The sequence below is a fragment of the Paralichthys olivaceus genome, chromosome 17 (genome assembly GCF_024713975.1).
Source record: "Paralichthys olivaceus isolate ysfri-2021 chromosome 17, ASM2471397v2, whole genome shotgun sequence".
NCBI classification, from domain to species: Eukaryota; Metazoa; Chordata; class Actinopteri; order Pleuronectiformes; family Paralichthyidae; genus Paralichthys; species Paralichthys olivaceus.
In genome coordinates, this window is record NC_091109.1 from 3,522,016 (window position 1) to 4,088,963 (window position 566,948).

The 566,948-nt window shown below is 41.8% G+C and overlaps 39 protein-coding genes, 1 long non-coding RNA gene, 1 other non-coding gene and 1 pseudogene across 83 annotated transcripts in view; 15 read left to right on the plus strand and 27 right to left on the minus strand.

Annotated features, from left to right (window-relative positions):
• The first annotated feature begins 47,857 nt into the window (after positions 1 to 47,857).
• Positions 47,858 to 57,335, plus strand: LOC109629787 (xin actin-binding repeat-containing protein 1-like). Its single transcript, XM_020087697.2, has 9 exons — positions 47,858 to 48,356; positions 48,743 to 48,884; positions 48,985 to 49,072; positions 49,207 to 49,569; positions 49,892 to 49,970; positions 51,347 to 51,471; positions 51,724 to 51,771; positions 52,115 to 56,951; positions 57,205 to 57,335. Exons 2-8 carry the CDS (start codon positions 48,757 to 48,759, stop codon positions 56,927 to 56,929), a joined length of 5,646 nt encoding a protein of 1,881 aa, XP_019943256.2. The 5' UTR covers positions 47,858 to 48,356; positions 48,743 to 48,756; the 3' UTR covers positions 56,930 to 56,951; positions 57,205 to 57,335.
• Positions 57,336 to 58,845: 1,510 nt separating this feature from the next.
• LOC109629789 (solute carrier family 22 member 13-like) lies at positions 58,846 to 62,212 on the minus strand (annotated as a pseudogene).
• On the minus strand, positions 58,846 to 67,192 carry LOC109629553 (solute carrier family 22 member 13-like). The gene is made up of 19 exons (XM_020087298.2): positions 66,697 to 67,192; positions 66,299 to 66,402; positions 65,708 to 65,862; positions 65,005 to 65,176; positions 64,807 to 64,927; positions 64,634 to 64,728; positions 63,913 to 64,127; positions 63,698 to 63,806; positions 63,390 to 63,584; positions 61,838 to 63,310; positions 61,284 to 61,387; positions 60,776 to 60,930; positions 60,420 to 60,591; positions 60,219 to 60,339; positions 60,045 to 60,139; positions 59,737 to 59,951; positions 59,527 to 59,633; positions 59,211 to 59,405; positions 58,846 to 59,130 (listed from the first exon to the last, which is right to left on the minus strand). Exons 1-10 carry the CDS (start codon positions 67,069 to 67,071, stop codon positions 63,250 to 63,252), a joined length of 1,602 nt encoding a protein of 533 aa, XP_019942857.2. The 5' UTR covers positions 67,072 to 67,192; the 3' UTR covers positions 58,846 to 59,130; positions 59,211 to 59,405; positions 59,527 to 59,633; positions 59,737 to 59,951; positions 60,045 to 60,139; positions 60,219 to 60,339; positions 60,420 to 60,591; positions 60,776 to 60,930; positions 61,284 to 61,387; positions 61,838 to 63,249.
• A 1,558-nt stretch (positions 67,193 to 68,750) lies between these two features.
• On the minus strand, positions 68,751 to 73,268 carry LOC109648129 (solute carrier family 22 member 13-like). Its single transcript, XM_069512069.1, has 10 exons — positions 72,804 to 73,268; positions 72,397 to 72,500; positions 71,460 to 71,611; positions 71,043 to 71,214; positions 70,832 to 70,952; positions 70,657 to 70,751; positions 69,512 to 69,726; positions 69,297 to 69,405; positions 69,008 to 69,202; positions 68,751 to 68,923 (listed from the first exon to the last, which is right to left on the minus strand). Exons 1-10 carry the CDS (start codon positions 73,176 to 73,178, stop codon positions 68,863 to 68,865), a joined length of 1,599 nt encoding a protein of 532 aa, XP_069368170.1. The 5' UTR covers positions 73,179 to 73,268; the 3' UTR covers positions 68,751 to 68,862.
• A 1,148-nt stretch (positions 73,269 to 74,416) lies between these two features.
• Positions 74,417 to 78,034, minus strand: LOC138405226 (solute carrier family 22 member 13-like). The gene is made up of 10 exons (XM_069512068.1): positions 77,595 to 78,034; positions 77,342 to 77,445; positions 77,098 to 77,252; positions 76,313 to 76,484; positions 76,097 to 76,217; positions 75,928 to 76,022; positions 75,626 to 75,840; positions 75,393 to 75,501; positions 75,083 to 75,277; positions 74,417 to 74,997 (listed from the first exon to the last, which is right to left on the minus strand). The coding sequence occupies exons 1-10, from the start codon at positions 77,967 to 77,969 to the stop codon at positions 74,937 to 74,939; spliced, it is 1,602 nt and encodes a 533-aa protein (XP_069368169.1). The 5' UTR covers positions 77,970 to 78,034; the 3' UTR covers positions 74,417 to 74,936.
• A 1,009-nt stretch (positions 78,035 to 79,043) lies between these two features.
• On the minus strand, positions 79,044 to 115,288 carry oxsr1b (oxidative stress responsive kinase 1b). Of its 4 annotated transcripts, none has more exons than XM_069512066.1 (19): positions 114,711 to 115,288; positions 107,433 to 107,545; positions 101,747 to 101,855; positions 95,979 to 96,120; positions 89,755 to 89,810; positions 89,411 to 89,520; positions 89,092 to 89,193; positions 88,823 to 88,956; positions 88,327 to 88,375; positions 87,297 to 87,362; positions 87,088 to 87,210; positions 86,838 to 86,915; positions 84,767 to 84,802; positions 84,040 to 84,216; positions 83,808 to 83,863; positions 83,299 to 83,351; positions 83,004 to 83,072; positions 82,384 to 82,448; positions 79,044 to 82,211 (listed from the first exon to the last, which is right to left on the minus strand). In XM_069512066.1, the coding sequence occupies exons 1-19, from the start codon at positions 114,778 to 114,780 to the stop codon at positions 82,137 to 82,139; spliced, it is 1,683 nt and encodes a 560-aa protein (XP_069368167.1). In that variant the 5' UTR covers positions 114,781 to 115,288; the 3' UTR covers positions 79,044 to 82,136. The 4 variants fall into 4 exon arrangements, with proteins under 4 accessions (XP_069368167.1, XP_069368168.1, XP_019943059.1 ...); XM_069512067.1 differs by having other exon boundaries at positions 114,718 to 115,029; XM_020087500.2 differs by lacking the exon at positions 86,838 to 86,915.
• Positions 115,289 to 115,703: 415 nt separating this feature from the next.
• myd88 (MYD88 innate immune signal transduction adaptor) lies at positions 115,704 to 119,546 on the minus strand. Its single transcript, XM_020087502.2, has 5 exons — positions 119,053 to 119,546; positions 117,970 to 118,092; positions 117,076 to 117,253; positions 116,587 to 116,678; positions 115,704 to 116,506 (listed from the first exon to the last, which is right to left on the minus strand). Exons 1-5 carry the CDS (start codon positions 119,360 to 119,362, stop codon positions 116,352 to 116,354), a joined length of 858 nt encoding a protein of 285 aa, XP_019943061.1. The 5' UTR covers positions 119,363 to 119,546; the 3' UTR covers positions 115,704 to 116,351.
• A 219-nt stretch (positions 119,547 to 119,765) lies between these two features.
• On the minus strand, positions 119,766 to 126,191 carry cry-dash (cryptochrome DASH). The gene is made up of 14 exons (XM_020087321.2): positions 125,979 to 126,191; positions 124,753 to 124,925; positions 124,292 to 124,385; positions 124,065 to 124,195; positions 123,736 to 123,884; positions 123,209 to 123,297; positions 123,020 to 123,093; positions 122,377 to 122,466; positions 122,136 to 122,215; positions 121,991 to 122,050; positions 121,707 to 121,864; positions 121,438 to 121,557; positions 121,094 to 121,270; positions 119,766 to 120,242 (listed from the first exon to the last, which is right to left on the minus strand). Exons 1-14 carry the CDS (start codon positions 126,042 to 126,044, stop codon positions 120,135 to 120,137), a joined length of 1,569 nt encoding a protein of 522 aa, XP_019942880.2. The 5' UTR covers positions 126,045 to 126,191; the 3' UTR covers positions 119,766 to 120,134.
• Positions 126,192 to 127,021: 830 nt separating this feature from the next.
• On the minus strand, positions 127,022 to 164,937 carry map3k22 (mitogen-activated protein kinase kinase kinase 22). 2 transcript variants are annotated; one of them, XM_069512065.1, is made up of 18 exons: positions 164,569 to 164,937; positions 156,003 to 156,086; positions 155,046 to 155,090; positions 147,912 to 148,015; positions 146,430 to 146,467; positions 143,020 to 143,119; positions 142,619 to 142,735; positions 142,151 to 142,265; positions 140,226 to 140,359; positions 139,266 to 139,339; positions 138,091 to 138,152; positions 135,891 to 135,962; positions 135,153 to 135,305; positions 134,069 to 134,217; positions 133,795 to 133,926; positions 132,663 to 132,792; positions 130,768 to 130,945; positions 127,022 to 130,179 (listed from the first exon to the last, which is right to left on the minus strand). In XM_069512065.1, the coding sequence occupies exons 2-18, from the start codon at positions 156,019 to 156,021 to the stop codon at positions 129,951 to 129,953; spliced, it is 1,851 nt and encodes a 616-aa protein (XP_069368166.1). In that variant the 5' UTR covers positions 156,022 to 156,086; positions 164,569 to 164,937; the 3' UTR covers positions 127,022 to 129,950. The 2 variants fall into 2 exon arrangements, with proteins under 2 accessions (XP_069368166.1, XP_019942856.2); XM_020087297.2 differs by having other exon boundaries at positions 135,141 to 135,305; positions 164,569 to 164,929.
• Positions 164,938 to 167,440: 2,503 nt separating this feature from the next.
• dlec1 (DLEC1 cilia and flagella associated protein) lies at positions 167,441 to 186,966 on the minus strand. Its single transcript, XM_069512920.1, has 38 exons — positions 186,676 to 186,966; positions 186,451 to 186,591; positions 186,210 to 186,360; positions 185,990 to 186,103; positions 185,715 to 185,899; positions 185,154 to 185,377; positions 184,455 to 184,539; positions 184,255 to 184,342; positions 183,341 to 183,514; positions 183,100 to 183,236; positions 182,930 to 183,022; positions 182,582 to 182,672; positions 182,325 to 182,487; positions 181,875 to 182,067; positions 181,678 to 181,754; positions 181,282 to 181,444; positions 181,096 to 181,192; positions 180,850 to 180,980; positions 180,558 to 180,725; positions 180,176 to 180,306; positions 173,182 to 173,332; positions 172,777 to 172,893; positions 172,489 to 172,610; positions 172,189 to 172,374; positions 172,036 to 172,103; positions 171,794 to 171,945; positions 171,598 to 171,713; positions 171,435 to 171,505; positions 170,664 to 170,884; positions 170,396 to 170,527; positions 170,180 to 170,302; positions 169,992 to 170,086; positions 169,741 to 169,828; positions 169,424 to 169,621; positions 169,169 to 169,330; positions 168,532 to 168,682; positions 167,961 to 168,078; positions 167,441 to 167,873 (listed from the first exon to the last, which is right to left on the minus strand). The coding sequence occupies exons 1-38, from the start codon at positions 186,766 to 186,768 to the stop codon at positions 167,759 to 167,761; spliced, it is 5,085 nt and encodes a 1,694-aa protein (XP_069369021.1). The 5' UTR covers positions 186,769 to 186,966; the 3' UTR covers positions 167,441 to 167,758.
• A 1,941-nt stretch (positions 186,967 to 188,907) lies between these two features.
• Positions 188,908 to 203,574, plus strand: plcd1a (phospholipase C, delta 1a). 2 transcript variants are annotated; one of them, XM_020087759.2, is made up of 15 exons: positions 188,908 to 189,155; positions 192,497 to 192,655; positions 197,590 to 197,818; positions 197,981 to 198,110; positions 198,206 to 198,434; positions 198,525 to 198,726; positions 198,917 to 199,061; positions 199,134 to 199,286; positions 200,334 to 200,483; positions 200,583 to 200,739; positions 201,153 to 201,269; positions 201,377 to 201,555; positions 201,931 to 202,066; positions 202,188 to 202,337; positions 202,707 to 203,574. In XM_020087759.2, exons 1-15 carry the CDS (start codon positions 189,125 to 189,127, stop codon positions 202,793 to 202,795), a joined length of 2,256 nt encoding a protein of 751 aa, XP_019943318.2. In that variant the 5' UTR covers positions 188,908 to 189,124; the 3' UTR covers positions 202,796 to 203,574. The 2 variants fall into 2 exon arrangements, with proteins under 2 accessions (XP_019943318.2, XP_019943317.2); XM_020087758.2 differs by having other exon boundaries at positions 189,089 to 190,778.
• Positions 203,575 to 215,353, minus strand: vill (villin-like). 6 transcript variants are annotated; one of them, XM_020087755.2, is made up of 21 exons: positions 215,155 to 215,353; positions 213,367 to 213,405; positions 211,082 to 211,165; positions 210,857 to 210,931; positions 210,547 to 210,746; positions 210,055 to 210,163; positions 209,705 to 209,815; positions 209,069 to 209,274; positions 208,900 to 208,978; positions 208,705 to 208,803; positions 208,030 to 208,183; positions 207,630 to 207,730; positions 207,412 to 207,549; positions 207,166 to 207,324; positions 206,773 to 206,952; positions 206,510 to 206,655; positions 206,118 to 206,262; positions 205,452 to 205,640; positions 205,181 to 205,249; positions 204,689 to 204,991; positions 203,575 to 204,003 (listed from the first exon to the last, which is right to left on the minus strand). In XM_020087755.2, the coding sequence occupies exons 1-21, from the start codon at positions 215,206 to 215,208 to the stop codon at positions 203,890 to 203,892; spliced, it is 2,754 nt and encodes a 917-aa protein (XP_019943314.2). In that variant the 5' UTR covers positions 215,209 to 215,353; the 3' UTR covers positions 203,575 to 203,889. The 6 variants fall into 6 exon arrangements, with proteins under 6 accessions (XP_019943314.2, XP_019943315.2, XP_019943316.2 ...); XM_020087756.2 differs by having other exon boundaries at positions 205,184 to 205,249; positions 215,155 to 215,346; XM_020087757.2 differs by lacking the exon at positions 205,181 to 205,249 and having other exon boundaries at positions 215,155 to 215,346.
• A 1,074-nt stretch (positions 215,354 to 216,427) lies between these two features.
• Positions 216,428 to 249,217, minus strand: ctdspla (CTD (carboxy-terminal domain, RNA polymerase II, polypeptide A) small phosphatase-like a). Of its 2 annotated transcripts, none has more exons than XM_069512074.1 (8): positions 249,079 to 249,217; positions 243,964 to 244,575; positions 229,319 to 229,485; positions 224,896 to 224,997; positions 220,021 to 220,077; positions 219,132 to 219,224; positions 218,865 to 219,050; positions 216,428 to 217,564 (listed from the first exon to the last, which is right to left on the minus strand). In XM_069512074.1, the coding sequence occupies exons 2-8, from the start codon at positions 244,037 to 244,039 to the stop codon at positions 217,439 to 217,441; spliced, it is 807 nt and encodes a 268-aa protein (XP_069368175.1). In that variant the 5' UTR covers positions 244,040 to 244,575; positions 249,079 to 249,217; the 3' UTR covers positions 216,428 to 217,438. The 2 variants fall into 2 exon arrangements, with proteins under 2 accessions (XP_069368175.1, XP_069368174.1); XM_069512073.1 differs by lacking the exon at positions 249,079 to 249,217 and adding an exon at positions 227,994 to 228,026 and having other exon boundaries at positions 243,964 to 244,469.
• LOC109629795 (glycine--tRNA ligase) lies at positions 245,363 to 256,318 on the plus strand. The gene is made up of 17 exons (XM_020087711.2): positions 245,363 to 249,368; positions 249,812 to 249,913; positions 250,805 to 250,907; positions 251,011 to 251,152; positions 251,532 to 251,620; positions 252,122 to 252,198; positions 252,295 to 252,440; positions 252,523 to 252,672; positions 252,773 to 252,935; positions 253,219 to 253,383; positions 253,472 to 253,579; positions 253,695 to 253,840; positions 254,181 to 254,266; positions 254,365 to 254,474; positions 255,242 to 255,335; positions 255,442 to 255,632; positions 255,823 to 256,318. The coding sequence occupies exons 1-17, from the start codon at positions 248,895 to 248,897 to the stop codon at positions 255,946 to 255,948; spliced, it is 2,472 nt and encodes an 823-aa protein (XP_019943270.2). The 5' UTR covers positions 245,363 to 248,894; the 3' UTR covers positions 255,949 to 256,318.
• On the plus strand, positions 251,308 to 251,442 carry LOC138405348 (small nucleolar RNA SNORA84). Its single transcript, XR_011239062.1, has one exon. It is a non-coding gene; the product is annotated as a small nucleolar RNA SNORA84 (small nucleolar RNA).
• Positions 256,319 to 257,703: 1,385 nt separating the features above from the next.
• On the plus strand, positions 257,704 to 264,452 carry gars1 (glycyl-tRNA synthetase 1). Its single transcript, XM_020087732.2, has 17 exons — positions 257,704 to 258,013; positions 258,940 to 259,041; positions 259,143 to 259,245; positions 259,337 to 259,478; positions 259,569 to 259,657; positions 260,259 to 260,335; positions 260,421 to 260,566; positions 260,646 to 260,795; positions 260,880 to 261,042; positions 261,474 to 261,638; positions 261,750 to 261,857; positions 262,282 to 262,427; positions 262,518 to 262,603; positions 263,142 to 263,251; positions 263,341 to 263,434; positions 263,695 to 263,885; positions 263,977 to 264,452. Exons 1-17 carry the CDS (start codon positions 257,969 to 257,971, stop codon positions 264,088 to 264,090), a joined length of 2,031 nt encoding a protein of 676 aa, XP_019943291.1. The 5' UTR covers positions 257,704 to 257,968; the 3' UTR covers positions 264,091 to 264,452.
• Positions 264,453 to 265,335: 883 nt separating this feature from the next.
• On the plus strand, positions 265,336 to 271,582 carry hhatlb (hedgehog acyltransferase like, b). Its single transcript, XM_020087733.2, has 12 exons — positions 265,336 to 265,475; positions 266,399 to 266,537; positions 267,838 to 267,905; positions 267,999 to 268,112; positions 268,926 to 269,120; positions 269,247 to 269,456; positions 269,595 to 269,766; positions 269,895 to 270,039; positions 270,140 to 270,175; positions 270,262 to 270,463; positions 270,876 to 271,017; positions 271,096 to 271,582. Exons 2-12 carry the CDS (start codon positions 266,432 to 266,434, stop codon positions 271,311 to 271,313), a joined length of 1,608 nt encoding a protein of 535 aa, XP_019943292.1. The 5' UTR covers positions 265,336 to 265,475; positions 266,399 to 266,431; the 3' UTR covers positions 271,314 to 271,582.
• A 926-nt stretch (positions 271,583 to 272,508) lies between these two features.
• On the plus strand, positions 272,509 to 275,957 carry klhl40b (kelch-like family member 40b). Its single transcript, XM_020087660.2, has 6 exons — positions 272,509 to 273,751; positions 274,025 to 274,185; positions 274,262 to 274,369; positions 274,459 to 274,644; positions 275,209 to 275,358; positions 275,667 to 275,957. Exons 1-6 carry the CDS (start codon positions 272,630 to 272,632, stop codon positions 275,776 to 275,778), a joined length of 1,839 nt encoding a protein of 612 aa, XP_019943219.2. The 5' UTR covers positions 272,509 to 272,629; the 3' UTR covers positions 275,779 to 275,957.
• Positions 275,958 to 276,263: 306 nt separating this feature from the next.
• zbtb47b (zinc finger and BTB domain containing 47b) lies at positions 276,264 to 303,050 on the minus strand. Its single transcript, XM_069512077.1, has 6 exons — positions 302,876 to 303,050; positions 287,884 to 289,251; positions 285,974 to 286,121; positions 285,316 to 285,431; positions 283,826 to 283,970; positions 276,264 to 283,550 (listed from the first exon to the last, which is right to left on the minus strand). The coding sequence occupies exons 1-6, from the start codon at positions 302,876 to 302,878 to the stop codon at positions 283,105 to 283,107; spliced, it is 2,226 nt and encodes a 741-aa protein (XP_069368178.1). The 5' UTR covers positions 302,879 to 303,050; the 3' UTR covers positions 276,264 to 283,104.
• A 2,874-nt stretch (positions 303,051 to 305,924) lies between these two features.
• On the minus strand, positions 305,925 to 320,062 carry nktr (natural killer cell triggering receptor). Of its 6 annotated transcripts, none has more exons than XM_020084203.2 (17): positions 319,924 to 320,062; positions 317,868 to 317,946; positions 317,261 to 317,335; positions 315,993 to 316,100; positions 315,460 to 315,504; positions 314,121 to 314,208; positions 313,332 to 313,361; positions 312,804 to 312,949; positions 311,605 to 311,821; positions 311,310 to 311,477; positions 311,116 to 311,203; positions 310,469 to 310,617; positions 307,719 to 310,370; positions 307,451 to 307,528; positions 307,180 to 307,239; positions 306,835 to 306,936; positions 305,925 to 306,572 (listed from the first exon to the last, which is right to left on the minus strand). In XM_020084203.2, the coding sequence occupies exons 2-17, from the start codon at positions 317,923 to 317,925 to the stop codon at positions 306,503 to 306,505; spliced, it is 4,134 nt and encodes a 1,377-aa protein (XP_019939762.2). In that variant the 5' UTR covers positions 317,926 to 317,946; positions 319,924 to 320,062; the 3' UTR covers positions 305,925 to 306,502. The 6 variants fall into 6 exon arrangements, with proteins under 6 accessions (XP_019939762.2, XP_019939761.2, XP_019939760.2 ...); XM_020084202.2 differs by having other exon boundaries at positions 307,719 to 310,373; XM_020084201.2 differs by having other exon boundaries at positions 307,719 to 310,394.
• Positions 320,028 to 325,308, plus strand: sec22c (SEC22 homolog C, vesicle trafficking protein). Its single transcript, XM_020084206.2, has 7 exons — positions 320,028 to 320,297; positions 321,160 to 321,371; positions 321,517 to 321,680; positions 321,815 to 321,994; positions 322,164 to 322,282; positions 322,514 to 322,579; positions 322,680 to 325,308. Exons 2-7 carry the CDS (start codon positions 321,190 to 321,192, stop codon positions 322,878 to 322,880), a joined length of 912 nt encoding a protein of 303 aa, XP_019939765.1. The 5' UTR covers positions 320,028 to 320,297; positions 321,160 to 321,189; the 3' UTR covers positions 322,881 to 325,308.
• Positions 325,309 to 332,528: 7,220 nt separating this feature from the next.
• On the minus strand, positions 332,529 to 372,002 carry vipr1b (vasoactive intestinal peptide receptor 1b). 2 transcript variants are annotated; one of them, XM_069512078.1, is made up of 14 exons: positions 371,849 to 371,963; positions 369,136 to 369,484; positions 362,846 to 362,936; positions 360,395 to 360,505; positions 349,948 to 350,048; positions 348,195 to 348,292; positions 346,293 to 346,425; positions 341,195 to 341,348; positions 340,971 to 341,031; positions 340,816 to 340,888; positions 338,895 to 338,986; positions 338,319 to 338,448; positions 337,748 to 337,789; positions 332,529 to 335,506 (listed from the first exon to the last, which is right to left on the minus strand). In XM_069512078.1, exons 2-14 carry the CDS (start codon positions 369,190 to 369,192, stop codon positions 335,315 to 335,317), a joined length of 1,335 nt encoding a protein of 444 aa, XP_069368179.1. In that variant the 5' UTR covers positions 369,193 to 369,484; positions 371,849 to 371,963; the 3' UTR covers positions 332,529 to 335,314. The 2 variants fall into 2 exon arrangements, with proteins under 2 accessions (XP_069368179.1, XP_019942729.1); XM_020087170.2 differs by lacking the exon at positions 369,136 to 369,484 and having other exon boundaries at positions 371,849 to 372,002.
• A 15,918-nt stretch (positions 372,003 to 387,920) lies between these two features.
• On the minus strand, positions 387,921 to 397,086 carry LOC109629890 (nucleolar protein dao-5). 3 transcript variants are annotated; one of them, XM_020087877.2, is made up of 17 exons: positions 396,933 to 397,086; positions 395,236 to 395,279; positions 394,960 to 395,024; positions 394,736 to 394,869; positions 394,540 to 394,597; positions 394,214 to 394,424; positions 394,001 to 394,090; positions 393,807 to 393,887; positions 393,383 to 393,562; positions 392,588 to 393,297; positions 391,718 to 392,269; positions 390,648 to 391,227; positions 390,489 to 390,559; positions 389,665 to 389,805; positions 388,872 to 389,032; positions 388,639 to 388,729; positions 387,921 to 388,455 (listed from the first exon to the last, which is right to left on the minus strand). In XM_020087877.2, the coding sequence occupies exons 1-17, from the start codon at positions 396,942 to 396,944 to the stop codon at positions 388,373 to 388,375; spliced, it is 3,264 nt and encodes a 1,087-aa protein (XP_019943436.2). In that variant the 5' UTR covers positions 396,945 to 397,086; the 3' UTR covers positions 387,921 to 388,372. The 3 variants fall into 3 exon arrangements, with proteins under 3 accessions (XP_019943436.2, XP_019943435.2, XP_069368204.1); XM_020087876.2 differs by lacking the exon at positions 396,933 to 397,086 and adding an exon at positions 396,568 to 396,888; XM_069512103.1 differs by lacking the exons at positions 395,236 to 395,279; positions 396,933 to 397,086 and adding an exon at positions 396,568 to 396,888.
• Positions 397,087 to 397,107: 21 nt separating this feature from the next.
• Positions 397,108 to 400,045, minus strand: LOC138405229 (uncharacterized). The gene is made up of 7 exons (XM_069512104.1): positions 399,764 to 400,045; positions 399,521 to 399,665; positions 399,184 to 399,297; positions 398,908 to 399,052; positions 398,432 to 398,580; positions 398,203 to 398,342; positions 397,108 to 397,878 (listed from the first exon to the last, which is right to left on the minus strand). The coding sequence occupies exons 1-7, from the start codon at positions 399,936 to 399,938 to the stop codon at positions 397,727 to 397,729; spliced, it is 1,020 nt and encodes a 339-aa protein (XP_069368205.1). The 5' UTR covers positions 399,939 to 400,045; the 3' UTR covers positions 397,108 to 397,726.
• Positions 400,046 to 401,159: 1,114 nt separating this feature from the next.
• LOC109629548 (uncharacterized) lies at positions 401,160 to 404,344 on the minus strand. The gene is made up of 8 exons (XM_069512105.1): positions 404,245 to 404,344; positions 404,033 to 404,146; positions 403,719 to 403,863; positions 403,480 to 403,593; positions 402,700 to 402,844; positions 402,444 to 402,592; positions 402,211 to 402,350; positions 401,160 to 402,054 (listed from the first exon to the last, which is right to left on the minus strand). Exons 2-8 carry the CDS (start codon positions 404,130 to 404,132, stop codon positions 401,903 to 401,905), a joined length of 945 nt encoding a protein of 314 aa, XP_069368206.1. The 5' UTR covers positions 404,133 to 404,146; positions 404,245 to 404,344; the 3' UTR covers positions 401,160 to 401,902.
• Positions 404,345 to 405,421: 1,077 nt separating this feature from the next.
• nanos2 (nanos homolog 2) lies at positions 405,422 to 406,250 on the minus strand. The gene has a single exon (XM_020087405.2). It carries the CDS (start codon positions 406,179 to 406,181, stop codon positions 405,681 to 405,683), a length of 501 nt encoding a protein of 166 aa, XP_019942964.1. The 5' UTR covers positions 406,182 to 406,250; the 3' UTR covers positions 405,422 to 405,680.
• A 1,307-nt stretch (positions 406,251 to 407,557) lies between these two features.
• On the plus strand, positions 407,558 to 413,933 carry kpna1 (karyopherin alpha 1 (importin alpha 5)). Its single transcript, XM_020087654.2, has 14 exons — positions 407,558 to 407,693; positions 408,431 to 408,564; positions 408,909 to 409,022; positions 409,128 to 409,227; positions 409,348 to 409,442; positions 409,612 to 409,743; positions 409,932 to 410,020; positions 410,136 to 410,235; positions 410,408 to 410,571; positions 410,891 to 410,969; positions 411,055 to 411,180; positions 411,314 to 411,441; positions 411,760 to 411,935; positions 412,086 to 413,933. Exons 1-14 carry the CDS (start codon positions 407,573 to 407,575, stop codon positions 412,271 to 412,273), a joined length of 1,746 nt encoding a protein of 581 aa, XP_019943213.2. The 5' UTR covers positions 407,558 to 407,572; the 3' UTR covers positions 412,274 to 413,933.
• An 850-nt stretch (positions 413,934 to 414,783) lies between these two features.
• fam162a (family with sequence similarity 162 member A) lies at positions 414,784 to 417,885 on the minus strand. Its single transcript, XM_020087655.2, has 5 exons — positions 417,719 to 417,885; positions 416,875 to 416,976; positions 416,337 to 416,448; positions 415,674 to 415,782; positions 414,784 to 415,533 (listed from the first exon to the last, which is right to left on the minus strand). Exons 1-5 carry the CDS (start codon positions 417,759 to 417,761, stop codon positions 415,420 to 415,422), a joined length of 480 nt encoding a protein of 159 aa, XP_019943214.1. The 5' UTR covers positions 417,762 to 417,885; the 3' UTR covers positions 414,784 to 415,419.
• A 4,242-nt stretch (positions 417,886 to 422,127) lies between these two features.
• mix23 (mitochondrial matrix import factor 23) lies at positions 422,128 to 424,682 on the plus strand. Of its 2 annotated transcripts, none has more exons than XM_020087318.2 (5): positions 422,128 to 422,277; positions 422,860 to 422,985; positions 423,084 to 423,230; positions 423,715 to 423,774; positions 423,853 to 424,166. In XM_020087318.2, the coding sequence occupies exons 1-5, from the start codon at positions 422,131 to 422,133 to the stop codon at positions 423,913 to 423,915; spliced, it is 543 nt and encodes a 180-aa protein (XP_019942877.2). In that variant the 5' UTR covers positions 422,128 to 422,130; the 3' UTR covers positions 423,916 to 424,166. The 2 variants fall into 2 exon arrangements, with proteins under 2 accessions (XP_019942877.2, XP_019942878.1); XM_020087319.2 differs by lacking the exon at positions 422,128 to 422,277 and adding an exon at positions 422,285 to 422,433 and having other exon boundaries at positions 423,853 to 424,682.
• A 1,637-nt stretch (positions 424,683 to 426,319) lies between these two features.
• On the minus strand, positions 426,320 to 428,227 carry LOC109629490 (cystatin-B-like). Its single transcript, XM_020087227.2, has 3 exons — positions 427,988 to 428,227; positions 427,776 to 427,877; positions 426,320 to 426,657 (listed from the first exon to the last, which is right to left on the minus strand). The coding sequence occupies exons 1-3, from the start codon at positions 428,051 to 428,053 to the stop codon at positions 426,529 to 426,531; spliced, it is 297 nt and encodes a 98-aa protein (XP_019942786.2). The 5' UTR covers positions 428,054 to 428,227; the 3' UTR covers positions 426,320 to 426,528.
• Positions 428,228 to 429,054: 827 nt separating this feature from the next.
• On the minus strand, positions 429,055 to 430,375 carry LOC109629635 (cystatin-B-like). The gene is made up of 4 exons (XM_020087404.2): positions 430,352 to 430,375; positions 430,045 to 430,130; positions 429,865 to 429,966; positions 429,055 to 429,277 (listed from the first exon to the last, which is right to left on the minus strand). Exons 2-4 carry the CDS (start codon positions 430,108 to 430,110, stop codon positions 429,152 to 429,154), a joined length of 294 nt encoding a protein of 97 aa, XP_019942963.2. The 5' UTR covers positions 430,111 to 430,130; positions 430,352 to 430,375; the 3' UTR covers positions 429,055 to 429,151.
• A 2,207-nt stretch (positions 430,376 to 432,582) lies between these two features.
• Positions 432,583 to 433,636, plus strand: LOC109629547 (thiosulfate:glutathione sulfurtransferase). The gene is made up of 4 exons (XM_020087291.2): positions 432,583 to 432,699; positions 432,780 to 432,902; positions 432,995 to 433,157; positions 433,573 to 433,636. The coding sequence occupies exons 1-4, from the start codon at positions 432,633 to 432,635 to the stop codon at positions 433,628 to 433,630; spliced, it is 411 nt and encodes a 136-aa protein (XP_019942850.2). The 5' UTR covers positions 432,583 to 432,632; the 3' UTR covers positions 433,631 to 433,636.
• A 2,293-nt stretch (positions 433,637 to 435,929) lies between these two features.
• Positions 435,930 to 464,904, plus strand: drd3 (dopamine receptor D3). 2 transcript variants are annotated; one of them, XM_069512113.1, is made up of 8 exons: positions 435,930 to 436,221; positions 437,947 to 438,279; positions 444,839 to 444,951; positions 447,862 to 447,998; positions 449,946 to 450,139; positions 452,484 to 452,549; positions 453,683 to 454,058; positions 455,080 to 464,904. In XM_069512113.1, exons 2-8 carry the CDS (start codon positions 437,989 to 437,991, stop codon positions 455,274 to 455,276), a joined length of 1,374 nt encoding a protein of 457 aa, XP_069368214.1. In that variant the 5' UTR covers positions 435,930 to 436,221; positions 437,947 to 437,988; the 3' UTR covers positions 455,277 to 464,904. The 2 variants fall into 2 exon arrangements, with proteins under 2 accessions (XP_069368214.1, XP_069368215.1); XM_069512114.1 differs by having other exon boundaries at positions 453,686 to 454,058.
• LOC138405231 (uncharacterized) lies at positions 452,193 to 454,881 on the minus strand. Its single transcript, XR_011238905.1, has 2 exons — positions 454,145 to 454,881; positions 452,193 to 454,069 (listed from the first exon to the last, which is right to left on the minus strand). It is a non-coding gene; the product is annotated as an uncharacterized lncRNA (long non-coding RNA).
• A 12,729-nt stretch (positions 464,905 to 477,633) lies between the features above and the next one.
• On the minus strand, positions 477,634 to 488,222 carry qtrt2 (queuine tRNA-ribosyltransferase accessory subunit 2). Of its 6 annotated transcripts, none has more exons than XM_020087828.2 (9): positions 488,132 to 488,222; positions 487,637 to 487,869; positions 487,472 to 487,527; positions 485,816 to 485,892; positions 485,398 to 485,607; positions 484,253 to 484,452; positions 482,341 to 482,510; positions 478,600 to 478,717; positions 477,634 to 478,493 (listed from the first exon to the last, which is right to left on the minus strand). In XM_020087828.2, exons 2-9 carry the CDS (start codon positions 487,837 to 487,839, stop codon positions 478,232 to 478,234), a joined length of 1,296 nt encoding a protein of 431 aa, XP_019943387.2. In that variant the 5' UTR covers positions 487,840 to 487,869; positions 488,132 to 488,222; the 3' UTR covers positions 477,634 to 478,231. The 6 variants fall into 6 exon arrangements, with proteins under 6 accessions (XP_019943387.2, XP_069368218.1, XP_019943386.2 ...); XM_069512117.1 differs by having other exon boundaries at positions 482,359 to 482,510; positions 488,132 to 488,221; XM_020087827.2 differs by having other exon boundaries at positions 487,637 to 487,877; positions 488,132 to 488,218.
• A 342-nt stretch (positions 488,223 to 488,564) lies between these two features.
• ccdc191 (coiled-coil domain containing 191) lies at positions 488,565 to 501,732 on the plus strand. 6 transcript variants are annotated; one of them, XM_069512106.1, is made up of 17 exons: positions 488,566 to 489,238; positions 489,809 to 489,847; positions 490,594 to 490,729; positions 490,849 to 490,995; positions 491,141 to 491,319; positions 491,461 to 491,684; positions 492,352 to 492,496; positions 492,589 to 492,800; positions 493,281 to 493,530; positions 494,086 to 494,507; positions 496,922 to 497,013; positions 497,565 to 497,647; positions 497,749 to 497,850; positions 498,047 to 498,190; positions 499,290 to 499,442; positions 500,153 to 500,307; positions 501,305 to 501,732. In XM_069512106.1, exons 1-17 carry the CDS (start codon positions 489,161 to 489,163, stop codon positions 501,444 to 501,446), a joined length of 2,703 nt encoding a protein of 900 aa, XP_069368207.1. In that variant the 5' UTR covers positions 488,566 to 489,160; the 3' UTR covers positions 501,447 to 501,732. The 6 variants fall into 6 exon arrangements, with proteins under 6 accessions (XP_069368210.1, XP_069368207.1, XP_069368209.1 ...); XM_069512108.1 differs by having other exon boundaries at positions 488,569 to 489,238; positions 492,589 to 492,779; XM_069512110.1 differs by having other exon boundaries at positions 488,570 to 489,238; positions 490,854 to 490,995.
• zdhhc23b (zinc finger DHHC-type palmitoyltransferase 23b) lies at positions 500,516 to 506,929 on the minus strand. 7 transcript variants are annotated; one of them, XR_011238900.1, is made up of 7 exons: positions 506,630 to 506,929; positions 505,406 to 505,560; positions 504,322 to 505,011; positions 503,727 to 503,894; positions 502,481 to 502,750; positions 501,832 to 502,080; positions 500,516 to 501,477 (listed from the first exon to the last, which is right to left on the minus strand). XR_011238900.1 is itself a non-coding variant. In XM_020111960.2 (6 exons), the coding sequence occupies exons 2-6, from the start codon at positions 505,540 to 505,542 to the stop codon at positions 502,035 to 502,037; spliced, it is 1,302 nt and encodes a 433-aa protein (XP_019967519.2). In that variant the 5' UTR covers positions 505,543 to 505,560; positions 506,630 to 506,929; the 3' UTR covers positions 501,540 to 502,034. The 7 variants fall into 7 exon arrangements, 3 of the variants coding, with proteins under 3 accessions (XP_019967519.2, XP_019967518.2, XP_069368216.1); XR_011238903.1 differs by having other exon boundaries at positions 503,727 to 503,885; positions 506,630 to 506,927; XR_011238902.1 differs by having other exon boundaries at positions 504,222 to 505,011; positions 506,630 to 506,927.
• Positions 506,930 to 507,405: 476 nt separating this feature from the next.
• Positions 507,406 to 518,532, minus strand: gramd1c (GRAM domain containing 1c). 2 transcript variants are annotated; one of them, XM_020087809.2, is made up of 18 exons: positions 518,339 to 518,532; positions 517,673 to 517,784; positions 517,124 to 517,247; positions 516,238 to 516,338; positions 515,342 to 515,437; positions 515,170 to 515,250; positions 512,785 to 512,903; positions 512,544 to 512,700; positions 512,295 to 512,454; positions 512,063 to 512,206; positions 511,850 to 511,968; positions 511,604 to 511,746; positions 511,412 to 511,515; positions 510,839 to 511,009; positions 510,108 to 510,174; positions 509,783 to 509,902; positions 509,365 to 509,452; positions 507,406 to 508,629 (listed from the first exon to the last, which is right to left on the minus strand). In XM_020087809.2, exons 1-18 carry the CDS (start codon positions 518,515 to 518,517, stop codon positions 508,561 to 508,563), a joined length of 2,154 nt encoding a protein of 717 aa, XP_019943368.2. In that variant the 5' UTR covers positions 518,518 to 518,532; the 3' UTR covers positions 507,406 to 508,560. The 2 variants fall into 2 exon arrangements, with proteins under 2 accessions (XP_019943368.2, XP_019943369.2); XM_020087810.2 differs by lacking the exon at positions 518,339 to 518,532 and adding an exon at positions 517,878 to 517,980.
• Positions 518,533 to 518,894: 362 nt separating this feature from the next.
• atp6v1ab (ATPase H+ transporting V1 subunit Ab) lies at positions 518,895 to 527,847 on the minus strand. 3 transcript variants are annotated; one of them, XM_069513054.1, is made up of 16 exons: positions 527,493 to 527,847; positions 526,926 to 527,196; positions 524,160 to 524,263; positions 523,802 to 523,930; positions 523,417 to 523,631; positions 523,186 to 523,323; positions 522,936 to 523,087; positions 522,662 to 522,824; positions 522,469 to 522,577; positions 522,262 to 522,384; positions 521,421 to 521,535; positions 521,256 to 521,319; positions 520,959 to 521,162; positions 520,723 to 520,817; positions 520,385 to 520,556; positions 518,895 to 519,595 (listed from the first exon to the last, which is right to left on the minus strand). In XM_069513054.1, exons 3-16 carry the CDS (start codon positions 524,239 to 524,241, stop codon positions 519,503 to 519,505), a joined length of 1,854 nt encoding a protein of 617 aa, XP_069369155.1. In that variant the 5' UTR covers positions 524,242 to 524,263; positions 526,926 to 527,196; positions 527,493 to 527,847; the 3' UTR covers positions 518,895 to 519,502. The 3 variants fall into 3 exon arrangements, with proteins under 3 accessions (XP_069369155.1, XP_069369156.1, XP_069369157.1); XM_069513055.1 differs by lacking the exon at positions 527,493 to 527,847 and adding an exon at positions 526,221 to 526,399 and having other exon boundaries at positions 526,926 to 527,096; XM_069513056.1 differs by lacking the exons at positions 526,926 to 527,196; positions 527,493 to 527,847 and adding exons at positions 524,477 to 524,565; positions 524,672 to 524,874.
• A 460-nt stretch (positions 527,848 to 528,307) lies between these two features.
• Positions 528,308 to 532,299, plus strand: naa50 (N-alpha-acetyltransferase 50, NatE catalytic subunit). 2 transcript variants are annotated; one of them, XM_020087813.2, is made up of 5 exons: positions 528,308 to 528,668; positions 529,924 to 530,057; positions 530,395 to 530,514; positions 530,607 to 530,673; positions 530,852 to 532,299. In XM_020087813.2, the coding sequence occupies exons 1-5, from the start codon at positions 528,661 to 528,663 to the stop codon at positions 531,027 to 531,029; spliced, it is 507 nt and encodes a 168-aa protein (XP_019943372.1). In that variant the 5' UTR covers positions 528,308 to 528,660; the 3' UTR covers positions 531,030 to 532,299. The 2 variants fall into 2 exon arrangements, with proteins under 2 accessions (XP_019943372.1, XP_019943371.1); XM_020087812.2 differs by having other exon boundaries at positions 528,382 to 528,668; positions 529,921 to 530,057.
• Positions 532,300 to 532,517: 218 nt separating this feature from the next.
• LOC109629776 (basic helix-loop-helix domain-containing protein USF3) lies at positions 532,518 to 541,602 on the plus strand. Its single transcript, XM_020087675.2, has 7 exons — positions 532,518 to 532,634; positions 533,173 to 533,297; positions 533,404 to 533,435; positions 533,521 to 533,603; positions 533,721 to 533,817; positions 533,936 to 538,845; positions 539,276 to 541,602. Exons 2-7 carry the CDS (start codon positions 533,254 to 533,256, stop codon positions 541,091 to 541,093), a joined length of 6,984 nt encoding a protein of 2,327 aa, XP_019943234.2. The 5' UTR covers positions 532,518 to 532,634; positions 533,173 to 533,253; the 3' UTR covers positions 541,094 to 541,602.
• Positions 541,603 to 541,992: 390 nt separating this feature from the next.
• The window catches only part of boc (BOC cell adhesion associated, oncogene regulated), a 25,170-nt gene continuing 214 nt past the window's right edge, over positions 541,993 to 566,948 (minus strand). The window contains exons 1-18 of one of the 2 annotated variants that reach the window (XM_069512900.1): positions 566,899 to 566,948; positions 554,749 to 554,877; positions 554,008 to 554,280; positions 550,474 to 550,620; positions 549,039 to 549,182; positions 548,387 to 548,680; positions 546,979 to 547,251; positions 546,629 to 546,897; positions 546,374 to 546,539; positions 545,864 to 545,932; positions 545,376 to 545,585; positions 544,876 to 545,051; positions 544,424 to 544,646; positions 544,141 to 544,326; positions 543,838 to 544,049; positions 543,659 to 543,747; positions 543,272 to 543,426; positions 541,993 to 543,053 (exon numbers count right to left, since the gene is read on the minus strand). The exon at positions 566,899 to 566,948 is cut by the window's right edge and continues 214 nt beyond it. In XM_069512900.1, coding sequence (XP_069369001.1) covers positions 542,881 to 543,053; positions 543,272 to 543,426; positions 543,659 to 543,747; positions 543,838 to 544,049; positions 544,141 to 544,326; positions 544,424 to 544,646; positions 544,876 to 545,051; positions 545,376 to 545,585; positions 545,864 to 545,932; positions 546,374 to 546,539; positions 546,629 to 546,897; positions 546,979 to 547,251; positions 548,387 to 548,680; positions 549,039 to 549,182; positions 550,474 to 550,620; positions 554,008 to 554,280; positions 554,749 to 554,860 — 3,171 coding nt within the window. In that variant the 5' untranslated portion in view covers positions 554,861 to 554,877; positions 566,899 to 566,948 and the 3' untranslated portion in view covers positions 541,993 to 542,880. Of the gene's footprint in view, positions 543,054 to 543,271; positions 543,427 to 543,658; positions 543,748 to 543,837; positions 544,050 to 544,140; positions 544,327 to 544,423; positions 544,647 to 544,875; positions 545,052 to 545,375; positions 545,586 to 545,863; positions 545,933 to 546,373; positions 546,540 to 546,628; positions 546,898 to 546,978; positions 547,252 to 548,386; positions 548,681 to 549,038; positions 549,183 to 550,473; positions 550,621 to 554,007; positions 554,281 to 554,748; positions 554,878 to 561,438; positions 561,556 to 566,898 lie in introns of those variants that run through there. The other variant, XM_069512899.1, reaches the window with a different exon arrangement.

The window sequence follows — 566,948 nt, forward strand, 5'->3', positions numbered from 1 at the left end:
GCTCGGATCAGACATCTCAAGCCATTTAGACAAGACAGAATCAGTTGCACCTCATCAGAGAGTCTGTCTGCTCCACTTTGATCCCCCTTCATCACCTCGATCAAGTCTTCCTGGTACAAGAGGCATACAGGACCTCACTTATTTCACCATTAGTCCTGGACATACTATTTTTTAAGTGGTCAGTTGACAAGGTGTTCTTTCAGCAGAAATGTCCTCCCCACTTCCTCTCTACCATCATCCTCATCATGTCTCAACTGACAATTTATTTGTGCATCGCATGAGAACTTTTTAAAAATCTCACTTTCTACAGTAACAGTTCAAGTATGGGACGGCTATTGCTATAATCAATTTATCTTTCACGCTATATGCCCATCTGACCTCTTCAGTCTAACTTTCTGTCGAAGGGGGCAAACTGTTTCCTTGGTGTTGGAGCTAAATCATAATTTTCCAAATAAAGTATGAAAATAATTCCAAGAGATGTTGAACTGGGATTAAACTAATCACTTTACGATGTACTTTCACCGTAAATGACATGAATGATCCACAATTATTGCTAAAACTTCTCCCAACTGCCTGGAATCAACCAAAAAATAGGCTCCATTTGTTTGACGCTAAATCCAAAATTTCATGCGACCAAATGACTCCGTGGCTGCAGAGTGCTGATGCACTGTCTTCTCATTGATTCAAAGGTGAGGAGACTGACAGGCAGCCCAGTTGCGCAGCACTCTGCTGAGATTACTGTTGCTTCCCCAGACTCTTCTGGGTTTAAGATTAGAAAAAAAAAAAAAATAACCGACTGTGGAAAGTGAGGACATTATTAACCGAGCTGGTGGTACAAAGATGAGCTCTGGGCTTAATTTCACCACCTCCTAAGTCTCCATCAGTGTGTTGAAAGCTGATTAGCAAAACCTCAGGATCGAAAAAGGCAAAGAAAGGGTGCGACTGCGACGGCAACCCATGAAGGGGAGGAAGGTCATAAAGAATCCTTTTTCCGACACCGCAGACCACGTCTACCTTCTTTCTTCTTTTTTTTTACAGGGTCTCTGCCACAGAGGGTCAGGGGGTCTTGAGAGAAGCTTTGTGTCTGAGCGGGGTCAGATCGCAGTCAAGAACATTTACAGACAGAAATATATCAAGTCAGAACCACGGGTTGCGACAAAGCCGATAAAGGGGGGAGCTCATTAAATCTCGCAGCTGCGGAGGTATGGAGGGATGAATAAGGAGAAGAAATGAAAAGGATTTGACTTCTCTGTGTCTGTTCAGCTCTGTGTGTGCAGACCTGTAGATGGAGGAGGGGAGAGAGAGAGAGAGAGAGGGGGGTCAGCTGTATTTAGCAGGAGAGGCTTCCTGTGCGTGGGCCTCATGGCGCCGAGCAGGGTACGAGATTCACAATCCAACTTGCTGTCTCCACAAAACACCCTTCGCTACAAAACACACACACACACCCTCTGGCAACAATTCTGCTCTCAATTTCCTGCCCGCGATTCTGGCTGCCGGTCAGAGAAAAAGCGACTTCCTCAACAGTGAAAAGAACTGAGACAATGATTCGCTGCTTACATCACATCTAAATGATCAAGTTTCCTGGTACAAGCAGAGGTGGTGTTGAAATTATTGACTGACGGAAATGTGAAACACCCACAAACTAATTATTACTGTCAAGAGAATGACAAATGAATTAAAGTTTATGACTTCATTTTCAGATAGGGAGCACAAACAAATTAAAACCCCTCTGCAGTTTGTCATTTCCTCTGTGCCTCCATGATTATTGACGTCCTCTGCATTATCTGATCCATATGCGATCAATAAAAGGAATTCCCTGAAGGTGCACAAAGCATTTTACAACCAGTTTCTGTCATAGCTCAGACAGAAGGTCTATGTAAGTTTTTTGTTTTTTTTGCATTAGATGTAATACATTAGCTGCCACTTTTATGTATAATTTAAACATATCCAAATGGCCTTGCATTCATTGTTTCAATTTGTCATAACAGAAAAGAAGACGACTCACAGCTGTGTTTATTCTTTTACTCTCTGTTTAATAGACACTGAATGGATTAGAGATAAATCAATTGTGATTTCAAATACTTATTAATTATAGTCATATTGTATCGTCACATGATGGGAATTTGTTTCAATTATAAAATGTAATGCATTGCGTAGTATGATGCATAACACTCAGAGATCAGAGACATAAATACAAATAAAGGGAAGTCTTAGTTTAATGTGTTAGCATGTTATGTTCTGCTATGAACTATTAGATCATAAGCCAAGAACACTACAGTGGGACTTGATGGTACAAGAGGAGAAGTCAGAGAATGTCAGTTTTACATTTAATGGAACTTTGTCCAATTGTCCAATCGTTTGTAGAATGTAAACCCGTCTGACTCATTGTCAAAGGGTTCTGACAAAAAGTTTGATGTAAAATTGGGTTCGGGTCAGGTTCACTCACGTTTGCTGGGCTATCTACTTGATTATTCATGCTGCTCATTCCTGTTATCAGGGAAAACATCCAGCTCCACAAAATAGGATACCTGTAAGGTTTGGGTCCGGCTTGGATAATTTTGTCTCAGTCTTGGTCACTTGGGACAGAAATATGCAGCCGTAGTCGCAGAGCAAAGGCCCTTTTCCACTGGTCAGAAACCCACTAACAGGTATATGTACAAATAAGTATAATGGGTGCTCAAGGAAAAGTCAGGAAAGTGAGGAGGGTTCATCCTCTGGGGACAAACACAGACCTACATTACTGTCCAAACTGCTGACATCATCAAAATAATAATACAGATTTTGAAAACAAATTACACAGATTATTTGGATAGTTACTTTTTGATTGCTTTATTGAGCGAGTGGGCACAGATGTGCTTAATTTAATGCTCCACAGGAGAAGAACCACAGTGCTCCCCAAACTGTATTTAAATCAGCAATCTATATTTAAATCTGATTCCACGCATAGAACCAAACATTACGTTAAGACGGTCACAAGGTGCCAAACGTCTAATTTGCTTGACCTGCAGTTCTCGTCCATGACAAACAATCAGTGAAGACAACCTTGTAATTATAAAAACGCTGTAAAACAAACATTTATTCCTTCAGTGTCTTTAACTTTATATCCTGGTGCCGGCCACCTCGCTCCTCACAAAGCAATTTCTAATTCATGGACGTTACAAGACTCAGAGGATGTTCCTAATTACAGGGCACGTGTAAACCAAAGCCTGGTTACCCCTGGAGGGCTAAGAACACAAGGCACATCAGGCTGGAGCCAGTTTTACTGCTGTTGCCAGGGCTGAGGAGAGAAGAGCGTGGAGGAAGTCCTAAATCAATCCCACTCACTGAGGGGCTCACAGTAGGAAAGAGGCTGTCACCAACAGGAGGTGGATCTGTCATGATCAATTACAACACCACAGGGAATTGCCCTAATGAATTTTGAAACCAGCCTTTGTCTCGCTTTGTTTTAATTTTAGGGCTTTTCTTCAGTGATAAACTCTGCACAGTTCATTTCTACATTTATTATAGACCCGATTTTTGAAAATAAAGTCCATTTAGGACATTTTGTGAAGATGCTAGTAAAAGTTATATGAATACAGAGACATTCTTGACAGCCTGACAGATTAGCCACTTAATTACTATTGTGTGTAAAGTTGTTACCAACAGTGATAACATTTTAATCAGTACAGATTACCACAAAACGTGGTGGAGGGATGCGATCCTTGTCAGGGAAGAACCCACAAAATGTTGGTGCAGATCCAAATCAGGATGTGATTCAGGATTTTTGTTGTTCACTTTCTTTAACGTAAAAGATCGTCAGGTTTTTCAATTTGTTTTGGATTTCTCAGAAAATAATTCATGAATCTTTATGATAAAACATTATAAAAATGTTTAGGGGAGTAATATGTATAATGTGAAATCAGAAGCAGATCAAAATACAAATCTAGTGACTTTAAATGTGGTCTCATAAGGAGACTGTTTGACCTTGGTGGAGGTACCGACTCTACTGAGTGGTCTTCTATTCTAATTTAAATTGTACAATTTATCTCTTAATGTAAAGATGCATCTACTTCAACAGCCATGTTTTGATTGTCATACTCACTATTAACAATACTTAACCACTAAACATCTGTTGTATGAACACAACAGCTCCATCATCCACTCTGTCAGCTTTCCTGTTATCAGTCATCAGAGCGATCTGCAGGCACATACACTTTATGATACTATCTCCAACACTGTTTGAGATATAATCTGTGCAGAAGGCATCTTTATTCCGCACCACACGCGGCTCAGAAGAAGGACAGGGAGATGAACGTGCCGTTTAAACCACAAACGTCTGTGACACGTACACACAGACTGCAGTCACTGAAACTGAAACAGTGGGTTGTGAAAGCCTAAATAGGTCAAAAGAAGAGATCTTTGTTGTTTCTGAAACACACTGTTGCTTCAAATAGAGTGGCTTAAATACTCAAAAGAGGACGACCTGGAAGTGTAGGGTCAGAGCAGAGCCACGAACATAAACAAACCTTAAAACCAACATAAACTGCTTTATTTTAATTTTCAAACGTTAATATTGCATAAAAATTTGGATGAAATAAACTTTTTTGAAAGACTATCCAACAGGTTGAAACAAAGCTCCATACATTCTGTGTTTATCAGTAACAGGTTGAATCGAAATGATCAACTTCCGCGACAATCACAGCAAAATTGAGTCCGCTCAAAAAGAACGACCCCTGTGACGAGTGCAAGGACGATGTTGTGTATTGATTCCTGCAAAAGAATCACCAGTGTTCGTCTCATATGTAGGTCAGTGAGGCTGCAGACTCACACAAGTGCAGCTTCAGTCCGATATTTAGGTCACACCCCAATTACAGCAAAGCAGAGAGATGAACTCTGCAGGGAAAATATCTTCATTGAATGCAACCATTTCTTTGAATATTATTTTGTAGTTATTGTGAGACTGAGTCCTGGCAGCGGCTCGCAGCAACACGCAGCCGCGGCAGCGGAGAGATGACAGCTCGGGTGATTGGGTTTGAAAGTGGACCTGTCTAGCCTCTATGCTAATGCTCTGGCTCCTAGACAGTCTTCTGCTGGCGACGCTCTCCGGCGAGCTCCGACCCTTTTCTTTTAGATGACATCACCATTCACACATGTTAACATCATTGAGAGAGCATGTCTGGGAGTCACCACTGCAACATTACAGCATCAATTTGTGCTGGTTTATGTGCACTTTTATTCCCTTTAAATAGACAGTTTCTCCATCAAATGTGCACATTGTCATTGCTGCAAAAACCTTATTCACGTCCCCAAAGCAAATCCATAAATCCATCCTGCATGCCGAAACACTCTGAGAGGTTTTACAAGAGTCAAAAGACTGTTGCCAAGCCTATTTTACCTCAGAGGGAGCCCTGGGAGAATAAGCACTCTGAATGTAAAGTCAATACCATCATACACAAGCTCTGCATGTGGTCTGCATCAGATCAGCCCTGGGAGCGACTCTCAGCGAGGGGGTAGGAGGGAGGGCTCATTTGAAATCCTCTGAATGCACGAAAGAATTGAAGCAGATATGCTGAAGTCTGTAGCGAAAATGATAAACATGCTCCTGCAGGTGGTGGGGATAAAACAAACTTCAGTGTCTTTTTTTTTTATTTTTTAGAGAAAAGAGAACAAACGATAAAGACAGACAGTTGTCAAGGGGGAAGGGGGCAGGAGAGAAGTGTTCCTAATTCACCAGACTGTGATTAGCGTGACAGATTTAGTGCACGGTGACAAGAGGGGCTTGCACTCTAATTGGGGGTTTTCAAATCTGAATGTTATTTTAAAACTAGCTTATGATGATTAGGGCAAAGTGACACTAACTCAACTCCCACATACGCTGCTGGCAATATTCTGATGGATGAAGAAATATTCACTTTAAAGTTTGAATAAAATCATGCTTGCATCATGTGCTCTGAATAACAAAAAGACATTTCATGCAACCCTTTTTTAAAAACTCAAAATGTACCTGCAAAATGGTTTAATCGAGGAAAAAACTTCACATTATGACAAATACATTATTAAGCGTATCAGAAAATGTCTTATAAAGACGAGTTTGTGTCCCTAAATGAGTACAAATATAGTTATGTCACATCACAGGGTCAGGCCCTTCAACAGAAATCCCCTGTGAGTGTGAGTGTCGTGCATCAATGCTAAATAAAACAAATAACATCGTACGACGAGAGGACGCTTTAATTAATGAGCTAATTTTCTAAGTTTATGCATCATTTATTTTTTTCAAAAACATGTTTGAGGAAAGTCCCTGTTATGTGAAAACACCACAGAGGAGTTTTCTCCTCCGCTGCTGCTGACAGAGTTTCATTTTCAAAACATAAAACACGACAATCTGACCACAGCATTTTTTATGTTCATAGCTTTGCTCAGCGATACCAAATAAACAGCAACGGCTGTGAACACATGTTGTAAAGAGAGCTTGAATCACTGTACAGTTTGATCAGGTTTTACATGTTAAGTCATTTTAGGCTTAAATTTACATTCTTCTTAAAGGTACAGTGTGTAGAATTTTGTGATGTCTAGTGTTGAAACTGCATGTTGCAGTTGAACACCCCTCACCTCACCCTCCCCTTCCAAACAAGAACCTGTGGAAACCTTCAGTTGTTATAAAAACTCATAAGGTGTTTAGTTTGTCCAGTCTGGACTCATGTAAAAAAACATGGCGGCCTCCGTAGAGAGGGTCCCCTCGATGTAGATATAAAGTATTTAAATAAAAAGTACCTTTTCTGGGGTAAAGAAAACCACAATTCAGACAATTTGAATGAAACGAACTAATGAAAACATCTTGATTAAATTTCTGCCAATAGTTCCCTTTCACCTAAATCTTACACACTGCACACATTATGACTTTTCGTAGGAGAAGCACACAAACATTAATAATGGTTCTGTTCCACTATGCTGACTGGCACACCTAACTGGAATGCAGCCTTCCTCAAGGTTTTTAATTACACTTTCTTAACCTGGTATGACCGTCATGTTGGAAACATGACAAATTCTAATTTCTGTTCCACTTAAGAACAAAAAGCTCTTTGTTTTTCTCCCTCAGTTATGGAAAAGGATCATCTTACAATTTGGAAAATCTGTAGTGTCACTCTGGGTTTTTTGTTTTTTCTCTGAAAATCTTTTCCTTGTTACCCGTCACCATCAGCCACATTGAGTATTTTTGACTTCTTTCCTCCTGAAAGATTCTTGTGAGCTGTGCTAACAGTGAGCGAAAGCAGAAAATATTTCCTCCTTAATCTTAAGCCTGTTATTCTAAGGCTCTTTCCCTCTGGCAGAGAAGACACACTGGATGGCTTCCCCCGGTGTTATCCCTTAAATCTTCCCCAAGTTATTGCTGGCATTAGTCTGGGTATTTCAGCTGCGAAATCAAAGCAACACAATGGACGCATCAGAACACAATGTCCTATGAAAATTCATGAAGGAAAACCATAAAGTCTGTAACAGATACACAATCAGTTCCTTCAGCGGTGGCAGGACGGGAGAAATGTCTTTGCAAAAAAGCTGCATTACATCACGTGGCTCTGACAAGTGATGGGCCTCAGGATTTCTAACAAGCGGACCTGTGTCTCATGTGCAGTGAGGTATGTGTTGATAGCAGATAATTACATGGTTTACATCACACACACACACACACATACACACACATACACACACACGTACGCCGAAGCAAGTGTGTGTCTGCTTCAGGAGGTGATTTTCACAAATGGAATGTATGATGTCAGTGTGTAAAAACCTTGGGCTGGAAAATACGAGACCAAGCCCTTAAAATTAGCGAGGAGTCAACAACACGGCGAAGGGGTGGGGGTGGGGAGGTGGGGTTTCCTTATGTTCCCCCCCCTATAATTCTGCTGATGCCGTGGAAACTTCAAAGAAGTCAGCGAGCGAGGAGAGGGATCTGTTTTGTTCTCCCTCAGTCGGCAGAGGGCCAGGGTGAGGAAACCAGGAGTCCACGGTGCCGGCACCTCATCAACAGCAACACGTGTCCCGATCTTATCTCCTGACACCTGGTCAGTCAGCATTAGTTTGATTGTTCAGGCAATCAGGTCATCGGATCAAATGTCTGAGCAGCGTTACCAGGCGGCCACACAACTAACATTAGTCATGTGTGTGCAATGTATGCTCAAGTAAATTAGAACAATGTGTGCTTTCTGTAAGAAAACGCAACTCCCCCTCCTTTGTTTCTTTCTTTCTCTCTCTCTCCTCAAATCCCCTTTCCTGAAAGAACATCAGATTCATATGAATATTACACTGTACATATCAAGGCTGAGGCCAATATTTTGGAAAAATTGATGTCATGAGCCCAAAACTCCCTCAGTTCAACTCCACCTTCCTGGAAAACCGACTGTGCCCACAAATCAAACTCTGGTAAATGTTCTTTATAAAAAATTCAACATGTTGAGTGTGATGCTGGAGGAAAATACACTGTTGGAAGTTGGGATTACTTTGAGCACAAAATCTGAACTAATGAAAAAAATATCCAAGACAGAACATTAGATACAGTTTTTTTTAAATAATTATATGTGTTTCTTCTGTGACACATGTTGTTTTCACCCATAGTATAAGCTCCTCTCCCAGCAGCTAACAACCATTAGTGTCTCCCCAGCCAAAAAGCATGAGTCACAAGTGTTCATCCAAGGACAGCGTCTCTGAGTGGCTTCCCACCTGATCACACAACCAACAGCACCCAGCGAAGAGAGCACAGCCAAGAACCTCCGTCTCTGCGGTGGTGGAGGCCAACTGTGCCGCTCCATGTTCCCCCCTGCGTGCGCTCAGAGTTGACATTTGCCAAACGACTGTAATGGAACATTTTAAAGACACCATAGGTCCGTGAAGTACCTCACCACAGAGGGGAGGTGACACTACTTATCATTATAAATGTAAATATGACATGGAGGGCACTTTCAATTACAGAGCAGGAGATGGGAGCGTCTGGGCCCCCGACAATCGAGTCCACGTTGTGCAGAGAGAACGCGGCCCGCCTTGCAGAGCAGCAGTAAAAATGGCGTGGCATTCGAGGTAAGACGTAATGAGTACCTTAACGATTGAGGCTGATGATTATTAAAATGTTAGAGTGGCAATTCGTGCAGAGGGCGTCTCATACATCAGGCTGCAGAACTTCTGTGTATTAAACAATTTCCTTACGATGAAATTTCTCCCAATCTATTACCCCCCCACCGCACACACACACACACACACACCCTCCACTTCCTTTGATGATCCTCTATTCACGCAGATCAAAAGAACAGGAACATCCATACATTAGGACAAAATAAGCTCCTCCACTCGGAGTGAATGCATTACCGGGTCAGTGATTTTTAATGAACCCTTCAGCGCCATCACCTTTCACCTGCTTTCGATATCGCACTCAATCAAAAGCGGTTATGATCCACTGAGCTCCCCTGCACCGAGGTTTATCAAGATCTAATCCTGATACCTCTCAGCACTTTGTTCGAATGACTTGAAAATCTTAGCAGAGAGATTATTTACTCTGTTTCTCCATGCTATCTGTATCAGTCCTCTTATCTCTCCGTCAGTAACAGCAGCTGATTGCTCCTGCAGAAGAACAGTGATCTGGGTCAGACCACAGGGAAGGCAGGCCTTAAATGGTGAGTTGGCAGCCAGGTGCCATGGGTGTCCAGAGAAAAACAGTCGGACAAAGGTCGCCGCAGTGGCGGGCTTAAATTACACAATCAAAGTTTGTCTTAAATACCATAAATACCTTTTTCTAAGTGACTCACCAAAATGTGCAATTGGGTTAAAGTCACAATGTGAGATTTTATGTGACGGAATAAGTTTGTAGAAAAGTACGACAATCCAGGAGACAACTGGTGCAGTCTCCCCATTCATCTCCTTCTTTTTAAAATGACCAGTGCAGTGCTCGTCCTTAACCTGCCTGTTTGGAATGGGTTGTTTTCTTGGCTCGTGGTGATGCTGGATGTGAGCGCTGGTCGTCTGTATACAAACTTGATTAATATTGAACATCTCGAGTGTCCGAATCGCACCAAACTTGACACTGCACTTTTGGGCCCTTAACAACACACAGGCCAAGTGTGAAGCTGAAGGGTTCTTGAGATAAGTGAGCAACATACAGACGGACGGAGATTTCTGGAATTGTTAGAGAGGTGTGAGTCAAGAGTCAAGAGTGATGGTGAAGGAGAATCAGTGAATATTGCTGTCTGCCACAGAGTCACTGTTCTGATACAACTGCTGGAAGAACTGTTCCTAAAAAGCTTTGACAACTAAATAATATCAGTAAAAAAAAATACCAGGATGAGAACATTAAAACACAATCTGTGTCTCTATCTATTCTTTTCCATTGGAATTTAATCTATAATGCCTTTGACAAAAAGTGAGAGAAGCACTCGCGACTCATGCTCAAGGTCGTGCTCAGACAAAATCAGTTTTAAAAATAAATAAATAAAAAGAGAAGCTCCCTCATTCATTCCAATTAGGCCGCTGCATTGATGCAGCTGCAGTTCCAATGATATAACTGAATAAACCACAATGTGATGTCAGTCAGTTAGTGTATGTGCAGGCGATGGAGCGTTGTCCTGTCAAGATGGACAAGTGAAATGTTTGCATTAGAGACTAACGTTCTTGGCACCGTTACAGACTCACACTATCCCAGGTTGCACTTGTGTTTGAACAGATGTAAGCGCGGATACTTCCCACAGCTGCAGCTCTGAGATTCTCCCTGGGCCGGCAGAGGTGACGGCCGGCACCAACAGTCCTGTTCTATCTCTTCTACCTCTTCACACAGCGGCTGACGCTGGTGTGACATTCCTCACTGAGGTTACCGCAGGGTCTGCGCCTTCTCATTGATGTTTGGGAAATTTTAAGAATTTTTATTGTGCTTTGTCATTGGTCCTCCCGCGCTTCGGACAATGGGGAGGCATAGAGAGGAATGCGTGGATCATTAAAGGGTCAGTTCACCCAATTCAAAGGAAAACATATTTTCCAGCTTACTCCTACAAACGCCAGATTTATCCACGGGAACTTTCAGAGATTTGCTTATTGAGGCAACTTAGCTTGTGTGGGAGATATTTCTAAATCTGGGGAAATATGAACAAACTTATTTGAATGATTATCTGTCACTGGGGAAAAGTTGGATCTTTTTTTATTAAGGCGAGGGTCAACAAGATAATCTGAGGTTAGGATCCAGTGGGGTCACATGTCCTGCATTAACAACAGTCTATTAATTAATAAAATAATCCCCCAAGTGCTTTGTGATTTACACAAAAGCTGCTGTTGCACTATTACTGAAACATCTTCTTCAGCAAAAGTGAAATGGATTTTATTAAGCTTTTAAGAAATTGTTATTTCTGACCTCAGAAGAGTGGAACGACTCTGCACGTAATAAATGTCCACTGATGTTTGTGGAAACTGGACTTTTCTTGATCTTTTATAGTTTTTATATTCTTACCAGAGCAGATGTTTCTCTGCTTGGCAAATACTTGTGTGCTCGGCGTCTCCTCTGATGCCCCTCAAGGAAAACAAAACACTTTTTTCCCAAAAAGTGAACATTAGACCCCAGATTTCTAAAAAAAACAAAAAAAGCTCTTCATGCTGCTAATATCAGATGGGAGTAATTTTTATTTTCCTCAGAAGACAGACACTCACTGGCGTTCCCAACCACCCTCCCTTTGTCTGTGTGGCTCCGCGGGCTTTTTGGCGCTCGTTGCGAGGAGCGAGGGCAGGAGGAGCCCCACTTGGCACGAGGGAAGGATGATTCCCGAGCAGCCTGTCGACTTCACTCCCTAATGCTCTTTAGCCTGCCCCACTGACTGAGTTTTTAATAAATGATGAGATGTAGTATAAATAAACCACAAGGCAGTGCAACTGCCAAAAGGCAGAGAGAGATACCAAGGTAACACACAAGAGGTGATAAATAAGTCAACAAAGACTCATTTGCACTACTTGGTTTCTATCAGCGTCACTGTGGGGCTATGAGAGATTGGCAGCAAGTATGTCGCTACACATGCATGAATTCCTTTGTTGTGCAACACTACAGACTTCTATATATAACAGAGAGGGGGGAAATTATTGATTTGATTTAAATGTTTAGATCAATTTTACATCTATATATCAGTTCATTTGAAAAGTGACTGTATGTGATGCATATCGACCCAAAAGCTTAAATTAACACATCAAATAAAAGTTAGAACCACAGCTCCATCACACGTTACACTGCAGTGTGCATTAACACATACTATTCCTCCACATGCTTGTATCATATTGTATTAATGCAACAAGTACAACACAATGCACAACAACAATAAGAACATACTTTAAGTGCATACATCCACCCAACAGTCCCCTTAAATTCAATCAAGCAGCAACACATTTCAAACATTAATAGATATCAGTTTCAGTGAATGAATTATTTCCTGGGCCCTTTTTTGCAAAGTTTTGTGGAAATCTGTTGAGTAGTTGTTGCATAATTCTGCTGCCAAACATACAGAAGAAATAACAGAAATCGGGTCCCAGCAATAATGAAGATAATCAATAACTAATATGCATATTGCTCCTTTTGCTATAACTGTTTGTATCCTAAACCAACCTCTCCAGACGCAGTCAGACACAACCTTTAATGTTTCATAAACAGGTCAATGATTGATAAGTTCGAATGTGCGGAAATCACAGCAGCAGCTCTGGCCTCATCTTTCACCAGCCACTGGGAAAACAATCGTGTTGTGCAAGAGATTTTCAGCCCATTCCAACTCTGTCACTGCCACTTTTGCTCCAGTTCTGGTCTGCAGATAAAGACAAACCTTGTCCTAGATTCTGCAAGAGCTGGTGCAGAGTGAACTTTAAAAGTAGGTGAATCTATACGTTGTTGACAGGTAGGGTTGTTTTTTCGCAGCTGAATTAATATAAAAAGATCCAGTTTGAATTCACTCGAACTGCATGTTTAACAATGTAGGACAGAGAGAAAAAAAACATCTGCGGGAAATAATGAGTCTTATCAACTGTTTATGGGGAATGTGTGAGCAAACAATTTCCTCCCTCACATCCAGCAGACACAGAGCAACCCGAGCATCCCAGTGGACTGAACGAAAGCAAATCCAATATTCATTCACCCTCTTCATTCATGTCTTTGTTGAGCTGTTGTTAACAAAGACTCTTTCTAAATATCACACAAAGCAAATAGAACCGCATCCAGGAATAAATGGTGTTAAGTTAAATTTCCTAGATCACAGGGTCAAACAAAGGAAGACGAAGCCGAAGGCAGAGATGAATCGAGGTGGAGTTATAGGAAAAAAGCTGAAAGGTTGTAAATGACATGGCGTATCAGGGTCTAGTGCTTGTCAATGATGAAAAGAATCATGAAAGGCAGAGGTGAAAAGCTGAAATGCATTGAGGGGGGGGGGGGGCTGCTGCTGTTTAAAATGTCCTTCCATTTCATCAAAGTGATCATTGGTGGTACTTAGCAGCTTTCATATTAAAATGATTAAGGTCTCTTTGAAAAGCTGAGAGCTGGTGTGGCTGCAGTCAGTGGGAGGCCTTGTGGTGAGAGAAGAATGAGGCTCAAATAACTCACAGGGGACGAACCACGACGTGGTGGGGTTTGGTCTTCGTGCTTCTGCTCATGTAAAGGTAAAGTCTGATCTTCAGTTTTTTCTTTCAATATTACAATTTAATTCTTGCAAAATGTACGACTTTCTTCTCGTGAACTAATGACTTCAGATAAAATTTCAACTTAAGATCTACAACTTTATTCTTGTAAATTTACAACTTTTTTCCTTATAATATTACGGCTTTATTCTCAATAGTTTACGACTTTTATTCTCGTAATATAAAACTTTATTCTCGTAATATTCTGACTTTACTCTCAACATCTCAGATGTTTTTTCATCTTCAAGCTGCCCAACACATCAGGATGTTTTCACCTCTGTCTGTTGGTTTTTTTCTTAACTGGATTACACAACAACTGATCAGATTTCCTTCACTTTCACTTTAATTAACATGCGTTTACACAAATTTCCCTGTGAAAAATGTCTGGATCTTGATCAGACGAAGCATATGGGACTGATATCTATGAGTTTGTGCAGCTTGGTGCGGCTTCATTGAATTTAAGGAGACTGTTGGTACTTGGCGGAGGTAATCGCTCCACTGAGTGCCACTCCACTCTTTCTGCGTTCGTCCCAGCAGTTCAGTCCCAGCCATCCACTTTATGGCAGTTAGCAACGGATTCATAGCACTAATCCTGCTGTCAGAAGAATTGTAAAGCTTGTCCTTTTTTAACAGATGGTCCCCACAAAGCAAACAGGTGAGGAGTGTCTATCCCGCGCCTCCTCTCGTCACATCCTCAGGGGCACGCTCAGCTCATATAATATGTGCTCAGAACTCAAGAACCTGTTCTGCATCTCGCGGCGCTGCAACCTAAAACGCCTGTCGAATAAAAGAAGCCGCCTGACATTACTCATTTCTGCGTCACCGTCGGACCTTTGAGGACAAACAGCATATTAGCAAACACAGCAGTCGGCTACATTATGAATTGTTTGACTCACTTTGCAGTAAATGCAACAGAGGAGCAAATATTGATCAATTGATTAGCGCCTGAATGTGACTTTGCTCGGCTGAATGTTAATGGCAGTGAACAGATGCCTGGAGAGGCGCCGGCTACAAAAAAAACAACAGCTCTACATTTTGTCTGGATTAAAGGCCTGTGTCACAAAATCACTGACTTAAGGGAACAGCAGAGGGGTCGCGACCTCTGGAGGGGGCCGATCCAGTTTGGACTTGAGATTGCGACCGGACAACAGAATATGTTTTGTCAGTCTTGTAATAAAAAAAGGTCAGGCTGTTCTGCAGCGATGAAAAGATCACACTGTCTTAAAGTGCAAATGTTCAATTTAAATGTAGAAGCTCGCTCCACAAAACACGACAGTGTTCTTTTGTCACTGCGGAGGGATTACAGAGACGTCTGCAGAGAGGCACAAGGTTAATATTATGATATAACATGGGGGGAAGTAAAAGCATTGCATTTGTACAATTAAAAAAAAATCTGTTGATGACGAATGTTCTTATTTCCAGTCATATCCACTGTCTAAGGCAGGAGCGATTCTTTCTTAATGAAGCCCAAAGGTTTAAGCTTTCAAGGTTATAGGTTATAGTTCTTTTAAACAAAAATGCACCTCAGGTATTAATGGGCTGATTTTGGATTATTAGTTTATATCCTGCACTGCACTATAACAATATTTCTATTATTCATCTTCTATACATATCAAGTTACCTTGTATAAGGGGTGTTACTGTTTCAAGAAACCTTTTCCTTTTTATATGCAGAACCTTTAATATGGCGTTCAGGTAGCAGGTATCATGTGACATGACCTCGTTTGTGATGAGGAAAAGCACTTTTCATAATTTGTGTGTACTTCATAGTATCTGTAATCCAAAGTTTGTGTACAGGGAGGTGACGGAAAAGGAAATTATTGGCAAGACTTCAATAGTTTATGGAAACCAGCGACCACTGGTTGCAGCTGTTACAAGTTTTAAGTTTGGGGTGATTACCTCAAGTTGTGATTTATCTTACACAACACACCTTTTTACCAATTATGTTTTTAAATGTTTGCATGGAGACTTCGAAGTGTAATTAAAAAAACAACATCTAGAGATAATACTATCCACAAGCGTCGCCCTCAACCAGAAAAGCTTGGCAGCCGGCCACATGCACATGACTGAGAGATATAATGTTGCTAACAGGGAGGCTACACATTTGCCACCCAGTCGCCAGATCACAGGGAAGCCGGACTGTGGCTGCTGAAGCTCGAGGGGCAATACACTGCAAATCATAAAGCTCTGGGAAACACAAAGCTGCACACAGACAGACACACAGACACACACACACACACACGCTCCCAGGGGACGTAGACACAGTCGATCACTACTAGCAACTAGGGCATCTTATCCTCAGCTCACCCCCTTTGGTTGGACGTTGGCTCGTCTGGCTTAGCATCACAGGAGTAGATACATGGGGAGGGGTCCTGTCCTCGAATCACACCGAGTAAAGGTAACGCCAGGACAGAGAGAAAATAATGTCTCTGCCTCTGCTACAGCGTGAAGCTGCTGAACAGCTGCTGTCACATCATCCCTCACAAACTCCTTAATTATGATCATATGCTTATCGTCATTTTCCTCCTTTTCCTCTGTGATAATCATAACACAAGGACAAAGTTGTCACCATGTTGCTGCTCTCTGTCTCTGACGGCTGATGGCACATCAACTTAATCCTTGATCCAACTCTACGACCCTTTTCATCCCAGCGTGACCCACGCACGTCGCTCACAGGGTTCATCAATAAATCACATGTTCGCTTCAGAATTTCAAGATGGGCCAGAGACGGAAATTAATTTTCCAACTAAAATGAAACCATTTGTGCCTCCACCAGAAATCAATTCATTTTCAGCCTTTAGTGGAAGAAACAGAGAAAGAAATGAGAAAAAAAAAGTCTCGTAACATCTCATCTTTGCTGCTTTTCCACAGAGAGCGCTGGCATTGTCTAGAGACGGTGCAGAGATCTTCTACTAAGGCTTATTAATTCACTACTCTCATCTCCCCGAGCTGGCTATCATTACAGCCCTATATATAGAGTCGCACAGGGAATAGTGAGGGATGCACACACACATTAACATTAATGACTTTAGGCTCTGCTCGGGAGCAGCGTGTGCTCGCAGACACACACACACATGCAACTGTGAAGAAAAAAATTAACCAATTGTGCTCACACCCCATGAAATAAACATCCCTTTGTTTACAAACAAAAGAAAGACCGGTTTCCTGTACGCCACCATAGCTCAGCATCAAGTTGTCGGTGCTTCTCCAGTTTCACAACTGAACGTGCGTCAGGTTCGGCTGCAGGCGAGAGCAGAGAGTCTGATCCGGGATGTTCAGGAGGATGGTTGAGTGCAAGCTCCTACTGAGTTTGCTAATGAACAATCATCAGTGCCTCCCCCGGTGGCTGTTGTAAAGGACCAGTGCACGCCTGCATTGTGAAAGCAGGATTACATTGTGTTGCCCCTTCTTTAGTAATTCTATCCTGATCTCAGCAGGAGCGTACACAGCCCATTACATTTTCCACATTGTGTTAATCAGGATCTAATGTCCAATGCTGCAACTGCACACTCTGGGTTCTGTGCACAGGTCTGAGCAGAATCCTGCAGGATGATCTGTGTGAGGGAGACAGCCAGTGCTGAGGCTACTTTGAGTCCTTCACTCCCTGCAGCACCCCCAGCTGCCCCCTCCTCAGGCCCCATCCTGGGTGGCTCGGTGTTTGGCGGTAGCAGATGGTGCTTTTGGGGGGGGGGGGGACATACTCCTGTCCCCCTGCCTGAGCCTCGGGGGTGTTTGCAGCACGGCAGGGGCGATCCAGGCTTCCACCCAGCAGCAGCAGAATGTGACCCCACTCTCTCTTGAACTGGCCTTAGGCCTGAACACAGTCAGCCACGCAGAAACCAAAGACAAGGCCAATGCCATTCTCCTCTGCTAACACTCTCACACGCACGGACACAAACACACCCCTCCCTGCACACACACAGACACAGACACACACACACACACACACACACTGGCTGCAAGGATGGGTCGATTCCCAGCTATTTCCCCCATCGAGGATCCATTAAGTGTCTTGTGCATGTGTGTTGTCCGCACGATACATTAACTGACAGCAGGATGAATGATTTATTCGGGGGGCTTTTCAATTGTCAGAGATGGATGGCATCAATAGGGGTTTTGTCCTTGCTGATGAATCAGGCGATTTGCCTCTTTAAACAAATCTATCCTCGTGCTGTTGTACAAGCACATCCTCAGAGGGGACTCCTGGGACCTGGTTGGTTTGGAAACTGAAAATGAGGAGAGAAGAGGAAACAGGTGAGGAGAGCAGAAGATTTTTAAGCTGGCACAGACTGGAAGCATATTGCAGTGTCTATACCCTAAGCCCCGTACTGCTCCCCTTCAGTCTCTTTGATATCTTTATGCAAATATGAGCTGGCTGATGTGGGAGTATGGAGAGGATTAATAGCTTTCTCTGTGGACTCAGTGTAACACAGTAGCTGAGGATTGTGGGTCAGGGCGCTGAGACCCCTGGGCACAGTGGGCAACAGCTGCCAGTCTCCTGGTATGAAGGCACAGGAAGGTCTGAGAGAAATCCAACACCTGAACATACAGAGTATGAACACTTTGTTTGTATTTACATTTATGTTAAAAAAATATGTTTACCAATTCAAATTCATTTACCGATTAATAATTTATTTATTCTCTCATCCTCTGGTCTCACAGAAACCAGTTCGGCACATGTGTTCCCCGTCTGGAATTAGCTGATAAATGAGCCTGGAAGCATTATATGCATATGAATAAGCACCCATTTAGATTATGTCGCCATGGGAATACTAAAATAACACAGAACTGTAAACAATTAATGAGCAGATAAAGCACCAATTAATCAAATTGAATCAAGGAGGATGAAAATGGCGTATCACTTGAGGAGTAATGTGATTTAAGCGTGCAGGTTTTTGATTCAATCTGCATTATTCCATACAGTGAGCCTGCCGCATATTAGACAGTGGGGTGTTGCAGTGGGGAACGAGAGCTGTGAAATAGGCACAATAGGCTGAGCTTGTGTTTTCCTGGAGGCAAACTGCATGCTCTCGTGTCAGTCTCGCTCACTGCCGGCAATGACCAAATCCATCATGACATGTGGACAACAAAGGGCTACAAGAATGCCTGCCTTAGTGTGTGCGCTCACACACACACACACACACACACACACACACACACACACACACACACACACACAAGCACACACACACACACACACACACACACACACACACACACACACACACACACACACACACACACACACAAGCACACACACACACACACACACTGCGTCTTAGAAGGCAGCTCGCAGTGCACTATCTCCCCAGAACACAAGCCTATCCCCATGCACAGGGAGCATTACATGTCACACAACACAGTGAAATCTTTAAGCACCGTATCCAAAGGAAAAAGCCCTGTCAAATAGCTCTACTCGACATGAAATACAGTATGAGCGGCCAGAGCGGAACTCGTCAGACTTTTTCCCTCAGATAAAGCTCTCTGGTATAGGAAATTGGGAGAGTCCAGTCATCAGTATGTTCCAGGCAATTCTTTAAATTAGTACGAGATTAGGGAGTGCATGGTGATTAAGCTCATTTGAAGTATTGAGGATCCGTCTGGGCATTGGCAAAAGCCACACGTTAATTAATCTGGTAATGGATGAGAAAAATAAGCACTCTTACGCACATATCAGCATTTTTTTTCTGAACGAGAGGAAGTGGAGGGGATGGAGAGGGGAGGGTGTGTGTGTGTGTGTGAGGGTGGGGGTGGGGGGTTTGGCTTTTTAAAGGCAGACACAGAGAGTGAAATGGAGCACGTTGCCTACAGGGAAATTAGCACTGAGTGTAGCCTGATGAATGCACCATTGTATCTATGTTATAATGGAAAAATGGAGAATGAAGGTTTTTTTTTTGTTGCTTTTTTTTTGCTTTTTATCACTCCCTTGCCCTTGTCCGAGAGTTTTCCCTGGAAACAAGGGATGTGAGAGGATTTCAGATCATGTAACAGAAAAAGAAAAAAGCTGCAGCGTTGGTGAGAATTGTTCAAATGTGTGAGGACGACAGTGAGGGTCCAACTCTTTCTACTCTTTGTTCTGTTCACTGTGAATGACCCCAGTGAGCGGGACCTGCACATGATGAGACTCATTTAACCCGGCTTCACCAGTTCTGAAGCTGTGGCACCTCGGTGACAAATGTCTGCACTCGGCTAGTTGAGGCATGTGTTTTAGAGAGACTCTGTAACACAGCAACCGGAGCAACATTTAGTCACACGGTCCCTGAACTAAGCCGGTGCTTGGTAAATAATTGAACCCAGAGAGAAGAGCCCTGGAAGAGGTTAAGTGAGGCTGAGTTGCACGGGTTCTGCTGCTGCTGCTGCTGCTGCTGCTGCGTTCTTGCACGGTGGTCTTGCATGGCGCCAGCAGGAGGGCTTCTCACCCAGGACTGTCCCAGGAGTGGACTTCTTCGCCTAATTAGGCTTATGCCCCTTTAACATTTAATAATGGCCAGCTGGATCTTCAGTTGAATATTTAATCCAAGTCGATACTGAGGGATTTCGCAAAGATTATCAGGATTATGAGACAAAAGAGCGTCCCTTGCTGCTCGAAATGCCCCTTTAATATTTTGCAAATATTTGAATGACACATTCAGTTTCACGGTCTCAGTCCATATACACGAGAACAATGCAGACGCGTTTTTCAGTTCTCCTTTGTTACGCTTTAGCGCCTCGTGTTGCTGAGACGTCAGACAGTGAACACATGCGTGCACTGCGTCATGCGGCACGATGAATCTGAGCCAGTGTCTCTCACTCTAATACACTGAGCCCTGGACAGTTTAATAGGCGGTAAATGAGAGATCTTCTGAAAGCTGCTACTAAAAAGCCTGATCACATATGGGGAGGTCAGTGGACCATCTGTTGACTGATCTCGGACAGCTCCAGCCGTACCTGAACATCGGCAGACTGAAGGTATTCCCGGACTGCCCAATTCAAAAATAAAACCCACAGAAAAAGGAAAACCACAGAGTTTCACAGACTAATATAAACCTCTAAGGGCCAATTCATGTCAACAAAAAGTTTGCGTATAAATGTATCTCAACAAATCAGCTCCTTGCAGATTTCATACTTGTGCGATGCAGTAATGTTAATGCAGAGTGTCACTCCTCAGCTCAGTGTACATTAAGACATGTCACTGTCTATTTACCACCTCCGACATCCCCCACCGGACATGAAGCCCTTGTCGGCTTTGCTCCAAACCAACTTCACAGCATGAAAAACAGATAATGCTTGCGTGGCCTACTTATTTTCCCCCCTGCCTTTCCCCCGTGTGTGTAATAAGTAGTGATGGCATGTCCTCTTAAGGGAATGTAACTCTGAATGTGTGGAGGCTCTGCTGAGGAATGGTCAGTTCAAGGAGGTTGTGGTGCTAAGTATCGTTGCCAGATCGACCGATATGACCGATACGATAAACATTTGTCATCTGTCTATTTGCCGCACTGTTTATTGCTAAGGTTGCAATCCCTTTAATATCTCCCTCTGTATTAGTCCACTCTGGGCAATGCTGCAAATCAATAATCAGGAGTGCTTTATGGCTGTATTGGATTTACAGGTCTGTTGCATCAGTGTGATCACGAGCTGTGATTTGTTGTTTGAATAATTCATCAGATTAACAAACTCATTTTTGTGTGACAAAGAAGATTTGAATCCATATGTGACACTTCATGAGTTTATATTGTCAGTAAAAAAGTGGAGAAACTCCACATGACTGTTGAAACATACCGACACCACATCAACAACATTTAAACACTAACTTCCGTCCTTCAAAATAAAAGCGCTTTCGAGTCTGTGCAGTTAAATTCTTCCAAAATGTAAAATACCCTGTTCATAATGTAGCACACACAACTTTATGTACATATAGTATGTATGCATTAATATAATAATAACTACAATATAAATTCTGCCCGAGTTCCTTCCTAATATCCAGATTATTGTTATACATATTATATAATAGAATAAGTACAATATAAATTCATATATAAGTCATATAGAATACAAGTAGTAAAGGAATCCAGTGGGTAAAATTAATTGTTAATTGTTCCCCATGTATTCCATCAGTTCTCATCTTGCTCCACTTCCTTGCTGTAATCTAATGTTCTTTGTAAATACGAGAGGTTTAATTTACGATCTTTAAAACGCCTCCTTGTTTACTTTAGTAACTCAGAGCGTTTGTTGCTACAGGCTAACACTAACGTTATATTAACGTCAGTAAAGTTTACTCAGGTAGTTCTGCAGCTGACATCACCGAGCCAGTTTGGCGACTTTGTGAATTTTCTCCGCTCAGGTTACTGTTACACCATGTTTTAATATGTTTACTGTCGTCCCACAACTCCAGCAAAGGTGACGGCTATTTTAGCAAAAGTGACAATTGTCATAAAGTCAACACAACACAGTATAATCACACAAGACGTTGATCATTATTGGTCTAGGTCTAGGTAAACCACGTCCTGACGGGTGATGTGGTCACCTTGGTATTCTGCTGGCCGTCTATTGCCTGTAATCAGAGAAAACATCCGCTCTCTATAAGCTGCTGGTCAGACTAAACCAAGTAAAACTTTTATAGCTTTTAAGGATGTGAAGAATGTTTTTTTTACAGGCTACATATTCCTACTTTACAGTGACAGTAAAAAATGCCAGTTATTATTAAAACCTTCTGTCAGTTCATACAGAAGAAATAACTGTAAGTCAGGTCTCAGCTACTTTATGTGTCACCTCAGTAAATGACCTTTGTTAAGTCAATCAAATGGCTCTGGATAAGACAGCCACTGTCAACACACACACACACACACACACACACACACACACACACACACACACACACAGGATTAGGTCTGCTGACACACACAGTGCCTGGGCCACTTACATAAACCCACCGTAACAACTCTGTTGCATAAGTCAAACACACATCCCATAACCGGGCTGCCGTGACTTATGTTTGTGTATCGGCTGCATCTCCCTCACTCTGTATGAACCACAATCGTAAGCTGCATCTCGGTCTTGCCAAGGAGATGCATGGATGGCGTCCCTCCCCTGCTGAGAGCGAGGCATCTTAATTCAGGATGTGGATCTCAGTCAGCAGGTGAATGCTGCTCTAATCAGCCTGCCATATGTCCTCCCTATCCCCTGGCTGATTAAGGCTTTCCTCTCTCCCCCACACTGATTGCTGTACGGTTTGATAAATCATATCCCCTCTGAAAAATGCTAATGATATGTTAATGCACGTTCCAAACTGCTGTCCACCCAGATAAAGGCTTCCAGCTCCAGGATGACCCTCGCACTAAACGTAAAAAGAAAACAGAAGTCACTGTCAGTTCTTCACAAAAACCCAATGTCTCTTCCTCTTTTTATTTTTCAGAAATCTGTTGACCTCCCACGTAGCTCATCTGTGAAGCCGGTTCGTCACAGGAACTCCGTACACCTCCCTCAGTCGCCCTCCATTTCTATGTGGGTCACTTTGACTCCCTCAGTCAAGTTACCTGCTCTCAGCCAAATCAGAGATGCATTAAAACAGCAGCCTGGTATTAAAACCCCCTAATGCACACATATCCTGTTTTAGATTTTGCGTCATCATATGTTACAAACCTGTCTCCCCTGCTGCGGCACAAGGAATTGAATTTAGGTCATGACCGTTTACCTTGTTATCGTATGATTTTATACGGCAAAAAGCAACAAGAGCGCGGTGACGCCTTAATGCGGCTAAAGCCCCGATGAAACCAGCCACCGTGCAGGAGGAGTTCATCCCATCTCAGCAGCTGATGAACATCTGTTCAGCATTAGTGGCTGCTGCTCTGTGGTCTGTGGTCCTGTGGGCTTCAGCACAGGGCTCAGCTGATAATGTCGAATTCTCAGGTGCAGCAGGCCTCTGTTCAGAGATAAAGAACAGAGGGAGGGAAAAAAATACATGTGAACTCATTTCCTGTTTGCTTTGTTTTTAATCGAAAATCAATAAATGAGAGTCTGCAACAGGTTTTCAACATTAACATTATTCTTTTTTTTTAGTTTTTTTAGAGAAGCAACAAGCTAATTTCTTTAAACAAACAGGCACCATACATTACATTCATTGTACATCAAGGCTTTTAGTTGATACTTGGTTTCTGAAATTAAGAAATAATGTAATTTACCTAAGATGTTTTGCAATATTTCGTTTTGAGTTTCTGGTGGGGTTATTTCTACATCCACCAAAGAGGATTTCACCGCTGCCTGTTTTTTTTTTTTCAGCATTATTACGCAGAAGTTAGGGATTTCCATGAAATCTGGTGGAATGATAAGATCAAACCACAAAAAGAACCTGTTACATTTTGGGGTAAATCTGGACAAAAGGGTAAATCCAGCACTTTTTCACTTTCTTGTGTTTTTAGATATTTAAACCAATTTTCCACAAAGTCATTAACAGATATTGAATTAGACATATTTAGGGAACTGATATCTGATTATGTCTAATTTGGTGCCTTGGCAGAGCTGTACATGCTCATCTTTTTCTAGTTACCTCTTTCAAGAAGGTTATGTTTCCATCTGCATTTGTTTGTTTGTATGTTCACAGGATTAAACTAAATCTATGAAACCAATTTCTGTGAAATTTTGAATCAGATCCAGATAAGGGTGGATCAAGGATCTTTTTTTTTTTTTAACTTTCTTTAACTTTGCGGGGTAAGTTTTTCAATCAATTCAAGATCCAAATTAAAATGTGGATCTAGCTCATTTAAACAAGGTTTCATAAGAAGCTCTTAAGTCAATCTAATTAGAAATGCAAACACACATGACTTGAAAATGTGATTTTGTACACGTCAAAAAATACACTCTATGCACAAATGAATATTTTACAAATGAATAAACACTGAGTAAGAATATATATTTGGTTAAAGGGTTTTATCCTTTGCCGTCTCCAAGGTTGAGGATCAATCTCAAATGTTTGTTGTTCATGGACAAGAAGTTGGGGGAACAACACCATTAAGGAGATGTTGTGGTCAAAATCTCTTTGTCAAATGTTTTTTTATCTTTTGTTGTTGTCTCCACGCAGAGTATTTTTGTCATTGTTGTTGCGTCCAGGGGTGTAGGTGCACATTCCTGTGTGTTTACATGATTCACACATTCCACAGGCTTGAGGAGAGGTCATGATGAACATATTTCTCCAGTCTTGTGGCACCTCTGTGTTTACATACCAGACGTGCTCGAGGGAGACAGAGGGACTGACACAACAAGCAGGTCTGAGCCGTCTGTACATCGCAGCAAGTCTCTGACAAATATTTATTTGGTTTATCAACAAGTTTCCAAATAGACGCAGGCTGGTGCTCTGAATGTGGAGACTACTGATTATTTTTGTGGATTTTAGTTCAAACAAATTTTACAGATCAGGCGATTGATTAATAAGTCGACTAAAACCATAACCGATAGTTTACTGGATATTGATATTTGTCTATATTAGATGCAACATGAGCCTCAAAGCTGTGATTTATCTCAGAACATCTCTGAGTCTTTTGCTTTTTCATCTTTCTGGTCTATGAATGTAATACCCTCCCTCATTAAATAATCAGCTTGGGAAACCAACCTCTTTCCCACATGATAGGGGTTATTGAAGAGGTGTAATGGCCCTTGGTGGAGACGGACGACCTTTCCCCTGGAGCCTAACCCCTGACCCCCGTCTCTGTGATCGGCTAATTGTTCCAGCGAGAGGAGCCAAGAAAGCTCTCTGGGAGGAGCCGGGAGGCTGCTGGGACCAGGACGTGGTCACTGGGGAAAAGAGCCGGTCCACTTGAGGAGGGATTGAATAATGGCTTTGTGCAGAGACTGTCTGTCTGCCTGTCTGCCTGTCTGTCTGCCTGTCTGTGTTGTGTGTGTCATGGGAACACCCGCCATCACAGACACACACACCTAACAAACACATGTGAGAATACTCCAGACAGGTGTGTCGCCTCGCACCGCACATGATGAGTCAATAAAAAAACAGCTGATGGAGCTTTAAACGCAGCAGTCAGAGGCATTCAGATGCTCTGTGCTGATTTATGAACCACAAGACTGCTATAGCTTTCACGAGGAGTTATCTTATGAATAATACAAGTAGGCCCATATTTGATGAGCCCATCTACAGGTGACCATAAATGTGGTTTATCTGTAAAGCTGGCGTTGCTCTGCGTTGCTGCTCTTCATAAAAACAGGATTTTCTCGAGGTAACGGCACCATTTGGGTAATGGCACACTAATATTTTACATCAGCTCTGGGAGAGCTGATTTAGTGCTGTGATGCTGGGAGGAATCTTATGCAATCAAAGCTTTGTTTCACCTCCCACAGTGTTACTTGAAAGATGATTATGAAACCAGGAACCTGAGCTTCTTGATATAGAAACAACTTTTAAGTACAGTCTGAAGGAGAATCACATAAATGTTCCCAAATTATAACCACTGCTTATTACATTTCTGAAAGCAATTAACGCCTGAATTTAATTTGCTTATATTTGCACTAAAATTTAAAAAATTCTTACTTTATATAGTTTTGTTGTTACTATAAAAACAACCCCACAAACCCATTTAAATGTGTTGTCCTCCCAACACAGGAAACTGCCTGGCATTGGTTCAAGCACTTTTACTCTGTCAGTGGCTCTTTACAGCACTAACTCTGATGCTTTAGTTTGTAGTAGTGACACACTTGTCAGTAACCGACATATATATTTGATGTGAGAGAGAGTGAAACTCTGCTTCTAGTGGAAAAACAATCTGTCTCTTCTCCTCGGTTGCGTCACATTCAGCTCTCAACATGTAAATTGTGCCAGATCTGTCCTTTTTGCTTTCATCAGCAAACACAGCAATCTGAGGAGTGGGGCCTTGACAACACACACACACACACACACACACACACACACACACACACACACACACACACTGCTGCTGCTGATGATGATCGACTGTGTGTATTTAAGATAAACTGGCCAAAAAGGCTCAGAATCACTTAAGGAAAACATTGAACAGGCTGTTAAAGGGATGGTTTTGACATTCATTAACTACACAACCCTGGTCTCACTGTATGTTGTGTAAAATGGTTGTAGGTGTGCATGCATGTGAGTGTGTGTGTGTGAGTGTGTGTGTGGGCTTCTTACGTCACACCCAGCTGCAGCCTGATACCTCTGGCCTACAAAACTCTGACCCCTGAGCTCCAGCCTCATAACTTTCTACCAAGACCTGTCACCTGCAGCCAGTCTGCCTTAGGCTCTCACACACACACAGACACACACACACACACAGACACACAGACACACAGACACACACAGTATATTGGTCAGTGCACGTCACATGACAATGTGTGGTAACACTGTCTGAGTCTACTTGTCTATGCTTGTATCTGACATGGCCTAAATTCATTCTGTTTCTGTTTTGATGTGTGAAATATAAATGACAGAGTATTTATTAATATACTATTAATACAGACAGTTCTCTGTCTAACTCTGAGGTGTTTTCTTTGTTGCTCAGTAGCTCTTGTGAAAACCTCTTATTTCCAGTTGATCTCAGGAACTTCTGACTCAACCATGAAACACCCACGAGTAAAAAAGCTGAAAGCTGATTGGCCGAGCAAGTGGTCACAATCTTTCCGTCTCTTCTTCTTTGTCTATTCACACAAACAGAAGTTGTTATAGTTCTTCAGTGTGATGTGTTTGAGCCATTTGATTATCATATTAATAAACATTGTAATATTGTGGCTGGTCAGTGTGCATAGTAACAGCAGTATTTAGGTGTGTTCCTGTGTGTGTGTGTGTGTGTGTGTGTGTGTTTTAATCATGTGAACACATTGTTCCTGTTTGAGGATAAAAAAAAAAAAACGTACACTGATTTTTTTTTAAACTGAGTCTGCAGTAAAGTACATTCAGGCACCGACACTTGCTGAGCCCACACCGCTACGGAGGAGGCATGTGCCGAGGCTGAGTCACGGCGTGGCCAGAAATCATCAAGTCATGAATCCGTCTGCGTTTGGGCGTACGGAGGCACGTATGAGTCACGAGAGAGAGAGGGAGGGGGGGCATAGAAAGGGAGGGAGAGAGAGAGACAGAGAAAGAGAGAGATGAGGGGCAAGAAGGTCAGGCATACATTAGTTCCACACAGTCGGTCCTGGTGACAGTCAGATTGTCGGCGGCTCTGAAGTCAGCCTGAACTTGAAATAAACCCTGGGATGAGCAGCAGCAGCAGCAGCAGCAGGGTGACACAGTTTTACTGACTTTATAGTGAAACACACAGATTCCTCCCACCCTTCTTCTCTGTGCCCTCATAAACTCCTGCGCTCCATCCCTCACCTAAAACATATCTCCAGATCCTGTGGATAATGTCACACTGCAGACGGTCACTCTCTGCTCAGACATCAGTCTGTACCTTTGACTTTTGATTAAAAAAAATAAAGGAAGGAAAAAAAAAAAAAAATCCCATTTGATCCGTGTCCTATATTTGGCAAGACTCGGAGGCCCCCTGGTCAATCTGTGTCAAGGCTTTTCCAGACACTAAGCCGTGAGCAGTGTGCAAAAAACCTTGAACATTCCCCCCCCAACAATATTTGTCAGTGCATACTCTATCACCATGGCGACAAACACTCTCGCCAGGCGGTGTTGTGCAACTCTAGGCTGATAGGGTGAAGGGGGGGGCGTCTGGAGGTGAGGTAAGGAGAGGTTGACACAGTCAGACATGGGGAGACGAGGCTTTGTGTGTAATTATCAGTCAGAGCCCTCCGACTCATGGACCCGCCTCATGTCTGCGACAGCAAACGGAGGGAAAAAACCTTCAAGGCATTTTGGAAATCATTATTCTGTTTAGAACAACATTTGCAGCTCTTAATGAACTTGATTTTCCAATGTTCTGACGAGCTACCGAGGAACTGTTTTTGAGTTGGAGCGGTGTTTTGCTTCCTGGAGTTTTCCCCATGCTGTCATGGCAACCAGCAGAAAGGGCAGTTGGCAGGATGGTAGTAAGACAACAGGGCCGACACGCTGTTTGTTCTGCAGATGCAGCCCTCTGTTCCCGAGAAGTCCCTCTGTGGTGAACACTGAGTGGTGTGTCCCAGGGGGCTATCGCGTTTCAGAGCGAAAACAAACCGGCCGGGCTCTGGCAAACAGAATCGCTCATTGCAAAACCTTCTTCGTTCGAAAACCCACTCTGTAGCTGGAGGCTTGTTTTTCTTTTTCTGAGAAGGCATAGAAAGCTGAACTAAATTTTGAAGAATAGTTTCTGGAAATTTGATCCCTGTTTCTAGCTTCTGGTATTTATTTGGGTGGGGGGGGGCTTGTTTGTTTGAACATGCCACAAACCAGGAAAAAGAAACAACAAGAAAATGGAATTATGAAAATGAATATACAGAGGACACTGTTCATCACAGTGAATATGCAATAGCTGAAAAACTGTCCACTGCAGCCCTGACTGTGCTCAAATCTATTTCGGGGTCGTGATTTTTTTTTCGTCCTCCATGTGAGTCATTAAGTTCCAGCCACATCAACAAGCAATAACTAATACTGTGCTGTCTGTGGAGGATAAAGGCCACTGTAGCTGGCAATGATATAAAAGGCAACACGTCCTATAAATAGGCACCTGAGGCCAAACAGATGACATCAGTCCACCACACATTGGTTCTTTTTTTAACTTCTCTCTATTTACCCATTACCACATATGGGGAAAAGCACGTGCTGCCATGTGCCTGTTTCGTCCTAATGCAAATAGCTCGGGCCTCAACATCACAGCTGAAGGTCGGGATGATGAGTAACTTATGTAAGGTGTCATTGTGTTAGTATGAAGAGTTGACGTCAGAATAAAGTAAAGTCGCTGGCTGGGGGATTTCATTGTGTTTTCATTAATAGCTCAGCTCATCATAAAAGCACCTGCCTGCGTCACCTTCCTTTTTTCTTCGAATTACAGTTCAGCCTGTGTCTCCTGAGTGCTACGCTGACACGTTCATCATCACAGAAACCATTAAAAGTTTGTGAATGTGCGCATGATTCCCTTTTCTAATTAGGCTGATTATAGCGAGGGTCTCTGACAGGCGTAATTCATAACGCCACGCACTTCCTGCAGCGTATGAGTCATGCGCTCCACCTGAGGGAGAGAGGGAGAGAGGAGCACCTCACCATCCATCTTCCATTGTGAGAGTGATCTCATCCTGAGTCATAATATTAGTGCCTTGACACATTAAAGCTCATCTGCAGGTCGTAAATCCTGCTCCCGCTGCCTCCTTGCTCTGTTGGCTTGTCACAGGTCTTCTGCAAGTCATAAGTCTCTCGTCTAAGATTGACATCGATAGGGTAGTTCAAAAGTTCTCAACTGCAACGCAGCAACAAAAAGATAAAAAGAAAACAGATGGGGCGAGAAACACTTTGGTTTTAAAGGAGACATATTCAAGTTCATAATTTGAATTTATGTTATTACTTTTAAATGTTTATATGCCCCAGTGTTCAGAAAAACAAACCGCTTTCTTCATATGATCCATTAGTCCTCACTTTTTTTCTGTGACTTAACTAATTCTCTCTTACACAAAAATAGAAACTAATCTGCCGCTGAGTAAAAATACTACAGCTGTTGCAATGTGGAACACAACAGTATTAGAAATGTCAAAGTGCACTGAACATAAATAAATGAAGGAAGTGAAAGAGATGAGTGTTAGCAACTGGCTGTGAAGCCTCAACACACTGTTTGATGCACAATTTAAAAATCAATGATCGTCTTTCATAAATCTGCTCTGTTGTGGCAAATGAATCGTTTTGCCAAAGGAAAGAATCAGAGAGGTAACAAATCAGTCATGAAAAAGCCTGAAGTCATCACATGACTCATCAGTATGTCTTACTTGAAGTCATGTGACTTACGTTCTAACTGTTGGAACCGTTGAGTTTCTATACAATACTGTGAGTTCTCGACTTTGCAGTGCAAGGTTCTTTTCAGACGTGAACTCTGGACTCGGCCTTTAACATTTGAAGAACGTGGCAGGAGATTGTCCGGGTCAGATGCGTGCATGAAAACCGACAAATATTTGGAACATTCAGGTGAGACCTGGCACCTGGCTCGATTATGCAGGAGCGGGACATGACGCTTAAATTCCAGGGATCACTCTTCCAGACATTTTACCAGGGAGCTGGCAGGACAAGTTCTAGAAAATGTCGGCAGTAATCAACTCAGACGTTTATGCATCCTCACAAATTTCAGGCAAATATCAGGAAACTTTCGTGCACATACTGTGATTTGAAGCTTCTAATATAAAAATGTGTTTGAATGACACCAACCCTTCACAACCTGCAGTGTTGAACGTGTGACTTTCAGTGGGAGTTTTTCTCCAAATGAGAGATTCACACATTAAAGTCGTGGAGGGGGAAATAACCCCTCCGCTCCTCCGCTGAGCCCCCAGTTCACCCGATGTTGGCCGTCTGCCCTATGACTTCTCTTGAGTTCAGGTCGCCTAGCAACCGCTCCCCTGCTACCAGAGTTTTCATGCATCACTATGTCTGCATTGATGTCATGGTTGCCGTAGCAACCATATTACGGAGATACCGTGACACCTTGCGACTGTTAACAATCTATAAGCTCGTTTTTCACTAACAAGCGGCGGAGGGTGATGGAATGCGGTGTCACTTTGCTGCCTCTCTGTAAAACGCGCCTCTGTGTTTTTAAGAAAAACAGCAGTAACTTGACATTTTAAGTTGATAAAAAAAAAAGGCTTTAAATATGGGTCCAATTGGCGGTGATAATAACGAGGGGTGCCTGTAATTTCTTTAATATAGGCCTCGCCTCTGGACAGCCTCAATGCAGCTCTGGCAGTTAAATGGACTCTCCGTGGCAACAATCCAAAGATAAAACAGGGCTGAAAAAGATTAATGCCCGTGACATAAATCTACTGTAGATTGCATCTGCCAAAACCCAAGAATTGTGGTAATCTCGACCGCTCGTTGCCTCCAGGGAATCAGCCACAAAACCCGTGGGATAGTGCTTTATTTAGATTACATCCAAGTCAATACAGCCGGCTTCAACTCCAAAGGGTACCATTCATTTAGAGCAGGGGTCTTTTTTTCCTCTGAGAGCTACTCTGACAAAATGAAAGTGACTGTGAGCGACTCAGGTCTAATATAACTATAATTAACATATTATATTAAAGCACTAAAACTGATCCCCAAACCAAACCAGCTGAATATGCTTCATTTTTTGTGTTCATCAATTACCAAATGTAAAACTCATATTTTGTACTGAGTTAAACCTGAATGCCAAATATCCATTGTAAATAAATATACCAAAATAAAATAATTATTTGATTTATAAAATAAATAAATTCCCTTTGAGAAAAAAAGGAGCTCCTTGTACCTTAAAAACTTGGCTTGGAATTGCAATATAATTGTGGCTTTTCAAAATAATAAAATAAAATAATATTCTTTCAGGTGTAGACTTTCAATCTTTAATATATCTGTATGGTCACCTATGGCATCACTGATGTACACACAGTGTAACTCCTTCTACTGGCAGAGGCCCAACAGTCTCTTTACATTCAACACTCACACTCATATATCAGTCCCCTAAATTTGCCAGATTTAGTTCAGTACAATTCATAAATTATTCCCTGGAAGATTTATAAAAATGTCCTTAGAAAATGAAAAAAACCCTCATAGCTGGAGGTAATTACTGAGTGTTCAAAGTATGCATCCATGGTTTATATTCTCAGAACCTTTGGGCAAGCCTCTGTAAAACTGCTGGAAACTGCTAATTTAAATTCGTTCTGAGAGAGTCAAACTGTAGCCCATTGTTTTCTCTCTCTTTTATCATGAACTCCTAAAAGTACCACCAACTCTCTGACTGAGGAGCAGGTCTCGGACACAAAATAAGGAACAAAAAGCGATCATGTGACAAGCGCGACCCTTAAACGCCCCGTCACCGCACCACTCTCCCACTGACCCTAAAGGGGTCAGAGGCTCTCAGTGTTAAACAGCCTGAGGCCGTAGCTGCCGTCTTCTGAAGAGCAAACACATGCCAATAATCGCAGCCACAATGGGAGAGTGTTTTCCCTCTGAGATGGATGTGACAATAAGCAGAGAAGAAATGCTGAGTGTTCAAGACCCACAACAAAGACAACAGTGTTGAGATGAGAGCGTCTGCACAATCACAGATTGTTTTCGGAGTCATGGAGAATGTTGATGCACCAATTTACACTTTCTCATTAACTATTCATTGTTTTGTCCCATTCCAGCAATTTATGTCTGACAACCAGAAATTAGATTATCAGTGTGATACGTCGAGGGTTTGTCAGAGACAGATCGACGGCTGATCTTTGGCGTATAACATCTAAATAGGATCCGTGGGATAAACCCTTTTGTTGAAGCTCCTTGTTGAGAGCATCCAAATGAGCTAACCACCGTTTTCTGCTGATAATAATCTGTCAGAGACTTTTGTTGGATCCCTGGAGGGAGTGAAATACTGATGGTGAGGACTGTTATGCGATAATCTGTCTCGATCTCTTCCCTCGACAAAGATAATCCGTCTAGTTCACTGTGTTCTGTGCCTGTTTGCCCGGGAGCCTCAGTCTGCAGGCCGGCCCAGGCGCACTGGAGCACAGCTTCGGGGAGGTAGGTAAAGGACACCACGTCTGGCGGTGCCAAGGGCGATCTGCCGAGTGGGAAGCACGCCCAGAATATGTGCACAGATAGAAACAATCCTTTCCTCCACATAGTATGAGCAGGAAATGAGCATGTTAGTGTTGTGTCTACAGGTGAAGGGAGGTAATGCAGCTGCTTTATTTTTCAGAGAACGCAGGATTAACCCGGTCTGGATGTGCTATTAATGTCGCTTCTGGACGCTCTCGGCACAAATAGCGTTCCACGTCATGGCATGGCGAGCTGCCAAGGTCCTTCCAAGAGTTGGAGGTGGATTCTGTAGCGCGGAGACAATAAGTCAATTAATCAGATTGCCAATTCACAGAATATTAATTGACGGTAATTTGGATTAGGATGGGGCTGAGATGTGGAGCTAAGGCTAAATATATGAGTCATGGAGGAAACAATACACAAACCAAAGTCTTCTGATCTATCAAACCTAAAATCTGATCAATAAGATGAACGTTATGTATAATAAGAGTTTAAGTTGTTTAAGTGAAATGTTTTAAATTGTACAGTAGGAAGGAACAGTATATTCAGTGTATTTTATCTTTACTACAGTTCTATTTGTTTCATCATTATTGTGCTTGGATGAAAAAACGAATCCACTTTTGAAATTGAAGCATAAAAGAAACAAATTATCTCTGGTTTAAGTGAAAAAGTGAATTTTACAAACATCATCTCTTTGGATTTTTTAATAATGAGGTTTGCTGCTTGATGCTCTCATGATTCACATCACTTTAAATGGAATAACCTGAGGTTAAATATTTTTCAAATTAAAACTGTCAAGGGTCTAATGGTGACACTGATGTCTGAGCTCTAACTTCATTTTTCATAATTTAATTATCAAAGTCATAATTTTATTAATGTTAAGATCAATTTTATTTATGACCTCTGTCAAGAAGGTTATGTTTTCACCTCTATCCAGTGATCTGTTGGTTTGTGTGTGTGTTTTTAAGCATGATCACACTTGATGTACTATGTGTCAGAGAAGAACCCATTAGATTTTGGTGTAGATCCGGATCAGGGATTGAATCCAGGAAATTGTTTTTTTTTACTTTGTGCAGCAATTTTCAGCGTTTTCACAAATACCCACAGGGAGTAAATCACGGATTGTGATGAAAAAATCAGGTCTGTTTAGGGGCCTGATATCTATGAGTGTGTGCAGCTGCTTGATTGAATTTAAGGGGACAGATCAGCCTTGGCGGAGGTACATGTGCTCTACTGAGAGCCATCAGATCTTATACAGCTGCTACAACAATAAACAGTGACCCCTTAAACAGTTTGGCACATTCTGCTTCAAGACAAAGTAGCTCAGTGGAAAAATGTTCTCAAAAAGCTGTTAAATTGTATTTTCGTTTTGTATATTTAGCCCCAAAACTCAGGTATAATACAAGCACTGTTATTCCAAACTGAGTCAATACAGCATCTTATACTTGCAACTGCTTTTAACATTCAGGATTCACCAGTTTTCCAAAAAACTGATGATTAATCTGTAAAGAAAACAATCATTTGCAGCTGTATGATATAAATGTCATGATTTCTTATAACCCTCAAAGAAAATCTCTCTTTTGTTAACTACTACAACTATGTTCAGTTTTGTAGTACGTCCTGTACGAGGCTGACCTCCAGGCAGCTGGTTTATTTGTGAATGTTTATCTGAGGCTGTGCTGCTCACACCACAGAGGCAGTATGGGAGTCTGGCACAGAAACAATGCTGTGAGCTGAAACTGTCACCGTGACGTCACGTGGGTGGCCGCTCCTGTGTAGTCAGCACTTTTCACCCCTCCTCCCTACTCCTCCTCCTCTTCGCCCTACAGCTGCACATCACATACTGACCTCTGGCCACCCTCTGTGGGGGCCCAGGGTGAGGGGGCTCGACCAGGAGCTGCTGCATGCAGGTCAGGGGAGACATGCACTCAAGTGGGGATATAGGAGCTAAGATTTCAGGGGGAAGGGCGGTGAGGTCAGTTGACCTCTCCCTACTCTGCAGACTGAGCGGGCCGATAGATGCTCGGTGTCAGTGTGGATGTGTGCCTTGACGTCCAGACGGAGTGAGAGACAGAGGGGTGGGAAAGAGCGAAAGCGGCAGCAGCAACACAGAGCGCCCGTCTCACATGCTCCTCCATGTGAGAGTAAGCCAAGCAAGAACGGGAGCTGCTTTATGTAAGTGTCTCCCAGCAGCCTGTGGGACTGCTGCAGAGTCTCACATGTTTGTGTTGTGATCGTGGGTGGATGAGGAGGGTGGCCGGACGGTACCGGGCCAGAGCGATAGGTCTCCAAACCACTTATGCATTCGTCTCCTTCTGATTGTTTGCTATTTTGTCTCTGCGTCCAGCTCTTGTCTGTCTCTCTGTTATCTACCCCTCCCATCATCAACATCATCATCATCATAATCATCGTCCTTCCATCCCTCTTTCAGTTCCTGCTGCTGCTCCCTGGTTCACCCCTGGCTGCAAGGGCCTGCAGCTGAGAAGGAGAGGAAGAGGCGGAGTGAAAGAATTGGCAAGGGTGAGCAGAGGCAGAAAAAGGAGGAGGACAGATCAGAAGGGGGAGACTCTGTTTCCGTCCAGACGCAGAAGACATCCAACCCAAAACATAGTGACACAGAAGCCGGACTGAAATCTGCTCCTTCAACCAGGAAATGTTACAAGTCTATAACTAAAATACTGCTTGTGCAAAAACCCAAAAAGCTGATCAGTTCACACTTTAAATAACATGTAGTGCACATCATTGACAACATGCACACATTCAGCCTAGCAGCCACCCCCCAGCCCCCCTTCTCTCAGGGCAGCTGGCAAAACACAAAGGAGAGAAGTGTGCAACTGGTGCGATAAAGCCTGGAACATCTTGCTATTCAGGCGTCAGCATAATAAACTGGAGGCACAATTAAGGAGAGAGGAAAAGAAAAAAAATCACCCCCCAACCACAAGAACAAGTGTTCAGTGGTGCAGCAGCGTTCAGAGTCTCGGTCCAGCTGCGGGTTGCCTTTAGGAAACAAGCAAAAAAAAAAAAAGGACAACAGAGCTGGTCTGTTCCTTCCCCGTCTCTCTCTCTCTCTCCTGGGAATGCAAATGATCAGACAGTGACATGAGCTGCAGAGCATGTGTGTGTTAACTTCAGATGCACAGCCATGATGCGATTAGGGAGGTCTGATGTATCTGTGTGTGCAAACATTACTCCCTTTGTCTAAAAATCCCGAAAGCTCAAGTTCCTGCAGCAGCTACAACACACAGTGGGATATTCATATGAAGCTAATTGGTAAAAGGTGTTTTAAAACTTTACAGCTCATCAAAACAGAACAAAGGGACCTTATAAAAACCTTAAATTCAGAATAAAAGAGTTGCTTAGATCTTCAAAAAAACAGTCGTTTAGAATTAACAGCCCTGAAGTTTTGAGGGTTATTTTATTTTATTTTTTTAAGGACCCGAAAAGACTCCTTGCCCTCAAACCTCCTCTCTGTTCCCACAATCCCCCGAGGAGGCTGGTGCAAAGTCTGCCGCTGTCTGGCTGTTCCCATGGCAACCACCAGGTGAGCAGACAGGCTTGGAAAGCACGGCGAAGAGCACACACACACACACACACACACACACACACACACACACACACACACACACACACACACACACAGATAACAGAAGGCAAACTCCCTCCTTTATTCAAAGTTGAAAGTACACGGTGTTGTCACAAAAAGGCAACGTTCAGTACGTCTGAGTGCAGACGAGCAGATGACCAGTCTGTCAGTCCGTCTGTTTACCACTCTCTGTGTCTGTCTCTCTCATTGACACATGCACACGCACCCACACACACACGCACACACACTGTAGTCTGGAGTGCAGAAGAAGAGGAGGAGGTTACCCCAGAGGCGGGCAACTGAGATGTGTCGTACCCACTGAGCGTCAAGTCTGGTTCTGCTGCAGCAGCAAAAGGAAAAGGAAATGGTGGAGCAGCAGGTCGAGCTGTGGGTGAAAAGGAAAAAAAAATCACACAATCACTGAAGTAATTAACACCAAACACCAAATATTTAGATTATATATAAGCAATGAATTAAGTTCTGGAATAACTGACCTGAAGCTGGTGCTGGATGGGATGAAAGTCAAGGGACCACCTTCGTGAAAACTCATCCCAAGGCCGGAGATATACTTTGACCTACGCATGTGCATCATGGCCGCCTCACATAGCAGGCACTAGTCAATCGAATCAGACGGATGTGAGAGAGGAAGCAGAAGCAGCTCGCTAACCTGATTTCATCCAGTTGTGCTGTGTGCTTCTTTTTTTAAACTGCAGTGAACTATGTTGTGTGTCCCAAGCATGAAACTGGGATTGTTGTTGTGACAATTGTGTGAGCAGCAGGCGGCAGGCACATCCGCCATAGAGTCCAGCGACACCATGTCTGCAAGATGCAATATGCCCATGAACAGCAGGGGCAGTGTGGGGGCATTACGTTACCTCTAGTGGAATACTCCAGTAAAATGCATGGGCACACCTGAGTACGCCAACATTTAATTTATGAAACGTAGAGTTGACAATGTCCACGAGTCGGTCACCATGATGTGCTCACTCAGCTAAAAGAACATCACAGAGAAAAAAGAGGACACAGATCTAAGAGGATGAGGAAAATAAAATAAATAATTTTCTGTCATTGTGATTTAACACACACTCAATTCAACAATGCCACAAACAGTATTCAGTTTCAATCAATAGAAGTGTTTGAGAAAAAAAGAAGGAACAAAGAAGACTGCAGTTACTGGAAGGAAATATTAGCATGTTTATTGACTCTGTTTATTATTGACTCTATTCATCACACCATGATATTGCCTGTGAGTAAATCTGCTGTACTTCCTCCTGCGGTACGTGACACACACTGATGGATCACTCGTATACAGTGGCAGGGCTTCAGCCTCTGGTTCATATTCAACAATACAAACTATCATCAGGCCATAAAGCTGCAGGCTGTCAAAACACAATAAAAATCCATGTGCATGCCTGGCAGCCACGTGTGATTAGAAAGGACACGTTTTGGAATGGACAGATTCCCAATTAGCCAAATCAAATTGTTCAAATCACAAACACCTCGTATTAAAAACGTCACAGAGGCTAAATCAGTCATCAGCAGAGTGAATGTGAGGAGTCGAAGAGATACTGTTCCTCTCCTCTGTCCTTGTGTCTTAGCTCTATCTGGGATTTGCATAATCAGGCTGGTGACAGGGGTCAACACGCCGCCTGGTCAGCTTTCATTATTCATCCTTCTCTCCCTTCTCTGTTTGTGTCCAAACTCTCAGGATGTCACAGGATGCCCAGTCGGCCCAGCTGACCTGCCTCTGACACTCTCACCCCCTCATGCTGCCGCCGTGTGACTCATCTTTTATTCATGGCGGCTTCAGATCTAATTGCGGCCTCAATTAAGAGCACAACACACACACGTTAAATGTATGTACAAAGTAAAAACCCTCATCTTGGCTGCATGTGTGTAAAAAGGCTCAAGAGAATGACACACGGGCAGCAAGACGTGCACACCTGCATGAATATTACATTACAAGTGTGTTTGCTGTAACAGCCACACGTGCGTACAAGCTACAACAGCATCCTCCTCCCATAATTGCTACTGGCGTTAACACTCTCTCCCTGCTGTGGCCAAGTTGTGCTCCCAGCCCCTGGGCTTTGCTTCTGCTCTCCGCCGAGGCCACTTTCTGTGGAGCTCGACTCCAGAAGAGTCTGGATCGCGTTGCTGTGGATTCTGCCTATCCGCCTGCAGGGTCTATAAATAGTGCCTGTCAGATATTTTCACTTCTATGCTGAGCACACTCAGTGGCAGAGCAGTGTATTAATATCCACGGTGACCAGAGTCGTGCCTCGGGAGGGAGAGTATGGTGCGGAGGTGTGTGTGTGGAGAGAGAGAGAGAGAGGGGAGGTGGAGGGATGTACAGACACAGCTCAGCAGCCTGTCATCCTCCTCCCAACCTCCCTCTGCAGACTCCAACAAAAGAGCTCTTCATGTCTTACTCTCTGACGTCTCCCCTCGACGTGTGCAGGCTCACACAGTCGACCTCGGCTTAAACAGGACAGGATGTTAGTCACATTACCTTTTCACCCTGATTACTGTACACCACCTCCTGCAGCCGTCTATGCAACGTCTCTGTTACGCAACCAGATGACACACCACACAAGAGAGGAAGGCCCATCGTTTTGATCACAGGGGTAAACAACAGGTCATGTTGGTTGTAGCTGGATTCTGCATGAATTACATTACAGCAAGCTAATATCCCAGGTGCACGCTGCTAATCAGCCTTGAGAAAGTGCAGATCTGCAGAAGCCCACTCCCCCTAGAGCTTCAGCTATGTGAGATCTAAACACGAAATATAAATCAGCAGAATAACCGCAGGGGTTAAGGAGGGGCGAAGGAGCGGAATTAAGAATACATTTAATAATCAAATATAAAATGAGTTGATGGAAACGTATATCAATGATTTTATAGCGCACACAGAACACACATATGTGCAAGTACAGTGCGTTCTCTATCTGTTTCTGAATGTCTTTTCAAGCTACAGTAATTAATCATCTCTTGGTCGGTCATGTGCACAGCCGCCCCAGCCTTCACAACACACACACACACACACACACACACACACACACACACACATCCAGTGATTGCCTTGTGTAACATGCGAGGACTCTGCATGTGCACTTGCAAAGCGTCACATGTGCTGCTGAAGAACCTGGGGTCAGACCCTGTATTCAACAGAAAATTAGATCAGTTGATCAGCTGAGCAGTTTGTCAAACGTCTCACATGATTCGGAAAATTAAGGCATCGTGTTAATTTGCTACATTTACATGTTTTTTTCTTTGTGTAACAAGCACCAACAGCTCCCTGCAGTCATACACTGTTATGACCTTCAACATTCACGGCACGAACAACAAATTCATATCAAAGACACACACATGCTGCAATAGTGTGACGATATTAAAGGTGGTTGCATCATGTGTCTGCAGCAGCATCCTGCCCTTCATGTACAAGGAGTGTGTCCCGAGCCTGCAGAACAGTGCCTCTGGTGGAGAGGGTCGGTACAACCAAGTCAGGTCAAAAAAGCAACACGAAGCAGTCACATGGGATGGACAAAATAACAGGAAGAGTCATTTAATACAATGAGCTGTAAAGAGATAAATGAAGCCCGTAATCTTTTATTGGACACGTTTTATGAAGGTGTTGATTCCACTCTTTATGAGGCTGTAGTTTATGTTGCTGTTTTGAATTACATGAGAATATAATGTTATCGTATCCACTATGCAAGAGTGTAAAGTATTAAGTCCCAACTAGAAAGGGACTCAGAGAGCACATACTTCCGCCACATTTAAATTCACCAGATCTGGACTTTATGTTTGTTTAACGTTATCCTGGCTCCACCCCCTGATCCAGATCTGCACTAAATGTTAATTAGTCATTTCCTGACCCATACTGCATCTTTCCACCGAGTTTCATCTGAATCTGTTTTAGTACAATAAAAAAAATAAAAACTCAAAATCGGTGCCACAAAGATTTTAAGTCTCTAATATCCTAAAGGTCAAGAATCCTCTACACTTGATTCTAAACTTCCCAGCAGGCAGTTCCATAGCATCATTTTGCTAAACCCTTCCTGCCCAGTAAAATTTGGAGTCAGCGTTTGTGTTGTACTTTTAGTGCTCAATCCAAAATTGAACCTGATGTCAGAAGCTTCCTCAGGACAGTGTGACTCCATACGAAGCCTGAATTCATCTTGATTAGCAAAATCAATGTTGTTCGCCTTTAATTCAATTTGGTGCTTTAATGTGGTCGATAGCAACAGTGAGAGTGGAGACACACGTAAGCAAACTGCATTGTGTTTTCAAAATCTGGATTATAAAAGAGCCAAGAAACGTCAATACTGTGGCTTCTCACAGATAAACGTCACAGATATGAGCCTATTCGACAGCGTTGCAGTACAAAGTGTCACAGTCAAGAGATAAGAGATTACAGTTGGCCTGTGTTAGAGTTTGTACTGTCTCTATACAGGACATTCCAGGAGCTGCACCGTGTGACGTCTCACGCACAGGATCAAATTTCAAAAAGGCTCAGCCCCACTGGCCCAGAGTCAAAACACAGGCCTCTTCTCGCTGCAGCTGATTACTCACGAGCACTAAATAACTTCAGGAGAGAGCTTATTAGATAAAGAGCGAGCATGTATACAGGAGCAATTCATTCCTCATACAAACTCCTTTTCCGCTCTTGTGCAGCATGTGACCACACCACAGTATTATGTTCCTGTCAACCTTTTCCTGAGCTTCATAAATTGACTCCAATATTCACTCCACGCCCTCCTCCCCCTTTCCTCCTCCTCCTCTTCCTCCTTCGCAGTGCCCAGCCTCTGCTGGCGCCACAGCAGGGTCATCTGGGGTTCCACGCAGCAGAGGGGAATGTGCAGGAACAACAATTGTACATCTTTAACAGAATGAAACCATGAATGAGCCACACACAAAGTACAAGGAGCGCTCTGGCCTGCAGACGTCCAGCAGCACCAACCACCACGGTCTCATTAAACACTTTAAAGATGCATTGTTGCTCATATGTTTGCAATTATCCAAACGCATGCAAAGGCCATTTTAACTCCCTGTGATAATTATCTCTCTGGTAACCTGAAATCAACTGGTGACAGAATTTGCAAGTGGTTTGGTTTGTGTATCCTCAGAGAGCGCCCTGATGCAGCGCCGCTGTGTGCTGACGGTGTAGGAACAAAGGTGAAGCTGTGAGTACAAACTGTGCACACAGACAGGAAACCTGATATTCCAGCTCTCTACATGGGCTGAATCTATGGGGAGGGAGAGTGTGTGCTTGTGTGTGCGTGATTTCAACAGCGGCGAACATGAAGTCCTGCAGGAGGCGCTCTCCCCAGACGGGTACACTGAATGCGTGCGTGAGTGAACAGTGAGTCTGCACCACAATTAATCTTGGGCAACCAAAGAAAGTTAAGAAACTGTCAATGCAGAGTTTAATCTGCTCTCTCGTGCACTGACTGAAACTTTTATTAGATCTGAGAAACAAATGCACCAAAATGCATCAGTTCAATTGCACTGAGATTGTAAAATGTTGTTCTAGGTTAATCTGGCGAGGAACCATACATACTTTCAGCTTCACTTGCCGATTCATTCTGTTTCTTTGACTGTTCAACAAGAGGCGCGTTTGTGGCTGTGTACAGTACCACGCAGGGCCTCTGTGTGCGACCCCATGACCCAGCATTGTTATGTGAAACCCCGGGCACCATGCTTCACTGCTCAGCTATGCCGTCACCCCCTCCAGGCATGTAGCTAACGCGGCCCTCTGAGTAGCCAGCGAGTGGCTGCCCTCCTAAGCCTCAGAAAGCAGCTTAGAGCTCCGGCCGCCTCCACGGTGGTCACACGTGTGAAACGTGCACTCTCACTAACACACAAACACATGCGGGCAGGACTCTGCATGGGCCACAATGAGCTAGGCGGAGCTTGCGCGGCTGCATGTGGACAGAAAGGGGACGGGTTAGGTCACAGTCACTCCCACTCAGCTGTACTGAGCCACGTTCCCCCTCAGGCTCAACGCACTGCTCACACACACACACACACACACACACACCTGCAGATACAGAAAACACACACACACAGAATGTTTTCCTGCTCACCCCTGCTCATGTTCTTCCTTGGAAAATAGGGAGGGACGAGTATTTTAACAAATCATAGCCATGTGTTGGGAGAAGCTGACGGCGTGTTCCCTGAACTTTTCTCTGGAAAGAAAACACTTTCCCAATGACACATAGATTCCCACTCAGATCCTTCCAGAACAAATGAAGTGAGAAATACTTTGGTGAAACTTGGCCTTAGTTTCCTTCTCCAAAACATCACGCTGCCTGGATGAAGTGCGACACCTAATTACATTCACTTATAGGACAGAAACACAACAGTCCAGTTTCTCTGACAACAGGACAACAACATGTTTCTCTAGTGTTATTTCTCTGTGGACACAGTTCTGATTCACACTGTTGGTTTTCAGTCACTAAAAAATTTACGTTATATATTCTCCCCAAGTTAATTGAATTAAAATCTAAAATGTGCTGTAAGCCCAGCTCCCATTGAGTAGATCAGCTCTGAGTCGTCTCTCTACTTAAAGTGATTCTTTCAAGTTGGCTCCTTTTCAGTTGCTGCTTTGATTTGTGACTCAGCTAAAGGATAAATTTATACACCTTTATCTCGATCCTCATTCTTCCTCCTTGTGTTCCTCTTCCTCCTCCACACATTTCACCGCTGAGAGAGGAATGAAGAACTGGCCAGGAGCAACCAGGAGCAGAGGGACGGACTGAGAACCTGAAACATATTCTCAAATCTGGATTCAAAACGTTATAAACTGTGCCAAGACAAAATATATCATGTGAACTGCTCTTCCATAGAAGTGTCTGGCTTATCATAGCACTAAGCTAGGTGGATCTAAAGTAATAATATGCATTATAGCCGAGGAAACGCTGAATAAAACGCAGGCATAAAACGCTGATTCAGTAGATTGCCTGATTTTCTGATTGATCTTTTCTTGTCCTCTATGCTGATACAGATAATAAACCAGGACAGTGGAGCTCACATCTCCACCAACAGTCCCCTTAAATTCAAACTAGCTTCATAGCTGAGGCCACATTATGTTATCTCAGTTACACATTGGTGGTGTCATGTGGTTTGCTACCATACAGCAGTTATAAAAGCTGCAGCACTGAGGAAACCACATTTAAAGTAGCAAGATCTGCACCAAATTGCACAGACTCATAGAATTCTGTCACCTTAAAATATATTCCCATCAAGATCCTTGAATCACTTCTTGGGAAATCAGTGAAAATTAAAAAAAAAAAAAAAGTCCTAATGTTGTGGTGCTTCCTGTTCTGTCTTTTCACCAAGTTTCATCTAGTTTTTGCATAATCCTGCTAAAATTAAATTTAATCGGACAAGGGTGAAAACATAACTTCCTTTGTGGAGGTAATAAGTATGTATAAATATTTGTTCCTGTCTAATTGTTTATTTCTACTAACTTTCATCAACATCATCGACTATTGTCATGATCAGTTGAGTCAAAGTTTGAAACTTCACTGTCAGGTTCTGATATTACTAACTTCCAGAACCTGTGAAACCTGCACATGAGGAACTAAGAGTCTGGAAATATGTGAATATGTGTCAGTAACAAACCACATGAACCGACACTGTTTTGATATACAATTCGTTTGAAGTCAAACAATGTGCTTTTTTTTCTTGTTTCATTGATTTAAGTTTGGCAGAAACACAGATTATAAGAAATGATGTGTCATTTGAGAGAATACGTCTGGGAGCAACATGTTTCTTCTCTTCAGTCCAATCATCATCATCATCCAAGTAATGTTCCATATAGATTGTAATTTGGCTCAAAACTTCCAGAGCCTTCATCTGTTCTCTCTCTCTGTCTGTGTGCGTGCATGTGTGTGTGTGTGTGTGTGTGTGTGTGTGTGTGTGTGTGTTTTGGAATTGCATGCTGAACATTTGCTCTGACGTCAAACTCGTCATGAAGAACAGACGGACGCACGAGGACGCATATTGAGACAGAGCTGCCATGTTCACTAATAACTGATCATGAGTGGAACTGGAAAACCCTGCTGGAGGAAATACCACTGAGCCAGTAGCTTCCTTTGAATCAAAGCTTAAAACGTAATTATAGTTTTTATTATTGTAATGGTCAGGCCTACATTTCTGTCATCTATGTTTTAATTCTTTTATTTATTGTTTTATCTCGTATTTGTGTTATTTCCATGTCTTTTTACTTAATTTTTTTTTGTGAAGTACTTTGTAAGGTTGTTGTGAGAAGTGCTATATAAATATGATTATTATCTCAATTTAAATATTGAAAATGTGGTTGACTGAGATATGGATTAAGTCAGTATACTTTTATGAATAAAATATTAAAGTTACAGAGTATTAAAGTTATTATTATAAAAGCAAAAAGTACATTTTACTTTGTTTTTGTCTCTTCATGAATAATCTGTTTTAATAAAAGACATACAAGTACAGATGGAACATTTTGAACTAAATCATCTTGGCATCAAAACAGATATTACTGGATGTGTCAAAAACTTTGTCAGTAGCTACTTCAGCTAATCTGAAACAGAAGCTTGTTATTGATAGCTGAAGTCGACTATTTGATTGTTATCTCTATATTTTTGCTCCCTGCTTAAAAAGTCTGGTTAAAGGCTCTGAAAGAACAACTGTCTCAATGGCAGTATCACTAGTAGCAACAGCATGAATCACACACACACACACACACACACTGCTGACTCACACACTTTGCCTGCCCTCTGTGTTACAATGCATGCATAATATGCATCAGAAGCAGGCACATGACTTCAGGTCGTGTGAGGTGCATCGTGTGTGTTTGTCCTTAACATCCAGCAGCAGGTCACACGCTCGGTAACAACCAACCCACAAATCAGCGTCTGTGCTGCAGAGACTGGATCCTATAGGAATTTACACTTTTGAGAAGAAAAAAAGAAAAAAAAAGAAAATGTGCTGCAGCAGGGTTAAGTGAGGTAATGTCAGTTTACCGCCTGAATATGTCTGATACTCGATGAGCATGAATTGATTTCACTGTCTGTGATAAAATATGCATATGTATGCATCACTGGCCAATCATTACAGCAGTGACCTTATCTCTCCTCCACTACCTGGTCTCTGCTGCACGTTCTGGGTTATTTCGTTGCACTGAAATAACCCAGTTTGGCCTCGAATAGCCCGACTGTAATGTTCCCACAAAAACCACATGTGGGTAAGACGATACAGAACGCTGTGTCTTACAGGTCTTTAACGCCCTCTAGTGGACACTACAAATAGCGTGTATCTAGCAGGATGAAAGGCCTATCTCCTCTCTCAGTTGTTTTTTTCCTCACTCAGGAAAAAGCATGTTTCAAACGCAGGAAGATACCCAGATGTTGTCCTTCCTCTTTGCTCTGCTTTGTCCGTCATGGAGCAAATTAGCTGCAGGTATTTTGAGCCTCCTTTCCACCCGGCCATGCATCCTCCCCCCCGTTAACAGCTGGCTGGTGTAAGCAAGTGTGTTTAAAACGCAGACAAGGCCCGTAAACTTCCCCTAATAACACAGCACAGTTCACAGTCAAAGGCGGCGCATCGCATATTCCCTTTCATCTCTGCAGTGCCTCAGAGACGGAGACAGGAGTGGGTTTTTTGAAAGGAGGGATGAGGGTTTGTAGTCAGAGGAGGGGCAGCGGTGGGGGAGACAGCCAGGCTGAATCTCTCATTTTTGCCCCAGGGGTGTGAGCTGCTGCTGCTGCTGTTGCTCTTTCTTTGTCTGAAGACTGATTAACAGAGAGCATGACTAAAGAGAGTGAATATGAATTGTGTGCGCCCGACAAAAGCTGCCATTGTATCAAAACCTCCGATGCATTTTACAAGTGTGTGACAAACAGGGAATCCCAGATAACAGGCATCACAAAGATGTGTTCAGATTGTGTCAAAACAGAAATAGAGTGATGTAAAAAAATACACCAATGCAAGTAAAAGCCCTGCGTGTAAATTGGTCCATGAAAAACAATAGTGGTATGGATTTATCTGAAGTAAAAAGTATATTTTACAATCCTATTTCATGTTGGAAAGTCAAATCTTGACATTTTAAAATCTTAAATAATTGGTACTATTTTGAATTCAATCTAAAATCTAAAAAGAAAATCAGGTTTCACAGAACAGAAATAGTTCATATTAACAATTTTGAGTACTCTTTGCTGCCCCCAAGTGGCCAAATAGCTGAATGAATGCAGCTTTAATAACAGTGTTTATTAAATGGATTTACTTACAGTCGACAGCAGCAAATTGATTTCATTTGAGGACAAACTTAAAACTAAATTTCCACTTTTTGAATCTATATTATAATGACATTGCATAATGCAATCAATTACAGCTCTTGTATGTCTTGTGTAAAGTACTAAATGCCAGTACTGTGTATTTAGGCTGCATTTTTCAGTTTATTCTACAAGAATATTTGTGCATAATTTACTTTTTTTTGCAGCGTGCAGTCAATCACCTTGTCCAATCACCAGTCTGGTCAGGGTTGGAGTTGGTGTCAGTGTTGTCAGCGAGATCACGAGGCAGCAGAGCTTCCTCCTGTTCTTGCTTCTTGACCCCTGAGGGTCAGAAGGTCTTGGAATTCCTGGGTGGAGACAAACTTCTGCAACACTTGCTCCCTGCTGGCTGCTGCTGCTGGATTCAAACCTAAATTAAGAGCTGAAACATTTAAAAATGAACAGTTTCATTCCCCTGGATTTTTTAGGTTATTTTGATGAGACAGACATAAAATGGGCTTGTGGCAACCGTGGCATCATTTTTTTACACTTCAAATTTGTGCAGGAACATTTCCAACAGTGAGGTTTCACAAAGTCTGAGAAATGGACACTCAAATTCATTATCTCTGTTTGTGACCCTAATGTTACAGCTACGAGCCAATCAGCACGTTGCCAGAAGAAATAAAAGTCAAACTGTCCAATAAAATATCAACATTGTGAGCATCATATATCTGCTTAAACCTGTAACCTGACCTGTTGGTTATTCAGTAGCTCATATACAGAACTTCATTTTCAACATGTTCTATTTGTTGTTCTTTGGCCAACTCTCTGCTGCTGTAATGAACCGACTTCCCCTCAGGATCAGTAAAGTTAATCTAATTTTCTCTTAATGCATGGTCTGCTGCAGCTCAAAGATCAAGTAATTACATCTGAGCTTTAGAGGTTTAACCTGGAAACAAACACTGAGGCATCTCCTGGATACTCATGGGACTCAGCGGAGCCAAAACACACGACATGAGCAGAAAAGATGCTCGACATAGAGTTAAATGAGGACACATGTTTGTGTGAATGTTTCAGACGAGAGCAGCAGAAACAGTGTTTGGAGGATTTATATCCTGTTGTTTGCTCTTTTAGACATTTTATACCACTCACTTTACACAGTGTGTAGTAATGAGGAAGAAAAAGGACTTTGCTCACGGATCTTGTGACGCAGCAGGAGGGGTTCAAACGGTCACAGAGAGCAGACACTGACTGACGTCTGAAAGGTAACGATTCAATTTAAAAAGCTGTTTTTAACACTTATCTGAAATATAAATTATCTATAGATGTAATAGTTATTTAACTCTTGCTTTGCTGGTACATTTTATTTGTATTGGGAGGCCATGTTTACATTTCTGTCACACATTTAGTGTTTTGATTCTATTGTTTATTCTTTTATTACTGAGATTTGTATATAAATGAGATAAAGATATAATAAATATGTTTAGCTTTACATAAACGTTTATGCAAAAAGTAAAAAAATAAGTCATTGCTCTTTTGAAATAACAAAATATGACATCCAGACAGATCCAATAAATTACACTGGATAATTTCACTGATTATCGGTCGTGTTTATAGGTGATATACATTAGTTATTTATAATCTGCTGCAGTGTCCTGATTTATCATGGATTGGAAGAGCAGCCTGAGACGCACCCAGTCGCTGAAGAGCGTCTCCTCGTCAAGTGACAAACCCACCTGGACAGAGGCGGGACTGCGGGACAGGAAAACATCTGTGTCCCAGCTCGTTTCTCGGTGAAAGAAAAATCATCTTTCCACTGTTATTTTATCTGTACTTTAAAGTTACACATGCGGCGTAGCAGATTATTCAACTTGGTGTTTATTTGTATACCAGGTATCAAACTAGAAAGGAAGTCAGTGCATCGACTCAAGCTCCTCCAGTGAATAACAGTGAAGTTAAACTGAAGCAAGTGTTAAAAGAGGTAAACTCATTTTTGACAAACAAAAGCAGATTCTGTGTGGAAAAAACAATGTGTGGTGCTGCATGCAAACATATTGTGTGCGTGTGTGTGTGTGTGTGTGTCGGTGTGTGTGTGTGTGTGTGTATCACTGTCAGATAACACCATCTCTCGAGGAGAGTAAAGAGATTCATCTGGCATCTCTGACAAAGAGAAACTACGAGGGGGAACAGTCCCAAGCCAAACCCGGTCTGACACGCAGCAGGTCGATGGGGAGCCTTCAGAACGGAGCCGGCTCCATAGAGGCCCTGAAGGCTCGGTTTGAGTCAAAGGCTGCAACACAGACCGGAGTGAGGAGCAGGTTCAGAGCTGCAGAGCTCACGTCACCTTCCAAGGCAGCAGGTAGCACACCGCTGATGAATGGAAAGACTGAGGAGGTGAAGAGGTCTGCGGAGAAACAGAAGACAAGAAATCCACCAGTTAATGGCACTGATGCAAAGGAGAATCATGTGACTCGAAAGGTAATTAAAATGCCTGAAAGTGCAATTTTAGGCCAAGTTTGACAAGTGAAAACAAGTATTTTTTATGCTTTGATTGGAGGAGAAAGTATTGACATTTCCCCCACTGAATATCAATGATATAAATCACCAAGTCACTGTATATTTTAAATTTATTTTGTTCTCAACTAGTGTAAGAAGAAGAAAAGTAGAGGATTAAAATGCATTTTTAACTTGAAGCCATTGACTTTACTATCAGTACATCATTCCACTTCTATCACATTATTTCCAGGATTAGAATCTGTCCATCATCTATTTAGTACCAATGAGATATTTCTTTCTCCAGGTTGTGAATGAGAGCCGGGCGGAGAGGAGAAAAACAATCGGGGGGATTGATTTTGAAAAAATTGCAGCCTTTCAAGCTGGTGAGTTCAACCGTAATCTCTCCTCAATCAAAAACATCAAGCTTGTGTGGGAACTGAAACTGCCATTGTGACCTCAGGGCCGTGATGAGGAGAAATCTTTTTTCAGAAGTACTGTTAAAAGATAGATAACAAACATTAAAACATTCAGTAGTTTTTGTGTAATCCTGCTAACAAACAACCGCAGACAAGAACACAACCTCGTTTGCATGGGGAATTATGAACATACAAGAAAATGACCAGGGAATAAATAACCAATAAAATTAAATATTAATCAAATATTTTTGATTTTTGGTCCACCACAACAGCAAATAGAAATTAAGAAAATAAAAATCAGCCAAGTTCCCTGGTAAACCTTCCCTGGAAAGCTGTGCATGTCTGAGAACCTGTGACTCAGCTCAAAGCTGAGTGGACGGTGTGAATGAAAGAAGCGAGGAAATGGAGATGGATCTCATCAGCACAGTGACTTTGCAAGAAGCCGTGATTGACTTGGCCTGGTGTGGGCCCAGAGTAGGTCAGTGCAGAGCGGGACGGAAATAACCGGCGTGCTACAGGTCCTGAATAAGTGCAGGAGGGTGAAGGGGTCAGCTGTCACTGGGGCAGGAATGAGACTGAGAGAATGAGTGAGAGAGAGAGAGAGAGAGAGAGAGAGAGAGAGAGAGAGCGGCAGAGGCTGTGTTACCGGACGAACCAACGGCAGCAACATCAGTAAGAACAAAACAAAGAAAGGAGATAAGAAGAAGGGCAGAACACGAGGAAGTGGAGTCTGTGAGTAGAGAAGAATTTACATGTTTAATGTTTCAACTGATTAGAAACAGGTCGTGTTGTTCACACATGGTTTTCTGTTGTGCTGGTGGTGGGCTTCTGTATCTTTACAAACTCTGTGCGACTGTATAAACAAAGTTAAGACATTTACTTTTGCTTTTCTACGCCTTTTGTCAACTGTGGCTGTGACTCCTGTGTCCTTTAACTCTCGGTGGAGTCAGGTAACTGTCTCTAAGTGCTACATTTGTAACTGGACCACATGGCAGCTGTTAAATATCAGCTAAGAGAGAGTGACTCCTAGTGATAACTATCAACACATACTCTGGCAATATGGACGTGAGCGTAGAAAGCTGTGTGCTTTTACAATTAGTCACATTCACATTTTTATATTCTCTCAGTCACGGGATGTTGAGACCAAAATAATCTTTATTTTGTCAGACAGCAGCTGTCTTTTACATGACTTATGTTCACCAGTAAACAAAGTGAAAACTATTCTTCTCTGTAAATCCCAGAAGTGCAGTGCCCGTTTTTAAGCCGTTTGTTTTGGATGGGATGTTTTCTTGGCCTGTGGTGATGCTACTTGCAGTTTTCTTTCTGTGTTATTGCTGATGCAGATGAAAAGAGGAGGTCGGTTGCAGACTTCAGAGACAGCTCCTTCTTCCAATCCAAGGAGAAACTGTCAGTCAAAGTGTTGTCTGCCCTCTATCTGTCAAAGGTGGCACCACAGGAGCCAAAACTGGTAAACACCTGTCTGCTCAGTATGTGCTTGTGTCTTTTCTTTCAAACAGGCGCACTGGCTTCAGTTTTAGGAAGATCTTTTTACACAATCTATGGTTCATATATCAGATTTGCTCGAAATTAATTCAGAGTAATTATGCTTTAATATAAGATAAAGAAGCTAAGTGATATATAACACATGACAGAAGAAGGAAACTTCAATGTTGATCATTTAAGGTTAACTTGACCTGGAATAATTATTGTCTCCATTCAGGCACAAGATCAGTCACCTGAATCTGGGAAAAGAGGGAAGATAGCCAAGGTAAGGATTTCACCAGACATGCATGGTGGTGTGCTTTGGATTTGCATTTAACATAAACCTGTTGCTGTTATTGCTGTTCTTGAGCGAGGGAAAGAAACAGAAAATGGATGCCATTTATTCCATGTGTTTTTTATTTTAATTCATCCATGTGGTTGCATTTGTTGCTTTGGAGTTCAGCTAACCCACTAACACCTGGATTTTGGACAGCAAATGAACTGGCATGGTTTGGAAGGTAACATATGGCTCTTGTTGCATGTGTGCACACTCGGGCATGGTTTTCATTGGATAGATCATTTACATTAAAAATGACCCCATGACGAGACTGTTACTTTGTTCTTCTAAGATGGCCGAAGACCCCAAACAGAGAAAAGATGAACCTCCTCCACTTCCTCTACCCAGACATCGGTCGGGACCAGCAGACATTTCTGATGAAAGCTCCCAAAAAGCAATGCCAGTTCAAATTTCCAAAGAAAAGTTACACCAGCAGCGGCAGAAAAGTGAGCTGAAAAGACTCCTGAAGCACACCCACCCAGAGCTAAAGATGCTGGATGAAGCTGTAGATGATGAGCTTGCTGAGGTTTTGACCTCAGAGTCTGGGGTGGCAGCTGGTGAAACTGGATATGAAGGAGAGGTCTTCTCAAGATGCTTGATATTTGAGAACTGTGCCTTGAGTAACAAAGTATCTCCTCACACCTCCCCGACGCACATGGCAGACGGAAAAGTGGGTGACGGTTTTGTAGGCAAAACATCAGCTGTGTTTGAGGAGCATGAAGAGAGGCCATGTCATGAAAGTGTTAAAGGGATTGTGCAGGATTACAAAACATTGGGTTCTAGTCCAGATCCTGACAGAGAGTGTGAGGAGGAGATGATAAGAATAGATGTGCAGGCTTCCAGGAGGTTATTTGAGAGTCAGTCTGTGAAAACATCTTGGCCAAATCCAGATAATAGGTTCCGAGGAAAAACCTCTATTTTTGGGGAAGAGAGAGGGCCAGTCCAAAAACACAAGTTTGAAATGACTTGCAAAGAGAATGTACACAGTGAAAACAAAAGCCTTGATTTGATGGATCAGCCACATACACAAGGGCCATGTGTTCAAAGCACTGGCCTTAGGTTTTCTGGTGGTAAAGAAGTTTATACTGATGAAGCAGCCTTTGACAATGACCCTACGAGTCCTACAGTTCAAGGGGAATTTGAAGAAATTATCAAAACGGGTGCAGCTCTTTTCAAAAACAACCCATTTATCTCCACAAACATAGAAAGAGAAAATTCTTGTGCGCATTCATCAAAATCCCAAATCCCAGCAAGTCCCAGTGAAGCATCTGGGAACCCCCTCATAACTAATGTCAAGAACAGAGCCCATCTGTTTGAATCAATGCCATTTGACAAAATTAGGCATCAGAACAAGGACGAAATTGAGACGATGGTGGAGAACATCAAGGAAACTCTAAATTCCCTTTATTGCGTTAATGCCCTACATTCAGATGGATCAATCATTGAGGTGAATGAGACAATGATAGCGAAAAAGGCTAAATTCATACTATCAGAGAGTGGGCCTGAGATAAAATATAATGAATTGGCTGAAGGTGGTGCACAAAACTTCATTGTCCAGCTGCTACCACGAGCAAACCTAAAGCCTCACATCACTTACCTAAAGGAGGATAGAAAAGGAGGGATGGAGGCCACAGTGGTGAATGTACCTGTGCACCAGCATCAGTTCACTACCAGCCAAGACACAGAGTTTAAAACCGCCAATGTAGTTCAGCTCATTGAGGATATTCTCAATCAGGACAACTCTCTGAGGAAAGGAGTGATCATGCAGGAGGATGCCAATAAATGTGCTGACATCATTGTTTATTCCCTCTACCATTATGTTGATGAGGAAGATGTGAAAAGTTACAGAGCTCCACCAAGACGTGCTGCAGAGTTTGATGAACCCGAAACGAAGGAGATTTACATTAGTAAAACAGAAAATCAAGGACTAAGAAAAGGCATAATTGAATCGACTATAAGCTCACTTTTAGAAACTTCTCAAGACCAAACCTGCACCGGATCAATCAGGCCTGAGGTCACGGTAAAAGGGAACGTGAAACTGTTCAAGAGTTGCATTGAAAAGGGAGATCTGGAGTATTTGAAAACTCTTCAGGTTGAGCCAATAGAGCAGGAACAAGAACTCGATCCGAACCAGACTGCGGCAGAACAAAATGCACAGCTTCATTATGAACAGGGAGGTGATCATCCAGAAGAGAGTTCTTTAGATTGGGTCCCAGTGGATGTGAAGAGACTGAAAAGCATGTTCTCAGGAGATCGGCAAAGCCAAGCAAAGCAAAATATCCATGAAAATCTTGCTCCATCCACCACCATTTCTCATACATTTACAGGTCAAAATGTGCCACTTGGGAAGAGCCAATCCTGTAAAGAATCCAACATTGGGGTACTTATGCCCGTTATGCACAGAGAAGATAATGTTCTGGACTCTGGTGGCCAAGCACAAGAAGAAGTTTGTAAATTCCCAGCTGCACCTCAGGGGACTTATCAACATCTTGTGACACAGGATGATGACAGGGTCCACCAAGCTCAGATAGTGAAGGTGGTAGACGAAAGTGACGAAATCTCGAACCTGCAAACTGCAATCCATAGCCTTCAGCAGGCCACGATGGAAGCCAAATATTTGTATCACTCATCACAAAACAAACGGAAATGTGTTGTTCAAGAGTCGTCCGGGCAACCTATCGTCTCAGTTATGGCAGGTGACGTCAAAGAATTATGTCAAGAAAATAAGGACCAAAAAGTGGACTCAGAACCAAGGTTGGAAGAAGTTACATCAGCCTCCAACTTCACTTCAGACAAAAATACAGAGACGTGCAATAAAGGCACCAATTCTGAAGAAGTGCAAATGACTGAAACCTGCAGCAAACAGGGTCAGAAGTGCACCAATGTGGTCCAGAAACACTTTGAAACCATTGCTGATTGTTCAGACACACAACATGAACAACAGGAGGAAGATGAAGTCGTTTTTCATGGAAAACTTCAACAAGCTTTGGCTTCCTTGGAGAGATCCAACATTAATGTCACAAGAGGAGATTTCAAAGCAGCTATGATATATCAAGACTCCTCTAGACCTCACAAAGCCAAATCCCAAAATATAGACAAGGCATCTGTTCAGAAGCCCATCACTGAGGACCCTTGCCCTTTGACTGAATCCAGCTCAATTTATGTTCACTTGAGACAAGAGGACTCCGAGGAACAGGTGACTGTGGTGAACGCAAAGCTGCAAAAACAAAATAGACCAGCAACAACTGCTGTCTCAGAGAAGAGCAAAAGACTTGTTGGTGGGAAACCAGCCATCCCACCAAAACCAGAGCATCTGAAAGTTAAACAAATAGATGATCGATCAAGTAATCCTAAAAATCTGGAGGCAACAAAAACAAATGCTACAAGACCTGAAATAAAGGAGCAATCCAAAGAAGACACTGTAGTTCAACCACCGAAGACATCAGCTTCATGTCACGATGGACATACGAAACACCAGTCCAAAATGAATAGTGGTGCAGACACAGGGTCATATTCAGGAAATTATAAAGGTGAAACTATTCAGATGTCTCAGAAAACGAGCCAGTTCCAAGGCTCATTTGAGAGCACCAATAAAAATACTTCTGACAAACCAGAAGAGATGAATTCCACACTAGAAATAAACCCCCTCCAGGAACAAAACCCTGTTAAAGAGAATATGAATGAAAGTGATCAAGGTCCTGTAAATTTTAATGAAGCATGCCAGAAATTTGGAGGTAAAAAGTCAGGTTTAGTGAGGAATGCCCCTGTAAAGCTCAAAAGAGTAAAAATTGCCCAGAGTGACAACAACGATCCAAATCTTGCAGATCTTGTGCATATGGATCCAAAACCACAACAAACTATAACCAATCCATCTGACACTGGCACAAGCACCAGTTTACAAACTGCTGAAAAGCACGGGAAAGAAAAGAAACAACAAAATAAAGTTGAGATGAGGGATAAGAGAGGACGAACCGAGACAGAAGACGAGCGCCGACAGCGGTTGTCGGTTCACATGGATGAGATCGTGAGAGGGAACATAGCAGCGGCCATGGACATTTTTGACAATTTACGAAAGCAGGAGGAGCTGCGGAGCATTCTCAGTCGAGTGGAAGATATCGAACAGGACACGAGTGAAGTTGATGTGAGATCTCTGAGGGGAGTGTTTGAGGATGTCCCAGACTGGGTTGTCAGTTCTGACAAAAAGAAACACAAAAAGGTCAAGGTGGAACACAAAGCTGAGAAGTCACCATTGAAGGACCACCCTCAAAGCAAACCCTCAATGGCTCATATTTTTGGAGATCTTGAGAAAGCCAGCGAGGAAATCATGAATCTAAAAGAGCAGACCTTAGCCAGACTTTTGGACATAGAGGAAGCCATAAAGAAGGCTCTTTATTCTGTTTCTACGTTGAAATCAGACTCAGATATTGCTGATTTATCATGTCTGTTCAAAGAATCCATGGGGACATTGCCAGGATCCCCATCCACTGGAAGTATTAGCAAAATTAGCATCGGGTCAAGCAGAACAAAATTACCGCCGGCACAGGAAAGCGCTACCACAAAGGGAAGCACAATTGGGCAAGGTGCAAGCAGTGCAGTAGTATCTGCAAAACAACGAGCAAGTCCGCCATCTTCACCTGCCTTCATCTCCATACAGTCAGCTACTAGAAAAACTAATAAAACAGATGTGGTTCCACCCGAGACCACAATCTGCCCGACGTGTCAGCAGAGCCCAAAGTCAGAAGAGAAGTTCTGCACAACAAAGACCCTGACGTGCAACAGTCCAGCTCAAAACAGAAAGAGAGACCCCAGGAAGGGAGGTCAAAAACCACCACCTCACAGCCCACTTAACCCAAAACGAGAGCTCAGTGTACTTGAGGTGCAGACTGACCACGAGGGGAAAAGTATTATAGGAACCAAAACTGTCACAGAGAACTACGAGCAGACGGATAACTTTGGAAACCGGATTTACTCATCCAAAACTTCCACTGTGGTCACTACGCAGCCAGAAACTATGACATCATTCACAGGTCCGGCAGTGGTCAGTCCGACGACATGTCAGGTCACAACACATCCAGAAGTTCGGCTGCCAATCAATCCCAAGCTTTAGATCATTTAGAGACAGGATGCAGGTCAGATTCTTTATGACAAACTTGTCATGTATATAATTTGATTAGCTAAGATATTAATTGTTGGTTATGATTTAATAGTTTGTATATTTATAAGGTTGCCATTGTGTTCACATGCTTTTATTAAATGTTGTTTTATTATTCTTATTACTCATTTTGACATATTTAAAATTAAACACACATTTTGGATTTTAATTTAGGTCTTTGGGTTTGTTGATATTAATTACAGTTATTATTATTTATTATTTAATCACAGTTTCAACCAACTTGTCAAGAGATGTGCTCTGCCTGTCTGAAGCCGGTTTACCCGATGGAAAAAATAAATGCAGACAAATGCATTTTTCACAAAACCTGCTTCGTTTGTAAACAGTGCAAGAAAAAGTTAAGGTGAGACATTACAATTTTATACAGGAAGATCCCCTGATTATTGATTCTCAATATTTGTCTCTAAATCTACATTATCAATCTACAAAACTGTAAACATCAGTAAGATGCGATCTAGATACTAGGACAATACCCTATCGTACAAATACGTGTTCAGGCTATATTGAAGAAAATATTTTGGGGTATTTGGAGAATAAAGTTGTTATGTATAAAGTCTAAATTTTATGGAAAAAAAAGAAGTCAACAATGAAATAGAAATGAAGATTAGCAGCATAGAGACCTTGTGCTTTGTTCCACCCATAGACTGTATATAATACTATGACCTTATTGTCATAATATTACAACTTCATTCTCTAAGATATGTCTCCTGTTTTAGTAGCCATAATACTCTGTGGTACTTTGTACCTCCAACCAAGGTCATTCATTTGCACTGTGACTTGCATATTGTTTTCATTCGTAGCATGTACAATTACACACCTTTGCATGGGGACTTCTACTGCATATTTCACTACCAACAACTGTTCAGAAGAAAAGGGAATTATGACGAGGGCTTTGGACATGTTCAACACAAGAACCAGTGGCTTCTGAGGAATACTGCTGATGTGGTGCATGATGAATCCAAAGCATAAACATATAGTGTAAATGTGAGTACCACCCAACAAAGCAAGACACATTTATTGTTATCATTATTATCATCAATATCATCATATTCGTGATCAATCATTATAATTTGCTTTTCTCCATTAAAACTCTGTTCTGTGTCTTTCCACAGCTGATGATACGGTGACTGTGACAACATGAAAAATCTTATCGGGGATGTGTTTGAGGCACCATGTGATACTCTCTGTTATGGTGATGATTAACTGTGTGTTGACACATAACCTACAATTCATTTACAAAAAATGCTTTAATAATTGTAAGAAACTGTGCAGTGTAAGACAGATGCTGACACCTGCACTGTTTTTAAATGAATTGCTTTTCAATTATTAAAACAAAATACAGCAAAACATTCTATATAATCTGTAACAAAGAAGGCTTTAAATCTAAAATGATTTTATACTGTTAACTGTGTTGAGGTTGTTCATTTGCTGATCTTCCAGTCTGACAGAAACATTGAGCAGATCCTGAATCAGAGAAAATTTACCTCAGTGTAAGATGATATTGTAAATGTGATAATTTGACAAATTCTAGTGTGTGTGTAAATACTCACCCTTTTTTTGCAAGAAAAGTCAGGGACATAACAAACAAATGACTTATTACAGTGCAACTACAAAGTACAGTCTACACCACAGCAAATACTATGAAACAATATGTAGGATGTTGTATTTTATAATAAATGTTTTTCCTTTTCCTTAAATAATTATTGTGAAAGGACATAAAATATGCTGTATTTTACAGGATGCAATCTGTGAATCTGTAAAGCCCTGCTGAGATGTTTAGGGTATATTTCTGCATTATATATACTGACAAATTTACACAATCTGTGCTAATCTATGAAAAAATCTGCACACACTTTTCATTATTCAACCATTTAAGAGCAAATACACTGTGCATTGAAAAATTGACATATACAGTGCAGTAATTAAAATGGAAAAACTGATTAAAAATTTTAAGAAATGAAGTTAAACATGAAATACAATAACATTTAAACATGATTCAGTTACAGTTTTGTATTTTATTTAACTGCAAAACAGTACAAAGTACACAACTTCTCCTGATATGAAAGACTCACATAAATTACATTTTTGTACTCTTTCCTCAATGGGATCAGATCTCAATAGTTTCATCCTCAGGTTCCCTGAAATTAAAATTGAGAACATAATTACACACAATTGCTTTGTTTGCTTTGGAGAAAAAAATCACTCTTCATCAACTCACCTTTGTTGAATTTGGTCCTGCAGTTCAACATTGCAGGTTTCAGGCAGTAGTAAACAGAAACCTCCAGCAGCAATGGGGATGGTACCGTATATTAGCATAGGGAGGGTATAATGGTAGACGTCCAGGAGTCTGACCAGTGGAGCGAGGGTGCCCCCCACACGTGCACACATGGAGTTCAGACCAAAGCCATTCTGCCTACAAGTAAAGATAATGGGCTCATCAGCTATCTCAAGAAATTGAGGCAACGAAAGAGTCATTGTCTGCTAATATGATGTAAAAGACACATTTTACATTGTTTGTCTGGGACATTACCTACCTCACAACAGTGGGGTATAGTTCTGCTGTATATACATGGACTACAGAAAAAGAGGCAGTTGCAGCAAATTTTCCTAGAACAGCTGACCGTTACGACTTCAGGGAGATCTAAATGAAAAACAAGTTTCACACGCATATAAACCGAATGTTTGTGTTGTCTGAATCATAACATGTATGAGTTACAAAATCAGGTCAGGATCTTGTGTCTTACCTTTTGGAATCACAAGTATCCCAAGACAAGAAAGTCCCCCAAAGAACAGAAACGCAGCCAGACTCTTCCTCCTCCCAAAGTGCTGGATGATGGGTAAACTGACCAGATATGCAGGAATTTCTACCGCACCAAAGATGAACTGCGTGAGGTAGATATCCAGACCAAAGTTGCCCACATTCAGGGTCAGTCCATAGTACATTAGACTTGTTCCAAACCTATCAAGTGGGGGGACATGTCTTTTGGGCCACCACAAAGGTATTGGTTTAGAAGAATTACACACATACATCATACATACATTGTAATCTCACCAGATGACGCCCATTACAAGAGCACGTTTTCTCAGATACGAAATCCTGAAGATGTCCAACATGTTTCCTCTTTTGGATGTTTCTGCAGCCTCCAGCTAAATAATTTGGTTATATTTTCCGTTTAAGTATATTGGCTTCAGTTTATTGTGCTTCATTGTACTTGAGGCTGCTCACCTTCTCCATTAGGTCTTCTGGGACCTTCCTCCCATTCACCTTAGCTGCCCTGCAGATTTCCTTTATGGCCTCTTTCTTCTTGCCCTGGGTGAGGAGCCAGCGAGCTGACTCTGGAAGAATCCTAGTTGACATATAGATCCATACTATACTAAAATATATACTTTTATTGTTTTATTGAATGTGGCACGTGAGTCTACTGACCAGTAAAAGATTCCCAGAGCGAGGACAAGAGGACAGAAGAGCACCAGCTGCAGGATCCTCCAATCACGGATCAAATAGGCAATGCCAGATATCATCATCAGTCCAAGAGGGAAAGCAGAGAGGCAAATAAAGGTGCAGAGAGCAAACTTGGAGGAATCACTCCATTCTCCACCTTCAGAGCAACAAAACAGATCCCACAGAAAAGATTGATTGATCAGATTTTTTGAGATCTGAATTGGTGTTCATCAGATCTATCAGTGGTACAAAATATTGCAATGTTGTGAAAACGATGAAACAATTCTATACATTAAGTGCATAATAGTGGTAGTAGTTGCAGTTGTTAACATTGTACCCACCTATAACAAATCCATTAGACATGATGCCAGTATCTGACACGCCACATAAGAATTTGAGAACGTTATAGACATAGATGTTGGGTGAGAAAGCAACAGCGACGCCACACAAAAGTAGCTGAAGTAGCGAGATGAGGAAAATGAAGCGTCGACCAAACCTACAACAAGAAAGGAACTGTTATACAATTTATGTCTGAATGATTTTATAGTTTAATTTGCCAACTTAACTTTATTGTATGTAAAGTTTAATAAATCTCTTTGCAGCCTTGTTTTAAAAAGATACCTAATTTTACAGCGCAAGTATTTAAAATGGTGCAGGACCCTATTGCTCCTCTTATTTTCATGCAATAAAACTTCCATGCTGCTTGCAGCTTTAAATTTCATTCTTGGTGTCATATCACAAGACTTATATTAAAGGAGCAGATAAATGATAATGACAAGAGAGAAAAAATATCCTAGAAGAAAGTTTCCAAAGACAGGGCTGAGAGATCTTTAGATCAGTGGTCCATACCTGTCAGCCATCGGCACCAACACCAATGATCCAACCGCAGGACCGGCCATGTAGATGGATTGTGACACCTCAATGTGACTGCTCCTGTCACACACCAGGTCAAACTGAAAACAGGAAAGAAAAACTAAATTGTGAAAAGTCCAGGTGGAGACCTGGACCTTTCCTTGTGCACCTATTGAGTGGGTATAAATCATTATCAATTCATTACCCTATGACTGTCGTAGTTTTCCATGTTTTAGCTCTTATTTAGAAATTTGAAAAAAAGAATCTGAGTGTGATTTGCCAGACATCCAACATATTGCTCAACAGCAACATGTACAACAAGGTCTACTGTTCCACTGCACTGTTCTATGCTATTAAAACAGTGCAGTGGCTCAGAAATGACTAAAATTGAAAGATAACACAGAACAGCCGCCACATAACATACATTAGCTTATTTAATGAATAAAATGAATTATCTGCTACATTGATATTCCTCCAAACACTAATTATTTTTTAAATTACATGGTATAAAATGAAATATTTGTCCTCAGTAGAGAGGAAGTGTCTCGTACCTCTGTCACGATGCTGGAGGCACCTTTGGGTGCCTCATAATCGGATCCATTCATGCATCCTGTTGTTGTGTTGAGCCCGAATGCTTCAATTTTTTCCAAATCCCAATCCACAGGTGTGAACATTGCACAGCTCTCATACTTTCCATCTTTGTTCACAGGGATGGTGAGATTTCTCTGTCTCTCATCAGTCAGGTTGGGTCCTTGGTCCAAGATCCAGTCAGTGTTACAGTGATTAGGGAAGTTCATGCCTGTGAACACTTGACTAATCACATCAAATGCAACAAAAATGCTGGGGATACATAATGCAGCAATTAAACGCTTCTGAAATAAACCAAACTCTCCAATCTCCATCAGGATCTGCCCAAAGGTACTCATATTGGAGTCTGTCTGTCCTCAGAGTGCAGCGTCAGAAAGAGAAATATCCAGTACCGAATGTACTTCCAACAGTCAATTCCAGTCTCATACCGCAAGTTAATGTTTAATAATCATAGTGTTTTATCATCAGGTGCCAAGGCTGCCAACTCATAATTCACAGGTTAGGATATTTCAGGCTGAAGTCCAACTGTTCTGGTAAATTGGCACAGTGTTCACACTGTGGTGGCAACTTCTGTGAAACAAGCACAAAGTCAAACACTTCTTTCTGAAAGTTTAATTCAGCATCTGCAGATGGACTCATCAGTACACGTCACCTGAATGACATGCACAAATGAGCAAAGAACACAGGAGAATCTGTGTTCTTATAACTCTCAGCCCCCTCCCACTAAGCATTCAAAGGTATTTATTACCCTCCTGTAGTTTCACTCAGTGGAGGAGACATCCTGTCCATTTGTTTACATGTTCTGTGGATGACCCCCCTGTGAGACCCCAGGTGTGAGATCCCAATCAGAGATACCATGAGACACCATAAAGTTTTGGTTTCTCGAGGCCATACAACTCAAGTCTCTTAAGCCACCATCGTAAACCTTAAGGTTGCCCTTTCAGATAAACAATTTGGTGAACCATTTGGTCAGTCATCCACATACATGTCTGCTCATGCAATTACACATTCACAAATGTAAAATTTCCATTACAACACACAGATTTTCACTTTTATACCGTTATTAACATTGTCTTTGTGCTCAGCGAAAATGGCCAATGGTCTCCTGTGTGTTCTCTGCACATGAGTCTGAATGAACAGTGTCACAAAAGGAAAAAAGGAAAACTGAATTTGAAGAGAGATTATAAATACAAAAAATACAATTTGGAAGTTAAACATAAAACATTATAACAATTGAACATGATTCAGTCAAGGTTTTGAAGTTATGTATTTTATTCAACTGTATACTGACAAATTACTATTACCACAATATAAGTTAAGTGGAACACGATACCTCCTGTTATCATAGACTGTGAAAACGGTTTGCTCATGTGAATTACATTTTTGTGCTCTTTCCTAAATTGGATAAAATCACAGCAGTTCCATTTTCAGGTTCCCTGTGAACAAGAGCATTGTTACACACAATTACTTTAGTCTTCTTTACAGAATCTGTTGATAAAGGGTTCATCAACTCACCTTTGTTCAGTGTGGTCCTGCAGTTCAACATTGCACGTTTCAGGCAGTAGGAAACACAAACCTCCAGCAGCAATGGGGATGGTGCCGTATAGTAGCATGGGGATGGTGTAATGGTAGACATCCAAGAGTCTGACCAGTGGAGCGAGGATGCCCGCCACACGAGCACACATGGCGTTTAGACCTACACCGTTCTGCCTACCAGTAAAGATAATGAGCTCATCGGTTATCTCAAGTAATATAAGAAAAAGAGGGATTGTTTGCCAATATGACTTCATAACAAATTTTAAATTGATCATTTGTGACAATACCTCACAACAGTAGGGTATAGTTCTGCTGTGTAAACATAGACTATGGAGAAAGAGGCAGTTGCTGCAAATTTTCCAAGAACAGCTACGGCTGTTACGACTTGAGGAAGATCTAAAGGAGAAACACATTTCACACACATAAATTACACATAAAACATGTTTTAGTTTCAAAAAATCTCATCAGTATATGTTCCAGACTGTTATATGCAACACATTACCTTTTGGAATCACAAGTATCCCAAGACAAGCAGAACCTCCAAAGATCAGCACCCCAGCTTGACATATCCTCCTCCCAAAATGCTGGATGAGTGGTAAAGAGCCCAGACGTGCAGGAATTTCTACTACACCAAAGATGAACTGAGTGAGGTAGATATCCAGACCGAAGTTGCCGACATTCAGGCTCAGTCCGTAGTACATCAGACTTGTTGCAAACCTGCCAATGGAGAGACATGTCTTCAGTGGGGGGGGCCCTAATGTCCATAGCATAAAATGCATGTGGTGACACACATTCCAGTTATTCCAGAGGATTCTGAGGCATTCCCAGACTAGGTGAAATATGTAATCCCTCCAGCAAGTTCTGGGTCTACCCCAGGGTCTTCTCCCATTTGGGCATTTCCATTAGACCTCAGACAGAAGGTGCCCAAGAAGCATTATGACAAGGTTCCATGGTCTTCAATTTATTTAAAATACTGTAAATCGAGCCCCTGTATTGTGACAGCCACTGCTTCCCTCAAGGCTAATTTGTGCTCAACATAAGATATTTATGTAGAAACAGTCGTTGTTCCCTACTCCGCTTTAATATTGTCCATATTTGTGCACGTCTTCCATTAGCACAACCTCTCTCACAATTGACATGCTTGTTGTCAGAAATGTCTTAAAGTGAAGCCTTAAAGTTCAAACTAGGCCAATGAGCAGGTTGTGGTTGAAATAAATTCTCACCAGAGGAAGCTCATCACAAGAGCACGTTTTCTCAGATACGACATCTTGAAGATGTCCAACATGTTTCCTCTTTTGGATGTTCCTGCAGCCTCCAGCTGAAGAATCAAGGTAAATATTTTAGTTAGTCTCCATTCACTTCAGTTCATTGGTTAATTGTACTTGAGGTTGCTCACCCTCTTTATTAGGTCTTCTGGGACCTTCCTCCCATTCACCGTAGCTGCCCTGCAGATTTCCTTTATGGCCTCTTTCTTCTTGCCCTGGGTGAGGAGCCAGCGAGCTGACTCTGGAAGAATCCTAGTTGACATATAGATCCATGATCACAAACTAAAATATGAACTAAAATATTGAATGTGGCACGTGAGGCTGCTGACCAGTAAAACATTCCCAGAACAAGGACAAGAGGACAGAAGAGCACCAGCTGCAGGATCCTCCAGTTTCGGATCAAATAGGCAATGCCAGACATCATCATCAGTCCAAGAGGAAATGTAGAGTGGCAGATGATGGTACAGAGAGCAAACTTGGAAGAATCACTCCATTCTCCACCTTCAGAGTAGAAGGACAGATAAGATAGAAAAGCTATTATTCATGATCCCCTATTTTATACTTGTTTTGCAAGTGTGTGTGTGTGTGTGTGTGTGTGCAAGTTATCATTTACTTAACAAATAATTTTTTGCAATATAACTTCAAACACTGCTCATACTTTCAGTAAAATGTGATCAGGTGAATAGATAAACAACAGTCACAGAGGCTTATTCTCATTGTACTGCAATTTGCAATTTACATAGATTAAAACAATTCTATACATATGACATCATCATGTGTTCCGTGCATCAAGACAGTCGCCACAGTAATTTCTGCTATTTGCTCACCAGCACTCATGCAGTCTACCTACATTGATTTTTCAAATTTTTGTTGTGGTGTTCATCAGATCTATGAAGTCAAACTGTGCTGAGTTTTAAAAATATTTGACCAGTCATGTATTGTACATGATTTTAGTGTACAACAGTAAAACAGTGTCAGTGACTCCAATGAAGTATGAAGACATTCCGTTTCTGTTTTTAACAATGTACCCACCTATGACAAATGCATTAGTAACGATGCCAGAAATTGAGATGCCACCTAAGAATTTGAGAACGATGTAGATATAGATGTTGGGTGAGAAAGCAGCAGCGACACCACACAGCAGTAGCTGAAGGAGTGAGAGGAGGACCACGAAGCGTCGACCAAACCTACATACAAATAAATAAATAATAAAGCTGTTATAAAAAAAAATTCAAACATGAACTCTCCCATCCCTGCTGGAAATCTTAAAGCAGCGCTGCAACCCCAGAGCCTCCACCATCACCATGGACCCCTCCCACAGCCCGATGTCCCTGCTACCATCCGGAAGGAGATTCAGAAACAAACTGTATCAGGACTGCCAGACTTCTGAACGGCTTCATACCACAGGGTGTGAGGATCATGAACTACATTTTCAATATTTTTTGTCATATTACCTAATTTAATAATGTTTGGATAAGCAAGGGGATTTAGTGCAGATTTACAGTGTAGAATAAATACATTGCAGAATTATATCTCATTTACAAGGTTTCCAAAGATAGCAATGACACAGTTTGAGTCTAAGTCAGGTTTCAATTGCAGGTAATTCCCAATTTTGAATGGTACCTGTCAGCCATCAGCCCAAACACCAACGCTCCAACCAGAAGACCGGCCATATATATGGACTGTGATACCTCAATGAGACTGCTCCTGTCACACACCAGATCAAACTGAAAACAGAAAAAAGTTGAGATGGAGACCTGGACCTTTGCATCGGTGGTGACTCCATCATCTACTTTCTCAAGATACAGAGATTGTCAGGTTTTTAAATCTTGTCAGCTACAGAGCTGGGCATGCTACCAGTTTGTCCTAATATGGCATCGGTATAATTCAGTTTATTATTTTTACATTATGCTATAATTATAATTGTGTCTGCCTATCTTGCACATTAGCATTACTTTACACATGATCTGATTATAAATGAATTAGTACAAGAAACATATATTTAAACAAGTTCCTCTTACATCTGTCACGATGCTGGAGGCACCTTTGGGTGCCTCATAATCGGATCCATTCATGCATCCTGTTGTTGTGTTGAGCCCGAATGCTTCAATCTTTTCCAAATCCCAATCCACAGGTGTGAACATTGCACAGCTCTCATACTTTCCATCTTTGTTCACAGGGATGGTGAGATTTCTCTGTCTCTCATCAGTCAGGTTGGGTCCTTGGTCCAAGATCCAGTCAGTGTCACAGTGATGAGGGAAGTTCATGCCTGTGAACACTTGACCAATGACATCAAAAGCTACAAAAATGCTGGGGATACATAATGCAGCGACTAAACGTTTCTGAAATAAACCAAACTCTCCAATCTCCTTCAGGATCTGCCCAAAGTTGCTCATATTGGAGTCTATCTGTCCTCAGAGTGCAGCGTCAGAAACTAAAATGTCCAGTATTAAATTAACCTCCAACAGTCAACTCGAGTCTCAACCTGCTAGTTAATGTTTAACTGACAATCACAGTGTTTTTATGATCTGCCAGGTTAATGTGTCATGTTAGGATCCTTTAGGCATAAATCCAGCTGTTTTTCAGCTGTCCCGATTTGTGACTTGGACCCAGTGGTTACAGTGAGACCAGAACATTTGTCCCTTGATTGACGTTTGACGTATTTGATCCACTAAATGTATGAGCAGGGTAGAAAAGCTTAAAATATTGTGAGGGGAAAAGGACAGTGTGTTGCATGATCACATGACCTTCTGCCAACAGATAAGTGTGATTCTCGTATTACATAATGTGTGTCATAATGCTGAACATCGTGTGGATTTAGTAACAGGTAAGAATTAAAGGTTCAGTGTGTAAGATTTGATGAAAGGAATGTCTGGCAGAAATTAAATATAAAATAATCCTAGTGATGTTTTTACTAGTGTGTTTCATCTAAATTGTATGAATTGTTGTTTTCTCCACCATAGAACAGGCTCTTTATATCTAAAAACATTATATTTACATTTTTTTGTAAATTATTGGCAGAAATTTAATGTAGAATAATTCTCATGATGTTTCACTAGTTTGTTTCATCTAAATTGTCTGAATTGTAGTTTTCTTTACACTAGAAAAGGCCTTTATATTCAAATACTTTATATTTACATCGAGGGGACCCTCTCTACGGAGGCTGCCATATTTTTTACATTAGTCCAGACTGGACTTCTATTCCCTAAGCTCAAACTATAGTCCTCCCCTGTCCCTGGAAGGGGCCTGGTGAGCATGGGCTGCCCTGCTGGGGACTTCCATCCACTGAAAGAGATTTCAGTCAGGAACACTATGTCCTGATTTACCCATTTGTTGCAAATGGGAATACAGTTATGATGAAACCCCTGTTGGGTGTAGCAGGTAATGTGCCTTTCTTTAGGATGAATATTGTTTACCATGACCGTGTTTCGACTATGTGCTAAAAAGGTGGAGGCTGGAGTGGTGGAGGCAAGTTGCCAGCAGCAGGCGTGGGTGGCAGTGTAGCTGAGCAGGGATCATGGAGGATGAGGTCATATTTAAAGGGACCGCTTTGGTGAGAGAATGAAGTGTGATTGTTGGGTGGCTGACTAGCACCCGTGTCGGTAGCTGACAGTTGAGCACATGACTCCATGTCCTGCATGAACTAATGCGAAGCTTCATTTGCTGACCACCATGACACTCCAGGTACCAGGCATGGCAGAAGGTTTGACTGTCCACCAAGGACCTTCCTCTCATGAGGAATCACACAGAAACTGGCTGCCAGGTTTCTTGGTTTTCTATTCGTGATGAGATTCCAGTTCCCCGCGCCCTATTTTGGACTGAGCTTCCCTGCCTCTTATCAGTTTTTCATGGCCATTCCTGGATTGAATTTTCATGTTCAATTAACTGGGCAATGAGTAAATATTAGACTTTTTATCTCAAACTTTGATCTCTCGTGTGTGTTCTCTGCACATGAGTCTGAATACTCTACAGGCTTCCATAAGCAAAATAAGTTAAAATGAGTTTCAAGAAATTTTAAATATGAAAAAATAAAATGTTGAAGTTAATTATGACAGAAAATAACAATTCAACATGATTCAGTCATATTTATGTATTTTATTCAACTGTATGTTACCACAATATAAGTTAAGTGGAACACGTTACTCTTCCTGATATCATAGACTGTGAAAACGGTTTGCTCATATGAATTACATTTTTGTGCTCTTTCCTAAATTGGATAAAATCACAGCAGTTCCATTTTCAGGTTCCCTGAAATTAAAAACAAGAGCATTGTTACACGCAATTACTTTAGTCTCTTTACAGAATCTGTTGATAAAGGGTTCATCAACTCACCTTTGTTCAGTGTGGTCCTGCAGTTCAACATTGCACGTTTCAGGCAGTAGGAAACACAAACCTCCAGCAGCAATGGGGATGGTGCCGTATAGTAGCATGGGGATGGTGTAATGGTAGACATCCAAGAGTCTGACCAGTGGAGCGAGGATGCCCGCCACACGACCACACGTCGCGTTTAGTCCTACACCGTTCTGCCTACCAATAAAGATCATGGGCTCATCAGCTATCTCAAGTAATATAGGCAATATGAAATAATAACAGATTTAAAATTTTACATTTGGGACAATACCTCAGAACAGTAGGGTATAGTTCTGCCGTGTAAACATAAATTATGGAATAAGAGGCAGTTGCTGCAAATTTTCCAACAACAGCTACGGCTGTTAAGACTTGAGGAAGATCTAGAGGAAAAACATACATTTAAACTACACTTGTGTGTAGAACATGTTTAAGGTTTAAAAAAATCCAATCAGTATATGTTCCAGACTGTTATATGCAACACATTACCTTTTGGAATCACAAGTATCCCAAGACAAGCAGAACCTCCAAAGATCAGCACCCCAGCTTGACATATCCTCCTCCCAAAATGCTGGATGAGTGGTAAAGAGCCCAGACGTGCAGGAATTTCTACTACACCAAAGATGAACTGCGTGAGGTAGATATCCAGACCGAAGTTGCCGACATTCAGGCTCAGTCCATAGTACATCAGACTTGTTGCAAACCTGTCAAGGGAGAGACTTGTCTTCAGTGCCACCACAAAGGTTTTGGTTTCTAAGAATTAGCGAGTTCACAGGTGCAGCTTGGGTTGTTACAGGGGGCTCACTGAAACCCCTAGTGGCCATAGCAAGAAATGCATGTGGTGACAGTATCTGTATTTTTTGTAATAACAGAACTATTGATTAATTGCAATGCATTGCTCTATAATCCATCCATACCTTGTCCTCCACTTTTGCGGGCTAGGATCATGGAGGTAGCAGGCCAAATATACTATTCCAGACGTTCCTCTTCCCAGCTATTCCTGAGGATTCTGAGGCATTCCCAGACTAGATGGAATATTCAATACCTCCAGCAAGTTCTGGATCTATTCTTGGGTCTTCTCCCACTGGATATGCCTGCCTAACCTTCACCGGAAGGTGCTCAAGAAGCATTATGAATAGATGCCACCAAAAACCTTATCTGTCCCTTTTCGATGAGAAGGGGCAATGGTTCTACTAACAGCTCCCAATAGATGTCTGAGCTCCTCAATGATATTGCTCTGTAAAAATAAATATTAAGGGTAAACTAATTGTGACTATGACTATTGTATGACTGTGGTTATAAAACGTTGATTCTGGTCCAATTCTGCCTGCATGGTCACTCTCGCATTCTTTGACATACAAGCAGAGGATAAGTTACATGCCTCTTCAGCTCATCACCACTGCCTTAAAAGAAGACTTTTTGACCAGAGTTGGGCCAGAGTAGAACATGCCCATTTGAGTTAAGCTGCCCTGCTGAGAATGCAGCAACTGCATCATTGTTGTAAGCACCTAAGCAGAAATGTCTGTAAATGAAGCCTCTGTTGTATATATTATGTCTTATTGCTTTTTATGAACTCCCAACGTTAAAGCTCAAACTAGGCCAATGAGCAGGTTGTGTTTCAACTAAATTCTCACCAGAGGAAGCTCATCACAAGAGTACGTTTTCTCAGATACGACATCTTGAAGATGTCCAACATGTTTCCTCTCTTGGATGTTCCTGCAGCCTCCAGCTAAATAATCAAGGTAAATATTTTAGTTAGTCTCCATTCACTTCAGTTTATTGTGCTTCATTGTACTTGAGGTTGCTCACCTTCTCTATTAGGTCTTCTGGGACCTTCCTCTCATTCACCTTAGCTGCCCTGCAGATTTCCTTTATGGCCTCCTCCTTCTTGCCCTGGGTGAGGAGCCAGCGAGCTGACTCTGGAAGAATCCTAGTTGACATAGATCCACAATCACAAACTAAAATAAATACTTTTTTTTTTTAAAAGCAAGTACTGAATGTGGCACGTGAGGCTGCTGACCAGTAAAACATTCCCAGAACAAGGACAAGAGGACAGAAGAGCACCAGCTGCAGGATCCTCCAGTTACGGATCAAATAGGCAATGCCAGACATCATCATCAGTCCAAGAGGGAAAGCAGTGTGGCAGATGATGGTACAGAGAGCAAACTTGGAAGAATCACTCCATTCTCCACCTTCAGGAAGGACAGATAAGTATAAGTTTTGATTTCCTATATTAATTGCAAGTGTGTGTGCAAGTTAAAGTTTACTAATCACACAAATGTTTTTACACACACTCAAGTCACAATTTAACATTTCATCAGATCTATCAGTGAATTAAAGCCACTATGTGTAGAATTTTTAAATGTTTGACTTTGCCACCCCACACTGGCAGTACCAGAAATTAAAATGTACAATTCTTTTGTTCAGGATTACCTACCTATGACAAACAAAGTCATGATACCAGAAAGTGATATGCCCCCTAAGAATTTGAGAACGATGTAGACGTAGATGTTGGGTGAGAAAGCAACAGCGACACCACACAACAGTAGCTGAAGAATTGAGAGGAGGCCCACGAAGCGTCGACCAAATCTAAAAAAAGAGCCGTGATACACCTTTCAGACATGAACTCCGGAAAATGTCTAGAAAATTGGATCCGGACATTTTATGCAAATTTGCAGCAACGGAAAAATAATAATAAAAACTATGTTTCAGTCATAGCATCACCTGTAAGGAAATAAATGAAAAATGTTTTTATTAATCACTGATATGTGCCACTGAAACTGTTTCCAGACAATTACTACAATTTAAGAATTCCAAAAAATTGAGTCAACATTTTGACTTTCCCTTTCTGGACATTTCCCTGATGTATTCTCATATGAGCTCTCGCTGACATTTTACAAGGGGGCTGGCGGGAAATGTCCCAGAAAAACATCCGGAGCAACTGACTCCGACATTTGTGTTCTCATAAGCTAATTTCAGACATGACCTCCTGAGAACTGGTTATAGACTTTATCCAGAATTTGCCTTTCACACATGCACAACACAGCAGGAGGTTTTCTGCACAGACAAGTTCACCACAGCAACTAGTCCTCCGCAGCTGGGAGCAGCAGACAGAAGCAGGAAGTGACATATTAACTTCTCTGTGGAGATCACGTGATTATGTCACAGCACCCCGACACCGCTGTCAGCTCTTATCACCACAAACTCTTTTGACAGCTTCATTGTTATTTTTATTTTTTTTTCATTTTTGCATCTGTTGCATGTTAGAAGGGGGAGAATGTATACATTGCAGATTAATATCATTATATCTCATTTACAAGGTTTCCAAAGATAGTGATGACACAGTTGGAATCTCAGTCAGGTTTGAATGGTACCTGTCAGCCATCAGCCCAAACACCAACGCTCCAACCAGAAGACCGACCATGTATATGGACTGTGATACCTCAATGAGACTGCTCCTGTCACACACCAGATCAAACTGAAAACAGAAAAAGGCTGAGATGGAGACTTGGACCTTTGCATCGGTGGTGACTCCATCATCTACTTTCTCAAGATACAGAGATTTTTTTAGGTCTTTAAATCTTGTCAGCTACAGAGCTGGGCATGCGACCAGTTTGTCCTAATATGGCATCGGTATAAAGTTATATAAAGTTTAATATATTTACATTATGCTATGATTATAATTGTGTCTGCCTATCTTGCACATTAGCATTACTTTACACATGATCTGATTATAAATGAATTAGTACAAGAAACATATATTTAAACAAGTTCCTCTTACATCTGTCACGATGCTGGAGGCACCTTTGGGTGCCTCATAATCGGATCCATTCATGCATCCTGTTGTTGTGTTGAGCCCGAATGCTTCAATCTTTTCCAAATCCCAATCCACAGGTGTGAACATTGCACAGCTCTCATACTTTCCATCTTTGTTCACAGGGATGGTGAGATTTCTCTGTCTCTCATCAGTCAGGTTGGGTCCTTGGTCCAAGATCCAGTCAGTGTCACAGTGATGAGGGAAGTTCATGCCTGTGAACACTTGACCAATGACATCAAAAGCAATGAAAAGGCTGGGGATACATAATGCAGCAACTAAACGCTTCTGAAATAAACCAAACTCTCCAATCTCCTTCAGGATCTGCCCAAAGTTGCTCATATTGGAGTCTGTACGTCCTCAGAGTGCAGCGTCGGAAACAGAAACCTCCAGTATTAAATCAACCTCCAACAGTCAACTTCAATCCTGCAAGTTAATGTTTAACTAACAATCACAGTGTTTTTATGATCTGCCAAGATGCTGATTATAGTTTAAAAATGTGACATGTTACGATTGTTTCAGGATAAGTCCAGCTGTTGTGCAGCTGTCCAGATCTGTGACTTGAGCCCAGTGTTTACAGTAGGACCTGAACTTTTGTCCCTTTGTTGACATTCTCTTTGATCAGCAAAATGTATGAGCAGGGTAGAAGAGCTCAAAATTTCGTGGGAGGAAGACGACAGTCTGTAACATGATCACATGACCTTGTGTCAACAGATAAATTTGATTCTCTTTATGACATAAGGAGTGTCTATGTAACAGCAGGCAAGTATGAGGGAATATTTGACCATCCTGACAAATTGCATCTTTTATTTGTTTGCAGAACAGAGCCTGCCTCATGCCACACACACACCCTTCTCAAGGTCAGGTTATAGATTAAGGGCCAACTAGCAGTTAAGTGTAGCATCTATTCTCAGGGACTTAACTAAAGGTAATTCAAATGCCCCAGAGAGAGAGGCACCAACTCTTTTTCAAATTATATCAGAAACAAGATGTAACAACACAACATGATAAAGGTATGCATGGTTCAGGTTGAAATACAAGTACCATTGAGAGATACAGCAATTGTAGCCTTTCATGGAAGTGTTGCTGGAATGATGCAGGGCGGTGAGGGAAGGAGATAAGTAGGGACGATGTGTCAGACATCTTCAGACTTAGGGTTGACAATCACTACGGTTACTGTTCATCCTGGGTCTCTGATGTACATCAAGCTTGCAATAAACCTGTCTGCGTAAGATGCTTCCTGAGTTCTCCTTAATCAGTAATCTTGTTGTCTGAGATATTCAGGCATTGTATTCTATTTTATCAATTTCAAAATTTGCATTTCAGGGCCACCATATAAATGAGCTGAAAGCAATCTTGGGGTTGCTGAATACAATACAGTGTCTACAAAGGCCCCAAAGTGTCAAACTATATATCTAACTTATTTTGAAACTATTGACGGCAGATATTAAAAGTAATAAACTTAAAGGCCACTCAAAGGAACAACACAAAGAGCGAACAGACAATGGCATAGACTATACTGTCAATAAAGTCAAATGGCACATTCTGTGTTCATTGGTTCATGAAATGTTGGTGGGAGGTTTTCACTGTATAGTCATTTATTAACCACAACTTATTCAAAATCACAGAAAACTATTTGTGTTTAAAAAAAATTATAAAGGGGAGGGTTATGATTATTGAATCGGTCACTATGGCTCCACAGCAAAATAAATTAAACCTTTTTTTAAGGCAGAAATTGAAACGTTTTTTCTAAGTAAAGGAAAATTAACATCATACATGATATACATTACTGTTCTACTTAATTAAAGCTTCATTTTACTAAATAACATTAACCCAGAATCTTGTGCTGGGCACTGGAAAAAGCTCCCATATTTAAAAGACTGTAACAAGGTCATACCAATAAAAAGGAACATGGTGATACATTTAACTTTAACAGTTTTATTTCAAATCTTGGCAGCTATGTGCCAACTAAATCTTCAGACTTTAAATATAAAGAATTTGTAGTTAAATATGAAATGTATTAACACTTAAACATAAAGTTGTGCATTTTAACATCCTAACAAATTATTGTCAGCACCATATCTGTGGAATCTTTGCCTGTTACATTTTTGTGAACTTTCCAGATTTTGATAAAATCACAGCAGTTCCATTTTCAGGTTCCCTGAAATTAAAAACAAGAGCATTGTTACACACAATTACTTAAGTCTTCTTTACAGAATCTGTTGATAAAGGGTTCATCAACTCACCTTTGTTCAGTGTGGTCCTGCAGTTCAACATTGCACGTTTCAGGCAGTAGGAAACACAAACCTCCAGCAGCAATGGGGATGGTGCCGTATAGTAGCATGGGGATGGTGTAATGGTAGACGTCCAAGAGTCTGACCAGTGGAGCGAGGATGCCCCCCACACGAGCACACATGGAGTTCAGACCTACACCGTTCTGCCTACAAGTAAAGATAATGGGCTCGTCAGCTATCTCAAGTAATTGAGGCAAAAGAGACAATGTTAGCCAATATTACATCATAACACATTTTACATCTAAGACAATAGCTACCTTACCTTATAACAGTGGGGTATAGCTCTGCAGTGTAAACATAGATTACGGAAAAACTGGCAGTTGCGGCAAATTTTCCCAAAACAGCTATGGCTGTTACAACTTGAGGAAGATCTAAAGTAAAAATAATAAATCAGACAGAATACATTTAAACATCGGCATTAAACTTTTTGATTAAATTAAAGAGTGAAAAACATTTAACAGACAATAATAAATTCTGTTATATGTAACACATTACCTTTTGGAATCACAAGCATCCCAAGACAAGCAGAACCTCCAAAGATCAGCACCCCAGCTTGACATATCCTCCTCCCAAAGTGCTGGATGAGTGGTAAAGAGCCCAGACGTGCAGGAATTTCTACTACACCAAAGATGAACTGCGTGAGGTAGATATCCAGACCAAAGTTACCAACACCCAGGCTCAAACCATAGTACATCAGACTTGTTGCGAACCTATCAAGGGAGAAACATTTCTTCAGTGCCACCACAAAGTTATTGGTTTAAAAGGGTCATCAGATTGTGGTTGAATTAAAGTCTCACCAGATCGAGTTCAATACAAGGGCACGTTTTCTCAGATACGAAGTCCTGAAGATGTCCAACATGGTTCCTCTTTTGGGTGATCCCACAACCTCAAGCTAAATGATTTTGGCATATTTTTTTCATTATAGAATATTTACTTCATAGCTTCATTGTAATTGAGGTTGCTCACCTTCTCCATTAGGTCTTCTGGGACCTTCCTCCCATTCACCTTAGCTGCCCTGCAGATTTCCTTTATGGCCTCCTTCTTCTTGCCCTGGGTGAGGAGCCAGCGAGCTGACTCTGGAAGAATCCTAGTTGACATATAGATCCATGATCACAAACTAAAATACAATATATTCTTTTTTTTAGGAAACAAGTACTGAATGTGGCACGTGAGGCTGCTGACCAATAAAACATTCCCAGAACAAGGACAAGAGGACAGAAGAGCACCAGCTGCAGGATCCTCCAGTTACGGATCAAATAGGCAATGCCAGACATCATCATCAGTCCGAGAGGGAAAGCAGTGTGGCAGATGATGGTACAGAGAGCAAACTTGGAGGAATCACTCCATTCTCCACCTTCAGAGTAGAAGGACAGATAAGACAGATATTTTTTAACAAACTTGGTAGGAATCTTACTTAAGATGGTATCTTTAGATGATTTACTTTTGGAGCTATGGTCAAAGGTTAAGGTCAAAACATGGTCTAAAAAAGTCATTTTAGCTAGAAAAACAATATTAAGCTCATATTGAACAGAATCATATGATGCCATATAAGTGAATTTAAAATATGATGTCATGCATGGTTCAAAAAGTAAGTTTGTGTAAAAAATTTTAGGCTAATTATTAAAATTCTCACGTCTTTTTCTCCTTTATTTCAGGAATCTCTTCCGACTGCAGTTTAAATAATTTGGTATCAATGATGTTGTTGCATAATGAGGAAATGGTATGACAATATGAAAGAGTTACCATTGACTGATTGAGCTACAGCCCTCGTGCAGGGCATCGGCCCTCTGAAGATTTTCATGAACATGTGACATCATCATGTGCTCAGTTTATCACTGTATAATTGCACACACGTATAATTATACTACCCCTTTGTGGCAGTACCAGAAATTAGACTGTTGCGGACAGTAATGGTGCTGAAGTAGTTCGGTGGCATTAAGTATCAGAAGTTTCAGTGTTGTACCAACCTATGACAAATGAATTAGCAAGAATGCCTGCAATTGAGATGCCACCTAAGAATTTAATAACGATGTAGACATAGATGTTTGGTGAGAAAGCAACAGCGACACCACACAACAGTAGCTGAAGGAGTGAAATTAGGACCACAAAGCGTCGACCAAACCTACAAAGAGAGAAGAGAACAGTTTGAGAGATTGTAAAATAAATTTGTTTCATAGTTTCATTTTCTTCTCAAAGACAGTTTGTCCGTACCTGTCAGCCATCGGCACCAACACCAACGCTCCAACCAGAAGACCAGCCATGTAGATGGACTGTGATACTTCGATAAGACTGCTCCTGTCACACACCAGATCAAACTAAGAAACAGGACGTGAAAAAGAGAATTGAGAGCAGCAATATTTTTGAGTAATAAAATGAATTATCTGCTACATTAATTTCCTGAAAACACCATTTATTTCTTGAAAAAAATAGTTTCGTATGAAAATAGACAATAAGTGTCTCGTACCTCTGTCACGATGCTGGAGGCACCTTTGGGTGCCTCATAATCAGATCCATTCATGCATCCCTTTGTTGTGTTGAGCCCGAATGCTTCAATCTTTTCCAAATCCCAATCCACAGGTGTGAACATTGCACAGCTCTCATACTTTCCATCTTTGTTCACAGGGATGGTGAGATTTCTCTGTCTCTCATCAGTCAGGTTGGGTCCTCGGTCCAAGATCCAGTCAGTGTCACAGTGATGAGGGAAGTTCATGCCTGTGAACACTTGACCAATCTCATCAAAAGCTACAAAAATGGTGGGGATGCATAATGCAGCGACTAAACGTTTCTGAAATAAACCAAACTCTCCAATCTCCTTCAGGATCTGCCCAAAGTTGCTCATATTGGAGTGTGTCTCTCCTCAGAGTGCCCGACAACAAGGAGGTAACTTGGCAATCTTTTTCTACAAGTTAAGAATTTAAGTGAAATAGGTGATCACGGTGTTAAAATGTGACTTGTAAAGATCCTGAGGTGAAGTCCAGACTTTTGTACATTATCTTTGCATAAATGTGTTTTGAATTCAGCCTAATTTGTCATGTGTTGCTAATTTTATCACTGCAAGTGCTGGTGGTAATGTTTGATCCAATCAGCTGAAAACAAAGCTACATGACTTTTATAACTGCAGAATAAAGGCCCGGGATAAAATGAAAGAAAATCCTTAACTCAGAGTCATAAGAGTGAAGTTGTGAACATTAAATCAGAACTAAACCTTTACCGCTTGTTTTCTGGGAGCGTTAATTTCTCTTTAAGGATTACCGTACAAACTGTCTGAGAGTTTACAACATGGAGACCCACAAAGGTAGCACCTTCCATCAGTGTTTGTTTATTAGTTAGCCAGATTACGTAAAATTTATAAACCGTTTTCCATAACAATTTGTGAAAGGTTGGATGTGGCCTGAGTACGAAACCGATTCAATTCTGGAGCATCTGCCATATAAATTGGCAGATCAAGGATTTTTTTCACTTTGTTTGCAGCTGGTCTGCGTCGCCCCTCCGATGCTTTTCAAGGCAGAATTGGACGTTTTTAATCTGTGACTGATGTTTCTTGACATAAGCACAGAAACAATAACAGATGAGGAAGGCCTGTGATATATTGTCCCATTTGACAAAATGGTTGTTAAAAGACAAGATAGTGAGAACAATACAAGTGAAGGGAGAAAGAGCTGAGGAGCAATTGCTCAATTTTTAAACTGTGGAAAATATTTGAATTATAACTTGAGAAATATCACTATTCTGAAAGAATACAGCAAGAGAACGCAGGATTAAGGGTAAGGGCCATAAATCAAAATATCAAAGTACCAGTACATGTAGGTGACTGTTTCTCAATTCATTCTTTTCACATTCTTTTATTAACTGGAACAACTTATTCAAAATCACAGAACATGATGCATTTCAATAAATCATCAAGTGCTAAGAGTCGGCTGATATGCTCATTCTTTATTGATTCAAAATAATCAAGAGAAACATGCTTTGGACTCCTAAAAGATCAAAAACAGAGCAAATGAGAAAATGAAAAAAATAAAAGTGAAAAGAGGTGGGAAATTCAAATATATTACAGCCTTGATGAGTTATTGCCTGGACAAAGGTTGTTTTGTTTTTTTATCTGTTCAGTTGCTCCAGCTTTGATAGACGACATGTAAGCAGGACAATAGAGAATGATGTTGGAGAAAGGATGAGAACAAAGCCATTAGATCTTCATCTCCATTAGAAGCAGGGCTCGATCTATACCACACACACGCACACACACACACCCTGTCAGTTTAGAAACGTATGAGTAACATTGGGGTTTGCTGACGTCGTCAATCTCCCCCCCCCCCCGACATGCCTGTTTATGTTAATTTCACACATCTCTACGTGTAACAACGCCTACACTTAAAAAATCGAATCAAAACCTCCACGTGTCAACAAAAAGGAAAAAAAAATACAATTGGTCATTTCCAATTTAAGGCTAGCGAAAGATTTTACATGTTTAAAGTCAAAATACAGGGATTTCCTCTTAACATTTCATCTGCAAGCAAAAGAAAATTCATTCAATATGGCATCTGGAGGGTTGTGATATCATCACATCACCAAATGAAACAGTAAAACCTCGCTGGCATTTCAGATCTACACAATAGAGCAGAGAGTTTCAGCCACCGCCGTCTGTGCCGAATAATTCATCATCAAACCATCGATACCGCACGAAAAACATTCAGAGGCAAAGGATGTGAGATCTGGGACCGAATCAAACATGATCATTCAAAAACTTTAAAATCATAGTTTTAGGGTGGGCAGGTATAGAGTACTGCGAAGTTCCAATACCGACACTGGAATCAGAAATGCCTCCGATACTGCCGGAAATGCCAGGTCGGGCATCGGCGAGTACGTGAACCTATGTACTGATCCGACATCACGTCTGGTTTCACCCAGATTAAACTGCGATCACCTTTTCCTTCCTGCTAAAACAGCAGTTTTACTGTACTGCCAACATCAAGTACAGCTTTTAGAGCGGTGAACCACTGATTTCAGGCGGTGCAGCGTTACCCACTATAGCTAACATGTCCGCAATTTGGCACGATTTTACTTTCAATTAAAATGGAAACGCAAAACTTTCTTTTAGTGCTGTTTAAAGACAGTAATTGTGGATTCCTAGATGTATTTATTTGTGTATTTTTTTAAATCAACAATAATAAAATAAATTTTTCTCATTCTGTATTTCTTTACCTGAGCCAGGCCATACAATGATAGCAATCATGACCTTCATACAGGGTTAGTAGCATATACATACAGCTGTTTAAATGTTGTATACGTTAATTTTTTTTCTAAATGCACTCATATCGGATCGGTACTCGGTATCGGCAGATAGTCCAGGTATCGGTATTGGAAAGGATAAATGGTATCGGAACATCTAGTATCGAGCAGACAGACAGCTGTGACTCCACAGCAAAATTTAATTCAACTTTTTTTTTCTCCCCCAAGGCAAAAAGGGAAAAATGGAAGTCTTTCTTTTTACAAGTAAAGGTAAATAAAGGTCATACATGAAATACAGTAAAAGTGACAGTTTGTCCTGAAGAACGAGGGAAGTCAAAGCCATGTATCAGTGTCGGTGTCTTCCTTCACGCGGAGCTACAACCCAAAAATTGTGTCATAGGACACGAAAAAGGCCAAGAGTGAAACACCCAGTACAAAAACAAATCAATGCCAAATGTCACTATTTACATACTAGAGGTTAAATCAAGTACTTGTGTTTCATCCACATAAACAAATATGCACTTATCTTTTTTTGTTTTTAAGGATTTGAGAAACTGATTCCAGACATGAACTAATACCAACAGACCATCTGCTCCTACGACGTGTGTGTGTGTGTATGTGGTTTCAGGTGCTGTCAAACATTTTACTTTTATCACAGAATATTCTTTTTAATTCATATTTGGGGGTTTTTTCACTAGAGGCCGATATAAACAAATCTATATTAGGTTTCTAATTTCATTTTACATTCATTCTGAGTCTTTTTTTCTGAAACTTTAGATTTTTATTGTACATTTCAATTAAGATTTATAAAAGGTAAGTCAGGTGATATTTTATATTTTCTTAGAGCCAACAAATCCCATGTGTGTCAGTAGAAACTACAACACACCATTGCACTGGTCGACATTTTCCTTCATAACAATAAACAGGGTCAGAGTCGTTTATTGAGTTAATTCTACATAAATCATCCTGATGCTAATAAAACTTACGAGACCACTTCTGTCGAGTCGAGGAAAACTAAGTGGCCAGGTACTTTAGAAGAATATCATTAATAGTACTAAATAGAAGCTAATTTCTAAAGATTTCAAATGGGATTGGAGCTGAAGGTCACATTAGTATAACTATTAAGTATTTGTTGATGCAAAGAAATAAAATATAGAATAAACAGAACAAAACTTATTAGAGATCGCTGACTGTTGGTGTTCTGACAACATCATTTGGCATCCACACATTTCAGGTTTGTGTACAATATTTTAATCCTCCTCCTCCAAAAGAAGTAAAAAGTTTGACATCAGTATCTGAAACCACATTTGTACATTTCAGACAACATAATGCTCCATACGGTAACTAGGGACCCCCCCCAAAAAACGTGCATTCAGTAGTTCTGATGAATATAAGGCATTATTATACTTACTGGGATTTAAGGGTGTTAGTTAAGATTGTGCAAATGCATCACATATTAAAGAGAGAAAATAACCATGAAGAAGACCAGAATGAGAAAAAAAACAACGTTGTAGATACTTGCATCCTTCTACGTATACACTGTAAACTTTCTTTTTTATGTTGTTGTTGAGTGATTCTTAAACTGTACGCTCTGATACTTCAGCTGATCTAATTCAACGAGTCGGAGTCGTATAATCCTATGAGTGATAAACGGTACGGTTTTCTTTGGCAGTAGTGGTTTCTTTACAGCCATAGAAAGAAAAAAAATGCATTGAACTATTTTTTTTTTTTAATTTTCACATTTTTTTAGGCAAGTCATGGTTCCAGGTAGAACAACAGTTTAACTAATGCTGAGCTGAGCAAAGCCCATCAGTTTGACGTCATCTGGTATTTCAGATCCCTCAATTCCAGAAGCCTGTGAAAATAACACAGAGGAATCAACAACATTTCGAAAGGTCAAGTGAAATGTTGTTAATATGAAAGCAGTCAGTTGTTTCATAATGATTTTTTAAGTATCAATGATTTTCTAGAAACAACTTCAAACATTTACTGCTTCAGTTGAAAATGTGACTGGAAAAGTTACTCACCAGTTTGAAAGTGACGTTTTTATTGGCTTGAGGCTCATCAACTATTTTCTGCAAATTTGCTGCAACTGAAATAAAAAAAAAAAAAGGTTTAATCCGATGGAAGACCAACAAAAATACATCTTGAACATCAGAATATCTTAAAACAGAATCTGTGTGAAAAAAGTTTGTACTACTTCAACTGTTTTCAGACATGAACTGCAGAAAATATCTGGAAAATAGGGTCAGAAATGTTTCCAGAGTTTTCTTTTTCACATATGCAGTGTTGACTCTCATTCTTCCAAGTTGACATTTTCATCCTTGTTCTTCCAGTTTTGCATCGGTTGTGTTTTCAAGTCATTTTCCTGCTGTATCCTCACTATTTTATTTTCAAGATATTTTACAATGGGGGTGCGGCAGGAAATGGCTGCAGCGATCAACTTGTGTTCACACATGCAGCCCCTCCAGAAGGATTTGGCAGTTTAGCTCATGTCTGAAAGCAGTTGCATAAACAAATGGTTTACTAGGGTTTTTTGCACGAGGTGCTGTATAACATGAATTGGGGCCTCCTTAGCCATAAAACAAAAAGACAAACATTTTTAACCTTCAGATGTTGTGAGAGAAATGTTTTTTGAATCACTGACCTATTACTAAGTCCCTCCCGTCCACCAGACCAGCTGACACTAGCTCCTGGGACACGCCGTCTGCTGTGTCTGAAAAGAGTGACCAACGGTGATTTTTAAATATTAACAAGTGGCTTAATAAGTTCCACAACACAACACTGATGCAGTCAAGACAATACAACAGTGAGGGACTGTGTTGCGGCACCATCTCTTCTCAGTGCTGATGAATATTGAAATAAAATAAATGTAGCTCTGGATTTTCAAGAGAAAAAACTACTTGGTGACAGGAACATACAGAAAAAACGAGTCCACCTACCTCTCCCTGGCATAAACTCAAAGCGGATGTCGTTTAGCTCCTTCTTGGAGTTTCTGAGGGAACAGAGGAGAGAAACCACATCAGAGGAGTTAACTTGATCAATCTTTGACTTCAATATTCATGTCCTATGTGAGTGTTTGTGCACAAGAGTAGAAAAACTCTGTATGACTGCGGTTCATAACCTCCACCAGGGTTTGTTTGTTGTTTGTCAGCATGACTAAACAACATTTTCAGATTTTCATGAAACTTCTGGATCTGGAGACGATTCCAAGAATTTATTTTCTCTTTCTTTAACATTGCAAAATATTTTTTTGTTTTGACATTTCCACCACTTTTAAAGGAACTGATATCTAAGAGTGTGAGAAATTTGGAGCAGCTTTAGGTGTGCGCTCTACGTAGAGCGATTCTTGTTACCATATACAGTAAAAGAAAAATACAGACACACAGAGATTGTGAAGACAAATCCCTTCTTCCTTCACTGATTTCTACGTGATAATAAATAAACATACCTTAACCTTAATACCAAACTAATGGGAGCCTTAACATCCCCTGAAGCAGCTGCACCCTGTCGAAACACAGACAGAAACATTCAGACATGAACATAAAACTAAGTTGAATAAGAGTTTAGTTTAATAATTAGCGCTCCAACAGTAGTAGAATAAGGAAGTCAACTAAAAAAAACTGTGGTTTGATGATTTGAAGCATTAAACTAGAAGCATGTGAGGGAAAGGTTGGACCAACCTGTGTGGGAGCAGCAGCAGCGGGTTCGCCTGGTGTGGGAGATGCAGCCTGGGCAGTGGAGTGAGTGTTGACTGGTGTGGGCTGCAGTGGAATCTGGCCCGCAGCCTGAGGTAGTTCTGCCCGACCTGCGGCCGTCGGCTGGAGTTGATTACTTAAGGGCTCAGGAGTCTGGAAAACCTAAAGGAGACATTCCATCTGATCTTACTCATGTTTTTAAATCCCTGTTCAAAAGATACAGACAACTGAACAGCTCAAAAGACAACTTGTCAATGGAGAGAGACATCTACCCTTTCATAGGGATTTAGTATAAATGAATTTTTATATTTTTTGGCTAAAACAGACACTGACATTCAAATGAGATTAACCAGTTCTTAATTTTTCTACTGCTGCCACTTTGTTTTTCCTTAATTGTAGTTGGGAAAAAAATACACTCTTATGCTTATCATTTTAAAATCAAGGTAAATCTAAAGTGACTCAAGCTTGTGGGGACCCGTCGAGACCTGACGATTCAGGCCAGGTTTGATCAAGAATTCAAACAACATTCTGGTTTGGACATGATAACTGGGCTATCTACTTGATTTTTAAACAAGGACAGCTTTTACAGCTACAAAGGAAGGCGTGCACACATACCCACATATTTCTTTCCTGGAAGGTTCAAATGATAAGATAAAAACCGTACTGAACTATGATCACAGTGTTTCAGGCAAAACTGTAGAAGGACACTCACCTCTGAATTCTGCGACCCCTCCTTCACTCTCGGTGACTGTGGAAAACAGATCAAACACTCAGAGAAGGATTTCACTGCGATGCCTTCAGCAAATTAAAAACCGCACACATGGATGCAAAGAACACAGTAAGCCACAGAGGAGTGATAATCAGATTAAAGCAACTCACTCGTTTACTTCCCTCATTTATCTACCCATCACTCAGTTGAGCGTTCAGTGATATCATTCTAGTGGAGAACACAGGGATGAAAGACTAATAGTGCTTCAACTACCCTTCGCTGACTGGTGCCGATATAAACGGGCGATATGAGATGAAAGAAATATTCCAGTAGAACAGTAGAAGACGTTGCTCTACACGGCAGCTATACCTTCGATATTTCTGGCTATAAAAGGCTCATTTAAACAATATTGCTAACTTATAAACAGGTTACATGGGAATACCTGAATTTTGCACCAGCAACTGCACTTCAATAATTTCTGTGTTTTTATTTTTTATATAATTTTCAATTTTATTCTATTCTCTTTTTATTCTATTCTTTCATACCTGTATTTATTCTGTACTAGAGCAGGCATAATACCCAAATTTACCCCTAAATTACCTTTCTTTATCTTACATCAAAAACACAGTAGAATTACCTAAAAGTAACTAGAATCAAACTATATAGAGTAAATGTCTATCGAGATGTAAGATTAGATTCATATCTCCCTCCTCTATGTGCTGCTAATTGAGTGGTAAACGAGTGAAGACATATCCTGGAGATTTAGATTTGAAAAGTTAAGAAGCAGAGTAAGTCAGAAGAAAGTCAGACAGTTACAGAGTCAAACAAAAAAAAGGTTTGAGTTCAAACCAGAGCAGTCACACAGAAGCCTCGCAGGCCTAAATGAAGACAAACTGACTTGACTGAGAGGACGTGATGTGGCGTCCGAGCTGACGACTGAATAAGCCGATTGATTCAGATGCCAGATAACTGGTTTTCATGCTGTTACTGAGGAACCAGTATTTTTCCTAACAGCACAGACTACAGAGAATATGTTTCAAGAGTTATCGTTTCATTTTGGCAAATCATTGATGCTTAAATTATTCATTGGAGTTTTGAGATTAAACATCTGTGGGACTTAATATAAGAATTCAAAGTTCAGTTTGCCAACAAGAAGCCAGTAAAAAGCAGAATGAAAGCAGCGGAGAGACTTAAAATTTGAATCACTAGATGGTGATTAAATCAAAAATAAAACAATCAAATGAATGATCGGTAATTTGACTTTTATTGATTAAAAGTGATTTTGTCAGTTTAAATAAAAAAGAGGTTTTAGAATGAGAAATTGAAATACAGATGGCGTCCAGGAAAGGTAACTCTCACTCTTTTGGTTTTAGCAAACGTTCAATGAAAATATTATATACATTTATAGTATATAGCTTAATTTATTAGTGCAGTTAATGTATCTGTGATCTGTAAAGTATTTTATATTTTACATCCTTTTCTTTCCAGTCAAAACTACCCTCTAATATCTGATACTTCTCACTGAAAACCACATATTGGCTTCTCCTCCATGTGACAGAATAGCTCACTGTAAAAAAAATAAAAACCTACTGCAGCGACTAACTGGCTGTGATGAGGTCGCACTCGCATGTGATCTTCAGCATGGACACATTTCTTTTCAGAACCTTTACTTTCCCCAAATCTATTGCACAACTTAATCTGGTGATTTCTGCAGTAGTTACCTTCTAATGGGTTCGTGTAAAGTTATCTAGAGGTCAACCACACTCTTACAATTATCTGGAAGATAAAAGCTTATCCCTACACGGAGTAACTCTGAGAAATCAAGTTCATATTCAAGATGAGACTTAATAATCTGGTTTATGACAACTGAGAAGAAAATTGTTAATATCTGGATACAGATTACAGATTTTTTTCCTCACTCATGTACAACCCTCACTCTAACAACAAAGGTCATCTGTTCTTTTCCCCACCCTCCTTTCCAACTGCAGCCGTCACAAGCCCCCTAGCTAACGTGCAGAGAGAGTCCTTCCTTGTTAGGGGAGCGCCATCTGTATTTATGAGACAAGTGAACAACCCTGGACGCAGGCAGCTCGAGTGGGTAGGAGAAGCGCACTTGTCGCCTGGGGGCGCTAACAGGCTTCACCTGCTGCTCCTTGGCCATTGGACAGAACATACACACATACAGGGGGAGACTCAGTGGAGAGGCAATGGACAGACATGCACATGACAATTTCAAAAGAGTACAGCGATTAAAAGACAAGACATCAAAAAGAGTTAATGTGTTCATGTGAAGGAGAAAAACACAAGTTGTAGGTTCATCTCACCCTTAAGGCAGCAACAGCAGCTTTGCCCTCTTCACTTTCTTCATCCAACTCATCATCACTCCATTCCCATTCGCCGTCCTCCGTTTTATGCAGCCGGCCACTGGAACCTGGCACTCGACGTACCTGACACACACACACACAAAACTGTCTTAGTGGCAAGTAACTGAAAATTTGAATATACTTTAATATAATGACATTTGCGGTCTTACCCTTTTTGACCTCTCGGTTATTGTGGGCGCCCTCTGAAGTAACTTCTCGTTTAAATACTCGTGGGTCTGACACAAGAGGGAGAAAATAAAAGGCTGTCATTCCAAAATCCTTCATTGTGTAGCATGATTAAGTCTTACTTTATGCACACAGTTAACACATACTGTGCTTCACTGACACCATACCTTCAATTTAAGGACTATATTCAAAATCTTTCCAATTTAAAGTCACACAGCCTGACTCCACCACTAACTGTAGGAGTGATTTCCTGACCCGGTTCTAAAACAGTCTCCCTCTGAGGATCAGGCCAGTAAAGGTTCAAAAGCATTTTACTTGATTGTCTTTATCTTTTGCATCATCACACTTTTAGGCCACAACATCACAAATGTTAATGAAATTTGGTGTGTTGATAATTTGGTAATATAATAAACCCATGGAAACAAACTTTAACTGTAGTACTCACTCATCACTTTTAAATTGAGTATAGTATACTGTTCAAATAAACAAGGCCTGCCCTCTGCTGGATATACCAAGAACTGAGGTTCCTGCCATTGCCTCTCTAGTTGTTCCAGTTCCGAAGGTTGGAGTTAGACTGCTTATGCCTTTGTTAGAAACAGATCTGTGCAACCGATACTGAGAAGAACTCTGCAGCGAACTCAGTCGGATACACTGACAAAATAAACCAAGTGAGAAGAAGCCTGACTCACACAAACATCTCCTCAGGGAGAGAAACAATATTGGTTTATTTTCAACTCTTGATGTGTCAAGCTTTTTGCTCCTTTTCCAACACTGAACCATCGTTCAATCATTTCCAAACCTCTGGAGCGAGAAAACTATAAAATAAATCAATCTGTTGTCACTGAAGGCATTCAGATTAATTTTAAACAGAGGTTAAATCAGAAAATGTAGACACAATCACTTCTGCAGGCTCAGACATTTACTCATCAACCAGTTCGACCAGTGTCTGAAACAGGTGCTGACTCACTGAGAAGTTAATTCAGTCTCAGGTCCAGAGGGAGCACGAGCACCTACCTTTGCTTTCTGAAAGAATTTATGCTTCAACAGCTCTGAGGATGTTGGCCTGAAAAAACCCAACAGAATAACAATGAATTAGTCGTGTTAATTTGACTGTCACTGCCTTTATACCCCCACTGATTGAAAAACGTGGGACATTACTTTCAACAGAACCACTGAAGTGTGATGCAACATGATTGTTCTCAGGACAATAAAAGCAATTATAGGCTACTTTGCTCAACATGAATTAAGTTGTGTAAAACAGTTCTATTGCCTGTAAATTGAGTGTCAACAATTGCACCTATGACATGTTATTGAACTAAGTACATAATTAGCATTCTGCAAATGAAGCAAAAACATTAATGCCTTGGATTAAATATATTTACTTAAAGACACCGTAAAGTATCATGTGTTTGATGAGACTTTGGCTACAGCCGTACTAACGAAGCAACAGTGATGTGTTTTAAAACTAAAAGTTGGCAGTGTGGATGTAACCTTTATCTACAATCTGCACCTTTTTTCCGGTTCTTTCTGTAGACACAGCGAGATCATCTTCCTGAAGGATTTTCCATATTTCTTCACCATCTCTTTGTCTGTGATGCCGGTCTCCAGGGACGGAGGGTCATTCTGCAGCGTCAGCATCAACACCTGGTGATACCACAAACACGTTTGCTCAGACATCACCACAGAACAAACTTTGGAAAGTGGTGCCCACATTTGTCCTGCATCATCAACCGCATGTTTCTAGTTACGTTAGATTGTGCCAAAGTTTTCTCTTCTCACCTTCATTGGCGGGTATTTGTGATAAGGAGCAGCCCCTGTGGCGAGCTCAATGGCTGTGATTCCAAAACTCCAAATATCTGCTTTGAAATCATAGCCCCTCACCTGCAGATAAGAGAAACCACATTCAACCTAAATAAATAAGCTCTTTATGTTGTGTTAAGAGTAATATTATATGATTTAAACATGATGTTTGTTAACAGAAAAGTTTGTTTTTTCATTCTTGGATTAAGACAGAAAAAAATAAGGCAGATAAGTGTTAAACTTTGCAAGGTTTTTATTGTAACAGTTATTTGTTGGTTTTATGTTAAAGAGGACCAACCTGCTCCATGACCTCTGGCGCCATCCAGCATGGCGTTCCCACGAACGTCTTGCGCACTTTGTTGCGAGTGATGTCACCACCTGTGGCTAGAAAGGCACTGACGCCAAAGTCTAAAGAAAGGGGAAAGGAGAGGGTGAAAATATTTGATAAACACGCAAAGGACCCAAAGCAGTAAGTCAATGACAGTATTATAAAGAGGGTTAATGTTCCTCCACAGAGTGGGGCTCCTGTGCATAAATACACTAAGATATTGGAACAGAGTCAGCAGTCTAACAGGGTAAATAAGGTTGCAGCAGCAGTGCAGCTTGGGTGTCAGAGGGAAGTGTTGCCTTGTTGATAAATACCTGCAATTTGCACTGAACCATCGTCCCCGAGGAGAATGTTTCCAGCCTTAAGATCTCTGTAAAAGACAAGAGAAGAATTTGTTGTGATGAGGCATCTTGAGAGAAAGAAGACAAAACAAGACAAGTTCAGTCACTGATTCAGTGAATATGTGGGATCTTTTCTTAACTTGATTTGCTTGCTAATGATGAAATCTCGAAAGAACATATGGGCTTCAAAGCTTTCATCTTTTTTGCAGAGTGGGCTTTTTATAAAAGACTTAATTAATGACACACACACACGTTAATCTGTTCAGCTTCCCCTGGTGGCGATAAGCGGATTCAACAGGGACAGTCGTCTGACTGCCTGTCTGCCACACAGAGCGAATATTGCCATCTCACCAGCCAGACAGAGTTGTCATAGCAACAGACTTTCAGAGATAAAATCAAAAGGGTCAAGTGAAAGGCAACAACAGTCACTTCTTCCTGCTGTCTAGCATTACAGGAAGTTAATGTTCTGGTTAAAAGAGAATAAACCAAAGAAAAAAACACAGACATGTTCATAGATTTTAGAAGGATGTCATATCCAGCAATTCAAACTGCTATCAGTGCAGAGGTCATAGTTATAGTCCAAAGTTATAAGTACCTGGGTATTGTTATCGATAACAAACTAACATTCATACAGAAGTACAGGTGTGTGCAGTAAATTGATTACACTTTTTACAACTCAATGGTAGAGTCTCTGAGCCTTCCTGCAAAACAAGTTTCCCCTCGAGGACAATGAAGTTGAATAATGCGAAAAAGACTTTAAGAGGGCAAAGAACTCCAAAGAGAGACAAGGCCAAGAACACTGTCAGCCACTACACTGACCTAAACGTCTCTAATTCACAGTTTACCCAAAGACAGGTCATAAACTTGAATTGACTGTCAGACATGATTCAGTAGAAATGCCAACACAACAACTGAGCTGTTCACCCTGCTGCCAGATGGGGGCAGTGCAGTAAAAAACTTGCAGCTTTTAAAGAAAGATGCATGGTGTTGGATCAACTAACTGGTTTCAATGAAAATGTAAGAATAGACTGGTCTTGGGAGATGAGACATGACAAGACTTCCAAGAAACAAAGGCTCACTTTCCCATTTTATTGGACACATAATTTAATCCATATAATATATCCACTCAAACCCCAGGTATGTGGGCTGCAAATGCTGCAGAGATAAATGTAGTGGTTTGAAAGATTCTTGTGCAACTGAGGCAAGAATTCAACTGAAGCACGTTAAAATGTAGAAGTTTCCCTGCATTTCAACTGCCCTGGCTGCTGGACTCTCCTTGAGGCCCATGGTTTTGCAGTGAAAGAGGTGGAGTTGGCACTTTGGCTCGAGCACCCCTTCTCCTGCAGCTACAAGCTGCAAGAACAATCTTTACAAGAAACCTACTCAAGATGCACAATGTGCCAAGGAGACTCAAGAGCTTGCAGGCCATAGTTCAAATGTTTGTTTATATGCTGGTGAATGCTTGAGTGAAGAGGCCTCTTTTGCTGAGTGTTCCAGTAAAATACCCCATTGCAGACAGATCTCGTACAGAGGGCTGGAGAGTGGCAGTGATCGGGAAACAACCTGGGTAAAATTTAGACTAACTCGTACTAATGGAGACCGCTAGGAAATGTTACTGAATCAGAGCTGGTTCGAAACTATTTCACAGCTTGTCGAACAAGTTGTCATGTGGCAGCATTTTGACAAAATAGTTGAGCGTAAACTTTGTGAAAAGCAGTTTGCATATAAAAGCACAACAATGTAAAAACAAAAAGGTAACTTATCTGCACTGGAACCCTTCATATGTGGCCATATCATCACTGCCCTATTTCACTATGTTTGCTGTAATAATAATGTTAAAGTGCTTTTTTAAGCTGTAAACAGGAGCTTTTCGTGTTTATTTACATTCATTTAGACTAGTGAGGCTGTGGAGTGAACTCAGTGCACTGTTGCAGATTGATTATTTATTTCCTCCACGCGACAAATCTATTAGTTGAAGAGTGAATACAATTGTAGTCAACCCAGATTTTCTAAGGTTGACTGCAGCCCTATTGGTGTCTCGTCTAAGCTGTAGTTTTAATTATCAGCCCAGACAGAGCTGTCAGTGTGCTACATCTGGCTAACGTTCACATTTACGTCTAGATGAGCTAAAATCTGTAACTGTTGGAGCAGATATGATGCAGAGAATGGGGAAGGGTGGATGAAAGGCAGACACGACAGCCTTTGCTAGTGGATTTAAAAAACTGCCTTTTGAAACGTCTGCTGACGTGCAGATCTCTGTGCTCTGCAGCTCTCCGGCTTGTCCCGCTGCCACCTTGCTGCCCTCACATATCAGCTAGGTGACATCAGGTCACAGTATCTCCCCTTTTCTTGCACTCACTTCTTCTTAATTAAGAACACACTCGTCCTCTACGGCAGGTGTTAGCACATACAATAGGGATAATTTACGTAGAGTAATTTGAGAAATTTTTTAGGGATTAGAGGGGAGGTGCTCCCCTCTAATCCTGCACCAGAAGAGACCACTTGAGAGGCATGTTTTGGAGTATTCCAAAATACTTTTCCTCGTTTACACAACCACTGTCTCCATCTCAGAGGGTCCAGTTGTATTCAGGGTTTCGCATGGGTTAGGATATTCAGTATTTTAATGAGGTATTGTGAGTTCAGACTGGGCCAACTACCCATGCGAGGCCATATCACAAGATCTGCTAACCTGTCATCTTGCTTCTTTCATGTTTATTGGAAAAAGGAGAAGCCGTAGTATGTATTTTGTGTATCTATATCTGGAACTCAACAGTTGACCTATGCCAGTTTAAGAGAGAAATAATCTTCAATGTAGAAATTACACTGAACTATTTTAATGATTTTGGACACGTAGAGCTGTTTTGCTACCAGGAGACTATAAGCACTTGTTCAATTAATAAATTACCAATTGACTTTGTGACATCACATTAATACTCATCTGATTGATGTCCATATATGTCCATGAATGACATAACAGAGCACCCACGAAGCTCCGTCATCCACAAAGAGTGATCAAGAAGATCTGATTGCTTCCCTCCTGCATTGATTCAAGGACCATGGAGGCTATGGTTCACTGCAGCAGATTGTAACGCTCGTAGAAAAAAAACTGCAGAGTGCATACAGTCATTAACATTCACAGGAGAGGAAGAGGAGGAGGAGGGAGGAGATGGTGACACAATGCACCATGCAAGTTCAAAGAGAAATTGGAGTGGAGAGAGACAAAAAGCCAACCTGCAGGTAAAGGCCCAACTCCTACAAGTCACCCAGCCACATGGTACAATATTAGATATGCTTGGAGACATATGCTTATTTCTATTAGTTAAAAAACCTTAAAGATTATCAAGAATGTTGCTAAAACCTATAGGAGGTGTATGCAAGAAAAAATAGTGAAACTTAAACGACTGTGTGATCTCTTTATATTTATGACCTACTGAAATGATAGCCGAGCAGTAGCCAGGTGGGAACAGCCAGGCAATGAAACTGTCAAGCAGATTTATCATCCTCATCTGGCGGCTCTCGCACCTTTCAGCTCCACCGGGTCACCTCCTGTGACATCACATCCTGGTGCCAGGCTCACAGTGGCCCTTACAGGGCCGTAAAAAAAGGCTTTATGAGATGCCCTGTGGGTCTCCTGAGGGGATGAAATACCTCCTCCATTTTAACCATGCCTTTTTGACCACAGAAATATCATCCCTCTGGTTCTATATTTTGACTGCTTCTACCATACCACTGAACTGCATTCTCTGGTTTTTCCAAATCATTTTATTTTTTTTATTTCTCATTTTTTCAATTTTGCTTTAATCCACAACAAGAGCCTCTTTGCTCCCAGAAGCAGCATAACTACAGCAATTACCTGATTATTGCTACAACACATAAACAAGTAATTTTCCCTCGGAGGATGCAAGGTTTCCGAAAACGAGAAAGAGCTCACCACAATTTCATGATCACTTTCCAGTAATTAACTCACAGGCAAATTTTCTAAGATTCAACCAATGAGGTATTTGTCTTTGTCATATGTACAGTGGCTACCTGCTGCTTGAGTTAGAGAACAAGTGTCACCTTTGAATCACTGATTTTCCACATTGCTGTGACTGTGGAGGTGGAGCAGTTTACCGTCTTGTGGTAAATGTCTCTGCTCAAGCCTACAGCGCAAGGCCGCAACACTCTAATTGCTTTTCTGTCTTCCCGGGCTCAATGGAGCGTATCATGTGACACTTTCTCTCTTTCTCCCTCCCTCCTCGTGGAGCTTCACTAACTTGACTCTCTCCATCACCCCCGCCCGGAGGCTCCTTCTCATATGATCCAGCTTACACCGGGAGGAACGCAGGGAACATATACATGCAAGTTTTTTTTGCATCAGCAGGCAGGTTTCATCTGACCATAGCCTCTACGCTCTCAGTATGTCAACATTTTACAGTGCTCACATTTTAATTTTCACTCAGAAACTGGCGATGGACAGAAGTGAGGAACTTATCACGTCTCTGTAGGGCAAGGAGGTGAAGGCAGGTTTAATTCAGCGACATTTTCCTCTCTCTGGCTCTGACTGATAACCCTGTCAACATTTGGCTGGAAGTGGATACTTAAATGCTGCAGCAGACCAGAGTGGACAACCCTTTTAATTAAGATAATGATTTAAATTGTGTTTATGTCAATTCCACATTCCACAACTGCTAAAGCAGTTTTCTAATTTGCAGGTGAATAAAATGATATCATGGCTGATGACAACACATCCCTCATCCAGGCCCACGTCTTAAATCAAGCCTCTCTCTCTCTCTCTCTCTCTTGTTGGCATGCTACTGTGAAAGCTGCTCAGCAGTTAACCAAGCTCAAAAGCCATGCATTATTTACAAGGAGCTGGTCCAGGGCTCTGTTGTGTGTGTGTGTGTGTGTGTGTGTGTGTGTGTGTGTGTGTGTGTGTGTGTGTGTGTGTGTGTGTGTGTGTGTGTGTGCTGGTGGGAGAAAAAAAATTTGATGTATGAGAAAGTGAGTAATGAATATTAAATACAGAGGAGGTCATGTGACGGCTTCTACAGTCACTGTGTTGACTGGGTTCATTGTAGCGGCCTGAGTACGGGGACTGAGCCCGGTCTTGAAAGGGCTTACAGCAGAGCTTTCAGCATCACATTTCCTATGGCACACAAATCTGCCATTGACACATTCCACTTATGCATAGACATATAGTAGCTCTTGAAGATTATCAGCCCGGGAGGTGGTATGTGGTAAGTCTATTTACAGACGTCTTGCAACACTTTCAGATTTAAACACAGAGGGGTTTCGTCATATAACGTTAACAGGAAGTAATAAGACGAATGCTGCCTCGTCTCCATACAGATCTGCATGATACCCCTGAACGAACCCCTGACAGCCTGAAAAATACCACTAACTTCTATATACTGTGATTTGCATTAAACCATGCACTGAGACGTGAAGTCATGTGCATAGGTTACTCACTATGACAGAAGAAAAAATGAAAAACAGAATGAATGTAACAGATACCAGATAATGAGGGTTCTCCATCAATCAGCCACTGGTTGTCAATGGCTGATATTTATTCTAAATAGTTTGATTAGTGGTTTCTATAAAGGCCAATCAGTAGAGCTGATCATTAAATGATTCAAATCTCACAGGACAATTTCCTCGTGCAGGAAAACAACCTAAACATCACATTCCTCTACGTTGTTCTACATCTCTTCTTCTCTAGAATGATACAATTCTTATGTGACCCAATTTCTCCCATGGGGATAAAACATTTTTTGATTGCAATTTCTGAAAATAAAATCAGGGATCACATCAGCCAATAAAGATTATAGCAGTCGTTTATCAATCTGATCGGAGCAATCTTCACCTTGATATGTATAAAATAGCCAGGCTAATAAGTATTTTAATAAAACCCGTCTTTATAAAATGGCATGCATCAATTAGTATTATGTATAAATATTATCTGTTTTTTAAAAAACATTGAATAATTGTATTCTCAAGAAAAGTTGTATCTAATGACCAGACATCTATCTACACATGAGCTCAAGGTCTCTTGTTATGCTAGTACCAGAGAGGAAAAAGTCAAGGTTGGAGTTATGTATTTCTGCTCCATAAACACTCAAGGTGAAGCCTGATAAAGCCTCAGTACTTAGCAGTGATGAAAAGTCATGTGTCAGTTTTATTTCAGCCCCAAAGTGGAGGGCAACGAGCCTCTTCACCTGTGGATCTGTCCGTTCTTGTGTAGGTACTCCAGTCCCTCGAGCACGTCTCTCAACACGGTGGCTATGCTGGCTTCGTCCACGACGCCCGTCTTGTGTTCGCCTCGCGAGATGATATGCTTGATCACATCTAGCACGGAGCCTGGAAAACAGGTAAAGCACAGCAGTTGACAAAAAAGCTGGACTTAACAACATTTTGCTTCAATTGTCCGTCTTGAAAATGACATTTATGAATGTCAACATTACTGTCAGAAGGAAACAGAGATTATCCAGCAGTCGGCTTCTTAAATAAATAGTCTTTTTTCCTCACATCTCTGAGAAAGTCACCTCAGGCTGGCCAGTGTCATTTGTTTAAGCCTTCTCTAAAACAAAATGCATTTGTGAAAACACACACTTCCTGGCAGATTGGCAGACATTCAGTCAAGATAATTTATGTGTAATCTTATATTGTTTAGATAAATTAGATTGTGGGTACACAACGGCTTCTTTCCAGATCCGGCCCAAGATTCAAGATTAATTCTACTGGGGGAAGAAAATATGATTAAGCTACTTAACCCTAAACATCACCACAACCTTTAAATCTGGCCAGGGCAAAACAAACCAATGGTGCAGGGAGATAAATCAAAACATTCATTACCAAACATTCTTTATAGGGTAAATCCATCCTGAAGAATTTTGTGTTGTGCATTCTATGTTTTCAGAAAGTGCGGCCAGTATCTACCAACAAGTCTCTCATTGATAAAACAAGAGGAAAACATGATGTCATTTGAGGACATTTATTGAACTTTAAATTTGATTAAAGGCTCACAGGAGTTTTCTTTCAAGTTTTTTTCATCCAAGTTTCCTTTCAAACTGGAGCCCACAGCTGTTAATCAGATAATATGGCCAGTTAAAATCACCATGGCTACTGACAGAGTCATTTCATTTGTCGCCGCTCTGGGATAGAACTCTCGATGACATCATTGTTACAGTCTCGCTGCAGTCGAAGTCACAAACACAAACTGAGCTCTACGGTTTTAGGTCATTGCAAAATGTATGTGAATTCTGTTGTAGAATGAAATTGCCTTCAGAGCTGTTTTAACAAGATAGAGATCTGCAGTACAGATAAGTGAGCAGGTTAGCATTTCAGGTTATAAGTCAAACTGATGTCTTTGTCTTCATTTGCCGCTGGCAAACAGAACTTGTGCAGCTTTGTTAACTGACCTGGCTGCTTAGTGCCCAAAAAAAAAAGAAGAAAAGTCACCCTTAGCCTGGCTCCTGCTGAATAAAGGAGCGCTACGGATGAAAAGTCAAACCGCTGTCAGGGTACAATTTCCTTTGTGCAACTTCCAAAGAATAAAGAATCTCTCTCTGAAAAGAGGTTCAGTATTTGCATTCGACGTGACACAAAATTGGGCAACACTGGTGAATGGGGACAAAGCAGAGAAGCAAATAGAATGCCACTTGCCTGACGAGCTGTATTGTGCGACACACAAACATCACACTGCTACACTGTGTGTCTGTCCCTCCCTCTCTTGCTCACACACACACCCTCAGCCACACACACACTGAGCAGCACTTGCAAACAAAAGCTGGAAATCGCCCTTTCAAGGCCCGGAAAACACCATCCGTAACACAACTCCGGGACTTAATTGATTGTGTTTTAGCAACTGTGCCGAGCGAGGGGTGCAAAGACATTTATTTGCTCCTGGACTTCAGGGTCGCTTGCGGCACTCAGACAATCCTTGCTGCATTACCCAGAGAGGCTGACGATGACGGGCCACCTGAGACCAGACAGTGTTATTGCAGAGTCTTAGACACAGTGAGACGGAGAGGCGAGAGTAAGAAGGGAGTGAGGGAGGGACGATGGGTTCAGCGGGTTCTTCATGCAGTGACGGTGCACAGTAGAAAATGTGATTCAGCAGCGAGGAGAGGAGACGAAACCATTCAAAGAGGGGACAGACAGGGGAAGGCGGGAAAAGCCGACTAGATGTGTCTGACTGTAAGAGATAGTGCGTGTACATGTGGGCATGTGAATGTGTGAAAAGGAAAGACGCAGGAGGAGAGTATAAGAAGCGAGCAGCCTCGGGTCTCTGATGTGACAGCTCTTTGTAGCTCATTGAGAAAAGGCAGCCGGTTTGATTTTTATCCTCCTCTGTTCTCTCCGCACCATTCCCTCCTCTATCTCGGTGCTTCTGCACTCGGTCTGATGTTCACCTCCTCGTCTGAGATTGCTGGAGGGAGGAGAGGGAGTGACAGGTGATGAGGAGAGCACTCATGGGAGAAAGGTGTGCGAATAGAGCCAAGTTCCAATTACAGGGGAGCTGTAGTCCTAATGAGCCGACAAATGAAAATGTGATTAGAAGACAAAGTGTTGCAATGGGTAATACGATGGTCCTGTTCTTGCTGACTAACTGGGTATAAAAAGTTCTGATGATGTTTCTACACTAAGTATAAGGCTAGCCAGAGCAGCTGGATAACTTAGCTTAACATTAGGTCTGGGAAACAGCTAGCCAGACTCTAAAAAATTACTTGGTAAATAAATTTGTCATTGAGAAGTTAAGGAAATGAATTACCTTTTTGTTGTTGTTTTGGTCATTGCTCATTTGGAATAAATAAAGCTGCTCTTTTGTATTTTTTTTACAAAAGCACACTTCTGCCTTCTTGGGACTGGGAAGACTTTGGGCCGAGTGCACGTTATGTTCAGGTTTCCCCAAGACCATCATACAGTTATGAGAGTTGTATCAATCTCCTCAACTTACGCCTGGCAAAAAAGAAAAGAAATCATTTGCCAACATGACAAACTATTCTTTTGAGGAGGTGGAAAACATTTTGCAATGTTTTGCCAAGTGTGTATTTCTCATTTTCTTCGGATCATACACTGACACGTCTCCTTTAACTTGAGGTGGCACTGAGGGAAAAGGATCCTCAAGAGTGCGCAAACACACACACCCAGCATGATGCAGACTTTGGAGGATCACTAAATGCCAACCTTGTCAGCCCCATTCAAATTCGTCTGATTGAACTCTTCATGCCTCATTAGGTTGTTTCATCGTGCTGACACTGACTGGCAGGTTAACAATCCCAAAGTTCAGTCTGCATAGGAAAGACTACAGCGTCCGAGACAAATGACACCTGTTGGCCTGGTTTGAGCGATGCTAGTTTGAGCCCACAGAGGGGAACTTTATACAAATCACAGGGAATAAATTAACACTTAACTGAATTGTGCTGGAGAGCATGCTAGTACCAACGAAAATGTCAAATCATCATTTCAGTTATGATTAGGCAAACCTTTTTTCTCAGGATTTCACATTAAAACAGTTATGGGTGCAAGAGCCAGGAATTTCAACACAACTGTGCTTCATCCAGCAACCTCACCTTTAAAGTCTTTCCACTCTCCTGGTCAGAGCAGGAGGTTTGAGACTGAGGGAGAGGATCAGAGAGCAAAGTGGGGGGCGGGGAGGAGGGGGAAGTAAGTGAAGGTGACGAGAGCTGGTGCCAACTGTGCTAAAGGACGAAGGGGAATGCCAAGCAAAGTTGGAGGGGGGAGAGGGAGGGTGGGGCAGGGGAGTGGCTGTGACGAGTCAATGGTGGTGCAGACATAAAGTGTGGAAGAGAGGCTTGTTAGCTTGACCAAACGAAGAGTCTATCAAAAAGATACTTAATTTACTACAGGGAGAAAACATTATAATACAGAAGTGAACAAAGGTAATTTTGCATTTTGGATTTTCCTTGTATTGACTCTATGAACCTCGAGTCACCATAAAGGCTTTGGCAATAGCTAAGGGCCACATCATAATAAATCAACTGGCTCCAAACTTGAAAAAGTCTTTTTATAATGTAAAGTTGGATTGGCATTCGATGGAGCTATGCAGCAGTGATTTTAGGTCAGGGGAAAGGCTGTGCATGAATCTTCTGGGAACACATTCCTCTGCTTGCTTTAGCATGACTCATTCACTCCCAGTTGGTTTCACTAGACGTCTTTTAGGCGGTGACAGGTTGTGCAGCTCTGATGAAACAGTTGTTCACATGTCACATTCAGAACGGGAATTTCCTGAAAAGCCCTGTGCCTAGAGCGTGCGTAGCTCAGAACTCAAATCCATTCAAGGCCAAACCTGTTGAGCTGCCAGAGAGACCTGACTAGAAATCATTTGCATAAGAGGCTCCATCTATCCATCATCTTTTTCAAGGTTCAATCATGGAGGCACCAAGTTAGAAGGAGGAGGACACTAATTTCAGCCACTTGTATCCACAATCTCATTCATTTGGCCATTATCCAAAGTCAGAGGACTATCGGTGATGATTGGTAGATGTCGATAACAAACGTAAATCGAAAGCTTTGCCTTCCGGCTCATCTATCGCTCTCTATAAAGTCTTGGATAGGACAAAATTAAATGCATCCGGAGCAAAAAAATGCGATATAAATGTGATGCAACATAGTACTGTGTTGTAACATCTTTTCTCCATTTGGAATGAGAGCTGTAGAAATGTACTCTATTCTGCTAAAGTTGGCACTTAAAACTCATCAATACATAAACATGTCAGGGCTCTGTCACATTAACTGTGGAGCTGTAAAGGCTCTTTTGAAAGCAGAAGTGTGGAGGGTTTCTTATACTCCATCAAACCAGTAGAGCCGACTGAAGCTTCGTCAGGGCTCGTACAGTCTGTCCTGTAGAGTGATGGTCTATAAACCAGACCTCATTTGAGCTCCATCTCCATGGTAGACGCCACCGTGTCCGTCATTTAATTAGTCCACACAATAAAACTCAACATTAAGCCTCTCTGTTACCCTCGGATAAGGGGGATGAGGGAGGCCATCTTGAGTTGTGTTTGCTCCTGCTGTGACACTGGTCGTCTGCTCAAGCGTCACTTGGCGGGCACGGTGCCCTGAGCCCAGCTGCAAGGCGGCTGCCAAGCAGCTCATGTCCAGTGTATCGGGGGGAGCCAGACATGCCACCTGGGCACTATCCGTTACAGTGGGATGCTGTTTACACAGGGGCCCTGAGAGGAATCAGTGAGGGTAAAATCAGACAGTAAATGTCAAGTGTGTGGATGTATCTGTGTACACTTGTTCTTTTATAATTAAGTGTGTGGAACTAAAAGCAGGATGGTCAGGGGATGACTGGTGAATTTTCTGCCTCTCTGTAAACATATGACCATTAGTCTCATAAAGATGTCTTTTTTTATGAGTTAGAGGAGCCTGCTGCTTCTTGCTTTATCTACATACCGTTTGTTTTGATGCAGAACTACAACTATCATTTACTGTAGCTTGATAATGCATTTTAATATCATACTGTGCAATTAAATCAAACAATAGAATCAGAATCAAATTCACTCTTTGCATTTTTGAGGTCTCTCTCCATGGTGGCCTCCTCTTGTTCTTGCTCCTCTCACTAGTTAATTGCAGTGCTTCCAGATGGATGCCATGATGCCAGCCTGCGGGCTGTTATTACCTCTGCCCTGTCATTAGCTCCTGCACAGTACTAAGTTAAAGCCCGGAAAGAACTGCAGCTCACACAGGACACAGTGAGGATCCGTGCTGTTGTATTCCCTACAATCACACTTAACATCACCGTCAGCAAGCAGCACTTCCCACTGCCCCTCTCCTATCACGAGGGGTCCCCATGAAATTTTTGATGAAATGGCCTAAGAAATACAAGATACTCCAAATCAATCATACTCCACTTGATCAGTCCAGGATCAAGATATTCAGAATGATTGGTTGAAGTTCAGTGCAGTGGATTAATAGGAGCAAGATAACCTTTAAAAAAACATACAGTTGCACTTACCACCACTGAGCAGCTTCATGACCAGCCACAGTTCATCCTTTACCACAAACGAGGTGTAGTAAGACACGATGTTGGGGTGGTGGCACTGGCTCATGGCCTGAATCTCTTTCTGTTAGAGGAGAGAGCATGAAAGGAACTTAGATGAAAGACACGCTGTATTTGTCATTGAACTGATAAAACCTTCTAATTTAATAGAAATGGGTTGAGGTTTCAAATCCCACCCAATATGTTTTTATTGATCACTTTTATTACCCATTAGCCTCTGGTGCAGCACAAAGAAACATATTTTGAGCTGTGAAAAAAGACTGGCAGCAAAGACATAAGCCATGAAACACAATACACATTTCATTCATCAAGACAGACGGTGCCTACTACCTAGCTATTCTCATTAGTCTTACCAAAAAGTAGAAGAGAAGCTTGGAGAATCCAAACTGAATACAGTCACAGTAAATAACCAAAAATATGTTTGATGTTGGAACTATTTTTGACATTTTGTGAGATACTTAAAATCATATTGACGTCAGTAGTCCGAAATGAAATAGACTCAGCCAATATAGTGCATGAATAGTATGCAGAAAACAGCCAGTACTCAGCCCTTTGTACAGTTGTAAAGTACCCTTTCTTTGTGTGTGTGTGTGTGTGTGTGTGTGTGTGTGTGTGTGTGTGTGTGTGTGTGTGTGTGTGTGTGTGTGTGTGTGTGTGTGTGTGTGTGTGTGTGTGTGTGTGTGTGTGTGTGTGTCTGTTCTTGGCGAGCAGGAGAGCTGAGGTAATGCTGGCACAGAAGTCTATTGCATCAATTCAACACCGTCACACAGTCATTTGAGGATAGACAAGCTTCCTGAGAAAAAGGAAATCTAGCTGAATTCGGGAATGGAACCACAGATTCTCAGATGTTTTCCTTGTTGTTTCTACACTCAAATATAAAAAAACTAACAGAACTTCTTACTAGAGCGACATAATGATGCACAGCATCACCGTACCCTTTGTGAAAAATTATGAGACTGAAATAAGATATATACACATATACTCTAGACAATATTTTTATATCATTTTTTTGTTTTTTTCATTTTTACTTTGATTATCAGGCTCTATTCTAATCTAGAGATACTGATTAATAGATTTGTCAATTAAAGATAATTATTTTTGCCAAAATCCTTTAAACAATTACTAATTTATCCAAATCTTTCAGCAAAAAAAATATTCCGTCCAATTTCTTAATTGTGAATAGTACGTGAAGATTATCCCCTGTCAGTGTCTGTATTGAATGCACAGCACTGTACTGTGATTAGATTAATATCGACCTTCTCATCCGTTTGTGGGTTTCACCACAAATAAGTATCATTTTCCCCCAAATTGTGTTATTCAATACATCCACTGACAGTGTTCCACCATGACAGGTGCACCACAAGCCTGTCAACTGAGAAACCTTAACACTCCAGTGAAAAACATTTGTTAAAGACATCAAATCGATAGATGCTTGTGGGTCAAACAGTGAGCAACCGAAGCCTGATATCCCATCAGCATAAACGCTTAGCTGACACAAAGTGTATTAGCAGCAGTTTGCTTCAGCTGCAAAGTCATCACTATGGTGCGCACGGCCCTCGGAGCATGTCTCAGCCAGGAAAGCCTTGAGGAGGCAGGTGACATCAAGATGCCAGTAAAAAGCAGTTGACTCAATAAGGGTGGTGCAGGCGGTGCATGAAACAAACTCATCACACCATGATGGGCACAGACATGTTTGAATAAAGAAAAAGCTAAAGAGGAGAATAGAATTGTGCAGAGTGTGAGTCAGAAGACACAGTTGCACTTTTCACAGTCCAACAGGTGAGCCCACATGCCATGCTGCTGTTTTTTAATCATTAAGCAGCCTAATAACTTCCAGTCTGTCGGGCCAGACGACGAGCCCTGTGGGTTGTCTCCCTATCATTCTTCTCTGGATACTACAGGCTGAGAGGGAACAATAATGACACAGCCTGTTGGCTGCTAACTGGCTTCAGTGGAGCCTAACACCCCCTCCTCTCGCTCCCTCTCTGTTCTCAGCACAGTGGAAGAGGCAGGTCACCACAGCTCTGTGGGCCAGGGTAACCCCAGAAAAGAAAAACAATGGGATAACAGGGAGGATATCGTGCTCTGGCAGTTGGCAGGTTTTCACATCTTTTCCAGCAGACAATGTGAGACTCAGAGAGACTCTTTGTTGTGGGGTTAGGTCACTGTTATCCTATGCTTCAGCAAAGAAACCTTCTCATTCCTATTGATTGTATCTGTGTAACTTTTGATGAAATGTTGCGATGAGAAAATATTTTTGCAGGGCACGTCAATGCTGAGTGAAAAACAAAGATTTTTTAAGTATGTGTGCATGACAACACTCTTTCTGTAAAGGCTCTGGGTCAGACTCATTCCTGTAAAGGGTACATCATGCACATACTTTAGCTTCTCCTGCATGAGCTTCATTTGCCGACAAATTCTACAACAGCTTCTGACTCAGGCATGTGACACAGATATGTAAAACACTTCTTCAGTCTTAACATCAGGTGTAATGCAAAGTGATCTTCATCAAGAGGGAAAGCTCATCCAACCAGTCTATGAAACTAAGTGAAGTGAAAAAGACACAGGTCAGCCTTTTTATTTCTTATAGTCTGGTGAAAATATCTGCACTTAACCTCACTGACAAGTGTATATATAAAATGTTTCAGGGTGCTACCTGATGTGATGCAACTGCTTATTTCATCTGACAAAAAGTCAAAGAAACCAAATGTGTCTCATCTATACTGAAAGCATCAAATGAAGAATTAAACCCAAACTGACAGTGTAAATTATCACATGAACAAACTTTAGTGCAGAACCTCAAATGAGAGGAACCATCTTTAAGAAAAATGTATTCAATCCATTCACTAACACGGAGGAGGCAGGATTTGTAACATATTCTGCCTGCAGCCAGCCAATAGGTGGCGATCAAGCCACTTTGACTTCACTTTTGGGGAGCTGTCACGTCGTCCGTCGTCCGTATTTATATACAGTCGATGCAACAGAAAAAAAACACCCCTCTCTGCCAGCAAACACAAAACCAACTGTAGAACAAATGCTTTACCTATCCCACGCCAACTTTATCTGGATTCAAATCTGCATACAAGTCATTGAAGCACTTATGGTTACCTGTGTAGGACATTATTGTCAAACGCACTGTGACAATGACCATCTGTGCGACAAGAGCTGCATAGTATTAGCATAGTATATTTCAAGATAGCTGCAAGCCATCTGCCAGAGGGGATTTTAGAATGAAGAGCTACGTATAATCAGTTTATTAGTGATAAACTGAGCTATCTTTTAGGTCACAATTAAATGATTTATTTTTGTCATTATATGAACAGACCAGTTTTACAATGTGTCAAAAAGTCACAGCCTTTGGCAGAAGTTGAATTAAGTGAAAATATGGCTTTGCTATGCTTTTTGGAGCACCAGCAAGCAGACAGGCGGCCAATTATCCAAATAAATAACATCAGACCGCCCCTGCATTCCCTCCATCCACACATCTAATAAAACTGTTTTTCACTCCCTAATGGAAATCACATTGGTTTATTGAGTCAGCAAACTTTGACAGATTTCTCCCTGTCATGACAACCCAGATTTCTGTTTTTACAGAGACGTCAGTAAAGTCATTCAACTGTGATTGCGATGAGTCTATAAATTTACAGTGACATGCGCAGAATCAAAAAATGTGCTCTATATCCTTTGACTATGTTAAGCCTTTAAGACTTAGAAACAGATTCTCCAGGAAATAGACCAGTCCCTGCCAGTTGCATTTTTCTACATTAGGCAAGATCTCTTGAGTATTTGGGAAGTCTGAGGACCTTGAAACTGAGCAAAAGAAAAAATAAATAAATGACCTATTGTCACGAACTGAATACAGTGCTGGGTCACAAACTGGTGCCACAGTATCACACTGATGGCAGAGACACAGAGAAGCCACTATAGAAGCAATGTTACGTCAGTATCAGTTACTCAGAGCCTCACACACGCGCTCACTATGACCCAATGTCACTGCAGCATGCACACACACACACGCACATACACGCAAAACTACAGAAGAAAAGAGAAGCTGCCGATCTGCAGTTGAAGGGGAAACTTACTAAAGGATGATTAATGCTGAGGAAACATATACCTCTAAATCACTTTCTGTGCCAGAAAATAATATTTCACTTCGACGGACATTTTATACATGAATACCAATATTGAATAAGGTCACACTCTAAATAAGCATTAATCAAACTAAAACATGTGGAGTAGTCTGACCTAAGTCACAGTATGGGTTTATACTGTGTACCAGACATTACAAAATAGAAAAACAATCATAAGCAATAGCTGTGCACTTGTGTAATCACACATGAGGAAAGCTGCGCTGCACTCAAATTGTAAACAAACCTCCTCATCGTCTAATCTAGTTTGAGGTTTGAGTCACTTGAAAACACCTGTCCATCAAACTGCTGTGCCCGCAATAACGACAACACACCCCCTACACACAGGGACGTGACAGATTATTGCTTTCTCAAACGAAAAAAAAATGTCAAAGGTCAAGTTTAAGACATGCAGGCTTCTTTGAAATCTTGCGACATTCTCCTTTAAAGCCGCTTCTTTACAGAAGCAATCTAGGTTCAATTTAATGCTTCCACGCCATTTAACTGGGTATTCAGCAGGCTGTGGAATTGGTTTGAGAGGGTGAGGGGGGGGGTGCAAAGGCAGGAAATCCGACCTCACTGTATTCCATGTGACCGCCTGCTCCAAGAATCCGGGAGCAACATTCCCCTGATTCATCCTCCAAAAACCGTGGGGAGGGGTTCCTCCTCAGTTTAGTATTGCCAGTGAGTAGTGAGAAACCTGACAGTAATCTGTAGCCATGATCTTCCATGCACACATATAGGCTTAGACAATACTTATTTCTCTCTTTTTGGATGAGAACTCGGGGAGATGACTGGAAAAGTCCCAATCAGGCTTCTGGTCAAAGTTAATAACAAGTTCTTTCTCTGTGTCAGACCAGTATGAAGTAACAAAATGGTAAGTGACAGCTAGAGCTTTACCTTCACCCTAGATTTTGGCTAAGCCAGGTAATGTGACATCTTTTCCTATTTATACTATAAAAGCCTCAAAACAACTTATTACAAAAAAGAGGGGTTGACAAATACATACAGCATTGTATGTGGGAAACATTGCCGTCTACAAAGCCAGAACACGAGTCACAAACGAGCACATGATCATCTTTGTGCCGGGGAGCTTGATATAATCCTTCCACCTCTCAAGCAAAATCGTAAAAACCACGTCATACAGTAAATGATGTGCTGAGCTGCAGCGCAAGACTGCATTGAGGGAATAAAGGCACCGTACAGCCCAGAGGAAGATGTCCCACTGTGGCCTAATAGTTTCCTGGCAGTAGCCGTCCTTCAAAGAACAACCAGGATAGTGTTTGAGCTGACAGGGACCAATGGAGGAGGGCTTGAGAGTAGTAACCAGTAATGAAAAGCAGAGGTGGAAATGACTCCATCCACACTCAGCCCATGGAGACAAAGCCCTAAATAAAATATCATGCTGTTACCCAGGAGCTCCCTTTCATCAAACAGGGGAAGTAGCAAGGTCACAAAAATACTTGTGTATTGCCTGTTACACAAATAGTTTGTTTATTTGTTTTGAGTCTTACCAGGAGTTCATCCATGCTGGTCTGGCACTTCTCGAGGTTGATACGTTTGATGGCCACCTTCTCTTTGCGGGGTAAACAGTAGGCTGCTTGAACCACCGCTGTGGCTCCACTCCCTAAAACAGACAAACAACATAAGATCACATTAGTTATCATTCAATGTATTCATGTTATGCTGCTTTCAGAGATGCACTAAGCTAGGTCATTCTCCTGAAATAATCCAGAGGGTTTGTATGTGAGAACGCAAATGTCCGAGTGAGTTGCTCCAGACATTTTCCAGCATTCTTCCTGCCAGCCTCCTGGTAAAATGTCTGGAGAATAAGTCCGTGAGAGAATACAGCGGAATATGTCTGGAAAATTCACCCCGAGCGAGTGGGCGCGTTGTCGATGTCTACACTGTTCAACAATAAGCAGAATTTACACGTCATGTCCTCCTGCATGCTCTACTGATACGCCGACTCTTAATTGAGAATATTTGATATTGTTCTGTTGCTGTGAACATGTCTGACCCAGACAATCTCTTGCTGTGTTTATCATACGTGAAAGGCAAACTCTGGAAAATTCCCAAAACCAATCTTTTGGGTATTATCCAGTGTTTATGTCTGAAAATGGCTTAAGTCATCTCACGACATGCAAAACTTATCTGCCATTGAAGAACCCAACTTTGGCACATTGAGCTCATTCATTTCACGCTTTGTTCTCATCCTCTGGCTTCTTTCAGTCATATGTCCGTTCCTTGACCCTTATCTTCATCCAAAAATCATGGCTTCTGCAGCATCTTAACTCCAGCTTTTATCTATTACCTAACAATCCCCCAGAGTTCAAGAAGGTTAAACTGAGTTCTGTTTGAACAATTCATCTGATTTCTCTGCAGCTTATCTATCTGTTCATCAATTATGAATCTGCTTTCCCAAATCCCGGCTGATGGCACAGGTCTGACCAGTGACTCTGCTAAACTGGATGACCCCAAAGCTTGGGACCGTACGTCATTTAGAAATGTCTCCTCTTTTGGATCTCATATCTTTGGCATATTCACAATTTGATGTTAGATGAACAGGTAATATATGCAATGTTTCAAAAGTGGTTTGGCCCTGAAGGCGATCTAAAAATAAGGAATAAAAAGAAAAACTGGAGTTTCCAAGTTATAATACCTGTAGTATTGGAGTATGCACAACTGAATAGTGTTGCTGTTCAATTATTTTCCAAATGGGAATTTTATGCACTGTCTCATTTTCCATAAGACTTAACAGAGCATAGAGTTGAGTTGATAACAGTAACAGTTGGAAGTCAAAGCTAGTTTAAACCACCACAACAAATATTTTTGATTTACTAGCAAACGAAACATAGATTATACTCTGATTATACTCTGATTGTACTCCTAAATTTAAGCCTTCGGGATAATCTCTGTTAAGAATGTGAGAGAACATTTTGTAATATCACACCATCTACGACACCTGTGTGTCCAACCAAACCTTCAAATCTTCAAACACACACACACACGGTGAAAGCAACACCAGCCCCTCTGTTGTGGTGGGTAAACGTGGTAGCCTGACTAAAAGCTTGTTAAAATCCTCCCCCTGTAAAGGAGGTACGCCTGTTGTTCCTGCATTGTGAGAGGTCATGTCACAAACCCCCAGAGCTCTCATTTACCGCAGTGCACACACACACGGCTGTTTCGCTGAGATCTCTGGTGCATACATGAAGCTGAGCAATGCTGCGAGCACATTCTCCTCTGGCAACAGGCGTCAGTGAGAGAAAAGTGTGAGCGCTGAGTCGGTCCACCCTCCAGTAAGCTTTTCCTAACCTCCCATGCCCTCATCTTAGCTATGCCCAAATATTAACAAAGTGCTCATTGTTTGGAGTTTTCCTTGAGCCTGCAGTGTATGGAGGGTAGAATAACGGGTCTATATTGAAGAAGAAAAAAACACTGATTTTAATTAAAAAGAAAAGCTTTCCCTGTAGATGTGACCAGCTTTTATTTAAATGTTTTCATTCAAGATAATTATATCCTCAGGCTGTGTAAACCAATTCAATATAGCAGGGACTAAGATTAACTATAAACTCTTACTCTTTTAAAATGTCCAATAAAATTGCAATTTCCTTGTAATTTCCTGCAATTTAAAGATAGTCAGGGGTCACTGTCATCGGCGTACATGCAAAAGTCTACTTCTAAATGCTGTAATGAGTGCCATGTAATGAATGGCAACCTATGATAAAGTGTGGTTGGCCTTGCTCAATTCTCCAGCATCCAAGTTATCATGGCTCATTCAGCTGTTGCTCAATATTAAGAGGCTGAACAGGGCAGTAAATATATCCTGCGACTCCCTCGCGCATGCAAAACCACCGATACCAGATGAATCTCTGGAGACTCAACAGTGATGCTGGAGTTCAGGACCACAGGGGGCCAGTTTCCCTGTACATGTTGGAGTGTAAATTCTTCCACACAAACAAACATGCAGTAGTCATGGGTGGCTGGACAGGCTAGAAAGCATGTGTGTTCTTGTATGTGTGTGTGGAGAGGATGGAAAAAGGGGGATGTTGGGTTTTCAGAAGGCAGGGTCAGAGGGCGCAGAGGCTCTGTAAGTCATTTGGACCTGTAGAGGCTCAATCAGGCAGCCAGCTGGGACCTTGAGTTAACATAGACTTCCTTCCAAGCTCAGCACAAGGTTATTCTGCTCAGAGTAGTACTGCCTCTTCTGTTTGTATCCAGTTACATGATTATTCCAATACTTCAACAGGCCTTTGAGGTTCCAATCACAGCTGTGTAGTGAGTAATTATACAATGATGCACACAGCCCCATTCCTGTCATCACATTCACTGACGCTGGCCTCACTATGAAGGCACTGAAAGGCTTAAGACTCAAAAATGTCAGATGTTAATAAAAATAAGTGACATAGCGTCGCATCTCTATCATTCACAGAGATAACATCACCACCATCCTCTCAGAATGAGAGGACACACAAAAACAGACATCTACACAAATGGAGAGCACTGGGCTTTGAAAACATCTAATCTGCTAAACAGTCTGGCACGGGCATAAAGGCTGCATATCAAGGGATAGTGTGTGTGTGTGTGTGTGTGTGTGTGTGTGTGTGTGTGTGTGTGTGTGTGTTTTTTAAATGTAGGAGTCAAAAAAACGATTGTTTAACCATACAATTAAGAACATTAAAAAAGAGCTTCAAAGTTCTTCGGCTGACAGCTTTCTATTTCCAGAGGCACAACAACATTTAGCTTGTTTTGGATGTGCACGGCTTAATCAAATCTATATATTGAGTTACCACATTAGGCAAAATCTAATGAAAATGATCCAGCTGAAAATGTGGCGTGATGACAGGGACGAGGGCATGAGTCATGTAGACTGTGTTGGTTTGCCGATCTTCATTTGTTTCCATGTTTGGTTTCTTTTCTTTTTTCCATTTCCATTTCATTTTTTCATTATGTTGTTAACATTTCAAAATTAACTTTTGAATGCCAGCAACACCAAAAAAAAACATTTTCTTAAGAGAAAAAGCGCAAATAATTAAATTTTGTTTTCTATAATTAACATATATACATATACCAGCAATTAGCCAAGAGCTTTTACTACTCCCAATAACTTTCAAAGAGCAAGTCATGCATTCATTGTCCTGATTCATCTGTTCTGGGCTAGTTTAGATTTCACTCAGTATTTTGTGTTTAAATATGGCTTCATTTGAGCTCATTAACTGACCTGACATTTACTTTGGCGGTGCTGAGTGTGCAACAATCAGCTCCAGCTGTAGACGTAAAGGCCTCTGCTCGCTAGTGAAAAAAGTTGCAGACGGCGTGAAACAACTTGATCACTTCTGAGCGAGAAAATATTGACAAAACAATCATGATCTTTGAAAAAGGTAGCTGGTGTTTTCTGTAAGCATGTTTCCTCCAAACAAGTCCATCTTGGGAAATTGTACGATTATTATACTGTAACCTGGCAGTGAGTGAATGGGACATGCACGACTGGCACTTTGTCTTCACAGTGGACTTAAGCGTTCAAGCTTCTTTACAAAAGCAAGGGCATGCCTTTAGCCCGTAAGCTGAAGAAAAGCTCTCCCTGAGATCAAGACAGAACATTCACTGTTCCGGGTGTATGTAGTGTATAATAATATTTCAGATCAGATTAGCTTGGCCTTGAATTAGCTTCTCAGTGGAGCAGGTCACTGTGTGAGGCCTGTGTCAATGTCTTCCCTCATGAGCTGTGACCAGCAGCGTGGCAGTGGCTCTCAGTTTGTCTTTCCTGGCCAGTTCGCAGCCTGACGTCACTCGTCTGTTATTACATTTCCTCTGCATACCTTACTAACATTCCACACATTATTCAAAGGTACAATGAGGAAATGTAACACATGACTAGCAATCGAACAACCAGACAGTGCCTCTTAGTGTCCCCCCTGCCCCAAACATTTCACAGGATGTAATATTCTGAAGATGAACGAGGCCCAAACATTGAAGTTGACATTAAATTACACAAATATTGGCCTAAGGGTTTTCTCCTGTTTCCTCGAAGATGATCATACTGACGTCTTCAATAACCATCTGAGGGACAAGCAACAGGGAGGAAACATGGTTGCCAGTGGTTACAAACAGTGGGAGCAGAAACTTTCCAGTCCAGATGTGCCAACACGAATGATCCAAAATCAGAGAGAGAGAGAGAGAGAGCTGTACTTTACTGTTTTTTATCATGGGCTCTGTCCAGAATGATCCGATGCTCACTGGGACGAAAAGAGTGGGTGTGAACCATGTAATAACAAGTCCTCTTTCCCTGGGGAAGTTACCAAAACAATATCTCTGCTGGACATGCTGGGTATACAGGGTCATCCTCTCCACACCAGCCTTCCAGCAGAGCAGGAGGGCTGCAGAATGAAACAGCGTATACAGTATCTCCCCCAAAGGACGGTCTGAGTGCTTACACAACCTTCTAGTAACCTGTGTGAATGTCCTGTACTGTACGTGGTATTGGAATATTAGCATGAGGTGAGGAAAATTACTGATTTGATATAATCCAGTCTTCTGATTCCATCAGTGATGTCATAAGCAGTTAAAACATAAATAACACTGCAAGTCTAAAAAGAAGGGCAAAGCATTGTTCCTGTTTCTGCTGCAATCAGACAGATTCAAACTAAAAGTCTCTTGATATGAATGTCTAAGAACAGTAGGCTGTAATAATCTGGTATGTGTTAAGCCACCCACCTCCTTGAATAAACACAAGAGCCCACCCTGACTGATTGTGCAACTTTGACCATATGCAATTCAAAATATGACCACACACTTCTACAAGTGGTAAATGTGTTCTACAGGCAAATGTGAAGCCTGAGGAAAACTCAGATTCCATTCAGTGTGCTGACCACTCTACATGATAGGAAAGAAAAGCTCTTCAATGTTCATTTACTGCATGTAAAGGGCCTGAAAGATGTGATTGCAGCAACTTGATTTTTAAACTTTTTAAAAGTTAGCTAAAAATATTATAGTCAAGCAAACACTGTCTGAGAGGGCAGAAGAAAGGAAAAAGCTCTGTGAGACTGAAGGCAAGGTTTAACAGAAGCAGATGCCAAATAGGTTTCTTTGTTCATGAGAACTCGAGGGACAAAGGCTCACGCATGAGGGCTCTGCTAATTTAGAGGATAAACAAGGTAGATCAGCTCCCTCAGATTTAGGTAATATATAAAATCAGGGGGGAAGAAAGTCGGCTAACTACACAATTCACTTCAACAGCTAAGTTGATGATCGTGATCCCTTTCCTCGGCCACAAGTTAGCAGGTAAGTACTGCTGCAGCCCAGCCTTGAAATAGCCTGACCAGTTTTAAAACCTATGTTGACAATTTGTGTCACAGACTGCGTAGGAAAATGCGAGGAGAAGGCATCTGCACAAGAGGCGCTTTATCTCTGTGTGCACGCCCGATTGCAGGGCGTCATCTTGTGGGGTGCCCAGGTTCAACTTTTCTAAGAAAACATGGGGAAATGTAGAAATGGGTAAAAGTTAAATTTGAGTATTTTAAAAATACACATGAAGGTTAATTTAGGGCCCACAGAATGGGTCCTCTATAAACACACAGATTCCCTGTAGAGGAAGCACACACCACTTGGGTAAAGTAAACCAGAGGCACAAACTAAGTGATTTGAGAGGACAATACTCTTATTATACGTTTACACACTCCTTCTTATTCTGCTGCTCCTTCCTCAAAAATAAATTCAGCCAAAGGTAGTAGGGGATCGGCTATTTATGGGGTGGGACGTTTCACAACTTCACAAGCAGAGAGCTGTCAGTTCTCTGGCTGGTCAGCCTGTAAGACATTATCAGGACTCTCCACGGTTTGACACTACACAGGAAATGTGCAATATGCCTCCTGTCACATGGAAAACGGAGAAGTCCTGAGATGCAGATCCTTAAGATTCAAAAAGTCATATAACCTAAAAGCAATCAACATCCAAGTTCACTCCTATGCAAGGTGAAATAAGGCAGTATTGATGAGCATTATCGGATTAATTATTACATTCGTTTTTTCAGAAGCAACATAATACAGGTTAATCCCCAAAGAGAATGTGTTAATGGATTAATTCAGGCAGTAAATTGCCCGTCAAACACTGAGGGATATAATCTCTGAACTCAATGGTGACACTGCTGTTTTGGAAAAACATGTTCATGAATATCTATGTGATTTATTTGGAAATGGGCGTGGACGCACACAATACAAATCTAATAATAACATTTGTGTTTTCCTGCAGTAAAGTTACGTGGTTCATTCACTTGCAATGCAAAGTACTCCTTAAAAATGAGCTCACTTTGAGAAATGTCTGTTTTTGGTGCCGCTTTATGTTTAAACTACTGACACCAGCGTATTCATAAAAAATCGAATGAATAGTCTTGCAATGGAATTCCACAGATTAGACGGCCTCTTTGCTTAAACGCACACGTGAGAAAGTATAGAGTTCGCCGTTCACTGCTTCTTCTCCAGAAAATAGTCCGAGCCGAACCAGTCAGTAACACTGCAGCGCTCGTTTACGTCTCCGGCACAGCCCCGGCGGACGGAGTAACCGGCTCCACAACTGAGTGCAAGTCACAACACCGCCCGGGTGGGATTTCCAAGTTGCCGAACGCGATGAACTCAACGCGGCTCGGCAGAGAGAAGATGCCTCCTGCTCTCTGTTCGTTAACTTGAAACACATCGCAGCTCGCACCAGCTGCGGTGAAACCCTCCATGTTGTAGCCACACGCACACAGCCGAATCACACACACACACGTTGAGCTAAACAGGCTAACGATCACATACCAATCACCTCGTGTAGCTCGTAGTCATCTTTGTTGATGGACCAGGACTGGGAGCTCGCGTCCTCCGACATGGCTGAGGGATGCGCTGCGGGGGGAGGCCGCGCTATCTGCGGAGAGCTGCTGGTTCCAGAGACGGGGCGGAGGGAGAAGTCGAAGTAATCCAGAGAGGACCGAGCAGGGCGACACTTCCCCTTCTTCTCGAATCCCGCAGCGCTCCTGTCATTCCCAAAGTTTGACACCAGCCGAGCGGCCCCGCCTACCGCATTCCTGCCGAGCGAATGTGGACCTTCCCGGCGGACATGTTGAGCGTGGACCGCGTGAGCGCCGGAAACCGCTGGAGGAAATTGCTATCGACGTTAGCTTGTGGCTAACGAGGAGCCGGGAAAACACATAGAAACGAGCCGTGCTGGTTAAAACGCTGCGCTGCGCAAAACTGCTCTTACTACTGTTAATGCTCATACACGCTGTGGTGCTCTTAATTAGATCTGACACTTTAAAATGTGTTTATTAATGAGACAAAACGAATCAGACCGTTTTGTTCCGCCACACCATCAATGGCGGACTGTCATTGTGTTGTGTGCCTTTGCCCTAAGTCTTGACTCGCAGGTATAAATTCTTCTCACGGCGCAATAAAACCGACCTTTTTTCCGCGGCTCTACTCAACACACGTTCCCGTGTTTTAATATAGAGACAACAGCCATATTATAATGTCTTATTTCTCATTTATCAAGATAGAACCGTTGCCTGAAAGACAAAATATTGGGTCGACGTTATTCCTACGGCACATCGTCTGGAAAAGGGCGTGTTGCAGTCCAAGGGCATCCTGTCTCCTGATTGGACAGCACCACGCATACCGCTCAGTGATTGGATGTTCGCGTGTTAATTGTAAAAGAGCGTCTTTATTGCAGCGTTCAATTAGCGACACCTCTGGCGGTGGATTTTATTACACGCAAGACTTGCGCAATCACGACACACACTGGAGGACCACAGGAACTGCTCTGCTTCTGCTGAGTGATTTATCATTTTATAAATTATAATTCATGACCAGTGCCCTTGAAAAGATGCATAAATTGTATTTTTGAAAAAACAGTAAAATATAAAATTACAATAAAATTATTCTGAAAAACATCAAAAAATACAACATCAACAGTAAAGGCATGACGGTGAGGGAGGAAGTGACAGAGAGAAAGAGGCAGCGGGGGGGGAAATATCACAACACGTCTTCCTCTTTATGCTTCAATCTCATCTCAGCGTTAACTCAAGAGGAAGAGGCCAGGGTGACACATGACAGAGCGTTTACACAGTGTTACGTATATACAGCTCTAACTATCAACATATCCTCCATACCATGATAACCCGCATAAATCCAAAACAGTGGCAGGCAAGCACAATCTATAACATCATAATAATGGCAACGTGCTTTGTGCTCTCAGAGAACTTTGCTGATATTTTATATCCTCGTGCACTATGAATGGCGCAATTCTAATTTCTTTACACACAGGAAATTAAAGGCGGGTTTCAAATGCCAGCAGGATGCAGATCACAAGCAGCTGCGCACACTTGAACTTGTAATGTTTTATCAATGTCCAACATAAACCTTTTTGACGGTATATGAAGCCACAGTTAGCAGCCTGGTCCGTGGTTAGGGCAGTGAAAGAACTTTGGCCAGTCGTGTCCAGAACCAGGCCTGAGTGCAGGGCCGGGTGTAGTCGCACACGGTGAGGAAGCGCAAGATGCTGGGGAACGGCTTTTTCATCGGCTTGTACACCACTGGGATAAGTCGTTTCTGTTGGGCTCCTGTGAAGGGAAAATGAAGTAAAAGTAATTTAAATTTGGATATGCAAAAGCAGGATGGAGCCGACGACAACTCAACTTACCAGGACAGAGGCTGAGAGCAAACTTGGTCTGAAAGTCACAGGCATCGCTGTTGAGGTATTCATCAGAAATCACCACCACCATCCTCTTACACCTGCACAGATGGTCACATGCATTATGCCAGAAAATAAGGAGAGTTTCAGCAAGTTGGCTTTGGGTCACTGGAAACTGATTTCTTTCTCTCAAGCAAACTTCTCCATCTACATTTAAATCGATTATTATTAGTGAAGATCAGTTTTTCACAAAGCCTGAAACTTTAATGTCTTTTGTATTTCTGAACATCACATTTGTATTTTTTTCTTTCACACAGACAGTGGAATATATTCTGTTGACTGGAGATGGTACACATCACACGAGTCCTGCACGGGTCAATTTTTGCAAACCCGCAGATCTCCGTACTGCAAATCTGACCCGTTGCCCGAAATGATCTCCAAGTCAAATCTGTTTTGTTAACATAGGCCTGACACGGTCAGCATGTGTGTATAACCCACCTCCTCTCAATGAGCTCGCTGGTGATGGTCCACACGCAGGAGCCTGGGAGGACGTCTCTGTCGAACACACACAGTTTCAGCCTGTAGTCAGTCTGCTCCAGCTCACGGATCATCTCGTGGACAAATTCAAAGTCGCTCTGGCAGTAGCAGATGAAGGCATCAAACAGCTCAGGTGCACCTGGAACCAGTTTCATTTCATTTAAGTTTAGTTTATTTTGTTAAAGATCAGTGTTACACAACTCAAGACAACACCTACACATGATAAACTTGTTTTAAAGATTTTATTCCACAGAGCTGGAATAAATCTATGTCACAGAAATAAAATATGAGCATCAAACGGAAGCATGAAGAGGGAGATGTAGTGCTGCAGTGGTGCGGATGTGTGATCACAGCTTCAGATCACTGGTCAGATTGGAGTTGGAGCTTTTCCTGTACGTAACTTAACATAGAAAATTGTGCTGCTGTCACAATGTGAAGCAAAAAAACAGCTATTGTAAAAGCATCACATAGTTATAGTCATTTTTAAATTGTTAGATGTGTGTGTCATTTGTGAGAGAGAGAAACAGAAGATATTCCTTACAGAAAGACGTATCCTGAAAAACCTGAAAAAGTAATTATAGTTATTCACTGTTCCACTTTTAACTTGTTTCAGCTGATATGCATTTATGAACATTAATCCTTCTTTCTTGGTATTGTAGTAGATGCATTAAGCTGCGTAAAAGTACCTTAAAATTGTACTTTATACAGTACTGTAGAAAAACTACAGATATTACCACCACTGTTCATTGTCTCTGACCAGAAAAAAATAAAGATACTATGGTGAGTAGCTGACATGTGTATATGTGTTTAACCAGTGACAGTGCTTTCTAGTATTGCTTATACATAGATACTGACCCTCGAGGTTGTCCTCCAGGGTGAGGCCATGTCTCTCAGGGGTGCGAGGGACGCAGCTGTCAACAATATGAACCTGGAGTGGGAGATTAGCCATCCTCTCAAGGTACCTCCTGACATCCTCATCTGATAAAGAGGAAATGAATGAATATGGTGCATGTGAACATAGAGATTATTACAGCTGGCGTGAAAATAATTATCTTGAAATATGAAAAAAAAAACTGGTTAAAAGACATCATGTTATTGTGTTGTCACTGGATTTTATGTTACAGCAAATGAATGGAAGAGCCAAAGGTCCTTCCTCTGGCCCTCAAGGTTAAAAACAGGTTGTGTGAATTAAGAGAGGTTGAGAATGAATCACATTTTCTTCTGTATTGTCCTTATTATGATGAGTTAAATAAAGAACCTAATATAACATGAAAAGTTTGTTCAAATGTTCTGGTGCGCTGGTGATGACAGAGCGGAATGGTTGTTTAATCTTAATGCTTATAAGTTTGGTTTAGGTTTCTAAATCTTTACAAAAAATCTTAAGATCCTTTATTTGTTTATTATAGTTATTGAAATTGTTTCTTAGTACACACACACACACTACCTCTTTTTACGATGAGGAAACTCATTGTAATCATTGCTTGGATTTGTTTCCTTCTTTATTTATGCATTTAGTATTTCTTAATTTTTTTGTTTGTCTTTATGTCAGTTTGTCTCATGTCCCTTGACTGTTATACTTGTCTCCACTTGTTTTGTTATTGCACATTGAAAAGATTAAAATGAAAGTAAATAGGAAACAGTTTAAAATAGTTTGCATGACACCATAATACAAATCAATCATCATTACGTTATATTTGTATTTCTTTAGTCATATCACCCAGGCCTATGTGAAAGATACGTCTGCTTATTAATAGATTATAATATAATTACACAGCGAGTGTGAAGATGATGGAGACATGTGACTAGTTTCCGGTACAAGGTACAGGATGAACATGCGATGGAAATAACCTTAATCCATACATTTCTATGTAATCTGAATATAGTGATTTTACTATACACGTGTCAGTAAAATGAGTTTCCAGAAGAACTTTAAATCACCGATGGCGGAGCGCAGATCCTCCAGGATGTCGTTTCTCTCCAGCTTCTCCAGGATGCCCAGCAGCTTCCCCACCGTGGCGTCTTTGGAGCGGGCCTGCCACTCGTCCAGCACCACCGCCGTGGGGTTCAGACGCGCCTCGAAGTTCTTGATCTCCAGGTAGCCGAAGTCTACCTTCTCCGCCAGCGCCTTCCAGTCCGAGGCCACGGCGGTCCTGGGGTTCAGGAAGAGCCCCAGCCTGGTCCTCACCGTCACGTTCAGCGCCGTGAGAGGAACCGTGCACAGGTCCACTTTTGAGTCTGCACAGGCCATGATGGTGAAGGTGGAGGTTTGTTGTGATTAGTTAAAACAAGTAAAAAGTTGTCATTGTCAGCAGGAGGAAGTTTCTTCAGTGGTGAACAGTCTACCTGACAACAAAACCAGGAAGTGATGTCAATCGGTCTGTGCGTAAAAGTGCGTCACACGTGGGAGGAGATGGTAATTGTAACTTTGTTTTTACGCACCGAAGCTGCAGCTCTTCGACTGGATCACCCTTCAAACTCACCAGTGTTATCGCGATAGAGATCAGATGAGTGGAAACTCACATGAAATGTACGCTAACAGAGTTTAAGTGTCTGCAAACAGAAACTTTCCCACAAGATTTAAAACTGAATTGTTTATCTTGTAAGGGAGGTTTTTTTTTAACTACCTTGCAAAACAAAACCACATGACAAACTCATGTTTACATGTTTTATTCATCTTTAAAAAGCAACACAAAGTAACGTGTGTGTCTGAAAAACAAACAATTATGCGTAGGAACAGGCATAAGAAAAGAATCTGTATGAGAACACAACACGGATCATTTTATCTGATCCACTGCGTCAAAATAAAACCACAGTGAAGGAAACTGCGAACAGTCACATTTTTGTGAAGAAATAAAAACATAAATATAAACCAGCCAAGTTCAGTTATTCAAATATATAAGGAAACATTCATTTCCTGAACCCCTAATAATGTCCCTCCACAACAGTCCAGGTTTGCACCAATGGGACTTCCACCTCTCGAGCAGCATCCATGTGTTCAGTAGTGTTCACTCTGTGGCTCATCACAGGTTCTTGCTTCTGGAGAAATAGAAATCTATGCCTCTGTCCCGATGCTGTTTGGGGGTGTGAGACTGGCCTCTCTTTCCTCTGGGTGAAGGCCCTGTGGCACTCTGGGAAAAACAAAAACATTTGACCTTATTGTGAAGCTTCAAATGACGATAGAGACAAAATATATAAGTAGAATAAATAAAAATGGTATTATCAGCAAAATATTTTTGATCTAACATTTAAAAAAAGTATTGCTGATGTGATGTGATTTAGTTCAACATTAGAGCTCTGATATATCTGCATCAGTGGATACAGCATTTTACTGTTGCAGCTGATATATACAGTTTGTCTAACAGCTCCCTATCAAGTGGTTTGGGTCAAGATAAATCAGACGGGTTGTGGGATAATTAATGAGGGAGGGAAGATAAAAAAAACAAAGTTCTTAAACACAAGTTTGTATTTAAGCTATCTGGGGTTTTCTCTAATATTTGCTTTGTTGTGAAATACTGGATAATTTGACCTGTTTGGACTTAAGTTTGTACTTAATGCATTTGAGTAAATGTACTTAAAGGTACAGTGTGTAGACTTTTGTGATATCTAGTGTTGATATTGCAAGTTGCAGCTGAATACCCCTCACCCAACCTCCTATCATGAAAAAGAAACTGTGGTAGCTTCAGTTGTCATAAAAACTCAAAAGGTGTTTAGTTTGTCCAGTGTGGGTTACTGACATGTCGGTCTCTATAGAGAGGGTCCCCTTGATGTAAATATAAAGCGCCTTTTCTGGGGTCAAGAAAACTACAATTCAGAACATTTAGATGAAAGGAACTAGTGAAAACATCATGAGGATTATTCTACATTAAACTTCTGCAATAGTTCCCTTTCACCTAAATCTAACACACTGGACCAGTAAAAATAGCTTCAGCCGCAACAGCATGCAATCACACAATCTACTTCCTTTTCCCCGAACACCCACCGATTTCTTGTTAACGTGTCTGTTCCATTCAGGCGCCATGACGATGGGAGAGGGGTAGGTCTCATTGAGGGACACGTGAGCATGTGACAGTGCAGCAGGGCTGAGGGTCCAGGGCATGTGCACGTCAGATCCCCTGATCTCCTGCAACTCTGGAATCCACTGCCGGACGTAGTCCCCCTGAGGCAGACGCAAGCAGAGCAACAGTTAAGAAATGTTGAAATGGTGGTGGTTTTGATCACAGACACCTGAGCCCAATCTCGGACATTTTGTGTTGTAATGCAAACAATGTCAAAAGTATTTAAAGAAAATTGAAATAAACATATAATGATTCTTCTGAAACTTACATTATTGTCATAGTCGAGGCCTTGTTTGATCATGTTAAACTTCCTGTTCTCTCTGGGATCATTTCCAATACCAGCACTGTACAGCCAGTTGCCATAGTTACTGCAGACGTCATGGTCAATCTATAAAGGACATTTTTAAATGATGAAGCCCATATTTATACACAAAAACAAAAGGACTGAAATGTCTCACAACATAAAAACAATCAAACTAAATAAGAGATTATGAATAAATATACATCTTCACTTAAAACCTGGACTGCACTTCTTACCAGAAGATATTCAAACCACTCGGCTCCCATCCTCCAGTCCAGACCCAGATCCTTTGTGAGGAAGCTGGCAACATTTTGTCGCCCCCTGTTGGACATGAAACCTGTCATGGCCAACTCCCTCATGTTGGCATCCACGAAGGGCACTCCTGTGTGTCCCTCTGTGAAAATCAAATCAGTTACTTCAACAAACAGTACTATTCATACACTTGACATTTCTAAAACCAACTGAATGTTTTAATTATCATTAGTTTATGAACAAAGATGAGGGGAAACACAGTACAAACCTTTCCACGCATTGAAAAGCTTCATGTCTTTTTTCCACGGCACAGATTTCTCTTGAAGTCCTGAGGTAAAATAACACTGATCGTCAGCTTTACATTCATTGATTGCGCGTTCAGAAAACAGGCGGAAAACTTGAGCTAACGTTACCTTTGACCTGAAACAGTCTGTTTCCGTACTTTACGCCCACAAACTTGAAGTAATCCCTCCACAAAAGCTCAAAAATCACCCTGTAAGGCAGCAGTGAAGACAAGTTATGACTCAGCAGCAAAGATTTTATTTCCAAATTGCAAACTAATGTTGACATATTACTGCAGAGACAGCACCTGAACATAGATTTTCAGTGGAGTTATTTTAATTGTTTCGAAGTCTTGTCGTCCTCCAGACTCACCAGTATGTGCTCTGATTGGCTGTCCGCTCCCTCTCATACTGCTTGATCTGGTGATAAATATACCTGGGTGAAATGCAACCTATCGCCAGCCTGCAGAATACCAGAGGAGCACCATTAGAAATGCAGTTTATTGTATATTAACAAGCAGCAGGCACTTTGTACAGGGATGGGGGGGTGCCATCCCCTATATGTCATCCCTTCTGGGCCATCCCCCATCTCCAAGAGAGAGTGTGCTGCATGTGCAGGTAGAGAATCTATGTAAGGAGGTGATGATCCTGTAGTTAATGCACAGCAGAGACCTGATCAGAGGCACAGTAATTACCGGCAGCAAAAAGAACAGAGGGACAGAACTCAACAACCAACAAGCAAACAGTTCTCTACACAGGCCCCCCACACCCCCACCCAGCAGCTCCAGTGGTTAATCATCTGGAGATACCCTCCCAAGTCTGATGAAAAACCGTTGATGTATCATTTTGTACACTGCAACAAAGGTGTTGGCTGGTGTTGGAAGTGTGTAAGAGCGGTTGTGGGCGACCACCCCCTCTGGTAAAAATGTACAAATTGCCTGCTGTTAAAAAGAATTACTTGCACAGAATGTTTGACCCTGGTCAGCATTGAGCAGAAGAGGAAATGAAACACTCACCAAGGAGCAAATTTAGTTGAGTAGTCCACACCGATCAAGCCGTTACGAGTCTCCTTATAGGTTGCAACTGCATCCTACAAAACAGGCAACAACAACTGTATTTACTTCAGCTATCCACTAGATAATACTGTAGCATTGGAGGGTTTTTTTTATGAACAATTGTCCATTTTTAACTGATGTTGTACTTACAGTGTCCCAGAAATAGTGTTTGAGTCTGGCCAGAGCCTGACTCTCACCACCACTACAGGGGAAGGCTGAGCGAGGATCAGTCAGAGGCTCTATAGGAATAAGATGGAACACCATTTCAGTATCAGATTGCTTCATTCATGTTAAATGCTCCCTTGCGTACATTAAGACACACAGGATCATAAAAGCTTAATCATGTACGAAGAAATCGAGGGAGTCCACTCGCCAGGACTTAATGAGGAAATTTGTCCTCAGCAGTTTTCCTATTGAATCTAGAAAATTGCAGTATGGATTTACTTAATAGAGGTATAAATTGAAGAATGTATTTTATTTATTTATTTCCAGCAGCATGTTAAGACATTTGCACAAAAATCTATTTAATAAGCACATAAAGAAAATGTATACGACTTAGAGCTGGTTTGATCATTTCAGCAATTTCACTGTAAATGAAGACACAAAGAGAAACTGCAAGGATTACACTATGAATCCAACTATTTGTATTGATCTTAAGAAGAAGTTAGGATGTTCACCTGTCTGCTGCAGGTCCTGTGCTGTGGGTATGGCTCCTTCATCCAGCCCTGGAGGAAGAGGATTCAGCTGCTCTGGGGCTGGAAACACAGGCCTCACTCTACTCCGAGACTCCACTGCCTTCCTGAACTCGGTGTACACATCAGGCAGCCTAACACACCGGGAGGAAAGGTTAATAGACATCCCCAGCACCAGGAGCGTTGGGGTCCCCAGGAAAAATAAACCTGGGGGGCTACAGTTTAACCATTTATAAACTGTACTTTTTTCAATTTCCTCTCCATTTCAAGAAAATGCCAAAAACTTTACTTCATCAAGCAGCGTCCTCTCTCACCTTGACATGTGGTGAAATGGAAGATCTTCTCTGTGGTGCAGTGTGGATCCCCAGCAGGTGTGAACTTTGACCTTCATCTGTGCACAGACGTCCCTCACCTTCTTCTCCACGTTCAGCTCCTCTGAAGTTACCTGGAGCAAATGAAGGAAAAACAGTGTCAGAATCACCAGGACGTGAAATAAAGTTGTGATTATCAATGTCAATAAGTGAAAGACGTGTTCAAATACCTCTTCGTGGAAAACCACAGTGCTGACAGAGCCCAGCTGCTTGATGAGCTCGGCAACCACATCTTCTGGTTTCCCCCTTCTCACTACCAGGTTGCTGTTTGTGTGGGAAAAAATTGAAATAAACACACAGACACACAAATACATGTAAGTCCCATTTCACACCATGCCAGGCAAGCTGCATCCTGGGTAGAGAGCTACCCCTACATTGCCCGGAAAAAATTGTGCAGATTGGAACACATTGTGCAGTAGCCAATTTTATTTTAAACATAACGTCCTATAAGCACAGGTGCATCCTGATTCTGTTATTTCTGTATCAACAAAAAATCGGAGACAGCAGAGGAAGTCTATACACTCAGTGTGTGTACCATTATGAATCATTTTAATCCCATTTTTAAACACATCAAGTTGTTTCAATAGGACAGATTTGAACTGAGGCTTTCAGTCAGTGGATGTTTAATTACCTGCCCTTATTGAGCAGCGTGTTTCTAAGGTCTCTGATGCTCTCCAGTAAGAAGCGCAGCCGGAAAGGTCCGGTCTTCGGTAGGTTGTAGTTGTACGTTCCCACATAGTGTCTGGGGTCGAAGCAGTAGAGCGGGACAATGTGCTCTGCATTTCTTTGAGCCCAGTGGAAAAGCTGCATGATCAAAGAGACAGAAAACACAAAACAAACCAGTTTTTATACTTCAGATATAAGATGCTGCAAATGTTCCCATCACCCAAAAACTATTGTTAACACGATAAATGTCATGTTATCGTTTTAAATTGAAAGACTGATTTTTTTGCTCCGGAGTGAGGGTTTAAACTTATGGGCAGAGAATGAAAAAAACTTGATGACCAGCAACACATATTACAAATTCAAACTCCTCACTGTACACGTTTGTTATATTGCTAATGAAGACAAATAAAACGCAATAATAATCTATATCGTTTTGTTGCCCAGCCCTACAGGAAATGCATTTTCCTCTGATACTACTTTATTTGGAGTATTCCTAGTGTCAAAACTTTATAGATAAGAGTACAATGTACAAGGGATCTCACAAGAAGTAGTATTTGAAATATATTTAAAAAGGAATACAATAACCTAATGGACAACCCCCAAGCTGTTCAACTCCCAAACAAATACACAAATACATACAAGAGTAAATGAATGAATAAATAAAATAATCAAGAAAATAAATATATTACATAAGGACAGTGTTGAGGTTGTCAAGTTACCACAATGTAATGAAAGTATTACGTAGTTTATTCTGAAAAAAGGTTCCGGAAGTCGTGCATGTTGAAGTCACCATTACGGCTCAGAGAAGATCTGGTGACTTTTTACAAACCTGTTTGGGACTAAATTTAAAATGGAGGACAAAACAACAAACTTATTGTGTTTTTTAAAGATACATTTAAATATTCTGGTGATTTACGTTCGAAATGGAGGCTTTTATTCCCAAAGAGCTGAACCGGATGCCTCATTGTGGTTGCTGCGAACAAAACAAAATGGCTAAAAGCAAAACAGCACATTTCCTATAAAACACGCTTTAAATGTTGAAACGATGGAAACAGAGCAAGTTGAGACTCATCTCCAGCAGCTTCATTCACTCAGCAGTCAAATACTTGATGTTATTATTATTAAATGAGTTTAAATGACGTCGGACATGATGAACACGTGAACAGACTCTCAACAGATTCACTCTTTCACCTCGTTGTCGTGGAGCCTCAGGTCGTTCCTCAGCAGACAGATGATGGTGCGGGACACAGACATCATCACCTCACTGTTGTTCTGGTTGTTCAGGAAACACGGACGAGGCTGCTCGTGTCACAGGGTCGAGTCCTCCTCTGTGTGTGTGTGTGTGTGTGTGTGGCTCCCTCACAGAGCCGCTGTTACAAAACGTCGGGTTTTGTAACGTGGTTTTCAAACAGCTGTGAGCTGAGTGTAAATACACTCACATGGTGTTGTTTATGATTTTAAATCGTGTTACATGCTGTTTACATCTTCTTATATATATATATTTCAATTTCAAATTCTTTCTTTTTATACTTGAGCTTTTATTGATATTTTCTAAAATGTTTAGGATCATATAGAAAAAAACACTATTTTGGATACAACTACTTCAGTTCTTTCTTTTATTAGTAGCTGACCAATAAAGACCAGTGCCATCAATTCAATCAAAAAGTAAAAGTAAAATGTGTATGCTCTTATTTAGTACGTTAGTCTATTATGAATCTGTAATGGACCCCAAAGAGAGGACCAAGTGTGATATTAGTCAGTTTAGCTGAGCTCATTTAAGTAAAAGCTCAAAGTATTTAGTTTTCTTTTGTGAGGAGAAATATGAAGAAATCCAGTTTTAAAGCAACACTATGTGACTTTTGCTATGCAACAGCGCCCTCTGCAGTCACATGTGGTGATTGATTCTGTTGGGCTCCTTGTCCGATCAATTAATTGTTTTCCATATGGAGTAAAAACAAAGTCCATCAATTTGAGCTCGTATTACTAATTCTTAAAATTTGATTGCCTTAATTTTCTTTCTTTTACATTTGACCATATTTATTAATAGTAGAAGACCTGTACCAAACTTGCAATGCTAGTTCCATTCAGTGGGTTTTGCGTAATCCTGCAGACAAACAAATGGATAGACGTGAAAACACAACCTGGTAGGTGGAGGTAATAATGAGTAATATCACTTTTCAAAAACGTGAAGTGACATTTTATCACAGGATGACTGAATAAAACCACACAGGAAATAGTCTTAGACCTTTGATTTATTAAGTTAAATGTACAAAAGATCAATGACATGATACATTTCATGTTTCAAGGCTTTGTCATTAAGACAAAACAGACTGTCCCAATCAAAAGCCTCCCAGCCTCGTCATACTGCCGACCAGCTCTCAAAGCGACAATCATACATCCTCCTGTCTAAATCACAGTACAATCTACTGTATAACGTAGTTATTTCATCAAATAGATTTGTATATAATGTAAAAGAAAATTTCATACAAAAGTGCAGAACAATATGTATTTACAGTATAATCTTTTTTTTTTTCTCCATATAAAAGAACTTCAGCAAGTCTTGTGTGTGCTCTCTACTGAACGACTGCTCGTCTTATTAAGAAGCTTCCCGCTTTGGCAGTGAACATTTGTGTTTACAAGCAGATTCAGATAAGGCACTGGCAAAGGTAAAATAAAAAAAGATTTGATTTTTCTTTTTTAAGTGCCACTGTTATTACAGCAAGCCCCCCCGGTTGGTTTCATCTCATCTCCACTTTAAGGAATACAGCATTTAGCCCTGTCTGTCCAACCCCACTTACATTATGCTTCATCTCAGATGGCGTGACACCGTTCAGACCTGGTATTAACGTCCATCCTGAGCCATCTGATCACAAGTAGTAAATGCTACATAATGCATCCTTAATGCGGATCCTATCACTCTGACCACATACAGAGGTGGTCTGGGATGCATGTGGTCTTTTTGCTGTGTGGTCCTGGGCCACATACGAAGTGCGGCCGGCGCCTACTCAGCTGACGTCCTCGGACCCGTCACAGTTTCACGATGAACTAGCATAGCCCTCATGACCTCACATATCTTCATCATAGCCCAACAGTTTTCTTAAATTCAACCAAGCTGCACCAACTTTCACACACTCATAGATATCACTCCGCTAATGTTTTCATCCTGATCCATGAAGTATTTCCTGGGAAATTGGTGAAGATGTCGAAAAAAAAACTTCTTGCATTGTCATACAAAGTGTCCGAAAAAATCCTGGATCTGCACCAACCTCTAAAGGCTCCTTTTGTGATCCATACCACATTTATCCACCAAGTTTTGTGTTAATCCATCCAGTAGATTTTATGTAATGCTGCTAAATAAAAATCGAACAAATGCTGATGAGAACATAACCTCTTGAATGATCAATACTGTTTTCAAATAGTTAAACTCTTTCTTCATAGTATTTCTGTGCGCAGCTCATTGATTCACTTCGTCCCTCCTGACTTTGCTTTGTCCCCTTTCTCTCTCTGCTCTCGCTCACACCAGCACGGACAAAAAAGCACAGACATTGTCATAGTTCACGTCTGTAAACTCAAACGGGTAAGAACAACATAATTTGGTCTTCATGAACAGAAAGGAAGTGTGTGATTATTTGCATATAGAGCGGGGAAGTGTACTCCGATCACAGGAGACACGTGCAGACACATTTTAATACCACATGTGAACAGAACTTAGCGCTGTGACCGGATCTGTCAGGACAGATGTTGTTACCAGGTCTGAGCGGCTCTATAGCAAGGTGTGCTGTCATATGGTCATTAATTGACTCATTTATATAACGTGACAAGCAAAGTAAAGGCATGGAGGTGACTGGATTCATATCGACACTACGAAAGTAAAAAAAATAAAACTGTAAATGAGAAGCTTCCTTCATGCTGATTTCATGATCTTTTTTCTTTTATAGAAACACAATGTGATGTCGATGCGTCTGATTTGGTCTGTGCAGTCTAATTTGCACAAAGCTGCCATAACATAGAAAAAGGCTATAGGGCTCTGAGGTGACAGAACGATCCGTCGTGACTAACACTGTACATTAACTCAGACTCATGTTCACGGACAGCTTCTGTCTCTGCAACGTTTCTTTGGCCACGTCTGAATGGAACAAGGCTCGCTGCAGGGGACGCCGGAATGGATGTCACAGACTCCAGAACAGGAGTGTTGGTATTGCTTAACAGACATTGCACACTAATACAAAAGTTTGGTTCTTTCTTCTTTTTTTTCTTTTTTTTTTTTTACATCAGAACAAACTACACAACTTTTTTTTTACTAAGTTATATGAAAATCCATCAAATAGAAAAATAAGTCCTCGGTTGATTATCTTGCATGTTGGAAACGTCTCAATGCATGATATCAAAAGTGCAACGTTGACTGTCCTTCTACGTGGGGCTGTGAGTGCTATGAAAATATTGTGATGTGAACCTCTAAGATGTTAAAAAAGACATTCTTACTTACAAACTCTTATTGTAAGGCGTTGACGAAAATACGTTTATATTTGTTTTTAGGCGTCCACCCACATAGAATAGAAAACTCTTCTGCTAAGATGACTTTGTATGTGTCATATAAAAATAGTTTTACCATCTTGGTTTCACTCACAGCTAACGTAAGACTGGTGAGTAACTTACAGTACTATCAGATGAGATCAGTGTCACCAGTAAATCACGATTACGTGCCTGGCCGATCCAAGACACTGTTCTGCAGCAGTAGAGTGTGAAGACTCAGAATATGTGAGACATCGCCTCTCTCTCTAACTCAGGTCACTTTTCCTGCTCTTGATAAAGGACAGCAGTCTCTGCAGTTCGTGGGACTGCTAAGTGCTTTCTTGTCAGTCCTGTCCTGAGGGAACTCGCTGCGATGCCTCGGAGGACTCTGGAGGTCTGACAGCAGTCAACCTGGCCTCTCTGTGAATAATCCTGGTTGAGCTAGTTGGTGAGAAATGCAGGGGTCCCGACAAGGCAGACACTGGTGATAGACGACAGGGCAGGAAGTTGGAGTGGTGCAGAGCCCTGGAGCCTGGTGACAGGGTGGGAGGGGGCGCCCTGGGGACGGGGCGGGCCGGGCCTGGAGAGGAGGGGAGGCACTGGGGCCACGGAGGCCTCGCAGGCAGGGGAGGGGAGGGGGGTCCGCAGGCCTCAGAAGCAGCCCTGGACGAACGGGTGGCTGAGCAGGACATCTGCAGTGGGCCGCCACTTCTCCTCCACAAACACCTGCCGCAGGTAGTCCCTGCAGGCGTCCGACACGCCATCAGGAAGCACGGGTTTCGTAGGCTGGGTGGCGATCTTAAAAATGGCTGCCATGGCCTCATACTCAGCCCAAGGAGGTTTCTGGGTCAGCATTTCCACAACCGTGCAGGCAACACTCCTATAAACATAAAAACCACCCAGCAGAGTCAGTTAAATGTCACAACATCTGTTAGTGTACAATATAATCATACTGCCATGAAATATAAGTTTACATGTAGTTTAATTGTTTATATCTATTTATATAATAAGATATTTGTAGTACTCTGCTGCAAATATGCAAATGTATTTAAAATGTATTTGCACAGAATTTGTTCTACATTTAGGATACAACGTTCTTTGTAAAAATTGCCATAAAGAACCGTATCTTTATAAATACATATATTACACATGCATATTCATGTGTCCCTTTATAGATGTGGCATTCCAATAAAGTGCCAACAATCCACACTTCTTTAACACAGCTGGAATTAACATTATATGCTATTTCTATTGCATTTACACATTATTTTACTGTAGTTCATGTTGATTTATTCACCTCTGCCCAGTATTGACATGTTTAAAGTGATTTGCTGACATTAAAACCTCCCAACTGTTCCCACTGCGTTTATCGCTTTGCCACCCAACTGTAGAAATACTTTTACTGTGTACTTTTGTGCCTCAACAGTCTAACGTCCCCTTTGGGCCTCGTCACAGTTCCATTCCTTACCATACATCAGCTTTCCGGCCATACCCCTCCCCGTTGATGACTTCCGGGCTCATCCAGTAGGGGGTGCCAGTGACGGACTTGATCCCTGTACCAGACATGCAGATGGTCTGGATGCGTTTGCTGGCTCCAAAGTCTCCCAGCTTCACATTCCCCGAGGAGTCTCTCAGGATGTTAGCACCTGGTGGTACGACACAAAGTTCCGCTCAGAGTTATTGAAGAGTCTCTCGAGTGCCGTCAATATCCTTTTAGGGTTACCCTGACAGTTCGGAGGTTCTATAAATGTAGTTGGCCATTACGGTGTGGTTATAAAGTGCCTGTGCCAGCACTTTAACTGACAGACAGAGGAAAGTAAACTTTTCCTATGGTTTGACAAGTGTGGGGTTACGGAACTCTGGGAGACTAATTTTAAAAAATGCTAAATTACACCTTTTAGCAAACTTCATGTAAACACTTCACTGACTCAACTCTCCAAACACTGAAGTTTATCTTTCTTTCACTTTTCCCTCTGATTTACACCAATTAGTAAATAAAACGCTGAATAAACAGTTTACTCTGCACTGATCAAGCCCCAACTTTCTTCTGCCTCCTTCCTCAGTGGTTTTCCAACATGTAACAGCGTCTTTCCCATTTCCTGCAGACGCTGTTTGATCAGTGACTAATGTCCACCACTCTCACTCTACACCCAGTGCAGGACAGAGGGGTGTAGAGAGGAGATCCAGATAAAAATGGAAAGCTGCAATCCTCCACTCTTCACTTCTTCAATCACATGTTTCCACTGCCTGATCATTTGTTGTGAGAATGGGAGACTCTCTAATAAATCATGTGAACTACATGTAAGGTTTTTTTTGGCACTCGGGAACGTTGCATTTAGAAACTTTAGAGTCTAATGTCGTGGCTGGGATGCCAAGCTCAAACCACATATGCTGACAGTTCTTTTACTCCTTACAGAGCAGCTCTTGTGAGGTGAGATGAGCACGCAACAAAACTACAAGAAGAGCATTTGTAAGTGAAAGATGATCCCACCCACGTATAGTCCCATAGAGGCCAGCTCTGTCCTGTGAGACCTGCTGTACTTTTTCCCCACCAGTCAGTATATTTCCCTCCCGTTGGCCGTGGCTGAACGAAGCGGTGACTCCCAGACTAAAGCCTTTCCATCCGCTGATGAACATTTTTAGATCGGCTGATTTCACCAGCATGAAGCCTAAAATATCTCAAAGGGGAGTTCAAAATAGCACTTTTTTTTCCAGACTGACTGTAGATGATGAAAACCCAAATGAGGAAATGTCACGGAGAGTAAAATTAACCTGTAGTTTTCTCAGATCCGGTCGTTGCAACATGAAGCATCAAGATGTCTCATTGTCTGTTGTGTGGGTGTGTGTGCTGGTTACAAATCCAAAGAAGGCCCCGTCCAGACCTGCTATTAACATCCACCCTGAGAGATCCATTCACATGTGGACAACGTTAAGTCTGTCTGCTATCGACATTAAAATCCGTCCTGAATGTGTCTCATGTCACCGCTGGTGATCAGATCTCAATTCCCTGATCTATATGTAAATAATCATGTACGTCATTTGTGTTCACGAACACTAAATGAAGATGTTGATAACAATATTTGGGTGTGCCTGTGTCAGAGAGGGATATATAGAAAGGGAGTGAGTGGAGTCTGGACAGGCTGAGATTATCAATGAGCTGCAGATCTACTCATATTATGGCGGTGACCACAAACAAATCAGCGTATGGTCACTGAGAAGTGTAAAAATATGTGATTCATCGTGACACCAGTGGTTCAGAGGACGTCAGCAGAGTAGGCGGGCCTTTATATGTGGCCCAGGATGCAGACCAAAATAAGAATCAGGAGGTGTGTTCTCTAACGTCCTTCGGGTTGTTTCACTCACCTTTAATGTCTCTGTGTACAATCATGTTGCTGTGCAGGTAGGAGACTCCTTGGAGGATCTGTCTGGTGTATCTCCTCGTCACCTTCTCCGTCAGTGCCCCATAGGCTTTAAGTTGGTCCTTTATTGAGCCCTGGGGAAACAGAAATACAGAGAGAGAAACAGAAAGTCAGTGAGAGACTCAGGAAGGTTGAGAAAAGCTTTTATTATATTAACATTGGTTGTATTGTCTGTTTTTGAGCTCTGTGAGCGAAACGGTTCTGGTGTGATTTTAAGGAAAATGTGGTTGTTCCAGCTGAGGCAGATTTATTTTGTTTCACTGGGGAAAAGAAGCCTCTGAGCCAAGTTTTAAGTACAAACACCATGAATATAAACACACAACGTGCTGAAAGAAACTTGCTCGATTCTTAGTCCAAACACCTTCAACGTCCTGCATTTCCTTTTAATTTCCTGTTTTCATGTCCTCGCGAGGAAAACGACCTGATCCAGTAACACCTGTGACGCACTTTTGGACTTGAACAGCAAAAATGAAAAAAAAACCCCTCTTCAGTTTCAGCTGTCAACAAGACACCTCAACATCTCTGCTTGCCCCCCCCCTCCTTCCACACCTCCTCTCCCTCAGGCCTCTAAAGTGTTATCGGCCGGCCGCAGCGGTGCAGCGGAGCCGAGCGCTCGCACACACAAACTCTTGGCTTTGTCACCTCCCCTCTCGCTTCTGCCAGCACTGTAGTGAAAACATAAACATTTCAAATTTCCAGACAATGTGTGACTAAGACACTCAATGCCACTCAGAAAAAAAATACAGCCTAGTAAATATTAAAAACAGGCTGCGGGTCCACAGGCGACAGCAGCTCATTAAGGCGCTCATTTAGCGAGAAAATGATCTCATAAACTGAGCTGTTCTGCTGACATCAACCACTGAGGTGTTTGTTGACAGCTGGTGACATTTCAGAATTGGTTTTGAGCAGATGTGGCTGGTATGGGTTTGATTTGAGGTTTGTCTTAAAATGTCTCCACAGCCAAAAGAACTACAAAAAAATACGGGACATTCATCGACTTTTATTCATTATTGCAGCTCCATCCAACTTTCAGCACGACTATGTGACTTTAATATATTCAAATGCAGAATACGCACCCCAGGCATAAACTCAACAAATATGGTGAGTTTTTTCTGCTCCAGGTCCCGAAGACAACCGTAGTACTGAACAATCCGCTCATGACGCAGATTCTTCAGCAGCTGAATCTCACACTCCAGAGCATTCACCTCCTGCAGAGAAGAAGAGACACAGGAGCAAGTGTTTGAATCGAGAAATTCAGACTTGAACTTTAATTTTTAACCCATTACCCCCTTACGCTCTAAAATACAAGCAAAGCGCCACTTCTTCCAGATGTGAGCAGTTCCCTCTCACCTTGCTGGTTTCTTGACAGTCCGGATCAAACGGCACCTGCTTGGCGGCGAGCTCGTGTCCCGCGTCGGCGTCATAGCAGAGGTAGACCTCCCCGAACGCCCCGCGGCCCAGCAACTTACCTTGTCGCCAGTTGACTGGTGCCCGTGGTGCTGCAGACACAAAACACCACATGATGAAAATCCACCATTCTTTTTCTTGCTAAGCTCTCACAGAGCAGCCAGATCCACTGTGATATACTGATCTGAGCAAACATTAAGTCTAAAGCAGGCGTCCAAATCCACCACAAGACCCCGATTGTAGCTCGCACAGTAACTTCACCGAGACCAGACGTCAAATCCACTGCAGGGGCGTTAAATTATGCCCACCGCAGACCCTCTCTCAGAGGGGGAAACCCCAGATATATGAGTCAAACCACGCTCAGTCGGGAGAAGATGTAAAACCCCAGAAATGATCATCTCAGCAACTCTCATCTTCACAGGCCCAGACTCAGAGACTTTGTCTTGGTATTAACAGGCTCTTTGTGGCCGCCGGGTTAGACGGTTCGGTCGTGTGTGGGTGAGAAGGACACTGAACTGACACGTCGACCGCAGACTGCGGAGCTGAGCTTTCTTTTCACAACAGAGAAAGTTTCTAACCCGTACACTGGAGGAGGACAGATGTGATGAGTGTGTCTGTGACGCAGCTCATTCTGGACGATAAGAGGGGGATTCTATCTGGTACCATGTACAGTGCGTCTGAGCGTTATTTCTGCTTCCTCTAACGGCCGTCGACTAAACAACTAAAACATGTTTGACAGAGTGTTTACTGGAAAATCTTGTTCTGTTTGACCCACTCTGACATAAAACATTAAAAACTCAGACATTAAAATGTTTGACTTGTTTAAATAACACATCTCACCGCACGTTTTCACTGATCAATCTTCCTTATTCCATGTCTGACTGGTTTTGTATTTTGTGGTGCATCTACTTTCCTCCACTTCTTTTATTCTTTATGTCCCTGGGGTGTTTGTGTGTATTAAATTCTCTTCCCGCCCCTTCTCTGTCCCTCTATTTCAAAGGATTACTCTACTCACACTTGGCCGTACCAATCTGGCAGCTCTTGTCAGAGGTGCGGCCCAGCGAGCGCAGGTCGCTGTACTGCAGCGTACTGTCTCCATTATAACTGCGTGTGCGACTGGAGGGAACCAGCTGAAACAGGTTCTCTTGTGGCATGAAGCTCCGGGGAAGCGTCCTGCGACCTGAAAACACACACATACAAAAAGAGGAGACACATTAATGACTTTACAAGCACTGGCCACTGCATCTTTTGTTGTTTCTGTGATTTGTTTTCAGTTTTCTCACAGTTACTTGTTACAGGTGCTGTGCATTTACTGAGCTCTCGGCCAAGACTCAGGGCCAGCTAGAGCGAGAGTGCCTCTCGCCACTCCGTCCCACTTCCCCTCAGACAGGAAGCAGGGCGCTGTGTTTTTATACAAGTTTGGGTTCACCACAGGGAAACGTAAATCATTGCTAGCCAAGGTTAGCCTCTGAGTAAGCAATTACAAGCAGCTGCCTAGAACAGCAAGCCAGCACTTTGTGTACCTCATAAAAAAAAAGTCAAAGGGGTCAACAATATCAAAAAATAATCTGGAAGAAGAATGAAGTAGAATGTGAAGAGGAGGCACTGAGAAGAATAAAATCCTCTACTATGTTTGTGAGGTTAAGAAAATCTGACCAGATGGAGGAATCTGCTGGTGGTGTGTGTTGTCTGTGTTGTCCTGTGTTGAACCATAGTAACAAATCTGTTTAATCTGTGTAACAGTAGTGTTGTTGTTGTTTCTTACGGTCTCCGTAATCCTTGCTGCGATTTGGCAACTGGAACTGGCGAGGGAAAGTCCCCCCTTTCCCGTGGCGACCTGGAGAGGGAGCAGTGAGGCAGAGCTGTCGGTTAGGGAAGCGAGCGAAGACTGAGCAGCTCACATCACAACTGGATTTCCTCAGTTTGCAGTCACAGAACTTCTCAGTTTACAGCCGTGTGTTGTTTTACAGATTCAATAATGCAGGATTGAGACGCATGCACCAACGTTTTGACGAGTGCTATGACAGAAGTTCATATTTTCGTGAACTTATCACATGTGGCAGACACTGCATTGCTTTGGCTCATCTCAGCATGTCAAATCAAAGTCGGGTTCAGAGGCGGCGGGAGGGAAGACCGTTTTTTCACACGCCGAACAGAGCGGTTGTATCGCCTCACTGCAGCCCAGAGAGACACCGAAAACAGCTCATGTGCACGAGCTTAGCCTCAGCTCTCAACCCAGTGGAGCAGTAAGTAAAGGCAGGTGGGGAGCACTGCTGACGTAGGCCAGGGCTGACACTCTCTCCCACACACACACACACACACACACACACACACACACACACACACACACACACACACACACACACACACACACACACACACACACACACACACACACACACACACACACACACACACACACACACACACTGAATGGAGAGCAGTGGAGCCACTTGCAATTGAAAACAGCTGTTTAGTGAGATGACTGCCTCCCCTCGTGCTGTTTTTGTGGCCGTATCCCATGGAGACGGGAGTTATTTTTTGTGTTTGGCAGTGCGGGGTGGAGAGGAAAAATCTACTCATAGGGAATGGTAAACAAATACTGTAGCCCTCAGCAGTAAGGGCCACACAGCTCTACATCAGGGAGGGGAGAGTGTGTGTGGAGGCACGTGCAAGCATGCGTGCCCAAGTGAGTCCTCAAGCCCCGCTGCTTCTGCAGCTACACCAGGCTCCCATACTCCCAGTCGGTGTAGCACTCCCTTTTTTTAATTTACAGCACGAGGAAGAAGAGGAAGAGCAGATTGGGAGAGCTGCTGCAGCTCCACTGTTCACCAGGATTAGTGTGGCATTATCTGCCATCCTGCTCTATTTGATCTGGGTTCTGAAGGAAAAAAGGGACAAACAGGGACCCCAGGGATGAGGAATAGACCGGTAGGGGGTCATCAAGAGACGAGGGGATGAAGAGAGTGAGAGAGAGAGAGCGAGGGGGGGTTATCATGATAAAAGAGAGGCAACCAGATGAAGAGGAAGGAGAGCAAGGGTGGGAGACACAAAAGACGAAAAAGAAGATGGAAAAGGCGATAAAGAAGAGAAAGAGTGGAAGATACAGCAGGAAAAGTTATGATACTATTACACTCATCTTATTTCCTCATCAGATGTAAAAAAATACCACCAGTAATACATTATATATCTTCGAGTATCCTTATTTTAAACGTACAATGTGTAACGTTGCCCCTAAGAGTCTCTCAATCAAAACAATAACAAAAGACCTAGTCTGATGACGTTGTGAAGCAGCATGGGATCATGGGAGCTGTTTTCGATTATCCGTTACAATGTACTTGGCACAACTCAGGCACAAATCATGTTCACGGATGAGGTAATGTATTAAAGTCTTATTCACGTTATGCAGCGAAGTCAGTGAATAATTGTACAATGCAATCTCCCCCCAAGACACGGAAACTTATTGAGTGTTTTAATGTTTACTATCACCCTGGTACTTTACTTTTACGCCCAACACTACCAAAAAGAAAAAGAAGAAAACACATGATATGATATGCAGTATAATAGTACTTGTGGTAAGTCAAAATTATGGGAAACTTTATTATGAGATAATGAGTGAAAATTCAGACAGTAAGATTTTAAGTTTGTACTTACACATGATATATTATGTTACATATTTTATCTTTAAGTATACAAACCAACTTCTCCCTCCTCATTAGTAATCTTTCAGTGGAAAAACATTTTACATGATGAGCTACAGGAACAGAGCTTCACTTCTATTTCTGTGGAACTGATTGTTGACTTTCATCACCACAGAATAGAAAAATGCAGAACAGACAAACATTTTCCTGAAAACAATCAAGTTCTTTACACCTCCCTTTATCTTCTCATTGTATTTGAGATGAGAACTAACACAACAGTGAGGATTTAATGTTGAGAAGTGCTGTGGATTTCTCTTTTCTTACCTTTGTATTCGTAGTTGAGGTTTAGGTAATTATTGTCACGGTTGTTCTGTGAGAAAGGAGGGCTGAAATGAAAAGGGAACAAAGGGGGGGGGGGGTTACTGAATTAGATAAAGATAAGCTGAAAGTTGAAAAACTCGCTGCAACAACAATGGGAAAGTGAAAGTGAGGTATGTGGTGCTGAATTGCTGAACCTGCAGCGAAGCTTTAATTTTATGACCGAATGTGTCGATGTACATCTAACCCCCCCACCGCAACTTCCCACTCACCCTGGCTGTCTGTGGTCAGCCCTGCCCCGACGACCCGACCAGAGACTGACGTCTCTGTGGACCACAGGGCGGCGTAGGGCCACGAGACCCTGGATAAGGGGCACGCATGCCCGCTCGCAGGGAAAAGTTCCATGCACTTGTTTCCTGCCATTGTTCTGCAGCCTGGAGCCCAGATAAGCCTCGTGCAGGTAGAGCTGCTTCCGTCCTTCTCTCTCTCTCTCTCTCAACCTCGCTCACTTTTCTTTTCCTTTTGATTCATATTCCGTCTTTTCACTCTTCCACTTCACTCTCACTCTTTCACCATTTTTTATTCTGCCTCTATCAAACATCTTCCTGCTCTCTCTTTCACATCTCCCAATCAGTCTCAGCTTCTCTCTCTCTCTCTCCCTCCCTCTCTCTCTCTTTCTCATGATAACGCAGGAATCCAGGCGTCCAGATAAGAGTTTTGTCGCTATGGCAACAGCAAAGTGACCTGATTCCTTTTCCACAAAGGCAGCCAAGGCAGGGTCATGCAGCTCTGCTGGCCTTTAACACCATTTACAAGCTTCACTGAGACCCTCGGGTTGCTTCTGTGTGTGTGTGTGTGTGTGTGTGTGTGTGTGTGTGTGTGTGTGTGTGTGTGTGCAACATACACACTGACCACATTTTTAAAGTGTGAACAGGCACCAAACCAAGTCCAATATCTCTGCAACTAATGCCAGTATGACTGTGTAATTCAAAAAATATAAAACCACACAAACAAGGACAACAACACACACACACGCTCAATCACACACACACACACACACACACACACACACACACACACACACACACACACACACACACACACACACACACACACACACACACACACACACACACAAGCACGCACGCACACACACACACACCCGCTGCATGGTGACTCACCTGTCCAGTGCCTGGTCTATTGATTGACAGCTGTTTGACAGTGTATTGTCTGTGCTCCCAAAGGGATCCAGCATCTGACAGATGTAATAACACACAGGGATAAAGTGTCAGAGAGCATGCAATCACATGGGGCAGATTATAAAGCAGTGCAGGTAGATTAGTGTGTTGAACTACTGTGTGATATAACTTTGTGGAAGGACATTAGTCATGTACATCATGGACAGTCATATACACTTTTTTTAGATTCATGGTTTTGGAGGATTACATTTTACCATTTGTTGTGCTGTGACACAGACTGTGATAAAAGATGGAATACGCATCGCCACCTCTACCAAATATCCAGAAATTAAGCTAAAATATGCCACATACTAACACCGCCATCTTGTGCATTTGGAGTCTGCTCAGTAGGGATTTGGGGATTGCGTCAATCTTTATATACAGTGTGCAATGTGTAATACACTTCAACATATGATAGAAAACAACTCTCAACTTCTCCTTTAAAATGCCTCAATACAGTTTAACAAAGGAGACTCACTCAGGCCAAAAAGTCTGAAAATAAATGACTATCTGTTTTTGCTCTTTGGTGAGTGGCCATGACAAGCACGACTCTCTGGAGATGCCACATTTAAAACTAATGGACAAGTCAGATGTAAATAAAGTCACTGCAGAGCAGAGCGGAGCAGTTTTCCTCCAAATGAGTCGAGCAGACAAAAGAATTCAAAACTCTGTTTTCAGAGGAAAATCAGAAAAGTCATTACTGTGCAGCAGCTGGGGCTGAAGATATCGCACATTTATAGAGACCCCCAGTGTGGGTTGTTAATAAGTTTAAGTTCAGTATACAAGACCATTGATTAAATGAAGATTTAAAAAAGAATTTTATATTAAACCACACCGAGCAGAGAGGAGTGTTTATCCAGAGCTTGGTTTAATATTGAGGCTTTTTCTTTTTAAGGCTCTTACATTCTGGTCCAGGGTCTCGGGGATGAACTCCCCTTCACTGTGGATGCTGGTGTAAGAGCCCTGGCGGGCGATCTGCTGCTGCTCCTCGGGGACGCTGCCCGGTGGCGGGGACGTCCGACCTGTGTGGAGGGAGCCTGGGAAGGTGACAGATTTAAAAGAGAGAGACAGGGAAAGGAAGAACAGGAAGCAGTGAGTTTGAGGAGAAATATAAGGAGAAATGATGAAAAGAGGATGAAGAGATGATGATGATGAGATGAAAACAAAGGGGAAGAGGAGAGAAAATGGTGCCACGCTGTTATTCATGGGTACAAGGATTGCAGTACAAAAGATGACTTACTAAACCACACTGTCGCCACCTCTAACCTCAATTACTTTGACAAACGCTCCCTCGGCTGAGCTGTAACGGAGACTGAGCGCTCGTCCTTGACACAGTAAGAAGACCTGCTGAAAGTCTAACTGTCATCGAGGGCACTGGCAGGGATACGAGGACAGGGCGCTGAGACGTGTAGGAGCAGTCCAAATATCGGAGTAAATAGTATTTTGAATAAAAGCCAAAACTCCCTGTTTCTTCCCAGATTAGTTTTTTCTGCCCGTTCCCCTCCCTCCATCCTCTCCTCCCCTCCTGCTGCTATACGTCATTGAGGTACCCGGGCACACATCACATCTTCACTCAACCATCCACTGTGACCACTCTCCTGTCACCTTTCATCTGCCACCACGCTCCCTTCTTCCCCGACTCACAGGCTGGCGAGGGGGAAAGTGACAGCGGGCGGGTAACTCTATACAATTTATACGAGTTGCGATGGTGACAGCACTGATGTTAATGGAGCTTTGTGAGAAAGATTGGCGCCGACAGCGATCATAAAGTGTTTTTGGCTGCCAGTGCGAAAATGCAAATGCGACGTAGAAGCCGATCGTTTCTGCCTATGTCGTGAGGTTGATGTATGACTGAAACATTGACCTTTCTGGGTAGACCTGATACAAGGGGAGCGGAAACATGCAGACCTGGGCGACCAGGGAGAGCTGAGCATCTCACAGAGCGAAATAAACCTTCATGCTGTGTTACCAAACAAGCCAGGAGAGTGCCACTGTTGTCCGGCCGTGAAGCGTAACAAGACAAGAGAAGGACCTTTATCTGTCTTAAAGGAATAGTGTGACATTTTCTTGCAGGAGTTAAATGAGAAGATTGAAACCACTCTCAGATCCGGAGGTTAAACGTGAAGCTGCAAGAACAACAGCTAGTAACATAAACCTACGCTAAAATCCCAACTCGCTATTTTTATTAATCAGTTTTTCTTATTATTAACAATGCGTGATGCTGCTTTCTGACATGACCTCCAGGAATTATCCGGAGGGGCTGTATGGGAGAAATGTCTGTTGCTCCAGACATTTTCTGGAGCTATTCCTAGCCAGCAGTTTCCTCTGTTTACAATCTTTATGCTAAGCTAACTGGTCGCTGCATCTTTATTCTGAGGGGACAGTTATGAGAATAATATCAAAGTTCAAACTAATCGAGGTGGATGATGATGTGATGATGATTCAGGCCGAGAGCTGCTTGGTATGAGAGGAGAAACTTGTCCTTGCTTTGACCCGTCATCTCTCTGTCTGATGAAGTTGTCACTTTCACCTCCAATTTGCATTTTTCTGTTCGGACGAAGCGTGCCCCTCATCCTGCCATTAACATTCCTATGACAATGGCATCACTCTGTGTTGTAAATTGACACCGACAGGCCACCCCTGAGGCTTAATCAGTAGAACAAGGAACCTTGACATCAGCAGGATTCTGCTTTGCTATTTTACTCTGCTGCCTTACTTCTCTTTCCTTGTACCCTGTTTCATACAAAAATGTGGTTTTGTAGAAATTACGTCAAACAGCTCTTCTGATCGGAGTGGATCTCAGTGTGTGTTTCTGCGCGGCGGCTCACCCGTCGAGTGTTTGCGCACCCTCTCCGACCCCTTGAGCAGGGAGCCCTTCAAATCTCCCAGCGACCGTGATGATCTCATCTCACTCTGGTTGTCCCTGCTGTTCACTTGTAGGTACTAGAGAGGAAAACCAGATAGGAAGTAGGAGAAGGTGGAAGAGTGGATAAGAAAAGGAAGCAAGGACATAACATCATTGTCTATTTACATCATGATGTCAGTAGAGGATGTTTGTTTCCTCTAAGTGACCAACTCATAGGTTACACAATTTTAAAAAAAGACAATTACTTCATACAGCTGAGTAAAGTGTGTCGAAAGTGAGTTTCAGCTGTTTCTTTTGGTTGTTATGGAAACCATTCACACAATGACAGAGCTCAAAAACTTGACCTCAACACGCCAGCATGACATCGTATGTTTCAGTTTTAATGCTGCTCAGTAAATGATTCATTCAGTGCATGATTTCAGGGACTCACATGGTTGTTCTTGGGAGTCTTGAGCAGTATTCTGAGCAGCCCGTTGATCCCTGCGCTGAAGCTCAACGACAGCACTGCCTGATCCAGATCTTCCTGGGTCTTCAGGGGCAGCAGCAACTGAAAGGACAAGAAAACATACAGCACATGACCTTTCTTTCCCTATTGTTCCATAGTGACGGCATGCAAATGCATAAGTGCACGCGTGACGTACTGTGGATGTTTGTGTTGTTATCATGCGAAAGTCTCATTTATCTAGCTGCAGTCATTCAGATGGGAAAACTCAACAGGCAAAACAATGTACACACGTGTTGCAATGGAACCTGGATAACGTATTAGCGACTTGTGCAATTCAAGTCAGATTCATAACAGAAGCCAACGATCTCCACTAGTTATTGTTTTACCTCTTTTTCCATGAAGAACATGTCCATCTGCTGGCCAAAGGCCTCTGTCACTTTCTGCAGCAGCTCCTTGATCTTCAGCGGCCTCTGGAAAGGGATGATTCTGCGGGTCAGAGAACAGCAGCGGGTCAGAGGTCGACAGTAGAATATGTCACGTTGAGCTGCTGCTTTCGTAAACACAGACTCAGTGGTTCAGCTCAAGGTGAGTTTGACCAAATGAGCAGCTGACTGGCCCCAAAACATCACAGTTCACTTATTATCAAAAAGCTCAATGCAGCGCAAAATAGACCAGAAGGAAAAAGAAGAGAAGCAAGGTTTCTTCCTTTTTTGTACAGTTTGTGGTTTTCTGCAGCCCATTATCTCTTTCAAATAACTTTAAGTTGAATGAACATCTAAGAAATATCTTTGCACGCCATTTTATGTCAGTGTTTCCATGGTAACAAGAGTAAAAATGGACAGGTCAAGTGGGTCAAGGAGAGGAGTGAGCTGAGCAACCAAGACAAAATGAAAACAGAGCGCAGCAGAGTGAACCCCTCTGATGTATATAAACGTCTTATCAACTTTATGCCTACGTGTACGACTGAGTATACACACTTCGTCTGTCTGTGCGAGTCTGACCTTATCAGCGAGTGTGTGTATATATGGTTTGCGTGTGTGTTTGTAAAACTCTACATGCATGAGTGTGCTTCCCAATCAGTGTGTGCATCGGACACTGTTTCAACACCACTGGGCCTCTCCACTAAGCCGGCACAAAGGCAGATGGGAAACTTCCTGAGAGGAAAGGGGAAAAAATCTGGAGCGGCAGCAAAAGCAGCAGGATGTGTGTCTTTCCCTCCTCTTTCAAAGAGTGACAGAGTGAAAGATACAGAGACGTGGAGATATTTACAGACTGTGAGAGAGAAAATAAAGAGACAGCCTGAGAAAATAAAGGAACGGACAAAGAGAGAGATTCTCTCTGAAATTTCTTCTCCTCTTTTTTTATCTATTTCTCCTCCCTCTCAGCTTTTGAAGAATCTACAGCCCACCATCTCTTTTTAGTATCCTGATAAAGGACTTGTTTTTATCCCATCATTTCCTCATCAGAGGCCAAAGCTCTGCCTATCTTAATGACTGCTCATTGGTTCCCTCATTTGAGGAGAGGATTCTGGGAAGAGGGAGGCCTGCAGATCAGAGGCGAGCAGCGGCACAACTAAACGCTCTGCGTCTCTGTTTATACTCGGCGATGATGTGTCTGATAAAGAGCTGTGGGGGATGTGGAGGAGGAGGGGTATGAGGATGCTGCTCTAAAAGATAGGGCTTTCCTTCCTCCGTGCATGCAGTTGGACTCACACTCAGTCACAGGAAGATTTGCAGAGTAAAATGCTCTTGCACGTCCCAGCACACGCTCCCTTTCTCTCGTGAACACAATCACAATTATATACACACAGAAAAAAAAGAGGTCTGGCTACGTTCCTTCACTCTCTGGCAGGAGACCCCGAGGCAGAGCCAGGGGAAGAGAGAGACACAGCTCGTATTTCCTGCCCCAGACCTTCAGCTCTTGCCAATGAAAAGAGAGGCCGTCCAATTTGATTCCATTGTGAACGGACATCACGGTTATCCTGACTCAGGGACTCCTAATGCCTCGAGTGCTGTGGACGCTGCTTCGATAAAACACGCAAGTCAACGATACTGTAAATGAAGATGGATGACATGATAGCCCCTAAGTGAAGCCAAATCATTTTGCACCCCCCTGGTGCCTGGTCACCACATATTCTACAAACCCCACCTCCTCCATGTTAGCAGATGGGACACAAACTAAAAAGTACATGTTAAATAAACTTTTCTCATGTTTTCCGTGATTTTAGGTCACATTGATATACGAATAAGTGTTTCTAGAAAATTTGGTTTTTAATTAGTTATTTGATAATAAATGTGGAGAACTGTCATGATTGACAGCTGAGACTCTCGATTGGTTGAACATGAGTATCGGTGGAACCTCCACACTAAGATCACTACTGCGCAAACGCATTTTGACTTCGTTTTTGTACAGTGGCATGATGTGAAGACGTGTCCACTACAAGTGACACTTCTCACACTCCCAAAGTGCTTATAGTCCACTGTCAACATAAACATATCATTACAATTTATTATAATAAATAAGTCAGGCTAACATTACAGTGTGATCTGAGTTATTACCAAAATCAAACAAGCCTAAGCCAAGAGAGGAGCAGGGAAGAGAGACAGTGGGAATTCACAGTGAATAAAAAAGTATTATTATTTATGAATGGCGTCTTTCGGAGCGAGCTGTTGTCTGCCAGTTCCAAGAGAGCAGTGCAGTGTGCGGGGAGAGCGTGAGAAGGAGAAGAAGACTGACACAGAGAAACAGAGGGAGGCAGAAATGCAGAGAGACAGGAACATGAAAAACTTGTCTCTTCCTCAGCAGTAGCCAATTAAGGCTGTGAAAAATTGGCGAGGCCCAGTGTGAAGCTGCATTCTGCTGGAGGAGCATGTCGTTTCCTTTCTCGTTCTCACTCTTACGAGCCTGTTGTTTCCCGATCACAGCCTCACTGAACCAATGCCCGTTCCTCTCGTGATGAATCAAATCATTTGTTATAGTTTCTGGTCACTCTCCCTCTGGTGTTTTTCCACTGTAACAGTAAACTCTGCGTTTGTTATTTCCCCCCTAAGGATTTGTTTGGAGTTTATTCTTTCTGAGGGGTTTCATGGGGATGATGTCTGCACGTGAACTCTCCCAGGATGCAAACCTTAAACTCAGACGGGGACCAGAACATCATTGAGCATCCATACATGGAACGATGAAGCTAGTATCCTTATGTAGACAAGATTAATCTTAGTACTAAACAAAGTGTCTCCCATTGAAAAGATGTTTTACGCGGGCGCTTGACTTTCAAAGTCCTCCAGCGCGGTAAACAAACTGTAAGGCACCTTAGTGAAAACACAGCTCGTAAGAGTGTCTCCAGACAGAGTTAGCGTAACCATGCTTTGCCTCTAAAGCTGAACAGATGGCTGCTGGGTGAAGGATGTGGAGGACAGCGGGAAAGCAAGAAAACAGACGATGAAGAATTAATTTGGGGTGTGCCTGGAAGACTGGACACTGAACTGAAACACTTGGCACTCCCTCTCGTCTTTCTGCTCACTCCCTCTCTCAGGCCCTCTTCCTCCCTCCCTCCCTCCCTCCCTCCCTCCCTCCCTCCCTCCCTCTCAAACGGCCCGTCCGAGTCTGAAACACAAGGCCTCGGCTAAATGTCAGAGCAGGAATTTTCCCTCTCTCTTTATGCTACTCTGGCATGTAACTGTGATTTCCCTTAGACACAAAATCCCAGGCATGGCAAAGCATAACAAAAAGGATCCGAACTGAGGAGTTAAGACTTGGACAGAGGAGGAGAAAAAACAATACGGAGGTTCCAACATACCGTTTTTCTCTCTCATGCTCCAGCTTGACTCTTAAATCCTGTTGAAAGGAAAAATAACAACAGAGGGTAGTTATGGAAGTGGAAAGTTAAAAGTGATTCATGGTTGTATGTGGGATTTGGGCTGCTACAGAAATAAAGGCGATAAGCTAGACAAAGAATTTTAGTGTCAAAAAAGCACCATAATAACACTGTACAAGTTGTTTTGCTGTTGCAGAATTTTTTTCTGCAACACAAAGGCCACATTATCCCTCAACTTGACTCCAAGGATGGCATAACACAGTCTAAGTTTTCTATTTATAATGGCATTACCCAAGGGAGCAGGAATCTGGAGGAGCCTGCAAGTCTGCATGAGGTCATGGTGATAAACCTGCACTGACATCATATCAGTGCAGGATATTGGGTAAAAAAGAAGCGAACTCGCAGAGGACAGCGGCGGAAACGCGCTCTGCTCCTCGCTGTTTGTTTACGTCTCATCATAAACATTGGTGCTTTAAGAGGATTTGGCAATTATCATTCCAGAGAGTGGGAACAAACGAACGAGTAAACGACTTCAGAAAGAGACACAAGGTGATTGAGAGGAATTAAATACTGGCGGCCCTGCAGTTTTTACTGCAAAAAAAAAAACACAAGGGAAAATGATAAGCCGTTCGAAATGTGCCTGTTTATTATTTTCAACAGTTTCTACACGGCTCCACTGTGGGCATTTAAGATGCAATGGACATAAAACATTTCTGCCAACTACAATTTTATGAATGCAAATGTTATTTTTCCAAATACATAAACATATATACATAAAACTACCCGATACCAATGTTTCAAAGTTGACTTTAAAGCATCAATCTTTAAAATTTAAAATACTGTGGATCTGTCAGTACTCTTTTTCAGCATATTAAATCATTCTGAATGATGGTGAATATGTCACTGTCACATTAGTGCCTGTAACATGTTTGAATTAAACCCAGAATAAGCTGCTGTCAGTTGCCATCTCTCCAAAACTACAGCACAACCTTCACTTCACTTTGACATCCAGCAAACTGGCAGCCGGGCAGAAAAAAAATCGAAAGAAAGGCTGAGGTTTTATGTGTAAACCCAGACTGACAGTAAAGGTTATATTAGTTTACAAAGTGCGTGACCAATTTAAAGCATCGTCTGTAAATAAAGATGGACGACATGTCTCCACTTCCTCCCACCATCCAGAAAAGAAGCTAAACTACGCTGAATGCAAACGTCTCGATGTTGAGCATCAGGAAAATTTAGTCCGTCTCCCATCCATTAACATGGGAGGCAGGGTTTATAACTTGTACTGCAGCCAGCCACCGGGGGGTGATCAAGACGCTTTGGCTTCACTTTTTGGGAGTAGTTATGTTGTCAATCTTTATATACAGTCATTTCATGCTTTAAATGAATTGTCAAACACATATCTACACCCCTGTAAGTGTTTACGTTAAACAAAGGTGACAGAGATCTGGTCGTCAAGTGTACCTGTTTGTAGAGTAAGGTTCTGTTCTTGGGCTTGTTGTGCTGGGTGTAGCAGCGGCCCAGGGCTGCCAGGTCCTTCATGATGGAGTTTAACGCCTCTTCATCATCTAAAGACAGAAGACACACAAGATATCGTTGAGCCAAAAGCTGTATGACTACCTATGTTGTTGACTTTAAGAGTAATAGTGTAAAAGTCGGATTTCATCATTGTCAAGTGGATTGTACTGGAAGTGGAGTTGGCAGAGATCAGGCACTGAGGCAACACCTGGTCTGTTGCTTCCTGTCCTGATGCCATGAGCACTTTCCACTAATGGAAGAATCCAGTGATTTATCTTTTACATAACAACAACAATGTTCCCTCTGTGAAAACAGAAGACATGTTTTCTCAGTGCAACATCTGCAGAAGTCAAATCTCTGTCTTTACAGATTGTTATCACAGCGTGAGTGAGGTGAGGAATTCTGGTGTTGCAGATAAATCCACCAAACAATGTGGGTTTCGCTCAAACTCTTCGCACAGAAGCTGAGAGAGCAAAGGTGTTTAATAATGCAGGATGCGTGTCTATGAGCGTGTCGCAGGGGGAAATGTGGTTGAGAGTATGTAGCCTGCAGCTCAGAAATCAAGCACTTCACATTTGCAGAGATTACAGAAACATTCTTCTATAGTTGAAAAGTGGTCTCCTGTAATAAGACAGAGACTGATCTTTTCTTTTGTTTAGCACCCACAAGCTACGAATGAAAACGGAAGTCGGTTTCGACATGAGCAGCAATTTTTGACTTCAATGGAGAAATGTCAAGTGTGTTGAAATCCAGAATTCACTCCTGACAGAGAGAAAAATCGGCAGGTCCGTAACTTTGATTAAAACCTTCCTCGGCATGTGAATGATTTTCCATCTCTCACTTCACACTTTGCGCCACACACACATGCACAAACACAATAACACACACTCTCATGAGTAAAAAGGTAAAGAGAGTAAAAAAATCGTGCAGATGAGCGTGTCAGACATTATCATATGAAGAGAATATAATAGAAGCAATTATCTGAGTGTGGTGATTACAATATAAAGAAGAGGTCTTTGACCTCAGCTCCCGCCTGCCTCTCAGATGAGCTCAGAGTGCATTTATTAAACACACACGCACACACACACACACACTAACCATCACAACTAAATGCCAAATGCTTATCCTAACCTTAACTTCAACCTCATTCTAACCCTGACGTCTTAACTCTTCAACAAAACAGGAACAGAAAGCAAAGACCACAAATGTCCTCACTTTCCCAAAATATCATCACTGCGTAAGATCTAGGCTCATAATGATCCTCACAGATAACTGTTCAAGTACACACACACACACAAATGCATGTGTACATGCACACATTTGTGTTCAGGCCAGGTTTGCATGTAACCCAAACAGCACCTGCAGGAAAGACCACATTCTTCTATAGGTAACAAGAATCTGTGTAAGCAAAGGGAATGTTGTTCATATGGGAGTGTGTATGTGGTGAAGGGAGCAGATGGGGTCTGAGATGCCATTTGATCTTGTTGATCTTGCGCTGCTCGGCTCTCGTGGCCAGCTGTTTGCCGACAGTGGGCCAGTTCGTTGGGTTCACCCACGGGTCACTGAGCGCACACATCAATTTACACACTCGATTTCGAAGCACCGCTTTAAATTAATTTTAGTTCCGGATCCATTAGCAGTATTTTCCTCAATCTCAAAACCTGGACCACAGGTACTGGTATTCAATGGGTTTTTATGCGAGGTAACATGAGGTTAGAGTTTTCTATGGCACTAAAAACTACTTGCCTTGACTGAGTGAACGTAAAGCTGCTTTCAATTTAAATTTTCCAGAGGGGCTGAACGTGAGAGCGCAAATGCCCTATTAAGTTGCTCTGGACATTTTCCAGAACTTTTCTTGCCAGCCCCCCAGTAAAATGTCAGAGTGAGCCCATGTGGGAATACAGCAAGAAAATGTGTGGACAATTCACAGCAAACAAGGGGATGTGTTAAAGTTGCTGTTTTTAATACGTGATGGACACAAGAAGGAAAATAACTAATAAAATACAAATATCTCAGGATGAAAAAGAGGAGGCAAACACGTACATTAATTGTGGATCGGGCTAAAACCTGATCAGTGTAATATATAAATAACACAGATTACAAGTTATCAATCAGAATATGGACAAATACAAAACCAAAACTATCTACAAGACACCACAAAGTTTTTAACTTCTAACAAACGTTTAAATCCAGTTTCACTTGGAAATTTCTCCTGACTTCACCTTTTACAACTTAATGTTTTTGCCTCAAAAACATTTGTCTCTACCAGCTCTCTGGGCGACCACAGACTTTCACTCTGGCCCAGTCAGTGAACATAAACTGAGGTGGAACCACCGGCAGCAGCTGGCCACAGAGGTGCACGTCTTGTTTGAAAAACCCAATATAGCAGCAGTACTGAGATGAGGGATGACGTAACTCTCCTCTCCAGTGACCTGCAAACTCCCTCCCTGTACAGGGAAGCTAAATAAGGCAGAACGATAAGAAAAGTTACACCCACAAAAACTCTGCCCACAGTGCAAATAATTAAAACAGAGCGGGACGATGTTCGAAATGAATGGATATCGGATGGTTTTAAAGCACTAAAGGAACAGGAAATGTAGTATAACCAGAGTAAACGATATATATTTCTGGACATGCTGTATGAATGTGCCTGATTAATAGGTTCCTTAAGGGGTAAAACTTACATTTACTCTTGATACATTACAAATATGTTTCTGTGTACTTCAAAAATCCTCAATTTCTCTCTAGTATTTTTTAAACTCAAATATTTCACTTTGAACTTGATGATCAACCGAGTTAGAAACTGACAAAATCAAAAGAAAACAGTAAAGACTCTGTTGATAAATCTGGAGCATCGTGGTCTGTTGTTGCTAGGATGAGTCGCTTTAAGCTCATGATCTGCAGACCTGCTCTAATGGTTATTAATGTGTTAATGTAATATTTACATACATCTTCTACATGTTTACATTCACTGACTGAGGGCCACAGGCTGTAAAGGGAGTGTTCTCACCGGGGCTGTAAGTAAATGCAATAAAATTAAGGATGGGGTCATGCAGCTGTGGTTAGAATTAGCATTATCACGGTATAGTTTTAATTTTTTTTCTTTTTTAAAGGTTGCATCTACATGAATTAATCACTGATTTATTGCCTCGTAAGTTCACTCTTACACTCAGGGAGGTGTGCACCACCTTCCTGCTGTTTTCTTTAATCCCTGCTGTGTGTGCAGAGCTCACTCAGCTCAGTGTTTGAAACTCACAGGAGACAAGAAGGGGCTGGTTATATTTTTGTAAATGAGAATAAATGAGCAGAGGACTTGAATCTAGTGCACAATGTGAAGCCAAACACCCTGATTGTGATGTTCAGACAGGTGATTACAACAAATGACTGATTGACCGAACTCATTGTACAGAGGGTGGCATCGACAACGCCTGCATTGCCTGGCAACATAGCCTTTTGTTGTTGGATGCTACTGTAGCGCTTATTGTCATCTTTGCCTTTACTGTCGCTTTATTCTGCTGTTAATCATTTAAGGAGTGGCAGGCTACTGGATTTATGTGGCTCAATATTACTACATTAAGTTTACGGACACTTGATGTAGTTTCCAGGTATTTGTATTACTTTGTACACACCATTAAAATCTAATATATAAAAACAGAAACAGCAGTCGGTATATTACAATATCGCTAAACAGCATCACACACCACATATCGCAGAATCAACAGTGGAATTCAAATACACCTGCATGTAAACCTGTTTCCCTAAAGATGTTCTTAAGTTTAATAGTTTTATTGTATGTTATCATTATTAGCATATGACAAATTATCCCTCCCCTGTAATGTAATGTGTACTTAAGTACATTTGACAAACTTTGTCATTTTAGTATTTTTAAGATATTTTACTTCCACTTGAGTAGATTTTTCTTTTAAGTAACTTACTACTCTACTTAAGTATAGTTTCCCAGCACTCTCTCCACCCCGTCAGTTTGTTTATAACTACACATGGTTGTTTATAACCACACGATAGCAGAGGTGGGTGACTAACCAGTTTCACCAGGCCGGTCCTCTCCGAGCAGGAAGGAACTGAGTCACTGTCTCTGTTGTGAATGTGGAGCTGGGTTAACCAAGTTATTCCACATCAGGATATTAATGGATTTTTGATTGAATCAGTCAAAAAACAGACACAAGGGTGAAGAGCATTTCTCCACAGTCCCTCTGTGCTGAAGATAATCAACACTCAACTATTGCATTGAAAGTACAAGACAGAGAAAAGTAAGCGAAGATATTTCACAGTCATTTTATCTGTTGATAGATCTGTAAGTCAACGAAATGCCCAAAAATTGAGAGCCCACAATGACATACTTTAATAGCTTCCATAACAAAACATTATAAATAACATGTATAATTTAATAATTATCATATTCTATGTTGATAGAAATTTAAGCTGTGTTTCAATGTTACAATACTAGAACATAAAAGTACTGTATGATACATGTAATACAGTAAAAATGCAATGTTTTAAGTACTTTATAGTTTTACTTCTATAGACCACTTGCACAAATGTATGCTTTCCACTTTCAACTACTGATTAATCAACTTCATCTGAAGGAATATTAAAGTTTATGCTACTTTTCCTTAAGGCGGATCAATATGTTGGATGATTCTGCACAAAATAATACAACAATCAAACCTGAAGACAACACAGCACGTCCTCCACCTTTATTCCTCAGCATCACTGACTCTGGTACAAGTATTGTTTCTGTTCAGGCCCCACGGGCTCACAGCTCCAGGCTACCAGTGTTCACCCGCAGTCAAGGATACAAAACAAACAGTGGCTGTTCCCTGTGTGTATATATATGGAAGTCAGTAAGTGTATTTGAGGCCTGTGCTGTACCTATGGATAACAGCAGAGAGGGAAGAGTGGGAGGGCAGGCTGGTGAAAGGGGCAGTGAGAGTGTGAGAAATGCGTGGTGCTGCACAGGGCTAGTTGTAATGGCAGCCTAAAAGTGATGTCATTACATCACTTAGGCCTGGTCTGCAGCCGCTGCCAGGCTGAGGCCAGCCAAGCTCACCAGCACAGTGGAAAGCAACCAGCTCACACACCAACCGCACGTAGCTGCCAAGAGCAGCCTCAGAAACCGACGACAGGAACTTAGGGAACCTCAGGTCAGCGGGACCCAGAATGGCTGATATTTTCTCCTGCTACGTGGATCAGATGAGATACCTGCACTTCATTTCCTGTGCTTCTTGTTGCGTCTTGAGTAATATGTGACTAGCATAAGAAAAAGGGGAATTCCAGGAAGCTAAACTGAGCGAGCAACATTTCACAATGGGGGCTGATTGCTTGGGCATTGCATCATCACTCCGCATATTTCTTTTTTTTCTTCAGGCTGAAGCTGAGAACTGTGAAAGTGGCAGTCTGTGAAATGAAGTAGGAACGCCAGTCTAAGACGGTTTACATAAACAAGAGTTATTCTCCTGTAGCTGTAACTACGGCTCAAGCAGATGTTTGCAAGATCTCAGCAACCAGAACAGCTCCTATAAGAGCTTGGATGTAAAGATGCAGGCTCATGCTCCACTCCCGAGAGCGTTCAAAGAATAGCACTGGCTTTATGAGGCAAGTTTTGAAAGCTAACAAAGTGTGTGTAAGGGCCAGTGACTGTGTGTGAGTTTGTGTGTGTGTGGGTGTGATTTTGTGTGTGTGTGTGTGAGGCAGGCTGCCTGAATGAAGACATTGAGGGGATTTCCTGGTGCCGAGAGACACATCATGGCAAAGGCATCCGGCAGGATTAGCAGCTGGAGCCAAACGTGTCCTCACTCTGCAGCAGCAGCAGCATGGGCCGAGCTCCGACACACGACACACACACACTAACGCTAAGACACACGCTCCCTGACCAAGGGACGATGAACTCTCACACACCTTGATGACTGTCGAAACTGCGATACAGCTTATTTAACACGTAATGTGTGTAATGCTTAAAGCCCTGGAGTTAATCTTTCACTAAGAATAACTCTTGTAACGCAAGGTATTGTGGGTGTGTGAGGTAGTTGTGCAATTAATGTTTGTACAAGGTCTACGCCACAAGTCTTTTCATTGGGGAATGTCTGCCACCATTGAAATGTAATAAGATCTATAAAAGGGCTTTGTGTGTGCTGCTAAATAAAAGGGCAATGGTTGAACATTTTAAGAATTATATATCTTTATCTATAAACTTCAGTGACATTTGAGGCCAGCAGGAAATTAGCTTAGCTGAGCAAAAAGACAGGAGGCAGGGGGAAAGATAGCTAGCCTTGCTCTTTAAGTCCAGAATTCAGTCAATACCGACAAAGTTGCACTCATAGGACCTGTGAAAAAATATATGACTATGTCTACAAAAAAAAGAAATTTCTATAATTAGAATTTCAATATATAACCTTACCATCAAACAACAAAAAAATAACTTTTACGGCCTACACCATTTCGGAAAACGTTCGCACAGTTGGAGTTTCTCTTTGTAAATTTGTAACATGTCTAAGGAAAATGTTGATATTCCCAACAGCCTCATCTGTTCCCGCTCTGCCTCTGCATTTCCTGCCTTACATTACTGTCAGCATCTAGAGGCCACAGGGGGTAACAATTTAGCAAGCTAGCAGGCATGTAACATAATGCAGGAAATGTTGATATTCCCAACGGCCTCATCTTTTCCCTCTGTCATCATACCTTTGCATTTCCTGCATTACATTACATGACTGCTAGCTTGCTTAGTTGCTGGCCTCTGTGTATTCTCTAGACAGGAACATATAGCGTCCATGTTGTTGTTGCCTAGCAGTGGTGTTCTCGTGACAACCACTTGAACGTCAAGCACACCATGTGCACGTCTTCCAACATCGTAACCACAAACTCATAAGGTCCGTATGAAAGCAGCACGAGACTTGGCTATTAAGCTATTGACTGACAAGCGAATCATTTTATTCAGTACAACAGCGTTTTAAGCAAAGCTAATTGTGACTAGCACAGACGTTAGAAAGCAATTAAGCAGAATTTACAATAATATCTATTCCATTCCACCATGGTGGTATTTCGCTGAAGAGAATTATGGTTTACCTTGTGAGTTCCTGTGTTGTCCGGGTCCATTTTGGAGACCGTCATCTGGGGGAAAAAGACATTACGGTGGAAAGAAGTCAAAAATACAGTAAATTACCATTTGTGATTGATTTGCTGTGGGAAGAATGGATAAAATACTGACTCAATATTTTTGAGCATGGTTTTCAAAGGTCGTTGGGTTGAAACACAGCTCCTCCAGGTGAGAGTATATACATGTTCCCATGGCCCTACATTCCTAGGGCCCTGTTTTCCCAAGTTAAATAATCTCTAAACAAACATTAAACTCTTAATGTCTTCAGGTCAAATCGGACCCTTTGCAAATAAAATTAAGTAATTTTTCTTACTGGAACAATTACCCTGACGCCTAAATCCTAACCCTAAGGCTGATAGATTCTCTCAAGTGAAGGCCTATCATACCACTTGACATCAGACCAGGTCATTTTATACTGTATATTATATAATACTGCAGAGCTGGGGTACATCTCTTCAGGTTACTGTTATTTACTAGAGAGATGAGGAACATAACTGGGGAACATAGAACCCTTCGTTATGTGGCATATTCTAATGTGGTGCATGGGGCAAAAAAAAGCATATGAGACACTTTTTTTTGCATATTCACTGTGTAGGAGTTCACATATGTTCTCACAGGCTTAGTAGGTGTGAGTATAAACAAACACACTATGCTGGACTCATATACCTTGAGTGTTGGAGAGAGTATATGTGCATGTACATGTGTGTTTTGGATCAGGAAAAACATTTCCACAAACAACAATGTAAATAAACCAACCAAAACATGGGCCATCTGGAGCTGTTAACAGCCACCTCACACAAATCCTCTATCGTGCCTGTTTTATTTTTCTTCGTACTGTTCCTGCCAGAGGAAGTGTGAGGTGTGTAATCGGACATGTTTTCTTTATGTATGCACTGTACAGCAACTTGCTTTTGAATGCTACTCACCCATGTTTACTGTCATCATCAGGAAGTGGCCCTGTTGAACTCGAGCACAGAGCTCAACTTCTCTCTGCAAGCGAAGATTTCACCCTGGGAGCGAGAAAAAAAACACAAATTGGTTTCAATATCCAAAAACGGTGCCATACTCCTTCAGCTTCATGCACATAATATTTCTACGATTGCACAAAAACAATGACCAAACAGGACGCAGGTGGCAGTTTCAACACAAAGCTTTTTTCCCACATCATCAGAGCCCCTGCTTCTTTTATTTATTTAATCTTTATTTAACCAGGGTGGTCTCTTGAGGTCAACATATCCTTTTTTTTAACTCCTGGCAGACAAATAACAACATGACAGCCAAGAACCGCTTTCGACGCTGGTAACTGAATCCATCTAAATCGTGTGAATGCACGATGTCTCGTTTCTGCCACTCAGAGAACAACAGGCCAGCAGTCTCAGTGTTTGATAATGGAGTTGCCTGATGTCCATGAGTTCCCATGGTGCAGCAGTTAAAGACCATGAGCACATCAAAAACTAAGCCAAGGCCTTTATGTATTACACTGGTGAGCACAAACAGAAAAATGGTTGTCACATCCCATAATGGAGGGATATGAAGAGACTTCTACATGTGATGTTTGTTTTTGTTCCACTGATGATTGTACATAAGGAGCAGAAGAGAAAATGCAGCTGTTTCACAGAGAAAAACACTTTCCATGATCCATGATTGTTTACGCAATGAAAATGTTGATTTGCCTAAAAAATGACGGCTGCATCCTGTAGCATGCACATATCTCACAGGTGCACATACGCATACACACACACACATTTACACAAATACACACACAGTTGTTTTTTTAAACGCAGGCTTGGCAAAAGGGGAACAGGAACTAGAGAAATTGTTGCACTACTGCTGCTGTGTTATCAAGTTTTAGAAAACCAGCACCAGCAACAGGTTTCTACAGCTGAGAAATCTGAGTTTCACACACAGATTGCCGTGAACTAAAAACAGCTTTACAAGATTAATACATTTAAGCAGTTGAGATACGACAGCACTAAATGCAAATGTTACACACATGCTAATATACAGGGGGTTGCAGGATGCATCCATATGAGGCATGCAAAGCATAAAGAAAAAATATAATGAAGTGACAAATATATCCAAAAAAGATAAGATTGAAATTAATTAATAGAGAGACAAAAAGTGAGAGAATATAAATGTCTTGACGTTGTGTCTGCCTGTCTATCAACAAGTTCCAACACCACTTCTTTTGAGAGATACTAAAGAGCCTCCAGAGAGTTTAATGGCAACACTCCCCAGACAATTTTCTTAAAACTTTAACATTTATTTTCTGCTCAGTTATCTCCAGTGTCCATGTTGCATGTCTTTGCGTTTCTTATTTTTAATGCCTGTACCACAGTGTGTCTGTAACCCCACAACATTCAGCACAGTCAAGCGCTCCAGCTCGTCTGCAGAGACACAAAGAGTATTCAAGCGAACACAAATAGTTTCTCTTTGTGTTCGCTTGAAAACTCTTCATGAAAAGAATAAAAAAACGGCCACTGGAGCAATTTGTAGCCTGAGGGGCAGGGACACAGGGTCCCAGCAGTGTTTGAACATGGGAACACATATTACACTGCTGTTAGTGGCACAATCACAACAACTGAAGGAGTGGAAAGATAAAATATGGAGCCAGAGAAAAACAGTTTCAAAGTGGTGGCCACTTTCTGAGAAAAAAGGGTAAATCTGTTACACGTTGAGCTGTAACTGTAGGAATACTCACATCAACAAAACTGTAGAGAACTACGATGTGCCAAGTACATACAGATCTGTTTTATACAATCAATAGGAGGTAGCACAGTGTGAGAATACCAGAGGGAAGTGGGTATGTCAAAGTAAATCTCTATATCAGGCTGTGCTCGTATGGTGCTGCTGACCACACATGAAAGAGATGAGGAACAGCTACAGGACAGGTGGTCTCCTAACACAGCGTCGCCCGGTCTGTTGACGCCACGCACACACGAGCGCACATGAGCACACGCGGGAACAGAGCAGCTCCTGTCCCGTGCCAGCGAGTCGCCAGATGGCCCATCTGCTTCGCCCCTCTGCCCAGCGTGATACCGGGCGAGTGGTGCCCACTGATCACCGGCCCAATTCTCCACACACGTATTGGCAGGCGGGTGATGTGACAGCCCCGCTTGTTGAGGATCAAATGCTAATCGCCACTCGCTCTTGTTGCTCTGCTGCCACGCGTCCTCCAGGAGGAGACTGTCTGTCTCCCCATTAAATCGTTGGTGGAGTAAATCATAAGATAAACCAACAAGGCTGTGCACATCCAGAAGTGCTTCAGACAGGCTGACGCACTTCACTGTCAAATGTGGATAACATCACCATTCATGGCCAATGTTTCACAGGCAGAGGCCTCTCCCTTTGTCAGTGTGAGGACTGTGCTGAAATGCCAGTGGAAGTTAATTAAAAAGAGGACAGCAGAGGATGAGATTTCAGACGAGGTTTGTGGGGAATTGTTTGAGCCAGACAAAGCAGAGTCCCGCTCCTCAAACCACACACAGCTATTTTATTTTTGTTGGAAGGACTGAACAGGAACAGCAGCCAAGACGATGCAGGCAAGCACGTATATGCATATAAGCTATCCTCTTTCAGCTCTGTTACATCACTTTCTTACCAAGTAAACAGTGTGGCTGAGAGTCTCAGAGGGAACTCCCCCCCTCCTCAGGCTGAAGAAGTGGAGGGCCTACTCTGCAGCTGCCTGGTGGCCTGAGCAGTATGACCTCATGTCTGACATCACTCTTGTGGAGTCCCAAAGAAATCATATCAAAGGTCAACGTCTAAAATTTACAATATGCCTGTTGAGCTCACTGGATTTCCATTCTCCACGACAGCTTGTCAGTAAAACCAGATGAATGCCAAAAAAAGACAATCACATTGAACGTTGGGTGGAGGGGACAAGACAGCTGTGTTTGATCAATGGAGTCAGGCACTGTGGCGATGAAGGCCATGGATCAGAGCACCTTAGTCCCTCACAGGCCACAAGGTTAGAGATTTTCTTTCAGGACAAGCATAGACTGGAAGATGGACGACATATTGTAGGAAGGTTTACTCATTTATCCATTCAAGTTTATGTTAACGGTGGATAAGATGACTATGTGAATGCGAAAAAGGTCACATGTAGTGGACCACAACTGTCGAGGTCGCACCGATACATGGTCAAGCGATCATGACTCAAACCTCTTTGGCTTGACACTCAGGGAGCCACCATGATGTCGATCTTTATCTACTTTCTATGAGAACAACTGCTACGTATGAAAGTTATGGAAGCCAATACACTAGAAAAAGGTGTTTCACTAGTATTCACTGCTTACATGAATATAACTGCTGTATCTGTGTATGATGAAAATGAACAGAAGAAATCTGCAGCATTAATGAGATCACATATAACGCATCAGAGGCCTGACATCACAAAGGGACAGCGAGCTAGACACAATAACCGGTGGCCTGTCTGAATTACAATATGTGCAGGAAGTGAAGGGTGATTAGTGAACCACGAATATGTAGGTGACTTGCTCTTTTTAAAAGGTCAGTGACGGGGGTGTCCTGTCCGTTGAACGCTCGCCAAGACTTCACGTTGGTCCCACATGAGTCAGAAGGGTTACACAGGCTGATTCTGGGAAGTAAGACAATACCTTGTGTCCTGCACACGAACCATGCCGAGAGATTTCAATGCAGGGAGATGCATGAAGATTTGTGGGTGGCGATAAGAGTGTGTGTGGGCGGGAGTACGTCACTCCATGTGGGACTACAGCACTCATTTATAATAACATTGGCTCCCCATGCTTTATATCACAGGAGAAGAGACCCAGGCTCCTCAGTGGGACACAAGGATTAATGATTCCTACAACACATGAAGAGGATTCTTCCCGTCATCCAGTACTAAATCTATGTTTTATTTCAAATAAGGAATTTCTCCTTTTGATATAACGCCATTATTTATACATTTTACATTTTGCTTCTACTGCTCGAGAGTTGCCACTTATTCAAAGAAGTTTGATTTCTTTGTAGCTTTATGTGATTTCTGATTCAGTCACTAAATGTCAATGAGAAATTTCCCATAATATGTTATTTCTTGAAATAACCTGTTTTGTCGATCAAACCGAACAAGAACTGAGCACTGATAGCAGCTCAAAATTGTCTTCAAATTCATTCTTCCCAGATGATGCATCTCATTTAGTGTGTGGATCCCTAAAACGATACCTTTGGGATCAATCGAAACTGAACAAGTCAGGCTGGGTACATACAAAAATATATATTTGGTTTAAAATTGTATATTAGACAGATCATCAAATTTATGGATCTTGAACCAGTCAACTTTTGGTATTTTTGCTGGATAAATGACTTCACTGACTAATTTTTATGAGCGTAAGCACTGGTCTCTTCCAATGAAATTCCAAGGAGACAGACGTAGTAAGCGGAGAGAGTAGTTGGTCTAATCAGGACCGAAAGGGGCATGTGAAGAGTGGAGCTGGATGTTAACTCAATCGACTGGTACCCATAAAACTCCAGTGTAAGAGGATCCTCCTCAGAGAAAGTGATAGCTCTATTAGCTCAGAGATAAATCGAAAAGATCTCTGCCATTATCATCAAGCACACAACACCTGCTAAAAATAGCCAAATGAAGGAGTGACTCTCCTGACGTCCACGATACATCCACTCCTTGGATCACCAGGACTGTATTCTCCCCTCGAGAGGAATCTCAGCAAAATCTGTGGAGTAAGCTGTCTTTTCCATTATGCGGTGACACGCCATTACAAGCACATTCATTCATTGTGTTCCTCCACCCAAATGCAGCCATGCGGAGACAGCTCATAGACTTCGACCAATTTCACGAGGCAGAATGTCAAACAGCTGTGGTTCAGGAAGAGGCAAGAAAGTATTTGTGCTTCACCACCGAGCCGTTTATCCACCGAGAGTCTCTGCTCTCCAAGGCTGAGCGAGCATGATAATGAAATATCTTGAAGTTATTTTATGACTTGATGCCAAAAGTCAAACCTATCAATTTCATTCTCAACTACACAGGCATAGATATTTCATTCACATATTCATATTTGAGGACATGTGCTCAGGGAGACATTGAAAACAAAGATGTCTGACCAGTTGTGGTATTTTATGTACACAAACTTGTCCTCAGTGTTATTGTATGACCTAGTCTGTCTGCAGTGTGTTGTCTATCCGGCTGTCCTTGCAGCCTCTGGCTCTGCTGCCGTTGCTGCTGCTGCTGGAGGCATTGTCCTCACAGTCAGACAAGCCGTGCAGACAAAGCTCAATCAGGGCAACTTCCGTCTGGTTTCTGGAGAGGAGGAGGAAGGGGGGGGTGGGTTGGACCTGACTGGACACATAAAGAACAGCCACTCATAGACGAATCAGGCTCCTTTCACTTACTCATATGTTCTTCTGTAGGCTTAATTTTACTTAACGAAAGTTGTATTTTCTACTTTATGACAAAACTGAAAAACAAAAAGCTGAATTTTTTATTCCCAGTCATTAATTCAGCACCACACAGAAGCAACATCGTCAGCGGTTAAGTGCTTTGCGTCATCTTGGGTGTGCCACTGCCATCTTGGCACACCTGTGTTTGCGCACTGCCAAACTTAATTCCCTGCACATGAGCTCAAGCTCTGTCACACTGTTGAGGAAGTATTGGGTTTGACTGGGCCACTCAAACACAATCAGAGAGGCATCTTCAAGCCACTGCAGCAATTTCTATGACTGAGAGGTGGATCCCCGTCCAACTCTGAAGTTGCGTATCAGTCTTTTGTTTGTTTTTCTCTGATTCCTGACCTGTCTGCATGTTGCTGCAACCACCTTGCTTTGCTATAGATTTGGTGTAATCGCGGTGGCCTCAGTCAAATAAAGTGTTTGGCAATTTAGCCAATGAGAATAGTTTTCCTATGCTCAGAGGGATCTGTGTGATCTGGCAATGTTTGAGGGGCTTTGTCAAGTCTTTAACCAAAGTCTCTCGAGCCAATCCTACAGGCCCGCTTGTTGGATGGAGTGCTGATATTTGTCTTTTCACTGGTTCTTCCATCACTGTAGAGCTCCTCTGAAACTCTGTTACGATGGATACCTCACTTTTGCTTCCCACCAGCTCTTCCCTGCCCAGTTTGGTCAGACAGGCGGCTTTAAGAACAGTCAGGGGGGTCGTTCCCAATTATCTTCCATTATTGTGTGGATCCCACTGCGCTCCTGCAAACTGTAGCAAACTACAGCCCATAAAAGCTTTTGTCCCGGGCTCTGGCTATCACCACACCTCAACACAACAGCATTGCAGAGGACTAAAGAAGATTACTTGTAATACTTTGATTTTGACAAGAGTGGGACTTTATTTATTACATCCGGCAAAATAAATTCGACCCAGGAAGGCTGGAGGAAATGACGGTGGTCTAAGAGCAATATTGTATTATCTTTGATCATTAATACATTTTTAAAACATGTTTGTCCCAATGATAGCTTGGATTGGCTCCAGTTCCCCTGCAACCCTCAAAGTATAAGTGTTAATGGATGGATCAATGGGTGGAAGTTTGTTTTATCATTGTAGAAAATAATGTCTACAGTGATAGACAAAGCTGCTTAATTAAGAGGGGTACTTTAGCAATCAAGTCTTTCTTTTGATCAAAATCAAAAGCAGCAGAGAGTTAGATACAGTACAGATACAAGTACACTAAAACTTAAATTCCCCACAGCACCCAAAATGCAATCAATAGTATCTCTTTCAGCATTTAAAAATACTGTCATGCTGCTTAAGAAAGTGTGACCCTTCTCACACTTAAAGACAGATTTATTTTGTTTTCACTGTAACCAAGCAACATCTAAAACATGGCTTTGAGGAAAGATAATGAGTCTGTCTATGAGTCACAGTGACCTTTAACCCCCAGCCCTGTCAGTGGGCGTCTGGCAATTGGTCAGGCTTCTGTGAAGTCAGCAAAGATAGCATCACACTTCACACTCCTCGCTGAGAATGCAGCGTGAGGGAGAAGAGGGTCGCGTTCTTTCTGATGAGGACACTCGAGAGGGCTAACAGCGTTAAGTCAACAGCGGGATGTTTAAGGAGAGTTAATGTATGATTATGACTCGCATGAGCAAACTCTACGGCACATGAATCGCTGTCAAACAGCCTTTTCAAGAAATGTCAACACAGGCTGTGAATCAGTTCAGTCCAAAACCTTTGTTATCAAACAGCATAGACCTCGCACTTAGGTGACCTATCAAACAGAAACTCATGCAAGAAACCTTTTTTTTATTAGTCCCATTAAAACACAATTAGTAAGCCATTGCTTCTGTCTCTGGCTGCCATTTCTACAGTGGGATCCAGTCCCGTTATCAGTCAAATGGACTGTTTTGCTTGCGGCAAACCAACCGTATCTGTGGGCGGTTTCCACTTGACAGTTTGATTCTCACTTTAGGGCTATTTCAGAGTCCCCGGGGCCGTGCCAACGTGCTGATAAACTCATCCGTCAGTCGGCTGCTCAGACTCCTGCGAGTGCCGTTCATATTGATTCGAATTGATGAACAGGATGGTCTCATTAAAATCTAATTTGGCGGCACGGTCTCAGAGGTGTGCCATCACGGTGGAATATGTGCTGAGCGACTGATGAAGCTCACAAACATCCTCATCACTTCTACACCATGAAGGCCGTTAACGTGGACTCGGATGGAGACGGACAGGGAGCAGAAAAAACAACGAGAGGGACTTTTCAGGACACAAGCTGATGGGGATCGTTCCGTTCTAGGGAGAACGCTGCTTTAGGTGACCACAGTGAATCACAGACGTCTGGAGGACTGACAGCAGAGAGAGAGAAAACAGCACAGGGAGGATGAATGAGTCCACAGGAGCAGGATGACAGTGACTTTCCAGAAATCAATCCTCACACCTCCAGATGAGCAATTTAAACCATTTCCCACTGAAAGGAGACTTTTGCAGTGGAAATAGTTTAACTTGACTTGATTTTTTTTTTCTTCACTTGAGATACTTCACGTCTGTAATCCTGCTACAAAATATATCTTCTGTTTATTCTGTTGGTCTATATTATTTCTATTTGACATTTCCCATGTATTTATCACTTTCACAAATGTCCTCTGTACGCTTTGCTGGCGTAACATGGTAAACAGCCCTGATGAGGGACTAATCTCATCTTATATTATTTTATCGTATCGTAACCACTTAGGACCCCTTTGCAAACCTTTATTCTAGCAACAAAATAAAGATCTATAAAGAGAATCTCTGTATCTCCTGAAGACTAAAACAGGCGGTTATGTGTGTATAGGTCTATTATGAGTCCATTTTTTGTTATGAAGAAAATCTATTTGGACCAACTTTCCACTTGTAAGAACTCTTCTCCAGTCAGAGTATACACACAACAACAAAACAACAATTTAAACTACATATTAGTGAAGCAATAATAGATGCACGTGCACTTTAATGTCCTGGAATTTCAATCAGGAAATAGAGTTGGCACTAAACAAATGAAGAAATAAAAAACAGACATGTTTTTGTTTTTTTACCTTGTTATCTGTGTGACTCCATGTTGTTGTGGCTGCAATGTTTGTTTGTCACAGAGGAAACAGGCAGAAAGAGGAAAAAAATCCCAGCAGATGCAGAGCAAGAAAAAAAAAAAAAAAATCTTCCCCAAACAACACTGTGCTGGTTTATCCGGAAACTGAAGCGCAGGATTTACAAACACAACCTGACATCAAGGGATCAAAGCTTCTCCTCCATGAGGTGCAATTAATCCACAGCTGCGTGTTTATTTCTCGGGAGAACAAACTGCGAACGGTGGATGTGTCTGAGAGGAAAGTTTCTTCTTCTTCCTCTTCCTCCTCTCGCTGCCTCGTCTCCTCTCACACTGACACAGGAGCTGGTTCTGCTGCTCTGATGTCAGCGGCAACGTGAGATCCAGGAAGTAGTGACGCGTTACCAAGGCAGCGGCGTCCACACCGGAGCGTGCACCGCCCCCGCGTGGACACATGGGGCAAGTGCAACAACGTGAGCTCGTTTATTCAAGCTGGATTGAGAAAGATGATGAATAATAACAATAATAATAATTCTAATAATCCATTTATATATTCCTGTATGACCAACAGATTTTTGGAAAAGTTTTAGAAAAGTAATCAATAAGAAAATTTGCCTTTTTGGTTTTTTTATTTTTTAGAAACATTCATACAGTGGCTGAGAGAACTCAACACACTGCAAATTGATGCAAATAGAAAAAACGTGCAAATTAAGAAAACAACTTCCTCAATTTGAGGACACATGCAAATATAGAAACCTGCAGAAAAAAGTCACAGAATGGTTCCATGAAGAGCTAAAAGTAAAAGCATTTCCCTGAGAAAACATTACAAATGTTTATTCTGCTTAAAGCCTGAATGTGTTGAGTGCAGAGACAGTATCAGCGCTGACAGACATTGTATTATCACCTTTTGAAACTCCCTCAGCTGTTGTAAGTCACGAGTTCTGCTTGAACACATTTATTTTGCATTTTGTGTCCAGCTGCTGTATGTGCAGACAGAGTCAAATAAGTCAGAGAAGGGAAAATTGTAAATATTGTGCATTAATAACAGTCTCAGATGATCCTGACTCCTCTTCTCAGTGTATCAGACCCGACTGTCAGCATAACAAAAGCTCTGCTGACCTTGGTCCCAGCATGCTTCTCTGCAAAAGACTCCACACTGCTCTGTTTTACTGTGATCACACATGCCCTTGCTCTGTGTAAGACGTATTGAGTGCAATGAATATCAATTGGACATTTGCATCCCTCTGTGGATTCGCAGAGCTTGTAGATGTCTGTACTGCTGAACTGGATACGAGCATCACAGGCAACCTGTGTGTGTGTGTTTGCGTGTGTGTGTGTGTCTTGTGGTTATTGCAGCATCATCTCAGTGAATGTTTCAGAGAGATTTGGGTTCTCCAGAGAAGAGCAGGATGTCTCTGCTGTCAAACCAATCAAACTACTCTTTCACGATGATATTCGTCCAAATGTCAGAAAATAAAAACTTCACATCAACAACAAAGGCACCGATCAGAGTTCTCCATACTCCATACTCCGTACCCAGAGAAAACCCAGGTGAGCACAGGGAAAGACACCAGCCAAGCTCAAAACCCCACCAGACTTCAGTACACAGAAATTTTAATTAGATTTTGAAGCATGTTGCGTCATTATATTGGTATATTTCCAAAGTAAACTTTGGTCATTTTAATTCCTTAAAGCCCCTCTGGTGAAAGTCAAGTTAAACATGTCCCCATTGTGCCTTTTATATGATTAAAGACACATTTTGATTAAAATAAGATGAGAATTTCCATCTAATCTCTGCAGTGAACAAATGCCAGGATTTCTTAGGTCTGTGATGTCAGGTGACAGGTGCTGGTTTGTTGCACGTCCATCCTGAGGGCCTGTTCTACATCACATGCCTCTGTATCATCTTTGCCCAAAGGAGCTTTTAAAAAAAATCAACACATTGAACTGTGGTATTGACTTGTTGGAAATCGATGAGGTAGTCAGGTGAGCTGAAAATCCCGGGGGATTGATTCTGTTTTAACGGTAAATGATGGATTTCCTGTTCAGAGAACTGCAGGCAAAGATGGGATTCTCCACTGGGAGAAGAGGGGCCATCGCTCAGGGTCGTCCTCTCCACTGCCAGTCAGCTGATGACAGAGGCAGAGGGGGTTTTGCTAACAGTTACAGAAACAGCTGCTCAGTTCTTGGAAAAAATACAAGGCTCATTTGATAAAAACCCTCATGCAGCATCAGTGATTAAATACACTTCATCTCCTGTAGCTTCCTGCTCTGAAAACTGTCTCTAGGGCACATCACATGGCGGCCATGTGGACCAGGACTGAAATAGGAGCTGGTAATGACTTTGATTTCTAGATCGCAGTGGAAGACAACTAGAAATCAAGATCTGAAACATCACTTAATGAAATATATTTTATGGTTATTTAAATATATCGACTATGCAAAGAAAACGTCATTAGTCATCTATAATGTATTGAGTTGATTATTTCCTTATTATTTATTCTTATTTAGCACTTTCTCAATATAACCATACCTGTATATGTGAGTCTGACCGATAAGGATAAGGATTTTTGGAGGCCACTGGCAAAACTGATTCGGAAACCTACATATCGGCCAAAATATTTATATATATGCAGATGCTGTTATTAAACTCATATGACAAAGACATTTAATTGAGGTTTGAGATCTTAGTTTAACCATAAACTTTATTATAAATAAGTAAAAATTCTAAGAAAACACAAATATGAAATACTTGATATAACTTATAATATATATATATATATATATAGAGAGAGAGAGAGAGAGAGATAAGATATAAAGATTCAAGAATAAAGAAACATTTTTTAACATAAAATAAATACACATCTTTTCTGTTTTGTTTATTCTATAAGATTTCTAATATCAAGTCAATCTTTCCGTAATGCGTAAAGATTTTAGTCCCTGCAGTTCAGTCAAGCTCTTGTCATGTACACAGACTGTATATAAGGACTACTGTATATCAAGTCTCTGCATATATTTGAATTCTGCCTATATATTCCTAACGTTAATAGAACACTAACAAGTTCATCATCAACGTATAATCAAGCGATGGAGACTTGACTATTTTATTTATTTACTCTATAAATAAATTGATATAAAAAGAACAGGTTCTACAGCAGGTGGTGATTATGTGACAGGAACATCTAGTTTGACCTGAATGCTTCATCAAATGACCCTGTTCCCTGGAGCTGCAGCGTGAGGGGGGTCTTCACCAGAGGAGACTGGATCAGCACCGTGGCTCTGAACTCTCTGTCCTCACTACAACAGACAATAAAGAGAAGACATCTTGTATTCTGGAATGATCACTGTGTAAACATTGTAATGTAATAGTGTGTTGTTTGTTACCTGGGAGTGAAGCTGATCTGGAGACAGTGGCTGCAGCTGCTGACATGTTGTTCCCTGGACCTGAGAAGCCCGACGTCTGGTGTCACTCTGAACACACATGAGTCGTCCTCATCTGACTCTACACACAGACACACACATTCAGTGGAACTCACTGCATCATTGATCACATGTAGGTTATATCAAATAGGTTAAACGGTCAGAATGTTTGTGTTACATCATCGGCAAATGTTTAAAGTTAAAACTCTCTTATTATTACCTCCATTAAGAAGTTTATGTTTTCACCTCTGTCCATGAGTTTGTTGGTTGGTTTGTCAGCAAGATTACACAAAAATAACTAAATTTAAAAAATCATGCCCATTTAGGGAACTGATACCCATCACATAGATTTCATAAAAAAGTGAATCTTGCAGCCATTATTTGGGTGTCTCTGTCTTTTGTTCAATATCATCTAATTGATAGCTAGGCCTTATTTGGGCTATGGCTATACACTGGGTCCTGGAGGGTTGACACTTGAGACCCCCTGACTGCCTCTACACGAAGCCAATGGAAACGCTTAATGTTCGGTGCTTACCTATAACTGATTTCCAGTATGTGTGAGCTCCACAACTGTAGAGTTTTATTTCCCTTGTCTGCATCTGGCCCACAGAGCAGAACCCAAAGTTGATGCTCTGGGTGGACAGACGCAGAGTAGAAAGATCCAGAAACGCACAGAGAGGGACAGTCTGATCAGAGCAGAGAGAAAACATTATGTAATTATCTACAAATAAATACACAGTATTATTTTATTTAAACTTCATACGTTAATTCCCACTGTCGAGAATCTTTAACATCAGCATGTTGTAATGTAGCACTTTTTTTTAAATCAAACTCCAACTAATCAACATACACAATATTTTGCTTTCAATAACATAAAACAATTATATTATTCGATATGTGTAAGTATATTATTGTGAAATTATACTTATGAAAGGCTTTAAATAAAGATGGATGAATTAACTATCCAGAAATGAGGTAGAAATATCCCTGATATGAACACAGCCATCTTTTTTTATTTATTGCCTATGTTTATTCTATTTTCTATTTTCACTTTCTCTCTCGTCACTTCCTCATTTTCACTATCACCTGCTGTAACAGGTGAATTTCCTCAGCATGTGATCAATAAAGTTAAATCCCATCTCATCCTAACACTCTTCACTACAGTGTGTCACCTGCAGGCTGTTGTTGCTGTACTGAATCAGGACGTTTTGCTGGAACCGCAGCTTCCTCTGCCCGCTGGCATCGTGGATCAACATCACCCCAGGAGGGACGTCCTCATCTGCCTGGTCCACATGGTCCAGAAGACACATAGAGCAGTGGAACGCCACTTTCACCTAACATTCACAGACAAGACATCAGTGAACTCCTCTGAGCTGCTACATCTGTATTCTACCCATGAGCACCTGTGTTCATTTCCCTCATCGCACCTGCATGCTTTTCTGTGGTTGCAGCACCAGAGACTCACTGTCACCAGTCTGCGAGCTGCTGGAGGTGCCGGTCCCCACTCGAGGCTGTGGTCTGAGCACCATGAACGGAGCCTGAGTTCCCAGTCTGAAGTGTAGCGGCATCTCTAAGTTGTTTTTCAGCTGGAAGCTCTTTGCGATATTAAATTCCCGCACTATCAACTGAAGGACAATCAACGCAGAAATCAGAAATACCAAACACCCCTGGGACTCATGTCTCATGTGTGAACTTGAGTGTTTCAGAGAACAGTTTATTAGTGTTGTAGATTTATCAGACTGACCTCTCTCTCTGATTGCACTCTGTGTAAATCACCTGCCGAGGCATGAAACTGCAGCACCCCATCGTCTTCCTCCATCTGCACCAACAGCCTGCAGCAACAGGGAGCCAAGAGGAAGATATGCAACTTAATCACACCACCTCTGAGCTGCTTTTTTGCCCAAGCTCAGCTGCTTTTTTTATTTAGGAAGCATAAATTGAGTGGGATGCATCTGGGGTTTGGGGAACATAAATATTGTGCTTGTAATTGCTCACACTGCCGGTTTAACGGCTGCTAGAAGATCCACCCTGAGAGGCTCCAAATCCAAACCCTGAGCTCTTTCAACTTTACCCACGACACAGGTCGCCATCTGTGGACACACGACACCAAAAAAGAGTTTTGGTGAATCAGTCTCCCAAACTTTTGCCTTATTTTCTAAAAGCTTTTGTTTCAAGTATGTTACCTTTGAGTCTAGACTCATGAAACCCAGAGCTAAGCCCACACATCTTGACTCACGAGCAGAACCAGAAAGAATCAAAGGAGTGAAAGATACGTGGATTGTGCTGCTGCTCTTTGCTGGAATCACCTTTGAATGCACAAGAGGAAAACACATCATTATTCTTTCAGAGTAGTTTCTGGGGTAAAATAAATATATGTCGCCATAATCTTACAAACATACTATTTGCTGAGGCGTGATGCAGTAGGGATAATCTGAGAGGTTGCCCACGTGAGGGCGGATGTGGACAGAGAAGAGATTTTCATTTTCGGCTTCATTTTCGTCACAGTCTTCAGTCATCTCCTCTTCCATGTCCTGAAATCAATCAGAGAATTTGAACCAGTAAAAGACTAAATCAGACTTCTTATTGGTGTTTTAGCCATAACAATTTCCCAGAGGTCACATCGTAAAATACTTTTAAGTGTATCTGTGATGTCTTATGAGTACACACAGTCTGGCTTTGGAGGGAGGAGGTCGTTCCATCAGAGCCTGGAGAGCGAATCCTCTGCCAGCCTGTTTGAACGCTTCCATCAGAAAGTCTTGCGGCTCCGCTCAACACCTCATTGCCATCAGCGTCTTTGATTGGGAAGGCGTCTCCGCACGTCACCACAACGTCCACCAGTTTATGGTCGTTCTGATCGATGTTGTACGTCTCCCAGTCGATGCGAATGTCTGACAGAAAATAAGGATTTAGATTAGATAACTTTATTAAGCCCAAAAGCCAAGGCAGTAAAATACACAAGCTTTATACACTGACAGAAGAAAATTGTTTACCAGCTAAGAAAAATGACTTCATCTGACACGAGTTCATGTTTTAAATCATTTGTCTAAATATAACCTGTTTAATTCGTATAAATGTTTATGTGTTCCCAAGTGAAGTCATTTTTTATTAGGTGAATAATGCTCATGTTAATGAACATGAAGATAGTATTGATCAATTAATGGTCTCTGCTAAAAGCAAATAAGATAAACTATTTTATTTTATGTCTCCAAAAACAGGAAATAACAAAGTCTTCTTTCATAAACCACACGTCGAATCAGTTTTAGATGAATCAATCTTTTTGAGAACTTTCTAAATATTATAACTGTTATTGCAGTTTCTCTTCAGCCCCCCTGTCACCCTCAGAGCCTCAGAGGATAAGCTGTGGAGATAATAGATGGATAGTTGCTGTTAACCCCTCTTACCCAGGATGTTTTATATATTATTAATTATTATACTTACCAAAAATGGTGGGATTGTTGATGCGAAGAGAGCGGGAGACTGTGTCACCTCCAGATACATGTGTTCCAAATCTGATGAAGCCAAAAATAAAATATATTTTACATTGCTAAAATGATTTAAAGTCATCGTCAAAAATACTCGATAAGGAGACAATGGTACAGACTGTATGATCGGCCCTTGGTTCTGGTCATCTGGTCGCGGGCCTGTCATCTGGAAGTAGAGTGGACATCCAGTCACTATCATTTGTATGGGAATGAGCGTGGGCTCAAGGTCCCCCACCTGCAGGAGGAAAATCAGATTTTAACATTGTTCACCAGTGCACATCACAATGTGTGACAACTACTGAGACCTCATCGTACTTTGCATATGAGATTATCTTTGTATTCGCCCCACATGTCAGTGTAGGCTGTCACATCCACAGCCTGGGTCTCAAACGGTCCCAGCGTCCCTGTGTTCGGCAGGACAAAGAAGGCTGCACCTTTTCCATGAGCCAGCAGGCTGCTCACAAACTCTGACGATGGACAAATAAAAACAATGATCATGACCTAATAACTAATTAATTCATATTCAGAAATATTAATAATAAAAAGTGAAAACTTACCCTCATGTGCTTTTTCCTCCATTTTCTTTGCTTGAATGGAGTGAAGCGGCTTCTTAACATATGCAAATCTGCAATTAAGATGCAGCCTGTGTCACATCGACAGAAGAGTCACACTTTGATGCATTATTTATGTCAGAGAGTTACCTGCCTTACCTATTCTCTTGCTGGTTATTTGGCTTCGAGGCATGGCAGCTGAAATACTCTGCCTCTATGGTGAAAGCAGCAGGGGCAGCAGTTTGATTGGTCATCAGCAACTGCTTTGTAACAGCTCTCTTCAAAACAACATCACCTCCGAAGTCGAGTACTATTGTTGAGGGGCTTGTATCATCTGGGTTCGAGCTGAAAGCAAAGCCCAGGGATCAGATTTTGAGTGTTTGACTTGCTAAACTTAATAGATGAAGCTGCTGCAGCTGTTGGATGGTTGGCTGGAAGGTTTTAAGAAAATGGGACTACCAGGCACTTGACAGCGAGTACGACACGCTGAGTTTCTTGGTTTTGGAAGCCGAGATGCCAAGAACAAGATAAGAGTTCATCCCCTGGACCTCACAGAGAGCAGCCACCTCAGACAGCTCCAGCTGCAGCAGGATAAAACATCACATATCAAAACACTGAGAACAAGAGTCTGTGACAGCAGAGCAAACACTGCAGCCTTCTCTCTCTACTGTTAAATGTGTCACTTTGGAGTTCAAGCATGGGAGTTTCAGTTGTGGTGACAGCTTGTGCTATAGAGCTGGTACTTACGTCTGAGTGAGAGGTAAAAGTCACTGTGACCTCTACGCTGGCATTAGGTCCCAGAGAACCAGAGGAGGGGTCAAAAGAGGCTGAGCACAGTGAGGCCTGTTTACCCTGCAGCTGAGCCTGGTGGAGAAAATGACAAACTGATATCAACAGATAATATTTATTATAAAGTTTATGGTTTCACTATAAAATATCCCGCTGCTGGGTTTTTCCAATTTGAAGGTTTTGAAAAGTATGTTCTAATTTGGCGTTTAAATTTGAATTTATTTTTATCCATTCGTTTTTCTGGCATGGATGTTGTGAAGCCCTTTGTGTCATTGTTTAGATAAGTGCTATAAAAATAAGTTATTATTACTATTCTTTGTATTGTATCTGGTGATAAAAGCAAAAAAAAGTGATGCAGCATACCATCCATCTGAAGTGTGAAGGCAGCAGGGTCTGGTTGAAAAGAGTGACAGCGGCCTTGGCAGGAACTCCAACGTAGAGTTCAGAGAGGAGCAGCTCACAGTTTAACAGACACACCTGAGGAGACTGCACATCTGCTCGCACTGACAGGTGACTGCAACACACAGGTGGTGTTACTTGTTTTTTTTTTTTTTTTTTTTTTTTTGCTACTGTATGGATTTTATTAGCTGCAAGCTGCGAGTAAACCTGTTTAAGAAACACATTTAAACAGATACAAGTAATATGCACATGCAGTAAACCATAGAGCATTTGCAAACAAGCGTGCAAATACAATACAATACACACAGAAATATCTTGACAGTCGTTGATCCTGCGATGACCTGAAAACTGACGAGATTCAGACTGAAAGAAATATTTCACATTACATACAATCCACTGAGTCTCAAATGATTAGTTCAGCAGTTGGGAATGACATTTATTATTTTGGCTTTAGAAGAGGTCCAGTCCTGTTAGTGCTCCAGGCTTTTTGGCAATGCTGGAGGGACTTTGCTGAGGATCTGATTGGGCAGAGCTCAGAGTTTCAGGCCAAGCCAAACCATTACAAGTTCAAAACCTCCCATAAATATAAGATAACTACTAAAACAAATTTGCAGCCCTTTAATGAAGGGCTGGCTCAAGGGATCTGATCAATATGCTGAGGAGCAGAAATTATAAATTGGCATGAATAAGCATTTTCTTTTGACACCCTATTATGACTTTATTACAACTGCGAAGGCCGAAGCTAATGTTGAGTATCATTCTGGTTGTTTTTTTTTTTTTTTTTTCCACATCTTTTTATTCGTTTTTTCGTTCATTTACAGCAATAAATCACACATACAGTATATGCAGTATATATATGCAGAAATTCTTAGCAGTAGACAATAGTGGTAGGATGCCCTACACGATGTATGGTGATAACAACAATGTGATTGAGCTGAGCCAAAATGGCTTCTATGAACCACATTTGACCCTTAACCCTTCCCACCCACTGACCAAAAACAAAACAAAGGAAAAGTTAACTAATTGCATAATTAGACCATACATACTTTATATTACCAAAAAAGAAAAAAAAAAATATATAATAATAAAAAAAAAATAAAAAAAAAAAAATAAAAAAATAAAAAATAGGAAAGGGGGGGGGGTGGGGGGGGGGGGGGGCATCTAGTCGCTTTCTGGGTGAATAGTGGATCTGTTTAAGTACTCTAGGAAAGGCTGCCAGGTTTTGTTAAAAGCAGTATCAGAACCCGCCAGCGAGAATCGAATCTTCTCGAGTTTGATATGTGTGAGGACCTCCCTAAGCCAGCTATTGTGTGAAGGTGGAGTAACTTGTTTCCATTTAAGCAAAATAAGGCGTCTGGCCAATAGAGTAGTGAAGGCCAGTACCCGGCGTTTCGATGCAGGGAGACAAAGTGTCATAGGTGGGGGCAGGCCAAACAGGGCCGTGTAAGGCTCGGGGTTAAGGTCTACTTCAAGTACAATTGCAAGAGTATCAAAAATTTGGTACCAAAAGCTGGTGAGGTTCGAACAGGACCAAAACATATGTGTGTGATTAGCAGGCGACTGCTTACATCTATTACAACTGTCATTGGTGCCCGGGTAAATCTTCGCCAATCGGACGTTTGTGTAGTGCACTCTGAAAAGAACCTTACATTGTAATAAGCTGTGCCTGGCACATATAGAGGACGTGTGAACCAGCTCAAGGATTTGGACCCATTGGTCGTCTGAAACTGGAACTCCCATCTCCTGCTCCCAGGTCTGCTTCAGGCGAGTTGTTTGGTCAGGGTTGAGGGAGTCAATGGAATTGTAAATCACAGAGATGGAGCGCTTTTGAGAAGGATCGAGGGCGAGCAAGGAGTCACTCAGAGACCCGGGCGGGTGGTTAGGGAAGTGTGGATAAGCAGTTTGGACAAAGTGCCTGACTTGAAGGTAACGAAAAAAGTGAGAGTTAGGTAATTCAAACCTGGCTGCGAGCTCTGTAAAATCAGTAAATTTATTTTCCTTGTAGAGGTCTTTGACATATAATAAACCTTTGTCTCGCCAGATAGTAAAGGTGGGGTCAGTTGAGGAGGGAGGGAATAGATGGTTTTTAACAACCGGGGCCAAAGTTGAGGGTTCATTCAAGCCATAATGTTTACGAAATTGATTCCAGATTTTCAGCGAGTTAGTAACAACAGGGTTCTGTGAGACGTTGTGGATCTTGAGGGGGAGCCGCGCGGTAAGGAGGGACGGTAAGGAAAATTTTGAGGACCGTAGTTCTGTCAGAACCCATGATGGGCCTGCGTCGGCTCCTCTGTCCAGCCAATGACCGATTTTGTTAATATTACATGCCCAATAGTATTGGATAGGATTGGGTAGTGCGAGACCGCCCTGCTTTTTGGGGAGCTGTAGAACAGCTTTTCTAATGCGGGGCGGCTTATTCAACCACAGAAACGACGATATCGTCCGGTCCAGTTGCTGAAAGAAGGATCGTCTAATAAAAATCGGAATGTGTTGGAACAAATAAAGAAATTTGGGGAGAATCACCATCTTAACCAGGTTAACTCTGCCAGTTAGGGAGAGAGGGAGGGAGGACCAGCGAGTCAGATCAAGCTTACACTTGTCAATGAGAGGGCGGAAATTTTTATTAAAAAGGTCCCTGAAAGATGCAGTCACAAATATGCCAAGATATCGAAACCCCTCTGAAACAACTCTAAATGGGAAGGAGGATGGCGGCATCTTCTTAGATAGCTCGTTTATAGGAAGAAGTTCACTTTTATTAAAATTTAACTTGTAACCAGAGTATCTGCCAAATTGGGTTAAAATGTCTGAGATAACAGGGATGGATGAGGCTGGGTTAGACACATATAATAACAGATCGTCGGCATAAAGGGACAGCTTGTGGGTGGCATCATATCTGGTAATGCCCTCAGCTCGCCCCTCCCCCCGAAGCCAGATAGCCAATGGCTCGATAGCTAGAGCGAACAGGAGGGGGGAGAGGGGGCATCCCTGTCTGGTTCCCCGACAGAGGGCAAAGGGGGGCGACCTCAAACCGTTTGTAAGGATATGGGCAGTTGGAGAGTCGTAAAGCAGTCTAATCCATGCAATAAAGTCGGAGCCGAAACCAAATTTAGCCAGGACGCAGTACAGGTACTTCCACTCAACCCTATCAAACGCTTTCTCAGCGTCTAAGGAAATTACCACTTCGGGTGTGATAGGATTGGGGGAGCCGATAAGGTTGAGAAGTCTCCTGGTGTTGGACGAAGAGTTCCTTCCGGCCATGAACCCAGTCTGGTCTGTAGAAATTAGAGTAGGTAGGGCTTTTTGCAGACGAGTAGCTAGAACCTTGGCGAGAATCTTTTGGTCTACATTTAAAAGTGAGATGGGCCTATAGTTACTACATTCAAGGGGGTCCTTGTCTTTTTTTAATAAAAGAGAGATGTTGGCTTCTGATAGGGTTGGAGGCAATCTCCCACTATTAAAGGATTCGTTGTAGACATTAGCCAAATGTGGTGTTATTAGGATCGAATATGCTTTGTAGAATTCTACTACAAACCCATCTGGGCCAGGGGATTTGCCGCTCTGTAGCTGCCCAATTGCCTCCCGCACTTCCGCCGTTGCAATCGGAGCGCCTAGTCTATCAGCCAAACTGCCATCCACTTTGGGATAAGAGAGCTCCTCCAGGGGATTGTTGTTCCTCCAGATTTCAGGCGAGTACTCTGAGGTATACAGGTCAGAATAGAAATTCAGAAACGCATCATTTATCAATTTGGGGTCGGTGGCCACCGACCCCGACGGCAATTTTATCCTAGGGATCAGTCTCGAAAGAGCTGCGGTTCTAGCTTGATGGGCGAGGAGTTTGCCCGCTTTATCTCCCATTTCGAAATAGCGTTGCTTTGTTTTTAACAATTTTGTTTCAACTTTGGATGTTGACAGGAGGTCAAATTCAGCCTGGAGTTTAAGACGTTGGTCATAAAGAGAGGGAGTGGGGGCGGCGGCATATTGTGTGTCGATACTAACTAGTTGCTCCGAGAGCCAGACCACCCTTTCCACGTCCGCTTTTTTCAGACGAGAGGCAAACGAGATCGCCTGTCCCCTCAGATAAGCTTTACACGCCTCCCAAAGAGTACTTCTTGTGACATCTGGGGTGTCGTTCGCCTCAAAATAATTAGCTATTTCCTCCTGAAAAAATGTTTTAAAAAGTGAGTTATTCAATAAAAAGTGAGAAAGTTTCCACTGAGTATGTGGAGGTCTGTGGTTTGGGAAGTTTATGACAGCGGACGTAGGAGCATGATCTGAGATCACTATGCTGTGATACTCGCCAGATCTGACCCACTGCAGTAGCCTGCTATCGGCAAGAAAAAAATCAATTCTAGAATATGTGCGATGGACATGGGAGAAGAATGAAAAGGCCTTAGTGGTTGGATTAAGAGATCTCCAAGGATCACAAAGACCAAGCTGGCTCATAAAAGATTTCAATGTGGTGGCTGAACTGGACAAAGTAAGGGGCCTGGCAGAGGACTTATCTAGAACAGGATCTTGAATAAGGTTAAAATCGCCACCTATAATAGGGTAATGACTGTCCATGTCCGGGAGAGAAGTAAAAAGATGGGTTATGAATTTGTCGTCATCCCACACAGGGGCATAGACGCTCACTAAAATAACTGGAGTGTCAAACAGCTTGCCTGAAACAGCCACAAAACGGCCATTGGGATCTTCAACTGATTTTGATGGCTCAAATGTTATATTTTTACTTATAATGATGGCCGCACCTCTCGCCCTCGCAGAAAATTTGGAATGAAACACGTGACTCATCCAAGGTCTTTTAATGCGTGAAATCTCAGAGGTCTTAAGGTGAGTTTCTTGAAGGAAATAAATATCCCCTCTGAGCTGTTTCAGGTGAGAGATCACTCTGCCCCTCTTAATAGTTCCATTGACTCCCCTAACGTTCCATGATACCAGCCTGCAGCCATGATGTGGTTGTGTAGTTGTATTATCCACTACTCACCCTTTGTCAAGCGAAGATGTACGGTGGTGATGCCCTGGGGGGGGGGGGGGGGGGGGGGGGGGGGGGGGACAAAAAAAAAAAACAAAACAAAAAAAATACAACAACAAAAAACAACCAACCATTCAAAACCCCTATAAAGCTTCCAATTTCTTTATACTCACTTACCCACATAACTTCTCCACTCCCGCTGGGTTAAACGTAACCCGTATAATACAGAGAGTTAAACATTAACTGAAAAAAGTTTAAGTGCCTCCCATGTAATCGGCATAAAACCAATCTACTCACACGTGAACATGAGCATTTTAAGAAAAACGGTCGTTCAGAGACGAGAGAAAGAGAGAGAAAACAAAACAAAAAAACAACAACAACAACAACAACCACACAGTATTATGGAAAAAAGCCGTGCGAGTTTTCATGTTGTTTCGCCTCTACAGAACAGTAGGGGGCAATGTGACCCGGGAGGAGAAGACAAGACTAGAGAGGCTGCATCTTCATATAACCAAAGAGGAAGAAAAAAAAAAAAAAAAATCACACATTTATCCGGACTCACACTGTGATATAACAGACAGCTTCGTATCGAGTGTTTAACTGATATTGCTCCTACTGAAAAATGAAAAGTGTAGCCAGTGACTAACGGTTTTAGCATGGCTAGTCAAAACCAGCCGAGGTGTGTTAAATGTTATCGTGTCGAGACACTCTTACCGGCTGGGCGAGTTATCCCACGGCCCATGTCGGTAATGTTGTTAGCATTAGCCGCTAGTAACCAGCCCGTTCAACGATGATGGAGCCGAGCCGGTGATGCAGCCTCAGGAGGGGAGCTGGGTCCCCGCGAAGGCAACGGCCTCCTCAGCCGAGGAGAAACGTTTCTTGGTGCCATCTTTCTTGGTGATTTGAAGCTTTGCAGGATAAAGCAGAGCCGGCCGGAGGCCCAGGTTGTACAGGTTGGCCATGACTTCGCGGTAGACCGCCCGCTGCTCTAAAACGTCGGGGCAGTAATCCTCGTAGATGCGGACCGGTGAGTCGCGGTACTTCAGGTCGTTCCTCCGTTTGCGGGCTTCCCGGACTATTAGCTCCTTGGTCTGGTGCCGGTGAACGCACACAATCACGGGTCTGGGCCGGTCTCCCTGTCGCGGCTTAGCAGCTAGGGAACGGTGGGCCCGGTCCAGCTCAGGTGGGGTTTGTAGCACTTGGTCTCCGAGTATCTCCATCAGGACGTCCGAGAAGAATGACGTAGGCCGGGGACCTTCTATGGACTCAGGCAGGCCGACAATCCTGATGTTGTTGCGTCGGCTTCGTCCCTCCAGATCGATGTTTTTGTTTTTGAGTTTAGCACAAGCCTCTGATAGGGTGGAGCATGATGCTTCAAGAGCTTGGATGCGTTCCTCAGTTAAATTGGCGTTGGACTCCAGACTCTCAATTCTTTCACCAAGGTCAGTCACTGTGGCCTGCACCGTGTCAAGTTTAGCCTCAAGAGAGGCAAACGCCGACCTGAGCTCAGCGGTCAGCGCCGACGATATGGACTGGCGGTGCTCCTCCAGCAATCTAGTCAGAGCAGGCATGCTAATCTGGTTAGCCATGGCGGACGTGTCGTCCTTCGCGGTTTCTCTCTCTTTAGCCTGCCTGGTTTTGGAGGCCATGACGCGTGGGGGATATTATTCCCTCTTTACTAGGGATTCGGGTCGGGTTTGGGTTATGAAAAGTTAAGTTTTTACAAGTCAGTGCGGGAGAGCGCGAAGCGTGCGTCTACTCCATCCCCCTCTCCACCGGAAGTCCGTGTTACTTGTTAACAACAAATCACTGCCACTGAGTAATAACGTCATTAATGCTCTGCAGTGTTGTTGACAAAGGCTGCATCCCTCAGCACAAAGTCCTCAAGCTGCTTTGAAATACATTGGTCAGGTATAGACAAATCTACATGCTCCTTATGATAAATCTTAAGGGAGAGATCTGTAAATATTCATTGTGCATCCTCACCATCCGGTTCCATTTTCCACATCCAGCTCCAACTCTGTTTCAAACTGCTGACAGAAACGTGGCCTGAAGAACACGTCCACACTGCAAGAGGCCAGGGGGGGCAGCACACCTCTGCATGGCTCCACTAACATCTAACAGCCAACATAGATTAGCATGTTCAAATGTTCAAATGAAAAACCTCCACCTCATGTTATAACAGTTATAGTGAGGTATGTTGTCATATTATAGTAAATGTACTGTATTTATATAGCGCTTTACAGCATGTCACATTCACACACACATTCATCCTTGTTCTATCACACACCATTCATACACTGTCGGCACACACGTCAGGGCTAATTTGGAGTTCAGTATCTTGCCCGAGGACACTTTGAAGTTGTACCTGTGCTGATTGTACTTGTGTTTCTCGCTGGTCATGTTGACTCTCCTCGATGGTCCAGGAGGCCTCAAGCTGGGTGGTGTTGGTGAGGAGGAGGGCGGTCTGCGTCTGCTCCCCGAGCTTCATGAGCCCAAAGTCCACACTGGGCACACCGACGGTCACTGTGGGACCCTATCCAAAATCAAATGATGAGCATACAGAGGTCACAGACAAACAAACTCTAATTGTGAAACCTGAAGATTTAAGTCATGACGAGAATCACTAATTTCATGAGGGTGTTCAGGTTTACTCTTACCTTGAAGGAGACTTCCACAGCCAGTGTGATGGGCTCATGTCGGTGCTCTATGTGGCAAACCAGACTGGTCACGACCCTCTCCGGTTTCCCTCCAGTCACAATTAAATTGAAATCAAAGCACTCATTCTGATCTGGACACAAATCCGTCAATAAAACAATAAATCAAACAATATGAAATGCTGTTTACAAATCACAATGTGCAGGGGAATATTTAACTCTCATATTACATTGTATTGAGTGACGCACCTATTCGGCCAGTAGAGGGCTCTACTTCTATTATGTGGCTGCTACTGTTCATCCTCTCCCATTGAAAACAGATGAAGGTCTTGCTGTGGTTCCACAGCTGAAACACACAACATTGAAAAGATGTTTATAACAGTATTAACAGAGAATAGATAAAGAAAACAAACATATGACCATGACTTGAACAACCTTGAACTGCCTGTGGGTGGTGGTGCAAATAAAAATCTCTCCGGGGATCACGACAGCATAGGGCTCCAGCAGGACCTGGTATGGCTCTGTTGACCCCTTGACCTCTATATCCATGACGATGACATCGTTCACCTTGGAGCCAGTGCGCACAGGCTTGAGGGTACTTCCAACACACACACACACACACACACACACACAGATTCAGATTCCATTGAATTGTGACACTGATGCAGACAAAGGAGCAGATCCAGGATTTTTTTTCACTTTCTTTAACATTGCAAGATATGTCACATTTTCACTGATCTCTCAGGTATTAATTTTTGGACCATTTTTGTTGTTGCATATTGAAATTCACAGTACACAGACCTGTACCACCGCAAATATAAAGAACTTTACCTATTTTCACTGGGCTGTGGTGGCAGCTGTGGGACATCTCTCAAGACTAAGTGACAGACACTGTGGTAGTCCTTCAACTTAAGAAAAAACAAAGACTTTTAAAACATATATGCAAAACATAATGTAAGAAATCCATTTGTTCAGCATAACTTGTGACATAAAAGCCCTGATTGTTTCTGTAACAGTGTCTTTTCTACCTCTTTGGGACAGAAGGTAAACAGGAACTCTTGGTCCTGGCAGGGGGCCAGAACGCCTGTTAGGGGGCTAACATTGAAAGCATCATCTGTGGCCAGGTGGAACTGGATATGGGAAGGCAGAGTGGTTTCCCCTGGAAGCAGAGGGCGGAGGTTGGGCTTCATGACCTGCCAATGGAAAGGCAGCTCCAAGTGGCTTCATCCCAAGAGAGAGAGAGACAGAGGGAGAGATATGAGAAACTCCCTTTTTACACAGGGCCAGTGACATTTACTTAGTATTTAGCTTCTTATTCAAGGACACTTCAACTATATGAATGCTACATGTAATCCTGTGGCCTAAAAGGGCACGTTTGACGTGTTCATTTGTTGAGGAGAGGCATAAGAATGGAACAATTTAAAAAAAATACAGTAGTCTTTTAGCTATTCCATGATATATGATGGTGTGAAGCTTACACATTGTTCCTAATGATGATTTTTTTCTGTTGCATAGAGTGAGGGTTGCATGAGCTGAAACGGACAATGTGCTCTGCAGTGAGGTCGTGCACTTCCCCGATTACAGGACGCTCCTTCTCCCGAGGCACGGACACGAGCTCGAGAGCAATCAACTGACCTTCACCTTGAAAACAAACATAATTTATATCCTGCTTAGCCTTACGATGGACGAGTTTTTAATCATCGGTACAGCTCTTAGAAACTCTGAAGAGATTCACCTTCGATGGAGATGTCTTTCACCTGGCAGTTGTCACAGATGACAGTGAAAACCTGACAGCTCTTGTCAGCAGTGGTAGGGAAGAAAACCACCTGCAAACACACACACACACACACACACACACATATATGATGCTGCATACATCTGAAACACACACACAGAGCTGCACAGAAGTGAAACTTGTGACTCAAAAGTGGGAAGTGTATTCATATGGCTTCCAACGAGTCCCACTGTATTTCAAGTGCGTAAAAAACTTAATGGATATAGGTGCTACTAAATGAAATTTGATTCCAGTAAAATGAGCCATGTTTGTGAAGCATTGCAGATACATTAAAGTTCCTCCTCGTACCTCCACCACTGTGGCCTCTCCAGGCTGCAGCACAAAAAGAGACGGGCTGATTGCAAAGGGTGGCTGCTCAGAAAAGTATGTTCTGGTCACATGCTACATGAAGGAAATAAGAGAACCTGTTAAACACACTTCTTCTATTCACAATAAAAGCTTCTGAGTCAGACTTTTACCCTGAGGTTTGAGACCGGCCATTGGTTCTTCGGGATTATGCAGAACGTTCCAGCGCTGAGACCAACGTTATGGCACAGAAACTCAACAAATTTCACTCCACCAATCAGACAGTAGCCACAGTCCAGAATTCTTGGCACTGCATGATAATTAGGGGGAAATGGATCAACAATGAATGGCAGAAGAAGGTATACTGATCAGCGAAAACAACAGGTTAGGTTGGCAGATAGTAATGAGACTTACAGGTGAGTATTGGAGGGGGTCGTGCGGCAGCGATGGACACCACCAGCAGGTGCTCCGCCTGGCTCTCCACCACTATGAAGTCCTCATATTCTGCCAGGGAGTCTGGAGCGAACCGCACCGTGTACTTACAGCTCATCCCGGGGGCAACGACACCCCCCTCACCAGGGAATCTCCCTGTCAAACATACATGAATATCTGTCTTTCCTTACAGTGAACTCTACATTCACTTGTTCGTAATTTACCGATCATTGGTGTTTGTTACAGCAGGTGGTGCTAGTGTTCATATGTATGGAATTACACCAGCAACAGTAAAGTCAAAAAGGATTAGCTGCATGTCTGACTTTAGTTGTCAAAACTTTTTATAAAAATGGAAACATAACAGCTCCCAAAATATTCTTGTTCAAATAATCTTGGTGGCTGCTGAAGTATAGGTCTCCTCCATGTTAGGAGATGGGAGATGGACATTTTCTCAAAGACGGTTTCTGTCATTGTAGGTAGTTCTTATCACACTGATCTGTATGTGTGTTCATTTTATTGGTAAGTGTGTTTTTTTATTAGCAATTAGATGCTATAAAATTGGGGGGGAAAGTCCTAAATGTCAGCAGAGACTGACTCACGATTGGTCAAGCATGTGTATCAGCTAGACCTTGATACCATGACTCCAATCCCACAATCACTACTGCACAGACTCCAAATTACACCAAAAGCCCAAAATGGTGACGCCCGTATCGAGGATACTTTGCTTTTTTTTCAGAACTGGTAGAAAGAAAAACGTTGTCCATCTTTATCTACAGCCTAAGGTCAAAACTCTGGCATTCCTTTTTTGATACTATCACTGACTCTTGATATATTTGATGACTTCCTCACAACAAGGAGGCTGTGTTATCCATTCAGAGCAAAAAGGAAGCACTTACCAAGGCCAATAGAGAAGTAAGGAGTGGTGGGTGGGACGACTCGGATATGACGGCTTGCAGAAGTCAAGTTTTTCAGTTCCAGTGTTGTCTGAGGCAGAACAGGAGAGAGAGTGAATCATCTCACAGTAAAAGATACTTGTCAGCAGTCTTGGGTGTTCTGAAACTGAACCTGTGTTGTGTACGGTCACTGAGACAGATACCTCATAGACATGTCCCACACTGTAGTCAGTAAAAAGCACCACAGAAGGATTTGCCACGAAGACTGGTGCAGGATTATCAGTTGAGCTTGAAGACAGGAAGAGCATAAACACAGCAGAGCAACTATTTCTACATTTTCCAAATTCACCAGCCTTGTGTTGGAAAGAATGCTGGAATAAAAGGACTGAAACATTATGAAAGCCTGCATCTGCCTGCAGAGTCTCCCCGCCGACCCATAATACTCACACTCATGCACACTGTGTGCATTTGAGGTATCAATGAAAACAGAGCCATGAACATATAAACAAACACCAACCTGATATTTAACACCTACAGTAAAAAAGTTAACTTAATCTCAATCATATATTTTGCAAAGTAGGACAGTTCGATATTCATATTAAAGTCTCAGAGTTACCACATGCTCACAAAACAAAGGACAAGTAGTCCCCCAGCTGTCCCTGTTGTGAACAACAGCGTTTGTGTGCACAAGCAAAATAGATGGACAGATGTTTGCACAGGCAAAGGGGACTTGTATTGTAATCGTCTGACCTACGCTCATCGTATTTCATCAACTATAACCCATACAGGATTATAAATGTGACCCACTATTTAAATACCCTGCCTTTTTATAGTTCTTGCCTTGTAACAAAACAATGAGCATTTACTGTAAACTTATATCATCATCAGCACATTCCGGGTACCTTTGTTCCCTCATCTCTTTCCTCCCACGTTCCCTCTTCACCACTCTGCTCCTGGGCTGGATGAGGGACATGCCGCCATTCTGTGCGTTCGGGGGAAGGAAGTGAGGATTTCGAAGGAAGCTGTGTCGATCTTTGAGCCTCTCGAGTTGTTCCCTCGCCTCCACCTTGTCTTTCGCGCTCGGCTCTCCCTTCCACTTTGGCCTGGGTTTGGCCTGACTTGGCTTCTGAAACACACAGAATGTTATGAACATAATTGAATGATGCTTTGTAACGTAATTACAAAGTAAGTCCCTCTTTCCCAGAGGAACCTGGGCTTGCCAGATCAGAGTTTTCTGTTGTGTGAATTCTCAACTCTGTGCAACTTCTAAGGATAATGTAATTTTTACATCCTCTAATGCCCACGTTGTTTCCGCCGATTGTTTAGTTCTTTTGCTTTTTTGTTTATCTCCTCTAAAAAATAATCTAATCACAGGATATATTCATAAATTATTAGCGCCTGAAGTATTAAAGTATTACTCTTTTCAGCTCTGACTGAAAGGATGTAGGCTCCTGACTCCTCACCTCCCTGGGAGTATTCTTCCTCTTTGGTGTGTCTGAGCTGGACTCAGACATCAGGCTGTGGTCTAACTCATTCATTTCTAACGCAGTCTTTTCTGGACTGGGAATGAGTATATAACCATCATCCTGTGGCTCCTTGGACACGTGCATAGTGTAGGCGATGGTGGGCTTAGCAGGATTCGATATTACTGACAAGAAACAAGATGAGAGAAACACTGAGTTGAGAACACACGAGTCATTAATACTCTAAGATGGGTCCAGAAGAGAGGGTCGGGTACCTGGTGGCGGTGGTCTGACCCGTGTTTCTTGTGTGGGTAAGTAGTCCCGGGGGGAAATCAGGTTGTGCTTTTCGAGGAGATCACTGTCTACACACCAGGAAAAGGCTGATTTGACTGAAAGAAAGAATTGTCAGAGTATATTTATCTTTGTATACAATAATAAAGAAGACAACTGTGCAGAAATAGAATACATCAATTGATAAAAACCTTAACATCCGACCTGTAAAGATGCCCTCATGCCCACAAACGCCCCCTGGATTCATTCTCTCGTAGGCTTGCCTTTCTTGGGCTGCAGCTTGAGCCCTGGCGTGAATTATGTGACTCTCCAACATGTCCGCCTCTTGTATACAGCGGCTGTATTCAGAATGAGCCTGTGTGATTAAAATAAACACATAACAACTGTTATCATCATTTATCCATTGACTCAGAATATGATTGTATTAATGACAGCGTGAGGTCACCTGCAGCAGCTGCTCCACATATTTGCGATGGGAGCTGCTCCGTCCACTCTTTGTCTTGATGAGGTTGTTCAAAGTGTCTCTCGAGGTGATGTCTTCAGTGTGAAGGTCTTTGAAAATGTTTGCTAATACGTGGGAAATATCCTGAAATCCAACAGTGAAGTAGCTTCATGTTAGCAGAATGTTAGCTTGAAGTTAAGAGTGGAAAAAGACCACCGGTCACCGTACCTGGGACTGTCCTGAGGCGGGTGTGTGGCTGCTCATACACGGGTCAACTGTGGCGTGTCGCCTCGTCTCCGGTTCTTCCGGAGGAGCTGCCATGGAGGCTAAAGCTAATGTGACTAGCTTAACGATTCAGCGTCCGCAGGGTGGCGGCGCAGGAAGCGAAGCTATGAGCTCGCAAAGTTAAAATCCAAAATACAACAGTTATTAACAACACACATTGAATTATCAAAGCAAAGTGTAGCTACAACTTCAGCTGACTGACGTCCTGCTGCCTGTTGCCTGTCAGCCATCTTTGTGTACAGGTGGTTGTCATAGCGACAGGCAATACGGAGCAAGCCCCCCCCCCCCCCCCCAGATATAGTTTTTTATTAATCTATTAAAACAGACAAACATTAAAATAGTTAAAAGTAAAAGCTACAGGTATACTTTTTATTTCATTTATTTATTTTATTATGATGGCATATTTTATTTGAGAGAATATTCTGATCTTTTATTTGCAATAAATATAGTAAAATTGACTGAAACTATACACACACACACATATATATATATATATATATATAAATCTTCAGGAATGACATACACAATAGTTGTTGAGTAATCTTGAGGAAAATAATGCAGGCAATTTAGTTTATTCCATAAATATAACATGCCTTTGATATGGTATTTAAACCATGATTATTTCTTTGGAGCAGATTTCCAATCATCGTGTTTGTAAGTAATGAAACATTTTATTATTCAAATTTAATCTGTTAATCATTCCTTTGAGTGTGACATTTATATGTATATACTGTATATATGTTAACACAATACACTTTCTATACTACTTAAAGACCACTGTACAGACCATAAACAAAACTAGATAGTTCACAAGTTGATAATGTATTCAGTCATTACACGTGTTTTTCATTTAAATTAGAGGAGAGAATGTTGTCTCTTGATTAAACCCATAATAAGAAGTATGCAAATTAGTAAAATACCTGTAAGCTTTTTTCTTAGTTCTATCAGTTTGATAAACGATCATTAAGTTATCTGTTAAATTCTTTATTGAAGGTGCAGTAATTGATCTAGATCTCTAGAATTCTAGATCACATTCAGCTTTGACATTCAGCTGACACGTGATGCATGAGCCAGAAAACCAGGAGAACAGATGCAACACGTTTATTAAACAATCACACCCACATTCTGTGCCGTCACATGAGGTGTGGCATTGTCACTATTACCTTTGCAACCTTCCATTAACTCATCTAGAATAGCTGACATAGTGCAGACGTAAAAACAGATACCAAGGCTCATGTTGGCAGAGCTGGTTTCAACATATTCTGCCATGCAAATCCTTTTCAAAGCATCGTAGGACGCAACCAAAGCATTTGCCTGAGGCCTCAGAACAATAGGAAACATCTTTGTCAAAAGTTTTGATTTTGGAGGTCAAGATTCCAAATTAACCCAAAAACAAAATCCCTGACTGTGGTGATCGGCTCATGTGGTGCTCCAGTGGGATTCTCAAAGAGGCGATTGTTGAGCTGAGCTTTGTGGCTCCCCCTGGTCTCGTCAGAAGAAAGCAGTTTTTACCCCAGCACTAAAGTTCAGAAGAGGCTGGCAGGCGCTGATAATCACAAAGAGGGATCTGTCCCGACCCTCAGATATGACACTCACAATGAAGAGGACCACTGCACAAACACTATTCTGCACTTTCAAAGTTTTCTGATCCGTGACACCAGGTCAGAAAGTGCGGTTTTGTTTTCACAAGAGGTGGGAATTGTCAAGATGTTTATTTAGCTCATATTTCTGGGCTTGAAATGACACACCTTGCCCTACTATGTCTGTTTCAGCTGCTGTCATGAGGCCTACATCCTGTAAAGACCTCACGTACAACAGTAATGACCACAAACATGGAGTGATGTGGGGTGAGAGGGTAGAGGGACGAGGCAAGAACACACGTCATGGCAGGTCTGTACGCCACATAGGGCAACACCCTGAATGAATCAAACCACCCTTTTGGTGTCAGAATACCACAAAACATCACATAATAACATCTGTTTGATGCCTTTATATGTAGAAAATTATTACAACTCATTATTATCAATTTTAGGTCCTTGTGAGTGTATTTATTTTTAGTCTGTGTTGCTTGAACTCAACCCAAAGCATTAGATTCCATTGGCGGCTGAATGAAAGGCATGAGAGAACACACAGTGACAGACTTGTCAGACCGGTGTTGCAGTGGGTGTGGGCTCAGGGAGCACAGGAGTCTGATGGGCTGGCATTAACTGCGCACTGTGTGGGTCGGCTCCGAGGGACACACACACAAGCACGCTGGAATTTTCCCTGCACAGGACGAACAGACGAGCTTTATGGTGGCTGCGATAAATCCTGTCATATAATAAGTAGAGTAAACTGGAAGAGGAGAGGATTTTACCCCTGTGCATGGTGGTTTGTTTTGACTGACGGCACAATGGAGGCAAATGGCACAGCTGGAAAATATGGTGAGTGGTGACCTCCAGATTTACTACTGCTGCCTCTAAATCCAAGAGCTCACCTGCTGTCCTCTGTGTCCTGGGTGTCATTTCTGGGCTGGAGTGAGAAGTCATATTAGAAATATTAGTAAAAATATTATATAAGAAAAACACTTTTTTTAACCATGATAGAATGTTTTGTTTTGTTTGGTGACACATCTGTTGCCAGGAAAATATTATGTTACACATATGAGAAGGAAGAAGTTGATGTCACAGCATGAGGGCCTGTGTTCTTTATCAGTGACTCAGGATTTTAAATGAAAAGATAAAGTACATTTATGAAGCGTTTTAGTTTTGTTTGTGTTTTTGATTAGGTTAAAAATATACAATCAAGTTTGCTTTTTTTTCAGTTTTTTCTTATCATGAGGTGACGTTTAACAGCTCTGTGAGGATTCAATAAGATGTAGAAGATAAAATAAATATCAGGATACTAATGGGAACAGAGAGTGGCTGAGGCTACATGGTGACACTATATGAAAGTCCAAAAAAAAATGGAAGTAAAAAAATATGTGTGAAAAATAAGATCTGAATCTGAAAGTGAGAGACAACACCCAAAATCTCGACATACTAATAAAAAAAGAGAATTCAAGAATTGAATCAAAATGATATTAAAGTGGACGAAAACTTTTCCTGAACTTATTTTTAATTTGCAGACTTTGAACACTGTTTTAAAATTTAGAAACATGTTTATTAGATTTTATGGGAGATCAATGCACTCATTAAAAAACTGGTTTAAACAGCTGTAGAGAGACTTTCAACCCATAGTTTCAAACTACACTTTATCTTTTAAATTTCAAACAAAACAATTTACCCTGATATACCTTTCTCATATTGTTGAAGTCAAATGTCAGCTAAGGATAAGCTGTATAGAGAATGAAACATGTTTTATTTATGTTTCTGATCTGATGACGTTATTCTGATCATAATTTTTAGCTTGAATACACTGTGTTTTTCAACTTTAAGATCAAAACTTGACTTTTCAGTTTAATTTTGTTTGCTTTTCAATTTAGAATTTATTCTTTTGAAATCAACAAAACAACCGATGTGGCTCCATGACTTGGTGCATGTGACAGCAGCAGAATGCAACATGCAGCCTATAGTCTGTTTAAAGATATAATGTAAGTCGATTTTCTGACATACAACAGGAAATCATCATATGAGTGAAGCTGCCCCTGGAACTATGATATTACAATAATAAAATTCGTTTCATCATTCTGTGGCTGAGCCAATCAGAGGAGAGGGATTCATTACCAATAAAATAATAAAACTCTATCACCAGACAAATCTTTATATACAGTGTTAAAAGTCTTTTTGAGGGTGTGCAGCTGAACAGGAGCCATCGCAGCGAATAGCGGCTATAACAGAGCAGTGGATGAGTTTAGACCCGCCCTGGGGAGCTGGAGAGGGACTACGTGGTGACTGGTTCTCTTCCACACTGAGCTAAACAGCGACTGGGTTTAGTTTTTAAAAAGTACAGAAGTCAGTCCTTGGTAATGTCTTGTTTACATAAACGTCCCAGGAGGACAGACTCAGAGGAGCAGGCTTTCCAGGAGCAGGTGAAGAAGGTTGCGCAGGAGAATGGAAAGCTCATAGGTGAGTCCAGAGGTGCAGATCAGATGTTTGTGGGGGGGGCGGTGTGGTGCACGCAGATCATTTGTTTAGTATTACTTAAATCCACACACATGCAATCAATGTTGAGAAAACTTCTGCAAGATCGTAAGCCGGACTCCATGAACCAAATGTATGGGTTAATCTATGCGTAAATCTTTGAGGGTTTTTTTTCTTCCTCGTTGCCTGCAGCGCTGCATTTTTCCTTTACTGCCGTGAAGGCAACTCAAAGTCTTACAAATATAGGGACACGCAAACACACAGGGGGGCGTTAAAAAGTCACAGAAAGCTTCACAAACAGAGAGAGGGATCCTCCTTTCTCTCGTTTTGGTTGGTTTTACGCACAGCACCAGCACAGTTTCCTGATTTATCTTCACAGAGAGGACAGAGTGTCATGTTCCAACTTTGAACTGAACACAGGACTCTGACTCTCCCTCCCCCTGTGATGACACCTCATTTACGTCTCAAGGCATCAGCTCCCTGTTATTTTACCCTGGTTCCTGCCACTCTCTTGTCCTGGCCTGCCTCACTTATCCAGCCATGAATTTCAAAGTAAATACCCTCCAAAAAAAAAGTCACCTGATTCTCATGAGCTCCCTTCAGGGTGACTCACATTTGAGATTTGGAAAGTGTAAGAAATCATTAACATGTTCGTGGCTGCTCTCTTGTCCAGAGAGGAAGTTAAAAACTTTCTCTTGGACGACATGAAAATGGAGTTTACAGGAAAAACAATTTGTGCAAAAGGGCCGAGAGCCTGACAGAGAAGAGGCTGTGCTGAATCTCTGGACTTCCCTCCTCTGCCTGCATGCAGAGACTCATAAACAGCCTCTGAGGGTTTGTGGTGCAACTTGGCAACAAATAGAAAGTCTGGAATTTCATGTCTCTGCCCACAATCCTGAGACAGTCCCAATGAGATAATGCATTTATCCCCACTTGGCCTTTGCTTACTGAGAGGACATATCATAACATCTGATAACATCTGTTTGAAAGAACGCTGTATTCATTTAAGCTCATTTCAGTCCCACCCACACAAACATGCACAGATGGAAAACAAATAAAACTAAAGGACAGAAAAGCAGCCGTTGTCCTTCGAGCTTGACCGTGGCCTCACACAGCATCGTGCATGAATTATAAATCAGTCTCTCAGCAGACGTGCCCGCACCCTTTCCAGAAAATCACAATCAGCAAATTCACCAGAATGATAAACCACAAAACTTTGATTAGGTTCAAGCTCAACTGGGAGGCAAAGTATTTCAGCTATCTATCCATAATAAAATTATTATTTTAATCAGGAGAAACAAATTAGTAAATGAAATTGAATGAAGTGTATTCACAACAGCAGGAATAGACTTTGGCGTGCACACTGGAACACCATGGAAGCATGACAGAGCCGTGACGCTGGTGATGGGGATGAAAATGGAGCATGAAGCTTTGGCATCTGATGAAGGTCTTGTGGTTGGACAGTTATATGGGGATGACTGGGTATCTAGATTTATTCATTGTGATACTGAATGACAGGAAGGAGAGAGAATTATGAACTTTGACGGCAGGTGATTGGCTCAAGGTGAGTGTGTCCGTTTGTGATTGGATGAAAAGAGAGTTTATCAGGCTCCAATCAAAAGTGTTTTCATTTTTTACAGGTTTATATTAAGAACAATGCAAAATATCACCACATCATAATATTTCGCTCCCCGCTCCCGCAGGTCTGGAGGGAGATTCGGATCTTCAGTTCCTGCTGCTCGGCGGAACCCTGGTCAAGATTCGCTCGAACACCTGGAAGAAGATTCGCTTCTTCAGACTGGAGGAGGACTGCAAGACCCTGTGGCACGAGTCCCATAAAATGTTCAAGAAGAATCAGACATGTGAGTGTCATTGCATTTGTGTGTGTCTGTGTGTGTCCGAGCACAAAATGGGAGAAGTTCATTTTACAATGACTTCTTATGTCACAGCCCTCAAATCTCAGTGGTAGTGGAGAATTCAGTATAGCTGCTCTCAGACATTCTGTTCCAGAGAGGCTGCATGTGAGAACGTAAACGTCTGAGTCAGCTGTTCCGGACCTCTTCCTGTCAGCCCCTAGGTTAAAATGTCTGGGTGAGCCCAGGTGAGAATCCAGCACGAAAATGTCTGGAAAACATGTAACGGCTGCGAAACAGACTAAAACAATCACAATATCTCAGGATGAAAACGAGGTGCTGTAGCTATAAAAGGTGGCAACAAATATTCCAACTTTGAAAGACAAGGAGATATGAAGGAGACATTTTCCTTTTGTCATGAACGCGTCTCAATCCAACAATCTCCTGCTGCGTTCCTCATGTTTGAGAGGCAACGTAAAGAAAATGCCTGGACCTAATATTGCAGACATTTCCCATTCATGTCTGAAAAAGGCGAATGAGAGGTTGTGGAAAGGAAACAACCTCACACAGATAATGTGTTGGGACAAAGACAGGCTGGAAAATACTAATGTGTATCCTGACTGTATGTTTTTCCATGTTGTGTGTGTGTGTATGAGAGAGAGAGAAAGATTATGTTCCTGTGATTTCTAGTCCACTGATCCTTTGTCAGGGTGTGAACGTATATCCGCCTCTGGAACTCTGGCAGCTCTGATTTCCCTCCTATCCCAGCGACGGCTGTGGCTCCCAGGCCTGAGCCTTAAACAAACACACACACCCCACACATACACACACACACACACACACACAGGCACACACACACACACACACACACACACACACACACAACCAACATATACAGACACTGAAGAGCCATGTGTCAAAGCCACTGCTTTTTTAATATGACCACATTTGCATCGATATGGGCCTCACGTTCACGGGCATTTCCTTGTTTACGGAAACAGGCTGCATGTTTTTATTGTACACTTTCGCAAAACACAATGAGCAATCAGTTCAAGTGATATAACATAAGGTACGATAGTGGGAGGAGAGGAGAGGATTGTCTTTAACCTCCTTTTGTACGAGATTCATCTGCTGCTCTGCTTTACTGCTGCAGAACAAAGTTATATAGAATAAGTTAAATGTTTTATCAGTGAGTTAGTTACCACATCTTAATTCTATATAAGAAACAGGACATGGCAATTGAAGATGGAGCCCTCCTTTATTGCTCTAACTGAGGTTTCTTCCTTCATTTCTATTTCTGTTTTCCACCATTTTTCATGTCTTGTCGTTTTTGATTAGTTTGCCTGAATCAGGAATGAAATAATAGAGGGTTTCATACTGTAAAGCCCTAAAATGTCAGAGTCAGCAGCTTCAGACATTTTCTGAAACTTGTTCTGCCAGCCCCCTGGCGATGTGTCAGAGGGAGATCATGTAAGAATACTGCAGGAAAATCTCCAGAGAATTCACCGGGAACAATTTTTCCAGACATTTTCCAGAGTTCATGTCTGAAAACGACAGCTCTTTAAATCTAGGCCTACATGCAGTGCTGGATATTATTTAAAATCTTTCTGTCACAATGCCACTATATTTTACAAAACAATAAAATATTCAATCATTTTGCCCAAGGAATATAAATAAGGTGAAAATAGATAATAATTAATATTTTGGATTTTTTTCACATCACTGAGCACAATCAGTTATAACAAGACACACTATTTCAGTCTAGATCTATTCTCATAAACCCCAAGAGCCGTGTTTTATTGACCCTGTCTTTTTTCCCACACTCGTTGACAGACATTTTACACACACAAACTTCTGTGTAAACTGTCGGGGTCGGACGAAGTAAATGTCCGACACGCCACCATAAAGATGGCACATATATCTCTCGGGACACTTTCATTATATCACTGTGGTTCGTCACAGAGCAGACGATTGCTGAAAAATCTCTTCCAACATGAATAATATCAGCAAGAGTTATCAGATTAGAATTTGACTGAAAATACTTATATTCAAACAAGTCGACAGATAGGATAAGTGGGTGGTTATTGTTTAGTTTCATTTTTACATGCCCTGCCTCTAAATGTATTGGTGTAATTTCTAACTTCATCTGACGAGTTTATGTCTGTAAAGCCAGTTGAATATTAACCTGGAGGTCAAGTTATTTGTACTGTGACACGCCTAAATAACTACAGTGTCATTCAGTTCCCTTTTGAGAAAAGAGTTTTAGAAACAGCAGCACAAACTTTGTCGGGCTGAAAACAATAATGTTTCTGTGTGAAGTTTGGTGTGGTATTCAAGCAATGCCTGCGTGACACGGTCGACATGTCTCAGACACTGTGGTCCGTCTCTCCAGATGGGATTCCAAATTCAAAACTCCAGAAACTCCTCCACAGTGGGCTGTTGTGCTGGAGGATAACACGCACGCTCAGATTAAACAAACACTCTCCTTCTGCTGAGTGCGTTCTAGGTATTTAGTTCATCCAGCAGTCAGCTGAGTGTATGCACCCTCCCGCCTTGGGTGTGTTTCACCCGCACCACCCCCTCACTGTTGTGTTTTTCTCTTCAAGAAGTCTGACCTTCAGATTAATTCTGCCCCAAAATAATGTCTGATTCTCACGAGAACAAAGGCTGCTCTTCATCAGACGCTCTCACCTCGGGATGTGAAGGCTGGAAACACTGCGATTGTGCGTTCGGGAAAATCTAAAAAGTCAAGGCAACTTACTGCACTAGAGCGAGTTTGCAAGTTTGAAGAAATGTGGTTATCTTTTGTTCAGATCATTTCTCTTTCACAATTATAAAAACTAGAAATTGTAAGCAGCAACTGCAAGAATTTGCCGTCCAGTTCCAGGATTTCTCCCAGATGTTTCACGTTCTTCCTAGTTGTGCTTTACATAACAACGCACACAATGCTTTTATATGCCGTGTTACTATTATTTAGTTTTCACTCTGATAGAAGAGCCATCAATTAGCATGTAGAGTTAAAGTAGCTGGAGATCAAACCAGTGACCTCCTGGTTAGTTAGGACATCATACTTCACTTGAGGAGAACCTTAAAGATGGATTAAATTGTAGATTAAAACCCTCACAGAATTGTTCCGCTGTTATTGCTGGTAGACCCTGATCTTAACTTGAACTAACTTAAACGCAGGTGGACGCTGGTCCGAATTTAAGATTTTGTTTTTTGGCAACCTAAGTTAAAGGGGAATTCTGCTATTTTTAAACCTGGGCCTCATGTTTATAAATGTGGGTGTGTAAATGAATGGTACAGTCCCAAAGATTGTCTCTGCCGGCAGGAGTTACTATCTTATCTAATGGGGTAACTGCGACAGTCCAAGGAAATGGCCACTGAAAGGTTTTTTTTCCCACCAATTAAAGGCTCGACTTGTTTTTCTGGGTCTTTGCTAAGTGTCTGGCAAAATTACTTTATTTTATTTCAACAAATTCAATTTCTGTTTCAGTATTGGGGTCAACTTTACACAAGAAATTAAGTTAGTTAAAGCAAATAATTTAGATTTCTTTTGTTCATTTTATTCCAAAAACATGTTTAGGTGAGCAATTTCAAGGATTTGTTTTTATAGTGTAGCCCGGCTACAATACAGGGCCTCTTCGCTAAGCCTAGAGTCTTTGTGGTGTTTTGTTAGCGGGGCAGTTGTTGCCATTTAGCGTGATTACATCATCCATGGTCACGCACGCTCTTCCGTACATTAAGCCGCTCAACAATAGAGCTGGCCCCGATGTGTGGGTTAAAAACAGGCTGTGTGTGCAGAGACCTTCAGGTTTTGTTGTCTCGGTGTGGGTGTCTGATAAAACTAAAATATTTTTAGCGCCTGAAATGTCAATCACAGTGTTTTCAACATGGATGTGTTACCTGTGTGTGAGGCAATGGGATCAAGAGAGGATGTTGTTATGGGCAGAAATGAAATCTCCATGGAATGTGTGTTGGGTTGCCAAAGAATCCAAGTGCTCGGTGGACAGAAAGACAATTGCTCAGTTCAGTTTGTGGTAAACAAGATTCTGGGTCTACCCACTGTCACACAGTGTGTTTGGTATCTGCGTGTGAGAAAGATGTCATTTAAAGAAACTGAAAAAGCTACATAGGTTTTTATCTGTTGCCGTCACCTTGTGAGTGAAGGCCACAGAAGTGAGCTACGGAAACAAAAGCCTCCTGTTGATAAGAAAAAAGAATGTTTCTGATGCTGTTGTAGTCATGAGAACAAAACGTCTACTGCTACAAGATAACGTCTTGTCTGAGGAAAGACTGTCAAGTAGCTCTTCAAGATGCTGCCGTGACTGACAGCTACTTAATGGTTGTCCCTAAATATCAGACTGAAAACCAAGGACAAGTATCTCTACTGCTGATGACAGAAAAATACTGGAACCCTTGAGTTCAACTGCTTGCTGAAATTCAGCTTTGTTAACTTTGCCAAGGAGGAAATGTTGTTGCTGTTGTTTTCCCCTATGAACACTTTTTTGTTTGTAGGTTTGTTTTATTTGTCAGGAACATTACACAAAAACAACTGAATGGAATACTAGGAACTTGGTAGAAGTCAGGAAAGAACCCATAATCGAATCCGGATTTAGGATGGATGTAGGATTTTGTCAGAATTGAAAGAAGTTAAATATTATCTTCAATAATTACAGTTAAATTGAAGTATTGTTTGCATTGGTCTTTTCTAGGTAATAGCTGTGTCTCAATTTAACGGCTGTATCCTTCTGAGGACCCAGTCTACGCAGCCGTTGTCAGCTGCATCCTCTAATGGCTGAGCCTTCAAATTGGGACAGCCTTATCATGCCACTGTGACAAATGCAGCTTCCAGAGGATGTGGCCCCCAAATTGAGACACAGCAAATAAGTGTTTTCAAACCATGTCCAATAATTCCCTTTTCCTTTCTGCTCTCCAAACAGTCTCCATTGATGACATTGATTCTGTGCGCATGGGCCGACAGTCTGAGGGGCTCAATAAACACACCGACCCCAGTGAAGACGAGCGGTGCTTCTCCATCATCTTCAAGGGTCGCAAGAGAAACCTTGACCTGATGGCACACAGCGGGCCAGAGGCGAAGCAGTGGGTCAGCGGACTGACCAAGATCATCAGCAACATGCACAACCTCAGCCGCCAGCAGAAGAGTGAGCAGTATCCTTGGAGAAGTATTTCAATGAGAAATATGCTGAATACATTTGTGTGAAACGTCAAGGAAAAGTTGCTTAGTACCTTTTGCACTTCCAGGTGTTACAGAGTTACAGAGTTGTGTAATTTGTTAGAAGTGTAAACCAAATCCTTACATCTAAATACCAGCTGGATCATCAACTGCATGCGAAAAGCAGACAAGAATGAAGACAACAAGATGACCCTGAAGGAGCTGAAGCACTTTCTGCGACAGGTCAATGTTGAAGTTGACGACATTTATGCGGAGGAAATTTTCAAGGTGAGTCTCTCTCGACAATATATTCACTCCTCTGGGTTTATCAGAGTTAAAATCAAGTCATCTGGTTGATTGATTGCCTGTCTCATGTTGCATAGACGTGTGACAAGTCCAATTCAGGATCGCTTGAAGGCTCAGAGATCAAGCACTTCTATGAACTACTCACGCAACGGGAGGAGATTAATGTGATTTATGGGAAGTACGCTCAAACCGAGGGTCAGATGAGCGCCGGAGACCTGATGAACTTCCTGCGGAATGAGCAGAGGGAGAAGGCAACCATGGAGGATGCTCTCAAGCTGATCGAGAAATACGAGGTGGATGGAACAGGTAGGTTTAAAACCCAGTAACAGCTTTGACTCTGATGTTTGGTTCACATTGCACGTTCACATATTCATATCATGCCCGTCTGTTCACCAGCGAAACAGAAGAACCACATGACAAAAGACGGTTTCCTGATGTACCTGCACCTTGAGGAGGGATCCATCTTCAATCCAGCCCACAAACATGTGTACCAGGACATGAGCCAGCCGCTCAACCATTATTACATCTCGTCCTCCCACAACACATACCTGATGGAAGACCAACTGAAAGGACCCAGCAGCACGGAGGCCTACATTAAGTAACTACTTTTACCAACATACTGCAGATAACATGAAACTGGAGTCCCTGCTAACAGATTCAGGGGATCAGCAACGCGATCTTGTTGAAAAGTCAATTATATGAATATTATTAAAGGAAGCGTGTCTGTAACGTAAAGAGGTTGATGCCTGTTGTGAGTTGCCGATCATGAATGTTTTCCTTTCTCGCAGAGCTCTAATGAAGAGCTGTCGCTGTGTGGAGCTGGACTGCTGGGACGGGGCTAACGGAGAGCCTGTCATTTATCACGGCTACACTCTCACGTCCAAAGTTCTCTTCAGAGACGTCATCAGAGCGATCAAAGACTACGCCTTCAAAGTATGTGAGATACTGTATTCACCTGTGGGTCAGGCCTTAAGCTCCACCTTGACACTTCACTTTGTTTTCCAGACGTCTGACTTCCCAGTGATTCTGTCCCTGGAGAACCACTGCACTGTGGATCAACAGAAGGTCATAGCCCATCACCTGATCTCCATCCTGGGCGACGCTTTGGTCACAAAGCCTCTGCACAACACCATGCCCACCAACTTCCCTTCACCTGAGGTGTGTGACCTTTACCCATGACTCAGTGAGATGCTTATAAACACCAACGGAAAGACCGCACCTAAAAATTCCACCTCTTAACTTAATGAGCCGCTGTGCCATCTTTTTTTCCACTTTCCTGTTTACTTTAACTTGACTATTAGATTTGTCTGGGAAAGAAGGCTGATTAGATTAAAGCCCATCTCATTATGTGAGCACCGAATAAACCACGGCTGCATAATCAAAACAGCTCAAGCCTCTGCTCCTCTTCTGACCGTTGATGGACCAAAACAAGCTTATGAGCTTGTCCTTTCTCATTTAGTGCTTTGAGAGCAGTTGTTGATTAACAGGTTGATCTGACTGTGACTCTTTGTTAGAGATTCTTTGATAAGGGAAGTTGTCTTTCCATCCGTCCCATTAATATCTCAAAAACACCTTGATGGAATTTGTTCAAATCTGGTACAAATCTTCAGTCAGACTCGAGGATGAACTGATTAGAATTTGGTGGCCACAGGCCAAACGTCACTATGACTTCTCATGATTCTGTAAAGAAATGCGTGCAGACTGAAACTGCCCGGCAGTAATTCTTGTTATGCTGTTATTCGGTGCTTCTTGTTCTATTTATAGTGTCTCATTCCTCTTTTTCTACATGTGCTTCCTCTTTAACCCTCACTGTAGTCATCAGTTTTGACAGCAAGGACGTACGACTCTCTGAAAACACTACAGGATGATTTGAAAATGATTTTCAACAAAGAAAGACACAAAGCAAGGAGGCAGAGTACTAGAATGTCAAGTCAGTTTTTAGCTGCATACCAAAGCCCTTGTGTTCATGTTTAAAATGTGACACCCATGGGATGAATGCTTGTAGCTCTGTCAGCCTCAGTGGAAATTATGATCCGCGCATTGCACAACATTTTGTGTGGGTGTGAGGAACAATCACCAGTGGTTATGCTTTTTGTCATTGCGAAATAACTATAAGATTTCCTGCTTTCAGCTGTGACAATCTTGAATTGTGTATTTAGAAATTGGACAACAACACAACAAAACTATTTGTGTGTCTGAGTGCAGGAGCTGAAGGGCAAGTTCCTCATCAAGGGAAAACGAATGAACAAGCTGGACGCTGCCTTCGCCAACACCAGCACCGTAGAAGTAGACACTGTGTCTGAGGAGGATGAGGCGGCAGATTGTAAGGAGAACGGACAAAAAGCCAAATCAAAGGTGTGTTAAGTGTATAGCAGTTATTTGGTATAAATAAAACTTGTGTAAGAAGTCATGTATTAAGTGCAGAACTTGAGCTGCCATCTTGTTTCCTTTCAGAAATCAAAGATCAAACTTGCCAGAGAGCTCTCAGACATCGTCATCTACTGTAAGAGCGTCCATTTTAATGGCTTCGAGCACGCCAAAGACCAACAGGCCTTCTACGAGATGTCGTCCTTCAAGGAGAGTAAAGCTTTCAACCTGGCTGATACCTCAGGTAAACGCTGCATCGAACATGTTAGAGTTAAGCTGTTTTCAGACATGCATGAAATTCGAACTATTTCCCTGAAACTTTGTCCAGCGGGTCTCTACATGAGAACGCAAATGTCGGAGTCAGTTGCTCTGGGCATTTTCTGGAAGTGAAAATACAACAGAGAATTCACAGCGAGTGTGACGGATGCGAAACTGAAAGAACACAAGTAGCTCAGGATGAAGAAGAGGTGCTGTAGTCTCCCTCTGCATTCTTCACTTGTCCAAAGCAAACTCCAGAAAATATCCCAATCCAATTTTGAGGTCATTTCTGCAATTCACTTCTGAATGCAGCTTCTGACGCCAAACCTGATCATGACTTCACATGCACTGGCTTTGTTAAGTGTGTTAAAGCATCAGTGTTTCAATGTGTCCTTGTAGCTACTGCCTTCATGCATCACAACATGGACAAACTCAGCAGGATCTACCCAGCTGGCTCCAGAACTGACTCCTCCAACTACAACCCCGTGCCCATGTGGAACGTTGGCTGCCAGATCGGTACAGTTGCATTACTACACGCAGAAAAACGGCCTGTCACTGTCAAGGATACTAAGTGGAGAGGAGTGACATCGCTTCTTTTTTCTCTCCCTGACGTGTTTCTTTAGTGGCGTTGAACTTCCAGACCCCCTCCAAAGAGATGCACATAAACCAGGGACGGTTTCTGCAGAACGGTTTTTGTGGCTACGTCCTGAAACCTGAATTCCAGAGAAGTTTGTCCTCTCAGTTTGACCCCAACACGCTGAACAAAGGGCCCTGGCTAAAGAAGAAGATCTTTCACGTCATGGTGACAGCGATTTGTGGTTAAACCTGAAACATAGTTTTCTTTTAAACAAGAAGCTATTTACGTCCAGTGTTACTTTAAATATATATTACTTTAGATGTTGTATTTTTAATTCAAACAGGTCATTAAAGTTCAAAAATGAACTCTTCCCTGTACACTTTGAATAAAAGGAGACAGTCCTATACCATATTGTGGACAAGTACATCTAAATTGTAAAATAAAAAACATTTCTCCACAGCACTAGTGGTCAAAACTCCACTGTGTGCCTTTAAGTTTTTGTACTTCATTCTCTGTTATTTACCACAGATGCGGTGATAATAATTTGTTTTCTTACATTTTCGTGTGTGAATGTTGTGTGTGTGCGTCTCTATACAACAGGTCATCTCAGCTCAGCAGTTACCCAAAATCAACAAGGACAAACACAAATCCATTGTGGACCCTCTGGTCAGAGTGGAGATCTTCGGTGTACCGGCAGACAGCGCCAGCAAGGAGACACACTACATTGACAACAATGGTGAGTGTACAGACTTTCACTGTACATACACATAAATATACATATATATATATATATATATATATATATACACAACATTTTTCCATGTACAAAATCCTAATCCACTCATCCATCCCTGCAGGGTTCAACCCCATGTGGAACGAAAGATTCCAGTTTGACATCCATGTGCCAGATCTGGCCATGGTGCAGTTTGTGGTGGAAGACTATGACTCAACATCCCAGAATGATCTCATCGGGCAGTTCTGTCTACCGATCACCAGTGTGCAGAACGGTAAAACAAAGTCCAGTATTTTCTTGTGTCCAGATGTTGAAGAAAGAGCAGTGAGAGAGACTGTGAATGATCACATGTTAAATTCAAGAGTACAGTGACTGAAATATTCAGGTTTTTAAGTATTTAACAGACAAGGAAGTATAATGTGAAGCACTCCCTGGCAGCAGTATAGGTCACAAAACCTGTCCTCTCCATGTTAGTTGATGGGACACAGACAAAAAAAGTCAAAGAACACGTCAAACAATTCTTTCTCGAAGATGGTTTCTGTCATTTTAGGTCATCTTACCACAATGATGAACGTTCAAGTGTTCAAGTGTCTGATGAACTTGGTTTAAATTAGTTTTATTCCCCTCCCTTTTTCTCCCCCAGGCTACCGCCACGTCCCACTGTTCACCAAGAGAGGTGACATAATTTGCTCCGCCGAAGTGTTTGTGCATCTCATGCTCATGGACGCATAAACTCGCATGTGGAAAGACAAGCTTCACGCCAGGAACAGCTTTTTTTGTGCTTTTTTGTCCTCCAGTTAAAAGCTGCGGACTTAAAACTGTCTGTAATATTTTTCCTGTTGTTGTGTAATTTAAGCTTTTTTAAATAGTGTTTGAGAGAAAAGGAAGAATGAATGAAAATGTGAATGAAAGCAGTGTAGGAAATTATTTAAAGAAAGAAATGTTTATTATTATTATATACACAAATTATTATAATTATATGACAGTATTGATTGATGAAAGAGTGATGTGTGAGACTTCATATTTCCCTTCAGAATTATACAGGCCATAACTCATGGAAACAGTGTTTTTGTAGAGCAACACAACAAGCGATCAACTGTTATATGATAAACACGTAACAACACTGAGTTTTATACAGAACTTGAGGACAAATCTTTATCTACATTATCTCAGATTTATTTCTATGATGATGTCGGCCTCTGGAGTCTGTAGCAACATTATGTCAAAGGGAACTGTTCTTTTCAGTGTGATTAATATTTCTTTCTAAAGGACTAAATGCTTCGTAACTTCCTCTTGTTTACTGTTTGTATGAAGAGCATATGTGATACATAAATCTGCTCTAGAAATATTGATCCCTAATCATCAAGTATTTTAAAATGACACTTTCACTTAAATTTTTTTATCATGTACCTGAGCTGTTCCCCCCCCGTGACAAATCTCTGACTGTCGGTGTCTTCAGTATCTCACCCGCATTTGCACTAGATCTCAAATAAAACTCTGATGGTCTCTGATTTAAAGTTTTTGTGGATTTTATTCATAATTTAGGTGATTGAGAAACAGCAGATGACAATATTATGGTGAGAAAACCTGATCATATGCAAACATTTTCAAACAATTTTTATATAAATTAGTCAAAGTCACATCCATGAAATTATTGATTATAATAACAATCATTTGAAGCTATATATTTGTATGCAACTGTTTTAATCACAAGAACTTTGGTTTAAAATATTATCTTCAAGTTATTAAAAAATATTCAGATGAAATCACTGTGGTCTCCATCAGTCCTGTGAGACGGGTTTAAAAAACACCTCTTCTTCTCTTACTCAGAAAAGTCCTGATTTTTTCTTTAAGTCGTTCTGCCTCCACTTGGGCAGACGCTGGAAGTCTGAGCGGGTCGTCCCCAACAGATTCTCAAAATCCACATCGGACAGATAGTCCTGCAATCAGAGCACAGGAAACACTGAGGCTGACACCTACTGTACAGACACTGCCACCACATCAGCGTGTACAACTTCCATCACTCTCATCACCACTGTCATGTTGAAGTCCCCTCATCTCCTCACGTGGGACACATAAAACTATAGAAGGGTTGGATGTGTATTTCATTCCTTCTTGCTTTGTGGTAATTTAGTTTGTCTTAATTTATTTTATGTGCCTATGTGGTCATTTTATGTGTCTTTGTGGTAGTTTTTCTTCTTTTTGCAGTTGTTTTTTGTCGTCTTTTATTGTGTCCTCTTGGTCATTGTTATGTCTTTGTGGTTGTTTTGTTTCTTTGTATTCATCTTTTGGTCATTTTATGTCTGTTTTCTGTTGGTTCCATTGTATTTTGTATGTTTGCTTATGTCTTTCTACTCGTTTTTTCATGTCTATCATTTCTTATCTCTTTGTTTTGTGTTTCATTGTACTTTTGTTGCATCTATTTGCATTTGTGTTGTGTGTTTGTGATTATGTGTGACTGTGGTGATGTTGTCTCTCAGTGAAGCAGAGCTCTCAGGCACTGCTGTGTGTTGTAAAATGGCAGATATAAACTTGTTGTAGCCTCAGTATTTTGTGCAGCAGTTAAAAATAAAATCTATAAAAACAACTGCTGCCTTTGACTTGTCTGAATTAGGCTGCACCAACCTCTCTCTGGCCGGGGTCCACTCCCTGCGGCAGCTCACTGGGAGACTTGTTAAGGAGGAGCTCAGGGTCCAGATACGTCCCCGAGCCTCCAGCAGAGGGGGACACGGTGCCACCAGCTCTGGACAACGATGGGGAGTAGCTAGAGGAGGGGGACTGGCCTCTCTGGACGGATGGGCTGGTGGGAGTAGAGGGTCTGGGTGACAGATCACCCCTATGGACCCTGTAGAGCGGAGGGGAGCTCACAGGACCGCCTGGAGCCCCATTACCACCCCCACTCTTATTCAGGAAAGATTTATTCAGGTCCTGCAACAGAGGTGAGCAGGTGAAATCACACTTTAAGTGAATTGAAATATTACATTTTGGAGAAAATATCAAAAGAGTTAACATCCACAGATTGATATGATTACACTGGAGACATTAGTAGTTATTACATGGGTCATATTAGTACAATCTGTGAATTAAAGTTGGGATTAGAGTCAGTCAATCACTTACTACCGTGATCTGTGAGATAGATGCTGGATCACTCAGCTTTTTTTTCATCTCCTCATAGGAGTTTCCTCCCTGTGAAGAAGATCAAGTGAGTCAGGGCTTAAAATTAGTGAGCATGCAGGGTCATCTTAATCTTCAAACAAGAAAACCATGCACATGTGGTGGCATGACGCTTGTCCGCCATCAATAGAGATTTGCAATGCTTTGATTGTGCGTTCTATTAATGAAACTCTGGTGCCTCCCTCTGCGATCACAGAGAGACCAGTGAACTCACACTCCACTTATGAGGATCCCATGCATTGAACCAGCCGGTAAAGGTGGGCGGCTCGTATCCCTGTTTGACAGTAATGACAGGTGTGTCGGGGTCACGGTCTGCAGGGTGGGTCCTCAGGTACTCCTGCGCACAGGTCCACGCCTCTTTGGTCTCGTACTGGTTGGCCGAGTTTCCGACCCACAAGAAAATCTGAGGGCGAGAACAAGAAAGAGACTCACACTTTATCTTAAATAGATTTTTTTAACACAGATTTTCATTGCTCTGGTATCGGTCAGACAAACGATGCTTGAGCCAGCAGCCGGGTTAGCTTAGTTTGGCATAAAGACTGGAAACAGACGGGGGACAACTAGCCTGGCTCTGTCCAACGCACAGACTGTTTATAAAGATGGACGACATGTCTCCACTTTCTCCAATTATCGAGAAATGAAATATCCCTGATACGCACAGCGCCATCTTGTGCATTTGGAGCCTGAGTCTGCACTAATGATCAGAGGATGGAGCCTCGGTCTCGCCAACCAATCACAAGTCAGTTTCAGCTGTCAATCATGACGTTCTACCAAATGTTTACAGGATCCAATAAATAATTCAAACTAGAGCTAACAGATAATTCTCCAGTTCCCACAGACATTCAACCCAAAGTCTGACTGAGGCCCTTTGACCTCTCACCTCCTCCCAGGTGTCCAGCAGCATCACGTCCTCCTCGTCCAGGTCACTCTGGGCGAAGTCGTCCACCTCAGTCATCCTGAACTGACCAGTTTGATTGGAGCATTCAAACAAGCGGGGACTGTGAGGTGGCTCGTCCTTCTGCAGTCTGAAATAACAGAGCTTTTCCATCATAATAACTGTGTCATCTGCTGTGTTTTATATGTGTGTGGGCGCGCATGTTTTATTTCATTGACATTGGGCATATCCCACTAACCTTGATGTAAAAATAATGGAGATGGAGATTTATATTTAATCTTAATAATGATTAAAAAACATCATTAAAGGGCTGTTTGAATTATTTCTAAAGAGAGTTCATTGTTCGAAGGTTTGATGTCGCTGCGGTCTGTGTTTACCTCTTGTCACTGGCGTAGGGGGCCTTTCCCCCCAGAGCTACCCAGAATTCAGCTGGCTCCTGGCCCTCCATCACCACCTGCTTGTCCTGCTTGGACAGCACATCAGACATGGCTCTCCCCATCACCCTCTCATCCCCGCTGCAGCCCTGCACACGGATGGAGCCAGACATCCGACAAATACAGATAAGTGTTACAATGCAAAAATGCAAATAATGCTCATATTTAATTCTTTGAAATTTTCACAACAACAAAAAACCACTGACCTTTCCATACCACAGGTAACATATCTGATCGGTCCTCAGAAGGAACACGTCATTGGTGTTTAGAGACGATGCCCTCGCCAGCACTTCGGTCGCCTTGGTGTTGAACTCATTTGTTCCTCTTACCTGAAACAGCCTGGCAGCTGCGTCAGGGTTTACCACACCCGGCCGCCCTGTGCCGCCCTGTGGACACACATGCATAGAATAAAATATACGCAGAAACCCAATATCACAAATTAATTAATGATTAATTGTTATTTTGATTAGGTGGTGCATTATTCTCAACCATGTGTTTATCATATTACAATATCTTTACACACCAACAAGATATAGACCTTTACTGTGTCTGAGCATCTGTTACACAACAAATAATATGTTCAGTGTGAAAACTCCCACCTCAAAGATGATGAGTTTGCCTTTGAAAATAGCCAGGAAGTGGCGAGGCTCCTTTCCCATCACCACCCTGACCTGGACCGGGGATCCATTGAATTTGTTATCAACATTGACCGCCTGGTAGGCACACGCTGTGATCTCATCTTTAGTTGCGTGTCGGCCCTGGTGCAAGACATCAAATCTGTGTATAGATTTTACTCATATTTTTATTTTAAATGAAAGTTTAAACATGTTTGCAATGATGCCAACCTGCCACATGTACAGGATGTACTGCTGCTGGCCCGATATTTGGTATGTGTATAACACCAGGTAGCAGTCTCCACCATAGAACTGGCCGTAGGTATTTGGATTTACTTCAGCCAGCTCCAAGTTCTCGATGCGCCACACCTAATGAAATGAGGGACATTTTCAGGAACGTGACACTGAAGTCAGTCGTGTATCTGCTCTGTGGGTTTTTGTTTACTCACCTTCACCTCACCAGATGCATCGTCCACCATTCGCTGCTGTGCTGCCAGTTCAGGACGCGCATGAAGCTGCATCACATCAAACTTCACTTGCTCGATGTTTGCTGTAAGGAGACAAGTTTAAATGAGACATCGAGACAAAATTTAAAAACTGTGTGAAAGGCAAAAATAAAAAATAAAATAGTTAGAACATTCAGAATGACTTAAAAATGAACATACATCGGTGTGAAAAGAACTAACTAAAACGTCCCATCCACTAACACGGAGGAGGGTTAGGGGCAGACTTGTCGTCCATCTTATACCCAGTCTATGATATGAGTTCTAACTTAATCTTCGAGGCATCACACATGTGTATAGGATCTCAGAGCCGGATGTGAATAAGCATCAGTTTGGTGCAGGTTACCTATCTTCCCCACACTGTAGGTGGAACCCAGACCCTGAGTTTGTCCTTTATCTCTCCAGGATTTGAATAAGTGCTTGAACATGGCTGACTCTCCTCCCTCGCTCATCACCTCCACCCTGGTGCCGGATGGGTAGTTCTTGGCCTTGATGTAGCCCTGGTAGAAATATGGGTGGACAAAGTTTATCTTTCAAGAAGTTGATGAATTTTTTACCGTTCGATTTAGTGATTCTGGGAATAAAGAACCCAAAAGCAGACCAAACGGCAAGGCAGGCATTCTGTGAACAAAAAAAAAGTTCAAAGTAAAAAATTAAAATAAAAAAAACTACAGAAGACAAAGGAACAAGGCAGAGAAACCGAAGCATCCAAATCTAACAATCCAACCGACGGAGAAGAGTGAGGAGCAGAGAGGACACAGAGTTGTCAGGGATGGTTGAACTCAGGTGAGGAAAGGTGCAGGTAACCAGACAAAGACAGACAGGAAGTAAAGAGGAAGTAAAGTAAGAGACACACAGGAGACACACAAGCAAAGAGGAAGTAAAGTAAGAGACAGACAAGAAAAGAGGAAAGACACTTTACAAATTAAAAAAAAAAGGAAGTGACAAATCCAAAATGTTCTACCTCGACCCCTGACATCTCTCTGACATCTCTACTCTACATTGTTTTTAGTGAACTCACCAGAGCTCTGTTCAGAGCTTCTCGTCGCTCCTCCTTTGAGGCCTGTTTGCCTTTCCATACCATCACACTGGAGCCGCCCTGATCCGCAATGTAACAGTCCTGGAAGCACGACAAGAAGAAACAGTGAACGATAGAAAGAGACAGAACCCAGTGTTTGTGTTTCAGCGTCTGAGGGACATGTTAGAAGCTGATTACTGAGGAGTGCAGCAGGTCCTGTGTTAGAGGTTGCGTGGCCACTTCTTGAACCACCAGATTCCCGCTATTTTCAAAAACACTGAGGATAGAAAAGAAAGAAAACAGTAAATGACCGCCCCATCATTGTTATTGTGGCAGCGATGCAATGGGATGAAGAAAGAGTCCTCACTGGTACAGTCTGACGCTGGTGCTCTGCACCCCATCAGGTTTGTCGTCGGAAGTGGCATCCTTCAGCTGCCCGGTTCTCTGGCCCAGCACCGCTGTCATGACCTTCATCAGCTCCGGGGAGTCTCGCTCATCTCCTCCCTCCACCACACCGATCTGAGCTCGACCCCCTCGCTCCCTGTCACGGATGCTCTGAGCCAACAACACTCCCTGCAGAGAGAGAGAGAGAGAGAGAGAGCAGAGGACGTATAAAGCCAACAGATGGAGAGCTCACAATCATTTCATTTTAATATGTATTTTCTGCAAAATACATATTGGTTTTAATTTGTTATTTAATGATATAAAAACTGGGCGAAACTTCTGGATTGACAGCTGAGACTCATGCCCAAGATGGGGGCGTTAGTATCCAGGATATTTTGTCTTCATTTCTTGACAGTGGGAGGAAGTGGACACACATCTTCCATCCTTCTATACTGTCTATGGCATGTAGTCAGAGTTTTGGTGAGTCCAAAGGGGCACCATAGAGCACCTTTAAGTTTTTATACGTCCACTTGAACATGTGACTCTTGAAGTTGCACAAAGTAAATATAAACTAAGTACATTTAATGTATCGGCCATACTTTTACTTTTAAAACTTCACCTTGAGCTTCTCTCTCCTGTTGCTCTGGGGGCCGTTCCACTGCACGATGGCTTTCCCCATATCCAGGAGAAATATATCACCATTGTTGAAGCTGTTCCACGACACCTCCACCTGAACGTGTACACAGAAACTTCAACATGACGGATGGTTATCAAGTAATTTCCCTTTATTCAAATGGACGAAGCATAAAACGTTTAGAGAGAAACAAATTCTGTTAACATAGGAAGATACTGATCAAATATTCTCCTGGGATCATTAACACCTACTCCGACAGATGGATCAACAAGCACGCCACCATTTCTTTATGAGAAAGATCCAGCGCCACTCGTGTGAGGCCTCCACTGTCATACCTCTCTCGCTGTGACGTGCTTCCTCCCCTTGACGTGCAGCAATCTCAGGATGTTGTAGGCGTTTGTGTCAACGTGGTTAAATCCCGAGGCCACTCCACCCTTCTTGTAGCTGAGGAGAGATCAGCAAACTGTGCATGACCAAAGTTCAAGCGCAATAAAATGCCACACATGAGGAAATGTGAACTACAAAGCACCTTGGTGGTTCATTTTTACATTAACCTCCACGTTATTGAAACACATTGGACGAGAGAAAATTGTGTTTTTCTCTGCTGAGCCTCAATAAAACGAGTGTAATTTGTGTCATAATGAATTCACACAGGGGGATTAGTGTTGTAAGCCATGTGTCAGGGAGATTACAGCCTGTGTGTGTGTGTGTCAGTGTGTGCGTGTGTGTGTGTGTGTGTGTGTGTGTGTGTGTGTGTGTGTGTGAGAGAGACAGCCTTTGCTTGGTTCCTCCCTGGTTCACACACCCGCCCCTTTACTTTGACTCACATGAGGCCATTCTTGAAGTAGCCCCTGAACCGTGGCGACTCGCTGCCCTGCACCTCCCTGTGCTGCACTGGACTCCCACCCAGGTACTCGTCCAGCTGGGTGACGTAGATGGCGGCTGCACCTTGCTCGTCCTGAGAGGAGGCGTTCCCTATCCAGTAGTGGATGTCAGCAGACTGGCCTGAGCCCTTGCTCTCGCTCGTCTGGTGAAAAACACAAAGGGAAACACAGATGTAACACACATGCGATCCAGGCATGCATGAGTCACATGCCTTGATTATTGTTGAGCCTCTTGGGAAATGAGTCAACTCACGTATAGAATAATGTAACAGTCTCCCTCGAAGAAGTTACCAAAGGCCTGGGATGGAACAGGCACCATCTGCATGTTCTGCACAACAACAACGACACGTTAAACATTACGAAATCTTACACAAAAATACCATTTAGCGACACACCCTACTTAACGTAGAGCCGAGTGAGCCGCAATGTCAACATTCACAGAAACGTGGGCTGCTTGTTTGTTTTGGGTCTGACTCACGTTGATGGTCCATATCTGCAGGCCTGGCTTTCGACTGACATTTCTAAATGTGTTTTGATTGTCTTCATTCATCATTCTGCTGAACTGAAACAAACACAAAGAAAAGAACAATGACGTTTTTATTTGTTCTTTACAAACGATAAAACACAACTGGACGCTGTATACATATTTACAAGTGTCTGACTCACACAACAACACATGGCGAGCGAAAGTTTGGATTTAAAGTACTTTAAACATCATTGTGATCTTTAAGTATAATAGTCCAGTTTTCTGCATTTTGTATTTTACTTGACTATTCCTACTTAGAGCCACTTTCTACTTTCAGTTCACTACTTTTCAGTATTTTCGCTAATTAAATCTTTTTTTAAGGTGCTATATGTACGTTTTCTCTGAAACCAAGTGTAAAAATTGTTAAGAAGACCTATAGCAACATAAAATGGATTTGTATAATATGATTTATTGTTATTCAAACTATAAACCAAGACTTCTCTTTTAGATCGCTTTTTGCTCCAAACTGTTAAAAGGTAATCTGTGGCTGTTTTTCAGCGGAGCTGGTGATTTTTAGTAGTTCATCAAAGGTACATTGCTGACATCATTGTGAAAAATTTAATTACTCCAATGAAAGAATAAAACATTACTCATCCCCAAGAGTTTATCTTTTAATTGGAAATAGTTTCTGAATGTTTTCAACTGTTTGCATCACTGACAGCGAAACACCTGAGTGTCAGATTGGTGCCATGGCAACATGCACGTTAAACAATCATCGGTACTTAAACTGCCTCTTGACTCAGATATCAGATACAACATGCAAATACACCAGTTGAGCCGAACATACAGGCTCAATGGTGACACGCTGTATGCATACATGATATATTCAACAAATAGCTGGAGGGGCTGTGGTTGGAGTTATTCTCCAGAGAAATAAACAAACTATTCACTGCTCATTCGTGCTTCCTGCCTCAGAATCGAATCATTTCTCATCGCTGTGTTGGAATAAAATGTCTAACTCAGGAATGATTAATGGAGGTGGTGGCATAAGGTGAGGTGAGCCAGATCAGATGAAATGTACTCGACCAGGATGGAGACCACACCCTTTATTAATACTATCAAGGCTCCGCTATTCATGAAATCAGATAAAGAAGTGACACACACACACACAAAGCAAACAGGGACAAAGATTTAAGATTTAAATGAAATGACTGGGCTCACTCAGGTAGAGTCGTAATGAAAAAATGTTATCTCAAGAATGTTGTATTAAGAGTTAACCCTCAAAGTGGAGTTAACTTAGCAAAGTGTGAAGGTAGCAGCATAAGCTAATGTTAGCTCCAATAACTTTTGATTTGTAGTTTTTGCCTTGAGATGGTTGTTGTGACCTGGTGCAATACAAACAAAATGAAGTTAAAGTGAATTGAATATTCAGTTGTATGTTCATTCAGACATGCATCATGCATAGTACTTATGTTATAATAATGTATAATCTATGCTCTGCACTGTATTAACAGAATATTTGATATCAATAATATTGATGATCATAATATCCATCCAATTAATGTTCAAAAAAAGAATCAGTTTTTTTTCCCCTCTTGTTAAAACCCATTTGTCCTCACATTTCCCCTTTCACATGTTTTAACTATGTGGTCAAAGGATGGGCCACACCCTGCAGGCATGTCTCTTCTCTTTTTAAGGATGACAATGACAACAGTATTCTGCAGTAAAATCAAACCTGTGTTGTGATATAGCAGAATAGGTTACACATGGCCAAGAAGAACACGATTTATCTGTAAAAAAACTATTAAATCAAAGTAAACCAACTATATTCATAATGAAATAATAATAATAATGATGGAATATGTAGTGGCAACTCAGTTATGAATGGAAAACAGCTCTTCTGAAATCTGATCCCAGTCCAAACTGATGAAAGAGTATTTCTGAAAAGACAAACTGAAGACCAGCATTGAGTCCATTACTGTGACCGGAAAGACTGGTTCCACATCAATTAACCTGCGGTGTCCGTTGACTGAACACTCACACAATGAGCTTTGTTAAAGCTCGAAATAAATCCTGATGTCAGTCATCTCCTAATGTGTACATCTAATATCTAAATCGAGCTCATATAAGGAAATATACATTTTAAAAAGTCTATTCAGAGCATTTTTTTGCAGCACATATGAAAATACAGATATGTCTAAATAGCAGTGATTCATTTCAAATAAATAGATAGAGATGTTAAGAAAACAACATATAAATAAATAATTCAGGGAAATATGTCACATTATGGATCTCACCTTGCTTTGCGTCTGGCGGAGTGAAGGCCTGGCCGTCTCCTGCAAGTTGTAGAGGTAGATTAGTGAGATGACGCCTTGTAATAAAGTATCGCTGGCTTTTCCTCCTGTGTGCAAGCTGGAGTGTGTGTGGCATGGGGAGGGCTGGATGTATTTGTCTCCACACCCAGGTTTGAACACACCTGCAATTTCCTGTTTCTGATACCGACGAGTCCCTTCTGGCATCAAACGCACCTCTGACCACATTCGATGGGGGGATACTGGCTTAAGGCTGAATGACAGGAGGCAGACCTCCAAAGAAAATGCCTCACAAAGTCAAGACGCTGGAGAAAATCATCCACATCTGCTGGGTTAAGATGAACTGGAGCCTCACTGATCCTGACTGGGGTTTAGGCCGAGTTGTGTTTTTATGTTGGAGTGAGCCCTCAGCAGCAGAGTGAGCATTACAGAGGCCACTTGACACCAGTTATTCATTTCACAACAACTAGCAGATGGGGGAGTGGGACTCAAGGAGCAGCGAGTGGTATTGGAAAAGGAATCAGAGGCTTTCTCCAGTTACGTTTGTCATTCTGTCTCCTCACACTCGAGGAGCAGCGCTTGACGTTATTGAGGGTTTTCCTCTCCTCTCCCTGCAGAGGAGGTGCTGGCAGCTCGTGTTTACATTTGTTTGCTGACTGTGGAGACTCTGCACAAAGATGGACGACGTGGCTGTGACCCAACAGAGAAGCCAAGGTGTCGTGATAGTGCATTATAGGTCATAAATCTTGCGTCTTGGTGGATGGGACATGGTCCAAATTAAAAGGCCAAAGTGCACGACAAATGCATTTTTCGGTCATTTTTTCCATACGTTTTCTTTTGATGCTATAAAAACGTTGTTAAACATAATTATTGACAGCTTAAGCTAAATTGTGATTGGTCGAGCTGGTGTAACAACTGGGTCTCTGACTCTGGGTCCAAATGATGTCATCGCCACAAGATGGCAGTGTTTGTATTTTGTATTTTGGCTTCATTTCTGGAAAGTGGGAGGGGTGGAGACGCGGCGTCCATCTTTATACACAGTTGATGGTTTGCACTACGACATTAAATAACTTTGAAATGCATTCAGAAAACGTTAAAGTATTCTTCAGTTGTCTTTTACAGTTATTTAAAAAATTGTAATTGTAAAAATAAATGTGTTTATTCCCCAGTTACTACAGGCCAAAAAAAATGTCTGCATCCAGGTGTTATAAAATGATGCTATAAAAACAGAGTGAATCATTATGATGGACAGCAGCGACTAACTTGCAATTGATCGAGCGCATGTATGTGGGAGAAAGTGGAAACGTGTTGTCCATCTTTATATACAGTCTATGGTGGAGATGCATTAACAGACTGCAGACGAAAAGATTTGCTCACTTGATACGAGAGACTTAAACTGTGGGTTAGCTGCTTTTATTGCTAACGATAAACTTCAAAAACATGAGTGTTTGCGCACCAGAACTCAAACAACCTGCAAATGTTGACATCTCTCATAAAGACTCTGTTCTTCCCCCTCCAGAAATCACCAAACCCTGCTTTCTGTGGAACATCAAACATTTCTAACCTGTGTGAAAAACCTATAAACATCATTTCAGTCAGGGAATAAATTATGGATCAGGCTCCCAGCTAAGAGATACATCTATTTCACTTGTCTTTGTCTTATGTGTAGTTCACACACAATCCCTGGCAGAGGACTTTAAAGAACATTACGTAACCAGCCTGGTTTTCCTGTTAACCAGCAGCTTCAAGTCAACAGGCTGAAGTTTCTCTTACCTTTGACCACGCCGGTACATTTTTAGATCCAGTCCTGGACTCCATCATGATCATTTCAGCAACTTCCGACTCCACATATCTGAGGTGCAGGAGAAAGTTAAGTGCAAAAAGAAAAAGGAGAAATAAGAATTCCACTGGCTCTGTAATGCCTAATCCACTGCTGCAGTTTAAGTGGCTGCAACGTAAGCGGAAGCTGAGAGTTCACATGGAAATATATTGCACAAAGCCGAGCTCGTCTTGGTTGCACATTAACCAGATTATATTATTAATGCACCTGCTGATCATTTAACCTGCAGACAATGGAGCTTGACCCTTTGAAGGGAAGCTTAGTTGTTGAGGTTAAATGGTCAGAATGTCCTTGAATACAAAGCAGGTGAAGCAAAAATATACATGAATGTTATTCTGCTGTTTACAGAAGATTTTCTTTTTACAGAATAATAAATTAAACAACATTTTTTAGTCAGACAACATCCATTTAGTGGCTGTTCTGGACCTTTCAACATGTCACATGCTCTTTCACAGATGTTACAGCAGACATTTTGAATTCTCATAGCAGGAAAACCACTGGTGTTGCTGGTGACGATACAAGAACACTACATTCACACTGCAATCTATCGTGCTCAATTTAGATTTCTTTCTAAGTCTGATTTATTTAATGTAGCTGTTCACCGTATCAGAATCCAATGTGAACTGGCCCTGATGTGACCTGTATGTGCAGAAGAACAACGAGACGTTGTGTACAGGAGTAAACAAGGAGAAGAAGTCTGTGATAAACATGGACGCCACAGATGTGAGTGTTTCTGTCAAGTGCTGTTTCCACGGTCATTCATTTCATGCAAACTGGGAGCTGGGTAGGTGGTGTATCATTAGCTCTTTTTATGCATAACAGTACCTGTGGAAATGAGAGTGAACACAGACCTTTATCCTCTTCAATGACCAGCAGAGGGCGTTTCAAATCTTCTTCAATACAGTGTAATGTTCATTTGTAAATTATGGTCCTGTGTGATTGACAGCTCGTACGGTCCAATGAGTGGAGTCATTGAGCTCTGTCAGCTTCGTGAAATATGGTAACTTCTGGCTTAGATAAAACCAAGATGGCGCTAGTTTCCAACCAGGAACCAAAACAAGGAGCTGAAAAACACTTAGATGCTCAGTGAGCCACATATCTACAATCATCATCTTTCAGATATGCATCGTCATGAGTAAATGTGACTGTGAAACACTCATAAGAGCAGCTTTAAGTTTTTTAAAGTAATTTCATCACAATGCAAACTGACAGTGTGCAAACTTGCAACTTTAATAATGTTGTACAGTACGATTTCAACAGCATTCTTTACAATTCACCCAATCCCCTTTTCCCCAATAAATATAATTCCATGTAATCTAAGCTAATCATTATATTTTCCTCAAAACTTCAACATTTATTGGTGGACGGTGATGTTATTACAAAGGATTTTTTTTCTTCATTAATTATAAAGTGGGGTTTTCAATGTATTGTAAGGATCAATTTACAGTCACTGTCAAAGATTCAGCCACAAATCACATTGAATTGTACAAATCTTTGGTGAATTTAACAGTTCAATGTTCTTCAACGAAATGGGAAAAAGGTCTGACAGGTTAGTTTTATACATTTCTAAGAATCAGTCTTTTCATTTTCTCTCAGACTAAATGACAATTTACCAAAGACTCACTTTCACTTTCAATTTAAAGAGTTGGTTCAGACTTTTGTGGAGATTTGAGTAAAATATTCATCATGTAATTGTGCACCCCATAACCAGACACAATAAAATCAGCACAGTAATGAAGGCACTTCATTCTGTAAGAGAAGATAAATCACAGTTGTTTGAAAGAAAAGGTCGGAAAAGAAGAAAAACCAGCCTGCATAACGAAGCTCCACATAAAACCAAAAGGTCACCTGTTCTCAGAAAGAAACAAAACACTCGTCATCCTGTGTATTTGATTATTTTTGGTAACTAAAATATTACTTGATAGAATAGTAAAACCTAATCTCTCTGATAGAAAAATTACTTTATGTATGTCTTGCTTTTAGAAACATAGAGTATGTACATACAGTAATATAATATTTTGTCAGTAGGAGTCCTGTACAAAGAGTTCAAAAATCCAGAGAATTCAAATAGATGTTCTCTCTAGATTTAGTTAGAACCAGATCGTTTGCCTGATGTCCTCAGCTCGGAGCCTGGCTGCAGGGCCGTGGCAGCGAGGTGGGAGGACCTAGGTGCAGCAGGGGGCCGAGGCAGGAGGGGCCAGCCTGTGGCGTCGTCTGCTACCTGTTCCTCAGGCTCTGTAACAGACTGTAAATGTCCTCCTCCTTACTGAGGCCCTCAAACAGAGGAATCAGGTCCAGCAGCTCTGTGTCCGTCATGTCGTCAAACCAGGACTGCACCGGGACCTGTGGGGTAACCAGCGATAGAGAAACAGGCAGAGAGAGAGAGAGAGACGGATTTAATTTATATGATCAAGGCAAAAAACTCGGCTGACAGTTGATGCAAAAGTGTTGCATTATAGGTGAGGAGCTGGTGCAAGTTTTGTGTAAATAATTAATGGGGAAATGCATCAAAGACTCGAGGACTGGCAGCAGCTCCACTGAGGAGAGGAATATTTTAGTGCTGGGAACACTGCCGCTGGCTCAAACACAACACTGCTGATCAAAACTACAACACTGTCTCTCAGAGATAATCAGTCATGCCGTTGTTAATTTAACACAAATTTCTGCTCCACAAATGTATGGAGAAGAGTTCAGGCTCTAAAACCACAACATTGTGCATCAGATTTCATTATTGCCCTCATTTACGAAGCAGCTCACAAATAATATATACTATACGATGTGCCATCTTCAATCACCTACAGTATCTGGTATCATTAAAACAAAAAGAAAACAGCATCTGCAGCATGAACAGAAACAATCACTAGCAGCCTGATATGGATTTTTGGGGGCTGAAGCCAATACGGAAATTAAGGAGGAAAAGATTTCTTATGCTGATAAATCAGCCGATTTCTAAGATGTTGTTGTCAAACCGTGATGACACAGAAATGTCACTGAGGCTTGATCTTCTACAGTTTAACCATAAACTTTATAACAAATAACCATAAATACAAAGAAAACTAAAATACAAGCACATTTTTTTTACATAAAACATAAAATAAATGCACATCTTTTCTACATTATTACCTCAGCCAAGGAGGTTTTCATCTGCGTTTGCTTGTCAGTTTGTTTGCACGATTTGGCAAAACTTACTTAATAGATTTCCGTAAACATTTGTAGAGGGGTGAGGCATAACCCGAGGAAGAACTCATTACATTTTGGTGCAGATCTGGATCAGGAGATAGCTCTAAAAACATTTTTCCTCTTTCTTTAACATTGTGAAATAGTGTGTTTTTCCCAGTTTTCCCAGGAAATATTAGATCTCAATGAAAAAATGAGTGTGTGCAGTTTGGTGCAGATCCAAATAAAAATCTAGATCTAGATTAAATGTGGTTTCATAAGCGGACTGTTGGGCCTTGGCATAGGAATGCACTGTAGTTTATTCCAACAGGATACAAGTTTTCATATCATATCAGCAAACACGAGAAAGGCTCATATTAGATATGATGTTGTCGACCTACCGACAAACTGAGTGATTGGGCTCTGACTGCTAGTCAAGGTCAATGTACGTTTGAGGTCAAAACCAATGAGACGAGAAAGGACTTACAGCATTCTCAGGGTGGAAGATGTAGGAGGCAGGTGAGTTGTCTATGATGATGACTTTACCGAGCTCTCGGCCCAGCCGGCTGAGGTCTTTGACGTAGTTTCCTCTGTGGAAAACACAGGATTCCCTGAAGAGCCGGGCGCGAAACACCCCCCACTTGTCCAGCAGGTCTGCCACAGGGTCAGCGTACTGAAACCAGAGAAACATCGGGTCGGTACAGTGATTGAATCGAAGCATTACCGTGACGGTTGAAACAGTGTTAGAACCAACCTTGGCTAAGCTCGCTGTGAAGAGGACACATTCGAAGAGCTCCCCCATCTTTTGGAGGAACTCGTCCACGTGGGGCCTCTTCAGCACGTACACCTGGAACAAAGAATAAAAACACACATAAAAAGTTTTGATGTTTTCCACAAATCTTCATATATCTTGACCACAAGCAAAAATTCTTCTATTATATAAAAAATTGCCACAGTCATTCTGGAGAAAAGAAATAAAGAATCCCTCCATATTTAATGCTGGCACAAAATACACAATTCCAGAAATAAAATTAAATTACAGACATTATATTTGCTCATAGTTTGAATTTCATCTCATCTTCGTCCTCTTCAGTCGGCGTCTGTTGCTGCCTCCAAGTGCAAGTAATCAAGCATAGGCCGAAGCCGATACAGAAAGCCTATCCTGGATTACTTGAACCAAGTTACAGCGAAGGTACGACATCTTCTGCTTCACACAGGAAACAAACCTTTACCAGTGCTCCACAAACACTTACACACCATAGCTTGTCACGGAGTGGGTGTAAAGACTTTCTCTGCTTCTTACTTTCTCTCACAAGCATTTCTATGCAGCGAAGCATCTCTGCTGCTGCACACCATCTTCCAGAGAAACTCGTGAAGTTTGTTTAGCCGCTGACACAGTCACGTTGCAGCTCGTGTGTCTTTACACCGTGCAAGGATGCCAAAGAATAAAACAGAAAGCACTAAATTCAGGGAGGAGTGTGTGAGCTGTCCCAGTTTGACGCGGCTGCGAGATAATAGAGAATAATAAATACGAAGGGGAAAAAAATGGAGCCAAGGCTACTTCATGGTAGCTCTTATAAATTAATACATGTTATTTTATACAAGGCCACTTCTGGAGGAGCTCCCCGTCAGTGCAGTCTTACCTGATGAACAGTCCCATCAATCTCCACTGGAACGATGAAGTCTGCATTGCTGATGGGCTGCAGGACGAGGGGAAACAGGGAGAGGATTTAAAATCTGTGTTACTCTCTCAAAACAACACGATCTGACAAGGCCACAGCTGAACCACATGCCCACATTTGGAAAAAGTAAAATACTCCTCTCAGGTGCCCCGGGGCAAACTAGTGACGGTTTAAGCATAATGTGTTTCCCTCTGCTCCAGCCGTCTGTGTCTCAGTGTTAGATAAAAAAAAAAAACAGAAGCGTGATGACTCTGGGGACAAACTCAGGAGCTGGAAAAGATGACGGACGTGAACATGGACAGGGGAGAGCGCCGCTCTTTTTCTCAGCGTGACTCGTGCCATCTTTGAAAAGTGGTAGAGGGTAGACGAGAGGTGCGAGAGGCAGAGGAAGACAGATGCCGGAGGGGCGTGGGTGGAGAGAAGTGGAGGGCGTAAAGACGAGGATGAAAGGTTTAGGTAGGAGGCATGGCGGTGTCGTCTCGGGGAGAGGGAGTGATGGAGAAAATAGAGATAAAAAGGTTTCTCTGCATTTTCTGACACATACTCAAGAACTTAAACTTGTTTGTGTTGTAGAGACAGAAAAGAATAGAGGATCATTTTGAAGTATAATTTCAAAAGGGAAAGTGATGAATTTGTCAACTTATATTTGGTAAATCAGCAGAAACATATATGGTGAAATAACATTAGTACCAAATGAAGCTTTGTATCTTAGAATCTATTTTTGTGGTTGTCTGGGTAGTAATCAATGAGGCAGGTTTTGGTTTAAAGTGCATCGACATCAGTGTTGGACCTTAGCTGCAAAAGCTCCCGAATCTCATGGTCTTTCCAAGATGACAGTTTTGGATCCATCATATGTTAGAAACGTCAACATTTTCCTGCTGTACTCTCACATGGGCTCACTCCGACATTTTCCTAACTGGCTGGGAAGTAATGCAGCAGTTGACTCAAACACCTGAGTCCTCACATAAAGCCCCTCTGGAAAATTTCAGGAAAATGTGAAGACTTCAGCGTCTGACAACAGCTTTAATGTATTTGACTGCTGCACAAACAGCTGAAATAATATAAATATGTCTTCAAGGTAAATTTTACAATTGTTGAGAGTTAAGAAACTCTTAAAATGTCCTTCTTTCTGAGCAGAACAGCATTATAATATGTTATAAATCATTTATACAACAAATGTAATGAATATGAATGCTAATTAGAGAGACAAATAAAAAGGTTTTTTCAGTGCAAGTTTGTCCTCAGGTCTTAAGATGATGCACTTTCTCTTTTTTTCCTAAATAAACAATACACCAGCTTCCTCTGAATATAAACCTGCCTTCATCCCCACAGTGTTTGTTCTGTACGTGCACCACAGACAAGAGGAAGAGAGAACAGGCAGCATTAACTCTCAGAGACTAGAGACAGAGGCACAGATGGAGGAAGAGACAGAAACAGACTTAGCCTCTGCCTACTGCTCTTCTGCTGAATCACTCCATCATCTGAAGACTGAGCACTCAACAGCTGCTCTGTAATGGACCCGGATACGAGACAGTGAGTGATGCGGCCAAAGAGAAGGTGGGCAAAAAAGAGAGAGACGGAGGGAGAGGGATGAAGTAAATGACAGAGAAGAGGGTTTGTTTTATGTTTCTCTACTGAACCAGAGTCGACTTCGACACAGTTGATGGCAGAAATGTTTTGGGTGTTTTCACCAGATGATGACAGTGTGACTGTGGACCAGTGTTTTCTTTCAAACATAAAGGTACATTTCATCATTTGGTGTTGTTGTCTGAGCCTGTCTCCTGAAAATGACATGCTTTATACCTAATTTATTTTTGCTTTATACACCACATTCATTTGTATGTGGAAAGAAAAAGATGATCTTCTGGCACTCAGAAGCAAAGCAGGGAGAAAACTCCACCAAAGGTCTTTGCTGCAACTCAAATATACTTGTATAAAGTTTATCTAATGATTATTTCTCAACATATATTTCTTTTCCAGACTCAAATGAGGTCACAATAAGTTTTAAACTCTGACAATTGAAATCTCTATCTTTGTGTTCTGGTGACATCTGGTCAAAATTTGAAGAAATTCCCTTGACCGACCTGAGATATCAAGTTCAAGAGGCCAAAAACATGTTTTGTGAGGCCACTGTGACTTTGATCACCCAAATCAAACAGTTAATCCAAGAGCATTAAGTGAATATTTGAGCAAAATTGGAAAGGATCCTCTTGAGCAGTTCTTGTGATATTGTGTTCACAAGGCAAAAGGTTAGCTTGGTGAGGTCACTGCGAACTTGAACTTTGACCACCAAATTCTAATCAGTTCATCCTTGAGTCCAAGTGAGAGTTTGTACCAAAATTGAAGAGATTCCCTCTCGATGTCCCTGATATATCATGTTCACAACACCATGAGGTCACAGCAAACTCGACCTTGGACGGACAACATCTAATCAGTTCATCCTTGAGTCCAACTGAGCACTTGTACCTAATTTTATAGAAAACCACAATAGGTGCTCTTGAGCTATCATGTTCACAATGAGAGGATCGACGGAGGAGGACTGACAACCTGAAAACATAGTGACTGTGAGCCGAGCACTCATTAAAGCTCTTGAGACTGAATGGGATCAAATCAAGTCCCCAAAACCTGGTTGAAAGCTTTCCCAGCGGAGCGGAGGCTGTCAAAACAGCAGATTAATGCTCATGCTTTTAGATTTAGATTTCAACAATCCCATGTGGGTGTCAAATCTGGGTGTGTGGCAATAAAATGCGTCTTCATTCCTGCAATGTTATCTCATTATATGTAGCTGCGTGTATTCCTTCAGCTTCTTCTCCACGTACTGAATCTAATCCTGGAGCAAGGCCTGTTCTCATCCATAACATGCGGGATAAAGCATACAGTATGTGACATGTTATGTAACGTTTCTATTTTAGTCCACGTCCATCTGTGAATCATCTCTGTGAAAGTGTCCCTTGTTGGTTGTGCTTGTTTTTTTTTCTGCACTAATTGTCCAATTCCAACATTAACTTGTCTGTTGAAGTGCTTCATGTTTTGTTCCAAAATTACCTCCCAACATCAAAGACAAATCTACAGGAAATCCTGCAGGATTCTGAAAACACTGCGAGCACGTTTCCGCCCGAGTCTATTTCATATACTGCACACTGATCGCCGAACTAAAGTCATTTTGATGGACTGAGGATCCGGTGTGCAGCTGACTTTCATCAAAAGGGGGAAAAGGAACTCCTGTGTGTGTTGTTGTCAGGAGAGAAAATAAAAGAGTCAAGATCCTGAGAACGGATCCAGGACTTCTACGAAATTCTTTCCGCAGTCATTCAAGGCAACAGCACACTGTGCTGGACACACCCTGGCGTGCACAGTGCATGTGTGTGGCCCCGCGCTCCTGACACGTGACTGTGATGGGTGGGTCCAGAACAGTCTGTGTACATTTCTTGCCTTGCCACAGAAAACAAGGATTTAATTCCAAGTCATATGAAAAGTGTTTTCTCAGATGTTTCCTCAGTTTCCCTTCACTCCTGAGTAAAACCAGAGCAAACACAAAACACTCCTCAGTTTCACCTTGAGCTATTTTGTTGCACGGCTCTCTGTCTTCGAGCTGCACGCAGGCTGAGGACAACAGCCTGCAGATACGATACGCTCACGTGTAATGAGACCAGCTGGGGCCGAGCTGAGCTGAAGTGGGTCACTAGGTGTGCCAGGTGTGTCAGTGGAGGGAACGTTTGATGACGGGATAGAGGATCAGGTCAACACATACAAAGATGAACCATAGACTGCAGCAATAAGCTGTTAAAAAACATAATATATGTTTTTAATATTTCAAATGCACTGGTATGGGATCAGAACTCTGTATTGGCCGATACGCAAAGTCCTGGTACTAAAATAGGTTATAGAAAGGTAAAAATGGTGTTGAATATCTCTAACGTCTGATTTTTTAAATAAAGGAATTTGGAAAATATTCTCAAACCCTGATGACAAAGAAATGCAATTAAGGCTGGATACTGTACAGTTTATATAAACTATATAATAAAGAGCTATAAATAAAAAGAAAAAACTTGAATTAAGAAAATAACCATATTTATTTATATAAACATTAATGCACATCTTTTCTCAATTGTATAGTCTTAGTTTTCATATCGGCCGACATAAAGACTGATACTGAGTCTGTGAAAGGCTCATATCAGACAATATTATAGACAAATCAACAAATCAGTCAAGATCTAATTATTAGACAGAACATATAAATATGTAACACAATAAGTACTCAACAACATAGTACACAGTACGACATAGTATGCAGTCATAAGGCTGGTTGATAGGATGAAAGTAGTGCAAACTGGAATAGTGAAAAAATGGACTGAGATTTTCATTTCACTGTAAATTGTTTTCAGAGGACAGAGATGATACTGTAGTTACCTGCTGCCAAACGACTGGACAAAGATAAATCCCACTCCTGCTGATCGCTTACACGCTGCACAGCCACTGAGGACGTATTGGTTGCTATGCCAACACCTATCATAGTAATAGTTAGTTCTCCCTGTTGCCTTCTCCTGTGTTAATTGGTGTATAAAAGCCATAAAACCCTCACAGACAGGCTTTCTTGTGTATATGTCAGTGATGATGCCAGAGCTCAGCAGCACCTCATCTTAATTGTCATTACACCCTTGTACCCATATTTAGAGCAAAGACTGACATCTTCAGGATTTATTTCTGTATAATCCCATTATCCCTCTGAGGCTATGGAGTAACAGGATGACACGACTGAAACCGTGAAAAAAAAGAGAACACAATGCGGGTGTTGATGCTCCAAAAAGTATTTGTATGTGTGTAGTAGTGAAATACCTTGAAGGAGCTGTGCACGAGGGTTTCGTCCAGGTCGATCACCACACAGCTCTTGCCGTAGTCTGCTATACTGACCTCAGGCAGGAGGAACTTGGCTGGAGGCTGCAGAGACAACAAACAGCCTTCACAATACTATCTGTACACACTGGTGCATCAGAGGGAATAGGGAACACACACACACACACACACACACACACACACACACACAAAGAATTATATTTTACTGGGGGTGTGATGGCAGCTCAGTCACAGTGATGGACATGATCACTTTCCTGCTCCGAGTGATTCTATAAAGACAATAAGTATGTTGGTTACGGTTGGTTACGGCTCTCTGTTGTATTATAAAAGTAGTAAATGTCTTATTGAGGCTGAGCAATATGGTTAAAGTTGATACTGGTATAATGATGAAGACATTCCTCCAACATTAACGAACATCACATATATTCAACAATTAACTCTGAAGCTAATTTAGACAAGAAGTCGTGATGCTGCTCAGGAAAACAGATGAACCAAAAAACTGAAGAGCTAGATGACTGTGGTCTTGTGATTGACAACTGAGCTATTGCCATGACAACTGAGAAAACGCCATCCATTGAGGAAGACCACGAGATTCAGTATTTTTTAGAGATTTAAAACCTGTTGTTCTAGAGACCAGAGACAAATGTATTTTTCAAAATTGTAAATTAATCATAAAGGATATTATATAAAAAGTTGAATGCAAACTGAATTCCATTTTTATCTAACTCAACGTGTAGGCGTGCATTGATTTGCTTGAAATCTTTAATTTTAGTTAAATAAATTGATGTTATATTGAATAACTGGATAATATACGTATAATAGTTACTGTCATCACATGTCAAGGACTTCTGCTCGTGTTTGACTGATCTCTATTTTCTCTGTATGACCTCACGTTGATTGAGATGCCATCAGGGTCCGGGGGAGGCGGGGGCAAACACTTGGGTCCTTTGCCAAGCGGGCCTGAGGTTAAAGACTGGCACAGGGCAGATGGTTCGGCCATAAGGGGCGTACACACACACACACACACACACACACACACACACACACACACACACACACACACACACACACACATATATGTCAGTGTACACATTCATACCCACACAATCCAAGATCTATAGAGAGGTGAGGAGCATGGACCCTGTCAATCAAACCCTCTATCTCTCTTTCTCTCACACACACACACACACGCCAGACGTTTTCTGCATGTGTCTGCGGTTTGTATTGCGGCCAGGCTGACTGTAGCCATCATGTGTTATCTTGGGGCTGCATGCTGATGATGCATCACAGGAAGAATTCCCTGTGAGCAAGGACACAGAGCGACGTCCTGTCAGGCCCGTGATGAATGTGATTTTCACATGCTTGTTGACCAAAGAAAAACAAACTGAGTGACTGACTGGGACCTTGACCTTTTCCCCAGGCAGCTGCACTGTGACAAAAAAGCTCATCAACAGAAACCACAGTCGGGGGGGTTTCCCAAACAGATTCATTTCAAGCGCACCCTGCTCACTACTAAAGACCTTCAGATGAAATTAAAAGCATTGAGGATTTATTGGACTTTGTTGTTCTTTTCCGGCAAACTAAACTACTAATTTCAAGGTGGAGCAAAGCATGAATTACAGGTGATAATGTCCTTTATCTGTTGATGTAGTGTTTTATATACAACTTAGTGTCTATATTCTCCTTTTAAGCGCTAAAGGATTAAAGTAAAGATTGATCATTTACTTGTGTTGTGATGCTTGTGTGTCCTTATTTATTTGTAATGAGTTTTTGTTGCCTGTTGACACGTCTCTACCTGACCATTGTTACTTGGTAATTGGGAACTTCTGCAGTAAAACTATAAACGTAACATTTGGAGATGGACTGGTAATTGGATTGCATTTGCGCTGTCAAACCAAATATAACTCAGTTTGTGGAAATATGTAATCATGTGACTGTTCCGAACCACAAACTCACGAAGCAGTTCTCTCCTCAGTCCTCAACTAAGCTCGTCAATCAAGACACTTGTGGATGGAGTGAAGACGAGACAAAAGTACACAACAAAACTTGGCTATTCAAACACAATAACACAGCATCACCGATTGCTATGGTCGTCCTCTGTTCTTCTTCTATCCTTTGTAGTTGTTTGTTGTGTTTTTGAACCTGCAGGAATAAGGCTGAGTCGTCATCTGGACAGACTGATCAGATCTAAATCGGATCTTTCTGGCGACTCATACAAACACCAGATGTAAATGTAGTCACTAAGTGTGAGATGCTGTTTGTCTGCTGACTTGATTTATCTGATGTTACAGTAAACAGTAACACAGACGTGACCTCTGTATGTCGTTTTGAGTTATTTAAGTTGCCTCTCAGAGACCTCCTCTGGACCGAGCTGGGGATACAAAGAGCAGACCTCGTCGCCACATGCGCTTCCTGCCGTTGGGAGGCGTCTGCTGCGTGGTGTAGGTTAAAGCTTGGCTGCCATGTGGGATGCTGTGAGTGTGAATATCCTAAATTACGGTAAACCACAGGCATTGCGCACATTCCAAAATAACTAAATGAATTGTCGTTTCAGCACAAACACAGCAGGGATCAGATGAATCCACACTTTCTGGAGAATCACTGAAACCGAGCCGTGTTGAAATGGACCAACAGTAGGTGATTGACCACTAAGTAAATAATCACAATGTGTAATCTTTCTCTATGTAAACGACACCAAATCAATATATTTTTTTGACCCAAACTGAGCTGTAAAGGTCTTGTGCAAGACTGAATAAATTTGATCTTCCGAGAAAAATCATTCTCATGTTTTCTTCCAGTGATCGAAGAAAAGGAAACAGCAGCAAACACATCATATGAGGAATTAAATGACTTCTTTTTTCTGAATGTGTGAGTGGAGGGTAAACAGCAGAAAGCAGCGGCTTGTTCCCCTTTAGAGGAGGGACAGTGCAGAGTTTCACCTGAGCTCAAAGAAAAATCACCTCTGTGTCAACATCCACATGCAGCGAGAATGATGAAGCACAGCAAGCGGAGGCTGGGGGGGGGGGGGGTGTTACTGTGATGGAGTGAGAGGAAGAAAAATGAAAGATAATAATACATACACTGGGGATGGGGATGACCTGGACCTGGTCACACTGGAGAAAATAAACAGGGAGAGAAAAAAGAGAAGAAAGATTGAAACAGGCTGGGTGGAAAAGAGACGAGGGGGGGGCAAAAATAAAAACTGTGAGAAACTGTTGCAGGGGAAGAAATCGACAACATCAATATTCTAATCAACAAATGCGCGGGGAGAGAGAAGAAAGGGGACATACAGTGATAGAAAGTGAGAGCAACTTGCTCAAAAACAAACAGCTGCCATAGTAACAAACACGTCTGGCCAGAAATCCAGCAAGAGCACACTGCTGGGAGGGACCGTCGGCAAGGACCCAGCTCCAAAAATCAGCCCCTCTCTATAACGAGGCTTTTTATGGCAAGGTTCGCCAGGTTCACTCGAAATTAACAGGAGCTCATTTGCTCAGGAGGGGTTCGACGCAGGTCAGCACTGACCACATGCGTAGTGTCTGCGCAGGGCCGTGCATTCCTCTGCTAAATGAGAGACATTTACAGGTAAACAGGAGTGGATACGATACCGCTCCATTTTTAGCCCTGTGTACCCGCCTTGGCAGCGGAACACCGTGTTTGCGGAGGAGCTCTGTGGTTTTGGCGCCTTTTCCAGCAGCCAGAACGTTCGCTTCCTTCACTACACTGATCAGAGTGTGTGTGAGGAGAGGGGGAGGCGTGGGGGCCAGGCAATCCATCACACTGGACCCACACAAGACCTCGCTTTATGGGGATTAGAGACGCGGCAGTACGAGTGCATGTGTGTGTGCGTACATGTGTTGTCATGGGTATACCGTAAGACTTGTGCAAGATTGTGCAAGCACGCTCCAGAAAGAGTGAGCGCATGTGTGTATATGTGTGTGTGTGTGGTTTGAGCTCCTCACCGTGCTCTGTGTGTTACTCTGTGTGTTACTCTGTGTGTTACTCTGTGTGTTACTCTGTGTGTTACTCTGTGTGTGCGGTTGTGTGCGTAGGCAGATATCGAAGAATGCAAGATGGGAAGCGAGCCCGTATTTTCAAGCAGCGGATGGTAAACAAGCTCCGGGTTCAGTGGGTTTGAAGCAGCTGGAAAAATTTGTGGAGGGAGCTCGGCGAGGCTGCACGGTGCCTCGGCTCTCTGCAGGAAGAAGCAAACCCTCACAAGCTCGCTGCAACGAAAACCAAACAAATGTTACTCGATACTGAATCACTCAAGTCAATCTCTGCAACAGCTAAAAACTAATTCCCACAGGGGTTTTTTCTTTTCGTCATGTGGATGCAAATGGATCGTCATTTGGACTCAGGGGGGGGGGTCACTATGGTGTTGCGAGAGAAAAATTAGCTTCACCTTGGGAGGACTGCCATTCTCCTCTGGTGGCGGGGGAAGAGAGAGGGTCTTGTTGTTGGAGGGTGGTGGCTCCACCCGGTAATCATTGTAGTTGCGGAAGCAGCAGAAGAAGGGGCTGAAAATGCTGCGGCTCCGGTGCTTCTTTAGGCTGCTGTTGGACTGGGAGACTGGGGGAAGAGAAACAAACAAAGCAGACAGAAGAAGCGAGGTCAGATTAGGCTGCTTTCCACACAACAGCAGGAAATAAAAACAACTGTATTCTAAACCTCGCTAATTGCCAATCTTGACCAGAATAGTTCAGAACCCTCTGTACAACATAAACAAAGGATGATCAGTTAGCTTTAGAGGTGCGAGCAGATGGATTGAGTTAGCATTAGGTTTTGTTTTCCAGACTCAAGTCTTTGTGCTAACTAAGTCTCTTCAATCTTCTCATCAAACTCTCATCAAAGTACTTCAAGGATCCACGACAAAGGAAAAATGTAATGGTAATTATTCTACAGAGCGCCCCCTTAAGGTTGGCTGAAGAAATAAAGTCTAAATCTGTTTCCAGTTTACATATCTGTAAGCGCCTCAGTTTCATAATCTGTGCCCAGAGATTTCCAATCCATAGTTATGAACATTTCAACAGTGCTCACGTTCCAATTTATCAACATGTTAGTGAGGTTTAATGCTAACTTGTAATTTGCATGGCGTTTCACAGAATTCACTGTATTATTACGACTTTTTACTTTTATGAAAGAAGTTGTTTGCACCGTTTACAAATCAATGGACAAAAATCAATCCTGAAGTTCTTAGAAATCCTAATTTGCTGAGTAAATGATAGTGGAGGCTGTTATAATACACTGAATGGAATCTAGTCATCACATTATTGTGACAAAAAAGAGCTGAGATGGATGTTGTACAACGCAGTCAGACATCAGTTCTTGCAATAGGGAGCATGGGGACAAAAATAGCTGTCATCAGTGCCCTCAGGGAAGTGAGTCCAGGTAATTAACATCCAGAGAGGAGAAACCACCAAAGTAGATAATACAAAATAATATATGAGAGAGAAAATGTAAGAAAATGTGATACTAGTACAAGAGCAATCATGAATATCAAGTTAAGTCTGTCATATGATATATCTGCCAACGATGAAACCTGCATTCACATACATGGTGAGAAGGAGTGATCAGTGCTGCAACGCTCTAAAGAGGACACAACATACATCTATAGATCCCAAGTTACATCATCCCTCCTCCCTGTCTCTGAAGTCCATGGCCTACTTTCACATTGAAAAAGGAGAAACAAGTATGGCTCCAAAGGTCTCCGCAAATGTTCAATCCCAGATTATGATTTTTTTCTATACTTTCTGTTGGAGAGGATGAGTGGGTACAAATTTTAACTTGGGGAGCTTCTATACAAAGCTTTAAAATCTGGCAGTGCAATTATCCTGAGGTGTTCCTGAAGTGGAACTCTGCCATTTTAATTGCTTCAAAGGTTATTTTCAGGCATGGAAATTCCAAATCAGTTAGTGACTTTGAAGTGTCCACGGGCCGACTTCAGCTGGAATCATCCTTTTCGTGCCTCCGAGCCGCGATCACAGTGTCCCTGTTTGCTGCCGTCTTGTTAACGTGTTCATACAACCGTGTGATACAGGCAGCACAGTTAGCCGTGCGTGTTGAGGCTGTTTACAGCCTGCTCCTATTCTGACTGTCTTCAGACTGATGCCTAGAACTATCATTGGGTTTCCTTGACAGAATCTGACAGGCTGTGGGCAGTTCGACGCCTTTCTTCTCGCCATCTTTGCAGTCCAGAGCTCACCGTGGTGCTTCCTCTTCCCTGATAGATGTTCCCAAACAAACACTTCGATAACAAACACATCAATATGGTCGGATAAGGAAGGAGGCGTACTGTGTTACTATAACCTGTGAGGTGACTGAAGGAGATTTTCTTCCCTCGCAAACTCAATTCTATCGCTGCTGCTAAAACTGACGCTGGCTACAAGTGCAGAGTCAATATTTCTCCCTGTCTGAGGATATAAAAGTAAACTTGAATGTTTGCTGATATATAGACAGTATATAGACAGAAGACTAATAGTTTGACAACAACAGGAACTCATCTGGTGAGAGAAAAGGAAAAACAGTCCACACTGAAAGCACAACCCCAAGACCAAGGTCACCATTTGTTAACAAATCAGATTTGTATTAGTTAAGTGGAATATTGTTAGCCATTCTCAGAACTCGCATTATTGCGAAATAATGAGGCGCTTCCATCGGGTGCTTTTTATGATGTTGTGAGTAAAAGATCAATAAAACACTGGCCAGTACTTTATTGATCAGGTTACAGTTAATAGGAAGACATTTTGTGTTGCGAGATTAGAAATCTCACTCACTCGTGTTCTTCCTCCTCCAGCAGGACGGGTTGCTTGTAGGGATGTGATGATTAGCTGCTTAATTAATTAGGTAATTAGTCTCCCATAATTATGATAATCAATGAAATGAGATAAATGATTTCAGTTTCTATAGTGTGATGATTTAATGCTTTTCTCTTTGTTCTATAGTTGTAAATGTACTATTTTAGACAGTACTATGTTTGAGTTTTAGACAAAGAAGTCAAGTGAAAGATAAAAAATGTATTTTCACTATTTTCTATTTAGACTAGATGATTAAAACCTTACTCTTTGTGTGGGATTAGTTGAATAAGTGATTTTCTAAGACAACCATATGCAATTCAAACCAAAAACTATTGCATGTCTGTTAAACCACAAGATGTATATGTGGTGAAAAAAATGTTCAAAAATTCTTTGAAACCGGAGCGAATTAAACTTTAACAAAACAAGTTTCCTGCCCAGATTCATCCCTCACTCTCCCTAAAGTTGGCCTCACACGCCTTGATGTCATTCCTCACTCCACCATTTTGAGACATCTGCATTTTCCCGCCCTGGTCCGCTGCCCCGATCGACTGCCCCGCAAAAAAAAGCGGGAGAGGGAGAGAGAAATGAGAGGGAGCTCGAAAGAGGGGGAGAGAGAAGGGCGTAGAATGGGTGGGGAGGGTTACTGTGGCGAGACAGCCTATACTTGGGTCTGGTTCTTACTCCACCCCCTCCTGCACCACCACCCTGCACAAACAGAGCTTTCCTTTCTCCCTTTGAGACAAATAACATAACTGAGAGTTGGCTGCTGCCGGAGACCGAGCAAACACACACACATGTTGAGCATGTACCGTACGGTCACATGTTTGGGCAAAGGGCCACGTGTACAGTGATCCGCGTCAAACATGGACACGTCTGAAGCACACAGAAACGTTTTTCTTTCGGTGTCCTTGCTCCGGAATGCGACTGGGGTCAACGTGCCATAGTAATACAGCATTCGTCAGCCCTGAGAATAACAGCGAAAGGTTACAGCTATATTTGCCATTGAGAAAACAAGCACCTAAACCTGCAGCAACACAGGAACATGTTAAATCTGCAGAATGAGACACTACAGCACCCAGATTGAACAGTCCTGCTCATGAGGGAAACACCCTTTTAAAATCCAGGTAAATGTTGGTGCATGCAAGTGGCTTTATCTGACAAAAGCTCCCTGCAGAGCACGAGATATTCGGCTAAATCTGTTGCCTCTTAAGAGCAGGTGTGTATTTATTTACCCACTTCATACGATTCAGCATATTTCCTTGATCTAAAGCTGTGAAAACAGCCCTTCAAGCATGCGCCTGTGTTAACGCTCCCGCTGAACGTTAGGTAACAGTGAAAGAGCAGCTCGCAAGTCAATCAGAGCCAGCTGGGCCCAGGCTCTCTGTCACACGTTCAACCGCTAACAAGGCCGGAAGAGGCAGAAAACGCAGGAAATTCTCAGCATTCCTGACAGGAAGAGATAATCACCCTGTGACCCACAGCATGGACTAATGCCAGGCTCCAAGAGGGAATATGATCCTCGGCTTAGCTCAAGACCTTTGAGGTGGCCTCTTTTACTGTAGCTGTAAAAGCTCAGAATGTCTGCAAGCAGTCAAAACACAACATGCCATATTTAAAAAAAAGAAAACAATGGACCAAGTACTTTTATGTTAAGCTGCATTCTCACAGGGTTATGTAGGGATTTTGAGCACTCTTAAAACAAATGGTCCTGGGTGAGGCAGCCTGATCAGAAAAACAAATCATTACAACTTGAGACCTATTTTGGTTTGTGAACGAAAAAATAAACACAAGGTTGTAAACCCACCAGCAGTGTAGCCAGATTATCTAAATCGCTTTTTGGAGGATAAGCCAAATAAGGCCACACATGTAATATCTCTAATAATCCCTCACTGCGCCGTGTGTGAGTGTATAAATAGAATATAGTGGAGTACAAACCTCAGTTAAGTTAACATTGGTATCAGTCAAGAGTTTGTCTGAAACTTGGCTAAAAATCCTGGATATTAGCAGAGGTGAGTATCATGAGGGTCTTTGTTTAGTTAAAAATCTGTGTTCGTCCCTTCAACTCAATTCAAAACTGTTGGTGAGTGTATTAACCTGGAGTTATCCTGTAATATATTAACATTTGTAAAGCCTGTGTGACAGACGCCGAAGTGCACAGTCAGTTGACCAGCCGGGCAGCTAAAGTGTAAAGTACCTGGCGGACATGAGGGTAAACGTGAGAACAGTCCATGTGAAGGTGGCTTTAATAATTCAGGTGGAAAACTGGTCAGTATTAAATGGCAAAGCCTGGGAACTTAACCTACACTGAAATAAATCAGCCAGGAGGCAGAGGTATTTCCAGACAAGCTCTGCTGTTCTTAAAATTCTAGAAATCAGAAAAAAAAAAAATTCATGAGACAGTGACATGGCAGCAACTGCTAAAAACGACACGATGAAAACCTTCCCATCAGGAAGTGGGCTCGATTTTGCACATTGCACCTGTTACTGACTTTTTCTGTTAAAAGTGGGGCCACCGCAAAATACTTATTCAGCTGCAGCCAAAATACAGAACATAAATGTCCACACACAAATAATTCAAATAAGTGCTTCACTGATAATTTTGAATTTGAAAACAGTGAATTTTCAAAGAATGAGTTTTCCCCTCGTTAATCGATAATCTTTAATCTTGATTATTAATTGTTTTTACACAAGTCAAAATCCCACAGAGGAGATGATAATTACACCAGATTGGTTTCCAACACATTTACACTACAGAGCATCTGTTCCACAATACACTTGAACATGAGCCCGCACACACACACACACACACACACACACACACACACAAACAGTAAAATCCAAACAGCTGAGTGGAGTTAGGTAGCATCGGACGAGCTGAGCCTGACAGTTCAGCCTGTGTGTGTTCACTGTGCCGAGATCCTTGGTGGGTTATGTGTGAGGCCATCAAGGCAATAATAGCACAGTATGATAAAATAAACTCCCACTAAGCCTCCTTACTTCCCCCACACAGAAAGCTGAGGCCGGGGTGAAAATTACCGGCTGTGGTGGGACACTCAGTTCCAGCAGATGCTTTTACTCACGCTGACTGACCCTCAGCTGCCCTTCTGGCTTTTACTCCCCTGCTTCTCCTGGAGGTTTCATGTATATGTTTGCATCCTACATGACGTTACGCAACCTTCACTCAATAACGCAGTTACATTTGAACAAGTCAAGACAGGGTTTTCTGAGATTTAACCACAGAGCTGTTTGGTTGGCACCCATGTCATGCAAGGTACTAATTCTCCTTGGTTGGGTCTGCCCCTGCTTTCCGATAGCGGAGTGGTGGCAGTGCCAGTCTGCGTGCAGCCCCTGGGGGGACGAGGGCTGCTGCATCACGAGTGCTCAGTGAAATGAAGGAGATGACAAGAGCAGGGAAATTAACCCACTGAGAGCTCAGGGAGAAATAATGAGGGAGATCTGACTTCTGCAGGAGTTACGCAACCAGAAACAACACAGCCCACGTTTGTTTGGGGCTGCGGTGGATCATTATTTATATATCCTTTTATATCCTCATCGACATGCTCTTATTATATTATATTCTCCATGCCAGAGGCTCAGTGACTGATGGGAAACCTTTCTTGCTTGTCTGTTGGTTGAAAAAGAAAAAAAAGATAGAAGCATTAATGTCAGATGAAATTAAAGGTCTGACTTCAGGCTGCTCTTGATATGCTCGCACACTTGGTGACCCCACAGCGAGTGATGCTGCCCATGCAGCTGCACAAATGGATACTGGAGGTCAGTGCAGTGAATGGATGGGCTTAAAATACCAACAATTTGGGATTGATGTTCCATAAAACCTTAGAACTTTTAGGAGACATATTTTAAGCACTAGATGACAACAAATTCTGAGTTTTTGTTCCGAATGTGAGTCTAGCACCACAACCAATCCTACATTTCCCATGATGCTAAATAGATCGTGTTAAATCCTCGCTCCTATGGAAAATGAAGGCATCCTTCAAACTAAGGGTGGCTCCATACGAGAGAATAATCCGATCTGATTTGAATTGATTATCCGGCCAAATGATCCTGGAGTGTCACAGGTCAGCGACGATAAACGTGTGAAACTGTGGCAACAGTATGAGTGCTCCTTAATGTTCCTTTATTGCATTTTTCAGTTGAGAACATTGCACAGACAAGCGCAACGAGATGACACCAGCAGTTTCTGCATGCGGCCAAATATATGGAATTGGCAATCAGAAATCATTTGGTGCATTCTCTTTGTCCACTGTGTGCGTTCTCACGATTAAAAGATTAAAAATGGTTTAGGTCTAAAAATGTGCTGCAGGCGTAATAAGACAGTAACTGAGGGCTTTCTGTTTAGAAAACTAAGATAATCCTGATGACATCACTATGACAAAGTAGTACTCTATATAATGAGAAGATCATAAAGCTTGAAACTCTCAAAGTCACTTCAAGTTTTCTTCTCACACAGCAGACATGAAAATAACAGTAAATCAGATTCATGCACATTAAAATGCTGCTCGCTATGAATGGGAACAAACAAGTAGGTCATATTTTTGTCCTGCTTGTGTACCGCTGCATCAGTTTCCCATGCCACTGCTCACTGAGAGGCGTTCATCTCTACATTTCCACACACAGCATGTCCTACTTAGTGCCCCCTGAGGTTTCCAGTTAAACAGTGTTCACCTTTAGACAGAAAAAGACCTCTCTGAGTCCTGTTACAGCCTCTGTGCTCGTGCATTTGCTTATTCCAGGCTCATCGTTCAAAAATGTATAAACCTTTTATGCTCCTCTGTGAAATATCTCACAATCTGGCATGCAGCACAATTCAGGACGGGTGACAGAAAATCATTAGGGGCTAAACATGATCTCCCTTTTAGATAGCTAATTACTGGTGGTGAATGTCAGCCAGAAGAGGGCAAAATATGCAGAAAGGCCATCCCCGTGTCAAAGCCAGGCTTGTACCTGCCTGCAACCCCGCAGACACACTTTCTCCTGCTCGCTTTTCTCGAGGCACACACACACAAACCTCTACTCTTTCTTCCCCCAGCCCTAACTTTCTCTGACTCTATTGATCTGTTTTGACAACGTCAATTTGGCTGAATGGACGCTCACTTAATCAGCAGACCCGTCCTGTTAGAGACAGGCTTTAAAGGGGCAGCATCCGGTTGTTGCTGCGGCCGTGCGGCAGACGCTCCGTTTGCTCCGAAGGGACCGTGGCTTTTGGAGCGTCAATAATGGTCTTTACTCATTTACAGCCACTGAACACCGATGTGTTAAGATACACAGGGAAAGACTGAGTGATGTCATTGCACAAAATGTGTATTTACAGCTAATCGCGACATTTGTTAGTTTTCACGAATCAATCTTGAGAAATTTGACGAGTTGAAAATCCCTGATGCTTTGAAATTGGAAACAAGAGAAATCTTCTGTGCTTCAGTAAAGTTAATATCAGTAGAGTATCTCAATTATCTGGCACTAAAATGTATATTTTCTGATTCAAATCAATATAAAAACATTATCATAGTGCAGTCACTGCTCGAGGTGGAGGTCGACATGGCATTGCGTTGTTTTTTTAAAGGAATTTACTTGAAATCTTACTGTAACCGTCTCTTCGTTTTTGATTTGAAAAACAGGGTTTAATCCAAAACAAGCAGCCGCAGCACAGTGAGCTGCACTTGAGGCCACGTTTGATCATGAAACTTCCCACAATGCTGTCGAACACACACTCCAAAGCACACAGACATAAAAAGAGGCCCAGAAAACCCCAAACCTTCCAGTGCAGGAGAACCAACCAACGGGGAAAAACAGACTTGGAGAATGCAGAGAAATGTTGAGTTTTTTGATGTGGAGCTTAAAATTCTCAACAACAAGCCAATCACACGGCAAAATATAAAAAGAGGAATTGAGCATTAATACTTTACATTTGAAATACAATCATTTTTATCGTTAACATTTGCTACATGAATTATACCTCAAAAGCATGGAACCCACTAAAAACGTACACATTTTAAATGGTGTCTTCCTGCACTGTTGCCCAACCAATAATCATCTTGTAACACAGGAATGAAACTCCTGGTGTGAACAGGAATAGAAACAGGAACATGTCCTTGTGTGACTCTGAGGACCCACAGTACTTCCTCTAACGAAAGCGTGATGGATCACACAAATAAAATGATATTTGAATAGAGTGGGGTGAAAACAAAGAAATAGTGGCGCTGGGAGAGTACATTTTGAAGTACTAAAAACTACATAAACTAAATTGATGTAGTTTTTTTCAAACAAAACCTCCCCACTTTAAACCAGCTATGGCAATAATATTCAGTTTATATGATAAGGAATTACTATGAATAACTGAGTATAATGACTAATAATAAAACACTGACAATAGCCGCTCTGCTGCAGAAGATTTTAGATGCAGAATGTAGTGACAGTTACCAGAGTTGAAGTTTCCATTTATTTCACTTTAAACTGTCCTAAGGTCCGTGCCAAAGATGTCCTTTAGAGCCAGCGTCTGTGAAGTAGCGGTCAGGCGATGGAGCCAAGTGGTCAATCATGTTTCAACCCATTTTTACAGCATCAAATTAAACGAATTAAAATCAAACTTCAATGAAAAATGAAAACTTGAACATACATCAGTGTGAAAAGAATGACCTATAATGACAGAAACCGTTAAGAAAAATGTATTTAACAGGTACTTTTTAGTTTGGTCCCATGTCCCATTCGCTAACATAGAGGAGGCAGGGTTTATGACCTATCCTGAAGCCAGCCACTAGGGGGCGATCAAGCCACTTTGGTTTCACTTACAGAGAGATGCGCAGTGTATAGATCTGAAATCCTGCACCAACAAAAGAGTCTGTGAAAAGATTTCTAAACAAGTGAAAGGATGTTAACGGTCTATTTCAAACCAGAACCCAGTGGATGGACTTCAGAGCAGCAGCAGTGTGAACTCTTTTTAAAACAGACTTCTGAGTGAAGGCTGGAGCGTTCACAAGCTCAGCCAGTGTAGGAGTGAAGAAAGAGTCAACCCACACGGTTTGTTCCCCTGTGGCCTCTCTGTGGAGGGATTGCAGCTCGATTACATCTCCTTCATTGTGTCTCTACAGGCTTCCTACTAATTTAAGGCCCTTTTGCACATTTTTTACTTTATTCTTCTTTTTTGCGAGTGGATGTGAAATTCTGACATAAATCTTTGTAATGCATTACGTGTCACAACCGATAACCCTTATTAGGTCTGGAAAAACACTCCAGCCTGGCGGCTCACTTTTTTTTTTTACAACATTCTTTGTTTGATGACATTTTAATAATATGTTGCCACCATCAAAGTCCACAGAGCAAATGCACTGAGGAGAGCGAGAGACACAGGACTGATACTCATCTGGGCTCCAGATATGAATATATTGGTATGTTTCTAAGATAATTAGATTCTTTAAAATAAAAGGTTGTTTAACATTGTGTAACAGAATAAACAGAAATATTCTTTCTTTCTTTATTGTATTTCTTGTATGCATGTATTTTTTGTATTTTTGTGTCTTGGAATAAAAGAGAAAAAAGAGAAATGATTTTCATGGATTGCTTGATGTCTATTGTTAAATAATACTTGATATGTTTTTCTTAACATCAAGTAAATTTGATATAAAGTGTTAGGTTTGCATTCCAGCCATCGCTTTCATTCTTTGAGGTTTTTCTTTTGACAATACTTTGAAATCGCCTAAAATGCAACATCATCAGGGACATAAAACCCTATAAAGCCCTTTTAAGACATTGTTTCCAGGTTAAAACAAAAAACGGAGCCATTTTTGGTGATTGACTGTTTATGAGCTCAGGTATAATGTGAAATTCAGTGCTGGCAAATCCACTGTGGTCACTTACAAAGCCAAACGAACTCCGTGAAGAGCAGCAACGGCACAAACCGTAAAAACATTACATCGAGCTGAATCAATGTACAAGACATAAATTAATACAATCCCTCATGTTCCACCTCAGCCATGCTGATGCACACACTACGGCCGGCGATCCCGCACATACGGTTAACAAGCTTATCAGTCAAGCAGCTTAAGCTGAAGAAAAACATTTAACTCTTCCCAATCAGCTGCCCAGTATGGCGCTGGACTGAAGTAATGAAGATGCGCTGGGAAACATCTGACACTTCAACACTTCCCTGGAGGTGCAGATAATCAGCTTTTCTGAGCTGCATTGGCTGAAATAGGCTCATAAATCTGTAATAAGGACGTGCACTTCAGAGCACTGAGTCCGGCTTTTCCCTCCCTCGTTCTTTCAGTCAAAATGGTGCCCTGAATATTGACTTCACTGTATGCACACAGCAAACTGATGCGATTCTCAAGAGAGACGGATGGCTTATGCATATATAAATAAATATATATATAGACCTTTGACTGAGTAGAAGACTGTCGTCCTCCTTTACCCTTTGAGTTCAAAGTCAAGTGGTAACTTGTGCCAGGGACATCAGGGCAGCCAAACTCTGCAGGTTCCCCTCACTAACTGTGCCACACACACCCGCGCAGGTGTGGTCCACACATCATAAACACTTTATTAACGTACAGCAGCAAGTTCCAGGAATAACCTCAAAAGCAAAGAGCGTATATAATAACAGGCCTTTCTAAGAATTCTTATAAAATGAGAGCGTTTTATTTCCTTTTCGCTTTCTTTCTGGCAGTGCGAAGATTTTCTCACCCAAAACCTTCGAGGGATTCCTATTTGCCATTTACGTATACTCGGACATAAATCTCAGCCTCAGCAAGAAAAAGCGAACTTGCATTTAAGAAAATGTAGAAATTGTCCTTCTTGTTCTTCCCCAACAAGGGATTTTTTTTTTAAAAACATATATTCCTCTGACTCTATTTAGCTGTGTAGACGAAACAAAGTTGATAAAAACACAGATTTGTCCCCGATGCTAAAGCAGAACTAAAGAATTATTACTCAGATATTGAATATTTTTCTTGCTGTCATTAGAAACCACGAAATACAAATATCACAGGACGAAAAAGAGGAGCCATACACATATAAGACGCAAACAAGTGTGTCAATTTTAAAAGAAGAGATTCAAGAGCTTTTGGCCAAATTCTCAAATAAGATGCAGGGATGGCAAGAGACTGTTGTTTGTACTTATATGTCATGTCTTACATTCTTCATATAAGAAAGGCAAACTCTGCAAAATGTCTGCTCCCCAATTTTCTGGCTGTTTTCCTGATCCTGTCTTTCACGTCTGAAAACAGCGTACGTGTCTGTCAACACTCAGCCAGCAGGGGTGAAGCCCTAAAGTCAGATTTAAGATAAGCTTATTAAGGTAAACAGCTTGTCCATTGATACTGGTTATACTGCAAAGTTATCTGAGCAAAGCCGAACTGATTTTGCAGCGAGATGGAAGATGGCCGGCTCCTTTCCCTGTGCGTTGTTACGGTCCAGACGTTACATTTTATTGCATCAGACCTTGAAAAGTATACGGCTGCCACAAGAAATACTGTTTCCTCAGCCCTCTAATGCAGGTACTTTGAAGTAGTTTTATACGAATGCAATGATGACTGCTTTATCTCTTATCTAAATGTGCTCAGAGTTCTCAGTTATAAAACGTGTGTTCAAAACTGAGTCGGTCATGAAGAAAATAGCCTTGTAAAGCTTCCATAAGTATAACATGGTTGATTTTGTACCGTTGTTCATGGCCCGTCTGAATAAAGATACCACCCACATTATGATTCCAGCCCTCACCTCACTGAACATCATCCATAATGCATAAAGATATAATCTGCACCTGACCAAATGTCCAAAAACCTTGGCTGTAATGAGTTACTATGTCTCTTCTTGGAATGAAACTGATAGGACTCCGAAAATAGCTTGCCAGTGTTCTGAAATATTCAGAGTGTGTGTGTGTGTGTGTGTGTGTGTGTGTGTGTGTGTGTGTGTGTGTGTGTGTGTGTGTGTGTGTGTCAGTGTGTGTGTAGTAATTTGAGGCTTCAGTGCACCCTGAGCACAGTGCAACTGGCCTGGACAACAAGTGCTGTTTGTTGTCTGCTTTGAGTCAGTGGTGAAGAGCAGGGGCTCCATTCAGGAAGCTCCCTGCCGATTCTGTGTGTGTGTGTGTGTGTGTGTGTGTGTGTGTGTCGTCCACTCTGGTCTGCAACTGACCCTGGATTTTATCCTGCCAGATTAATTGCTGGGCTCCACGTCATCTGGGATTTACTGTTCAAGACAAGCAGGATGTTGCAGACGAGGAAGTGTGGGAAATTCTGACCAAACGACAGCGACAGTACTAAAAGGGAAAATACAAGAGTTCTATTTTTCTACTTACAAACTCCCTTTAATAATAATTGAATTGTCAAGGCAGCAACCCAAGATTGGAGAAGGCTGAAAATATTGGAAACTTGTGATGTTTTGTAAATCATGAATCTTCTCATCACACAGGTCAGGCAAGAACTGTGGCCTCCACCAGTTTCAGTCCATGCAAGAGTTCCTGACTTATTGCTTTCACAATAACATGAGGTCACTGTGACCTTCGACAACTGAAATCTAATCATTTAATCTTTGAGTCCAGGTGACAACTGGTCAAAAATTGAAGAAATTCCCTTTAGACATTTTAAATATCGTATTTAAGAAGCTAAAGACATGTTTGATGAGGCCCCCGTGACCTTTGACCACTCAAATGTACTCACGTCATCCGTGGGTCTAAATAAACATGTGCCAGATTTGAGAGAACTCTCTCTCACAGTGACCTTTCCCCACCAAAATCTGACCAGCTCATCCTTAAGTGAACGTTTATACTGAACTTGAAGGAATTCCTTCGAGATGTCCCTGAGATATCGTGTTCACAAGAATGGGACAGAAAACCTGACGCCTCAGCACTCTGACCGCTGGCTCTCACCAGCATGAGGCATAAAAATACAGTATAGTAGCAAAAATTTCTTCTCAATTTGAATAACACTTGTGTCCGATTACTTGCAGAAGCAAGCAAGTCCCAGGTATCTTGAACACCACTTTGTTTCATGACCGCTGGCTGGGAGGTCAGTGAGTCAGAGTGGTTCATGTATGTCAGTGTTGCTCAGCAGAGGATGATGCAGGAAGGTGACCTTTTCTCCCGCAGAGCACCCAGTGTAGCAGGAAGCTGTGGTCCCTCCGGCCTCCAGGCGCCCTGGGGACTGGAGAGAATAATGGGGGGTTCCTGAGCTCCAAACAACCATGCCCTCCTGCTGTGATCTCCCATGGACACCTGCATTTGTCCACGTGTACACTTGTTTCTTTGCTATGTAGAAATTAATTAAATATACCAGGGTTTCCCCTCTGATGAGAGTTTGAAAATAAAAGTGTTACCAGCCTGCGCAGCCTGAAGAAAACCCCTCTGCAAGTTGATGGAAACTGAAAAGCTCCTTAATGATGGGGGGGGGGGGGGGATTTGTTACTGATGCCATCACCACACGTTTAGTGGTGACTCTGGTGCAAAACAAGACAGAGAAAATGTGTTTTCGCTCAGCCCCTGTAATCCTCAGAGCAGCTGTTGAGCTGTTGTTTTCAGGCACAGCTGGAATTGGATGTTTCTAACAGTGTGCGCACAGACTGTCAGATATATGATGATTAATCCGCTGCACGAAGGAGCCGAGGACACAGATAAACAACAGTTTTTACTCTTTTAAAGGCATTTGCTTCAGTGTCCTGCTTCAGATCTGTGTGCAAAAGTGACACCCACATACATGTGTTCTTATTATATATATATATATACTCTTATAATATATAATATATATATATATTGCAGCTGATTCTTGGAGGGATTTGTTGTTTTTTTCAGTGTCACTGGTGCATACAGGGATGTCACCAGTGCAAGAGAAGAAGAGTGCCCGCCCCCTGTAGTAAACCCACCTCACTCCACACACAGGAGGAAATATCACATGTTTTAAGACACACAAAAAACCTTTAAGATATAAAAATAATGGGCATTTCAAAATAAAGCTCTTGACAGTAAATGCCCAGTGCACTCACAACACGATATTCAAGCCTGGCTCTGTGCAGCTCTCATGTTTCTCTGCTTCAGCTGAACAATGGAGGTTTTCCTCCCGTCGATACTCTTGTGTCTTTGCTGTTTCAGACCCAGGGTCGTGTGTGCACCGAGGGCTGCACATCCCAACGTAAACAACGTAGGGCTGCACTAGAATACACGCAAATCCCATAATTCACGCAAAACCAGGAAGAGCGTGTGACATTTGCACAACAAATAATGAAGATAATGAATTCTGTGCACGCGCCTTACCTTTATCTTGACTTGAAGAGATGCTCTCCTCCTCTTTCGGATTTGCAACCTGTGTTATTATGGACGTGTTGTCCATGGAAACGAGATGTTCTGCAACCTTCGGCTACACCGTTTTATTCCTTGGTAAACATTACCAAGTGTCCAACAGTCCCTTGGCTGTGCACGGCCGAGCGCGTCCGCTGTTTGCACCATTAAAATCCCATTTTACTCGAAGCGTGCGGTCCCGTTCCCCCGCAGGAGCCTACTGACAAGACGAGGAGCAGGAGGAGGAGGAAGAGGAAGAGGAGAGGGCCACGGTGCGTCCAACATGTGAGGAGGTGACAGTCCGACGCGCAGGAGACAAACAAAGCGTCAGTCCTGCACCGAAGCTGCCGTGCGTGTCCGCTGAGGCTGTTGCAGGAAGCATAGCCCCCGCCTTCTGCTACTGTACACACACACACACACACACACACACACACACACACACACACACACACACACACACACACACACACACACACACACACACACACCACTATATCTGCTGTATGACACGCTGTTTACCCAGAGATGGCGGCCGTCCTCCCGCCTGTCTGTCTGCCTGTCTGTCTGCCACAGGGTCACACTGGCTCCCTGCAACAACAACAACAAGCCCTCAACATTTTCTGTCTTCTTCCTCAGTCCAGACTCAAACAGCAGCCCTCAGCTCGTCCACTCCTCTGTCTCTCTTTCTCTCTCACACACTCACTCACTCTCTCTCACACACACACACACACACACACACACACACACACACACACATTATTATTATTATTGCAAGCACACACAAACCAGTTCCGGTTTTCTCACATATGCATATTTATATATCTACATACGTAAATACACATCTCTATAAATGTTACATATTTAAATTGTATTATTTATATTTTGTATTCACGATGTAGAAACAGTAGAGTTCCTCTTTAATCTATGGTGCTCCGGTCACACAGATGGGTTAAATACAGAGGTCAAATTTCCCCATGTTTGCATGTTGCATGCTGTGTGTGGGACCAAAAGAGGAATCTTAATCATGTAGCCTTGTCCCCGTCCCTCTGTCTAAGTTCCTCCTGTGCAACGGAGCCGTACACCCTCCACATGCACTGATACACAAACATTATTCACGCGGTTTCAGCTTCAGCAGATCGAAGAATTACAGCAAAGGAGATAGAGTGGTTTTCTGGTCCATTTCCAGCAGTGACGTGTTTGAGTGTTCGTCCCTCTTCACCTTCGCTGTCAATGTGATGGAGCAGAGGCCCACACATTCCTAAATGACCCCACCTGAGAGACGAGTGGGTGATGGCACAGGGACGGGACGACAACAGCAATAAGTGCAGGCTGTCATCTGTTGATGCTGCTCATAATTAGTATGTAATGTCTGGGCCAACATGATCCTCTCAGTGTGTGTCAGTAGCTCTGTCACTGATGTTTACAACAATGCATGTGTACAGAGGACACCGCCACACAGGTCCCCGAGCCACTCTGCATGACCGCAATCTCTTCTCAGCACTTGACTGTCAGTCTCAGATTACTGTGCCACTTGATGACAAGGAGCAGGTGTACAACTAGAATGGTGACTTCACATAGATGAGTAAATATTACTATAAAAAGGAAAAGAGGAGGAAACAGAGGGACAAATAATTTAAATTGAGAGTTTATGGATAAAACGTCTGTGTCAAGAAGTGTCAATTATTGGTGCGGAGGAATGTTCAATCAGTGTTTGCTAAAATGTTGTCCTTGAGCATTTTGATAACAATAAGCAGTTATGGACTTAATCATAACTGTAATAGTGGCACTTCCTTTATTATTGAGAAGGGCAGAAAGTCTATTCACTGACTTTATTTCATATCCCTTCTGTCCGGAGGGCCAGAAGTGCTGCATCACTGCCTGACGTGGCCCACATCCGTGTGCTATCTGGGTTGGAGACCTTTTGGAAAATTGCAGCGACTCTTCCGCACAGTGTTGTTGGTGGAGGGAGTGGTGAGTGTCAAAGGATTAAAAAAGATCCAATCACTGCAATGCTCATCACCACATTATTAATTGAGACCATTAATTGACACTGGAGCACTCAATCCTTGATCATCTACATTAAACACGCTTGGCCTCTGACATTTCTCTCTTTGAGAGGGAATCGAGTGTCACTGCCCCTGCAGCAGCGTATTTCTGTTGATTAATAATTCAAATGAATCTGGTCTCGATAAAATAGCTTTGATTGGACACATATGATCTTTTTTCACGGTCTTCAAATACATCTAGCGGGCTGTCAGAGCGTGGGTCCTTGAATGTTTTATGAACGTGGGTGTAGTTCAGTAAGGAACTGGAATCGCATAATCCTCTTTTCTCTTTGTTTCTTCAAGTTGTCAGACCTTCGAGGTCCATCACACGTAAACAGTGAGAAGCCCACTTCTTAATGATCTCCTGGATAGTTTTAGATGTTGCAGACATAAGACTTTCCCTGTCTGACATTGTCTTCTGGGGTGAGGATGGTGACTGACAGGAGTCATGACTGTCATCTTCATTGTCCAGTTGTTGGTCGACCTTCCTTTTGCTCTTACAAGGTGTACACATATGTTTCATTCCTGATGAGTCATCACTCTTCTTGGGGCTGTGACACAAGGAATTGTTGTCTTCACACTGTCCACGGAAAGGACAGAGGTGACACTCTCTTTAGCAGTCAACTGTTAAAGAGCTCTGAACTGACAGATTTGACCTCATCTGGAACGCCAAGAGCCCGAGCAAAAGCCTGAGGAAGTGTGTTGCCCAAAGAGGAAAACACACTCTCCTCAGACACAGGAACAGATGTGTTCTGAAGATCCTTCACCATGGATTGTGTCAGTCAAATGACAGTTTCCAGCAGTTTCACCCAGTACAGTTATTTTGGCCTCGTCAGGTTTGCCGGACAAATACTTGTCCATTGTTGTGATGTCAAGTATTTGGAAAAAGTCGTCACAAGGCAGAATGTTGTCCGTGTCCATCTTCATGATTCTGATATTGATTTTTATTACTTTGCTATTCTAAAATCTTAATGGTGCTGTATTGTCTTCTTCCTCGGTTTAGTGGCAGAAGTGATGCTCGTCTTCTCATGTCCCATATTTTTATGTCATTCAACAGATCAAAGAGAACCGAGGAGTGACGTCAGAGTAGGCAACAACAACGTATAAGAAAGCATTCCAATAAGGCACGCGCTGTAGCTGTTGCTAGGCAACGGTGGCGCTTTGAACTGACAGTAGACAGGAGCCCTATTAAATCATAATGATGCTGAATTGTTCCAACCAATATTTATTCTTACCGGTAGGATCGATGCAGCAACTGTGCTGTTGCCAGGTCTGTGTGTTTTCTGCAAAACGTTGATTGTGGAGAAAGTCAAAAGTTGGGTGATAAGGGTGATTACTTGGCTCTGATCTGGCAACCCTCAATTTAAGTTTTCATAGCTTCAAGGTTGCAAATGCCACAGAATTAAAAACATGTTAAGTAGACAGAATAAACATCAGTTAATAGGGTAGAAATACAATTCTCCAATGGTTTCAAAGCTATTGTTTGTCATTCGAATATGTTTATAAATCAAAAGAATCTTCTTCCTAATAATCAATCATTTGTTCGTCTGTGGCGTCACCTTGTGGAGTAAACTCGATATAGGCTACTGTTGAAAGTAATTTGGAGACATTTAGCAAAAAAGATTAAGTAACATCCATCCAGAACTGGGTTTATCATGAGCAGTTAAAAGTGCTCCAGTCTAATGCAAGAATTCAATACAGTACAAGCCAACAAACGTCAACCCTCTGTTAAACTGAGAACAAAAACTGAAAATCATAACATACACAACCAAAGGACTATTGCATTACAAGTGGTAAATTGTATTCTATGTATTTTGGTCAGCCCTTACCTTAAGGGAAGATTGTTTTGTTGATACCGTTTTAATGCAGCAAAAAAATCAGTTTGATCTAAGCACCTGCACTGTCAGAAATATCAGAAAACATGCACCAGTAACCAGATTTGGGGAATTTGACATTTGTGGATCCGTCGGCTTTGAGCTGACATGCTGGTTTGAACAGAGCACGAACTGAATGACAAGTTCTTAAGAAACATCGTCAACATCTTCCTATCACTGATGAAAACTGTCAAAGTTGTAGGTCACATCTCGTCATTCCAGAGTGAAATAGGTCAGGCGTTAATGTGTCTGAGATGAGGCATTTTAGATTTGAACCATGGGGCAAACATAAAGTGCTTGGGATGAATCATGTGGAAGGGATGATTCACTCTTTGTCTTTGTGCTTAAGAAATCAGATATTACCAGACGGTCACTGCTGGGGATTCAACAATATCTGAAGGTTTAAAAGAGGTCCTAATTAAATATGCTTTTTTGTTGCTCCGACATCACAGAATTTTAGAGGAACAAAGGGAATCTGTAAAAAAAAGCAAATCCTTTATCCCCACTAAAGATACGTGTATGTGTGGCTGCTGCTTAAAAAGAAGTTCAGCCTTTAGTCTGGGGTTTTAAATAAATAAACTTATTGAACTGTATTCAAACCAACACTGAGGAAATTCTGATTTGAAATAAGATGAGAAAAAGACATACGGCAAGTCAACACAAAGTCATAATACTAAAATTAAAAGTTAATGAGAAAATACTTGCAAGTAAATAAATAAAATTAATCCTATTCAACTCACTCTCATAGTTTGGCGGTAAATGAGGAAAGTGGCACAGGAAGTATTCATAAGTATATAGGCAGGGGTGGTATACGAAAATAAAGTATAGCAGTACATTGTAGAACTATAAAAATATGTATGTAAATATGTTTTTAACTTTTTAAAACCTTTATTCACCAATTATTGCATATACACAGACATTGATATGAACACAGATAGGCAGTAGGATACAGTGTGTGGAGAAAGAAAGAAACAAAACAAATTTTAAAATGGTTAAAAAGAACAAGTGTAATTTGTTAAATCTGCTTGATACAATATTTGTCTTTCTTTTTTTTTATTCTGGCAAAAAAATATTTACCGTCCATGTTCGTAGCGAATCTGCCGCTACGTCACCTAGAGCGAGTGGTGCGTGGCGAAAGTGCCTCTGCGGGAGCGGCCGCGGTGTTTACTTACAATTTGGAGATTTCATCATTCTCTCTCTCGCAGTTCGGAGGTCCATGCGTCTTCGTAGCGCAGCATCAGCACTGCTGAGGACCACCACTGAGATCCGCTCCCTCTGCCCGGTGTCCACGGTCCGCTGTGTTCGGCTCCGCTACCCGCCCGGAGACAGGCCGCTTTCTACGTCCGTGTGCCTGAGGAAGAAGAAGAAGAGAAGCCCGTGGCTGCAGATGGCGGAAGAACAAACCATGGACGGCAACATCGAGGAGATTCTCGCCCCTCTGAGGCTCGCAGTCAAAGAACAGGTGACGCTCACTTCTCTCTCTCATCCTCCATCAGATGAACGATCGAAGTGCGGATGTTTCTGGGCAGATACTCTGTTACCGCCCCGGGCTTTTCTCGGGTGTAGCCGGGTAGCGCCACATGCTAACCGGCTAAAGCACCGACTGCTCACAAAGCTGTCAATGAATCGGAGTAGCCGCCGCTAGCTGCCACTAGCTAACTGCTAAGGCTAGCTGACAGTCATGTCTGCCTCCTCTGCCACGTTTCGCTGTTGCAGACGTGAGTGAGCAGGGTGGGGTTAAAGAGAAGAGGCCTAGTTCACGCTGCTGACAAATAATGAACACATGATGATGATGATAATCAACAGTCAGCCGATGGCTCTGTAAACACGCACGGACCTGAGTGCAGCGGATGTACCTGGCTCTGGGGGTTTTATGAAATCACACAAGCCTCTTCTGTGTTTCAGGGGGAGCTGGTTCGTCAATTGAAGCAGGAGGGGGCCCCGGATGTGGATGTTACCCGAGCTGTGGCAGAGCTGAAAGCGAGGAAGAGAACTCTGGAGGCAAAGGTGAGTGATTCAGATCCACTTCGACTCTGGATTGAAGTCTGAATGCAGCCTTCTTAATAAATCAAACACCATTTTGAATTCTCTGGAAAATGGGAAGTGTGCCCTTGCCTTTGCTCACTAGTATCTGTCCACCATGTTAAGAAGCAGACAAGAGCCCCGTCTCCATTGGTCAGAACACCCACTAACATCTGTTTTTGTTTGCCATGGTGTTCACTCCGGTGATAAATGACTCCACAGCTCTGCCTCCAAGCGACACTGATGGAAACATGACACCTCGGCAGATGTGCAAATTTCCTCTTCTTACTTTTGGGAATCGAGATTCCGACGCTGCACCTTTTCCAGCACAACGTTATGACGTGCATTGAATTTCCAGGCATTTACGCACAAATAGCTGTGAATGTTTCTGCACTTTTTTTTTTACGTCTTGGGAACAACGATGAACAGCAATTTGTTGTTTGTGTCGTGCAAGATGCATCACTGGTAAGACAGCAATGTCACCAACACGCTTGAGAGGTCGAACATGACTCACTGGTAAATAAACAGAAAGGAAAACTCTTCCTCTGACAATAGGAAGTGAGTCAATCTCCTTATTTTTAGAGGGTTTACTTGCATTTAAAAATAAACCTGCATGTACTGACTAATTCTGGTGTAAAGGAGTGGTGGCTCATTTGTTTTGTTTCTTTCACATGTGGAAACTATTACAAAGATAAATTCAAGATTGACTTCCTCACCCAAAGCACCAAACATAGGTCACCATGACCCCAGAGTCGGCTCCATAGCTAAATGAAAATCATACAGATGTGGTAGAAAGCTTAAAGTGAAAACAACATTTTATAAGGTCAAGATACTTGGATGCTCAAACTGAAACTGAAAATGTTCTTGTATTTTCAGGAACTGTCATTACAACCCAAAGATGACATCGTTGACAGAACCAAGATGGAGGACACCCTCAAGAGGCGATTCTTCTACGACCAGGCCTTTGCCATCTATGGAGGTAAGATTCAGGTAGTTAACAGTGGAGATAAAGGTTTCAGATTCCAGTTCAGCCGTACACATCGCCTGTAAGCACTCTGTTACCATGCAGTGATTCCTCTTAGGTGTGAGCGGCCTGTATGACTTCGGCCCTGTGGGCTGTGCCCTGAAGAACAACATCCTGCAGGCGTGGAGGCAGCACTTCATCCAGGAGGAGCAGATCCTCGAGATCGACTGCACCATGCTGACCCCTGAGCCCGTCCTCAAGTACGTGCACTTTACATGCCTCCTGTTTGTGGATGTCATGATTTTGTCAATGTATGTGTAATAAACCAACTGAAAGTACTTTCCTATCATATCTCCTCTGGGTGAATATATGATTTTTACATAAAGATTTTAGTCATGGTTCATATCTGAATCGCGCCTGGTGGTTCCTAGAGTCAGCTCCAAAGTGCTGAACTGTGGGTTTTGATAAACAGGCGCATATTGATTCTGCAGTTCTATGCATGGAGACTGTCACTATCACAGCCTTCCATAGCCCGGTTGCAGATACATTGTTAAACGGGATCAAATATTAACACTTTTTTCCCCTCACGATGCATCTGATTCTGATCTGAGCTTGATTTTTGCGTTATTGTTTCACCAGGACATCAGGACATGTGGACAAATTTGCTGACTTTATGGTGAAAGATGTTAAGAACGGTGAATGCTTCAGGGCTGACCACCTCCTCAAAGGTGAGTCTGTTGCACATCGGCCTAATTTGCTTTCACTACTGTGCAAACCAAAGATTAGTCATCCTGAAAGCACCTGCAGCCAAAGGCTTTGTACATTTTTTCATCTGTATTATCCGAGGAATTCTGCAGAGGCCGACATTGGACACTGTCCAAACTTGTGCAGTCATTGGCTGCTGTTGATTGGCCAGTTTCTGAGTATCACTGTTGTGCCCGAGGGAGAATGGAAGTGGTCGGACCAGCAGAAATCACACAGGGCTTTCATAGCGATAAAAGCTGCTGGGATGACAGAGGCTGGAGCGGTGCCAAAAAACTGCAAAACCTCTGGAGTCGGGAGAACGTCTCAGTCCCTGAAAGACATCAAGATAAATTGGCTCAGATCATAAAAGAAAAATCAGATTGTGAAATTGGAAAATGTTGCATTACCTGCGATATGTCAAGACAAGTGACATTTTGACTTTACAGATTTAACTCATTTCAAATGTTCTTGTTTGAAACCTGCAGCCCATCTCCAGAAGTTGATGTCTGATAAGAAGTGCACAGCAGAGAAGAAGGCTGAGATGGAGGAAGACATCACTCAGGTCACTAGTAACTGAATGCAAATGGTTGTTTTCAGTGGAAAAGCTGTTACTGACAAAACAACAGATTATTCACTTTTTGTGTAACATCTATTTCAGATGGACAACTACACTCAGCAAGAACTGACCGATCTGTTTGTGACATACAACGTCAAGTCCCCCACCACAGGAAATGACCTCACACCTCCTATTTCCTTCAACCTGATGTTTCAGACGTCCATCGGACCAGGGGGGAATATGCCAGGGTAACATGCAACAATCTTCCTCAGTGTCCCTACATGTGTAAAAATATTGTTGAGATATTCTCACCTCAGTTTTCATCTGCAGCTATTTAAGGCCTGAAACCGCTCAGGGAATCTTCCTCAACTTCAAGCGTCTACTGGAGTTCAACCAGGGAAAACTGCCCTTTGCTGCTGCTCAGATAGGAAACTCCTTCAGGAACGAAATCTCTCCTCGCTCTGGACTCATCCGTGTCAGGTGAGCTTAACTCTGGCTCTACTACCATTATTCACAAGTGTGTTTGTTTTTTAAATTGAGAGATTTAACAAGAAGTTAACCATACATTGTTTCGTCACAGGGAGTTCACCATGGCTGAGATTGAGCACTTTGTGGACCCCAATGAGAAGGTCCACCCTAAATTCTCCAACGTAGCTGACCTGGAGATCATCTTATACTCCTCTAAGGCTCAGACCAGTGGACTGTCTGCACATATCATGAGACTGGGAGATGCTGTGGAGCAGGTAGGCGTCGCTACAAGAAAACTGATATCTGGACTAAATTTAAACTAGAGAGGAGTGTTGGTGTTTTCAGATTTCAAACTTTAAATGAAAATCACCTTGAGTGAAAAGAATATGGAAGCATGAAGAGACCTAACTTGAGCTCTGAAAATTGCTTCTTAACTTTGATTCTTGTGGTTTAAGCAAATTCATAATAATGGTTAAATAAATGCAATGAGTAAAAATGATCAATAGTTTACAGATTCTTGTCATGACGGTGTCTTTAAATCTTGTGTGTCTGCTGCAGGGAGTGATCAATAACTCCGTCCTGGGATATTTCATCGGGAGGATCTACCTCTACCTTACTAAAGTTGGTATCGCCAAAGACAAGCTGCGCTTCCGACAGCACATGGACAACGAGATGGCTCACTACGCCTGTGACTGCTGGGACGCCGAAACCAAAACCTCCTATGTACGTTCTGCTGCAGTTTTCTTCTACTCAGGGGCTTATCAGCGACTCCGCCTACAGTTCCTCAGAGTAAATCTGTTTTGCCTTGCAGGGGTGGATCGAGATCGTGGGGTGTGCAGACCGGTCTTGCTTTGATCTAAAATGCCACGCACGGGCCACCAAGGTCCCTCTGGTCGCTGAGAAGCCTCTTAAAGAACCCATATCCTTTTATTTCAGCATTTAACATTTCAAAAACAGCAAAAAATCGTTTGTCCATCCAACACTTGAGAAATTCTAAGTCTAGATATTCATCATTCTCCTTAATTTCTCCACACAAAGTTGTAAATGTCGTCCAGTTTGAGGCCAACAAAGGAGCCATCGGGAAGGCGTATAAGAAAGATGCTAAGCTCGCCATGGAGTATCTGGCTGTGTGTGACGAATGCTTCATTACAGAACAGGAGCAGCTACTTAATGAGACTGGGTGAGTGTGTTTTCATGGCCAGCATTCATATGAGGCAATACAGGCATCTGATTAACCTTCTGAAAACCTCATGGGTGGCCCCTAACTGCTCACTGGAGATTACAGACTGCTTTATCCTTTTATAATCAATCTAGAATAAAAAAAGTAAAAGCTATAACTTCTTTTTGTACCAGAAACATCACATCATATGTTTGTTATAACATCATTGTGTCGTGGAGCAAAAGTGTTCAATATTTAGTTTGTATATTTTATTATGGTTTATTGACCTGGTTTCAAGGAGTTCAGTGCAATAAACACTTTTTAATTTTAAAATCATTCAGTGTCAATTTTTACTCCACAGAGAGTTCACCATCGAGACGGAGGGCAAGACATTCAAACTCACAAAGGACATGGTCAGTGTGAAGCGTTTCCAGAAGACTCTGCACGGTGAGATTCACTCATTAAAGACGTGACGAAGGTTTACGGGAAACCGAGAGTGACGACTTCTGTAACTCACGACCTCGCTCTGTATTTGTCGTCCACAGTGGAGGAAGTCGTTCCAAATGTAATTGAACCCTCCTTTGGCATCGGTAGGATCATGTACACCATCTTTGAGCACACATTCCAAATCAGGGAAGGAGACGAACAAAGAACGGTAAGAAGATTGTGTTGATCAACGCTATGTTCTTATTTCCTAACCGTTCATGTAACAGTTTTCTTTTCCACTGGACACACTGTCATATATGTGAAGTCCTTTGCTATTCATATGACAGATTAAGGTTTCAGCGTTTTCTCAAGCGAGTTCAACTTTAACTAATTCAACTTTTCAGTGAATGTCGCAAATTCGCAGCTGCTTCAGAGACGCGGGCCTCACCGAGCTGCTGTCAGCTCCGGTGCCAGTTAACACGGTTTTATAATTTTTAAATGGAATTTTAATGGCGCTGTATTTAAGAGTTGTTCAAGAGCCTGTTCCCTCCATAGCGTCAAGGTGAAAGCACTTTATGAGCAAACAGAATGCATTCATTTTTATGATGGGATTAAAGTGAGACATGAAGCAGGTGTTAGATTCAGTGTCGGGAGCATGAAGGTCAAACATTGTTACTGTAATGTGGCTTCATGACCTTGAAGAAAACGGAGGTCGCCCAGTCTGACAATGTCAATTAAACTGAACGTTTTCCCAGTCGAGTTGCTGCAGAGGTTGCACAGTGTTCAGTCACATATGATTACATGACGCGATACTACTACTGTGGCATCACTGGATCATGATGAATCAAACTATACAGAGCAGATGAAAACGTTTTGATAGAAACTTTGCATTGTCTCCACGTTCAATTTATCATCAGGTCATTTTCTACATAATTGTTGCGTTCTGTAATTTAAGTTCACCTACTCAGTCATGACCATTTCTTTTCTGTTCAACAGTTCTTTAGCTTCCCTGCCACTGTAGCTCCATACAAATGTTCCGTCCTGCCTCTGAGTCAAAACCAGGAATTCGTGCCATTTGTTAAGGAATTATGTAAGTACCCACGTAATTATATCGTATATTTCTGTCTGAAGAGGAGAAATGGCATCCTCCCCCGTTTTGGTGAAAATATAATTTCCCTCCTTCTCCCTCCCCTTAGCTGAGGCGATGACCAAGTACAGCGTGTCTCACAAGGTGGACGACTCCTCGGGATCCATCGGGCGGCGTTATGCCAGGACAGATGAGATCGGAGTGGCATTCGGCATCACCATTGACTTCGACACAGTGAACAAGACGCCTCACACGGCCACTCTGAGAGACCGTGACTCCATGAGGCAGATCAGGGCCGAGGTAACGGCAACAGTCGCTTTGATAATTCTAATCTTATATTTCTTTTATGTTCAACTTACTTTTAACAGCGCATACGCTTTCAGAAACGTTAAACAATTTTTTATGGCTGTAACCTGTGTCACGTCTCAGTATCAGTAACTTTTTCAGTGCTCATGGCAGCATTTCAGTAAAACGTCTCCCCTCTCTGCAGGTCAGCGAGTTGCCTGTGATCATTCGAGATTTGGCCAACGGCACGTTATCCTGGGCGGAAGTGGAGAGCAAGTATCCCATCTTTGCAGGACAAGAGACCAGCAAGAAGGACACTGTCGAAGAGTAAAGCTCGCTCCTCTGCCCCATCGCTCCATGAAAATCCACAGACTTGTTGCATTTGCACCAATAGGAAGAATATATCGCAACTGTAATGTGATCAGCTACAGTGGTGCACCAAGCCCTCCTTGTGTTCTACAACACTACAAACACTAAAAATGTCACATATTCATCAAATCTAACAGTTGTGGGAAAAGCTTGCACAGGACTGTTGTGTCTTTGATCATATTCATGTCGACGTGTTTCAAAAGGGAGAAAATGTCATCGGGTTGTTTGATTGCAGTGAAAGGAGGATTCCACCATTTTCACATTTCAGGCAGATTAAGATATTTAACCATTTCAATAAAAACAACCAGCACTTACTGGACATGGGCACACAACTCTGATGTTTTCTATCAAGTTTTCAAAACTCAACAGAGTGATGTACAAACACTAATGTCCAGTCATCCCTGTCTCACCCTGCACTTCTCTTCACTAACACCAGCAAAACAAGATGAGGTGATTTTAAAACATGTTAGAAGTGGTTACAATTAAAATATTAACATCGTGCCTAAATAATAATTTGGAAATGCCTTTGTTAAAAAGGGAAACTAGAGTTGAACAACTGTAGATTTAAAGATTTTGTAAATGTTTGCTGATTTTCACCAGTTCGTCAGTGGTCAGGGCTAACTTTAACCACCAGATGGAGATGGAGGGTTCATCATTAATGTGTGACTATCTGGAGGCCAAAATCCTCAACCTCCTCCATCTCCTGTTTACTGTCAGCATCCTGCTCTGAAAGAGATTCAGGATATTGATAAAAAACCCAGCAGAGTAGGTGGATACAGGAGAAAGTAGATATTTGAAAATCTCTTGCAATCAGTGGTTATGAACAAACTGCATCTACGTGTCCGGACTTTGAGAAGTGAATTAAACTGAACAGAGAAGCTCAGTGTGAGGATATCACTGTTTACATGTGGGATTCAAACGGATTGTCAATCAATATTAAATATCCTGAAGGGTGGAGCTCCAGCGAGCATGGTTTGTCCTTGCGGGGTATCTCCTAATTAGGTTAAATGCATAACATGAGACTATAAAGTAAAGGTCGACATCAAAATCATTAAAAAAAAGATATTAAATTAGGATTTAAAAAAATGTATATACAAGTCACTGAAATAGAGACAGTAGAGGGGACATTGCAAGTTACTGCACAGATAAATAGAATAAATGTTGCACTTGGGGGTGGTGGACAAATGAAGATAGATAAAATAGTCTAGTCCAGTAGAGTTGTGCTGTTATGAGGTGCTCTGTTACACCTGTCCACAGACCGAGGGGTTCAAATGTGTCTGGTTAATTGGATTATCACAGATGTTTGTGTATTTCCAGATGCAGCAGGTTTTGTGAAAATTTATATAATTATTTATATAATTAAATATAATAATTTGCTAAATTACGACTTTAATCTCGAACACTCAGGGTTTTTTCCCCTGTGAGTGTACAGCAGGAAACTGTAAAGTCAGTTAAAAAGTGCTGGTGAGGCCTGTCTGTTAAAGGTGGAGAGGTGGTACTGGGGGGCCTGAGGGGTCTTCAGGTGGGTCCTGCAGATGGAGATGACTGCCTCTGCTCTGGCAGCTCCTCCTGGGATAGTCTGGACTATGATTGGCAAACAGGAGGGTGTTTGAATCACAGGGCTCAAATGCCAAATAGGGTGAGTGATGAGTACACCATGTACAGTCAGCAGGATCAGCAACCCCCCCCCCACACACACACACATACCAATGCATCTACTCACAAACAGGAAGGGCTGATAAGTAAGGGCACATTATATGATTTCTATCACAAGTTTCAATATGACTTTCGTGGCTGATGCAACAAAGACCATGGTTTCAGAGAAACAGCTGGCGCCTCCCCTTCATCTCCTCCTCCTCCCTCCGCCTATAAACCAGCTGGAGAACACAGAAGCTTCCTCAATCCTCAGCGGCAAATAGCAAAACAGCGGCATCTCACCCACTTAGCGAAACTATTCAAGTAGATTGTCAAGCGTCAAGAAGATGGAGCAAGTCCTGGCACCACTGAGAGAGGCCGTGCGCGAACAGGTGAGGCCACACGCACGATTACGCGCGCCTTAAAACCCGCATTGACTTTAATCTTTGCTAACACCCACTTTCAATTGCGCGTATCTGCGTGTGCATGGAGGGATAAATATGTTGTTGCACAGAAGAGCGCAGTGAAAACATAACTGTGATCAAAAAAAGTGTGATGGGGAACTTCTTTAGTCAGAGCCTCGTGTTTTAAAAGTGAAAGTGAAGGTTAGACCTGCAGGGTAATTTCCTTCTAAATATAACTTTAAAGATGATATCACTTTGTTGATGTAGATGATGAAACAGAGAATTAAAAGTAATATCAGAAAAACTTTATAGCATTTATCTGAACAATGGTACAAAGTGCTTTACATGGAATAAAAAGAGTACAGCAACGAGTACAAGTACAGCAACAATACAAATCAAATATAATCCGTCAATGATTTGATTGTATTTTGAGATCATTTTCGTAAATCACGATTTGCCTCTTAGGGCTCAACAAGGTGTGACATAGCCTCGACAAGAGTGAAAAACCGAGATGCAATAGATAAGATAACAAAGGAGAAAATATTAAAAACCAACAACAGTTGTTAAAACCAGTTAAAAAATATAGGCTCTTCTATAAAAACTTTTTTAAGCGATTATTTAAAAACAGTTAAAGTGTGAGGGCCCTGATAGGAAAAGTGCAGCAAAATCTTTGTTTCCTGTCTAATCTAGGAATCAGTTGCAAGTGTTAGTTGGGAGATCTTAGATTACAATGTTAGTAGCTCTGTAATGTAACTGGGGACCAGATTGTGCTGAGATTTAAAAGTTATTAAAATCTAAAAATCTATTCTAAATGTAACTGGCAGCCGATGAAGAGATACAGGCCCTAAACAATCCCACCCAATATAATGCATCAGTTACCACAAGAGGAGGCATAACGTGGTATTTTTCTGCAGGGTGACCTTGTGCAGCAGTTGAAAGCGAAAGGCGCCTCAGAGCAGGAGGTGAACAAAGCTGTGGCGGAGCTGAAAGCCCGAAAGAAGAATCTTGAAGCAAAGGTTCGCCTCTCAACAGCTGCTTTATCTTTTCCTTTTGATTTCACTTTGACTTTTGACTTTTTTAATAACTTCTTCGTGCACTTATTCATCCTCACTTGTAGGAACTTGCTCTGCAACCTAAAGATGATGTGGTGGACAGGGTGAAAATGGAGGATACCTTAAAGAGGAGGTTTTTCTACGATCAGGCTTTTGCCATATATGGAGGTAAAAATGTTTCTTACAATACAGAGTGAAAGCCCAACCAACCAGCTATGGGTGGAGCCATGTTGAAAGTGAAAGTTTAACTTCTTCACAGGTGTAAGCGGCCTGTATGACTTCGGCCCTGTGGGCTGTGCCCTGAAGAACAACATCCTGCAGGTGTGGAGGCAGCACTTCATCCAGGAGGAGCAGATCCTGGAGATCGACTGCACCATGCTGACCCCTGAGCCCGTCCTCAAGTACGTACACTCATGCTCCCACCGCTCCTGCCTGAGAAAAGTGCAAATTGAATCTCCAGATCTGACTTAAAACCTGCTTTGTCTTTCCAGGACATCAGGGCATGTGGATAAATTTGCTGACTACATGGTGAAAGACGCCAAGACTGGAGAATGCTACCGAGCTGATCACCTCCTCAAAGGTGACTCACTCCTCACGTCATTACATCATTTGAAATAAGCCACCCTCAGGCCTTTATTGTTTGCATTCCACAGAGGGTGGAATCCCTCAAAAGAATGATGAACTGGTGACCTGAAAACCAAACACACAAACACAGCAGATAATTACTACCTGAGCTGCTATTCTTCAAATTATATTAATCTAAAACTTGCACATCATAGATTAGAATAACTACAGTCTGTGAGAATATAATAAAATAATAATCCACCATTCTGACTGCTTCTCTGCAGATCCAGTTTTAAAAGAACATGCAAGCTCATGTGACAGAACAGGATTTTACTTGTCTTACCGGGTTATCTGTCCCCAGGGAGTCAGGGCTGTGGGCTGAGTCTGACTATTCATCCATGAATGCACAGAGTATTTTGTAATTATCAAACAGACAGACAAACAAAATGAAAAGATAACCTCCTCGGGTTGAGGTAATAATGCCGATTAGCAAGAAAACCAAGCTGCTGCACAGAAAGTTATCCTATGAATTACGACTTGTGTGGTTATGCAAACTTTTTCTTTCAAGGCTAATATTCGTTTGATGGCAGCTAATCGAGGTGTTTGCTTCCTCGCAGCTCACTTAAAGAAGATGATGTCTGACGACAAGTGCTCGGAGAAGCAGGCGAACGAGATGGAGGACGTGATCACTCAGGTGAGTGCTTCAATAAGGTGAAAACGCTGACCTCTGCTGATGGAGAAATAAATAATCCCATGCATCGCTGCCGCTGTTGTTTCAGATGGACAACTACACTCAGGAGGAGTTGGCTGATCTCTTTGTGAAATACAACGTCAAGTCTCCGTCCACAGGAAATGAGCTCACACCTCCCATCTCCTTCAACCTGATGTTCAAGACGTCCATTGGGCCGGGAGGCAACACGCCCGGGTACTGAGCAGCTTTAAATCACCATCTGTGTGTGAAGAAAAGCAATTCGCTGAGTGACGACTGATGTGTTTCTGTGCAGATATCTGAGGCCTGAAACAGCTCAGGGAATGTTCCTCAACTTCAAGCGTCTGCTGGAGTTCAACCAGGGGAAACTGCCCTTCGGTGCCGCCCAGATCGGAAACTCCTTCAGGAACGAAATCTCTCCTCGCTCTGGACTCATCCGTGTCAGGTAGTGAGAAACTCCAGCTCCTCAACACGGGATCACCTGCAAATTACAAATGCACGGTTAGAATAACATTTTCCTCCCTCACAGAGAGTTCACTATGGCTGAGATCGAGCACTTTGTGGACCCCAATGAAAAGATCCACCCAAAGTTCTCCAACGTGGCCGACCTGGAGATTCTGTTGTTCTCCTCGAAGGCTCAGACCAGTGGACAGCCTGCAGGGGTCATGAGGCTGGGGGACGCTGTGGAGCAGGTAGGAGGTCATTTCATTTGATGAATGAGAAATGTGTGGGTGTGCATTATAAGTTAGTGTTGAAAACATACCTGCTCTTATAGCTTATATATTATATCACATAGTAACTGATGGCCCCTAATAATAATCTTCATTTAACAATATTAATGCAAGAGCAAACAAATGATATTATCAATGTTAAACTGTAAAGATTCTCAGTACAAGTAGTGCTGCACAATTAATCCTGACAAAAGCCTGATCTCGATTCACGTCAGTTAAGGATAATTCAATATTTTGACAATAGTTCACTGAAAAAAAGATTATTATACATTTTAGATATTAAATATATTCAACACAAGGTTGTGATGATAATTAAAGGTAAATAAATGTAATGGTGAGAATAAAAAACGATTTTCAGGCGCTGAGTGACGTCTTTCAATCTTGTGCTGCAGGGAGTGATCAACAACTCAGTGCTGGGTTACTTCATCGGAAGAATCTACCTGTATCTGCTCAGAGTGGGTCTCTCCAAAGACAAAGTGCGCTTCCGTCAGCACATGGAGAACGAGATGGCTCACTACGCCTGCGACTGCTGGGACGCTGAGTCCAAGACCTCCTATGTAAAGCTTTTCCCTTATTACTCACTTATGAGCTTGAACACAACAAGACCACAAACATGTTTTATTCTTATACATCAATTGTTTGTTTTTTTATGTCTCTTGCTCTCTCAGGGTTGGATTGAGATTGTGGGCTGTGCCGATCGCGCCTGTTACGACCTCTCTTGTCACACCAGAGCCACCAAAGTGCCTCTGGTGGCTGAGAAGCCTTTGAAAGAGCCCATATCCTTTCGTCAAAGCCAGTTTAACCATCCTGACTTCAATCACATCATGAGTCGGTTTGTTTGATTTCATTAGGCCCATTGCAAAGGTATTTCTAACATCAAAATAATAAATAAAAAAAGTATTTTATCATAATACACATAAGAAAAAGGAATGCACTTCTCTATTATTATTATTATTTTTATAGTTTAAGCATGTTTTAGGCTTTCACTGGAAAAAAAATAATATTTATAAATGCTAACATTCAGGCTAAAATGCTGTGTTTGAGATGGCTGTCGACTAACAGGGTGCAACATTCCCTATTAAGTGCTTATGTAATTTTAAAAAAACCTAGAGACTGATTAGAAACTTTTGAAATATTGCTCTGGTTTAGATGTCACATATATATCACACGCCTCTGTTTTACTCCCTAACTCCTTCACACAAAGTGGTTAATGTCATCCAGTTCGAGCCCAACAAAAGCGCCATAGGAATGTCCTACAAGAAGGACGCCAAGCAGGTCATGGACTTCCTGGCTGTCTGTGACGAATGCTACATTACTGATCAGGAGAAGCTTCTCAGTGCTACTGGGTAACTGAAGCTCATCGGTGCACAATGTAGAAGAAATGTGGTTATGATTATTTATTTTTTAATCTGGCAATGCCGTGCTCGTGTCCGCAGGGAGTTCAAGTTTGAGACCGAGGGCAAAACCTTCAAACTGACCAAGGACATGGTCAGTGTGAAGAGGTTCCAGAAAACCCTGCACGGTAAGACGGAATATTATTAGGGACATATTGAAAATAATAAACAAAGATATTTTTGACATCTTGAGAATGAGGCTTTAATATTATGAGAATAAAGTCTGAATTGAGAGGAAAGTCATACCACAAGTAAAAGTCACAGGAGTTCCACTCCCTCTGGATTCCAACACTTCAAAAAGCAGATGTAAACAATAATCAGCAACTTCCAAACATTTCCTCCTCCAGTGAACAGGCTTGTTAGGGTTTCCTGTGTGGTTCTTTGGTGAGAATAGACGATTTCTTGAACAATCATTTCAACGTCCTGGTACTTAACATGGTATCTAAAGTCGAACGCCACAAGAAGCTCCACATTCGTCATTTAAACACAGACAACAGGCCGATCTTCTAATATTCACTCTTACAACATGACACATGGCCCAAAATGATGACTTTATCTTCGTAACATTATGTCCTTATTTGCGCCCTTAAACCTTTTGTCGTGTAACTGTAGAGTAAAACAGTTTTCTCGTCGTGGGCGTTAAAAAAACTGTTGTCTTTCCCACAGTGGAGGAGATCGTCCCCAACGTCATCGAGCCGTCGTTCGGCATCGGTCGGATCATGTACTCCATCTTTGAGCACTCGTTCAATATCCGTCAGGGGGATGAACAGAGGACGGTGAGAAGACTTCAAAACAGGACTCAGGATCATTCGCTTGTATTGATTTCGACTTGTTTCATTGATGATTTTTTTTATTTCTTGTCCAGTATTTCACCTTCCCTGCTCCTGTAGCTCCGTACAAATGTTCCATCCTGCCTCTGAGCCAGAACCAGGAGTTCATGCCATTTGTCTCCCAGTTATGTGAGTATGATACTAACTTCGACATTTCAATACAATAACTTAATTTAAAGATTTGATTGTGAAACCACATGTTTATTTGCTTTCTTCATGTGAACAAACAAGATATGATATGTTAAAGTGAGCTTCAGAGATGGTGGAAAGGAAATAAGCATATTTCCGTAAATGTCTATTTCTTTACAGTCTTTGCCGAGGTTTTCTTTTCTTCTGAAACTCATCTTCTGTTTACTCCTTTTGATCACCGTCCTCTTTTCTCCTTTCAGCTGAGAAGATGACAAAATTCGGCTTGTCTCACAAGGTGGACGACTCCTCCGGATCCATCGGGCGGCGCTACGCCAGGTCGGACGAGATCGGAGTGGCGTTCGGCATCACCATCGACTTTGACACTGTGAACAAGACGCCGCACACGGCCACTCTGAGAGACCGGGACTCCATGAGGCAGATCCGGGCTGAGGTAAAACACGGAAATAACTTTAACTTTAATTTATAGTTGTATTAATAAGTGTTAAGTATCTTTTTTATTAATTTATTCAAATGCATCGCAGGTGTCTGAGTTACCAGGGATGGTACGAGATCTGGCCCACGGCACCTTGACTTGGGCTCAGGTGGAGAGCAAGTATCCGTTATTTGAAGGACAGGAGACCAGCAAGAAGGAGTAACCAGGCTGTGACTCCTCTGTCTCCTCTGTAACTCCTCCAAAAACGATTTTGCTTTTAAATCTGTTGTTTTTTTAAACTCAATTTTTATTGGCTTTTAAAATATGAAGTGTAAAAAATGATGATGATGATGCACAGGCTGAATATTATCATTATTATTATGTTGTATTCATTCCAGGCACTGACCCGTATCAGTGTTCAGACATACTGTTTATTACGTAGCAACATCTGTGGCACATTGAAGGAATCATTCACTTTCACAAAACTGTAGTTTTCGCTTTATTGTTGTCACCTGAGTAACTGTATGTACAGGTTAACTGTATGCTTTGCTTGACTTCTCCAAATAAACCATGTGTGGCTTTTAATCTTTTGAGTCCTGCACCTTTTTGTTTTTATGTTCTCTGGTTGTCGGACAGTCGGCCCCATTGTTTTGAATACAATATCTTCAAAACACCTTGAGAGAATCCTTCCAAAATCATTTTGGTGTCTTGAACATGATGTCTCAAGTCTGTCTTTTGGAAATTTGTTCAGATTTCGACCAGGTGTCACTGGGACTCAAAGATGAACTGATTCTATTTCAGTGGTTAAAGTTCAAAGGTCACAGTGACTGCATGTCATTGTGAGTGTAATACTTCAGAAACACCTGGAGGAACTGAAACCACTGGTTGGCAGTGGCACACAACCACAAGGCAGTGATTCAAGTCATATGCAGGCTTTCTTTGTGGTTCCCCCCCCCCCGAGTGCATCTCTCTGTATTGTACTTTGTGATACGTTGTTGTGCAGCTGTCGAATGTGAAGCACGGATGTTTGGTTACAGCTCGAAATTGCAACAGGCTTAGACCCTCCCAAAACAGATCTGGCAGACAGGAATATGGAAAATGGCAACGAGAGGAAAAGAGAGAGGAGGTCTTTTCATTTGAAAATGTTGAATAATCATACACATTTTTAAAAGTGGGTCAAACAAGGACAATTACACGGTGTGACACTGAATATGATGAATTACAAAACCTTCTGCACACAGCAGACTGCTGCTGCATTATTTAAAAAGGTGTAGGATATCTTAAACCAGCCCAGATCAGATAACCTGGTGTTATCATGATGTTGTCGTGCTTATAACCTATTGAACTGATTTAGCAGCCGTGCCCACCCCCTGTGTGTCAGTGGTCAAAGTATAAATACATCATTTCCCCTTTAACCGGTGGCAGCTCCCTCTCAGGGAGTCAGAGGGTCCCGCAGCCTGGCCTGCACCCTGTGGATGCACAGCAGCTGTGAAAGTTGACATTTTCTTACGTGTTTTGTTCAACATGTTGCTTTAACCTTCTGAGACAAATTGAGAGAGATTTTGTTTTACAGCGACTTCTTCTGGGCCTGCGATTGCTGCGTTCAAGGTTAGTATCACAACAGGTGCTGCAGGGGACAAACTGAAGTGCATGACCGTGTGGCATTTCAACGGCAGGGATCTCACCCACACATTGTGATGGGGGAACAGGGTTTTTAATGTGGCTCATAATTTAGATCTTATCAGTGTGTTCTGGCTTCTGTGCTACAGAAACATGAAAGATTCTAAGTTTCTGCATCACAAAGCAGTTTATGTTGTTTTTCAGTGTCGAACCTGCACTTAAGTTACAGAATTAACTCACAAGAGAGAAGAAGTTTGGTTAAAAATAGCAGGCAGCTGCACTTTGTCTTCACGGCTCTGAATCCTAATCAGTGGAAACTTGCCCATTTGCCCTCCACTGTTCTTTACTTGATAAACGTCTGTAACTGAGTCTCTCACATTTAAGAGAAAACTTCTTTTGGTTCAAAAGATGCATCAATGTGAAAACCATCCAAAAACTACATTTACTCAAGTTCAGTATATAAGTGTAATTTTGATGTTATTTATTTGCACATTTAAATGCTATTCTACTTTATTGTGTTTGGGGAAATTTAACTATGCAACATTTATTTGTCAGCTGTGGTCATTACTTTGCAAAATAAAGTTTTTACATGGAAAAGCTCTGTTGTGCTGAAATGTTGCAGATTATTTGTGATTCAAATGAGGAGCAGCTCAACCAATTATATATATAAAATGCAGCTTTTCTCATGTAATTATAGAACATTATAATGTCTTTATAATCAATCACCATGGTAACCATAACGGGCCCTCGCTCCTGATGTCGTAAATGTAACAAAGACAAACATGAACAGGAGCAGCAGGTTAGCCTGAAGACGAGCTGACGAGTGTCATTACAGCTGTGAAACCTGTTTAAGTTGTGCAGAATTATTGACAGAGACTATTGACAGTGCTGCTATGTTGTGTTATGTTCAGGAGCCTTCACAGCTTCTTCCAGTCTCTGTCACCATGGGGATCAAAGCTGCTCTTCCCAAATATGAGATCTACTTCTACAACACAGTGCTGTGTCTGGCCATGTTCTGGGCGGCCGGCTGGATCTTTGAGGTGTCCAGCTGTGAGTACGAGGAGGCGTGCACACACATACACACACACACACAGTACTAGAACATCGTTCTTGTGTAGCTAGTCTGTCTCCGAGTCAAACCACTTGTGCTGAAGCTTCATTAAAAGGTTGCCAATTTATTCTAAAGAGCTCGACAAAGAAAAAAGAGCCCTGCACGCCTACACGTGTCTTCAACCTGTGCTCAGGTTGAAACTGAGTGGAGCTTTATTGTGAATTTACAGCAGAATCTGATTTTTACTTCATATCAACAGAGGAAATAGAACAACACATGCCTTATGTTGCAGATAACAAAACCCTCACATGCGTTAACATGTCTAATAACTATATTGTCTCTGCAAACAAACAAAATATGCAAATCCCAAACCGCAGCCTCTCCACCCCCTGCTGGAAACCTGTTTGACCTGTAATGCAGCCTGCCTCCAGGGGGGGATTGAGATGCTTTGGCTTCACCTTTATGGGAGCTGTCTCCAAACTTTGTATACAATCATTGTATTGAATTATTTGTGATATTATCCATAAAAAGAAACATGAACATGTTTTTAACGTAATGGGTAAAGTTCAAACTAATATTTGAATATCATCTGAATGTGTCATAACATCAGAACTGTTATTATATTATGACACATGACACACACCCATGTAGCAAACTTGTTTTGTCCCAGATCCGGCTCACATAAAACATGGAGTTAACACCTTACTTGTGTTTTCCATTAGAGGCCCTCATTTGTTTTGGGATGTTTAGGCCCAGATTTTAGAAATGGGCCACTGTGGGCTCAGACTTTGTCTGTGCCACAAAGAGGCCAGAACTGCTGCATCATTGCCTGAAGTGGCCCACATCCATATGTCATCTGGGTAGTAATCCTCAACGTTCCAAATGTATTAGAGTGCCACAAATCTACAACACATTAAAAACAAGATACAGTTTAACTTGTTTAGTTAGAGCTCAAACCTCCTGTTGTACAGACACGCACAGACAACACAATATGCAGTGTACATACAGTACAGTGTCACTGTGTGAGTCAAGAGCTATGCAAACCACGCAGAGATCAAGTGTCGGTATTAATACACACAGACCAGAGGAAGAAAATAGGTCCTGTGTTGCTGCTGCATATTGTGTGTTTCACTGTCACTGGACTCAAGGACAAGAAGATTCTTAAAATCCAGTGACAGAAAATGTAAATGTGTGTGTTTGCTTACACGAGACAGCCTAGTTTGTTTCAGCCAGTCTCATGTTACTGATGTGATCTACAATAAATTCCTCTCACTATATTTTCTCTTTTTCATATTCCAGCCAACGCAAACAGAAAGTCATTCAAACCCAGTGTGAAACCAGGCTGGTACTATTTTGGGAGGAAAATGGTGAGAGAACATTCACATTTTAAATGAGGCAGATTTCGCTTTTCAAACATTTTTGTTTAACTTTTACATTTCTGTCACTCACCATTTCTGCAGGATACAGCTGATTTCGAGTGGATGATGTGGTTTTCCACGTTCAGAGCGCACATCCTGTTCGCTCTGTCGGGTCACGTGCTGTTCGCCAAGATCAGCTCCATGCTGGCTCCACAGGTGCTTCTCAAGATGAAATGATGAATCTCTTGTGCTCCGAAGATGAGGGATGAGGGAAAAGAGGAAAAGAATTGAGCCATTATAAAATAAGGTGGAGGAGACTAACATGTCATCTGCCACAGTGAATTCATCTCTCACTATGATGTGAGAAACTGGATTTGAGATCCACTTTGTCACAATTCATTTTTACACCATTGCACAGTGACTTTTAATATCATGAGATAAACAGCAGAAGACGAATGGGACCAGGTGGAAAGACAGACAGAGCAAATGGAGGGATGAGTGTGTAGCCGACGAATGAAGAAGGCGGAGAGCAGTAAACAGAAGTGTAGCTCCATATTTAGCAAGATCAGTTATATCTCTCAAGAGGAGGAGAACTCTTTTGTACTGGTTTTGTAATGTGTCACATGATAGAAATATCATTGAAAACACATTTAAAAAACATTTAAATTAAAAATATTTAAAATATTTTTAGCTCAGTCATAGCGAGTCAATGCTTATTTTTAATAGACAAAAGATATTTGTAGAATTAGAATGTAACCTACCTATGTGTATCAACTATATCCATGAACATGAGCTTATTGTTTTCTTTTAATTGTTAAATATGCCAGTGGGTGCACTACAAAAACATTTAAAGCATAATTGCAAGAACAGTACGATACACTGGATATTCTGAAGTTGTACACATTTATGAACCACTTATTTGACGACTACTTATTTCTTCTGGCTAGAAACAGTTCAGATTTTCTCAGACAAATTCCAAAGCTGCATCATTGGACTGCTTTAGAGACGAGTGTTTTTCCCCTCTCACAGAACAGGTCCTTGGTGTACATGGTGTATGGAGTCCTGGCCGTGTGGACCAGTATGGGCTGGACCTATGTCACCCTCATCCTGTCCCACTGCATCCTGCTCTACAGCATCTCCCTGGTGAAAATCCGCTGGCTCTGCTTCGTCACTGGTCTCTGTACCCTCGCCACGTTCAAGTGTGAACCCTTCGTGTCCTGGCAGGTGAACCGCTGCACACACATCTGGAGAAGAGAGGACAAATGAGGGAACAGTTGATGAAAGTAAAAGAAAGGGGAGAAAAGCACCTGGTTCTTTTTTTTTTAATTCTCGGTTGTCCATATTTCACAGGCTGGATTTGTGCATGGCGACTTTGAGCTGCGTCACGTTCTCTTCTATGGAGGTTGTGGGTTCACCATCATGCGCTGTATGAGCTTTGCTCTGGAGAACTGTGAAAGAAAAGATGGAAACTACAACATCCTGGAGCTGCTCAAGTACAACTTCTACCTCCCTTACTTCTATTTTGGGCCCATCATGACCTTTGATAAATTTCATATTCAGGTAAGTCAAACTAAGGCCTCATCACTCATCCCATCCCTCTCCATTCAAAAAAAGCAATCTAATCTGTAACTTTTATACTTTTGAGTTATCTCTATAGGTTGCGGTTTAGTTGAGACATGTGTCTGCTGCCCCCTGCAGGCCAACAAGTCAGTTCTAACCAGGAAGGAGTGGGAAATGTGGAACATCAGTCTGCAGGGCCTTATTCACCTTGGGGTCATCATTGGAGTGGACGTCCTCTTCCACTTCATGTACATCCTCACTATCCCCGCTGACATCAAGCTGCTCAAACGCCTCTCTGACTGGGCTCTAGGTCTGAAACACCTCCTTGAAATATACTAAATGAAATGGGTTTCCCCACAAATGAGCATGTTCTCCCTGGTGTCAGCTGTTCTTTGTGTAAAAATGAATGCAGCACTGATTTTTTTCCATCATTTCCAGTGGGTCTGGCGTATTTTAACTTGGTGTATGATTGGGTGAAAGCAGCCGTCATGTTCGGAGTCATCAGCACGGTATCCAGACTGGATCATCTCGACCCTCCCAAGCCGCCAAAATGCATCACTATGCTCTATGTGTTCGCTGAGACGTGAGTTAACAATACATAGCTCGATTTTAACTGGTTCATTACACTCATGATATAATATTAATGTTACACTAAACCTGATCTTTAATTTTCCTTTTCGTAGCCACTTTGACAGAGGAATCAATGACTGGCTGTGCAAGTGAGTGTCCCACAGAGAATGATTTAAAATTAAAATCTTATTTCTCTTGTGAAGTTAAGGTCTTGTGATATGCTTACTGTCCACAGGTATGTGTACGATCCCCTGGGTGGAAAGCATGACAACGCAGTGGAGGAGCTTTTGGCGACGCTGTGCACCTTCGGCGTCACCGTGCTCTGGCTGGGCCCCTGCGAGGTGGTGCTGCTCTGGGCCTTCTTCAACTGCTTCGGCCTCAACTTTGAGCTGTGGACGGCCAAGTTCTTCTCCATGGAGCCTTTCGCTTCTTTTGAGGTGGGTTTATACGTCAGATAGAATATAGACATTTTATTATATATATAACAATAATAAAGAGCATAAAAACAATGAAAACTTTTAGGGGATTTAAAAGAATTTCTGATCTCAGCTGGTGTGAGTCACTCCAGATTTCAGGGGCCTGTACTGCAAAAGCAGGAAGCAAAGTCAGACTATCAGCTGATCTAGGATGGCATGCAGGTTAACAGGGAGTAAGTAAATCTTGATATACACAGGGGCTAAAGGAAGCCAATGAAGCAAGGCTACAATCTGTGTTATGTGGTCACGCTTTCCTAATCCTGGCAGCAGCTTTTTTTAGGACTATGCAGGGAGGCCTGAGGAATACCTACAGAGGGAAATCTAGTTTGACCTAGGTGACCTAAGATAATTATTTTTTTTATGTATTGTACAGATGGCGATGACGGAAGCAATGTCCCGCAGGGTCAGAGCCGTCGCCAACACTTTTAACTTCTGGTGCATCGTCCTGTTCAACATCCTGGCACTGAACAGTTTGGACTTTGCCAAATTAGTCGCCAAACGTCTGCTTCTCAAAGGTGATTTCTTTTCTTTGAAGGTTTCATTTAACCACCAGCTCTTTCAATAATGAATCTATGTGTCTCCTCTCCTTCCAGGTTTCCCCATAACCACCATCATTGTCATGTTCATGACTTACTGCCTGATTCAAGTGATTAAGGAGCGAGAAAGGAGGCAGGCCCTCATAGATGATCCTGATCCTCTTCCTCCGGCCCCAGCTCCCAACGCCACCGCCTCCACCAGCCCGACCAGTGCTGCAGCCGAACCTGCCTCTGCTCAGCCCGTCACAGATCCCAGCAAGGAAAAAGCAGAGTAGATATTTGATGGTCATCAGATAATAAAGGATGTAGCAGCCAACAGTATTAATAAAGTTTAGTGTCAAACAGCTTTAACTGTAAATATATATTGAACATCATTTTACTGTATTTGTAACAAAAAGTGATAAAACGTAATATTGATGAAAGACAATCACATTTGATATCTTTTCATCTTAAACTGGTCAACGACATCGTAGAGAAATTAAAACTTTTTCTGAAAAAAAGCTGCATTAAGTGTTAATACACAAAAATAAACTTTGATTTGTCATGTTTTGTGCCTTCTCTGACCTTTCCACTGAATCTGTTTATGTGACACTGAGGAGCTTTTTACACCATCTGAGTCAGTGTCGTGTCTCGTGGTCGTAGGTGTGAGGTATTTCTGCAGGATTACATCAGCAGTTTGTTTTGCGCCTCCACGCTGGAAACAGATTTAAAGAGCGTCCAGTGGAGCAGCTGTGGTCAGAAGACATTCAGTGCCATGACAAGAGCAGAGATTCTGTTTTTACCCTGATTTCAGGGCTCCACATGGGTTTCTATCAGTCAGATAGGGTGGCGTTGCTTTCACCAGAGCACTGTAGAGATTTTACACTTGAAGATCAGTTTGTTTGTCGTGAGGAGTGCATGAACACTGCAGGTGTATTAAGTCTTCTGTGGCTCTAGAGGACCTTTCCGCAGTCTGAGGGAATAACCTTGATGATGTCATTGGGATTATTTTAGCTCAAGAGTCCAAAGTGCTCAGAGAATGAGTCAAGTTGTATCATGGAAGGTGTTTATGCAGTTTGACCACTTCTGTCCTACGAAGTAAAAACAGAGTAGCTACATATTTTGTTTGTTTCAGCAATGAAATATTATCACTTCAAAACAGCGAAGGGAGCGAAGAACACAAACCCAACGCTTTCGCCTCAAAGGGTTCAGTGTGTGGGATTTAGTGGCATCTAGTGGTAGAATTGCATATTGCAGCCCGCCTCTCCCTCCCTGTTTCATTGTCAGCTGTCTGAGTGTGGGTGGATGGTACTGGGGTCGAGGATGGGACAGGGAGGCTGAAGCATGGATTTTGCGTTTCATGTTCCAAAATGAAGCTCATAGCTCCACAGCGAGCACCCAGTCTATAAATAACCGACCAGTTGGAGCTCGGTTGAAGGGTCTGGACAGCTGAGGAAGTGGGCTGCCCCCAGGTTCAGCTGGTGTGAGCTAATAGTAGACTGACTGTGCCTCTCACTCCTCTTTCCAGGCTAGAAACCAGACGTACAAGAAGCTGCTCTTTTTGTTTGTTCGCAGCCCCTGAAAGGCTCTTCGCGCTCACCTGCCTGTAAAGATGGCTTTACCCATGAACCCCATGGACGAGCCCAGGGTGTACCAGCAGACGCTGCTCCAGGACGGCCTGTTCGACCTGCTGGAGAATGACAAGCTGGTCGACTGTGTGCTGAAGATTAAAGACAAGGAGTTCCCCTGCCACCGGCTGGTCCTGTGCGCCTGCAGCTCATACTTCCGCTCCATCTTCCTGTCCGACCTGGACGAGAGCAAAAAGAGAGAGATCGTCCTGGAGGATGTGGAGCCTGGTGTCATGGGGCTGATCCTCAAGTACCTGTACACCTCTAAAATCAACGTGACAGAGCAAAACGTCCAGGACATCTTCGCCGTGGCCAACATGTATCAGATCCCCTCAATTTTCACTGTGTGTGTCTCTTTCCTACAAAAGCGCTTGAGTCTCAGCAACTGTCTGGCGATCTTCAGACTCGGCCTGATGCTAGAGTGCCCGAGGTTGGCGGTCTCTGCCCGGAACTACGCCTGTGAGCGATTCCAGCTCATCTCCAGAGACGAGGACTTCCTCCAGCTGCTCCCCAGTGAGCTGGCAGCCATTTTAGCAAACGACAACCTGAACGTAGAGACAGAAGAGGCCGTGTTTGAGACTTTGATGAACTGGGTGTCCCGGGACATAGAGAACAGAGAGAAAGAACTGCCAGGTTTGCTGGACTGCGTTCGTTTGCGTCTGGTCAACAAGGATTACTTGGAAGAAAAAGTGGAGAAGCACACGCTGATCTCTTCAAATGCTGAACTGCAGGAGAAGCTGCAGTTGGTTAAGGATGCTCATGCTGGGAAAATGCCAGAGATTAAAAAAAGCAAGAAGGAAAGTGGTGAAGCAGAGAAAGATGGAGAGGGGGAGGATAAAGAGGAGGAGGAAGGTCTTCTCCCTGGCATCCTGAATGATAACCTGAGGTTTGGCATGTTTGTCAGGAACTTGATCTTGATGGTGAATGACTCGGGGGCTGTGGCCTACGATCCGTCAGGGAACGACTGCTTCGTAGCATCAATCTCCACACAGATCCCCAAGAACCACACCAGCCTGGTCACCAGGGAGAACCAGGTGTTTGTGGCGGGAGGATTATTCCTGGACGAGCAGAACAAGGAAGATCCACTGTGCTCCTACTTCCTGCAGGTACGAGAAATAAAGATTTGACTGAAGAGAAGTTGCAGTAAAATAAACTATTCTCTTGATATTTTATAAATAATAAAATAGATTGATGAAGTAATAAGGAATGAAGTTTTACTCTCATTGTTAAAAATTTCAAGTACGATGCAACAAAAAAGCTTGCATTAAAAACCTCATGATACCCAGTTAGCAATAATTTATAACAAGTTTGCACATGCACAATTTCTAGATGCATGTGTTTATAAGCCATACTCAAATGTTTGCCCCCTGTGACCTCAGTACGACCCGGTGAGTGCTGATTGGCTGGGGATGCCTCCTCTCCCATCTCCCCGCTTCCTGTTCGGACTGGCTGAGGCAGAGAACTGCATCTTTGTGTTGGGAGGGAGGGAGCTGAAGGAGCAGGAGCACACACTGGCCTCAGTTCTGGTCTACGACAGACTGTGAGTGCGAGTTATAAAACAAACCTCGATGAATTTAGTGAATCCTTAATACAGTATTTCCCTTTTACATTCACAGATCTTTTAAATGGGGTGAATCTGAGCCAATCCCGTACCCAGTTTATGGACATGCTACGATATCCCACAATGATGTTGTCTATGTGATCGGAGGAAAGGGGGACGACAAGTGAGGCTTTCATGAATGATCTCACTACATTTTTCCCTGAAATAAAAGTCACGTAAAAGACAAACCTCAGTTCTCTCTCTCATGAACAGGAGCTGCCTAAAGAAGATAAGTGCATATGATGCCAAGAGATTTGAATGGAAGGAGCTGCCACCGATGAAGACCCCACGCTCCTTATTCGGAGCCACCGTTCATAACAACAAAATCTTTGTGGCAGCAGGAGTCACAGACGATGGCCTGACAGACACTGTGGAGGTGTACGACATCGCCACCAACAAGTAAGCTCACGCAAAACACGTCAACATGGCTGACGAAGATGAACGTGTATGTCTCATATAGCAGCTTATTCATACTCATGAAGTCACGTCTGGAAAAAAACGTGTAGGATTGTCTTTTCAGTTTGTGCTTGTTACAAAGATTAACAAAGCAAAATATAGAAATGTAAAGTAAGCAACCATTATTAAAAATATAAAATATAAGCAAAAGTAAAAACAAGTCAAGTTAATGAGTGTGCAAAGAGCAAACAGTGGCAATAGAGAAATGGTATAGACAAGTATGTTAAATTATATAAATAATCTGAATACTGCACAGTTTATTTAAATGGTATGATAAACATTATTGCATTGTTTTAAGGTGACACGGTGGATGTGAGAAATAAATATTGTACATGATTGATGTGATAATATTACACAGTGGAGACTTGGCAGAGTTTTGGAATTTGAACATTCAAAAAAAGGGAAAGTCACACTAAAGATATTGAACTTTTTTATTTCTGATATTGTTACTGATCCTATTTCCCCAACTTGGATTCTTATACAATACCTCTGGTTTCCATTTTCCAGGTGGTCAGACTTCGTACCGTTTCCCCAGGAACGCAGCTCTCTGAACCTGGTGTCTTTGGCCGGGTCGCTGTACGCTGTGGGCGGTTTTGCGATGATGCCTTTGGAGGACAGCGAGGATATCATTCCCAAAGAGATGAACGACATCTGGAGGTGGGTCACAGTCATAGAAACAATTATTTTAATCTGGACATTCATGCATAGGATTATACTTGAAATATATATACTTCAAATATAATATTTCCACAACTAAAATTAAAAAGAATCCCGGCTATACCTTTCAATCTGTAACATCAACCTGCCTGTTAAAATCAAACTAATGTTAGATATCATTCTTATAGAAAGAGATTGTGGTTTGCAGTGCTCAGGGTATTTTTACACAACAAAATACAATCCCACAGTAAAAACTTCTCTCCCAATTCTGCATTTTATGACAAATGAATTCCTGTCAACCTTGTCAGGTACAATGAGTCGGAGAAAAAGTGGACTGGGGTCCTCAGAGAAATCCAATACGCTTCGGGGGCCACTGTCCTGGGGGTCCGCCTCAACACGCTGCGTCTCACCAAGATGTGAAACCGCCTCTGCTTCCTGTTTGACAGGAGAAATCAATGCTACAGTCCACAGCAGTTGCACAGTCCAAGGACAGGAAGAGTCACACCTACGGTCACAATGACATCTAACACGAGCAAGCATGTCATGAATCAGCTGGTGTGTTTGGTGTTTGTTTTATTTTATAAAACGCTGCTCAAGTTTGTGATTGTGGCCGATTCTTGTCATGGACAATGTTCTTTTTTAAATTTATAATTTTTTTTATGTGATTCAGCAATTGATTCAGTTTGTAAAATTGTAAACAATGTGTAGGTCTGCGGACATTTTCTTTGCACTGAGTGGAATAAAATTTACATATTTAACATCAACCAAAAACCGTCTCGATAAACATGGAAAATGTTTCAACGAGACGCTCCGCATTTACCAACAGATGGCAGCAAAGTCACAAGTGCTTTAAGAAACAATGACACTTTATCTGTGCAGAAACAAAAACACAGCACACGTCCACATTTGCAATAATATATCTATACTGTTTAATATTGAAATGATTTCATTACGCTCTGCTGTGTTACAGACGGTAGACACGAGTCAAGAATACAAGAAAAGACAGAAAATACAGTCTAATGTTATTAGCACCTCTAGACACTACTGTCCTTGTTCTGTTTTTAGTATTTTAATATATCTGAACTTGACGACTACTGCTTACACATGGTCTTTGTACACCAGAGTTAACTAAGACATAGTGTTTACATTATAAAGTGGAGAATCAGCAAATGACAGTACACATTAAGATGTCTTTAACACAACTGCAAAGTATGGGAAAACGTAGAGGGTATGTGGAGAATACATCTTTGAATTGTCTACTGCATTGTTGCCTACGGTCAGTATCATCATATATACCTTTTCCCAAAAGAGGGGTAACGTCACCATTGAAGAAATGTATTAACCAAATGTTCACATGCAAAATAACCAACTACACGTGTTTATGTTCTTGTGTCAGCCCAACAACTGACAAAATATGGTCAAATATTTTCAGATGAGTCAAAAACACAACAAATAAATGATTTGATCAAATTGTTTCAATGGAGTGTAAAGAGAAATATAAAACTATACTTTAACTTTAATTGTCGATAAAAATAAATTCATCATAGACTATTTTACCCGTTATATTTCTCACAGTATTATGTGTTTTTTCCAGCTGTACTTTTTATACATGAGATGTGAATGTTTGTTTAAAGCAGTGACTGGTCCTGGGTTTGCATCTGTTTAAACTTAATCTTAACTAAAAGGATCAATGTGTAGAATTTACTGATATCTAGTGGTGGAGTTGCATATTGCAGCTGAATACCCCACATTCACAAATATGTAAGGTGTTAAGTTTGTCCAGTCTGGGCTCCTGTAAAAAAAAATGTCGGCCTCCATAGAGAAGACCTGCTCCGGATGCAAATATAAAGTATTTAAATATAAAGGGTAAAGAAAACAACAATTTGTACAGTTTAGATGAAATACACCAGTGAAAACATCACTGGGATTAGTTTATATTCAATTTCTGCCATTAGATCCCTTTCACCTAAATCTTACACACTGGACCTTTAACGCCAACTAATTAGCACTAGTCGTTAAACACACTGAACACATGTTTTGATAGCAAGCTACCAAGCTGAAGCTCGGTTTTGTCATTAAACTACACCAGCTACTACAGTTAAAGCTACTTAAAAGGTCAGACTTCATTCTGAAAAAGGCCCAGGATGCATTCACTCCATAAAATGTGGCCTCATGTGTCCTCGACCTCGTCCAAATGTGATGGGATCTAAAATCCTGTTTTTAGAGACGTCCACTTGCAAAGGACGTTAATACCAGGTCTGACCAGTCTCAGATTACTTTCTATCTAAAAACAAAAATAAAACTTGCAAATCTAACATAAATCATACAGAACATTTAAAATCCAAAGATACTGTTAAGATCCAAACTTTTAATCACCAAAATAGTTGCAGAGTATTTTTCTGTCAACTGACTAATTGACCATAATCTCTGCCGCTCTATTATACTCCATCTTCACAATTTAACTACTGTGTATAATTTATTACGATTCTTTTCCTATGATTTATTGATGTATTCCATTATATTTTTGACTCATTTGATAAACATTGTCAGTTTTGGGGCTCCGTACATTTGCCCAAAATATGGTAAAACAAAAAACACAAGCAAACAAAAGTAAACCTATTCCACCATTTTTTTCAAAAGAGAAGGAAACTTTTCTTTTTCAAAAGAGTAACATATTTCCACAAATTCTTGCTTTATCTTAATCATTTTCAGAGTCACTCTCAAAATCCTGTTCCCATTTTCTTGGAAGCTGAAGGCCACAGAAGACATTTCTTTTGCACAAACGCTCTGGTTTAAAAATCCCTGCTGTTCTCAACGCTTCATTATGTTACGAACATTTTCATTGGGTGCAACACAGAATGCACAGTCAGTATGTTGCTGTAGGCAGTCACTCAATCATTGACAATCCCTTATTTAAGGACAAGAGGAAGTCCACCGTTGCCTCATCTAACACAAGCCTTTGGCTGCTAGGAGACTTTGGCTAATTAAAAGACATAAAACCTACCTGCCTCGAATCTAGGACTGCTAAACACTGTGCAAAATCTCCCTTATCACTAACTAGAATTACTGCAATTTAAACTTTAAGCACTGAATCAAAAAACACACAATTAATACTCGTGGGAATTTTCAGGATTTAGTTATTGCAAGGGTCCGCAAATGTGTTTCTATAAACCATTGCTTTACTGATGTCACAGGGTTTGTTTCTCTCCTTTGCATCTGAAATTTGGGAAGATTTAAGAAACTAAATAATCCAAGATGAAGGATTAACAAGCAAATGATGCTTTCTAGGGTGGATTTAGAGTTTAAAGACAGGTCAGTCCCGAAACCTTCCCTTGATACAGTTTTTTACACTGTACATCTGAATCAAATTATATTTTTACCACATTTTTTACATACAAACCAATTTATTAGATGAATCTTGGCCTGTACAAAAATTTCCCTCCAAAATGATGTATATAACGCTGTTTGTTTGATTTATCAGACCAGCAGCTGATTAATACTGCATCATTTGGTTTGGAAGCACAATACTTAATAGGTTCTAGTATAACATTATTTCGATCAGGTACAGGCAGTTGGATGTGTTGTTTTAACAGGATCTGAACAAACAGGTTTTTTTCCCTTTGGTTGAAATGTTGTGTCAGAGAACTCAGCACCTGCCAGGAACACATTTTTGGCAGAAACTGCACTTTTGTAATTTCCTATAATCGTTTGCCATGGAAATATTACAAAACAAAATCAAACAAACAAAAAAATAAACATTACTACATCAGCTTTTTTAAAAATTCAAATAAGTGCTACTGCATCAGCCTTCAAACCGGACCAGCTGAACTGGATCATAAAGTGCTCATAATAATTATTGAATCTTTCCCATTTATCAATTTGGCAAATGACGACTATCTTCACACTTTCTCATTGGACAAAACATAACAGTCTCATATTGCTCCTTTAATCGGAGCAAACTGGTAAAATATCTCTCGAGTGTGGTTGTGATCAGGCAACAAACAAACCACAAACAGCTGTAGCTGTATTGAATGCATCCTTAGGGAGGAGTCAACTTAAAGAGGAGCACAGTGCAAAAACAGGCCGATACGCCAATTTAGTGGCACAGTGACACGGCTCAGTCGTCCTCAGTGTGCAGGATGTCCCACCACAGCAAATCATCCTCTAAGTTATTCAACGAGACAAAGCACAGGTCAGGTCGAGGCCTGCAACTTACTTACTGTGACGTCTGAAACAAATGATACAGAGAGAATCACTGATTTGTATACAATTTGTTAATAATTCATGAGAATCAAAATCCACCTGGTACATTTAAATGTAAAATGTATGCCTTTGGATTTAAACTTTTCCACCGTGACACATCTCTGCTTTCTTCTTTCCATCTTGAATCTGCATACATGTCCCCATAATGGGCAAGTGTGACAATCAAAAGTGCATAAATCAGTAGTCTGAACTACTATACCTACCTCCTTTACTGTCAGCTACACCCAGAACACATTCAAATCCCCCATAAGGCAAACACACCAGCTATAACCACAGTATTTCATTAGTGTCTCTCAGGCTAGTACTTCTCAAAACGGTAAAGTGGAAAAACACTTGGTAAGTGGCTTTTTAGCTATTTTCCATGACTCCAAAGGAACTAGCTTCTCAAATAAGTGATAATGTACTTTGAGGAAGGCTTTTCTCTTTCTTTAGTGTAGGATTGCTAATTGAGTGCAGTTTACTGAGTTGCCACAAGAGAGCAACAGTCCTTATTGTTCAGGTTGCCTTCATCCCCCTCTGTGTCAACAACCCATCGTCTACATCAAACCTTAGTCGGGTATAAAGTGTTGACGGTTACCGCCTCCTCAACTGTATCTCATTTCCCACCCTGGAGCTCACCGTCCAGTAAGGCTTAATCAGATTTATCACAGCCAACAATTCAACAGCTCTCGACTTCTCATTTAAAGGGCAGTCTCACTGGACCCCGAAAAAAGCAGCAAAAAATACAAAACATGTGTTTAACACATGAAGAAAACATTTAAAACGTACCATCATCAAATATCATCTGACGTGGCCCTGTCCATATATCCATGGCAGTTTAGGGAATACATTTGACTGGGATGAGCGAAGACATAAGACTACTCTAAGGTGCTTAAATCTGTCTTTTAAATAAAACAAGTTAACAGCTTATGTACAAAAGATTAATCTGCAAATTCCAATTTCCGCTATAGTCACCAGCCAAGACACATGTGGGGGCACATTCAACTGACTCTCCAAATGTAAACATTAGGAATTAATCACAAGGAAGAAACACGTCTTAACAATATTTACAGGTTAATGCGACACTACGGGAAGGCTAGCTAGAGATAAAGTGAGCGGGTGTGCATCGATAGTGCACGGAGACTCTTTACGAAAGAAAACGTCAGATTTCAAAAAATAGTTTGACATTTTGGAAGCAACATCTATTTGCTTTCTTGTTGACAGTCAGATCCTAACACCAAAACAGGTGGAAAGAGTTAGCTTAGTTTAGCTCAAAGGTAACAACCACCACTTGAGGGTTAGGGCTAACAGGTACAGGTTATTAATTTATATCTGGATCATTTGTGGAGACGCAAGAAGTCACAGTACTCTGTATCGACAGAACCATGCTAGCTGTTTCCCCGTTTTCAGTCTTTATGTATCCAACCAGCTGCAGCTAGTTTAGCATTACATAAAGATTGGAAGCCAAAAACTGTCAATGGGAGACAAAACCCACCTGCTGATTACCTTCAGTTGTCTGTGGCTGTTTTTAAATTTTGAACAGAAATAACGAGCCCTTTCCAGTCTAAATGATACGCTAATCTAATATTCATATTCATATTCATTGTGTGGGAAATCGTAGGCTGTATATAAGGATGGACGACTTTCCAGCTCTCCAAAAATGAAGCCAAAGTGTCATGATTGCACTAAGTTTGGTTTTAATTAGTTATTTGATGCTATATCTGACTAAGGATTGGTTGACAGTGTGTATCAGCGGCTCCGTCCCCGGATCACTGCAGCACAGACTGGGACTCTAAATGTGCAAGATGGATATTTGGCTTCATTTTCTGAGATTAAAAGGAAGTGGAGATGCATCGTCAGTTTTTATTTACATTCAACGATATCGAACATAATTCCTCCGCAAGAAAGCAAATAAGTGCATTTCCTAAATTGCTGAACTATTCCTTCGAGACATTTTTGTGGACAAGGATGTGATTACATTTCCTTTACTTCTACTCCAGTCGATTTGTGACAATCACTTGTCAAGAGTGCACACTGAGCCACCATTTTTTGAGCGGTTGTCACACCACATATATTACACGTTCCTAACTTTGTTTCACTTCCGCAGGTCACTGCTGACTAGTCTGTACAGTAACAGTTAAGAGCCCTTTTAGTGATGAGCTCTGTTGTGCCAAAAGTAATCACTGTCAGTGCTCTTTAAGAGATTTAGGCATTGTAATATAATGTTTAACATTTCACAATATACATCATGATGAAATGTGCACACTTAATGAGCTACATAAGCAGAGTTTGTGAATATAATTATCCCTATAGGGTTGGTATTCTGCAAACTAATTACACAGATTGGGTTTAGTGGAGAAATGAGCTGAAAGTTAACATTAGAATTAGACCTACAGATACACTGTAGGCCAGAGTACATAAGGTTTTACTAACAAGTCACAGAAAAGTGCCGTATTGTCTCGGAGCCAGATCTGCAGGAGAGGAGCGAGCTTGCTTAATGTAAGCAACAAAACGAGTCAACAGATTACTCCATCTCCTGCTTTTAGGGAAGCTCAAGCTTTAACTAGGTGAATGTAGAATCTGAATATTCTAACCTCCCATCTCTGCTTCACATCTCTGCCCGTCACACACACACACACACACACACACACACACACACACACACACACACACACACACACACACACACACACACACACACACACACACACACACACACACACACACACACACACACACTGCATTGCACAGTCGACTCACCAAGCGTTGCCACTTCTCTTAAATCCTTATAAATTGACGTTAACGTGCCACAAATTACACACGATCACAATTATAAAAATTAGGACAAATAGGATTACATTTTAAATATCACTAGAGTTAAATGTAAGGTGCAGGATCGATTATAAATGCTGTATAACGTTACCTAACTATAGCAGGTGAGCTAACAGGATTTGGTTATTGGCAATGCCGCCGTATACATGTATATGCTCAAAGACAAATCAGCATTTGGTTATTGCTGGGTAGGAACCAGAACCACTCGCTACATCTTGGCAGAGAACAGCAAATAAAACTTTTTTTTTTTTCGATGTGGTTCTCACTCGACTGATGAGCCCAGAATGAGTGAAGATTTAGGAAAGTCTTCCACCCATTTTTTAAAAGATGCTACAATCAATGCATTGTGCAAGGCTCTGGAAAGATGTGGTGTTGGAAAATCCCAAATGAAACCAGGACAGGGTTGTGAAACGAGGAGAAAGAAGAGTGATGACGACACGTCCTACTGGACACTGAGGTTATCTATTGTATTCAAGAGAGTAAAAAATAACTCTTTATTATTGTGGTGTGTGTATGTGTGTTTTTATGAGGCCTCTGTGTAGCCTTCAATCTGTTTTTCCCCTTTGTGTCAAGGAGCTGCATTCTCCTGCTGCACGAGTCGTCTTAAAAGTTTAGAGAAAAAATAACGGTAAAACAAAGGTAACAAAGTGCTTTCAATGCAAGAGAGATTTGTTAGTTGTTGGAGTTCATCCTACCGGCAGAGAACAGGGGAGGCGGTGGGCGTAAATGAGGGACGGGAGGAAGCCCACCTATGGGGTGCAGCAGGGGGAGGGACAGTTGGGTGCCGTGGAAGGGGTGGGGGCTAGAGGCAGCAGGGGGCGTGGTCACAGACGTGGCGGGAAGCACCGTCCCCAGCTGGACCTGACCGGACGAGTCCACAGCAGGCGACCCCAGGGGCTGGTCGAGCCCGAGGGGGTCACTTCCGTCGGCAACCATGGGGTTGCTGACGCGGAAGCATTTCTCCCTGTGGGCCTTGAGCATGTTGGAGAAACGGAAGCGCTGGCCGCACACCTCGCAGGGGTACGGTTTCTCTCCGGTGTGAGTGCGGCGGTGACGCTTCATGTTGGGCCGGCTGGTGAAGCTCTTCCCACAGATCTCACAGATGTACGGCTTCTCTCCTGCAGAATGTGAGACAAGCAGATGAATTGAATTTAAGGGGCTGTTGTGACTGTGTTTGTGTCTTTCAGCTCTTTGTTTCTGTTTTACCATCTGCAGTTTTACAGTTTTGATTTTGTCTCACCGCTGGATATGTAAATAAGCAGCTGTAGCACACAAGTTCGACATTTCAGCTTTATGAGGTGATAATATGTCAGCTTTGTGTTTACAGCTTGATTCCACCAACTTCAAGAGTCAGTTAATGTTGTTCTGTGATTTAGCATCAACAGTAACTCACCAGTGTGTGTCTTCATGTGCTCATCAAAGTACTGTTTCATGTTGAAGTCCTTTCCGCACCACTGACACATGAACTGCTTGTGTCCGATGTGGATGCTCATGTGGGAGCGCAGCTGGTACTTGTACTGGAAGCGTTCGCTACAGTTCTGAAACGGCACAAAGTAAAGAGTTTGCTAAAGTTTATAGTCAAAATATTAAATTTGCAAAATTTAATTGATGTATAAATGCTAAGGAACTATCAGGTGTCATTCAGACATTCAAATTTAATTTGAGTCTCAGGTTTGAGAAAGTCTTTCTGTAACACAAACTGAGACAAACTTCAGCCTTGAGATAAAATGTAGCTCACAGCTACAAATTTTTGAACCTGTGCCATGGCGATTACACATGTTGAGTTATATCCTACTAATAAATCCAGAAATATCTGTCCTTCGATTTTTCTCTTCAAACTTTGAGGATGTGTTGCAGAGGACCAGAGGAAGTGCAGTGTCGACTCTGGTCTTTTTGGATAAACACCCTTGTGACACTGATCTTCCATTTATCTGAGACTGCACTTGCTGCGGCTGTCATCACACCGATATCATAGAATGACGGTCATAGACGGCTGCATCTAACTGCTCCAAGATCATTGAAATGCCTTGCTCACCTGTTACACTCAATCTGAATGACTTAAACATTTGGGGCCTAACTTTAATTAAACCTCTTGCACTATAATGGGGGCTTACAGCAGTGAAAAGGAATAGGACGCTACGTGCTGGAAGCCTCCAAATGTTCATACTTGATTTCTGACGTATTTTGAACAGGCAAAAAAGTGTGCGTGAATTTTCCAATTTCATGAGCAGAAAACACATGGTCACACCACACAAGAATTTCAAAGTCTTTGATTCAAAGGAGTGGATCGACATTTTTAGAAAGAAAAACACCTCAGAGTTGGATGAAAAGATTAATACCACTCTCGGGTCTTTATGGTGAATATGAAAATATAGCCAGCAGCCTTTTGGCACCTTGCTAATTGGACAGAGCAAGGGTATTGGTTTTTCTCTGTTTCCAGCCTTTATGCTATGCTACGCTAAGAACACAATGTCTAACTATTCTTTTAAGAAGTTAGGTCATTCTACCAATTGTTTTCATGTGGTGTGGAGTGAAGATGCCAGAAACAAGCACTAAAAGACCAATCGGTATCCCCAGTTAAACTGCCTAATGAGGCTGCCTATCTGTAAAGAGAGCAAATACCATTTGTTAATGATCATATTCTTCTTTCATCTGTGTGAATCAGCACATCTGGATCCCTTCCCCGTCCCAAAACCCTTAACCTGAACACAAGGGTTTTACAAGCGAAGGCCACAGAGACTCATGAAATGCAAATAACATCCCAGACACCAATAATTTTACAAATTACAGGTTTTTAAGATCGTGGCGGGTGAATCAGTTTGGATGAAAACTCTTGGTGTGAGTGAAGTGGAGAGCGGTGCAGCGTATAGGAGGAGCTCAAACCTCACACTTGAAGGGTTTCTCTCCTGAGTGCTGCAGAGAGTGAACCTTCAGGGACATGCTGCGCTTGAACGACTTCCCGCACGTCTCGCACGTGAACGGCATGTCCTTTGTATGGGCTACACACACACACACACACATGCACACACATGCACACACATGCACACGCGCACACGCACACACACACACACACACACACACACACACACACAGAGAGACAAACACACACGGTACAAAATCATTGATTGGTATCTAATATAGAGCTACTTAACATCAAATAGAAGCAGAAAGACAAATATGAAAATGCTTCCCTAAATTAGCTCTTTAAAAAAACAAGTAAATACATGTAAATACATTATTTATGCTGCTGTTTCCAAATTGATCTCTCATCAGTTCTTTTGTAGGAATAACAAATAGGACTCAGTGACATACAGTACTTTATACTAACCCTTTTTTAGCTGGAGAAATATGGATGTACACAAATATTGAGGTAAACTCGCCTGGGAAAATAAGATGCTTATCTCCCCAAAAATGTAGGAGAGGAAAGCAACACCCAAAAACAAAGCTTGCACAACAATCAGAAGGATTTGGCAAAGGAAACCTCAAGTAACATGTGAGAACAAAGTGGCCGAGCAGGATCAGCGATTTTACTGCCTCTTACCGACCATGTGCTTCCTGACATGAGCCATGGTGTAAAACTTCTTCTCACAGATCTCGCAGGAGAACTTCTTTTCGGCGTAACCATGGACGATCTTGTTGTGCTCGTGTAATGACCACAGCTTCTTGAAGGCCTTGCCACATGTTGCACACTTTAAAAAGAGAGAGGGGAAAACATTGTTAGTGTACGTGATATGAAGAGAGTCATCTGGAACAGTCAAATACAATCCAGGTGTGTGTGTGTGTGTGTGTGTGTGTGTGTGTGTGTGTGTGTGTGTGCTTTCCACAGATACTTGAGCGTGCACTGTACCAAAAAAAGCTATTAGAGTCAGTAGATTAAAGCAGAAAATGATCTTCAAAACCACAGCAGGAGTCCAGCTGCTCACTGCAGAGGAGTAATGGTGGAAGAACTGAGACAGAACCAGAATTTATTATTACTAACTGATCAGTTTTGATATGTTTACTTTATTGCATATAGTAATGAGTAACTAAATCACATATTAAAAGTGACAAACTTTTTTAACAATGAGCATAGCAGTGAGGGCGGCATAATGAAGACGGGAGTCTTTCACAGTTAGACTATTAAAGGCTTATTGATTTATTTATTTATGCTCAACGTTAGAAAGGTGTATGGAAACAGATGGAGCCCTCCATCGGTATACTCTGCGTTTATTTCCTTCATATTTGTGCTCGTCTTCTGAAAGCTTGAGGATAAGGATGAAACAGACGAAACAGAGCAGCACCACTGGAAATTGTTGCTTTACAACATGCAAACGTAAAGGAAGCATGGCATCCATAAAGGAAAGGCAGCATGAATGAGCCCTAAATGGTATCATGGTAAAGCTGTGATATTAATGCAGCAACCCACAAAAATCATGTTTGGTTTCTTGAATTTGCATTAATTAAATATAAATTCCAGTATCAAAACAGTGCCTTAACTTGGGCCAAGAAATCAAAATATCAATTTGATGCTTTCTTTCCAAAACATGCAAATGTTCCAGCTCGGAGCAGTGACAGCAGAGCTCACTCTCTATAGCAGCATTCAGACCCAACTAGCTCCACCAATCAGCAGGGCAGGGCAGCCTGTGTGACGCCTGAGGGGCAAAACTAAGGGCAGAAAATAGTAAGAAACTAAAATCGTAAAAAGTGCAGTCCCGCCAGAAAAACTCACAGGAAAACTCATCTGCAAGAAATATTTGGTGACAGTGACAACAGCTCCCGAGCTTCGGGACCGCTGACAATTTGGACTGAACATAATTTCAGTCAATACAGAGTTTTATTAATGAGGGGGGAAAGCGCTCTGAGCCAATTTAGCGATACACAGTTTTTTCATGAAGAAGCATCTGTATAATTGACTTCCTCGTAATTGTCTGCAAATGATGTCTCTTTTGTAGAGGAGTTCATTCGCAGACAGATGGATTCGTAGAGATGGTCCAACACAGCTAATTAGCTACATTAGCATCTCTCTGGCTTTACACTATTGAAATGGCTTAATATTGGTGAGTTGTGCTTGTTTACATCAACAAGCAATCCAGTCAACGTATTGAGGGGATTAAGTTGCAGTAATTTTGCTGCTATATTTGAGTTAAAGCAGCACTATGTAACCTTTACTGAGCAACAGCGCCCTCTGCAGCCACAAGTGGTGTTTAATATCAATCTGGTGAATACTTAGTCCCACCCACTGAATTAAAACACACCTGAACAGTGGATATTGCCCATGAGCCCCTGCTTCCTGAACCACACTAAGTTTTCTTGCTGAATACTGGAGATAAACGTTGGTTTTCAATGGTTTCCATGTGTTTTTAACTGATCTACAGTTCAGCATTACTCTTAGAAGTGGGAAAGAAAGTGGTGGTGTTGCTTTAATGCTGCAGTGAAACTAAAACAAGGGGGTTGAGTGTTTCATCATCGTACCTGGATGCTCTTCTCGCAGTCGGTCTGTTGGTGCAGCAGCAGCTCGCTCTCCAACAGGAAGCGTTTCCCGCAGTTATTGCAGATCTGCATGCGGTTGTGAGTGACGTTCATGTGCTTCTCCAGATACCAGCGGTTGTTGAAGATGCGGGGGCATTTCTTACACGGGAAATGTTGCTTCTCCTCCAGCCTCACTTTCTGGCCCAGGCCCTCTGTATCCAGACTCCTCTTCCCACCCGGCCGCTGGTTGGCTAGTGTAGCCTCTGCCAGCGTGTGCCGCATGGAGGCCGTGGTTCCCGCCATGGCCAAGGCTCTGATACCCCGTCGAGGTCGATCCATTATGGACGTCTGCTCCAAGCCTGGAATGTTAAGGGTGTTCTCCTCCTCCTCTTCATCCTCCTCTTCATCTTCCTCCTCGCTGCTCTGTCCCAGTAGGTCTCCCCTCTTCAGGTCTTCCTCATCTTCCTCAACTGTGTCATTGTTCTCCAGCTCGTTCTCATCATCATCTTCTGAATCTCTCTCATTGTCATGGCAACGAGTAAACATGGTGGCCGTCTCAGTGGCGGATGCTGATTTTCCCTCCGATCCCTTTGACACATTGAGGGTCTGGTTGTTGAGGTTCACTTCAACAATGATCTGATCTCTGTTGAAGGAGTGGCTGTCTGAGGACTTCGACTCCTCGCCGTTGCCTTCTACTTTGCACAGAGTACCTGAGCCGGCCCCGCCCCCTGTCCCCTCCTCTTTCTGGTAGTAGTGCTTCTGCTGGGAGGGCGTCTTTCCCGCCTCCTCCACCCGCACAGAAAACGGGCTGCTGCCCTCCCTCGTGTACACCCTGCCCAGCTCTGACTCCTGTTTGATCTCCCGGTACAGCTGGCTGGCAGTAATCGCCACCGCTGGTTCACCGCTGCCAAGCCCTTCCTGATTTGCCATATCTGTGCAGGTGGTTCTCAGCGAGTGGCTGCTGATGAGGTCACGACAGGAGGCAGCGATGTCGCTCATCTGAAGCAGGGTGGCTGCGTTCAGCACGTCGCGGACAGTGCGGCTGCTCACCAGCAGTTTGGAGGTGTAAATGAAGTTGAGTATTTGCTGCAGGCCCTGCGAGGTCAGGGCGTCCAGCGACAGGTCCACCCGTCGCAGCTGCTTGCTTTGGGCGAACAGGGAGTGGAAGAAAGGGCTGTAGGCCGCCAGCACGCCCTTGTGGGCCGGAAAGGTGCTGCGCTGACGTACCAGAACGATGTCGACGTCGCACAGGTCAGGCTGGAAGAGGCGCTGCTCGTTCAGCCTGTCCATCAAACAGGTGAAGTGCAGAGCTACATCCTCCACCAGAGAGAACTCAGCAGAGGGGAAGTCAGTGGTCTTCTCCACTATGAGCTGAAAGAGAAAAACATGGAGGGAGAGGGACAGAGTTAAATATAAACAACTTCACTATCACCGAAATATTACAGAAATGTACATTTTGGATTTGAAGCTATTCATATCTCTTCCAACTTGCAACGGAATTGCAGACTTAAGTCAACATGTATGAAAAGAAAAAAGGCAGTCAGGACATGGTCACACTCAGGAACTCCACACTAAGCCCAACTGCAGATTTGCTCCGCTGCAGGAAGCCATTGAATTTTTCACCCTCCACTTGAACGGATTGGACATGAACGGAAGGTGAAGGTTCAGCACTGCTTTATTCGCATATGTGTGACAATACGATGACGAGCCACAGCTCTACTGGATCTTCTAAAGTTTAATTATTTCACCAAACTTTAAATCCAACTCAGTGTGTAACATTTTAGAACCCCAGAATAATCAAGGTACAAACAATGTTTGAAGAAAGTGGTAGACATATTTTTATTGCATTATCTTTTATGTTTTTGTGCGTTTTCTTGTTGGACTGTGTGTATTTACATAAGAGCCTCTCATGGGAGGTTTGCTGTAAATCATCTGAGTTTAGAAATGCTGTGGTATTCACAAATTGTTTATTACTTTAAAAATAAAAAATTAAATACCCACACGCTTTATTTGTTTGTCTTTAGTCCTCAAAATGAAAAGTAATTCACTTAATTTAATTCAGTCACATAACATTGTCAAAATTCTGCAATAATGAAATTTGTCGTTAGAATCGAGACAGAACCACTGTTGAAATTAATTCTAAATAATTAGATCCTGCAGCATGTATTGCTTTTTGTGCTCATTGTCAGTTTCAGTGTGTTTCAGCGTGCGTGTGCTGCAGAATACGAGTCAAAAATCAAAAGGTGTAACACTCAGCGCTTTGTGCAAGGTCCTAAACTTCCCAAGGTGGGTTTATTTTAGCACAGGAAGGGCAGGGTTTCGATCCAGACGGGATGTGAGCAGGGACAGAGCAGCTAACAGAGCAAACACACACACACACACACACACACGCACAACAAACACAAACACAGTGTCTGGTCTCTGCAGGGACTGACTGGTCACAGCATTGATATTCATTGCCATCTCCCTCCCATTAGCTGGCTCTCTCAGCACACCCACCCGCTGCACTGTCCCCGAGGAGCGGCGAATTATGCACAAGACAAAACACGTCCAGAGAAATAATTAGGGAAACCACGCCGAATAAATAACTAACCCTCCGAACAATTAATGGAATGTATCACTCTGGGCGTCTCTCGGCAGAATAAGACAAGTATTGATACGAGGCAGGTTTTGCTTAATATGTTGCCTCGAATGATGGAGCCGTGAACCCTAATTACATTTGTATAGCTCTTATTTTTCACTGTTTATTACACATACAATACGAGAAAAGGGCAAGTAATCAAATTAATAATTTATGGCATTTATACAGTACAGCGTAGACTCCAAATGAGAATGAATCACACGACAAACACGGCTAATTGTCCTTTAAATAAAAAAAAAGAATCTTTGCCTTTCCCTGCTGCCTAACGTAATTTCTCTTTAAGATCACTGAGAATGACTTTTCATTGTTCAGGCTGGAAAATGGATTTGCATTTGGGCCTTAACCTTGAAAATCTGGCCTGTTTGAAGAAAGAATTCAATTATGGAGTGTTAGATTTATTCATAGTTTTGAGCTGCTAAATTGGACTCTGAACTGGAGATGAGTGGAGATCGTGTTATCTGTCTCCGTGCCAGGCTACAGACATCGCCCAAGGGCAAAATGCTGCAGCCTTAATCAGATCAAGTGTAAGTTGCAGACTGGAAGTTATGCTCCTTTAGCGATAACGATCTGCTGCTTCTTCTTCTGGGATTCAAATTGGACGACGCAGTCAAAGATGATGATTTTCAACAGGATGAGCATCGGCATATTCGAAACATCAACAGTTTGGAGTCAAAATAAAGGAAATACCAACAATTACGCTAAAGATTTACGTTTTAGCTCATTTTCATTTAAACAAAACTGTGGGATCGCCTTAATCCACTGACACTTATTATTCCTCTACTTCCTCAGGATTGCAATGTCTGGACTGCCATTAATCTGATCCCAGGGATTTGAACATTGGGATTTAAAATGCAAAATAATGATGTTTGCCATATGCAACTATTAAACAGGAAACCAAATTAGCTCCCAAACGTCTGTCTGTATGGCATTGAATGTTTGGCTCAAAGGAAACTTCATTAGCAGTTAGCAGAAACTGTTTTATTCTGGTATCAAACAAAGAATATTTTAAGCAAACAAGTGTGTTTTTGTCATCTACATAAATACAAATTAATGACCTCTCCTCACAGATTTATTCATTTGCCCTCCATAAAACAAAAACATCACGACACTTTTTTTTTAATATGCAATCATGCACTACAAGACCAACGCTCCTCCTTATTTCCATATCTTCTGCTTGAATCCTCAACTGGGGATGTAGCATCAAGGTTTTGCTGGAACATGTAGCTTTGTGACATCATGTACATTGTCATTTTCTACATGGTTTTTATTTTAAAACGTCAGATAAAGTTAAAATGAGATAAATGAATGAATGTGCTGTATTATATGTATTTTATAAAGATAGACGACCCGTCTCAGTGTTTCCTCTCAGAAATGAAGCCGAACTATGCTGGATATGAACACTTCCATCTTGGATCCATTTTGGAGCCAGAGCCTGCTTAGTAGCAATCGGGCGATGGGGGTTGGAAGGTCCCAACAGTTAATTTGCTCGACCAATCATGTGTCAGTCTCAGTATGAGAAAACAAACGTACCCAAAAATGATAGAAACCATCTTTGAGAAAATTGTTTTGGGGGGATCTTTATATACAGTCTACGGTGTATCTATGTATTTACCTGTATACTGCTGAATGACAGAGGTTATTGTTGCATTATTTTCACCTCAACAGATGCTTTAAATCTCTTTAATCTGATAACAAACAGATGCAGTTAGCCTGCAGCTATGCGTCTGTCACAATATGCCATAAAGATGAAGCCATCTTTTCACATTTCATCACATACAGTAGCCAATTAAAGGGAGTGAGTTCTTACTTTGGATCTAAACACAACTCCGTCCATCACTCTCTCACTCGCTCTCTCTCTCTCTCTGTCCTCGTAGTTTCCTTGGAAATGTCAAACGAGAGCTTGTTTGCTGTCATTAGAGCGAGCGTCACCTTTAACCAGCCTCTCAGTCAGATGTCGCCCAATACATTATTCATATTTGGCCTGATCCGTGACAAACACGCGGCGGGGGGATTAATGATGCACCCGACGAGAGGTGTCATTTAAACGGGCTTCAATCAAAGCTCTGTACACCCTTTCCACGCAGATCATTTCATCATCTGCCAAACACAACAATGGGAGGGGATCGTCTTGCATTGCAGCGGCCTCAGAGGACCCATTTCACCAGACAACTGTCAAGGTTGCATTAATCCAATAGAAACGTTATTTATTATACTCATGAGATTGTTTTCTGCCCTTTATGTGACTTATAAAAAATATAATTGTCCTAATAGCCGCAGCATTTTTATGCTACGGCATTTTAGTCCATTCGAGAATATGGTGAATCTTTTCACTGCAGTGTTTAAACTCTACACTGCTTGGTCTAAATGTAACTCTTGAGTTAAAGGTTATTCTACCCCACAGAAAACACTGCTCCTACTCTGGCACGATCACTAACAAAGCGAAGAAGGAGAGCATAACATAAATATAAAAAATAAAACATAAGCGATTTATATAAAACCAAATCCAGCCATTCACTTCTTGACTGTTGCATTGAAGGAAACGAACGTATCTTGAAGTACGACATGAAATTTGCCCACATCTTTACAGATGATGCACTTTGGGAAGATGGTTGAGTATTTAAAAACATTTACCTCATCGGCCTAATGGCGAAGCTCTAATTAAAATTTAAAGTTACAATCTGAGAAACTACTTCACTACTAATCCAGTTTTGATGGAGCTGTGATGGATGATGCACAAGATTACTGTTTGGCCCAAGAGAAGCCGACATCAATCATAGGAGAAAAAAGAAAATCACTAATTGTTGTTATCGTCAGTGACGGTCAGACTCTGAGGTGCAAGTCGAGCTCTCGGCCTACGTGTCAGTCAAAGCCAGTGATTAAAAACAAGTGAGGTGTGTGAGTAAAGTGTTGAAGCCTCACTCGGCTCGGCCATGTTAGGGCCGGTGTTATGCACTTGGCACTGGCCCCGACTGGAGCTGAGCCAGAATGAGTCGAGTGTGAGAATGAAAACCCTCTTTCTCATTTGAGTGTCCCTGGTGAGAATGCCCTTTCTCTCCCACACCTATGCACTTGACGATCCACGTAGATTTACTGTTCTGTAAAGTCTGCACCTCCATCATACTGTGGACGTGCTGCGACCTCCGCTGAGCTGCCATTTTCAACATTCCTCTCTCTGTTATCTGTGACGGTGGACACTGATCTCAGGCAACGAGGCCTCCTGCAAGGGCAGCACGTGTAAATCTTGACTGTAAAGTAAAACTGAACAATACATTACATGTTCACCATCACCTCCTCCATGGAGATTATGTTTTCACCCTATGTTTGTTTGTTGGTTACCAGGATTACAAAAGCTACACAAACTAACTAAACAACACTTTGACGGTCTTGTTTACTTGCTGACCAGTGCACCGACTGAGCCATTAGCGGGGGGCCAATGTCAGAGCACAGCAAAGAGTCATGGACACATCAGCTTTCCCTACGTCTACAAACCGCTCGACTGAACTCAGTGTCCTCTTACATCCCCTTCTTCATCTTTGCAAAGTGACATTCATGTAGCTAGAGCTGAATATAGACAAAATTTATACCATTAAACGCAATTGTTTATTATATTCCTCCATATTCAACAGTTTGAAATTTGAACAAGTGCGAGTTCAGTGGCTCGTTTTAAAGCGAATAGTAGCTCAGACCAATCAATGTCCTATATGAGTGTCTTGGATGTTGCCACAGCGTCTGAGCATTACCGTTCATTAACAACCGTGGTGAATCCTTAAGAGGTCGGCATAGATGTTGCTATTGCATCAGAGTATTTCTCCGTTGAAAGTAGAGAGAACAACGACACTGAAGGAATTTCTTCATGGAGATGTTTTTTCCATTTTACACACAAATAGTGGAGTGCCAGATATGCCAAAGGTAACTTGCGTATAAAAAAAAAAAACAATACTATTATCAGCAAGTAAAATATTTTACTTCCACCGAGGGCATTTAGTTTTTACTCCATGTCCGTTTGCCATTTATTGGTTGGTACGTTCTTAAGCAGGATTTCGCAAAAACTGCTGAAAGTATTTCCATGAAACTTGGTAAGGGGATGGAACATGGGCCAAAAATAGATCCAGGAATTTTCTTCCACTGTCTTTTTTTTTTTTCTTTTCTTTTTTTTACATATTCACCAATTTCCCCAGGGAATATTTCAGGCATATTTAAGGGACTAGTATCATGAGTGTCTGCGCTTCACTGGCCTTTCTAGTTGCTTATTTGATTGGATGATCAACAGAAATGTAATCCATATTATGGTTCCAGCAGCTTCCTGCTCTTACAATGTCTTAAACTAAATATATTGAGGTTTTAAACTGTTGCTCAGACCAAATAACGTAGTTAGAAGATGCCACTGAGCAGTCTGAAAAACTTTGGACTTTTTTTCATCTATTGTTGAGTGAATAATTATGTGATTTTTAAACTGAAGCAATGGCAAATTAATCCATAATAGAAATACACATTAGTTTCTGTACTATTAGAGTTGAATAACTGTTCAGCTGTCCCTCCCATCTCAATACAACAATGTATTGCAAAGCAATTTTTTTCCACAAATCTCACTCAGGCCACAAAACACTTGCGAAATGATTTTTTGAACAAATGCAACTTCCTACCAGCAAAATGTCAAACTGTAGAAAGAAATAATAATTAGAAATGACCATCGGGGAACAAAAACAGATCACCCTACCATTCACAGGCATGAAGACAGCAATCCCATGAGCTCTTGCCCCAAACCTATTGTCACACAGCAGGGAGCTGGGACCATCGGGGCCTTTGCCACTTCCCCCCACAGAGCGCTTCAACCTGCAGCATCGAACACGCTCAGCAGCAAGTCCCCCTGCTCAGGGGCCCGGTGCAGGGCTCGACGTGACTGACACCCGGAGGAAGGCGAGTGGGCACCGTGTCAGGGCTCATCTCACTCACTGGTATGAAGATGGTGGGAGAGCAGCGCCGACCCGTACACACACACACACACACACACACACACACACACACACACACACACACATATCCCTGAGTCATCATCAGCGCAGACGAGAGCAGAGCATGACAGGCCCGAATACAAACTCTGCACAAAGAGATCACACAGTTACAACAGTAACTGGCCTCGCAGTAACGACACAGTGCTTTTACATGGTGGGAAATGGATCAGCTCACGCGTAAACACAAGCAAACGGAAAGGGACAAGGGCATGTCATTCCTCGCAGAGTCTAATCAGGCCGCCATTAAAAAGTCATCAGGGTAATGACTGACACTGTGTCCTCTGTGTGCTCACCAGACCTTCGCTGCTGCTGACGCCAAACAACAGACAGGTTTAGTCCCAGAGATGCTAAGCTGGAGTGAATACTGATTCTGTGGGTGGCAAGTGTTGCATGGCCGAATAGTCTGGGTCTTATATGGTCTAGGATACAGACTGGACAAGACAAAGCAATCTGCCATGCTGTCTTCTTGCGTTCAGTATTTGTGTCTAGTCATGGGTGGATTATGGAACCGGCCGACTGGGCGCCTTGAGACCTCGGGCCAGAGAGACAAACCCTCTGTAAACATTCTTGGTTGGACCAGGAAATCAAATCACCACAAAAAGAAGCAAACCAACTTTGAAAAGACGCAAAACAAGTCCAAAGAAATGCAACATATCTTAAAGAGAATGAAAACACAACAAATACAAGAAAATTACCACAGACACGAAATAACTTCATAGAAATGCAAAAACAACCACAAAGACACAGAATGACCACAAAGATAAACAATACGACTACGTACGGATGGAAAATGATGACAAGACAAAAAAATAGATCCAAATTAACCAAAAGAAAAAAAAAAATCAACAACAAACCACAAACCAAAACTGAAGATGCAAAACAAGTCAAAAGAAATTTTAAACAACCACAAATTAACTAGAAAAGACACAGAATGACCACACGGAGAGACAAAGCCACAACTTGCAGGTGCAAAATGTCAACAAGAAAAACACAAAGATACAAGACAAAACCAATACACAACATGGAAGCAAAATGACCACAAAAGACACACCGCAACCATAACCTGGACACATAATTTTTTATATCTTGGTGTGGGCGTCTGCTGCCCGTGTAGGAGGGGTGCTGTCCTTCCACATGTCTGCACCCAGCTCTCCTTTGTCTCATAATCGGTCCATGAGTCTAGTGGAAGATTTCGCCTGTGTCTGCAGTCTGCGCTCCCTGCTATTCTCTCCAAATCCAATCAGCACAGAGACCCAGCACTGACCTTGAGGTAGGAGCAGCACATACAGTAGCAGATGCACATCCACCCACATGCCTGCAACCCTGAGCTGACACCTATGCTTGCATACCTGCATCATAACTGTGCAATTTGTGCCCAGATCAGTAAACGAGATTTAAAGACAACGATTACTGTTAAAGGATGAAAAAAGAGGCTTTGAATGACCGGACTCACATCATCCTGTTTTCAATCATGTTGCTCATGCACAGGCGAGCCAGACTGGTGAGAGCACAAGTGACAAGGTCTCGCATTTAACAAGCCCTGCAGTGATCATTACAGCACTATGATAAAAAATGCTAATAAAAATCAATGTCCAATGACCAAAGGGGGAGCCACAGCGGCGGATGGCATCACACTCACTGCCGAGGTCACACACAGCTCAGTCACATGCACAGCCACATTATGGTGGAGTTTAATACTCACCGGCATGCCACTGTTTATTGGATAATAACGGTATTAAGGCTGATAGCTACACCTTGTGATATTAGGCGATGGGATTATATAATCCAGTAAACAAGTGGCGCGTGTGATGCAGATCGGTGGAAAAATCCAACGTCGTAAATCATCAAACAGCTGCACTGTGAAAGAATCGTTTCAATTCAAAAAGAGTTGACGAGTTCACGGTTTATCCCAAACATACAAATTCAAGCTTGGTTGTAAAAGTAATAAATACATTGTGCTTCCTTTAAACCTCTGAAGACTGCAATGATGCCGGTTTGATTAATCAGACGTCACCATACACTGACAACAGTCTTATTATTGGTCCGGATGTGCTGAATATAAGGATACACAGAACTTCTTTCAGATATGAAATATAGAAAAACATCAACAGGTACGTATGTCTGACAATCTCTGAGGAGGCCTCATACTTTATAATTCATCTTTAGCACCTTGCAGCAAGAAGGTTCTAGGTTTGAATCCCAGCTTGTCTGAGGTCTTGCTGAGTGGAGTTTGCATGTTCTCCATAAATAAACTAAGGTTGAGATGTAGTTGACGCTACTTTGTAACAAAAAAAAGTTGGGCCAATTCAAAAAAATTACTTCAATTGGTAACACTCTAATGAATCAAGTGAGCAATTGTGTTAAGTTTTAGGTGAGTTTTTTTTAAGTTGGTAAACAATTTCTTTCTTTTTTGGGTACAGGGATATCTTCACCTCTGTCCCATTGATTTTGGGGAATCCTTCACCATAAGAACAAACTTCCATAAAGGCTGCTGAACTATAAAGAAGTGCAAATTACCAAATCACAGTAATTAATTCAGTATTAGTCCTGTTGGATATTCATAAATGCAGTGGAGAAAACAGCGACTCTATATGACTCAGCTCAAAAACCTAAATTACCTAAACACATAAACTGGACGAGAATGCAGGTTAAATGTACAGCAGAAGAATTTTTAGATTTTCACTGCTAGCTGCATAAAGACAATATTATCATCATTAGTGCTGCTCTAATCCTCCCGAAACACTTCAAACCTCCCCCTGTCCTCATCCACCAGTTTGGACCTGCCCAGCCTTGCCCTGGTGGAGCTCCACCAGCTTTCACCATTAGATTTAAATACACTTCCATCTATATGTTAATGCAACCACAGGTGACAAGCCAATCTACAACTGATATGCGTTTACCCAAGCATGAAATTGGGATGCACAAACAAAAATAAGGATGAGAACATAGCACGAGCAGCATCTTGCCGACGTACTGTACATTAAAATTTGACAGCGTGGGCAGGATTGCCTCAACCGCACGATCTGCAAACTCCGTTCCGTCGGCGTGTCCCTTTGAACAAACTGCACGACTGTTTTATCACAGAGGTGAAGCTGAAGACGGCGTTTGTGCGAGTGTGTGCCGGACTTTCAGAAGTCATGTTGAAAGAAGACATCAACTGCCGCTCGTCTGGAGTCGAGGTGACGAGCGGTTGGATAATCAAAGGAGCTGCCTGGAGGCGGGTGTGGGGAGGGGAGGGGGGGTACGACGAGGTTAGAGCGTCCGCACTGAAGCTCTGCCAGGAAGTTTGTGTCTGGGCCAATGAGTTGGGGGAGGAAGCGCTGAGTCAGGAGGCCTGGCCAAGAGAGGGGCCCGCGGTGCTGGCATCTCCTCCTCACAAACACACACTCGTTACAACGCTTCACACACCACGGCTCTGCTGGAGTCATAACACACTGTTCCCAAGCCGGCGCTGCACACGCATGTACGCAATGTGGGTGTACACACGCTCACCTGCTGTGCACGGCTTCATCGGCACACACGCGGACGTCGTGCCAAATACCTGTGGCACAACGGAGTGTGGACGGTGGAACAAACGCAGATATTTCTATTTGTAAAACGCCAACAAGGAGTCAAGTTAAACAACAACAAAACTCAGCAAAATGATACAATCTCATAAATACATGGCACGGAGGGCAAAAGATGAAGCTTTGAGGTGGACTATTAAAGACAAAAGATGATTCTGATGTGCAGCAGCGAGCAGGTGCAGACATACCCGAGGGCTATTACACTGTGATATCTTCATTATCCCTTTCATAGCATGACACAAAGAGAGAAGAGGCTGACACAAGACTCTAGAGAGCTCCTTATCAGAGGAATCTCTGCTGTGGCAATTCTCTTTCTGCGTGTGTGTGTGTGTGTGTGTGTGTGTGTGTGTGTGTGTGTGTGTGTGTGTGTGTGGCAGCAGTTGATATGTTTGATGAGAAGGTCAGAGAGGACAGAGATGAAAAGAGGTAGAGGAGGAGCGTGGGCTTTCTATAGTGGCAACCAATCAATGGACAGCAGAGAAATGTCGAGCTTAAAGGAGTAGTTTGGAGTTTGAAGGAAAATGTGTTTCTGCTTTCTGATACATGAGAAGATAAACCTCACAAAACAAGAAACTTTTGGTATTTACTTTGGTTTTTGCACAAATTTAACGAACCACATGTAAAGTTCTTAACTAGCAAGTACAGAGGTGCTTGAAGACCGATGGGGCTAAGCTAAGTGGATGCTACCATTGAATTAATAAGTGATTGGTTTTGAGGTGGAAGTAATATACAGACGGATCCTTCTGTCAAGAGTCTGCATTCATTTTGTCCGTATTTGTGCACATCTTCTGAAACTTCTGACAAAACGGACAGAATGGAGCAGTACCAGCAGAAATCATGAGGGGGCAGTGTAGCCAATCGATTAAACGAGATGAACATACAACACAACAATAGTGAAACCTTTTGAGATGAGACGTTGCGAGTTGGTAAGAAAACTATCAGTGAAAATTATCACAACTTCCTCCACCGTCAACAAGCTTTTTTGTTGTCAGAAAGTCTTGACTCTGCACTGCCCTCTAGTGGATGTATTACCATACAATCAAACCAACATGAAGGATCTGGGCAGTGACCGTTATATAGTTTGAAACAGACATATTTCACTTTATAAAGTAAAGGCAGCATAAATGAGCTCTGGGAAGTTAAAAAATGTAGACGGATGATTATTAACTTCATTCCAGCATGAAAACCAAAACAATGTGTGTGACTAACCGTCTATATTTCAAATATTTGTGGTAACTATCAGATCAACAATCTCTACATTCTTCTTGGCTGTTCTGTGGAAAACAGCATGAAAACTCATCCCCATCTGCTTTAAAGCTCCACCTAAGTCTCTCTCTCTGGCCTGAATTCAACTAAAAGCTATAAGAACCCTTTAGACGGGGCTCTTTTTTTGATACTCTCTTAATATCCACAAATTCCTGACAATGAAAGGCTAATAGAAGTCTTCATATCAAGCTGTACAGAGAGAAAAATCTGTTTGGCCTCTTTGATAATGGATTTCCAAGTTATTTTTTTCAAAAGTGCCATCGTTCTCCCCAGATGAAAAGACCCAGATGCTGGCTGGCACAGCTGAGAAGCCAAACAATACAAAGATTTATTTTGAAGAGCAAAAAACAATCACTTCAAACTAACTTCTGCGTTTGAAGTAACAACAAAAGAAACCTTACATAAGCCCAGCGAGTTTGACCTTGCTGTCTTCGGCCTTGTTCGGGCGTTCTTAATCTCGGGGGCATAAATTAGCAGCACCTACAGTACGGAGTGAGTTTCCAAGGAGCGCGGCCTCCAACCAGGGGCCGAAGATGTCTGCCGGAGTTTGTTGCCGAGGCTCTGGAATGGCTGCACTTGTCACAAGGACTAAAGACGGTTTCCTTGCTTAACACCCAGAGACAGTGAAGCCTCAAAGTCAAGGGTGGGCAGGAATGCCCTGAATAGACAGTTACGTAAAACTCACAGCACCCTGTGAGGACAGACACGGAGCGACTCGGGAAGACGAAATTAAACTGTTAAAAAAAGCCTGACATGTAAACTATAAACATCTTCAGCAGGCATGGAACTGAGGCGGATTTATTTTCACAAATCCAACAAATTAGGAGACAAGTACTATCTTTTCATTCCAACAAGGAAGGGTGGATTATGGATTATGGATTATGAGACAATGGGCCCCTGAGCACAGACATGTAAAAGGCCCCTCACCCGTTCAGCACAACAGAAGTAATTTGCAATATATTTTTTACGTTTTAGTATTTTTTAGGCTTTTTAATCCTATTGTTTCAAGCAATACTCTTTTTGCTTCTCTATGTACTTATTCTGCATCCATTTGTAGGTTTTTTGCATCTTGCTTTTGTCCTTGTGCATCTCTTTTTATGCACTTTACTCATTGTGAGTTTCTTTTGCATCTCTTTTCACTTATTCTGCATTGATTTGTAGTTTTTAGCATCTCTTCCTGGTCATTTTGTGTCTATTTGTAGTCATTTGATGAGTCATTTCATATCAAGGTTCTCGTCCAGGTGGCTCCTGACCTGTTGAAGTCTCTGGGCCTGTGTCCTGTAGGCCCCGCTCAGTAATCAATCCAAGAACATCGGAATTTAAAGGGATATACAAATTGAGACTATTGATCAAAACAAAATGAACTGGGACCAATCCGCTTTCGAAGTCAAGTAATTGCTGAAACTATCGGGAGCATGTTCATGAAACAGGTCAATAAGAAATATACTATGTCTGATCGCAGGCGCGTTGCATTCACAGGGCACAGTTTGTACTCAGTTTATCGCAGCTTATACTCTCATGCTCTCACCCAAAATAAATAAATAAAGGCAAATAGAAATAAAAGGGAAAGGAAAACACAGCAATAACAAAACCCTCTCGCTCCCTCTTTGCTCCCACCAGAAGCCACCCAGCGAGCACCGGGGCTAACCCCGCTGACCTGACCCAGATATTAACCCAAGCCTCCAGATGTGAACACGCGCTGGGATTACTCCACCACTGCATCAGGCTCCACATGCTTTCCTAATGAGGCATCCTAACATGACCCTGGAGACAGAGCCGACTGTCTGCCTCTATTCCCATAACGCTGTCTGTCTGTCTGCACAACCTTCTTCATGTGTGCTGCTGGAGGGATTAACACATCACAGAAGAGGGAAAGATGCACCAAGGAGGAGTGGATGAAACATTTGCAGAAAGAAACAAAGAATCTAACATTTTGCAGAAGAAATTTAGTGGCAAGCATTTTCTACTTTGATTTCAAAATGACATGTGCATTTACTTGCAGCCTGCAGCCAAACCTGGTGTTTCATGTCCCCGTAGGAGCATTTCACCTGGATGCTGAAGTGAAGTTGCACAGTCAGAGGGACATGTCCTCCTCTGTCAAACCACACAGCAGATCCTGTGATTAATGCATGAATGCCAAAGCCTCACAAACTTGTCCTGCACAGGCTCAGGGAGGAAGAAAGGAGCAGTTTCTTCATGTGCACCAGTCACGACCTGAGCGAGGTTTTTTTTTTTTGCAGAAGCGCCCTGATATGAAAGGAATTTAACTCCTTCTCTGCATCCATGGAGCCGCTGCTGCTCCTCCAGCTCTCCTCCATTTCCAACTTGTGCGGCAAGTTGCAAACTTCAGCGCCCAGGACACAGGGCACAATGGTGACAGCCCGGCCACAAGTTTGATGGGCCTGCTAAGTAGCTCACATTTGCAAGAGATCAAGAAGGGACACACGGACACACACACACAGAGGGAGAGAGGAAAATAAACAAAAATGCAGCGCAGCTCCGGAGCCTACCATTTTGATCCAGCGTTTCGAGGCTCAAAGGAGTCCAACAACAACTCCTCTCGCAGCAGTTTCTCCTCCGCCATGAAAATCACCGTTGAATTGTCACATTTCTCCAGTATTTCTCTGAATCTCCTCTCCCCCCCGTGCTGCTGCTGGAGCCTCCACACAGACAAGAAATGCAGAGGCTGCTTTTGGAAGGAGGAATTGGTGATTGGAGCTCGGGGATCATATGGGCTTTTTTTTGTCAGACGCTTTTAAAGGGACACGGTGCTTGTTTCAACGTGGACTTGGATGCGAGGCGCGTGTTTCTTTGTGCCGTTCTTGGATTATTCTGTGCGTCAGGAGGAGGAGGAGGAGGAGGAGGAATAGAAGGAGGAACTGGGAAGGACGCGCGGACGTATGGCGCAAACCCCGGAGCGCCTCTTGTGCGCTCCTTGACCACCGTGTGACGTCACACGGGCAGACAGATGAGGAGGTCAGGGAGTTCAGTCATTTCCCATGAGGCCCAAATCATATTTATCAGACCTTCTAACCACATTTGTGTTTTGATGATCACACAATAAAGACACATGTGAATTAAAAAACAAGTTTTACTCCAGTAGAATAAAAACTACTCCTCTTTCTACCAGGGCCTGATTATGCTTTTATGGGGACCAGGGCCCCCCTACAAGACAGGCCCTGTCTACAGGGGACACCATTATAAAGCCCAATTCATGCTCCTACCCTGTACCCTGACGCCAACGGGCTGCAGACGTCCGCAAGCGCTGTTATTGGTCCACTTGGTCCGACAGACTCGCCGCCATTTTTAAATTGTTGAAGGAGCGAAAGCGTAGGACGTTAAGCTGTGTCTCAATTCGGGGGCCGCATTTGTAGACCAGTTACTTTGCAGCAACGAGACTAGGCTTGAGTTAGTGCTCAACCAAACATTGCGTAAATAAAAACATTTTCCTCGTTAGCTTTGTTGCTAGGGCGGGACAAGCTGGTGATAGGATGGCTAATAGGAAGACCAGACCATCAAAACCAATTCTATACTTTATGAATTTAATGTTGGGCTGTTTTTAAGTGATGTGTTCAAATATTCCCACAAAACTGAACACAAAAAGCAGCAAATACTCTCACTGGTAAATGAAGTAAATGTTGGACATTTCAGCTCGAAATATAACTTCAAATTAATCAGCAATGAAAATAGTGAAAGCTTATGAATTTTCTGATGAACAGTTTCTGCTATAAATGCCATTAGAAAACCTGGAGCCTCCAGACTCCCAGAGGGGTCTGTGCCACAGGGCAGCTGCCCACTTTACCCGTTCGGCAATTCAGCCGAGGGCCTCTGGAGCCCGCCGCCATCGCTCACTCCTGAGCAGACTATGTGGAGAAGAAGTCGATACACTCATAACAAGGTGGGGGAAAGAATTGATCGTGACCTGAAGGAGGTCTCATTTATCACTTCACATCCAGGACTGAGCTGCAACATCAGTGTGGATGCAGTGGCTCAGGGAAGCTGTCAAACCGAGGGATTAAAATATGAACATACATAAATTATATAGCGGTGTCTAATGAATAAAGACAGTATGTAGAAAAGCTAAATGCAATCGCATGGTTAGGACTGTTTTTAATAGCTTTTCAATGAAAAAAGTCATGTTTTCTCATTTTAGACCTGAAAAGGTTAAATTATCTACTATATTGAAGGAAAAAAACAAAATATGTAGGAAATTACATTATTTTATGTAGGAATAAATATTTTTATTTCTTGCTTATTTTAAATTTGGAGCCATTACTTCAGTTTTTCCCAGCACTCTCTTTTGGTGTTAACCTGTGTGCTTGATGTTACTTTTCCACACTCCTGCGGTGGTATAATGGAATATTGTGATTCCACATTTGACTTGTACTGAATGCAGTCCATACAAAACAGGCCCGGGGAGCAACTGTATTCACCGACTGCTCCTCTGCTCTCGCAGATAAAGATGAGAGCGGCGCTGCAGCAATTCAACAGGATCTGAATCTGAACAGCTCCCACAAGGGAGAGAGAGACACTCGGGATCGCAGCAGTTTTTAAGCGAACACAAATATTATCAAGGAGGCAGCCACATTTTCAATTAGTCCTGCATATGATTAACTGATCAGGGAACTGAAATCATAGTCGTGAACTAATCAGATTCTTTCAAGAAACAAATACAGCTGATGCTTCAATAAGAAAACTGCAGTCACTGTTGTTTATAGGGTTTGACAGAAATATAATAAATACATGTAAATATGCCATGATCTATCTCACAGTTCACACACACACACATCCTTATTCGAAATTTACATTGACTTCCGTTTACAGGGACGGCCTCTGCCATTAGCTCAACCACTGTTCACATCTTAACACTAACCTAGGGCATCGGAAATGGTGTTGCCTGATCAGAAATGGTGGTTTGGTCCCCATGAGGTCCACTGGTCCCACAAGGTCGGTGTTTAAAATGAAGATTCTAAAGAGGTAACAAACATCAGTACAGGTTATTCTCCATGACTTCTGAAGACATCACGCTGATATTATCACTTCAAGACGAACCTCAACCGTGACTAGAATGGCACTCAGAAGAGTTTCCGCCCAGGCCCAGCAGTCACTTTAAATCCAGTCAAACTACTCATATTTTTTTGGTCAACAAGATCAAATCATTATTTCCTGGGACATTGATAAATATGTCAACTGGATCTGGCCACTGATCCGAATTTGTGCCAAATGTTGACAGGTTCTTTCTTGGCCCGTGTCTCATCCTTCCACCAAGTTTCAAGACAGTCGTTACAGCAGTTTTTGCATAATCCTGCTGACAATCATACAATCAATGAAAACATTGTGCCTGGGTGGAGGTAATTACCTCTTTCCTCTCGCTGACCTGAAAACTTCATCTTCACCTTAAGATCTAAGGATGTAAGCAGTAATGAGGACTTGATTTTTGACTCCATACAGGTGACAAATACCAACACACACAGATATGATTGTCGAGGTATACATTTTTTACATTTGAGGACATAAACTGACACGTGCACTATAATCTACGCAAAACAACACAAATAGTCCCAAGATGTGATGGAATTTATTAAGTATGAACATTCATGACTGTTTGAATAAAACTAAAGACAGTCACACTCAATTCTGAGTCGCTTTAACATTCATGTTACAGTAATTGAACGAATGGAACAAAGAAAAATTGCAGCTTCAAACTGCTACAGAAAGTTTGTTTAAAGAGAAACAATCCAGTCCTGTTGACCCTGAACTTAAAGGCAGAACCTCAACCAATAACCTCAGACCCCTCAGGCACAGAGGACCTGAGAGGGTGAGACACTTACATTTATACAGTGTAGAAAACCAAAAGTAGAGAAGTGATACACAAATGTACAATATAAAATATCAACAGCTTATTTCTCATATTATTTTACACTCAATATTTCTGATGTCAGTTGTTTTAGGATTTGTTCAAGCTTGTAAAGTGGTTTGTCTATTTACATTCAATAACATGACAAAGAAATGTCATCTCCACTTATTTAGGGAGTTTCTTCTGTACAACTCTTCCTCTTGTAGCTTTAGTTGCTTGTGTGTTGTTGTGCTCAGTGTCCAGACTTTGTGGTTCTGTTCCCCAAATAAGCTGCGGAGGCTCAGCTGTATCGACTGCTGCGACTGTGGCTTCTGCGCCTGGAAGAACTGCGACTGGAGGAGCGGTACGACCTGCAGAGGACAACATCACCGCCATTTAATATTCTAAACTCCTAGGCATGATGGGGATGTATTAATTTTTTAGGTAAAACACAAAGAGACTGGATCTGATGGTCCCACATTCCTACGGAAGACAGTGATTTGTGCACAAGACTGTTTGATCTAGTATTAAACTGCAAACATTCAGTGCAGGAAAGAGAAAAGGGTAAATCTAGCACCGAGACCCGTCATCTTGTTGACATGTGTCAGGGTTCACCAGGGAGCACAGTCTTACCGGGACCTGCGGTCTGAGCTCCTGTAGCTGTCACTTCGTCTGCGCCCTCGTCTCCTGCTCGCACTCCGACTCCGGCTGGAGTATCTGTCATAAGAGTCTGACCTGCATTAACATACAGCCGCACACAAAGACTAATATTATCTTGGGAATATCTATATCATGGTGTTTTACTCATACAGACATGAGGTATTTACTGAAACAGCTTCACAGTGATGAATTCAGGATTCTGCAAATTAAGACAATTCATAACATATACAATCTTTAATCCTAAAATACAGGATAAATAATATTGTATGCAATTGGGAATATTTCTTCAGAGTCGGGACATAGCTGAAGCTCACAGACCTGGATCTGCGATGGCGATTATACGAGCGACTTCTGGAGTGACTTCTACTGTACGTCCGACTGAGGGAGGAAGAGGAAACAGAAGGTGTGAAGCATACATACAGACCAGTCACAGGTTAATGATGATTACATACACAGGAATGTCTTGGGAAGGTTGTCTGCACATTTAAAAGTATTTTGACTCTTTTTAAAATGATATTGAACAAAATGAAGCTCCAGGGTTTCTTCTCTACATCCATTAGTTGTCACACCACATAATTAAAGGACGTACCTCCTGTAACTTCTGTATGTGCTGCTGCGGGAGCGCGACCGTCCTCTTCCACGTCTCCTCCGACTTCTGCTACGACTCCTAATAGAATCACAGTGTCAGAGAAGGAAAGGTCTGTATCGCAGACATTTGTCTTCTGGACTAAATGCTTCACATCCATCAAGTTTATTACTTCACAACTATCTTGATCTACATCCAAGAACACTCTCCATTTTTTAGAAAGATTTACTGATGTGCTCTTCATTTAATCAGAGTGCTGGTTTTGACTGACCTGGACGAGGAGCTGGAGCTGCGGGATCGACTCCTCGACCTGCTGGAGGAGTGCGTCCAACCCCTGGAGCGAGAGCGGTGACTGGAAGCGGAGCGGGACTTCCTGGAAGCAGACCTGGGTTTCTTCTGGGACCGCGTGCGGGATGTTCCCCTGGTTTTCCCCACGGATGGGGATCCTTCCTCGCTGGAGCTCTCCTGGTTCCTCGGTCTCTGGTTGAGCCGGGCCGTCTTACGAACTTCGTCAAACAGAGACCCCGGTCTGACCCGGCTTTTGCTTTTTATCTCCATTTTGACTCCTTGCGTGTTGGGATTCTGCTTCTCTTGACTTTGGAAGTTTTTTGCCACGACAGGTGGCACATTCATATTTTGTACAGCTGACATTCCTTTCAAAGGCCTCCATTTAAAATTAATCACAGTGCCAGCGGCTGCTTCATCCTGAAGTCCACCAGCTGTTGTTGTGGAAGTAACAGCAGACGTTTCTTTGCTTTGAGGTAAAGCTCTGTCTTTATTTGTCATATCTGACGACTGTGAGGTAGATTTTAGGGTTAAATCAGGGGTATTATCAAAACAATCATGTGTAACTGGTTCTAATTTTTCACCGTCGTGTTCTGGAGTACAAATGTCCATATCATCGAATGACTCCTGCTCTTTGATACAGGGTAAATAAGCACTATTGGCATTATTCCTATTGGATGACAGATGAGCAGTTTCAGTTTGTTTTGGGTTTTTATTACCACATTCTCTCGCCCTCTGTTGCCCTTTGTCCTCTTCCTTACTAGAGTTTTTGTTCAAGGAGGCAACATTTTGGTTCTCGTCATTCATTCTCTCTACACCAACTTTGCCAGATCTACTGGGACTGTGTTTCTCCTTCTTGGATTCATCTTCATCCTCCTCCTCTCCAAACTCTAACGGCGGCTGCCAGTGAAAAGTCTCTTTCAGCTTCTGATGTTTCCTCTTGGATCTCTTTCCTTTGTCCTTACTGTGATGGGAACCACTCTTGTTCTCACGTCTCCTCTTGCGTTTATGTTTGCGTTTGGATTTCTTCTTGCTCTTGTGCCGCCCCCGCTCTACGGCCTTCTCGGGACTTCCCACTGAAGAACTGGATCCAGCAGCGATCTTGTGCTCCAAAGCAATCGCCACCTCTGACGTCTTTCTGGTGGCGTCGTAGTCAGATTCTGAGCTTGCCTCCCCTTCCTCTTTTTCAGATATGGCTAAAGTCCTGGCTGCCACGTTTTCAGAATCGCTTTCTGAATTCCAACCAGTGAGCACAGATACCTTCTTGTCGAGAGACTCACTGGACGGAACCGATTGTTTCTGCTTTTTTGACAGAGCCATGCTGTTGCTTTGGCTCACTTTATCACTGTCGCTGTCCCACTCAGACCTGCTATTAAAGCTCTCAACTGGCACCGAGCTGCAGTGTTTTGTCTCTTGATCTTGCAAACTGCTTTTCTCCTTTATTTTCTCTAGAGAGCCACTTCTCCTTGAGACACTGACATCAGGACTGTGCTCACTGCCTGTCCTGTTCTCTGACCCTGAATGAGCATCTTGACTATTGGTGATGTAGTTATCTAGATTTTTTATCCTCCTCAAAGAGGTGTAGTACTCTTCCCATTCCTTGTCTAAGGAATTCTTCTTGTTGCTGTTTGCTTTCTGGGAGTTTTCGGAATCTGATTTGCTGTATGATGATGACCTGCTGTGATACTGATGAGGAGATCTGGACCTGCTCCGTGAGTGACTGTAAGATCGGCTGTAGGACTTGCTCCTGGAGGACCTGCTGCGTGAGCGCCCAGGAGATTTGTTTGCTTTGACGCTTTCTGTGTCTGGCAGAGACTTTGTCGTAACTGAGGTCTGAGGTTTCTCAGTAACATTAACCGTTTGTCCTGTGTGAGTATTGGTCACTATTTTAGCTTTAATTTCTTGAATATGGACGTAGGAGGGTTTCCAGGGCTTCTGACCAGGCTTCCAGCGAGAGGGAGGAGGACTGTCGCTCAGTGGGATCACAGGTACATTTTCAGGAGCCGGAACAGTTGGGACTCGGACGGCAGGTGCAACTTTGCTCTCAGGAAGCTTGTCAGTCACATGTATAACTGTATTTGATTTGGATTTGCTGGATTTCCTCTTTCTTGGCGATCTGGATGAACTCCTCTTTCGGGATGAAGACGGAGACCTGGATCTGTACCTGGATCTTGATCTCGACCTGGATCTCGAATAGGACGAAGATCTGGACAGGGATCGACTTCTAGATCTAGTGAGGCTTCTGGATCTTGAATAAGACCCCCTCCGAGATCTGGATTGACTGGATGTGTATGTTCTAGAGTAGGATCTCGAGTCTCTGGAGGACAGCGAGGACCGCTTCCTCTTCAGAACAGATAAGTGGCGTTTACTTGAGGTGGAACGAGTCGGAGAATGGGATCTTCTGGACTTTTTTCCTGGAGACGCTGACCTCTCCCCCTCTGACGGATAAGTCTCTTGAGATTTGTTCTTGGAACTCTTCTTCTTGCCATGTTTACGTTTTTTGGCCTTCTTCTTGTGTTTGGCTTTCTTCTTATCTTTCTTCTGCTGGTGGCGCAGGCTGGACCTCCCAGAGCTGCGGTCTGACGAGTGCTGTGCAGAGGCAGATCTGGACCAGGCAGAGTCACCTCTGTCATCCCATCTGCTTGAGGAATGTTCATTCAATCTGTTAAGTCAAAAGATGCATGAAGAAACATAAAAAAATATATATAAGTGACAAAGTTAAATATTAAGTCATACTTGTCTCCTTTGCTCCATCTCTCCACGCTGGGTGGTTGATAAACTTTTGTTCTCTTCATCTCTTCTTTCCAGTGTGGCGGAGTTTCACTGCTGCCACGTTCTTCCACCGATGCAGAGCGGGATTTAGATCTTGTGGGAGTGTGATATCTCTGCAGAAAAGGTCACATCTAGAATAACTGCGTTGTAGTTGTATGCCCCTGTGATTCAGGTACTATTATCATGAAAAATAATTTCACTGTGTAGATTTGAAAAGATTAATGAGGCATAAGTGTGGAAAAAACAAAACTGAAATGAAGATCAGCTCCCCAAGAAAAAAACTACATATAAGTAAAGTGATTCTTAGTCTAAGGTGATTATACATGAATGAAAACAAATCCTGAATATTATATTTCATTTCTGATGATAGATCTCCCTTAATGATTTTTCTTTTTTTTTTTGCTTCCTTTCCTCATTCGTCCTTTTTTAATGAATTTTTGGACCAATTGAGGGAATCTGAGTTCATGTTTGGAACTGCTGCTTTATACAATTCACTTCTGGTAATCCATTCTCAATTAGTTCAAATGGATAAGACACAGAAGGTAGCAGATACCGATAATTACAATTAACACAAATAGATTTTTTTCAGGACTTATTTCAGGTGAACTTACCATTGTTCCTCTGCCTTTAATTTTACGTCCAGACTTAGAGACTGCTGGTTTCTGTTCAGCTGAAAGAGACGATTCTTCTTTCTCGACTCTACAAATAACACATTTCAAACACCACCCGTTAAAATTTAAATTTGAACTATTTAAAAGAGTGAGACAACAAATATTGTTTAAATGAAGCCCAACTTAAAACTCACATCTCTGTTTTATCCTCCTGAGACGGCATGTCCCGTCGCAGCAGGAAGCGGTTCTCTGGCACTGGTGGGATTTCCTCTGGTCGGACAACGGGCTTCTCTCTCTTTCCACCGTGCTCTTTCTCTTCCTCTAATTCATTCTCTCCCTCCGGCATTTGTCTTTCCACAGAGCTGTGAGATCAACAACAACACCACAAAATGCAAAACATTATTTTATATTTTATCAGAACCAACACGTCTCTAATGTCTGGGATGTACAGCACAAAACGGTGGTGCTGTAAGTTAATTATTTAATGACCTTTGCTTGAGATGCAGAACATCAGTGTCCTTCTTCGATTCCTTCCTTCTCTTCTTTGACCGTTTACTCTTTGCACGTTTCTTATGTTTGCAATGTTTGTTTTTTTCATCAAATTCATCTTCAGATTCCACTGATGAGGAGAACTGAGAGGACGAATCATGGGAGTTGAGGGATGAGTCGGCAGAACGAGAAGTTCTTTTCCTGTGGCCTTCAAGTACTAAAGACAGAAATATAACATGTATGTTATTTCATCAACAATATACACCAGTAAAGAAGAAACATAAAGCAAAGTGGCAGGAGTCGTTTTCAGGGAGGTATGACTCTGCTCCAACAAAGGCTTTGTTGATTCTTCTCGGTATGTTGGAGGCTATGAAAGCAGGCCTGGCAGAGTCAGGTGGACAGATGCCAACTGAACTCCACAGAGATCACCTCACTGATCCCCCATTAAACAGAAGATCAGGTTACACGCCCTGTACTGAAGCCAGTGGGGGGAAAACGCTGGCATCCAAATGCCAACCTCTCACAGAACGAGCATAAAATATGACCCAGTTACAATCACAGGCGACACATGTTAGCTACCACACAAGACAAAAAAACAAGAGAAAAAAATAAATGAAAGCTTTGGATCAGATCACTGACAATGAATAACATCTTAGCTTTTGCATTAAGAACTTTCACAAACCATCGTATACATCAGAAATGACACTTTTATCAAACTGGCTGGAGAGATCTCATCCAGTAGTAGATGAAAATTTAATTCAACTTGATAAGTCTGGGGATTTTATGTACTTTTCTCAAGAACAAATCACATCAACGCATTAATCCTACTAACAACGACTGTGTCTGTGTATCGATGTATTTTATAAAATCTGGGTCATATATCTTTACTTTGATTCCCAAAAACTAAATAAAGCCACTAAAATGAGACCCCAGTTTTAATCATCGTCTAAAATAGCCCCCCAAAATTGTACGGTTGAGAAATGTTTGCTATAAACTACAAGATTAACCCGAAATTTGTGTTTGTATTTTTTATTCATGACTTCAGGAAGAAATGATGAGTTAAAGTCTACGCCAGAGACAGGACAGGGTGCTCAGAGAGTATTTAGACAAACACACATTCTTGGTTCTAGCCTTTTCATTAGATTTATTGAAGAGTCAGTTTTACCCCCAAAGAAAAAGATAAATAACTGAAGAGGTACCATCATTTGCAGACTTGGTGATCAGCTGACCACAGTCCACAACTCTCACGTCAGCGTAGGGTCTGCTCGCTGAATCAGTCTTCAGCCCCTCAATCTTCTTTATCACCTCGAAGCCGGAGATGACCAGACCAAAGACGACGTGGACTCTGCACAGACGCAAAACACATTTCTGTCCGTCAGAACTTTCCAGTGCCTTGATTATTATTTTATAAATGTTCCACTTCTTAATATCCTATATATATTAAGCTTTAAATATTATACATTGGTGCATTTCTTCTATTCTCTGTGTCTTCATCTCACAAGTTTGAAGTAACAGGGTTTAACTGGAATAACTAGAATTGCTGCCTTGTGGTTGTTTGCCTTCGCCAACCAGATGAGATAATACCTGTTTCTGGTTCGCCTCCTAATATATGTACAGAAGGATTTGAAGTAAATTCAAGACAAAAATAAATGTTCGGCCTTAACTGTTAACACAATTTTTAAAACTGTAATTGCAGAGAAAAATGCCAAAGTGACAGTAGATTTTACCCGTCGAGGTGCGGCGCCGTCTTGGTTGTGCTGTTAGTGGAAAATCCAGCGATCCAGGAGGATCAACCAATGGCAGAGCCAGGGTCATGAAAAAGGAGAAAAAAGAGGAAAGATTGAGAATAAACCATAAACGTCAACAAAGCGTGGGTGCTTCTGTACCATCTCAAAGATGGAGAATTTGTAAAACCACCCTTTGTTTGATAATAGTTGATTGCAAATCAATTTAAGTCATGTTTTCAATAAAAACAGCTACAAACAGGCAGGTTTACACTCAACAACTGAGTGTGGGAAATTAAAGGATAATCTGTGAACATTTCCTCCTTTATGCTTTTATTCATGGTGGAAATGTCCAACTTGTTTGGATGATAAAGGAACAACGTAAATCAACTTAAACCATGTGCGAATACTGTTTCAACATGTCAGAAATCAACACAGTGCTCTGCAGAATGTTTACAAACTAGTGAATGATAAATAGTCAGGAGAGAGAGAAACACAGCCTTGAAGACACATTACCTTGGAAGAGCAGGATGCTAGAGTTTCTGCAAATTTTACACAAAAATGGCAAGAGAAAAAATGTAACACATTTGTAGGTGAAAAAGAACGAATCCATGTTTCTCTGCACTTTGAAATCTAACTGCACACAGAGAGGGGATTGTTGACGTCACACTCAATGACAAATTCTACTCTACAGTTTCAAAACAGGAGGAGCAGAACGCAAAGCTGTATTACAAATGGCACTGAATTAAATGGTAAGTTGCAGAGAGAATTGCTTTACTGAACGTTACTCACATGAAAAACTGGGAACCATTTGTGTCCTTCCCGCGGTTGGCCATCGACAACAGGAATGCTCTGTCGTGTTTGAGAGTGAAGTTCTCGTCTGTTGGAAGCAGAGAAAGAAGGATGGAAGTCTCACTGTGCGTTCTCCAATTAGTGTCGACAGAAATATTCAGGGATTTAAATCAAAATCAATTTTATCCAGCAAACGTAATCATTGCCTCACCAACCAGTCCTCCCGCAAAGTGCTTTTTTATTACTTTAACAATCTACAAATCACTTACATTTTACATTATTCTGACTATGTTTGAAAAAACACCCCATTGGCTGTCATTCAAATCAACATGTTACAGGAAGCAAACTGTTCCAATCGAAGGTCTGCTTAAAAAAGATTATCCATCCATTGCCTTTCTTCTTAAGCTCACACCATAGTGGCTTGATTTGCTTTTTTAATCTTTCGAGAAATTCTCTCAAAAGACAGTTTAGATTTAAGTAAATCTTAAAGGCAGGAGAGAAGATGAGGGAAAACAATGTACATACAAATGTCTGACTGTAAAATAACCTATTGTGTTTTCATATTTAAACTAAGTATGTTTTTATCATCAGACTTTGTTTTTAAAGTGCACCTCTTGTCTTATAATGTCTGTCCATAGGACCTAAAAGTACCGTAATAATTAATGCACTACATATCGTTAAGTGATTTACCTGAAATATTATTTGTGCCATCTATACATTTTCTGCATATATGAAAGTTGTTTAAATTTTTAAAACTGAAAAAACAAATCATTTCGATGCATACATCCTTACTTTATCCTTATATCACTATATATGTGATAACAGGCATGTTGAGGGCACTGCAGCTATACATATCACATTATGTAAGTCATTCGAGGGTGGCTGTGTGAAAGGCAAATACTTTAGTACAAATTTTGCATCTGTGCAAACATTCGCAGATTTTTTTTTTCCCAGTAACTGAGGACGTTGGTGGGGACAATGTTGACATGGTGTTTACTGAGCTGTGTACATCTCTTACCTTCTCATTTTGCAAAAGACCACTCTATAAATAAAAGAATATGTTGAAAATTTTAGGCAGGAAGATTGTAGCTTGGAAAGAAAGAGAATGCCTACTCTCCATGCTGATCTGATAAAGCCCACTACTGTAACTAGATAGAAGACAGGACTATACAATGTAGAGGTGAAGGTCAACAGAGTCATACATAAGAAAATACACAAGAAACCTGTTCACAATAGGCACATGCAACGTTATGCTCAGTAGTAAAGTAGTTAAGTATTTAGATAGACAATTATAAGCCATCAACAATGTGAACAGCTCATAACTTCATACTCTACTTACCTTCAAAGTAGCCACCATATATGGACTCTCCTCCTCTTCCATTTCCTGCAGAGGGTACAACAATTAAAACGTGTTGTATTTGAGTCAGATGATATGTGCACACTAGGTAAGTTATTACATAATAAAGGTGTCTCATACAAAATCTGAGGTGTTTTAACACAAAAAAAACACTCTGACTTTCTGGTGTGTAAAACCTTTGTAGTAATTGTTATCTACATGACTCTCTCCCATAAACACTTTTTCACTTGCTACACTTAGTTATTTGCTGCTCTAAAAACAGTGCTTGCCATTGGCAGTATAGCGCAATATTGTTTTGGAGCAGTGAAGAACAGATTTCAGGGGAAATAAAACTGCAGTTTTATCTGAGTGAGACGTAAATACCCTAAAGACCTGGTTTTGGATCGGTACATAGATTTATGTACTCGTCGATGCCCGACCAGGCATTTCCGAACATTTCTAATTAACTTTATTTTGTTGATTTGTTTAAACACACATTTTCAAAGTAAATTAAGTCGCACATCAGAAGTTATTACCTTCGGTGAAGTCGCCTCCCTGGATCATGAAGTTCTTTACAACTCTGTGAAATGTGGAGCCTTTGTAGCAAAGCTTTTTCCCTGTGAGTTTGCCAATTCCCCTTTCACCTGCAATTAGATGCATGTTAACTGAGCTCTCAAAAAGACAACAGGAAGCATAGAAAACAGGCGTGCTGCTGCACACTGTGTGTGAACCAGAAGCCTTGAGGTGTGAAGAAATGTTGATCTTGAATGTTGTTGCATGCTGTTATTCTACAAGGGACTGAAACCACAGCTGGTTAAAGGGTGTGATGCTTTTGTTCAGGCATCTTGTTGTTAATACTCCAGTGCAGGATTCATTAAGAAATCTTCCATTGGACTGAAACTGTCTGGGGAAAGAACAGTGGCCCAAAGCTGTTACCCCAGGGATTACTCTTTCCTCTGGGGTGAAAGGAGAGGGGAAAGCAGAGATTTCATTAGATGTGATGATGTCTTTAAGGTTGGTTTCAGGAGACAGAGGACTGGCTGTTCAAACAGGCAGCTAGGGTTGCTAATCTTTTAGTATTCTGCTTCACCGGCTTCAGGTTTTTTCTAAGGGTTTGGTTTCTTACAGAGATAGCTTATCCCCTCCTAAAAGGACACATTAGAGATTCTGAGAAAGCCACAACCGCAATCTACCCAGCTGACTCACGTTTATTGTATGTATGTTGTGAAATGGAGTCTGGGTGTGTTTGATATGTTCACCAGGCAGGAGGAAAAATGAGCGAGAGCATCGATCTGCCGTCAGATTTATGGCTATCTCTAGGCAGACCACCACCACAGGTACAGTACACTGTGTTCTGCTCAGTGGGACAGACCACGACCTCTCTATCCATCCAGTGACTCCATCTGTCACTGTAACGTTTACAGTGCAGCCATACCTCTTTTCCACATGGTATTAAATGACCAAAGAGGGGTGTGAAGCCTTTTACCGTGTTTTTTTTGGTCCACTTTCCATTCCCCTGCTACTTACAGGAATAATTTTGTACAACACAGAGGAAGGATTATACAAAAAGAGAAGTGAAATGTGACAGAGAACAGACCAGATTCAAACCAAGAAATGTATTGTTGTGTAGAATGTACACAGGCAGCCAGTGTACCCAGAGGGTCTTTGGTTATATGGAAGAGGAGCAGTCAGTTGTATAGAAACTTTCTGAAACAAACATTATGAAAAGCACTGAATGCTGAAAAAGATTTTTTCAACATTCAGCAAATTTGAGTAAAACATTCACTTGACTTAAAATACTCACCAGTGCACAAACTGAGAAAGTTTTTGCTTGTCTTGGGACAAACGTCCAAAAAAAGTTGAAAGACTATGCGCCCAACTGGAAAACAGAAATGAAAAAAGTTAGCAAAAGAATGAGTCCTTCATTTATTTACAAAGACAACTTCAATATTAACTGTGTTACAAAAAACTATTCACAAAAAGTCAACAATGGAGGAAATTCATGGCAAAGGCATACAATTAAGAATTACAATTTAATAGCCCTTAAGTTACTGTGCTGTGCACTTTTAATTGGCTTCTGACCCAAAACAACAAGGATCCCGTGGTGAAGCTCAGACATTATAGAAACTTTTCCATAGCTAGAAGCAAATCTAGACTTTATTACGACCATTCAGCACAAACACGATTAGTCACAATAAACCAGTCAATAGTCCATTGTACTAGTTTTAGTTCCACTTGTATTTTGTACAAAAATATGAATCAATAGCTCTGAGTCTAAGACGAAAAGTAAATACACAAAGTTTAAAAAAATTTTATTCATGGTGTCAATTCAAAGTAATCATCTACCAAAATGAGGCCAGGATGTTTATATGACTAACTAATCCTCAAAACTGAATTTAAAATTCTCCTACCTGGCTCCCGGTTGAGCTCCACATCAAAGTAACACTGAGGGCAATCTTTCACCCCCATTGTGATCAAAGTCCAAGTGACCTAAAATGTGGGAAGAGTACAAAAGAAATAAAAAGCTGTGCAGGAAAAATAACAATGCCGTCTTCTTTTAAAAAAGCAGAAAGAGCCCCATTCAGGATCCCCATTCATCAGCCATGAAAGTACAGCATGCTGAGAACAGTGTGTTTGAAAACAATGTAGAGAGACTAAGGGACAGAGAGAGGGAGGACAGAAATAGGAGGAGAGAGAAACGTGGGAGGGGAGAAGGAGAGAGACATCTGTGAGGAAACGTGGTGATGGAAATCCAAGCAGAGCTCAGCCTCCACACTGTAAATTTTAATGCTGTTTCCATTGAGGAACTGGGAATCACTGTGTGACAGCTTACAGACTGTGAAATGTCCTCAACTAGAGCCACTGAGGCCAGGGGCTGTATGACTCTGGAAATGGAAGGAAACTGAACAGAGGTGAAGATTTTCCTTAATGACAGCAATGCACCCTGAGTCATGTTTATGAACAGCTGAGGCTTGTAACCCACACTTTCCAAATTTTCATGTTTAATCTCCTGTAATTTCCAAGGCGTGTCACAGGCTGTCGCATTGAATTAGTTTGATTTTAACTATGTGGACAAATAGTCACCGCAATGATGTAATTGTTGCTTGATAATATTACACGTCAAAATATTTACCCTCTCCAGATGATGAGGAAATCAAGGCACCGGTTTGTGCACAAAAACGTTAACATCCTTAATCACAATTTCAACACATGGAAACATTTGTCCTGTCAACAGTTTGTGTAGGGAGGCAACACAAGCTGACTGGGGAACATTTTGCTTACGCTGTAGTCTTGACAAGTGGAATATGGAGAAGGCATTACTGAGCTCAACTTCATTTCTGGCCCCTGAGAGCAGTAAACAACCACTGACACCGACAGTTTTCACTAGATCAAAACTTGTGTCAAACACTTAGTAGTGCAACACATAAGAGGACTAATTGAAGAGTATGAGACAAACATTACTGCAACCTAATTTGGCAACAGTTGCCTCCTTGAATTTGCTGTGGAACAACGCTCTTATTGAGAAGAATGATTTATTTGCAGTCTGTGCCTTCCTGTTTGTACAACAGAGGGCCTTCAGAATAATGTGCAAGGACAAAAGTGCTGAAGGACAAGTGCAGCTTGGATGCATGAGTTCATTTTATTATCTTGAGTGTGATATAAAAGCAACTTGAAACTTTTACCATGTGCCCAATCAACATCTGCATTTCACACGTGAGAAGTGACACACTTCTTTACATCAGTTCATTTGACAGCTGCTGAGCGGTGGATCCTCAACATACAACATGGACTGAGATGTCAATGAAAGAAGAAAAGGAGCAGTGAAAGTGAAACAGACTGAAGACACAAATAAAGCCCCATCAGCTCAGCTAACCATCATTCAACACAAAGACAGGAATGCATTGTATTTATAGCCAAAACCATATCGAGTTACAAAGCGGGACAGTGTTTAATGTGCTGGGTTTGGCATTTTCAGCTTGTAAAACTTTACTGTGAACTTCACAAAGAACTGTACACGGTCATTTGAGCCGAATGTCTGACAGGCCATAAAACCCACACCGGCTAAAAACAAAACCCTGATGGATTCTTTAAGAGTCATCGGAATATAAACGTAAAGAGCCATAAACATTGTTCACTCGCACGAATTGCTGTGAACCCGAGGATGTCCACATTAAGGGTTTGCATAGCATCGGCTAAAGTGGCTGACGGACAGTGAGACACGTTTGACTGGAGATAAAACAATGGTACTATGAAATCAAGCCGTGCTGAGAGCCAAACATCACCTAGCTACACAGCTAACAACAGCTCGCGACGGCTAACAACTGCGCTTCCATCATGGTTGAGCTAACAGCTAGCTATTAGCTTAGCAGGCGTCCCTTAGATTTCTCTATTAGCTGCGGAGGCTAATTAAAGTTACCATGATACTCACACTACAGCTACTGTGCAGAAGTAAATTAAATAACAAACCTCTGTGCAGCAGCTAGCCGGACAGTTAGCTAGTCACTGACGGTCCGGGAAGTAGCATGAGCTAACTCCACTGTGGTACGACTGTTTGTCGCGTGTTAGCTTCTGTCCCTCATGAGCTCCCGTAGAGGATTTGTTGTCGTTTGTTGTGACCAGGAAGGAAATAGCACGTTAGCTCGTTTGCTATTGTATTTTTGTTATTTAAATTCCATACCCGGTTCTTCAGTTTCTCAGTATTAATCGCAGTTAATATAAAGTATAAGTTTGAAGTTGTGGCTGACTTCCTGCTGTCGGAGTATTTTTTTGGGGTATGATGCTAGTTAGCTAAGCTATAGTAGCTAAGTAACAAGGTGCAGCATGAAAGCCATGATAATGAGGTAAGGTGTAACAGAGAAGGACTTTTTATTATAGTATTTAACTCTTGCTGTCACATTACACATTTCCAAGTGGGATTCAAACCTCAGACAACCTTGTTTTCAAACCTGCGCAGTTTCAATTATACACTTTGTAATGTTAAAAGTAGTTTGGTCCATAACAGTAGTGCTAACCATACTTATCTCCATGATTTACCTCTGAGGAAACTTTAATTAAATGTAATTATTGGTTCTGCTGAGGTGTAATTACACTGGTCGTTAGCACACAGGGGTTTGTGGTATTTAATCTGATATCTAGATCTAATGCAAGATGAATAATCTGTCACAGAATAACGCGATGTACCTAAACAACACAGCAAGACTCTAAAATGTAAAACTCGTGATGAACGGCTTTCAATTATATGAAGACAGGTTGTATTTGAGGGCTGCTCTATTGCACTGTAATAGTTTTAATCAAGTGTACCTAATAAAATGGCATGTTGAAGTGTATAATTATTTCTTGTCTGTAACAATAGTAATAATAATATTGTATGTGTATAATGCTTTCAAGCATTATTGTAAGTATTTTGCGTGATAAGGCTCTGTAGCTTCAGGTTCAGTGCTTATGCAACTTACCGATGATTCATTAGTTATTTAATCAATCAAAAGTTATTGATGAGAAACAAAGAGCAGATATATTGTCTTTTGAGACAGTAAATGTCCTCTCTGTGGCTGACAGACTGCTGTTTAGGTAAAACAAGACATTTGAAGATGTTGGTTTGACCTTCAGGATTTGTTAAGAAAATGATGATTGAAGTTAATTTCTGAAAATGTAGTTACAACCCTAATTTAATAATCCTTATGATCTGATCTTCCTCCCATGCAGGCATTGTGTTCTTCATGGACCCAGTGGATCATGTCTCTGATCCTGTTCGCCTTCGTGGTTCGTGTCAGGGATGGACTCCCCCTGTCGGCCTCCACAGACTTTGAACACAACCGAGAGCTCCAGGAGAGGAAGCAGCAGCTCAGGACCATCAGCAAAGTGCTGGGACGCTTCCCTGACAGAGGCTCCGTCAAGGGCCAGGAGCTCAACATATTGTAAGAACTGAGAAATCAAAGACACTGTTATGTACATCTTAAACCCGAAGACGGACAGAATGTCTGTTTGATCGCAGGGGTGTCCATGCAACGCTGTGTCAGGCTGTTTGTTTACTTAACACCTTCTCTCCTCTCAACTGTTCAGCTTCATCTCTTCAGAGGGTGTATCCTACATGACTGTGTGCCACTGCAGCCTCCCTGTTGCTAAGGCCTTCTGCTTCCTGGAAGATCTGCGCTGGGAGTTCACAGCATGCTTCAAAAGCACTGTTGTTGCCTTGGCAGCCAGGCCATATCCATTTTTGGAATTTGGTGAGCAGAAAGAGACACTGTTACATAGATGTACTGTTGATTTCATGGGATTTTGTGTGATGTGTTGTCTTCTTTAAATTCTAATGAAATAAGTTGGTTTACACAAATCTGGTGTCTCTGCTGCCAATCCGTAGACGGCACCATTCAGAAGCTGAAGCAGCAGTACAACCAGAGTGGTGGTCCAGCCCTCGAGGTGACGCTGGCAGAAGTCCAGGAGGATTTGAGGATCCATCCACTACAAGTAATTAACTTGGATGAGGTGGAGCTCACCAACGGCATCGCAAATGGGCATATGGAGCAAGGACCTGGATCTGGTAAGACTTGTAAAATTAGCAATACTGTAAAACTCTCAAAGTCTACAACAGAACTGTAACATGGTTTTATAAGTAGATTTTTCATCATGTTCAAGTAATTCACAAATGATGAACATTTCTCAAAAACATGTTTTTTATGGTACACTATTCTCTTCCTTTCATGAAACAGGTCAGAATGTGAGACTCCAACCAGTGACAGCTCCAGGCATCCTGTCTCTGGTCCTGAACATCGTGTGTGCGTCGTTGAACGTAATTCGTGGTGTGCACCTCATCGAGTACACGTTCCAGGTAATAGTCAAGATAAACTACTGAATTTGCAGCATGTTGATTATATTTTATTTGTACAAAAACTATATATAAATTGTATTCATGCATAAGCTGTTATAAACCACAGATATTGTTTTCACTGGTGATGGTTTGCGCAACACTGCACAGATTATTGACACAAATGTTTCTTAGTATAACATTTCTAACAACATTTTTACCCTAATGCTAAATCACCACTTTTCCTTTACGCAGGATGACTATGAAGGTGTATGGAATGTTGTGGCATTTCTTTTGGCGTTTGTCTGCTGTGTGTTTCAGGTAAATCTGTTTTCTAAATACTTTTTCCTAACCATCATCACACTGTGTCCCTGCGATCATCGAGACATTAAGCTTGTGAATAAACTCCCTGTTTCTTCAGTGCCACCTCTACCTGTTCCATTCATCCCTGAAGAAACTGAAGTCCTTCACTCTGTTGAGCGTGGTCGTCCTATGCAACTTGTACCTGCTCGGCCTGAGGAACATATGGCAGATGATCTTTCACATTTCAGTCGCTTCGCTGGCCACTGTCCTCACCCTCACCCGCAAAGTCCAGGACAGAACCAATGACTGTGGGGTGTGAGGAGCTCAGGATACTTAACAGTGTGTTGCACCTCATCCAGCTATTTGTGTCTCCAGGTTACAGCACAGGTGAGAACAACATGGATGAAAATGTGTTGATCCAGTTTTGGTGATGCCCTGCCCTTTAACAAAAACCTTCACAAACTTTGTGTCGTCATAGAAAATGACTTGTGTACTTGCACTTTGTGTGAACTGTTTTACTACACTGCACCAAACAGACACTGAAATGCAGTTTTTTTTCTGGTTTCTTACAAATATCTGGTTAACCTTAAAGTAGCTCTGTAAAATGAAGGAAAAAGGAGACTGGAAACTTCAGGAACAAAAAGGTGGATCAATCTCCGTCAGACCCGTCCTGTTCAAAATGTTTGGGAAGAAGATGCAGGAGTTTACTTTTTTTATTTGTTGACCAAAGTTTTCTCACAGAAACAATAGTTGTTGTTGAAGCTGGTTATACTTCTGATTTTAAAATAAGAGCTCAGTATTATTTGTGCAACCAGGGGTCATTGATTATCTTTGTAATAATCAGTTTACAATGCTAAGTGGCGGTTCTTGATTGTAACATTTGATTTAATTTTACTTGAAAAATAGGCAATTAGAAAGATAATTAAAAACTCAATTTGGCATTGAGATATTTAAACTATTTAGTTTGATTAAAAAGTAGAGAAATCTAAGTAAAGTTAATGCAGCTGTTTTTTATTTTTTTAATTATTTGCTCGATAGGCCTCAAAAATGGCCCAAATTGAAAGATGTAAATGTTTCTGCCTTATACTGTGCGAATATATATTTGATTGTTTCTGTTTATTTAATTTCATCATCAGATAAAGAGACTCACCGTTAAGTGCTCAGCAAGTTCAGATGTAATGGCTCCACTGATAATGACATCAGTACTGAGACATATCTTTTACTCACATACTACATTTAACACAGTTTTGTTATTTTATCACTAAATCTCCAATTGAAACTTCTTGTACAGTTAAAGAAAATGTAAATGTTTTACTTTCACCTTATTCTACTGATCCATACATTGTTAAAATGTAAACTGCGGGTAAAATATGAAAGAACTGATTAGAAGGGTAAATGTTGGAAAAATAAATGACTGCACTATAAGGTTACTTTCTTTGAGGGGGCAGTTAGCTAAATGATTTTGATTCTCTGATTTCAGTTTATTTGATTTCTTTTTTCTTTTTTTTCCTGTTTTCTCTTTATTTGTGATAAACTTAGAAATCATATGATTCCAGTTTTAGATTTCAACATAGAACACTTCATTGTAGCGCTGCTTAATAAGTACAAGTCTCCTTGAGGGTAATTTTCAGTATTTATCTTTTCAGTTATTCTGTTTTTAATTGCTGAAATGTTGCACTGGTGGCAGTTAAGCAAAGGGAATTCAATTGTTAGTTGATAGTGTTAGTTTTGTGGCTGCTATAGAACTTTAGAAGCTTTGCCTTTTTATCGAATTGTGCTATTATTTCATCAGGAAAGAGGGACAGCGTTTTAATGTCAGGTGTGAACAGACGAACGTAGTGCACTTGTGATGGGACCTTTTTTAGTGGATGTTAATAGCAGGTCTGAACGGGGCCTTTATCTCGTCCCACAAGCCAAATGTCCTTCACTATTAAGTACAAGTTGTTCAGAGAAGCAATTTCTGCTTGTAGTTTACAAAGGTTAGAAAGAGTGAGTGTTTTCAGTGGAAGTATAAAGACTAGTGCAGCTGAAGATCACAATTCTTTTTCTTAATGAGGTCCAGAACTATGGTTTTCTTTGACTGGGTTGAAATAAACTTTGTGATTGCTGATTTTTAAATGTTCAAAACACAGTATACAAGTCAAAGTACTCCTGATGCTGCATGTTTTTTTCTGTGATGTAATACTTTTGATACGAACTCACCATTTTCACTCCGACTAAAGTGCATATTTACACCATTTTAAATTCACTGTTGACCAAATGTAATGTAAGAAAAATGTGTTTTAGAGAACCAAATAATGTGGAGGATATTTTAATACTCATAAAGAACATGAAGGATACCAATGTTTAATATGAGGGTATTTAAACCTACAGTAGAAATGTATTGTTCAGGTGAAACATGTGGCAGCCATCTTTTTTTTATTCTCATCAAAAGTCTTCACAGAAAACAGTTTGTAAATTTGATAATCATTAAAGTTCAGAGAGGGATCCTGAAGTAGGATGTGTCAGTCTCCAGGACAGTTTGTCTTGTTCAATACAAAACCCTGAAACGTGATTTTATATTTAATTAGACTCACGCGAGGTCGATGCAGTTGTGTTTGTGTGTGCAGCCTGTTTATAATGATGAGAAGTTACAGGGATATTGTCGTTCATTGTAACTGCCAAATACACTGGTGATTATGGGGCTTTATTTTTTTCCTGCAATGGTAAAACTGACATTTCATTAATAAACAGTGTCTTTTTTTCCATATGTTGAATTTTTATTTGCATAAAAACAACAAAATCATTAAAAGAAATATTGTAATTCCTACTCTAGTGCCCAGATCATTTCTCTTTAGATTTAATTTAACTTTCAAAGCTTGAATCTGCATTACAAAGAGAATAGAGGAAATAACATCATCAAATAAAAGCAAACCTGAGCACCTCATACAAATTCACTGCTGTAGTTTGTTGATGTCACAGCAGATGGCGCTCTTTCACTACTTAGCTTGATATTCGTTTTCCTTTATTTTGCTGACAACAGATTTGAATACTTGTCCTGTTTTATTAGTTATTATTATTATTAGTGTAACGGGATCTTAAAGTTGATAACAGTTATTAGTTAATGACTAATTTCTCTCCAATGAAACCTCAGTGCTGTGTAGCCTCAGAAAAACCACCTGATACATTCTTTTTTAATTTACAAGTTGGGTCTGATGGAAAAGGCCCTAAAGGGAATAAAAAGCACAGAATACTAAATTGTTTTATTAAGTATGGAAGAATGAAATCTCAACCCTGATTTCTATAAATCACATTATGGTTTAAACAGTTAAAGCAGTGATTTTTATACATCATCAACACTTAAGATCAACCGTAAGTCTCCATTTAAAGCCCAGACAGACGTCTATGTCCTCATTTGACAAGTTACATAAGATGATCGACAGATATTTCAGTATTTTAGAGATATAATTATACGATTATTAAAAAATACTGGTGATATTTTAAGACAAACCTTCATAGAACACACGTTGGATAGAGAAGCCTTGAGAGAGAGTACAGTTTATTTCAGAAGCCTGCTAGCACTGACAGTTTTTTTTATACGCTCTGTATTTCAAAAGGAGATAAAATAAAATTGATGAAATTTACAGCCACAACTAGGAGGGAGCTCAGAGCTCAGGTTTATTGCCCCATTCCCTATCCTTCCAAGTTTTAATAAAATCTCTACTCAACTTTTTGTGTAATTCTTCTAACAAACAAACAAAAACAGGAGGTAATAAAGGAGAAATCTTTTCAACACTGACATGTCATGATGGTGTTTGAAAGTCAGATCACAAAGGGGAATGTCGTAATTATCTATTTTTTCAGTGATTTAATACAAACCTTTTTCTATAATAGTAAATTAAAGGTAGAGGATGCAAACCACTTGGTTTCAATAGAGGTGAAAAAAACAGCAGGATGTTTATCCAGGACTTTTGTTAGTGTCTTAGCCACAACATTTTTCCAGACCTCATCCAGGCCTCACTGCAAGAGTCCAGATAAGAGATAATCCAGTTTTAATCCAGTGACGTGCATTGGGATTCATGGTCTTTTACCCAAAAATGACATCAGTCACTGTGAAGTCACGAAGAAAAAGCTTCTGTTAAATATCTGGAAACACCTCCCACGAATATCACTGTGTCTTCCCCACCTTGAATAGTTTACACACATTAACACAGTTGGCTCATTAGCATCACAAAGTGTTTGTCAGCACTTTGATGTGTAATAAAGAAAGATATTTGAGGTTGCAACCCACAACAAATGAAACGTTCCCCAGGGCTCACAGTGACATCATAAATCCACAGTGGCATCAGTCCTGCTACAACAACTGACTCTAAATGAAACGGTCGGCCACAGTTTCTCATTTACAGGGATTAACCTCTTTTATCCTAATTGGCAGAAGCTCCTGCGGTTGAGAAGCTGCCCCCTCTCCCTCAACAAGTCGGCTTTACAGCATGGGTGGTCCTGCCCGAATGTTTATGGCTCACATTTCTCTCGCTCTCTGGCAGCCACCTCTGCTCCTGCATGTTCACAGAACAGCAGCACTGTTGTTTTTCACGGACGTTTGCCTCTGTCAGTCCTGGGGAATAATAGAATACACAGAAAACAACTTTCATGGATGATTTAATCCAGCGTTTGCAACCGTTTCAGACTCCATTGTACTGAAGCAGTGATATCATTGAATGTCCCTCAATAACCATCAAATGTGATGGTTGGTGCACACACACACACACACACACACACACACACACACACACACACATTTCCTGTCTCGTGGCCGTCTTTTGACTCTGACAGTTGCTGACAGTCTAAAATCTGCATCTGCGTCAATCAAACCTTTGGCAGCAGCTGACCTGTGCTTCTTTTGTATTTACTATTGCAGAGCAAAGAGAATGGAGCTGCAGATCAACAGCAGAGGCGTCTGTGTGATGATGTTTTAACAAGCGGCCGCAGTGAATCAGTATTCTCTGGGTGCGTCTTGCACGTGGACAGATTGAGAAGTGACTCGTTAATATACAGACTTAAGCTTGAAATATTAAGTCAGAGTAAATAAAGGGGGTGATGGTTGTGGCTCAGATGGTAGAGTGGGTCGCCCACTAACCAGAAACTTGATGGTCTGAACCCCAAATTGTGGGTACGGGTTTATGACCAGCCACCAGGGGGCGATCAAGATAGTTTGGCTTCACTTTTGGGCAGCTGTCATGCCGTCCATCCCAATATACACCCATGAGGGACAAGGTTGAAACTGCTGCTCTATGGTTGCAGCAATAACCGAACATTGTTCCGGAGGTCAAACCTTTTCTCTGATATTTTCTGAGATAGCAGAAAGTTTTCCGGAGTACTCTCCAGGAATTAAATTCCTCTGAGCTGTGGTAGATTGAACCAAGGTGAGTCACTCTGGCACCAATCTTTGATTCAGCTTCACTGCCTATTCCATTTATTTCAAAGGCATCATTCAGCACTCTCTCAGGCTGCCATGACTATAGATGTGTGGAAGTGTCCAATATGAAAAGTGAAAAATAATTAACTAGACAGTTTCTCTCTCTGCTGTAGTTCCAGCGGGCAGAGAAAAATAGTACGTGAAAGTTCAGTGGACTGAGGATGTGTTTCCTAACAGCAGGATTTTGGTCACTTAGAGAGAAATGTGGAAACAAGCACTTTAAACATGACAATATGTGACTATTGCAACTTTGTGTGGAGACATTTTAACATTCGTACAAACTCATCAAGCACAGAGAATGAAATCATTTGTGTTTGTGTCCACCAGCTGAATGTAAACCCAATATTTATTATACTCTTCCAAGCTGTTTTCTAAAACAACACAACAGTACTTGTGTACTTCAACATTTAGTTGAGTAGTTTTGACCAAAGGGACACAACAAATTAAACAAAAACATTTACATTTGATCACTTATAAAAGTTGGACTCTTGGACTATTTTTGGAAGCATTAGCCTATTACAATATGTACAATATGTAACTTTGGCCACTGGCAGTTTCTCAGTCAATACAATAAAAACTCAGCTGCAAATCCTGTTAAATTAAAGTTTTATTCACGAAATATATTAGTGAAGTGATATCTATAAGTGTTTGCAATTTAGTGATTTGAATTCACAGGGCCATAATAACTTCTTCTCCATGTTGGGTTTCAAAGTTCATTCTTGACCATGGAAAGAATAGTGGACAAACAATGCCATCGAAAAAATCTCTTCAGTTGATTGTCAGAGCTTCAAAAGCATGAGCAGGCTTTCACTGTAACAGACGGAACATTAAATCCCAACGCATTTAATTAGCTTCCCTCTATTAAATTGTCTGTCAAATGGAGTTTAGGAAACAATCACACGACAGGATCTGCAATTCCAGGACAACATTACGGCTTAAATTCATCACCTTATTAAGATCATATTATGTGATATGAACAAAAGCATCTGATACTAAATAATGTTTTCTTTTTCTATTCATATTTCTATAGAAAATCGTGTTCAGTAGGCTGTGGTTCTCTGTTGAAAAGTCATGTACTTTGCAAAACTTTGATTTTAGCAAAGGTCATTTCATGCACATAAAGAGGACACTGTCGAGCTAGTGCCATTTCATTAGCCTGTATATAAACAGGCGTGTTCTCAATATATCAATAAAACTCATAATTAAAATGGATTCCTTTGTTTCCCTTTCCTCCACGTCCTCTCTTAAGAAATTCAGAGAACACGGAGATAGGCTGAAATTGCCTCTGTTATCAGTCTGACACTAACTGCTCCCTTAAGAGATCTTAACAAAGCCACGCATCGACATAACAGATCTAATCAGGAGAACAGCAACGTCGAGGCCATTTCTGTAAATCTGTTCAACATCATTATTTTAGGATTCAATCCAATTTTATAACAGAAGTTCAATAGAATCAGTTGCATCAATTACATTATTTAAATAAGCCATGTATGAAGTATTGCAGATTTATGGCACGTATCAGAGCGTAGCAGCAGTTATGCTATCACATTTTCTGCCATTGTTCCCCAATGCTTAGACGTCACTTGTTTGAATAAAGCAGAGAATTGTTTTTTTATTTTTCAATTTGCAATTGTTACGTTATATTTTTTTAAATCTTGATTGAGATGAGTCGGAAACAGGACAATGACCAAAAAATCACCAAGTAAGAGACAAAGGAGATTTGTCCTTCATAGGCCATGTCCTCCAAACGATGCAGCCCCTGAAGATAAGTAAAGTGGCTTCAGAATAAAACATAAAGAACTCAAAGCTTCAAAAATAAAGATAAAACCAAAAATCTAAATATACAAAACAAGGTCCCAACAGATCCTGAATCTAAAAGGTCCATAAAAAGTCCCCTGACATGCAACATGATTTATAATGCACAATGTTATGTCACAGTATGACCTATAGTATGTGACAGACGTTTCAATCTCAACGTCAGGGCTCAAAAACACTCACTTAGCTGATTGCTTCTATAATAAACACCAGTTTCCCAAACTCATGTGAGAACTCTCTCGGCCGCAGCAGCCCAGACACATAAATACAATGCCATAGCTTCAGCCAGACGAGGCGGCACACTTTAAACACCACATGAGTCATATTTTCCCAAAACTAAATTATGTATTTATGTCAAAAGTGAGATCAAGCATCCTGTCATTGTGAAAATCTGTGGACCCATTTCCCCAAGCTTGTTTACACCCTGGTTTATCATGAATCAAAGAGTGAGGTGACATCACTTTCTTCTATAGTGTGTGTGGGCAGTGACAGATCACTTTCCTTAAAGTAAGTGAATATGTTAGAAGAATGGCTTTCTAATAAACTGTGGTGGTGTGCATTAGTCATGATTGTGTGTGTGTGTGTGTGTGTGTGTGTGTGTGTGTGTGTGTGTGTGTGTGTGAGTGTGTGCGTGCGCTTCTGTCGTCTTCATGGTGCCGAGCACAGCCAGAGGTCCGCTGTATCAGAGGCTGACCAATAAACCTGAGGATCAACACACGGATTAACTCAGATTGCTGCAGTTTCTCTACACCAAAGCAAACTCAGCAAGTCATTTAAACCATGCAAATTTCTCCTTTGTGTGACAAACACAAGATTATCTTACACAACCTTATTTTATGTCACAAATAAAGATGAAATGGCAGCATGACAACGTCATATCTTCAAGCATTCAAATTCCTTTGCTTTGCTTTCAGTCATGAGGTTTGGATAAATGAGTACAAGTTGAAAATAAATAACCCTAAATAATATTTTTTTTAGATGTAGTGATGTTTTAGTTGTGGAGCAAATGCAGTCTCTGAAGGATGCAGGATATCTTTGTCCACTGAGCCAGAAAGCTTTGCATTGTGTTCACAAATAATTTCATCAAAAGATCCACTCAGTCAATGTTCTGGAGCTTTCAAAAGCGTGGAAGAGTTTTCCTTTTCAATTATTAAATGAAAACTTCAAATGTGAATCGCAATGCATTTAATTGGCTGCCCTTCATTAAATTGTAAATCAAATGGTGTTGAGATCACACAGCAGGATCTGCAGTTTCAGTTTAACTGCATCAACAGATAAACATCATGTGAAGCTCTTTGCAGAATCTAATTAACACTGTTATCTGTGGAAAATACATAGTGCTCTATAGATTGTCATACTCAGTTTAAAGGATATAAACTTGTTTAGTCTTTGCTACCAGTGAAATGTTGATAAAACTAAAAGTGAACGTTTTTTTTGGTATGTTTTCTGTTATATACAACTGAAAAGATCAGAGCTCTTCCCTGTGAGTTTTTGTGTGGAGGAGGAAGTCAAGCGTTAGTCATCATCCATTCAAGTGGTAACTGTCCCACCACAGAGGCCATGAAATCAATAAAATGCATCGCTCCTGCAGCTCTGCCTTTGAAAAGTAGGCGAACCTCTGATGTTCATTAGCATGACTGACTCGCAGCATCGGATCAGAGACGATTTGGCAGAAAACCTCTCAAAGCCAGAGCTCACTTGTTTGCTCAATCACTCGCTGTCCCCAAACTTTCCCTCATTTGTGGCATGAATATTTAACTGATGCCATGAATATTGAAAGATCCTCACAGGCAGGTGTCCTGACTGTGAGGATCTAGTGAGCACTCAAAACATATATTCTTAGGTTCTTAGACCAAAAATAATCCAATGTATCATCTGATTGCATAATATGCAACAAAGCAATGTTTGCAAATGGGCTTCAGGTTTATTTTTATTATTATACGTGCAGACAAATTCAGGCAGCAGCCTAAAAATCCCTTTATGTTCTATCACTACAACAGTTAATCATCTTATATGAAACATTAGACCTATGCGCCGCTGATCTGCCCAAGCAGCCATGGTGGGGTGTGTTTCTTAATCTTTTTATGGCACCTGAGTTCTCGCCTTGGCTGAGTTCTGTCCTCTTCATGGTCCTGATCACAGCCAGGGGTGCACAAGATGCATCGAGCGGACCAACAGCCTCGAGGAACAACATGCCGATCCGTTAAAGCAGCTGCAGTTTCATCACACCAAAGCAAACTCAGCAGGTAAGTGGGAAGAACTGATATGATGAATGTAGTGGTGTAAAAGAATATGAAGTAGAAACAAACAGAGGAATACTAAAAGTATGTGGATAAAGGTATTTAGTAAGGTACTATCACAATGTCCTGTCCTTGCGTATTTAAATGTACTGGTTTTGCAGGGTTGTAAATCGAAATCTCTGAAAGTGTGTTTTTCTTTTGTACGTCTTCAGAAATTGTCTGATGCTATTGTCTCTTCAGGGCACAGTGTCCTGCAGCAGCACTCAATGAAGGGAACAAGTACAGTCAGTTACTGAGATAATTCGCATCCGTGCACTGGAGAGAACAGTTCAAACCCTTTTGAGTTGTAACAAGTCCATTGTTTCTCATATACCACCCGACACATTCATATCAGCTGGAACATCAAGCTTTCATAATGAAATTAAAGATATTTCGTCAAATCACTGACTGTTTCCAAGCTTAACGTGAATATAATTCCAGTTGAGGAGGCTTCAATGGTGAAATGAAAATGATCTTAAAGCAGCTTTTTGAACATATTTAACAGAAACAGACATATCAGCAGGGACCACTTGACAGTGAAGCTTTAAGTGAGCATCTCTGGGAGTAAAATAAAAAAATGAATACGCTTGGGGCCGTGCCCTTGTCAAGTAGAAAAGAGCATTTATGAAAATAAGCTTTAATTAGTCCTCAATGTGTCATACGATTCAGTCAGGGAGGCTATTCATCTGAATAATGATCATTTCACCTTCATGTATATTTCTAAATAATTTATTTCATACAGTTTGAGTGAAATAAGGTCACATTGTTATGTAGAGTGAATTGTCCTGTAATTATAACAACCTTTACATACACTGTACAACAAGTAATATATATATATAAACATAAAAACTTTTGGCTTTATGTGGACACAACTGAAGCTTCCCAATACTTACAGTAAATTTGCAGCTTCACAACGCATTGCACCAGTGTAACACACATTGAACAGCAAAACCTCAGCTCTTAAATATGCACAACACAATATCCAGTTTGCAAGTACACAAAAATACATTATAGATACGTCAAGAGTTACTGTAAGTGCACATGAGAATGCTTGTTGGTTAAATATCCCTTTTTAATGACACACAATGACCATGTCAGCTCAACAAAGCACTAGAAGCTATAGCCTATCCACACAGTCACACTGAGCTGGACAACAGAAGACACGCCCCCAAACAATGCTGCATAATGTCTCTGAATAAACTTTAAAGAATTGTTTTTGAGGATAATAGTAAATACAAAGTTCTCAAGTATTCAATGTTAGTTCAGTCTGAGCGTGAAGTGAATTCCAGAGGCGGCCCGTTTGCATGCAAAGTCAATGGTAAGAGCATTTCAAGATTATTTCAGAAATGTTTCAAGGCGAGAGAAAAATTTGCACAAACCCCAGGATTTCTTTTTAACAGCTTTAAAAACAGAGCGCAAACATGGAGGGAAATAACATGAGGAGCTTGGTAGCTTTGGTTTGCGTTCTGTCTGAAGAGAAGTAGGTTGAGAAGATGGGTTTTAAGTAAAACTGGACCTTCTCAATGTTCCCTCTTGCATGAATGCACAAGTGACCGGGCCAGTCATCCTTGTCAGCTTGCTTTGCATTTACATGAAGACCCCCCAACAGTGTCCGCTGACCTGTCGGGCTCAGCCTCCTCTAGCTGAGAAGTTTCAGTCTGACACATCAGGACGCACTTTTCATCAGCAAAGGATGAAGGAGCTGAAGTTGATTCCTTCCAAAGCATCACCAGGAAAGGTTCCCATCCACCTGCTTGTGTGAGTCCTCTGTATTATGAATCTGTGCAGTGCTATAAGATGTGACGCTGGGCTTTCATTTTTATGCCTGACAATAAAACACAGACCTCTACATAAACAAGCTTGTATATAAGATGATTGTATGTTCCCATGAAAGGCGTTAAATCTCACATTGCAATTACATGAACAGTTACGTTGACTTACAACCGGTGTTGTAGCCGCAGTACAATCAGTACGGCACAATGATCCACAGTAATTCATTACACTTTACACTGTATACTGACTGTACATTGTTAAAAGACTCCTCCCATGTAAATGTAAACATTCAAGGACTCCACTGCTTAAAAGCATTTCCTCTGCAGAGCTGCAGCGGAGCCCGGCAGCCGGTGGAGATTGGAGTGGAAGCGTCTCTTGAAAACACCCAAACAGGCACTCGTCAGTGATCAGCACGAAACTGCTGGAGCGCCTCGAATAGTCAAACACTTGAAGCCTATCACGGGCCCAGAATCACACAGAACAAGAGGGATGGACTGATAATAGGGAGGGCAAGGGGCAATCAGTCTCTCAAGAGAGTGATAGTGCAGAGAAGGGCATCTGTACTCCCAAACCATCATTGTGGATCAGCATCACAGCAGTCACGCGGCGTGAAGCCTCGTCCATTTAGCGTGCGTGGAAATAAAGTTTCCTGGTTTTCAGCCAGGCTGTCTTTTTCTGTCTGCCTACACGGTGAGGAAAACAAAATGTTGCATGCTGTTTTGTTCTTTTTGGTCGACTAAAAATATGCTTCAAAAGATTTTTTCCCTCGCCACTCAGATTCAGTGCTCGAACACAAAACCACAATGCATCTCTGGTACTTTTCTTCGTCTGCAATATTGCTGCACTCACTGTAAAAAAAACTGCATCAGCTCCCTTTGTTTCTAACAGTTGTGTCTTTGAACCAGCCCTGTTCATTTGGAGCCGGAGCAATCCACAAAGTGATTTTTAATCATCATATAATTGCATCAGATTGTGTGTTTGCTGGTGCATTTCACATTTGGATCCTTCACATAACCCCATTATCATGAAACACTTGGCTTTGCCCAGTGTCAGGGCACATGGGGGACTTAATGACAATTAACCAAATGATCCATAATGACATGACTCACAATTTACCTGCACATGTGCACTGACTCATGAAGAGAAAAGTTCAGCGATCCTCATTCAGACGTGTGAAAGCTGTGCTCGTAAAGCTTTTTTAAAATAAGTGTGGAGATTGAAAGCTGCTCAAAGGCTGATGACTACAAACTACCTTTCCTTTTTTTTTATCACTGTCCTTTGTCCCTGTTCCACTCACATCCATGATCACATCTCCAGTGCATGTGTTAACGAGGAAGTGTGTAACTCCTTTTATTCAGGAGCTCACATAAACAGTGGGTGTTCTGAAAGGCATGAGAATATGATGTATTTCTGTTTCGCTGTTGGCGTGAGTCACATGCTCGACAGGTCGTCGTGACAGGAGGACGACCCGCGGCGCGCTTTGGGGCTGCATCGTGTCAGCATGGTGATCTGGGTGCTGAAGTTGTTGCTGCTGCCAATAGATGGGTGTTGGTATTTGGTGTCAGAGCTCATATATCTCTGCAGGTGCCACCGCCGCCACTTCCTCTTGATCTCTGCTTGAACCTATGATGGATTAGAACAGTGAGGAGTCAGGGTGACACTTTAACATGTAATAACAGTGATTCACCACATTCAAGAGCCGGAGTCTCTCCGAGGTTGTTTCGCATCTTTTCAATGTTGTTTTGTTTCTCATTCTAGTCATTTTGAGTCTGTTTCAGCATCTCTCTGTTGTTCTTTTGCTTCTTTGTGCTCTTTTTTTTGTCTCATTTGGGTTGTTGTGTAAGTCTTTGGGGTGTTTTCAGGCCTAATTTCTGTCTTTTTTGTCTTTTTGTGGTTGCTATTTGTATCTTGGTGGCTGCTTTGCATATTTTTTTTAATTGTTTTGTTTCTTGTTTTTGTAATTTTGTGCCTCTTTTTGCGTCTCTGTTCTCCCTTTGTCTCGTTTGTGTGTCTTTGTAGTTGTTTTGTGTCTCTTTGTATTTATTTTGCTGTTGTTTCAGTTTTTCCAGCATGAAATGTTAACGGACACTTCACACAGAGGCTTTGGTGCAGGCACTTTATATCCTGGAGGTAACCTTCCTCTAAAATGTCTAATTGTCTCTTTTGTTCCCTATAATATCATTTTTCTTCCACTATATATTCAGAAACTAATTAAAACATCAAAATATACACATGATGCCTTGTATTATATATGATTGGTGAAGTTTTTTCATTTGCAACTTTCTTCGACTGACCTACATAAAAATGACTCAAAGGATTTGAGTTGTGTGGTTCAGAGCACCTGCATATGTCTTCCACAAAAAAGATGCTGTTGTGGTCCTTTAATGCATTTTACATTAAACGGAAGGAACACTGAGTGTTTGGCATGGCCACCAAAAGAAACCACAGCCGAAGAGACAAAGGAGAGAAAAGAAACAACCACAGAAAATGGAAGAAGAGAGTACCAGGTCTTCAAAAAGAGCACCCACACATAAGGAACAGAGGAGAGACTCAGGTTGTTTTCTTTCTTTCAGTCCAGCAGAAATACTTCATTATGTTGGACCCATATATTTAAACTGAGTTAAAAAAAAATCTAAGAACAGGACATAAAGAAAAATGCTGCAGTTCTGATTTAGTTGTTTACTTTAAAAGGAGAATGATCTAAAAAAAAAAAGTATTGTTATTAACTGACTTAATTATTAGGAAACAAACTGTTAACTTGTTGCTTTGGTTTGGATCATTTTGTCAGAATGGACATTTCCCTCCTCCCCTTGTTTTGTGAAGTGGATCAATTACCTGGTTTCCTGTCTTTATTAATTGGAGACTAGACCCTCCACATGTGGCTCATGCAGTAAATCAGCAAGTGTCCTTTCATTGATTATATCAGAAACTAAAGTGTCTCAGTTTGTTGATTTACGTGTCCCTGTTGAGTGTTGGTAAATGGACACTCCTTCTGAACTCATCAGTTGCCTGATAAAGCAGATACAACATCCAGCTACTCTGGTAACCTTTTTTAACCTGTGTGTAGCTTTTTCATATATTGTATATATCATAATTCTAATTATATACAGACCTTCATTAAATACTGGTCAAAACTGAAGTGGAAAGAAGAAGGAAAATAAATGAATCAAGCTCCACAAACACTCAGCTATTGGAGTCTATTCCTAATTGTATTAATACCAAATAATAATAACAATGAATGAAAGATAAAAATGTCCAGTGACTGATGTCTGTTTTACTTGTTATTGGTAACATTTAGTTTTAAATATGTCAATTTTATCTTCCTGCTAAATCTGTGTTCTTCTTTTGTCTGATTTTGTTTTCATATCTGTAAAGATTCCCATGAATATATCTGCCCAAGGCCAAACGCTTAACAAAGGACACCTGGAAATAGCGCTGGATTAAAATTCAGACAGCATAGTGTCAAGCCTTTGCCATCCAGCCCATCACTGTGATTCAATCTGGCCCTGCAGCGCGAACATAACTAATCTGCCCACAGAGAGCCTCCACAGACACCACTGAACAGCTCCTGCTGTCATAAAGGCTGTGCTTTTTCACCCTGCAGGCGAAGCATCAAAAATAAACCACGAGGAGGTCCAGGACGGTAGAGCCGGCCGGATCGACCACCACTCGTGACTCATGCTCACAGCTTCCTCCCACCTCTCGGCACCGTGTTTGTTATGGTGCACCGGGGGAGCAACACTGAAACTTCAGATGAACTGGATTTACTGCAGCACCAGCGTGAGCTATCTCTGGCTGGGACTCTTCAGATTAAACTGGTGTCTTCATACAAACTGTCTACATTAGTGTGAGGGAGGTACGCACCTCTCCGTTCAGAAAGCAGTAGAGGACAGCAACCACAAAGCCCTGCGGAGAGAATAACAGATAAGAGAGCAATAACAGTTTGAAAGTTCCAGTAAAATCTCCTCATCTTGTCTATACAACTATTTTCCTATTTCAAGAGTAATATGTGGCATCCGTGAGACATATACATAGATAACACACATGGTTTATAGTAAAACTGAGAGGGAGGGATGAGAGGAATGATGGGAGGAATGTGCTGGAATGATTTCCTTGGTTTCCAGGGGATCTGTAACACAGCTGGACTGTCTGACTGCATTCTCCCTCATTCCTCATCCTAATGTGATGAACTGAAATAACAGCGAGGGCTTAAAACACCAACACTGCCACTGAATGGGCCAAAAAGCCTGGAAACCTGCCACCCTTTCCTCTGAGAGGGTTTCTTCAGCAGAAACACTCACAGGTCCGGGCCATGTTATTACTTTTACTGGAGCTTGAATGGAAAACATTTCTTTTCAGTATTGGTTTAACTTGAGGGAATTTATTTCACAGAGGTTATTAAACTTATAGAATTGTGTTATATTTGGTATCTTACCTGAAATGACCCGAGAATCAAATCAAAAATGAGCCGCAGCTCAGTCTTCACTTGCTCTGGGATGAATGCAAACACAATAAAATTGATCCCAAACAGCGGAATCAAAAGCAGCGTCGATTTTGCCAGTCTCCTAAAATTAAAAATTAGAAACAGATTTAGAGTTCTCCCTCTTTCCTGTGAAACCATTTTTATATCTGTCTTTGTATATGCCAAGAATTAAAAATTAAACTCTGGAGTACTTTTTATTTTTACATTTGAACTCAGAGGACAAAAGATGGAGCAGAAACCACCCTCTCAGGAAAAATCACATCTCCGCATAAAGCAGCTATAAAGGGAATACTACCCTCAGCTCTTCTTCGGGGAAAACCAAAATGATTGTGTATAAAAAATTAAAAGGAGTCAAATAAAGCAGGAGTGTATCTACAGGAAAATTATACATATTTAATCTCTTTGTCTTTCAGAGTAAACGGTGTATGGAAGGTTCCAAGTGTCCTCAGCGTGACCAATAACATTTCATATAATCTCCGCTGATGAAAGAAGATTCACAATATGAAGAAGACATGAAATTTCACTCACGAGTACTGGTTGGACTCATTTCTTCCAATATCTGGGCAGTTGATTTTCTGGCGAAGTATTCGAATGATGCAGATGAACAGAATGAAGTTCATCTGTGGAGAATATCCAAGTGTCATAAAATAAAATATTGAACATAAATGTTGAATTAGTCCCAAATGAAATTCCTTCAGAAAAACTTGTTCAAAAGAAAGTTAAAACATCTCTAGATGTTTTCAGTGTTTAATTTAAAAGATTTGGAGGAATGTTTGAGAAATGTGTCTCATGACAGAAGCCAGATGTTACATTTCATCTCACTTTGATTGGATTGTGCATCGTGCACTGCAGGGGTAACGAGCATTTTTTAAATTGTTAATTTAGATTGGACCTCGAATGGAAATGTATCACACGTATAATGATGCTCTCACAAACACAAACATTACTCAGAGAGAAAGAGACAGAGCGGTCTGACAGCCAGGCTGCAGCTGAGCCTGATCCTAATGTGAAATAACACAACTGAATCTGCTTTGTCAACAACTGCTGCCAAGAAACGAACAGACAAAGCAGGACATCAATAACAGATGAGAAAAGACCGTTTGCTTTTTGTTTACTACACCACACATAGTTTGTTTCTTCAAATGTGCTTGTGCAAACACTAAATATCATGTCGTCGATATAATAGTTTGATATTTTGGAACATAGTCATGCTAGCTCTATTTCTCTGTATCTAGGGAACAGCAAACTTAATAAAGTCAAAATTGATCACGTTATTCTCTCAGTAGAAGAAGAAGAAGATTTGAAAGGAGACAAAACTAAAGTCAATAAACTTCTGGGAACCTGCTGAAAGAATCGATAATTGCTATCATTTTATCTTTCTTAAGACCCTTCATCGGCCCCACTTTAACAGAAATACAAAAACACCAGGCCGTTCTATTGTCTCGATAGTGTCAAATGAAGTAGTTCTATCAAGACACCTCCACAAAATAAGAACAAAATCCCACATCTGTGCTGTGATGCGTTCACTGCTCTGTAAGTAATTCCTCCTCCCACCACTAACCATGCTCCACTGTCGCCTCTCAATTCATGCTTGTTGACCTCATCTTTACCTTCCTCTTCACACCTCTGTGAAAGTGCAGTTTTTTTTCACACAACGGAAGCGTGAGCTGTTCATACAGCGGCACAGCTGTTTTTTTTTCATGAGAGATAATGAAATAAGGAATAGATCTTTTTGCTTTCAAGTATGTATGTGAGATACACAGCCTGTAACCTGTGAGGTTATCTGACTTCCCCCAGACCCACTCATGTTTAAAGCTCACCAGTAAGTACATTTAATCTTCTTCAGGAAAAAGTGTCAAACTAGACAGTTTTCTTTTACTCTTTGGGTTTTTTGGGATTAAATAAGGAAACTTCAACATGATGAGTGAGTTTCAGAGTGAGTTGCACTGCAAATAGAGAAAACACAAACTTGCACAAAAACACCAAGTGGCAAAAACGACATCCAAAATATTTTCTGTATTTGCGTTTTTACTGTTTGTATGTGTTTTCTTAATTTGCAGTGCGTGGAGCTCTCAACCACTGTATATTACTGTGTTCAAAATGAAAAGAGGTTACAGTGAAGACTAAATTAATTGAAAGACGACCTGTCAGTCAATAAAAACAAGTTTATAGAGCTAACATTCTGCCAACTTTTCAATGTGAAACGAGAACGTCGAGGTCATGCTAACCACTCAGTTGTGCTGACATACTGTTGCACTACCCAAAAATATGTGGCATTCAAAAGCATTCACATAAACTACAATGACAGTTAAGTCTGCAGAGGATTGATGGTAAAAGACAAAGACGTTTTTTCTCTCAGCTACGATTAGTTTTTCTTCAGACTGTGTAACTTGCTGATGTACAAGAAATTGAGTGATTAAACTAAAAGTGCTAAGGCTTGTAAACTTACCAGGATTGATGCCAATATAGGTGTTTTAATGATCCACCAGTAGACATCAGTGTTCTCGATTATATCCCAGCACCTGACAAGATATAAAACAATATTCATGTACAAAGAACAAAATACCAGATTTCCTGGTGGTAATTCTCTGATGTTTTTCTTACCCCACATCTTTGTAGTAGGCTTTTGCGATGCTCCAAGCTGTGATGAAAATTGTCGGACCTCCTAGGGATGTAAAAAAACAACAACATAAAAGTACACAACAAAGTTATTACTGCATTCCTGTGGCTAGGGTCACAACCTGTAGTCTGTCTTCAGCTGAGAGCCGGTGGGGTCTCACTCTGGGACAGCAATAGAGAATAAAGACATGAAAGAAAGACATTCTCACCCCAGCCGATTAGAATGTAAGCCCAGAAGTACTTCCTCTCGGAGAAGAAAGAGACCGCCAACAATGCGTGAAGATAAAGGCCTTCCACCAGCAGCCAGAAGAAGCTGGCCATTATACAGTACTGGAAGAACACAATCACAGCTTTGCAGCCAACCTGGAAATGGAGACAGTACACAAAAGCAAAAGAAATTAATCGATGATCCTCCGAGATACGGAAGTGGATACACATTGAGCAAGAAATTACAAGGTCATTCATTTCCCTTTACTGGGGAAAGTATTTGAAAAAGGAAGAATGCACATGTTGATTTGAATCCAATACACCTCAGGGATGTGATACAATGGAAGACTGGCAGCACTGTTGTGAATCTGATAAATCTGCAGAAATTACAATCATGTTAACAGGGACCAGAATGTCAAAGAAACGTTTCGACATCAGAGGAGGATTTGAAAGAAAATCCTCAGTTATTGTATTTTTCTCTACAGGCATGCCAGAGATATACAGTAAGCTACATATGTAGATGGCGTGTGTAAGCTGCATGTCTTCATCAACCGGAGAGGATGAAGTGTAAATGCAAAATAGGCTTCTACAGATTTTTGTTGCAAGTAAAAGATGAGAGAGAAATGCTGCAAAAAGCATGCACGACTACATGACGTTGTATTCCGGTTGGTTGATAACACATTAACACAATCCTTCCACCATGACGGTGAATTCATTCAAAATTCAGTCTGCTCCTGTCGATCCTGCGGAGCGGGGAGGCTGCCGTTGTACAAGGACGAGTGTCAGACCTTCATTTTCCTAATGGTGTGGGTGGGTCGGTCTGGGCAGCTCTTTCACAACCCTTTCAGCTTGACACATTTTGCAACACACTTTCAGTGCATAGGTCCAAGGTTGATACACGCACACCATGAGCTACACACAAGATAAGAAAAATGATTTCATTGTCCCCAGAGTAAAAAAATTGCCCATGACAGTGAATGTGCTGAGACCTTTTGAAGTAACCAAAGTGATGATGAAAAGGGAGGAAAGGGGGACATGCCATGAGTGTGGGTGGGATGGATGGATGGATGGATGGATGGATGGATTAATGGATGGATGGATGGATGGATGTGGTGACTGGTGAAATGAAAAATAGAGAAAAATAGTAGTCAACAAAGATGTGATATGAATGAAATGTATGAATAAGAATGAGTAGCCGGGAGCCACAGCTCCAATTTTTCTCAGCTCACCCTTGACCAACAAGGACAAACGAGTGATGGTATAATGCTGGAAATGCCACACCTCTTCTTTCTAGTTCACATGCTAAGAATGATGAATGAGTGTGAAAGTGTCACATGAAAAATGAACTGGAGCGTCCTGTCCATGCCGCGGCAGAGGAGAGGGAGTCTTCATGGACCCGGGCATCATCGATCACCTCTGACGACTGAGGAAGTGGTAGTCGAACAGCTTCTCATTCATGGTTCACTAACGCTGCTCTTTTACCATTTTCATTCGATAATAATGTCGGATTATCTCAGAATATTTGGTCGACGTTAAATTGATTACAGAAACGCTATAGTCCTGCTTTTACTCCATTTGTTTTTTATTTTGCACTGGTGGTGTTTTAAAATTAAGATTTGAAGCACCTCGGCTGTGATGAGTTTTTAACATATAATAGTTTTGAATGGAATTAACTGTAGCCGTGTATAAAATAGTTGAAACTAGAAAGTTAACTAATTGCTGCAGTCTAAAGTAGATTACGATTTTCAGATTAAGCGAAAAATCTAGTTTTACTTTGTGGAATGTGTGAATGTTTATCAGATCCTGGCATGAAAATGAATACGAGAATACGAAATTACATTAAAAACCAACAATGAAAACAACAAATATGACAAAAATAATTGAAAAATCCCTTTTATTATGAGGCTTTGAAGTTTATTTTACCTATCTGGCTTAAGATATACAATTATTTCCCTTTAAATGAATTTGTGTTTGTTAGAAGGGAAACGTATTGTCTGTATGAAAAGAACTGCCAGTCTGAATTTAGTGCCACTGATATGCTACAAAATGAGGATTTCATCAGCTTGAAGGAAAGTAAGAAGCCACTCGATTTGCACACAAATGAGACTGGGGAGATTCCGCTCTCTGAGTATCGAGCCCTCACTGATAAAAGCTGTCTGAGTCCAAATGGTTTCATGGGGAGTTAAGGGGTTCATGTTATCACTTTACTTTTACTTAAGTTAAAGATCCAAATGTTTCTGCTGCTGAAATGACGATGATCTACATAACCATGTAGGCAATCATTTTCTTTTCAGGAAAAATGTTGATGTATTGACAAACACCTTAAAGGAAAAAAAAGAAAATTGACTCATTATCTACTCACCACCGTACTGATGGAGGGATGGGTGAAGTGTGAGTCCACTAAACACTTTAGGAGTCTCAAGGGGAAACTTTTTTGCAGCAGAATCCAAAACAATTGAAGTCAATGGTGACTTACACTTCAGACGTGATAAAACAACTGAAAAAACAGAACATGCCTCCACACTGCTCGTGTGGTGTCATCCAAGTGTCCCCAAGCCCTGACATTCATATTCGACTCGAAACAGCGTCATTTAGTTCGTGATTTGAGTCTAAAAGTCCTCTGATATCTTCCTACGAGGTTTGTTCACAGACCCTCTGACACACAATCCTGTAGCTACGTCCGTTAGCTATGTCACTTCCAGTGGACTTTTAGGCTGAACACATGGTGCAAATGACCCGCGGGGCTTGCTGAAACTCGGATGACACCAATCGAGCAGTATGGAGGCATGCTGTGAATTTTCTGTGTAAGTCACCATTGACTTCAAGTGCATTGGATTCTGCTGCAACAAAGTTTACTTCTGAGACTCCAGAAGTGTTTTGTGGACTCAAACACTTCACCCACCCCTCCATCGGCATAGTGGTGAACTATCCCTTTAGCACAACTCTGCCTCTCATGTAAGTGTGGTTACATTGTTGAATTATTGACGCAAACCAAGAAAGGCATTGACCCAGTGTTGTTTTGTTTGGATTTACAGTTTCACGACGGAGGATTTTAGCAGACTATATAAAAATTATTCCCACTTGGCATGTGGAGGGGAGAAAAAAGAATTCTACTGCAGTTCTGCAGAGAGTAAATCAGTACAAATAGTTCACTGGAGCTCTATTTTTAAAATGGGGATGAATGATGAGATGTTTTGCTGGTGGGAAAACTAAGAGAAAAAGATGGATTTGAATAAACAGGCCCACACAGAAACACACAGGTGCATTAAATAATGCATCGATTCAAGCTTCCCCACAGCGGTCATGTCATGAATTAATCTAACGGGTCACAACATTCAACTGTAAAAGAATAATAATGAAGCAAACACCTAGAGCACCTACACACACACGAAGAGAGACAGTAACTGACTGAGTCAACAGTAGTAACCAAAGTAATGTCTCTTTTAGTCGACCCACGGCAGCGGCTGTCTACTGTCAACCCAGTCGTTCCATTAGTACTCTGAAGCCGCTCGGAGAGTTCACTATTAAATACACTGTGAGGCTCCTCTTGTCTGTGGCCACACTGTGTAATATAAACCTCATGTTTACAGTGTTTACAGGCTTAACTGTGGCCTCGGGGGCCCACTGCTGCTGCTGGTGGCACAGAGAGCTGACGATGAGACATCCAAACATTGTGGTTGTTTGATATATGTCCCAGAACAAATGAGCTATAAAGGGCCTGTAAGCTTCACATAACTAGAATTTAAGATCTTAAGTGTGTGATCCTGTTTTTTAGGATTTGGAGAATTTTTGAGTGCTCTGGTTTCTGTTTATTTCTTTGGAGGTGAAATTAAGCTTGAATAGATCTGCAACGAAGTCAGTCTGATATTCTGGTACTGGATGACTCGTTATAAAGTATGTCGTAGCATCGCACCAGAAAAGGGGAAAAAGAAAATGTGCCTGTCCACTGAGTGTTGTGTTTCCATCCATTGCTGTTGATTGGAGCTGGAGCTGTTAAATACCCCTGACTGCTGCGTAACCATTGTGTACCCAGTATCAAATAGTGTGTTAGTGAGGGTTGTTATCCAATGTGAAAGGGGCGAAACAACCTTAACGTTGCTCATTCCTAAAGTTGGTTTCTTTCTCTGCTGCATAATAAATGCAAATGATCAAACTAGCTGAACATTTGCTAAGAAATCATATAGAAATACCATCCTTTCAAATGCAAAATGGCCCACTCAGTTCATATCCAGGTTAGAATTCTTTCCATAGTCACATTTAAGGGATCATTAAATGATGTATGTGCTCAAAGTAGTGATAAAATAAACATTCACTTTATAGTGCCTGTGGTATAAAAGATGCATTCAATTCAGAAAATAGTATTATGCCAGATTTCATTACACAGATATGATTACATAAGCTATTTGAATGCGATGGATGGGAGCTGTTACTAACGTTAACTCTGCTGTCTGCACCAGTGAGACTCATCATTACAACACCACAGACACTATCAACCTGATTAACAACACACAATTTTGAATCTGTGGATCAACTCAGAACTATTCTGGCAAAGAATCAATAAATAGAATGTTATAAAAAGTCAAAAGTCATGTTGGAATTTAGACACACAATTCACAGAACGTGAATAACACAATACAACATAATACATGGTGTAAAGACAATAAATATCTGTACAAGAGAATACCAAGCTTCACTTTATTTATCATCAGTTTTGGTCTCCACAACAGGAGACCAAGAACTTTATCTTACGATACTAATCTGTAATTTGACTTAAAACTTTGACCCTAATCCTCCAACGGGTGGATCCTTCTTGGACCAACCTATCCCAGGATTCATTGCGCATTGGTGTCAAAGCTAAAGGGACTAGCCGTTATGTTGTCTGAGCTGCAGTAAGCAGAGTACCTGACGATGCAATGCACAAGCTGGTGATGCAATTAAGAAATCTTATATCCTAAATCCGTTTCATTTCAGCCGTGCCTTCACAGTCACCACATCCTCTGAAGACAGCAGCCCCTGACTCCTTTAGGGTTCAGGGACACTAAGGACTCCCTGAGTCGTTTCTCCCACCACAGACAGCAGCATTTTGTACGATGAACTCACAGAGCCTGACGAGCAGTTGTCCACTTCCCCGACATCGTAGAGCACCACATCTTTGATGAACACGGCGATGGCTTTCAGGATAAATGACACAAACAGATGCATGTGGATGTAGTTCCTTGTGCAATGGAGCTTCCTAGGACAGACAGTAAGAGATGCAGGATTAGAGATCAAGATAAAGAGACACACACACACACACACACACACACACACACACACACACAAAGGTCTTCATGCTTATTATCCGATGCCCATGGCGTTAATAACATAAGATGACATTAAATCACAGACTGAATTATCTCATAATTGAGCTCCTCGGTTTCTTTTTGTCACCGTGAGGTTGAGTCTGGATCAAGAGGACGTCACAATCTTGAGTGTATGGCAGTTTTTTATAGATATTTACATCCAAGCCATCAGATTCACACTGAGGAATAATAAACCCCATCCTACTAGTACCCGTCTGCTTCAGGCTCACATATGTTGATGGTCTATTTTTTGTATCATGGCACTTATTCCTGAGAGCACAAAATATAACTCTCCTGTGTACACAAAACATGAAAAGCAGCTCTCATCAGTCACCGGTGCATTAGTGGCAGAGGCAGAATATAGAAGACATATGAATAATGCAAAAATCAATGTCCTGCAGTACAAGAGAAACTAGAATTACTGCCCTGCGGTTGTATGCCTCCCCCAGCCAGTGCAGTTTCATATAATTCTTTTGTTCAGACTCATGTGAGGTCACTGTGACCTTGACCTCTGTAAGATAATCAATGAATCTTTGAGTCCAGGTCAAATTCCTTCACAGTGTTCCTGAGAAGTCTCGTCCACAAGAATGGGACAGGCAGGGTTAGAATAGATCGAGGGAGCGATGGTGAGTGATGTGACAAGGAGAATTATTTCATAGTAAAGACGAAAGAAAAATGAAGAGCAACAGAATAAATGATAAAAATAAAATATTTCAGACATAGTTCTTTGACGTTTCCTTGTAACATTTCTGGAGGTTAAATGCTCATGTAAATGAAGGAACGACCTTCAGAAGGACAAGTACTCTTCTGTAGCCTACTGTGTGATTCATACTGCATATATAATCTATTCATGTCCCTCCACATGTAAATGCTTTAGTCTCAGGCTGCTCCCTCAGTCAGTCTTACCAGCAGAAGTGTAATTTTTATTGAGCAAGCATCAGTCAAACAGTGAACAATTCAGTTCAGATGTTGCATCAACAAACTGCTGCTGATGCGTACCGTCAAACGATTAAATCGAGCCTGAGTGACAATTCATTTTATTTAGAAAGTGTTTGAATCTTTCATTCTTTAAGCTGAGCCTTTTATTTCTGCTCAGATGTGAGGCTGCATTGATCTGACATTATCGTCTCCCAGTTCTGATGCTTCACAGTGAAATGTTGCCGACATTACATCACAGCAGGAATAGCGTCACTGTGGCTTTGTGCAGCTGGGACTTCTCTTTTTTTTTCATCCTATCCTTTTATCCGTTTTCTATAACTGACCATACAATGCCAGGGAAATTGTTTAAGTACAAAGGATTAAAAATTCTTGTGGAAGGGCAAAAAGAAAAGATAATTTTAAAGCTTTCTTCCTTTCATCAGTTTAGAAGTTTTGTGTCATTGGGGTGACATACAAAAAGATAAATCTGTAAAACAATAAGAACATAAATGTGGAATTTCACATTACTTTCACATTTATATATAAATGTTCTATTTACAAAATATTAAAAAAATGTAATGTAAGTTTACTTTTGTATTCCTTTTATTTATCTTTCCAAATGTTTCCAAATTTATTGTCTTATATTTTCCACATTTCCTTTTTTATTGCACTCCTTTGACTCCATATTAACTATACTGGTTCCTGATGAAATAAACAGCAGATTACTTTAAACTTCATGTACCTAAAGATGCAGAGGATCACAATAGCTGTGGTGAGAGAGATGAGGGAAACACTATGGCCGATGGTGTAGCCAATCTTCACTTGCCAGAAAAACTTGCCCTGCGTAAAAAAAGAAGAAAACACCATCAGTACAAAATCAAATACAAAACAATCAATCAATACAAGTCACGGTGAAAAAAACGGAGAAATGTTTGAGAACTTTTAGAGACTGCTACAGTTGTTTTGGGTATAAATAATAAAAGTAATAATTTGAAAAGAAAAAAAGGTTCAACCCAGTGATTCAATGCCATTTTGTTTTGTCTGTCACATTAGTCACATTAGAGTGTCGAGCCAAGTGAACTCAATGTGATTTGAGGAGAGGATTCTAGCCAAACTCCAATAGGGGAAATAAATGTTATCTGCTTTTTGGCTTCTAAAAATGATTAAGAAGGGGAACAAGCAAAAAACTTGGCACTGTTCTTAAACTGAAGGCAGACGTGTGAGTCATGAGGAAGACTTTACAGCAACATTAAGATGCTGAGAACAACACCTCTCCTATCCTAATCTTCATTAAATCAAGTAAATGTAATGAAACACCCTTGTAATCTCCTGAACAGATGCAAATATCACATCTGTGAAGGAGAGTAGACACCAGCAGCCTTCATCAGTCTCACTGAGCTCATTTAACAACGTCCTAATGTTTTAAGTGAAGATTTCTTGAACTTTGTCTTTCTCTCGCCTTAAATAATCAATAGAACAGGATCCACTGACATTCACCAAGGTAATGGTTGTCATTTATTCTAATAGAGTCTTTCGGAGCACGTGGTTACTGCCATGGCAAAGTATGTTTTGTGCTTGATGAATATGACATGTAGATATAAAGAGTAGAAAGACGGACATGGATTTCCTTTTAGAGGAAGGTCCCTCCTGACTTCATAGTAATGAGGCAGCCTCTGAGGCTCAGGGAGCAGCATACCCACCAAGACGGCTTTTACAACCCTGTTCTGCACATCCACACTTCACCCTGCTCCACTTTACTCAGCACAAAGGTTCTCTCTGTGCATTTACACTAAACCCCTAAAAACAAGACCAACATTTGATGTATTTATTTCCCTCCTGGCCTTGAAGGCAACAATAATGACTGTCAATGAAAATCGTGTGTTTCTGCAACAAGCAAATAAAGATGGATGCTGAGTTACTGGTAGGTTCAGTGTATTCAGAGTATTTTTTTGTTCTTGTAATGTCTTCATTTCTTTAGGAACTTAAAGGAATAGTTGTTGAAAGCCTCACTCAATCCCCAACAAAACAAACTGCAAAGTGTAACTTTCACATCTCTAAAAATTATTTAGGAACATTACACATTTAAATTTAATAATAATTGAATGAAATACGATAATTAGAAACAAAATTGCAGTTCCCTACGTTTTAAATCCCTCATAAGGACATTCAAACTCTTTTGAATTGTTGACACATCCAGTTGTGTTACAAATAACCCAGACATTTGAGACAATAGCAAATACCATAAAAAGGGTCAAATGAAGGTGCAGAACAAACGAGGGAATCATGGAGTGGTGAAACCGACAGTATATCAGTGCAGCCACTTCCCTGATGGACCCAACACTAACCCACAGAGTAAATACAAGTCATTCTCCAACCTAATCCCTTCTACCCATGGGCTTTCCAGATGGTTTCCCACCGTGCTGCTTAGCTCATTCACTGCAGGACCACTGAGTATCTGTCCCGCTGGCTCTTATCGACCACAGCAGTTCACTCACATCATCGCTGGTGCTGTTCAGATTGTATCCACAGTTTACGGCGATATCAATGGGCCTCATCTCGGTCCAGCCGTTTGCCGTGCAGGTTTTGGAGAGGTTACCTGGAGACGAAGAAGACATGCAGAGGTCACCTAGGCTGTAGAATTCTTCTTCATCTGCTCACCAGTATAAGTTTAAAATCGACACTTTATGTTCTGTGAGACGGACTGTGAACTTTGCCACTGAAATCTCTCACTGGTGAGTTTCCTGCAAACAACTCTTCAAACTGCAGCATGACTCTCTGATGTGCCCTTATTGACTTGTGCATATCTGTGCCTGCAGAAAAAGCATTTGACTGTTATTGATCTTGACATTTTGATCCCTGTCTTGTTGCTCATCTCATTGCAAATAAAGATCACCAATCTCTGGTTACAAGAAATATGCAATGTGAGCATACTTTAACATTATCAGAGCAGAATGGCGCCAGAGCACATAAGTCCGCCAAGGCCGAACAATCCTACACACGATGACTGACTTTATTAATAGATAAATTTGATCAATAAATAATTGAATGGTATATCTGCTCAAACAGGGGTTGATGGTTAAACATAGTAATTAAAAAGTCTTATTATCTTTTTGAAATTTGTCATATGTTTTGTATTTAATAGCGGCTGAAATGCTCTGTAAAGGGAGCAAAAAGTCTGATATTTGGTTTATTCATGTGATTTATTCATGGTTTATTCATTTACGGGGCATCAAAGGTTCATTTGTGATCAATGTGACCGACAGCCAAGTTGCTCGGTGCCTGTAAAACTTACCCATTAGGGCCAAATGTTATATGCAGGTAATGAGCTGTGGGGGGAAGCAAATGAAGCGGAGGAGGGTATGTATGAAAGCTGCTCAGTCAGAGAAAGGTCACGTGATTCAAATGTCACGTTTTCCATCAGTGATTCGGCAGCATTTGAGAATCGTGCTGGAAGGATGTTATTGAATTGTTCCTTATCGAATCCGTCCCTCTATTAACCAAACACACTTATATGGGTGTGTGTCTGCTGCACACACACACACACAAACACACAAAAACACACACACATCTCATTAAACCAACATCCTTCCTCTGCTGTCACCATACAACTTTTCAGAGGCTTCTGGAAGTGGTGCATTGGGAACGTGTGGGCTGAATAGCCCTGAGGTTCCTGAATGAAACATTGACTAAAGTAGAAATAAACTCATCTTTCAGACCCGTAGACTCTGGATGATTCACCACCGATCTTTTCAACAGATTTATTGCTGCATTGTTGAATATTGCAGACGGGTACAGAGGAAGGAAGAGAGGGGAAAGAAAAATACCTGAAATTGAAGTAGTTGTGCCTGAACTCAAGGCTGCTGCACAGACAGAAACATTTTCTCCTCAGAATATTAGAGATTTAATACTTATATACAAATAAATATATATACATAGTGAACTTAATTATGTAATGGTTCTTTCAAGTGGTTCTCAAGCATGAAAAGTTGATTGCAGCGGCTATTTTTGTAACCAGACCAACATGTTATGAGATAAAGGCATTTGTATGAAGGATTGATTGATGCTCACTTACTTTGGTTTGCTTATTGAAGGTATATGGTGACAAACTCATATCAGGCTTTCAATAATGAAGCTAAATGAAAAGTCAGAGGATCACCGCTCTCGTTGGGAAAGCCTGAATCCAAGAGAGGCAGCAGGCTATAGACAGCAGATGTGGAGGGAGAGCGACCACTGGCTGTGCAATGCCAAGCTCAAATGAATCCCAAAGTGGGGAATCAACAACAAGGCTAAGTGTCCCTGTATCAAGACTCTCCAGACCATTGACCAGTTCCTCCATGGGTGCCCACTGGGTCCCATTTGCTCTGAAAAAGAACTGAGGGAGACAAACAAGTCTGCCGTGGAATGGATACGACACTGACACAATGAGATATGATGATTGTCATCACCAGATATCACCAGAACAACGCTGCCTGCTAAAACTGAATCAGTCAAACATTAAGTCAAACTTCACAACTGTATTTGAACCATAACATTTGAATTATTAGAAATAATGAATCATGTGATTATTAACCCATTTAACAATTTATGTATCTTTTTTTCTTTACTACTTGTTGCTTAGTTCTTATATTTCTTCATTCCGGCAGAGAGGTATTAACAATATGGAAAAAGAAGCTTCCGGACAGAGAGTCCAATTACTGCAGCTTCTTTTACAGGATGAACGATGATGCAGGTTCTGATGCCAGCAGCTGTCACTACATCCTCTTGTGTGCGACAGAAGAAAGAATAAGTGGAGCTCTGTCAGCAGCGTCAAGCTATTTGCAGAGAAAAGAGGAATGACCTCATCGAGCAGAGTCATGGTCACCTGAGTCAACACGTCTTTCTACACAGGGTGCATCCTCAGCCGTCGTTTTACTTAAACCAAACTTCGGGCCATTCGTGTTGTGGATTTCTGTCGTTATAGAGAACTTCAATTTCTTCTTTTTTGTCAGTATTGACTGCACCTTATCGGCAGAGCTAGGAAATATAGGTTTTCCTGAAATATCTACACAATCAGGGGTAGGTGAATGATTAGACATACTCCTTGTTGCTTGATGGATGACAGCAATGTTTTCAGATTTGGTTTCCAACTGTAATAGATTCAGAGTTTTCAAACGTGGTGTTGCACTGGGATGGCATCAGCTCGTTATTTATTATTATTATTATTTATATTGATTTTTGTGTTTTTTGGAAACTCAGTAAGTGTTTGAATACCTGTAACTTTTCCTCAGCAGCACAGCATGTGCCATCAGACTGGTGCCGACTTTGGAATCATAATTAAAGCCCAGAAAGTAATGAGATGATATTTACATTTTGAAAAAGGATAAACAAGAAGGGAATATACTTGATATTAACTACGTGTACACATCACAGCTGCCTCGTGTATCCTGCATACGTTTGGTGTGTCGGTTTTGCACGTTCTCAGAAATGAATGGTACACGTCCACAAGATGCAATGATTGGGGCAGGAGCTCTCCATTGTCACATTGTCGTTGATTAAGAGCCTCATTTATTATCTGTGACATAATCTTCATTTATGTCAGGCACTGTCTCATTAATGTTGTAAATATTGTTTGTTTTCTGTTGATAAACTCTGTTACATGCAAAAGTTAATAGATTCGATAGATAGATAGATAGATAGATAGATAGATAGATAGATAGATAGATAGATGGATAGATGGATGGATAAATAGATAGATAGATAGATAGATAGATAGATAGATAGATAGATAGATAGATAGATAGATAGATAGATAGATAGATGGATAGATGGATAGATAGATAGAAGGACAGATAGATGTCTTTTCATGCTGCTCCCTCAGGTCAGAGCAGTCAGACTGTACAAGTGTCCTCTTCACCTGGAAATGTCAAAATGGTGAAAACTCAAAGTGAGTCAGAAAGACAGATGGATGGATGGACAGAATAACAGTAAAGAAGAAAGACAGAATGAGCTAACCCAGTCAAAGTCTCCAGAGAAGTTCACCTCCAACTGTTAATGTCTTCATTTATTTGCCTCAAGTTTAATTCTTTCATTATTTTCACATAGCACTCATTCACTTACACTAACCTGGCAGCTACCAATGCTTTACTATCATAGATAGACTTCCTCCATTATTCAGAACTGTAGTATTGTCACCATGACACCTTAAAGACACTGAAAATGTCCTCCGGGCACAGAGAGACACTACTTCAATTTCACATGTGGAAGCAGGAAAGTGGCTGAGATGGATCAGTGAAAAAATGTCCAACATACGTCAACATCTATACCGGCACCTGAGGAGAAGGAGGCGTCCACACACAGTGCCGTTGACCTGTCCTCCAGGCATGTGTCAGACTCTCCAGCCGTGCCAGTGCTGCAAGTCAAACAGTTTCCACAGTTGCCTGCTGCCACAGACAAAGAGGACGCAGGCAACAACACCCTCCTTCTGTATGGAGCTGATTGCATCTGAACGTTAAGTAGCACTTTCACAGAACAGCACCAAAGAGTCACCTCAACAAATCCATCAAACTATCCTAATATCTTGCAAATCACTGTAGATGTGTATTAATATCTTGCACAGCCAAGTATACATTAAATATATCTTCTTAATTCACCTGTACTGTTTTTATATTATGGTTTGTTATATAAAATCGTAGTATATGGTATATTGTATTATATTATACTGCACTATATCATGTTACATTACATTACATATTTTTATATTATATTTATATTATTTCTTATATTCTTATTCACTATGCTGTTATATCACAACATATTATGTTAATTCTTCTGTATTACATTGTGTTACCATGTTATATTATACTATGCTTTGCTTTACTATACTACACCATGCTTTATTACAGATTTTGATTTTTTATTATGTCTGTTCAGTTTTTCTTTTTTCTTTTAATATGTGTTTTTATTTTCTAATATGTCATTATGTCATTAGTGTACCTGTTGCTATGACAACTTAATTTCCCCCATGGGGGATTAATAAAGTCATCTATCTTTCTATATAAACTGAGCAGCGAAAAAAAGACAATCAGTGCGTCCACAACTGATCTGCCAACATCACGTCTTGATGGTTGGGAAACTAAAACCACTTTAAAGTCTTGTTGACGGCTGGTACAAACAATGGAGTCTGGAGTCAAAGTCACACGCTTTGTCAGTCCAGAGAAAGCCTTTTAGTCCCGTTCACGAAAAATAAAAAAATTATAATCATTACAATTTCAATATGGCCTTCACACTGTCAGTGCTCGGGCCCTAATAAAGTATAATTCAAGAAATGATTCATGTCAGAGGAATATCAACTCTTTTGTTCCTTCTTCCGTCCACTTGAATGTAATGTTATGTGTTGTGCTATGATTGCTACACATTGTATAATCATGCAGATGAGCATGTATTCATCTCTCACAGTGATTCATTTCTGTGAAGGCCACTGAGCACTGAAACATTCCCATTTCAGTAAAAGTAATATGCTGATTGTTCATGTGATGAAAATGTGCATGTACTTTCTCAAATTCCATTTATGTTTCTGTGCATTGTATTCACTCGCCCTTTGTGGTCAGAAGTACGCCATGTTCAGGAATATCCTTCAATCTCATCTTCAAAAAATCACTTTAAAATGATACATTACAATGATTGTGAATGGTTCGTTGACAAGAGAGACGAACAAAGTCAGAACTGTTAAAAAAACGTGTTAATCCTCCCTGATTTAATTTTCTCACTGAAGCTGTTTTCAGACATGAACTCTGGATCAACGTTAGAATTTGTTTTATTCCCTTTCTCTGACTCACACAGCTCCAGAATTTTAAACTATGTCTAGACAATTTCATTTGCCACAGGTCGATACGACTTGTAAAATTAATGTTAAATGTTTCCAATAAACTCTGAATGGAACTGGGTTCAGACGTTTGACCAACTTTGACTTTTACATATAAAGAAAAAAGCAGGAGTTGTTCTGGTCACACGTTCGCAGCAACGGGAAAATGTCTGGAACATTCAGTATGAGGTCAGGAAGTTTTTGTTTTCTGGACATCGGCACTAGCTTAGGCTCTAATCACCAAATGCTCTCCAATCTTGTTGTCTTTCAAAGTCAACATCTTCATCTATAGCTACTCTTTTTTGTCCTGAGATATTTGTAATCTTTCTCTTTCTCAGTTTTGCTTCTGTAACGAGTTAGAAAACGACATCAACACACCCACTCTAGATTCTGTCTTTTCCATTCTGACATGGACTCACTCTGACGTCTTACCAGGGGGAAACGATCCAGAAAATGTCCGGAACAACTGACTCAGATATTTGCATTCTCACAAACAGCCCCTCTGGAACATTTGGACTTAAGTGCATGTCTGAAGTGGCTTTAGTTCCACCAAATGTGTGTGTGTTACTGAATGTGAGTGTGTGGCTAACTCAGTGGTGTGGATCTGGTCTCCTGAGCAGCAGCGGTTGTAATAACGTTTGTTTCTATCCCTGACCCCAGAGGACTGAAGCAGTCAGGAAACTGTTTACATGCCTGTGTAATACAACCATGTTAAAAAAAGAGTTGAGGTGAAAGTGTGATTTTGGCGCCTGAAGAGAAAAACAGATGATGAAATAAATCAAGGTAAAAACTATCAAAAGTTATTGATGCTTCTTATTAAATGAAAACAATCACAAAGAATGCGACACGGATAAAAAAAAAAGTCGATATTTTATTTTTTTATCTAAGAGAGAGTGAATATTTGGAGTGAGTAAAAAAAAAAACTGGAGCTCAATCTGAGGAAAAGGTCATGAATATGTTGTACTCTCAGCGTGTATGCAAGTGAAAGAGGAGGAGTGGGTGAATACTTTCTTTTACAAAATGTAATTTAACTCCATTTGCAGACGCCCACTCAAAGTAAAGTTCATTGAAGATTTGGCTTCAACTGCACAGGTTCAAGAATGGAGTTAACAGCTTTTAAAATCATTCTACCAATCTTGCATTAGATGCTTCAACCTATTACACTATTTAAATCTACAATTTTCTATGTGGTGACAAGGTCATGTTCGCATTAAAGAGGAAGATTAATTAAAGAAGTTAATTGGATTGTCTTCATCACACACATCCGCACAAAGCATCCCAAGAATCTTTCAGATTTTTTTTTTAGAGTTAGGTTTAGATTCTGTCGCCGCTCCATCAGTACACGTGGGGTTTTAAGTACATCCTCCATCTTTGAAGTGTCACATTTACCTGTGTCGCTAATCTGCTGTTTGACTCTCTGAGATGCTAATGTCTGTACGAGAGCATCATCGCTACCAGAGGGAATGTAAAAGACTAGAACTCACACGTTGGAGATCATAATTCAAAGAGGTGATGGATCAGCTTCATTTACATCTGACATATGTGCAAAAGGTAAAAGAGTTCTCCCACATTTAGTCGAGGAGTTTTGATGGAAAAAGACAAAAAAAAGTTAAAACTTTGAAAAACTTTGTAACAAATGATGCACACGTCAAGTTTATGCATTAAATCAGGGCAGACATACACTGGTGTTTGCAGTTTTCTTATTGTCATCCATGTGATATATTGGTCCTGTTGTAATTAAAGATGTTACCTCATCTAAATTTACACCTCGTCATCCTCTCCAGCTATTTTCTTGCCAAGAAATAGATGAGAAAATAAATATTGCTCCTTTAGGCTGTTAGAGATGTAGTCTGTGAGCTTAGCTTAGTGTCGGACTGGAAACAGGTGGGACGAGGTGGCCCTGTGTTTTCTGAAGATAACTCTAAAGCTCTGCACGCTACGCTACCTCCTTAAACTGGGTAATATGTAAAGTAAACAACAGGGCCCAAGTCAGGAAACAGTCCAACAATAAGATTTACAAAAATAAATCAAAAGTTCCAGCAGCGGCAGAATCATGACAGGAAACTCAAGTGAAGCTTTGGTCTTTGTGAAAATATGAAAATCCATCAGAGAAAATTTAATCACACTCATTTCAGCTGCCAGACTTCCACAAAAGTTAGTGTTTTCTCCATCTCACTGGAGAGTTTGTATATATACGACCTGTACAAGATGGATTCACAGTGAAGTATCACCTGTTCAGTGTGTTACTGGTTACCAGACCGTAAAAGCCCTGTCTTCTTGTGTCCAGTGGCGCTGTCAATAGTCGTCTATTAGCACATTTCTCAGTCAGGAGGTCAGAATGAACAGCGGCTGCACGGCTGGGTCACACAGACAGCAGCACAAGAGGAGCAGGTAAAAGAGCTGCAGGTAAAAGGCCGGAGGTGCTGAAAAGAGGAAATGGATATCCATCAGCACAGATTTGAAAATGACTCTGAGTGAAGGAAAAGAGAAGGAGAAGCTCGGGTCAGGAGAAATCCAAGCTGGTGTTCATTCTGATCTGAGCCACCATGTTCCTCGCAATGATGTGTGTTTGATTTAATAACTCTATATCTCGCTCACATCAAATTCAAGAAACCTTGTGAAAAGAAGCAGGTCGAAGAAGTTTAGATTCAAGATTCTGGGTTTTGCTCATGTGCTGTAGAATGAGTTTAAGGTTAGTAACTATTTTAATAGATAGATGTTTAATATATGCAGAATATTTATAAGATGAACCACAGTATCTGAGGGCCACATCCAGACTTTCAGACTTTTCAGTTTAGTCTGAACCAAAATAACAGGAGTGCGAGGTACCCTGGATCAAGGCCCAAAACTTAACCGATCAGCCACGGTTTGGATTCAGTGTAAAAACATGTTTTGGGAAGGTTTTGGATCAACTGCAGGAAGTTGAGAGAACAGGAAACTGCTTGCAAGTCTTCGCCTCCTCCAATATATTGTTTGAAGAATGATGATGTTAATATGATGTATTTGAACTAGTGTCAAGTACTTCACCTAAAGTTGGTGATGCTGCTAATATAACCATAATGATATCACAATGGCAGCGAAATTGTGAAAAAGTTTTCTCCATTCAACAACAGGTCTGATGTATGGAGGGGCAGTTTGAGCTCATTTTAGAGGAGCCAAAGTTTTTCAAATAAGTTTGTGATTGTTGAGTCAGGAATATTTTGATGGTGCAGGTGTAGACAGACACTTTGAAGGTCTCGGGGCAGCTGAGGAGTTGATGTGGAGACAGCGATAAACAAGGACAGCAGGTTTTTAAAGGAAGGGAAGCGAATGGTAGAAATGCATCCACAACAAACGGCAAACATCCAAGGACATCACATAAGAAAGATTCCAAAAACGCAAAGCTGTGCTCTAGTTTTTAAAACGAAGGACCGTTAAAAGTATAAAACTTTTCTTCATGAGCGGGAAATAGCGAGAGGAAGGATCAAGCCCGAGATGTCACAGGGCCCCTGTGCTAGAGCCTCTGTGCCAGAGCCTCTGGATGAAGTGACTGTTTGTGATTATGGTTTGAAAAGTCATAGATCTTAATTAAAAGTCAAAGAAATAATTATAAATAGATCAAATCAAACAACAAGGGGCTGAAAATAACTGGAGACACAACAAGAACAACTGGAAAGTAATGCAAAAAATACACAAAACGGGCACAGACTCACAAAATAAAGATGCAAAATGACATTTCAATACGAGTCCTTACATGCTAAAGTTTTCCACCTGTCTGTGCCCAGAGGCCTGTTTTCTCATGATCGCTGAACAAGATGAACCAAACTCGACGATGTTTCTCTTTCTTATCTTGTGTTTGTGAATCCTTCCTCCTCTTTGTGTCTGTGCTGGTTCCAAAACAAAGGTTAAAGGATGATCTGGATTCCTGCTTGTTTTCCTGACTGCTTTTTACGTGCACACTTTAAACTGCTCTCTCCTTTAGCTCGTGTAAACACTACACACTGTTTACAGTAAACCAGATCAACTGTGATCCCGGGTTTGAGGCACCTTGAGAAGCCCCCCCCCCCCACACTCTCTATCTGAAACACTTTTTAAAGCACCGCATTAGTCCACGGCGTCAACACTGGATGAACCAGAGCTTTGTCTGAGAGGCTGTGGTAAAGCTGTGGCGCTCTACAGGGAACATTAGAGAAATGGTCAAAAAGTTTTATGGATGCGAACAACATCGTTCTAATGACGCTCTCTATGAGGCTCATGAGTCAACATCCACTGCAGGGTTTCTCATAACTCTCATGTCCTCAGGAGCTGATGCTGAAACCACTTGGATGAATTTAAATGGCCATTTTCATGCAAGCAACACATTTCCTCGTCCTAAAGGCTCGGCTGTATGCAAATCTCACTAATAAATCTGGAAATGTTCTGTCCATTAATTTATACAACAAATGATCTGAATAAATGTCAAAACACTCCCAGCTAGATAAACAAGTATTACTGGAGAATAACCTATAACTGCACAAAATCACATTGCTACAGCATGAATGCATTATCAGACATTTAAATGATAATGTGTTTTTCACTGTGATCCCTTGTTCAGATGTGTGAACTTATAAAAATCAGTGAGGGAAAAATAATCAGAAAGTATTTTAAATGTACTATGTTTTAGGTAGTCAAGTGTTTTACTTACAAAAATGTACTCAAGTAAAAGTAAAAGCAGTAACTTTACTACTTGAGTAAAGTACTTGTTTTAAAAAAAATGGTGCAGCAGTGGTTTGCACTATCTACTATAAGAAGGTTGAGGTCTGGATTCAAACCTGCGGGTCGACCTGGGTCTGTCTGTGTGGAGCATGTTCTCTTGTGCCTGTGGGTTTTCTCCAGGTACTCTGCTTCCTCCCACAGTCCACAGACCTGCACACATGATGCGTCTAAGAACTGATTTCTAAAAGTTCCACTTGGTGCAGCTTGATTGAATTAAAGAGGACGGCTGCTGGAGGTGTGATCCCACGTTCTAGCTGGACGCATGAATGATTGTTCCTCTATATCCAATGTCAGCTGCAATTGGCCCCAGCCCCACTGCGACCCTCACAGGATAAACACAGGATAAACAGACTTTGTGTCGATTTTACCTTTGTGCTGGTCACTGAAGTAGCTGAAGTACGTGGGGCAGGTTATTGTGACCACCTCTCCCACCCTGGCTGTCGGCCAGCAGGCAATGATGTCCCACGTTCCTTGGCAACCTGTCGAGAGAGATTAACATGGGATCACAGACTGTCACACACTGACTGACACACACACACACACACACACACACACACACACACACACACACACTGTGGTGACATTTCATCATGTGCTTAAAATGACATCCGGGACACAATCAATATCTGTGATGCAGCAGTGACTGACAGGTACAACTCAATAGAAGGGGTTCATTTCTTGGTTAGAGGTCAATCAAGTGAGATTTATTTCATCAACACTCGACGCATTCGGACAAAACAAATGTTGTGAAGATGGTAACACAAGTGAGATGAATATTATGGACGACGGCAGAAAATCTCATGTGAGTCAATTGGCTTTGAATCCACATTGAAGACATTTAGACGCTCGTATCTGTGATGTCTGGCTGGAGAGATAAAGAAAAATCCATTTATTGAGTTCTATCAGTCGCTAAATAATTAGATAGTTTGTCACCTCTGGGAAAACTGTTTCCAGCGATGAAAAGGACGAGAAGATGATCCCCACAGTGTCTTTGTGTCTCTTAAATATTGTAACTGCTAGTTCAATTTTTTCGTTTTTCTTTCCAACAGCCCAGGAAACATTTTTATCTGTAATTACTCTTTATTTTTATTTTTATTCAACTTTAGTTAAAATGTTGCTTATTTCCATTCGGATTAAAAGGTGAAAGCTGCACCACCACCACAGAGTCACTGGAGGTTTAGTCTCCTCTGACACACTGTATGCTGAGGCATAAACAGACACATGCCATAGATTAGGAGCAAATAAATAGATTGTGGATTTGGCTGCAGCTTGACTGGAATATATTTGAAATTAAAGTTAAAACTTTTTATTTTAAGTAAGTAGGAAAATGTGAAATAACCAGAACACAAGCATACAGATGTCCAGGTTAAAAAAACTCTGTACATTAATCTCAAATGTATAAAACTGCATTAATGCAACATGTGTTGATGAGCAGTCATTTTTGCATCTGTCCTGTTGCACTGCTGGACAACCTCTATATATCATACGCTATAAAACCATGTGAACGCATGGGCACATTCTGCTAATTCATTTATTAGGGACGTGACCTCTGAGAGCAGCTTCCATTACCTTCCTGTGAGGAAGCAGATAGGGAAGTGGAGAAATGAGGGCCGCTGCAGAGATAAGGTGCAAAGCTGTTTGCACGCAGGCAGTTCATGTATATTCACCTTATACACCGTGCAGCGTGAGTGGTGTTTCTTTATTAAAATGACAATAAATGGAAACAGAATTGTTCCATTTAAAACAGATGAGTTTCTGACCGTGTTCCTGGGGTCATATGAAGGACAGACCTCTTGCTTCAGTGGGCAAGAGTAGTCCTGATATGAATATTACAACCGTCAGTGTTGACCCAAAATTATTATAATGATATAATAGTGGATAATATTTTTGTCACTACTATTATTATTCATTACCTGACTTTGATTTGGGAGATTACAGTTCTTTTATTAAACATTTTAGAAGCAGTTGTGTCCGTTTGTGATTTGGGAGATGAACGCCAAATTAGCTTTTATGATTTTTTAAATGTATCAGTGTGATCAGTTGGAGTGTGGCTCGAGCTGCAGTTTTCTGTATGAACCCGACTGAGCACTGAAGTAAACAAGCCGAGCCACTGACCAAAACCCGACAGGGATTTTATTTTTTGAGTCAAACGTGACAGTTTTAGCCAAATTCAGCCGTGTGCATTGCAAAAAACTGAAATACATCACAAATGCGACAGAACCCAACCCTAGCCTGAATATGATTTCAGTGTATTTGTCCAATCCTGGCCCAACAGGCTCAGGTCGGGTATCAGACAATAGAAATGACCAGAAATAATGATAATAATCATGAGAAAGTCTTGCTACAAATGTGTGTGTTGTGTGTGTTTGTTTAGATCTTATGACCCAGAGAAGGACAATTGCAAACACAGCCTGCTGAGGTTTTTCAGTTCTTTAATGGCTTTCACCTTATAACCAGCATCTCTACCTTATGTGACGTCTCCTCCTTTATAAGCAAATAAACTTGAATAACACAATAAGGGAAAGAGAAACTGAAAAACCATCATACGTCTCATTTCGGATTTTGACCTAAATGAGAAACAAAATGCGACTTATGAGTGACTGTAAGAGTTGCCTAAGGTTAAAGTCAGGGTAATTCATTCAGCTGTCTCTGAAAAATGTATTTCTGCCTGCCCTTAATGGAGCTTTATCTGAAAACTCCCACTCTGCACTGACTTAAACCTCACTATTTATTTACTCATACATTTTCCCATTTCCTCGGAATAGCCTCCTGCACCCTCCAAACAGCCAGAGAGAGCAAAATGTATTTCAGAAAATGACCTGAAGTGATGTTCCCAGAGGTGCTGTTCTCGCAGCGCTCCCTCTCCAGCTCGATCTCGTTCACCACGTCACACATCTGCACCGATAACACCTGTGGAAGAGGTGACAAGTATATTTGGGCATCCGGAATCCAATATGCATTCATCATATTGCAGTTATTAAAAGGTCGAGACTGGTAGAGAAACCTTTGCTAATAATCAAGACATTCCTGCATCTGAAGCTCTGAAGAATGAACCCCAGGCTAATAACACAGTAAACACACAGAAATATCCTCCATGTCTGAAATTCAAACAGAGCTCCTTCTCGATGGGCAAACAGATGCTATCATGCAAATGGATTAGGAAGTGGAAAAGGCAGCCACTGAGTAATCTACAGCAAATGTTCATCTGTGTCAACAGAGGCTGAAAAATGTGAAGCGACAGCCTCTGGTTAGAGAGCCAGTGGGTCAATGGAAATATGTAAGATGAGCGAGGAGCTTGAGAAGGTCAGTGAAGATGCAGAGAGATAGAGAGGGAGGAGAAGTCGGCACGAGCCCGAGTGCAATCATGGACTCCAGGAAAAAGAGCTTCACTCTCATATGGCGATAGGAGACTGGAGACACTGAAGGTCAGGGTGCAGCGAAGAATGATGCTGCACAAAGCGCAGGATGTATTCACAACTTCACAACTCATGTTCTCTAATTGGTTGTTGCAGAGATAGCTTTACTTTCTCTTCTCAAGAGCCCCAACCACTGTGGAGCTGTCAGACATGAAATCATCCTCATCCGTCACCCACAAATGCTCTGTTCAGCCGGAGGTTGAGCTCCCAATGTACGACTTTATTAAACCGGCAGAGAGCAGAAAATACACTAAACTCAACTCACACACGGCAAACAACATCTCGCAGCGCGACAGCAACGAGCGTGCTATAGAAACAGCACGGCAGTGTAATGACTCAATGTAATGAGACAGAATAAATGTCAGCATTGTGCATCGTTTAAACAAGAAGTAAATACACAACAGCTGATGGACCTGCTGTGCTTCATGAAGTCTGATTGTGCAGAAATACATGAGCACAAAATATGATGCCTACAAAGAGCAGGTCACGAGCACAACTTCACACTCAGGGAGAGTAATTACTGTGTAGAACCCTCTGTGATTATAGATTATTGGAAAATGGAAAAATAGTATAAAATATAATAACTACTTACATTAGACATTCCTGGTAAAAGTTGACAAAGTGAGTGAGTTTTTTTCCACAGCCATTAAAAGACGCATACATTCATACAATCGCGTCTTCGGAGCTGGTCTGGAAGCTAATCATGAGCCAAAATCCAATATGTACACAATATGGAAAACCGTAATCTCCAGAACACACACACTGAGTATTACCAAATCAAATATATTTGCAGATTATTGATTCTGATCTTATTCCAAGCAGAATGTTATTTTTTTCCTCTTCCACAAGTCTGGAGAGGGGAAGGTCCTCACAAGAAAAAATGGTTGATTTCCTAAAATACTGCTGCAGGTTTTCATGACAGCCAAAGAGCAGCTGTTGATATGATCACAGCAACTCTGCATCAGTAACATGCATCGTGTTCTGCTTCAGACTGTGGTGACCTGGGGGTACACAACATACATGGAAACATGAGATAGAAAAAGTAAACTCTCTATCTCCACACCATGAGCTTTATTTATCTCCTCACTCAATCTCTCCCCTGTGAGGTTCTCCCAACACCGTCATAACCCACACAGGTTTGCTCACAGGAGTCTTTGCCTGCAGCCGATTACCACAGAAAATCCAACATATCCTGCAATAATAGCAGTAGCAGGGAGGCAGAGGATTAATCTGCTGACATTATCTGAGCACAGCAACATGGACGGAGGAAGAACTCTCATGTTGGTCAGACCCTTGGGTAACCTCATTCCTGATTGCCAAGAAATTGAGTGTTCAGTGATAGTGGAGCGTTTAGGAGAGGATTTGAAGCTAAAAGCTCCTCGGACGGAAAGTTAATGTTATTTTCACAGTGAACTTAAAACAGAGATGTTTAACATCAGTATTTTGATCATTATGTCAAGTGAATCTACAATTACATTATATTTTTAGAACAACTAAAAACTAATAAATTAATTTCAGTTATGTTATGCGTTACATCATATCATGCTATATAATATATGTGGTGTTATGTTATATGTTGTGAGTTGTATATATGTTATAAGCTATGTTAAATATGATGTGTTGTCATGTGATGTGTTATATGTTATGTGTTCATATATGTATTATCTGTTGGTGCTGTGATGTGTGAAGACACACATGTTGTGTTATGCTGTTATTCTCTGTATCAGGATGCTCATTCATTAGCTCATTATCTCATCCACATGTACCTCTGCTCATAATCAATAGAGCTCAGTTCAAATGTTTCTGATAATTAGCTTTATGATTACTTGACATGAGTGGATTGTGTGATTCGTGGTTTGTGTTGGGAGAACATACGAAATGACTCGGCCCCAAACAGAAAAGATATGAACCAGCGTTCTGTTCCCACAGAGAACTTTTAAATAAAATCATCTTAAAACTGAGGCTGCTGCTGGGGCTATTCTTCAAATTAAAAACTCTTGCCAACAATTCATATTTTCAGTTGAATTTGATATTCAAGTAGTGCACTGCTTTGTTTTCTGTTTTTTGGAAAATATAATCAGTGACAATAAACAATAAAGTTTCCTCGAAAACCATTGAAGCTGCATAAACAATAGACAACTGAAACAAAGTCTCCCATCATTCTGGAAAACAGACATGATAAAAGAATGTGCGCAGGGACTTTAGAGGACCAAGCTCTCTTTGTTGCATGAGGCTTTAATAAGCTCACATATAACCCTGCAAATTGTGAGTAGAGCCAGAATACACACAGAGGACACCATGATAACTAAACAATTCAAAAGTTCAGAGCTTGTGATTTATGGAACCGGCTAAATTTGGGGTAGATTTCTTAATCTTAATAATACAAGAGACAAAGAGAAACTGTCCTGACAGTGATTTATGCTGGAGTTTAAAATACTGAACACCAATAATATCTACAGTCAGTTGAGTTGTGGAGATTGCTGCCTTGGGTAATAAATCAAAAAGTCAATCCCAAACTAAGCAGATGATAATTGTACCTCTGCAAAGCCTCAGGGACTCGCGTACACATACACCATGTCCATGTGCAAAACATCACAGAAATACTTATGCACACAGTTCATCCTGAGCGCCAGCGGGCGGTTTTAGCGATTGTTGTTATTTATTTACGAGAAAATGGTCAAATTAAAAAATGAGCAGAGCTGACAGGAACATTAAGAGAGAAACTTGCATCTGTGTGAGGTTTGGTAAATGGTTTGTATTGATATAGCGCTATATCTATTAGCAGCACTTCTATTCTATGAGGGGTCAGCATCTTGCCCAAGGACACTTTAGCATGCAGATGGGGAAGACTGGGGATCGAGCTGTCAACCTTCTGGTTAGAGGATGACCGCTCTACGCCTCAGCCACAGCCGCCCGTGCGGCGGCTCAATGCAGAGTGATGTGTTTATCCCCCGTCCTACACTTCAGTGGAGAGCAGCATGGTTTGTATAGATCTGCAGCCGTCACCTTGTTTATGTCTACGTGGAGTGGACAAGATGTAAAGTTCAAACATTTTCCAAACAGAACCAAACACAGGAAGCGTTTTAGGATCCAGCTGAAACGTGTCTTATTTCACAATCTTCAATAATGCCACTTTATAGTTTGAGTTCAGAAGCATTATCACGCTCACTATTATGGCAACATGCAGTGCTGCACTTATCACAAAGTCAATAATACTGCAGTTACAAGAGTAACACAACAACGAATTAGAGGTCCTGCTTCTGAAAACATTTGTAAATTCATAAAAGAAACCAAGCTTGACAAACAGACAAAATACAAAACCAATAAAGACCAGACTAATAAATACTTGTGAACACAACTGACTATGGATTTTGTGATTAAGTTTCAGACTCTGGGTCTTTGTTATTCTAACACGATGCAACAACACTAGATTAGACGGACAATGTTTAAAAGTTAAGATGAAAATGCTGGACTTTTCAGCCTCTGGTCATCATCTTGTCTTCATTAAGGATGGGACCACCAACCTATTATCAAAGTGTTGAAAAAGGTGGCTGTGGACGCTAAAGCTGTAGCAATGGCTACAATCATGATACAACGCCATACAAATAACAGCCAAACACCACTTCCACCCACTAACCAGAAATAAACCCAAAACATCCTGGATACATCAGATATGAACTCCCTAAAATGACAGATCAAATCACCTTTGAGACTTTTTAGATTGGTCCATCTCCCATCTGCTAACATGGAGGAGGCAGGGATCATGACATACTGCAGCCAGCCACCAGGTGGTGATCAAATCGTTTTGGCTTCACTTTTGGGAAACGGTAATGTCGTTCATCTTTATTCACAGTTTATTGAGCTGATCGTCCTTTTCTGGTAAAAACGCAACTGCCTTCTTCTGCTATCCTGTCGAACACAGGACAAGTACACCGTGAACTACAAGAGTGTACTTGCAGTATCTGAAATGAGACGTGTAAATTGCTCTGGAAACAAGTGTCTCCCAAATCTCCCGCAGTTTCTCTCAGGTAGCTTCATGTTTTGAAGGAGACCAGGAGAAGTCATCATCACCCACCCTCTGCACTCCTGTGTCTCCCCCTCTTTATCTGCGTGGTCTAAAACTAATAATGTTGACATGCGGCCACATCCAGACACTTTCCTTGTCTTTTACCACATATGGTATTCTCTGCACCCCCCATGAACACCACATTTCCCCACTAGATATATTGAAGGAACATGTCAGGGTGTGTTATTGCAGCCTGCTAGGACTGTGGGAAAGACACAATTGCTGCACAGCGGGGGCACAATGACAAACCATTAAATGTGTTCCGCACTGGTGCCTATAAGAGCAGCTAACACATGTCAACAAGTGAAGTATCTGCTTGTATCTTTCGGAGCCTCGGAGTGGGCCGGGCGTCTGTCAGAGGTGAGGAGAAAGAGACATGATCGTGGTCAATTCTGCCTGGAAACGACTAAAATCCACTCAAATGCATCATCTTAATCCAGAAACATTAAACTTCTGAGATTCAGACTTTTGTTTGATTTCCTCACATATCTCTGTAGTTGGAACATTAGGCAGGCGTTCGCTGATGGTGGAGTTGCAGATAGGCTACCTGTCAGAGATAATAAGCATCAGGAATCATGTGCAGTGGGAGGAAAAATTATTTCTAAAATTCCTCAACACAGATAAAAACATCTGTGGAAAATAAGGGACTAAGTGTTGAGGACATTTAGGTTTATTGAGCCGTAAATCAGGATATCTCAGGATAAGGTGCTTGGTTTTGTAGCATGTCCACGTCGCTTGTTCAATTAATCCCTGACATATATTTTAAGAGCTACAGTGTCACTGAAAACTAAGATGCAGGGAAGACCTATACATCTGCCCCCCTCAGCAGACACTTCACACAGCACCAGCATCCCCTGCAGCAGAGCAGGTGACATATCACCACGAGGCAGCGCTCAGAGGGTTTCTATCCAATTATCTGAACCCGGAGAGAGAAACAACTATCAACTGCAAAGTCATGAATTTAACACTGGTCATTTACTGCACATAAAACTGATCAGGAACGAGGACAGCCCTGCAGAATCAATACAGCAATTTACAGTTTCGTCTCAACATAGAAAGTCTCTTACAAAAAGAGCAGGAGATTTAAATGTGAATATTAAGGAATTGTTGATATTAGATGTAAAAGTTGCAAAAGTCAAACATTTAAAAAAACATCTGAATTCACCCACTTTCATTGCTCAGAGTTTTTAGTGTTGGCAGTTAAGTGCAGATCGGTTGTTTTATAGAAGGTACGTCACCTTCACAGTAACTGACTCATACAGACAAAGATGAAACATGTTTCTTTCAGAGTGAGACGTACTATGAACTGAAAACATCCTTGAACAAAGTAAAAACACCAGCCGGGTGAATAAAAGACCAGTAAAATGGGTTAAATGTCCAGATTATTCAAATAATCAAGTAATATGGGAAAAAAATGTTTTTTTTAACATAAATTGTGTCAGATGTTTGCTACAAGCAGATCATACAGTATATCGCCTTTTTTAATCCTGTATAATAACTAAAAATAGATTTAAACTTACTTTCATGCAGTTTTTCATCATAAACTGTCCATTAACTAGAAACAATAAAGATCTTTTATTAGATTAAAACCATATTCTATGATAATTTGAGATTTAAAGAGACTTACTTTTGGCAGATATCCGTACAACAGCAGCAGCAGGAAAAGCAGCTGTGAAGCATCCATCCTGTTTTTACTTTCTTACTCAGGCTCCTCGATGCTGGCAGCACTCCTCTGTTAATTCAGATCAAGTGAGTCCCCTGTGTGTGTAAAGAGAGCGAGGAAGTGTGTGTGTGTGTGTGTGTGTGTATGTTCAGATCTGCTGCTGCTCCATGTCTGACTGCTCTTTTCTCTGTGCGCTCCTCCAGAGGCAGCAGGAGGAGAGCTGCGTGTGTTCCACTGAAACCGCCCCTCCTCCTTTCACAACTCCAGAGCCTCAGTCCACACCGTCAGGAGGTGGAGGTGAGACTGATGTGGTCTAAGATGGGGCGAGTGAAGAAGAAGACCTGTGATTAATTACTGTGTCTCTGGTGACTCCTCTTTTGTGAGGTCAGTGAACTCAGATATGAGGAGACTGGACAGATTAAACCTGATTTGACCCAATAATTATAGAAGTAATTGCTCTTTTCATTATTCTGATCCTTGCTTTTCTACCCGCATCCTCTCTCCAACAATTAGTTCTTACTATTTTCTTAAATAGATCATAAGTAATAAATCTATCCATTCATCCATCTATAGGCTACCGGTCAGCCTTTGGAGGGTCATATAGTGAGCTGGACGTGATAGATTGTCAGCGTAGCACAGAGACAAACAACTACTCACACTCACACACACTTTAGATTAAACTAACGCCGGTCTGCACGTCTTCAGACTGATGGAAGAAGCCGTACGTTATGTCAAGCGGTGGCTGAGACACAACATGATTTGCACATCTTCCCTGATTCCCAAATATCCACAGAACAATTTATCTAGCTCAACAAGTGTGAAGGTATCCATCATTATAATATTACTTAAGATAATCTGTTAGCTTCAGAGTAAACTTAAACAGCAAATCAAACACACATCTTGAAATTAAACATTGCAAATGTCTCTCCAAAAATTTTTAAACAACGCAAAACTTCTTAATTAGTACCCGGAAAAAACCCAGGGACACACATGGTCACATTCTTTTTGCAACATTATGTAGTTTCCTACAGTTTCTTCTTCACGGCCGTTTTCTGCACATCTGTAACCGTCCCAGACTATTGCTACAGCAGAACTGTCAAACCAGCAGCAGGAGTGTGTACCAAGTTCTCATGTGCATGCACAATGCGAACAAACCATGGACCAACACATTAAAAACATAACTTTGCTGAGTAGTGGTCCTAGGGGACAGATTATCTACAAGGAGCCTTTAACTAAAAGCTGATTTCAGTCAAATGAAATAATAATAAAGTTCCCACCAGGTTAATGAGTGTCAGGGCCACCCTGAGCTTTCATTATCGCTTACGATAATTGAATGCAACGTGGGAATCATGTTCCTGGAAAATAATTACAGCCTTTAAGGAGAGTAAGGAGAGGAAACATACAGTGTATCAGCCGTGGTCTAATAGAAAGTCCCACATCCCTTTAAAAAGAGAATAATTTAAAGTAAAATAACTTGAAATTGTTATGGTGCTGAGGTTGGAACAGCAGAGGCAAAGAGGAGGAAGGAAGTCTATTGTAGGGTGCATGGAGCTCTTAATTCTTTTAAACCATTGAAATTTGTGCAATAAGAGTAAATAATAGAATAAAATAATCTATTAAACAGCTTCTTGCTTTCCCCAGTACAAGAAAAATGACCTATTTATTAACTGAATTGCTCAGTTGAATCCTGCTGTAATTGAGATTTCCAGAAAACCGATGACTTTCAGAAAGCAGATAATAGTGGTGGCAGACAAAAGGGAGGGAAACAGAATGACCTATAACCGCCTGTGGTGCCTCCACAAACCTCTCCGTCCTCAGCAGCAACACCACAGTCCCACATGCTCGTGTCTCATCCTCAGTCTCTGTGACAGGCCCTGGTTCACCCTCAGAGGCATCTCTCTGCACCAGCCCACACATTAATACTGATGATAAATACGTTTTGCACAAGGCGGCATAACACAACAAAATCACAAAGCCAAACAATGGACACAGACTTCCCTCATTTCAGCCGTATTATTTTTCTTTGTGTCGTCACGTGTGATTGCTGCTGTGGTCACACTTCATGGTCGAAGTTCGAGCATGAATGTTGATGTGCTGTCTTTCATTTTCCATAATAGAGTCTGTGACAGGCTATACTATGAGAAGATCGTACAGGACCAGATCGACCTTTGTGCTTCAGGATGATTTTATAAGTCAGTACATACACAGAATATCAACAGTTAAGTTGCATCTGAAACAGAGTTGACCTTTACATTCAGGGTGAAGTATTAGACCAGTAGACGTTGGAAACCTAGAAGACCCCCACAAAGGATTTCTGTCTAAGTGAGGTCATAAGTGTTCTGATACTGAATTAATCTGAGGCTGCCTGTGTGAAGTATGAAGAGTCTACACAGATGAGGCAGGAAATAATAATACATTTTATTAACAAGCGCAATAAACTGTCCCTCTGGTTTCTGAGGGAGCAGAAGGTTACACCCTAATTTAGACATGCTGGTTTAGTGGAAATAAGAGGACCCAAGATGCAGAGACCAAAGGTTCAACAGAAAATGTCCTTTAATGAGGCAGCGTTCTTCACAAGAAAGAGGCAAAATCCAAAAACAGGACAAGGTAATCCAATAAACTCAAAAAAGGATAACAGCAAAAACAAGGTAAACACCAGGAGACACAAGGAACTCACTTGAGAGGGAAGATGGAGGAGAAATGACGACCGGGTGGTGAGACAACCACCTAAGATGAAGAACTGACAAAGGGAAGCACAGATACACACAGGGGACACAGGTGAAACACATGAGGAAGTGATGCAGACAATCACAGGGACAGGAAACAGGACAACGACAGGAAGTAAAGTAGGAAAACACACAAGGAGCAGAAACTACAAAATAAAACAGGAAATAGAACTCAGGGAGAAAACATAAATCAAAACACAAGGAAAACAAACTTACAGGCAAAGACCAACAAAGAATCTATAATCAAAACCAAAAACTTACTGAGGACTTGCACCTAAACCGTTTCTTAAGAACAATCTGAACAGTATCTATTTATTTATTCATCTATTTCTATCAAAGTTTTAGAAAAATGTATTTGACATGTACATTAACTTCATAGTTTGGTCCATGTCCAGGACTCATGCCACCTTGCATTAAACCCTGGAGCTCCTAATTTCCATCTCCAGAGTCAAAAGTTGCAACTGGAACTATCGTGTAAACACTGTTGCATCCTCAAGTGCCCCGAAAAAGGACAAAACAGAAAAATAAATTCTGATCATGTACACAGGTGTACGTGGTCGGAGTGTAAGTGAAATCAGATGCGTTCACTCACCTCTGCTCAACTCAGGACACTTAAGGGGTTCGTAAATATTGCTGGACAGCAGTTTAGCCTCCGGCATGATCCCATAAGAGTTACTTTTAATTTAATCAAGGAAAACATTTCTTTGAGCTGAAAGAACCTTTTAATATATTTAACCCCAACTGTTCTTTATAATGAGCCCTTTACGTTAATGACATTTAACCATTTATAATGTTGTGGTTCTATATTTTATAAAGGTTAAATATAAGAGTATTGTACAAAGTTAGAATCTGGGGGTTTTATGTAAATCCTGCATTATAATCCTGGGATTAGTGAGATTCAGATATTAAATCACCTTCTTTTTATTTTCACTTTCCCTGCCTACTATCCCAGCGAGTCGGCCATGTCAATGTGTGAAGGTGATTTGTAGGTGGATCAGCATGATATTACAAACTAAATGTAATATGAACATGAATACATGTGTTTGGGGTTTTGCCCTCAAAGTGGATCCACATCTCATTTGTTTGTATGTTAAACAACAGCACAGGACAATTAACAGAATGGAAATGGATTTTCAGTACAACTGCCATCATTGTAACCCAGGCTATTATAACCACACAATATGTTTCCAGTAATCCTCCCATCACTGTGGCTGTCATTCATCACCAAGCAACATCTCTTTCCTGCCTCTGTTTTTTTTTTTTTAAAAGCCTTCACCCAAGGTGAAGGTGATAGCATTAGAGGAGTGTATGTCATTGTTATGTGGAGTTTCACACACATGCAGTATGCAGACAGGCTATGGCCAGCTGAGCCTGGTCAAAGTGAACTGAGCAAGAGCAAAATTGGAAGTGAGTTTCTACACCTGCGTTCTTTTGGTCTTCACAAAGATATTTTACATTGGAGATCCCTCTTTGTGATCCACGCACAAACGGAAATAATGGTGCCATTTAGATCAAGAACATAATAGTCAATCGTGAATTTAAAATTGAATTTAGAACAAATGAATGGAATGAATTGAATGACAGGAAAAAGGAACAGGACGCCTGCAGCCAGAATTCTTCATTAGTTGTTCAGAAACACGGAGGAGGGCAGCGACAGCACAGCTTGAGCCAAAACTCGAATCAATACAGTTTGAAGCAAACAGCAGAACTTTGTTTGTTCCTTTCAAGATGCATCTAATTTGATGCTCCGCCACCCAGACTGTAAATATTGTAGGGATCACTTTTGCTGTCAATCACCTTTCCATTCATCTTTGTCTAATTTGGACCTCAGGCAATTTTTTTCAGGCTGAGAAACTTCAAACTCACTGAAGGCAAGAAAAAGGCAGTGGAGAAGGAATCATGTGGCGGCTTTTGACTCTCGGGCATTTTTTCTTCTTGGGAATACAAAGTTTAGAGAAAAACTCTAAAAACGGCAAACTGTTGAATCCTTTGCGTATTATCTAAGCTGCTGCAATCACTGATCAAACCTCAAAAACATCGTCCTGCAGTCTCACACAATTAGAGCAGTTTATTCTACTGTATGCAGGGGAGGGGATTCTGGTGTTTGGTTTAATTTTGCTCCAGTGGCCACGGCCTCCCCGTCAGGTGACACTCACAGCCAAATGACCAGCGTGATGATGCACGGTAACAAACATGCCGAAAAATTCTGGAAGATAAACATATGACATATACTCCTTTTCTCCCTGCTGCACTGTGGACTTAATATCTCAGCTTATGTTTGGTTTACAAGAGATATTTCCATACACATGGTTAAAGGCTGTTGGCCCAGAGGGTAAGTGCAGCAACTGATTGGTTGGAATTATTTACCATCGGAGGCTTTCTGTGTGGCAGAGGCATGTGTTTATGTAATGAGCGCCAAACCTCTGCTTCTAGTGTGGTCTGGCAGCTTAGGATAAGCTCTCTTAGCTTAAAGGCTCCCTGTGTCTTAAAAGGGTGGTTTGCACTATTGCCGGCTGCCGTGCTGTTAGCAGTGATGTAGTGAACAATTCTGCAAGCAGCAGGCAAGATGGGAAACATGATGTACTTGATGCATCATAATGGAGTTACAGTGTCGTGACAGCAATCACAATGACAGCAAACTTGGTTTTCTTCGCAGAGAGGTATGCAAGAGCAGATGTGCCAGCTGTGGTGAAGCCGTTCATCTTTTATGCTGTATAGATGCGTGCTGATGTATGTCCGCCTCCACACGCACTTCTCTCTGCCTTTGTGCTCGACCTCTGTCACTTCACCAAACACAAAGACGGGAAATTTGCTCGATCACTGCACTGAACTGTAATTCTTAGGTGTAGTGGTTTGAGAGTGATAATAATCGTACTAAGCTGCAGGTTACATTTTCTTCTCCATTACATTTAAGCATGTCAAAGATGACATGTTTATACCCAATGAGCTTCACTTCAACTAAACACAATTTTACAGCTAGACTTTATAATATTTCCAATATCTGTGATCTGACAATAGTTAATTATAGCTCATTTAGCCAATATTAGCTAATGGTCACACAGGACCAAAATAACACTTACAAAACCAAAACAAATATGTATTGATTAGAAATGTTGTGTTTTATTTCTTATGAATTTAACTTTTCATTTGTAAATGTGTAAAATTTGCAAAAGTTACTTTAGGGTTATACATAACTGTCAAATTCCACTTTAATAATAGTTCATAATTGGTGCTATTTCTCATATTTAAGTAAATATTGCTGGTGATACTAACATGCACTAACTAAATACAGATTTTGAATGCAAGACTTTATGGTTGGTCTCTACCAGCTGCAAATATCTGGCTGTTCAGCTTCTAAATGCTCCAGGAGTCGTAGCTCTAACTGTATCTTGATGCCGTTTGTGGCAGGTTGAGTACATTGCGTTTTTAGAACTGAGATGCAGGTTTGGGTTTTATTTGCTTTCCTCTTTCATTGGATAAACATTTTATAAAAATATTAATTTAATACTGCTTTACGCAACCAATCTGAATTCTCAATGAACTCTCAATGAGGAGGTGACTCATCGGGGACAGACGATGTGACAAAACAGACCATCACAATCAGTGATGATTTTTTGGCCATCTGAATCGACAGCGTCTCTTCAAGGACAAACAGCAGAGCCTCTTTTCACAGGTTGAACTCACTCTCAGTATGCATGCTCACTTGTGTACTTGGCAATCATGGAATCATTACAGCAGACAGACCGCTGATGCTGAACTGGAGAATATGGAACCTGAGGGATGGGCTGACATCAGTGGAAAATGACCAAATAGGAAGACATGAGATTGAGCCGCAATCACTGTAAGATGTTTTTAACTGCCCTGATGACAGTGACTGAAAAACCTCCCTACACAGAGGGAGTGACATGACTGAACCAAAGTCAGAGTCAATGCGTCGTCCTCCACCAAAACCCACCAGTGCCTCCAGGTGTGGATCAGTGTCACTGAGCTGCAGAGAAAAACATCTGTCTGTCTCTGACAGAGAGCGACTCCTCACTCACACCTCCCAGCGGGGACATTAGCTCGGCAAAATGCTATTTCACACCGAGACCTCACCTTTCCGCCCAGTGTAATCATTATGTTTCTGGGGTGTAAAATGGTTATGGCCTTCAAATGTAATTGAACGACCTGAGGTTTTGAAGCTTCAATTTTCGTAATATGCCACTTGATGTCTTACTGCCATTCAAAGTAATGGTTAGTGATGCTCTCGAATCTTTGTCGCGAAGCGTGAATGTGTATGTTTTTATCAATTATGAATGAAAAACTGAGCAAGTGATGTAGGTTTCATTATCAATTCTGACCAGAGGTGTCAGGGTTGTAATGACTGAGATGTTAATTAGAGCAGCTCCACTAGATCAGTTTGTTGAATCTGTGAAACCATTGCAGATGATTATCTGGTCCAAGGTCAAGGTCTTTTTGTCTCTGAGGGGAGATGCCACAGCATTTCCAGACAGAACACATAATCCCTCTACTCCAGTCTTCCATGCAGCTGGTTGTGCTCAGAATACATTTACAGGAGCATCCAGGAGGCATCCTGACCTTAAGCTCCGACCACCCGCAGGTTGATTAAACTGGCTCTAGGCTGATCACTGTATTTGGCATATGTTCGTCAAGATCTCACATAATGTTTGAGGGGTTGATGTGAAATGTTGTACAGTTATTTGTGGTGCCCAGAGGATGAATCCTAATGACTTTGGCGATACACTGGCTAACTGCATCATTCTTATAATTTCTGTCAAAACCGAGCATGTTCACAGTCAGACAAGCTGCAGGGTTTTACTCAGCAATTCCTCTTCACCCTTTTCATAGTCATCTTATAATTTTTCATTAGGGTACAGGTTTTATTGCTGCAGCCGGAGAATCTGTACTTTGATCACTATGCAAGGACTCAGCAAGGAGCTGCCTTTGAGAATCACAAAGACACTGGTTCATTTCTCCACATCTGCTGCTGAGTAAGAGTCACTTTGCTGAAAGTCTTTGTTCAACAGCCTTCAATTGTGGCGGCAACAACGATTAAAATGTAAATGGGAATCTGTGTGGGACTAAAGACTAAAACGAATCAAAGTTACACAGGTTCATTATCATTTAGTGCTTAATAAAATACTTACTTAACAAAAGACTGGTTATTGCTGCCAGAATGGATTAGCTGAATATTTTCTTTAGATTTTCTAAAGAACAATTAGATATTCTCTCAAACATTAATGAGGTGTTATGCTATAAAATGTGCATGGAGACAACAGAGATGTCTTGGTGCAGCAGCCCACTAGAGAATCGACATGAAAAATGACTATGGAGAGATTTCATCAAATACATGGATAAAGGATTGTTTTAAACCTCATGCTATAAATCTGAATCTGGCCTTGCTCTGATTGATTTGTCTTGCACATACAATACCTGAGGATGGACGGTCACCTTAGACACAGCTTTCAGACATAGATTTTGTTGGATGGATTTGATGGATTTGCTTTCTCAAATGCAAAAATTGTGATTTGTTCACAGTGGCAGACATAATGTTCTGGTAAAATGAAAGAAACATTGCACAATGATGAGAAGAATCGGTTGAAGGCATTGGATTTTTTTTGGTGGCTTCATGAGCAGAGAAAGACCTTTGAAGAAAGACACAATATAGTTTTCCAGTGCCGGGTCTTCCAATTCCACTTCAGTCAGAACAATTAAAAAACGGTGCCACTTTTGGGAGACTTTTTTCAAAATGGTTTTGTCAATTTGTCTCATCTTTTCTGGGCTGATCTCAAAATCTTCATCCTTGATTTTGCTCCATATATTTGTGAACTATTGAGAGACTTCCTTGTTGCAGACACAAGACTTTCCCTGTCTGACTTCTGGGATGAGGATGGTGACTGACAGGAGTCATGACTGTCATCTTCATTGTCCAGTTGTTGGTCGACCTTCCCTCTGTTCTCACAAGGTGGACACACATGTTTCGGATTCCTCATGAGTCCTTTGATCATTTTGCTGGCATGACGAATTCCCTAAAGAAAAAAATCGAATTAAATGATTAGAGCACTCGGTGTTGCTGACTGAGGTTTGACATTTATCTGCTTTCAACAATTCAGAGCTGCTTTATAAAGAGAAAAAACATGTACATTTAAAGAAAACATCCAGTTTTATTTGAGTGTATCAACTGAGCTGCTTTGATACCAGCATTCCTGTCTCCTCTCCTCCTTCGTTTACTTCATACTGTCACATCACAGCCCCTATCGGAGCTCACAGAGACGGGCAGCATTTCAACTTCTGCAGCCTTTGATTCCAGTTCTGTGTGAAATTGCCAATTATCAGCACAGCTCATGTAATAGAGCAGCACACCTTCACTCAGCACCTGGACGACTTTGAATTTCCACACTGACAATTTCCAACCAGTGTCTTCTGATAACTAAATTTATGTGTTCACAAAGAACATGGAGATACTTAACAGAAACTGAAATACAATTTTCGATTCACAGGCTCCCTCAGATTATGTTATTGCAGTGACAATTGACTTAGCTGCCAAACATCAGCTGGCAGCTTCTGCCACAGCATCGATTTCCTCTAACCCAACAAATGACACAGTTTGGTGCATTTACCTTGAGCTGTGCCTCTCGGCACACCCTCACAATAAGGACCTATGCTACTCCCTCACATTGGAGAAACCTCCTGTACAATTACTGCTAAGAGGTTCATTTACCATTTACACACAGCACACGCTCGACACACAGCGCTCAATTAAGGAGCTGCAGATATGGTTCAGTCATTTACCCTGAAGACAATTGAATAATCCTCTGAAGCAGGAGAAACACACAAATGCTCTTGAGGTGGTTGTTAGACCTACAAGATATGAAGGTGTGAGAGATAAATATCACTGTGATATCTTTAAATACCAATTTGCTGCCTTATTGTTGAGACCTGTCCACAACAAGCAGCACAAGAGGCCAGAAAAAAGCTAAAAATCCATATTTTTACTCATTGAAATTCTCAAAAAAGCAACTATAGACATAACGCTCTTTTGTACGATGGAGCATTATTGTCATAGTAAAGGAAAAAATCCAGAGATTTTGAAAATAAGCACATAATATTCAGAAAGTACAGTCGTACTTGTGAAGAAAGTTGTAATAATATGAATATAAAGTCATGGTTGAGAGTAAAGTTGTAATGTGACGAGAATTATTGCTATAATTCTCAAACTATCAGATTTATTTTCTTCAGTACTCCATCGTACTTTTCTGGTTCGATGGTCATATTTCTTATTCCCTTAATTAATTGACTAATCATGGACAAGCTCAAATCAACATGTTTCCATTACAACCACAGATCCACTTTGGAAGCAGAAATTATTGCAGCTGTCTAAAATAAAAAATAACGGTTAAAGTTGGGTATTGTTGTCAATGAATCTGACGGTGCAAAGAAAAATCAATATCTCATTGTGACGGTAGAATCAACACAGCTTAGTGCGACACAGCCAGAAGACGTGATGCGTTTATGAGTGAGAACTGGGACTCTGAAGTGGAAAATCTCACTCAGACCTGGAGATAAAAACTATAACAGAGCTGAAGGCAACACGTTGACATCCTCATTGGTGGGTGTCAAAAAGAAACTTTGGGGAATAAAGGAAATCACTACCTGGAAACACAAAGACAAGGGAGGCTGAGGAGTACATTTTAACACCACATAATGCCCAAAAACACTGGAGATTGATGATGGAGAATAAACTGTGCAAATCCAAAGGTGTTTCTCCTTTAAATTCATTTGTTTCTTTCAGGCTTTGAGTCTCCTTCATGAAAGACAGAGGAGGGAGTGTTTTCTTCTTTTACTGCCCAAACCTTTTTAAATTTTAGGGTTTGTTATCAATGGCTCTTGAATGCATACGCAGAGAGTACCTGAGAGGGCTGAGTCATTATCTTCTGTAGATTCATTTAGTCCGTCTGGCCTCTGTTGGACTTCAGAAGCCGCTGGCTGCTTTTCAACACCATTATATCTGCCGAAAAATGTCACATTCACAAGGTGAAAGAAGGAAGATTCACTGGGCTTTTACACTAATTGGTGGATTTATGAATATGACAGAGGGGGGGCAGTCCTGCTTAAACAGCCTCTTATGAGACTGCTGATGCAACCAGCCTCTGCGGGGCGCCAGCTGCCCAACATTGATTGTGACCAGTGAATAATCCCGACCATGACTATGCTGCCTCGGTTACCCACTGTGATCAGTCTCACAGGGGACACAGGTGATGAAGTGCACGGGAAAAAAAAATTCTTCAAAAGACGTGATAAATGTGACGAAAGGTTCGGGTTTCATTTTTCTTTTCTTTGCTGTTAACGAGAAGAAAAAAAAATCAATAATGTGTCAGTCCATCTTTCAAGACCTTCTCTCTAACCTTCCTGCTCTGTGTGTGGCCCCAAGACCTACATCTAAAAATCTATAAATCTAAATTTTAAAAATGACAGGAGCCAGTATTTCTGGAGTGAGGCTTGGGCCATAGTTTTCTCCCCGAACCAATCAGAGGCTGATGTTTTCCCAAATCATATTCACATGCAATGTAAAAAATCCAGTAGATAGCCCAGCCAACATGACCGAACCAAACCTGAACCCAAAAATCATATCAAGGCCCGACGAGGTGGGAGAGAACAGGCTCAGGTCGCATAACTGCACTTTAATCAGTTCATGTCAACTATAGCTCTTTTTGTCTGTGTGTCTGTGTGTATGTGTATGTGTGTGTGTGTGTGTCCTTGTGCAAGACCCAACGTCACGTCTCGCCTGCTGGTTACACAAGCTCCACTGTTATCTGTGTGTTAGTGAATGAGAGACAAACTATGGAGTCTTTTGTCCACTCAGGTAGAAAAGTGCACTCGCTTTACTGTTGTCGAACGTGGTCTTTTCATGAGGTTTGCTGACGATGAGGAAAATCAAATATAATTTTCAACACACTAAGTGGTGTGTGTTCTTCTTCAGAGTTTTGAGCTTCAGTTTACCCTGAACTTGCCTCGAAACTAAATCAAACTTACTTGTGTCTGACCTTGGACGAGGCACATAAAGGAGATTGAAAAAGCACTGGTGATTGAAATGAGGCAGGAAGTTTTCTGTCTCATGAAACACAAAGGCCTTTCGATTTCTGTGGGCTCAGAAGAGCTTTCGACCTTCGGGTGCCGTTGTTAAGATTTCTCAATAAAAATGTATCATCCGCTCATATCGAACATGGGCTTTAAAAGATTGTATTTGCCAATCTATGATTTAATGTATGTAACTAGCTCGCTGAACCTTCTCATATCTATTCCTCTCCCTCGCTGTGGATTTACAGATGCTATGTTTCCAGGTCTGTTACAGTAGAGGATAAATAGGGGGGATGCAGGAGGAAGAGGAGCCCTGCTGCACATGGGAGATCATGCACACTACTCCCATGATTATTCACTAAATCACTGTGCAGTAACATTGTCACTGTGAAGAGGGTTCTCCTCAGAAATGTTACTGCAACTGATACGTCTGTGAGGCTCAAATCATTAATATTTACATGTGTTCCTGTGTATATTGAGCTGTTTAGGGTTTTTTTATTGATTAAAGCTGCACTTGCAATAAAACACTGATACTAGTGATGCCTTTCTAAACCTAAATTATTCCTTCCTGTATGTAAACATCTATATAACTTGTATTTGAGCAATGTCATCTAAGAGCTATAACATTAAATAGAAACACGGTCAAACACACAACCTGGAGGAATCCAACAGAAGACCTCTGCGTTTTAATATTTAATTGTTGTTGACTCATTCATCTCATCCTTTTAATTTCATCTTCTTTTGTGAAATTTGCTGTCAAAATAAAAAAAGATAAGACTATTAGTATAAGAAGATTCTGTCTGTACTGTCATAAACACGTGTTTGGTCTTTGAAGTGCATGTCTGTGTCGGGGCTGGGTGTTTCTAATTAAAACGACAGCTCAATGGAACAATCATTTTCAGAAGTTACACAAAAATCTGATATTTCACACCAGTTTTAGAACATCAAAACATTCTTGTATAAACAACTTGAGCATTGATTTACTGTCGGTCAAAACAGCATAGTGCCATTTTCAGTTATGGACAGACTTCATGCATCCAATAGGCTACAAAGAAAAAACTAATAATAAATATAAATAAATGCTACTCTCAAAATTAAACGAAATACAACTTTTTTGCCTTGCAGTTACACCTTTTACCGGTAGGGGTGCTGCAGCCCACCTTGGACTCCTACTTCCAGTATTTTTAGTCATTCCGGGGCCGTAAAAGTTGAATATAAAGAATATTTAATATATATAAAATCTTTCATCAATGGTGAGTGAATGTTATATACCTTGAAAAAACAAGTGTCTTATTGAGTTTACCTATGATATTTATATAATGTATATAATTAATAAACTTTCTCATCACTGAAAAATATAATAAATGATAAATCTGGAACTTTCTTGTTAGAACTTTTTCTGACCCAAAAACACACCGAAACGTATTGTGTTCGTTCCTGACTCATATCTCATCCTGTCAAGTTTTGTGGTAATATTTCAGGTAGTTTTTGCAAAATCCTGTTAACACACAAACAGAAAGGTGAAATCTGTTTTTCAAGCAGACTTTGGTGTTTTCTGCGTCACATGGGAGCAGAGAGCAGCAGGAGCATTGTAAATGAGCCGGTGATGACATGTGGCACAGCTCTAAAGGCTGAGCTGAACCTGAGATGTCACATGTCACCGGAGCCGTCAGCCTCCCCACACTCACACAACACGTCTTCTCAACCGTTACACATCATCAGGCATTTTTTTTTAGTTGGACTGAAATCCCATGAATTCCCAGCAGCACACGGTTGAGATCCACTGCAGCGGAAAACACCAGTTAATGTGATTCTTTTCTCCACCACCTCTGTGACTGAAGCTTTATTCTAGTTTCAACTACTTTTTAAAAGCCCTGTGGTCTTTTACATCCTGTTGCAGTGACATGTTATCAACCAATCAATCGGATTTTATTTGTATATCCTGGAAATTGCAAATTGTCTCATAGGATTTAACAAGGTGAAACATCCCCCCATATAAGTCTAAGTATAAGTTTCATCAAAAAGGAAGGTCACATGGTCAGTGGGAATACAGAGAATATAAATTATTGTCGCTGCAGGTGGTGAGCTTTTAAAAAATCAGCAATTCACTTTCAATTATCTGAGTCAGCAGGAGAAAACAAGCCGTCATGCTGTGTGTCACATCACATATCGACATGGATCACGGTGGGAGGACGCTCACATTCCAGTGAAACTGACGAGAACGTGCAACCATTTCATCTGAATTTACTTGCCATGAGATTTAGTTGATGCAGATTAGCAGCAGGAGAAAATGTGTTTTTTGATACAGAGAAGTCGGCCGCTTGTTTTTAAATTGTTGAAGACACTGAGGTCTATTTTTGTAGAACCCTCTACTGCCCCTCTGCTCCTCCTCTAATCACTATAAAGGCCACCATATAGAGAGCTCGCCATTTTGGAATGTACATTTTCCATACCCTGCATAGTGCACTCATTGTTTCCCACAATGCATCGTAAAAGTAGTGTAAAACAGATGGACTAATGGAGCAACAGATACCATCATGCTTTGTGCTTGCAGTGGAGAGACGAGAGGAGAGAGGGCGGCAGGAACATCCCACCTCGTCTTACAAATGTAAACAATAACAGCACAAACTGACGCTCACAAGTTTATTTCTACATTTAAAGTTGGTTATTCAACATGTTTTTCTTCACCTAAAAGTGTAAAATAAACATCAACAGTTTATTGTGAGATTTTACACCAGCGGGTGTTGTTGTTTTAGTTGTTGTTGTTGTTGTTGTTGTGCAACACTGGCGCAGAGAAAAGGCTTGTTGTGCCTGAACTCTGCTTGTTTTGGTTTGTTACTCTCTCTCTGTGCATTGTCATTATTATCTTCTTGGTTTTCTCAATAAATACTTTGTGCTCTTCACTAAGTGTTTGGTGTTCTGCGTTCTGCACATCGAGTTCCACACAGACCACAGAGGCAAAATGTCCAGTTTCCTTAAATAATCATATACAGACAAAGTTCAGGCCATGACGCACGTAAACAATAACGCAACACAGACTCACTCTGTCAAATGACCATGTGGTATGAAGAGTTTTCTGTGGTTATAAATGATGTGTTTCTGTTTCTTCAGTGTATTTCCACATTGCACAGCGATTGTGCGTATCATCATTATTCTTACGGCTTTAACATGTTTACAGGAGGCAACTCTTCGGGAAAGATTGTGGATAATTTATCAATGAAATCTTCAGCAACGGTGCAGAGATTTATCCAAAGTTCAGTCGAGTTTGGTCTGAGTTCAGCTCTTCTTGTTTCTTTGTGTCAAACGCGTCACTCCGGACGAGAATTAAAAAACTATTTTGTGTTATTCACATAGAAACTGAGAGAATTCCTGGAGTACTGGAGGATGATTCACAGAGTTTACTCTTCAGTCTGCAGCCCGAAAACAAACATCCAGAGCCAAGTGGAACAAAGGAAGGAAGTCGTCCTCTTTGCAATAATCACACAGAACCTGAAGAGCCTTTGTATGAATTCATAGCTCATATTGAATGTGCTCACCGCCTGTCTCCCTCATATTATTTCTTCCTGATGCTTTAATTCAGAATTATAAAGCAATTTGTTATTCAGAAATATAAACATTTGCTGAGCTGAAGTGGCTCAAATGAACTTTTTCTACCTTTTTTTTTTAAATAAAATGCCCAATCCAGTTCCTCTGACATGTTTGCAGCAGACTCATCGTCTCACGGTAAAAGTTGTTTGCTCTTTGTCACAACAGAAATGGTATCACAGCAACAACTGCCTGCAACAAGGACTTAAACACGTGGTGCATTCACACGCTCCTCAGAAAGTTCCATTTCCTGAGCTGTGAAGTTGTTGTTCTGACTTCGACGTGTTTGACGACACTTTGACACAACGTTCCAATATTTGTACAATAACTCTGGAAAAAGAAAAGGTGTGAGAGGCATATTAACTTCTGCATCTTCATCGTAGAAGTCAGGATTGTACGGTGGCCCTGAGGTGAAAATCAGGACAAACCACAAAACAAAACAACGTTAGGTTCTAACAGGAAAGGGCAGAACCTGATGTCTGTTTTTAATCCCCTCTGGTTCCCATGTTGTTTTCCCGGCACCAAAGGCGTAATGCATTTTTCCTTCCTGTTAAAAACACGCAGAGTGTTATGTCCGATCAGCCACTATCCTCACTGACAGCAGGTGCCGCCCTGTTTCATCAGAGGTTAACGTTGTTTTTATGTTTTCCCACTCGACACTGTGATTTGCCCTTCAGGGCCACCGTAGTGTTGGGTATGGTGTAAAGACAAACGTGTAACTTTTGACACTTTTCATTTTTGCTGATTGCAAAATGATGTGATAATTGGTTTAAAAGTGGCGATGTCAGAAATCTGTGTACCAAAATTTTAATTTCCTTTCGCACTTATTTTTCCGACCAGAGGAGTCGTTCAAGTTAACTTTCTCTGTTCCGATCTAATTTTTTCACTTATTCCAACATGAGTGCGTCAGAAGTACAAAGAGGACGTGTGTGTAGAGCAGGTTTAAATCAGCACACCTCCGCCCTTCAGACGAAATATGCTCAGTTTGATCTCACTGCCTTTTTACTTCCACCACAGGAGGAATAACTTTTGAAATCTCTGCACATGAAAACTAAAATCAATCATTTCGTTGTGGCAGCTCAGAGGAAACTTCCTCAGTGTTGATGCTGAGGAGAAGACGAGCGAGGTGAGCGAGTCCCTGGTGGAGTTTATTACTGTTTCTGATTTCAGATGCACTAAGTAATGAGTGGTTAGAGCTGAGTGTAGGTTCTGCTCAGTCGTACATTATTCAGTGGTCGTCTCACCACTTAAACAAACTTATCCAAAGATGGGATTCTGAATTTTCACTTTAACTCAGCTTAAGGTGGCAAAGACGGACACATCGGCCATTTCTCTCCCTCCCTGCTGATCACTAACACACTCTCCCTCAAGATGACCTGGAATAAACTCAGTGATCCCATAAATCTTCATCACTCTGACTTCCCATGAGCCTCAGTCACACTTTATGTTGCGTGCTGATGTTTTCATGATGGTGCTAGTGTTTATCTGTGAACACACAGCTGCCCTACTGTTTACTACTCATTCATGTCTTCCTGCTTCCTGTGAAGTGAAGGAGTCACATGTGTCCGAATTAACCCTGACACCACCTCTTCATTGATATCAATGTTGAAATTAGCATTGAGGATAAGGGCAGCATCGGTTTTTGTGTCGCCCGAGTCCGTTTGTGTGTTTGTGAGCAGGATTATGCAAAAACTACTGAATAGATTTCTACAAAAGAAACGGATCTAGGAATGTTTAATCCCCTTTTTTTAATGTCGCAAAATAGGGCGACATTTACACACTGCAATTTTACACCGACGTGTCACAAGCGACATGTCTGGTCATCGGCAGGGTTTATAATTAGAGAGCTGGGCGGCCGAGGCAGTGCACGCTCATGGCGCTCGCTGCAGCATCCTCCTCTCTGAAGGAGATCCTGCCCTGAGGCGAGTCAGACTGCTGCAGCACGGCAAGACCAGACATTCAGAAGTGATGAATTATCAAAGTGACAGGCTCCATAAAAGCTCTGCGGCGGAGGAGGAGGGGACGCACTGTAGTCCTTTGTTTTGTATCCAAGTCATGTATGTTGATTAGCTTAATTCTGGGGCCTCCATCAGGGAGAGATGGATATTTTACAGCATCCAGAAGGAGACAGATAATTTTATTGGAAGGATCTTCGCACATCATATATTACATTATTACGTTATAGCTTAATGAGCTTGTTGCAACATCAGGGTTCAGGTTTCATGTTGGTATCAGTGTGTTATGTATTAAGTGGTGTGGTCTGAGAGAAATTACAACAGATCCACTTACAGAAACATAATTCAGCCTTCATGAAGTGGGTCAGTGAATGTTTCATGACAGAACACCGGCTACGTTTGAGTCGCCATGGGAACGTCACCGTTTCTGGTTTGTCAGCTCCAAGTGTAACAGACAAAACTGCTGCTCATCACGGATTAAATTAAGAGTTCTGTCGACTGAACGACACTAACAGGGACTCACAAGAGTTTACATGTAACCTTCAGAGACAGTGTTCCCTCTCTGAAAAGTGTCGTCAGCACCAGAGATCAGAGAAACGTCTTCATTTACATTCACACTCTTACTTTCTTTTCAAGCCATGTTTTTGTGACATCCGTGAACACGATATCCGAAGATCACCTTGAGGGTGTTTGTTCAGATTTCGTACAAAAGTTCAGTGGGACTCAAGGATAAACTAATTAAGTGTTGATGCTCAAAGGTCAATGGCGCTTTTACCTCATAAAGCACATTGCCTTGTGAATACGATATCTCAGGAACTCTTCCAGTCAAAGCTCAGTGTGACCTGACAAACGTTTTTGGTCTTGTGAAGATACAATCTCAGAAACACAAACGTTTGTGCAAACATGACGTCTGCCTCAAGCAGGAAGTTAGGTGGTCAAAGTTCTGTGACCTTGAACGTAATATCTCAAGTCTGACTCTAGTGAATTTTGACCAGTTGTCACTTTGACTTAAAGATAAACTGATTAGATTTCAGTGGTGAAAGGTCAAAGGTCATGGTAACTTTATATCAATCTGGAGAACAAATGTACATAATGGAAACTGTACAGGAAGAATTTTTGAGTTAAAATCAATGAAAAACGTTACTGGAAAGAAAAAATAGATTTTTTTATGTAAAGAAATAACAAAAATGGAAGTGTGTCCACCAATAAATCCTTCTCCTAACCTACTACAGCTAATTATATCTATATTTTTTTTGCACTGTTGTATGGGCCGGTACTTTAATTTCCAGAGAATCATCTTGATCCTTATTTTGTAAACTGAAAATGTTGTTTTTGTTATTAAGTAGATAAATAATAGAGTTCTGGGTGATGCATGTAAAACTCTAATTGTAGAAATGACAAAGTGTTGACAGTCACAAACATAAGATTTTATATGATATTTAGTCATTAACACAAAGTTTTTTTTAAACCCAAACAGACAGATCTTGTTTTGCATCCTGACTAAAACCATATCCAAACAATGAGACTGCAGCTGTACACTGACCCCTAGAGGCTAAAAACATGAAATGCACAATCATGGAGAAATGGCCAAATAAAACTCAAGGTAACAAAAAGCACTAAGATTTTATTTACAGATCATTTTCAATGTGTTTTATCAAATGCTTGGAGCATATCTAACTTTAAGAACAAAATTACAGCCATTTTTTTTCCTATTTACATCTTTTCAATTTTCAATACGGAATGTGAGTAAATGAAAATACAAAGAAACGTCCCACAGCTCCAGTCTGGTTTTAACCTCCGAAAGCGTCTGGTCATTGGATAGGAATATGTGAGTGGATTTTAATCCAGCTGCCAACTTCACTCTGAACTTTCTGCTAATATCCTGGTGAAGTAGAGAACTGCGGGCTGAGCCGTGACATTGTGGATGCTGTAGGCGTGTCCTGTGTGAACGGAACAGACATTTATAATAAGACGATTAGTTTTCCATATGTAAACATAAAGTCTGTAAAATTACGCGAAAAGATTTTTGGTAGATTTGTGGTCAATGATTTCTCAGGTTTCCCAGAGGAAATATAAAATTAAACATTTTCCTTAAGCATTTATTTTATGTGATATTTTCTTACCACTCTGCACCATGAATGCTTGTCCTGGGTTGAGTTGTGACTTCTTGCCATCAATGATTACAGCAACAGTGCTCGTTAATATGTTAAAAACCTTTAAAGAAACCAATAGAAAAATTACGTGAATATGGGAAAGTAAAAGTATTTTAAGATTTTTGGTGTATTCGACGACAGGGAGGGAGACTAACGGATCATAATTTAATGTGAGAGAAGGAAGAGAGAATGAGTTAACTGACCGTGGTGGCGCTGTGATCCACCCACAGAGGTTTCTTCATGTAGGAGCCCAGCAGAATCTTTCCATTACAGATGGAGCCACTGTTCAAATCCACCTGGAAGCCACAAACTCTGCCTTTGTAGAAGTACCAGTCAAAGTGATCCGGAGTGATCTCACCATCATCTGTGATCACATTACACCAATAATTCCATGTTTTATAGCTTTCTTTATAATCACTTAATGATTTTATGAAAAATAAGTTGACTGTTTTATAGATACAAGGCACAAAACATGAAAACACTTTTAGAATGAAATATAAAACTACAAGTTACATGAAAATGTGTTGTATCATCATGTATTGATGCAATGAGACGCCTCTTCCCGGTTCCATAGATTTCTCTTACAGGTTTCATTTTACTTTTTAATTAACAGAATGGTGGGAGGATTATTGCTCAGTCACGCTCAGTGACTACATCCAGTGTTGTGCTTCTCGGACAACTCTGAAAACTCGTCCTGACAGAATATAGAAGGCGTATAATACAACACACTTTAAATATAATACAAATAGAGTTTAAACTTGTGCTGGGAGTAAAGCTAAACCCGCCTGGCTTCATAAACTGTGCAAATAATGTACATGCTGAGTGGTTAGTTGGTTCAAGACAAACCATTTCTATAAACCGTTGACAGCACCTCGTTTCTTGAAAACACAATCCCCCTGTCACAGCCTGATCCTTCAAACACCAGCTGATTGCTTTTCTGCTTATTTCATGTGTCCATAAAGTCAGTGCAAACGTGGGGATTTTGTATTTTCTTACCATCAACAGTGGAAGACCAGAGAGTCTTAAACCACTCCGTCAGGTCGGCCTTGTCCTTCTGCTGCAAGATCAGCGGTTTGAGAGGAGGAGCGCAGAGATCTGACACAGAGAGGGCACCAGGGATGCTGGATGGCTGCAGAGCTAGAACAAAGTCAACATAAAACAAGTTGAATAAAGAAATTAAGGATTTAAGCATCAACAAAATCAATGATCAGATATTTGTCATTCATATTCAAGTCAATAAGGCAAACAAGGAAGACGTGGTGATGGGAGCGACATGTGCAATTATCAACGCTGCTGCAGTTATAAATCATCATAAAAGGTCAAAGTGCTTGATGGGAAAATTACGCACTTACATGTCAACTGTCAGATTAGTTAATTTCATTTTAATTATTCAATATTGACTTCACACTGACATTTCCCCATGCTGTGGCTCGGAAGAATTTTATATTTACTCTGTCTTCTCTGCTTCCCATTGGTCGCCCTGGTGATGAAGTTTAATTTTTGCGACTGCAATAAAAAGTCTTATGTATACAAGATTGCAGCCTTGTACTGTGTAGCCCAGAGTACATGTGTAACAGACTGCAAGAAAGCCTGACACTTGTTATTTCATCGGCAATAATTTGCATTTTATTTTCGGTGGGGGTTCTATTCAGGCCAAAACTATTATCAGGGAACCCCTGGACAGAATGTGTTATTTGTACACTTTAACAATTGTTATTCCGTTTTGGAATAATCCGATCTAAAGAAGAAAATGTTGCAAATTAAAAAGTATTACTGAAATATACAGTTTAACTTAATAAATTGAATATTTTGAAACATACACAAGTCGTCACAGTTCTCATAGTCTTGAAGCTCAATCATAGAGGATGGTCCACTTCTCAGGTCTTTTAACCTGCAAAGAGTAAAAACAATAAAAACACATTGTATTGACAAAGACATTGACAAAAAGACATAAATGTTATATTTAAACTTTTACTTACGTGTTCTCTGGCTGACACCTGCTGTCCTGTGGGCTATTGTTGGTGGGGGGGCTGTTTTGTGCGCTGCTGAATTCAACAGCATCCACGCTGTGTGTGTCTTTATCAGTCTGACTGACTGTAACACGCTCAGTGACAGAAACATCTGCAGGTTGTGCAGTGATACCACATCTGTCATTGTAACCTGTGTCTCTGCTGCGGACCACAGTCGGGGTCTCTGAAACCGAAGTGAAAATGTCTTTAAATGTCGCCAGAGAGTGTTTGACGGTCTTTGGAGCGAACATCGGCTTCGGTTTCATTAGAGGCACATCAGCTCCCCCTGGTGTTTTGGATGTGACCACCACTTTGCCTTTTTTGGGAGTTCTAAGTCCAGGAGACCTGCTCGGTTTCTGTTTGGAAAGTTTTTTTCTTTCATTAGGAGGTTTGGACTCCTTGGGTTTAAGCTGCTGAGGATGTGAGGAGCCGCTCTCCATCTCCTCAGACATGCTATTCGTCGTCCACCAGTTACTGGGAGGTTTCCTCCTCCGTTTCTCTGGATCTGCTGCCCTGAGATGCTCCTGAGGTCCCCTGGGAGAGACAGACACTGATGTGTCGGACATTTTCTCATTAGTGACATTATGGTAGACTTTCTGAAATACCTGCTGCCCTGTAGAGCACCTCAAAGTACATCTTTAATTATTTAACGGTTGTTCAGAAAACTACACAGGTTTCAGATAAACCTTAAAACTAACTGAAAACACATTTCAGTTGAAAGTGAAAAGGCGGTATGTGATATGTAACTTAAAGCATTCAATCAAATATTGTGCTTCACTACATATGTACCAGTACCTTTATATTTTATGCTAATTTACTCTTCAGTGTTTGGATGAATATTGTTACACAGTGATGATCAAAAAGGAGCTGTGGTGATTGGGGTCATGTTTGAGATGTATACATGTTATTAGTTCCAAAGATAAAAATAACAAAATGAAAACAATCAATGGAGCAGAACTTGTTTTTCTTCTTCACTCTTCTTCTTCAGTGAATCATTTCACGACCTCTCAGATTTACCCAAAGACTTTTTAAAGACCTACCTGAGTTTTGACTGAGGTCTCTCTCTTGAAAGACCATAGGGCTTGACCGCCCACAATCCAGGTCCTGATCCAGGACGTCCTCCTTCTCCTCCTGCTGCTCTTCAATCTGCTCAGTGTCTGTCGTGTTTAACACTTCGTCTGTCGCTCTCATTTTGTTTGGTGCTTCTCCTCCTGCAGCTCTGTTTTTGTTTTGTCTGGTTTTCTTTTCTTTACCTTTAGCTGTGCTCTGTCTGAACGACGTTACCGGCCGTTTCTGATTTCTTTTTTTTAAAACTTTGTCCTTCTTAGTCTTTCCAGGTGAAGCTTCTGCTGCGCTGGGCTCTTTGCTGTGCTGTTTGGACCTCTTATGTGTAAGGTATGTGACCTTGGTTTCCTCTGTGCTCTGAGGACAGCTCATCCACCACTGTCCAATTGGTTTTCTTTTCCTTTTCCCAAGACTCTGACTTTCTTCAGATGAACTTGACTCAGTCACAACGGGCCGTTTGTTGTGTTTAGCCTCTCCATCTGTTGAATCCTTTGCTGTTTGTGAATCAGAATTCATGATTTGTTTGTCTGTAGAACAGAAGAAAATTGTTTATATAAGTTTATCAGGGTGATTGAACTGTTAAGACCAATTTTAAATATAGGGAGCGGGGGGGACCATTACAATTTTTTTTTTAAATACAATGATTTTAATTCAAGTTCTACAGATTTGGTTAGATTGGTTTTATCTAAGGTTATCTATGATAACGTTTATGGTTAAACTGTAAGATATCAAGCATCAATACATTTGTCATAAGATTTTAAAAATGACTTCTTAGAAATCATCACCAGCTTTATTTCAAACATTGGTATCTTTAACTTCAACAATATGGTAGGAGATTATTTTACCTGACAGAGAACTCAAGTCTTCCACATCTCCAGGATTCTTATTGTTGTGATCTTCACTTTGTTCCTTCACAGCCTCATCAATCGCTGTCTCCTGTACTTCTTCAGAACTCTGCATCACTTTCCTGTTCCGCTTTAACAATTTAGCCGTGTTCGTCTTGGCCGTTTCTTTCCCATCTTTTGAAGACTTTGACCTTTTCTTATTTTCTGTTTTCTGTTTTTCTTTATCAGTTTCCCTGCTGGCCGTGTCTTTAGGTTCCTCATCTGCCTTGTCACTCTCTTTGGATGGAATCTTTTTGAGTTGTTGTTGCCGTTTCTTTTTATTTGGTTTCTCTTGTTCCACCAAGTCACCTGCAGGAAGATCTTCAGGAGTAGTCAATTCATCCTTATCATTTCCAGGCTCGGTCACTTTATTCTTCTTCTGTGACCTTTTTTTCCTATTTGTTGACAGATCAAGCGGATGAATTCCAAGTTCAGCCTGTTCTGATTCCACCTCTTTTTGTCCAGTCTCCTGCGGACTGTCCTTTGCTGCCTTGTCTTTTGAGCTGTCTTTGTCTGAGCTGTCACTTCTGCTCTGCTTCTGTCTCTTACTTGTGGCAGTTTTACTTGGGATGGTGAACCACAGAGGTGCGTCATCATCCAAAATCAGGAAATCTTCCTCTGGCTCGGGAGGAGGAGCAGGAACTTTAACCGGTGTCAGCGACTTCCTGCTACTAAAAGAATATTGAATTATACATTAATTTTAATAAACTTTTTTTTGGATACAAAGGTTATTCCTGTACTCTCCTCTCAACTCACCATGCAGGTTTGGACTGTCCAGCATCTCTGAGCTTCTGTAGAAACACTGACATGTCTTTTCCCACGCGAGTGGACATCTCACCCAGAGACTGACTGTGAACACTTGTTGACTTTTTGTCAGAAGTTGCAAGTTCAGGCTCCTGTGTCACTGCTGCAACAGACTTGTCTGTGTTTCCTTGTCTGATAAAAAAAGAAAAAAGAATATCAGAATCGGCTCAAAAATATCACAACATATTTTACACTGCATCAAATAATTAATGTGACTTCTAGCTGCATTACATTTATTTAATCCACTCTGTCAAACTCTATATGTGGCAGAAACATTGTCTGTGATATCGTCTTATAATTATATCATTATCAGTATGTATGTTGGCAGATAAAAGTGCAAAAAAAATCTAGATTTTCAAAAGTCACCACTTCTTACCTCTGTGTATTTCTTTTGCGCTCGAAAACGGCTGTGTGTGATTTCTCCTGTGTTTTTTCTGTGACTGGTTGACCGTCTTTGCTGCAGAGTAAAAAGGTAAATAAATGAATATTCACATGTAAGTTGGTCCATCAGATACTGATGAAGAGCTAGCAGTAAACTAATCATTCTGTAGAAAATTAAAAAGTCCTTACCATGACGCATCCACCTTGTTTTTGTGAGTGGACAGTGTGGGTCTTTTGAAAGCAAACTTGCTTGGAGGCATCTCCAAATCAGAGTCATCACTTGTGAGGATGAGAGGATTATTGAACAAGATAATTGAGAAAAGCACGCTCACAATGTTTTGACTTTCACTGCAGATGCAAAAGTACTTTATACAAACAACACTGTCATTATTTATTTCTTACATTATTTCGGTTTCATGCCCTTTGACCTGGGGTTCTTGGACGGTCGGCGGCTGTATCTTTGCCTCCTCTCTTCGTTCCTCTTCACAGTCAAAGAGGATTGGAGACACAACTTGTTTTCCATCATTGTCCTCTTCTACATCCACTACATTTATAATTTCTTCAATAGGACTGGATGTCTTTACTGGCTCATGCAGTTTGAATATGTCTGAGTCTGCAAAGCAGAAAATATACACATACTCACAGTAAAAATATTCAACATGTTTAAGATGAAGTCCAATTCAGAATTTAAGTATTTCATGGACAAAGTACAACTTTGAATGTCTTACCTATGTCCCGTTGAGGACTGGTTGACCTCATTGCAGGAAGGACAGTTCCTTCAGGACCCTAATTAAATTAAATTAAATTATTAAACAAAAACTCCATCAAAAACTGTGTTCAATCAATCATTAAGTCAGATATATTCAGAGACCAGCAGAGGCCAGTACCTCACAGACAGGACTACGTTTTGACCATTTATTTTACCTTTTCACGTGGTGGAAGTTTTTTAGATTGGTGTGGGACCGGTGAAGCCGCTCCGTCACTGTGTTGTGTCCTGGGATCAGTGGTCTGGAGCAGAGGAGGCGATGACAACGGGCCATCATCATGTGAGGATGAATCTGAAAAGAATTGTAAAGTACAAGTTAATAAAATAACATGCAGAACTGACTGAGAAATATTAAAGCAACTGAATCACATACACAACTCACCTAAGTCATCAAACATCCTATCAACATCTCCAAGTGTTATGCTTCCTGTCCATTTTGTAGACCCACTGAAAATACAAATGTCAAAGTTAAAACAAACATTTCATGAAGTCAAATGCTGAGAAGAAGAACGCTATTTGAAACTTCGATCTTTAGATGCACAGCCTCTGAAGCCTCTAGTTTCTGGATTCAGCAGAACTCACTCAGCACATGAATGAAAACTGTGAGTATTTTAACCAGAAATTCTCTGTGAAATACATTTAACACGTTCAAATGTACCTGTCTTTGTTTGTAAGGTAGCAGAGCTTCCTCTTTGGTCGCCTCTGTGAACAGACAGTAGGTACAAAGTTTGCTTTACATTTTCACAAATGTATGTTGGTTAGTTTAAAAATTAGACTGAAAAAATCCAACCAATCATTATTTTCCATTTTATCAAATACAATATACAAAAATGGCTGTACTTTATTATCTAATAAAACAATCTTTGTTGGAAAAATATTTCTATTAATGTCACATAACCAACATATGAATAATCTACACATATTGACACACTGATATATACTCAAGCTGTGTAATGTATTCCAAAAAACACAAATCAGTATTAGAAAAAACACAAATAAATATATAAGATGGAAAAAACAAGATTAATTTAATTCTAACCGTGGGATACAGCTCATCATTGCGGCTCAGGTAAATATAGTGTTACATATAATGAAACACTACCTCTAACTTTATCATCTCTAAAAAAAATTCATGAGTCTATATTGATAATCATCACAATAAATGTCATATTATTAACATTTTCATTTATGGTATTAAGACTAATTTCAGCTCCTGAATGAAGGTTGTAGTATTCAACTCTAAGTTAAGCAATATATCACTATGCTTTGTATTAGACTTAAGTTATATTGATGAAAATTATATTTCATTTATTATTAAAATTAAATTGAATATGAAATAACATGGAAGTGATGTTTTCACTCGTGTGTTTCATCTTAAGTTGTATGGATTGTTGTTTTCTTTACTCTCGAATAAACCCTGTAGATTTAAATGTTATATTTACATTGGGAGTGGGTCCTCTCTATGGAGGCCGCCATGTTTTTTTACAGTCATCCAAACTGGACAGACCAAACACCGTTAGTGTTTTTATGACCACTGAAGCTGCCACAGGTTCTGACTCATGTTTGTTAGGGAGGGCGAGGTGATGGGTGTTCAGCTTCATCACGAGATAACATTATACTTGCACACAGCCCTATTCTAATCTATGTACAACTTCCCTCTGCATCTTCGGCACCATAACAAAACCACAGCTATTGTAGAAGGACATCTGCAATATATCTCATTTGGATGGACCGTCGATGTAACACAATGCAACAACATCACAGACCACAGCATCTGTACGGAACATTTATAACAAGACCTCGTGATCTTCACTGAGGTAAGTTTGTTTGGACTCCTACAGAAGACAAGGTGACGGAGTGTAGTTTGTTTCCTGGCTGCTCAGCCCCCCCTCTCTCTCTCTCAGTCCTGGCTATCGGTCCGTGTTAGCTCATCCCTTCTCCAGCAGCAGCAGCAGCAGCACACGAACACAAAGAGAAGTCCTTCACTCACCAGGCTGGGGTATTTATTCGCCATTGCCGTCGCCAGCCGTGTCGTCTTCTCAACGGTCACGTTACACGAGTGTTTTCCCACAGCGCGAGGAGTTAGCAGCTAGCTAACTAGTTATCATGTCGTTTATTTTGTTAAGCATCCCCTGTTGTTTCGGTTGAAGTCGCGTTAACAGACACGTACACTCTCATATAAACGCGGCGTCACAAGCTGTTCCCTCGCTGGATTATTAACATTAGGGTCAAACACAACAATGGCGCTGTTTACAATTTGTATGTGGCCCGCGCATTCTACTGTGGCTGGGACTGTTCCCCGCGTCAGGTCTGTCAGGCAGTCTGTCAGGCTGGAGTTTAGCTAATTCCACTCACCATGCTTAGCATCAGTTTCCCCCTCAGGATTTGAACGACAACAGAAGACACGTTGAGTGTGATTAAAGCATAAAACAATATGAACCATTGGAATGATTTTTATTTACTTGTGGGAAAAAACCCTGCATGCCTGCAAGATCATGCTGTGGGCATAGACGCGCAAAGTATTTTTCTTCTACACTTTATTTTCCAACCGAAAAGGGCGATTCCCGCTGCTGCCCCCTACAGGTGAATATTTGTCATGACAAAAATGACAGAGGGACAAACATCATCCTGCTATTATTAAAATACTGAGGTTACAAAACGTTGGATAAAATCCCTTCAAATGATACAAATTAATCATTTAAAATATTTGTTTTCCACAGAAACTCCTCAACCAGTTATTCCTTTACTGAGATTTAACTTTTACCTTTTCCACCCGACACAACAGAACGGAACGGCAAATTCTAAGAATAGATGATAATGTCCATGATGTTTATACTTTTACAGTAGACACATGCAGTGTAATAGTGTTGTAAGAATCTCCTTACGACCTCAGAGTTTTATGTTCGCAATCAGTGTGCCATAAAAGAGCCATAAAAGGTCCAGAGAGCAGTCAGCCAAAGTTCAAAACAATAATATTACATTTTATAACTTACTACACGTGATGAAAAATGGATTAAAAATACATCAGAATTAGAAAAATCTCACGATTATTAACAATGTAATGTCAAACAACTGCACATATATTTTCAATGATATTTGACATGAAATATTGATGTGTTTTATAATAAAAATGCAAAACATAAAATGTTTTAGCGAAATATCTTCTTCTGCTTCTTGGCAATGTCCATCGGCTCCATGGCATCTGCACTGACGTCTTCGTAGAGCGGCTGTTTGATGTGTCTCCAAACCACCAAAACAATCCTGACGACAAACATCACAGAGGCGACGGCCAGCAGCACAGCTGAAAGATCAAAATACAGTCAGGACAACTTTTTAACTGATGTTTGTGCTCACTAACATTTTTGCTACATACAGTAGCTCCAAATGCATTTTTGTTTAGGGTTTCACATTACAAATTGTACTTAAATGTTAGATTTGTCTCAAATGTGCTTTAAGTATATTTACTTTAATAAATAGTCAAAGGGAAGTACTAAGTATTAAAATTATTTTCCTTTATATTGAGTTTATTTACTCTTACAACCCAACCAAACATTTTGACGTGGTATATAGATGTTTTTTCCTGTTTTCTTTACATATAATATAAATATTCTCTACGGTGTCTTACCAATAAAGATGCCATTGAGTCCGGGTGACACATCGTCATAGTTTTTGTCCAGGTTTCCAGTAAGAGCCCAGATCACCACAGGGTAGATGATGAGGATGTACCGCACATGTTTGTCAAGGACCAAGTTTTCCAAAACAAACCTGTGAAAAATCCAACGTTGGTACATTAACTCCAGAATCTCACTGATGAACACTTGAGGTTTTGCGTTGTCCAGGTGAAGAAAACTTACCATGTGAGCAACACAACAGATAAAACAGAGTATGAGATGGTGGCAGCGTCTGATGGAGACATTTTCACTTCATACGTCAGGACAATGGCCAGGTTGATCAGAGTTGCAATGGTTGTCCATGTTGTGTATATCGCCACACCATTTTGAACCTGTGAATAATTTTATTTCAATGTATAGAGTCTAATCATGAGAAAACACTGTGCACTCAAATTTGCGGTGGCCCAAAAGTGCAAATCACGACAAGAAATCATAAAACACACTTTGTCTGCATTTCCTCCGCCTTGTCGATATTCAGTACGGACCTTGTCCATTAATGTTTTTTCTTTATCTGTCATTGTGTTTAGTGCTTTTTTATTGTGTTCACATTATATCACCTTTGCATGAACAAAATAGACGTATTAATCTTAGCATATACCTTTTTAAAACCTCAGTGTTTACACTTAATAATGAAAATACTTTTCATTTTTTATACTCACCAACACACGGATGAGCCACAGGTCGACTCTGTGGTATTTCTTCATCCAGGGTCCGTAAACATTAAGCCCATGACAGATGAAGCAGATCATAGAGTAGTTTGTGCAGATGACCAGGATGAGAAAGACCAGTGCAGCGATCATTATTCTTTAATAATGGCCAAAAAACAACAGGAGGAAGACATAGTTAATTTTGCTGTCTGATATATAAACCTACAAAGTGTACTGCAACAAGGTTAATGCACAGAGAACAGTCAGAGAAGCCATATGAAACCTCACCCTCTGTCCCACACAAGCAGCCAGCCAATATTAAAACACAGATTGATGCACCAGCTGATGAAGAATCCATAAGGTAGCACTGGAGGGTTGCAGTAAACGTAGCCATAACCATTCCTACAAAACAAGACAAAGTTTAACATTCAATCTATGAGAACTGTGATTTATCATCAGTTTAGTCAAAGGTACTGACACTTGTTCAATTTCTATCAACTGACTATAACTTATACATTTTTAAACCAAAATATATCTGCTATATGAACGACACACACTTGCTATTATCATATAAGAGTTTTCATTATTTTAAAGTTTAAAAGAAGTTTAAAGAGTTGGTCTCAACTTTCTGCAAAGACTGGAGACGATGTAGATGATCATGGCTGTGAGCCAGACATAGATGATGCTCCAGATGTTGAAGGTCCATCCTGAAGGTGTGATCTGAGTGTCAAACACAGCAGACACGTTGGCTGTGGTGGTATAATAAGGACCTACAGGAGGGATATAGAAAATTCATGTTCAACTAATACTTGTTATTAATAGAAGATCCAACAGGATCAAACAAACAGGATTTTGGATATTGACTCACCGATCCCAACTACTGAGAGTGCATTGAACACCAAGCTTATTCCATAGCCGACAACAGAAACCACTATTGCAGCAAGACGTCCAGAATCATGTTTTGCCATTGTAGCACTGTCATAAATGAAAATTACATAAACATCGTCAAGATTTTTGGTTTGCACAAGGAGCATATGCAACATGTTGAAGAGGACATTGTAGATGATATAAGACTTGTTCTATTTATAGGCAAATCATTTGGTACATTTGTTACAACTCGGATTGTTTTGCTTGAGAAAAGGATGAAAAATACAGAAAAAAGTACTGAAGTATCCTGAAGAAAGACAGTTAATGTTGATTCCATCCAACTTCACTGGTGATGACCTGCGTTTGAACTTGACCTCTGACCTCCCTCAGGGGCAGCCTGTTTATTATGATCACCTTATTCAGCACATTCATAGGCTGCAGAGACAATTACGGTAAGATACCTTCTCTTATAACCCCCTCTGAAGCGTATCACCAGGACAACCTTTAAAAAGGTCTGAGATTTGAAGTCAGTTATTTTTAAGGTTCAAATTTCAAGGACAGAATTGGATCAAGTTACAAAACTATGCTTGTATAATGTTGGACTGGATCACGTGCTGCAACAATAGGCTGCATTTGTCCAGGATAATAAAACATTGACAGCTTAACAACATGATTAAGACTTGATAAAGTCAAAGGAGACGTACCTTTCTCTGTTCCTCCCTGTAGGAGCGCAGTCATCAGAGTGAGGAGCAGCAGGCACTGTGCACTGGAACTGCCGGTTTTATACACAAACTAGTTGTGTAAGAGGAAGAATAACGACCACTCATGGCATCGCGTGTGTCTCTTATCTCGTATACATTTCTGCGTCACTGCCGTGGATCATAAAAGAGCAACTGTCAATATTTGTACAGCGAAACTTCATAATATGAAACTATTCCTTTATGTGGCCTCTGAATGAATAACATTAGAATACATTTAACTAATGTAAATGTATATAAGAAGAAAGTTGTATCATGATACATGATTACATTTATAAATAAAATAAAATGCAGAGATTGTAACAATTGTATTAGTTGAATCACTAGAGAGTCTGGTACTTTATTATATTGGTCCACCTCAATGTTTTGTTTTCAACGAGCAAAATTCCTTGAATGTTTTCAAGGAAGGGTTAGGGTCAAACGTGACCTTTGACCCTCCTGAGCCAGTGGTGATAATCAATCAGTAGTAATCACTGTAGTTATCACAGAGGCCATTCAGACTCCAAACCATATTTTCTTTTCATAAAACTTTTGTAGACTGTGAGACACCTTTAAAAAGGAGCTCAAAACCCAATTGTCCTGTTTATGTTGTTTTCATTAATTTAATTAAATACATTCAGCACATGTATAAAAGTATTTAATGTTTTTTAATGTATTTATCACATTATTTATGTAGTTTTTCAACATTATTTTTCAGAAAGCTGTGTAGCACAGTGATTAAGTTTATAACACTACTAAGAATAATAACCTTTAATTATCAAGAACTTTTCTAGTATAAAATGCAGCTCAAAGTTCTTTGAATGAAAAAGGTTAAAACAGAAACATTATTACAAGGCTTAGGATGGAGTAAAGTATGTAAACATACTGCATCTGGGGGAAGCGTCAGGCAAGTATAGAGTCAATAAGCAGTAAACATGTAAGTTATCATGCAGCGGAGGCAGAATATGGCCGCACACGATAGCATGATTTGTAATATGCAGTGTCAGGACATTCAACTTATGATGTTTTCTGTACGATGACATTACTGTTTATCTAAACAGTTGCAATATTTATAATTTCACCAAATTATTTCATAAAGGCTTAAAATTGAGGAAAAGATATTTCTTTAAATAGTGCAGAAAACAAAAGATACAATTCATGAACAAAAAAGTAACATCAGAGTCCTTATATTTATCTGTGGTGAGATGTTAAATGAATTTGACGACAAATATGTTATAGTTAATATAATTTCATATCACATTTATATCATGAAGCTTCCTCCTGTGTCTGCAGCGTCTCCGAGACAAAAGTCATCAGTTACTACATGTACAGAGCGTTTAGAAGTGCAGCTCATACAGAAACCACACTGAGTCCACACATCAGGAAAATATTTAGCTGCATCGTCACTTAAAAATCATTTTCTGCTTCCCAGCGATTTCCATCGGAGACATGGCCTCAGGGTTGAAATCTTCGTAAAGTGGATGTTTGATCTGCTTCCAGACGAACAAACCCACCCGTGTGACGAAGAAGACGCACGCTACAGCCAACAGGGAGACTGTGGTGAAGAAAAAGCAGCAGATGGAAGTGTTAGTGTGTGTAGTATGCGTCTGCTGTTGTTATAGACTGAATGCAGACAAACAGATGATTTGAACAGGTAAAATGAATATTAGTTGTTTAAGAATGATTAGGATTTGTTTTGTTAATTCCTCACCAATGAAGATATTGTTGCGAGTTGGATTCTCAGCATTGTAGTTTCCCATGAACACACCGGTCAGTGCCCAGATCACAACAGGGTAAATGGTGTGAATGAACCTCACATGTTTGTCCAGGACAGAGTTTTCCAGCATAAACCTGTGAGAGACAAACACATTAACTTGTGTTTTTTTATATTCATTAATTCATTCATTAAATGTACAACTTGATTTTTCTCTCCTTTGCACTCACCATACAAATAACACCACAGTCAAAACTGAGAGAGACACAGTGGAAGCATCCGTCTGGGACATGTTTGCATTATAATCCAGCACCACAGCCAGGTTCACCAGGGACGCAATGGTCGTCCATGTTGCATATGTGGCGACACCGTTTTGAATCTGCAGTAGAGAAAAGAGAAGAGATGTTTCAGAAGATGAACATGAGGAGAATCGAGTTTACAGAAAGGATGGTGGTGGGAGGCAGCAGGTAGGAAACTCATTCTCACCAACACACGGTGGAGCCACATGTCGACTTTGTGGTACTTGTTGAGCCAGGCTCCATAGTTGTGGAGGGCGTAGCAGGAGAAGAATATTACGAGGTAGTTGGTCAAGGCGATCAGGATGAGGACAACTAGAGCAGCAGGCATCAACCTTTGACCGAGATGACAATGCGTTTCATTACATGTGATCATCTGCAGCTAAACCGGACAACACAAAGTCTGAGCATTCCAATCTTGGTGCTGTCCAGTAAAATAAAGATCACATTTTTATTGTAGCATTGTTCTTATCTAATCTTTTATCTGTGGTCATGCTGTTTTTTTTTTACCATGATTGTAAAGCACTTTTCGGCACAACTCCTTTTGTTTTAATGCGCTATTATTGATATTTTCATTTGTTGTGTGGATGTCCTTCTTTTCAAGTTATGCATCACAAATTTACCTTGTACAAAATTAAAATCTGTAAAACCTTCATGTCAATGAGAAAAAAAACATAACCCTCCCAAAACAACATTTCAAACATTTAAAGAAAGGATCCGTCCTCATAGGATAAAATAATCACACAATGTGATATATAGATATGAATGACATCCATTTGAAGTAGTCACAGTGTTTCTCCATTATTCTGCAGATAAAGTGCAGATTATATTGACTAAGGACTCAGAAGTGATCTGAACATCATCCTAAGCATGCTGGGAAAGGCCCAAGAATCCCATGAGCCTGAACAAGAATCAACATTTACAGTTAGAAATGTTCTGCTGAGTCTCTTAAACACAACAAACGTCTCACCTTCTGTCCCACAGGAACAACCACCCTGTGTTCAAGCCCAGGTTTAAACACCAAACCACGAAAAACCCATGTGGCAAAACAGCAGGGCTGCAGTAGACGTAACCATATGCATTCCTGAAGAAATAAATCACACACAGGTAAACAAATCACAGTGAGTACACAACATTCCCCAGATTCAGAGTGGGGAAACTAAAATAAGCTGGTTTCGTAGAAAACAATTCCTTTAGGTGGGTTCTTACTTCCTACAGATGCCAGATAAGATGTAAAGCACCACTAAAGCCAGGAAGGTGTAAATGATTGACCAAATGGCAAAGGTCCATCCTGAAGGTGTGATCTGGGTCACAAACTCATCGGAAATGTTACCGGTGCTCCGCAGAAAAGGATCTGAAGGGACGCAAATTCAAAACTGATAAATCTCAGAGCTGAACCACAAACACTGTTATTACTTTTACATAATCAAAGCTCAAAAGATGCAACATTATTTCTAGTTCTATGACAAATACTTTATTTATATATGACAAAGTATTGTGTATAAATTAAGAGTTAGACTTACATATTCCCGGCCCTGCCAGAGCATTAAAGACCAGAGTGATGATGAAGAAAACCAGTGCCAGGACCAGCGCAATCAGAAGGCTGACGTTATGTTTTGCCATTGTGGATAACTGGTCTAAAAATACAAGTATTAGAAATTAAAACACATTATAATATGAGAAACTAGTTCTAGAAATACCATGTTGATAATCTAGCATCAAAGCAGAATTTTACCAGTATTAGTATGAATCACCAAGCCTCTGACGTGCCGGTTATTGTGCGTTCCTGGATGAAAACAGTGGAAATGCAACACAAAGACTGCTTTCAGGGAGGGGCTTTTATTTCATCGTATAGAACAGGTTGTGTAACTGTGAAGCTTTTATGGCCCCTCAGCACGTGTACATGTGTGAAACTGATACCATCCACATTATAAAACTTCCCTCTGGTGCCCTCTGTTTTCATGCGACTGAACCCACTGTATAACTGTGATACATAATTCTAATCATTTATAAAAGCCAGACTTTGTCCCAGTGGTCGTGTTTGGTAACGGGCCTTTATCAGCACAGCCGGGCAGGTGAGACCAGGTAAGAGCCCTTTTCATGAGCAGCCAATGAAAGTGTTTGTCCACTGCCAGCTGGAGATCATTCATCATGGAGGAGGGAGACATCTCAAGGGCAGTGGGTCCGCAGGTGAAAACAAACACCGCTTCAACCTGAAAGTAAACAACAACAGAAAAGAGCAGATAAGATGTTCATTACTGAGTCAGTCATCGTGAACATTCACACATTCTGTAATAACTTGCATGTGCACAGATTGAAGACCCCACCCAGGAGCCAAAACTCAAACGTTTGCATTTTGCTTTGTGTTGCTTTGTTTTCCATCTCTGTGTGGTCGTTATACGGTTCTTTGTTGTAGATTTGTTTTCTCTTTGGACCACAGCTTCAGTTTTTAGGACACCCACCTCCCCACTCATCAAAATCCACACCTACAAATAACTGAATCACCAAGTAAACACGTGCATCTGATGAATAGTCTGTATAACACATGTAAGAAAGTCTGCACAGTCACAGCACTTCACAGCTTTAGTCTACATATATGTTTAACTATGAGAAAGTTTCACTCTTTTACTGTATTTATACTCAAATAAAAGTAAAAACATGCAATATGTTTGTTTTGTCTATAAAATGTTATGAAATTGAAAGAATGTCATGACTTCCAACAGGGTTCAATTTAATGTTGTAGCTGGTAAAATAATAATAATTGTAATATGTGTATTATATTTATATTGTCTGTATTTGTAAAGTACAAAGTTGACAGATAAATGGTGTTGAGTAAAAAGCACAATATTTAACTGTACATCAAAATAGTATTACATTCTAACGGTGATATTTCATAATAAAATACGACTGAATAAGGCTTCATGGGAATCAAGTTTTATTTGCAGGATTAAAGACAAGTCATTTATAGATTACCTGTATAACAAAAACTGCATACATTTAAATCCAAATATATACCAAACAAGGCAGCTGTAGTCTCAAACATGACTCAAGCCAAACTGCACATTTCCAAAGGCTGCACCTGCAACAGTCTGTGCACATGAACACATGATCCAAACGTGTAATTATGTACAGTCCCTTCAGTGTCATCAGTCCTTCACTGTCCATCACCAGCTACCAGAACCTGGACCTGGACAGCATCTTCCCACCTCCCCTCCTCTGCGTCTGCGGGCAGTACCGGCGTGTGTGTGCTTGGTCCCCGGTGGCCTCACAGGTGGGACAGGTGTATTTGCGCAGGATGGGGCAGGTGACCTTGCCGTCGTTGGATTTCAGCCTGTGTGACCGGTACACCCTGGGAGACTCCCCGTTCTGTTTGCAGAAGCGACAGTGGTCCGAGGAGACGCTGGCGCCGCAGCTGGTGTCGGACAAGCTGCTGGCCGAGCTCGTCTCCGCGGACAGTTTGTTGTCCTCCTCCCGCGGATCGGACAAGGTTCGGAAGAGGCTCCAGTGTGCCACCGGTTCCAACTGTGGCCCCTCTCGGTCCGTGCGCTCCGCTTCACGCCTGACGCACAGCCTCTCCAGGAGCCTGCCCAGGTTCATGTAGTCGTGCCACATGTCGAAGCCGTCCCCGTCAGTGAAGAGGGAGCCCTGGACCTCTCCCTGCAGTGTTGTCATATTTAAAGAGCTCACGCGCAAAGTTTGTGCGCCCGTGCGTCTCCTCCTTCTATTTGTAGGCTTCTGACACTGGCTTTAAAGCGCAACACTGTTGGCTATTGATGGCAGGTGTCTGCAATTTGGGTGATCGTCTTTCATGTCAGGAGTCATTTAACTGGTGTTAACATTAATATCACCCTCTGGAAAATCACCACATCTATAATATGAACTTTTCTGCATGAAAACAAAACCAATAACTGCCACAGATTTTATCATGGCACCTCTTTGGCAAAGTTGACGAAAAGGAAATTGGCCGCATATGAGTTCAAGCAGAAAAAATAGAAATAAAACAAATAAAAATGTGATATTTTCCTGATGAATGGATAAATATATATTATTATCAGCTCTCAAAACTTTTAAAAGGGTAAAAGCACAATGAAATAAAGTACAAATAAGTGAGTTGTGTTGTAATGTAGAGAAAGAATTGGCAATGTCAGAGGAGTGTGACATTAGAGAAAGAAGCCTGTTTTATCCAACAAGGAGACATTGCACCTGTAAGGGTCAGACAGAGGTGTCATTCATCACCTGCAACCACCACCTCTCTTATCACAATAACAAAAGAACTCTTAAGACTCAACTGTTAAGCCTTAAGAAGGAATTAAGCTGATTTGTTTTTAAAGTTACACTTTCTATATTTCTTTACATGTATAATTGTGTGTGTTTCCAAATTAGATGCCTCTCTGACGATTCGCTGCTCATATCACCTTTGCTGCCGATCCACAATTTTTGTCACATTTGTTTTCAAGAATATGGACAATATTGTGTGTGAGATTGTGCGGTGATAAATAGTAATATTGTTGTTTTCATTATATTGTCTCCTGTTTTCACTGTTTTTAATCATCAGCATATTAATAAAAAATGTGCTTTTTTTAAATTATTTTTTTTTATTATTACTTTTATCATCATTATCATTGTGTTTCTTGTCTGTCTTTGAAAATTGTGAAAAGAAAATTGATAATGAAGGTGATTATTGTTATTATTAAGTGGTAATAGCATCATTTTTGTTACTATTCTTATCATCTTCATCATTATTACTGTAATAATTTTTCGTTGTTGTTGTATGTGTGCGTGTGCGTGTGTGTTCGTGTTGTTATTGTGTATTGTCTTCTGTTGTCCATGCATCTGGGCACTGGAACCATGAGTCCACACTAACGATCGTTGGCGCCGGGACGTCTGAGCTCCAGATCAAACCAGGGGGACGCAGCCTGACCTCTCCGCGGCTCTTTGATGGACCTGTCGGGCTGTGGACTCGCCCTCTGTCGCCTTTAACCTCGGCTCGAGGACATATTTACTTTTTTTTTTTTTTGCACGTTCTAGTTTTTTGTTTCTTTTCAGAAAAGTCGCGTGGGTGGATGGGTGAGGGGGGGGCGGGGGGATCGAGGGCTGGATTTCACGCATGCGCAGTAGCGTACCGGCGACGGCTGTGCAGACGGTGGCCTAGAGAAGCAGGGATTACTGAGCCCGATCTGACAGGTGGGATAATAACACTCCATGTTTCTGTCTGTGTCCGGTAACGCTTCGTTTTAACAACCTGGTTAAATCCGTCATGTCGGCTACGTTTGATAAACACCGGGCTGTCGCGTGAGCTAACGTTAACGCTGCTTTTCAGAGCTAACGTCAGCTAATTCAGCTAGCAACCGTTAGCCAGCTAGCTAGCTTTTGGCAACAGCTCGTCTTATCAACGGCTATGACGTTAGCTAGTTGTCTTAATGTAGCCTTCCTTTCCATTTAATATTGTTCTGTGCTTTTGTGATGAGTAGGGGAGGCACACCGCATCGTTACATAACGATTTGTTTGGTTGATTGTGTGTTACGCAGTGTGAAAACACAGAGAGCTAACCGGTTAGCTAGTATCCTCAGATGCCCCCATTTGTTTAACAATGTTTGATGGTGGGAACGAGCCCCTGTTTCGTTATTTATTATTCTACAGATGGAGTTTCCACATCCAGGTCGCGTCCTTAGTGTATGATCGTGTTATAATCCTCCTGAACACTTGCTGCTCACAGCTTTCATCCTGACAGCTAACTGCAATGTATCTAGGTTGAAGATACATTCATGCATTGTTATACAACTGGTGCAATACAAGAGGTCACCATCTCATCACAGTGCCCAGCTCCCAATTGTTTAGTCACAATATTTTTCTCCAGACCTGTTTTTAAAAGAAGAATGTGCCCACGTATTATTTACACTCGTATCCCTGCATGTTCCCAGGCTGCACAATGAATCAGGGTAAGGACAATGCACGACTCAAGAGCTACAAGAACAAGTCTCTCAACACAGATGAGATGAGGAGAAGGAGGGAAGAGGAAGGACTACAGCTCCGCAAACAGAAGAAGGATGAACAGGTGAGCAAAGTTCAGACAAAGTTATTTACGTCTTCTTAACGCAAATTATACACAATAAAGGATTTATTACCGCATACCAACATGAAACTGATCTGGTATTAACATCTGTGGTCATCGCTAAGAACATGTGAGCCCAGAGGTCTGCTACTTTCTTTTCACTGTGTAAATGCAGATGTGTCCTGTGTCCACATATGAAGGATGATCTACTCAGCTGCTCATGACCTCTGTAGACACGCTACATTCACATTGAATCCAATATAATTTATTATTTTATATCACAGTGGTGAGGAAGAGCAGATCTAGAGAAGGCCAAAGTAATTTAGTTTAAAACTATTGTGTTCCAGCTGTTTAAGAGGAGGAATGTCGCCACAGTGGAGGATGATGGCAACCTGGAGGATGATGGAATGGCTGATAGCGGCTACCTGGAGTCCCAGGCCAACAACATGGACCCACTCATGGTGAGAAGGAAATAATGATATTAAATATAGGTTTTTTTTCATACTTAGTTTTAGCATAAAGTCAGATGTGACATTTGTCAAATCTTTACCTCCAATGCTGCACAGGGTGGGGCGATCTCTGAGGATATGACTCAAATGATCTTCTCCAGTTCCCCAGAACAGCAGCTAATAGGCACTCAGCGCTTTAGAAAACTCCTTTCTAAAGGTAAGATTAATCATTTTAACCTCAATCAATTATCTCGGTGTTTCTTAATAATGCGGGATGACAATTTAATGCCAATATTGCAGAGCTAATTTTTGCTGTATTCTCAATCTTTACACACAGAACCTAACCCACCCATTAACGAAGTCATTGCCACTCCAGGGGTGGTGGAGTGCTTTGTTGAGTTCTTGAGGAGGAGAGAAAACTGCACGCTGCAGGTACTTTCATTAAATCTTAGTAATGTAATGTTGTGTTCTCACTGTCCTGACCATACATTTTCAAACAACTTGTACTCTGTCTAATTTTCACAGATATCTTACCTGAGTGACCAACGCACGTTAATAAATCAATACATTTCTATATTTTGATTGTTTGATATTGTTTTAGTTTGAAGCTGCGTGGGTGTTGACCAACATAGCGTCAGGTACATCGCACCAGACACGGGTGGTAATCCAGGCTGGAGCTGTGCCCATATTCATAGAGATGCTCAGCTCGGACTTTGAAGACGTACAGGAACAAGTAAGAAGTTTTCACTGACAGTCACTAAAATGTCTCTTGTGATGTTTCTCCATATTAATGTGCCAGTTTTGCTATAAATATCCTGCTTGGCTCTTTTAAATGAATAAAACATAGTGGTGATTGAAAACATTTTTATATCCCTAGTGATATTAAGTGTGTATAACTGAAATAATGGCTTACCCCCTCAGGCAGTGTGGGCCTTGGGAAACATAGCAGGAGACAGCACAGAATGCAGAGACTTTGTCATAGACTGCAACATTCTTCCATCCCTGGTGCAGTAAGTAGCAGCTCAGCGACAAATTGTCTCCATTTTAAATCATGTAACATTTACAAATACAGAGCATCTTAAATTCTGTGCCCTTTAGAAAATATGCTTTATATAACTCTTGCAGGTTATTGGCCAAACAGAATCGTCTAACGATGATGAGGAACGCAGTGTGGGCGCTCTCAAACCTGTGTAGAGGAAAAAACCCACCTCCAGACTTTGCTAAGGTAATTTGCCAAGATAAACATGCCTCTATGGTAACAGCACACCTCTATATGCCATATCTCCTTTTCAGAGGTCACAAGTGGCTTTCTGTATATCTACACTGGGAAACAGTGGCACCCACTGAACTTATCACCAACATGTGTCTGCCCAACACGTTTCTTTTTTTTCTTCCAGGTTTCCCCATGTCTCAGTGTGCTATCTTGGCTGTTGTTCGTCAATGACACAGACATCCTGGCTGACTCTTGCTGGGCGCTCTCCTACCTATCTGATGGCCCCAATGACAAAATCCAGGCTGTTATTGACTCGGGAGTCTGTCGCAGGCTGGTGGAATTACTGATGTAAGAATTAAGTTTTGTTGGAGAAACAAAATCTCTTATGTGCACCATCAGTCATCACTACATTGGGTAGGGCATTCCAGATGTGGGTGTGTTGAGACTATTCCCTGACATTATTCAAGTTCGACTAATTCATTACCAGCAGTGACAAACTGTCTGTCAGGAGAGGATGTGTGACACTTCAAAAAGTATTTCCTTCTGAAAAAAAAAACTATTATTGCCAACATACAGAAACGTTAGGGTAAATTATTTTGTGTCATTAGTATCAAACTTCAGAAAGAACATGTTAGTGATCTTGCATCACAAATCTGCTTCATTTTAGGCACTCTGATTATAAGGTGGTGTCCCCTGCATTGCGAGCTGTTGGGAACATAGTCACTGGAGATGATCTACAGACACAGGTAAAAGCCACACGTCCACAGAAACTGAATACTTACTGGTGAATTTTTCTGAGTTTGACTGTAATAAGTGGGGGTTGTTTTGTAGGTGATCCTGAACTGCTCAGCACTGCAGTCCCTACTTCACCTGCTGAGCAGCCCCAAGGAGTCTATCAAGAAGGAAGCATGCTGGACGATCTCCAACATCACTGCAGGGAACCGAGCACAAATACAGGTGTGTGTGTGTGTCTGTGTGTTTGTGCGCTGTGGCTTTTCTTATCCTTGAAATTGTTTAATCACAGAGATTTAAATGTTGTCTCATGCTCCTCCTAATGTAAAGGCTCCTTTTATTCATTCCCTCTCTGTAGCTGGTAATGAATTCAGGTCTGCTGGCTCCTCTCATCACTATCCTGCAAGTAGCAGAGTTTCGCACAAGGAAAGAGGCAGCGTGGGCCATTACCAACGCCACCTCAGGGGGCTCTGCAGAGCAAATCAGGTACAACCATTTCAATACTTTTCATATTTAAACATGATATTTTCCTTTTGCACAAAAAAGGTCAATTGTGTTAAAATCCTAAAATTATCTTATATTAAATCTTTCAGAATTTATTCAGAGGCTAAACTAGTGGTTGTTAATTGAAGCTCAAACATTCAACTCTTGTTTCCATCATCCTCTAAAATGGTAGCTTGGATAGGCCTTCTCTCAGCTGAAGTAGTGGCTGTGGTGTATTTTTAGCCATTGTTGCAGGATGTGTCTACTGCTTATCATATTTGTCTTATGTACTCTTGTGTCTTTGTGTACTGCCCCCTGCAGGCACTTGGTGGAGCTGGGCTGCATTAAACCTCTGTGTGACCTGCTCACACTTATGGACTCCAAAATAGTTCAGGTGGCTCTGAACGGTCTGGAGAACATCTTGCGACTGGGTGAGCTGGAGGCCAAGAGAGGTGGAGGCATCAACCCCTACTGTGCACTCATCGAGGAGGCCTACGGTAGGTGTCCATGTTAAATAATAATTTAAAAAATCCTCAGAGCTTTAGGAAACCCAAAACATTCAATTTAGAGTAATATGAAAACAGAAAATCTTCTTTTTAAATAGCTGAAACCAAAGAACGTTCATGACATCCCTCTGTTCTCCTCAGGTCTGGACAAGCTGGAGTTCCTGCAGGGCCACGAGAACCAGGAAATCTACCAGAAAGCCTTCGACCTGATCGAGCGCTACTTCAACACCGACGATGAGGACCCGTCTCTGGCACCGGCCGTCGACCTGCAGCAGCAGCAGTTTCTCTTCCAGCAGTGCGAGGCCCCGATGGAGGGTTTCCAGCTATAATGCTAGATCCTCCCTCTCCTCCTGTGCTCCACCTTCATCCTCACCTCTGCTCATTTCTCTCGCTCTCTGCCCACTGCCATGATCAAGGGTGACGACGACCCTCAACGATCAATTTTCAATCATTGTCATGATTTTGAAAAATTGTTAACATCACAGGAGCACGTGTGTGTGCACATACGTCCAGTGTGGCTTGAGTTCTACCGTCTTGTCAGCCAGTTAGTGAAGGTTTCATTCAAAATTCAGTGTCACGCTGAGCTCATCTCTGTGCCCGAGTCCCTCCAACCTGCTCAGGCCCCAGCATCGTGTATTAGCACTTTTCCCCTGTTATACGTCCCTCTTCAATTCTTTTTGAATTTCCTCCTCAGCTCATCCCAAATGATAAGCACCTCTCTCCGCCCTCCCGTGGGATTGGCGACTCCCATCTCTGAGTTAGTGGGAGATTTAGGACTGCTCTGCTTGTCTGATTTAAGCATAAATGACTCACAAGACAGACAAACATGGACGTGATTTTTAAGTCCCACACACCCACACAGAAGAATGATCTAACCTAAACACTGGACTGACCGTGAGACGTTGACCACATGTTAAGCTGTGGTCACTGGGCTGAACTGCCCACAGCAGGGCCACGTGGCCAGTCCCCAACCCCTAAGACCGAACTGACGAAAGGCACTAACACGACATAAAACAAATGGAGTTGAATTCCCTCGGCTTCTTTTTCCGGCCATTGGATAAGTGACAACAGATGGACAAATCAGGAACTTGACTGTGTTGCTGAGGGGTGGAGCTTGTCGGTGACACACCAGGCTGCTTGTGTTCCATCCTGGATCTCATATCATACATTCCTTTATCCAGTAATGGGACTTTTTCACCTGCACAGGCTCCATCCCTGAAGATTTAAGACTGCCTCCGGTGTGAAATGAATAACCCCATGGAACCATGGGTATTGGAGTCTTCCCTCGCACTGAGACAATTGGACAGACTTGGACAAGACAAAACAGACTATTTAACCCTGGATTCTGTCCAGCAGCAAACCAGCGGGAATTTTTATTATCTTACAATAATTTCATTTAATTTGCAGCACTTTAGTTCAGGACTGATGCCTCATTGAGAAAAGACCGTAGTTTTTACATTAACTATTTAATTGGTTGATAAGGCCGCTCTTCCCTCCTTAGGAAGTTGGGTGTAGAGAGGTGTGATCTGTATCCTTGGTCCCCCTCTGGTAATGACAAGGATTACAATGTTCTTCACTCTTTACTTTTCACACAAGGGACTTAAGCAAATTATGGACTCAAACTGTACACTAAATACAAACAGTAGATCATACTGCCTCAGCAAAGCTACAAGAACTTTATTATGTGGTTTCTTTTCAGAAAATTGGATGTTTAGGTTTTAGGTCTGTCATGTTGCTGATGGTGCCATAATCTTTACAGAAATCCTTCCAGATAATTACAACAAAAATCCAGATTAAAACTTGAAAAGACTGGTGATCATCTTAGTTAGCTAAACTGAATGTTTGTTTACCAAGTCCTCTTTACATTGCTTACTTTTGTCATTAATCTCTGTAAGAGATGACCAGCTCTACATGTTCATTACTGTTTGTTGTATTGAGTTTGTGCACCTATCCCCTGTTATGCCATTTGCATAAAAGCTGTTTCATGAACCACAGTGTAAGTGAAGTAGTTTCCCTGTAGTGGGACACAGTATTTGTTGATCCATTTATGACCATAAGACTAATGGAAGAACTTTCACCCACTGAAAAATATGATAAGCCAATTATAGTTTTGGTTCAAAATTGGCATACAATACAGAAACTCACATAAGGCAGCAAATACAGGTTCGTTATTTACAACAACAAAAATAGATGTATATTTCACTGAGAAACGTCGCCCTGTGCAGCCATGAGGGGTGATAAATTCTGCTCGGCTCCGTTTCAGGCTATTAAGTGTTTTTTATGTCGAGAAAAAACAGCCTATCAATCTCTGACTATGTAGTCCAACTGAAACACAACTGAGCGGTGGATGTTACCCATGATCCCTGACATCTTGAACTAGAGGAGCTGCAGCTGTAACATACAATAAACTCAGACTTAGGATTATTCATATTTCTAAAGTGTCTTTGCTGAACATTGCAGAGAAACTGTTTGACAGTTCAGCATTACTTTTGAACTTGCTGTTCCCAATTGTGCCAATCTCAATAAGCTCCACACTTTAAGGAGATCCTACTAACTCTCCAAAGTTACATAAAGCAAGAACAGACGTTCAGGGTGGGGAGTGGGAAGCAAAGCGGCAACATTCTCCTTATTCAAAGTCAGTGAACCATCAAACTCATTTTGATGCTGTTATTTTAACATTAGGACACACTGGGTGAAGCCTCTGCACCTCTTGAACTGCACCATGCTGAAAAATACAGGTCATATTCTCAATAATTTCTGTTTGAATGAAAACCTTCAGCTTTAGATTTACGTTTAGACGAAGCAGAACAAGATCAGGTCATTAAATCAGATTCACATATTCAATGAGCAATACTTTATTTAACTGAATTATCTTGGTGATCACCATGTACAAAGACATCTCACAAATAAGCCTGATTACATTAATGACAGAACAGGATAGAGGATTGTCCAGGTGGATCATTGAAGCATGAGCAGCTTGTTGGTGTTCACTTTAAAAAACTGAAGACCATTTAAAACCCTTGAGGGCTGAAGTGTCTTTACAAGGCGGATAAAAACAATATTGCTTCCTTAGAGGCAAATTTAAAAACAGGGACATCTAAGGCATTTTTATTGGAGAGCTTGAGAGGTATATGTGTTGGGTTTGTGCAACTGATTTATAATCTGAAAATCATTGTTTGCATTCTCCAAATACAAATAAGTGATACCACAACAAATAATGATAAGTGTAGCATCCTGAAAAACAGGTTTCACTTTTTAACCTTGATACATTCACACACTGGGTTTCAAAACAATTAAATAACCCATTGTTGTTTGTTTAAAGTCAATCTGCTGGTTGTTCAAAGTACTCAGTATTGACTGCTTCAATATCTTCTAGCTGCTCTATTTCTCCAAAGGAATCGGAGTGGAGAGCATTGACGTTGTGAGACATACAGTAGGAAGGGAACATAGTTGTGAAGGGACACACAGTTCTCCTTCACTGAGCTTTCTCAGACAAAGCAGCAGCTTCCTGTTGTTTGTGGAGTTCCTCCCTCCACCGAGCTTTTTTCTCTATGTTTTGAGCAGTTAGGGACTCCTGCCGTCCGGCCGCCTGCAAAAAATTTTTGAATGTAAAACTGTTCATTCATAAGACAACAAAGTCAAAGCTAACACCTGGGACCAATACTGCTCTTTCTCAAAACAGATACTGGAGAATCATGCAAACAATGCACTCCTCTACTGTCAACTCACCCGCTTGCCCAGGATCACCGAGAACAGACACGCCAATATTGTGGTCGCCATCATCAGATAGCACATTTTCACTCTGACTTTGTTTCGGGCAGCATCGATCATCTCATATCTGAGGTACAGGCAGATGAATAAAAAAATAAAAAAATATTAGGGCTTTTTGAATACATTTTGGGAGTCAAATATAAACATTGTACCTCATGAAAAATGACGTCAAAATGAGCATTAATAGATGCGTCATTTAAAATTTGAATATAATTTTATATCATAACACAGTTTTATACATGACAAAAACATTTGGAACACGTCAATGCTTTGTTGATATGTTTTGCAATGCTTTTCATCTCGGCACACACGCATATCATTAAAAGTGACGCGTGTGTTCCTTTTTCAGCTGTCAACATGTATAATGTTCATCGTGTGTAGAGGAGGTGGTCTGCAGTTTGTATGCGTGACAATCAGGTCTTTTATCAAAGCACCACATCAGATATCATCCCTACCCTGGGTCACTAATTACCTCCAGCCACAAACAAACCCCATGTTTGAACTACAGCAGTCTCAATGCTGCTCATCTAGTTATCTCAGTCATTTAACTTAATCACACACCGAGCCAATCGCATTCATGTGTGCTGGGAGGTCTGGTATAAACAGGAAGAGGTTACTTACGACACAAGCTCTGGTATCTGGTCTGGGGTCTTAAAACGTCCTGACCAGATCAAAAATTTCTTGTCCATCTCTGAGGGTCTGGAGCCTGGGATTCTGAACGCAGGACGAGATGCTGTACGACAGAACAAAGCACGCGATCAACAGAACAAATAAACAGAGCGGAAGTCCAAACATATTTGGACTCCCACGTTGTGAAGAGAAAAGAGAAACATTCAGTTTCACAAGCCCCCGTCATTAGATCCAACACTCCAGACTCTGACCCCACTTCCTTTGTCCCTCCATCCATTGCGCCGTTCACACACTTGCTACATGACCTGTAATGTTTATAAAGTAATCTACAAATGAACATGGTAGTGTTTTATCTATGATCATTTTGACAAGCTTAATTTAAGTAGTCCTTTCAAACCACAGTGATTTGAGCTCAGTTTTCCATTTATATTGATAATTTCTGTGTTTATGTGATTTACAATTGTATTAGAGATTAAGAGCAAATGGATGGTGGTGAATATCTGTGGTTGAACTGGATCCAGAGCAGTACCTTCTGCTGGGGCTGCAGGCAGAGGCTCTGTTTTCACCTCCTGTGGTTTATTGCACATCCCTCTGTGGCTCCATGTTTCTGTGACGTGTCTGCATCGCTGACCTGTTTAAATCAAATAATAATAATGTGCTGAAGGTCTGCCACAAACAATGCTTTTTCATCACCTGGAAGATTGATCGGCACTTCATTTATCAGCCCAATCCTTTTTATATAGAAAACATTATATCCTGAGAACCAAGTGACCTTCTTCAAACTTTTAGTGCAGATATAAACATCTGTTTATGATGCATCATCAAATTCTCACATCAGTTGCTGAAATCAAAGAAACGATTCACTGATTTAGATGATTATTCTATTGTCGGATTATTTTGACATTAACCAGCTGACTACAATCTTCTGTCAGTATAATATTCACGAAACAGTAAAAAGCACTAAATATCCCGGATGGAATTATAAATGAAGCTGCGGATAACCATGAAATGTTATGCCCAAACATTAATCCACACACGTAATGGTGTATAACATACACAAATACATATACAAGTAAATGGATAAAGTACACAGAAGATAAGAAGTGTGCTGCTAATTTTAATAACAATGTGGAGGTGTGTCAATTTGTTCAGTGTTGCAGTGACACGGTGTTTTACAAATGTCACAATACAGGAACTGTGTTCGTCATTAGGTGTATCCACGTGAGAAACATGGTAGAACAACTAAAGAACAGGTTCTTTTAATGCAGGAGTTGTATAATGTCGGGTTGTTAGCTTCCTCTGCTAATTTAGCGATACACTTAGCGAGTAACAATCCGGAAACACCACAAGAACTCAAAGCAAACGATACGAACCTAATAGTTTGGTGATGGAAAGCCGCGACCTGACGAAATTCATGGTTGAAATGAGTGAAATACGACTCAACGCGTCAGGTGATCCATTAAAGTGCGTGAAGCGAAGGAGCCGCGATTTGCTCTCAGCTGCTGAAAGTCACCACACCCCCAGGACCCAGTGACATAATCACAGGAGCCCGGTGCAGGTGCCTGATCAAAAATGACGCAGGTGTTTTCAAGATAAAAACAAAAAAACAAAATCGTGTATAAGTGTGAAACAACACTTGAAATAAATGTGCTTAAAAGTGTAAAGTGACTTTTTATCTGATGTTTTGATTGATTTTGTTAGATTTTATATGACGCTGTCTGTTAGCCAACAAAACCAGCTTTTAATTTATCACTAGCAAGCGGCTTGCTTTAATCTTTTGTTATATAAAAATGCCAACATAGACACAGTGCAGTGCAAATGGGGCAATGTTTAAATTATCCATAAATCCATTAAAGGTCCAGTGTGTACGATTTAGATGAAAGGGATCTATTGGCAGAAATTGAATATAAAATAATTTTCGGGATGTTTACACTAGTGTGTTTCATCTAAATTGTATGAATTGTGGTTTTCTTGAGGGGTATTCAGCTAAACTATAAAAACTTCCCCTCCAGATATCACTAAATTCTACACACTGAACCTTTAAACCCTTAGTCTCTTCTATACCAAAAGATTTAGGAATATACAGATGTATATACGTATGCATACATTTATTGTCATAAAACCCCAATGTCTCTCTTTTCTACATGAAAATGTTTCATTGTTTGACACTCAACAAGTTAATTTATTCATGTTTTAGTTTATATTTCGATTTTAAAAAAGTCAGCAAAATAACCAACAACCAACAAGATTATAACTTATTTTACACAAACAAACTCCTGAACAAAACTGTTTTTACAACTGAAAACCCATGGCTTCCCAAGGTAGCTACCGTTGCCTAGTAAAAGCGACAGCCAATATTTGGGGGCGTGGTTTGTTGGAAAGCCTGGTGCTATGATGTCAGACTAAATCTATAGTTGTCTTCAATGCGTATGTTATCTTTGATCCGTGTGTTCTTTTTGGTGTGTTTTATCTTTGGTCTTTTTGGTGTGTGTATTCTTTTTTGATGTGAATTTTATCTTTGATGTTTGTTCTTTATGGAGTGTGCTATAATCTCATCTCTAATATCTCCTAGCTGTATATTGGATGTAGTACTGGGAAAACAGAGTGTTTTATATCAGAAACAGAAAGATGGACCTGGACAGTATTCTACCCATTGTGACGCCCTTTTTTAAAGAGATAACACCAGAGCAATGGAATCTTTTGAAATCAGGTAAACCTGATGAGGCCACAACAACTTTACTGGGTGAGAAACTGCTGGAAATTGTCATTTTATTGACACAATCCACGGTGAAGGATCTTCAGAACACATCTGTTCCTGTGTCTGAGGAAAGTGTGTTTTCCTCTTTGGGCAACACACTTCCTCAGGCTTTTGCTCAGGCTCTTGGCGTTCCAGATGAGGTCAAATCTGTCAGTTCAGAGCTCTTGACACAGTTGACTGCTAAAGAGATTACAGAGTGTGTCAACTCTGTCCTTTCCACGGATGTGGACAGTGTGAACACAACAGCTCCTCGTGTCACAGCCCCAAATAGACTCCAAGGTATGATTCATCAGGCCGGCCAAATGATCAGAGGACTCATGAGAAATCTGAAAAATCTGTGTACACCTTGTAAGAGCAAAAGGAAGGTCGACCAACAACTGGACAATGAAGATGACAGTCGTGACTCCTGTCAGTCACCACTCCAGAAGACAATGTCAGACAGGGAAAGTCTTATGTCTGCAACATCTAAAACTGTCCAGGAGACCATTACGAAGGAAGTCTCTCAATTCAAAAAACCTTCTTCCAATGAAACATCAGACTATGATTATGAACAGATGGAATCTGGCTCCAGTCTAGAGATTAAGAATGTTGCAGATGACGTTGCTGAGATGATTGTTGATGAAATCATGATCTTGCAAGACAAAAATAATCCAGAAACAGACCAGAGCTCACCCTTGATGAAAAAAGTGTCTGGAAGAATTAAGACATGCATTGCAAAGCAGTTTGCCCAAGAGTATATTTGTTATATTGTGGGGAAACTGAATAACATGTACTTTGACAGCCCCGGAGTTGAAAACAGGCTGTCAATGTCACTGCGGTCTGTCATGATGGATGTTGACACTCTGCTTCCAACAGCAGTTAGTGAGATTCAGCGGGGGCAGAATGGGTCAAAATGGTTAGATGATATTTTCAGCGGTAAAACCCACATTTACATCAATGAGCTGATTGATATCCTCAACGCTCACATAGAAAGGATGAGGATTACCTCACGATCAAAGCAGACCATCACAGCTTGTCCGTCATGTGTGATTGTTTCAGCTGACATCCTTGCCAGAGTGTGGTGTTTCCTTGGAGTAATGAGGTGGTGGCTTCACACACAGTCTGAAAGTCTCACTTCCAGGGTGATAACCCATACTTTAGAAAACGTTGCATCAGTGGGCCCAGTCAGCAGGGAGCAAGATCCAACAGTGGAAGGACAGACATTTCACATTAGGATTATCGTTCAGAAGCTTGTTTCGAGGATCTTTGCTAAAGCAAAGGTGTTGAACACTCTCAGATCCCCAAACACCATCGTGGAGCGGTTGTTCGCAAATATATGGAGCGAAATCAAGGATGAAGATTTTGAGATCACCCCAGAAAAGATGAGACACCTTGACAAAACCATTTTGAAAAAAGTCTCCCAAAAGTGGCCCAGTTTTGTATTCGTTCTCATTCAATTGGAATTGGAAGACCCAGTACTGGAAAACTTTATTGTGTCTTCCTTCAAAGGTCTGCTCATAAAGTCACCCAAAAAATCCAATGCCTTCTACAGGTTCTTCTCAAGGTTTTAATAGCCACCAGTCAAGGCATTTGGCCGTCCCACACTGAGTATCCTTCTCCTAGAAGTTTCTTCCAGTTAATGATGGATTTCTTTGCTCATTCCAGGAACTATTCGGTTTCTCAGATTTTTAAAATCTTGACATTCCATGTGAAGTGCATTGATAAAATGTAGATTTTGATTTGGAAAGGGGTTTTCTCTTGGTACTCTGGTTTTACCCAACACATTCAACTGGAAAGTGATTTCAAAAAATTAAATAATTTCAAAAAATTCATACAAGTCGAAAGTAAGGTTTTTAACTCCACCCCTGTATTATCAAAGCTGTGTCATAGGTGGTCATTGTTCTTCAGATGTTACTCATAGTGTATATATCCTATAAGGACTAAACTTCTTATTGCATAAATATTTTAATAGGATGTTTTTTTCGATGGCTTCCAAACTAATACTGAATTGTAGACTAGTAGGATAGGATATCCCTCTTTTTATTGGATTTAAATATAGACTTATTTTTTTATGAATATTTATTTTATTATATTTCATATATTTTTTATATACGAAATGTAAAAATCTGCATTTTAAAATAGATTTCATTGGTTTAGAGTCAGTGGATTTGTTTGTTGGAAAAATACATATACAGTATGACTATGAAATGTACATGCTGAATATACTTTGAAGTTACATGATTCATTTATGTTTTTTTCCTGTTATGACCTAAAAACCTAGGTTGAATATGTAATGCAAAACCAGCTTTTAATTGACTGATCATTAAATGTCCAGTGCGTAATATTTAGCTGAGAGAGATCTATTGGCAGAAAGTGAATACAAAATAATCCTAGTGATGTTTTTACTACTGTGTGTTAAGATTTGAGGTAATTTGAAAATACAAAAATGTGGTGTGATTAAAAACTATCTAAAATGACAGTTGGGAAGTTGAGAAAAATGTATTGAATGTGTATGTTGACTTTTTAGTTTGGTCCATGTCCCATCTGCTGACATGTAGGAGGTAGGGTTTATGACATATGCTGCAGAGGTCGATCAAGATGGTTATAGTTTCAGTTTCAGCTTCTGACACTGGAGGGAGCCAAAACCAAAATCAGTGAAACTTCAGCCAGGCACAAAACTGAAGAGAAACTGAGTGAAAATAAAGATTAAAAGCTTGTGAATTTCACTTCACCACTAGATGTCACTAGATTCTACACACTGAACCTTTAACAAACTTCTTGCTATGATATTTTGTTATAATTACAATGCAGTGCAAACTGTGCAGCATTAAAAATCATATATGAATCCTTTGACAGAGCTTTACTGGTTTAAAAAAATATGTACATGTCTAAAGTAATGTAATCGTTGGAGAGAGGACGTTAACACCAGCATTTCATCAAAAATGATGCGGCTTATTTTTCCACTATATGAACTGATGTTAATTTGAATGAAGGGATTCTTCTTCGTATTCTTAGCTCCACTTATTCAGAGATGAACCATCGAACATCATGGATACATCTGATATACACACGACATATATTCATTCAGGCACCTTCTTGAGCAGCCCTCTGGCTTTCTGTCCATGCAGGACCCCTCAGTCCACTATGGCGGCGCCCAGTGGGACTTTAAACTGTGAGGACTTTTCAATGTTCCAGGTAAATTTAAACAGATCTATTTGTGTGGTCGTGTCACGCGATGGTGTCAGTCCGAATCGTTGTGGTTCGGAGGTTCCCGTGTCGTGTATTTCCGGTGTGACCCTCCTGATCACTGTGATGTGGATCCGATCAGAAAAGTGGCTGCATGTGGTTGAAGTAAAGTACTTCAGTAGAACTAAAACTATGACACGCAGAGGTTGTTAAATGCTTTGAACTAATTCTTATTTCTGGAAGCACAAGTTAAAATCAAGTAATATAGCTGTGTCAAATTGTAAAAAAAAAAAAAAGACTGCTCACTATCACCTCCTCAGGCTCTCAGAAGTCCTTCCAATCCAACAGTCTGAGAATAAAATCAGATATTTAATGTGAGAGGTGTGCCAGAGAGGGGCAGTGATGCCCCAGAATAGAGCCACACTACAAATGATAACTAGTGCAAAAATTTAAATCACCTGACTAAAGTGCTCCTGACTGAAAATCATATATATATATATGTATATATACATATATATATATTTGTTTTGGATGGTTTTGAGTTGACCTGAAGCTGCTGGCTGTCTCTGTGTCCCGCTGTGTGTTTCTCAGGAGGTGCTGAAGGTGATGCGCACCATGGATGACCGCATCGTCCACGCCCTGAACACCACTGTGCCCACAGTTTCCTTCTCAGGCAAAGTTGATGCCACACAAACATGCAAACAGCTGTATGAATCTGTGAGTGCGACGGCCGAGACTGAAATAAAAAGCTCAGAAGTGACGATTCCAGAGTTTTCTCCGCAATTCATCTCTTGTCCTCTGTGTGCGCCAAACAGATGATGGACGCCCATCTGAGCAGAGACCAAGCTATCAAGGCCTGTATAGCCCAAACATCTGAGGTGGTGGGACAGCTGCGTGAGGAAAGAGCAAAAGACGGTGACGACCTGGCAGTCATCAAGCAACTCAGGAAGGAGCAGACCAAAGTACGTCCACCTAAAGGCTGTAAGATGTGAGCGTTACTGTTGAGTCGATCCATCTGAAGCTGAAAGACGTTTCTGTTTCAGAGAGGATTGAACTTAATTCACTTAAATTACAAAACCAAAACCTTTTGTCACCTAATCCCAGTTGAAGAGACCCTTGATTTATACTCTCTCCTGTAAAAGCACATCATGTGACCATTCGTGAACACTGGCTATGTGCGTGCTGGTGTAAGAAGTAGATTGTCAACGCCCCAGTTGGTTGCTTAGTTACAGAAAACACTACGAATGAAAATTAATGTTGAAAAGTAAAACAAGGGATTTTTGGTTTTCTTGGACTGGCGACAAAGTGGAACATCAAGTGTTAACAGCGATTTGCCTTCACCGCTGGTCGTCGAGTCATGACTGATAAGAACCAGAACAGAATCATGTCTGTTATATTTAAAGACTAATCTCTTATCTTTCACCCCCCCCCCCCTCTTGTCTCCAGTTAAAGATGATGCAGTCAGAGCTGAATGTTGAAGAAGTTGTCAATGATAGAAGTCTGAAGGTATGCTCTCTATTATCAGTGTAAACATCCTGTACTAACACAGCGTTGCACAACACGTCATTGATTCCTTTTCTTCAGGTTTTCAGTGAAAGGTGCAGAATCCACTACACGCCTCCGAAGGTGAAACGAAGCTCTGAGTGAGATGTGCTGCTCACTCGAGGTTTAAACCCAGACTGGAGCTGACACTGTGACCTGCTGCCGAGTCGTGACTGCAGGCGCTTCACCATCCAGACCTCTCTGACCTCTCTTCCATCACACTTACAGTATATTCCTCTGTGATTATTGTATTGCATTACCATCGCTGTAAAACTGTCCCATGTGCTTCTTTAATGAGAATCATTGTACAAAAGGAGGTTGTTTTTTTTAAATGACAGTGAAATGTTTTCATGTGACGCTGGCTGTCTGTTTGATTCGGTCTTTTCTGCATCCAAATGAAAATGAGTGGTACAGTTTATTTTAAAACTCATCCACAATGCAAATGTTCAGAAAGGCAGCGAGTCAGATGGGGTTTTTAGCCTCCATTTCAGGGATGACCTGCCTCCACTTCCAAAATATCTTGGACATGGGTGCCACCATCTTGTGCCTTTGACGTCATTTGGAGCCAGAGTCTGTGCAGTTGTGATCATTTAGTGGAGCAGCGGTTCAATCACAAGACAGTCTGAGCTTTAAAGGTCCAGTGTGTAAGATTTAGGTGAAAGGGATCTATTGGCAGAAATTGAATATAAAATAATCCTAGTGAGGTTTTCACTAGTGTGTTTCATCTAAATTGTACAAATTGTTTTTTTCTTTACCGTAGAATGAGCTCTTTTATATTTACATGTGGAGCAGATCCTCTCTGTGGTGGCTGCCATGTTTTTTACAGTCATCCAAACTGGACAAACTAAACACCTTTGGAGATTTTATGACAACTGAAGGTTTCCACTGGTTTTCTTTCATATTTGGAAGGGGGGGGGGGGGGGTATTCAGCTGCAACATGCAACTTCACCACTAGATGTAACCACATTCTACACACTAAACCTGTAACTCTGTTTTTAGAGCATCAAATAAAATAAATAGAAAATGAACATTTAAAGGAACATCAGTGTGATTAAAAACTACTTAAAATGACAGTTGAGAAAAATGTAATCACTATTTCCTCTTATCACTCATTTTAACAAACAAAATGCACATCATGAGATAAGAGAAAATTAGATTTTACTTTCCAAAGTAAACATATTTAACAAAAACAAGTTTAAAGGTTATTTCATTGGTTTGTAGGAACCAGTCATGCAACATGTGCTGAACAACGAGGAACAAGATCACAAGATTATGAGTAAAGTCAATGCAATGTGGTCACACAACTACTGCTTACTTCAACTCACTGTGTGTGAGTGTGTGTTAAATGGAAGAGTTTCAACACTTGAATTTGCAGGGTGTGCAGGATTTACTTTGGTGTGGTTTGGATTCGGAAGATTAAATGAGACTCTTCTCTGATACTGGTATTGCAAGTTTGCAGACACAAGAGTATTCAAAGTGCTTTACAAATGTATGGAGGTGTATTCAGAGGCATTTCTAGAAATTTGGGTCGTATGAAAGAATATAATACTGGTGACAAACCTAAACCACCCATCAGCCTGGAAAACCCATTTGATGATCCATAGTTTAATAATAAAGTAAATGAAAAGAAGAAAAAATGTGCGCTAGAACAACCTACATGAGCAACATAAGCACTCAACAGCCACAAATGAGCTTGATAACCACTCAACATAGAAATATACATTTTCAAATTGACCTGTGGACTTTGTTGTGTAATATATATAAATATATAAACATTTTCAATTTCATTACTTTTTTCTCTGAGCTCTTGTGCCAATGATTTAAATTTCAAAAGCAAAACAGAAATGTTTGCATTTTCACTGTACCCGTTTCAAAGTAAAAAGCTCTCCAGCGTGTCCTTTAATTATTTTTTTTAAAGCTTTGTTCTGAAATAATTGCAGGAGATGCACAGCTTCAGACTGTATAGTACTGGTACTGAGTACATAGGACTAGATTTATACAAGGAAATACATAGTCACACTAGAAACCTCATAAAGGTTGTAGCTAAAAGTTAATGTAAAGAACTTCAGGTGATGGGCAGTAGACTCACACTCACACACACACAACAGGTAAACAACTCTTCCCATCTTGGACCATTCATCAAGAATTGATGACATAAAACTTATTGTGGAGACTGAAAAACACCCAGAGCTCTATGACCTACGCTGCCAGTGTGAACAACAGACAACCACAGCCAGTGTATCCAGTGACAGTTGACCTTCTGTTCTGCTGACTGGAAATCAAGCAAGACTGAACCACGCATTGAACAGAGAGGGGTGAAATATAAAGGCTCTACTGATAATTCTGCCAAAAATTGAAAAATAAAGCACAAATTTATTACATGAATTAACTGACAATAATAATAATAATAATAATAATAATAAGTGTTCTCTGAGGGCCCCTGTCTGCGCTGGGCCTTTGGAATCGTCCTAATCCCCACTGGCCGCACAGAAAGAAAAGCAACAACAAATCAGAGTTATTCAATCATCTTTTATTAATTCAAGGCATACAAAAATAGTTGACATTCTCCTAACATCATGAGCTTCACTAGTAGAAGACAGTATATTATTACATGTTGGGTAACATTGTTTAACATACAGAGCCGGGGGAATGTGAGACTATTTGATTGAAATGAGATTACAGCCTGATAGGATGCTTTGTTTGGTTTGTGGCCCCTTTTTAGAAATACTCAAGAGGATCATGATGGCGTTTGTCTTGCAGCATCTTACTCAGCTCCAAGGTTTCTCCATTACATGGCAGTTTTTTGTAAACGCGCAGGTGAACATGTTCATCTCCTCCCACATGGACCTGCAAGGAAACAAAAGTTGGAGTTTGTGTTCCCCTGATGAATGTGAGTTAACTTCATTTCGCTCCTCTGAGAAAAACAACTGGCTCCAGTAAGTCTCTGTCTCGTGGTAAACAGCCGTCTGCTGTGTTTGAAAATGATGCTTTATGAGTCAGATAGTATGTTTCCATCCATCTGCTCATATGTGTATGAGTCATAGGGCTTAACAAGTCACGAGTCATAAAAAAATGACTGATTTAGTAACTGGGTTTAAGGTTTGACTTGTCCTCTTTATCAACAACTCATTGTGCCATCTTCTTCTATAATGCTGCCAACTCAGAGGAGCATTAAACCTTTATCTTGATGAGCTCAACTCAAAACAAACAGAATTGCAGCCAAATCCAATTTCACTTAAGAATTTGAATGTCGGGTCTGACGGACACTTGGATGACACCTCAGGAGCAGTACGGAGGCATTTTATGTTTTCTTCTTTTCTTTTATTATGTTTGAAAAATTAGTCCCAGTTACTTCAATTGTATTGGATTAAGTTTACCACTGAAACTCCAAAAGTTTTATGGACTCAAACACTTCACCCACCCCCTCCATTGACACAATGGTGAGTAGTTTATGAGTGAATTAAAATGTTTTTGTGAACTATCCCTTTAAATCTTTAAATGACAAATTAAAACAATCTAATTACTTTGGTTTGTATAAGATACAGATGCATTTAAAGGTTCAGTGTGTAGAACTTAGTGAAATCTAGTGGTGAAGTTGCACTTTGCAGCTGAATACCCCTCACCTCAACCCTCCCTTTCAAATATATGAAAGAGAACCAGTGGAAACTTTCAGTTGTCTCACAAACTCAAAAGGTGTTTAGTTTGTCCAGTGTGGGATTCTGTAAAAAAAACATGGCAACCTCCGTAGAGAGGACCCACTACCGACGTAATTGTAAAGTATTTAAAATAAAGGGCTCATTCTAGAGGAAAGGAAATTCAGACAATTTATTTGAAACACACTTGTGAAAACACTGGATTGTTTAAAATTCAATTTCTGCCCTTTCACCTAAATCCTACACACTGGACCTTTAAAGAGGATATGTCCTATGATGCGTGTGACTCATCCTCCAGGATTCTTCTTCTACCTTAATGAAGTAGTTGGTCCCGGACACACACTGAGTCGTGTACGTCTTGGCTACGAACACGTCGAAGGTCTTCCCCGCTTGTGCTTCAGCATGGGGCTTCATCTACACCATGAAGTGACAACAACAACAACAACAACAACAACACAATGAAACACAAACCCTGCGGGGACAGTTTCCAGTAAACACAGAGGAACAATGGTTTCTCTACTCACGCTGTCACAGATCTTCTGGATCTGTTCATCTGCGTCCACAGGCTGGGAGGTTCCACCGCACAACATCTTCGTGACACTCGATCGAAGCTAAAATCACGAACAATAAACGAGGAACTCGTTTTGTTTCCTTCAATGAGTCAGCGTGAGTCAGTGATCATGTGACGGTCTGGAGCGTACCACCGACCTGCAGGGGAGAGGGGTGGAGAGGAGCGGTCGACGAAGTCATAAACCGATTCAAAAGAACTGAAATAAAGTGACACGGAATGAGAATAAAATGTAATATGGTTCTGTTTGAAGCCATTTAAAGTAACACTGATAGAAGTGAGTGGTATGACTTCTTGTTTTTGTCTTTCCCCCTCTTCACTGACGATATGTGTTAGTCCGAGGTGCGGCTGTCGAATGAGGAATGTTCACCTGAGACAAACTTTTATTTAAACATGTTTGTACAAGTTAATCCATGTTATTATTATTCTTATTATTAAAAGTAGTAGTAGTAGTAGTAGTAGTAGTAGTAGTAGTATTCTGTTGGTAGTAGTAGTAAAACCTCCCCTGTACCTGTCAGTTTAATATTATTATTATTCACCTTGATACAGCTCATTTAATGTAGTGTAATACTTATATATATACTGTTTTGGCCATTTTACGCTCTCGGTTAAAATATTTTCACATTACACTGACAAAAAAGAAAAAAAGATTTTGTGGAGCGAACAAGAAAAGATAGTATCACAGATTCATGGGTCTCAGATTCAGTTGACTAGTCTTGTTTTGACTTGTCACAGCATACCCACTAGGTCATAAACCCTGATTCTAAAATGAAATGTTTGTTTGACACCTGAGCTGCCACAATTAGTGGATTTATATTAATTTATTGAAGAGATTTCAGTTTTTTATTTCTAATATTTATTATTAACCTTTTCATTATTGGTTATTCAACATGGTAATTTTATCCTCTAAAACACAATACAAATTTGTGACGACGTGTGAACGCTTTCTGAAGCAAGTGTGTGACTGCAGAAAACCAGCACAGAGAGAAAAGCAACACATTGAAAGATGCACAACAAATAAAATGTATTCAATTATTATTTATTAATTCAAAATAGTTCAATTTTGACATACTCCTGTCAGTATGGTCTACAGTACGTAAACAGTATGTCTGTGGTCCTTTTAGAAGAAGTTGATAGGGTCCTCGGCACGCTTCTCTTGCTGTATTGTATTCAGCACAAGTATGCCTCCTTGATTTAATGGTTTGTAAACACTGAGGTGAACATGTTCCTCTCCTCCCACATGGACCTGCAGGGAAGCAAAAATACATGTTTTTATTCACCTGATAAACATGAGTCCAACAATCCCTCTGCTTTTACCTTTATTTTGGTCTTGAGCAACTCCTGAGAAAAAAATCTGACATGACATAAAAACATCAGGTTTTTCTCTGAACAGAGCAGGCAGCCAAAAATAATGATGAGAGTTAATTGTTTCAGGTTTGACTGGTTTCTTAAGTACTTCTCATTGTGTCATTTTGGCTGGCACCTCACTGGAGCATTAACTCTTAATACACATCAGTGAGGTTAAAAACATACACTCATTTACATTTTCTTTTTCTGGACATTTATAATAAAGCTGAATTAAGAAACTTGGCATGAGAGCGACGACAGTGAACCATGACATTTAAACAGTTGAAAGTCACAATAAATTTGGGGGAATTGCAGAACTCTGCGATCATTCTGCTTACAGCAGCTTCAAATCTCATTTCTGCAAGAGATTAAGAATAGTTTCTCGTCATCAGTCTGGTTTAAGCCCTAGATGTCCTTTAAGATCATTTGTATTATCTTGTGTGGACAAGATTTAAAAATATCATCTTTGAATATATATATAATTACCTTAATGAAGTAGTTGGTCCCGGCCACGGTCTGCTTCCTGTACATCTTGGCTGTAAAAACGTCAAAGCTCCTCTCTGCTTGCAGTTCAGCGTTAGGCTTCATCTGATCATAAAGTGACAACAGCATCAAAATGAATCACAAGCCGCATAAACTGTGAGTGAATATCTTTTTTCTACTTACGCTGTCACAAATCTTCTGAATTTCTTCGTCTGCAGCAGTTTGTGCAGAAATAGAACCAACCAACATGATGACACTGTCCTGTTGCTCTAAGGAGTGAAGAGATGAATGAGGCATTATCGTAGAATCACTTCATCCGGGGGGGGGGTTGAATTAAAAGAACAATCATGATATTTTTATGGAAGGCCAAAGCCAATTGTTTTGAACAAGCAAGTTATTTATTAAATAAACTCATTGTTGGTTTTGGTGGAATAAGTAATAAATCAGTAGATATTACATCAATATTTTTGATTTGTAAATCATTGCGTACCAGTGACATCGAGATCAAGATGAGGCAACACCTCCAATGTTGCTCAACCATGAGAAAACATTTGCATGAACATGTTTTGTGTGAACAGTGACACTTTTTGGACTGAGAGGAGGAAATATAAAATATACCTCAGGTTTTTATTTGGCCACTAGTCCTAGTGTTCTCAGGCTTTTGTGTTGAATTGGTATCTGCTAACACCGGCAGAGACAGGACAATAATAGATGGTTCTCTGGATATATTTATATTGTGCTTGATGACCACTCAAGTGCATATACAAACTACATCTGTGGACAGCACTTTTACTAGGGGAACAGCAGTGGGGTAATTTATGGTTCAGTATCTTGTGCAAGGGGGCAGGTGGAACTGGGATCAAACTGCCGACCTTCTGGTGTCTGGATGACCCGCTCACCCCCCTTGGGCAAAGCCTTGCTACCTACATTTCAATTAAACAGCGATTTCCCCTTCTCTGACAGTTTCATTTGAACATCTACGGCAATGACTATAAAGATGGACGACATGGCAGCTCCCCAAATGTGAAGTCTAATTATCTCAATCGCCCTCTGGTGGCTGGCAGCAGTATTTGTCTGGCTGAACCTCCTCCATGTTATTGGATGGGACAGAGACCAAACTAAATAATAAATAAAACAATTCCCAAAGATGGTTTCTGTTATTTAAGGTAATTGATATTTATGAATGTCCAAGCATTTATTTTTCTGGCAAGTTTAGTTCAATTAATTAATTGATCCAAAAAAAAATGCAGCGGATCATCATGATTGACAGCTGAGACTGACTCTCGATTGGCCGAACACAATGCATTGGCAGGGCCTTGATACCATGACTCCATCCCCCGATCATTACCACTACAAATGACGTCAGAGGCAAAAGATGGCAACTTCATTAACTTACATTTTGTTCTACAGAGAAAAAGTGGAAACATGGAGTCTGTCTTCATACACAGTCTGTGGTTTTAAATCACTGGCATATAGAAACCAGTGCAGTCATCTCAGTCTGCACAGTCGTGTGGGAACATAAATGGTTTTCATGGAACCAGACACCAAAGACGGATGAGTCTCAGTAATTCAACAATGTGCTGCAGGGACATGATGCACCAGCAGTGACAGCTTTGAAACGTGGTCGTATTCAGGCAGTCAGAAATCAAACAAATATCTATGAGTGAAAACTTTGCAGGTTATTGCTGCAGATCTCGAGGGCCAGCGAAAATATTTTTTAATGAGCACCGAGTAAGACGAGAGTTCAGCAGTGATAATGAGGCTGCACTAAATATATTCGCTCACAATGGCTGAATTATGCCATCAAATGGGGAAGAACTCCCCCTGGGGAGCGATGAGTTAAGCTATATGCAATATTCCTCCATCTGCGGGTGGTGGGTGGCAATGGGAGAGCTGTTTCCACTGACCGATACAATTCTGGAGACTGGGAGGCTGCCAAAGGGATGAAAGTGTGTAATGATGGTGACAAAAGGAGGAAACTCATACAGAGACTGTTCACTGATGAGGAAAAACAATTATCTTTTTATTATTTATTCAAAATAGGTCAAAGGAATGGAGTCTAGACGGAGACAAATAATGAGAAATTAGGAAGTACATGTGTCAGGATTTTTTTTCATTAAGAACAAAGTCATGTTAAGACCTTGGAAGACGTGTGAACGTAGAGGGAATTTGCAAACTGAATGCTTGAATTGGGGTTTCTTCAAAAAACAGCTTAAGTTTGTAAAAACTGTGGGATTAGAAGCCTGGTTGGAAGATTTGCAAAGACAAGACTCTACAAACTGAAGTCTCAGGGTGGTTTGGGAAGTTTGCTGCAGTACTGACGTTTATCTGAAATGCATGAATCAACACAAGATGTGAATATTGTTTTAAGCTATTAAACAAATGTTAATATTGTCTTCCAGAAAAATTCAAGCTCATATTAAAGGCAAAAAAAAATTTGAGATTATTTCTCTGGCAGGTGTTTGACACATGCCAACAGCTGAATGTGCAATAGACCAAAATTTGGAAATAATGTGGTTTTAAGTTTTAGAGGTGGCTGTGGCTTATAGGGTGGAGCGGGTCATCCTGTGTCTGTGTTCAAAATGTAAATAATGTGGGAAATGTTTGGTTTAATGTCACTATCAAAGCATCTTCTGCCAGTGTCATCACAGTGAATGGACAGCAGGTGGTTTATCCAGTGTTTTCCATGTGACTGTTAAAAACAGAGAGTCTGGTGAACTCTGACATTTTGATTTGTAACGGGAACAATGGTCTGTCAGTGGCTGAGTTGAATGAAAGCTTCAGTTTACCCTCACACCTGCTGTAGAAGGGAAGTAAACAGGTTTCAATCAATGGATGGTGAGTTGTAGTTGTTTTCAGTTAATAGGGTGTAAACTTGAAAAAGGTGGATTTTGTTGTTTGTCATGTTTCCACCTCAGCTTCAGTGGTGACCTACTCACAGCTGAAGACCATGTTGTCCGTCCGTGACATTCAACTGTTCGATGTGAGGGATCCTGATGAATACCAGGCCGGACACATCGCAGATGCCGTCAACATCCCATGTAAGAGATAACGTGAACAGAAGTGGGATAACGATGGTTTTCTATGGGTTTTTTTAACTTCTATGTTTTTTGCTCGTGTGTGTGAATATCAGTGGTAACCCTGGAAGAGTCCCTGAAACTGTCCCCAGATAGCTTTAAGGACAAATTTGAAGTGAAGGCTCCTGGGAAAGATGACAACAACATCGTGTTTCATTGCAGAAGTGGGAAAAGGAGCGCCAAAGCACTGGACATCAGCCGGCAGCTGGGATTTACCAGGTAAAACAGCAGAGTCTATGGAGGAACACAGCACTTGTTTCATTAACATGCTGTAGAATAAAATTAATCAATTAATTAATTTGTATATCTACTCTAATTAAAATTGTGAAAAACACAAATACATTTGTTTGCGATTGTTTTTAATGCATGAATGCTTTATTGCTAATTTACATGGCAGTGTGGTCCTCCATACGTTAAAAAAACATGAAATATGCAGTGTCCCAAGAATAGTTCTGTTGCTTTGATCCTATGAAAGACCAATTTAATGAAACTGGATTAACTGTTCAACTGGGAATTAAATTTTAGACTAATAAATTCAGATTTAAATCATGTGGAGTAATATGGACCCTGTTTAACTGCACAGTGGACTGTGTAGTTAATTATGAATCACTGCAGCTTGTGTTCCTTCTTTCAGGGCGAGACATTATGAAGGAGGCTACAGTGAGTGGGCAGAGAAGAATAAAGAAAAATGAATCCGGGCTGAATTCTGCTCTTTGTAATCACAATGACTTGTTATAGTTTATTGACTGATTCAAGGTTTACGGTTTGTCAAGTTGTGCTGTTTATCTTTTACATTGCATGATGTATGACAGACTGTGACCTGTGGTTTGTTACAGATTCACATTACACACTTGTTGCTGCAGTATTTACAGATATATCATAAATGTGATTGTAATTGTGTAATATCCACCAATAACCTTCCTAATGTTTAATTCCTTGTATTAGTTTGCAAAAAATATCATTCAGCTGCAAAAATAAAGCAATATCAAGAAAAGGCAAAGAAGAAAAACTAAAAGCCTAAATCAAAAAATAATAAGGAAATTGATACATTCAGAAAAAAAGAAAAAAAGAAAGGTTAAGCTAAATTATAACAAAATAGTGAATATTGAATGCATTTTTAAAATGAAATGACATAAACATTTATTTTTCTGTTGTTTCATTTTTCTACAACATAATTTCTCTTTTTTTGTTTATATTTGATTTAGTCGAAATGGCCATTTGTGTTAAAGGTGCATCTGTGCATAAGCAGTTTGATCTCTGGACCAGTAGATGGCGGCAAAATTTCAACCACCACAAAGAAAAATGTTCATCTCCATATTTCCACTACATGTGTCCTTAATCGTTACTGTAGTGATGCAATCCCAGGCCTGACCTTCACACTGGTATTATTCCAGTTACAGGTTCTTTAAGAAACTGCTCTGTGAACAGCTGTCAAGACCTTGACTGACACAAGGTCTGTACATCCGTCATTCGGAGAGAAATCCCGCTTCCCCCTCCACCTTCCCATATATCTACTCTGAGGGGCTATTTTCAAAACGTCAATGGTACAGCAAGTGTGTGTGTTATTATGTGTGTGTTTATTTGAGGGGGTGGCTGAAGGAATAAATGCTCAGTTTATGGTCCTGGTCTGGAGGGCACGAGAGGAGGGTTTTGAAAGCCCACTGTGGGTTTTACGTCAGAGTGGATCATCTTGGTGACCGTGGATAAGGAGTTTGGACATGCATTCAATCCAAAAGACCTTCTTTTTCAATTTTTTTGCACATTTAACTCATGCATTATAAATCACCACGCCAGTAAGGCAACAGCAATTTCAGAAAAACATTATACACCTCCAGATGCTTCCATTCATGTAGGGGAGACTGAGATTGATTTTCTGAATGTTGCAGAGTGTGCATAAATGGAGTGGAAGGGAAATCAGAGTTAAGTTGTTGAATGAGTGGAGTGGTTTTGTGCTGTCCCAAGTCAGAATTCTGCGTTATGGACATTGCACACCCTCATGTCTGTCAAGGTACAAATGCACAGATTCCTGCCAACTTAAAGTGCAATGAATTAGGATTCTCTTCAGCTCTGCGCAGCACAGGAGACATTTTCCATCGAGATGAAGGATGAGTCAAATTTCCAATGAGCACCAAGGACAATATAGCCACTTTGAGATGAGCTAAAACACAAACTGACTGCAGGTTCTTGGCGGAAAATGAGCAGTTCATGTTGTCAGCTGTTGTGGTTAAAGAGCAGTTCATTAATCAGCATATCTACACTGTGGCTTTTGCTTTTGCTTCCATATGTTACAGATATTTGGAAACATGAGCCATGTAACCTTGGTTTGCCTCTCAATCGAAACGTTAATGTAATGATATAAGCCTCAATTATGCATAAAATTGGATGCCAGAGGTTGGAAGAATGAAATAACACCTTCCTTTGGTTCATTGGTCTGGTCTCATTTGTTAGGTCATGTGCTGTAGGAACTCCTGCAGGGCTTATTCCTCTTACCTTAAAATGTCATGTGGAGGATAGTAGAACAAGGCAGGCATGCTGGGAGTGTGTGATACCCTATAATACTTTTTTTCATTTGCACTGATATTTATTTTTGGCAGTTCTTATGTGGAGGAAGGGGGTTTGTGGACCCATATAGAACACATCTATACAATTCTTTCCTGCATAGACCCAGAGCGACCTAATTTACTGGTCACTCTGGTCCTGTTTTATGAGGTCAGCATTAGACTATTTTTATGCGAATGTCACTTCCAGCAAAGCACGACCCAGACTGGTTCAGGGTCATACTGAGGAATACAGCCATGGGGCATGATTTCAGCTCAATCCATGCAGCTGTTATAACTCCTAGATGAGTAAAACTAATTTGGTTCATGTTGAAGCGATGAATCTTTTGTGGTTGTAATAATTGTTCACATTCAGTCGCCACTGCATCACTTTTACGCAAAAGAAGGCGCCACCTGACGTCTCCACTCCACCATACGCACGCCACCGGTGCGCGCAGGCTGCATAATCAAAGTGTAAAAAGCTCGAGGCGCGTGTGTTGGCGGCTGTCACCGAGCCACTGAGCATTGCGCGTGTTGAGCGTTCACTTATATCGAAGAGGAGATCCATCTGAAAGCCTCACACATCCACATTCTCCCGTGCGCAATGGCACCGACCGAGCGCTCCTCCCGCTCCTTCCGCTCGCCTCGCAGCTCTGGACGCGGTGACCGGACAACTTTTACCTCTGCACGGGTGATGCTTTTCCTCTGTGGCATCTGATGAATCCTCCACTGGGAAACAGTAACAGGTATTTGGTGTTTATTCTGCATTTACGCACGTTTAAAGTAGGTTTTATTTGCATTTGCTCAACTGCTTGTTTGTTGAATTAGTATCTGCTGATTGGGTTCCTAATTGTGCCACCGTGTTTATGTGTAATTACTGCTCTGCGTTTGGCCACCGGACTATATTTGAACCCAATCTCTCTCGAAGCATGATCGTGAAGCATGATAACGTCCTCCTACAATTAGTTTTAATTGAATTTGGCGATAAAGGTTTGATTCCCTGGCAGCTGTTACGCATTTCAAGACTGAAAATGGGGGGAAAGCAATAAGTTCCTGTGAGCATAACCTCCAATTAAATGATCCACAATTATTATTCTTGAGTTATCTTTAGGTCTCTGTGGTAAATACAGTGAAACACCCTTCCTTCCCTCAATTAAAGGAGCACACACACTGAGCAAGTATTTGCACATGCATGTGTGTGCTGTGCAGTCAAAGGGTCTAATGATGTCCACTTGAAGGTCAGAGAACCTTCCATTAGCAGTGAGGGGTGATGGTTGAAAGGAGACCCAGGTCAAGGCAACTAGAGTGAGGAGGGAAATCAGTCTGTATTTGTATTTCAGTTCTACAAGTGCGAACAGACCTTTAACTGCATCTCCATCAACCATGTATCACCAAACAAGAGACAGTATGTGCATATATGTTGTGTGTGTGCATGGATGTGGTTTTGCTTACAGGTGTAATGATTCATCTTCCTCCTGATCTGACGGACCTAATTTTGTGCTAAACTCCGGGATGCGTTCCCCCATTAGGAGGCTTCAAGGTGTTCGGCGGCTGGTGTATCTCTGCTTCTCCAGATTCTCAATTACATGATACTGCAGCCATTGTGGGGACAGAGTGGAATTATAGACTGAGAAAATCTTTAAAAGGATCCTGGGTTTGAGCCAAGTCTAAATATGTCCCTGGTTTCTCAGACTTTTTCTGTCAGAGAGGAACCGGATAAGATGGATCCATTTATTTACCATGTAGACAGATGTGTGAGCATTGCCTCAGCACTGTTATCTGGACTTGTGCCACATAGGGAGGATTGGGAATAAATGAGGGAAGGATGGAGTGCAAGGAGCAGAGTCCGGGACCAGAGCCAAGCGGACCTCTCAGGGTGGCGGAACGGACTTATTACCCCCTCCCCTATGAGCTAACCTCACTGACAATGCACAGAGGCACGCAGCCAGCCCCTCATTAAAGTTGCCATCTCTGCGTAGTAGTTTCTGTCTGGGTTAGATGCTTCTCAAACCATTTACAGGAAGGAAAGGGGGATACATTTTAAAGGCTGACTGGAACCGTCATTAATGGATTGCAATGTTGATGAAGTTTGCTATTAAGAGCATGGATTTCTGCTGAGTGTCATACAGAGTTGATTGGCTCCATAAGTATCATAAGGAGGCATCAATATGTGCTTCCACTTTTCATTCAGAGGGAAAAATAAAATACTTGTGCCAGGGTAAAGCCAACAGAAGTGATCTACAGGCAAGGAGCATCACTGCTGGGATGCATCTCAAACATTTTATTTATCAGTTCATCTGCCCATAGTTGCTAGGAGCCAGTTTCCCAGAAGGCCTCTTGCCACTATCGTCTGATGGCCAATATGCTTCACTTCCATCTGACTAATGAGAATTGAGAAACACTATGTCTGTGTCTGCATGTGAATCCAAAAAAGAGGAAGTTGTGTGACGCCTGCTCTTTTCCTTTGATAGGTCTGCCAAACATATCACCTCCCATGTCACAGGGGCGTCTCCATGGCGATGTTTAGTAGCGCAGAGCGACTCTGGAACGAGTCAGAGCGCCTCGGATGGGACGAGCGAAATGAGAGCTCGGAGGGATCAGAGCAGGACAAGGGGGAGCATAACTACTATGCCATGCTGTATTCACTGCTCATCCTGGCCATCGTGTTTGGGAACGTGCTGGTGTGTCTGGCTGTGCTGAGGGAGCGCTCCCTTCAGACCACCACCAACTACCTGGTGGTCAGCCTGGCCGTCGCTGACCTGCTGGTGGCTCTGCTGGTGATGCCCTGGGCTGTGTACCTGGAGGTGAGGAGTGTCTGGATTCACCACAGCATTGATCTGAAGCGCCTCTCAAACTGTTTTACAGCTGTCTGATGTACCCACACTTCCTGACAACCTTCCACTGGCAGCTGTGACACATTACTTTTAGTTCTTGCCAACTATTTCAATGTAGCCTAGCAATTTATTGAAGCAAAGTATTTTTGCAAGTCATCCTTTTAACTCACCAGTTCAACTGTTAATCTATCAACCGTTACCTATACTATGAGTACCACATGGCTTTTATAGTACTGCCATACAAGACAGTAGCCAGTCAGAATTACTTTAGAGCGGTTCAGCTGCTCTTATTTGAACTTTCCGCTGTAACTTGCTCATTAATTACCTTCAACCACTAATTATCGCCAGCTAACTAAATTATTTCAGATATGTAAATGACCTAACCGTTAAAAAAAGCTATTTGAAAATGTGGTTTGAAAAGAATGCAAACTGCATTATCAAAATGAATTGAGAATACTACTTATATTTAAACATTTCAAAAGGTCAACTTTAATCATTTTCCTATTAGCTATTCAATTTGTTTAGTCATTTAATTTCTTTCAGTTTTTTCATGTATTATTTCTTTGACACTTCTGGCCTTGTGCTGGTAAAACAAGGCAGAGCAATACAAATTATTCAGAGGATGCAACAACTGATCTCCCAGTTTGGGGATCCAGTTAATTATTTCTCCTTTTAAGTGCACTTTAGAGGTCCACTATGTGTGGTCATAATGATATGTTTATTGACTGTTTTCTGTTGTTTTTGTAAAACCCTTTTTAATTTGAACAATCTTTTGATTTATTTAAATTCCATTCATAAATTCTAATAATTCAATTTTGTATTGTTTAACTGGGGGCTTAGTGGTTCAAACAATTATTTCCTATGATTCCCCTCAGGTAAACACATACATTTGGATATCATTTTATCAAATATAAATTTTCATATTGATTTTCTGATTCTTTACACTTAGCCCCTGGCACCTGCATAAAGTAGTTGGGAGTCACTGATGGAGAACTGTGAAGGAGAGCAGCGCTAAGAGGAAGTATTAGAGCTACAGGGGATGTGGAAGAGATTATAATACAGATGCTCAGCAGTGAATGAGGAGATCACAACAGAGGGGAGACAGAGGAGAGAGGGCAGATCACTGTGTGGGAGACAAAGTGGACTTTTGCAACGAAAAAAGAAAGAAGCTGGAGTCAGACAGGAAAAGGATGAAGGTCATTTGGAGCTTATTATGTAGTGACAACTATGTGGGTGATAGGTAGACAGTAATGATGATGAAAGGATTAGCTGGGCCAGTGCTTCACTATTCATCCAGATTCTACATAATTGCTGAAGGATATATTGAATATTAACAAAGTATGACTTCATCTGGTGGAGATAATTGACAGAGCTTCAAATTAGAAGGAAGCGACTGCAAACGTGAGTTTTATTTTATCAGACCTTTGAGGCAAATAGCTTTTTATGCTTCTTGTTAATTTTTATTTGCACTTCATTGATTACTGTGACATGGTTTGCTTGGTAATTGTTAATTTACTCTACCTCCCTCTTAGTGTCAATTGCCGTTCAGTAGCTCTATTAACTGTACCAGTGCTCCTCAGGCATCCACCTGTAACACACTGTCAATGTACTAAAGAGGGGCCCTGTTTGCAGAAGCACATGCTTTCTTTGCTGCTTTCAGACCTGCAATGAAGTCTGGACAATTTTCAAAAAACTTCCAGGGGGACTGTACCCAACTTTTTGGGGGGGGTTGCTCACGTTGGTTGGGCTATCTACTTAATTTTTAATGCTGCACATGTAATCAGGGAACAAAATTGGGCTTGGGGAGGGTTAAGGCCCAAAAACAGAATGTCTGTCAGGTTTGCTGGGTTAGTTAGTTTTCGTAATTTCAGAAGATGAGGTCCAAGCAGCACTATAGTGAAAATGCAAAAGTCAGAGTCAGTTATCCTGCCAGCCCAGTTGTACAATGTCTGAGTAACCCCATGTGAGAATACAGCAGGAAAATGTCCAGATAATTCCCAGCCAGAGAGACAGCTTGTAAAACTGTGATACAAATGTCTCAGGATGAAAATGAGGTGCCGTACACGCAGAAGAAGTTGACAAAGAAGTCTACATGAAAAGATAACGAGATGGAAGAGCTTCTGGTCAAATAGGCAGACGCCAGTGATGATGTCCTGCCTCTAACCAAGCACCACCCCTCACCTGAAAGTTACGGGGATTATTATTTTCATGAATACACCTGACCTGATCAATCTCCCGTTGTGTTTTTTATATGTAAAACACAAAAACCCAATTATCAGTTCATGTCTGAAAACGGCACTTGAAACATGGGGAGTCCAAGTGTGTTTCTCACCAGATTAAAAAATCAGCTGATTGAAGTCGAGTCATGTTTGAGCAGCCACCCTGCTGCTCAAAGTTTGCACACAATCAGCAGAAAGCACCATTTATCACAGCTGGCAGGGGTTCCAACCGCAGGTCAACCAGAAAAGAAAAGAAACGAACCCACTCAGTGAGCAGAGGTGATAAAGGTACCCAGGCACCTCGACGGGATTCAGTCATGAGTTCAACTTCCATGCTGTTACACCATGTGCTACATTTTTCATTTTAGAGTGGAACTCTTCACTTTAGTTTCAAAGTCAGATTTACAATCCCATTAGGAAAGGGTCATTAAAAATAGTATGACACCGAAGTACAATGCTCATTAATTTAAAAAGAATGCAGAGGTCAGGATAAAAACACGTTAGATCAGTGTCAGAGGCAAAGACTGGCACTGCAAGCACCATCACCCTGTGAGCTCTAATCTGAAGGACGGCAGATTAGCTTGTTACTGCGGGGGTTGCGGGTTTGCTTCTGCCAATGTGTTCTGGCAGGAACAGTATCACTCTTCCCACCCTCAGCAGCTACTACTCATGCCCTTGAGCAAGCCACCTTATTTCTGTATGGTGCAGTTGATCTATGACTTACATCTGAGGGAAGTGGTTGTATTGGCAGCAGTGACTGAGCCCTGTCCACAATGATGTTGAATGCTGGCTGCAGAAATATAGCTCAGTTTGTAGCACAGAAGTTGCTCCTTGTCCAGGACAAGATTTTATCACTGTTTTATTAATGCATGAATGAAATCTGTCAGAAGGATGATTATAATAAACACTTTCTCCTAAATACACATTAGCTCTTTTGTCAAGACCTTTTCAACTCTTGTGAAATTAGAGTTTTACTTTTTACACCAGCACGTTTTCTTTTTTTTGTTATTGGCATTTTAGAAATCATCACAAACACTGCAGTGACATGAAATGCTCCAACCTCCCACCCCCTCATTTATCCCTTTTGAAGTTCTAATCCTAGCTGGAGGTATAGTGCTGGCATTACTGACAGTAATAAGAAAATAATTAAGATATATTATGCTCATGTGTTCATGATTTTGATTTGGTTTATTACTTGAAAAAGTTCAAATGCTCGAAGCAGCTCTGTCTCTTTAAGGCCACCCTCCCAATGAAGCCCGGTCTCACCATGTTAAAGACAGAGAAAAATAATTCCCATATCCACCCTCTTACTCAGATCTGGTCCAAAATGAATTGGGTTCTTTCTCAGGTCATGCTCCACCCATCCGCAAAACTTCATGGAAATAGATTCTGTAATTTTTGAGTAATTATGGTGAAAGTCAGACAGACAAATAAATAAATGGCAATGAAAAACTTTTTGGCAGAGGTAATTAAAGAAAAGCAATGACAGGTATATATTTTAATATAATCGTCTTGACAAGTTTAGAGAAAAGTAAATTGGACTCTCAGTAACTGTTAAACTTTTCAAAATAAATTCGATCACAGCCATGAAGTTGATGATGGGAGAAACGATTTCTTCATAATGAGAGTTGCCCTGCTCAGGCTGGTACAATGGTAAATTAGATTTGCTCTCTTTACCGAAATGTTTTTGTCGGCTTCGGGTGTATAACAAATATAAAACTCTGCGGTGGATGATTTGATTACTGGTTGTCACATTTCTGAAATGATTGTTAAATACGTTTTCAAGTCTCTGACACGACCAAAATATACGAGTGCGTCAACAAGGAGCCAGGAACATCTGTCACAAGTGTCAGACACATTGGCGTGCATATTGTGTGCACTAAGAACTATTTTGAATTGCATGATTTGAAATTTTCTACAAGATAAACATGATTTGATTTCAGATTAATTCCAGGGCCTCATATCATCGGCTATGATTATGCCCAGTTCCATTCTGTTTTATTCTTTGGAGGTGTCGCCATAGCTAGGAGGTCATATGAAAACGAAATATGCCACCTTGTAATTTTTGTCGCCAGGAGATAGTTTTCAATTCCTGAATGATTTTAAGAGTTGCCAAACTTGAACGTTTTGAAAGAAGTCAGAATGATTACACAGGTTGAAGGTGCTGCACAGATGAGTGATCGACCTTGTCTGTCCCACAGAGAGAATCTTACATCAGTGTTAGCAGGTTGTAAAAGCTCATTAAATTATAATTGATCATTGTACCGGGGTGTTAACGAGAAGCGTGCTCCATTCAAAATCTCCACCATCTCCCGAAGCATGCTTCTTGTAACTTCACATTATAACCCTATTCGTGTAAAAACGCTAATTCCAACCCACATCAAACTGTCTATTCATTCCCCATCTGATTTGTCACTGTTTTAAATGTGTTTCTCCTGCTTTACATTTTCCTGAGGCTTTTGAATTGCTTACTTGACTGCTTTACAGATCCCATATCTTCAAACATAGTCAATATGAGTCACCATCATATTCCCACACCGTGCACACCACATTCAATTTGTACCCACACGTGTGCCTCGTTGCTTTTGTTGACTGAGTAGAAACAAGTGTTGTGTACATGCAGCATGTACTGCGCCATATATATTGAAAGATTAAAGACGATGCTGCAGTGATTTAGTTTCGAGCTTCCATAGAGTTTAATCATCTGAGAGAGATCAAAAAGAGAATGGTCAGATTGATTCAGCAGAGGCTGAGATATCCTGATTATTATCCCTATGCTGTGTCTCAGCTCCACAATTCAAACTCGTGCAGTGCAACATCTATACTGTACTAACTATAGTGGTGTATTAGTGGCAATTGAAATACAAAATAGCATCAATTTTACCATATTGTATTAACAGGAAAGGCTACATGTGGTGCACCACAAGATATCAATCAATCAGTTCTTTTAGAAACTCTTTTTCATCCAGGATCTTTTCAAACCACCTGTAATTTATTCTTTATTTTATTTTCTAGCTGTGAGCAGCTTCTTGTTTCCCTTTTTGTAGAGCATCATGGATCAGTAGTGTGTGTGTGCACCAAAGAGATAAACACTCACAGTTTTCATATTGACTTCTTTGAATATAATGATTTTCGTCTCTCCTTTTAACTCCTGATTAGAAACACTACAATGTGGATAAAGCTCCAAAAAACATGCTGGTTCCTGCAGTTCCTATAATGTAACCTGGTAGCATTCTTCATTACACCCTCTGTACCTGCATAACACCAAAATCTAAGGTGAACCAATAGCCGAGTGTTAGGGCTCGTATTATATAGTCGTAAATCTCTGACGCAGTGACTCCCTGTTTTTAATCCTGAATCATTTACTGCATGTCATTCCCATCCTCTCTTCTCAACCTTTCATCCATTAAATAAAGGCAAACAATGATCTTTAGAAAGGAATACACACCCACATCTTTCATGTTAATTGAGTTATAACTTTCAGACCTTAGTCGACACATTTTTTGTGACAAAATATCAAAAGTATCTTAGTGAAATCAAAATGATGTCAGCTGGTTTATTTTACCACGTTTAACTCAGATAGCTCTTTGAAAGAAGCAGACGAGAGTTTTACAACAGATTGTTGGGCACTGACCAAGATCAAGTGTAAAAAATGACTAAAAGAGGAATTAGAATCATCACATATGCGTATAAAGGATAAAGCTATTTTGAGATTTGGTGTGTGTGTGTGTGTGTGTGTGTGTGTGTGTGTCTGTGTGTGTGTGTGTGTGAGTAGGTGGGTGTATATTCCCATTCCAGACTTAAGACTCCGTTGACAGGCACTGGAGGTTGGATCCCATTCATCTTAGTCAGACACTTATTACCAGGCTTTATGAAGCCTGAGAGAAAGCCTGTCGGTCTGAGCTGGACCGTTGGGGAGGGGATGGAGGTGGAGGTGTGGGGGTTTGGGTGTTGCTGGTGCAGCTGGGGTTAATGGGATGACCTTTAAACCCTGTGTTTGACATGGTCTCTAACTTCTACTTTCAGTACATGCTTACATTAAGTATGTGGTCCATCATGGTGCTACCATCACGGTTTACGCCTGCCCACTTCAACATATGTGCTAATTCATGCATAATTTAGTCTAATTTATACCCCTATTAGCATAAATGCTGAAATCAGTATATTACGGAAGATTTGACAGGATGTTTCAATTTAATATAAGACCATTCATGTGCATTCATGTGTGCTGGCGAGGTGCTTCACACTTCACGGTTAAGAGGGGGAAGAGGAACGTGTGCGTTGTTAATCTGCCTGTGTGTCCTGTGCAGGTGGTCGGCGGTGCCTGGCTTTTCAGCCGGCTCTACTGTAACATCTTTGTCACGCTGGATGTGATGATGTGCACCGCCAGTATCCTCAACCTGTGTGCGATCAGCATTGACAGGTGAGTGTGCCGTGTGCCATGTGAGTGTGTGTGTGTGTGTGTGGTCCAATGATTACTTATGTTGTGGGGACCTAAATCTGTTCTCACAGTCAAATTATGGGGAGTTGTCTTTTCTTACGGGGACAAAAAACAAGTCCTCAGTGTAAATCATTACATTTTAAGGTGAAGACTTTTGTTAGGGAAAGGTTAAGGTTTAGGTTAAGTTTAAGTTAGCATGGGTTAAGTTTAGCTTAAAGTTAAGGATATAGTTAGGTTTAGGTTAGGTTAGGTTTGGATTAGGCAAGTTACTATGTTTAAGGTTTCAGTTGGTCTCTAGGAAATTAATGCACACAAGCTATCATTCCTGATATAAACATCATCCGTGTGAGATTTCTATATTTCTCATCTCATATCAAAACAAAATCTTCTCTGCTGAAACAGTATTTTCTGATTAGTCTCCACACAGGTTTTCTCTAAGAGAGCACCTGTGAGGAAATCTCCTGACAAGGCTTTAGGAAGACTTGAGTGTGTTTACATCTAATTGCCGTGCATCATGTTTGCATCATTGAGGGAGCAACCGCATCAGTTCAAACCTTTACTGTAGCTGTGCATCTTCAATATACATTATTTATTTGTTTAGTTTTCTTGTTGTGTCACATTTAATATTTAATAGCTCTGCCGGGACTTTGAACTTACAGCTCGCAGATCAAATCCAGAGAGTGAATAAAGTGCATGAGAACCAGAGATGTCAGGCGTATGTTTGTATTTGTAGAGCATGAATGGAGGAGGAGTATTTATCTGCTTCTGTTGTTAATAAGACTTTCTGTTGTGTGCTTCCAAAAGATGTTATCATGTGTAAAGCTGGATTCCCATCCAGGCAAAGCGTGCAGCTGCCCACATTCCCAGTTCTACTCAGCATCTGTTGGCTTTTGGTGATTTAATTGCACATTTGTAGAAGTAATTTGTACCACTGGAGTGGGGATCTATTATTACCTAATGTGCACCTGCCATGATGAGTGTCAACGTCAGTTCTAAAACCTAATTATAACAGTTTTATATTGTGCTCACGTTGTATTTATTCCACAATAGAACTGTGCTAAATCAAATGACCACTAACAAATTGAACTTGTAGCCATAACAAGAGCATGAGCACTGGCCAGATTCTGGGTCTAAAAGGAGACATATGATGCTTTTTCAGTTTTTCCTTCCTCTTGTGTATATATATTAAAGTTTTTTAGTGAGGTTAAAAGTTAAAAAGGTAAAGGTCCACTGTGAAGGGAGCACTGATCCTGAAGCTCCTGAAACACCTCATCAGTACACCAGCCGATACTTCAGGGGAATCATTGTGCGTCATGATTCCCCACCTATAGCAGCTAGTCTGACATGCCCCCTAACAAAGCCAGGTGAAGCGAGAGCGGAGTCATTTACTCCACACGCTGGACGTGGTTGGCCAATCAGAGAAGATTGGACTTTATCGGGATGGGGGCATTAAAGAGACAGGAGCTACAGTGATGGACAGTGTGAGGAAAGTGATGTGTATTATGAACATTAGAGCAGGTGAATCGTTTTTTAAACAATAACCCAAATTAAAACTATGAATGTGAATAAGAGAAGGTAGCGTTCCTTCATAGGATGTGTCTTATTATATACAAAATGCTGTTTTTAACCCCCCACAGGTGAATTAAGCCATGTCTGTAAAAAGAAGAACTACAAACTTCCTCTCGTTTAGAAGTTTTTAAACTCCTACAGGGGATAATTTCTGATACAACAGTTATTTCACTTAGCCGCTCAATATATGACCTTGCAGGAACAATATGTAACATGTCTGTGTGGGGACTGATTATCTTCACTGAACACTTTCAGCATAATCAGTCGAACCATGAATTGCATTTGTTAACGCACCTCCTGGCTCATATGTTTGTCCTGGAGTGATTTTGTGTACAGCCCATAATTTGCTTCTGAGGGATGAAGTTATGCGGAGCCCCTGTGGTTCTCTGAGATTAATTATTAGACAAATCAACAACACGGCTACAGTATCACTGGCTATGTGTGGTGCGTAATGAATGTGAAGCACCAGGGGCATTCTGTGTCTTTGATAGTGTGCAACACCTGCTTACCTTTGTCTCTGCATTTTTTATTGATAAGTTCACAGCACACGTTGCAGGAAAGATTTGTCGCACTGTTTAAAGGAAGAGTCAAATGAAAGGCAGTGTAAAAACATCAGAGAGGACGTTCTAGCGTAGTACGAAGCTGAGGAACCTTGTTTTCATCACCAAGACGACTCGAAACAATGCTTGATCAATAAACCATGCGCAACACATTCTTTCTCACCCCTCCATGTTTATTTAACCAGACAGCAGTATGGCAGGAGGGTGAAGACTGAGCAACGCAGGCAAGAGTATTTTTAGTCAACGTCTTTGTGGCTCTGGGTTTCGCCCTGAGAAGAACCAGAGTAATTAGTCTGATGAGGATAAACAGTCATGGCAGTTATCTGGCTCTAAACAACATAACATCACATCCATTTTGGGTCGGGGTCCAGTATAATTGCTGCAACTTCTGAGCCAAAGCTGAACCATATTTTTTTTCACAAGCTCATTATACACTTTTAGTGTAGTGTGCTGATTAACTGTTAAATCAAAGCTCCACTCATTTTATTGCTGAATAACCAAATTGTTTTGAAATAGAAATGCCGGGTTTGCTCCTCCATTGTTGGTCTTTAGATTTTTCACTGTCTCACAGCAGTGTATTTGTTGGTAAGCTCATTTCCTTTCAGGGACGCTCTCTTCCCCCCTCTAATTATTCCTTTTTACTGTACTCTACAGTATCACATCAGCACTTTTCTCCTCATTCAAATGTCACATCTGATCTCCTGTGCACATTGTCACAACTGGACTGACACTAATTGGAGTATGTGTGTGTGTGTGTGTGTAGGTACACAGCTGTGGTGATGCCCGTCCTGTACAACACCACCCATCGCTCCAAGAAGAGAGTTTTCGTGATGATTTCCACAGTGTGGGTCCTGGCCTTCGCTGTCTCCTGTCCCCTGCTGTTTGGCTTCAACACCACAGGTCAGCTCAGAAACGGTTCTTAGTCTCCCTGTCCAGAGACATTCTAGCAAAGTGAAAAAAATTCAATTCAGCTAATCCAGAAAACTACATACAAGTTGTTTGCATGTTGGTTCACTTGGTATCAAATCATTGAAAATAAGTAACATAACAAAACGACACTTTAAACCATGTGCAAAGAATGCATAAAACTTCAAAGTTGAAATATTAACGTCAGGGTCTACACAGCACATGAAGGCTGAACCAAAATGAGACAGCCTGGTCTACGGGGGGGTTTCGTGTTCTGCGTCAACACCATGACCCTTCCTTACCGCTGTTGCCTAGCAACAGAGCTGTAGTTGGACAAGACGAGAAAGTTATAATGCCCCCCTGGTTTTTTTAACATGTATCAGATGTTTGGTTGAGTTGAAGCCCTGTACTTTGATTTTAAAGCGTAAACATCAGATGTTGCAATGAATCCTGGGATAGGTTGGCCAGAGAAGGATCCACCCATTGGAACTGTCGTAGCTCAGGGAAGAAAAGGAAGCTTTTGTCGGCTGCATTCGGAGGAGCTTTCAAAACAGCCTATTTACACAGCAGTCTTCAAATACAGCCTCAGAAGGAAGCAGCCGCTGAAGTAGGACACGGCTACGATGAGAGTTGTAATACAGGAAATTTACACTTCAGTGTTCTCAAAGTTTGATGAATTCTGACACTAAAAGTTTGGATATTTTGGCCTCTGCTCCTGCAATTTCAGTTTTTGTCAATCTCGCTTTTAGTACATAAACATTACTTTGAGGACCTCCATCTCAGTTTGTGGCGCAGTAGAAATAGAAATTTGGAAATATTGTTTGTAAAAGTGGAAAGAAAACATTTCACTTTTACATTAATGTTTTAATCTTTCATGTATCGACATCTAATCAAATGAAGTCACTGTAGATGGAGAGAATGCGTCATCTGAGGGGGGCTTTCATTCCTGTTCTGCAAAACAGAAAATTTGCCTTTGTATCTGTTCATTGTGATGCAGGAACAGGGATAATCCACGACTAAACAAAAATAATGGACAGAGAGAAATATCAACAGTAGCTATTTTCATTTCAACAGCCAGCAGCACAGATGCATGACTGCTTGCAGACAATTAAGAGCATTAGTCAGGTACAATGTAAAGGGATTCAGAGATACTGGCATTTGGTTCAGTCTATTTATAACCACTGCAAAACAATGGCTGGTGATGAGAGGAATCCCACTGTTTTGTCAGTATGCATCCACGTTTCAGCAGCAGCAGGAGGAGGGGTCACTGGATTCACATTAAGTCGCATAGGGTCAGGATTCTTTAACATCCTGTAAACAAAATGAGTAGAAAAAGAACAACATGAAAATACAAACGTATTTAAACTCAACAAAATACATTAATAGTAGAAATCTAACAAGTGAAGGTGGTTTATAAAGTGCGTAAGAACTGTTTCTGTCTGTCCCAGATACCTTCTCTGTGTGTATTGTGGTATGTGATGTGTGTGGTGTTGACTCAGGGGAACATCCAGGCGGAGGCAAATCACTTTTAAGTTTGTTCATGCCACTGACATGCTCCATATATTTCCTAGCTGCATTCAGAGCCTGTCTCGCTTCAATTTACAGCGCTATTAGCACACCTCTAATAGATATTTAATTCCTCAATTGTGATTGAAAAATTGTTCTACAGTCTATAATTATTATGTCAAATAGTCCCTTATCCTGAATTTATGGTCCAATTATTGTCAAATCAATCAAACCTCCATCTCACATTCATGGCTGTGAGAGTGCAGCACGGTATTGATGTGTACATACACAGAATTTGAAAGAGGACAAGTCACCAAGTTCATTTTTAGGATGGAGAACATGCTTCTGGATCAGAGGTTGTCTGTGGATCTCTTTTATTAAACTGTAATTTGGAGGTTATTTGGCGTAATGTTTGTTTTTTTTCTTTTATTTCAGATGACCCCATGGTGTGCTCCATCTCCAACCCCGAATTTGTAATCTACTCCTCAGTGGTCTCCTTCTACCTTCCTTTTATCGTCACTCTGCTGGTCTACATCCGCATCTACGTCTTCCTCAGGAGGAGGCGTAAGAGGATCACGTTCGGCCAAGCCAGCGGAAAAATCCAGCCGGGCTCGACCCCACCATCTGCGGTGAGAGAAGATTGTATTAATTCTCTTTCCCTCTATTTCTTATTTATGATAAGACTTTCTAATAACCCATAAATATTTACATGTTTCTACTAAAACTCTTTAACTGTCAATAAATAATTTGCAAGTTATTACTAGAATCTCTTTAGTCTCTTACACAGTTTGACCTCTGAGAGTAATGGGCTCTATCGGTTTAAGCAGTAATTTTACAGATGCTGTTATTTATGTACGAAAACGAACTCTTTATTGAAATTTGATATCTTTTAAATTGAAACAATTTAGAAATCACAGAAAACATTCAGAGTGGTATTGAGAAATATACCATTATCCACCGTTACAAGCCCTATTATGAGACCTGATTATTAAAAATTGAAGGTGATCAAGCTCAAAATTACCATGTTTTTTAGCTCCTAATTAGCTTAGTCTTCTGATATGCAAGGTTTTCTCTTGATAGAAACTTATATTTGCTCTATAGATAGTCTCTCTACCTCATTCACATTCACCTATATTATGCAGACTGGTAATTACTGACAAATTACTGCTCATCTTTATATTAGACCTTTTTTGTTGGACACATTCACAATGTGCGTACACTATCACCTGCTCCAGAGCCTGAGTTACCATCAGAGAACAAAATGTGACACGTAGCAGGGATGAGAACACTTCTGTCAAAGACACTGGGTAAAAAGGGCCTCACCAAAACACTGAATTTCAGTAAGTGGATAATAAGTCTCTTTGTATTGGAGGAGATCTCAAAAGAATCTCAGGAAAATGAGTTTGCTGGAACAGGAGGGAGAAGAAGTGCGATTGTGAATGAGACTATTCTATAAATGTAGGCTGAGAGCAATCAGCCGTTCAGACGAACAGAGGCCAAATGTGCAATGTAAATATGCAGCTCGGTATATAGCTGACAGGACTGTCAGTGTATAAAACTGAAGATGTTACTAATTAAACTGACCTGTCAAGTTAAAAATAATCCAAATCATCAGGAGTGTGTTCTGTGACGTCCTCAGTCTTATTAGTCTAATTTATACAATATCGGTTGTTGAGGGGGAAAATACAAGAGGAAAGAAAGGTGATATAATGCTAATGTCACCCTGCTAACATCCTTACAATGGCAATGCTTACAGACTGTGAGTGTTTGTCTTCAATGTGGGTAATTCCATGTACCCATCTTAATTTAGCAGCTTTATATATAATAAGTCAACAGCCAAGCAGAACAGAGGTACCATGCGTGATCCCCTAAATTTCTCTAGGGATCAATGAAGCATCCTTCCATTCCAACCATCCATCATCAGGATTCAAACATGCCCACAGGGACAACGCTAACAGGCCAATTTTTAGCCCCAGTAATGAATGACTGTATATTAAGATGGAGAATACAGCTGCAATATCAAGTTAATATATAATATAATATAATATATATAAATTAATATATGATTATGTTTGCAGTCGGGGTTGGGGTTAGCATCATGGCATCCTAACGTTCACCTGAGCACCAAACAGAAAGTACAGCTTAGGTTAAGTGATGGTAGCATGGTTAAAGAAAGTGTATTCTTCACAAGATAAAAAGAAAGTCAAAGAAAAGTAATGCTTTTTAGATAGACCTTAGAAAAGCAATGTTCTACCATTTACTACTATCCACCACTCTAATGTTTGTCCCACTAACATCCATTAATCAATGATGGCTCTATCTTAATAAGCTCAGACACGGATACATCCAGTCAGCTGTATCTACCATATTCTTAAAATATGGTGTAAAAACAGATGCAATGAGATAATTAACTTGACCAACTCATGCTTTTCCAGTTTCTGGCATAATGTAGTTGAATTCTTTCCACCTAATTTTCCCCCTTGTTGCACACTGATGCAGTCAAGTGCTCTGTTTTAACAGCAGGTTACAGATAATTGGTTGTGGGATCTCATCCATGAGTCGAGACATCCATCGTAAGATCCAGGTCCTGGATCTCTTCTGGCTGAGAGAGCTCTACGTGTTTTGAAATAACAGTATGACTCTATCTCAGTCGACTGAAAGAACATTTGATACAAAGAAGGAGTAGTTGTGTATTTTTTAATTTGGACGACAGTGGCTCAACAGTGAGAGCAAATGGAAACATGTCAGACATTAATTCTAATTCCCTTGATGTATTTTGTCTTTGTCAGGGACACTTTGACAGATTTGTTTTATCCATCCTCTGAGATGAATGGAGATGAAACAATGAGGCTCCAAGTAAATGGTACAAAGATTGCCAACTGTAGACTGATGGGGTAGGAGTGTGAGGATAGGGGGGGTTGAGGCTTTCTCTGGAATATATTTCCTATCTTGAACTGCCATCTGATCCCCCAGGAGACCTGTCTACAAGAAGACACTCCCAAGGCGAAGCAAGACCTGTCACCTATAAGGATTAAAGTGGTAGGTATAATTTTAAATTAGAGCTTCAACTCAACTGAGAGATTCATGGATAGATTTTTCAGCGCTCTAGTTTTGCTGAATGCACTGTAGCCTAATTCCTCCCTAACTCTCATGCTGACTGTGTTGGCGTATTGTGACATGGTGGGAGGCAAAGCGGTTCTGTTTTTAGCTTTTCATGTGGGTCTGCCTGTGTGTATGCTCATGCACACTTGAATTCCTTGTTCCGCTGTGTGGTCGCAGCCCAGGAGCCTGAGAGGAAGCCAAAACCTGTGATTCTGAAGCATGGCTTGTTGCCTTGCCTCACCTGGTCACTCATCAGCTGAGCAAGGTCTGATGCACAGTTCTGCACCTGCATAATCCCCAGACTCCTCAAAGGCCGAGAGAATAATAATGTAATTTCCCCCCTGGAGGAAAGCGCGTGATGAGATAAGGATGTGAGACAGAAAGTTTGTGGATGTAATCGAAATGATTGTTTTTACTTCACTAAAGAAAAATGGCTCATAGGAGCTGTAGCTGCTGAATTTAAAAAAGTTAAGAAAGTATCTGCTGGTGCAAGAGATCAATGAAAAGGCAACAGAAAATGAAAAATTGCATTAAAGGGTAATACACAATACTATGGAAACATTATTGGATGTGTGTTGAATACTAACTTCCCAGCTGGTGGAAGTACCAATCTGCTTCCAAAACATTCCACATAAAGTAAAAGCAGAATAAAATAAAGGTAGCCACTGAATAGATTCCACTGTAGAAGAAGTCTACGAGAGGTCATTTAGAAATTCTGTGATCACCATGAAGCTGTGATAATTACTTTCCTGACCAACTTCGGGAGACATTCTTAAACTCTTTAGCAGCTAATTGCTCCAATATGTCAATATAACCTTTCAGCTGGTCACTTGGTCATTTGGTGCAGGGCAGATCACAACAAGTTTATCAAGGTGCCTGAAGTGTTTGATGAGAAAACACTGAGAGTGAACCAAACATTAAAGCTGCAGCACAGACAACCAAAACATTGTGCTGAAAGTCATGTCATTGATTGATACAATACATACATAGATATAGATTAGTGCAGCTAATGAAATAACTTTTATTACGTTAAAACTAATGTCTAACTAATGTACCATGTGTTCCGACAGCAGACTGTAGAGCCTTTGGCTCCCTCCAAGCCCAACCTGCTCTCGCGATGTCTGTGGCGCAACCACCCGAAGACAGGACCGGTGGAGAACTCAGTGCTGCCCCCGGTGGATATGCAGAACTACTGCAGCATAAGCCACGCCTCCTGCGGCCGCACAGAGCTGGATCTGGAGCAGGATCGGAGGGAGCAGGAGGTGGGGGACAACCACCGGGACGAACAGGCCTCTGTCCGGATGAGCTGCGAGGTGAAGGATCTCTCCAACGGGCGAACACACACGGCACTGCGGACGCTGCCTCACTCACACAGCAACAATCCACGATTCAGGAGCATGCACGCGCGGGAGAAAAAGGCCACGCAAATGCTGGCCATTGTGCTTGGTGAGTAGAGTCTGTGTTGAGAGAGAAGAGGAAATTGTAACTATGGGAACACTCAATTGATTTTTATACCACCTGTACTCACTCACCTGCCCTGCTCTCGTCTGACTGTGTTGGTTTACCAGTCCATTGGCTTACTTCATGTGCATTAGCTGCATTAGCTGCAGAAAAAAAATGCAAGATGAAATGTCCAAAAATCCTGTCACAGCGTGTGTCCACATATACAGTCTATGGTCCACACACACTCTGGAGCTCCTGACACAGCTTCCACATGCTCCAATTATCAGCCAGGTTGCTATGAGCCTGGTCCAGTTAACTCTGGCACGGCAAAGATCCTGCTGACAAAAAAACGTAATCAGAGGTGCCTGATGACATTACACTGGTGTCAGTGATGACAATGCTGCACACACACGCACGCACACAATGATCTTGATCCAGCCCACTCCCCATCTGATTTTCATCCAGACAATAATTGTTTTCCTGATGATGGGATCCAAATTAAACTCTATGAATTCAGAAGTTGCAGGATTGATATATTTATATAGTTGATTCATAATAGTTGGCTGCTGCTGGGATTAATAAATGTGCTTACTACCACAGTGCAGGATACTTAAAAATAACTGGACCTTTGCTAAACCTGTTGTTATTCCTCTTGAGCTTTTCTTTCAAACGTGACTCAGTTTCCAAATAGGACCGATTTCCCTCTCTTTTTTTACGGAGCTCTTTGATTGCATACAAACTAAATAGATTCTTCAAAATCTCACATAATAATTTGGTTAAAACTGTCCCACATATATTGTTTCAACCATGAAGAGAAATTAATGTAAATGTGATTGTGATTATTGTGAATTTTCTTTTTTTCTCCCTCTGTCTCTTCTGATCTCCATCTTCTTCACATTTCTAAACGTTTGCTCTCCTTTAAATTTATTCTACAAACATTCTCCCTCACATTTCACATTAACGTTTTCTCTGGCTCTTCACCGTCTGCACCCTCAATTCCCTCTCATCCTTTTCTCCACACCAGGCGTGTTCCTCATCTGCTGGCTGCCTTTCTTTGTGACTCACATCCTGAATACCCACTGCAGGACATGCTACGTGCCTCCTGCACTTTACAGTGCTTTCACTTGGCTGGGGTACGTCAACAGTGCCCTCAACCCCATTATCTACACCACCTTTAACATCGAGTTCAGACGGGCCTTCATCAAGATCCTCAGCTGCTGAGGAAGGAGGCACTAAAGGAGATTTAAATGGAAATGAGGCTGAGGACTCGTGCTACAACTCTGGCCCTGTACATTTTTTAATCCATGACCACGGACTGCTCATTGTCCAGGAGAGCAAACTCACAGGAGTTATTCAGAGGCAGCGAGATGAAAAATGGAAATGAACTGACACTGTGTCACGCAATAAATGTAAACAAAAGAGGATTTATAATTTTCTGACTCAAACAAAGACTCAAACTTTTCTTTCTCAACAGGGCTGGAACAGTATTACTCTTTAAATAAGTCTTTTTACATGCATAATGTCTTATTGATAGCACAAAGTGTTTCTCGTGGATTTGTCTTGTACAGTATTTGGCACAGTTCCTTATTTTAAGACTTTCCAATCAATGAGAGTTTGGAAACCACAAAGGAGCTTTAAGGCTGATGGATTGATCTCGAACCTGCAGTCCACCTCGTCCTGAGGCAGGTTGCCAACGCACTGTGTGGATTAACTGATGTTATACCGCCCCACCACCATTATCGTCACCATCAGTTATTCACCTGTGCATGCAGAAATCAAAATTCAAGGCCATCCACTTGAATTGTGCTTGAAGGATCGAACTGGTCCCTGCCAGGAGTCACATCATTTTGATTGTCATACATCTTGACGTGAAGGCATTGTGTGCCATGTGGATTAAATAGAACATTTTTAAAAAGTGACATTTTGATGTTATGCACCGTGAAAGAATTTGTGTTTCGTAATGGGTCAGACTTCCCCATTATTTAGAGCTGCCTGCTGGCTCCTCTGACGCTCCGATGAAGGCAGGAGCTTTGTGATCTTCACAAAATGCAAGATTGTAAACCATGTGGAGAGCAGGTCTGTCATGGACAGAGCAGTAACTGCAGTGTGTTGTAAATAAAAAAAATTAAAAAACATGAACTATCTTCCCACCTTGTAATTATCTATGTCTACACAATGATACAAGGATTGCACATATGCATGTGTGCATCTGAATGTTGCTTGTGATGTCAGATACCATCAGGTACTGGAAGGTTAAAGTGTTCTGGGAAGGATATTGAGCAATTTAGAGGCAGAAAAAGAGAAGCAACTGTGACGCAGACGGAGGATGAATCTGAGGGAAAAGTACAGAACGAGATAAAGGATGATGGGTGGAAGGAGTAAAGCCAGACAGCAAAGAAGAGGAATGAGTAAAGATCAAATATGTCTGTGGGAGGAAAAAAAGAAGGTGGACCGTGGATAGCTGCAGGATGAGAGGGGGTCGGTGTTTCTCTGCCCACATCTCACGCTCTCTTATTTCTCACAGAGGCATAAACACCTGCTCCCCCGACACTTTGTGCCATTGCGTCGACTCAGCCCTGTTCCACTGACTGTGCCTGTGATGGTGACGCACCAGGTGTGTACGTGTGTGTGTGTGTGTGTGCGTGCGCGCATCTTGATTTATGGACGCACATTAGGATTTGAGAGGAATGTCCAGTACACGGTAATCAAGAGGTAAACCTAAATAAACCTTATAATTAGCTTATGTTTTCTGAACCCTTATAACAACCAGATCAATACTCAATACAATGTAGAGATTTAGAGAAATTTATATTTACGAGGGTACAATCAGGTTATAAATGAAAATGAATGAGATGAGATGTTTGTATTCTTCCGTTTGATAATTTGAATATTCATTTATTTAATTAAAGCTTCATTATAGGTTATTAATACTACACAGCTGTGCAAATGTGCCTCTAGATTACGCCCAGTCAATCAGAAGCAATAATAAAACCACTCATTCACTTCTTACTGTAAATTAACTACATACAAGCCCGACACCCAATAGGGTCTGGAGTCATTTTTGAACCCACAGAGGCTGCAGTGCTCAGTGCATCCAATATGAAGCAGCTCCATGGATTGAACATGCCAATGAAATTTTCCATTTATTGTTAGGCTAAAAATGTTACGCCTCTCCTTAAAGCCGCCAGAGGAAAGGTTCTGGGTTCATGAGTAAATCCAATTTCATGGCACTCTGTTTTTACATTAAAGAACGTCTTGTGTGTACAGTAGACATTTAGTCATAACAAAAACAACAACATTTGATTCTCTGTGTTTGTATACGTCTCTGAATGCTCCGTCGATGCAGCACCGGAGGGCAGAGCCAGATATAAGCAGCTGATGCAGATGACAAATGGGCGAAATGTCTTCACAACATAATCTCTTGCTTAATTGACTCAAGACATGAGCTAATTCAGTGAGGCTCCATTGTTCACGTGTTAAACTGTCATAGTACTCATCCCTGTCAACTATTTGTATTAAATCCAAAAAATCGGCATCAGCCAAGTTTTTTTTTTTTCCAACAATGCTCTATACTCTTTGCTTTTATTCTCAGAAAGGGATCTTTCTATAAACCTTACAGAACAGTACACCAAATGTTTATTCTTAAGGTGTGAGTAGATTTCCCCCACTTTTCAGGGGTTTTTTTATTCTATATTTAAGGAAGGTGTTATAGGAGTAGATCCCAGGAGGTGAAATAAGCCTCATTAAAGAATAAAATTACAAGTAGTGGGACTGTGTGATAAAGAGATGAGAGTATAGGTGGGAGTTATCTCAACACACCTGACTTTAACTTTTAACAATAAAATTTAAGTAAAGTTCAGCCTAGGACATTTTGGCTATTGGTGTTGCTGGTTCTCAGGCACTAATGATGAATATAAATCAGAATTCAGAATTATTAATGAAACATTTTTGTCTACTTGCCAAGCATAGATCACAGGGACTTTCCAAAAGAAACAAAATGAAATACATGGAGGTAAGACGATAAAACATTTAAATATAATTCAAGAAGATCATTTCAATAAGGCAAGTAATGAATAAAGTCAATAAAAATATAACTTGACTTATAAATGAAAAAAACTAAAAATTGAGTCAGGGGTTATGAATATTTCTTTCTTTCTGATGCCTTTGGGAATAATGAAAATACAGTTAGAGAGCCACCGGTCTATTCAGCATTCCTGCAGCCTCTCTGAACCAAAGTGCTGGACAGACAGACATGACTCTATAGACACCTGCTGCTGGGGGAGCAGAAGCAGAAATATAAGTGGCCTCAGTGCTTGCGAAGCAGATGTATACCTGAATACTTAAGTCAGGATAAAACGCAATTCAAACTGATTAACTGGAATTTACCTTCACCCCGTGCATCTTTGTACGTGTATTCTGTTTTTACTGTCAGTGTATATACTGTGCAGTGACATGCATATATGCCTGGGGAATACATACAAGGCTTTAGGGGACTGTATAATTTGCTGCGTGAGATGCATGAGCCTGATGTGTGCATGTCTGTGCAAGCACAAACAGGTGCATATACCTTCTCTGTGTCTGTATGCATTCATGTGGCATGCGTGATGGAACATGTGTAAACAGGTCTGAGAGAGCAGGCGGATCCAAAAAGTGAAGGAGGCCATCCGTGAGTGAAAGTCAGGGGAGGTTCAGCTGTGCAGCTCAGTGTATATGACACACTGGAAGGAGGGAAAGAGGAACGTGATGAAGCATTTGTGTGTTTATCAGCGGGTCTCAGAAGGAAGAGGATGCAGCCCTGAGTGATGACTGCTCATTGTCGGATTACACAGACATGGTCAGACTTCTGTGAGTTGAACGCCCTGTCCACACGCGGATTTTTTGCGAAATTTTTCCCTATGCCATTGAGCCTAACGTTTACATGTAAACCGAATTTTTAGTTACTACAACTGAGATTTTTGCACCTTCAAAAGTGTCGATTTTCAAAAGCACAAAGCATTTGAGAAATGAAGTTGTCACAGCGTACTTTGCGTACACCCACCCATTCTGTGGAATGAGCATTTGCCAGAAACCACAACAATGACGGCCGTACACAATATCACCTCCACCACAGAGTTCTTATATTTGACAGATCACTGATGTGGACTTTATCTCCACACAGCCCGGCATGCTTGAGTATAGTCGGCTTTTGTGTCTGGACGGAGATATTTTGTAAAACGAAGGTCATGTTGATGGAAATTTATCCTAAATTGTGGTGAATGAATAGTAGTGCAGACAAGGTCTCATTGTGCAGACTGATAGTTTCTAAAATATCTGGTAAAGCAAAACACACAGTGCCGACTTAAAGTTGATGTCTGAAATCCCCTCTATTCCCGTCTACACAATTAACAAGTCCCCGCCGCTTCCTTTTGTCTTAATGGTTATGAGAGGCTTTGTACATTTCTGTGGGTGGACGAGCAGATGTGATAGGCAGTTTGAGTGTTTGGCGGCAGATAGTGATGATGGATAAAGATGTTGATTACAGTTAGGGGTGTCTACACCCCTTGACAATCAGTCTGTCCCTCTCTCCTTCCACCAATGCCTCCCGCTTTATTCCTCCCACCAACATGTCAAAGCAGCGCGATAATCATCCTCCCCTCCGTGTCGCTCCCTGTCCTTCATGCACATGCTACAGTTCCTGAGTTCAGGGTTAAAAGTTCAAACACAGGGTCATTATGGGGGATCGGAGCCACATTTAGTCAGATGTTTGGTCTTTGAGAGCAGAACAGAGCACGGAGACAGATGCAGGTTTTGAAGGATGTGAAGTTAAACAAGCAAATAGTGAGTGTAAGACTCTAGAAGCTTTTTTGAGCTCTGCGTTAAATATGTGCATGTACATAAAGGACAGTGCTTTCTCTCTGTACTCTGCATTCATTTTGTCCGTATTTGTGCACGTCTTCTGGACACTAATGGATACGGACGAAACAGTTAGAACAGAGCAGTACCACAGGGAATCATGGGGGGGCAGTGTAGCCAATAGTTCAAGCCAGACGACCATAAGACATAAGGCACTTTCTTAAGTGTATCATTATCACAACATCCTCCACAGTCATCATATTTGTTGTCTTCTGAAACTCTCGGCCCTGCGCTGGCCTCTAGCTGATGTATTTTTTATGGCCGGCCCTAACACTCCTCCGTGTGTATCCCTCTTTCCATTCTGTATTACCTCAGCTAATTTATAGTAACAGCTGGATATGCTACACCTGACAGACATGAGAGTAGTATTGATCTTCTTAATGTTTACCTGCAGGAAATCAAATATGTGTTTTCCCAGAATGCCTAATTCTTCTTATTAGAGAATAAATCTCCAGGAATAAATGAAATGCCCTCCTAAGTGACAAAAACACAAATTAATTATGGGTTTGTTTGCGTAATACATCCAAGGCCATGGATCACTAACTGTGTGTGTGTGTGTGTGTGTGTGTGTGTGTGTGTGTGTGTGTGTGTGTGTGTGTGTGAGTGAGTGAGTGTAAAGGTTCCCGTGGTGATATCATGTGGCCCAGAGGCCCTTTAAAGCCCTTTAAACATGTTTTAAGCTCTTTAAATATGTCAGCCACTCAGCGGGGATCAAAACAACGGATGGAGTGAGTACCCAACACACACTCATGTACAGTGACATATAATCACAGTAAAGCTCGTACGTTCTAGCATGGGGAGGTTGGAAGGTTTGATTCAGACAGAATCAGTTCAATTCAGGTGTGTGATCTGTGTATTAAGATTGGATACATTATGTGTTTTACCCTGCGAGTATTGTAACGTTTTTGAAAATGGGAAAAGGGAGATTTTTACCAACTATCCTTTTAATTTTGAATGACGGACAAAATAGCAAAATAGAAACTGCACCAGATTTCAGACACAAACATCAGTGGGTTTGAAAAACAGATCTGAAAAAAAGATCTGGCCAAACATGAAAAGACTTCATGTCAGAGGTGGCAAAATTCTTTACTGAAGTAAAAGTACAGATACTTGTGTAAATAAAGACTCTGAAATGTATTTAAGTACAAGAGTAAAAATGAATTTTTAACTTCAATGATACACGATGCCTCTTTTGATAACTCGGCAGAATGAAAAAAGTTGAACAGAGCTGGTCCAGAGAAAAAAATCACTGGACACAGTCTAGTTTTGCTGCCAAATTTCAGACAGAACAATAAAGACTGAACTGAATCGAGGTCCTGCATGAGCACCTGGATCATTCTTTACGGGGAATAAATAGATGGCGAATGTGCTGACCTTGATTAAGTCCCTGCCCTTTGTACACACCGCCCGTGCCCAGAACACAATCAAACTTGACAAGCTAGAGGAAATAAAAGTAGTAACAAGGTTTCTGTATGTGGACCTGCAGAGTGATCATTACCGGTACAGCTGCTTGACCTCGGTTGACCTGCCATGGTTGACCGAGGTCGAGCGGTCAAGCAGCCTGACCAACCTCCGGACGCTTAGGGTCTTACGCTGCAGCCCCAACGGCACACACGCCAACGGGGCCCACGCGTCTCCCGAGGCAGGGGGCAAGCGAGTGATCAAGAGGTGCCCCATGCATAAAAACAAGTAACGATCCAGTTTTGAGAATATAAGGAGTAGAAAGTACAGATATTTGTGTTCAAATGTCGGGAGACAAAGTAAAAAGTCAGAAGGAAAATAAATACTAAAGTACAGATACCTGAAAAATCTACTTAAGTACAGTAACAAAGTACTTTGTTATTTCCCACTTCTGCTTCGTGTTTTTTCATTTTTTTATCTTGACCAGCAGACATGGCACGCTCTGATAAAATGCTAATTTCGACATGTTCTTGCACAGGCGATACCTCAACGCTCTTTTGCAAGCAAACTGTTTAAAAAGTGTGGCCCTGCCCTGCACCTCCCACAACTCCTTCATGCATCTCTTTTATCTCAGCCCTTTCATAAGGAATTAACATGAGTAATGGAGGCCTCACAGGGCTCATGTTCTTTGTGTGTTTCGTGACTAAGATTTATAAGTAGCACTGAGGGGTTGAAGTAATTATTTACCGTAGATTAGATATAATTAGCTTTATATGGTGATGCAGTGTGTTGGTAAATAAACGGGAAGTCTTATCAAAGTAAGTTCCTTCAGTGAGACTCCTTTAAGATGTTTTTTCCATGAAGATGTGCTTATATATAAATAAGAAGAGAGAAAATGCAAAACAGAATCAAGATGCAACATGAATACTTCAACTGTAGTCTATTTAAAATGTAGTGTGAACCGTCAATTAAGGGTCCGGCACCAAGGGATCACCTGATAAGCCCCTGACAAATCTTCACACAGTTTGCATGATTGCATGCACACAATCACACGTGATCCAGCGCACAACCCTTATGCACACGCTATCACAGAAACACACTCAAAGGTTTGCAATGCCTGCTCCGATGTTTCCTTAGATTATTTCCTGAGGAATAGATTAAAGGGCAAACGCTGCAGCCCAGAGAATTACCATCACAATGTGGCCGTGTGATTATTATTGGCAAGCCAGGTCTCGACCAGGGAGCTACTTTTGGAGTTAATGAGCAGATGGAAGAGAGGGATGAAGATAGAGGTTGAACAATCTCACCACACCTATCAGGATTCATCTAATGATCCACGCTCCCCTCTTCACTGGGAGAGAGCAGACCAGAGGGAATTTCCCTCAGTGGATGAGGTCCTGTATTTCCCAGGAGAGACAGATTTTATTCTGGAGAAAATTATGGCAATTATAAATGATTATTTTATCACGGAGGCACAATGGATCTTGCAAATTGCACTAATAGTTGCAGATAAGCTGGAGTCCCTAAATAGAGGCACACATTCAATAAGATATCAGGAGTTTGTATGCATAAGTAATCCATTCTATGCACAGACACACCTCCGCACCTGGGCTCCCCTTACTCTGTCAATCTGTTGAGCCATTACAGTGAGACCTTCCCTCCACCATGGAAGGAATGCTGTGTGAATGTTTTGTGACAAAAAATATTTCTGCATTCACATGTGTTGCAGAAAAAGAAAAGATGATGGTCACATACTTGGTAATGAATGATTCTTCCTATAGATACCAAAGTGCATGCAGCATTTGTATAATTACATGACATTTAGACCCAAACTGCTATAATGGCTCTCTAATTACACACTTTGTGTTCATGTTCGTCGTCCATTTTGAGCAGGCTGCTGATGCTTTGACAAGAAATACTTCACCTGTGTGGAGAAGCACTAGAAAGAAATCCTTCCTCATTCTGGCTGATTTGGAAAGCTGTCCACGAGTCTGTTTTCCGAGGGTTTTTTTTTTCCACCCTCACAAGAGCGTGGATGCAACCGGTTGCCCTAATCAGTACATAGGCACACACACTCCATCTCTTTCCCGAAAGACCTCTCTGCTATCTACCTTCCTGCTCTCACTTTCAATTTCCCCCCCTTTTGTTTCCACTCTCTGCCGGGTGAGATACTTCACGCATGTGACTCCAGCACGGAGCTGCAGAGACTGAGAGCCATGCTAAACTGATTTCACACACAATCTTTATTTTCCCCCTCATTTGTCTCCTTCTTTTGTGTCATCATGTTTGACCGGTTCCCTTTCCAGCTCATTCCACCTTCCAATCTCGCGCGCGCGCGTGTGTGTGTGTGTGCGTGTGTGTGTGCGTGTGTGTGTGCGTGTGTGTGTGTGTGCGTGTGCGTGCGTGCGTGCGTGCGTGCGTGTGTGTGTGCGTGTGTGTGTGTGTGTGTGTGTGTGTCAGGCTCCTGTGTATTGATTGTTGAGTGATGATGCACAGGTGGTTGTCACTGGCCGTATTGACTATTTTGAAGATGTATGCTGCTGTGTGCATGTGGTTGGAATCAACCTTTGACTCAAAGGGATCAACACTTAATCGCTCTGTTACCTCCATGAAATCACTCTCACATATTTAATATTAAGCCACAGCCACCTGAGCTGAAAACACAGAAACAACACATAGCTGTGTATCATAGACTATTTAAAAAGATGAATGTTTCCTCCCACTTCCCAGGAATTAAGCCAAAATATATCCTGGATACAAACGCTGCCATTTTGCGCAGTAGAGATCGGGAGATGGAGCCACAGTATCGAGGTCCCATTTAAAGGTACAGTGTGTAGAATTTAGTGATATCGTTGTTTTAGTGATAGGTCGTTTAATTTGTCCAGTCTGGACTAATGTAAAAAAACATGGCGGCCTCTATAGAGAGGCCCCCCCTCCATGTAAATATAAAGTATTTAAATATAAAGGGCCTTTTCTAGGGTAAAGAAAAATACAATTTAGATGAAACGAACTATTGAAACCATCATGAGGATTACTCTACATTAAAAGTCTGCCAATAGATCCCTGTCACCTAAATCTTACACACTGGACCTTTAAGTGCTCGCCCATTCACGAGTCAGTCTCAGCTAAAAAAAACATCTTTGAGAAAAATAGATTCGATTCATGTCTGGACTTTCAAATTTGGTCCATGTCCCATCTCCTCACATGGAGGAGATGGCATTGATGACCTACACCGCAGCCAGCCATCAGGGGGCAATCCAGACAATTGGGCTTCACTTCTGAGCTGTATTGTCTTCCAGCTTTATATATACAGTCTGTGCCTTGTATAGATTGTATTGAGTTGGAAGCTGACAATGTTGCAAGCAGCAATTAGCCGGAAAGAGAGGTGAACAGCTGACTTAGCTTTGTGTAAAGCTAGAAAAACTTGTTGTAAACACCTGGTACATATACATATATATATATCTCGCATACAGGCTGACTAACAATCCGCAAAAGCTAATTAGCATATAAGCGTGTGAATTTTAAACACTCCTTCAATTTGTTTGTGCTCGTTTTCTTTTCCTACCCAACTTCCTTTTTCCAACTCGGATCCATGAAGGTTTCTTCAGACGCAGCATCCATCACTTTCTGTTGCCCGTGGCTCCGTCTCTCTGTGATTTTCCTTTTTGTCTGTCACACCTTTCCTCTCTTGTATAATCCGCTCTCCCCGGCTGCAGGCCCCTGGTGCCTGTTACTCCTGCGAAACTTGTTAATTAAATCTGCAGATTGAAAGACCCCAGGGAACAATGTTTAATCGATGAGCACAAATAGATGACTTTCATTCCTCGCAACTCCTCTACTAACGCTCGCCCAGTTGGCCAGATTGAGATTTTGTGTGTGTGTGTGTGTGTGTGTGTGTGTGTGTGTGTGCGTGCGTGCGTGCGTGAACTTCACGATAACTAAGAGGCCATCTAAACTGCAATAGTGATCTCAATCACTAAATGCTGACAGATTCCATCCCTGTGTCACAGACAGAAATATTTTCTGTCTTCCTCTCTTCTTCTGTTATCTCTGCATTTAAAATCTTCACGTATTTGTCTGCCCCCCCTGAGCTGTTCTCTCCATGTCTATCATCTCCTCCTGTGCTGTTGATATGTCAGCTTAAGCATGAAATAACTGTGCTTCCACAGGAGGCTTAATGAGTGGGCTACCTGATGCTTGCGGAGGAGGTTTCCTTTAACCAGCGCCTGTCATCTTATTCCCACGGCCGGATCCGACTTGTGGATCACTGGCGACTCACAGAACAGAGGTTACATGCAAATGAAGTTACAACCGTGCCTAGCCATGTACAAATGAAGACAAATCTTCATGCATGAAGCGTGGCACGAGCACATGTGCACTCCCTTACATACTAAGTGCACTCGGTAGTCAGAAACAGGGGTGCCTGGCCTTTCTTCAGCTGCAGGCTGTGCTCTGATTCGCCCAGCTGTTCTTTTGGCCCTGCAGCCAACTCTGTGTCTGACCTCAACATTTCCAGCAACAACAACCCGACCCAGCTGCCTCAAACATAAACAGCACCCACAACAACACAGAGATGCAAAGTCACAGAGAAAACAGGACTGTGATTCATCGCAGACTCAACAGCCGCTTTGAAACAGGCCAAAATAGATTTCAAGTGCCTGCAAAGATGTCGTAAATGAGTTTTTACATTTTCATACCCCAACGTTGGTGGCTGTTTCATCAAAATAGGTTAAACATATTTTTGTTCTTGTAGATTTTGTCTTATGTAAGTTAGCGGTGTATAGAAATAAATACTGAGTCAATGTGAGCTTGCAACATTAGACAAAGCATCTCAAGTGGCACTGAGCTGCGTTTCAATGGTAACAATCAATAGCAACTGCTGACAGAAAAAGGAAATATTGTTCCTTACAACCTTGACTTTTCTTTCTGTTCCAATGAACAAATGTGCAAAATAAAGCTGGAGTTAGTTTTTCTAAAGTGTTCATGAATTGTTGTTTTTGTTGTTGTTATTTTCATCCAAATTTTACTGTGGGATACTGTGGGATAAGGATGTAATTGGGGATTTGAGTCACTTCTTAAAAGAAAGCTTTATAAAAGCACCCTTAATGTTTAGTTTTTTGTTGAGACATCTTACCGGAAAAAAAACATTAACCCCATGAGAGGGACAGCAGTCACTGGGATTCATCTGGTCGATAAATTAACGTCTGAATAAACAAACCAACCAACCAACCAAGCAACAAATGGAGAGGTGTGAAAACATCACCTCCTTGGTTGGAGGTAATAAAGAAATCTCTCAGAAGATGCAGAGGACTCGTATGTGTAGGATTTTGTGCATTATATCGAAAACAGCACCTGCTTTGATTAGACTCAGATTGGATCTGTGTCCTCTGACGTTCCCTTTGGTGTTTTTGATTGAAAAGATAAGAATGCATTTAAAAAAATAATAATAATGCTAATTCAGGCTCCCTTGTGTACTTGTGCTGAAGAGATATAAGATGTTGTGACAGCAACACAGGCTGAGGCCATGCCCTACTATCTAAGAGGGACGTGGCTTTAGGGACCAACAGGCGTAATATCTTTTTTACTGCTCCTGTACTCCTGCACCTTTTTCTTTATTTCTCTCTTTGTTATGATCGGGGAATTTTGTGCAATTTTGCTCCCATTTTGTTTGCATCTTTTGTGTCATGCTTGAATAAATACAAAATGAAAATGCCTACATATCATTAGTGGATTCATGTACATACAACCAAATCATTAACTAAGCCTTAGTGTGTGCTACTTCTCTGCACAACATACATATATAAACATACAAACAATCTTCAGAGAAGCATAAACACAAGCAACTTAAGCCACAGCAGTAGAAATGTTTATTGAATCACCAACGTGCACATGCGTGCAGAAAATTATATATTGTCACAAACATCACCTCAGTGGTGTAATGATACGTGAAGCAGGTGGTATACTGCTGATTGGATATGGGTATACTGTGGCCCCATCTTATGCATTTCAAATGACTTTGCTTGTATACGTATGTGTACTAGAAAAAGCAGATGTAAAAATCTCTGTTTCAGTTTGTACACGTTCATCTGCACTGCTGATCACACCGCTGGTGTCATCACTCTGCTGAATATCCCAAGTGGGCAGTGGAAAACTGAGCTCCAGACTTGTGGCGTGTAGGGGTGGACAACAGCAGAGATTTGTTTCTATACGTGCGGCCGCCTGACAGACTTTTCATCGGCAGCCAAACGCTAGAGTAATGCCAGAGTTTGTAGGAGTGTGTAGGCGCCATCATTCACAGAAACACACACTCCCTCAAGCCGGGATTCTGGTCCCAGAACGTTTACCAGAGGTTGTCAACAACATTTGTTTCAGGGCCAGAAGCAGGGGCGTCACAACAGGACAGGCAAAGCAGTCGCGCCCGAGAATGACTGATAACGTCAACTACAACAATGTGATAATCCCTTTAAATTCTATAATCGACTACATGCTGGAGATTGCAACCACATTCTGGTCCGAAACCTCCAACTGGATGCCACTAGTTTTATGCCAAAAGCTTTGTAATTTTAGAGGTTTTGTTTAAGATTAGAATGTCTCTGTGTGTGTATATGATGTGCCTGGAATGGTGATGGAGGTTTGAACTTAAACTTTACTACTTCACATTTATTTATGTGTATACACAGTTTGCACTTTGTTTATCATTTGAGGATGATTGGCCGAATGTCGGGCCCCCTTGATCCCTTTTGCCAATGGACCCCAAAGTCCCTTGAAACACTCCTGGTCATAAGTTTTGTTGGAGCAGTACTTAAGAGAAAACAAATTACTGACTGAATAAGAAAATATATGCAGCTGTATATATGTGTGTGTTGTGTTGTTGATCTCACCAGTTGCTTTAGGTCTTCCACAGCAACATGTGAGCTGTTGTCCTCCTCCGTCCTCCTACATCTCTCTTCATATCTCACTGCTTCAGATGGTTAAAGCCTGCAAATATTGAAAACAGATTCATTGGACAGTCAATCACATCGGTCAAACTGTTCCTCTTTCACGTGTGTGCGGTTTCTTTATTGCCTTTCCACCTCAGAACGAGCCCAATCACAGCTTTGAAAACATTGTTCAGTATTAATCTTTATTGAACATTCAGTGTCAGAGTTAAACAGCTAACATCATCACTATCCACTTAAACGAGCGGTCGATATTGACCACCAGCTACGCCGGCCATCTTCTCTCCAGGAAAAAAGGCAACAACAAACCCTCTCTCTGTTTTGATTCAGAGAATGGAGTGAGATGAGGAGCAGTACGCAGAAAGAGAGAAGGAAAGTGAGAGCGGTTCAAGGAGCAACTGAACAAATCAATGCACTGGGTACAAAACTATAATAACATTAGATTTTACTCATTTTAGCTCATAAAAAAACCTAAATCAACATGTGGCAGTCCATGTTGATATCATGGCAGACTACCACTAATAAATTCATGAATGGGAAACACATATAGAAAAGTATAGCATAATAAATTTTTTCGAAATGCATCAATTTCCTGTGGAGCTCAGTGGGTTTGGGATGAGGTTGAAGGGATCTGACAGATGTCCTATAGGCTGAATACATATTATCCACACCTGAGCCACCAGGACATCTGTCTCCAATTTAATCAAGTCACGAGGAAATTGCCCTCAAACCCAATTAATGTCAGTGTTTCCATCCCGATGGCCGCACAGATCCCACTGCTGGTTTCTGAGCCAAAAACCAGGAACATCCCATGAAATATCTAAAAGAAGCCTCCACCCCACAAGGATGGTCTCTTGGATATTTGACTTCACACAGATTGATGTTTGCTTCTTTCCAGTCCTGGGAGACACGGGGGGGGGTGTCAGCTTGAGGGCTGGGGTTGGTTTGAGATGTGCATGTAGGAGCATCATTTGTGGCAGCCGGTCATGGTCTAAAAGGCTTGTGCGAGGGGGGTTAATGGTTTAAGATTAAACTTGACTGAATTTGCACTTTGAGACTGAAACCCTTAGCCACAATCTTCCTTTCACTTCTTTATCCAAAGACCACGCTGAGCTAGAAAAGATTGGATTTTATCTACTTGTAGATTCATTCTGACATCAGATGCTGCAAGCTATTTATTCTGCTGTTACAGCTGAAAGTGGAATATTATTGATTAATGTAATTAAAAAGCCTCTTTTTGCAAAATATTTTGCGGGACACTCTTGTTGGTTCTCTGCTCGCAGACTGAATAATACAAATCGAAACAAGATGGTCTTGTCAACGAATTTCCTATTTGTGTCACCATTGTCCTGCTCTTGCTATTGCATGGTCACTACATTTACTGCAGCTCAGCCACCCAGATAGCTCGTTAGCTTCTTCACTGTCGCGGAATAAATCCTGGGATAGGTTGAGCCGAGAAGGATCCACTGGTTGGAACCTTTGTTTCTCAGGAATTGATTGATGCTTTTCTGAGCTGCATTTGAAGGATGACTCTAGCAATAGGAGAGCGATCAGAACCCTGAATGTCTGTTCCAAGTATGTGTTTTTTCAGCTGGACATTGAACTTTGAGTGTCCTTGTCCCCTGGCTGTATGTTGTATGTGCTGTGTTCCAAAGAGGAAAAAAAAAAAAACAACTTAAAAATGGACAAACACAGTCAAGGTTACAGTTCTTTGTCGATTCCTGCAGTTTTTAAAAGCAGAATTTGTTGGAGCACTGAGCTTAATGTATAAAATATATATATATATATATATATATATATATACATCTTCTGATCTTATCGTATCTTTAACAGTGAATGAGCTGTAGCACAAAAAACTAAAGCTGAATCATGAGAGAATCAGCTCGACTTCTTTGAATTGTTGTGGCCTGTGTGGCTGATCAGGTTCAGATCAGAACAAGCAGATCAGTGGTGGCGATGGAGCCCTGAGGCATCTTCACATCTGCATATTCATAGATGGCGTTCTCACTGAGGGAGTAGATGCTTTTAAGCATTTCTCAGTTGTTTGTTGGACTTTTATTTGTGGAAAAATCCATTACAAACTAAATATTGCTCAATGCAGGCTACTTTTATATTCTCTAAATTGTGGCTGGGGGCTATCTTTAAAAGGAGAATCTGCTTAAAAACACACCCCCATTTGTGTTGAGTCTGCTCCATGCTGCGCAACAGATGTGACTTACGGCTCAACAAGCGAATCTGCTTTTGATGTCCCTTCGAATCAAGATGAACTTCTAATTCTCTGCCGTTAGCAGAGAAGGCGCGAACAAAAAAAAAAATCTGATGATCAGAATTTCTCTCCACGCTTTCATTCCTCGTCTTAAAACTTCACTCTCTCACCGGCCTCCTGCTCCCTCGAAGGCTGCTGCGAATGATCCGCTATCCCATAATTCTTTCCCTTCCTAGTTCTGCCATTCCTGCAAATCAGAGAAAACACAATGTTTCATGTTCAGTAAAACTGTACCTCAAAAATATCCACCATTAAGAAATAACGGCTGCACCTACTGCAACATAGAGGCCCTGCCATTCGAGCCTCCGAGGCAGATAATACTGTACGTCAGCACAGGGATCAAACGAACCCTTCTGAGAGTGTGATCACTATTTAATCAAGGCTCTGCATGCATCCGTAAAGATGTCGAGTCACGCTCTTGAGAATAGAGCCCACTACGCTGTCATTACAATCAAATTCTATTGATTTCCGCCTGATTGTCTTGACGTCACCGTTTCATCGAGCTCTTTAAATTGTGTAAAATAATTTAAAATTCACAAGGAGAACAGTAGAAGTAACAATAAACCTTCCTGTATCATGGCGGACATGCATATGAAAATATTGATTGCAGCGAAAATCCATAGGAGAGCTTTGATTGAAGACAGGGTGGTCTCAGATAGATTTTCCATTGTCCTCATACATTGTTTTTTTTCTTTCAAACAAACAAGCTATTTAAAAAACAGAGGCAATTAAATACAAGTGGATGGAAGGTGCATTAAAAATATCCTTCCAGGATTCTTAAGTAAACCTCATTCACGAAAAACTGTATGACACTGTTTGGTGAATCTTTAAATCATCGCTCATTGTGGAGGAGGCTTTTCAAACGGCTGCTTTCAATAAGAACTGCAGGGAGGCATCCTTAGAGAAACCTGTAGCTGTGAACCCTTCAACTAGAGCCAATCATTGAAATGGTACATGAAGCTCCTGTGGTTTTCCTCACATGCTATCTTCCCCTCTATGCATCTCTCCCTTTTTCCATTTCTGCAAAATGCTCAGACCAGAAATTGCACCAAAAGATGTGTTCCTTCCTTCAATTCCCTCCCGTGCTAACACACAACTGTAAAGGTCAAATCCTTCACGGCCTTTTCATCTGACCCCCGTCCTTCTAAACGGTGTACGGCTGACCTTTCGTTAAACTTCTCGTGACCTCTGGGGCAGCGGAGCAGTAAAGAAAAAGAAACTCTGGGAACCAAACAAGAACAAGCTCATCCGACCTTCAGTAACATTTGGTGCCTTTGACTAAATCCCTTAATTGACTCAACATTTAGAGCAGATTGTCCAAATCACCAGGAAAGGAGACAAATTAAGTGTTCTCTGGATTTTACCTCACTTGATAGTTACAGCTGTTGGGACATTTCACAGGAATCAGGCCTTTGGGAACTGAATCACTACACAGACCAATCACCACACCCACGATTTAAATTTTCACCCTGGTGTCCGTGGGCGTATTGTTCCGCTATCGATCGCGAGAAGACAAATATAAGTCAGAAAAAGTTATTTTTTCAATGTTGTCTAAAAATTCAATTTTTTTTACTGCGGAGTGTGTTTCTGCTGAGTCAGGGCAAATAAAATGAAATGCTTCCTCCAGTGGATTGTGGGTTTAGGACGACCCAACATAACAATCACACTCAAATAAAAAACTGCAGGTCGGTTGCCATCATCCTCTATTTTATGGAATTTGCTGAGCGTTTGTGTAAGCGTGTGTGTGTGTGTGTGTGTAAGGCAGAGCGCAAACCTTGTGACAAAAACAAGCACTAGCTTTTATCCTGATCAACACAAGCCAGCCAGAAAACTAATCAGCAAAAATTTTGATCATTGATTATTAACTAAACTTATATTATTACTAATAATATTAAATTATTACTTATTTTTCAAGCACAAATTGAAAACATTCTCTGGTTAAAGTCTCTCAAATGTGAAGATCTGCTGCTTTTCTGTGTTTACTTTGATTCATTTGTGTTTTAACCATGCGGATGCTATAGACAGCCGGCTGCGTCATGATTGAGTTACTGGAGGATTCCAGTAGAGGGCACACCACAGAGGTCGGACTAAAGATTTTAGAGCGTTCCACTCTATGATCTTTGTGCCACATCACAACTCCCCAAAAGTAAAGCCAAAGCATATTGATTGCCCCCTGGTGGCTGGCTGCAGTATAGGTCCCAAACTCTTCCATGTTAGTGGACGGGACATGGACCAAAATAAGAAGTCTACATTAAATTATTCTCACGTGTTTTACGAGACAGCATTAGCACTTTCCTGAAGTAAATATTTGGAAACAGTCAGAGGTTTGGTTGTGTTGCACATTATTTTTGGTTACACTAGTTATACACTCCTACAACACCATGCAAATTGGTGCAAAATGCATCTAGTACGAATACAAAGAAAGAAAGTTGTGTCCAAAGCACTCCTGTGCACCTGGAACATAAACAGGATTTGTTTCACATATGAATAAAAGGCCTGCACACACAACTCCTGCACAAAGAGTTGACTCAAAGATAAATTCAAAATACTTTCCCATAAAGAAAACCTTTCTTTTACTGGTTTCATGTCACATCCCATTTAATAAATAGGTACTCTATGTTAACCAATAGGTCTGTAGCATTAATGTATTATGACCTTCTCTCTATATTTCAGCGGGGTACTTCAACCTGCACTTATACATTATGGCGTGCGTGTAGCCACAGCCCTGATAAAATATTCAGTTGGGGCGTCTGACGGTGGCAGAAGGTCCCCGCTGATTTAAAACATTGTCAGCTGATGATTTATGTGTATAAATGAATCCTGAAATACATCTGGGGGCTAATAAGGCATTTGGCCTCCTGTTTAGTGAGCGATCGTTTATAGCCGGGAAGGGGACGAGAGTTCTGACTGCTCTTCACTGGTGGTCAAGGGGTTACCATGGGGACAGAGGAGAAGGTCAGGGCAGGGTTATGTTGTGAATGAAAGTGGTTAAAACGTGAAGTGAAGCCATGAATGGATTAAGAGACAACAACCCCCGAGGTACAGACATATGGAGGGTGCCCCACTTAGCATCTAGAATGAAAGAGGGCCCCATTGTGCTTCTCTCATTCAGTGTCCCCCTGTTATAGTAATAATAACTTTAATTATATAACACATTTTCAAAAGAACCAGTCGTAACTGTGTGGCTGCTTTCACACATGATCCCTGCGAGACCTGTCCTGGAGGAGCTTGGTTCAACTTCTGTGTGAACACACAAGTTGATCCAAGCATTATTGGACTTTAGTCAAACACAAAGTCTGGGTAATGTTCGACTGAGCCGGTGTGTGACGAGAGCAGGTACACGTCCAGATGGCATTTGTAACTTTTCTGATTCTAAACAGCTGATGTATGAAAATAACTTTTGTGGGTGTTTAGTGTCTCTTTGCGTCTGATTTGTGTCTCACTGTCTCATCCTGCGTCTCTTTCAGATCGTTTTATGTCTCTTTGAATTTGCAACATGTTAATCAGCTCAAACAGAGAGAGATGGTTCCCTGCTCAGTAATTCATCAATGGCTCTGGCTGCTGCTGCAACACCTTGTCGAGTCATTGATTTAAGCTTCCAAACTATCGTGGACACTTGCCTCTCAAAATGATAAACACTGACACCTTCTCGTTCTTGTAAAAGACTGTGGACGCTCTACGCCAACAACACAATCGCTCACCGATAAGAACCTCTCTCCGGGTATCATCTCCAGCACAACACCACCTGCTGCACCTCGCCCTGCTGCCTCCATAACTTTCTGTCAGGGAGCAGCTGAGCTTATTCTTTTTAATGTTGCGCTGCCACGATGGTGGATAACAACCCTGCCGCCAATGTGAGACACTGCAAACTTGTCCTGGGAGAGAAAGACAGAGGAGGAACTTGTAGCGATCCAACCTGCATCACACATTCCATCTGGATAATTGGATGAAATGAGCTCTGAGGGCCACCTGCTGACTGACATTCAGAGCTCATTTTACATGGAAATCGTGCCCAGTGTCAGTCAGAGTGTAGCTGAGAAAGAGCAAAACCCTCAGCTCATGTCTCTTTCTCACAAATATCCAACTCTGACATTGGAAATTAACACGTACAGTTTCACTTTAGTCTTAATTGGTGCTTTGGACACATTTTCTAACATAAGCTCCACTTTAAGTTACTCAGGTGTCAAAACAAACATTGTGACAATGAATCCCTGTGTTGAAAGTGTAAACTGCACAGATTTCAGATTATAACTCTCCGTAATTGTGTCACTGCAAGTTTAAAGCTGCACAGTGGCCCTCATAGATTCATATTGCTTATTATTACTATTACAATTTATTTCTATAATTCTTCAACAAGGAAGTATGTTTCATAGAGAGAGAGAGCAAGAGAGAGAGAAAGCAAGTGAACCGTACAGACAAACATCACACCTACTTATTGTTCTCGTCTGTTTGGGATTTGTTTGTTTGTTTTAAAGATTACACAAAGCAACTGATTAGAATTCAGAGGGAAAGAAAGGAGGAACAGGTAAAGGGGCAAGAAGAGGAAGAGAATAATTAGGAAGAAGACAAAGAAGAACACGGAGAAGAGGACACTGAAGAGGATGAAGAGAGAAGGAAGAAGAGGTAGAAGAAAAGAGAGAGGAAAGGAGGAAGGAAAAGAAGAGCAAGAACAACAACAACCAAACTTTGCAGTTCAGTTATAGTGTTTTCATGACTCATAACTCAAACCTTGTCTGGCTGTGCTGCCTCCAGACAGGTGACTCTATCTCCTGTAAAAAAAATATATAGATAAATAAAAAGAAAATGATAAGCAGACGCTGTTTTACTTTCTCAGCAGCCGCAGAGACAAACACACAGCCAGATATTTTTCTCAGCAGTTGTTGATGATTAAGAAAACACTAAAGGGGTAAATATTGGATTTACATTTGCCAGGTGGACACGACTTCGCATGAATGTTGATGTTCGGTCAATGTGTTAAATATTCACCGCACACCAGTTTGAGTTTTATGAGGCTCCGATAGTCTCCACCTAATCAATCAAATTCAGCCGTCATTATTACAGACAAGGGCCAAACCTATCAGGCTATTTCAAAATACATTAAATTAGATGAATTGCATATAATGCATTTAGGTACATTAAAATATATTGAAACACATTAAAAGACTGTCAGACTTGTGGCCTCTGCTCTTATGACTCAGCACAGTTAAATAAATGCCAGACTATGATGTTAAAAGTAAGAGCAACTTCAAAATATTTTCCTTTTTGCATTTTCAGAATAAAGTTGAAATGTCCAGGAAAATATCATGAATAAACAAAAGTCCAACTTTTAAGAATATACTAACTGCTTTCATTTCTGTTGGTTTGCCTTGTGTGACTGTATTGTTGAAATTGTAATTATATCAGTTTTAGCAACAAGGAAATTCTTCCTCTTCTAATAGAGATCAGTATCAATATGTGTTCATCAGAATCAGGACTCAGGAGATTGTGCCAAACACAGTTTCTGCTCAGAGGAGGAAACCACAAGCTCTGAGGAGGGTTCGGGTTTAGGAAACAAAAAAAAGATTGAATTGGCTAAATATCGATATTACACCTTCACTCCCAGGATGCATTGCTCCAGCAGCTGGCACAACCGTCAGTCGCTCCACTAACTGGATGTGATGGACCAGAGGAGCTCACTCTTATCCTTATTCTCTTAGGGTGCCTTACCTTTTTACATTTTTCATTGATTTCTTAGAAAATTATTCTTGGATCTTGATAAAACAAATTAGACATGTTTAGGAAACTAATGAGTGTGTGCGAATTGGTGCAAATCCAAATAAAAATATGGATTTAGTGAATGTAAACATTCATGAGGGGACTGTTGGGTCTTGTGGGAGGTTTGTGCTCGTTTCCTATTGTTTGCTTTCAATTCTTCATTTTTGAAGGAATAAATCACCTTGTAACTATGTTCTGTAAGGAGCTGCATACATATGATATTATTATATAGTCTGTCTCTGATACTCTGCTGTATAATTCACATATTGTTTACATTTTTTTAGACTGTTATTTTCTATGATCGACAACTTCTTGGGCTCCACCGCCCCCTCAATCCTCCAAGATCTTACTTATATTCTTTTTCTGCGTCTCATCACTACTGCAACCATTTATGTTCCACTTTATCTTACAGCTGAAGGTCACAAGCCTGATAAATACATGTCAGAATGAATAATAGGCTGAAGTCCAGAGCTATACACTTATTAGCAGCAGTCATTAGCTACAGCTTCAATGGGACCTGGTTATTATTATAACTGGATGGGTCGATTTGTGCCAGATGCTTTTCTATACATTTCTGTTGAGATTCGCAGGGAAACACCTCAACAGAAGCAGGTTCTGAATTAAACATCAATAGCAGTTATCCAGGGAAAGAAAACAACAGGCTTTCACTAGCTTCTCTATTTTTACCAGCTAATTGTTTCTGTCCACGGCTATCCCATTAAACATTGAAATAAATATACTCTCAAGGTCACTGCTTGATTTAGCTTCCTCCCATTTCCCCCACAGGCATTAATACAGTTCCAACTTTTCATCTCTGCTCATTTTATGCCTGTATTTTCTTAACATTTGTGCGCAGGGCCCAACTATTGACAGAGGTAAATCCTCCAGCATACTTCTTTATAATGCTGGAAGCGGTTTTTTACCTACAGTTTCAACAAAAATCCTCATGGCTGCTCCTTAAATCTGTCACAGTCTCCTCTCTCCCGCTCTGTCCCTTGTCCCCCACAGACATCTGCATGGTCTGGCAGTCAATTACGTTCCGTCACCTTCAAAGAGCTTCCCTCCATCACTGCATAGGAGGCAGCAGAGACCTGTATCTTTATCTGATCTTTATCCTTTCCCAGCAGCAGGAATGGTGGAGCTGTCAGCTCAAACTTTCACTTAACCTCCCCATAACCCGCCAGAGACAGACTGCCACCGCTGCATGTAGAGACCGGCGTTGACTGGTTAGAACTACATAGCGTGCGAGTAGCTATTTGACGTATCCGACTAATATGTATATAACTTGAGAATGACAAAATCTTGAAGAAGACAGATCAATAACATATGAGATGACAAAAATGCTCAATCCTCAATAGGAAAGGCTTTTTAATGTGAATCAGCAGAAAAGCAGAATCTGTTTTGGTGATTTTTTTCCCTCTCCCTCTGGTTTATGCTGCAGTGTCAAAGAGTCCAGAGGACATTAGTCATTTGCTGACCTGCGATCAAGCCACAAGAGTACGCACACGGGGAATCAGTCATAGTTGATAGTCCGCCTCCATCCTCACATTTCTTCATGCAAATTCCTCTTGACCTCTTGTCCAGCTCCTATCGCTCTTCAGGCACCTAACCATATCTGCTCAGATCAATTTAACAAGAGCGCTCGTCCCGATGTGAAACCAGGGCTCGAGCCCAAGGCACAGACAGACATCAACACTTGCCTTTATCTGCTTCTTTTTCTTTTAATCCTCCCCCCCTCTCTTTTGCACAGACACGACTTTAGCAACATAAGGAATGACTCTGTCTCAAGGTCTCAGCAGCATCACAGCACCACATCCTGCAACTGTACTGGAAAGAGCCAGATAGAGTTTTGATTGCCTCTGGCAGCTCAGTCCAGCGATCCTCAAGAGGACGAGTGAGATCAATCCCTCTCGTATCTTTCTGATTTATCCATCTTGCTCTTTTCTCTCAGTCTGCTCATCCCTCTCACTAAGTGCCCGTCTCTTCAGGAGGTCCACTCTATCACTGGCCATAGCCTCTCTTAAGGCGCCAAAGAAGCCGTGATAGTGGGCTGTGTTGTGGATCATGAGCAGGACTCCGGCCAGCAGCTCATTGGTCACCAGCAGGTGGTGCAGGTACGCCCTCTGGTGGTTCTTGCAGCAGTAGCAGCCACACCCCTCAACCAGGGGCCTGAAGTCGTCGTGGTACCTGGATAAAAGTTCAAAGTGAGTTTAAGTCAAACAAACAAATGAAGGTTCTGAAATCACCGCTGCTCGTAAAACCCTTTACAGTCGCACAAAAACCTGCCACAAACCTCTTGTCTTTGAGATTCATCTCAAAGGACGTCATTTGTGTTTGATCGTCAAGATTGAGATCTCCATTCAGTTGTGTCCTCTCTGCAGCGTCCCTCTCATCATTGTCCAGCTCCAGCACTGCAACGACATGCATGTGTGTCATTAATCCATCCACAAACCAACATGATCTGCCCTTAGAAATTCCCTTTGTGCAGAACTGTTCCTCTCCAACAGCAAAACTCAAACGCCAACACGAACAGTAGCTTGACCCCCTATTAGCCACAGCTGTGACCTACATACTTTCCACTATGATAATATAATGATGTTCTGACGACTGATGCCGTTTTACACAGATGGGTGTTCGCTCCTAGTTGACTTCACTTAATCTGATGAGTACAGAGAAAAGTGAAAGAGCTGACGAAGAGCCGTCTTTTATCGAGGAGCCGTTACAGACACGAGGGATGAGAGGAAGATGGAAGAGAGACAGAGGATGGACACAGCAGAGGAAGACAGTGGTCTGCAGTGATGTAAATGATTAAGCATGGCAATTAAATGGCAACAGTAGAGCAAAATGGGATTAGTGGAAACTGGAGTGGGTGAAGCAGGGAGCAGCAAAGTGTATAAACAAAGCATAAAAAATAAATGATAACAGAGGGGGTTCTTTGTGGAGCTCAAGGAGGGGGCGGACAATCATGAGAACAAAAGAGACGAAATGAGGCTTGACCGAAGCTAATAAGATGTAAAGGAGCGAGAAGTAACTTTCACCGAAGAGCAACTCCACCGCACAGCCGGAGAGCAATGAATACAGAAACTGAAGCACGGAAGAAAAGGATTTTAAGTTTGAAGATTGGAAAACACACAAACAAAATGACTTTCCTCTTTCTCATTTGAACTAAGAGGTGATAAAAAAAACAAGTGTTAACCAACCGTGACGCCCCCCCACTGGTTTGTGAACTGATGTTTTGAAACCTTGAGTTGTTTTTTTTTAAAACTTCCATTTTTTGAGGAGCAGCAGGTTGGAGCATGACTGAACGCTGTAGGACACATAGCCCACCTATATCTGTGACCTGCCCTCATTGGACAGTCTACCAATCACACAACATCCACACATCAATGCACATAAATGTCTGTTTGAATCTAAATGGGACCATAATTTACTAAATTAATTCCTTCAGTCAGGAACAAAGCACAGTGCCATGTCGCTGCTGACAACACTGTTGCACTAGTTAATAATACTATACATTATATGAAACACTTTATACAGACAAGACAAAGTATAATATATTGCAACACTATATTAACAATGAGGCAAAATTCAAAAAGAAGTGAGCAGGAAGTCGCTAGAAAGGGATTATTCATGGGATACGTAGTTCGACCACTCTTTCAGTCTCGCACTTTTTCTGTTAGATTAGGATATTTTTCCTGCTAGCACAATCCCTCCCTGCAGTTTTTATATTTATGGTTTTACAAGTTTTCTAGATCTTACAATTGCAGATTTTCCTCCAAAATCTGCATTTCTCCGTTGTTTTTTAAAAAAAATTTAAGAAAAGAAATATCACAAACTCTTTGTCAGTTGACCAAATGTACAGTTACAGAGTTGTTGGGTTAAATGCACTAAGGGAGAAGACTACATACAAAAAAGAGAGTCACAGAGAAAAACTTGGAGAACGAGGAAAAGAAGGAAGGAAAGGAGGAGATTAGCATGAAGGATGTTAACTGGGAGGTGAAGGTGTCGACCCCCTCCCTACACCCACACTCCTCTACACCCCCAACGGTGCCCAATAATTGGCTGAGAGGGGAATTAGAGTTTCTCTGCAGGTTTGACACCATCGCTGCTCTCACCTCCACTGAACTCTATTGTGCTCCCCGTGCAGAATCGATTAGTGCTGTCTGACACTTGATGTTGCCGGATACCAAACTTCACTCTGTCTGTCGGAGCAGTTTAACACAACTTTTTAATGAAGCACAAAAGTCCACAGCGTCGGGCTGAGGTGCTGCGGTTCCCACAGCTCTTGTCATAACACTTCTGTTGATGTCCACTTGGGACAGCGATCCCAGCGAAGGGCCTGTACTTAATTGTTGCCTTAAAAAGAAGCTGCAATGTGACACACCATTGATTTCATTTCACCAGCTGAATATCTCCCCAGCCAATTATTCAACTGACCGGGGGCTACATAATACACACGAGCCACTACACACAATCAAACAAATGCACATATTTTCACTGGTTGTTGGATCTATGCCTGATTTTAACGCAAAATAATTACCCTCCTTAGCCGAGCGACACGACCACCATACACACACACTTGTTTCCTATTAATTATTTAAAAACTGGCTCACACTGCAGTCACTTTGCCTTTTTGCTCGACAAATTAAAAGCGCTGTTCATTTACTGAAGACACTCAGCTCTACAGAGTCTTCAAACTGAACCATTGAGTCCGATTAAAAAGAGAAAACCCTCTTCTGTGAGATAAATGCCTTTTTACATTTACTGTATATAGGAACCAGGAAGATTGACTTGGTAACTGTTTTCAACTCAACATCACAGGCTCCTCCTATAGAAATTAATCCACCAGAGTAATTACTGAGCGTCTTTAAAAGACTGCTCAATACTCTGCACCACTGAATATCAAAGTGTTGCCTCTTTCACGCTTTGTAGTATTCATTTGCATGTGCTCATGACATTTCAGTGCATATGTCCATAACTCTTTTACATACAGAAACAATACGAAGGAAATTATCATGGTAGGCAGGGTTTCTGTGGGTTTTCAAGTTGATTTTAAGACCTTTTTAGACCATAATGAATTAAATTCAACACATATGTCAAGTACAACAGTTGTGAAGGAATATCAGTCCTAAAATTACTTACACTTCCCCATTATTAAAGATATGGTGAAATAGCAAAGTAGAAAATAAACCTCGAAACTCAAAATGAAAAAATAATAAACTACAGACAGATATAATGTCTTTCCCAAAGCCAAGCTGAGCAGTAAAAACACACAGAGACATTACAAACTATGGATGCTACCAAAACATTTCCAAAATTCTGCTAGTTTTAACACATTTTTAAAGCCAAACATTTAAAGAGGAATGCCAGTGTTTTCCACCTTTTTCCTTCATCATACTTTTAACAAAGTCATTCTGTGGCTTTGGGCAAGGTTGCTGTACCTGAAAGGTCACTTGCTTTGACAAGAGAAAAACTGAAAATAAGCACTGAAGTGCTGCCAAATTTCCAAATGTCTCATTTTAGCCCTTTGCCCCATTTAAAATCTGGAATTAAAAAAGCATGTGAAAATATACAATGACATTTACATAGGTTAGTGCCTGAGAGGAACAGGAGAGCTGTTCTTCCAGATTAAATCTGGGCGTGCAGCACATGAATTATATATTCATTTATAATGGGGGAGTGAGGTTAATGCAACTTAAACAAGAACATTAGCAGCAGTTAACAAGACAGAGCTACATCGCCTTATGTTTTCTAATATGCTTCAGCATGTTTCAGCATCTAAATGAGGCTGGAGAACAACGCAAAGGCAGTTAAAATGACACTATCAACAATAATATGTGTTTTTATTAATCGACTTTCCTGCTGACGGACCATATATATATATATAAATGTAGAGATCCATAGCTGTAACTAAAAAAGAACTTCTAATTAAATGTATTCTTCACTTTTGTCTGGCATATCAATTAACCTCCTAAATAACTGGAAATTAAAAAAGTTAACTGGAACTACTCCTCAGCGCAGATATTCACCACACCTGCAGGGGGCGCTGTACCTGCGCGCTCCGGGTCCGGGGAGATGTCAAAGCTGAAGCAGAGAGCACAGCCTCGCTCCGTCACCAAGAATGGGAAAAAGCTCTCGAACAGGTCCACGCCGGCCTCCACACAGGCGAGCACCTCGTCGGGTCGTCCGACACCCTGCAGCAGTCTGAGTCAAGGACAAACACACAAAAACAACACTAAGCCAAGCCAAATAAATCATAAACATCGATGTAACACACATAAACATCTACAATATATTATTACATCACAAGAGTTATCTTTTCTCTCAAAATAACTAAATATTCTTCAAAAAAGTAATTTATAATGTGGAAAACAGCTTTCACAGGATTTAAAATCATCTCAAAGTTTCTGTTGGGGCTGCAACTAGAAATAACTTCTTAGATGAATAAATCCTTTCCTTTTACCAATTATTATTTCTTTTGTTTATTGAAATTGCCAGACAAATGACAGAGTGATAAGAGTCTGTTTTTGTCCAAGATCATTTTTGAATGTTAAAAACAGAGATGCAGCAAATCTCACATTTAAAGCAACAACACAAATGAGATTTTTCTTGAAAAATTCAAGAACTAATTGATTATGAATATAAAATGGAAGAATGCAACGACCCCATAGTTTTATCAGATTCACAATTTAGATTCTAATTGCAATGTGATTTAATTTGAAATAGTAAACCATTTGCATAGAGCTTTTGTAACCGACCACTCCAGTCCTTTACAGCACAATTACATTCACACATTCATACAGCGCTTCAAAGCACAGCGCTTTGTCTATCACACACCATTCATACACTTGCCGTCACAGTTGTTAGGGGCAATTTGTGGGTTCAGTGTCTTGCCCAAGGACAGTTTGGGATGCAGATTGGAGGAATCGGCGATCAAACCACTGTGAATAGTGGACAACCACTTTTTTTGTCTTTATGTGAAAATGTTCTTTCTTTGAGGCTGAGCTGAGAACACGACTGCTGACAGACTGGAGACGGGTTGGGTTGAGCAGCAGCAGAGCTGCTCAGTTTAATTAATTGAGTGAGTACGACCCACCAACTGGGCCCACTCACCCTCTGAATCACGTTGTTTTGCACACCAACAGCTGTGATGTATGGGTAAGTGCACTTTAAACTATAATGCTTCACTGGTTTGCTTATTCACTAACAATGCAGAAATAAAATTAATGAATAGTTTATTGATCTATGAATCAATAACTGTTCATAAGAAAAAACAATTCTCATCAGAGCTTTACAACTGATCAACTGACAGCCTTCATTTCAGATTTAATTGACTGTTCATGAAACTGAGGGGCTAGTCGATACATTTAAGACTCCGACTACATCTCGAGCTACGCACAGGATGGGGTGAAGGTGGTGAGGGTACATGGAGAACTAAGATGATTTTTTGCACTGCATGTGTCTTTAATCAGGGAAAACAAGCAATAACCATGAGTGTGAGGGACAGGGTAACCGGCTTTGTGTGGTGAGGTTAACATCACATATTGTGGTGTTTTACAGTTACACTCTTGTGAATTGTATGTTTTTCAATCTGTTGGATTTTTGCCTTTGCTGTTTTTGTTGTATGAATGTATGTCAAAATATTCAGATTCAGACTTTTTATTCATCCCACAGAGGGGACATATGTAAAAATAAATAAAAATAAATTAATGTACAAGCTTATATTAAACTACTAAGCAAACTTTTGCCAAAATGTTCTTATTCAGAACAGAGGGTACAGTTTGTTTGTTTACTCACCCTCAAATCTTTTTTTGTTTGGTTCTAGTTGATTGCCCATCCTCGCTGAATACTTTCAATATCACACCGGGGAAGAGTGTATGATTGGTGGGAAGAGAATCGCTTAAATCAATACACATATTTCTCATGCAGTCACTAGAAGTGCTGACCTGGGTTTGTCCTCAGGCAGCTCTTTGGTCACAGCAGTGATGAGCTGGGTCCTCAGGGCCGGGTCCATGGAGCCGCTCCGGAGGCTGTCCAGACAGAATCCAGCCACGGGCCTCTTGGCCGTCTCCCTGGCCGAGCGCACCCTCTCATCAAGGATGTCTCCTCCCTCCACCACACCGAACACCTCCACCCCCTCCAACTCCTGACAATGACAGACAGGTTGGTGATTAAACATCAGACAGAAAGATCCCGTTAGATAGAAGGAAGAGAAGAAATTAGAAGGACAAAGGAGGAGATTACTGCCGAGACCCAACAAAGATTTTGAACAGATTACAGCTCCATTTTCTAACCACACACGGTGCATGATGAGGTTTGCAGAGACACATTTTGAAATTGAACACGTAAATGGAGCAAAAAGAAAACAGATTCACATAAAAACACATCAAACTAGAATAACCACCTGTCTGTTGTCTGCTTCAAGTTGCAGTTTACATCCATGTCTGTCCAGATATGCTGTGAAAAATTTTAAACAAGTCACAGTGACCTTGACTTGTGAACTTGAGCATGACTCACTTGACCACAAAAAACTGAAATGCGTCGTCTTTGAGTCCAACTGATCATTTGTTCCAAATTTGAAGTGAGATATCTTATTTACAAATCCAGGTCGCCCTGACATTGAAACACAACGATTTAATCAGTTCATCCAGTTGAACCTTTGTACCAAATTTGAAGGACTACCCACACAGCTTTTACTGTGTTCATGAAAAGTGGGACAGACGGACAGATAAACAACCTGAGAAGATAATGCATTTGGCTCCAGCTGTGACAAGCACAGACACAAAAAAAAAAAAAAGACACAAAACTGACATTTGCAATCTAAAATGAAAAATGATTGAAGCTGTGGATTAAATAGAAGAAGAGCGATACAATTAAAAATACAGCATCTCTCTTAATCCCTATTAAGGATAAAGGAGGAAAAAGTGCTTCCTATTAGATTTACTTTACTTCTCATAGTTTTCAATGTTTTGTGCCATCGCTTCATTGCAAATTTTTTACAGTATTGCAATATATCATTATGTATATTATAGCAAACCCAGTTTCCAAAGTAATTTAAGACAAGAACAAGAGCAACAGTGTGTGTGTGTACCTGTGAGGTTTGGTGCACCAGCAGACACTCGTCCAAGTGAGCGAGAGTACGATCAACAGACTTTCGAACTCGTTTCCGTGACGTGTTGTTCTGACACGTCTCTCCGTCGGCCATGCTCTGGTACCAGTCTGGCTGCACAATCTTCTGCAGAGCCATGAACTTGGCCACAGTTAGCTCTATCCGCCCACCGCTGCCCCACACTGACACCGTCTATCATCAGAGGGAGGATATTTTCACAAGCAAACACACATATGTGAAAGCAATAGCTTTGGTGATGCTTCAGTTATAGCAGAACGGGAGTTTTTTAAGTGCAACGCTGCAGGCACAGACTGAGACGAGACAGAGGAATAATTGGCACAACAAATGAGTGGAATCCCATTATGTTGATTTGTTCTTGAAAGCAAAAGTTAAATCTCACTTTGTTGGTAGTATAACCTGTTGGACAGGGGGCGGCAGAGTCGTGGAGCGAGCAGTACAACAAAGTATCATGAAGACCTGCAAAAAACAAAACCCCAAATCAATTTGCATCAGTCACAAAGAACAAAACCGAGTCAGTCAGCAAAGGCTGAGCACAAAGCAAGGTGACGGAGCAAGATGTTTTATTACTAATGTGACAACTCCGGAGAGAGGAATGAGGTACGGTGGCTTTATCAGCAAACACAGCTGCAGCAGAGGATCAAAAGGTGAGAAAACAAAAGGTTTAAAATGCTGTTATTATTTCTAATTATTCAATCACTACTCTTCCCTTCTGGGACTTTGGAGACAGCACTATTATAATCCCCTAACCGTCTACAAGTGACGCAACACTGATTACATTTCTAATTTAAATTGTGTTTGCCTGAAGCAGGGTAAGGCTTGGCACCACTACTACTGATGTACAGCAAAGCAAAATGAGGCCATTCATCCAGGGCATTTATTTAAATATTACTCAGCACTTTTTAATGTTGAACTCATAGAGTGTGTTCAGAGATGGACAACATGTCTCCACTTCCTCCCACTTTACAGATATGAAGGCGACATTTGGAGCAAGAGTTTGTGCTATAGAATAAAAGAGATGTAGTCATGATAGCCAGGTCCTGGCAATACAAGACCTCGACCAATCATGAGTCAATCATTACATGTCTGCCCATTTTAATAGCATCATATAAATAAAACCATCTTAGCAGAAAATGTACACAGGCTCTACAGCTATTGATGAAAGTAATATTGCACCAATTATTGGTATTGGTTTTTTCCTTTGACTCATCTACAGCATCATTATCTTTGCTTTAGGGAAGAATTGCTCCAATCACACTTTACTTGAGCTATGATTACCAAAGGTACTTCAGTCAAAGGACAATTAGAGTCTGAACAAAGCACAGTACAACTGTAATTGTTTTCAGCAGATACACAATGACCATTGAATTAAAGGAACGAAGAGAAGACCACAAATATATTTACACACAAAAAAAAATTTCAGGAGTTGTCAACGTTTTAATGATTAGAAGCATGAAAACTTGTACATTTTTAGAGTGTCATGTGGTAGGGTGTAATCACAAACTGCTGTTGGGCATTTTCTTAATAACAAAAATATCACATCTTGACATATCTGCTCATACAGATTCTTATCTGATATAAGGTTTGGCTGTTTTAAACAAACATTTTAACAAAAACACTGCATGTGTCTTCTATTGTCAAGAGGTGAAGAAGGCAGGAACTTTCAATCATAACAAAAAAGTGGGTTCATCAGCATTTTAGACCATTTAAGGCCTTACGTTCAGATTACTGACATTGAGACTTTTCTAGACTGTATAGAAACACTGAATTGTGCATTGAATATAATCTGTCCCCATATGTGGTTCAGTGTTGTGTTCCCCATGTAGTGTGATGCATTTAAAGTGAAGCTATGCTATGTTACAATACAAGCCTTCATGATTTCCAGCTAAAATCAATACTGAACACATGGCAACAGGACTGAATGCCATCACCATTTGTGTCTAATCAGTGGTGCTGGACCGCTCTCCTCTTATGTTTTCTCCTGATTACTGTCTAAAGAGAGAAAAGATGAATTAAACATGTGACTGAGCTGAGGTACCTGCAAACTTCCTGAATCCATCCTTAAACTCCTCCAACACCTCCTGGTGCTCTGCTCTGCAGAAGGAAGTGATGGAGATGCAGGTTAGATCTCACAGTGGCTCCAGTGTGTGTGTGTGTGTGTGTGTGTGTGTGTGTGTGTGTGTGTAGACAGGGTTGAACTCACATGTTGGACAGGGAGACCTGGGTGACAGAGGGCAGGTTGCTCAGGGTCTGCAGTGTGTCCTGGGTGAGGTGGGGGACTGTACCCAAGTGTGTGTACAGGAGACACCCCGGGACCTCCAGGCAGACCTGCTTCGTCCTGCCGAGCCCCTTCAGGACACCCAGCCGACCTCCTCCCTGAACCAGCCGGGATAGCTCAAGCTTCATCCCGCTGCTCCGAGCAGTCCGACCCGGTCACTAAATAACTGCACCACAATGTCTGGAAGTCTTTTATAATCGTTACGTCGTGTGAATGGCGATGATAGCAGTGAGCTAACGTTAGCTACAAGCGCGGGTTTTAGAACACGTGAATTAGCCACGAAGCTAACTAGCCTTCCGCTTACGTGTTCAGACTTTATAGAAGCTCTCGCCGTGAAAACGAAACAATAAAAACTACACATTCACGATTATACTTTAGTTAAACACATTTAAAAGTCAGCAGTGAATTTATTTAGCTCACCATCCAAACTCAGCGTGACAGGAACTACAAGTCGCGGAATGATGTCGTCATCACTGGGCTCAGCGGTACTTTGAAAACTTCCACGCAAAATCAAAAGCAGTAAAAACAAAAATGAATATATTTATAAATGTTAAATGAATCTAATCTTTATCCTTTATCTTTTTTTCTCTTCTAATTTTATATTTTTATGTTGTTGATTCTTTTTTTGTCATTGATTTATTTGTATGTACGTGACTCCATGTTTAGCCTTATTTTCATTCTTTATGTTGTATTTATTATTATTAATTATAATTGTATACATTGTATACAAGGTATATCACATATTTATAGATATATAGGAAGCTAGTTAAGTATAAGATGATTCATAATTAATGATTTATAAACAGGGGGTGATATTAAATAAGTTTGTACTTATTACTCACTCCTTTTCAAATGTGTAGATGAAATCACTAAGAGTTTATTTCCTCATCTCTGTTTGTAAACAATACTTATTTCAGTTTATTTTTTATCACTTGTTTGTATAATTTTTTTATTTACATGTTCGACGTAAATAAAAATGAATGAATATGAGTATATGACACTATAGATGGTTATTCGACACACTTACACATTAAAAACTGTTTCCATTACATCATTTTAATCCTTCTTTGGTTTTTATCTGCGTTTATCTCAGTGTTTGGCTTGTTTGTGGAGGCGAACACTGTTGCTATAGTTACCAACACGCGTCTGATGGGAGATGTAGTCCTGCGATGTTCCGTTTGTCGCATAGTTATTGAAGGAAGGACGCTAATTTACTCCATTACCCAGAAACTAATGCGGGAAACGCTCCGGCAGTTGTGAATACATCCCTTGTGTTTCGTCAGGACTCTTTGTTGTAACTTCCGAGAGACTTTTAGTCGATACATGGTTCCACATTTAAAGTATTTGGTTTTAATATTCACAGTATTCGGGTGGTGATATTTAGAAATATATATAGTAATGGTTTCATGGGGTACATTACAGCGGAGGTAAAAGTCTATAACGAACCAGATGATGAGTTTCCCAGGTCACAATCCTCACCTGTTCAAGTGGAGGAGCCTCAACAGGAGCAAAACATCTGCAGACAAGGTAAGTTTACTTTTCTTCATAAAGTCATTACAGATGTTAACATGTGTCCACTCAAGATCGTCACCTCCACTCTCCCTCTAATCTAAAGGGGAAACTTCAATTATGTTTTCAGTCTCTTTACTTTTCTGGATTATCACATCCCCTGGATCATAATTGTACAAAGTGCCCTGTTGGATTTATAAATGAGGAAGAAGCACTTCCGTGTTAATACTATGTGGCTTGGTTCAGAGACCACTTTAGAAATGTCACACAGCAGGCCTCTCTCGGATCCTCACATCACTGCAGCCTGAGACAGAAATAGCTAGTAAAGCACCGTCTGGGAAATGAGTTTTGAAGTAATCTGCTGGCCGCAGCTAAGCTTTCTGAGAGAAATAATCCGCAGACATCAGAAATTGGCTCAGTCGTCACATTTGCACATCTTCACCTGCTGTTCAAGGTCTCTTTGAGCTTTTCAAGGCGATTTCGAGCAAGCACAAAGGTGACCATTAGAGCAGCAGCTCTACAAGCCCCCTGCTCTCACTTACTAACAGTGTCAACTCACCTGAATTAATTATTTTCTCTCAATAACAGGTGCATGTGAAGAATGGTGATATTGATCAGTGGAGGAAGGTGAGGGCAGCTGTGTACAGACATGGCTTTAAGTGTTGGTATCCTGAGAAACCGACCAAACTATCCACCATTCACTATAACATATATTTAACAAAACGGACACATAGGATTAAGTCATTCTGGGCTGCAAATTGAAATATAATAGTTTGATTTTCATGGCAAAATCTATAAGTTATTTCAAGACCAACATTTATTTTTCTACTATTCATCCTGTTTAATCGTGGGTCTGTTTTCCTCTTGGAGCCACATCCAGAGAGGTTCTATAGAATATAAGCAACTGTGGTCGTGTGGAAGATGATCTAATAGCGTTTTTAGATTTAGCATTAATACATGCGTGTTGAATATTATCTTCCTTAACTCCTCAGGAAAAGTTCTTCTTTTCTTTCCCCTGTCCACATTCAGCAAGGTGCACACAAAGATACCAAACAGCACAATGACAAATTTTCTCCATTGAAATAGACTGAATGAGTGATTATAACATTGAAAAGACAAATAATAAATGAAGACAATATTCCTGAAACATTACAAGGTAATCTCCTAATGTTTCTTACTTCCAAGCATCTCTATTAATATTTTTCAGGCCATTATAGAATATATTCGTTCTTTTCACTGCAGGAGAATGCAGCATTGTTGTCAGGGCACCAACCCTTTCAGCCACGTCTTTATGTGTATTTTTCATGATGCATGTTTTTTTTATCATTGTAAACATAATATGTTTTGCTGTTTGTCCATTTCCTCACCCTCAGCGGGTGGAGATGGCCTCTGAGTTTGCTGTGTCTGAAGTCTTCTCCCACAAGACACCTCAGTCAGGAAGCAGCAGCCGAGCCGTTCCACTGCAAAGCTCTGACCAGTTAAAAGATCACGATGACGCATATAATGAAGGTAAGTCAGCCAGTTCAAAAATAAACAGAGCTGTCCATAGAGGAGTTCTTTCCCTATGAAGCTAAGAGGTGACCTGGTGCAGCAGCAGGACAAGACATTAAGGTTGTTGCTTCTCGCAGCTCAGGTTCTTCTTAGTGATTGGCTGAGCAGTAAGCTGCGGTTGGAGCTGGAGGAGGAAGATGACCTGATGTGCTCCCCTGAGAGGAGATGCCCCACTGCACAAGCTTGTTCTCAACCTACTGCCCCGAACTATGACAACTTCGACGGTAAGAATGAAACTGTTACAGATAACAGATAACCTGTGGCTCTTTACTGTTATCCAGATCATTCAGAAAAACTGCGTTGCATACAGATGATCTCACGTTCACTCGTACAGTCATTTAAAACTCCTCACTTGTGCAAAATTCTTAGATCTCTACAACTGCCTGACTGAGGAAGAGGACTACTGCTCTGTTAAAAGCTTCCTACAAGGCCTGATGGAGCAGGAGGTTTTAGACAGTGGGATGATGGAGGAACTGGTGCTGGATGTCGGACAATCAAGGAAGAAGTTCAGGGACCCGCTCGTCACCATGGAAGCGCGACACGAGCAGGTATGTGAGGCTCAAATTCTGGAAGTTGAGATGACTAATGCTGTGGGTTGGAGAAATGTCACCATGACCGAATCAGCTGGAACTTTGGGGACCCACCATTGTGTTCTCATTTGCACTAATTGCCACTGATTGGCACTGAAGGTGCGAGAGAACAGGGCCCGGCGTGACGCAGAGAGGCAGAGGCAGCAGAGAGAGAGAGAGAATCAGCGGGGAGCAAGAGAGGAGGCAAAGAGGAGGGAGCGAGAGGAGGAGGTGAGGAAGAAGCAGGAGGCGCGCAGACAGGAAGAGATGGTGCAACAGGAGATGGTGCGACTGCGGCGTCAGATGGAGGAGAGGAAAGGCCCGGAACCACTGATTCGACAGAGGTACGGTCTCCAGAGCAACCACCAGCCCTCTGCTGACGTGGTTACAACAACCCGTTATCTAAAATTACCCCAAGTTTCCTGACTGATTTCTCTACTCAATACAAACTGATATGAAGATATCATACGAACAAAACTATTCTCAAACATACAGCCTTGTTCGCATGCTAACACGATCACAAGGACAATGCTAACATGCTGATGTATTTTGCAAATATTGGGCAAATGAAAAATGTGAGCTTGATATATCAAGTGTGAAATAAAAATAGATTAATTGCCTGATAATATCCTAAAGTTAGTTTAAACGTCACTAGTCCTCCTTATTTTTGAGTAGTCATTATGGTGTTGATGATAAATTACTATTTTTATATTATGGCCCTAAAATGCTGAATTCGTAACTTAGTTTAAAGGGAGTTAGAGTTATAATTTTTAAATACCAAATAGGTGTTTCTTGCACAGTTGCGGAGAAACATTAGTGAATCTTATCAAACTGGATGGAGGAGAGAGTCTGTTTTATTTCTTATGTGGTGATTACTATGATTATTTGGTGAATCATTGAGTTGTAATATAAAGTTTTTATTCATACTATTTCTCAGTAATCTTTGGGGATATGTGTTGTTCATCTCGGGGCTGTGGTAGATTCAGTTGCGGTTGTTTGTTTATTCCACAGGGAGAGAGAGAGAATGGAAGGTCAGAGGTCGGCCAGTAACATCCAGCCAGCTCCAACACATTCCACAAAACAGCAGCAGCAGGACGCAGAGCCACTGTACAGAGAACAGAACATTCAAACCATGCTTCACTTGAGCAACCTTAAGGTTGGTACCAGTATTGTGTGGATGTGGGTCTGTTTTGTTTGTGGTGCAGGAAATGTGTAGGAAACAATGCTCAAGGTGTGTGTTTGATCAAGTGTTTGCAGAGGCATTTTTCTGAATGGTATTCAGTCGTTTTGGACCGAAGGCTTCGTATGGATAAGGCCAGGGCCCTCTCTGACTGGAGGAGGAAGCTAAGAGCATGGCGAGCGTGGCGGACAGTGGTGTGGGCAGAGCAGAAGCAGCGAGAAGTGGCGAGAACGGAGGAGAAGCTACGGACTGAAAACAGGCAAGAATCAAAGAAAACTAGGTTGGTAGAGTGCATACCTCCGCCGGGGCTCTCAGTCTCCTTAAAATCAATCAAGCTGCACCAAACTGCACAATCATTAATATCAGTCCCCTGAACATACCTCATTTTTCTCATCAAGATCCATGTGGTATTCCCTCGGAAATCAGTAAAAAAAAGTCCCCAATTCCTTGATACACTCATTTATCCGGATCTCTGCCAAATTCAGTGTGTTCTTTCTCGGCCTCTGTCTCATCCATCCACCAAGTTTCACAGAAATCAACAAACAAACCAACTTACAAAACATAACCTCCTTTGCGAAGGTAATAAATGTTTATCTTTATCACAAATTACGTGTCAATTACCTCCTATTTTTCTAAATTAGAATATAAATTGTGACATTTATCGCTTCAGTTCACTCACTGATAAATAAAACAAAATAAATACCTTTACTAAACAAAAATTGATGTTTTAATATAAAATCCCATCTGTTTCCTCCTCCAGACAATGCCAGCTGGCTGTGGAGAGTGACCGAAGGCGGCTGCTGCAACATTGTGTGAACGAGTGGCGGCTATGGTGTCGGAAGGAGAGGGAACAACGAGAGCTTTTGGCCCAGCAGCAGGAAACCCGCCGAAAAATGGCCGCTTTAATCAGCGCTGCATCAACAGGCAAACTCACGGCTGCAGGAGCCCCCCCTTATCGACCAATAATGGCCTCACCCGTGGCGTCGAATCAACCAGAGACCAAGAAGAAGGTGACAGATGCACTCACACATCTGCAAATACAATTTAAAAGTGGCTCAGATATGACACTGAGTGGAATCATGACTAAAACATTAGGTCCGTTCTCAGCAGTAAGTGTCAAAGGCTTCATCACTGAGGCAATAAACAAGCAATAAAAAAAGTTCTCTTCCAATTCTTTTCTTTTTGCATGAGATGAACTGAACCTTTCTTGTTCGCTTCAGCCAGGGAGAAAAAGTTTCCCTGCTGAAATATTCACATCTCTAGGGAGAGCGAGCAGGAGGAGAAGGGAAACAGAGAAATGAGAGGTGTAGGACAGTGGAACAGAGCTCGAGGGACAGAGGAAGCAGAGCGGGAGATGAAGTTGGAGCTGCAGGAGTATATGGTAGAAGGGGCCATAAGGACAACATACTTTCCTTATATATCCGTATATAGAGATACATAGGAGCTTTGTGCTGTTTCTGTACAATCCCTCAAAAGCTTTTTATAGACCTGGGCCTAAAGGCGGTGTTTGATTCCGTCATCTATAATTTAACAACTTCTCCTCTGTTCTATTACATTCGCTGTAGGAGAATCACCACAGGTCAGGCTCTTTGGCCCACAAAGCCTCTGCACTACATCAGGATAAGATGCCTGCGGGAACCGTGGCAGAGCCCACTCAGCCATGGCAGGTGACCCGAAGGCATGCAGCTCCAACTGCTGCTGAACTCCAGGACGCGCTGCAGCGAGGAGTCAGTGGCGGCTTCGCCTCCTCAAAAAGCACCACGTCACCTAGCGACAGGTTTGAGAACAGACACGCAGTCCAGCAGCAGATCATCGCACAACAACGCAGGCTGCTGAAAGTGCAGCAAGAGCAAATTGCACGGCTGAAGGAGGTGCAGAGCGTGAAGGGTTTGGAGGAGGAAGTGGAGAAAACTGCACAGATCTCAAAAACATCAAAGCGAAGAGGCTCCAGACTAAAGAGCCGTGACTCTGAGCACACAGAGCAGAGGTAATGTGAAAGGCACTGAAGATGTCTGTGGGCTAATCACAATCACACTCAGAGAGGCCTCACAGTCACAATCAGGCTGCAACAGCTTGTTCACACTTATTAATAGCTATCCCCTAAATATGCCTGATACACGAGTTATTCCCTGGAAAATTGGTGAAAATGTCAAAAAGAGAGTTCTTTCCTGACATGTATCCCATTCTTCCACCAAGTTCTACGGTAATCCACTCTGAAGTCGTTGTGTAATCTACCAGACTAACAAACAAATGCAGAATAAAACCTAACCTCCTTGGCAGAGGTCATTAACTCACTTTGCATCACTGTGCAGTCACCTGAACGTTAACAGTAATTTGCAGAATTAATTGTGTAACTTGGAAACAGCAGTTGTCACCTCAGGCTCCATTAGCTCCAGATGTTATATGTCAAATTGTCCTTGCATTTTATAGACTCACCATCCATGTAGGAAGACAATATGAAAAATTTATATAGTTGACAATAATTTTAATTTTAGTGGCATAGCATGTCCTGTTTGAGATTTCCAGTGCTGTAGACTAATGCAAAGTTAAAATATTTTAAATTTGTATGGATTTTTTAGTCAGTTTCATTTGCTGATGTGTTTGAAAAAACACTGTGGAACAGTGTTTAAAATGAGGCTTCAGTTTGTATCACTCTACAGTCCGAATTAATTTTTGGCCTCCAGGTAGAGTCATTAAAATAATAGACCACATCAAAATTAGCATTCATTTAAAAATTCTCATTTACCTAAAGAAATTATTAATTATAAGAATCAGAATCTGCACCAACGTCGCAGCAGTGCAACAACAGAAACAAAAACTTCATTAAACAACATTGTTTATATATTGTTTGCATAATCAGTAAAAGAAACCCTGGACTGAATTATTGATTGAACATTTATATGGCTCCAGGCTGTCGACAGCCAGCGGTCAGGCATTATCTTCATGGGTTGTCCGTCCCTCTGTCGCATTCCTTTCAACACGATATCTCACTAGCACCTTGAGGGAATTTCCTCAAATGAACTTGAGTGAATTTTGTGCGCGGACTCTTGATTGGCCGAGCATGGGGGCGGAAAGTGGTCAAAATTCACTGTGAACTTTTTTTGCCTTGAGAACATGATATCTTAAAAATGCCTTGAAAGAATCCTGTCAAATTCACAAATGTTCACTCAGACTCCTGGATTAACTGATGGCCACACTAAACAGGTTTTTACACTTTTCAACATAATATCTCAAGTCTGCCTTTAGGGAAGTTCTTATATATTGATCAGTCGACACTTGGACTCAAAGACGAACTGATAAGATTCCAGTGGTCAAAGGTCACAGTGACCTCATATTAGTCTGAAGAAAATGTATGTAGACTGAAACGGCCCTGGTTAGTGGAGACAACAGCCATTAATCTTAGTTATTTTATCGAATTATAGTGTCCTTGCTGCTGTATAGGATTACTAAGTCAGTTGAATAGTGTGTATATACTGTATGTATACTGTGTGTTATCCTGTACAGTATGACGCCTAGTCTCCTATTCCATCCTTTCTCTCCACAGCCCCCCTGACAGTAAGTTAGACAGTCTCTCTAACTCCACATACCCTCAAATGTGCTATTAGCTCTGAAACTCTCTGAAGATGATGAATAGTCTTTAGGTTCACTCCCTTTTCTCTCCAGAGTGGAGACTAATGGCACAACAAGTTGGCAGGTTTTTGTGTGTGCGCGGACTCTTGATTGGCCGAGCATGGGGGCGGAAAGTTGTAACCTTTATCCGTTATTAGCTTTTCCTCATTAAATACAAATCACACAGGAGTAGAAACAAAGAAGGTGATCAGTTAGAGGAGAATTTAAAGAGAACAGATGAGCAAAAGATGAAATACACTTTCCAAGAAGCCTGTACAACCCATCGACTGTATATAAAGATGGACGACATGTCCCTTCTTCCTCACACTATCCAGTAATGAAGCCAAAATATACCAAATATGAACACTGCTATCTTGCACATTTGGAGTCTGCACAGTAGCAATCGGGGGATGAAGCAAGGTCCACACACTCGACCAATAAAGAGGGTTTTGAATGATGTCATTAAACCTATTTTATAGCATCAAATAACAAACTAAAACCAAACTCACCAGAAATATAAGCCCATGAACAAACTACCTGCAATTTGTTTGACATGGACATTTTAGATTGGCCCGTGTCCCATTTGCTTATAAGGAGGAGGCATTTTTTCACTTCATGTCATCCATCAAAGATGTCCAGTCTGTGGTTCATATCTTATTTTTGAAATGTTCATGATGTGATGCATGTTGTCTGAATAATATTTCCCGGGCAAGGATCAGAAACATGTGAATGCACAGGTTTGTGGCGGCTCTTTGTTTCTCTAACCTCTGGCTGTGATCGTCACTGTTGCAGGGAACAGAGAGTTTCCACAGAGCCCGACAGCCAGTGGACACCTCCGAGGAAAGCTGTCACACGCCAGACATGCCCTCATCCAATCATCACGGGTCAGTCCTACACTATTCGAGCTCAACACACAGACTCCCATACAATATACACAGAAACACAAAGAGACTCTTACAGCAGAAATTGCCTGACCTTGAGTCACGCGTCTGGAGATCAACTGCAGACATAATAGCCTGTAGACAGATGTGTAGAGAAGTACGTCAACAGTAGCACTAATGTTACAACATCCACCTACACGCTGAGAATATTAAATGTGAAACATACATTTACACACGTATCCTCTCTTTCCCTACAAAACTGCTGTAACACAGTAATATGTGGTGATGATTGTCATTTCAAAACTTGAACATTTTTAAATTCGGTGACTAAGCTTGTTGGTATATTACACACAGGAGGAATTTGATACAGATGGATGGAATATTGTCATATTGTATCATCTTGCTCGGTCTAACTTGAAAAAACATTTTGTGTTAAGACGTTGAAAACTGGCACTGATTAAGTTTTTGTGTCATAATGTATAAAAAAAAAAGCCACATTCATATTCAGTCATATTTTTTAAATAAAGAATAACAAACTCAATCATCTCCCTCAGCCATGGAGGCCCGGGCCCAGCATCGTGCAGAACGAAGGAAGGAAATCGAGGAGCTCAAGAGAAAGAAGGAAGAGGAGAAGATGGTGAGAGATCGGGAAGTGCTTTGTAACATCGTAGCAAGTTGTAATTGCCTGACGGCTTGTTAGGAGGAAAAGAAATTAATAAAAGAATCCAACGGTTCCAGGCTGAGATGAAAGCAGCTGAGGAGCAGAGACAGAGGGAGGAGGAGGAGGAAAAACACAGAGCAGCAGAAAAGAGGAAAGAGGAGAAGAGGCTGGAAAGAGAGGTGAGACGTGATACATATTTCATGGATGTTCACAACGTTATGAGCCAAAATACGTGAAGCAGCCGTCTCTTCGGTGCAGCTGAGGAGATGACTGCTTCTTGTATTCTGACTCAAATTTATAAGTTAGTGAGTTAACAGGACACATTGTGACACATTACAGAATATTAAATGTCACTGTGTGTGTGTGTGTTTGCAGAGGGAAGAGGAAAAACAGAGGCAAGTGAAAAGGCAGCAAGAGCTCCTGAAACTCGCCCGTCAACACTACCAAAGAACCTTGTTGCTACGGAGAGGCCTGGCGCCGTGGAAACGCCTCATTCAGCTCCAACTAGTCAACACACAGGTAAATCACCGGTCGTACGTGCATGAAAGTCTTGTTATAATGTCGGCCAAAGTCATTTCAGATGATCGTTGTTTGGCTTCAGCTCAGTGTGAGCCTCTACTACACATTTTACAACATTTACAGTTTCTCTCCGAGCAGAGGAGTCAGGTTAAGTGTAGACATTGACCCCTAACGTCAGGCAGAACATCAGCGTTTGTTAAACACAGACAATTTGCAAGAGGCGGAATGGTATCAGCTGCTTATTATGGACAGAGCAGCAGCAGCTCTCCTGCTGTCACTGCGTACCGCTCCTTCCCAATCGCAATCAAGGGTTTAATTCCAAATAGCTTCAAACATACAAGGAATTTGCTGCGGTGTGTTTGTGCATAAGCATAAATATATGAAAATCAGGAAATAATGGATGAGGCCTTCCACCATGTTTCTATTCTACTACATATAACAAATCCACATGGTTTGGAGACTTGTTAACTTTGGTTGATATATGTGTTTTTATTTGTTCCATGACGATTATTCCACCTTAGAATTATCCATCTGTTGGTGCCGTACCTTCCCTGATTGAGAAGCACTTTGATTTTCAGAGGTGCTATAGAAGGTTTATTATTATTATTATTATTATTATGAGGTAACACAAACCACACGCTGTGTATCCACAGGCAACCCACTCCAACACCTTTAATAGTCTGATGATTGTGAGCAATGAGCAAACTGTTTTTGGTAAAAATACTCACTTGGCAGCTAAATTAAACACAGCAAGCCAACAGCAAAGACACAAACACACAGATATCCTCCATTCAACAACACTTATGCTCTTGGAATGAACAATAAAGACAAAGACACACACTCAAACAAAGTGAAAATGTCCACACAAGCTGAAAACACAACTTCCTCACTGAATTCCCTCAACATCATTGTCAATTCATATTCCAAATGTTCCCCTCCTTTGTCACAACATCATAAGGAAATGCAGAAAATCCTCTGAATACATGCTTCACAGCGAGATAAAAACCCCTCTGGGCACTTCATCATTTCAGTCCACTCCATTATTTCTACCTGGCACATGTGATTGAGTTTCTCCGCTTTTCTTTTCAATCCCCGCCAGCTGGCCGAGAGTCATCACAATCTCCTCCTCCTGAAGCGCTGCACACTAGGCTGGCAGCAATCAGCAAGAGAGACCCTGTCTGCAAAAGAAGCTTCTGCTGACCAACTGCACCAGTACTTTCTGCTTCGGAGGAGCTTAAGCTGCTGGAAAAGAGTGTGTATATACGCCTACACACACACACGCACGCACGCCCACCCACCCACCCACCCACCCACACACACACACACACACACACACACACACACACACACACACACACACACACACACACACACACACACACACACACACACACACACACACACACACACACACACACACACACACACACACACAAAGAATTGCAGCCCCCCAAACATATGCCACTGACCTTTCTACCTTTTCATTTGACCAGTATTAAGAAACAAACATACTAAACTGATTTTCTTGTTAATGTCAGTATCTTCTTTTTCGCCTCAGTCGACTGAGAAATTTGCATTTGTTGTTTTTATTATTTAACAGCTGAGAGGTGTTGAGTGACACGGTTGTCTTGACCTTTAAGTAGAAATAAAAAATAAAATCGATCTGAGCAGCATTCCCTGAAAAAATAAGAAAAAATAATGTTTAAAATGTCAAATAATGCAAAATATAATATCTGAATAATTTCTTGAGTGATTCACAAAAAAACGCCCGTCTCGTTTCGTTAGAGAAAGTGAAAAGTTAATGGGATTTTTTTTCTTGGCCCACACCTTTCCACCAAGTTTAAATAAAATCACTCCAGTAGTTTACACATAATCCAGCAAACAGTCAGACAAACAGCAATGTAACGATAACGTCCATGGAGGTAAACATCCCTGTCTCTAAGTGAGCGTGGTCTGTTTCAGCTGAAGGACTGGAGGCTGATTAAGGAGGAACGGGCCGAGCGTTTCTATCGCACACGCACTCTGAGGAGGTTTCTGCTGGCGCTGCTGAACCATGTGACCCAGGAGAAGCTGGTGGAGTGGGACCGTCGGGAGCTGGCTCAGGAGCACAATAACAGGTCTGCTACCCATCACTCGGCCATATGCTCACTGTATGGATGCTGCAGTGTGCTCCCCTGGGGACACTAACAAACAGGGTGTCTTACAATTACAAGTTGGAATGTAATATAAAACCAATCTGACGACAGTACACAACCATACGACAATGCCTTGAAGGCCACATTGACATTAATTTAATATAAAGACTTTCAAAGACCTACTCTACAGAAAGTTTAAGACTGGGCTTTATTTTCCTCTGTTGTAAGTACGATAATGACAAAGAGTACACACTGCAACCATATTGAATAAGAAGTTGTATGAAATATGAGCTCTGGTGGCGCACAGACACATATTTTGTCCTTTTTACGGCAACTGCCTGAGCACTAGATTGAAAATGACACCGTCATCTCGTCTTCAAGAGACGCAGTTCATTACAAACATTATAATTAATGGGAGTCGGTTTCTGCTCCTGCCAACTGATTTGGCGTAGAGAGAGTGGTGCTGGACTAAATGGTTTCTGACCCCGAGTAAAAGAATATTTATTTGCAGCATTAATCCTCTTCCCCTCCATCTCATACTTTATTAATTTTGTAATGTGGCTCTAACAAGACTAAGAATTGGTTGCTATGCTGCCAGATTTTTCAGGCTGTACTCGGGCACAGCAGAGATTTGTGCTGAATGCAAACTATTTTTAACAATTACGAACATTACTATTACCTATTTGGACCTGTTCCTGCTGTGATCAATGATTAACGATCGCTGTAGCAAAGTTCCAACTTTCTGATTTAACTGTCACTGCCACTAAATGGGAACTTCAGCTTCCAAGGCTAGGTCGGCTAAATGACCACAGCCTGCAGGTGAATTTCCAATGGCCGCCCAGCTGCCACTGTCACCGAGCCCCAAGTAACGTCATGTGAAAACTCATTAGGCGTTGTCAACTCACAGGTCCCTGTAATTTAGCTTCTTATTGCACACTCGCTCTGTTCCCATCTGTCCCTCCATCTGCCTGTGATTTAGACGGGTGCTGCGGCGATGTTTTCTGGCCTGGAGGCGGCTTCCGTGTGTGCTGCGCTGGGAAAGGCAGCGGGAGGCGCGGCGGGAGAAGCTGGGACGGAAAGTGACCGAAGTCCTGCCTGATTTCTGCTCGCATCCACTGTAAAGCCTCTGGGAGAGAGCGTCGGAACTGCACACTGACACAGAGGACATACAAACTGTGCTGAGGACACTCATACAGACAAAGTGAATACACGAGCAAGTTTCTCACATCCATTTAATAAAAATAAAACACACATGTGGACCCATACAATATAGGATGTAAAAATGTGACAATCCCTGTGAATCAGGAAAAGTTAACTTCTCTAGCTGACAGTAATGCATCTTGATTAATTAGATTTTTCCTATCAGGACTCAGTCTGGTCAGAAGAATAAAACTAACTTGTAATAAATTCATATCTACCCAATCATTCATTATGTTTCATCCAATGACAGGTCACAGAACTGTAATTAGACTGATTATCTGGCTTGTGCAGAGATGTTTCATTTACCTGTGACACAAATATGCACGGCACGTTTCAGAAGGCCAGGTGAGGTGTTCACCTTTGTGAATGGGTGTGAAGGATGGAGGAGGAGGTGGAGTGTGAAGCGACCATCCTTCCCGATGACATTCAGCTCATGTTCAACTGCACTGATCCAGAAGCATCGTTATGTCGCTGTGCTCAGAGAAAACCTCCCTACGAGGATCAACAGATCACTCGTTCTCACGTTCCTCTAGTTTTTCAGCTCCGACCAAGGCACTAGAATGTAGAGGAAACATAAAGACCACGTTCATATCAAAGGAAGAAATCCAGTGTGAAGGAAACAGTGATATTTGTTTGGCAGAGAGACTTGATGAAAGGAAGCAGGTAAAAGTTCAGTGTTACAGCTGCACAGAGATGTTGGTTGTCGGTTGCATTAATGTCAGTGAACGCATCTTATTGGAGTTTGTTTGTTAAAAGTCAGGTGGCATCTGAATAGCTGCATAGAATCGGTGATAAGTCCTGCCAACAAAAGACGGCCAGCGAACTTAAGTCAGGGTGAGAGGAGCCATGCTGCCATCCAGTGGACAGGAACAGGACAGCAGCCATTACCCACCCACCCCACCCCAACCCCCACCTCAAACTGTTTTTTAAAGCAGGCTGCGTAATAATCTCTTACACCAGGGCTGTTCGGTTGAGAGAGGTAGGACTTGGTTTGACCCCCATGGCCATGAACTCAGCCCAGTTGCCACGGAAACCCCGAGAGTAGACGCCCGTGTGGACCACGAGCCCCCAGCAGGCACTGCGAGCGGTTCTGTCTCGCAGAGCGGCGCGTGCCTCGCGCTCGGTCACGTTGTGGCTGACGTTGATGACCTGCGTCACGAGCAGGTGAAGCAGCCCGGCGGTGACGATGCTGCTGTACCAGGCGCAGGTGAAGCAAAGAGCAGCGCTGGAAATGCAGGTGAGGAGAAGAGATGGTGTAACCCGCCGCAAGATAACAATGAATCACCACACACACACACACACACACACAAACACCAAACTTACAAGGTCATAACTCTTCATATAAATCATTGGGTGGGCTTGTTACCACAGAAAAGTAATTTAGCCTAAAACTACACAAAATTATTAACTAGTCAGTTTGAGCATTTTAAAAGACAGTGGACATTATTTTTAGATTTTGATGATGAGGTTGAGATACATCGTCTGAAGACCTACTTAAATTGTGCAATGCCTACAGCAGTGCCAGAGCACATTATTTAATCTACCGCTCTTCTACCACTCTCTCGTTGCTCCCAGCACAAAGTCTTTAAAAGGATAGGATGCACTCCAAGAGGCTCTGTGAAACTGATTCAATGCTGCATTGAAGGAGGCCTCGTGTCCAATAAGCAAAGACACACACTCAAAGTAATTTAATCTCTATTTTGGGGTGAACTCTGGGAAAAAATGGCAGAATGCCCCACAGTGCCTCGGTTTGAATATAAAGTTTCTATTAGCTATTAAAAGAAAGCAATTTTGATTGCTGCTCCGAGGTTATCTGCAGTTTCCTGTTTCCATTGGTTCCATGTGAACTGTGGATCAACCCTGACGCAGAGTTATTCCTTTGAGGCATAAAATGTTAATTATTGAGCGGTTCAGGAGATGTTTAAATTTGTGTTGTGCAGAATTGTTTTTTGGAAAAATAAATGTTTTTCATTACATTTCTTAACATATAGCAATTATGACGAGTAAAGAAACAATGGTGATGGCAGTTCTTTATACAATGGAAGGGAAATTGAGGTCAATATCAGTATTAACATTTAAAGGAATAGTTTGACATTTAGGGACATAAACCTATCTGCGTTCTTGCCACAAGTTAAGTAAGTATTAACACCACTTGCATGTTTGTGCCGACTAGAAATTGTGTGTGTCAGTGTTTTCAATACCTGTAGTGGTTGTAGACGCCCGGGCAGTAGAGCAGGGAGGTTAGGAGGGGTTGAGTCGGACACACGCTCTGCAGCACCAGGATGATCCCGTACAGAGATGTCGACAGGAAGAGGACGAGTAAGAGCAGGAAGCTGCGGTGATTGGCCTGCCCCACACAGCTGTTTATCCTAACCCGGCAACGACAGACAGAGAGCAAACACACAAGTACAGACACAAACAGACAGAACATTGTACTAAGACCAGAGGGATATACAACACATAAGACATGCAGGAACAGACATATACTGAAGGTGAAGGAGTGGAGAGAAGCAAGGAGATGTTCTTTTGTAGCTGTAGTTACGATAAATGAGATTTTTGACTCAACGTACAAATATCAATCGAGACACAGCAAAAACTGGCAGAGGTAGGTTGCTCTACTCAATGCCGTTCACGTTTTAAAAAATTAACAAATGTTTGCACAATAGATTATGTGTGAAGAAGAAAAGTAGACAAACCAGAGCGGCGTTTGAGATGTAAGACAAACAGCAGCACAGACACAACAGTGGAGAAACAGGGAAGACGGGCCGTGTGAGAGGCTTTTTAAATGGAACCCACCAGACGCAGTGGTGGTCGAGACGCAGCACGCACACACCACAGATCCGACAATGTCCCGCCCTCGGGGGCTGCACCGCCCTGCACACTGGACACCAGTTACTTTGGTTGCTCTCCTTCAGCTCCATACCCGATTGCTCCCGTGACCCTGTCCGGTTGGGTGCTGTCATTGTCACATCCTGCTTCCCCCCGTTCGCAGTGTGGTCTCTGTCTGCCAGAGGGCTGTAATATGTCACTGTGCTGTGGATATCATCTGGCTTTGGCCGCACGATGCCAGGTTCTCTCTTAGTGTGGACAAGAGCTACCAGAGTGAGGATTACCCCCACAGTTACCACCGAAAGCTGGACCGGGCCAATATCCCCACGGGGGAACACCTCTGTGACAAACAGGTAGAACATGTAAGCCAGGGAGAAGAGAGCAAGGCTGAGGAAGAAGAGTGTCCTTCCCTTCTTGCGGTGGGTGACGTAGTAGTACCACAACACCAGACCGGGCAGAGCCGTCAGAACCACAATGCCGAGCAGGAAGTGGAGAGCAGCAAGGTGCAGCAGGACAGGAAGGAGAATAAGAGGAGGGATAACAGACAGCTCCACTTTGCGGGCTCCGCCCCAAAGCCAGGGCACGCGAATCCGATCTGTGACGACTGCTGTGACCTGTGAGATGGATTCAGGTTTCTGAGATTCCCTCTTTAGAAACCTGGAAAACAGGATTATACTTTTACAATATGAGCTAAATTCTCCTATTCACTCAGCTGTCGTAGCTCTGCTTATGCATATATGCCTCTACCGATGAGTCAATCTGGCTAAAAACACAATTTGGTCTTTGCAAACAGAAGAGTGTTTATTTATTTACAGGAGGGATCGAATAACAAGTTGTCACTCGCCCGACTGAGAGCTTGAGGACACTGCAACCCTGTCAACACCTGCACCCATCAGACGGTGCGAGCTGTCGATCACGTGGTACCAACAGCCCAAAGCAGACTGTGCTTGATCGTCTATTTGACTTTAAATGGGACCATGATTTACAAAATGAACATCATCAATCAAGTGAGAAGTTATTTTAGCCTTCTTTATGTAACCTGTCACATCACCTGTCACAAACGTCATCCAGGTCCTCGCAGTCACAGCAGCAGGCTGCAATATGGCTGCGCTCTCCATGTCTGTTTACGTACTCGCAGCAGCACAAGGACTCATCCTCCTCCGGCACTTTGTTGGCTCGTTTCTTCATGACAAACACCCTGGCAGCCTGTCAAAAGTTTTTAAAAAAGTAAACAATCATTAAAATTAAACTTTTGTAGGCGTTATGAAAATGACACTTTAAGATGAGAGAGAGAGGTGAAAATACCTCTACCAGATCACTTTGCTGAATTGACACTTGACACACTAGAGCCAAAACTGATTTCCACCATCACTGCCAACACTGCAAAGCAGACCCTGCTCATTTGATCCTATCCAGTCCACCTCCTGTCCTCACATCTGTCACACTGTAATAATCTACAGCGAGTTAACAGCATCACTGCTGCAGCTTTTAAGCCACATGGTTCAGAGAGGAGGTGAGGCAGCGGCAGCATTTGTAACAGGTCTTCAGTGTCTTCTTGATTACAGAGAGCAACACAGGATGAGTGGGATTAATCCTTCAGCTCAATTAAACCTCTCCGGGTACTTGTAGCTTTGTTGAGGAGGCCAGAGTGAGACTGATTCACAAAACATCCCAGTGTGTGTTATTACTTTTGTTCAACCACTGATCAAACTCAGAGTAAAAAAAAAAAAAGGACATAAAGGTCAGCCGCATCAGAGAAGAGAGATAGCCGCAGATGTTCTGATTAATGGGAGTGTGTTAGCGTCAGGCAGCATATCTGCTCCCTGACAACAAAAAGACTAATACTGCTGCAAGGATTCCTGGCATGACAGTGCTGCTCAGCAGTTTAGTGTCCTGATGAAGCACTTTCTTTCTGTGGTATATCCTTCTTCTGACTTGGACTGTAGAGATAATGCAGATGTCAGTAGTTGAGTGAGGCCTTGTGATTAGAAGCTGAATTCTGTAGCGATCGACTTATGAGCTGATTGATTAATAAACCTGACGACAGAAAATCAATATGCAATGATTGTGATAAATGCTACTTATGTTTCTTACAATCAAAATTAAGTATCTCTCTCGTGTGTTAGTACTTCCATAAGGTTTACAGTCTGGAGGCTGCTCACATCACATGATCACAGATTTCAGTTTAAACAGAGTCTCCAGGAAGCGACACAAGGCGACAAATAAATCTAAAAACAACGTCAGAGACAACAGAAGATAAACAGAGTTCACAGACCTGCACACTGAGCTGCTACATGCCGACAGGTTCCGGTAAATACCGACAGGTTCCGGTAAATACCGACAGGTTCCGGTAAATACCGACAGGTTCCGGTAAATACCGACAGACGGTATCTTCCGTCAGGCTCCTGAGCGGAAGTGTCTGTCCCGGTAACGGCTCTAGTTTCCGGTCTGACACGTGTTCGTACCGCTTTGTACTGTTATCGTGTGGACGATACCGGAACAACAACAACAACAACAGCAGCAGCAGCCGGACATGAGACGTTTCATGTAAAGTCTAAGGTTCAAGCTTCCGGGTGGTGTGTTTAACGCTGGTGACGTCACAAGAGGTGGACGCTCTCTCTTTCTCACCCCGCCCAGAAGCCGCTCACACACACACACACACACACACACACACACACACACACGCACACACACACATACAAACACACACACAAATATTCAGCAACCTTTCCCATTAATCAATATTAGCTGAAACAATTAATATGCAATTGTTTTTATAAAAAGTTACTTAAATGATTTATCAGTTAAGTAAAAATCCTAAAATTCATTGGTTCAGTTTTTAAATTCTAATATTTTCTTCTATAATAGAGAAATTAAATCTTTTTAACTTAATCAAAACTACTATATCAGCTGCTCTGTTGAAGTATTGTATATTACTTTCTAGACCAAACTATTTGTCAAATAAGTAACTAGCAGCGTAATCGATAATAAGAATAAGAATAATTTCAGCCCTGGTAGAGTGTTTGTTACAAAAAATATTGGAAGCACAAGTGAGTAAGAGATCATGTTTATTACAACAGCGCATTGTAATATATCTAAAACTGTACAACATAGAAACAAGTGGTGGCGCTAAGACGTGGTTTCAAATGAGAACTGTTGAGCAAAATTATCCAGAGAGGGAGTTGGGCGACACTGTAAACATCAAAAACGGCTCAAGAGAATTGTACTTGTGTGTCACCAACAAGTGATTATAAAGTAAGAAAACAACCAGTGTTTATATCGACGTAGAAATCACAGAACAGACTGCGTATGTGTTGACAGAGTCAATGTACAGTGCTGATATAACCTGAGATCGTCCCATTGACCCTACATACACAGAAAAAGAAAAATACAGACAAAGCGATTATTCATGTACAGAAGACAGAGATAAATCAAACATCACCATCATTTGGACTGTGGCTCCAGAACAGAGCTATAAATTAAAGTAATTTCTATCAAATATGTGGCCGTCCATCAGCTACATTTTCTGCCAGATTTGGCTCATACACAGTAAAATTTAAAGAATATTCCCACTCGCAATCTAAAGTTAATTTAAAGTTGCAGCATTCCCTGCAGTTTAAAAAGCAAAAAATCTCATGATTACAAAAGAGAAGACAAAGTTTAAAATTAGAGCTGCAGATACTACCATTATTATTTGAAAATATAAGAATCTAAAAAGATACCTTAAAATATAGCCTATAGTCTATGAGGCACTTGTGCAAATGTTCAAAAATGTGCAAAATTTAAATTGTGATTCAATGTTATTTAACAGCTGCGTTTACAACAGTTCATTGGATGTGGTGTGAGGTTCGTCAGAATACAGTCAGGCACTTGAGGGAAGTTTTCTGAGATCCACTGCCACCGTGTAGGAGACGAGTCGCAGCGGAGGCAGCGATTGCAACCGACAATAATCCCCCTGCTCCCCCTGCGGTGGACTCTGATGTCACCGTGTCCTCCCATCAGTCAATCTGCAGCTTTAAAAACATCCGTGCACCTGACGCCCCACCACAGGCTTTAGGGTTAGCGTAACCCCTGGCAACACATGGCATGTCAGGGGGTCTGGGGACGTCTTCATGGCAACATCAGCGGTAGTTGGGTGCTGCCGTCTTTTCTTTCCTCAGCAGGGTAGACAGGGGTTGGCGTTCTGTGGTCATCGGGTGAGGAGCCTCACTGCGGCGCTGCCGTCTGATTGACCATGGCAAAGTTTTGTTGTAGCACAACGAGAGAGCTGCGGAGCTGTGAGGAAAACAACAGAGTCAGCAGCTATAACAAAGGTATGATGGACTCCTGCTGGCTTTAAAAGAAAACATTTAAAGCTGCATGTCTGTTTTATCAGAAGAAGAATCAGTGCAACGTGTACTTTATTTAGCCAAACTTCGTATGACACAGTAGCTGCTGACAAACAGTGTTTGCTGTATTATTAAAAATTACATTACCCTGCAGCTACAGTAACCAACTGTAAACTCTAAATGAGCCAGGACTGACATCACAGGGATCATATTTGTCCATCTTAGAAATGGACAATGATTATTACTCTTGACTGGCATTAAAGTTCACACTGGCCGGCAACTCAGGGAGTGCACTCGCAAAGGTTACACATCCTCTGCAGGGAAAAAAAGGTTTATTGTTATTTTATATATTCTATTTCATTTTTATATTCTATTTTTATTTTTTCCTTATGTAATTTCTGAGCATGGCTAGAGGGGAGCCTGGGACTCAAGCATTTCATTGCCAGCAACAGCTAAATGTAATTGTTGTGCATATGACAATAAACCCTTGAATCTTGAATCTTCGCAATTAATGAAAATATTTTACCAATGTTGAAGGAAGATTTAAAAAAAACTGCTAACTATCAAACAAACGCAGAGAAAAACATGTAAAATACTGTATTTCAAGTACACAAGTAAAGAAGATGACATGTGATATAACTGTATTTTAACTCCACTCATTTCAGTTCTTGCTCGGACCCACCTGCTGTAAAAGGTTGATGGAGTCCTGCAGTACATTCTTCAGGAGGTGCATCTCGTCTCTGGTTCTGTGCACAGGTCCCTGGACCAAGCTGTCAAACAAGGTAAGAGAGGTCAGTTATTATGATGAGGTGAGGTATTTACTTTTGCTGCACAAAGGCTGGCAGAAGACACAGAAACAGAAATAAAGTAGAAGGTCAAGAGTAGAGGAGCGCTGATGCAAGACTGTGACACTTACGTAACCACACACACATTGACTGAGGCTGGTTTAAACATTGCAAGTTGTCTGTACAAGAGCTCACTTGTATGTGTAGCACTTAAAGGCAACGACAATGACAACCACACAAAAAAAGGAGGAACGAACTCCTTCCCCCTCTCCACCCACATACCAGGACAACTGCTACAGTGCAAAGTTATCTGACCTGGCCTCGCTCCTCTCCCTCAGACGATGCTTTGTGCTCAGGTATATGCGGTGGGCTACATCCTCCATGGCCCACAGCTTGAAAAACAGGCACAGATTCAGCAGCGTCAGAATAAACAAACTGGAAGAGATGGAAAGAATTGGGATTGAAGTGAATACTGGTGTGCACAACAGCAGAGAAGCACCAACACCAGACATGACCTTACACAACCTTTAGATATGATATGGTTTCAGATTCTGCGTCGCATATACACAGACAGTTCTCAGCTACAAAAAACATTTGTCATACCCACGTTGTTTCACATGTTTCCATGTTGTTTACTCACATCAGACTCATCGCAGCTACTATGGTTGTTGTGTTCCACCCGCCCGACCCTTTCATTTCCATGGGGCCTGGAACACAATCGGACAAATAAATAAAATGAGAGATATTCTTCCTTAAATGCTGCAGTTTGAAAACAAAGACCCAGCTCCAGACAAGAAGAGAAGGTCTGGTGTGCAACATTTTGCCAGTTGGTGTTCAAGAACAGCTTGAGATAGAAACATTGTAGTTGTCTGGGTGTGTCACAGAATGGGACCAGATAAGACAGTGACGTGCGATGGGGAGATCTGTGATTTTCAGCAGTTGCACCTTTGCTTTCAACACTTTGAGTATTTGTTGTTGTGGTAGGAGCAACTGTGATAATTGTTCTTCATTTGTCCATAGTTTACTGCAGTCACATGGAGGAAAGTTGGTCCAAAGTTTAAAATTTACATTTGCTAAACTGTTTCTAAACCTTTCTATGATTAACAATTTAAAGTATTCATATGCCTGTCACACCTGATCCTCCTGCTTTGCTCGTATTTATTATGCAAATATTGGAAAGAGGTGACGTTTAAACGCGTCCCATGTTCTGACGTCAAAGCACACGAACACTCCAAAGTCAGAACAACTGCTTTATAACTTAGAGACGTACAAGAGTTATCAATCTTTTCCTCCACATTTTGCCAAGTCAGCAAATATGCACATTTCCTGTTCATGGCTCCTTCAAATTGACTATTAAAATAAGTCATATACCCATGTTGCCATCTCTGTGCTGCTCTGGATCTTGTCCATACTGCTTGTTGGGCTTCATGTGCTCCGGCAGAGTCCGGCTGTACGTCCTCCTCCTCCTACGCAGCCCACCAATCTTCCCTGAGTCGCCGCCTCCCTGATTCAGCTCGGCTTCCTCCTCCAGCAGCTCTGCTTCTGTTTTATGTCATCACACGGGAAATATGTGAAATCACAATAATACGACAGAATTGGGTGCGTTAATTATATCAAAACACCACATGGTTGCAAAGCCAGAAAGAAATCCATACACTTAGACACTGTTTTCTCAATTCTCGATGACTATAAACAAATTTTTAAAAACTTCAGATGTACGTTATTCATGAAGGTTTCCTGTTCAGGCTTTACTGATAACAGCAGCTCCAGTGTGCTTCGGGCAGTAATGCTTGTTATATTCCCTTTTATGGTGTCAGATGACTGTCATGCTCTTTCTGTGTACTTGAAAACGCAGTTGTAATACGTTGCACGGCAGCAGAGCCAGCTAATGAAAGAAGACAAGGAAGTGCTCTCCACAGTGAGCGAGGGGAGCTTTCTCCTCACCAAGCTGTCTGAAATAATCTTCTATGCCGCTCCAGGAGTTTTTAGTGATGAAGGACTTGACCAGGCCCCACGGCTGCTTCTTATACTTCACATCAGTGTAAATGCTGGAAACACAATATGAGTTTTAAAAGCTGGGCATATAGAATTTTTTTTTTTTTTTTAAATCACCAGATCAATTACAGAATACCTCACCTTAGACGGCACTTCCGCTTCGAGCTACTCTTGATGCAGTATCTGTTGTGAGTGTAGAAGTAATCGTGATAGGGAACGTCATGAGTGTACACCTCACAGTCCACGAGGTAATGCTGACCATCCCTGAATTCTTTGTACAGCGTCTGGAAGATAAATGGAGGACAACGGTGAGAGATAATTCACACAGGAACGTGTTTTTTCATCCGTTCAAGCCTGCATTCACCATTCACACCGACGTTAACACACCTGGTTCTCTGTGGCCGTGGAGAACTTGCCAATCAGAGGGTTGCTGATGGTAACTGTGTAGTTCAGGCTCCTCTTCAGGTTTCCCGAGGCGTCTCTTTGCCAGGTGGAGAAGGTCGGATCTGAAAGCACGAAAGGCCGAATGTGGCAGCTTCGATTAGGTGGAACTGGAGAGGGAATTCGATTTCTGGACAGGCAGAAGGGAATGAGTCTTACTTGTAATCTTCCTGACGTTCATAAACCTGCGGATGAAGCTGGAGTCGGTGAAGATCAGCTCGAACAATTTCTTGGCGCTCATGTGGAAGACCTTGTTTAAATTGAGTCGACCCTGAACCTGGGTCAGACCCACTCGCTCCTCCACTGATAAATCAAGAGAAAATTATTGAAATATCAGAAAATGCATGCACTCAAATATCCTCCAGCGCCTGGGGTTGTGTTTCTTTCTAACCTTCCTCGATGCTCTCTGAACAGCTCTGCTCAGAAGCACCGTTCTCGTTGGCGTTGAGGTCAAGGGACAGCGAGGAGCGCTTGGAGGTCCGTTCTGGCACCAGGCGGTCCAGCGAGGGAGCAGGGCTGCGGCGCTGGTACGGTGTGTTCCGAGAGTCATCCTACAGGAGAGAAATATTTAAAAGTTGAGCTGTTGAAACATTTAGACTTGCACAAGACACACAAAAGAGGAATATGCTGCTTTAAATACCGTGTTTGCTGAATTCTGGGAGCCAATAATGGAAGGCATCTCCTCCCCCTGAGGGGTGGAGGTGTCTAAGGGCCCATGCTCCAGTGAAGGCAGGCGAAGGGAGGGGGGCCGCTCAAACCTCCCGATTCCATCTTCCCCACCGGGCCTCGCGGTCAGGCTGCAGGCAAAGGTGGTGTCAAAAATATACATTTCCATCACATTATCATTGTGTGTAATCATGGGGAGGCCACAGTGCGCTCACCTGGTCTGCATGTTCGATTCCGACGCTATCTGCAAGCTCTCCATATCTTCATGGCTCAGGCCCAGGTCATGCCCATAATGCTGTTTCACCATCTGCAAAAACTCCAAGCAGGTCAGAGGCTGAAATGGAAAAGGAGAAGAGGTCATGAGGGCACAGAGGCATCGGACAAGAGGCTGGTTAGGAAGTGAGCTCCCGCAGAAACATAAAACCGTAACGTGAAGACAAAAACACATGGTTGTGCGTAACCAGGAAACATCCACTCAGTAAAATCTTATCTTATCTCCGTGCGTGACAACCAACTTCCAAACATTGTCCCACTGAAAGGCTTGGATACGCATCTGACATTTTTGTGTTTAGACAGGACAAGAGAAGCTCAATCTCACCAGAAACAACGAATTAGTTATATGAAATATATTTATCATACACAATAGGATAAAATAAAAACATCTGGAGGCACATGTGTCCAGAGGAAATATTCAGTGTTGACACAAAAACAAGTCTCCTGCTCCAATAACAGGAAACATGAACAGTCTCTATTATTGCAGTATTATTAAGAAGTTTTACTCCATATGGATAACAATAACCAAGAGTGGCATCCATTTCCACGGGCTTCACTTACTTGTCGGTGGACATGTTCCCGTGGCTGTGAAGTTGAAGCAGCCGTCACGTACTGATCTCTAACCTGAACTCACTCACATCCAGGAAGTCCTCCTCCTCTCCTGCTGGTTCGAGCTGCAAACACGCGCCGCCCCCGATTTTTTTTAAATTTTTTTTTTCCACACAGAGATAAAAGTGCCCGTTCAACCTGTCGAAAGTCCGGTTCACGGTGAGGTGAGCTGCCCGGTGAAGGTTACTGCCAATCAGCTGGTTTCACTTCTGTAAAGACTCAAGTGCGCACCGTGCGTCTTTTGGTTTTGGAGGCGCGTCCTCTCCTGCTCCTGCTCCCCCTCCTCCTCCTCCTTGCAAAACAGGGCCCCGTTGCCACACCTGCAGGTCAATGAACTTTAAGCACTGCTGTTGTTACAGGCCCGAAGGTGTTTGTGCTCCGAATCCCAGCAGACACGCTTCCCTGTGGGGAGGCTGCTGCTGCTACAGAGGGATAATGACTGCCTCTAGTTTATGATCCAAATAGAAGCAAAAAAGACACCAAGCTGCGATGTTTCCCTTCTCTTAAAAAGGATCATCATGCCATCTCATATTTCTATAGTGTAGCCTCTGCAATTACCCAGACAACAGTACAAAGTCTTGAACAACAACAATTCTCAAAACTACAGATGTTTATCCTGAGATTGTGGTTTCATTTGACACTAAAGGTCCGACAGTAACATCCTGGAAAAATCCTGGATCCTGATTCAGATCTGCAAAAAATGTTTAATTGGTTTTTCCCTGCTCACATTTTTCCCACTAAGTTTCGTGTTTATCCGTCCAGTAGTTTTAAATCCTGCCAACTCAACTTCCCTGGCTGCAGTGTGTAGATGCTGCCTGCTCCATGTTAGCAGATGGGACATGGGCTAACATAAAAAGTCAAAGTATTTGTTGAATATATTTTGGGGTTTTGGATTGGTTGTGGGACCTCTCTATTGTGGCTCCATCCCCTGATCGCTACTGTGCAGATTCTGGCTCCAAATGCACAAGATGACGGCGTTTGAGATATTTTGCCTTCATTTCTGGGTAATAGAGAAGCGTCACTCATCCTTATTTATAGTCTATGGCTTAAATCTGGCACCAAATCTTTCAAATGATTTCAGCATTTATGCTTTAACTGACGTTTTACTGTTTTGATGAGTCCAAGTTTGTTTTCAACTCCTCAACCACGTAACAAGTGACAGCTGATTTCACTTCTTTACTCTGCAGCTGATATTTGAACTGTTTTCATATCCTGCTCTTCACGTTGGCCTCATTTCAGGTCTTTAACTCCTCCGCTATGTCCACTGCTTCACATCCAAGCTGACGTCTCAGAGTCCTATAGGGAACTGTCAAACCAGCTTTCACTTGCAATTAACATGTCCTCACGTTTCAACATATTTACGGTGTTTGCTCCAGGTTACAGTTTCAAAGTGCTCTCACCGGATTATTTTTTTCCTCTCTGTAAAAGGTGGCAGAGCTAATATTCATTTTTGACTGAATCCCTGTTATACATGAAGGTGAATTCATCCAAACACAAAGCACCATATGTTGAACAGTAAATACAAGCTTGTGTCCTTCGAACCCATGAGCAAACCCTGCAGCTGCTGCTGCGGGCAGATCTTTACCCTCTGACCAACAGCAGAGTAGCACTGATAACCTCTCAGTCAGACAGACTGTCAGAGTGATGTGTACTCTGGACACATCAGATAAGTGCAGCAGGAAACTGGGTTAAAGTCACAGACGTGCCGGCTGCTTTACCTTGTCCAGCAGTGTGTTCTGCCACATGCGGAAAACAGTCTGGTAGCTTTTCTCTCTCGCCGAGAAGGAGGTGAGGAAGAACTGAGGGTGAAGACGTAAAGAGAAAATGGTAATAAATCATGTGCTTGTCACATAACACCTGCTTTTGACTCTTTTCCAACACTATATATACCTTCTCTGTGCCCATGCAGATCTGGATTGCATTGGGAATCAGCCGTGCCGTTTTCTCTCGGCTCATCGACGTGATGTCTTTCAGGGTCAGCGTGATCTATCAGAGGTCAAAGGTCACAATGTGTGCAAATCAAAGAGGAAAAATCCAACTGCATCACACTGTCAGACGCAGCCTTCTACACTGGATTTATTTGTGATCACATCTCGTAACGACTCGTGTGAGGAGGTGTGAGGTGCTCACAGCAGCGGGTCGATCTGACGCTGTACTGTGTGGCTGACTGAGGCTGTCTCAAGTGGAGCAATTAGTGAATCCTCGCTGTTATTTTTCCTTTAGTATCTGGGCTCTGTTAGTCCTGTAATTCATTGCACACAATTGCAAAATGTTGCATCTTACAGATCTGACACAAACACCTGAAATACATGTGCTTTAGATTTAAATTTAATCAGTTCATCATTATGCAGTTTATTATGCAGCATCCAGTCAAAAGGAGCTGAAAAACATTTTTAACTCTGTTTTATCCACTGCTTTACTGTGGATTTGTCCTTTTAATAAGGCTCCAATATCCTGTATGATTCTCCTAAACTTCGTGCAAGTACAAAGTGGGAGTAAAGCCTTGTGTAAATTTAAGAAAAGGTAGTGAACTACGGTGGCTCTGAAGTGCAAATCAAAACCGTAAATATAATAACACAATGACAAATAAATAGGATAACACAATAGGGCCACTGAAACAAACTATTATCATTGAAACGTATGTATTCCAGTAAAGAAGATGAATGCATAGAATAATATGAACTCATACATTTATGTGTTTGGTTGCTTTATCCACATGTTACATGGATGTGTGATACTCGACCACACACCTCCTCCCTCCGTCTCCCACCCTGTCTGATCATTACCTTGGTGCCCCGAAACACATTGCTGTAGAAACAGAGCCACTTCTCTGACAGGTAGAGGCGTCCCTGAAGGAGGATGTCCCGCTGGAGGGCACATGGGTAGTCTGAGGAGAAATATATGTGAAGCTGGTGAATCATTAATATAGATGAGTGTGCCTGAGGTGACGCACGACACACTATTTATAAAAACAGCTCGGTGCAGTGAGATATTGTGCCGTATTCTTGAGTGTGTGTACAGATGAAATGTGACTGTTTATTTTGAGCACTGGATTAATTAGTAAAGAGGTTTTTTTTTAATAGGCCTTGAGCATATATATATATTTTTTTTATTTCACAGCAGATATTGAGCTATTTATTGACACAAAAAACTCACATGTAACAATTGTGATTAATACTGAGCATTAATACCAAAGTACAGTGGCCCTGAAGTGCAAAACACAAATAACAAATCATGTCTCATTTCTGTTTAAAAAATAAAATCAGTGACAAGCCTTTTTGAGAGCAGGTACCGACCTTTTCCATTTGTGTTTTCTAATTTGCTGGTGTCTTTTTTTGATTTGTTGTTGTTTTTTATATATCTATTGGGTTTTCTTGTTTGTCTTTTGTTTTGTTTGCCGCTTTGTTTTATTATTTGCTGTCACGATTTTTCTTGTGATTTGCACTGCAGGGCCACGTTGTATAAATATTTTCCAAATATATATTTTTATAGAACTAGATGTCAAATTTCACATTCATCTAAAAGTGATTCCACCCAAACTAGTGCAACATTTAGAATAATATATGAACACTTTGTATTTTCATGACAATTCAAAGTAGCTCCATGTTAAACGATGACATTAATATCTGGATTAAGTGGTAACACCATCAGAAGAGACATCACAGAACTCACCCACTATGAGTCTCTCCGACTCTGGCAGCTCTTTGAACAGCTTCTTAAACTCATCATATCTCTGCTTGTAGGTCGGCAGAGGAGTCTGAGGTGCAGCGAGACACTGTCCCTGAAAGTCAGAGCTCTGATGGACGAGAAGGGGAACATTACTGACACCAAGACATAGACCTTAGAAGCTGAAAGGATTTGTTCTGTCTTTGTGCAGAGGACAAGATTGACTGATAAGCATGTGCACAACACCTGACTGGAGATCAGAGGGAGGCAAACGGACAAACTGAGACTGAGGAAATTAGTTTGTTTGGATGATAAACAGCATCATTAGTCTTCTGGGTTTTGCAACAATCCCACTTGTATGAGGTGAAGGCATAATGAAGCTGAGCCACAAGATGGCAGTGAAACGTTTTTCCATTTCATTGTTTATCATTACTTCCACTGGAACTGAGTGAATGAAGTGAATTGTTTAAATGTCACATACAAGAAAAATTTATGATTCCAGGAAGCAGCAGCAGTTTTAATGTAAACAGGCACAGGGAAGTTTAGTTGGTTTACCTCATCTTCATCAGAGCTCCACCTGACATCCACCAGTGATATGCTCTCATATGCAATGTCATCACTGCCCAGTCCTGACCGGTTGGATACCTGGTCCATCTGCTCTGCTGCACTGCTCACATCCAAATAGAGACAAGAGTCTGCTACAGATTTACCAGTTTCGACCATTATTTCAAGGGTTTATGTTAAAACACGTTGTCTGAACCTCATGTCATCAAACAGAGACACCCAGCAGCAGCACCGCAGGGATAGTCATTACTGCAGCAGAACTGGTTTGACTGGGACGACTGCTCAGGGAGTTTACTCATACAAATGAAAAGAAGCTTTGCGCACTAATGACTCTCATTGAGCACAGCCGTGGTGCGCAATGAAAAACAAACACCGCGAAAAAGGAACAGATTAGTGCTACAATGGGAAAGCAGAAGAATCCATTCATAACTCTGTATAAAACTAAAGTGACCCTGAGCAGACATCTCTCATTTTGTTCTCGCAGTGATAGAAACTGACTGGACACTCGATTAAAAAATAATATCAGACATGCAAAGACGCCCAGCGTGTCTATAAAACGCTTTTACGCACGGTGCCATGCGCGCACAGGTGCGCAATAACTTCGGCAAGTCTCCACACGCGCAGGATCCAAAACAAATCTGCTTGTCAGTGACTTACCTGGCACGGAGCGGACCCAGGAGTTCCTGTGTGTGTGACCGAGACAAAGAAGCCACCGAGAGACACTGTTCGTCCCTCACAGCTCTGAGTGAAGTGAGCTGCAGGTGTATGTCACCAAACCGGGGGAACATACTTTTAAGGGAGTTGTCACCTCGTTGTTGGCGCTCATTGGTCTTCATACATCTGGCTAATGGCTCCAAAAATGACCTCTCCCTGAGGGTTAGGGTAAGGTTAGGATCATTCTAATTATAGATAAGTACTTTTTATTCAGAAGTAAGGTGACGGAAGACAGCCTTGTGATGCTTTTCCTTTCATTTAATCAGTTTTATTAACAAATAAAAAACATTTAAAAGCCACACCAGGACATCTTTACTTTTAATTATTGCAAATGTTTAAATTAGCTCAGACCTTTAAAAAGGAACAGTTATTAAAAGAATTTTATTTTTAATCAAGCATCTCAACAGGGGAGTGTTATGCAGAAAGACCAGTTCCACAGCATTTTTAGAAACCATGAGGTCAAAGCAGTGAACAAACACAATACACACACACACAGAAATCATTTCCCCATGTTTTAATTCTTTGGGAGTAACACAATGAAAGCATTGAACAGCAGAGCGTCAGAGTCCGACACATTCACACAGTAAAGTACACAACACAGAACAGCATGAAACACAACCATAAAACCAAAAAAAAAAAAAAAAAAGAGAGAGAACATTAAAAGCCTTCACGTCAAAATGCTGGCAATAAATAGACTGATCTCATTAAATTTATATTCAATACTCTTCTGTACAGATGGTCCATGAATTACATTACATCAACTGAACGCGCCTCTTCAGGAAGAGCAACACAGCTACACAGGCAGCAATCATGTAAACAACAGAGGAAGGAAGAAAGAAGGTGAAGAGGTCCCTCATTCAAACACACATTAAATCCACACACACACTTTCACATGATCTATGACCATGCAGAGGATCCAGAGTGAGCCAATATGAGGCAGCAAATAATAATGAATACAGTACTTCTTTCTCTTCTCCCTCCACATCAAATTGTGCACACATTCACACAATCACCCACAGAGGAGCACAGGGGAGCACACACAGGTTCTGCGGAATGTGATTCTGCAGTGGAGGGGTCAGAGATGAGAACCGGAGAGGTCCCTGGAGTCTATTCCTCCAATGTACGGAAACCGTTCTGCATGTCCTCCAACAGCTGAGCGAACTCGGCCTTGATCTTCGGCTCGCCGTCCTTCACTGGGTCCTGTACAGATGTAGGAACACATTCTTAGAGCATGAGAAGTAAACATGACGCTGGGCAGGATCTTTAGTATCATCTGTGGTGTGTTAACTATGACCTGCGTTATCACGGTGTTATCACAAACATAAGGTCCTCGCGTCGGAAGGGAGTTAAAAAAATGATGCACAGAATGACTTGACATTGTCAGAACTTACTACTTTGTTTTTTATACAACATTTTGCATATTTTCCTGTAGAACAGGACAGGGATTATCTGAGCCAGTTTCTGTTTTTGTAAGGAACATTGCTTCCTAGTTTAACAAATGAAAAGGAAAAACTGTGGGATGGGGTTATTGTAGTCAAAGCATTGCAGAGAATATTCTCACATAAAATTTCTCAGCAAAAGATCAAAATGTTCCCAGAGATATACAGCATCAGTGACACCTTAATTGTTCACGTAAATAAAGACAAAGTAAAGACAGAGTTCTTGTTACATTCCAATCCAATAAGTTGCTTGTGTTTTGAAAAGTCATTCTAACTTTTAGTTTTGCGTCATGTTCACTTTATATATAATTGTTACATTTACCTAAAATGTCATTGTATTATCTTCCTTTTTACCTTGAGACTCAAATAAAGAATTTTAGCTTAACAAAGATTCAATATTAAAAACATTTGACATGGTGAGGTATGTGGAAGAATATATTAAATATATAAATCAAAATAAACATTGCACAGTTATTGTTTATTCTAGTGTATACATTTAGTTTTAACAACTTAAAAATCAACCCGAGAACCCCTTCATTCACCCACACACCTTGAATTTCATTGAGCTGAGCCTGTAGAGGATTTCTCCCATGTGCTCCTTGATCATGGCCCAGGTGATCTTGTTGTCACTCTGAGCTGTGGTCTCCACCGCGTGCCGCGCCATGTCGTAGAAAGCGATGGTGTTGGAGAGAATGCCCACCGTCTTATAGAAGGGACAGAACCTGAGGAAACGTGTAAGAGCGTCAGTGGTCAAGAGATGAAATCAGTGATTCTGTCAAACATTTTAGTCTTTAACAACGCCTGTCTAGGGCTAATCAGATTTACAGTGACAAAAAAAAGGTTCACTTCCTTCGAAAAATGTCAAGGTAGGACGAAAGGTAATGTTACCTGTCATAAGGTGTGTAACCGTTCTGCTGCAAGAAGTCATCTTTAATCAGTTTGGCCACTTCCAGTGTGATTTTATCCGTTTCTGCGAGTGAAGCCTGTTAAATTAAAGTCGTGATCACGTCAGCAGCTGCTTTACAATGTCATATTTATGCAGAATCAATTTCTTATTTTGAAGCAAATTATGTGAAAGTCTAATTTAAAAACAAACTGCTTCCACCAACTTAGCACTGAATTACCTTTCCAACAAGCTGCACAATCTCAGCCAGGTCCTCCTCCTCCTGCAGGATTTCCTTGGCCTTGGTACGCAGGGGCACAAATTCAGGGAAGTGCTTGTCGTAATACTCGTCCAGAGCTCTGGTGTATTTGCTGTAGCTGATCAGCCAGTTGACAGAAGGGAAGTGCTTCCTCTGTGCCAGCTTCTTATCCAGACCCCAGAACACCTGAGAGGAGAGAGAGAGCACAGTCACTGGAATACTGAAAACAACTGAGCTACTTAGTTCAAGTGACAGTGAGATCAGAGTGTGATTATTTACCTGTACAATACCGAGTGTGGCTGAAGTGACAGGGTCAGAGAAGTCACCACCAGGAGGTGAAACACTGAGGACAGAAAACATTTTCATTTAACTGTTGTCCTCCAAATACAGTCAACAAAGCATGTGCATGTATGTCTCCCTCTACTGATGTAACGCTGTACTCACGCTCCTACGATACTGACGCTGCCCTCTCTCTCTGGGTTGCCCAGACACTTCACCCTGCCGGCACGCTCATAGAAGGAGGCGAGACGAGCACCAAGGTAGGCAGGATAACCACTGTCTGTGGGCAGATTAAAAAATAACTGATTTTTATACACAACACAACTGACAAATCTGCTTCACAGAGGTAAAACAACTAAACACTGCATCACCAAACTTACTTTCAATACACAGTTCATTGCAGCATATTAAATTCCCAGGTAGCAGTAGAGCTGCAATTTATGATCATCTTCACAAGAGATTAATCTGATGAATGGTTTAACCTATTAATTGTAAAATAAATAAATACAAATAAATTGGACGTATGTCCTATAAACACTCGAGAAACTGAATTGTTGCTGATTTCTTATTGGTTTAATCATTTCAGCTACAGTTAGATTGTACAACCTTGTGCTATTTCATGGTCTAATTAAAAGGTTTACACTTATAATAAGCAACAAACAAAAACTTAGAAGTCTTGAATCATTTACTTAAAAAAGGTTGTTCCTTCTCACACTGATATGAGAAGTCAAAGAAGGAAACGATAGTGTGGTTCTTTATAGAACCAGCAAAACACATTGTGGATAGTCACAGTCACTTCCTTTTATAAAGCAGAAGCCAGCCATTAAAAAAACATGTGATTTACGCAAAATAATTTTCTAGTATTTTGTAATACAGTTTGAGTCTGATGCTGTACCTGAATCTACCACCTGATGTCATGAGAAGGTTTTTTAAATTTCCATTGCCAAGAATTTATTACTGAAGCGTGAAACTGCTTTTTACAAACTCCAGCAGACTCCAAACTTACCAGCAGGCATCTCAGCCAGACGGCCAGAAATCTCCCTGAGAGCCTCGGCCCAACGAGAGGTGGAGTCGGCCATCATGCTCACATTGTATCCCATGTCTCTGAAGTACTCAGACAGCGTGATTCCTGCCGAAACAAAACCAGTCAGTGCACAAGGCTCATGGCAGCTAATATACAAGCGATCACAGAATAAAATGTTTTTGCTTTTACCTGTGTAGATGGAGGCTTCTCTGGCAGCTACAGGCATGTTGGAGGTGTTGGCCACTAGCGCTGTTCTCTTCATGATGCTCTCCGTCTTTCCACCCACCTCCATGGTCAGCTGTCGGCCAGAACACACTCACAATGTCAGTTACCCTGAAAGTCGCTCTGATCAGTATCAGCAGTGATTGGTGTCACTACTCACCTCGGGGAAGTCTCGCAGTACTTCTGACATTTCGTTACCACGCTCCCCACAGCCCACGTAAATGATGACATCACTGTTGGAGTACTTGGACAGGGACTGGGAGATGACAGTCTTACCACAACCGAAGGCTCCTGGGATGGCTGTGGTACCTCCTTGCACACATCTTCACAAAGGAAACAGAAAAAAAAAAGGCAAAATAGCTTCAAAGACATAAAAAATGTCCTTCTTAACATGTTTTGAGTAAAATGATTAAAAAGGTGAATGTAGGACTCACGGGAAAAGGGCGTCCAGCACTCTCTGTCCGGTCAGCAGCGGGTGATTGGCAGGCAGCTTCTCTGTGACAGGCCGAACTTGTCTGACAGGCCACACCTGCACCATGGTGAACTTCTCCTTCACCCCCTCAAACTCCAGCTCCATCACCACGTCCTAACACAGACACACACACACAGACATTAAAAACAAAGCAACATCTAAAAGTCACTTTGGTTTTAGCAGAGCTGTAGCTGGAGGCGTGTTGAGCTCACGGTGACATCATAGTTCCCAGGAGGAGCCACGTAAGTCACGGTGCCTCTGTTCCTGGGGGGCAGCATGATCTTGTGCTTGATGAGGGAGTTCTCCAACACCATGCCATAGATGTCTCCCCCTGTGATGTGACTGCCAACCTAACAGTAAGAAATGGGAAGAGACACACTGCTGTGAATCTAATTCAGCTAACAACTCCAGCGTGTAAACAAACAGTTTGCACAGACACAAACCCGCAAGCTCTTGCTGGGAGAAAACTCCCACTTGAGGTCTCGGTTGAGGGCTCCGATGTTAACGCCTCTGGGGATGTAGATACTCTGTGTGATGTCATTGATGTCCTTTAGGGGTCGTTGGATACCATCAAAGATGGACCCCATGATTCCTGGACCCAGCTCGACAGATAGAGGCTTCCCTGTTCGCAGCACAGGATCTCCAACAGACACACCAGCTGTGCTCAAGCTCAGGAAAATCTAATGTTTGTATAAGAGCTTAGAACAGTTTCAGGTATAAACCATTAGGGTTATCAATTCAGCAAATTATATCACCAACATTAATCATAATATGAGGGCTCAGGTCTGTTTGGACATACGAGGGGACATTGTTTAACAGTAAGGATACACGTCTCCTCATAGACCTGGATGGTCGCCATGTCTCCCTCCAACCTGATGATCTCCCCAACCAGCTCACTGTGGCCGACACGCACCAGCTCATACATGGCTGCTCCCGCCATGGCTGTGGCTGTCACCACTAGAAATACAAACAAGGTATAAATCATGAGATCAAATGCATTTAGCCTGGTATTGTGAGATGGATGTAGACATGTTTGTCATGGCAGCTACGTCAAAAACTATTAAATCTTTGACCACAAAGAGATGTAAAGTTTTCATGTCTCCAGAGGGACAAATACTGCTCATGTCCAAAAACATTGACATGTTCTCTGTGTGTGGTGTGAGTGTCTGTGTGTGTGGTGGCTGACCTGGTCCAGAGACTCCATGAACATATCCAAACTGGCTCTCTCTCTCCTCATCCCTGATCTTGGGCAGCTTGGACGTGTCCATCTTCACGGGTTTAGTCGTCTAACTGTGAGGAGAGGGAAGGGGGGGAGAAGAATATGAGAGAAACGTTTAACAAAGGAGAACTGAAGGAAAGGAGGATATGAAAACAGATGAGTGGTACAGTTGCTGTCAACAGCACAAAATCTGCATGTACGTATGATTAACCGAGGATTTGCTATAACAGCTCACTTCATCTGAGATGAAACAGCACCAATTCTATGACAACGGTGAAATCTACCTTTATTTATCCACTGTGTTCATGGTGCTGTTCACAAGGATCAGAGATTATGTCCCAGGAATCACAGGAAAATCCCTGACTGAAATGTGCTAAAGGATGCCACCTCATAAAGAAAATAAAAGAAGTGTTAATCACTTGAGTTTTTAAAAGTTAAAGAGGACACAAAAATATACATGGTGCTAAACACTGTACCACCATGCCAAACTGAAATATATTATTGTCCAGACGATCCACAGACAAATATTTGCCTGTCGCTGGGTTGGCACTGCCTCTTGCAACCACAGTAACCTCAAGGAAAATACAGCAACATCACTGCTCACATCCCCATTCGTCTCAGTGTTACAGAGCCTGATCTAGGCTGCAGCTGCAAACCCCACCCCCTCCTCCTCCTTCTTCTTGGCTGCACACACACCTCAGGTCCTCAGTACTACAGTCAGAGTGACGTGTCAGGCTAACATTAGAGGGGAATCCCACGCAGTGAAGACAATTTTCTATCCTATTATTCACATTTTTCCTGACAAATTTAGGTGATATCTGCAAAATCTACCCTCAGCTACATGCAGGAGCAGCACAAACACAAGCTGTCGTGACTGCAGATGCTGTTAACACACTGAGGGGGGGTTTAACTGCAGTGTACCGTGTGTTTCAGCGAGGAGCGTTCAAACACACACTCTGTTATTGCGTCCCTCATTTCTCTCCCTCTATCTGACAATCCCATCACACACTACACCTGTGCCCTTTTCTTGTCCTTCCCACTGATGCACAGATCTTCCTGTTTACGCTCAGCTGCTTACACCATCTGTACAGGAGAACAGCAGCTCCACCAACAGGTCAATGCAGGAATTACAACTACACCTTCAAAAAAGGCTATAATCTCTTTCCCTGGTAAATCATAAAAAAAGACCAAAATCAGAAAACATTTTCTTTAAGGGCTAGTAATGTAAAAAAATAAATAAAAAAGATGTCAAGATATCGATAGCAATCATGATGAATGTGATTTTAACTCTATTATGTTTAAAGACTGATTTTTGCTCCTACATGGAAGTTGTGTTTTTAAACTCTGAAGTAAACCGGAGGTAGATTATTGATATGCTATGCCTCCTCGCTGTGCTCACCCAGGGCAAAAGCAATATATGGACATATATATTCAACTTCTATTATATTGCTATTACATCACAATAATTATATTATTGTTATTGTTTTATTGCCCAGCTGCATTCTCTTGCATTTGATTTGTAATTATTTGTGTTTTAACTCAATGACAAACTGAGCAGATCATGAATATGTCGAAATCTTGTTGTTTTTTTTAAAGAGCCCTCAAACTGCAGCATACAGAGAGAAGATAAGGCCTATTGTTTTAATGATTAATTCATTTAAGATCACAGACCATCCTCTACCTGCTTGATTTATATAAACTACAATTACATATAACATTGTAAAAAGGCTTTTGTGGTGTGTATATCAGAGGATTTGTGACATAAATTCTCATTTAAATAATCCTCCATTTGCTGGTAACCCCCAGATAAAGGAGTCACGGAAAAAGAGAGGCAGCAGTTGATCATATGATCCTGGCACATGACTGACTGGCCTCTGACTGAGTCTCTTTAAGGAAGTGGAAAACAAGCACTGTGCAAAACTGGGAAGTCCACATTTGATCTGTGTGTGGAAACACTGGAGAAACGGTCCTCTGCAGAATAAAGAGCATGTGGCTTACTAAAGATAACTTCATCCTTCAAGCACTGACCTTAGCTGGGGCTTTGCTAGCTGTGATGAATTGGTACAGTATGAATAGGTTGGAGTGATCTGCTATTAAATGTCAGATATTGTAGTGGATGGGTTGTTAGCCAGGCACAGAGAGGACAGGGCTGGTTGTGTATCGTCCCTACAACTCAGGATTTGTCTCTTGAAGCTCATCATTGAATACTGCAGCAAAGACACAGCGAGATAGAAAACAGGCTGAGAAATGTGACATGTCTGTGAGATGGCCACACACACGCTCCTCACACACTCATGCTAACTGCACAGGATGCAGGTGGATGATCACATGAAGCTAAATGTGACAGACTGTATGTCTAACAATAGAAAGACATAGGTGTGGTAGCATGTTTATAAAGTAGACATTGATCAGGGCTCTTTGCTTTGAGAGGTGATTTCTCCTTCAGCTAGCTGCACCATGGCAGCATTCAATTCAGCGGATACACCGTAAACAAACACGTCTGTCATCCCCCCTCAGTCCCGCTTCTTGCTCACGGTGTAATAACCTCAGCTAGCTGCGTGTGTTATTCTCTTTAATGAAAACGAGCCTGCTCTCTCTCGGCCTGGTTCGCGTTTGCTGGCTCAACCGATTTTTTATTATCGCAGCGGAATAAACGAGAGGTTTCATCATCGAGTCACGACAAAGTAAAATGTAGGTTTGTAACATGGCGGTGGACGTGGATATGGAACTCACCGTGTGATGAGGAAGCGGTGGCTCAGGGTCTCGACTCGGCTGAGAAACGACTGGAGCTCCGGTGAGATGCGTGACAGCGGACTGAGGTCAGCTGACTTCATTCACTCGCCTCTCGCTCGGTTTTTACTGCTGGGGGCCCCTGCAACTGCCGCCATTTTGGATCCGCCTCTCAGGATCCGCAGCAGAGATTTTAAAGGGACCAGAGATCCAGAACTTTGTTTGCATGTTTGAGGGTTCGTGATCTGGTTTTATTATAACTCTGATGTAAAATCTACAAAACCACAAATGTTATTTTATTAAATAAACAAAACTGCAACCAGGATCATGTCAAACATCTGTACTGGTGTCATGAAATACTGCTAAATATAGACTGTACATGTCTACACTGTTGTTCACATACATTGTTTTTAAATGCCCTGATTCACAGTCTATATCAGTGTTTATTTATCTAAAACACATTGAGGTGGGACCCTCATTTTCAATGGAACAGCAATACATAAATACAGGGAACACATGAGCTTTAGATTCAAACAGCAATAAAAAATAATAATACATGGTACAACTTACCAGGTTAAAGTGTGTGTATAGCTGCAGGAAAGCTTTATTATTTAAGAAAATGTTAAGCTTGTGTTACTTCAGATAAAGCTAATGGCTCATTTCTCAAAAAATATCTTTGCAGCAACCTTTGAGTCAAAATGGAGGTTCTATCACAAATCCCTGTGATTAATTATTTACTCCAATAAAGTGTCTCTCTCTTAAAAATAGGATCTAAATGCCAGTGTTAAACTGAGAGAATGTTGTATATCTAAACATGTAATTTGCTGATACCTCTTGAATTAATATGCTGTCCTCTTATATATATATGGGGATGGTTTGTGTGGGTTTATTTGTGTGAGTGTATCAGAAAGCATTTGTCTAAAAATGAAAGTAGAAGCAGAGTTGATAGTATTTGTAACATGACATACGTTACTGGAGAGAATTTATACCCTGAGTGAGGACTAACAGGCTTTACTTCCTCGCTCAGGCTTCCTACAACTCTCTAATCCCAGTCATGGGATTAATTAACATCCAAATCAGCATTGTCATATTTGGCCACTTTAACATTAGAAGTGTTTTTTTATGGCTGCTATGATTCTCTGAAGTGTTTCAAAAAGTTGTATAGCTAATGAGCAAAGCAGGAAACTACCTCGGGCTCCCAGAAGCCGCAGGAACCTCCAGCTTCTCTACAGATGATTTGGGTCTACACAACTTGATTTATAGCTCGGTGGTTATATAAATTTAAAACACATAGATAATACAATATCAGCTCTGATGACTCCTCTAGTGTGCATTTCTCTGGATGTTTCTACCAGGAGTAACATTATCCCTCGAGGTCTCATCCTCTGTGAAACAAACCGGTTTAAAACAGTAAATAAGACGGTTTCATAATAAAAACAAGTGTTTTGTGGACTCAAACACGTCACCCACGGCGCAGCCTGAGAGACCGAACCCCGGTGAAAGAAGTCCCCGGCGGATCTGCAGCAGCGGCAGTGCGCATGCGGGGGTCAGAGTTGAGGGGCTCCACAGTCGTGGAGGAGTGCGGCGGCTAAGCTAACTGCAACCAGCGCAACTAGCTACATGTGGAGGGTAACACGGGAGGCATCCCCGACCCCAACTCTGTCAAATTTCCTCCTTCTCACCCCAAACAACGGCAAAGTTCGGCCCCATCGAAAATAAGGGATAATATCTGTTTACAATGAAAGGGTGAGTGTGAGCTTCTGAGTCACGGATAAGTAGCTTAGCACGAGTAAAGTTTCTCATGTCTTTTTTTTCCTCCCTACAAGAGGAGGCGGGTAGCAGGCGGCGAGGCTAGCTAGCTAGCTAGCTAACTCGCTAGCTTGCCAAGCTACCTGTTCCTAGGTGCAGGGCAGAAAATACACACGATAGCACCGATGCTAAGCTGCTTCTGTCACGACTATTCTCATTAAGTTAACCCGCTACTCGGTCGTTTTAAGTCGCTAACGAGAAAGGCTAACTAGCTAGCTGCTTCTGGGAAGCTGAGTCAGTAAACCTAGTGAAGCTAAGCTACATAGACAGCCCCTGCACCTCGGATCATTGGAGTGTTCATATTAAAGTCGACTACAGCTCAGTTGAACTTGAGCTAACTCAACCTTTTCTGTCAGCTAAACGATCGGTGGAGTGGTTCAACTCGGTGTCAGCTGAGTTAACATTTCACCCGAACCCAACTTCAGTGAGCTTGCTCAGTGCAACTTGATCTGTCAAAGTGACGCTCCAACAGGGATCCTCCACGTTTCTACTAACGCTTCTCTGGCTAAGGTCTCGATTCTCCAATGACACGAGGACGATTAACACACTTTTGTCTCAATTCTTCAGTCAGGATTTTTACAAACTTCACCGTCTAAACTGTGTTTATGTGTCTGTCTGTCTGTCTGTCTGTGTGTGTGTGAGCAGATGCTGGCTCTGCACATCCTAACGAACAACACACGTGACCACCAGCTGTTTTTGGATGTGTGCTCCTACTAAAAATACCACAGTGACCCACTCAACCATGCTAAATGGACTGTTGTGTTTGGGTCACTCACTGAGACATGAATCCTAGTTCTTACTCTGGACTTTAGCAGGTGTACCAAACAATTTCTTAGTAAATAAAACTCAACACTCCACAATCATTAGCTCCAGATATAGTTGTTTACTAATTTAAGCCACCTGCCATCCCCTGTGTGCTGTAGGATGATATTTGAGCAGTGACAGAGTTTCCACTTACTCTAGTTAGTTTCGCAATCGTTAACTGACTCTACAAAAAATGTTTATGAAAGTTAGTTCTTTTAAATGCATCCATTCAGTTTGTTCGGAAAAAAAGATTTCAACTACTCCACTGTTCTAGAGCTACAAGCTTTTATTGTTTTTTAACTCTTGAATGCATTTTGAGTTTAAAGACTCTCAATATGATTGTGTACCTGTTGTCAGCTATTTGACCGCTTTGCTCTTGTTCCAGTAGCCGGATCGAGCTGGGGGACGTTACTCCCCACAACATTAAGCAGCTTAAACGCCTGAACCAGGTCATCTTCCCTGTCAGCTACAACGACAAGTTTTACAAAGATGTGCTGGAAGTGGGGGAGCTTGCAAAGCTAGGTAAGAGATGCATCATGTAGCGCACATCAAGAAAATGACAAATAAATCATGTTTTAAAACGTCTTTAAAAGTCTTGCAACTAAAAAAGGGTTGAGGGGGGTCAAACAACACTGACAGTATTCAGTCCTTGGTGCAAGCAGCAGATTTAACAACCACATGAATGAAAAGTATTTTTAAATAACTGCTTGAGTACCACATAATATATTTTTTCTCTATCAATAAACCCTCAGATTTCTCTACCATGCAATTTATAAATCATAACATATTAAGTTACACAATGTTAGGGATTCCCTGTGTTTCGATGGTGAATCAATGTTACTGCTTCTTTGTCTTGCAGCATACTTCAATGACATTGCAGTGGGTGCTGTGTGCTGCAGAGTGGACCACTCTCAGAACCAGAAGAGACTGTACATCATGACACTCGGCTGTCTAGCACCCTACCGTAGACTCGGAATCGGTAAGGAGCTTTGAATCGCTTGGAGACGCTGTAATGCATTTTGCGACCTTGTGTTTTGGTTTTTCCAACTTTGCCAATGTGTCTCTTTTCAGGTACAAAGATGCTGAATCACGTGCTAAACATCTGTGAGAAGGATGGAACTTTTGACAACATTTACCTGTGAGTCTCTTATTGTAGAGAGGGTATGAGGAGATTTTAGTGAGAAGGAGCTGTAGTTAATGTGCATTTTCAGGGTAGAATAATTGGATTCTTTTTAAAGATAATGTTCAAACTGACCCTGTCTTTCAGCCCTCATCTGTCCTACCACTAACTAAACTTCTTTTTCTCCTCCCTGCAGTCACGTGCAGATCAGCAACGAGTCAGCCATCGACTTTTACCAGAAGTTTGGATTTGAGATCATCGAAACAAAAAAGAATTACTACAAGAGGATAGAGCCGGCAGATGCCCATGTGTTGCAGAAGAGCCTGCGCAGCCCATGTGCACCGCCCACTGGAGAGCTTCAGAAGGGAGAGTAGGGGCACAACATGGAAAGAGCACCGATGTGCTCGCCTCCACAGAAACAGAACTGTGACAAATGCCCCAGGGTCGACACATTCAACACTTTCTTCAAAGGACGCTAAAAGAGAAAACAAATTTAAAGTACAAAAATTGCTGCATTTATTTTGCAAAGGGGTCCCCTTTGATTTTTGCATATTTTATTGCTCCCCTTTCCTCATACAGAAAATAGAAAGTGACAAAAAGCTCAGTATCCAAACGTGTTCCTATCGACAACGTTGCCAACTTCAGACAGTTTTAGAATTGGTGGAGGGGGTAGTATTTGCAAATCATACTGTTTGTGTTTGAGTTGTTTTTATGCGGTTGTTCAAGCTAATGGGGGCATATCTATACTGTGGCATAAAGGAAAACAGTTGGTTAGAAGCAGTAAAAGTGTTTGAAAAACCATCACTGACACACGAATCCCAGCTGGTCAGCTTGGAGTGATGCTTTGAGTGGTTACGTGGAAGAGTCACAACTCTATTTCCTCACCACCTGAGCCCTGGGATGCATGGGAAATGAATCAGTTTGTTGATATGTCATGTCTATAGGGGCAAAAGCAGAAATGCATCCCCTCGTTACAGGCTAAAAGGAAGGCTGAACGGTATTGAGGTGGTGGGAAGATGTTGTCACCACTCATAATTTCTGAATAACTATTTACCAGCCTGTTAATTTAATTCCCCTTTCAACTGTTTCTGTTTTTTGTTTTTTTTTACACTGAGGAGGCAAAAGGTTCAGAGGTTCTCCTGGGTTTTACGACCAAGAGTAAAAACATTAATGAGTGAGAGAAACAAAATATTGTATTGAATGTGTACAATGTCCCATGAGGAATGTCCGAATAACAACAGATTGGCTCTTTAGGATTGGATTTGGGCATTATTTTCAGTGGTATAATAAAGGTGTGTTTGGATGTGTGTCTCTAAACACGTGGAAGTGTTTAGAGACATCTTGCCTTAGACACCTTTGGCACCTTATGTAGCCACCGTGCAGAAATGGTCTTCTCAAACTTCCTGCCTCAGCCTCTGTTCCTTCATAAGGCTCTGAGGCTCAGTTTTGAAGTTTTGGTATGGTCTCTTAAAACAGTGTATTACCCAGAGGAAGCTCTGATCCCTCTGCATGCAAGGAGAGTTTTGTCCTCTCCACTGTAGTATAAGCATGTTTTTTCTTTCTTTGAAGAATTTTATCTTTTCTGGAGCTCTATATTGTAAGACTTTTTAACATCTAAATAAAGGAATTACTATTTGCAGTAAATTTGTTGTAAATGTTCTTTTTTTTAACATGTTCACAGTGAATAATCTCTTGAATACACAGAAAAATGGTTGAAAAAAAAAAGTGGACAGAAAGATGTACAGTAGAAATAAATGGGTGCATTCGCTATAAACCCGCCCCTGCATCCCCTTTAACACTTCCTGATTGGCTGAAACCTCCCACATCTGTACTCCTATTGGCTGTCAGCTCCTTTCCTGTGTGCGCAAGTTAGGTTTACCCAGATTGTTTTGAGAGATGAGTTGAGTGGAAAGCCTTGCTAGCATCCAAACTCAAAGTTCCCACAGAGGCAGACAGGCTCCAGAATGCCGAGGCTCCAGGTTAGTAAACACTACCCTCCGCTAGCAGCTGGTTATCAGTGGCGACGCGAAGAAGTCCGCCATTAATTCGCACTGTGATCATGTCGGTAACGGTGAGCTAAGCTAGCTACTAGCCAGCTAGCTAACATAAAGCTAGCTGAATAGCTTCTAGCTCAGAATGCTAGTTTCTTGTAAGAGAAGTGAGGTCGGTAATGATCTGATCGTCGTTTACTGTCGGTACTGTGAACCGGAACTCACTCGCTATCACAGCCGCTAATCGTTGAACAGTTGTAAAGGTGTAATACGCAGGTAAGTGAGTTTGGGTTAGCTGTGGAGCTAGGTTGGTTTACACCAGCTTGTTAGCATCTAGTAGTTGTGGTACAAGCTCAATGCAGCTTAACAACCTCTTCTGATTATTATACCATCCGCTACTGTATGAAATCATATGACAACTTTACTGTTGGTTAATTAAACCTTAATAATAATATTAACATTGTTCCACAGTGTCATTATGCTTCAGTATAATTCATACTGTGCCCCGATGCTTTATTCGTTGCAGGCTGGACACAGGATGGATTTAAGGTCCAGTTATTAAATGTGTTGACTGGCAATTTAACCCAAAGGCAACTGTAAGGACAGGATGCCAGAGATGACTGAAACTCAGACTCCTGGTCGTAAACCCAAGTAAGGATCTCATCTGCTATTTATTGTGTTTTGAAAGCAAATTTTAAATACAGGTAGATATCGTTCAAATGTAATGAAATTTGTGATCTCAATACATTTTTCACAGGAAGAAGAAAAACAAAGAATCTCACAATGCAGGTAAAATATCTCCCGTCCATTGTTTCAGTTGAGTATGTTTTTATATAACTGAGGATCATTCAAGTTTATTCCCTTCTTTATTTAGTTGAGAGACACAGAAAAGAGAAGATTAACACCGGGATTAACCGCATCGGTAATCTTCTGCCCTGTTCCCAAGCACTTAAACAGGTAATGGACAAACTGACATTATTATTTCTCTTTCTCAGCAACATGTTATGCTCATAATATTATCTGTACATGTGGTATACTTGTACTAATACCAATGCTTCCTTCTCTTATTTGTAGAGCAAAAATATGATATTGGACCAGGCTTTTAGCTACATCACTGAGCTGAAGAAACAAAATGACACAATGCTTCTGGAGGGAGGAGATAAAGTCCAAGGTGAAGTTTTTATAAATGTACACCCTGCACATATTTTTTGATTTTCTCAAAGTTAAATTCTAACTCAAGCCATTAAAGTGCATAATTGATTGAGTGTGAGTGCTTGTCCTCTGTGCAGCGGAGGAGATCCGTCGGCTGCGGCGTCAGGTGGAGGACCTCAGGAAGGAGAGTGCTCACTACATTGAGCTTCTCAAAGCCCATGACGTCAATCTTCTCGAGGACCCCACTATCCACTGGAAGGGAAAACAACGCTGTGCCAAAGTGGCAAAGGTGACACCAACTCACCAGCTACCAAAGGGGATCATCGTATATTCCAATGGGAATGTAATGTGCCCGGCAGGGATGGAAAATAGCCCTGGGAAACAACCCTCAGAAACCTTAATTCTTCAGCCACCACCTGAGGTTAGTGGCAGGTTACGGGTAAATGGAGCCCTGCTGCAAGTAAATACATCATCTTCCACCCCTGCACTTCTTCCTGGGTCGACCGTCACACCCACTCAGTCAACGCCGGGCTTAAGAGTGGTAGAGCAGTGTGTGGTCGAGACACCAGTTGCAGCCCCCAACTTGCCACCCTCTGTGTCTTATATCACTCTCCAGATCCCAACAGCCCTGCCCCAGCAAACGCAACCTGCCGTCCCAGCCCACACCCTCACATTAGCAGCCACCTCAGCCCCACAGCTCCCCACTGAAAGCTCTGCACCACCTGTGTCCACTTTCCCCACATTTACCCAGACTGTAACCAGAGCAACAGCCGCAGAGGTTGCCTCTTGGGTCACACAGGACACTGCCATCAGGACAGTTAGTTACAATGCAGTCCCCAACAGTCAAGCCCTTCTTAGGGCAGGGGCAGCAGGAAGCACACAGACTACCTGGACAACACTGCAGATGGCGGGGAACACAGTACAGCCAGTTTGCCAGAGTCTCCCCACCCCAGAGGTCAGTAACACCACCCAGGCTGTTCAGCAGGTGACTCTGTGTCCAGTGGGCAACAAACCATCTGTTCAGCCAATTCAAATACAGATGCAATCAAATGTCCCTGTACAGCAGTCGCCCATTACCGCCCACATTCAAACGCAGCCTTTTCAGAGACCTCCCCAGCTACAGCCTGCAATTTTGAACCAGGCACAGCCTCAGCCTGTCCTAGCCCCCCAGCCTCAGTGTGCTGTTCTCCCTCAGTCAGCCATAGTACCCCAGCCAGCTGTAGTGGCCCACCCTGCGGTTGTGTCGCAGCCCCAGCCCGCTGTCCTTCAACAAGGGTCATTGCTTCCCAGTCCTGCAACAGCCCTCATTCCTCAGCCTCAGCCAGCCCTGGTGCCACTTCTCCAGACTATGCAGGTGCTGCAGGTCAACCCCAATGGAGCAACAGCCTCAGGTGTAACAGCACCACAGAACTCTAACAACCCAAGTGTGGTCATCCTGCAGCAGGCCAGCACATGTCCAACTCAGTCAGTTGTAAGAGAGGAAATAACCAATCAGACACCCTGTCAGCACATTGTAATAATCCAGGCACCCAATCAGGCCGCACCTGCCCCTCAGAATCCTCAGGTTGGCATGTTGCCTGCCGCCGTGCCCTCTGCAGTACCTGCAGCAGTGTCCACTCAAATATCCACAACCAGCAGTTCAACGTCTGCCACTTCTTTACACAGTGTTGGAGGGAAGCAGCTGGTGCACATCCTTCCACGTCCTGTTCAGCCTCAAATGAGCCAACCCCTACAGGTCACCCAGGCATCGTCTTCTCCGCCCGTCCCTTCAACCCCACAAACTATCACTGTGAATGGCCAAGTTTTCGCCTTGCAGCCCATGAAGACCTCTGACAAAGCAATTTCCCAGAGTGGCCACAGTACACTCCAGCTGGTCCAGCCCACCACCACGGAGGAACCAACTACTAATGTGGCCCTCAACAGTTTAGGGGCCCTCAGCAGTCTCAACCAGAGCATCTCTCAGGGCCTCCCAATTACCATCTCTACTCAGAACAATGGTCAGCCAGCAGCTGCTCAGTTAGCAGTCGTCCAACAGAAGCAGCCACAGCAGCAGCCTCCTGCTCCAGTGCCTGTCTCTGCAACCACACTTGCTCTACCTGTCCAGCAGCTGCAGGTCCCTTGTTTGAACCCAGTCACATCAGGGCTGGTGGTTAATGCCTCTAAGCCTTCAGGAAAGAGAGTTCGCACAACTTTGATTTCAAAGAGAGCAACAGCTAAAAAGACGAAACCTGTCAAGAAGAAAGAGCTCAGTCAGGTACAGCCTGCTGTTGTTTCAGTGAAGCCCACAGCTGCTGCAGGAGAGAGTCAGACACTTCAAGTTACAGTATCTCAAGTTTTACAATCCTCAACTGTAAAAATCACAGACACTGCCCCCACTTGTACCACAGCTGTCACAAGTACAGATAGCAGTGAAGCTACAGGAAATGTCACTTCTACGCAAAACACAAAGAATATCATTGTCTGTAGTTCATCCAGTGAGACAATTGTAGTCAGTCAATCAAATTCACAGAGCAAAAGTTTAGTCACTGCATCTCAGAGTGATGCTATATTCAGTCATACTTATACTGGCTCTACAGCAACTCCAGTATCAACGCTCAGTGCTACACCAGTGAAGCCATCGGTTAGTGCAGCTGTGGTCATAGAGAGTAAACCAGCCGTAGTTTCTGGCAACAACTCAACTGTCACCAAAGTCTCAGTACCAGAGGTTAAACAGGCACCCACCAGTTTGGCAGCCAGCACAACACAAAGCAAATCAGCTGCCACCACTGCTGCTTCGAGACAGAACAGACCTGTGGTCAGCTCTGCAGGTGCCACTGAGAATGGATACACGTCCACCACTGTTTACACTGCATGTTCAACTCCAGTCTGCACCAGCAGTGTCACAACAACAGCACCGGTATCTTTAAATCAGCAAGCCAGCGCACCAACATCTGTATGTCCTCCTCAGAGATCTAATATCCAAGCCCCTGCGCCCTGTAATAAACCTCAGCCCACCACTTCATCCTCTGTGTCCATAAATGTGGCCCTCTCCTCACCTGCACCAATGTTATCTGCAGCCCATAGCTCTGTTTCTGTCGCATCAACGAGTTCAGAATTTAGCAAAAGAGTCAGTGCCAGCAAAGCACCGTCACAGCAGAGTGATATAAACGTATCCAACCCCTCCATCTGCCATCCCACTGAGGTTAAACCATCTCAGGCCCCCAGAAGAGACAGAGAGACTCAGGAAGAGAAACAGTCCATAGCAGCAGGGAAGGAGAGCTTGGTGGCAGCTGCCTCTGACGCTCCCTCTCGAAAGGACTTTTCCCTGTCGCAGCAGGTGTACACTAACCTTGATGATCAAACTTTGGAGCACCCTATGACATCTAGCAGACAGACAGATTCTCCCATGTCTACAGGAGCTGGAGGAGGCAGAGGTTTCTCTGTGGCATCCATGCTTCCTCAGGGCCACAGTATTAGTGCATCAACAAGCTCCTTTGGAACATTTACATTCACGTCCGAGCAGGCAGAGATGCTGGCCCTGGCCATGCTAGAACAGGACAGCCCTGGGAGGAGGAGTGGAGGCTGCACAGGGGACAACACGGCTTCGTCTAACCCTACCACAACCCAATGGGAGCCCCCAAAAGCCTCACCAGTTTCTACCAGTAAAGAAAGGGGCTCAACTGGACAGCAAGCAAAAGGGACTAAGCCCATGGATACAGTTAAACCTGCTGTCCATGTGTCAGTCAGAAGACAAGTTGGGGAGGGGTCTGTCAGTGCACCTAATGGAAGCAGACATCCACAAAACATCTCTTATTCCCAGTCTCAGTCGCTCCAGGTCCAGACTCATAGCTCATCCCAGAGTGGTACTGTGGCCAGCCTCAGTGTCAACAACCTGATAAGACCCAGCTCCAGTCAGCAGCCCTACCCTGGTTCCCCCAGCCTGGCTGCCCAACAGGGCTCGGTTCCCTCACCTGTGGGGACCTCATCCCACATTTCCCAAGCCTCAAACAACGCCCTCTCACCCTGCTCAGGTGCAGCTCAGCCAAACGAATACACCCCCTTGAAAACTGCGTTAATGAGGGCTCAGACTGGAGTTGGCGTGGGCGAGCGACAAGTAAAGATTATCTCTAAGCGCCAGGCCCAGGAGGCGGTGATGCTTAACACTGGAAAACGACCCAAGCCTTGTCCTCCATCGGTCAGTGTCACCCATATGGAAATTAAAGCTCCTGATCACAGCCAGATGATGGGACAGCTGCTGCCCACCTCCTCAGGTGTGATGACAAGGATTAACTCAGAAAGTGGAGGGCCCCTCTTCTCTACAAATTCTTTCATGAGCCCAGTAGTGCGGCCCACAGATGGGCACTGTGCTCCTCAAGGGCTTTCTGAACAGAACCAGCCAGGGGTGCTTCACCTGCCCCAGGGTCACCCACAGCATTCTGCACCCCAGCCTGGCCAACACCTGGGGGGGAACCTTTACATGAAACAGCAGCAGCAAGAGCAGCAGAGACACCATCTGTATCATCTGCAACACCATCTGACACAGCCTGACCTTGCACAGCGCCACTCACTACACCAGAGGGCGCTTCAGCAGCAGCAACAAGAGCAGCAGCAGCAGCATGTGCAGAAGAAGAGGGGATTGGTCAGAGGAAATCAGACGGGTTCGCCTGCTGTGCTGCAACAGAAGCCGCATCACCTGGAGAAGTCTGGAGTTCAGCAGCAACAGCAGCACTCGCATCAACAACAAACGCAACATCAGCAGCACACGCAGCAGCATCCGCAACAATCACACCAACAGTCGCAACAGCATCAACAGCCAACGCAACACCAACAGTCTCACCCCCAGCAGCACCAACAGCAGACACTTCAACAGCAGCCCCAGACGCAGCATCAACAACACCAACAGCAGCTACAGCAACAACAGAGCTCCCACTCCCGACACCAGCAGCATCTACAGCAGCAGATCCAGCAGCAGCAACACTTCAGACACCAGGAGAAGAGCTGCGAAGCCCAGTCAGCAGGATCCAGGGCCCACCACAGTAATCACCTGGCTCAGCAGGAGCATCTCAAGGTGGGTAGTGTCACAGACTATGTCTCCTGCAGGATTGAAGTTGAGCTTTGTTGCTTTTAATTTAACTGTCAATTATACGTTTATTATTATTAGTTGATACATTTGAAAAAAGCAAATAAACCCTTTAGCCACAGTTCAGATAGAGAAATGAAAATAACAATTCCAGGTTTAAAGATTAACATTTTTATTTTAATATTTCACCAGTTGTCAGACACAGTATGGATTAAATATTTATGATTATAATATGTATTTATAAATCTATAGAAACCTTCAGGAAAGATTGTAAAATAATATGTTTTGGGGATGGATGAAACGTGACTTATAATAGACTCTGACTTTATACACAATGTCTGAGTTTATCACAGTCAATGTTTCACAGTAACTCAGCTGAAAGCGCAGATTAATGATGTTTATGTTTTCCCTCCATCAGTCTGGTCAGGACCATAATGCTATGCAGAGGATGATGAGCTCCAGGACCCTGGAGCAGCAGCTCATCTCTCCTCCCAGCAATCCTGTGTCAAGGTCGTCCGAGCTCGCCTGCGCTCCATCACGCCAGGAACGCCATCGTGTTTCCAGTTACTCAGCGGAGGCGCTCATCGGTAAAAGCCCCACAAATGGTGAACAGCAGCAACGCATGGGTCTTCACCTACAGCCTGGACATGGCACCACCCAGGAGCAGCCCGAGCTCTGCGGTTACCTGGACACATCACGAGGGAAGTCCAATATCTCACACAACCCACAGAGCCGCCTGCCTTCAGATCATCCAGGGTCTGCTGATGTTCAGCGGGTCTCAGAATGTCCGCCCTTCAAGGCTATGAGTGGAGGAGGAGGAGCGCATCAACTCAGTGGTTTTGAGGTGCAGGTGTCTCGTGGAAGTGACATGACAACTAAGTCAGTGCCTCCATCTCAGAGAGGCCCTCAGGGGCAGCAGCAGGGAGGGTTCCGGATGAATGTTGGCCCTACTGCAGACAGCAGGAACCGCGGCGGCTACAGTGGAGCTCATCCTGGTTCACAAGGAGTACAGGTTGGACCACCGCTGCCCAGAGAGCAGGAAGCTTGTCACCAGAGTTTTATGCAAAGCCTCCTCTCCCCCCACCTTCCTGAGCAGAGCAACCACCAACGAGCGGTGCAGTGCTGCCCCCCAGTCAGCATGGAGTACAGCTGTGTGCCTGGAAGCTCCTCAGGAGACATTCAGGCCAAGGCCTCCAGCCCCAGTGTGCCGCAGACGCAGAAGGCTGCAGTTATGAGGCTCGGAGAAGGCAACAAGGGCCATATTTCTCAGGTTAGCAGCAACATGCACGGAGGCCCCGGTGTGCGAGCAGGTCTCCCCCATCCTCCAACTCCCCACAGCAGCTCTGAGCCAGGCCGCTCCTCTGCCCCTTCCAGACCACCCACTGCTGTCAGCCAGCACTCCCGGCACATCACCCGGGATACTCAGCCCACCAAGCTGAGACCCGGGGACCGGCCTCGGTCCGGTGCTCTGAGATCGAGCAACCCCTTCGAGCCAGAGGGCCACCTACCTCTGCCCTCTGGAGGAGGGGTGCTGCTGAGCCGACCACAGTCTGGAGGAGAGGCGCGGCGTAGCACTATCGTTCGCTTCATGGCTGATGGTGCTCAGGTTCCTAGTGAAAACAACCTGGTTCCTGAGCAACACATAACACAGAACTTTGGTTTCCCCTTTATTCCAGAGGGAGGAATGAATCCTCCGCCTACCATCAACCCCAACTCCACATTCATCCCTCCTGTCAGTCAGCCCAACGCCTCCCGTACGCCCGCCCTTCTCCCCGTGGAGCCCCAGAATACTTTACCCTCCTTCTATCCCTCCTATTCTCCAGCAACACACCCCAGTCTTCCCAGTGACGTCACCCTTCAATACTTTCCCAACCAAATGTTTACCAGCCCAAGTGCCGACAAAGGCAGCGCTCCGCCGCTCAACAACCGCTTCGGCTCGATCCTTTCTCCGCCTCGCCCTGTGGGTTTTGGTCAGACCAGCTTCTCCTTGCTCCCAGATATGCCTCCGATGCCTATAACCAACTCGTCGGGAATCACCCCTCACATATCCAACTTCAGTCTCACCTCTCTGTTCCCTGAGATCGCCACTGGCATGCCCACTGACGGCTCGGCCATGCCCATGTCTCCCCTGCTGTCGCTCTCCAACACGTCGTCTGCCGACTCTAGCAAGCAGCCAAATCGCCCTGCTCACAACATCAGCCACATTCTGGGCCACGACGGCAGCTCGGCCGTGTGAGGAGAGCTCCTGCTGCGTATTTATGCTGCTCTCAATTGAAAGTCAGTTTCTGTTTGCGACATGTTCTGTAGCACCAGATGAACAGTTTCTAGATTGATACGTCTCACACATCTGGTGGTGATTTTCGTTGTTTACATATTCATACGATTTCAATCTCAAACATGTTCCAGTGTCGTGCATATGATGTTATGATTTGTAATATTTCAAAAATCATTTTGACTTTGGAGACATAAAAGCTCTTTGTTTGAAGTGTTGGTTAAACCGACGGTTTGGTAGTAAAACAAAATCAAAGTTTAGTTTAAGGACTTGGATTCAGTGTATTCTCGGTTATAAAGAAACCTGCACAGTCACCTACCAATGTAATTTACTAACTTATATCAGGTTGTATTGTACAGAATCTGTTTTGTAAATACCAATGTTTCATATCAGAATTGTTAGATTATGTATGTATTTGTAAATACAAAATTGATTAATAAAGTTTATAAGAAGACCTTTGTATTTGCTGCAAACTTGGGAATTGTGTGTTTACTCTTACACTCGTGATCCACTAGGAGGTGCTTGAATTCAGTAATTAGTTTTACCATCTCTGAGGGTGGTGCAAACTCTAAAGCAGGAGAAAACTATTAAGATTAGGTGTAATAGTTTAAATGTAATAATTTTCATAACGTCTTTATTCTAACAAGAAAAAATACTTAATGATCCCAGATTCACAGCATAATCTATTATGTTTTTCCTTGGGTCATATCCCAACTCCTCCTCCAAACACATAACCTTCATGGTGGAATTAATAAATATATATATGTATAATAAATCATTTAGTTTATCAGAACACTTTTCTCTTTCATAATTCTATATGGGAACATGTCACATGCCGTAGACAGATACACCAAGCACACGGATCAATTTCATAAGCTTTTATTTACATGCAATAGTGCTCCAGCATGTGCAACCATAAAACTGCTATATTTTAAAAACGGGGAGTGTAGATTCGGGATCTCCTTCATTTCGACTGCAGACGTCTCTGGTAAAGACTTAATACTTAATACACCGACCTGTGAGGGAGGAAGAATAATAATACTGACACACACCTGTCACAGCGCCCTCACCTGGCTGACATTTGGTAACCAGCGAATGAGTAAACAGAAGTGGTCGCAGTGTAACGTTCAGCTTATCAACGACTGAGTTTAAAGATATATTCCAGAATCTCTCCCATTCAGTGACAGAATAAAAAAATAAATAACATACAATATATAATCTCTTGTACACTACTGAAACACAATGATTTATGTTGCATACACATGTTAATAGTTTGTTAATGATGAACGATGCGTAAAATACGTTTGTGTTACTGCTATACAAAATGTTTCTTGAGGACGTGATAAAGCAACAGCGGAGAAGCACCTCATGATGTCACACGGCATCAGACTGGTTTCAATGGTCCCTTTGTCTCTGTTGCACGTAAAGCTAAGCACCTAAGGTCCACTGAGGATGGAGGCCTATGAGGAATGATGTGAGGAGGGTCTGGACAGGAAGTGCTGGACTGAAACGAAGCAGCCAATCGTCTGACATCTTATTTCCCTCCTCAGGAAACGCAGACAGCGTCACATCCCTTAGTCCGTGACGGAGTGAGAAGGGGGGCAAACAAATAAAGAGTCTTTTTCAATATGAAAATAACCTTATATACAGTATAATCAGACAGTTATGTACAAACACATAAATATATAAATATCTGTGATACAAAAATAAATATTCTCTCTTGTTTTCTTCTGCTTCTTTAAAACAGTCTATCATGCATCTGTCGTGTTGTCGCTCCCTTCGTCCTCCGGTGTCGCTTCATTCGGGAGGATGCTCACTTCCTGTATCGTTCCCGCGTCTTGCGACTGCGGCGTCGTGGCCGCCGACGAGGGTGTGGTGAAAATTCCCTCGTCTTCTAGAGATAAAAGAGGGAAAGACGGCGACTCTGTGGGAAGAGAGAGGTGAAGAGCACCGGTCAGATAATGTAAGGGTAGGGTGTTTCTTTTAAAAGGAAACATACTTGTTTAAAAAGACAATATTATTATAGTATTAGTATTATTATTAAGTATTCGAAAACCACTTCCTGATTAGTCTAACTATTAATAGGAAGGAGTATTAGTTAACGTCAGTTCAGCAGATATTGATGAAAGACTTCACATGTACTTTGAGTGATGGCGTCGTCCTCCACTTTATCCCCAACACAGAAGCTGCAGTCTCCTCCGGCCTCCAGCGAACCGAGGTGTTGATGAGAAGAGTTGAGGAGCTGAAGAGTGGAGTCGTCTGGAGAACAGCACGTCTGTTCATGATGATCTGAACCACTGAAGAAGATGAGGAACAAAGTACGGTTTACATCGAGGCCAAGTAAAATAATGACAACAAATTATTGATAATTCATAATGATAGACTAATCAATGATAAAATGTTTTTTTGGCTCCAGTTTAAATAAAAAATAAACTAAAATCAAATATGAAAAACCAACAGAATATATGTAAAACATTATTTGCCTGATTTCCTGTTATCCTACAGTAAGAGTTTTTTACATAAACGTACCTGGTGGAGTAGTGGTAGACGGGCATGTGTCCATTTGACACCGTCTGTGGCAACAAAGTGTCGCACTCCATATCACAATCCACATCATTCTGCAAAGAACAAGAGCACTGACTTCATTATTCAATGCTGATATGAAATAAACTGCTTTTTAACAACCTGAATCGACTGTGTTTTTGTACCTGCTGCAGTCCTGGCAGACAGTGTGTTGGGTCATGAGGTTTTCCATTCGGAGTGTATTCTCCGTTAGCGGGGTAGATGCCATGTGGAGCCGTCATGTGGGCGTCTAGCGGGCAGTGGCCAACCAGGGCGAGTCCCTGAAGAGGCACCATGGTGTACTGACATGACGACACAGGGGTGGTCACAGCGGGGAAACACAAGTCGGACGTTTGCTCTGAAATAAGCACAAAAGGAGAATTACACGGATAAAGAGGCAGAGACGTGAATTCCTGCAGAGACTCGAGGGGCTGCGAGGGGCCACTCACTCTGTTTGGCCCAAGCCCTCCACAGGCAGAAGAGGATGAAGGCAACGATGATTAAGATGAAGGTTCCCAGGACGATGCACACTATGAGGTAGGGGAGGTCGCCAGGCCGAGGCACCAGTCCACTGGGGAGCTCCAAACCTGCGTCTGGGTCCTGTGGTGGATCAGGCCGCTGGTGATTGGGACGAGCTGAGCAGACAAAACGTGGAGAGAAAACGTCAACAGGACCGTCTAATACGGACTGTATGACTGTTCGGTCAAATTCGAATCAGCACAACGACCTCACCCTTTGTTTCAAGGATCACCACGTTCCCAAACTCGCTCTCGCCCTTCTCATTAAAGCTCTGCATCTTGATGTCGTAAGCGGTCTCCGGCTGCAGGTCAGTGATGGAGTGCCAGTATTTATCTCCCTCCACCACGTCCTTCTTGTAGTCACTGTCGTTGTCGCTGTCTGTGGGCCGGTAGTATATGTAGAAGCCGTAGATCGGCGTGTTGTTTACAGGAGTGTACTGTTGAGAGAAAATATATTCATGTTACTTTTTTTTTTTAAAGGATCAGGCTAAAAAGTCCTGCACGGACCCCGACCCTTCACCCATGATAAAACACACATGCTGCATAAACATATCATCACACTTAAGGCCATTTTCTGATTTCTCCAGAAAAAACCCACTTCAATTCTCACCCAAACTGACGGTAAACGAGAACACACTTATTTTTTTTGCACTTCTCTTGACTCACCGTCCATTTGAGAATGATGGCCGTCTCATTGATGGCTTCGTTGTAGGTGATGTAGGGTCCATCCACGGGACGTTCGTGGGTTCTCCCACCCACCACAGTGTACGCCTTCGAGGCAGCACTGGGAGGACTGGAACCGATCACGTTCACTGCCACAACGCGAAACTTATAAGACGTACCTGCAGGGAGACAGATAACCATCAATAATCTGCCTCTGGGGGCAGCGAGCTGCACTGAATGGAGTTATATATTGTGCGCTGACTAATGATGTTTGTTTTCACATTACTCGGTTTTCCTTCTTGGAGCAAATGTGATTCAGTTGTGGCTTTGATTGATGGCAGCAATTACAGAAATGGCTCTAACAACATTCATTATGCTGATGAATTTACAGGGCGTGGGAATGTGATGATGCAGGACATCATCATCGTAATTACACGTAATGACAGCTCCACTGAGTCTGTGAATAAGAGCAGTGTTTTGGGTGCATGTGACGGCGGACCGACCTTTCTCCAGGCCCGTGATCTCCACAGAGAGCCGCGACGGAGGGATGTTTTCCACCGCCGTCACCCAGTCCTCTCCGGCCTTCTTCACCTTCTTGTACTCCACCCGAAATGACTGGATGGGGAAGCCGCGATTACCGCGAGGAATCCAAGTCACATATGCGGACGTTTCTGTTGCCGTGGAGACCGTGGGCTTGTCGGGGGCCTCGGGAGCTGCAGAGGAGGAGGAGCAGTGTCAGATGGAGGACGACAAACTACATAAAACTCACAGACAACTTTCTGTAATTACGACAAAACACACCACAGTCAAACTTACTGGGAGCTCATCCTCCAGTGACAGAGAGGAAAGAGAAGTTGAGAAATGTTGGTGTTAGTCAAAAGGAGAACGTTAAGCGGTTTTCAGTCACAGTTATGACAGCAGGAGTAAGTGTGGTCGTTAGTTTTGTTAATCAGAGGAGACTTTGCCACAGGAGCAGCTGCAGGACACTTACGAGAGAGACTGGGGGAAGGAACGGCTGGAGTTTTCGGTGGATCATTCTGACCTCTCCGACCGAGGGACACTAGAAAATCAACAGTCACATCACAGTTTAAGAAAGAAAAGACAGTCTGACTCATGTTTAAAAAGACTGGTGACACTCTGTACTTTTGTTTTTGCCCACAAATGCCATGATTTGACCAAAACCCTGTCTGTCAATACTTTCCGACCGACTGTGACACACAGGGAACTTAATTTGTTCCCACAGAAAACATAAATCCTTAAAAATGACTCATGAATTTATCCCTGCAAAAAAAAAAAGTTTTCTATATCTGCTGGGAACTGTAGCTTTCAATCAAACCTTGCTCAACAGGAATAAATAGTACTGTGAAGTAAATAAAGTATCTTTACAGTAGTTTACAGTACAGTGTTGCTGTACATCATAATCAAGAACATGTCAGACACTATAAAGGGGCCCACTGATGGTACCGTTATTGCTAGAAACTCTGCTCTGACAGTGACGTACCTTTGCCGGTCCTGAACGTCATCATAGCAGGCTGTCCCAGACCCGCACAGTTCTTGGCAGCCATCTCCACCTCATATAGGCTGTCCGGCTGCAGCTTAGCCAGGGTCAGCTTATGGAGGGAGCCAGAGATGCCGCTGGAGGTCCACTCTGCTAGAGGGTCTCCCACCTGACACAGAAAATGTGCAGGTTTGAGTATGAAGAGACTAAAACTTCAATTAGTATTATTTGAGAATGTCACAGTATCCCTTGTTGTACCTTTCTGAATTTGACCATGTACTCCAGCACCGGGGCTCCTCTCTCATGCCGCGGCCTCCAGGTCAGTTCGTAATAGTCGGCCTTGCCTGTGCGAGGCTGGCTGAGGATGACGGGGGCATCTGCAGGAAGGATCTGTCCCGGCAGCTCGGAGCAATCCAGAGGCAACATGGCCCCTGTGGCCCCGGGCCTCACCGGTGGCTGCTCCCTCAGCACCTTGTCTGGGCTGAGCGGCCGATAGATTGAGGGCAACTTCCCTCTGGCTGGAATCCCTTTAAAGACAGAATCAATCTTAATCACCGGCTGTGAAATACAATTAAATCGCTGACAAATGGGGAAACTGCGTGACCTACCAGTTGATACTGTGATGAGGCGAGCAGATGCCTGCGAGCTGCCCACCCCGTTCTCCGCCATGCACTGGTACAGCCCGTCATCCTGAGGGCCCACGTTGAAGACACGCAACATCCGCGGGGTGAGGCGATGGCGGGTAGACGGGGCGAGGGGCCGAGCATTGTGGAGCCACATCACTGCCGGCGTGGGCTTGCCGCGGGCCTGACAGGTGATGCGGACGGTCTCGCCGTACACGACCTCCGGCTGCTGCAGCTCGACCGTCACATGCGGAGGCTCTGTGGGAGCGAGCGGGGAAATGGAGTCAGAGACAGAAACAGAGGGAGGAGGCTGAGTCGATGTCTTCAAATTACTTGTTTGGTCTGAATAGATTCAAAACCACCAACAAGATATCTGTGGTTTCTATTAAAGGCTGAAAGCAAAATAAATGTTTGGTATTTTTGCTTGTTAAATAACTTCAACAATTCATTTCTGTTTAATCATTTCATTTCTGACAATGTCACATGTGTACGAGCATGCGTGTGTGTGAGTAAAATCACAACCGTGCACGTGTGTGTGCAGGCTATAGGACTGGGGGGGGGGGGTTATGGAGAGCCAGGCCAGCTAGTTGATGGTTGGCTGCTTGTGAATAAGGGAAAGACAGAGCTCATTACAGCTTCTGCAGCTATCTGGCTTTAATTAGAGCCAGCTGCAGGGAAATAAGCCCACAACACACACACACACACAAAATCACTGTAAAAACAGTCATCCATAACTTTGCAATCAAGTGGTGCTGTAGAATAGCAAGCTCTGTCTCAACCACCTCTCCACCCAGGCTCCTCACACACGGGTGCACGCACACATACAGACCCCCCTGTCTTCTCTGTCCGCCAAACAGGAGTCAGTCTAACTATTAAATCCATAACAGACAAAACTCAGACCAGGAAAATTAAAAAGTCCATGAACAAACTCCATTCACTAAAGCTGCTTTCAGACGTGCACTGAAATCTGCACATTTTCCTGAAGTTATCCGCAGGGGCTGCATGTGAGACGGCAAATATCTGAGTAAGATGCTCTGAACATTGTTTGGAACTTTTCCTGCCAGCCTGATAGAAAAAATGGCGAAAAATTCACAGCCGATGAGTGGATGCAACAGACGCAAAACTGGAAGAATACAAATATCAACCAGGACGAAAAAAAGAGGAGCCAGAGACGAAGAAGACGCAGATGAAGATGTCAACTTGGAAAGACAAAGACTTGAGATGTTTTGGTGATTTCTGTGTCGATGTGCTGTAAACAAAGACATTTTCCTGGTGTTCATTACTTCGCAGCGACGTACATGACAAATCTATTTTTTTTTCCAACAATTATAAACAAAAAATCCCACAATGATACAAAACACTGAACACGCTACACAACTTTTAGCTCCCTCACCAAACACTTGGACGTCGTAGAGCACCGTTGCAGAGCTCGCTGAGCCGATGCCGTTGTCCGCCCGGCAGATGTAGGTTCCCGAGTCACCCTCGTCTACTGCATCGATCAGCAGGTTGCTGAGCAGGAAGCGTGTGTTGTTATGGAAACGCAGGTCCTGCCCATCTTTTGCCCATGTGACCTGCGGGGTAGGGATGCCACTGGCGACACACTCCAGCACCAGCCGCTGGCCTTTGGTCACCATGATGGAGCGAGACGCCGGCGGATAAATGATCCGAGCGGCTTCTGACGTGGAGCCTGGAAGAGAAGAAGAGAGTCTGTGATGTGAATGTGATGCAAAACTCTGGATCTCCATTTCTTTGAAGTGCTTGTAAACCTGCTGTTGATTAAAGCATATCTAGAACACAAAGAAAATAAACTTTCATCAGTTGACTCTGTTCTTTATCTCGTGCGACTAAATGTATTCAGGCAAGATCGGACGATAAAAGTCACACAACTGCAGTAAGACACATGTGCACCACATGTTCCTACAGCTACAAGATTTTTTCTGTCATAGAGGATATTTCAGTACAACATCTAATTACATTTTCCTTATATTAACAATAAAAACCTTTGCTGTTCTTTCTTAACATGAGTTTCAGAGATGGAGACTCACGTCGGATGCGCAGCCGGTCAGCAGAGGTGGATGTTTTGACTTCCTGAGTGACGGGGTTGTACGCAGCACACTTATATGGCCCCTCGTCGTCCTGCGTGGCGTTGGCTATCTGCAGGTTCCCTGACGGCATGATGAGGTAGTTCCCTGCAGGAAAAGAAAAAACTAAAGTCAAAAGGGCTGTTAAATCCAAATAATCCAATAAATGAATCCCTTACATTCTGTAGGGGGAGTTACTGCTTTTAATAGCTTGAAGACAAAGATTCAAAACTTATTTGATAAATAACCTTTCAGAAGGGAGAGAGATGTGACGTGTAGTTAAGGTCTCAGCCTGGACTCAGGCCAGGGGACACTGGGGTTATGTGGCTGGGACCTGGCCCAGGCTTGGACAGAAATTTTGAAATGCTATCATGGTTTGGGTCGGGTTGTTGGCTAGACTTTCTACTTGATTTTTTAAACGCAGCATGTGACTGTAGTCAGGGAAAACATCAGGCTCTGTTCGGACACAGAAAACAGAATGTCTCTCAAGTTCAGGGAAGGCTAAGCTCATTTTTTCTCAGGCTCCGTCGGCTTGGACAACAAATTACAGCCTGATTGTTTTTCTTCTTTCTTTCTTTTCCTCTTTATTGCTTTGCTATTGTTTGCTGTAATGCTTTTGCCTTTGTGTGTGCATTTGTTTTGCCATTTAAAACTATTCAAAATCAAAGAAGCAGACGTTAAAAAGAAAACTGCAGCCCGAGCCACACATTTGCACAACGTACATATGTCAGAGTTTAAGAGAGAAACATTTTGTACACACTGGAGATCAAATGTGCAATGCTGTCCGGAGGATTCACAGAGGAGAACGTGTTAGAATAGAAATACTGTTGCTGACAATAATACGTGTTTTGAACTTATTCCTAAACTTTGCTGCAAAGATACTGGAGATAGTAAATGTAAGAAAATAAAGGGATACAACTGAGACAAATGGCAACCACAGAAAAGTGAAGTCCACATTGTGAAACACTGTAACGTGATTCCTATGTGCCATTCTACAGCATGTCTGCACCGTCGCCAGCGGCCACAAGGTGGATCCTTGAAGCCCGAGCGTCAGCGGTTGTTGAACGCTTGTCAATGTGGTCTTCATTTCCTCGGAGATAAGCTGCAGATATCAGTACCTACAGCTCGCAGGCATCATCAACATACCAGACACAAACCACAGGAGCTTTTCTTCTCTTCCAGCCAACTTAGAACTAAATAGTTTAAAAAAATAAACAGCCGCATTCCCATGTTTCATCACTGGAGATAAATACCCTTATCACTGAGTTATAATGGGCCAGATAGCAGGATTATAGCATTCTGGGAAATTATAAAGATTGTATGGGAATGGAGAGGGAAGCAGGGAGAGAGACAGAGGGTGATCATGGGAGATCCTGATGAGACAAAGCAGCTCGGGTACCTTTGGACGTTTCCAGCCACTCCTGCTTGACGCTGTAGCGGACCTGAGCTTTGGGCTGGCTCTCAGGCAGGTGGCATTCGATCACAGCCGTGTTGCCCTCGTCCACCTCGATCTCCTGCTGGTCGTCAGGCTCGAAGTCGCGCAGCTCTGGAAAACACACGGGAAAGAGAGGAAGTCAGAGCGGCACAACAGTTTCACATTCATCCAAAGAAGAGCGTGACTGACATAGGAGCCAGTATGAGAACTTTCACAGACATGGTGATATCGGCGCTCATGTTTAAAGAGTCGCAGATGTGCATTCAGTTTGATAATGATGTCGAAGGAATCACTGCCAATTTTTATTCAGTTATTAAATTAGTGGCTGATATATCTGGATTTGACAGATTTTACCTTACATAGGTTCTCTAATCCTAAACCTGCATGTGAATCAGATCTAACTACACATGTACACACCTTAAGAAGAAGACAACAATATTCTGAGCTGTAATAATAAACTGTAATAACTGAGTGTCCTTCACATCAACCCCATCGTTCATAACCACATTCCCACAAATTCTCTGTTGAGGTTGCTCTGAAGTAAAAACCTCCTCTACCTCCATTTAGTCTCATTTCTTTCCCACTGCTCATCTCACTGGATCTGACTGAAAACATTTTCACACCAGTTCATTTTCTGTTTTATTCATTCCATGTCACTTCAGATGAGGCCGAAACGCCCGAGAGTGGTGTCTGTAACATTCGAGTGGGTGTAGTTAATCCTGTCCAACATTATACTGCGACTGGAGCCGCTCGAGACTGTGGGAAACGGAGGAGTGAGATTACTGGGGCCATGTGTTGTAACTGTGTCCCACAGACACGCAGTCTGCAAGCCACAGACATCCATCTGACCTCTGACCTCCTTAAACCCCCACCTGAGCGGCCCTGGGGCCTGGCCACAGAGGGGTCAAAGGTGAGAGGTGTTCGTCCGATAAAGTTTCAGAGAAAGATATCCAGTTTGCGTTCGGGGAGGAAACGGCAAGAGGAAAAAAGGACAAACCCTTCAAAAACTTAGTGGGGGACATGCTGCCATTTTAGAGATTTGAAGCAGAAGGAAAATAACAGAGACTGAGAGGAAGAAAAAAAAAGGAAAGGGAGCAGACAGAGAGGAAAAAGAAAGTAGCCTAACAACTGGAGAAATTTGTCATGATGGCGTCCAGCAGTGAAATGAAAGATAAATAAAACTTCTCCAGGAACTCAATTAAACATCCAGCAGGCCGTTGTTGATTTATTCTTAACAAACACGGCGTCTTGCTCCATTCTTTCCAGAGGTGCTAAAACCGGTGTGTTTTTCTTGGACCGGCCGCGCTCTCTGGCAGAAAGTCTGAGCTGCTGGTACACACACGCACAGCTGAGGAGACTTTGAATACGGCTCTAATTCAATAAGCAAAGTTTGGTTAAGGCCACGGTATCTGCTGATAGCGACGTCGCCGTGATTTACTCAAAGAGCTGAGCAAACAGCGTCTCAGCGGGACGCTTGATTTATTCACCATGCGTCCTAGATCCGTCCCTGTGTCTGGAGGGACGGGAGGGGGCAGAGGTATCAGGGTCCAGACACTCACCGTCTCAGTCTCTGTTTCAGCTCTTACTCTGAAAGATGAGAATCCCAGCCAGGACATGTCAACTTAAGAGTTGTGTGTGTGTGTGTGTGTGTGTGTGTGTGTGTGTGTGTGTTAGAGGGAAAAAAATGTCAAGGCCATGTGGCGCTCCATTTGCTAAATCAATCAGGTGCTGTTTTTACAGCCACCTTCCCCCTCTACCTCCCCCCTTTCCATGTATCCATCCATCCCATCCACCTTTCAACCCCCCCACCCACACACACTGCATTACCCTGCATTCTTAACAGGAACAACCCCGCATATGTGCCTCTCAGGTGTGTGCGCATGCATGCACATCCATTTGTGTGTGTGTGAGTGTTCATCCTGCAGGAATGGACGATTGATGGTATTCATAAAGTGCTGCAGACCTCCCGCACCAGCGCTGTTTGGCACGGCCGACTTTGAAATAGTTCTAGAGAGACAGTGCATTCATCATCTTAATGTGTAGTAGTAGGAGGCCCGCGTGTTGTGCATCTGAATTATAACGTGTTTGTGCAAACGCTCACGTTGTGCAGATACATGTCTGCGTCTTCTGCAGCTAAAAGAAAAGAGGGGAGGATGATTGTCTGTGCAAAAATGCTCGTGAGGAGCTTTTAACCCGTGCCAAAAAAGCAGTGATTCTTCAGAGGCGGATAGCATGGAGGGCCTGGAATCAACCTCTTCTCATCACAAAAAACATGTGCACGCAACTAAGAGGGCTCATGTGGAAAGGCAGGCACGTACACACTCCCCATGGAGCAATTCCTTAGGCGGTTTGGGGGTGGCCGAGGAGAAGCCGTTATTAAATTAAAGAAATTTTTTTTGGGAGGGGGAGGCAGGGCGACCAGTCTGACTCCACATGTGGTTATTGCAACAGGTTTCATCCACTACTGGAGCCATCAATAACTTTTTTAACGTGTCTCGGATCACCACTTGACAAAACGTCACTCAGCAGAAGTGAGGGGAAAAATTAGAGAGGGATGCGAGGAAAACAAAAGAGGAAGGAGAGTGACTGATAATGAAAGGAGGGAAGGGGAGAGAAAGTGACAGGGTGCGGAGTGAAAAATGTGCGAGGGGAAGAGAAATGCGAGCTCGTGTCACGTTATAGAGGTGCTTCAAGGAAACAGGAGAATGTGACATCACGTCTCATCTTGTCTCGACTGGCCTCAAACACAGCCTCATACATCAGAACCCTAGATGTAAAACAATACAGTTAACAGGGCTGCTGTTTTTTAAACTAACCGTGTGTTTTGGTCAGGCACACACCCATATCCTCTGTCCACCCCCGCCCCAACATCTTCCCCCAACCCTCTACCCAATTACGGGGCCATAATTTCTGGCGAGCCCTGCTGTCGGGGCCTGCGGAGAGGAATGCGGTGTTGTGGGGAGAAAAGGGGCCAGTGGAGGTAAGGAGGGGGCCCCCAGGCTGAGCTGTGGTCCCTTCTCGCTGCGCTGACTGGCCCCAGCCCCTGGGTCCCCTCCATTCCTCTGGCTCAGGTTACACAGCTTCAGGTCCCATGATGCATATCAAATATAACAACACACACTCAAGAGCAGCAAAGCACTAAAAATGTCAGCGTAGAGAATAATTCACTTTAACTCCATGAGATCAAGATGATACAGCAGATGTTGTCGAAACCTGGAATGAATAAATACTGTCTGAAAACTCAGTTATAGCACGGATCAATGATGTGCAACAGTTTTCCATCATCAGCACAGAAACTGTCGCTGGACCTTTGTAACCATCAGTGGAAAAGTACGAGGTTTGTTGTTTTTAAAGAAACAAACACCGCCTCTTCACTGTTTTTGTTTTACTTTGAGAAAATTAAGTCAAAGACATTCTGACAAACCAAAAAAGGGGCCAGCATGAGGGCCTGTGTGTTTGTGTGTCTGTTGCCGCAGCTTTGTGTGGGCGGTTACTCACTGGCAGCGGTGACGTTAGCAGGCACACTGGCCAGGGCCCCAGCGCCGGTGCTGGCCACACACTGGTACCGACCCAGCGTCAGGTTTGAGAGGGCGGGGATGAACAGGCCGACGGGGCCGAGCACGACACCAACATCCCCGTCCACTAGCTCCTGCCCGTTGAGGCGCCAGCTGATGTTGGCTGTGGCCGGTCGGGCGGCGCAGCGGAGGTTCACGCTGCCGCCCAACTTCTGCACCACGGACATGGGCTCTTCGGTGAAGACGGGGACCTCATCTGAAGAAAGAGACATTGTCACACTATTACATACACCTAAAGAAAAAGACAAATCACTTTTAAGAACCTGGAACCAAATGTACTTATTTATTTTTAGTAATCATTAATCATCAAAGCAGTTGCAATGGTTCTTTTAATTAACTTATCAATTAATGGGGCAATTACTGCAGATCTACATCTTTCAGTTTTCAGTTCACCCGTGGTGGCTAATGCAGCTTATTGCAAACTACCTTCTGCTGCAGATAAATTTCAAACTAACTGCTGTTGCTGCTGACAGACACATTGAACATTCTCTTCCTGTGAGCAACAGTGTTTTTATCCCTGGCACGATTGATCCTGTACCAGGTGTTTGGAAAAACTAATGTAAAGGCATTCATGCACTGAGCCTGTAATATGTTCCGTGCAAACAAATGAAGGCTTTTTCTCTGAGATCCAGTTTTTTCAACATCTTGTTTCATATCTACTCACCGGAGACGGAGGCACTGCTCTGTAGGCAGCACAGTAGTACTGCACCCAGAGCACACAACACTGGAGCCCTTCTCTTTTTCATCCACGGAGTCCAGTCTCTCGTTCCAAACATCTTCCATACACTACCCCCTGAAACACACACACACGGGAGAAGGTTAGAGTCATTTACAGGCCTGATGCACACGGAATATATATAAACATTGAGTCTTGATTTCATACATAACACCGTCCCTCTCTGCCTCTATCTTAGTTGTATACACACACACACACACAAACACAGGCAGCCATTAACGAAACACAACCCAGGCAAGGCGGCGCACTCGGCAGCACCCTCAGCAGCCAAACTCTAGATACAAATAAAGCCTTCTTTTCTGTCAGCCCCCATCGCACCGCTGACCCCATCTCCTCCGCCTGCACCCGCACCCATCCAGCCCTGCATCCATCAAAGGGGCGCCCTCATTCTGCGGGCCGTAACCCGACCCCTCCACCTTCCCGCTCAGGTGTAACCGATACAGGTAGAGGGTCCAGGAAGGAGGAAGGGAAAACACACAGGTTGCATTAAAGAGTCGGGACAAAGAGCAACTAAAGACAGGCAGGGGAGGGGGAAATATATACATCACAGCAACGTGCAGGAGGAGAGGTGGAGGAGAAGTGGAGGAGAGGTGGAGGAGATGTGGAGGAGAGGCGGACTCTTATGAATATGGAGATGATGGTCAGTCTATTAACAGTTAATGCAGAGAGAGGAGCTTTTCTCTCTCCCTTGTCGTTTGCTGCCAAGTTTCCCGAATTCTTTCCTGTCAGGTTAAACTAACAACTTCCCGTCAGAATGAGGAGGGTGGTCCTGCAGAACTGAACCTCTCCCACCCTCCCTCTCTCTCTCACATACATACAGTACATGTCGCTGAACATGCACACACACCAAGGGCACAAACCGCCCTGGGTCGCTACAGTGAAAATGGAAGCGGCGCACAACTTTCTCATATATATTTTTCCGATCTTATTATGGCAGGGTGATGATTAATGAAGCCCAGAGACGAGGGACTCACACACACTGGGGGCCAAAGCAGGACAGTAAGAGGATGGAAACTCTTACAGCGCACCTTCATCATCTAATGGCAGCAGTTTAGCAGCCTGGCACATTTAGTGAAAATGAGCAAAGCGGTGTGCTGATGGAAAAGCAGCTGTTAACGACACAAACGAGGCCACGCGTTACCCTGCTCCGTTTTCTTTGGACATCCCTGAGGTGTATAAAAAAAATCATAGACTAATTTTGCCAACTTGTTAAAACAACCTGGATTAGGGCTAACGATTAGTCAATTAATCATTTGGTCATTTTATTTATTCATCAACTGTTTATTTGTGCCAGTAGGGAGCAGTGAAAACACAACATGGATTTCACCTTTAAGCACAAAAGGAGCTTCATTTGGATTCGTGTCCGTTGTCACCTGGCACACCTTAGTCCGATATTCACTCTCCTGTTAGCTCAGTTTGAGTCTCCACCACTAGCGAGTGACCTCTTTCACATACACATGATTGTTAATTTAGAATATTACAGCTTTAAGCAAAAAAAGTCAAGCAGGGAATTGCTGCTTTTCTCAGTTCTGTAAGGTTTATATCTTTGCTTTGGGAAAGTTATCAGCCATTTGAACAACACTGTGAACTCGAAGGTTGAGGCAGACATCAATCCTTAGTCGTAGCACTACATACATGTTCAGTTTCATTTACTCACTGGTCTCCTCAGAGTGGGCCATCAGTAGTGGGCGGACTCGGTAAACAAACAGCGAGCTACTGTGGGGACGAGGAGTGAGCATAGGTGAAGGCCTGTGGCTTCTGTGGCCGCTCGCTGTATGGACACAACCCAGGACAGCTGCCCATTAAAGACGTACATCTGTATCGAGCACCTGTCCCAACGGCGAGGGTCGCTAACCGTAAACCACACCAGTGAGTCTGCCAACTGGACGTGCAACGGGACACGCTTCCTCAGCCTCCAGACCTCTTACCTGTCCCTTCAGAATAAAAGCAGCAAGACGGACACACAGATAGAGCTTTGTTGTAAGAGCAACATGAGATGGCCCCGCGTACATCATCGCCCCCCCACCAAGAAAAGCCTTACTCCTCCAAGCATGTCTGTCTGATTCATTAGTCAACTGGGTCCTGTGTTTGCTTAGCAGATACCCTTCCACAAGATGAACAGTTGGCCTGACATCCACGTCCAACATTTTCCATCCATCCATCGCAGAGACGCTACAGGCAGAGAGAGAGAGAGAGAGAGAGAGAGAGAGAGAGAGAAAGACAGAGGAGCCTCCTACGCATCAGCGAGACTGATAAAAACCAGAGCATAAACACAGACAGCTCCACTAAATTAAGGACCGAGAAATTGTGAGTGTGTGTGCGTGTGTGAGAGAGAGACACCAATAATGAAAAGCACGGAATGGCAAACGCTGTGTGAGCAGCGGTGGTATTAAAACATACTTCAGTGACAGTTCTTTGAGGAGAACTGTGTGAATTCTTCCAATCTGTCAATTCCAGTGCAGAAGTATGATGAGTGTACAGAAGAACTGGTTCTGCAAAAATGTTGGAGACTCCCAAAAGACATTTCATTTTACTTTGGTATCAAATGAAATGCGTCTGTTGCTGCTGAAAGTTGACTTTTAATGTCTGATCCAAGTTTTGTGTTCAAATATATAAAATGTAGCAATTCTTTATTAAAATGTGTAGAAACTACTGGACCTATGTTATACATCATGTTGTCTTGTACTTATCCATTACGTTTGCTACATGTTACGTCGCTCCAAGTAAACTGCAAATGCACAGAATGAGAAAAGGCGAAGACAACTCCCATGATCCCACGCTGTTTCACGACATCATCAAATTACATAAAAAGAGGCAGCTGATTCTTAAGATCAGAGTCGGTCAGTAACGATAGTCTACTTATTTTGTTCGTTGATTTTTAAAATGACAGAATAAGTTCCATGCACTGAGGAGCAAAATTTAAATATGTAAAAAAGATTTGGTATTAGATTGGAGTTCACACACCATGACTTAAGGTGTCAGTATTGAGAGGCAAAAGGTTTAAATATGGATCTCGACTGTAAACACAAGAAAATGGTCAACGGCTCATTTCAGTGGTCACCACTGAGAGACCAGAGAGCATCCTGACTCGTGTTCTGCTTGTAGAAACTCGTCCCTCCCCTCAGGGACTTAAGACTTGACTTTAACTTGTTTTGAATAAGTTGAATTGAAGCAAAGTCAAAGGGGTAAAAAACAGCTCTGCCCACAGGTGTCTGTGTGTGAATTCATGTGCAACAGCTTCGGCGTACAGTAGATTACAGTAGAGAGTACAAGGTTTTTTTTGGCTGTGATGGTGTGGGTGTGTGTGTGAAGACATGCATCCTGAGTGTAGGTATCCAAGTGCCTTATATGTCTCTGTGGTGGAGAGTCACTTGACAGAAGTTCATTGTGAGCGTGCTAAGTAAAGACACCGGGGCCCCTGTTCTGCCGGGCCACTGCCGGTCCCATTGTCCTCCTGCCTCCGTGGATAAATTCATTTTGACAACCCTGCTAATTGGATAAAACCAGACTGGAGCCTCCTCCCTGAGCTCTCACATTCCATCTGCTTTCTGGCATGGAGAGGACACACGGGAGGGGAGGAGGTGGTGGAGGGGCTGCAGGATAGTAACTCCTTCTGAGGAGCTGAGCTGTTGAATATTTATCACCTCCCGAAAGTCCCCCCCCCCCCCTTCCCCTCCTTCCCCAGTTTTACGTCTTTTTACACCCCGTGTCCCCCCCACCCCTCTTCCATCGAGGTTCTCCAAACACCACAAAGCCCCCCTTTAGATAAACACATGCGGTGTCAAGTGTGAGGAGTGCCGGGGGTTCAACTGCCCCGCTCGAGTCCGCGGCCCACAATGCCATGCTGCATAGCTGCCATGCGGGAGGCCAGTTGCCCCTGGCGACGCTAACAGGCAGAACGCACCTTAATAGAGTGGAGAGTCATTGTAAAGCAGTGAGCCGGTGCACGGACAAAGACCCCGTGGACCCCGGGAGAAAGGGGAGACGCTACTCTGAAGGGCCCGGGGAAGAGCTGATGGGCCTTGCTCAATGACCAAAGAGGCGGAGGAGGGGGCTCAATGACCAAGAGGTTTGAGAGTAGTATATGGAGAGTTTTGGAGGGAGGCGGGGATTGATGTGAGATGGGTGATGGGGGTTTATGGTCAGAGTAGGGGGGTGAGGGGTGGGGGGGAGAGGTTGGCTGAGAAAGCAGAGTGGCGACTCAAATTAATAGAGAGGATGTCAACTGGCAGGCGAGCAGGAGGAGAGAGCAGGGCCTCGTCAATGAGAGGGTGTGTTTGAGAGAGCGTGTGTGAGAGCGTCACTGAATGTCCCAACATATTTTCCCCTCACTCTGTCAATCTGTTTGCTGGCCTCTCGCTCCGGCCCGGGGCCTGTGCCGAGCGCTGGCGGAAGACGAGGAGGGTCCCTGAGATTGCTTAACAAAACAGGAACACACCCGCTTTACCAGCAGACCATCACGTAGGGAAAGAGCAACAACACGGCAACATGATAATCAAGGGCAGAAAATTATGTTTTCATTATTCAAATCATTGTTTGGTCTGTATATTTATTTTTAAATAAATAGTAAAACTTTGTTTTTCTCAAATCTCAACTTCAAATGCTTGATTGTTCAATTTCAATAGTCATTTCAATCTATGATGATTTAATTGTATTTTTGAATCAATGAATTGTTTCAGAACTTAATTGTACACATGTCAAGTTTGTTTTATATCAGCTATGTCACTCAAGAGTCAAACTCCAATAATACATAGATGACCTGGCCGATTTTAAAAGATAGGGGGTGAAAAATTGAATAGAGGGCCTTATCATGACATGTTGGTAAGTTTAAAGTTTAAATCTGTCATATCTGACTTGTTTCCCTGCATTAAAACTAAGAAGTACATTTAGAGATTCTATTTTTACAGAACGTAAAGGCTTCTCTTCTTCAAAGTTCGAGAGAGAGCTCAAACTGACGTGCAGAACATCCACTCTTCTTTGTTGTATAAAAACTTGGCAAAGATGAAATTCCTAATCTATTCCCATCCATCGCTCCGCTCCCCACGGACGAGCTCTCTCGGACGAGATGAGATCCTTCTGGAGTCTTATCTTGGCATGAAAGATCTGTCCAACAGGTGGAAAGAGAACCGGTCCAAATCCTCCACTCGAGACATCGCTCGTTCTCATGCCATAAAATTACACATCAAAAGCATCTAAGCATCCCTAACGAGGCTGAGAATTTACCCCCTCCTCCTTCATAACACACACACGCTTCACAAAGTATTAACGAGCTATATGCTCGTCCAACCCCTCCTTTGCCCCCCCGATACCGACACTAACGAGCTACAGAGCGCCGAGGATTAACGAGAGGGATCTGGAAAGACCCTGCAATGGAAAGAAGGGGGGCGTTCTAATCAATTAGGCACCGCAGCATTTGCATAATTTAGATAACGAAGCTGAATTAACCACGGAGAGCTAATTATGGTGCCACGGCGAACACACACACAAGCACACACACACACACATACCGCTGACTGGTGTGGGATGCCAGTGTGCCCACCGGGGCCATGGGAACAGGATCACATCACCGCAGCTTCAGGGGAAGTTTAATCCAAAGAGATGGACGACAGAGTGATGGAGGTACTAGACAATTGCATCAGAGGAAGGGAGGGAAGGAAGGAAGGGAGGGAAGGAAGGAAGGGAAGGAAGGGAGGAAGGAAGGGAGGAAGAGGGGCAGTGACAAGGATGGAAAGAATGAATATACCTAGAAGCAATGAGTCAATAGAAGGATGGATGGATGGATGGATGATCAAAAGAAGAAAAGAACAGAGGGTGGAAGAAGGAAGGAAAGAAAGGAAGGGTGAATGACAGAAGATGGTTGGATGAATAGAAGGAATGTAAGCTGGATAATAGAAGAAGGAAAATTGACATAAGGAAAGGTGGATATGGAAGGAAATAAAGAAAAGGGGAGGACACCAATGAGGAAAGTGGTCTCAGATTTTGGACCCCACCATATTTGGAAGGAAAGAAGAGACAACAGACAAATTACTAAGAGGGAAAGAGGAAGAAAAGATGGATAGAAAAAGGAAAAGAGGAAGAGGATAGCCAGACAGAAGAAAAGATGGAAAGGATAGCTAACTAGCTGCAGTCTAGCTTGTTGGCTACAGATAAAAATAACATGAATAAGATATAAATTAAACTAACTTTACCAGAGCATTAGAAACTGTATATATGATCCTCATGTTTTGAGAATAGATTAATTAAGTAAACATGAACTGAGTAGCTCCACATTTTTGTAAGGGGATAGAGTGGGTTGTCCTCTAACCAGAAGGTCGGCAGTTCGATCCCAGTTCTCATAGAAAAGGTGCTGCCCATAGACGCAGTGTACGAGTGCTTGTGTGAATGTACTATACCGACATATTCAAACATCACTGTACACACACGCACGCACGCACGATTTCACAGTACTCATCTCACACACACATGCAAAAACACACGCACATGCAGTTACATATTTCAGTTACCCACAACCATTCTTTCCCTGCTCGTGTTCATCTCCCTCTCTGCACACACACACACTTGATGACACATAAGCAAGCAATCACACAAACTCCTATTACATGGTAAAAGTATACTCACAGAGGCACATAAATATGCAGACCTCAGGAAGTTTTTCCAATACCAAACGTCAACATGCGAGAAAAAAAAAAAACAGGCTACCACTTATCCACGACCCGAAAAGACAAACTACACACACGCATGCACGAGTCACATACAGGGAGTTTCATGGCTGTACGTGCATGTGCAGCCCCCCGCTCCCTGTGTGTTCCTGCGTCGTTTTTGGGGGTGGGTGGGGAGGGTTTAAGGGGGTGGGTGGAGGAGGGGGCGGGGGTTGTGAAAGGGGCCCCCGAACTCCTTTGGCAGCTCATGCATCAGAGTGAATGGAACCAATTATAAATCAAGAGCAATTTCTCCCCATTATTCAGCAGGAGGGAAAAAAATGAGGGAGGGAGAAGGAGAGAGAGAGAGAGAGAGAGGGACTGTCTGGCCCAACAACTCTCAGTGGGAGATGAAGGACGGAAGAGAAAAGCAGAGCGGGTGAAATATTATATGAAAAACAGATATGAGGAGGCTTTAGGAAATCGAGATAAGGCAGGAGGAGGAGGAGATGGAATGGAGAAAGGCCGTGGAGTCATAAAAAATGACCGGAGGGGGAAAGTTATAGGAAAAACAGATATGAGCGTAGGAATTAGAAAACAGAGAGGGGCAGGAAATTGAACAGCAAAGCGAGGGTGTGGGCCGTCCACTGCGTTCAAGATGTTGCGGGCCGACTTTTGACTCCTGCTCCACGGTTATACAGTAAAAATCCGCTGCGTATGAAAGGAGTTTCTTAAAGAGGAGAAACAGCTGGAGGAGGCTCGGTTCAAAGAGAGCTCTCAGTTTCAGAGGATGGATTTTTGTGCGTGTGTGAGAGAGAGAGAGAGAGAGAGAGAGAGAGAGAGAGAGAGATGTGGTCAAGCACAGCTACCATTTGTCCCGTCACTCAAAGTCTCGGATGTGCATTATCCTACGGCAGAGAGAGCCCCGAAATATCATTACATGAAAATTTCACAACCACACGATTTGGACACACAGAGACGAGAGCTGTCAAATGGAAAATTCCAGCTGTGATAACCTCAGGGGCCCAATAACTAACTAATCTGGTGCCCAGTGATTTATTCTGTTGAATCATGTCTTCTCCTGCCAGTTTGACATTCTTCGATGATGAGTTTCTTCTCTCTGGGGCAACACTTTAAAACTGATTATTGGATCAAGCGCTGGAACACGAGCCAGGTTCTTTTCTTTTTTTGTCTTCCTGATGCTTTTATTGTTTCGTTCACACATGCTCCAGACGGGAACACGACACGCAGTTGTGCATCTTTTTAATTTAAGTTGCAGCATGTGAAAGGATGGAAATGCGTGCGGGCTTCAGGTTGTAATCTGTGCACAACACCTGACCTGTAGACTCAGAATACACCAAATTAAGCCGGGTGTGTGTGTGTGTTAGAGGCAAATAAAGAGTAAGTGTGTGATGGGGGCTTAAATGGAGCAGTCAGGGTGCAACCTCATGCCTGTGTGTGAATGATCTACTGGAGTGTCTGGGTTGCTTTTGGCTCGTAATAACAGCTCTCTAATCTTTGTCCAAATATCTGCTTTGCACACACAGGACTATTTGTCTACACACACACAGACACACTCAGCTTCTCAGAGTCTGGAATTGATCAATGATCTAACAGCACTCACACCACACTCACAATGTGTGTGTGTGTTTGTGTTTGCATGTGTGCCTGTGTCAAAGAGAGAGAGAGAGAGTGTGTGTGTGAGAGCGTGGTTGGGGAAACTTCATTATCATTCAAGAGCTTCTTCACTTTTATTTTAAGTGGTGGAACTAATCGACTCAACAGGTTTTAAAGAACGTGGACGATCAATAACCAGCCATCAGGTGGAAGCCTGATTATATTTATGACACAAACTAAGCTGTGTTATTGGAAGGGTACTAAATAATCACCCTATCCAACTCCCCGTCAGAACTTTCTCCTTAACTATTCCCCCCCTTTTTTTTTTCAAACCTTACATTCCTCCCTCTCTCTGTGGTCCTGGCTGACAGGGAAGATCATGAGCAGAGAGGTATGCAGCCCCAGGGGAGGGGTTTGGACCCCGGCCACCTGCCGGTCCAGGTGTCCCTCTCTGGTTATCCAATGTCTGACTGGACACAGGAACCCTCCCGGGGGCGCAACGGCCCGTACCCGAGCCTCCAATCTGTCAGCACCGGAGGACTAATGCACCGTATGTCAACAGGCCAATAATGTCCAGCTCTGGGAAATGAGGCAGACTTATTTGGCCATGAGTGTGTTTTCCCTGCTAGTTTATGACAAGTAGAATAATCCAGAATAATTCTGGTATTATAAAAAGATGTAAACTCTCATACAAATGCTCTTTTCCTCTTTTTTTCCTCTCAGTAATCCTAAAACGATCATGCAGGTGAGCCTTTAAGGGCCAAAATGACAAGCAATACATTCCTGTGCAAAGATAATCCCAATCGGACAAGAACTGTCACTCACACGCACAAAAACCTACACACACACTTGCAGTAAAGGCTCACATATTCTGCCTAAAAGCCGTTATGGCTGCAGGAGTGTACCAGCTGTCACAGAGATGAAAGCATGCCCTCAGGAAGGATCTTTTTTTCTCCTTTGTCAATTTACACCGATGCTACACCCTTTAGAACAACAACGCTGCAACTTTCCACACCGCAGTCAAAACTCTCCGCTCACAAACATGAGATCGGAGCAGTAGCAGCAGTCCATGATAAAACCGCTGGCTGTTTATTCTGTCAAAATGCATCGAGAAATCCATCTCCACCGTAAGGCTCTGATTTACCTCCTGGAGAGGCAAGTTAAATCCTATCCTTCCACTCATATCTGACATCATACCTCAACATGGCAGAGTCAAACGTTATATATGAGCAGGAAACTATTGCTATTGGCTGCACACCTAAATCCACACAGTAACTTCTCTTTACAAGGAGACACACATACGAAAACTCAGCTCCTATGGACTAGATGAAAATCTATCCACCAGATTTTGGCCAAATAAGCAGAAAACTAGTCTCCACTACACGTCTGTTTGGCAGGAAACCAATAATCAACCAAATTAAGTTTCAAGATCAGGCTTCACTGTAAAGTTCTACCTGGTAACAGACATCAGCATGTATGTAGAAGACGATGAAGTTAGATTAGAATCCTGAACCTGCGGGTGTGCACGTTTTCAGGACTTTTATACACCTCAAAAGTATTTCTCTTGCTTAAAATAGTTTCATTCAAGGTTTCATTCATGACAATAGCCTGTATAGAAGAACATAATAGCCTATACTATAACAGAGCTATAGGGATTTCACCTGTAATATTCATTAATGGATTTAATCTACTTTATAGTAGTCCATGTGCAAATATAAAATTATTGACGATCATCTTTGTCACTTCAGAAATGTCAATATATTAAAAACACCATGTTTCCGAACCCAAATATATTCAGTTTGTTACCATACATATCAGAAAAGAATCAAATATATTCAGTTTTCTATCACACATGACCAAAAAAGGTGAATTCTTACATTTGTGAGGCTGGAATTATGGGATGTTGGCCTGAAAATGACTTGCGTGACTGCAAAAAAGTTGCAGATTAATCGCTTTTGGCTCAAGCTTTGGTTTGAAGGAGTATCAACAGTACCACTTCCGTACTTCCCAGCAATAACTCATATTTTGGCAGTGGACTGCAGACTGAGAGCTTTTCATTCAATTTCACAAGCTGAATTAATAAAACAATGGTGCTACAGTATAGAGGGGGACTTAAAGTGTATATATGATGTGCCGATATGAATTCAATCTGCGCTCTTGTATTTTAACCCCTATGTTGTGACAGGAGGATGAGATGAATGTGATTACACTGTGACAGGTACATGGCTGCTGTCAAATTGATGATGAACTCATAATTATGTTTTTTCATCCATGACATAATCAATCAAAGGGACCGTGGCAGTGTGAGAAACAGGCAGATAATCAGACTGAAATCAATTAGTTCAACTTTCATCCTCCCGACTGCCAGAGATGATCAACAACAACAACCAAACCAACAAGAGGCTCCTTCTCTGTTTTTTGTTTTTTACTGAGACCAATTAATTCCCTCATAAGCTGTGCGCCTAATTGGAGGAGGCCAGGCCATTCGTTTCGACTTTTAATCCAAGTGACATTGATTCAGTGGGAACAATCGGCCGCTCTTGTCAGATGCCATGTCTGTCACTGGATCGCCCGAGGTTCCTCCATGCGAGGCGCAGGAGGCTTCATGTAATCCAAATAACAAAACGACACCTGGGGTTGGAAACTTGAGCCCCCGCGGCTGTTCCTGCAGACCTCCACCACCTCCTCCTGCTCCTGCGTGTCCTCTGTGTCTCCACCGGGCCCCCACGGTGACTGACACCCCGGCCAACACTCATTAGCAGGGCCGGTGAGGATTAAACAAACATTTTCTCATTAAAGCAGACCTTGAATGAGGGGGTGATATGAGGCGGGTCTGTCCTGGATGCTGCGCTGCATGGGCAGATGTCACTTTAATGGAGGCTTCACTTATTCTGAGGACAGGGGTTTGGTGTAAGAGTGGAGGAGACAAAATGCGCACAGGTAGAGTTGTTGTTCCATGACAACAGGATGATGAGGATGAAGTTAACAGGATGTGATCTGGATCTGTTACAATCTTCATTTGCAGATGCATCATTGGTAAACTGATTGCTCAAATGAAAACAACACTTCTCTTAATATAATGTGCATTGTTGCAGCTTTTCCGTCCAGCTGACATGATTTGAGGACAGCGCTCGGGAGCCTCCTGATGCACAGCTCCACTGCTGCACTCTCATATGATAACATGGGGGTAAATCTGGCAGAGCTTCACCGTGTCTGTTTTCTGTTACCCTATGGGAACCGACTATAGGCTGCGGCCTGCAAAGCGCAGACACACTTTCACCCCGAAAATACGCACAAACGTCCCAAAACACAACCGTGAATCTCTGCAACGTGTCACAAAACACTGATCCTCACCCTCACGCGTGTATCGTGTTGTAGATGATCACAAACAAAAGCGGAAAACTGAGGAAAGTGTTTGGGAGACTACGGGACGCGGAGCTCGACCCATCAACAACAGGCTAAGTCCGTGCGTAAAGTTCACTTTTCTTACTTTAAACCGACTCCACAGACCGATAAAGCAAACACGCGCTCATCCATTCAAGTAAAGATGATCCGTGGCGTGGATAGCTCGTAGTAAAGTTTGTGTGAATCAATAAGCGAAGTTGAGACAACCACAAATGTAGCTATCAGCAGCACGAAGTCGTTATTTGACAGCAAAATCGCAACTTTTCCCGCAAATTAAGGATCGTAAAAGTTGGCGGAGACTCCCGTGAGACTGCAAACACGCACACACGCGCATACGTGTTGGTAAAAGTTGAATACACACGCTGATAGTGGAGGTAGCAGCGCAAAAACACGGAGCGCATGAAGGGATAAAACTCACCAAAAAGCTGCTCGCACCTCGCTGTAGCCACCCGATCTCCTCCCGGCCTC

Bases quoted from the DNA above. Each gene is read 5' to 3' on its own strand.
- LOC109629787 (XM_020087697.2), top strand. From the start codon at position 48,757: ATGGATTGGAAGAGCAGCCTGAGACGCACCCAGTCGCTGAAGAGCGTC. The intron at 49,073-49,206 runs GTAAACTCATTT...TATCACTGTCAG, and splicing joins TGAAGCAAGTGTTAAAAGAG to ATAACACCATCTCTCGAGGA. The intron at 49,570-49,891 runs GTAATTAAAATG...TTCTTTCTCCAG, and splicing joins AGAATCATGTGACTCGAAAG to GTTGTGAATGAGAGCCGGGC.
- LOC109629553 (XM_020087298.2), bottom strand. From the start codon at position 67,071: ATGAGCAACTTTGGGCAGATCCTGAAGGAGATTGGAGAGTTTGGTTTA. The intron at 66,403-66,696 runs GTAAGAGGAACT...TTCTGTTTTCAG, and splicing joins CCTCCAGCATCGTGACAGAT to TTTGATCTGGTGTGTGACAG. The intron at 63,807-63,912 runs GTAATGTGTTGC...TTTCTCCTTTAG, and splicing joins GATACTTGTGATTCCAAAAG to ATCTTCCTCAAGTCGTAACA.
- LOC109648129 (XM_069512069.1), bottom strand. From the start codon at position 73,178: ATGAGCAACTTTGGGCAGATCCTGAAGGAGATTGGAGAGTTTGGTTTA. The intron at 72,501-72,803 runs GTAAGAGGAACT...TTCTGTTTTCAG, and splicing joins CCTCCAGCATCGTGACAGAT to TTTGATCTGGTGTGTGACAG. The intron at 71,612-72,396 runs GTACCATTCAAA...CTCTTTTTTTAG, and splicing joins TTTGGGCTGATGGCTGACAG to ATTTGGTCGACGCTTCGTGG.
- LOC138405226 (XM_069512068.1), bottom strand. From the start codon at position 77,969: ATGAGCAACTTTGGGCAGATCCTGAAGGAGATTGGAGAGTTTGGTTTA. The intron at 76,218-76,312 runs GTCAGCAGCCTC...TATGTCAACTAG, and splicing joins GTTCTGGGAATGTTTTATTG to GATTCTTCCAGAGTCAGCTC. The intron at 75,502-75,625 runs GTAATGTGTTAC...TTTTTACTTTAG, and splicing joins GATGCTTGTGATTCCAAAAG to ATCTTCCTCAAGTTGTAACA.
- oxsr1b (XM_069512066.1), bottom strand. From the start codon at position 114,780: ATGTCGGAGGACGCGAGCTCCCAGTCCTGGTCCATCAACAAAGATGAC. The intron at 84,803-86,837 runs GTTGTTCACTTG...TGTTTTCCACAG, and splicing joins TCGAGCTGCCTGCGTCCAGG to TCACCGAGAGTGAAGGAGGG. The intron at 84,217-84,766 runs GTGAGTGTCCTT...TGTCTCCTTTAG, and splicing joins AGGGGTCGCAGAATTCAGAG to GTTTTCCAGACTCCTGAGCC.
- myd88 (XM_020087502.2), bottom strand. From the start codon at position 119,362: ATGGCCTGTGCAGACTCAAAAGTGGACCTGTGCACGGTTCCTCTCACG. The intron at 117,254-117,969 runs GTCAGTATCTAT...AACTGGTTCCAG, and splicing joins CCTGGAGGACAACCTCGAGG to GTGCACCTGAGCTGTTTGAT. The intron at 116,679-117,075 runs GTGGGTTATACA...CCATCTGTGCAG, and splicing joins AGCGAGCTCATTGAGAGGAG to GTGTAAGAGGATGGTGGTGG.
- cry-dash (XM_020087321.2), bottom strand. From the start codon at position 126,044: ATGATGTCTGTGTCCCGCACCATCATCTGTCTGCTGAGGAACGACCTG. The intron at 124,196-124,291 runs GTATTTGAACAC...CATTTGCTCCAG, and splicing joins CTGTGGTTTTCCACGAAGAG to GTAACTTCAGAGGAGCTGAA. The intron at 121,271-121,437 runs GTAAGTTTCAGA...CGTCTGCCTCAG, and splicing joins GCCTCGACTATGACAATAAT to GGGGACTACGTCCGGCAGTG.
- map3k22 (XM_020087297.2), bottom strand. The intron at 148,016-155,045 runs GTAAACCATAAT...TTCTGTCTTTAG, and splicing joins ACAACACAGGAACTCACAAG to ATGATGAAGAGGCGTTAAAC. The intron at 135,963-138,090 runs GTAAGAAAAGAG...CTCCCTCTCCAG, and splicing joins CCTCAACTACGAATACAAAG to GTCGCCACGGGAAAGGGGGG.
- dlec1 (XM_069512920.1), bottom strand. From the start codon at position 186,768: ATGGCAGCTCCTCCGGAAGAACCGGAGACGAGGCGACACGCCACAGTT. The intron at 180,307-180,557 runs GTACAACTTCAA...GTTGGCTGTTAG, and splicing joins CACAAGTACAATCAGCACAG to ATGTTAGTGGAGCCATGCAG. The intron at 171,714-171,793 runs GTACGATGAGGT...TTCCTCCTGCAG, and splicing joins AAGATAATCTCATATGCAAA to GTGGGGGACCTTGAGCCCAC.
- plcd1a (XM_020087758.2), top strand. From the start codon at position 190,679: ATGTCTTGTTTACATAAACGTCCCAGGAGGACAGACTCAGAGGAGCAG. The intron at 199,062-199,133 runs GTATGTGAGATA...TTTGTTTTCCAG, and splicing joins TCAAAGACTACGCCTTCAAA to ACGTCTGACTTCCCAGTGAT. The intron at 200,484-200,582 runs GTGTGTTAAGTG...GTTTCCTTTCAG, and splicing joins GACAAAAAGCCAAATCAAAG to AAATCAAAGATCAAACTTGC.
- vill (XM_069512070.1), bottom strand. From the start codon at position 213,609: ATGTGGTCAGAGGTGCGTTTGATGCCAGAAGGGACTCGTCGGTATCAG. The intron at 207,325-207,411 runs GTTGGCATCATT...GTCTTGCACCAG, and splicing joins ACATCCTGTACATGTGGCAG to GGCCGACACGCAACTAAAGA. The intron at 204,992-205,180 runs GTAAGTGATTGA...CCTCTGTTGCAG, and splicing joins CTATCTCACAGATCACGGTA to GACCTGAATAAATCTTTCCT.
- ctdspla (XM_069512073.1), bottom strand. From the start codon at position 244,039: ATGGACAACACGTCCATAATAACACAGGTTGCAAATCCGAAAGAGGAG. The intron at 228,027-229,318 runs GTGAAGCTAATT...TATTTTCTCCAG, and splicing joins AGAATGGCAGTCCTCCCAAG to TGTGACCAGGTCCAGGTCAT. The intron at 224,998-227,993 runs GTATGTATTATT...TTGTCTCTGCAG, and splicing joins AGGTCATCCCCATCCCCAGT to CCTCCAGCCAAGTTCCTCCT.
- LOC109629795 (XM_020087711.2), top strand. From the start codon at position 248,895: ATGGTTAAAAAGAACAAGTGTAATTTGTTAAATCTGCTTGATACAATA. The intron at 253,580-253,694 runs ATATCCTTTTAT...ATTTCTCCACAC, and splicing joins AGAAGCCTCTTAAAGAACCC to AAAGTTGTAAATGTCGTCCA. The intron at 254,267-254,364 runs GTGAGATTCACT...TGTCGTCCACAG, and splicing joins TTTCCAGAAGACTCTGCACG to TGGAGGAAGTCGTTCCAAAT.
- gars1 (XM_020087732.2), top strand. From the start codon at position 257,969: ATGGAGCAAGTCCTGGCACCACTGAGAGAGGCCGTGCGCGAACAG. The intron at 260,796-260,879 runs GTAGTGAGAAAC...CCTCCCTCACAG, and splicing joins TCTGGACTCATCCGTGTCAG to AGAGTTCACTATGGCTGAGA. The intron at 261,043-261,473 runs GTAGGAGGTCAT...CTTGTGCTGCAG, and splicing joins TGGGGGACGCTGTGGAGCAG to GGAGTGATCAACAACTCAGT.
- hhatlb (XM_020087733.2), top strand. From the start codon at position 266,432: ATGGGGATCAAAGCTGCTCTTCCCAAATATGAGATCTACTTCTACAAC. The intron at 266,538-267,837 runs GTGAGTACGAGG...TTCATATTCCAG, and splicing joins GATCTTTGAGGTGTCCAGCT to CCAACGCAAACAGAAAGTCA. The intron at 269,121-269,246 runs GTGAACCGCTGC...CATATTTCACAG, and splicing joins AACCCTTCGTGTCCTGGCAG to GCTGGATTTGTGCATGGCGA.
- klhl40b (XM_020087660.2), top strand. From the start codon at position 272,630: ATGGCTTTACCCATGAACCCCATGGACGAGCCCAGGGTGTACCAGCAG. The intron at 273,752-274,024 runs GTACGAGAAATA...CTGTGACCTCAG, and splicing joins TGTGCTCCTACTTCCTGCAG to TACGACCCGGTGAGTGCTGA. The intron at 274,186-274,261 runs GTGAGTGCGAGT...TTACATTCACAG, and splicing joins GTTCTGGTCTACGACAGACT to ATCTTTTAAATGGGGTGAAT.
- zbtb47b (XM_069512077.1), bottom strand. The intron at 283,971-285,315 runs GTTTGAGCTCCT...GTGCCGTTTCAG, and splicing joins AGAAACCCTTCAAGTGTGAG to AACTGTAGCGAACGCTTCCA. The intron at 283,551-283,825 runs GTGAGTTACTGT...CACATTCTGCAG, and splicing joins GCACATGAAGACACACACTG to GAGAGAAGCCGTACATCTGT.
- nktr (XM_020084201.2), bottom strand. From the start codon at position 317,925: ATGGGGGTGAAAGATTGCCCTCAGTGTTACTTTGATGTGGAGCTCAAC. The intron at 316,101-317,260 runs GTGAGTATTTTA...ATCTAATTGCAG, and splicing joins CTTTCTCAGTTTGTGCACTG to GTGAAAGGGGAATTGGCAAA. The intron at 315,505-315,992 runs GTAATAACTTCT...TACCCTCTGCAG, and splicing joins GGGAGGCGACTTCACCGAAG to GAAATGGAAGAGGAGGAGAG.
- sec22c (XM_020084206.2), top strand. From the start codon at position 321,190: ATGTCTCTGATCCTGTTCGCCTTCGTGGTTCGTGTCAGGGATGGACTC. The intron at 321,681-321,814 runs GTGAGCAGAAAG...GCCAATCCGTAG, and splicing joins ATATCCATTTTTGGAATTTG to ACGGCACCATTCAGAAGCTG. The intron at 322,283-322,513 runs GTAATAGTCAAG...TCCTTTACGCAG, and splicing joins TCATCGAGTACACGTTCCAG to GATGACTATGAAGGTGTATG.
- vipr1b (XM_069512078.1), bottom strand. From the start codon at position 369,192: ATGGATGCTTCACAGCTGCTTTTCCTGCTGCTGCTGTTGTACGGATAT. The intron at 338,987-340,815 runs GTAAGTTTACAA...TATTCTCCACAG, and splicing joins CTATATTGGCATCAATCCTG to ATGAACTTCATTCTGTTCAT. The intron at 338,449-338,894 runs GTGAGTGAAATT...TTTTAATTTTAG, and splicing joins AATGAGTCCAACCAGTACTC to GAGACTGGCAAAATCGACGC.
- LOC109629890 (XM_020087876.2), bottom strand. From the start codon at position 396,591: ATGGCGAATAAATACCCCAGCCTG. The intron at 394,870-394,959 runs GTGAGTTGTGTA...AATTCTTTTCAG, and splicing joins TAGGATGTTTGATGACTTAG to ATTCATCCTCACATGATGAT. The intron at 389,033-389,664 runs GTAAGAAAATAC...ATGTGATCACAG, and splicing joins CTGGTCTTCCACTGTTGATG to ATGATGGTGAGATCACTCCG.
- LOC138405229 (XM_069512104.1), bottom strand. From the start codon at position 399,938: ATGTTGCATATGCTCCTTGTGCAAACCAAAAATCTTGACGATGTTTAT. The intron at 399,666-399,763 runs GTGAGTCAATAT...TCCCTCCTGTAG, and splicing joins ACTCTCAGTAGTTGGGATCG to GTCCTTATTATACCACCACA. The intron at 397,879-398,202 runs GTAAGACACCGT...TTGATCTTTCAG, and splicing joins ACTCAATGGCATCTTTATTG to CTGTGCTGCTGGCCGTCGCC.
- LOC109629548 (XM_069512105.1), bottom strand. From the start codon at position 404,132: ATGGCAAAACATAACGTCAGCCTTCTGATTGCGCTGGTCCTGGCACTG. The intron at 403,864-404,032 runs GTAAGTCTAACT...GCGTCCCTTCAG, and splicing joins TCTGGCAGGGCCGGGAATAT to ATCCTTTTCTGCGGAGCACC. The intron at 402,351-402,443 runs GTGAGTGCAAAG...TGTCTCTCACAG, and splicing joins ACTGTGGTGTTATTTGTATG to GTTTATGCTGGAAAACTCTG.
- nanos2 (XM_020087405.2), bottom strand. From the start codon at position 406,181: ATGACAACACTGCAGGGAGAGGTCCAGGGCTCCCTCTTCACTGACGGG.
- kpna1 (XM_020087654.2), top strand. From the start codon at position 407,573: ATGGGTGAGGGGGGGGCGGGGGGATCGAGGGCTGGATTTCACGCATGC. The intron at 410,021-410,135 runs GTAAGTAGCAGC...TAACTCTTGCAG, and splicing joins ATTCTTCCATCCCTGGTGCA to GTTATTGGCCAAACAGAATC. The intron at 410,970-411,054 runs GTAAAAGCCACA...GTTGTTTTGTAG, and splicing joins GAGATGATCTACAGACACAG to GTGATCCTGAACTGCTCAGC.
- fam162a (XM_020087655.2), bottom strand. From the start codon at position 417,761: ATGAATTTCGTCAGGTCGCGGCTTTCCATCACCAAACTATTAG. The intron at 415,783-416,336 runs GTAAGTAACCTC...CCTGTACCTCAG, and splicing joins CAGATACCAGAGCTTGTGTC to ATATGAGATGATCGATGCTG. The intron at 415,534-415,673 runs GTGAGTTGACAG...AATTTTTTGCAG, and splicing joins CGGTGATCCTGGGCAAGCGG to GCGGCCGGACGGCAGGAGTC.
- mix23 (XM_020087318.2), top strand. From the start codon at position 422,131: ATGGATACATCTGATATACACACGACATATATTCATTCAGGCACCTTC. The intron at 422,278-422,859 runs GTAAATTTAAAC...TGTGTTTCTCAG, and splicing joins AGGACTTTTCAATGTTCCAG to GAGGTGCTGAAGGTGATGCG. The intron at 423,231-423,714 runs GTACGTCCACCT...TCTTGTCTCCAG, and splicing joins TCAGGAAGGAGCAGACCAAA to TTAAAGATGATGCAGTCAGA.
- LOC109629490 (XM_020087227.2), bottom strand. From the start codon at position 428,053: ATGTTGTGCGGTGGAACCTCCCAGCCTGTGGACGCAGATGAACAGATC. The intron at 427,878-427,987 runs GTGAGTAGAGAA...TTCATGGTGTAG, and splicing joins TCCAGAAGATCTGTGACAGC to ATGAAGCCCCATGCTGAAGC. The intron at 426,658-427,775 runs GTAGAAGAAGAA...GTTTCCTTGCAG, and splicing joins GGACCAACTACTTCATTAAG to GTCCATGTGGGAGGAGATGA.
- LOC109629635 (XM_020087404.2), bottom strand. From the start codon at position 430,110: ATGTTGGTTGGTTCTATTTCTGCACAAACTGCTGCAGACGAAGAAATT. The intron at 429,967-430,044 runs GTAAGTAGAAAA...CTTTATGATCAG, and splicing joins TTCAGAAGATTTGTGACAGC to ATGAAGCCTAACGCTGAACT. The intron at 429,278-429,864 runs GTAATTATATAT...GCTTCCCTGCAG, and splicing joins GGACCAACTACTTCATTAAG to GTCCATGTGGGAGGAGAGGA.
- LOC109629547 (XM_020087291.2), top strand. From the start codon at position 432,633: ATGAAAGCTTCAGTTTACCCTCACACCTGCTGTAGAAGGGAAGTAAAC. The intron at 432,700-432,779 runs GTGAGTTGTAGT...TTTCCACCTCAG, and splicing joins CAGGTTTCAATCAATGGATG to CTTCAGTGGTGACCTACTCA. The intron at 433,158-433,572 runs GTAAAACAGCAG...TCCTTCTTTCAG, and splicing joins CGGCAGCTGGGATTTACCAG to GGCGAGACATTATGAAGGAG.
- drd3 (XM_069512113.1), top strand. From the start codon at position 437,989: ATGGCGATGTTTAGTAGCGCAGAGCGACTCTGGAACGAGTCAGAGCGC. The intron at 447,999-449,945 runs GTCAGCTCAGAA...CTTTTATTTCAG, and splicing joins GTTTGGCTTCAACACCACAG to ATGACCCCATGGTGTGCTCC. The intron at 450,140-452,483 runs GTGAGAGAAGAT...CTGATCCCCCAG, and splicing joins GCTCGACCCCACCATCTGCG to GAGACCTGTCTACAAGAAGA.
- qtrt2 (XM_020087828.2), bottom strand. From the start codon at position 487,839: ATGAAGCTTGAGCTATCCCGGCTGGTTCAGGGAGGAGGTCGGCTGGGT. The intron at 485,608-485,815 runs GTGAGATTTAAC...CTCTGATGATAG, and splicing joins CAGGTTATACTACCAACAAA to ACGGTGTCAGTGTGGGGCAG. The intron at 478,494-478,599 runs GTTTGTGGCAGG...ACTTTTATCCAG, and splicing joins ATGAATCTCAAAGACAAGAG to GTACCACGACGACTTCAGGC.
- ccdc191 (XM_069512106.1), top strand. From the start codon at position 489,161: ATGATGAGTTTCCCAGGTCACAATCCTCACCTGTTCAAGTGGAGGAGC. The intron at 490,996-491,140 runs GTAAGAATGAAA...CAAAATTCTTAG, and splicing joins GAACTATGACAACTTCGACG to ATCTCTACAACTGCCTGACT. The intron at 492,801-493,280 runs GTTGGTAGAGTG...TTCCTCCTCCAG, and splicing joins CAAGAATCAAAGAAAACTAG to ACAATGCCAGCTGGCTGTGG.
- zdhhc23b (XM_020111959.2), bottom strand. From the start codon at position 505,542: ATGAAGAAACGAGCCAACAAAGTGCCGGAGGAGGATGAGTCCTTGTGC. The intron at 503,895-504,321 runs GTGGGTTCCATT...TTGCCGGGTTAG, and splicing joins CTCGACCACCACTGCGTCTG to GATAAACAGCTGTGTGGGGC. The intron at 502,751-503,726 runs GTATTGAAAACA...CTGCATTTCCAG, and splicing joins GGCGTCTACAACCACTACAG to CGCTGCTCTTTGCTTCACCT.
- gramd1c (XM_020087809.2), bottom strand. From the start codon at position 518,517: ATGAAGACCAATGAGCGCCAACAACGAGGTGACAACTCCCTTAAAAGT. The intron at 517,248-517,672 runs GTAAACCAACTA...CTCGTCCATCAG, and splicing joins GGAGCTCTGATGAAGATGAG to AGCTCTGACTTTCAGGGACA. The intron at 510,175-510,838 runs GTATATGACTTA...ATTGTGTTCCAG, and splicing joins GCACAGAGATGGCAACATGG to GCCCCATGGAAATGAAAGGG.
- atp6v1ab (XM_069513054.1), bottom strand. From the start codon at position 524,241: ATGGACACGTCCAAGCTGCCCAAGATCAGGGATGAGGAGAGAGAGAGC. The intron at 522,825-522,935 runs GTGAGTCCTACA...TCCTTTGTGAAG, and splicing joins GTGCTGGACGCCCTTTTCCC to ATGTGTGCAAGGAGGTACCA. The intron at 522,385-522,468 runs GTAAAAGCAAAA...TTGTTTCGGCAG, and splicing joins AGAAGCCTCCATCTACACAG to GAATCACGCTGTCTGAGTAC.
- naa50 (XM_020087812.2), top strand. The intron at 530,058-530,394 runs GTAAGAGATGCA...TTTGTCTTGCAG, and splicing joins GGGGGAGCTTGCAAAGCTAG to CATACTTCAATGACATTGCA. The intron at 530,515-530,606 runs GTAAGGAGCTTT...GTCTCTTTTCAG, and splicing joins CTACCGTAGACTCGGAATCG to GTACAAAGATGCTGAATCAC.
- LOC109629776 (XM_020087675.2), top strand. From the start codon at position 533,254: ATGCCAGAGATGACTGAAACTCAGACTCCTGGTCGTAAACCCAA. The intron at 533,298-533,403 runs GTAAGGATCTCA...CATTTTTCACAG, and splicing joins ACTCCTGGTCGTAAACCCAA to GAAGAAGAAAAACAAAGAAT. The intron at 533,604-533,720 runs GTAATGGACAAA...TCTTATTTGTAG, and splicing joins GTTCCCAAGCACTTAAACAG to AGCAAAAATATGATATTGGA.